This window comes from Giraffa tippelskirchi, chromosome 2 (genome assembly GCF_054371585.1).
Source record: "Giraffa tippelskirchi isolate mGirTip1 chromosome 2, T2T-mGirTip1v1.2.pri, whole genome shotgun sequence".
NCBI classification, from domain to species: domain Eukaryota; kingdom Metazoa; phylum Chordata; class Mammalia; order Artiodactyla; family Giraffidae; genus Giraffa; species Giraffa tippelskirchi.
The window spans coordinates 152,995,222-153,556,951 of record NC_137276.1 but is presented as its reverse complement, the minus strand read 5'-3'; the positions used below and the strand labels follow the sequence as shown (position 1 = coordinate 153,556,951).

The 561,730-nt window shown below is 40.6% G+C and overlaps 3 protein-coding genes, 1 long non-coding RNA gene and 1 other non-coding gene across 57 annotated transcripts; 2 read left to right on the top strand and 3 right to left on the bottom strand.

The window, feature by feature from the left end:
* Nucleotides 1-40,629: 40,629 nt before the first annotated feature.
* C2H3orf70 (chromosome 2 C3orf70 homolog) lies at nucleotides 40,630-147,968 on the top strand. 4 transcript variants are annotated; one of them, XM_081571361.1, is made up of 4 exons: nucleotides 40,630-41,058; nucleotides 113,439-113,510; nucleotides 143,177-143,345; nucleotides 143,538-147,968. In XM_081571361.1, the coding sequence occupies exons 1-4, from the start codon at nucleotides 40,863-40,865 to the stop codon at nucleotides 143,731-143,733; spliced, it is 633 nt and encodes a 210-aa protein (XP_081427487.1). In that variant the 5' UTR covers nucleotides 40,630-40,862; the 3' UTR covers nucleotides 143,734-147,968. The 4 variants fall into 4 exon arrangements, with proteins under 4 accessions (XP_081427487.1, XP_081427484.1, XP_081427485.1 ...); XM_081571358.1 differs by having other exon boundaries at nucleotides 143,177-147,968; XM_081571359.1 differs by lacking the exon at nucleotides 113,439-113,510 and having other exon boundaries at nucleotides 143,177-147,968.
* Nucleotides 147,969-155,012: 7,044 nt separating this feature from the next.
* On the bottom strand, nucleotides 155,013-533,818 carry VPS8 (VPS8 subunit of CORVET complex). Of its 50 annotated transcripts, XM_081571327.1 has the most exons (55): nucleotides 533,258-533,361; nucleotides 499,300-499,421; nucleotides 496,450-496,503; nucleotides 478,416-478,568; nucleotides 475,971-476,033; nucleotides 474,753-474,928; nucleotides 470,799-471,359; nucleotides 453,971-454,131; nucleotides 452,642-452,801; nucleotides 430,801-431,043; nucleotides 429,746-429,814; nucleotides 421,076-421,206; nucleotides 415,879-415,972; nucleotides 413,518-413,550; nucleotides 412,338-412,392; nucleotides 404,687-404,811; nucleotides 403,852-403,938; nucleotides 401,412-401,479; nucleotides 396,746-396,899; nucleotides 396,588-396,647; nucleotides 395,194-395,301; nucleotides 390,382-390,462; nucleotides 388,152-388,322; nucleotides 380,456-380,530; nucleotides 379,179-379,214; nucleotides 378,183-378,273; nucleotides 377,709-377,755; nucleotides 375,974-376,063; nucleotides 352,732-352,778; nucleotides 346,568-346,790; nucleotides 342,206-342,295; nucleotides 338,891-338,942; nucleotides 326,077-326,119; nucleotides 324,597-324,669; nucleotides 324,193-324,312; nucleotides 311,612-311,683; nucleotides 305,539-305,658; nucleotides 304,447-304,503; nucleotides 295,551-295,633; nucleotides 294,714-294,798; nucleotides 293,103-293,201; nucleotides 283,987-284,076; nucleotides 280,603-280,649; nucleotides 256,288-256,435; nucleotides 248,370-248,459; nucleotides 245,461-245,503; nucleotides 240,961-241,064; nucleotides 235,279-235,360; nucleotides 234,860-234,942; nucleotides 227,533-227,613; nucleotides 225,799-225,968; nucleotides 222,962-223,127; nucleotides 188,072-188,125; nucleotides 158,459-158,539; nucleotides 155,013-155,648 (listed from the first exon to the last, which is right to left on the bottom strand). In XM_081571327.1, exons 10-55 carry the CDS (start codon nucleotides 430,951-430,953, stop codon nucleotides 155,499-155,501), a joined length of 4,281 nt encoding a protein of 1,426 aa, XP_081427453.1. In that variant the 5' UTR covers nucleotides 430,954-431,043; nucleotides 452,642-452,801; nucleotides 453,971-454,131; nucleotides 470,799-471,359; nucleotides 474,753-474,928; nucleotides 475,971-476,033; nucleotides 478,416-478,568; nucleotides 496,450-496,503; nucleotides 499,300-499,421; nucleotides 533,258-533,361; the 3' UTR covers nucleotides 155,013-155,498. The 50 variants fall into 50 exon arrangements, with proteins under 50 accessions (XP_081427453.1, XP_081427458.1, XP_081427451.1 ...); XM_081571332.1 differs by lacking the exons at nucleotides 452,642-452,801; nucleotides 453,971-454,131; nucleotides 474,753-474,928 and having other exon boundaries at nucleotides 533,258-533,712; XM_081571325.1 differs by lacking the exons at nucleotides 470,799-471,359; nucleotides 474,753-474,928; nucleotides 478,416-478,568 and having other exon boundaries at nucleotides 533,258-533,338.
* Nucleotides 168,294-168,366, bottom strand: TRNAK-UUU (transfer RNA lysine (anticodon UUU)). Its single transcript has one exon. It is a non-coding gene; the product is annotated as a tRNA-Lys (tRNA).
* On the bottom strand, nucleotides 342,400-344,843 carry LOC145538746 (uncharacterized). Its single transcript, XR_014077218.1, has 2 exons — nucleotides 344,753-344,843; nucleotides 342,400-343,640 (listed from the first exon to the last, which is right to left on the bottom strand). It is a non-coding gene; the product is annotated as an uncharacterized LOC145538746 (long non-coding RNA).
* On the top strand, nucleotides 533,509-535,000 carry MAGEF1 (MAGE family member F1). The gene has a single exon (XM_081571357.1). The coding sequence runs from the start codon at nucleotides 533,560-533,562 to the stop codon at nucleotides 534,481-534,483; it is 924 nt and encodes a 307-aa protein (XP_081427483.1). The 5' UTR covers nucleotides 533,509-533,559; the 3' UTR covers nucleotides 534,484-535,000.
* Nucleotides 535,001-561,730: the final 26,730 nt, after the last annotated feature.

The window sequence follows — 561,730 nt, the reverse complement described above, 5'->3', positions numbered from 1 at the left end:
GACCCAATCAAAAAGTGGGCCAAAGAACTAAACAGACACTTCTCCAAAGAAGACATACAGATGGCTAACAAACACATGAAAAAATGCTCAACATCACTCATTATCAGAGAAATGCAAATCAAAACCACAATGAGGTACCATTTCATGCCTGTCAGAATGGCTGCTATCCAAAAGATTACAAATAATAAATGCTGCAGAGGGTGTGGAGAACAGGGAACCCTCTTACACTGTTGGTGGGAATGCAAACTAGTACAGCCACTAAGGACAACAGTGTGGAGATTCCTTAAAAAACTGGAAATAGAACTGCCATACAACCCAGCAATCCCACTGCTGGGCATACACACTGAGGAAACCAGAATTGAAAGAGACACGTGTACCCCAATGTTCATTGCAGCACTGTTTATAATAGCCAGGACATGGAAGCAGCCTAGATGCCCATCAGGAGATGAATGGATAAGGAAGCTGTGGTACATATACACAATGGAATATTACTCAGCCATTAAAAAGAATACATTCAAATCAATTCTAATGAGGTGGATGAAACTGGAGCCTATTATACGGAGTGAAGTAAGCCATAAAGAAAAACACCAATACAATATACTAACACATATATATGGTGTTTAGTTAATCGGTAAAGATAACCCTGTATGCGAGACATCAAAAGAGACACAGATAAATAGAACAGTATTATGGACTCTGTGGGAGAGGGCGAGGGCGGGATGATATGGGAGAATGACATTGAAGCATGTAAATTATCATATGTGAAACGAATTGCCAGTCCAGGTTAGATGCATGATATAGGGCGCTTGGGGCTGGTGCATCCGGATGACCCGGAGGGATGGGATAGGGAGGGAGGTGGGAGGGGGGTTCTGGAAGGGGAAAACATGTACACCCATGGTGGATTCATGTCAATGTATGGCAAAACAAATATAATATTGTAAAGTTAAAAAATAGATAAATAAACTAATTTAAAATTAAAAAAAAACTTTAATCATATACACTATTGATACTATGTATAAAGTAGATATCTAATGAGAACATACCTCACAAAGCTGTACAACACCCAGTATTATTTCCAGGGCGTGCTGTGTAGAGGTTTCAAGCCAAAACCAGTTTCTTCTGTTTATTGCTTTAAGTATCTTTCTAAAAGTTAGGAGATGAAAGTAGAGGGGAAGTCTCTATTTAGATTGTCTCCACTTAGAAAGTCTCCAATGGATCAAACTAAGAAAAAGATGACCCTTGAACAACACGAGTTTGAACTGTGCAGGTCCAGTTAAACTTGGATTTTTTTTCTAGTGGTAAACATTTCAGTACTACACCATCCGTGGCTGATTGAATCTGCTGACACAGAGGAGCCATAGCTGAGGAATCGAGTATATGGAGGGCCCACTTGTCACTAGTGGTAAAGAACCGGCTTGCCGATGCTGGAGACATGGACATGGGTTTGATCCCTGGGTCAGGAAGATCCCCTGGAGAAGAACATGGCAACCCACTCTAGTATTCTTGCCTGGAGAATCCCATGGACAGAGGAGCCTGGCAGGCTACAGTCCATAGGGTTGCAAGGAATCAGACACAACTGAAGAGACCTAGCATGCACGCATTATAAATTATGGCTGAAATTTTAGACTGGGTCAAGGGTCAACGCCCCAACCCCAACCCTGCTCCAGGGTTAACTGTATGTGTTGTCTGCTCTTCTTAGTCTTTTTTTTTTTTTTTTTCTTGTCACCCTTAGAGGAATGTGAGAGAGATGACAGGGCTTTTACTTCTTGTCCAAAGAATTCCAGGGTATTTTAGTTGTAATATTTGTTCTCTTTCACCAAACTTAAACTAGCCTGGGAGTGAGTGCCTGAAAGCATCTGATAAAATGACATACACAGAGCTGATGCAATTGACTTGTGCATATCTTCCACCTCCTCTAAGAGAGCACAGAAGCAGTTGCTAATCCTGGACTTAATGTAAGATCCTTAGGATGGGGTACTGCAAAACTTTCTCCAACTGATTCATAAGTGCACTTGGATTCCTGAAGACTGCCAAGGCCTAAAAGTCCCTGATTTGTGAGTTTTGGCAGGGACTGTTGGCTGTCACCCAATGTTTCTTCTGTAGCAATAAACTTTACACACCCTAGTTTCTAGCTAAGCATTTGTTTGCTCACAATAAACAATATTATTGTCAGCTTCTCTTGAATCCAGTTGTGAATATGTGACTAAGATTTAGACAATGGGGTGTAAATGGCAGTGTCAATAGTAGCTTTTAGGAACCTACCTTAAGGATCAGATGATAGGCATCCTTTTACTATTTTTGTTGGGGGGGGAGTGAGTTGTTTGTTTGTTTGTTTTTGTCCCTTCCTCCATCTTGCTGCCTGGAACACAGATGAGAAGGGTGGAGTTCAGCCCATTATACTGGATCACAAAGACAAAAGTCCCTAGGGATTGCAGAAAGGAGGGCTACAAAGAATTTGGTCCCCTAGGACCTCATGAAGCAGAATTGCTGCTCTGCCTTCCAGCAGTCATTTGTGTGAGAGAGAAATCAACTCACAGGTAAGTCACTGCTATTGTAGCTCTTTAATTCCTCACAGCTGATCCTTTTGTGCTGTTTGTGCTAAGCCACTTCAGACGTGTCCGACTCTGTGCAACCCCATAGACTGTTGCCTGCCAGGCTCCTCTGTCCATGGGATTTCCCAGGCATGAATATTGGAGTGGGTTGCCATTTGCTTCTCCAGGGGATCTTCCCAACCCAGGGATCGAACCCACGTGTCTTATGTGTCCGGTATTGGCAGGAGAGTTCTTTTACCACTAGTGCCACCTGAAAAGTCCCAGTGCAGGTGGGTTCCAAGAATGAGTGAGTTTTGCTTTGTTCTTTTTTTGTTTTCTCAGTGCTATAGGTTATTCTGACACACAGGTAGCTTTGGGAGTCTAGACTCATTAAACAAGATTTCTTATTTTAAGATAAAAAATTTTTTTGCCAGTGTAATGTGTTTTTCAACTTGAGGTTGAATTGCTCATAAACTTGTATGTTATATTTCGTATGTATTTGTTGTAGTTCACAAAGACAAAGAACTTGAACATAATTTAAATCTAGACCATAAGGATAAAGGTCCTTAAGGACAGTAGAAGGGATTACATCAACATTTAGTAGATAACAGTCTCACAGGCCTACCTGAGCCACAAATTGACCCCTACCTAAATAGAGATAAAAAACACTAACAAAGTATGTGTTATCAGAAGGAAAGATGGAAAGAAGAGTAATTCAAGAAGCAATATCAGCTAGAGAAGGAACAAGCAAAACCTATTATTTCTTTTCTTTGTAGAAGAAAATAATAAAGATCAGAGCAGGAATAAATGAAATAGAAAGAAAACAACAGCAAAATACCAATGAAACTAAAAGCTGGTTCTTTGAAATGATGAACAAAATTGATAAATCTTTAGCCAGACTCATCAAGAAAAAAAAGGAGAGGACTCAAATCAATAAAATTAGAAATCAAAAAGGAGAAGCTCTACAGAAATATACAAAGGATCATAAGAGACTACTATGAGCAATTGTATGCCAAGAAAAATGGAAAACCTCAAAGAAATGGACAAATTTTTAGAAAGGTACTGATACGATCTCCCAAGACTGAACCAGGAAGAAATAGAAAATATGAAGAAACCAATCATAAGTGCTGAAATTGAAACTGTGACTGAAAAAAAAAAACAATATTTCTCAGCACTGACCAAAAGAGAAGTCCTGGATCTGGAGTGCTCAGACCTTCTGCTCACTAGATCAGAGGTCTCTAAATTGGGGTGCCCCTACCCAAAGCAGTGTGAAAGATGATTCATAGAGGTGTGGATAGAAAATACTTAGAACTACTCTTGCTCTTTCTTTTTGTAAAAAAAATCACAGATTAATTTTCATTAATATTCCATGTACACATGGACACTGTTGTCCTCACCGGGTTGTGTCTCATTCAGCCACATGTCAGGAGTGGAGTATCATGAGAGAAGCAGGCAAGTCCCAAAATGTAGAGAGGTTGACAATGACCTCTTTCCTCTTACATTTGCTTTCAGTGTATTGAAAAATATTGCAAATTATGTGACCTGGGATAAGAGAATATTTAAACTAAATTATTTAATTTAACTAAACCCTCACAAAAGATTCCTTCAAAAGATTCTTTGAAAGAAATCATAGTTCTTGATTTAGGGTGTGAACCGCTTGAAAATATAATCTCCATGCTGGAAACTCAGTAATATCTTCTAACAGATATCCCATTATTCTATTAGGAAGGCTAGTAACTTCTGAGTGGTGTAGTATGTGATCAGAACAATGACTCCATGGTTATATGCCTGCCTACCTCTGTACCACCTTTGTTTTAAAGTGTGTCCTTTGGTCTGATGCATCATTATATGGGCTCTTTCGTCACTGGTTCAGACCCTCTCTAAGTTCTTGGAAAAGGAAGCCCTGCAGTGGGCTTCCCTGGTGCTGCTAGTGGTAAAGAACCTGCCTGCCAATGCAAGAGATGTAAGAGACCTAGGTTCAATCCCTGGGTCAGGAAGATCCCCTGGAGGAGGGCATGGCAAACCACTCCAGTATTCTACAATCCACATTTTTTTCCTTTGACTCTATGCTAAATACATCTCCTAACTGGTGCTTACCCTAACAACACCCTTCCCCTTAAAGTTACGTATCGGGAAGAAAGCTGCAGAGCCACCTAACTGCCAGACTCAATTATTGGGTTACTGACACCAGTTTATGACTGTCTCTGAGGAAGACAGTGCAAGAGGAAGAAATCAAGATCCTATCACCTTTGTTCCTCATCACTGACTCCTGACTGTGAGCAATTGCCTTATATAAGCCCCTAGACTCCTCATGGAGGCGGGGCACAGTTCTTGAGGCTTGAGTCTACTGTGTTCCCCTCTCTGCCACTGGCTGAGAATAAAAGCCACCTTTCTATTTCCTCCAAACTGTCTATGTATTTTTCATTTGGCTTCGGCGGGCAGAGAAGGCCAAGATTTTGGCTGGCAACACTGGTTGATATCAGCCAGCCTGATCACTCTACTTGGTTGTGGTAGAAGTTTTCTAGAAGGCCCTAACATGTGATGCACAGCTCTTCACACTTTGTGCCCACCTCTATCTGTGCATCCCTTGATTCCCCAGTTTTTGCTGTCTCTGATCTTCCAATATTTTTTCCTCCTGGGCCCTGACAAATCTTCCAAGACCTTGCCATTGCCCATGTATTCTTACCTTAGGCCACTTCTCTGAGTCTTTTTTATTCCTTTTTCTGCCACCTGCATGGCATTTTGGCATGTCTACTTCACCACAAGTGTGCGATCACTTTCTCCAAGCCTCCAAGAGCCAGCCTAGCAATGTGTTAGTAATGTGTACACTAGAACATGCCTGGACACAGAGCCTGTGTGTGTCTCTGTATATCATGGAAAGGGTTTCCACATCAGTAAACTCACTCTACCAAAATTTATGTTCTGCCCATCTTGATCCAGCCCCATCACGGGTCACTCCTACATACTCTCCAGCTTCTGCCAACACCTCTTGGCTTGATCCTATACCTCCTTGAGGATACATACTCTCCAGCTTCTGCCAACACCTCTTGGCTTGATCCTATACCTCCTTGAGGATACAAACCCTTTCTTGTCTTAGTCTTAGCTTCTCCCTGGATGGGTTATTTTGTAACTTCACTCTCCTTACTGTTCTGATGCCCAGGAGGGGAGTTATTTCCTGAGCTGGTTTGTGTCTTGCATAACAGAAGGCTCTGAATTGTTTTTGAGTAAGTGGTGAGCACAGGTCTTTAGGAAGGAGGAGCAGGCCTCTTCTGCAGGCGCAAAGCATTCAGGGGAACTCAAAATTCGATATTTCCAATTCACCGACCCAGATGTCCCCCTTGCCATTCACAGGGTCCCACTTCTTCTCAATCAAAGCCTTAACTTTGACAAAACAGAATTGCCATGAAAAGTCACCCTTCTCTGAAACTCCATTTGCCTTATGATTAAGCCTTGGGCCTGACCGTTTGCTTTTTGTGTCCTGAGACTTCAGGAGATATCTCCCTTATATGTTGCCAGGCAAGTCCACTAACATTCACAGTTTGTCTTAGATTGGTAGTTAATCACCTTCACACCTTTTATTGTATTTCTCCAGTACAGGAATAGCCCTCAGCAACAGCCATCTGAATCCGTGTAATTATAACTTCCTGTAACCTCTCAAATGCCTGAAATATCACCCCCATTATCTTCTACGGATATCTTGTCCCAACTTCTCCACTGATCAAGGTTTTAACATTTGCACATTTACAGCATGCTAGGAGTTTTCAATACTCCATTTACTACCAGATGACATTTTCGTTGCTGGTTGGCTGGTTTGCAATCCAGCTCTAGAATCCCATTTTAGATTTTGCTTCCTGAGACCACTTCTGTTAGCGATTGGTGTCAAACAAGTTTCCCAGGAAAGAGACTCTGAAGTGGAGATGTCCCTGTAGGAAGGTTTCTAGTGAGAGCTCTTGGAAATAACACCTGTTGAGGGAGTGAAGAAAGCAAGACTGAGCAGAAGGAGGAGTTGAACAATGAGGCATATGTGGCAGCAGCCTCAGCAGATCTTTGGGGAGCTCCGAGGCTCAGAAAGCCCTTCAGAGATGTCCTGAATTGAGGCAAGTGGGTTGGGCCTTTGCACTTCCAACTTCTGGGATGTGGGTTGTCCCCAGGGAGGGAGGCATGGCCTTGGACAAGGCATATACTTTCAGCCAAGTTGAATATCCTTGGAGGAACTCAAGTCCTTGGATTCTCCCAGCAGCCTGGGGAATACTGCCTTGCTACTGAAAGGGGTGGGGGGGACCTGGGCCGTGAACCACAGCCTCCAATATACAGCTTCTGCCATATAGACCTTCCGCGTCACCCTCCTCACAGCAGCTGGTCCCTGCTGTGGTCATTCACAAAAGCCCCGAACTCCCAGCCGTCCCTCATCACCAGGACTCCCATCCCAACAGAGCTCTGTATATCTCCTCATTTGGTGCCTTGTCTTCCTCAACTATCTAAATCCTTCCCTGAGTCCCCTAGAATCCACAGTTTTCATCAGCAAAATCTCTTCTAATCTAAAAATGTGCTCTGAATATTCCATCATCTTCTTGGGCCTAAATTCTCAGAGTATTCAAGGCAGCCTCCAATGACTGCCTTCGCCAGCTAGCTTCTGAACAATTGAGAAATAAAACAAAGAGTAATTATGGGGACCAAATATCACCTTTATTGTTGGTAGAGGCCAGATTGGAGGATATGGGTTTAGTATATAACCTTGTGGACTTGATAACATCACACTTGAGAATTAGACCACCCCACATATTCACACGTATTTCACACGTGGACCACACGTATTTTTCTTTTTCTCTCTCCTGAAGCCCTCAGTTATGCAGTTTTAAATAATTCCCTGTAGCATATAAATTGTCTCAGCCCCCTTTTGGAAACATGTGAGGTATAATTAGAAAAAAAAAAGAGAGGCAAGATTCTCAAAAAAACAGATAAATGACAATAGGATCTAACGTGTTATGTGCCAAATAAAAAAGGTAGGATATTACTACTGGAGTTCTGCAAAGGAGAACTAAAGGTCACTAAAAAATTAAAGCTCCAACCTCAAGGAGGCTATCCTGTTACAAGACACTTCCCCAGGCCATTCACTTCCCCACTCTTCTAAATGGCTATTTCACACCCCCTTTTTTTTTTTCTGAATTTCATCACCTCCTTCTCTCCCCCTTCTCTGTTGATGTCCTTGTTTCCTTCACAGAAAAAAATAGAAGCAATCAGAGGAGAACTACCACAAGTACCCACCAACACAGCTACCCACCCACCCCCCTGCATCTGTGCTTCTATATCCTGCTGTCCCTCCTATTTCTGTGAACCAACTACCTGTGTGTATCAACGCTCAGCTCCTCCACTATGCTGATACCATCCCCTTGCACCTACTCAAATTCACCACCCCGGCGAGCCTCTCCTCTTCCTTCTGCTTCATCAACCCCCCTCTTTCTATGGCTTCTTTCCAGCTAGCATAAAAGCAAGCAGTAATGTCTTCAATCTTAAAAAATTTTGTTTGAAAATAATTTCTGCTCTCTTAAAAAGTCTTGATTCTATCTCCCCTTTCCACTACTAGCTTTTCTCTTCTTTCCTTCATGCCAAACATCTAGACTGATTATTCTCATTGTTTCCTGTTGCTTCACTCTCATTTTATCTTGAACCTGTTTCAATCAGACTTGTACTCCCCCCACCCCACCAACAATGCCTTTGTCAGGGTCACCAATGGCTCTTTTATTGTTGAATCCAATGGTGAGTTCCTGATTCTCATCCTATTGATTCATCAATCATTTCCTCTTCCTTAAAAAGCTTGCTGCATCTGATCCCAGGACACCACCTTTCTTGATTTCCTCCACCTCACTAGCTTCCTTTTTAGATTTCCCTGTTGGTTCTCTATCTCTCTCACCAACAAATATTGGAAGGCCCCAAGGCACAGTCTTTAAACCTCTTCTTTGGTTGATGTACACCTACTCTCTTGGTGATCTCATTTAGCTTTAGGCTTCAAATATCCTCTACACATTGAAAACTCCTAAATTCATACCTTTAGCCTGGACTTCTCCCCTGGTTGACTGTCAATTTGACATTTCCATTTAGATGTCTAATGGATATCTAAAACTTAATACGTTCAACATCAAGCTCTTGATATCTGCCAGCACACTCCCCTAACCCCCCCCCCCAAATATAGGCTTTTCTTGCAGCTTACCCCATTCTATCCTGCCAATTGCTCAGGATACAGACCTTGGTGTCATCCTTGACTCTTCTCTTTATCTCACTTTCCACATCTAACCCATTAGCAAATCTTGGTGATTCTACCTGCAAATGAATCCAGAATCTTACTACTTATCACTACCTCCTCTGCTGTCACCTGTGTCCAAGTTATCTTCGCATCTTAATGGGACTCCCTGCTTCCCTCCTATTACTGTGGCCTTATCAACACAACATCTAGAGCAACCCTCCTATTCAAAATCCTCCATGGTTTCCCACATTATGTAGTATAAGAATAAGATTCTTTACAATGCCACAAGAGCTCACATGATTAAAGTCCTACTACATCTTTGACTTCAGCCCCTATTTCTGTTTTGGATCATCCTGCCCCAGCAAACCTCCTTGGTGTTCTCTGCATATACCAAGCAAGCTCCCACCCCAGAGCCTTTGCACATCCTGTTCTGTCTACTTGAAACTCATGGCCCTCAGATATCTGCATAGCTCGCTTTCTCCTTTTTTAGTCTCTGTTTCAAGGACACCTTGTTAGAAGGTGTCAGAAGGACAACCTCACATACAATAGCAACCATTGCCTTCCTTGTTACTCCCTATCTCCTTGATCTTGCACTTTTTCCATAGCACAATTACTGTCTGACATATTATATATTTGTTTATTTATTTATTTTCTGTAATCCTTCCCCTGATGTAAGTTTCTTAAAAGTATGTATTCTGGGTGTTTTGCTTGTTGTTCTAGTTGAAATCTAGACCAGTGCCTGGTACATAGGAGATGCTCAATATAATAGATGATCTTTGAACAATGTAGGGGTTAGAGGTGCTGACTGCCTGTGCGGCTAAAACCCATGTATAACTTTTGCCTCCTCCAAAATTTAGCAATTAATTGCCTACAGTTATCAGGAAGTCCTTCCTGTTACATAAACAGTCAATTAACACATATTTAGTATGTTATATGTATTATATTCTGCCTTCTTATAGTAAGAAGATGGCACCAGTGACTCGATGGACATGAGTTTGAGTAAGCTCTGGGAGTTGGTGACGGACAGGGAAGCCTGGCGTGCTGCAGTCCGTGGGGTTGCAAATAGTCAGACACGGCTGAGCGACAGAACTGAATTGAACTGAACTTCTTATAGTAAAGTGAGCTAGAGAAAAGAAAATGTTATTAAGAAAATCATGGGACTTCCCTGGTGGTTCAATGATTAAGAATCTGCTTTCCAACGCAGAGGATGTGGGTTCTATCCCCGGTCTGAGAACTGAGATCCCCTGTGCCATCAGGGGATCAACTAGAGAAGTCTGTGCACCACAGCAAAGAACCAACTCAGCCAAAAGAGAAAAAAAGAAAATTATAAGAGGGAGAAAATACATTTACAGACTGTACTGTATTTATTAATACCATTAGTTTATGTTGTCTGTTTACATGATGTTATACCTACATCAATATTGTCTTATTGATACAGAACATGGTAAATGTTATCCTCATTACTAATACTAGACATCAAAAATGAAAAGAGAATGCGAAAAAGAAATTTGTATTTATTTGCAGGTGTAAAGTTTCATACATCAATAGCAAAGCAGCAGCAGTATGATTACTTCAGGGTGGCCTAACCTATAAGCTAATGAATTAATTATCACAAAATTTTTATGGCACAGAATATTACAGTCATATTCATAACACAGTACTGGAAACATTGTTGCATCAAAAGAACACCCTAACTTGTGATAGCAGGGTGATACACAGTTTACCCAGTTACCAGAGAGGGGCATCCTATATAGTAATGTAATTCTTTGAAAGCAGTTATGTAACAGTAAAAAAAACCCCAAAAGACACCACATTATTAATTTTATATCAAATATCACTCACTTTATGCCTATGTTAGGATAGGCTAGTATCTATATATATTTTATATATTCCTGATACACCTTTTTCTTAAATTGTTCAATATTTCTAGGTTATGTGGTTCATTTGTGAGTTGTTTCAAATTGCTGCAAATCTCAAAAAAATTTTTCAACATATTTATTAAGAAAATCTGCATGTAAGTGGAATTGTACAGTTGAAATGCATGTTGCTCAAGGGTCAACTGTATTTACTGAAGAAGTAAAAATCTTAACGTAACCCTTGTCTGAGGTCAGCCATTCTAAAATATCATAACTCATGTTCTGCATACTGGAGATTAGCCCAGGCTATTTTAAGAATACTAAAGGATAGTTGTAGAATGCTCAGCTATTGTCTATTTAAAATTATATTAGCACAGCTTAACATAAGGTGATATAAAAACTAAGTTTCTGCAGGTAACCTAACTTCTGTCTTATCCACTCACCTGAAACTATAGAACATATGATCCAATAAAATTTTTCTCAATTTATGATTTGCATTAAAAAATACTTACAAATAACTAAAAATAGAATTATATTTTGTCTACAATTTAAAAATTCTCTTTATTTAAGATAATAACATTACATAAAAGAAATATAAAATTCAACAATATTTGTTAATAGAATGTATGAAAATTTGAAATCTGAACTATTGCAGAAAATATGTTTCGCTATACTTCTGTATTTTCAGTTATTCAACTGGTCCTCAGAAATAGCTCATAATTTAGACTCTATGTCAGAAAATGGAATAACATTTTTGAAGTAAACTTTAAATAAAGCATTCCATGAACTTGTTATATTGAGTTTTTGCTGGACTCCCCACTAGATGGTGCTGCTAAGAAGTTTTCTTAAAAATTCCAATTTAGAGAGACACTTTTAACCAGGCGATAGAATATCATTCATATGTTTAATGATGGTTTTGTAATAACATTTGTTTTTCAAACTTTCAACAAAATGTTCTGTGGGCTTCTAGAGTTTATGTGTGGATGTGATGTGGGTCAGTTTTATAAATAATAGGCAATCTGAGTAGGTGAAAATTGGAGAGAGAATTTCAGCTGCAACGGCATTTGAAATTATTCGATTTCCAGTGATCGTCATGTAGTTGGGTTCCAATAAACTTTCTCAAACTTAAAAAAATTAGGTAAGATGTACATAATTTTCTTATAGATCATGCTCAATCTACAAAAGTGTGTATTTCAATTAAAAAATCCAGTTGCTTATTCTTACATGGTTCATGAAAAGACAGCTTTATTCATTCTTTCAAATATGAGATGAGATTTAAAACTCATAATTGAACAGTTGTACTTATGGTTCTTTCTGTGAAGATATTTTGTCTGTTAGACAAAAATTCAGTGTTTTTTTCAGTGTATAATATAAGCTGTGCATGCATGCTAAGTCACTTTAGTTGTGTCCAGCTCTTTGTGACTCCATGAACTGTAACTTGCCAAGCTCCTCTGTCCATGGGATTCTTCAGGCAAGAATACGGGAGTGGGTTGCCACGCCCTCTTCTAGGAGCTCTTCCTGACCTGGAAATTGAACCCTCTTCTCTTTACTCTCCTGCATTGGCAGGCAAGTTCTATACCACTTGTGCCACCTGGGACCAGTGTAATAGTATGAGCTATTGGTAAAATATAGCAATTAGCCCTTTTGACCACTTGCTAAGAGCTGCTAATTGCAATGGGAAAACCCAATGGATACAGGAAGTCAGATTCTATAATTTTCTACAGATTTGAAACTTTAATGGAAATTTGAGATCAAAATCCTCTTTTATTTTATCCTTTATGGAAATTGAATCTCATTGTGAAATAGCCGTTGCATTTTTTCTTTTCTAGATTAAATTTCCCCTTCTTTCCTTTTTACAAATTGATTCTGTTTTCTATCTTTTAATTATTGCTGTTTTCTCAGATTTATTGAGATATAACTGCATACAACATTGTGTAACTTTAAGGTGTACATGATGATTTGATATAGGCATATATTGGGAGATGACTACCATAAGATTAGTTAATGCATTTATCACCTCACATAGTTACTGTGTGTGTGTGTGTGTGTGTGTGTGTGTATTGAGAACATTTAAGAGACACTCTCCCAGCAATACAAACTAGTATTGTTAAATTTAGTTACCATGCTGTACATTACATGCCCAGAATGTATTCATCTTATAACTTTAAGTTGGTACCCTTTGACCACCTTCACTTATCGCCCTCCTTCTCCCCAGCCCCTGTTGTTGTTGTTCACTTGCTAAGTCATGTCCAAGTCTTTGCAACCCCATGGGCTGCAGCACGCCAGGCTCCTGGAGTTTGTTCAAACTCATGTCCATTGAGTCAGTGATGCATCCAACCATCTCATTCTCTGTCGTCCCCTTCTCCTCTAGACCTCAATCTTTCCCAGCATCAGGGTCTTGTCCAATAAGTTGCCTCTTTGTATCAGATGGCCAAAGTATTGGAGCCATCAATCCTTTCAATGAATATTCAGGACTGATATCCTTTAGGATTGACTGGTTTGATCTCCTTGCAGTCCAAGGGACTCTCAAGAGTCTCCTCCAACAACACAGTTTGAAAGCATCAGTTCTTTGGTGCTCAGCTTTCTTTATGGTCCAACTATAACATCTATACATGACTACTGGAAAAACTGTAGCTTAGATTAGATGGATCTAAAACCATAGTTTATATTAGATGGACCTTTGTCAGCAAAGTGATGTCTCTGCTTTTTAATACACTCTCTAGGTTTGTCATTGCTTTTCTTCCAAGGAGCAAGCGTCTTTTAATTTCATAACTTCAGTCACTGTCCACATTCGGAGCCTAAGAATATGAAATCTGACACTGTTTCCACTTTTTCCCCATCTATTTGCCAGCCCCTGGTGACCACCAATCTACTGTTTCTATGAGTTCAATTTTTTTAGATTTCATGTATAAGTGAGATCGTATAGTATTTGTCTTTCCGTGCCTACTTATTTCACTTAGCATAATGCCCTCAAGTTTTATCCAAGTTGTTGCAAATGGCAGGATTGAATCATTACTGTTACTTTCTCCCAGTGTTACCAGAATTGGGATGAGAAAAGGGAAGGCATAATTTACATAATCATTTGCTTAATCATCTACATTTATTTGCATAAGTAATATAAATCTATTTGAGCACACTAGAGGCAGATGGGAGGGGAAAGGAGAGGAGCCTGGAGGGGGCGGGGTTGGAATTTCACAAGGGTCTTCCCTTTTGGAATGCGGGATGACAACATCCAGGGAGACAGGAGAGACAGAGGCTGACCTCTGGACTTGAGGGCACTGGGGCTATGAGGGGATATAGACGGTGAGACTGTCACTGGAAAGAGCCAAAGAGGAAAAGAAAGCAGGCTGCAGGAGCACAACTCAATGCACTTCTTTCTTTTCCCTGCAGCTGCTGTTCCCTCTGCCAGTGGCCCCAGCCTGGAGATGGGGAAGTGGGAGCTCAGGGCCAGGGATCAGCAGCTGTTCTGCTTGGCTGCTGGCAGGGGAGCAGCCCAGCACACAGGCCTCTTTCTTCTTCCTCGGAGAGAGTGGGAGGCTGCTCTAAGTGGAGTCTTGTTTCTTGGTCTCTCCATCCCCCAATTATCAGAAGGAAACCTCTGTGCAGTAGTCTGTCTCTCACTCCTGGACGGGGCTCGGCCACAGGACAACACCAGAGAGATAACCCCAGCCTTTTAGCACCCTCTTTTAACTTTTGAGCTTTTAACTCTTTCTAACTCTGGGCTTCCCTAGTGGCTCAGACACTTAAGAGTCTGCCTGCAATGCGAGAGACCTGGGTTCAATCCCTGGGTCAGGAAGATCCCCTGGAAAAGGAAATGGCAATCCACTCCAGTGTTCTTCCCTGGGAAATCCCATGGACAGAGAAGCCTGGTGGGCTATAGTCCATGGGACTACAAAGAGTTGGACACGACTGAGTGACTAACACACACTATTCCTGCCATTTTAACTCTTGAAGAGTTAGGCAATTTGGCAGATCCCAAGGCCAGAGGCTGGCTTCAACTGGAGGAGGTAGTTCGGGAGGAATCTTGGTCTGATGCTAAGTCATTTGTTTCTCTGCCTCCAGAAAAGTTAGCAAAATAGGGCAGTAATTGCCAAACTTTTAAGATCACACCTTCTCTGGTTTAAAAAGTAAGGAGAGAGCTAGAGAATGAGTGGGAGAATGCCTCTTAGTGTGAATTAATATAGGCATGATGATTTTCTCTCTTTGGTTGCTAAGTTGTGTCCGAGTCTTCTGCGACCCCCATGGACTGTAGCCCCCTAGATCCTTTGTCCATGGGCTTTCCCAGGCAAGAATACTGGAGTGGGTTGCCATTTCCTTCTCCAGGGGATCTTCCCGACCCAGGGATTGAACCCACGTATCCTGAATTGACAGGCGGATTCTTTACCACCGAGTCACCAGGGAAGCCCAGGCATTATAATTACCTTTGTCTTTATCATGGAAAAAATTTGCAGCCCTTACTATTGCAGGATACTTTTCTAAATATTCTTCAAGTATTTTGTTTTCGCAACAACTCTGTGTGGTAGGTATTATTAGCTCATTTTACAGATGAGGGAACTGATGCACAAAAAGGATTCTTGCCTAAGGACACACAGTGGCAAACCTAAGATTTTAACGCAGGCCATCTGATCAGGCAGTCTGTGCTCTTAACTAGTATTCCATGAGATATATACTTAGTTATAAACACACACACATGCTACTGTGATTATATATGTAGTTTATGAAACATAGACATACAGTGACATTTTAAAAGGTGAGGGTAAGAATAAATATAAATAGAATTTCTACTGTATTATTTTTTTACCCAGATGGATTGTTTTATAATCCCTTGCCTTAGAGAATATTCTGAGAAGTTGGAGCCCGGTGGAAGGACCACCACAGGCTTGGGGAACAGGAGATGTACCATTGCACCAGTAACCCACTGGGCTCCCATCCTTTCCAGCACAGGGGCCCTTTTAACATAAAAACAGTTTTGCAAGTGCTCATATAAAAGTTATACCTTTTGTATATGTTGACTGAGAAAGGACACAGTGATTAAAGCTATTAACTAACACTTGTGCTTTTAAATGACTTCATTTCATTTTATCCACTGCAACACTGCGGACAAAGCATATTGCCTGCCATATCTCAAAACATTCACTAACCTAAGAGTTAAGAATTATGTTTTAGTCAGCGGACTTGCTGAGAACTTAAACCAGGAACTTAAGATAATTCTAAGAGGCTGTCTTCCAGGTTTAAGCCGTCAGCATGATCAGTCACTTCAGTCATGTCCGATTCCTTGTGACTCCATGAACTGTAGCCCACCAAGCTCCTCTGTCCATGGGATTCTACTGGCAAGAGTACTGGAGGCGGTTGCCATGCCCTCCTCCAGGGGATCTTCCTAACCTGGGGATCGAAACTGCATCTTCTGCATCTCCTGCATTGCAGGCAAATTCTTTACAGCTGAGCCACCGGGGAAGCCTTTAAGTCCTCAGCAAGTCTACTGAATAAAACATAATTCTCAACATTTAGGTTGTGCATTTTTAAAGTTGACAACAGTATCAACATCATGTAGAAAACTGTCCATATATATGCCAGTCACATTCATTTTTCAGTCTATATACGTTCCTTGGTGTGGTATGGATTTGCCTGCTTTTTATAATAATCCCTGGCCCCTGGGGGTATCCAGTTTTTGTAGATGCTGAGATCTGCACGTGTAGTGGAAACAGTCTGTGTTCTGGAACCAGCCAGACCTGGCTTGAATTTCAGTGCCAAGTGTGTGTCTCAGGATGAGTAACAAACCTTTTTGAACCAGAGCTTCCTGATTTGTAAAATAAGGATAACACATCCTTGCTTGTTTGTTGTAAGGAGAGCTACATAGGAAAGTCTCTAGTATGTATTGACACAACACATGGTAGTTATGGTTCTCAGAGGGCTTCCCTGGTGGCTCAGCTGGTAAAGAATCTGCCTGCAGTGCAGGAGACTGGGTTCAATCCCCGGGTTGGAAAGATCCCTGCAGAAGGGAATGGCAACCCACTTCAGTATTCTTGCCTGGAGAATTCCAAGGACAGAAGAACCTGGCAAGCTACAGTCCCAGGAGTCGCAAAGAATCGGACATGACTGAGCAACTAACACACACACACACACACACACACACACACACACACACACACACACACACACACACACACACACACACGGTTCTCAGAAGTAGATATCCTCTGAAGCTCCTGAAGTTTAAATTTAGTTCTTTCCAAAACTTTAGGAAGGCCCTCGCAATTTTGTGATTTGTAATTTTGTATTCTTTTTCTTAAAGAGGGGCTCTAAAATTGTATATATTTCAGGCTCATGTGGATCCTCCCATTAGTTTCTGGCAACCCTTTGGCTCTAAAAGGTGCTGTAATGCCCAATGAAGTGCCCCATCTCTCTGAACTAAGAGTAAAGGCAAACAATGACAGTGCATGGGAACTGCTGAGTTCCCAGAGAAGAGGCTTCAACAGCTACCTTCCAAGAAGATGTGAAAGTGAGAGCACCAAGTATTTAGCCTCACTGGGGTGTGGATGTGGTGAGGAGCAGGAGTGGTGTGTGGGTGTGTGGCTGTGTGTGTGTGTGTGTGTGTGGTGGGAACACACTGAGAAGGAGCGGAGATCCTTCCTGAATCCCCTAAGCTCTGTATAGCAACCATATCAGCAGGGATTCCCTTCCCCATCTGCCTAGTCAGACCAGAATTAAGATCATCTCTTAGTCGCCATCTGAATGGTGTCCTGAGTTGATGGTTCTCAATCCTGGTTGCACAGGCAAATCAATCTGGGGAGCTTTGAAAACATCCTGATACTTGGGCCCACCCTAGAGACTCTCATTCATTTGACCTTGGGTTGGGCCCGGATCCTGGTATTTTTACAAGTTCCCTAAGAGATTCCAGTGTGTGGTCAGGAAAGCCATTGTCTAAATCAGTAAGAGCAACTTCACTAGGACAGCAGCAGCATAAACAGCAGCGGGTGGCATAGACCTTTCTTAGGACAACTGTGGGCCAGGAACTGCATTAGGAACTAACACACCTAAGAGCTTTGACTGTCTGTGGGCCATAAAGAATTTGTAGCTTACTTAGGGAGAAGCACACAGGCTGCTATGATGCTTGGAAGAGAGGCTTTCAGTTCAGCTAGGATGTGTCAAGGAAGACTTCCTGGAGGAGTTACCTGAGTCATAAAGGATAAAGTAATTATCTAGATGAAGAAAAGGGGGAAAAAAAGAGTGGTCGAGACAAAGGGAACAATCCTTGAACAGAGATTTAGAGGTATGAACCACATTTAGAAGGTGTGATGGTTAATTTCATGTATGAACTTAACTGGGCCATGGGGTACCCAGATTTATTATTTCTGGATGTGTCTGTGAGGGGGTTTCTGGATGGGATTAACACTGAACTGGTAGACTGAGTAAAACAGATTGTTTCTCCAGTGTGAGTGGGCCTCATCAAATCCATGAAGGCCTGAATAGAATGAGAACCCTCTCTCTCTATCTTACCGTCTTGGAATGGGGAACATGTCTTTCAGGCGCAAACTTGGACTGGATCTATGTCATGGGTTCTTCTGGGTCTGGACTTCTCAGCCTCCATAATCATGTGAGTTAATTCCTTATTTAAAAATCCTTTTTGAATATTGGTTCTTACTGTGGAGAGCCCTGACTGATACAGAAGTTGTATTGGTTGGAGTAGGTGTATGGGAATGACATGCAATTTAGAATTACTGGAGGGGGAGAAAAGTGAGACAATGAGAATCAGTCAGGTGGGTGAAAGGGTCAAGAGAACACCGGACCGTTGGGCAGTGATAGCTTACGGTGGTGAACGATGTCAGATTTGTGATCTCCATAGAAGATTTAGCTTCTATGGGACCTAGGGACCCTGGGATTGATTACTCAAGAGCTTTTGTGTAGCAGAGTTTCATTAAAGTATGAAAAGGGACAAGAGAAAGCTGCTGACATAGACATCAGAAGGGGGACAGGGAGTGCACCCCTCGCTAGTGTTAGCAAGGGAGTTATATATATTTTTTAATTAGTTATTACAGTAAATCAAAAGAATGTCTCAAGGTTGTAAAGATCTTACTAGACCCACTCCCATAATTTACATTTTAAGGTAACAGGATTAGCCAGAAGGCTTTCAGGAAGGAGAAACTGTCCTCAAGCAGGATACATTGTTGTTATATAATCCTCAGTAGAGTTTAAACTGAGTTGTTTGTTGTGTAATCATCAGTTCCAGGCTTAAAGAAAAAAATGTTTTATGTGACTAAGACTAAGGAAAATAGAGAAAAAAAGAGATGTTGGTCCTTTCCTCTTCCTTGAGAATTCCAGGCCCCTATCACCTCCTTGAAAGCCCCAGACCCCTCTCTCCTCGGGGACTCCCGGACTTCTTATCAACCTGCCCAGGGGCAGCTGGACTGGCTGGCGCTGAACCAGGTGAGCAGCTCCTGTGAAGAGAGGGAAATGACTCAGTGCCAGTGTGACCCCAGGAAGCTCCTCTGCACCCCAGGCTGGAGGAGGAGGGACCACAGGGCTCTGGACAAACCAGCAAGAGGGGGTGATAGAACAGGGAGGGGGACCACGTTTGCTGGGTTTGAGTTCCTTTGAGCTGATGGAAAGGCCCTAGGCACATCCTGGAAGAGCTTTTTGACAAACAGAGTGAGACTTCAGGCCATCTTGAAATTCAGCCCCTCCCCTCTCTGGCCTGGCAATACTCTTCCCAATGCTATGTCACTTAGGAGCTCAATAATATATGTTTATTTTCAATAATACATTTTGTTTGAAAGTTGTTTGGTTGTTTTTTTTTTTTTGTATACTCTTCTTATCTCTGATAAAGTCCTTTATACTTCTATGGACAGAAATTTGTTTCTTCTCCACCACTTAGATAAACGTTTTTCTGTTTGTTTTTCTAGATCATTTAACCAATTTGCTTGTTCTAGTTTATATTTGGTGCTCAGACTCATGTTAACACTGTTTACTATGTTCTGGCACTACACTAAGTGCTCTACATACATTGTTTAAGTCATTCCTCCTCAAAAGTACCCTCAAGTGGGACGTTCTGAGAGAATAGCATTGAAACATGTATATTATCATATGTGAAATGGAACACCATTCCAGGTTCGATGCACGAGACAAATGCTCAGGGCTGGGGCAATGGGATGACCCAGAGGGATGGGATGGGGAGGGAGGTGGGAGGGGGGTTCAGGATGGGGAACACATGTAAACCCATGGCTGATTCATGTCAATGTATGGCAAAAACTACTACAATATTGTAAAGTAATTAGCCCCCAACTAAAATAAATAAATTTATTAAAAAAAAAAAGTACCCTCAAGTTAGGTATTATGAGTTCCATTTTACCAAGAAGGAAAAAGAGACTTAGGAATTTAAAGAAACCCACCAAACTTGATCTGATTCCAGTTTCTTCTTTAATTATTATAAGTAAATGCTTTTTTATACCAATAACTAACTGTCTCAATTGTATTTATTAGTGATTCCTTCCCTCACTGTCCTAGTTCTGATTTGTCACATATTGAACTCCTAGAATTTGAATTAATCTGTTACATTTCTATTTTTCTGATTCAACAACTTGATTATTTTTTAACTTGGTGCTCCATTGCTTTTATAATTACCACTCTATAATATGTTTTAAAATTTAGTAAAGCAAAATCTACAGTAGGGTGAGTCAGTAATAATTATGTTTAAAAAAATTATTTGGCATTCTTCTTACTATACCAGAGGAATTGCTGTCGTCATTTGTTAGGGACTTTAACTTTCTGAGGTTTCAATTGATAAATCATCATATTAACATTGGAAATACTATTATATTTTCTTTCCCAGTTAACAGCAACTATAGCACTCAATTTATTAATAATCCTGTCTATAATTTTTATGAATAAACCTTGCATTAGTTAAATCAATTCCCATTTATTTGGTCTTTTTTTTGCTATAATAGCAACAATAGAATCCATTTTTATTGTATTTCCTTGTTATATATCAGTACATATACTGATACATATATAATATAATACACATACACAATATGTGATATGCAGTGCATGTATGTGCTCAGTCATGTCCAACTCTTTGTGACCCCACGGACAGTAGCCTGCCAGGCTCCTCTGTCCATGGAATTTTCCAGGCAAGAATGCTGGAGTGGGTTGCCATTTCCTGCTCCAGGGGATCTTCTGGACCCAGGGATTGAAACTGTGTCTTCTGTGTCTCCTGCATTGACAGGTGGATTCTTTACCACTGCCCCACCTGGGAAGCCTGTACAATATGCATATATACCTACAAATGTTTTGGAGTCAGTCCTGCAAGGAAACTCATTATTTCCAGTAAATTTTTCATTACTTTTCTTAGATTTCTAGGTCTATATTCCTGTTATCTGTAAAACAGATAGTTTAGTTTCTTCCTTTCTGATATTTATACATAATATTTTCTTTCTTCTTGAATAGTTATTGACAACATTTCTGGAACAATAAATCTGATTTGAGAAACCATTATGTGTTTCTTTTTAAGAATAAAATCAACTGTTTGTTTTCAATACACTCTATTATGTTTAGACTGGAAATCCAACATAGCTAATATTGCCTTAATTTCCTCTTTGGAAGAACTCAAGATAAAAATAGTGTGGCAGTAGTTCAAACTAAAATAAGCCAGAAGAAAAAAAGGTATATTTTCAGGACTTAGAAACAATTGTTCCTATGACTTTTTCTGGGCATTGCTGGTACATTTCATACACATGAGTCTCTTGAATTTGTCTCTCCTTGGATTCTAGATCCCTAGTGCCACAGTCTGTAGTTATGAGGGTTCCTGCCCTAAGATGCTGATATTTTTCTTGTTATCAGTACCTCTTCTTCCACATTCCTTCCCTGGGGATAAAGGATTTATTCTCATTTAAGAGAGATGAGTTTAAAAACGAGATGCAGAGCAGGATTTTGCCTTTGTGATGAATTACTGAACTATATTCCATAAGACAAAAAGCAACACTAAATTACCAACACCTCATTTTAAAAGTTTTCATCAGAAAGAGATGAAAATTACAGCTAAAAACTTGTTAAAATCTCTTTGAATATATATTATTATATTATATGTATTCTGTTACAGTGATGTCCTATGTTACTTTTACTTCTTTGTATGTACCTGTTTTGTGTTATATGTATTCTGTTACAGTGATGTCCTATGTTACTTTTACTTCTTTGTATGTACCTGTTTTGTGTTTCTAAAATTAAGCATAGTGACTAGTACATGCAAAGTGTTTTTCTCTGCTTTTACTAACACAAAATCTTGTGTTAGTAAAACACAATGAACATTTATGTTCATTAATGAGATTGGCCTATAATTTGATTTTATTCCTATTCAGATTTTGAAATAATTCATTTTTGCTTCATGTAATAAATTGGATAACATACAACACACACAAACCCATACATTCAAGGTTTATGTGACATAGACATTTTTTGTTGCTGTTGTTTGAAAGTTTGGGAAATTTTTGTGTACCCATCAGGACTATGCATCTTTGTGGGAGTAACTGCTAGGATTTCTCAGTTATTTAATCTTTCACAGAGCTTTATATTTTTGTAAGCAGGCATTCATTTTGGTTTGCATTATATTCTTATTTCTAATCTTATTAATTTGAATTTTTTCTTGTTTTCATTGAGACAATAGTCATTTATTAAAAAGCACTTTTTAAATACACATCTTGGTTTTGTTCTTTATTTTATTTACATATATTCTTGTTTCATTTTTTTTTTTTCTACTCTCGATTTGCTACTTTTCCCCCTGGCTAAATAATTTAGCATTTTAGTTCATTATGTTTATCTTTTTATCTATTTATTAATAAAGGTACTTACAGTGATCTTTCTCCCAATAACTGGTTTGTACAAGGTTTCTCTATGCAACAGTGCAATGTTTAAGAGTATGGGCTTCAAAGTCAGGCTGCCTGGGTTCCTATCTCAGTTTTAGGCCTCATCAGCTGTGCTGCCTTGGACAAGTTACTGAACCTCTCTGTGCCTCCAGTTTCCTTATCTGTAAAGTGGGGATGGTTTCTAGGATCCACCCTGTAGATCATTTATGTAAAGATTATTTGAGACAGTATGAGTACTTAGCATAGTATGCAGCACATAGTCAGTTGTTGATAAGTGTTAGTATGGGAATTGTTATTGCTATCATTTTTAATTAGAAAATGTAGATTACTTAGTTTCTTCTGTAGGAGTCTTCACAGGGAAGAGGCACCTCCAGTGACAGGTAGGATGAAGAGAAGCCTGGCGTCGAGGACTGGTGTCTGGCTGAGGGGTGGAGAAGGATCTGTGATTCCCAAGCTGATAGTGTGGGTCCAAAGCTGGAAAACCATGTAAACTGCTTTCAAGAACCAGAGGCTGGTCAAATGCAATACAGCAAAGTTCTAGGTAATTATAGCTCCTGCTCTTTTTGCTTTTTCTTCCTCCTCTACCTTATCCTTGGGGCTTCTCAGGTGGCGCTAGTGGTAAAGAATCCGCTTGCCAACACAGGAGACACACGAGATGCAGTTTTGAAACCTGGGTCGAGAAGATCCCCTGGAGGAGGAAATGGCAACCCAGTCCAGTATTCTTGCCTGGAAAATCCCATGGACAGAGGAGCCTGGTGGGCTACAATGGGGTCGCAGAGTCAGACACCACTGAGCATTCATGCTACCTTATCCTTACAACTTCTTGACTCCAGCTCCATCCCCCTCTTACCCCAGTTCAAACCCAAATGAATCTCCACCAAGATGTAAGTGATTAATAAGATATAAGTGCTAATGCATTTGAATTTTACGTTGGTGTATTTCCAAGGTAAATTAACTTTCATGTGGATTTCTTGGGCCCACTTCAATACAGTGTTAGGTTTTATTTTGTTTTGTTTGTTTGGAAGAGGGTTGGTGGGCTAAAGGTAGGGGAGGGTCCTTCTTAAGTATCCACATATGTGCCTTACAGCCCATCAACCTAGTCTTATCTAGAAATCAGAGCCAGACAGCTGATTTGAATTTTTGTTAGGGGCAAGGTAAGGAGGTTACAAAGAGAGTGGAAAGTAGTCTGTAAATTAATATCTGTATGAATAGAGTGATGGTTCTGTGAGAAATAAAATGTGAGGCCCTCTTCCTAGACATTCTTGTCTCAGATCACCTTCTTCCTGGCTTCCCACTCAACAGGGAAGAAATTTTTAGTTGGAATGGTCAGAGCCCAAGATGTGGATTGGGGAGTGAGGTAGATTGTATTTTCCCAAACTGTCTCATCTCTCACACTGTTCTTATGATGTGCTGCTGACATGCTTCATTCTGAGGTGGGGTCTGCCCTCTCCCTTTGAACACAGGCAGACCTTTGTAAGTGCCTCAACTAGTCACACGTAACAGAAGGCATGCTGTGTGATCTTTGAGGCTGGGTCATGAAAGTTACTATGACTTCCATCTGGCTTTTTCTAGAGGCACTGGCCGTGTTAGGGGAAGCCTCCTGGAGAGGCCACGTGAGCACTCTGGCCAACAGCCAACTACAGACATGTGAGTGAATGCTCCTCTAGACACGTCCAGTCCTCAGCCTTCCAGTCTTCTGTGGAGACTGCAGAAATTGTGGAGCAGAGACAAGCTACCTTTGCTGTGCCCTGTCTGAATTTCTCCTGCTCCATTGGAACCATAAGACATAATCAACGATTCTTGTTGTAAGTCGTTAGATTTTGGAGTGATTTGTCACACAGCACCAGATAAGGAAAACACTCTACATTTATAACAGGGTGTGAACCCATGGGCTCCTCTCCTGTGCTTTCTGCCTCACTTCTAGACACATCGTGCCTGGCGAGTCTCTTCTCTCTTCTACTTTCCTCCTAATGTGCACTTGGGGGAGCAAATAAGCCAAACCTATTGTGCAAACCTGACCATACAGGCCCTCTATTTCTTAGACTTCTTCCTCTTTGCACGTGATCAGGGGGCAGGGATATACCAAGAAGAAGGAGGCCCTGCTTACTTCTTTACCAGAGAGCTCTACATTGGGGTATGGGCACCTGGGCCCTCCTAACATGGAGGCATCTTGTTTCGCAACCTGTGATTACTTTCCATGCTTAGTTTCCTTGGAGCCTAATAGGAAGGCGATCAGGCAGTGGCAGCAAGGCAGGGTTTGTGTGTTGCTGGGTCCTTGCCTATAATATCGCAGTATCAAAACCTCACCCTAATAACCAAACATGGGTAGAGAGTGAAAAAGGAGTAATCAAAATGTAAAATGCACAAAAGCAGAAGCCAATTCCTCTTCACATCTCTATGTGGAAGAAAAAGAACAGCAGCTTTAGAATCACAATATGTGATTTCTTTCTCTACCAGGATAGATTGTAGAATGAGGAGTTTGAAGACCTTGGGCAAGTCAGCTCATCACTTTTCTGTGACTCCACGTTCCTGAGTGTTAAAAGGGGAGTTTTCCTTAATCCTGTCCATCTGTGAATCCATAAGTCTCTGCTTTCAGTCACTTTCCAAGCTATTTACACCTTCAGTTTCCAAACAGGAACATATGCATTTGGATGGGCACCCACAGGCGATGCAAGAAGGATGAGGGTGGCTCTGTGGCTCCTGGAAATCACAACAGCTGCCACTGGGGCTCAGCTCTCTGTCTTTGGGAAGTGGAGGATGAAATTCCCTGGGATCAGCTGCTCCCTGGGGAAATCCAGCTGCCAGTGATGAGAAAACAGCCTTGGTCTTATCTTTATCTCATCCTAGATGAACTAGCTCTGCTCAGGCCTGGAATAACATGGGTGCCTCAAATTCCACTCTGGTATACACTCAGGCCAAGTAGGAATGAGAAGTACAGCAAGCAAGCCTTATTCTATCCCACTGAAACCGGGGCACAGAAGGGCTTCATTTTACACACAGCTATATAAAGAACCTGAATGAAGCCACCACAATGTTTAGAACTAACTGCATTGAGATCCTTTGTACCTGATCTACTGGGGTGGGAGGGAAAGAGGGGCTCCAGGGAGAAGCTTTCAGTGTTGTCTTGTTACATGTCATCTTCCTACACCTAATTTCAATCTGACTTTTTTGAGATAAATTGATATATAAAGTTATACTTGTTTCAGTTATACAACACAATGATTTGAAATATGTACCTATTGTGAAATAATCACCATAATAAGTCTAGTTAACATCTATCACCAGACATTTTTTTCTTGTGATGAGGGCTTTTAAGATTTATCATTTTATCAACTTCCAAATATATAACACGATATTATTAACTGTAATCACCATGCTGTAATTAATTACATCCCCTGCTGCTACATGCATGCTCAGTCATGTCTGACTTTGTGATTCCATGGACTATAGCCTACCAGACTCCTCTGACCATGAGATTTTCCAGGAAAGAATACTAGAATGCGTTGCCATGTCCTTCTCTAGGGATCTTGCCAACCCAGGGATTGAACCTGCATCTCTTGGGTCTCCTGCATTGGCAGGAGGATTCTTTACCACTGCACCACCTGGGACATTATCAGTTATATCCCCAGGACTTATTCTTCTCACAATAAAAGTTTACACCTTTTGACTCCCTTCCTCCATTTCTTCCACCTTCCACCCTCTGGCTCCTGCCTCTGACGATCACCAATCTGTTCTCAGTATCTGTGAATTTGCAGAGGGTGTTTTTGTTTTAGATTCAACATGTAAGTGAGATTCATAAGGTATTTGTCATTTTCTGTCTGGTTTATTTTAGCATAATGCCTTCAAGGTCCATCCAAGTTGTTGCAAATGGCAGGATTTTCTTCTTTTTATGGCTTATTATTATTCTCACACCAACTTCTGAAATAACAGTATCATATTTCTGACATGTTCTTCCACCCCCAGCCTCCCAGCCTCGGCTGGACACACACTACCTATACACTACACCAGGCATGTCAGCCACAGCCCCTCCATGTCCATAGTTCCTTCAGTGGGAGACTGTCTACCTGCTAAAGGAGCAGTTTAGGTGGCCTTTGCATCACGTGACTTCACTTTCTTTTCCTTCAGTTGCCAATGACTGCTAAGATGGTGGTCATATTCTCACTCTCAGGAATTCAAACTGGAAGGAAAGAGGAAAAGCTAGGTCATATCAAGAACAGAATTGGAAAGGATTAATAGTGGAAAAGAATAAGTAGGGGTTGAGACCGTATGAGGTCAAAGTTGGAAGAAAGCAGATACTATGAGGGAAAAGAAACTTTAAAGTAGACAACAAAATAATAGAAAAAGTGTGTTCATGATGTGAGGCAAGAATGGTAGAGTCACGTTTCTGGAGCACAAGAGTGGTCACCTGCAGCTGTTGGTCCTACGCTGGTTTATATGCAACCCCGGTTCCTGGAGGCCTGAATGTTCAATGACTTCTAGTCTTGGTTTCTTTTTTTCTTCCTTTTAAAAAATATTTATTTATTCATTTATTTGGCTGTGCTGGGTCTTGGTTGCAGCACATGGGATCTATCAGCTTCGTTGCAGTATTCGGGAACATTAGTTATGGCATGTGGGATCTCGTTTCCCAACCAAAGATCAAACCTGGGCCACCTGCATTGGGAGTGTGGTCTTAACCACTGGGATCACCAGGCAAGTCTGAGATCTTGGTTTCCTTTAGTGCACCATGTACCTCCTGACTTTAAAATTCACGTTGTATAAAGTACTGAATACCTGAGCACACACCCACCCACCTACCCTCCAGGACACTGAGTACTAAGAACTCTAGCATGGATGCTCTGTGATGACTCCTGTTCTCTGAACAAAATGCTGAGGACATTTACTTTGTCCTGGAGAGCCCTTCCATGGGAGATGATGGCCAATTATATACTGTCATAATGTCTGCTACCACTTAAGTGTCTGTTCTGTGCCAGGAACTATACTTGGCATTGAATAACCATTGTCTCCTCACTTAATCACAACCACCTCCTCTAAATCTGGTGATATCCACCCTGTATACAGCTAAGAAAATGCTGGCTCAGAGAGCATACGTGACTTCAGTTGGCAAATGGTGAAGGCGAGATTTGAACTTAGGGCTGCCTGACTCCAAAACTCAAGTCTTTCTCACTCTGCTGTGACACCTTCCTAAGGAGAGCTGTTAAATCCAGCTTCTCTAGAAACCGAATTCAGCTTCCCACACAGCACAGAGTTTCAAATGGGTTTGATTTTGATAGCTTTAAGGAAGGCAAGGATTCTGCAGTTCATGGGTCCCCATTGCTGTCTATTACTTTATATCTAGAGCTCCTCACTCCTTTATGTTATTTCCTTGGCCCCAAAGGCAGTGGAGTTTTCAGCCTCTGTGAGTGAAGCACACTAATGTGTAAGCACAATTTCTTATGCAGACGACCCTACCTCAGACTTCTCTGAGCCAGCCTCCAAATAGCTATTAGTGTTCTCCCTGAGAATGATTCCCAGCTGCTTTGATCTCCACACATCCCCAGTGGAACTCTTCCTCTTTCTCTCCAAACACATTCCTCCTCCTTTGCTCCCTAGCTAATGACTAGCATGGTCCCTGAAACTCCTTTGCTCCCCAGACTCAAATAATCCAGAATTTTATTGATTATATCTCTTCAGGATTTATACCACTTCTCCTGCTTTCCATTTCCACCATTCAGGCCCTCTTCACACCCCACTCCCCCTCGCCCAGAGTGGAAATTGCCTTACATCTCATCTTGCCCCATTCAATTTCTCCTACTGGCTCATTCTAGGCTTAATAGTTTTTAACGGGGTAGCTATTTTATTTTTAAGTTTTACTAATCAATTTTATTGCAATAAGTGGTTAAAATTTTAAATTCTCCTTAGATAATACTTTGTTTAAAAAAAATTGAAGTAGAGTTGTTTTACAATGTTGTGTTAGTTTCAAGTGTATAGCAAAGTGATTAGTAAAAGTGAATATATTCTGAAAAAGATATATTCATATATTCATATGAAATATGAATATATATTCATATATGAAAAAGATATAAAAAGAACATATATTCTTTCTCATAATATATTACAAAATATTGAGTATAGTTGCCTGTGATATACAGTAGGTCCTTATTTTTTATCTATTTTATATATAGTAGTGTGTATATGTTACTCTGAAATTCCTAATATATTTTTAAATTTTTTATTTGTTTATTTTTGGCTGTGCTGGGTCTTTGCTGTCGTGCAGGCTTTTCTCTAGTTGTGAAGAGTGGGGGCTACTCTCTAGTTGCTGTGCACGGGCTTCTCATTGCAGTTGCTTCTCTTGTTGTGGCTCCCAGGCTCTAGAGCACAGGCTCAATAGTTGTGGCGCATGGGCTTAGTTGCTTTGTGGTAGGTGGGATCTTCCTGGACCAGGGATGATCTTGTGTCACCTGCATTGGCAGGCAGATTCTTTACTACTAAGCCACCAGGGAAGCCCCCCTAATATTTAAAATTCACACTTGATCCTGTCACTCTGGGCTCAGAATCCCTCCTTGGCTCCTGTATTAGTTACCTCTTGCTGCATAACAGATTATCTCAGAGTTTCTGTGGGTCAGGAATCGGGGTGCTGCTCAGCTGGCTCAGGGTCTCTTAAAACTGCAGTGAAGGTGTTGGCTAGAACTGTTTCATCTCAGGATTCAGTTGGGAGGATTTGCTTCCAAGCTTACTCATTGGGTTTTTGGAGCCTCGAGTCCTTTCCAGTGTTGGCCAGAGAAGGTCATTTCCTTTCCATGTGGCCTTTTCCATAGGCCACTCACAATGTGACTGCCAGCTTCCCTCACAGTGAGATCTCTGAGACAGACAGAGACAGAGACTATGACAACAGAAGCCATAGTCTTTGTAACCTAATCTTGGAAGTGACTCCATCACTACTTTTGGGGTTGCTTAACCCAGTCCACACTCAAGAAAGGGAATTAGGCCGAGTGTGAATACCAGGAGGTGGTGATCCCTGGGGGCCATGTTAGAGGCTGCTCACCACAACTTGCACTCTTCTGAAGCTGTAGTTTGGCTCTGCTCTTATGGGGTTGCAAAGCAATGAGGTTCTAGCATTCCCAGCCAATATGTATCAGCTTCAGTGGGAGCAGTTGGACTTCATGAATTTGTTTCATTCATGTTTTCTGGTGAATTTTTATTGAACAAAGTGCTTCTAGCTGAAAAGTATTAAAAAAACTACTGGTTTAGGGGACTCTGTCTAAACCTTGTAGGGCTTTTCATGATCTCTCCCTCCTACCTATTCCAGTCCTCATCTGACTGGTCTGCCAGGCCAGCGTTACTTTCAAGCAAGACAGACTTACAGAGTGGCCCTTTGCCTTTCTTGCCTGCATACATGCTGTGCTGTTTTCCATCATACCCCAGCCCAGGCTGACTGCATTGCCAGGGCTAACTCATCCTTTCCATGAAATATTTTTTGCTCCAGGCAGATTTTTCTGTGTCCCCCTCATTTTTTTACTGTGCTTTGTTTAACCCCCTTAAACAAAGCAATTATCTTTTGCATTCTTGTGGTTGGTTTATATTTCCCTTCTAAATTTTCTCTAGCATCTAACCCAGAGCCTGGCACACAGAAGATGCTCAATGGCTGTTTGTGGAGCGAATAAATAAGCCGGGCACTGGATGCTGGATACTGCCTAAATGCTTGGGGCCCTGGGTGTGGATGGAGTGCTGACCGCAGCCCAGCATCTTCACGGGTTTCATGTGGCACCTTGGCTATCTCATTTATAATCCATGAGTCAGTCATTGTATTCCAGATTGCTCTTCACTGTCATTTTGGCCTTTAGCTGCTTACTGAAACGGGCTAATTAAAGCTGAATTATTTTAATTGCTAATCATCAAGAAAAAAGATTTTCTTCTTTTTTTTTTTAAATGGAAATGGCAAACTGTGTGTGTTATCCTACCATTAAAAGAAGCCAGAATGTTCTTGTTTCAAAATTATGATGGGTCCGCTGCTTCCAAAAGTGAGTGTGGACTATTGGAGCGTAAAGAAAGGTTATGCTGTGTAGAGCACAAAATTGACCTAGATCCTACTTCCATTAGTGTCACATCATATTACTCAGGAAAAGTCCAGTGGTTATTGGGCTTGAACATTGAGGGTGTGTGCAGATGCCCACAGGGGGCTGATGGCTTGGCACATTAATCACAGGCCTTTTGCCCTCCTCTTTTACGTTCAAAATCTACTCTGGAGGTTGTTTTTCCACAAAAAATTTTTCATAGATAAAGATATTTCTTGAGTTGATAAGACAAATTGGGACAAAACTTGGTGTATCCCTTTAAAGGGCAGCTAAGGGATGGAATGGTGAATTTTGAAAATTATATTAAGATGATCCGCAAATATCTACCATTTCCACTGCTTCAGAAAGACCACAGGAACTGCTGTTCTGGATTGCTCAGGGTGTTACCAAACTGAACTTGGGTGTGTTTTACCAACACAAAGCGAAGCCAAGCTACTGACATTGGGTTGTGGTGAAGGCAAGCACACTATTTATTGCAAGGTGCCAAGTATGGAGAATGGGCAGCTGATGACCTGAATTCCTGGATGGCTCTTAAGGAAGGGTTTTTAAAGGCAACATTATGGGTGAGGGTTGTAGGAGACATTTTTCTGGTTGCTTGGTAGCAAGGTAACAAGATGATGTTTCAGGAATCTCAATCATCAGCCTCTGGTTCTAACCAATCTGGGGACTATGGGCTTGTGATCAGCATATAGCCATCATCTTCCACTGAGTGGGGGTCTTAGTTTCTGTAGAATAATGCAAAGACATGCATTAGATTGTTTTATATGTATGTAAATATATAAAATCCCTTTAGAAGAAACTAGAAGTCTTGTGACTCTATTGTTCTAATCATTAACTACTTTAGTCTGTTCTCTGAAACTCAAAGGAAGCCAGACAAGAAGGGGAGGGCACAGAGGGCCTTGTATCCAAGAAAACCCTGCAGGGTCCTGCTCAGTTTCAGGGACCCATCTGTTTTTCTACTTTGCCTTTGATGAAGGTGCAATGAAATATTTTGCAGGAAAGCTGCCCTTCACGGTGCAATGCATAGCAGAAGGTTAGGGAAGGACCATGAGTATTTACTATGAGTCTATTCTTCTTGCAATGTCTAAAATACCTCTTGGCAAGTTGTTGCAGCCTGGGTCACTCACCTATAAGAGACTAAGACATTCATTCAATAAGATTATGAGCCAGTTAGTTAAGCAAAACTTCTTTTTTAATTTCAAAAGCTTCATAGAAATCTCCTAGTTCTGAGGGCTTAATGGTTTAAAAAAATAGATGTTTTGCCTTTCTATACTGTTTTTTTTTTTTTTTTTACTGTTTAGTCATAAATTTTTTAATGTGTCCATGCAAAAGTATTTATTGAGTGTCTTCTAGTACCAAGTGGTAGGCACAGCATGTGCTTGAGTACGGAGGAGTGAGAAAACTGAGAAAAGGCTTCGAGTTGGCTTCCAGCTAGAATTTGAAGGAAAGGAGGGGCATTCCTCATGTATAAAGTGAGGGGCAGGCAGTTCAAGGCAAAGAGAACAAAATGGGGAAAGGCACAGAGGCAGACAGGAAGGAAAGTGTATTATGTGTTCAGAAGCAAAGTAGCAATCTGGAGAAGATTTAGAGCGGTGGGGAGGGCTTTGTATAGCCTGAAGATTTGGAGTTTTTTCAGTAGGCAATGAGAAGTGTCAAAGGTTTTTAAGGCCAGGTATGTTTTGATTGGGCTTCCCAGGTGGTGCAGTGGTAAAGAATCCACCTGCCAATGCAGGAGACACAAGAGACTCTGGTTCGATCCCTGGGTTGGGAAGATCCCCTGGAGGAGGGAATGGCAACCCACTCCAGTAATCTTGCCTGGAGAATCCCATGAACAGAGGGGCCTGGTGGGCTATAGTCCATGGGCTCGCAAAGAGTCAGGCACAACTGAGCATGCCTACGCACACACACAAAAACACACACACGTTCTGATCAGATTTATGTTTAAGAGAAATCTCTTCTCAGCATCATGAAGGAAGGATTGAACATAGAGAGTCTGTAAACATGGGAGACATTTGAAGGTGATGAGAAGAGGAAGACTGATATTTATTGAGGATCTGCAATGTGCCAGCGATTGTGCTAGACTCTTGACATGTTATAGTTACTGACTACTGCAGGTGTATGGAATAGGAATTATAATTCTCATTTAAGAGATGAAGCTAAATAATATGTCCAAGATCACTCAGCTAGGTGGTAGAGGAGCTGAGCTTTGATTCTGCTCTGATTCCAAAGCTGCTGTTCTTTCCTTTACATCAAAGTGGATGATAAGGGTCTGAATTATGCTAGCAGCAATGCTAAAGAGGCAGCCTCCCTCCCCACTGAAGACTCTTAATATAGTTGCACCTCATTTGGAAGCTTCTCCATCCACTTCATCATTCTAATTGCTTTAATATGACAAATTGACCAATTACTAGCAGGTTATTTATAACCATGGTGGAATTAGTTGCTTGGTTCAGTCAAGCAACCAAAAGTAACTGATTTGTAATGACTCGATTTATCAAAGTGTTCAGAGTGGTTGCTGTGTGTAGACAAAACTCACATTAGCATTAGACGAAAATGTGCAATCGAGAATGGCTGATTATTCACAAATGACATCTGAACCAAAAGGTTTCTAACGCTAGCTCCATCTATAACCAAGTGGGCAGGTCATAGTTTTGAGTGCCAAGAGATATTCTGGAAAATCATTTTTGTTTTGCTGACAAAGAAACTGAAGTCTGGAAAGCATAAATGATTTGCCCAGACCCCCTAATCAGAAAACAACAGAGCTTAGACTTGAACCATCTGCATTGTTCTGATGCCCAGTCCCAGAGAACTTGTCCCACTTTGCTTGCTGCACTAACTCTGAGCAAATCACTTAGCCTCTTGAATCCTCAATTACTTTGCCCACAACAGGATAGAATCAGTGGATGTCATCAGTGAGCTTTTACTCTGTAAGAAACTACTCAAAACTTAGCATCTTGAAACAACAGCTGTTTTATGTAGCTCCTGATTCTATGGTGTGTCCTCGTGGTTGTTTTGTCCAGGACTGGCTCAGCAGAGTTCTATTGGACTTCTCACCTCTGTGATCAGCAGGTGGGTCTAGGATAATCTAGTATAGCCTCACTATACTTCTATACTATGCTTCTAGTGGTTGATAGACAATTATCTGGGCTTTATCACCTGGGGGCACCTCCATTCTCCTCCACAAGGCATTTCATCCTCCAGCAGGCTTGCTCCACCAGCTTGAATACATTTTGGTCTCATGGTTTCAAGCACAGAAAGAAAAGCAAATTTCAATGAGCAGGTTCTTTGGAAATCTTCTATGGATGTTTTCTATTTTCCCACTGGCTAAAGCAGTTCAGATGATGTGGTATGCAGTGTCTAAAATGGCTCCCAGTGATTTCTGTTTCCTGATATTTATGTCTTTGTGTAACCTCTGCCGCTGATATGAGGGCTGGATCTACTGATTTGCTTCCAATAGGTATAATATGCAAAATGATGAGGCATCACTTCTGAGACTAGATTATAAAAGACTGACACTCTCTGACTCTTTTTACATGCTTGATCTCGTAAAGCATGAAGAGGCCTACAAAGAGGCCCATGTGGCAAGGAACTAAGGGTACCCACCAGCCAACAACCAGTAAAGAACTGAGACCCCAGCCCAACAGTTTTTAATGAATCAAATCCTGACAACAATCAATCAGTGAGAAAGCTTAGAAGTAGGCTCTTCCCCAGTTGAAACTTCAGATGAGAATGCAGCCCTGACCCATAACTTCATTGCAGACTTGTCAGTGACTTTGAAGCAAGTGACCTAGCTAGGTCATACCTGGAGTTCTGAACACAGAAACTGTGTTGTGTGTGTGTTAATTTGGGAGTGATTTATTACACAGCAATAGGCACTACGAACAAAGCTAGTGGAGGTGATGGAATTCCATCACCTTTGAGCTATTTCAAATCCTCAAAGGTGATGCTGTGAAAGTGCTGCACTCGATATGCCAGCAAATTTGGAAAACTCAGCAGTGGCCACAGGACTGGAAAAGGTCAGTTTTCGTTCCAATCCCAAAGAAAGGCAATGCCAAAGAATGCTCAAACTACTGCACAATTGCACTCATCTCACATGCTAGTAAAGTAATGCTCAAAATTCTCGAAGCCAGGCTTCAGCAATACGTGAACCGTGAACTTCCAGACATTCAGGCTGGTTTTAGAAAAGGCAGAGGAACCAGAGATCAAATTGCCAATATCCACTGGATCATCAAAAAAGCAAGAAAGTTCCAGAAAAACATCTATTTCTGCTTTATTGACTATGCCAAAGCCTTTGACTGTGTGGATCACAATAAACTGTGGAAAATTCTGAAAGAGATGGGAATACCAGACCATCTGACCTGTCTCTTGAGAAACCTGTATGCAGGTCAGGAAGCAACAGTTAGAACTGGACATGGAAAAACAGACTGGTTCCAAATAGGAAAAGGAGTCCGTCAAGGCTGTATATTGTCACCCTGCTTATTTAACTTATATGCAGAGTACATCATGAGAAATGCTGGGCTGGATGAAGCACAAGCTGGAATCAAGATTGCTGGGAGAAATATCAATAACCTCAGATATGCAGATGATACCACCCTTATGGCAGAAAGTGAAGAAGAACTAAAGAGCCTCTTGATGAAGGTGAAAGAGGAGAGTGAAAAAGTTGGCTTAAAGCTCAACGTTCAGAAAACTGAGATCATGGCATCTGGTCCCATCACTTCATGGGAAATAGAGGGGGAAACAGTGGAAAAAGTGTCAGACTTTATTTTTTTGGGCTCCAGAATCACTGCTGATGGTGATTGCAGCCATGAAATTAAAAGACGCTTACTCCTTGGAAGGAAGGTTATGGCCAACCTAGATAGCATATTTAAAAGCAGAGACATTACTTTGCCAACAAAGGTCCATCTAGTCAAGGCTATGGTTTTTCCAGTGGTCATGTATGGATGTGAGAGTTGGACGGTGAAGAAAGCTGAGCGCCGAAGAATTGATGCTTTTGAACTGTGGTATTGGAGAAGACTCTTGAGAGTCCCTTGGACTGCGAGGAGATCCAATCAATCCATCCTAAAAGAGATCAATCCTGGGTGTTCATTGGAAGGACTGATGTTGAAGCTGAAACTCCAATCCTTTGGCCACCTCATGCGAAGAGTTGACTCATTGGAAAAGACCCTAATGCTGGGTAGGATTGGGGGCGGGAGGAGAAGGGGACGGCAGAGGATGAGATGGTTGGATGGCATCACCGACTCGATGGACATGGGTTTGGGTAGACTCCGGGAGTTGGTGATGGACAGAGAGGCCTGGCGTGCTGCAATTCATGGGGTCGCAAAGAGTCGGACACGACTGAGCGACTGAACTGAACTGAACTGATACATAGCTAAGGTCAGCATCGGTGTGGGAGGGGAATATTCAAGGGTATGGTTATTGAAAAGGTAATTATAGGAATTATTCACACACATTTATAAACAGTTTTCTATAGATGGACTTTTTCCAGGCTTTGGGAGTCTGAGATGGAATATCTTTCACTGCTTCAATGACAGTGATTAACTCTGTGTTAAGTACTGGGAACAATATGGTGAACAAGAACAGAGGCCATGTTCCTGGCCTCACGTACCTACAGTTTGTAGCAGAGGAGAGGAGGTAAGGACAGACATTAGCTCAGTAATTGCTTTTTTTTTTAACTTAACAAAATTTTTTTTTATTGAAGAAGAATTGCTTTACAGAATTTTGTTGTTTTCTGTTAAGCCTCAACATGAATCAGCCACAAATAATTTCTTCTTTAATTATGTATTTAAAGCTGTTAAGTGATACAAAGGAAGTATGTATATAACTTAGTTTGGATTGGTATGAGAAAACTTTAGAAAGTGGCAGATAAGCTGAAGAGGTAGGCAGGAGAAAAAGAGGCAGGAAAGATGTAAATTCCACGGTAGAAGTGGCATTCTTAAAGGGAAGCTGAATAGGTGGTCAGGAGCTATGGAATAAGTTCATATTTATGATCAAATTGTATCCTCCTATGAGCTAATGGTATTGTGGGTTACAGTTTTTAAACTTTCATTTAGAGATAGATGTTAAAATATTTATGGATGAAATTATATGATGTGTGCTGTGGTGTGGTTTACTTGTTAAGTCATGTCCGACTCTTGTGACCCCATGGACTGCAACCTGCCAGGCTCCTCTGTCCACGGGATTCTCTGGGCAAGAATACTGGAGTGGGTTGCCATTTCCTTCTCCCGGGGATCTTCCTGACCCAGGGATCGAACCTGGGTTTCCTGCATTGCAGGCAGATTTTTTTTACCAACTGAGCTACGAGGGAAGCCCATGATGTATGGGATCTGCTTCAGAATAATTCAGTGGCAGGGTAAGGGTCAGGAGTGGGTAGAGCTGCAGATGAAAGATTTTCCAAATGAGTTAATAATTACTGAAGCAGGGTGATGGATACTTGTGTGTTCATTATACTACTCTACTTTTCTATGTTCCATAATAAAACTTATATCCTGAAAACACATCCTGAAGTATGTATATGTATAATGTTTGAGAGGTCACAGCACATATACCTCCTTGTGCTCCATTCTGGAATATAGAGGTTAATAACATCTTTAGGGCAAGGGAATGGAATGAGTTTTATGTTAGAGAAAATGTAAAGACTTCACAGCTTCAAACCATATGGCTAACATAAAGTAGGGTATTTGGGTCATTTACCTTGCCTCCTGGCTGTAACACATTACTTCTGCTCATTTTTCACTAGCTCAGATGGCATGGTTTCATATATAACAGAAACTTATAACATGGTTCACCCTCGAATAAAAGCCAGTGGAAGAATTCTGTTCAAATTACATAGCATGGACAGTATTAGAGCGATTTTATGGGTTAGGAAAGGAAAAGAAGAGAGTAGGAGAGAGGGGAATCCCCTTTTATTCAACAAATTCTGGGTTGGCTTGCTATGGCAATAATGGATTCTTAATTTCTTTTTCTCTTTTATGCATGTTATTCTGAGGTGGGTCAGGCTGTGAAATTAATAGCAGGGATGGAGACATGAGTCAGAGATGTACTTCCTTAGGATAATTTTGGTGGGGGAGAGAGATACCTGGGGCTGAAGCTGAAGACATGATGATTTATGTTTCAATGTTCAATTGTTTCAATGTTAGGTTATTTGGGGAATCATATTTGGAGATTTTGATTCATACCTTCCTTGACAACAACTTTGCCACCAAATTGTTTCTCTTCAGTTCAGTTCAGTTCAGTCACTCGGTAATGTCCAACTCTTTGCAACCCCATGGACTGCTGCATGCCAGGCTTCCCTGTCCATCACCAAATCCCAGAGCTTACTCAAACTGATGTCCATCTAGTTGGTGATGCCTTCCAACCATCTCATCCTCTGCCGTCCCCTTCTTCTCCCACCTTCAATCTTTCCCAACATCAGGGTCTTTTCCAATGAGTCAGTTCTTCACATCAGGTGGCCAAAGTATTGGAGTGTCAGCTTTAGCATCAGTCCTTCCAGTGAATATTCAGGACTGATTTCCTTTAGGATTGAGTGGTTTGATCTCCTTGCAGTCCAAGGCACTCTCAAGAGTCTTCTTCAACACCACAGTTCAAAAGCATTAATTCTTTGGCGCTCAGCTTTCTTTGTAGTCCAACTCTCACATCCATAATGATTACTGGAAAAACCATAGCTTTGACTAGACAGACCTTTGTTGGGAAAGTAATGTCCCTGCTTTTTAATATGCTGTCTAGGTTGGTCATAGCTTTTCTTCTAAGGAGCAAGCTTCTCTTAATTTCATGGCTGCAGTCATCATCTGCAGTGATTTTGGAGCCCCCCAAAATTAAGCCTGTCACTGTTTCCGTTGTTTCCCCATCTATTTGCCATGAAGTGATGGAACCAGATGCCATGATCTTTGTTTTTTCAATGTTGAGTTTTAAGCCAGCTTTTTCATTCTCCTCTTTCACTTTCATCAAGAGGCTCTTTAGTTCTTCTTCACTTTCTGCCATAAGGGTGGTGTCATATGCATATCTGAGGTTATTGCTATTTCTCCCGGCAATCTTGATTCCAGCTTGTGCTTCATTCAGCCTGGCATTTCGAGTGATGTACTATGCATATAAGTTAAATCAGCAGGGTGAAAATATACAGCCTTGATGTAGTTTCCCAATTTTGAACCAGTCAGTTGTTTCATGTCTCGTTCTAACTCTTGCTTCATGATTTGTATACAAGCTTCTCAGGAGGCAGGTAAGGTGGTCTGGTATTCCCATCTCTATAAATTTTCCCCACAGTTGTGATCCACACAGTCAAAGGCTTTGGCGTAGTCAATAAAGGGCTTGTTTCTCTTCAATCCCTATTAAATGAAGACTTCACTAGAGTCATATATGCAGATTACATTTACCATCTTAAGCCAAGGTTAAATAAAAGGGAAGACTGCTTATGGCAGTGAAGATTTTCAGAGCTTGAAGATGAATTTGGTTATTTCAAAACCATGATGAATCTCCTTGTCAGTGCAAAGCAGCAAAGGAATAAAGTAACGGAGAAGGTGGACCTGGGCATAAACATGTTCCCGCACAGCATTTGTACTGAAAGGCTTTGTTGTTGTTCTCTGAACCTTGGCAATTACAGGCATTTTCCTGTGCTCTGAAAAACATTTGGCCAACAGCGAGAGGAGGTCCCCTCCCTTTCTGTGTTCAAGGCTGGGCTCTGGCCTTGTTGCAGGGAAACGGTAACTCCCAGTCGTTCTCCCTGGTAGCAAATGGTTTGTTTTCTCCTCACTGAATCCTGCCAGGGGTGAGTTCTCAGCAGCAGAGTCTGGCATGGAAAATCCATTTGGAGCAACTAGTCCCCAAGAGGGAAGAAGGCAAGCCGATTAGGGGGTGCGGGGGACAGCTGCAGCCACCATCAGTGCCAGTCACACCCGCTGGCCAGGGCGGGCATTACTACACAAAGGCACACACAGAGTCCATAGCAAACACGAGTCTTGCTTGTATGCTCACAACTACATGTACTACACACAACCAAATCCATCCATATATACCACGCACGTACACTCAATATAGCAGTCACATGCACCACACTGCCATATACATACCACAGACACACATGTTGTATAACAACTGTGCCCACCACACCCCCTACGCACATGGTTACACAGAAACTCATCTACTGAATACCACATACAGAACATATACCCTACCACACAAAAACACACCACTCACTCTCCACAATGGTCATATGCATCCATGCTACATATGTGCATATACACACATTTCACAGTCCACATTACAGTCACAGGCTTTGTGCATACCACACACATACCATGTACACAGTTAACAACACATCCAATTACACATACACACATCTAATCCACATAACAAATATACACACCCATACACACCAAATACACACGTAACACATTCCTCATACTAGTCCCATGCATCACAGATACAGCTCTGCTACATACACAACCCCATGGCACCCAGCTTGATTACTTTCCCGCTTAGCAAGGTGGGCCTGAAGGGGCGGGTAGTGGTTAACACAGGCCATGCCTCGCGGGGCTGGTGGCCTTGGCCCAGGATGTGAGCCCCAGGGGCCACGCTGGGAGCGGGAGACAGCCCCCGGGGAGCGCACGTGTGTCCTGTGTGCACGTGTGCGTGCCCCCAGGGGCCGATGTGCTCCGACACTCTGGGGATGTGTGTGTGTGTGTGTGTATGTACGAGGGCAAAGCGGGCCGCGCGTGCGGCAAGGCTGTGTGTGTGTGAAAACCCCGCTCCCACCTGCGCAGGGACTAGCGCACTGGGCGTCCGGGCGGGCGGGTACTCAGCGTGCACAGCCCTCCGCTGAGTGTGGACGTGTGTTTCGGAGGGAGTGTGTGGGAAGCGTGCGTGGAAGCTGGCGTGCCTGTGAAAACCGAGCCTCCGAGGCGGCTGTGTTCCTAACGGCCCTCCGTCCGTGGAGGCCAGCCTACGGGGGCTGACTGACTGAATGTGCGGCGGCAGTGGCGCCCCGCCAAGCGTGTGTGAGCAGCCGTGTGTGAGAAGGCGGGGCTGGCGGAGGGACTCGTGGCGTCTGCCGAAGCCAACGCGCGTGTGTGCGCGTGCGTGTGCACGTGGGGGCGCGGCGCGCGCCACGGCGGAGGGAGGGAAGGCGGCGGCGGCAGGCCCAGCCCCCGGTCGCAGCGCCCGGGGCGGCTCCTCTGCGAGCCTAGGGACCGCTGCGCTCCCGCCGCCGCCAGCTCTGCTACCGCCACCTCCAAGCGCTGGCCTGAGTCCCGGCCCGCGCCGCGCCCGCCTCGGCTTCCTGCCCGCCCAGACGCCGCTCCTACCGAGCTCCGGGTCTCGGCTCCGCGGAGGGAGAGGAAATGAGTGCGGCCGCGGCGCCGGCGCCCGAGCGCGGTTGGAAGAGCGAGAAAGTGGACGAGGCTCAGGCCCTGGCGCGGAGTTGCGCCGCCCGCAGACCCGACTTCCAGCCGTGCGACGGGCTCTCCATCTGTGCCACGCACAGCCACGGCAAGTGCTTCAAGCTGCACTGGTGCTGTCATCTCGGATGGTGTCACTGTAAGTCGAGCCACGTCTCCTCGCCTTTCTCCGCGGTCCCCGGGGCTCCAGCGGGTCGTCCAGGGTCGTAGCAGGGACTGTGCGGCCTGGGGGGCGCCTGGCTGGGCCAGGGCTGCCCTGCCGCAGGCCGGGGCCGCCGTGGGGTCCGGGCAGCGGGAACTGCCCTCGCGCCGGACGAGTCGGGTCGGCGCTGCCTTGGCAACGAGGTGTAATCTGTGGGGAATCTACCTTTTTAGCCACTTCTACAAAAGAGGTCTCCCCGTCCCAGGAAAACTGGGGTGTATTTTTTTTCCTGTTTTCTTTTTCAACCTAAAAGACCAGGCGCGTGTGGAGAAAGCTGTCAGAGTTGACGACAACCGGAGGGGAAGTCTTTTTTCAGGGCTGGTGGTTAAAAGGTGCACCTCTTTCTTTTTTCACTTTGTCTTAACGGGCTGCTATTTAGAAGAAATGGATTTGGAATCGTAGCCCATTTCTTGTATCCAGATTGAGAAAGCGCTGGAGTGAGGGACTGCTTCAAAGAAGTTAATATTAACAGTTTGGAAGGGTGAACTCCTTGAATACCCAGTTCCAGCATATAAAGCCAGTGTATTATAGAGACTGTTTTAAAATTGCAAAAATAAAATGAATGAAAGTAAGCTTCAGTGATCTTAAAGTAATTTGTAGAACGAAATGGTCTAGACCTTTTCTCTTATGTCTATCCTGCCTGTGATTTTTAAAATAGATTTAAGTGGCCATTTAATCCGAATTTCACCATTTGATGAGTTTATGGTATTTGGCCTGCTATATCTGATGAGTTATTTCTTTTTAGAAATGTATTCTAAACTTAGTTTCCACATAACCTTATAATAGAGGGTTTGGAGTGCTTATTTAGGTTACAGATTCTCAAAGTGATCTTAAAATTATTTTTTCCTCGTTGGTTAGAAAAAATGGCTCCCAACAAGAGATGCAGTACATAACAGATCCTTGTTTATGTTAATTGAACATAATAAAATATTTTAAATTTATGACTTCAGGGATAGAGAATTCTTACATTTTCTTTACAAATGCAAGACACATTTACAGTGTTGATTTTTTGCATTCTGTGTACTGTTGGGTCTGTTACTTCCTATATCTCATTATTCCTGTTGCTCTCAGCTCCATTCCTAATTGTATAGCATTGCTTCAGTGGGGGACAGGGTGAAGAGTTGAAAGTAACAACTGTGGGAAACATGTGATGCTAGAGTACACAAGTAGGGTGACTCCGGTGAGTCCATTTCCTGTGGAAGTATAGAAAGAGTCATAGTGTGAATTGTGAGGAACATTGAAGATGGTCCAGTTCAGTGCCTGTCTTGTTTCGGCAGTCTCCCCTTTGAGTATACCATTACTGATGGGAACCTTGCCATCTTCTCAGGCAGCCTCTTCCTTCATTAGACAGCTTTGGCTCTTAAAAATGCTCTTCCTTATATGGAGATAAAATCAGTTACATTGGAATTTCTTCCTACACCTCCTGTTTCTACGTTATGAAATCATATATAACAATCTTAACCTTTTTTAGATCCTGTCTGCTTCAACTCTTCAGATATACACATGATGTAGACTTTTTTACCCTATCTCTAGTCACAGCATCTGGCCTGAAATAGGTTTGTAATTCACATTTGTTGAGTGACTGAATGAAGGTAGCCATTGTTTTCCTCTCAAGCATTGTCTTGTCTTATTTATAAATCTCCATTCCTTTCTATGGGCTTCCCAGGTAGCTCAGTGGTAAAGAATCCTCCTGACAGTGCAGGAGACGCGGATTCGATCCCAGTGTCTGATCCCTTGGTCAGGAAGATCCCCTGGAGAAGGAAATGGCTGCCCATTCCCGTATTCTTGCCTGAGAAATCCCATGGACAGAGGAGCCTGGTGGGCTGCAGTCCATGGGGCAGCAAGAGTCGGACATGACTGAGTGACTAAACCACCACCATTCTTTTCCGCCTTTCCTTTAATGGTATTCAGGCCCCTAAGCATCCTGGTTTTTTTATTCTGAACCTGTGCCAATATGGTTATGATCCTATGAAGATAGTGACCCCTAGAAGGTACACCATATCCCAGTTGTGGTATGCTCTGTCCAAAATTAAGCAGGACTGATATCGCCTGTGTTTGAGATACTACTACTGCAGCTAGCATCACATTAGCTTTTCTTTGTTCCACATCATATTGAGCTTGTGGTTGTCAGATTGAACTAAGCTTGCTGTGAACTAAGCCATTAAGCCTCTTTTTTGTTTGTGTGTGTGTTTTACATTTGTGGCATAAATTAGAGGGCTTGCCTATCTCACAGTTATACATATGTATTTGGATATGGCTACTCACAGATCACTTAGATAGATCCCTTCCATTTATTTTCCTCTTTCCTTATTGATAAAATTGTTAAACAGGAGAAGACCACAGATGAAAGTCCTGAACTGGCTTTCAGGTTCATAACAATTCATTAATGAGCACTCTGTTGTTATGATCATTTTAACAATTACCTCACTACCTAATTGGGCTTCCCAGGGGGTTCAGCTATAATCTGCCTGCCAATGCAGGAGACCAAGAAATGCGAGTTCGATCCCTGGGTGGTCGGGAAGATAATTTGGCGTAGGAAATGGCAACCCACTCCAGTATTCTTGCCTGGAAAATTCCGTAGACAGAGGAGTCTGGTGGGCTACAGTGCCTGTGGGGTCGGAAAGAGTTGGACATGGCTGAGTGACTGAGCACACACACATACCTTATTATACCTTTATCCACCTTCTGTTTATCTTATCTGTATTGGTTTAGTGAGAACCTGATCAGATACTTTGTTGAAATTCTCCCAACATACTACTTTTATGTCTTTTTGATATATGATGTCTATCTGTAAACATACTCTTGTAAAAAAAAAAAATAAAGGAAATTAGTTGAGTATAATGCAGGTTGATTCCACAGATGCTTAACATTTTCTTTTCTAAGCGGTTAGTAGCTACTTTTTAAATAATCTGAATTTAGAAAGGACAGACATTGAGTATACTGGACCATTCGCAGTTCTTTTTTTTTTTTTTTTAAATCAAGCCTGCATTTATTCGCTCTTTTCAGTCTTTGGCAGCCTTCTGGGATTCCATGCTTCCCCTGCTGCTGGTGGTTTGGTGATCACATCCAAGAATAGCTTCAGTTCATTTAGAGCAGCCAGCTGCCCTGTTCAGTCTCCTCACCTGTGTGAGGCATCAATTCTTTCTACCCCTTTGAAGCCCCAGTATTATTTTTCTTTAAGAGAAGCAGAGTTAACATATTTGAGAAGTTCTACTTTTGGAATTCATGAACACAACATCAGTCCTAAATAAAATTCTTTTAATTTTGGTGAACATGAATAGAGCACCTTCTCTTTATGAGACATTATTATGGAAACTAGGAATACAGATATGAATATAACTGGATCATGTGCCATAAGCAGAGTGTAAGGATGTGATTCATCCTATATTTATTTTTGCATTCCTTTAAAATCACAAATGATATGAATGAAAAGTGATCAACTTGTTCACCAAATTGGTAAATATTAAACCAGGAAGACTACCTTGAGATGCTTGAGAGAGGAAATTCAGAACAAATAAAGGAAATTCAGTTTTATATGGTTGATGTTACATTTGTGAAATTTATAACCTTATGAAGTAGAAAAGGCTGCAAATACATACCTGTTCATGAAAGACACAAACTGTGTATATGTTGACAGATGCAGTGCTTGATGTAAAGGAAATAATTAGTATATTTGGGTAATCGATTTTGAGGACTATGTGATGAAAACTGGATATGTTCTATTGATGTCTCTGTCAGAGATAGATTATTAGGCTGAATAAACTATGGCCCTGAATCTGAACCTTTATTTTTTTTTTTTTCTTAGTAAGGAGTGGTATTGGGTTGAATTAACAAATCAAGGAGTCCAAGAAGAGTTTTGAGAGAGGAAAAGACGTGGCTTGGCTAGGGAAGAGGGATGGTAAACAATAAATGTAGATAAATGTAAAGGGATGGTAAACAATAAATGTAGATATTGTAAAGTAGCTTTTTTTGTGACTGGAGTAGATAGAATGTTAGAAGAAATAAGAAATTTGATTGTTGAGGTGTTAGGGAGGGATGAACTGGACAGTGGGGAAGTTCCAGTTGCTAGAGACCTCGGCAATATCATGCTTTCCAGATTTTCCTTCTTTGGCCATGTTTTCTTAGACTCAATTGCCAGCTCATCCTCCTGTAACCAACCTCTAAATGTTAAGTGTTCTAAAGGGCTAAAGCCTAAAGGGTTTCTTCATTTCTCATACTATAGCCTCTCCATTGGCAATCTCATGCTTCATCATGGCTACAAGTGCAATCTATAAAGAAGTTAATGACTTCCATATTATCTCCAGTGCAGACTTCTCCAAGTTCTATATCCTCTATACCCAAATGCCTACTGACATCACCATGCAATGACAAGGCAATAGAAACTCAACAGATACAAAATTGGATTCATGGTGGTGAAATGAGTAGTGGGGGAATGAAATCAGCATGGGAGAATATTTTCATATTAGTGTAAAAAATAGGTTGACATTCATGCAACAATGTCTATTTAATGGAAATTAGAATAGATTAGATTTGGAGGGGGAGGAAGAGGATAGTTATAAAGGATAGCTTCTAGGATACTAGAATTTTGCCTTATGCAGCTTGGATGGATGGTGATGCTGTTCATTCACTAACAACCAAATGCTGGAGAAGAACTAGGTTTGGATGATCATGGAATCATGAATCCACAAAGACCATGAATCCAATTTTGTATCTGTTGAGTTTCTATTGCCTTGTCATTGCATGGTGATGTCAGTAGGCATTTGGGTATAGAGGATATAGAACTTCGAGAAGTCTGCACTGGAGATAATATGGAAGTCATTAACTTCTTTATAGATTGCACTTGTAGCCATGATGAAGCATGAGATTGCCAATGGAGAGGCTATAGTATGAGAAATGAAGAAACCCTTTAGGCTTTAGCCCTTTAGAACACTTAACATTTAGAGGTTGGTTACAGGAGGATGAGCTGGCAATTGAGTCTAAGAAAACATGGCCAAAGAAGGAAAATCTGGAAAGCATGATATTACAGAGGCCAAGGGAAAGGAGTGCCTTAAGAAAGAATATGAAGGTGAAATCCATTTTCAGCAGGTTATTTCTTAGATATTGGTGAAACTAGAAATAGTGATTTTTTTTTTATTACTGAAGAAGAGGATGAAAGGTTTAGTTTTGCAACAGTAACTTAAGGAATATACTTAATTATGGCATAGCTATTTGTGATCATGAATTCTTCAAGGTAGAAAGAGAAGAATAAAATACCAGGATAAGAGAATTAGGACGCAAAGATAGTAGTTAATATTTATTGAGTGATTACTTTGTGCCAGAGTAAGCTGATTATGCTAAGCACTCAGTAACCAATTATGTCATTATATTCATTCTGTAGTGGAGGAGAAAGGCTTAAAGAAGTCAAATAACTTTCCTGTGGGCATGTAGCTGGTAAGGAGTAGAACCTGGATTTGAAGTCTTGTCTGTCTGATTCTTGGACCTGGAGTCTTAACCACTACAGGTACTCTGCTGTTAAGTCGCTTTAGTTGTGTCTGGCTCTATGCGACCCCATAAGATGGAAGCCCACCAGGCTCCGCTGTCCCTGGGATTCTCCAGGCAAGAACACTGGAGTGGGTTGCCATTTCCTTCTCCAATGCATGAAAGTGAAAAGTGAAAGTGAAGTCTCTCAGTCCTGTCTGACTCTTAGTGACTCCATGGACTGCAGCCTACCAGGCTCCTCCATCCATGGGATTTTCCAGGCAAGAGTACTGGAGTGGGGTGCCATTGCCTTCTCCCACAGGTACTCTAGAGCAATTTAAAGTTAATGAGCAAAATCAACAGTTTTTTGGCTTTGTTAAAACCAGTGATGGGGAAAGTTTTTAAGAAATAGGTGGAAAATTGTATCAATTGCCATAATGAAGTACAGAAGAATGGGAACTATAAAGAGATCCCTGAATATGGTGGGGAGTGAAATCCAAGTTGAGAACTATCAAAGAGAAAGTGATGAGAGGGTGTTGGGGGTGAGGGAGGGAAGGAAGATAGGTAGAGGTGGGGTCATGTATGTGATACGATGTCTGTACCACCAGCAGAACTCAGCTTTATTGGCTTAATAAAATCACACAACAGGTGAGCCCAGTTTTCTGCAGAAGACATCTTAAAAGATGTCTTTTTCAGGTTGAAAGCAGGAAGAGTGGGACTTGATGTAGTCTAATAGGTGATATTAACATATCTAAAGAAAGACTTAAAGCAGAAGGTGGATGGGCAGCATAGAATTACAGAAAAATGGGAGTAGGAGAGGCAGAATTTGGAAGTGTTTTTCCCCAGGACTGTTCAGAGAAGGTGGCATTGCCTAGAGGCTTAAATGTCTGGTCCTGTGACTGGACTATCTCAGCAAGTGTTTGGTTATAATTTGGCTTCCTATTTTTATATGTCCTATAGGGAAAGAAAGCTGATTAGAGGATTTAACTGTCAGGACCTTGGGGCAAGTATAGTTCTCTCCACTAGCTAGTGTATTAGCATTATGGTTTTTGCATTACTCTATTTGTTCTATTTTTCTGCTTCTACTCAACCCCCCAAATCAAGTTCTGACTTCCCTGGGGTAATGCCAGCTGGTTTTCCCAAGGGACAGCTCAGGCATATCAGTAACAGAAGCTACAGAAAATATATTTGAGATGTCTGACAGTGAAAACTGGCAAAAAAGGGAGTGGTAGTTTGATTAGATGGAGGAGTCAGCTGAAGCTTTTCTTCTAATGAGGCCTCTTTCCATGTCCGGTAGTTAAAGGAACAGGATTCAGGTGTTAGCCAGTGCAGCGGTGAAGTCAGTTTCTGAGTCTCCTCAAATCTTTTATCCAGAGATAGAGAAAGCTCATAAGTGTTTTTCCATCTAAGTGTGTTTCAGTAATAGATAGCACACTTGTTTATATGCAGGCATAATTGTAACTTTATGCATGCATGTGTCAGCTCATTTACACTTCACAGTAGCTTTGTGAAGTAGGTATTGTTATTATCCTCATTTTTTAGGTGGAAATTTGCTGGAGGTCCCACAAAGTAGCCCTGGCCACATGTGGTCAGTGTATTAGAATCTCACAGACCAGCTGGTAACCAGGCTCTGGGTTTCTTGGTTCTGCTCAAGGTACAGTGAGGAGGATTTCGGCTCTTTTAAATTCTCTTTGGAACAAGGAGGATTTAAATAAATAAGTAAAAATAAGAATAGTTTCTTATTTTAAGAGAAGGGCGATTATATGCAATATGAACTTTTTGGTGTGGTTGCAAACTGTACAGCTATGCTTTTAAAAAGCATTTAATGGAGTTTGGGATCTACATGTACACACTGCTATATTTTAAATGGATAACCAACAGGGACCTACTGTTTAGCACAGGGAACTCGGCTGAATGTTATGTGGCAGCCTGAATGGGAAGGGGATTTGGGGGAGAATGGATACGTGTATATACATATGACTGAGTACTTTGCTGTTCACCTGAAACCATCGCAACATTGTTAACTGGCTATACTCCAATACAAAATGAAAAGTTAAATAAAAGATATTTAATGATGTATTTGTATAATATGAAGGTTCAGTCATGTCATATCTTCAGATGATCCCTAACTAGTGCAAGCCTCTTTTGGTGAGCTTTGCATGTGTACCGTTAATTATTACTGGTTTCCAAGCCTGTTGAACTTTAAAAGATTTGAACCAAATAGCTTTTGAGGACCTTTTTATGATAATTCCCTGCATTATAACACCCTCAGTTTAAGTTGATCCTCTCATGTTGTGGAACCTCATTAATTCATGAGAAGGAATATCTTCAGAGAAATTAAGTGTTATTAATTCCAAATAAACACAGGGACATGTGTTTAACTTAAGCTGACAGTTATCTAGAAGAAGATATCCTTTCTTGAAAAACAAAGTGTTTTATATATAAAATGTGAGGGCAGAGTGTGGTCGTAGAAAGAGTGAGGGCTGTGGAGTCAGACACACTTGGGTTCAGTCCTGGTTCTTCCATTCATTGGCAGGATAACTTCAGATAGGTTACTCAACCTTTCTCAGCTTCAGTGTTCTCTTCTGAAAAATAGGAATAAAAATCCTACTTCACAGGGTTGTTGTGAAGATTAAATGACGTAAGCAGAGTACTTAATGCAGGTGTTCAGCATCAGCCCCTCCTCAAAACAAGCAATGGATATATTAGATAGTATAGTCATCCCAGGGACAGGCTCTGAAATTGGGCTTTGTGTTTGAATCCTGGCTCTGCCCACTGACAGTTACATGGTTTGGGGGAAGTTACTTAACTTCCCTCTTTCAGTTTCATCATTTTTAATACAGGGATAATAACATAGTTACATTATCATAGTGGTGATATGTCAAAAATCCAAACTCCAACTGCTTCTCTTTGCACAAATGTCCCAGTTAATCTGTAATTCACTTTGTAACCATACTCATTTGTTGAGTTACACACTTCAACACAACACAGATGGTAAAAATATACATTTTGGATAGTATGAGGTTTAGAAATCAAGTTTTTCAGTTGTCCTCATTGTGGAAAGGTCTATTTCATAATAGCTACTTTGTGATAATTATCTACTTTTTATCTTGGAATTTTGTTTTGTGCTCTTACGTTCCCCTGCTCTAGCCTATTTTCCACCATTGTTAAGCAACGGATAGTTCTGGTTAATTAGATACACCAGTTAATACAGAAGTATCATATCAAACATGGGTTAATACGTTTCAAAGGATCAGAATATTATAAAGCTGTTAAAGTGAAGCTGCACATACTAACTTTAATGATTGCTATCCTGTAACAATACTTAGCTATCACTTGGAATATTGATTTTGTGTAGAAAAATGGCAAAGTGCTAGTTATATGCAACATGAAGGTTTTTGGAGTGGTTGCAAAGTGTATAAAACTATGCTTTTTAGGAGGAATCCTGGCTGCTAGAATGGTGGACAAAGTAGATTTAATTGTTTTTGCAAGTTACTTTATTAAAATTCACAGAATTTTCGTTTTGTGTTTCTTTTGTTCTTATTGTTGGTTTGTTCTTCAATATTCTGATATTTAGCAGTATTCTGTACACACACGACCAAAAATGTGCAATGTCTGAAGTGGTCAGCAGCTACAATAAATCTCTCCAGCTGTGTCTGCACAATGCCCTGAAAAAGTCCATTCAGGACAAATTTTTTAACCTCCCTAGTGCCTATTTGGAGAAGGAAATGGCACTCCACTCCAGTATTCTTGCCTGGAAAATCCCATGGATGGAAGGAGCCTGGTAGGCTACAGTCCATAGGGTTGCAAAGAGTTGGACACAACTGAGCAACTTCACTCACTCACTCAGTGCTTATTTGCCCATTTAAAACTAGATTCTTGGTGTGATATAGAATGTTATTTCTTCCTCTGTATCTCTTTTAAACAGACTTTTAGTGACATGAAAATACTAAGAGTTTTGTAATAATTTGGTATTTTGTGTAATAATTGTGGTATTTTGTAGACTCATTTGTTTTTTTCTTTCTGTCTGCACACACACACACATGCGCACATACATGTGCTTTTTTTCTTAAGCCATTTAAAAGTAAGTTGCTGACATGACATTTCACCTAAATATTTCAGCGTACCTCTCATTTTCCTGTGAAACCACAATACTAATCACACCTAAGATAGTAACATGAATTCAGCAACACCATCTAACATAGTTTCCTTAATTGTAAAAAAAATTAATTTTATAGCTGACATTTCAATTCAAGAGCCAATTAAGATTCATATATCACATGGATATTTTAATGGCATAGATTGTGGTGATGGTTTCACAGGTGTATACTTACCTCTGCACTCATCACATTTTATATATTAAATCTGTACAGCTTTTTCTGTGTCAGTCATACCTCAGTAAAATGGTTTAACAAGTAAAATAAATAAAATTAGTGGAATAAAAACATTCATGCATCACATTTCATTATTGTATCACTTCAGTCTCCCCTTTAAACATTCTAGAATAATCATACTTTTTTGGGTGGTATTGAAGTTTTTGAAGAGTCCAGATTAACTGTCTGTAGTATATCCCATGTTTTAAATTTGCCTTATTAGATTTAGGTTAAACATTTTTGCCTGGTTATTAAATTGGTGCTGTTGTATCCCTTGTATAGCATTATAGGAGGAGACATAGGTCACTGTGTTCTACTCCTGTAGGGTGATGACTGCCAAATCTGTCAGTATAGACATATTGTTTCTCCTTTGTTACTTTTTTTTATAGAGTTATTTTAATCTCTTAGTAAGCATAAGTAACTGTGGAATGATACTTTGACACTGAGTGAATATCCTGTTCCCCAATAAACTTTAACCCATTGATTTTAGTATTGACTGGAGAGTCTGTGTGAATCACTTATTACATTGTGTTGATAGTGATATTCTAATTCTGTCATTCCTAACATTTGATGGCATTTGAAGAAGTTTCTTTATATCTCTTCTTTTCTGGTAATATGATAGACAACTTGATTCTTTTTAATATGCTATAATCAAGCATCATATTTTTTTGATGCTCAAATTGTCCTACATTTGGGCAATGAGAGCTTCTTCAAGCTGGCTTTGTGACCTTTTGACATGTCCCTATCATTTTACTTTACTGCTTTCTGAAACAAGATATTCCAGACTTACCTAGTAATTTCCTCACCCCAGGCCAGAAATGAGTCATTTTTCCAAGAAACCTATGTTCCTTTCAGTGAAGAATGGTATGGAAACCATTATCTGGGTTTTTAATGTGCTTATTTCTGCTGGGATGCTACTGCATGTTACTTTCAGTGGACAGACTTAGAAAGTGTGTGTCTCTTTCATCTTTCCCCATTCCATAGTTGTGCCTTCCTTTTCTGTGGGTAAAAACCCTGGTTTCCATTGTATCATAATATTTACTCATTTCTTCTATTTTCAGCTACCCATAAAATAGTTTAGGAATTATTATATTGGTTTCACTACCAACAACAAATTGATGACTTAAAGTTCAAGAAAGAATATATCCTGGGAAGGATGTATGTAGTCAGAACGCTCTGTTCAAAAGTTTCTTGAGTTAATTTTTTTCTGTGTGGTCATGTTATCAGTTGGGTTCATTTATTTCTGATTTGAATCAATTTCAGGTATACTTTTTTCATCTTTTTTAAATTAAACTTTTAATTTTGAGACAATCTGTAGGTTCACATACAGTTGTGTGAAATAATAGAGATCTCATATATTCTGTATCCAGTTTCCCAGTGGTAGCATTTCACAGAACTGTAGTATGATATCACAACCAAGATACTGACATTGATACAGATAGGTTCAGGAACAGTTTCAGCGTTGCAAGCATGCCTAATGTTGCCTCTTTATAGCCATACTCACTTTCCCTTCTTCACCAGCCACTAATTAATCCCTGGCAATGACTAATCTGTCCTCTATTTCTTTAATTTTGTCATTTGCAGGATGTTATATAAACAGATCATATATGGGGATTGGCTTTGTTCACTCAGTGTAATAACTCTGGTGATTCATTCTGTTTGTTGAGTATATCAATAGCTTGTTCCTTTTTATGGCTGAGTAGTGTTCCATGCTGTACATGTACCACAGTTTGTTTACCCGTTCACCCACTGAAGGACACCTGGGTTGTTTCTAGTTTTTAGTTATTATAAATAAGCCTGCTGTAAACCTTTGTGTATGGTTTACTGTGTGAACAAAAGCCTTCATTTTTCTGGAATAAATGCCCAGAAACACAAATGCTTGGTTATGTGGAGGTTGCACATTTAGTGTTTTAAGAAACTGCTAAGCTGTTTTCCATGGTTACTGTACCATTTTACATTCCTGCCAGCAGTGTGTGAGTAATCCAGTTTCTTCACCACATTCCTGTCAGTGTTTGGTGATACTGCTATTTTTATTTTAATGATGTGATAGATGTGTACTGATCACTCATTTTAATTTTAATTTGCATTTACCTGATGGTTAACATTGGTGTGCTTATTCACCATTTGTATATCCTCTTTGGTGAAGTGTCTTTAATTTTTAAGACTTTTTATTTTTTTTTTTTTTTTTTTTTTTTTTTTAAATATTTATTTGGCTGCATCAGGTCTTAGTTGTGTCACATGGGACTTTTCGTTGCAGTGCAGGTTCAGTTGCTCTGCAACATGTGGGACCCTAGTTCCCTGACCAGGGATCAAACCTGTGTCCCCAGCATTGCAAGGCAGATTCTTAACCACTGGGCCACCAGGCAAGTCCCAATTTTTAAGACTTTTTAAAGAGCAGTTTTAGGTTTACAGCAAAGTCAAGAGGCAAGTATGGAGTGTCCCCATGTATTTTGCCCCCCCACGTGCATAGCCTTGTCCATTATTATTTATCAGAATTGTACATTTTTTTTTTTAACCCAGGATGAACCTATACTGACACATCATAATCATCTAAAGTCCACAGTTTACCTTAGGCTTCACTCTAGGTATTGTACATTCTATGAGTATGGACAATAATGACATACATGCATCATTTATAATATACAGAGTGTTTTCACTGCCCTAAAAATACCTTGTGCATTCTTTCACTCCTCCCCTTGGACCACGGATTTTTTTCATTGTCTTCACTGTTTTATTTTCTCCAGAATGTCATATAGTTGTAATCATACAGTATATAGTCTTTTCAGACTGGCTTCTTTCACTTATTAATGTGCATTTCTCCATGTCTTTTCATGGCTTGGTAGCTCATTTCTTTTTAGTGCTGAATAATATTCCATTACCTGGATGTACCACAGTTTTTTTTTTAAACTCTTATTTTACAAAAGTAAATTGAGGTATAACTGACATTTGTTTCAGAGGTACAGAGTAGTGATTCAATATTTGTGTATACAGTGAAATGATCATCGCAGTAAGTCTAGTTAACATCCATCACCATACATAGTTACAGATTTCTTTCCTATGCTGAGAACTTTTAATTTAAGATCTACTCTGGTAGCAACTTGAAACTATACAGTAGAGTATTATTAACTATTATTATAGTTATAATAACTGAAACAACTATTCCCAATTATCAGGTGGTGCTAATGGTAAAGAACCCACCTGCCAATGCAGGAGACATTAGAAGACGTGGGTTTGATCTCCGGGTTGGGAAGATCCCCTGGAGGAGGGCATGGCAACCTACTCCAGTATTCTTGCCTGGAGAATCGCATGGACACAGGAGCCTGGTGGGCTATGGTCCATAGGGTCGCAGAGTTGGATATGACTGAAACAATTTAGCACTCATGCATCCCTAATGATAGTTTATTTTATAACTGAAATTTGGCCATTTTGATCATCTTTACTCATTTTGCCCTATTCTCTCACTGCCATGCTTCTGGCAACTACCAGTCTGTTCCCTGTACCTGTGAGTTTTCAGGTGTTTTTTTTTTTTAATCCACGTGTAAGTGAGACTGGTATGGTTTTGTCTTCTTCTGTTTGACTTATATCACTTACTGTAATGCCCTCAAGGTCCATCCATGTTGTCACAAATGGCAAGCTTTCATTCTTTTTTATGACTGAATAATATTCCACACATACAGCACATTTTCTTTATCGATTCATCTGCTGGTGGACATTTAGATTATTTCAATGTCTTGGCGATTGTAAATAATGCTGCAGTGAACAGGGGGGTGCGTATATCTTTCCAAATCAACATTTTCTTCAAATACACACCCAGAGGTGGAATTGCTGGATCATATGTAGTTCTGTGTTTAATTTTTTGAGAGACCTTCATACTGTTTTCCATAGTAGCTGCACCAGTTTGCATCCCCACCAACAGCACACAGTGGTTCCCTTTTCTCCACAGCCTCACCAGCGCTTATTGTTATTTCTTGGGTGTTTTTTAATAACAGCTGTTCTAGCAGGTGTGAGGTGATATCTCATTTTTGTTCTGATTTGCATTTGCCTGATGACTAGTGATCTTGAGCTCCTTTTCATGTGTTTGTTGACCATCTGTATGTCTTCTTTGGAAAAAGGTCTATGCAGATTGTTTGCCCATTTTTAAATCAGATTATTTTTGGTATTGAATTTAGTGAGTTCATTATATATTTTGGAGATTAACCCATAATCAGTTATATGATTTGTAGGTATTTTCTCCCATTGGGAAGGTTACTTTTTCATTTTGTTAATGGTTCCCTTTCCTCTGCATAAGCTTTTTAGTTTGATGTGTTTCCACCTTTTTATTTTTGCTTTTGACATCAGACCTGAAAGAATCATCACCAAGAATGAAGTATAGTTTGAAGCCAGGAAGCATGGTACCTCCAGCTTTGTTCTTCTTTCTCAAGATTGTTTTGGCTATCTGGGGTCTTGTATACTGCAGTTTCTTCATTCATCTACTGAAGAACATCTTGGTTGCTTCTAATTTTTGTCAGTTATGAAGAAAGCTGTCATAAACATCTGTGTGCAGGTTTTTGTGTGAATGTAAGTTTTCAACTCCTTTGTGTAAATAAATACCAAGGAGTGTGATTGCTGGGTTGTATGGTAAGAGTCTATCTTCCAAAGTGACTGTATTATTTTCATTTCCACCGGAAGTGTATGAGAGTTGCTGTTGCTCCACACCCTGTCCAGCATTGGTGGTGTCAGTGTTCCAGATTTGGGTTGTTCCATGTGTGTGTTTTTCAAATATTTTCTTCCAGTCTGTGACTTGTTTTCTAATTCTCTTTATATTTTCTTTCACAGAGCAGAAGTTTTTCATTTTAAATAAATCAAGGTTATTAGTTATTTCCTTCATGGATCATGTCTTTGGTGTTGTATTTAAAAAGGCATCACCATACCCAAGGTCATCTAGGTTTTATCCTTTGTTATATTTTAGGAGTTTTATAGTTTTGCATTTTACATTTAGGCCTGTGATTCATTTTGGGTTAATGTATGTGAAAAGTAAAAAGTTTATGTCTAGATTTGTTTGCTTTTGCATGTTTATATCCAGTTGTTCCAATACTATTTGCCGAAGAGACTTCTTTTATTCTTCTTTAATTGGTTTTTTTTGGCTGTTGAGTTTTGAGAGTTCTTAACATATTCTGTAGACTGGCCTTTTGTCAGAGCAGTAGTTCACATTTTCTCACAGTACTGTAGCTTATCTTTTCATCCTCTTACAGAGTCCTTTGTGGATCAAAATTTAAGAATTTTGATGAAGTCAGGTTTATGAAATTTTCCTTTTATAGAGATTGCTTTTGGTGCTTTTCAGAACTCTTTGCTTAAGCTGAGATCCTAAAGATTTTTTCCTATATTTTTTCTTAAAAGTGTTACAGGTTTTAGTTTTACATTTACGTCTGTGATCCATTTTGAATTTTTGTATAAGGTGTCCATTTTAGATCAAGGTTTTGTGGATTCTTTTTTTGTTGTTTTTGTTTGCCTGTGGATGTCCAAATTGCTTCAGTGGTACTTGTTGAAAAGGCAGTCTCTCCTTTATTGAATTGCTTTTTGCACCTTTGTCAGAAAACATATTGTATAGTCTGTTTCTAGACTCTCTGTTCTGTTCCACTGATCTTTGTGTCTGTTCCTCTACTGATACCACACAGTGTTGATTACTGTAGCGATAGAATGTGTCTTTAAACCTGGTAGACTGGTTCTTCCTACTTTGCTTTTTGTTTTTTCAGAATTGTTTTAGCTATTCTGGTTCCTTTACTTTTCCATATGAATTGTAGAATAACATTTTCTGTATCTATTGGATTGGCTAAGACGTTGGTTCGGGTTTTTCCATACAGTGTTACCAAAAAAAAAACCAAAAACACTGAATTAACTTTTTGGCCATCCAATACATAACTCTTGCTAGGATTTTGATAAGAATTGTGATAAACCTTTAAGTCACCTTTGGGAGAGTTAAAAATCTCTCCTGTGTTGAATCTTACATTCCATGAACATGGTATGTCCCTCCGTTTATTTAAATCTTTGATTTCTTTCATCAACATTGTATAATTTTTAGCATATAAGTCCTGTATATATTTTGTTAGAATCATACGTAAGTATTTACAATCTGCCTGCAGTGTGGGAGACCTAGGTTCGATCCCTGGATTGGGAAGATCTCCTGGAGAAGAGATGGCTAACCACTCCAGTATTCTTGCCTGGCAGAGGAGCCTGGCAGGCTACAGTCCATGGGGCTGCAAAGAGTTGGACATGACTGAGTGACTTTCACTCACTCACATTTACAATTTTAAAAATTACAAATGTATTGAGTTTTTAATCTTGATGTTTATTGCCAAGTTTATTGCTTGTATATGTTTATTGCTAGGATATAGAAATATAAGTGATTTTCATTTTTCATTCAGTTTATTTTGCATTCTGTGGCCTAGTTGAACTCACTTATTGGTTCCAAGAGTTAAAAAAAAATTTTGGGGGGTATTTTCTATTTAGATAGTCATTTCATGTGCAGGTGGGAACAGTTTTATTTATTTTTTTGCCTCCAATTCATATGACTTTTCCCTTTCCCCCTTTTCTTGCTTTGTTGCACTGGCTAGAACTTCTGGAACTATGTTGAATAAGAGCAGATACCTGTGCCTTGTTCTTTTCTCCTTAGGAGGAAAGCGTTAGATTTTTCATCTTTTAAGTACGATGTTAGTGTTGGATTTTTTGTGGCATCTTTTTATTGAGAAAATCCCTTTCTATTCCTGTTTTATCAAAGTTGTTATGAATAAGTATTAAATTTTGTCGAATATGTCAGCTTTGCACTCCTGGAATAAGCATCACTTGGTTATGGTGTGTAATTCTTTCGATATTGCTGAATTCAGTTTGTTGATAATTTGTAAAGGATCTTTATGTCTATATTTATAAGGAGTATTAGTCTATAGTTTTCTTTTTTAGACTGTCTTTGTGTGGTTTTGATATTAGGGTAATAGTAAAACTAGTCTTATACAATGAATTGGGAATTTTTTATTCCTAGCCTATTTTCTGAAAGAGCTTGTTTAGAATTGATGCTCATTTTTCTTAAACATTTGGTGGAATTCTCTAGTGAAGTCATTTGGGTCTGGAAATTTTTAAAATTACTATTTCAATACTGTATAGCATAGGAAACTATATTCAGTGTCTTGTAATAAATTATAATTGAAAAGAATCTGAAAAATATTATTTATATACATATATACATATGGATCTCTTTGCTGTAACCAGGAACTAACACAACATTATAAATCAACTGTACTTCGCCTAAAAAATTAAATTAATAATTTAGTTTCCTTATTAAACGATATTCAAATTATTGCCAATGGGTGAGTTGTGGTAGTTTGTAATTTTTGGGGAATTGATCCATTTCGTTCTTAGTTGTCCAATTTGTGTGTGTAGAGTTGTTCGTAGTATTCCCTAATTATATTTTGATGTCTGAATGGTCTTTAGTAATATCCTCTGCTTCATTCCTGGTACTGGTAGTTTGTGTCTTTTTTCTTTATTTTGTTTATCAGTCTTGCTGCATATGTGCTTAGTTGCTCAGTCGTGTCTTTGCAGCCCCATGGACTGTAGCCCGCCAGGCTTCTCTGTCCATGGCATTCTCCAGGCAAGAATACTGGAGTGGGTTGCCATGCCCTTCTCCAGGGAATCTTCCCGACCCAGGGATTGAACCCGGGTTTCCTTCACTGTAGGTGGATTCTTTACCATCTGAGCCACCAGGGTACCCATCAGTCTTTCTAGAGGTCTGTTAATTTTATTGACCTGTTCGCAGAACTAGCTCTTTGTTTCATTTATTTTCTCTATTATTTTTCTGTGTTCAGTGTCATTGATTTCTTCTCTCATCTTTATTATGTCCTTCCTTCTCTTCTGCTTGCTTTGAGTTTATTTTGTGCTACCCACTTTTTAAGCATTTTAAATGTGGGAACATAGATGACTGATTTCAGGCTTTTCCTCTTTTCTAATGTATGCAGTTATTGTTATAAAAATCCATCTCAACATTGCTTTAGGCGTGCACCCCAATTTTGATATGTTTTATCTTTCATTAAGCTCATGTTTTGATTTCTCTTGATATATTTTTCTGATTCATGGGTTATTTAGAAGTATTGTTTAGTTTCCAAGTGTTTGGAGATTTTCTTGATATATTTTTGTTACTTGGGTTTTCATTTTAATCACAGAACACATTTTGTGTGATTTTTAATTCTTTTAAACTTAAAACCGGGAGAAATATCAATAACCTCAGATATGCAGATGATACTACTCTAATGGCAGAAAGTTGATGAAGGTGAAAGGGGAGAGTGAAAAGCTGGCTTAAAATTCAACATTAAAAAAATTAAGATCATGACATCCGGTCCCATCACTTCATGGCAAATAGATGGAGATAAAATGGAAACAGTGACAGACTATTTTTGAGGGCTCCCAAATCACTGTAGATGGTGACTGCAGCCATGAAATTAAAAGATGCTTGCTTCTTGGAAGAAAAGCTATGACAAACATAGACAACATATTAAAAAGCAGAGACATCACTTTGCCGAAAAAGGTCCTTACAGCCAAAGCTGTGGTTTTTCCAGTAGTCATGTACAGATGGGAGAATTGGACCATAAAGAAGGCTGAGTGTCAAAGAATTGATGCTTTTGAACTGTGCTGTAGGAGACTCTTGAGAGTCCCTTGGGCAGCAAGGAGGTCAAACCAGTCAATCCTAAAGGAAATCAACCCTGAATATTCACTGAAAGGACTGATGCTGAAGCTGAAGCTCCAATACTCTGGCCACCTGGTGTGAAGAGTGGACTCATTGGAAAAAACCCTGATGCTGGGAAAAACTGAAGACAGGAGGAAAAGAAGGCCCCAGAGGATGAGATGGTTGGATGGCATCACTGAATCAGTGGACTTGAGTTTGAGCAAACTCTAGGAGATCGTGAAGGACAGGAAAGCCTGGCTTGCTGCAGTTCATGGGGTCACAAAGAGTTGGACACGGCTTAGCAAGTAAACAACAACAAAGGTCCAAGTATCATGGACACTTAAAAAATATGGATATTCTGTTAGGTGAAGTGTTCTATAAATGTCTGTTAGATTCTACTGGTTGCTTGTGTTGTTTAGTACCTCCTTGTTTGTTTTCTAATATTTTCTGTCATTTGTTGAAAAGAATTGTTGGTGTCTTATACTTAGTTATGGATTTATCTTTTACTCCTTTCAGGGCTGTCAGTTTTTGCTTCATATATATTTGCAGCTCTCTTGTTTGGTGCACACACATTTAGAATTGCTGTGTCTTATTAGATGACCCTTTTATCACCATCTAATATCTCTGTGTCTCTGATAACTTTCTTTGCTTTGAAGTTTATTTTATGTGATATTTATAGAGGCATACGTGCTTTGCTTTGATTAATATTTTCTTGACATAGCTTTCCCTTCCTTTTATTTCTAGCCTGCCTATATTGTTAAATGTGAAGTGAGGTTCTTTCTGTTTTAAATTTTAGTTAATTTATTTTTGGCTGCACTAGGTCTTCATTGCTGACTGTGGGCTTTTCTCTAGTTGTGGTACGCAGGGGCTACTCTCTATTTGTGGTGCATGGTCTTTTCACTTTGGTGGGTTTTCTTGTTGCAGAGCAGGGCCTCTAGGGCAAGATTCAGTAGTTGCAGCATGCGGGCTCAGTAGCTATGACTTGAGGACTCTAGAGTGTGGACTCAGTAGTTGTTATGTGTGGGCTTGTTTGCCCCACACCATGTGGAATCTTTCTGGAGCATGGATCCAACCCGTGTTCCCTACTTTGGCAGGTGAATTCTTAACCACTGGACCACCAGGGAAGTCCTGAAGTGAATTTCTTCTTTGCAGCATAAGTTGGTTTTAAAGCCACTTTGTCTTTAATTAGACCGCTTACATTTAATGTAATTATTGATAAATTAGGGATTAAGTTTGGCATTATTTTTTTGTTTTCTGTCTTTTTCCTTTGTTTCTTTTTGTTTGTTTCTGCTCTTTCTTTTCTCTATCTTCCTGTGAGTTATTTGGGCATTTTGTAGACTTCCATTATATCTGTAATATTTTTGAGTATTCTCTATGTTTAGTCTTTTAGGTATACATAGACAGCTTATCATGATCTGTTAGTATCCTTTGTCCATTTTGAGTGAAGTATAGAAACCTTCAGTTCAGTTCACTTCAGTCGTTCAGTCGTGTCTGACTCTTTGTTACCCTTGCAGCACGCCAGGTCTATCTGTTCATCACCAACTCCTGAGTTTACTCAAACTCATGTCAATTGAGTCAGAGATGCCATCCAGCCATCTCATCCTCTGTCATCCCCTTCTCCTCCCACCTTCAGTCCTTCCCAGCATCAGAGTCTTTTCCAATGAGTCAGTTCTTCACATCAGGTGGCCAAAGTATTGGAGCTTCAGCTTCAGCATCAGTCCTTACAGTGAATATTCAGGACTGATTTCCTTTAGGATGAACTGGTTGGATCTCCTTGCAGCCCAAGGCACTCTCAAGAGTGTTCTCCAACACCACAGTTCAAAAGCATCAATTCTTGGAGCCCAGAAAAATAAAGTCAGCCACTGTTTCCACTGTTTCCCCATCTGTTTGCCATGAAGTGATGGGACCAGATGCCATGATTTTAGTTTTTTGAGTGTTGAGCTTTAAGCCAACTTTTTCACAGTTTGTTGTGAATCAGGGTACAGTACACAGTATTTTCTCTGATATTTGCCTGGAGTAGAGTGATTACTGTCTAAAAGTTTTACATCATGCTGGGTTATTTCTTTCCTTGTCCTTTAGTAAGAGGGAACAGGCGTTTGTTGAGACATCACCCTAAGAAAAAGAAATGAAAAAAGGCAAAATGGTTGTCTGAGGAGGCCTTACAAATAGCTGAGAAAAGAGAAGCTAAAAGCAAAGGAGAAAAGGAAAGATACACCTATTTGAATGCAGAGTTCCAAAAAGTAGCACAGAGAGATAAGAAAGCCTTCCTTAGTGATCAGTGCAAAGAAATAGAGGAGAACAATAGAATGGGAAAGACTAGAGATCTCTCCAAGAAAATTAGAGATACCAAGGAACATTTCATGCAAAGATGGGTGCAATAAAGGACAGAAAGGGTGTGGACCTAACAGAAGCAGAAGATATTATGAAGAGGTGACAAGAATACACAGAAGAACTATATAAAAAAGATGTTCATGACCCAAATTCAACAATGGTGTGATCACTCACCTAGAGCCAGACATCCTGGAGTGTGACATCAAGTGGGCCTTAGGAAGCATCCCTACAAACAAAGCTAGTGGATGTGATGGAATTCCAATTGAGCTATTTCAAATCCTAAAAGATGATGCTGTTAAAGTGCTGCACTCAGTATGCTAGCAAATTTGGAAAACTCGACAGTGGCCACAGGACTGAAAAAGTTCAATTTTCATTCCAATCCCAAAGAAAAGCAATGCCAAAGAATGTTCAAACTACTGCAGAATTACACTTATCTCACACGCTAGCAAAGTAATGCTCAAAATTGTCCAAGCGAGGCTTCAAAAGTATGTGAGCCAAGAACTTCCAGATGTTCAAGCTGGATTTAGAAAAGGTAGAGGAACAAGAGATCAAATTGCCAACATCCGCTGGATCATTGAAAAAGCAAGAGAGTTCCAGAAAAACATATATTTCTGCCTTATTGACTATGCTAAAGCCTTTGACTGTGGAAAATTCTGAAAGAGATGGGCATACCAGACCACCTGATCTGCCTCTTGAGAAACCTGTATGCACGTCAGGAAGCAACAGTTCGAACTGGACATGGAACAACAGACTGGTTCCAAATAGGAAAAGGAGTACGTCAAGGCTGTATATTGTCACCCTGCTTATTTAACTTCTATGCAGAGTACATCATGAGAAACGCTGGGCTGGAAGAAGCACAAGCTGGAATCAAGATTGCTGGGAGAAATATCAATAACCTCAGATATGCAGATGACACCACTCTTATGGCAGAAAGTGAAGAAGAACTAAAGAGCCTCTTGATGAAAGTGAAAGAGGAGAGTGAAAAACCTGGCTTAAAACACAATATCCAGAAAACTGAGATCATGGCATCTGGCCCCATTACTTATGGCAAATAGAAGGGGAACAATGGAAACAGTAAGAGACTTTATTTTGTTGGACTCCAAAATCACTGAAGATGGTGACTGTAACCATGAAATAAAAAGATGCTTACTCCTTGGAAGAAAAGCTATGACCAACCTAGACAGCATATTAAGGAGCAGAGACATTACTTTGCTGACAAAGGTCCATCTAGTCAAAGCTATGGTTTTTCCAGTAGTCCTGTATGGATGTGAGAGTTGGGCAATAAAGCAAGTTGAGCACCGAAGAATTGATGCTTTTGAACTGTGGTGTTGGAGAAAACTCTTGAGAATCCCTTGGACTGCAAGGAGATCCAACCAGTTAATATCAAATCAGCATATTAAAAAGCAGAGCCATTACTTTACCAACAGAGGTCTGTCTAGTCAAAGCTATGGTCTGCCCTTTTGCCTCAGGTGATAAAGAATCTGCCTGCAATGAGGGAGACCTGGCTTCAGTTCCTGGGTTGGGAAGATCACCTAGAGAAGGGAAAGGCTACCCACTCCAGTACTGTGGCCTGGAGAATTACATTTAATTTTTCTAGTAGTCGTGTATGGATGTGAGAGTTGGACCATACTGAAAGCTGAGCGCAGAAGAATTGATGCTTTCAAACTGTGGTGTTGGAGAAGACTCTTGAGAGTGTCCTGGACTGCAAGGAGATCAAATCACTCAATCCTAAAGGTAACCAGTTCTGAATATTCACTGGGAGGACTGATGCTGAAGCTGACACCCCAGTACTGTGGCCACTTGATGTGAAGAAATGACTCATTGGAAAAGACCCTGATGCTGGGAAAGATTGAAGGTGGGAGAAGAAGGGGACGACAGAGTATGATGGTTGGACAGCATCACCAACTCGATGGACATGAGTTTGAGCAAGCTTTGGGATTTGGTGATGAACATGGACTCCTGGCATGCTGCAGTCTATGGGGTCGCAAAGAGTCGGACATGACCGAGCGACTGAACTGAACTGAATTTAGCTCCAAACCTGGAATATAAACCCCCGCAAAAATCCCCAGGAACTCTCCACCAAGTTGTTGCTTGATTCCTAAGATATCTAGTTGGTTAGCTTTCCTTTCTCCCCAATTCAAAGTCATTTTCTGTTTTATTCAGTATATATAATGTGTAGAGTTTTTAGTTGTAGTTAGTGAGAAAGCATAGGAAAAAGCATGTCTACTTCATATTCCTGGAAGTATTAATCTCTGTTTTTTTTACTTGATTTTAACTTTTGACTATATCAAAAGTCAAAGCTACATATAAAAGAATACTGAGAAAGAGTCTCATTTATAATTCTGTTTCTCCCACTGCATTCCAGTGCACCTCTTTTAAATATTCATTTTTATTAATTTTCTCTGTTATTCCATCTGTGTTTGTTTTTGCAAAATAACTGCATTCTGTGTATGTTCACACATGTATATTTACGTGTGTGTATTTATATACTCATACACATTTTTATTTTTACCTCTTTTGTGAACTAAATCTAGTCATACTTTATTGCTTATTGCATTGTGTTTTTTGTTTGACAGTATATCCTAAAAATCATTCCCTACTCATTCATAGAGGTCCTTCTTATATCTTCTTGCCTGCATAATACTCTACAGTATCTATATGTGCAGTAGGTTTTTAACCATTTTGTTTTGCTTGACATTTTGTTTCTCATATTTTATTACAAATAATGTAACAGTGAATAGCTGGTGCATGTATTGTTATGTATTTGTAGAGTTATGCCTTTAGAATAAAATCCTAGAGGAGGGGTTGCTAGATCAAGAATAAATGCATACATATAGTTTTGTTAGGTAGTGCCAAATTCTGCTTCACAGGAGTTGTTGCTCTGGCCAGCAACATAGAAGAATGCCAGTTTCCTCACAGCCTTATGGTTAGAGTGTGTCGTCAAACTTTTGAGCTTTTGCCAATATGATAGGATAGAAATAGTATTTCATTTAAGTTTTAATTTCTCATATTATGAGTGGAGTTTAGCATATTTTTGTTTTTACCCTCATTCTTCAAAGATATGTTCATAAACGTAGACTTCTAGTATACTGAAGATATCATTCTATTTTCTGCTAGATATTCTTGTTGCTGCAGGGAAGTCATCTGTCAGTTTGTCATTCCTTTGAAGGTTATCTATCTCTTTTTCTGTTTGTTTTTAAGATAGTGTCTTTGTCTTTGATGTTCTACCTTTGACTGTGTGTCCAACATTTGACTGTCTGTCCAAATGTGGAATTCTTTCTCTTTATCCTGTTTGTGATTCATGTAGCTTCTTCAGTCTGTGGATTGATGTCTTTTATCAGTTCCAGAAAATACTTGACCACTCACTCTTCATATATTATGTTTTCCCTATTCTCACTATTTTCTCTGTTTTTTTTAACTGTAATCAAATGTTTTAAATGTTCATTTTACCATCCTTGTCTTTTAATCTCTATTATTTATTGTGAGTCCGTTTGTTGCTATATGTTGCATTTTCAGTAATTTATTTGGATATGCCTTCTAGTTTATAATCTCTTCAGTTGTATTTAATCTGTTATCAAATTAATTCATTGAATTTTCCACTTATTGTATTGTATTATTTTATAGATACTGTCTTTGGTACTTTTTCAAGTAGTCATTTTGAAAAAGACTTGCTCATTTTTAATAGGTACGTGTTTTTACTCTTATTTTCAGTTCCTTTTGTTTCTGTGGACACAGCAGGAATACTTGTTTTATATTCTGTTTCTGATCACTCCAGTTTTAAAAGCCTTGCAGATCTGATTCTACTGGACTTTACAAAGAACCTTATTTATTTGTATATTGAATTTTTGAACTGTGAGCACCTATTTCTTTGAATGTTACCCGTGGAAATTCCTCCAGACACGATTTGCTTTTGCTTCTGCCTGGCATCTAGAAGCACTATTAGTGCAGGACTGCTTTAAACTAGACACATACCTTGACATATTTGGACCACCCAGGAAGTATAAAGTTTGGCTAAAACCTCTTGAAGGATAGCTTTTGTTTATGAGTTGTTGGTTTTCTCCCCTCATTCCTCATGTGTCCAAGATTCAAGATATGTAAAAGTCCTACAGGAGTAGGTTTATTTCTAGTTTACTCTTACACTAATACTGTCTGTATGGGGAGCTTACTTTTAGGCTCTTTATGTAAAGGCTTGCATTTTCGGCTCCTGAACCCTCTGCTTCCAGAAGGTCCTAGAAACCAAAGCTCAAGTTCATCTCTTCCTACAAATATCCTCAAAGTAAATATGTTTGTTTTTATACTTCTTTGAATTTCTACCTTTACTTGGGTTTTGGTCTGACAATTTCATAATTTTTTGGTCAGTTTTTCAGTGTAGTGGGAATATTAAAATTTTTTTCTAGTGTTTCAGAGTTGTTTTTGGCAGGAGAATTAGTCTAGTTGACTAGTATACCATACAATCAGGAAAAGTCTATTTTTAAAATTCCGACTGTGTGGTATTTTTTTTTCAAAGCATTTTGGAATAAAAATATATTGATGGAACATAGATGTATGCACATATGAATTTAGTATAATGAGAGGCAGTAAGTATATTAATCATCTGTTTAACCAGACATCACATTTCAAGCAAACTGTTTTAAGAAGACATTATCACTTAGTTTCTTTTTATTGAGTACAACTGACCATTGGACAGTGCAGGGGTTATGGGTACTGAAAATCCACATATAACTTTATATTCAGCTGTCTAGATTCATGTTTCAACATTTGTGGATTCAGTCAATCTCAGATTGTGTAGTACTGTAGTACCTATTAATTGAAAAAAAAATCCACGTTTAAGTGGATCCATACAGTTCAAACTAATGTTGTTCAAGGGCCAGCTGTACTGGGTGTCTCCATTCCCTTCATTGGAGAAATTATCACCTAATCATATGTTAACTTTTGTGTTAAATTACAGCAACTTCTGTAAAATTATTTTGATTTGATTAAGGTGACAGTCATTTGATTGTTTTACAATTTTAGACTGTCAAACTATTTGAGATATTACATGTCACCTAGTAGGATGGCAGTAATACAAAAGACAGATAAAAACAAGTATTAACGAGGATGTGGAGAAATTTGAACCCTCCTGCATTGCTGGTAGGAGTGTGAAGTGGTGTAACCATCTTGGAAGACAGTTTGTCAGTTAATCAAAAAACATAGAGTTATCAGATGACTTAGCAGTTTTACTCCTGCATATATACCCAAGAGAAATGAAGCATGTCTACACAAAGACTTGTACACAAATGTTATAGAAGTATTATCCATAATATCCAGAAAGTGGAAACCACCCAAATGTCCCATCAGTTGATTAATGGATGGCTAAACATGGTATGGTATATCCATACCTGTACTATTATTTGACAATAAAAATGAATGAATCACTGTTGAATGCTGCCACATAGATGAACTTTGAAAACATGCTGAGTGAAGTAAGTGAGACACACCACCCACATACTGTATGATTCCATTTGTATGTAATGTCCAGAATAGGCAAATCCACAGAGGCAGCGAGTGGATTACTGGGTACCCTGGCTGAAGCATGGAAGAATAGAGAGTGTATTAGGGTTCTCCAAAAAATTAGAACCAGTGAGAGACACACACACACTCGCACACACACATTTATTACGGTGAATTGTCTGTGATTATGGAAGCTGAGAAGCCCCGTGATCTACAGCTCATGCTGGAGACCTAGGAAAGCTGGTGATATAATTCAGTCTAAAACTTTGATGTTGTCACAGTTGTTATTTACATGGAAGTAATCTAATTAAGATTTATATTTTATTTATTTAATTAACTTTTATTTAACTTTTCATTTTGAACTGAGGGAAAAGTTATAAAATAATATAAATTTATGTATCAGTCTGAAGCACCATCTTTACCCAGGGTTCCCTAAATATTAATATTGAGCTTACATTTTTATGGTGTGATTATCAAAATCAGGCTTACTGCATATTTTGTAAGGCCTGTAAGTTAAATGGATTATACATTTTTAAAGAATTATTAAAAAAAGGCAAAGAGCAATATGTAACAGAGACCTTATGTGGCCCATAGATCCTAAAACGTCTGCTGTCTGGTCCTTTACACAGAAGAGTTCACTGACCCCTGATCTGATTTCCATAGGCTGTTCAAGCTGCTCGAATTTTTTCACTGATACCCTTTTCTGGTCCAAGATCAAATTTAGGATGCCATGTTGCATTTAGTTGCTATGTCTTCTTAGTCTCTTAATTTGTAACAGTTCCTCGGTCTTTCTTTGTTTTTTGTATTGCTGCTTTTAAAGAGTTTGGTCAATTATTTTTTAGGATGCCCTTCACATTGGGCTTGTCTGATATTTCCTCATGATTAAATTCAGGAAATACGCAATTTGGTAAACTAGCTTTTTAAAAAATTGAACATTTTACATATTCAGTTTGGAATCAGAATTTATTGTCCCTCAGGTTTTATACTGAGAACAATACAAATTGTAGATTGTTCCTCTTGTATTACACTGTTAAAGTGATTATTTTTATATAATTTCTGGATAGTGTTATTAGCCTTTTTTTTTTTTAGCAATAGTCAGGAGATACTCTCTGCTGTTATTTATAATGGCTCTTTTCTTCAAGAACTACTGTTGGAACTTAACAGAAGTGAAGTTTTGTCTTTGCTTTAAGCTATTGTTAAAATGCTCAAACTACCGCACAATTGCACTCATCTCACACGCTAGTAAAGTAATGCTCAAAATTCTCCAAGCCAGGCTTCAGCAATATGTGAACCGTGAACTTCCAGATGTTCAAGCTGGTTTTAGAAAAGGCAGAGGAACCAGAGATCAAATTGCCAATATCCGCTGGATCATCGAAAAAGCAAGAGAGTTCCAGAAAAACATCTATTTCTGCTTTATTGACTATGCCAAAGCCTTTGACTGTGTGGATCACAATAAACTGTGGAAAATTCTGAAAGAGATGGGAATACCAGACCATCTGACCTGTCTCTTGAGAAACCTGAATGCAGATCAGGAAGCAACAGTTAGAACTGGACATGGGACAACAGACTGGTTCCAAATAGGAAAAGGAGTACGTCAAGGCTGTATATTGTCACCCTGCTTATTTAACTTATATGCAGAGTACATCATGAGAAATGCTGGGCTGGATGAAGCACAAGCTGGAATCAAGATTGCCGGGAGAAATATCAATAACCTCAGATATGCAGATGACACCACCCTTATGGCAGAAAGTGAAGAAGAACTGAAGAGCCTCTTGATGAAAGTGAAAGAGGAGAGTGAAAAAGTTGGCTTAAAGCTCAACGTTCAGAAAACTAAGATCATGGCATCTGGTCCCATCACTTCATGGGAAATAGATGGGGAAACAGTGGAAACAGTGTCAGACTTTATTTTTTGGGGCTCCAAAATCACTGGAGATGGTGATTGCAGCCATGAAATTAAAAGACGCTTACTCCTTGGAAGGAAGGTTATGACCAACCTAGACAGCATATTTAAAAGCAGAGACATTACTTTGTCAACAAAGGTCTGTCTAGTCAAGGCTATGGTTTTTCCAGTAGTCATGTATGGATGTGAGAGTTGGACGGTGAAGAAAGCTGAGCGTCGAAGAATTGATGCATTTGAACTGTGGTGTTGGAGAAGACTCTTGAGAGTCCCTTGGACTGCAAGGAGATCCAACCAGTCCATCCTCAAGGAGATCAGTCCTGGGTGTTCATTGGAAGGACTGATGTTGAAGCTAAAACTCCAATACTTTGGCCACCTCATGCGAAGGGTTCACTCATTGGAAAAGACCCTAATGCTGGGAAGGATTAGGGGCAGGAGGAGAAGGGGACGACAGAGGATGAGATGGTTGGATGGCATCACTGACTCGATGGACATGGGTTTGGGTAAACTCTTGGAGTTGGTGATGGACAGGGAGGCCTGGCGTGCTGCAATTCATGGGGTCGCAAAGAGTAGGACACGACTGAGCGACTGAACTGAACTGAATGTTAAAATGTTATATTTAGATTAAGGAGCTAAGGCCTTTATTACAATTTTGTATAGTTTAATGTTACCTGACAGTGAATCTACCTATACTGTGTTTTTTATTATTTTATAATGTAGCTATATCAAGCCTCATTTAAATAACAAAGGTTATTAGCAGTTTTTAGCAGCTTGAGAAGCTGTGTTTTAGAATTGATCTGCATTTCAAATTGTGCATGTGAAATTATAGCTAAAGCTGGAGTACTTATGTTTTACTTTAAAGTTATGATTAGTGTAATTAATTTCTGTATTTACCTTTGGATTTACTTTAAACAGAATTATGGATTTATGAGCCTCCCTGTATAGCTATCATTTTGATAGCCCTTTATTTTGAAAGGATGTAAAAATGATATTTTATTCACTAATCTCATTTAATCATTGTGACTCTCAAAAATGTAATAATTTAAAGGCCAAGTTTATATACTTAGAAACTTTCTTTTAGAGAAAAATAGGTAATTGAAGAAAAAAAACTATTTGTTAAATGATTTAATTCATTTAACATTACTTTTAATTACTTGGTTAAGTAAATGCCATATATTCATAGTGTGATAGAACTTACTTCTAACTTCTCTAGAACTTAGAAAAGGAAGTACTTAGAGACCATCTGTTTCAGGGTTTTTCAAATTATGCTGTAAGGTAGGGTTCCATAGATGTGCCTGGGAAATTCATAGTAAGGACACCGCCCTTCCACTTCAGAGAGGCATCTCTTTATCTGTTTTACATGAAGTAAAAAAACTGAAGCAATTATTGAAGGAAAGTTACATGGCTCAAAATAGCCTGGAGTCAAAACTCCCCTCCAGGTCCTCTCCACCATTCTATGCAAAACAAGGAACTCTCTCACCCGAAGAAAGAAATGGACATTAAGGCTGGTTATGCCCAGCGCCCAGCGAGTCCAGCCTCTGGCCAATCTCCAGAATTCCTTGCTCTAGCCGTTTAGGAGATTAACTACTGCGAACAACCTTGGAGAAGAACAGGCCCCCTTAAGACAGTAGCTTTCCACGTATATGCCTGTATATACTTACTCTTTTCTTGCGTTAGTGCAGCAGCTCACTAATCTGACTGCTGCCCCTTCTCGCCTCATTAAAGGTGATCTGTTCCTGTAAAGTGCCGGTCTGGTTCTTTTTCCGAACCTCGCCTTCTCTAACTCCTTTACCCTACAATTATCAGCATCATGAAATGAAGAAAGGTACGTTTTCTGTATTCAGTGCCCTTCACAAGGTTAATCAGATATAAGCTCATTCATTTTCAGAAAAAGAGATGTAGAACTCTGAAACTTATATATTATAGTGTTTGCTAGATAGAATATGGCCTAATTCATTTCAATTTCTAGGCAGTTTATTTTCATTAAGCTTCTTCGAAGGTTTTATGATATCTGAACATTTTAGTTTTACTTCGGTTACTGTAAGCCTACCCTTTCATTTGTGAATTTATTCCTTGGTTTGGCATGAGTGTTTCTATACTGGTGGATTAATTATATTCACACACAAAACAGAAAAGAGAGGCATCTGGAACAGTCAAGAAGCCAGAGAATCAGAATATTTGTCATATTGCAAGGGGGAATGTGCTTGGCAAGATCCCAGCCTACATTCCTAAAAGAATATGTGAAGATGCCTCATATTCTTCAATGCATTAAAGTAACTTACTTACATAAAATTCTAATCATGCTGCTTGTTTTGTAAACAAAGTGCAATAATAGTAGTATCACCACTAACATTTCTTTTAGATCCTTTTTTTCCCCCCTATTTCCCTTTCTTTTTCTTTTCTGTTTAACTGGTTACCAGGGGTACCATTAAAACAGCTGGTTGTATTGGGCTATTTTGAATGGATCACATACCAAAAGTTTGCTAGCAGCTTTGGATATTTGCTAGTAGAGTGTTGAAGTAACTGACTTCAAATTCTTTTGAAATTAGAAGACAGCCTCATGGAACATTTCTTTTATCCTTCTCAGTATTCTAAGACCTCCAACCATTACTGTTCCTTTAAAAGTCCCTTTATTTGTTAGTTGCCTCTCCAGAGATATTTTCACTTAGGTTTTTAATGTCTTTTTAGCTGTAAGAGTCCTTCTCGCGAGTGTCTGTTTTGTGGATAGTTTATACATGGGCTACAGCTCTGCTTATACCTTATCCCTGAACTTTAAAGTTGTATGAGTACAATCTCTAAAAAACAAAGTAACTGCATATTTGCAGTATATTTCATATGTTTTAATACAAACCTAAAGTATATTTTTTTCTGTTTCAATTTTCTCGAAACATAAACTGTTGCAATGTTGAAGAGTATACTTCTCCCTACAAATTTGTTGTTCTTTCTTTAATTACTGCGAGAACTAATACTTGATTTGTCCTTTATTGTATATATTTGACTTTTAGTCACATTCTGACATGAAAGAGAATTACAGAATGTGTCTTGCACAAAGCATGGTGCTTTTAATAATTAAAAATTTCCCACCATAATTTAAAAAAATTATTTATTTATTTTTGGCTGTGCTGTGTCTTCATTGCTGCACAGGCTTTTCTGTAGTTGCAATGCGCAGACTTCTCATTGCGGTGACTTCTCTTGTTGCAGAGCATGGGCTCTGGGGGCTTTCAGTAGTTGTGGCACATGGGCTCAGTAATTGCGACTCCCGGGCTCTAGAGCACAGACTCAAATAGTTATGGTGCTTGGGGTTAGTTGCTCTGAGGCTTGTAGGATTTTCCTGGATCAGGGTTTGAACCCATGTCTCCTGGATTGGCAGGCGGATTCTTTACAGGGAAACCCTGCCACCATAAGTTTTTGCTATTCATTCAACAAATAGTTATTGAATACCTAATGGTGCCAGGTACTATTCTAGGAGCTGAGGCTCCAGCAGTGAACAGAATACAAAAACCCCCATCCTCATGGACTTTCTAGTGGTTATTAATATTAGTTAGAATAGGAAACAAGAGTCCAAAATGGCGATGGCTAAAAGACAAAGAAGGGAAAAGCCTGCGAAAATAGAGCAAAGGAAGGTCAGAGGAAGGTCAGAGGACCGGAGTGAGGACCTCAGGTAGAACAAACAGCACTCCTGGTTAGCCCAATTTACATAGGGCAGGCCCAGGGGGAGGTAACAACATATAAAAAGAGGAGCCAAAGGGCTCTCTGTCTCGCTTTCTCTCTCCCGTGTGCTGGTTTGAGTCTTTGGGTCTGCACCTCACACCTGGAGGATGGATTCTCCTGCTATTTTCTAAATAAAATAGAGCTGTAACACTGATTTGTCTAAGAGCTATAACATGGTCTGTTAAGACCTGAGAGCTATAACACTGTCTGTCCAAGACCCGAAAGCTGTGATGCGCCCAGGGCTTTAACGTCCATCACTTCAAATCTTTGTTGTGATGAGACAGAATCAAGGAACATACACTTGCCTGACATTAACAGTGATGATATGTAAGTTTGTTGCTTTTATGGGATCATTGTCATTAAAAAAAAGTCTTTGGTATTACCTCAGGTACTAGGGAGACTTGTGTGTGTGTAGTTTCTTTTTTAAACAAATGATATTTGGATAGTATATTATGATCACAGCAATATTATAAAAAGTAATGAGAATGGGAAGAGTATGGTCTTTGTTGGCAGTCAGATTGAGTCAAGTTTGAATTCTAGCTTTTGTGCTTATATTCATTTTGCTATGTGGTCTTGGGTAAGTAACTTAACTTCTGAGCTTTAGTTTACTAGTGTATCAACTAGAGGTAACACCTATATTGTAGAATTAGAAACAATGCAATACTTCGTGGTATTGGTAACTACATCATTATAATTATCATTGTATTCTCTATAGTCCATTTTTATAGCCAACAATGACATAAACAATAAGAAGGCAGGGCCTAGGGCCCAAGATTTAAACGTTTCCAGACATCATTTGAGTTACTCCATTCATTGAGAGAGGAACTGGATACTTAAAGGAGCATTTTTGGCAATCAGTGAGGCCTTTAAAATGCAAAAAGGTTGATCAGATCAACAACTTTTCATTAAAAGGTAGCAGAAGCTGTTTGATTGTCTATCATCAATGTGGCCACAGATAGGAATTTCTGTTGGCTGGATTGACCAAGGGCCGTGGGTGCAAAATTTTTCATCACAGCTTTTGCTCTCATCTTTTGGCATGACCTTACCTACTTTTGTATACTACCTTTAGCTGAGACCAGCTTTTCTTCACCTCGTACCATATGTCTGGCTTCATGTCAGTTAATCCAGATGGTTTGAGCTTGTTTTACTCTTTTTGTCATGGGCCAGAGACCTTGAAAATATAACTCTCAGGAGATGTATCAAAGTTGTAGCTAAACACAGCAGCACAATACACAGTGGTATAAGAGTGAAATTTATCATGGATTTTAAAAAATTTCTTAAGATTTTTCTTACATATTAAAATGTGTTTATCCGTAGTCACATTTCAAATTTCAGATTTTGACACAATAGGCAGTCTGTCAGTTAGAAGCTGGCTGACAGTGTTATTAAATTTGCTTAGTTAGGTAGAATACACTTTTTCAAGAAATATTGTTCTAACTTGTAATTAGGGTCTTAAAGTAGCTAGTTTTCACTCTTTTTATCTCTGAACAAATCTAAATCTAGTGCTGTGCTTGGCAAACAAAAGGTGATCAATACTGTCAGCCCTCCATTTTCACAGGCTGTGCATCCATGGATTCAATCAACTGTGGATCAAAAATAGAAAGTTCCACAAAACAGAAACCACAGAGATAAGTCCACGCATCTATGGACACCTTATCTTTGACAAAGGAGGCAAAAATATACAATGGAGAAAAGACAGTCTCTTTAACAAGTGGTGCTGGGAAAACTGGTCAACCACTTGTAAAAGAATGAAACTAGAACACTTTCTAACACCATACACAAAAATAAACTCACCAAAAATGGCAAATGGAGTAAGTAGATTTGAAGAGAATAGATGGGTAGAGGAAGCTATGCAGTGTTTAGATTTTTTATTTCAGATTTAACTCCTAGTGCAACAAATCATATATATGTGTGTGTGTGTATGTAGATATATATGTACGTATGTATGTTGTTGTTGTTCAGTTGCTCAGTCATGTCCGACTCTTTGTGACCCCATGTCCTGCAGCATGCCAGGCTTTCCTGTCTTTCACAATCTCCTGGAGCTTGCTCAGACTCATGTGCATTGAGTCGGTGATGCCACCCAACTGTCTCGTCCCCATTGTCCCCTTCTCTTCCTGCCTGCAATCTTTCCCAGCATCAGGGTCTTTTCCAGTGCATCAGCTCTTTGCATCATATGGCCACAGTATTGGAGCTTAAGCTTCAGCATCAGTCCTTCCAATGAATATTCAGTGTTGATTTCCTTCAGGAGTGATTGATTTGACATCCTTGCATCCAGGGGATTCTCAAGAGTGTTCTCCAACACCACAGTTTGAAAGCATCAATTCTTTGGCTCAGCCTTCTTTACGTTCCAACTCTCACATCCATACGTGACTACTGGAAAAACCATAACTTTGACTATATGGACTATATGCCTTTATAGGCAAAGTAATGTCTCTGCTTTTTAATATGCTGTCTAGGTTTGTCTTAGCTTTTTTCCAAGGAGCAAGAGTCTTTTAATTTCATAGCTGCAGTCACCAGCATCCACCGTGATTTTGGAGCCCAAGGAAATAAAAGTCTGTCATTGTTATCATTGTTTCCCCATCTGTTTGCTGTGAAGTGATGAGACTGAGTGCTATGATCTTAGTTTTTTAACTGTTGAGTTTTAAGCCAGTTTTTTCACTCTCTTCTTTCACCTTCATCAAGAGACTATTTTGTTCTCTTTGCTTTCTGTCATAAGGGTGGTGTCATCTGTGTATCTGAGGTTATTGATATTCCTCTCGGCAGTCTTGATTCCAGCTTGTGCCTCATCCAGCCCTGCATTTCACATGATGTAACTTTGCATAGAAGTTAAATAAGCAGGGTGGCAATATACATTCTTGGCATTCTCCTTTTCCAGTTTGGAACCAGCCATTGTTCCTTGTCCAGTTCTAACTGTTGCTTCTTGACCTGCATACAGGTTTCTCAGGAGGTAGGTAAGGTGGTCTGGTATTTCCATCTCTTGAAGAATTTTCCACAGTTTGTTATAATCCACACAGGCAGAGGCTTTAGTGTAGTCAGTGAAGCGGAAGTAGATGTTTTTCTAGAATTCTCTTGCTTTTTCTATGATTCAGTGGATGTAGGTAATTTGATTCTGGTTCCTCTGCCTTTTCTAAGTCCAGCTTGAACATCTGAAAGTTCTCATTTCATGTACTGTTGAAGCTTAACTTGGAGGATTTTGAGCATTACCTTGCTAGTATGTGAGATTAGTGCAACTGTGCGGTAGTTTGAACATTCTTTGGCATACATATATGTATGTATAAATACAGAGAGAGGGAGAGGGAGTCATTTTTGTTGTTTTGATGTCATAGCATAGGAGTTCTTAATCTCACTTTTTGTATTCTTCATTCAAAGGTGTATGTTGTTTCTGCTTACTTGTTTTAACGTTATTGAAAATAGCGTCTTACTGGCAAGCTGGTTTAAAAGGTTTTTAGGATAGGGTAGGGATAAATTGTTGAATGATTTCCGGGATTAAATATATTCCTTTCTACATGGATGTATACTGTTTCTTCATGACCTTTTAAAATATTTTTAGAGGCATTGTTTTTACAACTATAGTTGCTGCTTAGTTACTCAGAAATAAAGGATATATGTGTTGTGAATAATTTATTTACAACAGAGTAAAATTCATTTCTGATTAGGTTTTAGAAATAAGAATTAACTGTTTTATAGATTTGTGGATCATAAAGGTACAACATCTGGTTTGATGAAGTTTTTTGCTTTTTACTCAATTGTTTTATTATTTTATAAAAGCACTCGCTAAACTCTTCAGAACTGATGCACTTAAAAAAGTCTATATTGTGGCACTGAGTACCATGGTCAAGTTTCAAGAAGAAATTAACTGTCTTTAAAAAAACAGCATTATTTGTCAAATTAAATTAGTGTTGCTAATTTATTATTGGTTTTGTTGCTTGTGTATTTAACTGGAAAATCAGTTTCTGATTTGTACTTGGACAAGAGCTGTAAGCATAAGAGGCTTATACATAGTTTTATGTTTGTTTTTCAGTGATACTATACTAATAAAAAAATTGATATTAGCCTTGAGGGGAAAATTTTCTGAGCCAAATAATCCCGTAAACTTAACTCATAAAAAATGTTTCTCAGTTTTTTAATACTTGTGTTGATCTACTCTATATGTTCTTCATATGCCAATTACATAGTTTTTTTTTTTTTTGAGGGAATAATTTTACTTAAAGTGTTTTTTTAAAGGAATTGTTTTTAGATCTTAGTTCCTTTTTACAGGGAACTAATTAACTACTAATTAATTGTGTCTTCTCAAGGTGTTAGAGATTAATTAAGACTTTTCTTTAAAAATTGAGATAAAGATATAAAGAACTTGCATTTCTTCAATACGTTTAGCTTTTCAGTAGTACTTTCTTATTCATTGTCTCATATTTAGGCCCACTTTTTAAACTGATTACTTCTCTCCATAAGAGTTAGCTTATTTTAGTTTTAATGTCAGAATGAGTTAGATATTTTACTGTTGCCTTTATAGCCTGTGGTTCTGGATAGACAGTGCATAATGATCTTCAGGGGTATAAAAGGGACACCTTACAGAAGGTAATGGAAAGATATTCTCTGTTATTCCTGGGTATGAGATAAGGGAGATGGGGAATTTCAATAGAAAAGGTAGATAAAAGATACCTGGAAAATTTTCCTGAGACACTAAAATGGATTTTTTAAAAGCTGTAGAATCTCCTCTGGAGATTTGAAACTGAAGATATTAAATAATACTTTTGTAGTATAATTATCAGTTCAGTAAAGGAATGGACAAGAGACCTCTTGCCTGTTTATGACAAATTTATCAGTGGACTGTACCTTCTCCCCTGGGCTGCTTTTTTGGCCACGTGACTGTGCAGTTGGACAGCTCTGCTCCTAGAAGGGCTTAGTGCTCAGTTTAATGATTTGCTGTCGTTGGCTTAAAAGTTTTAAGCTTTGAACATGGGGCCTACATTTTCATTTTATACTAGGACCCATAAGTGATGTAGTCGGTTCTGCCTTTTCCTACAACTGTTCCACTCTAGGCAGAGAAACACATATGGCCTTAATAAAGAAGAAAATAATACCTGTTTCCCAGGGTTGTTGGAAGGTATAATGAGCTACATGTGAAAGTTCATTCTGAGTCTCTTCAGTATCCAATGTGACTTCTGTTTTCTATGTTACTTCCCAGGTCTCTCTTTCCAGCTGCACGTACCTGGAGGCACCCAGAGAAGTTATTTGGGACTCCTTGTTCATTAATAACCTTGTTCTATAGCCGTTTTGCCACATATCCCTGAACTTCACTTGTCAGAAAAGATAGCTCCTTCAGTCTGTGACTCACATATCCCTTTTATCATCTTGCAATGAATTCTCTAAGCTGTCTTACCTAGAAAAGGGGCCTGGAGCTTTCAGCTGTAGAGTTTTTATTAGCTACATAAAGACACTGGTAGCCTGAACCTAGACCACTGTATTATGTCATTTGATATTTTTTTAATTCAGGAAATTAAGTTAAAGAGTTGTTTTAAAGAAAAAAAATGTGTAAGAAACTGTTTAAAAAGTTGAGCATTATAGGATATTTATCATTTTTCCCTTCACTTTATTCATTGGCATCCTTTTCTATTACCATGATCCATGCTTTCTTTTCCTTTTTAGAAAATCAGGTTCATTGAAGTGTAACTTAGTAAAATTCACACATTTTTATGTATACCCATCTATGAAATTTAAACATATATAATTGTGTAAACATCACCACATCAAGGTATAAATATTTTCAGCACCCCCAAAGTTTTCCTCAAGCCCCTTTGTTATCTCTCCCCCAACCCTAGCAACCTTTAATCTGTTTTGCTCCTTATAGTTTTGCTTTTCCAGAATGTTTTATAAATGGAATCATACAATATGCAGCCTTTTTACTATAGTTTTTATAATATTCCAGAATGTTATATAAATGGAATTATGTAGTGTGTAGCTTCTTCCACTTAACATAATGCTCTTAAGTTTCATCCATGCTGTTGAGTGTGTCAGTAATTTGTTCCTTTTTATTGCAGTTTCATATTCCGTTGTATGAATATACCACAGTTTGTTCATCAGTTGTTGGACACTTGGGTTGTTTCCAGTTTTTGACAATGAAGAATGAAGTTTCTATAAACATTTGAATGCATGTTACTGTGAAGATGCATATTTTTATTTCTGTTCAGTAAATATCTGGGAATAGGATTGTTGGGTTGTATATGTTTAATTTTCTAAAAAATTGCCAAACGTTTCCAAAAGTTAGCTGTACTGTTTTGCATTCACACTATCAATGAATGAGTATGCCTGTTGTCCTACATCCTTGTCAGCACATGGTATTGTCAGCTTAAAAAAACAATCCATTTAAATATGGGTGTAGTAGTATCTCATGGTCGCTTTAATGTGATTTCTCTAATAACCAATGATACTGAACATCTTCTCATATACTTATTTGCTATCTGTATAGTCTTTGGTGAAATATCTGATCAAACTGTTTGCTCAGTTATTTGTTGTATGTTTTTTGCAGTTAGGTTGTAAGTTTTCTTTATATATTATGGATGTCAACTCCAACTCCTTGTCAAGTACATGTTTGCAGATTGTTCTCCTAATCTGTGGATTTTCTTATAGTATCTAGAAAGGAGTTTTAAATTTTGATGATATCTAGTTAAACTTTTGTTTTTTATGGTCCATGCTTTTTGTGTTCTATTTAAGAAATCTTTGCCTAATCCAAGATCACAAAGATTACCTCCTGTGTGTTCTTCTAGAAGTTTTACAGTATAAGTTTCATATTTAATCGACTCCTACATTTCAAGTTAGTTTTTGTATATAGTGTTGGGTATTAGTTGAGATTCATTTTTTTGGAAACATATGGATATTCAGTTGTATCAGTGCCTTTCATTGAAAACTGTCCTTCCTCCATTGAATTGCCTTGGTGTCTTTATTGGAAATCTTTAAGGGTGCTAAACTCAATATTCTGTTCCATTGATCTGTGTCTGTCCTTTCACCAGTACCATACTGTCTTAGTTACTGTGGTTTTGTTGTAAGTCTTGAAATCAGGTAATGTTGAGTCCTCCTCACATTATTGTTCTTTTTCAAAGTTGTTGAAAAATACACATTTTAGAATCAACTTCTCAGTTTGTCTCAAAGACAAAGCAAGTCTTCTGGGATTTGAATTACATTTGCATTGAATTTGTAGATCAGTTTGGAGAGATTTGATTTTCCTTCGTGTATTTTGAAGCTCTAATGTTAGGCTTAGATATTTAGGGTTACTATGTCTTCTTAGTCAGTTGGCCCTTTTATGAACTATCCCTCTTTATCCTTGGTAATAGTCCTTGTACTGAAATCTACTTTGATATTATAGTCACTCCAGTTTCCTTTTGGTTAACTTTTGTATAGTATAGTTTCTTTATCTTTTTACTTTTGACTAGTTTATGTCTAAATATTTAACATGGGTGTTTTATAGACAGAGTATTGTTGGGTCTTGCTTTTTTTATATAGTCTGGCATTGTAACTTTTTGATTGTCCTGTATGATCTTGGTCTTGTTACTTCTCCAGTCTCACGTATCTCATTGCACTCTCCCTCTTCACTATTCTCCCATCAGACTGGCCTGAATTCTGATTGTAGGACTCATAGAACATTCTTTCTTGCTATAAGCCATTGTTCTTGCTGTTGTCTCTGCCTTAAATATTCTCACACCCCATGGTATCCTACCATCTCTCCTCCCTCCAGCCTCCTGTGCTGTAAGCTTGTAATAAATATAATACACACCCTTGTCCTTCCTACCATCCCTTTTACATACCATCTCTTCACAGAAGCCTTTCCTGATGATCCTATCTCAAGTAGGCCTTCTCTATTCTTTGTAACAGCATCATGCTTTTTTTCCTTTCTAACCACAGTTACAGTGTCTGTGTATTTGCTTTGGATGTCTGTTTGTTTACTATACTCTCTTCCTCCTCCCATTGGAATGCCGATGTCGTGGAAGTAAAGGAATCTGTTTTACACTGAACGTTTAACACTCAGTAATACAATGTCTGATGTATAATATATGTTTATTGAATGAATAAATGAATACGTTTTCAAAACCTTGCTCTTTCTGGGCATTACATGACCATATGTATGTATGCTTTTTCCGTTGTATATATTATCCATTAGACAGAAATGTATTTATACTTGCTGAATTATCCTTTGCCCATTAGCAATCATATCTCTCAAGTAACCTTTAGTGGTGTTAGTGTTCTGTGACCTAGTATAGGATCTTTAGAAGACATTTATGAAACTTAGCTTCATTTTTCTAAAAGTACCAAAATTCTGAAAAATGAAGATACAAAGACAGAAAACTAAAAATAGATTAGTGATGTACTTTTAAATTCAGCATTGGATTAATTGAAAGCCTACCTCAAAACTTCATAATCACTTAAACATGTCTTTTCAGTTCATTTTTACATTTGCATATGTACTAAAATATGGTACACTGTTTGATCTGTCATGACTAACAAAGTGGTAGTAACCTGGATGTTCAGTTCAGTTCAGTCGCTCAGTCATGTCCGACTCTTTTCGACCCCATGAACCACAGCATGCCAGGCCTCCCTGTCCATCACCAACTGCTGGAGTCCACCCAAACCCATGTCCATCGAGTCGGTGATGCCATCTAACCATCTCATCCTCTGTCGTTCCTTTCTCTTCCTGCCCCCAATCCTTCCCAGCATCAGGGTCTTTTCCAGTGAGTCAGCTCTTCACATCAGGTGGCCAAAGTATTGGAGTTTCAGCTTCAAATTCAGTCCTTCCAATGGATATTCAGGACTGATTTCCTTTAGGATGGACTGGTTGGATCTCCTTGCAGTCCAAGGGACTCTCAAGAGTCTTCTCCAACACCACAGTTCAAAAGCATCAATTCTTTGGCACTCAGCTTTCTTTATAGTCCGACTCTCACATCCATACATGACCACTGGAAAAACCGTAGCCTTGACTAGATGGACCGTTGTTGGCAAAGTAATGTCTCTGCTTTTTAATATACTGTCTAGGTTGGTCATAACTTTCCTTCCAAGAAGTAAGCGTTTTTTAATTTCATGGCTGCATTCACCATCTGCAGTGATTTTGGAGCCCAGAAAAATAAAGTCAGCCACTGTTTCCACTGTTTCCCCATCTATTTGCCATAAAGTGATGGGACTGGATGCCATGATCTTAGTTTTCTGAATGTTGAGCTTGGAAGTTAGAGCCAGTGTATCACCAATCAGTCATTAGGATCAACAAGCATTGTTGGTGGGAAGAGGGACAAAGGCTGTTTAGAAAGTGAGTAATACTTTTATTTTTGAGGGACTTTAGTGAGGACTTATAATGTTAAAGATGATGTATTAAAGAGTAACTTATCACAATAAGAAACTTCTCTGGTAGATAATGGAATAAGAAAATACAGGAATGTCCTTCTCCTGCTGCAAACACAGATACATTTTTGATTAAATATAGCAGCAAGAAAAAAATTTTTCATGCGTGGCCATGTTTGAAGATAGGAAATGCAAATTTCTTTGTGCCAGAGGGAACTCAAGAGATTGGAAGTTAAAGTCTGAAGGCCTATGAGACAGTAATTGGACTGGATATTGGCCTCTGGGGTTTTAACTCAGATCAGGGAATAAGAGTGGGGAGCATGGGCTGCATGTGTTAAGTAGAAACTAGAACAAGACAGATTCCTAAAGAGTATTTTTATCTCATGAATCAAATCAGATACAGGAAAGAAACTGAAAAAACATTTCTCAATTAGTAATCCAGTTCTTGCTGTTTTCCAGTAAGAAAGTGATCTGGCCATGGGTTATCCAGATTTGAAGCTGAATCTGTCCCCATTACTCTTTTTTTCAAAAGTTTTTATTTTATATTGGAGTGAAGTTATTTTATATTAGAGTGTTGTGTTAGCTTCAGGTGTACAGCAAAGTGATGCAGTTATTCACATATATGTATCTATTCATTTTCAAATTCTTTTCTCATTTAAGTTATTACAGAATACTGAATAGAGTTCCCTGTGCTGTACAGTAGGTCCTTTGTTATCTGTTTAAATATAACAGAGTGTATATGCCAATCCCAAACTCCAAAGTTACCTGTCACCTCATGGATCGCCTCAGGTAACAATAGGTTTGTTCTTGAAGTCTGTGAGTCTCCTTTCTTTTGTAAATATGTTCATTTGTGTGATTTTTTTTTTTTTTTTAGATTTCCCACATAAGTGATTTCATATGGTATTTGTCTTTGTCTTGACTTCATTTAATGTGACAAACTCTAGGTCCATTTGCTGCAAATGGTGCAACTTCATTCTTTTTAATGGCCAAGTAATAGCATATTAAAAAGCAGAGACATTACTTTGCCAACAAAAGTCCGTCTAGTCAAGGCTATGGTTTTTCCAGTAGTCATGTATGGATGTGAGAGTTGGACTATAAAGAAAGCTGAGTGCCAAAGAATTGATGCTTTTGAACTGTGGTGTTGGAGAAGACTCTTGAGAGTCCCTTGGACTGCAAGGAGATCCAACCAGTCCATCCTAAAGGAAATCAGTCCTGAATGTTCATTGGAAGGACTGATGCTGAAGCTGAAACTCCAATACTTTGGCCACCTGATGTGAAGAGCTGACTCATTGGAAAAGACCCTGATACTGGGAAAGATTGAAGGCAGGAAGAGAAGGGGACAACAGAGGATGAGATGGTTGGATGGCATCACCGACTCAATGGAGATGAGTTTGGGTAAACTTTGGGAGTCAGTGATGGACAAGGAGGCCTGGCATGCTGCAGTCCATGGGGTTGCAAAGATTCGGACACGACTGAGCAACTGAACTGAATAGTCCATTGTATGTATGTACCAAATCTTCTTTATCCATTCATCTATCAGTGGACATATAGGTTACTTTCATGTCTTGATTATTGTAAACAGAGTGGTAGTGAACATAGAGAGGCATGTATCCTTTTGAATCGTATTTTTCTTCAGTTGTCTGCCCAGGAATGGGATTGCTGGGTCATAGGGTAGTTCTATTTTTAGTTTTATAAGTAACCTCCATATTGTTCTCCATAGTGGGTATACATCAGCAGTGTAGGAGGGTTCCCTTGTCACTACATGCTCTCCCACATTTATTGTTTGTAGACTTTTTGATGATGGCCAGTCTGACCAGTGTGAGGTGATACCTCATTGTAGTCTTTATTTGCATCTCTGTAATAATTAGCAGCGTTAAGCATCTTTTCATGTGCCTTTTGACCATCTGTATATCTTCTTTGGAGAAATGTCTGTTTAAGTCTTCTGCCTGTTTTTCAAGTGGGTTTTTTTTTTTATATTGAGCTGCATGAGCTGTTGGTAAATTTTGGAGATTAATCCCTTGTCAGTTGCATCCTTTGCAAATATTTTCTTGCATTCTGTAGGTTATCTTTGTTTTGTTTATGATTTCCTTTGATGTGCAGAAGTATTTGAGTTTAATTAAGTCCCATTTGTTTATTTTTGGTTTTATTTCTGTTACTCTTAGGACATGGCTCAAAAAAAATATTGCTGTGATTTAGTCAAAGAGTGTTCTGCATATGTTTTTCTCTAAGAGTTTTATAGTATCTGGGCTTATACTTAGCTAACTTTAATCCATTTCGAGTTTGTTTTTTGAACGGTTCTAATTTTATTCTTTTACACGGAGCTGTTCAGTTTTCCCAGCACCATTTATTGAAGAGATTGTCTTTTATACGTTGTAGTCTTGCCTACATTGTCATAGATTAATGACCATGGGTGTGTGGGTTTATTTCTGTGCTTCCTATCCTGTTCTGTTGATCTGTGTTTCTCTTTTTTTTTGTGCCAATACCATACTGTTTTGATGGCTGTAGCTTTGTAGCATAGTCTGAAGTCAGGGAGCCTGATTCCTCCAGCTCTGTTTTTCTTTCTTAAGATTGCTTTGGCTATTCAGGGTCTTCTGTGTCTCCATACAGGTTAAAATACTGTTTCTTTAATTCTGTGAGAAATACCATTGGTAATTTTGATAGACATGCATTGAGTGTCTATTGAATTGCCTTGGGTAGTACAGTTATTCTGACAATATTGATTCTTCCAATCCAAGAACAGGATTAATTCTTTCTACCTATTTGTGTCATCTTCAATTTCTTTCACCAGCATTTTGCAGATTCTATACCATCTGAGCCAACAGGGAAGCCCATAGTTTTCAGAATACAAGTGTTTTAGGTAGGTTTATTTCTAGGTATTTTATTCTTTTTGATGTGATAGTAAATGGGATTGTTTCTTTAATTTCTCCATTACACCTTTTGTTGTTAGTGTATAGGACTGCAAGAGGTTTCTGTGTATTAATTTTCTATCTTGCAGCTTTACCAAATTCCTTAATAAGCTCTAATAGTTTTCTTCTTCTTCCATGGGTTTATCCTGCCTGGGACTCTCTGTGCTTCTTGGACTTGAATGACTCTTTCCTTTGCCATATTAGGGACTTTTTCAGCTATTATCTCTTCAAATATTTTCTCAGGTCCTCTCTCTCTCTCTCCTTTTCTGGTACCTCTATAATGTGAATGTTGGTGTGTTTAATGTTGTTTCAGAGGTCTCTTAGGCTGTCCTCATTTCTTTTCATTCTTTTTTTTGTTCCATGGCAGTGATTTCCACCATGCTATTTTCCAGCTGACTTATCCATTCTTCTGCCTCACTTTTTCTGCTACTGATTCCTTCTAGTTTATTTTTCATTTCAGTTACTTTATTCTTCATCTCTCTGTTCTTTAAGTTTTTCTAGGCCTTGTTAGCTTCTCAATCTGTGCCTCCATTCTTTTTGCAAGACCTTGAATCATCTTTACTGTCATAACTGAATTCTTTCTTGAGATAGATTCCCTATCTTTACTTCACTTAGGTGTTTCTCTGCAGTTTTATCTTTTTCCTTCATCTGAAACAGAGCCCTCTGCCATCTCATTTTGTGTAACTTTCTGTGATTGCAGTTTCCATTCTGCAGGGTTGTAGTTCTTGTTTCTGCTGTCGGTTCCCTAGTGGATGAGGCTGTGTAAGAGGCTTGTGCAGGTTTCCTGGGGAGTGACTAGTTCCTGCCCACTGGTCAGTGGAGCTGGGTCTTGCCCCTCTCATGGGCAGGGCCCTGTCAACGGGTGTGGTTAGCAGGCAGCCATGTGCTCAGGAAGACTTTGAGCAGCCTGTCTGCTGATAGATGGGGCTGTGTTCCCACCCTGTTGGTTATTTGGCCTGAGGCACCCCAGTGCTGGAGCCTGTGGTCTGTTGGGTGGGACAAAGTCTTGGTGAGAAGATGGTGGCCTCCAGGAGAGTTCACACCAATGAGCACTCCCCAGAATTACTGCTGCCAGCGTCTTTGTCCCCACAGAGAGCCACAGCCACTGCCTCTGCAGGAGACCCTCCGGTACTAGCAGGTAGGTCTGGCCCCGGCTTTCATGCGATCACTACCTTTTCCCCTGGGACTGGTGTATATGAGACCTAGTGTGCTCCCTCCACAAGTAGAGTTTCTATATCCCCCAGTCCTGTGAATTCGTGGCATCAAACCTTGCTGGCCTTGAAAGCCAGATGCTCTGAGGGCTTCTCCAAATGCCAGACCCCTAGGCTAGGGAGTTTGATGTGGGGCTCAGAACTTTTACTCCTGCTGGAGAGCATCTGTGATATAGTTATTTTCCATTTTGAGTATTGTGTCTGGCAGGTATGGGATTTGATTTTATCGCATTTGAGCCCCTCCTGTTGTCTTGATGTGGCTTCCTCTTTGTCTTGGATGTAGGGTATCTTTTTTTGGTAGGCTCTAGCGTTTTTTTGGTTGATAGTTGTTTAGCAGTTGGTTGTTATTTTGGTGTTTTCAGAAGAAGAGGTGAGCTCATGTCCAACTTTGCCGTCTTGTCTCTGTCCATAGCTGCTATGCTCTGACTGCCTTTCTGACTACTCCAAAACATTGTTGACATCCTCTGTGAACTTCTGTCAAGGTGGTCGTTCCTCTGTGTTCGACGAAATTACAGGAGTACAGGAGTATCATGGTTCTATGAGTTGATGAAGGAAAATATTCTGTGCTCTTGGCCTTGGGTGTTTATGTCCTTGGTCCTTGAGTGTCCTTTTTTAAGGATCTTATCTGTAAACCATATAACCTTCAGTATCTACTTCCCACACATAGAAACTGATATCCTCAGTAAGCATCTTTTCTGCTCCCCACTTTTGAGCTGTCTTCCCTGGAGATGTGGAGGATGACGCAAAGGGTAATAAAGGGCAGGGGGAATGGAGGAGGAGGAGGCGCAGGCAGAGGGGAGCTGAGAAAGTGGCTGCTTCTGCAAGTAGTGAGATGTCTCCAGGCAGGGCCAAGCGGCAGCAGCAACAGAGAGGGTCTGTGTTGCAAAGAGGCTTTTGGTTTCTTTCTCTCCTCCTCTCACAGCCAAAGAGGAGGAGAATGGAGGGTGCTTGGGAGAAAGGCTGTGGAGGGGTGTTAGGGTAGGGGTCATGAAAGTGAAAGTCGCTCAGTTGTGTCCTGACTCTTTGTGACCCCACGAATTGCAGCTGGGCAGGCTCCTTTGTCCATGGAATTCTCCAGGCAAGAATACTGGAGTGGGTTGCAGTTTCCTTCTCTAGGGGATCTTCCTGACCCAGGGATTGAGCTCATGTCTCAATGCATTGAGAATCTCCTGCATTGCAGGCAGATTCTTTACCATCTGAGCCACCAGGAAAGGGGTTGTCTTTGGGTGGTTTTTTGAAGAAGACACTCCTCTCAGGCTTAATCCCCCTCTCCCCATCACTCTTCTTTTAGGTCCTATCCGTGTCCTGTCTCTCTACCTTTCATTTTACTGCATTTTAAATAAAGTTGTAAGATAGAAAAAAGGATAGTCTCCTGGTCATCAACCTTTTATTGGTTTCTTGAAAACTTTGGTCGTTCTGGGTTTAGGAGAGAGTGGCTTGTAAGTAGGGCAGTTGTGTAGTCATTTATGAGCTGTGATAGAAGCAGCCAAGTAACAAAAGCTTCCGTCTTTATATTGTTTTAATTATGTCCATTAAAGAATCATTGGAAGAACATTTAATGTTTCAAAAGTCTGATGGGATAGACAATGTGTTAAGAAAAATGAAGTTGCTTTAGTAACTAACTCTTTTCAATATAAGGACCTAGGAGAAATTTACAGAAGTCATTACCATCATCTGTAAAAGGAGTAAAGTCATTTTCTGGGAAATTCTTAAGTTAAAGTATCCTTTCAATAATGAAATAACATGGTGGAGTGGTTCTTGAGATAATATCATTATTTTAAAATGACTCAACTTGCACCTAGTACAACATTCAACTTTCCTATTTTCTTAGAACTGATTTATTATTTTAAATTTTTTTTTAGATTTTATATACTGTTCTGATATGGGTTTTAAAATTTTGTTATTAAAGCACACCAAGGAGAAGTAACGTTATTTAAAAAGCAATTTTGTTAAGTCACAGTCCTTTTTGAAGATCTTCAATGTAATTTAAATATCAGTGTTTATTTCCAGCTTTATTTTATCCCTGTAATGTTTTCACCAAGTAGAGGTTTGTGCAGACAGGTGTGAACCTATGTAATAAAATGCAGTATATGCACATCTGTATGCACTGAAACCTTTACTAAATGCCCCTCTATGTTAGGCACTTGTGGTACCTACAGAGCATATACAGATGATAGACACAGCCCTTATTGGGAGAGTCAGGGAGAGAGAGACAAATAAATGGAAAACTACAGTTAAGTGTATATGCCATATGAAAATATATCCAGGATGCTATGAGAGCACAGAAAAGGAGTATCTAACTTAGACTTAGGGATTGGGGAAGACTTCCAGGGTGAAGGATACTGAGCTGAGTTTTAAAGGAAAACAGGGACTGACCAGGTAAGGAAAGGAGGGTCTTTACAGATTGGAGATAGCACTGTGAAAAGACTTGTTAGATGTAAAAGAACATTCATTTATTTGACAGATATTTATTGAGCATCTGCTTTATGCCAGGCATATGTAGTACCTCCACTGGGGATGTACTTGAGCATGAAAACACACACTTCCTGTCCTAATGGCCCTTACAGTCTGTATGGAGAAAGATGAATAAAATAGTCACACACGTAATTGCAAATGCTGTGACTGTGATAAAAGCAGTGAAGGAGAGGTTTGAGGTGCTGTGAGAACATTTATTAGAGTTGGGGTTGGGGCAGTGGTCCCTGAGGAAGTGACAGTGGACCTGACAACTGAAGGATGGGTTTGTAAACAAATATTATGCACAGTTGTGTTGATTTCACTTTTACTCTTCTTGTAAAACATAGGTTCATGGGAATGGCTGGAATGTAGGGTCTGTGGGAGAGGGAAAGGAAATGAGGCTGGAGAGGTGGGCAGGAACAAGATCATGGAAGGCTTTGTGTACCATTCTAGGAAATTTTGTTTTTATCTTGAGGATGATGGATATTGTGAACCACTGAAGGATTTGAAGCCAGGCTAAGAGAAACATCATCAGACTTATATTTTAGAAGGGTCTTCTTGAGAAATCTTACTGTGGAAGATTGATTGGAGAAGGCAGGATTACATTAATGAACCTACCTGTTTCTCTGCCGAGTAATACATGCTAGGTTCTGTACCTTTAATTAACATTTTAGTTCCTTCATTTCTGCACTGTCAACGGCCACTCTTTTGTGTCTTCACATATTTACTTTTGGTGGTACATATGGTAAGAACCATGGTTTTTACCTTAGTTGTGGGCATGGCTTCTGAGGACTTCTTATAGGTATTACAAGGAGGAAATGTATTTCACGTATTTTAAAGTGCTGTGTCATGGCTCCAGAAATAATTACTGATTAATGTTTTCAGGAGGGAAAAACAAGTAGGAAATGACTGGATTATGCTTATATTTGCATTTTTATTGACAAGGTTGCTGAGTTTAAAAGTAAGAGCTTCTGCTTCAATGAATGACTGGTAATAAATATTAATATTTCCTTAACTGTTGTTTCTTATCAAAAAATTAAGAATGTTGGACCAGCTGAGCTCTAATGACCTCTCTGGCCATTGTAAACTGTGATTCTGTGTTTGCTCTTTCAAGAGGTAGTCAGTCACACTTTGGCTTTCTTCACTGACAAATCAAATTAAGGCGGTGTTTTTCACCAGTGCTGATTTTGCTACCTAGGAGATACTTGGCTGTGTCTGGAGACGTTTTTGACAGTCACAACCAGGGGGTTGCTGCTCCCATCTAATGAGTAAAGGCTAGGGATGCAGCTAAACTTCTTAGAATGTATAGGATGGCTCTCCACAAAAAGCATTATTAACAAACTTTTGGACATGATGAATATGTTATGAAATAGACTGTGGTGATGGTGTGACAGAGCATGCTTATCTCCATACTCATCAAGTTGTGTATATTGTATACATTAAAATATGTACAGCTTTTTGTATGTCCGTCATAACTCAGTGAAAGTGTTTTTTTAAAAGAATTAATTTTCCATCCCAGAATGTTGGGAAACGCAGAAATAAGACAAGCTTGATGAAACTTCCTTTGGTTAAAATATAATTCTTCAGTAGATGTGATATTCTCTCTCTACCATTGTCTTAGTCACCTTGGGCTGCTGTAACAAGTATGCCACAGGCTGAATGGTTTAAACAGCAACTATTTTTATTTCTTACAGTTCTGGAAGCTAGAATGCAGAGATCAAGGTTCCACCACAGTTGTGTTCTGGAGAGGGCCCTCTTCCTGCTTTATAGATGGCTGCTTTTTTGCTGTGTCCTTACGTGGTGGATAGAGATTATTTCTCCTTTGTCTCTTATGAGGGCACCAATCCCATTTATGGGGGCTCCACACTCATGACCCAATTACTTCCCAAATGCCCCACTTCCCTAATACCATCACATTGAAGGATAGGATTTCAACATATGAATTTTGGGTGGACACAAACATTCAGTCCGTAACAGCTATAACATTTATTTGCTCCTTTGTTCATTCATTCACTCTGAACATTGCCAAATCACTAAGCACATCATCTTTGTATTTCTATGATATTATGAAATACAGAGGAGGTCTTGTTGAAATATCTGAAGGACTCAATAAATAGCGTTCCTCTTCTTACACTGAGTTCTGAAGCAGTTGAGAAATAAGAATCAGTATCTGGGAACCAAAAATCACCCTCATTCTAATAAAATCGAAGTTAGAGGATGCAGCTTGTATTTGCTGGCAGCTAGGCTTCCAAATTCTGAAGCTCGGAGTTGGAAGGCTTATCCACCCAGTCATAGCAGCACTGGACTGAGGTGAGTGCCACTGCAGAGACTGTCCTGAGAGAAGTAGGTCAGACTTGTGTTCTGTGGTCGGCTCATTTCCAAGAGGTTAAAGGAGGGAGCTGAGCCAAGTGTTCATAGTTTATTCCTCCAAATTTGTCAACTGATAAACGATTCTCTCTTTCCTTGGATGGAAGGAGGAAAAGCATAGAGAGGGCCAAGAGTTTGATACTAATTGAGCTCCCTCTGTAGGACACGTGCAGCTTCCCGGGTGGTACTGCTGCTGCTGCTGCTAAGTCGCTTCAGTCGTGTCCGACTCTGTGCGACCCCATAGACGGCAGCCCACCAGGCTCCGCCGTCCCTGGGATGCTCCAGGCAAGAATACTAGAGTGGGTTGCCATTTCCTTCTCCAGTGCATGAAAGGGAAAAGTGAAAGTGAAGTTTCTCAGTTGTGTCCAACTCTTAGCGATCCCATGGACTGTAGCCTACCAGGCTCCTCCGTCCATGGGATTTTCCGGGCAAGAGTACTGGAGTGGGGTGCCATTGCCTTCTCCGCAGGTGGTACTAGTGGTGAAGAATTCACCAGCCAGTGCAGGAGACATGAGAGATGTGGGTTAGATTCCTGAATTGGGAAGAACCCCTGGAGGAAGGCATGGCAACCCATCCATTATTCTTGCCTGGAGAATCTCATGGACAGAGGAGCCTCGAGGGCTATAGTCCATAAGTATCGCAAAGAGTCGTAGATGACTGAAGCAACTTAGCACATATGGGACACATAGGGAAAGAAGCAGACACTTTTTCTGTAACTGGCCTCAATAAATGCTAAGGTGCTGTGGTATAGAATCTACCCATACCTTGGCAATGGCACCCCACTCCAGTACTCTTGCCTGGGAAACCCCATGGATGGAGGAGCCTGGTAGGCTGCAGCCCATGGGGTTGCGAAGAGTCGGACACGACTGAAGTGACTTAGCAGCAGCAGCATACCTTGAATGTCTGCAAGGTCTAGAAAGGGGCAGGTTTTTTTTTTCCCTTTCTGGATTTATGTGCATTTATTATGTTTAATCTACCCATTAGTTAACCCACAGTCAGATGACTACAGCTAAAACTAGGAAAAATGAATTAGAATTTTAGATAATAAAAGAGATCTTACAAATTACTTTTTCTAGTAGATTATAATCTTGGTTGCACATTGGAATCACTTGGGAAGTGTTTAAAAAATATTGATGCCAAGGCAGCGTCCCAGACCATTTAAAATAAAATCTTGCAAGGTAAGACCTGGGTATTGCTGTTCTATAAAAAGCCACTCAGAGGATTCCACTGCATAGCCAAGACTGAAAATCACTGATCCATTCTGGCCTTCTCATTTTATGTATAAAAACTGACTCGCAGAGAGTTTTGGTAACTTGCCTAAGGCTATAATTAGCGAGAGCTGGAGTAAGAATCTGGTCTTCTGCCTTGGAGTCCACTGCTTCTTATTGAAAACAAATCTTTTGGTAGGTCTGCCTTTTTCTTTTTGTTCATAATTTTAGCCCAGCAAAAGAATTTGCAAAAGCATGTCAGGAATCCTGGCTCTGGTGCTATCTGGCTAACTCATTAGACTTCAGTTTCCTTACCTTTTAAAATGGAGAGGTTAGACAAGATCATTTTCAAGGTTTCTTAGTGAAACTGTGTTAGGGAATTCCCTGGCAGTCCAGTGGTTAGGATTTGGCACTTTTCATTGCAAGGGTCCAGGTTCAGTCCCTGGGTCAGGGAACGGAGATCCTGCAAGCTGTGCAAAGTGGTCAAGAAAACAGACAAAACTGTGTTACATAAGATTTACTTTTTTAATTAGTAAAACTGTGTACTTCTATAGTTTCAAAGCATGAGGTGTTTTTTTTAAAAATTACTAATTTTTGGCTGTGCTGCCTGGGCTTTTTCTCTAGTTGCCGCAAGTGGGGCCTATTCCCTAGCTGCAGTGCACAGGCTTCTCACTGTGGTGGCTTCTCTGTTTGGAGAGCATGGGCTCTAGGGGCATACTGCTTCAGTAATTCAGGCTTCTGGGCTCTAGAGCACAAATGTGCTTTTTGCTCCAAGGCATGTGAGATCTTCCCGGAGCAGAGATCGAATCCGTGTCTCCTGCATTGGCAGGCAGATTATTTACCACTGAGCCACCAGGGAAGCCCTCAACACATGGGCTTTATTGCTTCTTGCTAAGTTGCTTCAGTCGTGTCCTACTCTGTGCGACCCCATAGACGGCAGCCCACCAGGCTCCCCCGTCCCTGGGATTCTCCAGGCAAGAACACTGAAGTGGGTTGCCATTTCCTTCTCCAATGCATGAGAGTGAAAAGTGAAAGTGAAGTCGCTCAGTCATGTCCGACTCTTAGCGACCCCACAGACTGTAGCCTACCAGGCTCCTCCGTCCGTGGGATTGTCCAGGCAAGAGTACTGGAGTGGGGTGCCATTGCCTTCTCCTTATTGCTTCTTAGATAGGGTTAATTGCTGCTGCTGTTTTAACTTCTGTTAAGAATCTAGCAAGTGTGATGCTAGGTGTTTTAGATACATTAATCTATTTTAATTGAAATATTTTAGGATAGGTTTCTGGTGGGGAATCTTTAAAGTAATCATTAAAATCTAGCTGCTGCCACCATTTAAAATTATAATGCCTTGAATATCTGAGCTTCTTTAATTTGTTGCATTAATTTACTGTACAGGTAGCCTCTAGGGAGGTGTTTACATGGTATGGAATATCAGAGAAAAATGCTGCCAATTCTTGGATATTTTAAGTCTGGTTATATTCAAATATCTGAATAGTTACTTGAATCTTTTTAATGTAATCCTAGTATCTCTGGTGACTCAGGGAGTAAAGAATCTGCCTTTAATGAAGGGAATCTCTGTTCGATCCCTGGATTGGGAAGTTCCCTTGGAGAAGGAAAGGGCTACCCACTCCAGTATTCTTGCCTGGAGAATCCCATGGACAGAGGAGCCTGGTGGGCTACAGTCCATAGGGTTGCAAAGAGTCAGACAAGACTGTGCAGGAGTGACTAACCCTTTCACTTTCCATATTCCTCAATATACAAATAAAACCAGATAAAATTACTTAATCCAGTTCTGTTCTTTTAGTTATTTTTGTGTTCATTTATTTTCTTATAGTAATCATCTTAGAAAGTACTATTTGAAATTTAAATTGTTAATTTGAATTGTTTCAGCTTCTGACTCTTAAGGGCAGGGTCTATATTTTACAGGAATTAAGTTATTATGTACCTCCCACTTCCCTGCCCCACATAGTTCTATCACTGGCGCTTAAGAAGTGCTTAATGAATGTTGGTTAGCTTCACTGCTGGTCTTCCGTGATAGCTCAGTTGGTAAAGAATCCGCCTGCAATGCAGGAGACCTGGGTTCGATTCCTGGGTCAGGAAGATCCCCTGGAGAAGGGATAGGCTATCCACTCCAGTATTTTTGGGCTTTGCTTGTGGCTAAGCTGGTAAAAAATCTGCCTGCAATGCAGGAGACCTGAGTGTGATCCCTGGGTTGGGAAGATTCCCTGGAGAAGGGAAAGGCTACCCACTCCAGTACTCCGGCCTGGACAATTCCATGGACTGTATAGTCCATGGAGTCGCAAAGAGTCGGACATGACTGAGCGACTTTTGCTTTCACTTTAGCTTTATTACTATTTTATACCTTGGTGTTGATAGTCCACTGTGTCTTTTTTCCATGTATATCATAACTGGGATTTTCCTTTTGTCACTATCTGGTAATGCATTCTACTAAAAACTTACTAAGAATAACGAATAGGATTATTTCATTAGATGATTCTACAAGTGTTATTTATAGAGCCTTTTATGCTTGTCCATAATTCTATGACTGGATAATGTTTTTCTAACTTCTGAATAAACCTCAAGTGAGGCAGGAATCAAGGCCCTGCTCTTTTCAGCCATGTTAGAAGAAAAGGAATACTTTGTTTAAGCAATCTGGTGTTTCTTTCAACTTCTGTTCTTACAATTCTATCAAAAAAGTATGACACAGTTAATTCTTTACAAGTCTCACTTTTAAAAAAAATTTTCTACCTGTTTTTCCTTTTTCTGGTCTAGGTGAAAGTTTGTAGATCCTTTTTTTTTTTCTAGTGTAGGTGAAAGTTTTTGCAGGAAGGCAAATATTAGGCTACTTTGGTTTTGTCCCAGTTCTCTATAGAGTTTGTGTACATGTCAAGCGGCAGCTATCATTTTGGGATAAACATGTTAAAAATTTAACTCATGTTCAGTGAGTTCAGGTTTGAGATAATGCCATGGGAGTCTCTACATTTGCAGATTCTGTGATTTGTTTTTCAAGTACCATGGTTATTATTGATTATTGTTTATATATACCAAAAGAAAATAATTAGTCTATAGATGGATAAGTCCAGGGATATAATGATGTTTTGCATGCTAAGTTGCTTCAGTTGTGTCCGTCTCTTTTTGAATGTTTAGACTGGTTAAAATATTTTTTTGTATATTGTAAACAATAATCAATAATAATCATGTTACCTCAAAAAAAAAAAAAAATCCCAGAATCTGCAACTGCAGGAAGATTCCCATGACATTATCTCAAACCTGAGTCATTGAACATGAGTTAGATTTTTAACATTTTTATCCCAAAATGATAGCTGCTGTTTGATGTGCACTATCATTCTGGGATAAAAACTATTTCCTCCACTGTATCCAAATGTGATTTCTACTTGCGGCAGTTGCCACATTTCAAGTGATCAGGAGCTACCAGTGGCCACTGGAAATACTCCAGTGTACCTAATACTGCATGTCCTAATACTAGGACATGGCCTAAGTATTATCTTTTCTTAAAAATCGACAGATAGTTCCTGTCTATACTTACAGGTGAGAACACCTGTTGCTTGGAAAGAATAAAAATTTCATGTGCCCCCCCCCCCAAAAATGTTAGAACAAGATAGAGAGTCCAGAGATAAACCCATGCACCTATGGGTACCTTATTTTTGACAAAGGAGGCAAGAATATACAATGGGGCAAAGATAACCTCTTCAATAAGTGGTGCTGGGAAAACTGGACAGCTAGCTACATGCAAAAGAATGCAATTAAAACACTCAATGACATAAATCAATGCAAGATCGTCTGTGACCCACCTCCTAGAGTAATGGAAATAAAAACAAAACTAATTAAACTTAAAAGCTTTTGCACAACAAAGGAAACTACAAACAAGGTGAAAAGACAACCCTCAGAATGGGAAAAAATAATAGCAAAGGAAACAACTGACAAAGAATAAATTTCCAAAATGTATAAGCAGCTTATACAACTCAATAGCAGAAAAACAAACAACCCAATCAAAAAGTGGGAAAAAGACCTAAACAGACATTTCTCCAAAGAAGACATACAGATGGCTAACAAATACATGAAAAGATACTCAACATTGCTCGTTATTAGAGAAATGCAGATCAAAACTACAATGAGATACCACCTCATACCGGTCAGAATGACCGTCATCAAAAAGTCTACAAACAATAAATCCTGGAGAGGATGTGGAGAAAAGAGAACCCTCTTGCACTATTGATGAGAACGTAAATGGATATAGCCACTATGGAAGATGGTATGGCGATTCCTTAAAAGACTAGGAATAAAACCACCGTATGACCCAGCAATCCCACTCCTAGGTATATACCTTGAGGAAACCAAAATTGAAAAAGACACATGTATCCCATTGTTCATTGCAGCACTATTTATAATAGCTAGAACATGGAAGCAACCTAGATGTCCATTGACAGATGAATGGATAAAGTTGTGATACATATACACAATGGAATATTACTCAGCAATAAAAAGGAACACATTTGAGTCAGTTCTGATGAGGTGGATGAACCTAGAGCCTAGTAAACAGAGTGAAGTAAGTCAGAAAGAGAAAGATAAATATCATATACTAATGCATGTATATGGACTCTAGAAGGATGGTACTGATGAATTTATTTGCAGGGCAGCAATGGAGAAACAGACATAGAGAACAGACCTGTGGACACGTGGGGAGGGGAGGAGGGAGAGGGTGAGATGTATGGAGAGAGTAACATGGAAACTTACAATACCATATGTAATATAGATAGCCGACGGGCATTTGCTATATGAGTCAGGGAACTCAAACAGGGGCTCTTTGACAATCTAGAGGGGTGGGATGGGGGGGGAGATGGGAGGGAGGTTTCGGAGGGAAGGGAGATAGGTGTACCTAACGTCTGATTCTTGTTGATGTTTGACAGAAGACAACAAAATTCTGTAAAGCAATTATCTTTCAATTAAAAAGTAAATAAAAACGTTAGATAGAAACTCAAGATAGAGGTTATCTCTTGTGGTGATGGGGTCTGGAGAGGGAGAGGGGAATGAAATTAGGAATGAATCACAGAAATTTCAACTATATTGCTAGTTTTATATTTAAACTTAAGTGGTGGGTGCATGGAAGCTCATTATTGTTTTTCTTTATACTTTTGTGTAAGACAGATATTTCACAGTTATTATTTTTAAAATGTTGAAAGTAGACTGTGTAAGAATAGGCTGAATATGCAGACACCCTAAATGTAATTTTTTTAGCTAATTGGGAATGCTTATGTGAATTATTTGTTGAAAAGCTTTGCAGAAATAAATTTTCTAGGTAAATTTGAAAGTAGTGGAATTATTTGGCAATGGAAGCCTAATGTTTCAAGTCTAAAAGACAAGATGAAAGAAAGCCAGAAGAGAGAAAAGCAATGCTCGCTGGGAAATAAGGAAATGAGAGCAGGTGGCAGATATTCACTTAACGAGTTTCTTGTTATAGTCAAAATATTGTCACACAGTGAGCCACAGAGTCATACACAAGTCATCAGTGACATCTGTCAAAGTCTTGGGACTGGGAGGGATGCAGGTGAAAGAGAAACCAAAGTCTGAACTTTCCTAAAGAACAGCCTACACAAGTGGACTTAAGTCTCTCTGTTTTGAGGGGTTTTTCCCTTGTTAATATGAGCTGATTTATTTTCTCCCTGAGCATGTCATTTTACATCAAGGCATAAATCAGTACCTTTCACTGCATATAAGATTCCTTATCTTTTTGGAGTAGGAGTGACTCAGAATCCCAGTTGTAAATCTCAGCCTCTGTTGGTGCTGACAAACACAGGGCTTACCCAGCTCTGAAGAAGTCATCCAGACTTTCCATTGGCAGGGTTCCAGAGACAGCCCACTTAAGAAATCTTTTGGAAACTGGACTGCTTTCTAAGAAATTTAAGTCTAAAATACTTTTTAAAAAATCATAAAAAGTAGATAGGCATGCAACTTGCATGATAAAATATTTTTGCACAGTGGCCATTACCTTATCTCAGAATTGATCTTTGACAGTTTCGTCTCTCCTTTGTTCCCTTATTCTCTTCTGTGCTTATCACTTTCCACTGGTATAGCAAAAATAGGCAGGCTTTCAGTAAAATTATGAAAAGTTTCTCCCTTCATCAGCATCAGGATGCATCTCTGTACTTGTAAAAACCAAATCAAACCTCAAACAAGACAAAACAAAATAAAACCCGACTAGAAAACTAAACAAAAAGATTAAAAACCCTACTAGAAAAAATATGACTATTAAACTTTCTGACTAGGTTTAAGTTTCCCCATGTTTTTTTTGTTTAGTTTTCTTTAATTGGGCAAAATACTGAAAAAACACTCTTGATTTTCACAATTGTGTTTAAATCCTCTGCATACTCTTCAGTGTATGATTCCTACAACTGCACCTTCTACTTAGGTAGGCCTGTGACCAGAACTTAACAATATGTATCCCATTCCCCATGGAATCCTCGTGACAGTGTAACACTTGAACCACTTAGATTTAGAGTTGTACACTTCCCTTAGAATCTTTATGGTAAGTTTTAATGGGTGAGCTTTAGTAGGCCAAGAACCTTCCCGTGGGGGGATCTCTAAATAAGTATGTGCTACATAAATTACTAATTTTAGGGTAGATTTCCAAGGCAAATTTTTTCTAACAAATTTAGTTTTTAAATCCTTATTTTCTCAACTATTTGCTTTGAGTTACCTGATGTGCAAGACAGTTGTATTAAAGGCAGCTTTTTCATTGATCCATCTCTAACTTCAGAGTAGCTGTTGAGTAGACATACTAAAGGAAATATTTTTGTAGTTAGGATATCACATACCTTTCCAAAGTGTTTCCATTAAGACACACTTCTTTTAACTTATAGTCATTAAATAGTCATTGAATAAACATTTATTTAGTACCTTTTATATGACAGCGACGGTAGCTCATCTGCTTTTCCTCTTCTGAAGTCATATTATATAGAATATTACACCACAGGAGTGATGGTCATGTCATCTACTCAATAACTATCTTTGCCTTTTCTTTTTAAATTTAATGTTTTAATTCAGTTCGGGTATAAACATATGCTGCTGATACAAACATAAGTACTTCTAATACTGCATAAAGATCCAGATTTCTTTAAAAAAAAGGGGAGGATATATCATTAAAAATATTCACTGTATAAATATTCACTTCTGGATTCATTAATATCAGTCAAGTGTGGTTTGAGTTATAATATTTACACGTGAACATTTTCCCCCTTTGCTTATTTTTTCACCTTTTAAAAACAAAAAAATTAAAACTTCATAGTGGTTCCTTAATGCTTTTTTTTTAAATTTTAAAGTGAGGATAATGTTGGACAGAGAACAAAATGTTCCCCACATAATTTAGGGAAACTGTCAATAGGAAAAGCACTGATATGATTTAAATCAGTAAGGTATGGCAACTGAGCCATTTAATGATATAAAATAGAAAGTATAACATGAAGTTTTGCCTAACTAATTAGCTGTTCCCCTAGTGTCATCTTGCTGCAAGGGAGTTAATTTTGAAGAGAGAGTAATTGCTGTTCTCAGTGTACATTCTCAGGGATGATAATGTTCATATTCATGGCCTCAGATACCTTATGGACTCTTAAAATTTTGTATCTCCTTCAGATACCTCTCTCCTGTGTTTTAGGTACATGTCCTAGAAGCTTATTAGATGTCTGCATGTGAATATCCACAGGTACTTCAACAGGTATAAGACCTTACATGCCATCTACCTTCTTCCCAAAATCCACTCCTCTCATTATTCTTTCTTTAACAGCTTTATTTGAATATATGTGATAGTCAATAAACTGCATATATTTAAAGAGTACAGTTTGATAAGTTTTTACCTATGTGTACAGCCCCTAAACTATCAACACAGTCAAGATAGTGAACATATCCATCCCCAAAGTCTTGTTGTGTCCCTCTGTAAGCCCTACTTTCTTCCATCCCCTCCTGTGTCACCCCTCATCCTCTCCACCTCCAGCAGCAACCACTGGTCTGCTTTCTGTCACTGTAGAGTAATTTCAAATTTCTAGAGCAGAGTTTGCCAAAGTATGGCCTGCTATCATGTTTGCAAGTAAAGTTTTGCTAGAATACTGCAAAACCTGATCTGTGTACTAGCTATGGCTGCTTTCGTGTTATAATGGCAGAATTGAGTGTTTGCAGCAGAAACTTTATGGCTCACAAAGCCTAAGATACTTACTATTTGACCCTTTACAGAAAAAACTTGCTGATAGCTGATTTCAGAGTTTTATCTGAAATCATACTGAATCACACAGGATGTGCTTTCCCCCTCCCCTTCTTTCATTCAGCATAATTGTGAGATTTGTCCATGTCTTACACATTACCATTAGTCCCTTCCTTTTTATTGTTAAGTAGTATTACCTTGTCTGGATATACCGCAGTTTATCTGTTCACCATCTGTAGATGGACATTTGTGTTATTGCCACGTTTTGACTATTGCAAATACAAGTGCAATGGGCATTCATACTTAGTAATAAGACCATCTGGATCATATGTCTAAAGAATGTTTAAACCTTCAAAGTATTTCACAAAGTAGTATCAAATATCAAAGTATGTCTTCAAGCAAGGTGTGAGAGTTCTAGTTCCTCCACATCGTGCTAGCACTTGGTACAGTTAGTCTTTTGAATCTGAGCCATTCTAACAGGTATGTGGGCTTCCCAGGTGGCTCAATGGTAAAGAATCTGCCTGCCAATGCAGGAGAGGAAGGTTTGATCCCTGGGTCAAGAAGATCCCTGAAGACGGAAATGGCAACCCACTCCAGGACAGAGGAGCCTGGTTGGTTACAGTCCATGGGGTCACAAAAGAGTCAGGCATGACTTAGCGACTGTAGTGGATTGTGCATTTTAAATTGCATTTCCATAATGACTAATGATGTTGAGCTTGTTTTCATGTATTTACTATCTGTGTATCTTTCATGCCTGTATTCAAATTTTTTGCTCAGTTTTTAATTTGTTTTATTATTGTTGAGTTTTGAAAGTTCTTTATATATTTTGGATACTAGCTTTTTACTAGATATATGATTTGCAAATATTTTCTTTCAGTTTGTTGCTTGTCTTTTCATTCTCCTAACACTATTTTTGGAGAGCTGAAGTTTGTAATTTTGATGAAGTCTAGTTTATCAATTTATTCTTTTGAATCATGCTTTGGATGTCATCTAAAAGCTTTCCACAGCCTAATGTCATAAAAATTGTCCTATGTTTTCTTACAGAAATTTAATGGTTTTAAGTTTTACATTTATATTTATGACTTAGTTTGAGTTGATTTTTGTATGGGGTGTCAAGTATGGATCAGATGTCTTTTTTTTTTTTAACATCCAATTGTTTCAGTATCATTTGTTGAAAAGACTAGTCTTTCTTCACCAAATTGTCTTTCCATCTTTGTCAGAAATTAGTTGTCCATTATATGTATGGAACTCTTTCTGGACTCTCAATTCTGTCCCATTGATCTACTTGGCTATCTTGATGCCAGTAGTGCTGTCTTCATTACTCTAGCTTTTTATAAGAAGTCTGGAAATCAGGTATTGATAAGCCTCCAACTTTGTTAGTTTGACTAATCTAGGGCCTTCCACTTTCATATTACTTTTACATGACTGAGCGACTAACACGCTTAATGACTTATAATCACTTTTCAGCTGCTGAGCTTTCGAATGAGATTGTGTTGAATTTATACATCAGTTTGGGAGGAATTGATAACAATACTGAGTTTTCAAACCTGTGAATAGGATATCTTTCTTCTTATTTAGATCTTCCTTAATTTTTCTCAGCAGTGCTTTGTATTTTCCAGTGTGTGTGCTGTATTTAGTTTTATCCAACTCTTTGCAACCCATGGACTGCAGACTGCCAGACTCCTCTGTCCATGGGATTCTCCAGGCAAGAATACTGGAGTGGGTTGCTGTTGCTCCTTCAGGGGATCTTCCTGATCCTGGGATCAAACCTGAGTCTCCTACATTTGCAGGCAGATTCCTTATCACTAGCGCCACCTGGGAAGCCCAGGTGTATTTTCCAAGATATGGTCTAATTTGAATTTAATTCCATTATGGTCAAGGAACCATGCTTTGTATGACATGGATTTAATAAATTTAATTTATTGAGGCTGAATTTATGGCCTTGAATATGGTCTGTCTTAGAAAATATTTCATATATCCTTGAGCATAATATTTATTCTGCTCTTTCTGGGAGGTGTGTTGTGTAAGAGTCAGTGATGTCATGGTAGCAGATAGTGTAGTTTAATTCTATCCTGTCCTTACTGATTTTCCTTCTGCTTGTTTTCTCACTTATTAAGAGAGCTATGGAAACATCTGATTATAAACGTTGATTGGTCTGTTTCTCTCTGCAGTTCTATCAGTTTTTGCTTCAAATATTTTGAAACTTTTTAGGAGCATAACTTTTAAAATTATGTCCTTGTAATTAATTTACCCTGTTGTTATTGTGAAATGACTTATTTCAAATCCAGGGTAATATTTTTTGCTTTGACATTTATTTTGTCTAATATTAATGTAGTGACTTTAGTTTTCTTTTGATTAGTGTTATGTCCTTTTGCCTTTAGTTTATTTGTGTCTTTCTATTTGAAATCATATTTTTAGACAGCATGTGTGCTAAGTCACTTCAGTCATGTCCAATCTTTGCGACTCTATGGACTCTAGCCTGCCAGGCTCCTCTGTCTGTGAGATTCTCCAGGCAAGAATAGTGGAGTGGGTTGCCCTGCCCTTCTCCAGGGAATCTTCCTGACCCAGGAATCGAACCTGCATCTCCTGCACATCCTGCATTGCAGGCAGATTCCTTACCACTGAGCCATCAGGGAAAGCCCAGAATTGGGTATTTTTTTAAAAACTCAACTTGATAATTTCTGTCTTTTAGTTGGGTTTTAACCTTTTACATTTATTGTAACTATTGATGTGCTTAGCTTTACAACTGTCATGTTGGTATATTTATTCTTTTTCCTTTTTTCTCTTTCCTTTTGAATTAGTTGATTCCATTTCATTTTCTTGGCTAGTTAGGTGATTCTTTGTTATCTTACTGATTATTTTAGGGTTTAAGGTATCAAACTTACCATAGTCTACTTTCAATGATATATCGTATAGTGTATGTATTATATTATAGGGAGTATACATCATATTACATATAGTATAAGAACCTTGTGATAGTATACTTCCATTTCTCCCCTCTGGCCTTTGTGCTATTATTGTCATACATATTAGTAAATTATATTAGTTATATTAGTAAATTCCATAATACACTTTTTTTTGTTGTCCAAATGATCATTTGCCTTTTAATAAGATTAAAATAATAATAATTTTGTGTATATATATATACATGAGGTTTCCATTTCCAATGTTCTTCATTCCTTTCTGTAGATTCACAGTTCCATCTGTTACCATTGCCTTCTGCCTGAAGGATGTCCTTTGATTTTTTTTTTTTTTGGTAGTGTGGGTCTACTGGTAACGAATTTTTTCACCTTTTGTATATCTGAAAATATCTTTATTTAGCCTTCACTTCTGAAAGGTATTTTCCCAGGGTATAGAATTCTGGGTTGACAATCCTTAAAAAATGTTCTACTGGTTTATCGTTTGCGTTTTTTGACAAGAAATCTTTATTCCTTCTTGTATTCGATCCTCTGTCTTTTTACTCTGGCTACTTTTAAGAAGGTATCCCCCCAAAATACTCTGTGCCCATTATCAGTTATTTCCCTGGTACTCCCCCCAGCCATCTCTCCAGACCTAGGAAACCACTAATGTACTTCCTCTCTTTATGGATATGCCTGTTCTGACGTTTCATATAAAGTGAGTCATACAACATATGGTTTGTGTGTCTGACTTCTTAGAGTAATTTTTTGTTTGTTTGTTTGTTTTTATTGAAGGATAATGGCTTTACAGAATTTGTTGTTTTCTGTCAAACCTCAACGTGGATCAGCCATAGGTATACATATATCCCATCCCTCCTGAAACTCCCTCCCATCTCCCTCCCCATCCCACCCCTCTAGGCTGATACAGAGCCCCTGATTGAGTTTGCTGAGATACACAGCAAATTCCTGTTGGATATCTATTTTACACATGGTAAAGTAAGTTTCCATGTCACTCTTTCCATACATCTCACTCCCTCCTTCCCTCTCCCCATGTCCATAAGTCTATTCTCTATGTCTGTTTCTCCATTGCTGCCCTGTAAATAAGTTCTTTGGTACCATTCTTCTAGATTCTGTGTATATGTGTTAGAATATGATATTAATCTTTGTCTTTCTGACTCACTTCACTCTGTATAATAGGTTCTAGGTTCATCCACCTCATCAGAACTGACTCAAATGTGTTCCTTTTTGTGGCTGAGTAATATTCCATTGGTATATATGTATCACAACTTCTTTATCCATTCATCTGTCAATGGATATCTAGGTTGCTTCCATGTTCTAGCTATTGTAAATAGTGCTGCAGTGAACAATGGGATACATGTGTCTTTTTCAGTTTTGGTTTCCTTAGGATACATGCCTAGGAGTCGGATTGCTGGGTCATATGGTTGTTTTAGTCCTAGTTTTTTAAGGAATATCCATACTGTCTTCCATAGTGGCTGTATCAGTTTACATTCCCACCAACAGTGCATGAGCATTCCCTTTTCTCCACACCCTCTCCAGCATTTATGACTTTTTGATGATGGCCATTCTGACTGATGTGAGGTGATATCTCATTGTAGTTTTGATTTGCATTTCTGTAATAATGAGTGATGTTGAGCATCTTTTCATGTGTTTGTTAGCCATCTGTATGTCTTCTTTGGAGAAATGTCTGTTTAGGTCTTTTTCCCACTTTTTGATTGGGTTGTTTGTTTTTCTGGCATTGAGTTGTATGAGCTGCTTGTATATTTTGGAAATTAATCCTTTGTCAGTTGTTTCCTTTGCTATTATTTTCTCCCATTCTGAGGGTTGTCTTTCCACCCTGTTTGTAGTTTCCTTTGCTGTGCAAAAGCTTTTCAGTTTAATCAGGTCCCACTTGTTTACTTTTGTTTTATTTCCATTACTCTAGGAGGTGGGTCATAGAGGATCTTGCTTTGATTTACATCATTGAGTGTTCTGCCTATGTTTTCCTCTAAGAGTTTTATAGTTTCTGGTCTTACATTTAGGTCTTTAATCCATTTTGAGTTTATCTTTGTGTATGATGTTAGGAAGTGTTCTAATTTCATTCTTTTACATGTAGCTGTCCATTTTTCCCAGCACTGTTTATTGAAGAGGCTGTATTTGCACCATTGTATATTCTTGCCTTCTTGGTCAAAAATAAGGTACCCATAGGTGCATGGGTTTATTTCTGGACTTTCTATTTTGTTCCATTGGTCTACACTTCTGTTTTTGTGTCATACCATACTGTCTTGATGACTGTAGCTTTGTAGTATAATCTGAAGTCAGGAAGGTTGATTCCTCCAGCTCCATTCTTCTTTCTCAAGACTGCTTTGGTTATTCAGGGTCTTTTGTGTTTCCATATGAATTGTGAAGTTTTTTGTTCTAGTTCTGTGAAAAATGCCATTGGTGATTTGACACGGATCACGTTGAATCTGTAGATTACATTTGGTAGTATAGTCATTTTCACAGTGTTGGTTCTACCTACCCAGGAACATGGACTATCTTTCCATCTGTTTATATCATCTTTGATTTCTTTCATCAGTGTCTTATAATTTTCTGTGTACAGTTCTTTTGTCTCCTTAGGTAAGTTTATTCCTAGATATTTAATTTTGTTGCACCAGTGAATGAGATTGATTCCTTAATTTCTCTTTCTGATTTTTCATTGCTAGCATATAGAAATTCAAGTTATTTCTGTGTATTGATTTTGTATCCTGCAACTTTGCTAAATTCACTGATTAGCTCTAGTAATTTTCTGATACTATCTTTAGGGTTTTCTATGTACAGTATCATATCATCTGCAGACAGTGAGAGCTTTATTTCTTTTTTTCTGATCTGGATTCCTTTTATTTCTTTTTCTTCTTTGATTGCTGTAGCTAGGACTTCCAGAACTATGTTGAATAATAGTGGTGAAAGTGGACCCCCTTGTCTTGTTCCTGATCTTAGGTGGAATGCTTTCAGTTTTTCACCATTGAGAATAATGTTGCTGTAGGCTTATCATATATGGCCTTTACTATGTTGAGGTAAGTTCCTTCTATGCCCATTTTTTTAAGAGTTTTAATCATAAATGGGTGCTGAATTTTGTCAAAGGCTTATTCTGCATCTATTGAGATTATCATATGACTTTTATCTTTCAGTTTGTTAATATGGTGTATCACATTGATTGATATGTGTATATTGAAGAATCCTTGCATTACTGGAATAAACTCAACTTGATCATGGTGTGTGAGCTTTTTGATGTGTTGGTGAATTCTGTTTGCTAAAATTTTGTTGAGGATTTTTGCATCTGTGTTCATCAGTGATATTGGCCTGTAGTTTTCTTTTTTTGTGTTGTCTTTGTCTGGTTTTGGTATCAGGGTGATGGTGGCGTCATAGAATGAGTTTGAAAGTGTTCCTTCCTTTGCAGTTTTTTGAAAGAGTTTTATAAGGATAGGCATTAGCTCTTCTCTAAATGTTTGATAGAATTCTCCTGTGATGCCATCTGGTCCTGAGCTTTTGTTTTTTGGGAGATTTTTGATCACAGCTTCAATTTCAGTGCTTGTAATTGGGTTGTTCATAATTCCTATTTCTTCCTGGTTCAGTCTTGGAATATGGAACTTTTCTAAGAATGTGTCTATTTTTTCCAGGTTATCCATTTTATTGCCATATAGTTGTTCATAATAGTCTCTTATAATCCTTTGTATTTCTGCATTGTCTGTTGTAACCTCTCCTTTTTCACTTCTAATTTTGCTGATTTGATTCTTCTCTCTTTTTTTCCTTGATTAGTCTGGCTAAAGGTTTGTCAATTTTGTTTATCTTCTCAAAGAACCAGCTTTTAGTTTTAATCTTTACTATTGTTTCTTTTGTTTCTTTCTCATTCACTTCTGCTCAGATCTTTATGATTTCTTTCCTTCTACTAATTTTGGGGGTTTTTTTTGTTTTTCTTTTACCAGTTGTTTTAGGTGTAAAGTTAGGTTGTCTAGTCGATGTTTTTCTTGTTTCTTGGGTTAGGATTGTATTGCTATAAACCTCTCTTAGAACTGCTTTTGATGCATCCCATAGGTTTTGAGTTGTCATGTTTTCATTGTCATTTGATTCTAGAAATATTTAATTTCCCTTTTGATTTCTTCAGTAACCTGTTGTTTATTTAGAAACGTGTTGTTTAATCTCCATGTGTTTGTGTTTCTTACATTTTTTTTCTTGTAATTGATATCTAGTCTCATAGCGTTGTGGTCGGAGAAGATGCTTGATATGATTTCAGTTTTTGTTAAATTTACTGAGGTTTGATTTGTGACCCAAGATGTGGTCTATCCGGGAGAATGTTCCATGTGCACTTGAGAAGAAAGTGTATTCTTCTGCATTTGGATGGAATGTCCTGAAGGCATCAGTGAGATCCATCTCATCTAATGTATCATTTAAGACTTGTGTTTCCTTATTAATTTTCTGTTTTGATGATATGTCTAAGGGTGTGAGTAGGGTGTTAAAGTCTCCTACTATTATCGTGTTACTGTCAGTTTCTCCTTTTATGTCTGTTAGTGTTTGTCTTAATGTATTGAGGTCTCCTATGTTGGGTGCATAGATATTTACAATTGTTATGTCTTCCTCTTGGATTGATCCCTTGAACATTATGTAGTGTCCTTCCTTATCTCTTGTGATCTTCTTTATTTTAAGGTCTGTTTTGTCTGACATGAGGATTGCTACTCCAGCTTTCTTTTGCTTCCCATTTGCATGGAATGTGTTTTTCCATCCTCTCACTTTCAGTCTATATGTGTCTTTAGGTCTGAAGTGAGTTTCTTGTAGACAGCATATATATGGGTCTTGTTTTTGTATGCATTCAGCCAGTCTGTGTCTTTTGGTTGGAGCATTTAATCCATTTACTTTTAAAGTAATTATTGATATATATATTCCTATTGCCATTTTCTTAGGTTGGTTTTGTAGATCTTTTTTCTTCTCTTGTATTTCTTGACTATGTAAGTCCTTTTAACATTTGTTGTAAAGCTTTTTTGGTGGTATTGAATTCTCTTAACTTTTGCTTGTCTGAAAAGCTTTTTATTTCTCCATCAGTTTTGAATGAGATCCTTGCCAGGTACAGGAATGTTGGTTGTAGATTTTCCCCTTTCAGTACTTTAAATATATCCTGCCATTCCCTTCTGGCCTGCAGAGTTTCTGCTGAAAGATCAGCTGTTAAGCATATGGGGTTTCCCTTGTATGTTATTTGTTGCTTTTCTCTTGCCGGTTTTAATATTCTTTCTTTGTCTTTAGTGTTTGTTAGTTTGATTAGTATGTGTCTTGGCATGTTTCTCCTTGGATTTATCCTATATGGGCCTCTCTGTGCCTCTTGGACTTGATTGACTATTTCCTTTTCCATGTTGGGGAAATTTTCAACTATAATCTTTTCAAAAATTTTCTCATACCCTTTCTTTTTCTCTTCTTCTCCTGGGACCCCTATAATTTGAATGTTGGTGCATATAATATTGTCCCAGAGGTCTCTGAGACTGTCCTCGGTTCTTTTCATTCTTTTTACTTTATTCTTCTCTTCAGAAGTTATTTCCACCATTTTATCTTCCAGCTCACTGATTCATTCTCTGCTTCAGATATTCGGCTATTGATTCCTTCTACAGTATTTTTAATTTCAGTAATTGTGTTGTTTGTCTCTGCATGTTTATTCTTTTATTCTTCTAGGTCTTTGTTAATTGATTCTTCCATTTTCTCCATTTTGTTTTTAAGGTTTTTGATTATATTTGCTATCATTATTCTGAATTCTTTTTCTGGTAGTTTGCCTATTTCCTCATCATTTATTTGGACTTCTGTGTTTCTAGTTTGTTCCTTCATTTGTGTAGTATTTCTCTGAGTTTTCATTATTTTTTTTAACTTATTGTGTTTCAGGTCTCCTTTTCCCATGTTTCAAGGTTGAATTCTTTCTTCCTTTTGATTTCTGCCCTCCTAAGGTTGGTCCAGTGGTTTGTGTAAGCTTTCTATAGGGTGAGATTTGTGCTGAGTTGTTTGTTTGTTTTTCCTCTGATGGGCAAAGCTGAGTGAGGTGGGAATCCTGTCTGCTGATGATTGGGTTTCTCTTTTTGATTTGTTTGTCATTTAGATGAGATGTCCTGCACAGGGTGCTACTGGGGGTTGGGTGGTGCTGGGTCTTGTATTCATGTTGTTTCCTTTGTGTGAGTTCTCACTATTTGATACTCCCACGGTAATCCAAGTCTATGCCCCGACCAGTAACACCAAAGAAGCTGAAGTTGAACGGTTCTATGAAGACCTACAAGACCTTTTAGAACTAACACACAAAAAAGATGTCCTTTTCATTATAGGGGACTGGAATGCAAAAGTAGGAAGTCAAGAAACACCTGGAGTAACAGGCAAGTTTGGCCTTGGAGTACAGAATGAAGCAGGGCAAAGGCTAATAGAGTTTTGCCACAAGAACGCACTGGTAATAGCAAACACCCTATTCCAACAACACAAGAGAAGACTCTACACGTGGACATCACCAGATGGTCAACACCAAAATCAGATTCATTATATTCTTTGCAGCCAAAGATGGAGAAGCTCTATACAGTCAGCAAAAACAAGACCAGGAGCAGACTGTGGCTCAGATCATGAACTGCTTATTGCCAAATTCAGACTTAAATTGAAGAAAGTAGGGAAAACCACTAGACCATTCAGGTATCACCTAAATCAAATCCCTTATGAGTATACAGTGGAAGTGACAAATAGATTTAAGGGACTAGACCTGATAGACAGAGTGCCTGATGAACTATGGACAGAGGTTCGTGACATTGTACAGGAGACAGGGATCAAGAAAATCCCCATGGAAAGAAATGCAAAAAAGCAAAATGGCTGCCTGAGGAGGCCTTACAGATATCTGGGAAGAGAAGACAAGTGAAAAGCAAAGGAGAAAAGGAAAGATATTCCCATCTGAATGCAGAGTTCCAAAGAATAGCAAGGAGAGATAAGAAAGCCTTCCTCAGCGATCAGTGCAAAGAAATAGAGGAAAACAACAGATTGGGAAAGACTAGAGATCTCTTCAAGAAAATTAGAGATACCAAAGGAACATTTCATGCAAAGATAGGCTCGATAAAGGACAAAAATGGTATGGACCTAACAGAAGCAGAAGATATTAAGAAGAGGTGGCAAGAATACACAGAAGAACTGTACAAACAAGATCTTCACAAGCCAGATAATCATGATGGTGTGATCACTCACCTAGAGCCAGACATCCTGGAATGTGAAGTCAAGTGGGCCTTAGAAAGCATCACTACAAACAAAGCTAGTGGAGGTGATGGAATTCCAGTTGAGCTATTTCAAATCCTGAAAGATGATGCTGTGAAAGTGCTGCACTCAATATGCCAGCAAATTTGGAAAACACAGCAGTGGCCACAGGACTGGAAAAGGTCAGTTTTCGTTCCAATCCCAAAGAAAGGCAATGCCAAAGAATGCTCAAACTACCGCACAATTGCACTCATCTCACATGCTAGTAAAGTAATGCTCAAAATTCTCCAAGCCAGGCTTCAGCAATACATGAACCGTGAACTTCCAGATGTTCAAGCTGGTTTTAGAAAAGGCAGAGGAACCAGAGATCAAATTGCCAATATCTGCTGGATCATCGAAAAAGCAAGAGAGTTCCAGAAAAACATCTATTTCTGCTTTATTGACTATGCCAAAGCCTTTGACTGTGTGGATCACAATAAACTATGGAAAATTCTGAAAGAGATGGGAATACCAGACCATCTGACCTGTCTCTTGAGAAACCTGTATGCAGGTCAGGAAGCAACAGTTAGAACTGGACATGCAACAACAGACTGGTTCCAAATAGAAAAAGGAGTCCGTCAAGGCTGTATATTGTCACCCTGCTTATTTAACTTATATGCAGAGTACATCATGAGAAACGCTGGGCTGGAAGAAACACAAGCCGGAATCAAGATTGCCGGGAGAAATATCAATAACCTCAGATATGTGGATGACACCACCCTTATGGCAGAAAGTGAAGAAGAACTAAAGAGCCTCTTGATGAAAGTGAAAGAGGAGAGTGAAAAAGTTGGCTTAAAGCTCAACGTCAGAAAACTAAGATCATGGCATCTGGTCCCATCACTTCATGGGAAATAGATGGGGAAACAGTGGAAACAGTGTCAGACTTTATTTTTTTGGGCTCCAGAATCAGTGCTGATGGTGTCTGCAGCCATGAAATTAAAAGACGCTTACTCCTTGGAAGGAAGGTTATGGCCAACCTAGATAGCATATTTAAAAGCAGAGACATTACTTTGCCAACAAAAGTCCGTCTAGTCAAGGCTATCCGTGGTCATGTATGGATGTGAGAGTTGGACGGTGAAGAAAGCTGAGCGCCGAAGAATTGATGCTTTTGAACTGTGGTGTTGGAGAAGACTCTTGAGAGTCCCTTGGACTGCAAGAAGATCCAATCAATCCATCCTAAAAGATATCAATCCTGGGTGTTCATTGGAAGGACTGATGGTGAAGCTGAAACTCCAATACTTTGGCCACCTCATGCGAAGGGTTGACTCATTGGAAAAGACCCTGATGCTGGGTAGGATTGGGGGCGGAAGGAGAAGGGAACGACAGAGGATGAGATGGTTGGATGGCATCACCGACTCGATGGACATGAGTTTGGGTAGACTCCAGGAGTTGGTGATGGACAGGGAGGCCTGGCGTGCTGCAATTCATGGGGTCGCAAAGAGTCGGACACCACTGAGCGACTGAACTGAACTGAACTGATGGTTAGTTCTCTGATAGTCTAGGGTCTTGGAGTCAGTGCTCCCACTCCAAAGGCTCAGGGCTTGATCTCTTTGGTGGGATGGTCACTGGAGGAGGTGGTCTTTCTTGGGTGCTGGTACCATTCTGCTTGATATGTTGTTGTTCTCATGTATCTGGTGTGTAGTCATCATTCAGCAGGCTTTAGGTTTTTTAAGGAGGAAATTGTTTCATAGGTAGCTGTAGAACCAGTTTGCCCATGGGTTGAAGTGAGTTCACGATCTTCCTACATCACAATCTTGAGCTGGAACCTCATTGTTTATCTGATCCTGTGGCCATTCCTGCTGAGTTCTACTCTAGGAGTGAGTTGGACTCGCTCCCTCCAGTGAGTCCAGTCGGGGCTCGGCTTTCCAGAGAGTCAGGATGCCGATCTGAAAGGAGAACCTGGAATACCGTCAGGTGGCGTGCCTTCTCGTTTGTCTCGGGGTTCCTTAGCTCCAGCCTGGCCAAGTCTCCAGTCCAGCTGAGCCTTCAGTCTAGCGGTTCAAGGGGCCAGCATGGTTGGAATCTTGCTGGGGCCTCCAGCAATGTTGCAGAAACCGATAATCGAGAAACCAAGCACCACACTCGGAGAGTTGGAGAACTCAGGTTTATTATACCAGCAGGCCCAGAGAAGTTAACACTCTAAGCTCTGAACCTTAGCCTAATGTTTTTAAGATTTATCCGTGTTGTAGAAAGTATCATTACTTTTCTGCTTTTTATGATCTTATAAGTAAGATTCCATTATATGGATTATACAACATTTTGTTTATCCATTCATCAGTTGAAGGACATTTGGGGTGTCTCTATTCTTTGGCTGCACTGAATAATGTTGCTATAAATGTTTGTGTACAAGTTTTTATATGGACATATCTTTTCCATTCTCTTGGTTATATATCTAGGAATGGAATTACTTGGTCATAAGGTAACTATATTTAGCTTTTAGAGAAACTGAAAAATTTTCCAAAGCAGCTGCTCCACTTTACATTCCCACGAGCAATTTTTCCCATTCTTGCTGACCCTTGTTGTTGTCTGGGCTTCCCAGGTGGCGCTAGTGGTATAGAATCCACCTGCCAATGCTGGAGACATAAGAGATGTGGGTTCGATCCATGGGTTGGTAAGTTCCCCTGGAGGAGGGCTTGGCAACCCACTCCATTATTCTTTGCTGGAGAATCCCCATGAACAGAAGAGCCTGGGAGGCTATAGTCCATAGAATTGCAGAGAGTCTGGCACAACTGAAGCAACTTAACACACTGCTGTCTAGTTTTTCCTTATTATAGTCATCCTAGTAGTTGTGAACTGGTAACTCATTATGATCCTAATAGCTGATGTTGTTGAGCATTTTTTACATGTTTGTTGGCCAATTATATTTCTTCTTTGGAGGAATGTGTATTCAAATCCTTTGCCCATTTTAAAATTAGGTTACCTATCATCTTTTGTTGAGCTATAAGAGCTCTTTATATACTCTGGGTAGAAGTCATTTCTCAGATGCATGATTTACAAGTATTTTGTCCCGTTTTTATGGTTTGCCTTTTAACTTTCTTGAAGCACAAGTTTTTGGTGTTATATCGAACAAAACACTAACTCAAGGTCACAAAGATCTATATTTTCTTCTAAGAATTGTGTAGTTTTATCTCTTACATTTGGGTCTGTGGTACATTTTGAGGTTATTTCCATACATGTTGTACAGTAGGGGTCTAACTTCGTTCTTTTGCATGTGGCTATCCAGTTGTCCCAGCATCAACTTGCCTGTTGATGAGAATTTACAGTTACAGTAATTGTATTTGTGTCTGCTAATTTTAACATCCTTGTCATCTCTTGATAGATTTCAATTTATTGATGTTTTTCACATTAAAGGTTATATTTCTCTCCTTATTTGATACATCTAGTAACCTTTGGTTGGTTGCCAGAATGGGGAATTTTATCTTGTTGGTTGCTGGGTGTTTTTGTATTCTTAAAGACATTCTTGCGCTTAGTTCTAGGAGGTAGTTAAGTTAATTGGAAACGATTTTTTTCTGGTTTTGCTTTTATGATTTTTTAGATGGGTAAAGATCATTGCTTACTCTAGGGCTAGTTTTTCTGTTAAGAAAAAACCAAAAACTAAGTACTAAGAAACAGTACTGAGAAAGACCTTTCTGAGTACTGTCCTCAGTGCCCTACAAATTACAAATCTGGCTGGTGGGACCTGCTCTGAGTGGCAGGCATTGTTCCCTCTAACCCTCTTCAGTCTTTTCCTCATCAGCATGTGCAGGCATACTTTGGAGATATTGTGGGTTTGATTCTAGACCACCGTGAGAAAGCAAATATGACAAAGTGAATCATGCGATTGTTTTGTTTCCTAGTGCCTGTAGAAGTTGTCTTTATGTCTATGGCTGAGTCCCTTCTCTGTTCACCTGAAACTATCACAACATCAATACAAAATAAAAAGTTTAAAAAAAAACAACCTAAAAAAAAAAGAGTTACGTTAACACTATACAATTGTCTTTTAAAACTGGAGAAAAATGTGCATACTTTAAAAATGTTATCACTATAAAATGGTATCATCTGAGCCTTCAGTGAGTTGTAATCTTTTGCAGTAGTAACACCAAAGATCATGGATCACACTCATCATAACAAATACAACAGTAATGAAAAGGTTTGAAATATTGCAAGGATTACCAAGATGTTACACAGAGACACAAAGTGAGCAAATGCTGTTAGAAAAAAATGAAACCAATAGATGTCTCGGTGCATGGTTGCCACAATCTTCAATTTGTTAACAAAAAATATAGTATTTGCAAAATGCAATAAAGTGAATCACAGTGCCTGTAGTCATCAGCATGCTATTGAATATTTATGGGCGCTCTCTGTAGATCTCAGGATTTCTTTTCCATGCACAGCTCTTTCCTCCCTGGTACTGTAGCTTTCTTAGTCTACCTGGACTTGCAGCTTTGTCTTGTTATTTCAGAGTGTAGTTTTTTGAGGCTTTTCCTAGGTTGTCCTTCCCTGTGCTGTGGCCAGGAAATTGTCTCAAGGCAGTAAGTATGGAAACTTGTAAGGCTTACCTCCTTTGTTTTCTGTCTCTCAGAAAATTTTTTTGGTCTCTTGATGTTCAGTGTCCTGAAAACCACTGTTTCAGATATTTTGTTGGTTTTTTTTTGTTTGTTTATTTCTATGTTGTTGCTTAAACCAGAAACCTAGGAGTCAGCTTTGGCCCTTACTTCTCCCTTCACATATCAAATTATCATGTCTTAAAATTTATCTCTTTCTAACCTACTCCTTTGCCACTGGCTTAATTTAGGCTCTTATTCATTTTTCTGGTGAAGCTCATTGTTCTGGGTTTCCATGGTGGCTCAGATGGTAAAGAATCTGCCTGCAATGCAAGAAACCTGGGTTTGATCCCTGGGTGGGGAAGATCCCCTGAAGAAGGGATTGGCAACCCATCCTAGTATTCCTGCCTGGAAAATTGCATGGACAGAGGAGCCTCGTGGGCTATATATAGTTCATGGGGTCACAGAAAGTCAGACATGACTGAGTGACGAACACACAACACATACTCATTCTTTTCCTCTAACCTAGGTTGTCCTCCTCTCTTCCTGATCCTTTGATCTTTCTTCCCTACTATTGGCAGAGTGGTCTTTCTAAAGCACAAATACACTCTGACTGCTTTCTTCTTTACCCCATTATCTTCTGGATAAAGTCTCTGTGTCCAATCTCTATAGCAAGGCCTGGCTCATCTTTTTTGGGTTCTTTTCCTTCTTATATCTACTGCTTATTCTAGCCATACTCAGGTGGTTCAATCCTTTGAAAACCTTTGCGCTTATGCACTCCTGTGCTTTTACACACTGCATTGTCTGCTTGGAATGCCCAACCTTTTCCAGCCCCACCAGGCCTCCAGCCACCAGACTCAGCTCAGACACCATCTCTTACAAGTGCTTGCTTCTCTCCTGCCCTCCAGCAGTAGGTTCCTCTCTAGTTTCTCTGTTCCTCCTCTGTTCTCTCTGCATCATCACTTACCCCATTGTATTACAATTGTTATTTCTTTACTCTTACACAAGGTAGAAATGACAGCCATTTGCTAATGATGATACAGGGTTATACACCCACTGTGTAACTAGAAAAGGGATGTAAAATTTGGGATAGAATCATATGAACCTTGATATCAAAATTCAAAATATATAAAGGAAATAACTGAAAATAAGTGAAATAACTCAAAATATTTGAAGTACTAAACATAATTTTTATTTGATTTTATAATGTTGAACTGGAACATAAGACCCAGAATGCAGTTTGGTGAAACTGCGTAAAAAATAACATTAGAAAAAAAATATTTAAAAATACTTAAGAGCTGCAGGTATTATTAATCTAAGGAAGCAGGGACAATATTTACTAGAAAACTTGATGGAAATACCTGAAGAATATAACCCATTAATGTTTGTGAGTTCCATCATTTTGTTACAGGAGAATCAGACTAGGTCAAGTTGTATCATTGAATCACTTTGAAGTATATAATACACGTGCATGTTTGCCCTTTGAAAAAATTTTTAATTTAATTTTTATTTCATATTTGGGTATAGTTGATTTACAATGTTGTGTTAGTTTCAGGTGTATGGAAAAGTGGTTCAGTTATACACATTCTTTTTCAGGGCTTCTCTGGTAGCTCAGCTGGTAAAGAATCCACCTGCAATGTGGGCGATCCTGGCTCGATACCTGGGTCAGGAAGATCCCCTGGAGAAGGGTTAAGCTGCCCACTCCAGTTTTATTGGGCTTCCCTGGTGGCTCAGATGGTAAAGAATCTGCCTGCAATGTGAGAGACCTGGGTTTGATCCCTGGGTGGGGAAGATCCCCTGGAGCAGGGCATGGCAACCCACTCCAGTATTCTTGCCTGGATAATTCCATGGACAGAGGAGCCTGGTGGGCTACAGACCATGCAGTTGCAAAGAGTTGGACATGACTGAGTGACTAAGCACAGTACATTGTTTTTCATATGCTTTTCCCATATAGGTTATTATAGAATATTGAGTAGAGTTCCCTGGGCTATATATTAGGTCCTTGTTGACTATCTCTTTTATATATAGTAATGTGTATATGCTAATATAAACCTCCTAATTTATCCCCCACCCCCTTCTTTCCCCTTTGTTAACCATAAGCTTATTTTTGAAGTCTGGGTGTCTTTTTGTTTTGTAAATAAGTTCATTTGTATCATATTTTTAGATTCCACTTATAAGTAATAATATATGACACTTGTCTTTGTCCGCCTTACTTCACTTAGTGTGATAATCTCGAAGTCCATCCATGTTGCTGCAGATGGCCTTATTTTGTTCTTGCTTTAATGGCTGAGTGATACTCCATTCTGTATATGTACCACACTGTCTTTTTCCATCCCTCTGTCAGTGGGCATGTGGGCTGCTTCCGTGTCTTGGCTGCTTGTGAATAGTGCTGCAGTGAACATTGGGGTGCACATATCTTTTTGAATTAGGGTTTTCTCTGGACATATGCCCAGGAATGAGATTTCAGAATCATATAGTAGTACTAATTTTAGCTTTTCTACTCTTCTTGGTAGTGATTGTACCAATTTATATTCCCACCAACAGTATAAGAGGGTTCCCTTTTCTCTACACCTTCTCCAGCATTTATTGTTTGTAGGCTTTATGATGATGGCCTTTCTGACTGGTGTGAGGTGATACATAGTTTTAATTTGCATTTCTCTAATAATTAGGGATATTGAGGATCTTTTCATGTGCTTTTTGGCCATCTGTATGTCTTTTTTGGAGAACTGTCTATTTCGACCTTTGGCCATATTTTGATAGGGGTTTTTCTTTATATTGAGCTGCATGAGTTGTTTGTATATTTTGGAGATTAATCCCATTGCTTTGTTTCCATATATTTTCTCCCATTCTTCGGATTGTCTTTTCATCTTGTTTATGGTTTCCTTTGTGCTGCAAAAGCTTTTAAGTTTAATTAGGTCCCTTTTGTTTATTTTTGTTTTTATTTTCGTTACTGAAGGAGATGATTCTAAAAAGATAATGGAGTGATTTATGTCAAAGAGTGCTTTGCCTATTTTTCTTCTAAGAGTTACCAAATCCATCTTACATTTAGGTCTTTAAATTATTTTGAGTTTTTTTAATTAAAATAGAATTGATTTGCAATGTTATGTTAGTTTCTGCTGTACAGTGAAGTATATCAGCTCTATGTATATGTTTATCCCCTCCCTCTTGAAACTCCCTTCCACTTCTCTAGGTCATCACAGAGCACTCTCTGTGCTATACAGTAGGTTCCCACTGGCTATCTATCTTATACATGGCAGGATCAGTCCAGTTCAGTCGCTCAGTCGTGTCCGACTCTTCGCGACCCCATGAATTGCAGCACGCCAGGCCTCCCTGTCCATCACCAACTCCCGGAGTCTACCCAAACCCATGTCCATCGAGTCAGTGATGCCATCCGACCATCTCATCCTCTGTCGTCCCCTTCTCCTCCTGCCCCCAATCCTACACAGCATTAGGGTCTTTTCCAATGAGTCAACCCTTCGCATGAGGTGGCCAAAGTATTGGAGTTTCAGCTTCAACATCAGTCCTTCCAATGAACACCCAGGCTTGATCTCCTTTAGGATGGATTGATTGGATCTCCTTGCAGTCCAAGGGACTCTCAAGAGTCTTCTCCAACACAACAGTTCAAAAGCATCAATTCTGCAGCGCTCAGCTTTCTTCACCGTCCAACTCTCACATCCATACATGACCACTGGAAAAACCATAGCCTTGACTAGACGGACTTTTGTTGGCAAAGTAATGTCTCTGCTTTTAAATATGCTATCTAGCTTGGCCATAACCTTCCTTCCAAGGAGTAAGCATCTTTTAATTTCATGGCTGCAATCACCATCAGCAGTGGTTTTGGAGCCCCAAAAAATAAAGTCTGACACTGTTTCCACTGTTTCCCCATCTATTTCCCATGAAGTGATGGGACCAGATGCCATGATCTTAGTTTTCTGAACGTTGAGCTTTAAGCCAACTTTTTCACTCTCCTCTTTCACTTTCATCAAGAGGCTCTTTAGTTCTTCTTCACTTTCTGCCATAAGGGTGGTGTCATCTGCATATCTGAGGTTATTGATATTTCTCCCGGCAATCTTGATTCCGGCTTGTGTTTCTTCCAGCCCAGCGTTTCTCATAATGTACTCTGCATGTAAGTTAAATAAGCAGGGTGACAATATACAGCCTTGATGTACTCCTTTTCCTATTTGGAACCAGTCTGTTGTTGCATGTCCAGTTCTAACTGTTGCTTCCTGACCTGCATACAGGTTTCTCAAGAGACAGGTCAGATGGTCTGGTATTCCCATCTCTTTCAGAATTTTCCATAGTTTATTGTGATCAACACAGTCAAAGGCTTTGGCATAGTCAATAAAGCAGAAATAGATGTTTTTCTGGAACTCTCTTGCTTTTTCGATGATCCAGCGGATATTGGCAATTTGAACTCTGGTTCCTCTGCCTTTTCTAAAACCAGCTTGACCATCTGGAAGTTCACAGTTCACATATTGCTGAAGCCTGGCTTGGAGAATTTTGAACATTCCTTTACTAGCATGTGAGATGAGTGCAATTGTGCAGTAGTTTGAGCATTCTTTGGCATTACCTTTCTTTGGGATTGGAACGAAAACTGACCTTTTCCAGTCCTGTGGCCACTGCTGTGTTTTCCAAATTTGCTGGCATATTGAGTGCAGCACTTTCACAGCATCATCTTTCAGGAGTTGAAATAGCTCAACTGGAATTCCATCACCTCCACTAGCTTTGTTCGTAGTGATGCTTTCTAAGGCCCACTTGACTTCACATTCCAGGATGTCTGGCTCTAGGTGAGTGGTCACACCATTGTGGTTATCTGGATCATTAAGATCTTTTTGTATAGTTCTTCTGTGTATTCTTGCCTTCTCTTCTTAATATCTTCTGCTTCTCTTACGTCCATACTGTTTCTGTCCTTTATTGTGCCTATCTTTGCATGAAATGTTCCCTTGGTATCTCTAATTTTCTTCAAGAGATCTCTAGTCTTTCCCATTCTGTTGTTTTCCTCTGTTTCTTTGCATTGAACATGTAGGACGACTTTCTTATCTCTCCTTGCTATTCTTTAGAACTCTGCATTCAGATGGGTTCCAAAGAATAGCAAGGAGTGATAAGAAAGCTTTAGGAAGGAAGGGTATACCCATCTGAACCTTCCTAAGTGTTCAGTTCAAAGAAATAGTGGAAAACAATAGAATGGGCCAGACTAGAGATGTCTTCAAGAAAATTAGAGATGACAAACCTAGACAGCATATTAAAAAGCAGAGACAACACTTCGCCGACAAGAGTGCATTTAGTAAAAGCTATGGTTTTTTTCAGTAGTCATGTACAGATGTGAGAGTTGGAGCATAAAGACGGCTGAGTGCTGAAGAATTGATGCTTTCAAACTGTGGTGCTGGAGAGGACTCTTGAGAATCCCTTGGACAGCAAGGAGATCAAACCAGTCCATCCTATAGGAAATTAACCCTGAATATTCATTAGAAGGACTTTTGTTGAAGCTGAAGCTCCAATACTTTGGCCACCTGATGTGAAGAGCTGACCTATTGGAGAAGACCCTGCTGCTGGGAAAGATTGAGGGCAGGAGGAGAAGGGTGTGACAAAGAATGAGATGGTTGGATGGCATCACTGAATCAATGGACATGAGTTTGAACAAATTCCAGGAGATACTGAAGGACAGGAAAGCATGGCGTGCTGAAGTTCATGGGATCTCAAAGAGTTAGACGTGCCTTAGCATCTGAACAGCAACAATAACACCACTTTCACTCTGTATGTGTGCCTGGGTCTGAAGTGGGTTTCTGGTAGACAACATGTAAACAGATCTTGTTTTTGTATCCATTCAACCAGTCTCTGTCTTTTGGTTGGAACATTTAATTCCTTTACATTTAAGGTAGTTACTGATATGTGTGTTCTTATTGCCATTTTGTTAATTGTTTAGGATTTGTTTTTGTAGGCCTTTTTTCTTCCCTTCCTCTTTTGCTTTCTTTTCTTGTGATTTAATGATTATCATTAGAGTTGTGTTTGGATCGCTTTTTCTTTTTTGGTGTGTATCTGTTACATGTTTTGGTTTGTGATTTCCATGAGGAGGTTTTGATACAGCAGTCTATATATATAGTTGTTTTAAGTTGCTGGTCTCTTAATTTCAGATGTACTTCCAATATCCCGCATTTGAACTTCCTTCTTCTCAGGATTACTTATTTTGGTATCATGCTTGTGTGTGGATGATTTCCTGCCTTTGCTGTATTTTGCCTTTACTGGTGTGCTTTTCTGTTCAAAATGTTCTTGTTTCTAGGTGGCCTTTTCTTTTCTGCTTAGAGAAGTTCCTTTAGCATGTGTTGTAATGCTCGTTTGGTAGTGCTGGATTCTCTTATTAGCTTTTGCTTCTCTGTGAAGCTTTTGATTTTTTCATTGAATTTGAATGAGAGCCTTGCTGGGTGAAATATTTTTAGTGGTAGGTTTTTCCCTTTCATCACTTCAAATATATCAGGCCATTCCCTTCTGTCCTGCAGATTTACTGCTGAAAAATAAGCTGATAACCATGTGGGGATTTCCTTGTGTGTTATATGTTGCTTTCCCTTCATTGCTTTTAATATTTTCTTTTTGTCTTTAATTTTTGTCATATCTGTTTTGGCAGGTTCCTCCTTGGCTGGAGAAGGAAGTAGCAACCCACTCCAGTGCTCTTGCCTGGAGAATCCCATGGACAGGGGAGCCTGGTAGGCTACAGTCCATGGGGTCACAAAGAGTCGACCACAACTGAGTGACTTTACTTACTTACTTACTTGCTTACTTGCTTGCTTGCTTACTTACTTGCTTGCTTGGCTTTATACCCTGTGGGACTCTGCACTTCCTGGATCTGAGTGAGTGTTTCCTTTCCCATGGTAGTGAAGTTTTTGGCTACTGTCTCCAGATATTTTCTTGGATCCTTTCTTTTGTCTTCTGGGACACCTTGTAATGCAAATATTGGTGCATTTAATGTTGTCCCAGAGGTCTCTTAGATGCTTCTCATTTTTTAAATTCTTTTTCTCTGCTCTGTTCTGCAGCATTGTTTTCTGCCAATATGTCTTCCCACTTACTTACTCTTTCTTCTGCCCCAGTTATTCTTCTGTTGATTCCTTCTAGTGTACTTTTCATTTCAGCTGTTGTGTTATCACTTTTCTTCAAATCTTCTAGCTCTTTGTTAAGTATTTTTTGTATTGTCTTGGTCTCTGCAGCCATTCTTTATTTATCTTTTGGCCATGCTGTGCAGCAGGCAGGATCTTAGTTCTCTGACCAAAGATCAAACCTGCGCCCCCTGAAGTGGAAGTGTGGCATTCTAACCACTGGACCACCAGGGAGTTCCTTGTGCCTCTGTTCTTTTTCCAAGATTTTGGATCATCTTTACTGTCATTTTTCTGAATTATTTTTCAGGCAGATTGACTATCTCCACTTCATTTAGTTATTGTTTCCTAGGCTTTGTCTTGTTCCTTCTTCTGGAACGTATTTCTCTGTCATCTCATTTGGTATAACTTTCTGTGATTGCAGTCTCTGTTCTGCAGGCTGCAGGGTTGTAGTTGCTCCTCTTGCTTCCGCTGTCAGCCCCCTGGTGGGTGAGGCTGTCCTAGAGGCTTGTGCAGGCTTTCTGATCGGAGAGTCTGACATGCCCACTGGTGGGTGGAGCTGGGTCTTGTCCCTCTAATGGGCAGGGCCCTGTCAAGGCTTGTGTTTAGAGGCAGCTGGCATCATCAACTCAGTGGACATGAGTTTGAGCAAACTTTGGGAGATAGTGAAGGACAGGGAAGCCTGGCATGTTGCAGTCCATGAGGTCACAAAGAGCTGGACACTGATTGACCGAACAAGTGCATTTAGGATGACTTTAGCAGCCTGTCTGTCTTTGGGTGGGGCTGTTTTCCTACCCTGTTGGTTGTTTTGCCCGAGCACTGGAGCCTGCAGGCTGTTGGGTGGCACTGGGGCTTGGTGCCAAAATGATGACCTCTGGGACTGCTCACCTAATGAATATTCCTTGGGACCTCTGCCACCAGTGTCCTTACCACCTCCCTGCCTCTCCCGCTGGTGAGCCACAACCACCTCCTGCCCCCTCTGGAGACCTTCCAAAACCCACCAGTAGGTCTGTTCTGGGCTCCTATGGAGACACTGCTTTGCTTTGGGTCCCAGGGCACCTGAAACGTTATGTGCGTTCTCCAAGAGTGGTGTCTCTGCTTCCTTCAGTCCTGTGGAGCTCTTGCACTCAAGTCCCTCTGGCCTGGAAAGCCAAATGCTCTGAGGCACTTCCTCCTGATTCCAGACCCCAGGCTGAAGAGCCTGATGTGGAGCTTGGAACTCTCCCTCCTGTGGAAGAAACTTGGTGATGTATGTGTTTTCCAGTTCATGGATTGCCTGTCCTGTTGGTATGGGATTTGATTGTATTGCAAAAGCGCCCCTCCTATTGTCTCATTGAGGCTTTCTCTTTGTTTTTGGAAGTAGAATATCTTTTTTTGGTAGATTCCAAAAAATGATTTTGGCATTTTCGTCAGAGGAGGTAAGCTCAAGTTCTTCTACTCCACCATCTTTTCCTTTTTCCGGTTTTCCCTGAAAAGAACAAAGTTTGGAACTTCTCAGTGCTGCTTCTCACCAGCTGGCCTGAGAGACAGTTAAAGCTGAAGTAGAAGATCCCTTCTTGGGGTGATTTAATCAAGGAAAAAGGGGCACTAGACTAAAGAGTTGGGTACATTATTTCCCCGATAGTAGAGGTTAATGTTCAACAGGTTATACAAACTTTATCCCCATTGCAAGTAAAATCAGTTCCGCTATATTATTCAGGGTGCTCCAGAGAAACAGTGCCAATAGGATGTGTGTGCATACAGGAAGAGATTTACTATAAGAAATCGACTCACACAATTATGAAGAATAGTGAGTCCAAAAATCTGCAGTGTGGACTGGCTGGTTGGAGACCCAGAACAGTCAGTTGTAGATGAAGTCCCAAACACTCTCCTTTACCTCTTGTCTAGGAAGGCTGGTCTTTCTGCTCTCTTCATGCCTCCAGCTGGTTTGGTGAGGCACCTGCATTATGGACGGTGATCTGCTTTACCCAGCGGTTACCAATTTAAATGTTCGTCTCATCCAAAAAACCCTCCTGTGACACACATAATTTACCATCACATCCACCAAGCTGTAAAGTGAATAGTTCTGTAGTAAGTTTCCTTAGGCAGTACAGTATATGAATATGTCTCCCCTCTGCCCTGCTCTGCGTTCATAAAAATGTTTACTGTAAAGGAAAAAGTGTCTTCTTTTGTCACATAATTTTGTAATCCTTTAAGGTTTTATGGGAACACTATAGATTTTTTGAATTATTGGCATTAATCAGTGAACTCTTGGAGATACTTGTTTTGAATAGAATGTGGCCTGTTTGTATTCCAGACAGAAGCAATGAAAGCCTCATTAGTCTTTGTTTGAAACCATCAAGAAGATCTCACCTGACATTTTAGGTTCGTGGTCTGTAAAGGATTCACAGGAATCCTGTTTGGTTGTTTATTGGCAACATTAAAAAAAATTCCACAATTGGTATGCCTCTGGCAGCAACAGCAGAGGGGACCTCTTTGAGCTAGCCATCTGTACAGACAATTCTCAGAATGGCTTTATTTGCTGAGATTAGTCCAGGCACATAACAACAACTGCACCTGGATATGCTTCATCCTTGCTGTAAGGGTGGTGTCTCTGGGAGTGTTTTTAAGCCACCGCCTAGCCCCCAAAGGCCTGTGGCTTTGTTTCTGTGCAGGGGAGATATTTTTGATGGTGGTACATTTTTTTTTCCTTGTAAATTCAAGTGATAATTTGAAAAAACTCATCAAACCCAGAGAAATCTTATTCAGCCTTGAAAATCTGCATTCATTATCATGTTATCAAATCTCATTGTTGTATCATAAAGCTAAACCCATGCAGACAACCTCTCTAGTCATAAATGACCACACACAATGTGGGCAAATAGCTGTAAAGCTTACATAGTGCTAATCATGGTGCTGATTGGGAAGGTTTACTTTACCTGCTGCTCCTACATGGCCTAGTTATGTCTAGGATGTCACATGTAATTAGGATTTCTTTTCTCAAATGGTTCTTTTATGTTCTACATGCTTTACAGGCAGGGCCACTCTCTCCCTGTCTCTCTCCATTGTCCTCTTTGTAGGCAGTTGTATTCCAGGCTCCAGAGAAGAGCTCCACTGTACTTTGCCAGCCACAATGTTCTGCTTTCATTCATAAAGGTACTGAATGCTACTCCCAACCTGCCTTGAGAGTATAACAATTATGAAAATGTTAATAGTTTGATTTTAAATTAAATCTCATTGATACTTAGAATGTGTTTTATGAGTAAGAAAAAACAAAGTTCCAGAATGCCATGTTGGTTTGTATAAATTTGAGAATGATGTTCTTGACTAACATAAGACACGTTTCTTACAAAAATAACCTTTAACAAAGATGTATTGTTTTACATTCAGTAAACACCTACTGAGTCCCTACTGAGCCCCTGTGCAGAGCACAGATGCTTCAAGATCATACTTTTCTTAGATCGGGTTGACTGGTTAGCATCCTTTTCTTGTGAATTTCTGAACATTTTATCCCCAGATCAATAGACAAATGTGGCAGATGTTTTATACCATTTCCCTTAGCTTAGCTTTAGCCTGTCAGGAATACCTGTCCATTGGGTTAACGGCTGCTAACAGCTTACCTGGGGGGGTCTGCAGAACCCCACAGCTGTGTGCTAGCAAAATGGCAGAAACTGCCCTGGAGTCTCCATGCTCTCAGTCTCCACTTGTGCTGCCTTCCATTGGAAACTTCTTTGTCATCCATTTTTTTTTCTATTTGAAATTTTAGATATCTGTTGTCCAGTCTGGTAACTCAACCCATCCACTATTGATTTTTGCAGAGAAAGGTAGGAGACTGAGATGGTTTACTAAAATGCCAGTAAGGTCAAGGCTTGTTATAAAGAAAACAAAGGCAATGACTATCATCATCATCGTCTTATCTTCAGACAGAAAAAGGGAGGTAACTCACACAACTTTTCTTAGCTTGTAAGGATGCATAATCAGCCACCTTTCTACTTGTTCCTCTTTGCCTGCATCAGGCGTTTCTCCCAGTGTCTTCCTGTACCGCAGCGTGCAGATGTGTAACAGGCACGGTTGAGTCTCTGGGTGCTCTGTCAGCGGCCGTCTTTACTGCAGCGTGCAGATATGTAACAGGCACGGTCGAGTCTCCGGGTGCTCTGTCAGCGGCCATCTTTTTCCTTCTGAACCTGTGCCTTTCGTGTTTCATTTCCCCCTCAGCCACCCATCCTTAGAAGACTCTCGCATCCCTTTTCTAATCAATTACTATATTAAAACCAGCTCTACAGAACAGCTCCCAGCGGGTGAGTAGGATGTCTCAGACATATTTGCCCCATGAAACCCTTATTTGCCCCCCCAAAGCGACTGGCAGCCTAAGAGACTTCTCAGTCTCTGCCTTTTTTGTTTGTTTGTTTGGTTGGTTGGTTTTCACTATGGCTTGTTATAGCCAGACTTGCCTATTGGATGTTTCTGAACTCTCTGGTCCTACAAGAGGCTCTTTCCCAACTGGGATTGTCTGTGTCTACAGATTCAAGGAGTTCCATTGTGTCAGTTTAATCCGCAGAGTGGCTCTTGTGGTATACAGTCTTGCTCGGCAAGGGAAGGGTCCTGCTCTCTCTCCAGATTGTCTGGGTGGCATTGGTGGTACAGTGGTGAGCACAACTGCCTTCCAGATTACCCGGGTGCTGGGACTGGTCTCAGTGACAAGAGAACCTCTGTGGCAGTCAAGCTGTTCACCACACTGTGCCTCAAACATCCCACACTTTTTCCACCTCTGGATTTTGCACAAAGCCTGCCACTTTACTTCCTTTTGTCCAAGCCCTCACTCTTCTTAAGTGTACATTCTGTGTTTCTTGGGAGCCTTTTCTCAGCCCTTCCAGCCCTCGCTTTTCTCTGGACTCCTGCACCGTTTAGAGTGAATACTTCCCGACTTAATGCTTCTCTTTCCTCTTGTGCTTGCACACGTTTGCGTGACCTGAATTGGATCCTAGGAGGGATGCATTTTACACTTCTCTTTACCCCTAGTTGTTCATGGTAGTTACTTACTAAAATACACAAAATTCTTTTGGACATTCTTCTGCTCCTCACACCAGAAGATGTGACTTCAGGTAGGACTAAACATAATTTCAAAAGGGATAGAGCCTTCATCTTGTCTCTCTTCAGATTGACTGCTCTAACTTGGTAAATGTGGGGAAGAGCTTCTCTCTCTGTTGTTGGTTTATGGCACTTCCAGAAATGTTATTTTTAAGGCAGGCCTCGCTGTACCAGCTGCCCACACTTCAGGGTGTCAGAATCGTGGCCCAGAGCAGTGCGAACTGTGGAGGTCTCTTGGTGAGGGCTCCTGCCCTGCGCCGGCTGCTGCATGATTCTTTTCCACCTCTTCCACTCCTTCTCTCACCAGTTTGCCTGAACTCCAGATCTGAGTGTGAAACCAACCCAGAGAGGGTGGTAGCTTGGTTGCTGAAGTCTGATTTGTGCTTCAGACTAGCTTTATCTGTGCCTGTCCCGTGAATGGAGCAGACAGAAATGGAAGTGAGTAGAAAGCAAGGCTGGGAAGCCTCTCAAGGGGCCTGGAGACCTTCAGGCAGCTCCTGTCTTCTACAAGCAGCACCAATGGTGGAAAGTCTGCAGTGTGCCCGACACTGAGTCAGTGCTTAAAAGGGAGAGAGCACTGACCGCTTTACCCTGAGGAAGTGGAAAGCAGGGAACTTGAATGATTTGGTAAAGGTTGGGCAACCAGCACTAGCAGAGTTGGGATGCAAATCCAGGTGCAGTGGGCTCCCCAGTCCTTGCCCGTGAACCTCCAGGGTCTGTCACCTTTCTAGGAACGTCTCCTGGGTTCCTCCTCTTCTGAGCCAGGTGACATACAGATGTCATGCTTGAAAACCCACAGTAGCCTCCCTTTAACCCCCCCACCATATCTTCTCTTTCTAGTCCCTCTGCACATCTTTACCAGACTGAATTCTCTGGTCCCTCTTTTGTCGTTATTACTTGCCTTCTCAGGAATCTGCAATGGTTCCCCATTGTTACCAAAACACAAACCCTTTGGCCTTGCATTCCAAGCCCCGTCCAGCCTGTCTTTCTCATGGACTTCATCCTCCTTTGCTCTCTTGGTTGGCCCTGTGAACCCATATGCCAGCTACATGTTCTGGCTCTGGACATGGCCTGGAGCAGTCCCACTTGCTGTTCCACAGGTGCGTGTCTTTTAACAGCCAGGTCCAAGCCCTCTGTGAAGCCTGGAATCCTATATCGCGGCATGGTGAAGGCCCTGCATGCTTATAACTTTGCTCAACTGGTGTAACCCACCAGGCTCCTCCTCTGAATGGGATTCTCCAGGCAAGAATACTGGAGTGGGTAGCCATTCCCTTCTCCAGGGAATCTTCCTGACCCAGGGATTGAACCCGGGTCTCTGGCATTGCAGGCAGATTCTTTATCATCTGAGCCACCAGAGAAGCCCTTATTTTTACTTTATTTGTTATTTTCTCCCTGCACTTTGACTGGAAGCCACTTAAAGCATGACTGCACATTTTAAGTGATAAGTGAAGTTGCTCAGTCGTGTCGGACTCTTTCCGATCCCACAGACCATAGCCTACCAGGCTCCTCCATCCATGGAATTTTCCAGGCAAGAGTGGGTTGCCATTTTCTTCTCCAGGGGATCTTCCCGACCCGGGGATCGAACCCAGGTCTCCCACATTGTGGGCAGATGCTTTATTGTCTGAGCCACCAGGGAAGCCCAAAGTGAAAATGTTTAAGTTGCTCAGTCATTTTGTCCAACTCTCTGAGACCCCATAGGCCATAGCCACCAGGCTTCTCTGTCCGTGGAATTCTCCAGACAAGAATACTGGAGTGGGTTGCCATTCATTTCTCCAAGGGATCTTCTCAACCCAGGGATTGAACCCAGGTCTCCCACATTACATTGCAGGCAGATTCTTTACCATCTGAGCCACTAGGGAAGGTGGTAGTCAGTAAACATTGGTTAAATAAGTAAATAAACCATGCTCTGGTGCTCTGTCTCACTAGGGTTTTGCTTTACATTAGTATATGTTCCACCACACTAAAGATTACACAATTTGAAAAATGAAGAAACTAGGATCTTGCATAAATTTCTGACTGGGGACTTCAATATATTGAGCTATATATGAACTTTATTGTTCTTATAGATTGGTGTACAAAAATATTGGTATATTGATTGCTAGTGGAGCATGGTGGAGGAAGGTGAGGCCACAGAAAAATATTGGTTATAATAAATGTTAGGTTGTTTTGCTTTTAGTTTATGATATGCTGCATAGCTAAGTAAATAATGCACATGGCAGAAATAGCTGGATAAGATTATTTAATATTGCTTTCAATATAATGATTGCCCTTGGGACTAAAATAAGCATACTGTGATTCACTATATAAAATCAAAGAACCAAACTGTGGATGCAGTTTCCCTTAGGCCACTCAATTTTTTCAGTAGATTTACCTTTTTAATTATATTTTGCTTAGGCTAATTTTAAAATTACTTTGCATTCCCTGAGAGCAGTGTTCTTCATGTGTCAAGGGGACACACATTTAACAGTCATAAAACTGTTAAAGCAAAAAGCTCATTGCCCCCAGAGGTTTTGTTTTTTTAAAGAATCAAAATGTGGAACTGATCTTAAAAAAATAGTTAAACAAAGTATGTACAATAGCTTAAGGGGCTATATAAATCATTTTCTACATCCCCTACCCTACTTTATGCTCTAAAACCAAAAGAAACTCCTTCAAGGAAATGTATCTACCCAGCTACAAATTGGAGTATTAGCTGAAGTTAATGGTAGAGAATGACAGTATAAACTAATAAGAGCATTAAGTAAATCTTATTAATTAAAAATGAGTATATGAGAGAATAGCATTGAAACATGTGTGTTCAGTTCAGTTCAGTCGCTCAGTCATGTCCGACTCTTCGCGACCCCATGAACCACAGCATGCCAGGCCTCCCTGTCCATCACCAACTCCCTGAGTCCACCCAAACCCATGTCCATCAAGTCGGTGATGCCATCCAGCCATCTCATCCTCTGTCGTCCCCTTCTCCTCCTACCCTCAATCTTTCCCAGCATCAGGGTCTTTTCCAATGAGTCAGCTCTTTGCATCAGGTGGCCAAAGTATTGGAGTTTCAGCTTCAACATCAGTCCTTCCAATGAACACCCAGGACTGATCTCCTTGAGGATGGACTGATTGGATCTTCTTGCAGTCCAAGGGACTCTCAAGAGTCTTCTGCAACACCACAGTTCAAAAGCATCAATTCTTCAGTGCTCAGCTTTCTTTATAGTCCAACTCTCACATCCATACATGACCACTGGAAAAACCATAGCCTTGACTAGACGGACCTTTGTTGGCAAAGTAATTTCTCTTCTTTTTAATATGCTGTCTAGGTTGGTCATAACTTTCCTTCCAAGGAGTAAGCGTCTTTTAATTTCATGGCTGCAATCACCATCTGCAGTGATCTTGGAGCCCAGAAAAATAAAGTCAGCCACTGTTTCCACTGTTTCCCCATCTATCTGCCATGAAGTGATGGGACCGGATGCCATGATCTTAGTTTTCTGAATGTTGAACTTTAAGCCAACTTTTTCACTCTCCTCTTTCATTTTCATCAAGAGGCTCTTTAGTTCTTCTTCACTTTCTGCCATAAGAGTGGTGTCATGTGCATATCTGAGGTTATTGATATTTCTCCTGGCAATCTTGATTCCAGCTTGTGTTTCTTCCAGCCCAGCGTTTCTCATGATGTGCTCTGCATATAAGTTAAATAAGCAGGGTGACAATATACAGCCTTGACGTACTCCTTTTCCTATTTGGAACCAGTCTGTTGTTTACCGTATGTAAAATAGATGACCAGTGCAAATTCGATGCATGAAGCAGGGTACCCAAAGCTGGTGCTCTGGGACAACCCAGAGGGATGGTGTGAGGAGGGAAGTGGGGGAGGTTTCAGGATGGTGGGACACATGTATACCCGTGGCTGATTCATGTCGATGTATGCAAAAACCACCACAATATTGTAAACTAATTATCCTCTAATTAAAATAAATTAATTAATTTTTAAAAATGAGTATTCTCATGAAGAAAGAACACAGGATGTCATAAGGCTTGGGTCCTGGAACTGACCTCTGACTTACTACATGAGTTTGAGAAAGTAATTAAGTCTCCCCCCCACTCGTCCTCCCTCCCTTCCACCAGGATGAAAACATAAATCTTTTTTAGGGTCTCGTTGAGGCATTGTGGAAACAGTGTGTACTACATATTATTGCTAAACACCATTGGGGAAGAATAAGCAGGAAAATTATGAACCAAGACTTTAAAAGAGTAGTGTAGTTACTTAATGAGTGGTTTTGATTGGCCTTTGGTTGAGAAATAGCTGAAAGTGTTGAATCAGGTTTCCTGAAAAGAAACATATACAGAATTTATTTTTCACTTAGTATTCACAGAAACCTATTGTGATTAGTCAGTTTCATTATTGAGAATATGATTTCAGCTCCCTTGAAAAAGATCCCAGATGAATTAATTGGGTTATGAAGTTTATTTTTAATTCTTATATTATTTGATTTATTATTATTTTTTAAACACACTATTTATTTGACTGTGCTGGGTCTTAGTTGCAGCACATGGAATCTTCTGATCTTTGTTGAGACACATGAGATCTTGTACTAATTAATAGTTAAGCGTGTGGGATCCTTAGTAGCAGCATGTGGGATCTAGCTCTCTGACCAGGGATGGAACCCGGGCCCCTGCACTGAGAGCATGGTCTTAGCCACTGGACCACCAAGGAAGTCCCTTCTTATATTATTTTTATTATTTTTATTTTTTTAAATTAGTTTATTTATCTATTTTTTAACTTTAAAATATTGTATTTGTTTTGCCATACATTGACATGAATCCACCATGGGTGTACATGTTTCCCCTCCCAGAACCCCCCTCCCTCCCCATCGCATCCCTCTAGGTCATCCTGGTGCACCAGCCCTGAGCGCCCTGTATCATGCATCGAACCTGGACTGGTGATTCGTTTCACATATGATAATTTACATGATTCAGTGCCATTCTCCCATATCATCCCACCCTCTCCCATAGAGTCCATAATACTGTTCTATTTATCTGTGTCTCTTTTGATGTCTCGCATAGAGGATTATCTTTACTGATTAACTAAATACCATATATATGTGTTAGTATACTGTATTGGTGTTTTTCTTTCTGGCTTACTTCACTCTGTATGTGAAGCCATCTGTATGTCTTCTTTGGAGAAATGTCTGTTTAGTTCTTTGGCCCACTTTTTGATTGGGTCATTTATTTTTCTGGAATTGAGCTGCAGGAGTTGCTTGTATATTTTTGAGATTAATTGTTTGTCCGTTGCTTCGTTTGCTATTATTTTCTCCCATTCTGAAGGCTGTCTTTTCACCTTGCTTATAGTTTCCTTTGTTGTGTTTATTTTTGCTTTTATTTCCATATGCTGGGAGGTGGATCATAGATGATCCTGCTGTGGTTTATGTCGGAGAGTGTCTTGCCTATGTTTTCTTTTTTTTAATAAATTTATTTATTTTAGTTGGGGGCTAATTACTTTACAATATTGTAGTAGTTTTTGCCATACATTGACATGAATCAGCCATGGGTTTACATGTGTTCTCCTTCTTGGACCCCCCTCCCACCTTCCTCCCCATCCCATCCCTCTGGGTCATCTCATTGCCCCGGCCCTGAGCATTTGTCTCGTGCATCGAACATGGAATGGTGTTCTGTTTCACATATAATATACATGTTTCAATGCTATTCTCCCAGAACGTCCCACCCTCACCTTCTCCCTCAGAGTCCATAAGACTGTTCTATGCATCTGTGTCTCTTATTCTGTCTCGCATATAGGGTTATCGTTACCATCTTTCAAATTCCATATATATGCATTAGTATACTGTATTGGTGTTTTTCTTTCTGGCTTACTTCACTCTGTATAATGGGCTCCAGTTTCATCCATCTCAATAGAACCGATTCAAATGTATTTTTTTTAATGGCTGAGTAATATTCCATTGTGTATAAGTACCACAGCTTCCTTATCCATTCGTCTGCTGATGGACATCTAGGTTGCTTCCATGTCCTGGCTATTGTAAACAGTGCTGTGATGAACATTGGGGTACACGCGTCGCTTTCAATTCTGGTTTCTTCGGTGTGTATGCCCAGCAGTGGGATTGCCTATGTTTTCTTCTAGGAGTTTTATAGTTTCTGGTCTTATGTTTAGATCTTTATTATTTTTAAAAATGAGTGTTAAATAGTGTAATGAGGTTTAGTCCTCACTTTCCTATGGATGAATTTTGTGAGTGACTGAATGAGTCTTTAGCAAACTAAGATTCTACTGCACAGGAGTATTTTGAGAATAAGCTTAAGAATGTGTAAGTTCTTAAGAAAAGAGTTAGGGCTCTTTGGAGAAATGGCTAATTCCATGACTGGGGCAGGGGAAGCCAGTAATTTCTTATGATGCCACAAAATGAGGAAGTTGTCATGAAAATATGGGCATGTTGAAATGACACAGGGGCTAACTGAAAGGAGCTTGCAAGAGCTAAGTCTTGGATAGTTTGAACAACAAAATAAGTAATAGTAGTAATGGATTACAATCCCTAGAAAAAATAAATATCTGAGAGTCCATGCTTCTGTGAGTAAATGATTGAATACATTTCAATTGAATACATTTGAATACATAAATGAGGGAGAAGGAGCAGCTCCTACTAGGGTAGAATTCTCATTAGTAAATATAGAAGAAATGATGGAAATAGAAAATCACTATTTGGCAGACACCGCAGTAGTGACTGTTGCAGACCACATCCACCTATGTATGTATGCTAAAATTAATAGATGGAGGTATGATGAGAAGCAGGATATTTGAATAGTCTCGAAATATCTCTTCACAAGATACTTAACATTACAAAGAGAAAAGAACTAACTTTACAGTGGGGAAACCGAGACAAATACCACATTTAAACAAGTGTTCCAGGTTAACACCATCTGTAATGAGACCTGTCCATAGCGTGTCCCTCCTGATACAGTCCTACATAATGAAAAGAGTGCAGCGTCACCTCAGTGATGGTGTTTTTCCCCCATTGTTTTCAATTATACTTTTTTATCTTGAAAAAATTATAGATTCACATGCCGTTGTAAGAAAAATACAGAGAGAGAGCCCATGTATCCTTTACCCCAGTGGCAACTGCAGTTGTAACACAGTAGTATAGCATCATAACTGAGATACTGACAGTGGTGTAATCAAGATACAAGCATTCCCATCACCACAAAGATCACTCCTGTTGCCCTTGTCTAGCTAACCTCCTTTTAAAAAATTGGGTTATTTTTCCTGGTTTTGAGTTGTAAGAATTCTTCATATATTCTGCATCATACAGATTTTTATCCTCACTCTGCTAATAGAGTAAATCATACTGATTATTTTAAAGTATACTAAAATGCACATAATATTTCCCATCATAACCATTTTTTAGTATATAGTGCAGTAGTATTAAGTACATTCATAGTGTTGTGCAACCATTGCCAACATCCATCTCCAGAATTCTTTTCATGCTGCAAAACTGGAACCAAAACTATCCCCGTTAAACACCAACAACTCCCCATACCTTCTTACCCCTAAGCCCCTGGAAAACACCATTCCACTTCCCTTCTCTGTGAATTTGACTATTCTAGGTGACTTATGTAACTGGAATCATAAAATGTATTTTTGTGACTGGCCTATTTCACTTAACATGGCGTCATCAGGGTTCATCCACATTATAGTATGGTTTTCCTTACTCTTTGAGGCTGAATAGCATTGCATTGTATGTATACACCATATATCTTGTTTATCCAGCCATCCATCGATGGACCCTCAGGTGGCTTCTATCTTTTTTGGTTATTGCAAATAACACTGCTAGGATTATGGTGCAGATGTCTCTCCCAGACTCTGCTTTCAGTTCTTTTGGGTGTGTACCCAGAGGTGGAATGTTGGGTCACTGTGGTATCTAGATTCTTTTCTCTCTCTCTACTTTTCTCTTCTCCAAGCCCTGACTGTCTTTGAGTATCTTTCCTTTTAGGGATTTAAGTTTTAAAAGTTTGTATCCATTTTTTTTCTTTAAATAACACAGTAAACCTTTCATTAAGACAATTGTTCAGAGAATACAGTGGTTATTGAATTTCATGGCTAAGTGGCCAGAAACCCCTTCTCTGCTCGCTTTTTTGCCTCTGTACCCCAATATCACCAGATGACAGACTGTCATTCTAGCTCTGAATAAGCACATTTAGTAGGTGTAACTTGTAGAAGAAAATGTTATCTGGAATGCAGCATACACCTTTCTCTCCAAGCTGCGTTTCTCTTACTTTTACTACACTTCAAGAAAGAAAAATGGTACTTTGGAGGAGAGAGGATTAGAGAGGGTAATAGGTAGAAGAACCAAGAAAAAAAAAAAAGCAAATTGTGAAGAAACACAAAGGAAGGTAAGGGGCGGGGGCAGCAAGGAGGGTTAAGTGAGTGTAGGAGAGGGTGGGCAGACATGGCCCAGGGTCAGGCCGCAGGCTGCCCTCCACCTTTGGATGAGGCAGAGCCCCGGTCCCTCTGGGTCTCAAGATCCTCTTATGCCATAACAAGTGGGTGACTAACCCAGAGGTTACTTGGGCCAGAATGTGTTTAATCAGCATCTGCAACAAGCATTTCTTGAGCATCTGCCATCTGCAGCCTCCTGAACTCAGTAACCACCAGTCTACTAGCCAAGGAGTGAAAAGACCAAACCGCCGTTTCAGGTGTTGTGTTCACCGCTTTGGACAGTAGGCCCTTCAATTCTCCCAGTCCCTTCTCTGTCTCCTGCCCAGCCTCATCTTTCTCTAATCCTGGGGCTGGTGGATCAGAGGTGAGGCTTGAAGGCCTGCCTTTTTGCTCTCTCTGCTTAGAGGCAGAGGTCCTGCCATAACCAACTGTTAGATCTTGCCTGACTTGAACTTTGCCCGACAAGGAGTAATGCCTTCCTTTACAGATAACAGTATTGAAGATTCCTGATATATTTAAAACAGTTTCCCAAGCAAACATGATGGTTCTTCTTGCTTGTATTTTTGGTAACCGTAGGATTTGTGTGAAATATATCCAGGCTTGGAAGCAGACCTGGGACCCTAAAGACTTAACAATTTTACCCCCAAATTATTTTTTGTTGTTGTTGTTTTTTGGCTATACTATGCAGCATGCAGGATCTAGTTCCCTGCTGAGGGACTGAACTCAGACCCTTGGCAGTGAGAGCAAGGAGTACTAACCACTGGATCTCCAGAGAAGTTCCCTTACTCCAGATTGAAACCCAGTGTATTTTTAGAATAATGTAATTACAAAGAAGTTGTGACATCTAAGCCTACTTTTGTGTACAGGAGGCAAGAAACAGGTAAAAAACATAGGCAGGCTTGATTGATCTTAATACATGAGTGATGTCGTACTGTCTCTGGAACAGTTTGCTGTTTACATGTCTGACCTAAAGTTTCTCTTCAAAAATCTAAGGTAGTTTTCCTTACAAATATGATCCCTATTCTAGAACGTTCAATCTGACCAAGAACTAAAACAGATGGGAGGAGAGCACAGTGAGTGATTTGCCTACAGAGATGCTCATGAGAAGGTCATAAACCAGCAGTTCTCAACAAGGGTTATTTTGCCTCCAGGATCATGTAACAACAACTGGAGACATTTTTGATGTCAGACCTGGGAGGAGGTTCTATTGGCATCTAGTGGGTAGAGGCCAAGGATGCTGCCAAACATCCTACAGTGCAAGAGGCAGCCCCTCAACAAAGGATTATCTGGTCCAAAATGGCGACAGCACTGAGGTTAAAAAACAGTCATAAATATGCGTGGAAGATATCATATGGACTGATTGATAAATCAGTTACACTAGGAATAAACCCAGGGTGGTGCCCACATTTGTGGCTTTAGTCTCTAGGACTTTTAGTACTTTTTTCTTCCAGATTTATATTTTTAAATCATATTATATTTTGTTGTTGTTCAGTCACTCAGTCATTGTCTGACTCTTTGCGACCCAACGGACTGCAGCAAGCCAGGCTTCCCTGTTCTTCACTATCTCCTGGAGTTTGCTCAAGCTCATGTCCATTGAGTCAGTGATTCCATCCAACAATCTCATCCTCTGTTGCCCTCTTCTTCTCCTGCCCTCAGTCTTTCCCAGCATCAAGGTCTTTTCCAGTGAGTCAGCTCTTCACATCAGGTGGCCAAAGTATTGGAGCTTCAGCTTCAGCATCAGTCCTTCCAATGAATATTCAGGGTTGATTTCTTTAGGATTCACTGATATGATCTTCTTGCTGCCCAAGGGACTCTCAAGAGTCTTCTCCAACACCATAGTTAGAAAGCATCAATTCTTTGATGATAAGCCTTCTGGTCCAATCTTACATCCATATATGACTATTGGAAAAACCATAGCTTTGATTATATAGACATTTGTTGGCAAAATGATGTCTCAGCTTTTTAATATGTTCTCTAAGTTTTTCATAGTTTTTCTTCCAAGGAGCAACCATCTTTACCTTCATGGCTACAGTTAACCATCCACAGTGATTTTGGAGCCCAAGAAAATGAAATCTGCTAGTGTTTCCATTTTTCCCCATCTGTTTGCCGTGAAGTGATGGGACAAGATGCCATGATCTTAGTCTTTTGAATGTTGAGTTTTAAGTCAGATTTTTCACTCTCCTATTTCAAATTCATCAAGAGGCTCTTTAGTTCCTCTTTTCTTTCTGCCATTAGGGTGGTGTCATGTGCATTTGTGAGATTGTTGATTTTTCTCCTGGCAGTCTTTTGATTCCAGCTTGAGCTTCATTCATCCAGCCTGGCATTTCACATGATGTACTTTGCATATAAGTTATATAAGCAGGGTGACAATATACAGCCTTGACAAACTCCTTTACCAATTTTGAACCAGTCCATTGCTCCATGTCCAGTTCTAACTGTTACTCTTGACCTACATACAGGTTTCTCAGGAGACAGGTGAAGTGGTCTAGGATTCCCATCTCTTTAAGAATTGTCCACAGTTTGTTGTGATGCACACAGACCAAGACTTTAGTGTAGTCATTGAAGCAGAAGTAAATGTTTTTCTAGAATTCTCTTGCTTTTCCTATGATCCAATGGATGTTGGGAATTTGATCTCTGGTTCTTCTGCATCTTCTAAGTCTAGCTTGTATATCTGGAAGTGCTTGGTTCATGTACTGTTGAAGCCTAGCTTGAAAAATTTTGAGCATTATCTTACTAGCATGTGAAATGAATGCAGTTGTGCAGTAATTTGAACATTCTTTGGCATTGCCCTTTTTTGAGATTGGAATGAAAACTGACCTTTTCCAGTCCTGTGGCCACTGCTGAATTTCCCAGTTTGTTGGCATATTGAATGCAGCACTTTCACAGCATCATCTTTTAGGGTTTGAAATAGCTCAACTGGAATTCCATCACCTCCACTAGCTTTGTTTGTTGTAATGCTTCCTAAGGCCTACTTGATTTCACACTACAGGATGTCTGGCTCTAGGTGATTGATCACACCATTGTGGTTACCTGGGTCATTAAGATCTTTTTTGTACAGTTTTTATGTGTGTTCTTGCCACCTCTTAATCTCTTCTGCTTCTGCTACGTCTATACCGTTTCTGTCCTTTATTGTGCCCATCTTTGCATGAAATGTTCCCTTGGTATCTCTGAGTTTCTTCAAGAGATCTCTAGTCTTTTCCATTCTGTTGTTTTCCTCTATTTCTTTGCATTGTTCACTTAGGAAGGCTTTCTTACCTCTTCCTTGCTATTCTTTGGAACTCTGCATTCAGATGGGTATATCTTTCCTTTTTTCCTTTTGCCTTTAGCTTTTCTTCTTTTCTCAGTTATTTATAAGGCTTCCTCAGACAACCATTTTGCCTTTTTACATTTCTTTTTCTTGGGGATGGTTTTGATCACCACCTCCCGTACAGTATTACAAACTTCCGTCCATAGTTCTTCAGGCACTGCATCAGATCTAATTCCTTGAATCTATTTGTCACTTCCACTGTATAATCATAAGGGATTAGATTTAGGTCATACCTTAATCAGTTAGTTCATTCACTCAGCCTTGTCCGACTCTTTGCTACCTCATGGACTACAGCACCAACTCCCAGAGCTTGCTCAAACTCATGTCCATTGAGTCGGTGATGCCATCCAACCATCTCATCCTCTGTCGTCCCCTTCTCCCCTGCTTTCACTCTTTCCCAGCATCTGGGTCTTTTCTAATAAGTCAGTTCTTTGCATCAGGTAGCCAAAGTATTGGAGTTCCAGCTTCAGCATCAGTCCTTTCAATGAATATTCAGGACTGATTTCCTTTAGGATGGACTGGTTGGATCTCCTTGCAGTCCAAGGGACCCTCAAGAGTCTTCTCTAATACCACAGTTCAAAAGCATCAATTCTTTGGCACTCAGATTTCTTTATGGTCCAACTCTCACATCTGTACTTGACTTCTTGAAAAACCATAGCTTTGACTAGACAGACCTTTGTCAGGAAAGTAATGTCTCTGCTTCATAATATGTTGTCTAGGTTGGTCATAGCTTTTCTTCCAAGGAGCAAGTGTCTTTTAATTTCTTGACTACAGTCACCATCTGCAGTGATTTTGGAGCCCAAGAAAATAAAATCTGTCACTGTTTCCATTGTTTCCCCGTATTTGCCATGATGTGATTGAACCCCAGATGCCATGATCTTGGTTTTTTGAATGTTGAGTTTAAGCCAGCTTTTTCACCCTCCTCTTTTACTTTCATCAAGAGACTCTTTAGTTTCTCTTCGCTTTCTGCCATTAGGGTGGTGTCATCTGCATATCTGAGATTATTGATATTTCTCCCGGCAATCTTGATTCCAGTTTGTGCTTCATCCAGCATGGCATTTTGCATGATGTACTCTGCGTGTAAGTTAAAAATCCATCTGCCCTGTGATGGATAAGGATAAGAAGCTTGTGGAAGCTTGCTGATGGGAGGGACTGGCTATACCTGAATGGCCTAGTGGTTTTCCCTACTTTCTTCAAGTTGTCTGAATTTTGCAATAAGTAGTTGATGATCTGAGCTACAGTCAGCTCCAGGTTTTGTTTTTACTGACTGTATACAGCTTCTCCACCTTTAGCTGCAAAGAATATCAATCTGATTTCAGTATGACCATCTGGTGATGTCTCTGTGTAGAGTCCATCTCTTGTGTTGTTGGAAGAGGGTGTTTGCTAAGACCAGTGCATTCTCTTGGCAAAACTCTGTTAGTCTTTGCCCTGCTTCATTTTGTACTCCAAGGCCAAACTTGCCTTTACTCCAGGTATCTCTTAACTTCCTAATTTTGCATTCCAGTCCCCTATGATGAATTTGACATCTTTTTTGGTGATAGTTCTAGGAAGTCTTGTAGGTCTTCACAGAAGTGTTCAACTTCAGCTTGTTCAGCATTAGTGTTCAGGGCATAGAGCAGCGTTAGCGTTCAGGGCATAGACTAGGATTACTGTAATATTGTATGGTTTGCCTTGGAAGCTTACAGAGATCATGCTGTCATTTTTGAGACTGCACCAAAGTACTGCATTTCAGACTCTCTTTTAACTATGAGGGCTGCTCCATTTCTTCTAAGGGATTCTTGCCCACAGTAGTAGATACAATAGTAGTAGTAACTACAATAGTAGTCGCTAAGTCGTGTCTGACTCTTTGCGACCCCCTGGACTGTAGCCCACCAGGCTCCTCTGTTCATGGGATTTTTCAGGCAAGCATATTGGAGTGGGTTGCCATTTCCTTCTCCAGGGGAGTACATACAATGGTCATCTGAATTAAATTCTCCCATTGCTGTCCATTTTAGGTCACTGATTCCTAGAGTGTCAGTGTTCACTGTTGCCATCTCCTCTTTGGCCACTTCCAATTTACTTGATTTATGGACCTAACATTCCAGATTTCAGTGCAATATTGTTCTTTACAGCCTCAGACTTTACCTTTACCAATGAACACATCCGAGACTGGTCGTTGTTTCTTCTTTGGCTCAGCCTCTTCATTCCTTATGGAGCTATTTCTCCACTCTTCTTTAGTAGCATACTGGACACCAGCTGATCTGGGGGGTTCATCTTTCAGTGTCATATCTTTCTGTCTTTTCATACTGTTCATGGGGTTCTCAAGGCAAGAATGCTGAAGTGGTTTGCCCTTCTCCAGTGGGCCACGTTTTGTCAGAACTCTCCACCATGAGCCGTCTGTTCTGGGTGGCCCTAGACAGCATGGCTCATAGCTTCATTAAGTTAAACAAAGCTGTGATCCATGTGATCGTTTTGGTTAGGCTTACAGACTAGGTAATTGTCATCTCTATTTTCTTAACACTTTATACAGAGATGGACTTTGTTAACTGTTGAGTGAAGAACATGAGGAAAGAGACAGTAGGAACAGATCCAGTTAGGTTTTACTTCCACATAAATTCTGTGAGAAACACTTGAGGGTTCAGAGCAGAGGGAAGGTTGGGGGCTAAGCTTCTTGATTTTCTACAGGTCACTCTCTGCATCTGCCTGTGCCTTTACTTCTGCTTGGCTGAGGTTGTACCTGTGACGCTGGCATTAGGGAGAATATCTCCTGTTGAGGTCACTGATGAGCTTTGGGTTTTAAAAGAGATCGTTTCATACTCTGCACCTTACCCCAGCCACTGAGGGTGACCAGGACAACCCTATAGGCTGTTATCTATTAAATATGTGTGTGTATGTATTCTGATTTACATTTAGAAACCTGAAGAATGAAAGTCTTCCATAATCCTGCTAATAAATTTTAAATGCCTATTGTTGCTTAGTTGCTAAGTTCTGTTTAACTTTTGATGACCCCATAGACTGAAGCCTACCAGGCTCCTCTGTCCATGAGATTTCCCATGCAAGAATAATGGAGTGGGTTGCCATTTCCTTCTCCAGGGCATCTGTCTTCCCGATCCAGGGGTCGAACTGGAGTCTCCTGCATTGGCAGGTGGATTCTTGACTGGTGAGCCACCGGGGAAGCCCGTTTAAGTTTCTATATTAGCATCTAATCACTAAAGATAAAATAGAATTATAATTTTATGGTGTATTATACTATTTTACACCCTAAAATAAGACTGATGCTGAAGCTGAAACTCCAGTACTTTGCCCACCTGATGCAAAGAGCCGACTCATTAGAAAAGACCCTGATGCTGGGAAAGATTGAAGGCAGGAGGAGAAGGGGATGACAGAGGATGAGATGGTTGGATGGCATCACCAACTCAATGGACATGAGTTTGAGCAAACTCCAGGAGATGGTTAAGGACAGGGAAGCCTGGCATGCTGCAGTCTACGGGGTCGCAAAGAGTTGAACATGACTGAATAACAACAACAATACTATGTTACAGTGTGTTTTTATTATACTATATTGTATTATTCTGGTATGATGGGTAAATCATTTCAAGATGCCTGTAAAATAAGGATGATGGTATCCACCCACCTATTCTAGAAGCATTAAAAAGACTCAAATATAAAATTAAGATTTGTAAAGTGTGTTGAGTTTTTAGATGAAAACACCATGATGTTTATGTACCGTGCTGAATTTTTGATTGATTATAACCATGTTGATTCTATTTTTAGTTTCTTTGGAGATGGTTTTGAAATATCTTTAAAAACATTCTGAGTCCTCAGAGAGAAACCATTATGGCCACCTTACCCCAGCATGTGTAGCACTCTTAGATTTCAGCTGCCTTTCTGTGTCCCCCACAGGCAAGTATGTGTATCAGCCGATGACCCCTGTGGAACAGCTTCCCAGCACTGAGATTCCTGCGAAGCCTCGGGAGCCCGCGAACACCATTCAGATTTCGGTCTCCCTCACTGAACACTTTCTGAAATTCGCATCTGTTTTCCAGCCCCCTCTCCCCCCTGACTCGCCAAGGTACTGTATGATCTCAGACCTCTTTATTGACAACTATCAGGTTAAATGTATTAACGGGAAGATGTGTTATGTGCAGAAGCAGCCGGCGCCACATTCCCACAAAATGAGCCCCGAGGAGGTCTCTGCACACGATGCCTTTATTTCAAAAGAGAGCAATACACCAAAAATAGATCACTGCTCTTCTCCCTCAAGTTCCGAGGACTCTGGGATCAACGCGATCGGGGCTCACTATGTGGAATCGTGTGACGAGGACACAGAAGAAGGAGCAGAACTGAGTTCAGAGGAAGATTACAGTCCAGAGAGCAGCTGGGAGCCAGATGAGTGCACCCTTCTTTCCCCCTCGCAGTCTGATCTGGAAGTGATTGAAACAATAGAAACCACCGTGTGAGGGTCCAGGCGGGAAGCTGCGTCCTCTGATCCTTGCTGAGCTTTTGTACTTTGGTCCGATGGATCCTTTTTCCAGTGCAGTCAGTGTTTTCTACCCCTCTGTAACAACCGTAGCACTTCAGTGGTCTGCTGATTTAGCTTCACTTCTAAATTCGTCTCATAACTAAGACATTCTTTTCTTATAAATGGTTTTCTTTTGTATCTTCACGTCCTTTCTATGTAGCATCTGGTGTCATGAATTGTGACCCAGCCTTAATTTCACTGGGAACTTTGAAAGCGATGAAGTGATGATCACAGAGCGTCATGGATCAGGTTGAGGAGATACCCAGAGTGAAGGAGACACTGTCCTATAAATAGCCAGTTCTTCGCAGAGCAACTCTCTGGCAGTCCTTCTGGCGTGCTGATGAGCACCGCTACCCTGCTAGTCCCGGGTGGAAATTGGTTCACGTGACCAGTTCAGGGTGTGCTCTGGCGGATGCCATTCTGTCCTTTCCTCACCTCCCTACTGCCTGCACTGGCTCTGGGCCAGTGTTGCCACAGCTTCCTGGAGGCCAGCTCAGCCCACAGTTAAGGCAGTGTCTGCACAACCAGCCCTCCATGACCTGGGGCTTGGCTAGACCTCGCTCCAGAAGAGATGACATCATCTGTTTCATACTCAGTCCAGCTTAGGTTGAATGCCTAACCCCCCTCCAGGGTGCTGTGTGGATACAGGATGAATAAGGCCTGACTCCCAGCAGGAAGGGACCGTAGTCCACTAGGGGAGGTAATCCATGCAGGTGAGGGGACCTAGAGTGCCCTGGGAACCCGGGGGAGGCAGAGATGCACTTGGCTTGGGCTGGCTGGAGAAGGAGTAGCATTTGAGCTGGCCTCAGGGGTGGCTTCCCCAACATTTCCCTGCTTTTTAAAATTGTTCACATCTGCGGGAAACTTTTAGGAAGTCATATAGGTATTATATTTAGGAGGCAGCCACATCTGACGTCTTAAGGAAAAAAATCAATAATAGTTTTAGTTAGCATGGAAATGCTAAAGACAGCAGTCCTTTAGGGATTAGGAATGAATCTAATAGGTTTGGTTAACTCTGCTTCATTTGGTTGTATGAAGCATTAGAATGGCTTAGGTGAGAAATGGATTAGAATTCAGTATGATGCATGGATTTTTTTATGCCAATGCAAAAACAGTTGAAATAGTTCGCTGCTAAGTCAGGAGAAAATATTTTGTGTAATATTCATTCCCTTTACTACAGTAATATTCATGGGCTGTTGTAAATGTTCTCTTTTCTTACACACATAAAATAGTGACTGATTCTTTCTTATTTAGCTCTCTTCAGAATTTTGCTCCTAATCTCCATTTATAATAGGTGTTCTTGTGTGAGTTGGTTATCTGCTATTTCTCCAAATGTACTGTCTGTGAGGCATAGTTAAGAATCCAGGAAATTTGAAATATGGCCACATGAAACTAAACTATCCAAGTTGGAGACAGAGAATCACTTCCTGAACCCTGACTCTCCATGAGTGTGCTCTCAAGGCATCGTCTTATGCTCTACCGGCATTACAATGTGACTCTGCTGTGTCACGTTAGTTCATATTTTAAGAAACAAGAAGAGGCCTGTTGTGTCCTTTCCTGAAGCCTCCACTTGGCATCCTGCACAAATCTCTCCAGGCAGAACCTGCTTTCCTAGTTGTATGTGCAGTTCACATGACTGGTTAGAACATTTTGTTAGGTTCAGGTGCCCTAAACATCCTTAAGGGTTTAGAAAGCAGAGTGTGCATATTCCTTTGAAAGCAGTGTTACTTAACACTTTGTGTGCTAGGTGAGAATGCAGCCAGCATAAAGCTCCCACTTACTGAAACATAAAGACACCGCATCAACCCGAGAAGGTGGTGTCCAGAGCTCCAGGGCCAGCGGGGCCCAGGAGAGGGCAACAGAGGCAGGTGTGGGGAGAAACGCTTAGGGACAAAGAGCTGATGAGCCCTGCTCTGGGCTCTCAGCGCCGCCGGGACTGACTGGCCACCTGCAATCGGGGTCCTGTCTGCACCTAGCTGTGGATGAGCTAGTTTCATCCCTGGACAGGAATACGAGGCTCTGTTTGCACTGTTCCTATCAGTTCTCTCCTCCATCTGTTACTGTGTTGATAGTTGGGGTCAACCACCAGGTCTCCCAAGCCATGGGAATCCATGGGCTCAGGGCCAGGCTTCTGAGGCTGGCTGTGTCAGGGTTGGACCCTTCATAGTAATATCTATGACTTTTGTCTAGGTTCCTGTTTTTTAAAACTCCTGAACTGCCATTCAGATTAGCCAGGATTTTAATGGAATTTTTGGATTTAACACTAGTTGATAATCACTTTAAATACTCGCACAAACTCTTTATAATTAAAAACCCACTAAGATTCACTTTTATAGAATTGGAGACATCCCATTGGATTCTAAATATCAAATGCTCCTGGATCTCAAAATAGCCTTTTCTAAAGAAGCACAAGCAAGAATTTTTTTTGTCCTATCACTGTTAATATTAATAATTATCTGAAAATCATATATGATTGAACCGGAATTGTTTCTTTATGCTTGCATTCCAAAAACAACTGATAAGGGTATAAAAATATGTAGTTTCAACTTAAATTCTAGGCCTATTCTGTTCTATATTATATGAAAGAATTTCTCTGTAATCCTGATACTACATTACTCATTTGTATAAGCATATTTATAGGCACTTTAGAAAATGTTTAGACTGCAGTGTGTATTATAGACATTGAACACAGTTATGTTAAATAGGCTTTTGATTAATACTTGTACATTGAGAGATATGAAAGCTTTATTACTTGGACCTTTGCTCACCTGGGGCAGAGAGTTGGGCTGTGTGAATGGAAAACTGCTCTCTCAGGCTTTTGTCAAAAATCGACACCATTCCCACTTGTTGAAAGTTGATGTAAAAGCTATTAGGTAGAAGATTTGAAATAAGTACTGTGTGGCATTTAGCTTTCTGATCTAACCAAGATTTCTCAGCATTTTCAAGTTCACATGTGTTCATGACTTTTCTGAGAAATAACAAAGCAATTAAAATGCTTTTGTGGTTATAACTATTTGATTCATTAACAATGGAAGCTTTACAATAAAAAATCTAGCTATATTCAAGATTTGAAATGCAAATCTGAGAAAAACCTCTGTAGAAAAACTGCCACATTCCTGGAAGGGGGCGAACTGTAGTTCAAGGTAATACAGTACAAAATAAAATCAGCAGAACCAGAACAAAACCATGAAGTTGTTTTCCTGAAGTACCTTTTTGGATTTGATCTAGGATTTGATTTTATCTTGAGAGTGGTGGTTTTATTTCTTAATCTCTGCTTCCTGGCCTGTTTGAACCATCATAGTTCCTTTGATCATAACCTCCTTTTATGCAAATATCTCTACTTAGGCAATAGGATGCAACTAGGTAATTTAGAAAGCTGTCAAAATACTCAGATACTTTTGGTGGTAAAAATACTTTTAGGCAAGGGAGGAAAAAAGCACAATTTAAAAAAAATGTATACTGTCAGCACTTTTATTATTCCTTCTTATTTGCAAAATTTTGTTGACACGTTTTGGATTTTTACATGAGGAAAACGAAGCTTTCTTGGGTTTTTCCCCTGCCCCCGGCTCCAGAGGAGGTATCAGCACAGGAAGGCGGCCAGCTGTGTTTTGGGCTTTTGCTTGTGTCTCTTCCCCTTGAGGAGGGGAGAAAGCAGTGGGCGTTCTGTGCTCTGCGTCAGTGCTGTCAGTCCCAGGGATGTCAGTGTTCTCACATTCAAACAGGGGCACTCAGAACTAACTTTGGAATAGTTAACCTTTAGAAAATTTCTGTGTCACTGCTCCCGTTTATTATCATGGGTAATTGAGAGTTGGCTGTGCTGGGAAAGGGCCGTGTCTCTGGTTGTGCTTTGAGTTCTTTCTGTTCAGATTGAAGTGCCCCCTTCATAGGCTGGACAAGTCTAAAAGCAAATCATCACTAGCGGTTTTAATGCTGAGCTTCCATATCATGGTGTTCATATGTACTTCTAAGGCTGTTTGTATCTTGTAATACTCGCTTACTGTGTGATTTTTAAAAACCTGTCTATTTTCAAGTTTTAAGCACAATGTTGATTCTTCTCTAATTTCCTAAAATTACATTGTTTTCCTACAAACAGCTCAACTTTCCTCTCTGTATAATACTTCAGGAGAATACTACCTTGTAAAATAAACGTGATTTTTTCCTTTTTTACCAGCACAGATGTGCTATTTTGAATTTGGGAATATCCTTCCTCCCTACCCCACCCCCACTTTTGGAGAAGTTCTGTCTGATTAAATAGTAACACAATGTGAGCTAAATGAAAAACAAAAAGCCTCGTTTGGAAAATGTGAAACATTTATATCAGTGCTTACTTTGTGCTAGGAAATAAGTTGTTTACATCATTATTCCATTTAAATTTTACAGAAACTTATTGCAGATAATTATTATTGTGTACACTATACACTCACACTCAGCACTCGTGGTAACTCCCAGAACCCTTTAAATAACTGTTTTGTTGGCTGCATTAGGTTTATACAAATAAAAATTATGTTCCCTCACAAACAGGATTTATTTCACACAGAACTGCACTCTGTGTATTCAGCTCACATATTCCACATAAGACGGCTCTGACTGCAGGCTGGCAGCCAGGGTGGCCGCTGCCCTGCTGAGCCCCGGGGCCCGGTCACTTGGTCACCAAGGCTCAGCATGGCAGGTCCAAGAGCTTGATTTTTTTTATTCACACCAACAGCAGAGCAGCTTTGGGGTTGGCTTTTACTGAATAACCTCATGGGGAGTGCTAAATAAATTTGTTCACCAGTAATAAAAGTAATACCATTGTTCATAGTAATAATGATACAGCTGCTTTCCTGCTTCCTGAGTTATCGCCACAGCAGCCCTCCAGGAGAGATTGCAGCAGCCTCCTATCACACCAGGAAAAGGCCTCAGGAAGTAAACATTTGCCCATAGTGGTGCAGCCTGCAAGTAAGTGGGACTTGGATTTGAACCCAGTCACCTTAGCCGTGGAGCCCATGTGCTGGGCCCTTTGGTTCCTCCTGTAGCCCTTCCCACTCTCAGGACCTTGGGAGCTGAGCCAGGAGGCAGACAGTGGGCGAGCAGCAGGGCACAGGGTCCCCCTTCTGTCCCTGACCCAGTGGACACCTTCCCCTTCCTCATCCAGACGCTGCCAGTCTACTCCCTCCCTCCCACTGTTCTGTGCTCCACACGGAACCCCAACCCCCCACCCCCCAGCACGCGCCAGCGCACACGCACACGCACACGCACACGCCATCGTTCTGTAGACATCTCAGTGCTTGGATTTGGCCATTGCTGCTTCTGTGTTTAATCACGAATCTAGGCTAGCTCTTCCTGCCTTCACAAAAGATAACTTATCTTTTAAAGTGACTTCTGTAGACAGCTAATCTCATCAACTGTGTGTGCATTCTACTAATTTAACTCTCTGCATAATTGTATCGCCAAGTTCTAGAAAGCATCTCATTGTAGCATCTTACAGATGCTGACTATACACACTTGTATTCTGCAATAAATTTTAATTTAGCATCTCGTCCTCATTACATTTCAATCACTGGGAACTGGTAATGCCTTTAACCCTTGGGGTCCCACTCTGATTCTGTGCTGAATGAAGGGGTAAGATGGGACCTTAGGACTCAGGCTTGCTGGGGTGAGGGTCAAGGAGAAGCAATTAGAAGTCAGAATTCTTCAGAAACCAGGCAGATAAGAGTATATGCCTGCATATTCATGGTGTTTTCCTGTTCGCTTTTTGGAATTTTCCTAGTTTTCCAAAAATGAGTTGACAATTACTTACACACTCAGAAGCAAACCCTGTAAGCTGGAAGATAGTGAGTCCCAGGACAGTCAGTGCGGGTGGAGCCTGATATTTCTGGAGGTTTGTGGAAGGGAGTAGGGATCCTGCGAGTCTGGGCAGCTTCCCACCTGCTCCCCTGCCTGGGGGAGGGGCTACTGAAGGCTGGGCTGTGGACTGTGTGTCCTGGAACCATCTGGCCTCCCCAGGGACTGACCCCAGTCCAGGCCTCCACCTGTGACTGGAAGGGTTTTGAGCCAGTGGGTTGGAGAGGGGATTTGTTTCTCATTGTTGTCCTCAGTTCCCAGCCCGAAACTGTGTGTGGATTTGGAGACGGCAGATCAGAAGGTCTCTGGTGGGACATTTCAGTCCTCTCTGACGACAAGCCATCCCCTAGTATGTGTACATCCCAGAGCATTCATGCCTGGAAGATCTGGACCGTCACTGCAGGATGATGGCAGAAAGTGCAGCGGCGTGGATCCTCGAAGCCACACAGCATCTGAAGGGGAATTTAGCAAGGCATTTCTACAGGCACCATCTTACCTGCCAAACCCAGCAACTGTGTGTGCCAGGTGGGACAGGATAACTTCATGAGTTCATGGCTGAAGCATCCCAGAGCTAAGTTGACAGTAAAGGAAGGTGAGTCCGCTCATAATTTGCAGGTAGGTAGCGGGTCCAGAGCTTGGTCCAAACATCCAAATCCAGCTGGTATTAGCCCTCACTGGTTAAGCCCCTGCAGTCATGCCTGCCCTCTCCTGCTGCTCTCCCATACCTGCCTCTCTCCTCCCCACACCTAGCCTTCCCCACCCTTCCCCAGCCCTGGCTCTAGGCAGGAGCATCCAGGAACCACAGCCCAGCTCTCTGGGCATCACCTGTCACCTGATGCACCCTTGTCTACTGCTGTAGCTTTCTGACCTCCTGGATTTGGCCGAGACCCAGATGCTGCCTCAGGCTCAGGAGTGGCCCACCCTGGATCTAAGAACCCTCTTGGGAATTGGCCTTAGCATTTTAGGTATTAGTGGCTTCTACCTCCTTTCACTCCCAGCTTCACTGAAGTGGGGCCTTGGATACCAGCTGCTTCCTGTGGCAAGCACCAGCCCTCACCTACCTTGGGCTTGCCTCCTGGGGGCAGCTGACCCCACGGGACCGTGGCTCCTGACTCGGATGACGCAGCTGTGAACAAGGAAGAGCCCCGTGTAGTAGTCTAAGGGTTTCTGCCCCTGTGTTTAGAGTCTGCCTGTGTGAACTAATGCCAAAATTCATCAAGCAAATGTAGGTACACCATGTTTCGGCAGAAGACCTTGGAAGAACCATGGCAGTGCTCTGAGAGGCCATGCGGTGAGGCCTGGAGCCCTTGGGAGGACCCAGGGCTGGGGTTCTGTGGTACGTCTGGAGGGTGGGCTTCATAGGGATCTTCAGAGCCTGGTTTTGCTGGGAATCTAGACTATTGAGTGGTGACTGTAGCTTGATGTAGGAGCTGCACTCAATATGGGAAGGACTGGAGCTCCTGAAGGAACAAAGGCCCCAGTGAACATGGGGCCTTGAGTGGGCATCTCTGTAGGTCACCGGGAGATCAGCACACAATCAGTGGGTCCAACTAGAATTCACTGGGGGCCCTTTCTGATTACTGGGGGTCCTGAAGAGGTCAGTTCTTCCCCAGGGGATTTAGTCTCACCTCACCTATCCCAAGAGTCACAGGCAGGCAGCGAATTCCTAGTGCTGCAGTGTTTACTGACTCAAACAGGACAGCACATGGGCCCCACGTCAGCCTATAGGATAGAGGCCTCGGAAAGGGAGTAATGGCGCCATGGCAAGGTTGGCGGTGGGAAGGAGGAAGGGAGGAAGTTGACTGGAAGTCAGGAAGTCACTGTTGCAGGTGGAGGTGGATTGGGGGAATATTGAAGAATGATGGACCGACCCATTCTTGTACAGAAGAGAGGCTGGGCTGGCAAACCACGAGGTCCTCCAGGTTGCTAGGGGCTGGGATCTGGCCCTCCAAGATTATCGGCACCAAATTCTGACCTTTGAGATGGATGTGGTGTAGAGTTCTGAGGGAACAGATGTCAGGTACGAACAGGGGCTACTGGCTTTGTCCCTGAAGCTGAACACATTCGTTTATTCATACAGGCAGGCATATGCTCAAAAATCTGTTAATTATACCTGCCCTCTGACCCTGAAAAATCACTCCTTAGTTTAGACCCAACAGAAGTGTATACATATGTCCACCAAAAAGACAGGAAGACAGTATTGGAAACAGCCCAATCATCCATTAACAATAGAATGGATAGGTTATTGTGTATTCATACAATGGGATACTCCTTGGCAATAAGAATGAACAACATGGATAAATCTCAGACATAATTGGAGTAAAAAAAAAAAAAAGCCACTTCCAAAAGAGTAAATGTACTTTATTTATAAGAAGTTCAAAACAGGCAAAAGTATGGTTTTATACTGCATGATGGTGGGGGGTGATGAACAGAATTCAGGAGACATCTGGGCGCTGGTCATTTCTGTTTGCTTGATCCGGGTGCTGGTTATACAGGTGTGTTTATTTCATGAATTAATCCAGCTTTGCACATGTTCATGTGTTTTGTGAACATTTGTGTCCATAAAAAGTTTACCTTAAAAAGAGATTTAAAAGACGTTGCAGCCAGTCTGTTTTCAGCACTGTACTGTGAAAGATGGCAAGAGTGGACCAGACAGTCGTGTGCCCTCAGGAGCGATGGAGTCAGACAGGACAACACCCAAGTGGGGAAATAAGGTGAGTCAAACTGACACTTTCCTGGGAAAGTGGGGAAGGCTTCAGAGAGTATTGGAGTGTGGAGGGACTGGTGGCAGAAAGATGGCCACCGATGCCCCGGAGAGGAGGAGCCGCTAGACGAACCCTTGGATGAATCAGAGCCGCCCCCCGGGGCCCAGCGGGGCCGACTCCCCAAGGTCATGGAGTCCTCCTTGGGCTGCCCGGAGGACAACACACCAGGCCTTTCCTGCAGTTGTGCACGCATCACAGGCATCTCATTCTGGAGATGCACTTTTGGAAAAACATTTTCAGTGGGGCGAGCCGAGTGGAAACATACGGCTTCTAAAAGGATCCCCGAAGCTCTGAATTATTTATTCACTGAGGCATTCATCACTGATGAGGCCCCTGATGGCTTTCCTCTTCCACAAACACCTTCCCTCCCCATCTCAGCATGGTGGGCTGTGGTTGGTAATAGGTTGCCTTTACAAAGCATCTCCCACACATCACCTGGACCTTTGCTGCAGAGGGAGCAGATGTATCTTTGTTTTTCAGAGGCCTGTGGGGGACCCCGACTGGCAGCCCAGGGCTGTCTCCATCAGTCCATTCTGCCTCCTGTGGGGAATTGGGTGAGACTCCTCCTGCCCCCTACCCCGACGGCAGGAGGGAGGGGGCACTCTGCTGAAGCTGGGAGCTGAGTAACCATATTCAGATGGTCCTTTCAAATTCTCTGGAGAAGGAAATGGCAACCCACTCCAGTATTCTTGTCTGGAGAATTCCATGGACAGAGGAGCCTGGTGGGCTACAGTCCATGGGGTCGCAAAGAGTCAGACACGACTGAGTGACTTTCAGATACTCACTGTTTACCAGGTACAAAGAAGAAATGGGCTGTTACGGACACTGCTGCGTTTTGGCCAATCAGAACCCTTCCTTTCTTCTCTCAGGTCCCCACTTTCCTTTCAGAGGACCCCTTGCCTTCCCCTGGGGCAGCATGGGAGGAGCCGGCTCAGCCCAGGTACGTGCCCTCCCCAAACGGTAGCTGATGGGTGCCTGGAGCCTGCCTCCCCCAGATCCTTCCTCCTGCCACCTTTCACAGCCCAGGGATGGGCACGTGACTGGAAGAGCAGCTGGAGCTCTGCACTGGGCTGGATCGAGTGCTGAGGGCTGCTGTTCCACACCCCCTGGGAGCGCCCCCCCACCTGCAGTGAGCTTCCCTGGCCCTATCCGCAGGACCACGGCTGCCGACCGAGCCTGAATGTATCTTGAGAGAAGCCTCCCCTGAGGAACTGCTCTGAAGTGGGACCTGACATCACTGCAGACTAGGAGACGTGCTCAGTGCCAGGAGAGGGGACAGGGACTGGGGCTAGCTCAGGCCGGCAGGTCCCAGGTCCCAGGGCCCAGCAGTGCCCAGCCCTGGGGTTGGTTTCTCATCTACCCTCAGATGAGACAGGAGGGCTCTTCAAATCCAACCCAGAAGGCATGACCTGGGTATAAAGCTGCTGGCCTTTGTTCAGTGGTGCTGTGACTTGAATGACAAGGAACTCTTGGGGCTGATAAATCAGGGAAGGGCTGGAGGAGAGCCGTGCTGGTGTTTCCTGGTCCTGGTGTGAACAGGGAGGGGCTCGGGTGTGCAGTGAACTAACTGCCTTGGCTGCTTTGAGTATAGACTGAGGAAGGGCAGCAAGTGCTGCGTTTTGCTCTGAGATTGTCAGGCTCCTTTGGCTTTGATTTTAGACTCATCAAGAAATCAAGAAACCTTCTGATACGGAATTTGTGGAGTGACATCACTGGCTCTGGAATCAGTTCTGAGTTCAGATCTGTGATCTGCCACTTTCTGTGTGTCGCCTTGGTTAAATTTTCCCGTGTAAGCCTCAGCTTTCTTGTCTGTAGGATGGGGTTGAGACCCTCGTGCGTCTGATTGCTGGTCTTGTACTGCTCCTCCACGCCCCGTAGTGTGGCCTCCTCGCACCCCCCTGTGCCTTGCGGGAGTTCTGTGGTAAGAGCTCAGCTCACACATCTGGGCAGTACAGCACGTGTCTGCACTGCACTTTGCGTTCTCAGGCACAGGCTCATTTAGTCTTTATTTTATAAAGAAACTGAAGCTGAGAGAGATGAACTAACTTGCTCAGGATCACAGCCAGGGTGTGGCAGAAGCAGGATTTCTTTTCTATAGCAGTTCTATGTAGTTTCTACATCGATTTCCTGGGGGTTGTTCTGGAGGATTAGAAAGGGCCCGGCATGATGCCTGGCACCTGGAGTGCTGGGGTGTGGAGGGTTACTGTGGGGTGGTAGGAACCGTGGGCATCGGGCCTGGAGCTGGACTGGAGCACTTGCCTGGTGTTGCCTGTGCTCTACAGCTCTGCACAGCTCTGGGAGCCTGGCTGGGCCTGAGTCTGTGGGGTGGACACCTAGTCTCTGCCTGGGGGGGCGTGCTCTCCTGCGGTGGTTGGCTCAATGATGTGCAAAGTTCTTGGGCCAAGAAATGTGAAAATCCTGCTCTGGCAGCCTGGGCCCTGACTGAGGAGCACCTGGGTGGCTGGTGGTCTGGGTGGAGACTGCGACGCAGCTGCTTATGGAATAAAGGCAGGGCTGCCCCAGTCAGGGCCCTTGACTTTGAGCTAATAGTACTGAATTGTGGCCACAAAGGTTCTGAACGTCCTTTGTGACTTGGTAGACGGAGAGTGAGACAGTCAGTAGGCCTGCAGGGTATGAACGGGAGGCATTTATTGTTAGAAACGGCAGATGTTACACTCAAACGGGTTTCAACACAAACATGAGGAAAGAGAGGTGCCCCGGCCCCTGCAGGCCCTTCGTTCCCTTCAGCGCAGGTTTCCTTGATGCTGCAGCCCAGCGACCACTGTCCCTCTGGCAGCAGGAGGCAATGGCACCCCATACTAACCACCAGCAGAAGAGGAGCTGGGGTGGCCGTGCACTGGGCTGCCGCCTACAGAGCTCTGCCTCTTCTCCACTCTTGGGGGAAAGAGTCCCAACAGACAAAAACGCCTATCCTTAAGTAACTGGATGGAGGTACATTGTGTTCATTTGCTTAATAAGCAAAACAAAATCAGTCTGGTGCCCAGGCTGCAACAACATTGGGAGGGCCAGCGTCTCTGCGGCTGGGGAGCATGGAGTCCTCGGGTGACCCCTCCCCTTGCTGGCCTGTCTCTGGGCTCCAGGCCCAGGAAAGACTTCAGTCCTCGGTCACCGGGGGAGGAATGAGCTGCAGCTGGAAGTTCTCCTTCTGGAAGACACTGTTGAAGGCAGGGCCACTCTGGGAGCCTCCGAATGGCCTGTAGCTCTCGCCGCTGCGATTCTGGGAGAGTTCTGTGAGGAGGGCCAGCTGCAGAGGAGGGGACACAGTCAGCGGGGGCTGGAAGTAAGACCAGGCGTGGACCCCACATCTGCATCTAGCTAAGAACCATGGTGCCTCTGCACATGTTCACGTCCTCTGGTAAGGCCTAAATTTCCTCCTTCAATGATGAGCAGGCTGGACGTGGCAAGTTTCACAGGCTCGTCACACTGTGATACTTTCTGACATGGGAAAGCGTCTGAGCCTCCCTTACGCTGTGTACCCACTGCAGAGGGCACGTGACCCTGTTGCCCAGCTCACTCCAAACTCTCCTTAGTGGGCTTTCTTCAGGGTGAGTGGTGGTCTCTGGCTCTGCACCCTTGCCTTCATGATCCAGATAGCCCCCAATGGATGCCCCAGCTGCCACTTCAAACTCAGGGCCCCCAGGGACACTCACCGATGCCACCTTCTCCTCTAAGTGCCCTCCCTGTTCCCTGGTGTTCACCAGTGACACCCTCCCTCTGTTACAGGCTCAGTGCCAGGAAGATTAGGTAGAGAGCCTGATGGCCTAGCCCCAAGATGCCCTTGATGGTCAGAGGAGAGTAGAGTGCCACACCTGAACTTTACCTGGAGAGACAGCAGCTGTGACGACTGAGCCATCACCTACGGCAGGGCAAGCCTCCCGAGGCCAGGACTTCCCACAGCTCCAGGTAACTGCCCCAATGCCTTCTAGGCACCCTGCTACTAGGGCTTTTACATGAAATGTGTCTGATCCTCCACAATCATCTTCTTGGTAAAAACCCCAGAGCCCTGAGAAGTGAAGTAACTTGAGTCACCCCAGGGGTGAGTGGTAGCCTGGGATTCAAGCTCCAGTCCCCGGGACAGTTTCTGCTCGGCCGAGCTGCCTGTGGTTCTGCCTCCCCTGGAGATGACGTCTGTCACCTGCTCTCTTCCCGCCTCCCGATAAGGGTTCTTTCCTCACCTAGGGGATAGTGGCAGGAGGCTTACACGTGTCTGTCCTTCTGTTGAAAACTCACTGCAGTGGCTGTGGTAACTGGGGAGACATGTGAAGAGCCTTGGTTCACATGCCGATTTACCTAAAATACTCCAGCACCTGGCCCTGCTCAGACACATGGCTGTGGTCCGAGGCAGAGTCCGGAACCAGGCTCCCTGCAGGGACTCCCACTGCTGTCGAGCAGGTTACAGAGGGGGGGTCCCGCTCTCTGCACAAGCCCCACCCATGCCACTTCCCATCTTCTGTAACCCTCTGGGCTCAGCCACCATCCTGTGGCTTTCTCTGCAAGGACTACTCCATACGATGCCATAACAGGACAGGCGACAGAGGCTACATAAACACGAAGTTCTTTCACATTCAGAAACTGAAGTGAAAGGACCAATCACAAAAATGTTTTTTGTTTTCCACTTCTGTACCTTAAGTGTTCTGGAAATTGATGGGTCCCAAATAGTGGCTCAATAGTTTGAAGCAGAACTTCTGAGAATCAAAGGCCCAGAGACCCCACTCCCGGGGCAGAGCTGGGCTTAGGCTGGGAAAGGGCAAGGTGAGGACAGGTCAGTGAACCTCCTGGAAGAAAAGCCTCTGTCCAGACCAACTCTCAGACTGGGCTGCCACCAACCTAGCAGGTGTGTGGGGAATGGGAAAAGGGAGCGCAGCACACAAAAAAGAGCCCAGAGGCAGTCTGTGCAAGCTCAAGGAAAGCGCAGGGAAGAAATCTGGCCCAACTAGAATTTAGGTGTGACTGGGGGTGAGGAGGAGCTGGTTGAGTTTGACTCCACCTGCAGGGGATGGAGAGCCAGGAAAGTGTTATAAGCCGGGGGGTAACAGGACTTTGGGGCCCTGCAAGCAGCAGCATCCCTAGAGAAGGGACAGAAGACCTGCAGTGACCTCTGTGAGCTGGAAGGAAAGGGGAGAAACAGATCACCCTATGGAGTGGGTGGGGTGGGAAGGATGAGCCCAGGATGCTGGCAGGTGACTGAATGCCACACAGAGACAGGCATGGGCAAGGAAGAGCAGGATGTTGTGGCATGACTGCCAGTAGCCCTTTAAATATGTATTCTTCTTTTACAGTTATAGGATTCAGTAGTTTTAGGGCTTTTGGAATCAAGACCAGTTTCCCCCATCTCCACTGCAGTTAGGTCACATGTCTAAGTACTGGACAAAGAAGGTAAGTGGAAGTGGTGTATACAGTTTCTAGGAACTATCCTTAAGTAGAGGGCTTATGAACTTCTTCCTTTTCTTCCACCTTGCTAACAGGAATGCAGATGTGATGGTTGGAGCTGGGGCAACCATGTTTGAACCATGTGAGTATAATCCATATATTAGATTGGATAGAGATATAATAGAGATGATAGAACCACAAAGTAGAAGAAATCTAGAGAGAGGTTCATGGAATGTGCCCTGGGATCCCTGCATTTGCAATTCTATCTTGGTTAAGCTACTACAATTTGGCATTTATCTTTCACGGCCAAAACAAATTCAACCAATGCCAGCTGTACAGCAGAGTCTGGGGCTTAGGGCAGATCTGGCAGTCATCAGTAAAAACAAAGGCTCCTAGATGAGGGACTGAGCTTATGCCTGCTTTCTCTGGAGGCAGTACAAACAAAGATGCCCTCCTGTGTCCTCAGCCCAGGATAAGTAGGGGGCAGAGATCTTTCCACTTCTTCTGCATCCTTTGCCAAGTTCTCAGTGCTCCCTGGGGTCAGGGCTCCACATACCATGACAGGGATGCCAGGGCACCTTACAGACTGAGGAGGAGGCTGGAGTGAGGACCTGGGACACTGCATTACCAAAACAGTAATTCTAAATAGGGAAATGAAAATTTAGATAACCACATGAACAGTACCCTGGAACTTCCTCGGTAGAGATGGCAGAGCTGATCAAATGCTTGGATTTGCTGTGGATCCAGAACAGGTTCTGAGGTTGCCTGAGAAATCAGAAACAGTAGGATTAATAACATCCAAGGGCAGCCTCCATGGAACATGATGCAGTGCTTCCTTCACGCGGAAGAAAACCCATGCTACCAGCAATTGATGAGCTATTTTACTGAATATTTATTACAAGTGGCTGCACACTCCCTCAGGCTCTGAGTGCCAGCTCAGGCTGACAACCTCCCTAAGGCTTCTCCCTGTAGCCTCAGTGTTTCCATACTTATGAGCTTCCTTTGGGGTGTCTCGGTTCCTCTTTGCCTTTACTGTGGAGAATTTAGCTCCACCCAATCTTGCACTCCCATATCCAGCACTGAATACAGCCAGCAAAGATGCCCTTCTTTGTGCTGGTGGTGGGGATATGTTACAAATGAAAATTTATGTCATTTCCCTGCCTTATTATAAAGCTGGTAGCTACCCAAGGGACTGAGATTTTAGCCTGCTTTTTGGGTGTGTGTGTGGGGGGAGTCTAACTTGTTTCTGCAGCAGTTTTGCCTTGTCCCACTGGTTACTGTGCCAACACCGTGGTCCTGCTCTCTATGGATCCAATCCAGCTCACAGCTGGAGGAAGAAATGGGATCCGGCAGAGGATGCTGTAGGCTTTGGAGTCAGAGGTGACCTGAAATACAAGTTCTGACACTAACCTGCTGGGTGACCCTTAGGCAAGTCCCTTCTCTGACTTGTGAGAGAGGAAAATGCTTCCTTATGGGCTTACTGAATATTAAATTAGATGAGATCCTTATATAAAATGTCTTTTATTTATTTTCTTGGCACCCCCCCCCCCCCTTAAGGGCTCAGTATATGCTGGTTTTTATTACTACAATTCAGACCATCCTCAGTTAAATGATGGTGTGTTTCAACGAGGAAGGTGTCGACCTGAGCGCCCATCCCTGAGAGCTGAGCGAGGGCTCTGGGACTGAAGGGCTGCAGATTGGGGGTCTGAAGACTTGTTCTGTATACAGGAAGTCCTGGCAGGAACAGGGGAGGCAGAGAACAAGTAAACACCACTCGGAACTGTTACCATGTACTGAGCATTTCCTGTGTGCCAAGCCCTGCGTGCTCTTTGTGGATGAGCTCATTGAACCCTCATAACCACTCTAGGAGGAAGGTGCTGCCATGTCTATCCCTCCCCACCAAGGATTTGAACTTTCAAAAGCACTACAGTGTTAAGAGGTCATATAAACTTGTGTTCTAGGAATGACTTTGCTTCTTTTCTTCAAAACTTTCCCACCCTTAGGGGGAAGAACCCTAAGCATTAAGAGAGAATGGAAATAAGTACCACCCCTGAATAAACCATGCTTGTGAGTGTGAAACAGCTTCACAGCTTCATCTTCTGTGAAAGGATGTGTTTCAAGATCGAGCGAGCAGCTGACAGTAAGGAAGCTCACAGCACCCGGGCTTGTGGAATCCCGCTGTGCTGTTCTGGAGACCAGCCCAGGCCACAGGTGCCTTAACTGTTCCTGATGCTCTCAGTGACATGGGGATGGCAGGGGTTGGCCCATGGGAATCCCAAGCCAGGCAGCCAGAAAGGAGGATAGACCACAGGAGCCCCACTTTTCATTCTAGACTCACACCTCTGGGTCTCCAGACACATGGAAGGGTCACTCTCTACTCTTGAGAATGTTCCAACTTGCCTTGACACTTTAAGAAACACTTCTCAATCTAATTTGGTAGGAAAACGATCCTGTTCTTAGAGAGAAACTGTGGAGTATCACACTTCAGTTTATACTAAGTAAGATGCACAGGGGCGTTCCAAGCTAAAGATGATCTGAAGGTCTGAAAAATACTGCAAACCAAGCTCAAACAAGCAAGAAAAGAAAACACATAAATACTTTTGAGAGACTTAACAACAGAAAACATGGTCCTGCCCCGATTTTCCACATCCCTCCAGTACTGCTGGCATGAATTTGGGGGCAGGACTGGTTATAGACGACACCTGCCTTTCACTGGCCACTCAGCACCTCAGCGGTGGGGCCTGCCATCCCCACAGTCCATATGACAAGGGACCAAACCACCCTGATCTTACTTTTGCTGATTCCATGGTTACTCCAAAATGAAGTTTAAAGGAGGGTCTAAGTGGAACAAAGTCAGGAATGGACTGGGTAAGGTGGTTGATTAAAAAGAAGGTTATACGAGCCAAGCTGGAAAATGACAAAGTGACAAGAGAAAAAGATCTCATGAAGTATACTGCTGTGCTTGTTACGAAAATGTAGGTGATGAGACATTGAAGCCCATCAAATCCTGTGCTGAGAAAAATTCTATTGGACACAATTACTAGTTGTATAGACTTTCTGCCAATTTTGTTTTCTGTTTTGCTTTTGTCACAAGGGAACTCAAAGCTAAGTGGGCAGCTACATAAGACTAGCAGCTGTACAGGACATAGTGGCAACCAGATTAGGTTTTACCAGATTAGGTTTTACATTATTTTCCATAGGCGCATGGTTTTTTAAAATCTAGATTTCATTTCATCATTGTATGTATTTTGGAAGCCAAATCATTTTGTGAAAATGAAGGTCATGTGAGATCAGAAATAGAAAATGCATATGACACACTCACAGATCATTCTTAACGGTGACAAGCTAAAAGCATTCCCTCTAAGGTTAGGAACAAGACAAGGATGTCCACTCTCACTAGTTTTATTCAACATAGTTTTGAAAGTCCTAGCCATGGAACTCAGAGAAGAAAAAGAAAAGGACTCCAAATTGGAAAAGAAGTAAAGCCCTCATTGTTTGCAGACAATATGATACTATACACAGAAAACCCTAAGGCCACTACCAGAAAACTACTAGGCTCATCAGTGAATCTGGTAAAGCTGCAGGATACAGAATGAATACACAGAAATCTCTTGCATTCCTATACACTAACAATGAAAGAAAGAGAAATTAAGGAAACAATCCCATTTGCCATCACATCAAAAAAAAAAAAAAAATCCAGGCATAAACCTACCTGAGGAGGCAAATAACCTCTACTCTTAAAACTCTTAAGACACTGATAAAAGTACTGAAAGATAACACAAATGGAAGATAATACCATGTACTTGGATTGGAAGAAGCAACACAAAATGAATATACTACCCAAGGCAATCTGTAGATTCAATGCAATCCCTATCCAATTACCAATGGCATTTCCTACAGAACTAGAACAAAATTTTTTTAATCTGTATGGAAACACAAAAGGCCCTGAATTATTCCTTAAAAAACTAAAAACAGGGCTTCCCTGGTGGCACAGTGGTAAAGAATCTGCCTGCCAATGCGGGAGACGCAGGTTCAATCCCTGGTCTGGGAAGATCCCACATGTCTCGGAGCGGCTAGGCCTGTGCACCACAACTATTGAGCCTGCAGACCTAGGGCCCATGCTCATCAACAAGAGAAGCCACTGCAATGAGAACCTGTGCATTGCAACTAGAGAAAAGCCCATGCAGCAATGAAGACTCAGTACAACCAAAAATAAATAAATAGATAAAATTAAAAAAAAAAAAAACAACTAAAAACAGAACTACCATATGATCCACCAATCCCACCCATGGGCATATATCTGGAGAAAACCATAGTTCAAAAAGATACGTGCACCTCAGTGTTCATTGCAGCCCTCTAGCTAAGACATAGAATGTCTAAATGTTCATCAACAGAAGAATGGATAAAGATGTAGTACCTATAACAATGGAATATTATTCAGCTATTAAAAAAGAACAAAATATACCATTTGCAGCAACATGGATGGACCTAGAGATAATCATAGTTAGTGAAGTAAGTCAGAGAAAGGTAAATACATCACTCACATATGGAGTCTAATTTAAAAAATGATAAAGTGGACTTGCTTACAAAACAGAAATAGACTAACATTTCAAAAACAAACTTATGGTCACCAAAGGGAAAATGTGGAAAGGAAATGTGGAAGGGAAGGATAAATTAGGACTTTCAAATTAACATATACACAGTACTATATATAAAATAGATAACCAACAAAGACCCCTACTGTCCACGGGGTTGCAAAGAGTTGGACATGTCTTACTTACTGAACAACAATAAGAACAAGAAAGACCTACTGTATATAGCACAGGGAACTCTACTCAATATTCTGCTGTATGGAAAAGAATCTGAAAAAAAATGAATATATGTAATATATAACTGAATCACTTGGATGTACACCTGAAAGTAACACAACGTTGTAAATAAACTGTACTCCAATAAAATTTTTTAGGTAGAAAATGGTACTGTTAAAAATAGCATCATGCTTTTGCCCCCAGGAAGCACTCAATAGTTGATGAGTCTATTCCAAGCACAGAATAAACTCCTCTGGGAGTTTGCTCACTGAGGCAGCAAGTGTAGGAGTCTCAAATGCTGGTCCAACTCATGTTTTCTGATCTAGCTCTTCTCCAGTATTAATGTGTGTAAGAACCACAGAGAGATCCCGGTTAGAAGGTGTGGGGTGGGGTCCGAGCCCCCAGGCAACACTTGGAGTAGCACGGCGCTCACCTGCACCCAGAACCCCACAGCACAGCTGGACTCCCGCTCCTCCCCCGGCCCAAGGGGAGCAGGACCTGCTCAGCTTATGGGCATTTGCCTTCTTCCCATTCAACTATACCACATCAACCATTCAACCAGCATTTCTCTTTTTCCAAGGTGTCCCAATTAGGTATGTTTTCAACATTCACTGAGTTCACTTTCATCTTAGCAACCCTTAGGCATTAATAAAAAAATTCAATGTTTCTGCCACATGGTTTACTGGATTTAACTGCAAGCCCTACACCTACCTATTTTACCACATAAGTTAACACGATTGTGTAAATTGAGGAGAAAAAAAGCTATGAGACCTGCCCAATAGGAATCAAAAATTCACAATCAAGGGTCATAACAAGAGCCTCTACCTTATAAACCCTAGTTCCCCTCTCCTGGAGAGAAAAGCTGGAGTAATAGGTAAGTGTGCACACAAACACATACCCAGAACCATAATTTCAAACATGATATGCCAATGCAGGGTGGCACTGAGTCCTGGGCTTGTCGTCATATTCTGCTCGAGGCCCTTACACTCCTTGGAGATACCTAGGGAAGGGATTTTCCAATGACATCCTTCAGGAACTGAAAAGTGTGGTTGTCCACGGGTGTGAAATAAGGCAACAGGTCCTTTCTGATGACACAAGCCATCATCCTGAACAACCAGATACCAAACAATGGTGCCACGGCTGGGGCCACCCTGGAACCCTCTGGAAGCAGAGCTGCTGCAGGATGGAGATGCCCTGTTCCTGGCCAGGCCGTGCTGTCTCTGTGGAAGTCTATCTGAGAACAGGTCATCTGAGGAGATAGCAGAGCTATCTGTAGATGTGCCAGGGACCCATGTCTTCCTGCCTGGAACAAGACAGAGCCTTTAAAAAAAAGAGGAAGCATTCAGGGAATGACTAATACCTCATGAAGGCTAGGATTTCTGCCGCTTCTCCTTGGGTAGATGGATCCAGCAATGAGCTGGGTTAAGAAGGAGGGGCAGGACAGGGCCCTGGGAGGGGGCTCTTCCACAGAGTCCTCTTCAGCTGGTTTATGCCCCACCCTATGCAGCCTTGTCCCATCTCACCTCTGGGCCTCACGAATGGGGAGCCAGTTCTCTGGTTCAGATATTTCTGGGACCTCTGCTATATTAGCACCTGGGGTATAAAGATGAGTCAATCAAGAGGAGCTTAACATCTCACAGATTCTGGGACATGAGAAATCCATAAGAAGATTTCATTTTCTCCAGTGCTGATAAGCAAAGCGTGAGAGATTACTGAGATATAATAACCATATGCATCATATTTACCAGGGTAGCCTCGTTTGAAACAATGCTCTCACATTATCTACATACACTGTCAAAATGTCCCTGAAATAACACCATTCTGGGCTCCAGATTACACTCTTGCACACATGAGACACGGAAGGCTCAGCTCTGGTCCTCTCTCTGAGCACTTCTGTCAATAAATAAGCGGCCACGTGGCTGGTCCATAACTATACTGTGCTCCCTGTAATTGTCTGTCTACCTGTCTCCCTGTTAGCCTGTGAACTTGAATACCAGAACTACTTCTTACTCACCCTTTATTCCCAGCGCTCTGCAGCCAGCAAATGTTCAACAAACATTTGCTGAACATCCCACATCCTTCTTTACTCTGAGCTGTCCATTTTAGGGATCAGAGCAGGCAGCAGCTTGCTCTCCTTGGCCCATTGTGAAATCACTGGTATTGTCTTCCTATTTCTAAGAACTTGGATTTTGTAAAGATTGTTTGTGACTTCTGGCATGTTTATCCTGTATCTCAGTGAACTATCTATTTCATTTAATTCACTTTAGGGGGAAGGATTATTTCTCAAATGTCAGAAAATACCAACCCTTTTAAGAAGGTAGAGAAATCTACCAAACCAGTGGGACTTGTGGTTAAAAGCCGCTTTCTGTTGTTGCTCTGGCATATCCTGTGCTTGACCCTCCATCTCATATGACCAAAGCCTGCCCATGACACTGCAGTGGCTGGCAGATAAAAGCCTGGGCTCTAGAGCCTGCCTGCCTGTGCCCACACCCCAGCATCACCACTGGCACCACAATTGCTGGCAAGTCCACCTGTTCTCTCTGAGCTAGGGTTTCTATGAGCACAGTGAAAACAGCTGCCCCAAATAAAGTGGCTGAGACGAGTAAGGAGTACACAATAGAAGCCTAGGACTCCTCAAGTCCTCACTTAAGTGTTTCTAACTGGAGGCACAGGAGGGCCTCCCCGTTTACACACAATATTGGTCATGTGTACCTAGTCCTAACGTGGCCACTGAACACAGAAAAGAGACGTCAGAGCACAGCTCAGACAAGACTGGCAACTCTGGCAATGAAAGGGATGAGTGGATGCTGCAGTAAAGACAGAGGGACAGTGGGGGAAAGCTTTGAGCAAGAAGCGCCCCAAAGACAGGGCGCTGTCTCCCACTCACGGCACCTAGCACTTGGCCCGGCATGGAACAGCTATGAAATGACTATCCTCTGATCAAATCAATGGAGGCATGGGAAGGGTGAGCAGATTTTCTACTTCTTACATAGTCACTGAGGCGTTTCTAAACCACCTGGAACTTGCAAAGCAGGAAGGGGAATGCAGGGTGTGACTTCACGCAGACCTGGCTCCACCTGGATTCTGTGATGACTAGTGAGCAGTTCTGGCTGAGTTATTTAGCTTCTCTCAGCTTCTTTAGCTGCAAAACACTACTCTCCAGAATTGTGAGGATCACACTGACATGTGGGTCTGGCACCTTTTTGATGGTCAGTAAATGACTGTGACTGCTGTGCCTGTGTTATGTCTGTGCCTGGGGGAAGCATCTGGGAGGCACAACACTGGACTGAGAAGCTGGCAACTTGAGCGCTAATCCGGCCACAGGTCCCTGTATAAGCTGAGCAGGTCCCACTACTCTGCTGGGTCTGTGTTCTGATCTATGAAAGGGCAGTGCTACCAGGGCCACACTGCTCTGGGTGCCGTGAGACCACAGGCATTTGGGGCACAAAGGCTGAAGGTAGTGGTGTTTACTGAAACTAATTGGGGATCTTACTGCAGCAACAGAAGCAAACTAGGGCAACCACCTAGGGGCGCTGTCACAAAGACCCATGATAGGGCCGAAGAGAACGAGTAGATTCAGCCTGAGATGCTGTACAGAGAAACTGATTTGCTAAATCAGTGCCATGCTCAAAAGAAAAGTGGGAGCGCCAAATTTGAACACAGTCTCAGTTTGTGCTTTACAGCGCTTTATCCTTAAACATAAAGCACCATACCTAGACCGTCGAACCCACCAGGCACTGAACTGATCAGGAGTGATTCTCCAGTTGGAAGAGAAAGATACTATCTGCTAGAGCAAATTTCTTTCCTCCCATGTAATGAAGTCCAGTGACAAGAGCTGAAAATTAAACTAGCTGAACATGAAGAGGAAGAAGCAATGACAGCCCCGGACATGCCCTTGTAACACTCAGCATTAAAGTAAATCTGTAGGAAAATGAGGCCCTGATGATCTGGGAGAGCCCCAGGGAGAGGGACGCAGGGCAGAGTGTGCTAGCCCATTTCAAAGCTCAGTGCCTCCCAGATGGGTGGAAGTGAGCACTGTAATTACATCCGCTGCAAGGAAGAAAACAAATCAGGGCTTTCGGGATTCACAGGCCTCGTAAGCACATCAAGCTTGATACAGGAAACAACTCTGATCGCTGCCACCCCGAAGGCTGAGTTCCTAGGAATATGGATCATAACACCAGGCATTCTGGATATGGAGCCTTCCGAGTCATACACGCAGACAGAGATACTCACGGGAGACTGAGCTCTGCCTGTTCATGTCTTATTCTTCACAATAAAGGCCCTGAAATCAAAATCCCAGCATCTCCGTTGCTAATTATCTTCCCACATGAGAAGGCTGAGCCTAGAATGTGAGAGACGTCGGCTCTTGGTCTAATTTTGTAATACGATTGTGTCCTCTGCACTCTAGGAGCCTTCTGCTGGCAGTTCGGTAATTTTCTGGTGAGGATGGGGGCAGAGTTGGAGCAGAATCGACAGAATCAGAGCCGTATTTCCCACTTTCTCCTGCTTCAGCCCTGCTATCAAGTCTTTATTTCTTATACAGTTAAGACTTTTGCTACCACCTAAGCTGTTTCAAGGGGGCTTCCCAGGTGGTGCTACTGGTAAAGAATCCACTTGCCAATGCAGGAGACATAAGGGACGTGGGGGTTTGACCCCTGGGTCTGGAAGGTCCCCTGGAGGAGGGCATGGCAATCCACTCCAGTATTCTTGCCTGGAGAAACCCACGGGCAGAGGAGCCTGGTGGGCTACAGTCCATGGGGTCACAAAGATTCAGCTATGACTAAAGCGACTTAGCGCACACACACACAAGCTGTTTCAAACTAGAGGTCCTTAATATTTAACCCTTAGTGAAACTGACTTCAGAGATAGGAGCGAAGCCATACTTCCTGCTCCACCTGCAAACAGAAAACAACTTTCCTAAAATTCCCACCCACAGGGCAGTTTATTTTCACACAGAACCTAGCCTCTCACTTTCATTTCCCAAGGCCGCAAAACTCAATGAGCTCACGGTTAATAATGAATTAGGTGAAGAAATAATAAAAGAAGCTGGTACGTTGCTAACTGGAGACAGGAGGGAAACACCTGGCAGAACATCTCCTGAGGAGATTTCTCTTAGAACCAGCTGTGAGGGAAGAAAGTGCGTGAGCCTGGACATGGAAATCGTGAAAGACTGACTGAAAAATATCCATAAAAATACCCCATGATCTACAAGACCACAATTGAAAAGAAACAGTACAGTGACTTTTCACAGCAGAGGAAGAAAATGCTGGTTTAAGTCTTCTATGATGTGAAAAAAGAGTAACCACCACTACAGCAGCTAACAGTTATGGAGCAAGTGATTACTGTATGCCAGCGTGCTCTGAGCCCTGAACTTGTATTATCTCACCTCATCTAACCATCAGAGACCCTAGGAGGTTGGTTTTTTTGTCACCCTCATGTTACATTTGAAGGAACCAAGGTCCTGGGTGCAGGAGGTGCCCAAGGTCACACTGATCGGTGGCCCAGCCCAGATCTGAACTGGGCAGTCCAGGCCCAGGGGTTTCCTCCGCTTGCCATGCTCTCGGTATTGGCCTGGAAAAAGCCTGACAGTCACTTTCAAGGGACCCAAAAGGTTTTACCCACACTAGGTACAAACAGCTCATGTAGCTCAGTATCAAACAAATAACCCAATCAAAACATGGGCAAAAGATCTATCTATTTATCTTTGGCACCTGGACAGGGACTTGAACCCTGGGCCCTCTGAGTAAAAGTCTGATGCTCTACCAGCTGAGCTACCTGGGCAGACAAAAGATCTAACAGACATTTCTCCAAAGAAGATATACAGATGGGCAAAAACCACTTGAAAAGATGCTCAACATCATTATTAGAGAAATGCAAATCAAAACTACAATGAGGTATCATCTCACACTGGTCAGAATGGGCATCATCAAAAAATCTACAAAACAATAAATGCTGGAGAGGGTGTGGAGAAAAGGGAACCCTCCTACAGCATTGGTGGGTATGTAAATTGATACAGTAATTATGGAGAACAGTATGGAGGTTCCTTAAAACACTAAAAATAGAACTACCATATGACCCAGCAATCCCACTCCTTGGCATATATTTGGAGAAAACCATAATTTGAAAAGATACATGTACCCCAATGTTAATGGCAGCAGCACCATTTACAATAGCCAGGACATGAAAGCAAGCTAAATGTCCATCAACAGAGGAATGGATAAAGAATATTATTCAACAATATCGTTAAGTAATTAGCCTCCAATTAAAAAATAAATTAATTTTAAAAAAGAATATTACTCAGCCATAAAAAGGAACAAAACTGAATCATTTGCCGAGATGTGGATGGTCCTAGAGACTGTCATACAGACTGAAGTTAAGTCAGAGGGAAACAAATACTGTAACATTGACACATATATTGGAATCTAGAAAAATGGTACAGATCTTATTTACAAAACAGAAACAGACACAGAGGTAGAGAACAAATATAAATACCAAGGGGGAAAGGGAGGTGGGATGAATTAGGAGATTCAGATTGATGCATATACACTACTGATACTATGATAAAATAGATAATGAATGAGAACTGATTGTATAGCACAGGGAACTCTACTCAGTGCTCTGTAGTAACCTAAATGGGAAGGAAATTCAAAAAAGAGGAGATATATGTATATGTATAGCTGATTCACTTTGCTGTGAAACTAACACATTATAAAGCAACTATACTCCAATAAAAATTAATAAAAAAATGTATATGTATATACAATGGAATATTATTCAGCCATAAAAAATCAAAACAATGACATTGGCAGCAACATGGATGGATCTAGAGATTGTCATACTCAGTGAAATAAGTCAGACACAGAAAGACAAATATCATATGATAACTGCTTACATGTGGAATCTAAAAAATGGGAACAAATGAACTTATTTACAAAACAGAAATAGTTATGAATGTAGATAACAGACTTATGGTTACCTGGGGACAAAGGAGGGAGGGATAAACTGGGAGATTGGTGTTGACATGTAAACAGTACCATACATAAAATAGATAACTAATAAAAATCTGCTGTACAGCACCAGGAACTCTACTCAATACTCTGTAATAGCCTATATGGGAAATGAATCTTAAAAAAAAAAAAAGAGTGGATATATGCATAACTGAGTCGCTTTGCTGTACACCTGAAACTAACACAACACTGTAAATCAACTATACTCCAATAAACATTTAAAAAAAAAAAAGCACACTAGGACTAGCTGGGTCAGTATCTGAGCCATGCTCTTGAAACAATGATGGCCTCACCTTCTTCAGGAGATCCTTCACCGTTCTGTTTTCTAGTTAAAACAACATCCTATCAGGCCTGTGAGGTCTCAACAAAAAGCCCAGGAGGCAGCAGGGAGGATGAAAACCCTCTACAGCTGTTAGTGTCATGCCTACAAGTGCATCTGGAGGGTTGGGCTGCAGAAGTCCTGCGAGAACCAGCAGTGCTGAGGAACGAGCCCAGCTCTTGCAGGGAGACACCTCATGCATGGTGAGAAGACAGTTTTACACACACATCAGGTCATGAATGTGTTCTGCCAGCACTGAAAAAACTCTGAGCATGGCTGACACTGATCCCTTGCATTGATACCGTTGAGGTCAGTTATCTACAAATCAGAAACCTGCATAACCTTCCTCACATGAGAGGAGTTGAGGGGAGGGAAGAAGGGGGAGGAGAAGGAAGAAATGGAGAAAACGCTTACCTGTCGTCTATTTAAGTCTCTGGCCTTATTCTACTTTTGTCTTTTATGTGTATGTTAACCCAACAGGTAGACTCGAGTGCCTGATTTACATGGGAGGAGATTCAGACATGTTAAAATACAACTTGTAAGGGGAGCTCCTGACAACAGGTCTAATCCTAAGCCCACTCTCCGCGTTAGTAACAACACGAGGTGGAGGCGTCAGGGACTTTCCGAGGACAGCCTGAGCTGGGGGTGTGCAGGGGGGCTGAGGATGCCTGGGGCCACTGATGAGGTCAGCACCACAGAGTGCCGTGTCACTATACAGATGACACAGTGTTTTCTTATTTGGTTGTCCGCCCATTTTGCTCCCTCACAAAAAGCAATGTCCTCCAGTTGGTTTCAAGTCTCTCACGCCTGTATTCTCCACCTGTCTATGCTTGGCTACTTCTAACCTGCTTTGGAAAGCAACACCCTGGGAAAAATCTATCGTGGCAAAAATTGGTGATCTCACTATGCTTAGAAAAAAAGGGTTTTTTAAAAAACAGATTAGGCAACTGTGGAATGCAGCCTGAACTTTAAATAACTAATGTAGTTCCTTGGTCAAATTCGTAAACCTTGCCTGTTGTCCTAACAGGGATTATTATTATTACAGAGCCATCTTAGTGTAATGGGAAGCTCAGACTCCCAAACACATTAAATAACAATTGCTGAGTGTTGCCACCCATGTCATGGAGGCATTATCCGGAGATGTCAGGACACAGACCAGGACCATTGGTAACTAGAAATGAAAAAGGAAAGTACCAGGAAATACAGTGGATGACAACTAGGCTGGGACCCCCAACCTCCTTCCTTTCTGGGGGCACTGTTCTATGCAAACTTTCATTCTTGCTACATGGTATATTATGGTCCATCCATTCTTGCTTTTTCTTTCTGTCAGGAAAAGAAAATCTAAAAGAATCCAGAAAGACTTATTTTTATGGGAAGCAGAGTTACAAAGAAAAGCTCCTGGGTGGGGTGACATTTTCTGTTAGTCAGAAATCCCCCTTTGTCTTATTAAAAAATCAAAACAGGGAATTCATATATATAATTAAGGCTTCCTACCCTTTGATTATCTAACTGATTACTGTCTACTTAAGAGGAAAGTCAAACAATTATCTTGATGGATGCTGCCGTGGGGTAGCAATTAGGACAAAGCTCTCTTCCGAGGGCAGGGTCCTTAATGATTTCCTATCAGAGTCCTGATTGCTGACACATTTTAAATTCCAGTATTCCTGCCCATTTTAACTGGATAAAATGATTACCTGATAACAAGAGGAGTAAAGAGTCAACTGGAAAAGCAAGTTTAACTCTAACATTATATAGCCAAACCCAATTCAAGTTAACAATGTAATCACAGACCTAAGGAAAAAGAACACTTGTGCAGTGTGGTTGTACCCTATCTCTTTTAGACCCCAATCTGCTGTCTGCCAAGAGAGAAAGAGATTGTGGACCATTTCTCTTGTTAGATCTTGGTTGTTGCGAGATGGAGGGTAGGAAGTGAAGTGAGAAGAAGACAGTTAAGAAAAGGTAATACATTAAGCTATTGTAACTGAGGAAAAAAAGCAGCAAACCGGAGACTTCCAGATCTTGCCGTTATAAAGTAATACCGCTGAACCAGAGTAGCTCTCCTAACATTAGTAGGTACAAAATCAGCCATATATAAATATAAATATATACATATATATATAGCAGTTATTTCCAAATTTGGGACAAAAGGCAGAGCCGGGCTGCAATCCTTGGCAGAAGGGAGATACACCAAAGGTGTCCTGTGACTGCCCTGGGGTTCTACCTGGATGCACTTTCTGGACTCCAGCACAGGAAAGGAGAGGCCAAGGGGAGAGCGGCACTCTTGCTGAGTTGAAGAATTAGAGACAGGAGTCTGGGGCTGGGCAATGGGTAGAATTTTGAAAAGGAGGAAACTGAATTGAGAAGGAGCTCTAGGACTCTATATAGGAGCCCCCTTAAGCAGAGGGTCACCAAGAGTCAGACAGGACTAAGCATAAAGTAAAGTAAGTGAAGCTTCTGACTGATTACTCAGCTGCACATATGCAGACAAGACTCCAGAGGCCTGTCAGAGAAAAACTGCTGGGGAGCACCTCTCAACTGCTGTGAGATAAATGGAGCTTCTGGAGGGTACAGAGTGCTGGAAGACATGGGAATACTAACTTCTAAGGTGAAAAGGCCTTGATAAACACCTGGGTGTCCACTGAGACCAAAAAAAAAAAAAAGCCATGTATTAGGATCAGGGATATTCTAGACCTGGCCAAACAAAGCTTAAAAGCAAGCCTCAAAAATATGTAGCTGATTTAACAGTAAATTAATAACCTATCAGAACAAACCTATCAAAAGTCTCTAAAGGAAGACAACAAAATCCAGATGATAACACATCATCCACAATGATGAGTATAGAATCAAAAGTTTCCATATATGTGGAACAGGACAATGTGACTTCTAACTGGGAAAGAAGTTGATAGAAACACTGACTCAGAGATGACAAATACTGGGTTAGCAGACAAAGAATTTAAAACATATATGAATATGCTTAAAGATTTAAAGGAAAGGATAGCCCTAACAACTCAATATACAAGAGACCCTCACTAGAGAAATGGAAACCATAAAAAGAATTAAATGATGGGAGGTTAGTAAAGGAACCTCTAGCATTGCAAGGTTCCTATATTTTATGTTAAGTGGTAAAATATTAACTCTAATCAGACTGCAATAATGTAAAGATATATTCTGTAATTCCTACAGCAACCACTAAAAAGATAAAGAACAATCAACAAAAATACTAAAAAATATTCAAACAGCCCCAAAGAAAACAAGGAAGAAGGAATAGGAAAGCAAAATACAGATAAATCAAAAAAAGAAAGAAAAAAAAGGAAAAGGAGACAGATAAATCAACAATTATAGTTGGAGACTTTTAACACTCTTCAGTAATTATCAATAATAACTAGACAAAAAAAAATCAGTAAGCATACAGAAGATACAAAGAGCACTGACTGCTTTCACTTAACTGAAATTTATAGGAATCATACCCAACAACTGTAGATTACAATTTTCAATGAATAATGTTCACATGAATTCACATGAATGTTCACATGAATGTTCCCATGAATAATGTTCACATTGAGAAACTATATGCTTGGCCATAAGAAAGTCTCAATGACTTTTCAAAGATCTATATTATACAGCGTATGTTCTTTGACCTCAACAGAATTAAATCAGAAATCCATAACAGTAATGTATCTAGTATGACCTAAATCAAGTCCCTTATGATTATACAGTGGAAGGGACAAATAGATTCAAGGCATTAGATCTGATAGAGCGCCTAAAGAACCATGGATGGAGGTTTGTAACATTGTACAGGAGGTGGTGATCAAAACCATTCCCAAGAAAAAGAAATGCAACAAGGCAAATGGCTGTCTGAGGAGGCCTTAAAAATAACTGAGAAAAGAGAAGTGAAAGGCAAAGGAGAAAAGGAATGATATATCCATCTGAATGCAGAGTTCCAAAGAACAGCAAGGAGAGATAAGAAAGCCTTCAAGTGAACAATGCAAAGAAATAGAGGAAAACAATAGAATGGGAAAGACTAAACATCTCTTCAAGAAAATTAGAGATACCAAGGGAACATTTCATGCAAAGATGGGCTCAATATAGGACAGAAACAGTATGGGCCTAACAGAAACAGAAGATATTAAGAAGAGGTAACAAGAATACACAGAAGAACTATACGAAAAAGGTCTTAATGACCCAGACAACCACAATGGTGTGATCACTCACCTAGAGCCAGACATCCTGGAGTATAAAGTCAAGTGGGCCGTAGGAAGCATTACTACAAACAAAGTTAGTGGAGGTGATGGAATTCCAGCTGAGTTATTTTAAATCCTAAAAGATGAAGCTGTTAAACTGCAGCACTCAATATGCCAGCAAATTTGGAAAACTCAGCAGTGGCCACAGGACTGGAAAAGGTCAGTTTTCATTCCAATTCCAAAGAAGAGCAATGCCAAAGAATGTTCAAACTACCATGCTCATTTCACATGCTAGCAAGGTAATGCTCAAAATCTTCAAGCTAGGCTTCAACAGTACATGAGCCAAGAACTTCCAGATGTACAAGATGGATTTAGAAAAGACAGAGGAACCAGAGGTCAAATTGCTAACGTCTGCTGGATCATAAAAAAAGCAAGAGAATTCCAGTAAAACATCTACTTCTGCTTCATTGACTACCTTAAAGCCTTTGACTGTGTGGATCACAACAAACTGTAGAAAATTCTTCAAGAGATGGGAATACGAGAGCACCTTACTTGTCTTCTGAAAAACCTGTATGCAGGTCAAGAAGCAACAGTTAGAACCAGACATGGAACAACAGACTGGTTCAAAATTGGGAAAGGAGTATGTCAAGGCTGTATTTTGTCACCCTGCTTATTTAACTTACATGCAGAATACATCATGCAAAATGCCAGGCTGGATGAATCACAAGCTGGAATCAAGACTGCCAGGAGACATATCAACAATCTCAGATATGCAGATGATACCACTCTAATGACAGAAAGTGAAGAGGAGCCTTTTGATGAGGGTGCAACAGGAGAGAGAAACAGCTGGCTTGAAACTCAACAATCAAAAAACTAAGATCAAAGAATCCGGTCCCAATACTTCATGGCAAACAGAAGAGGGAAAAGTGGAGTCAGGCTCCAAAATCACTGCAGAGGGTGACTGCAGCCATGAAATTCAAGATGCTTGCTCCTTGGAAGGAAAGTTATGAGAGACAAACCTAGACAGTGTATTAAAAAGCAGAGACATCATTTTGCTGACAAAGGTTCATATAGTCAAAGCTATGGTTTTTCCAGTAGTCATATACAGATGTGACAGCTGGACCATAAAGAAGGGTGAATGCCAAATAGTTGATACTTTCGAAGTATGATGCTGGAGAAGACTCTTGAGAGTCCCTTGGACTGCAAGGAGATCCAACCACTCAATCCTAAAGGAAATCAGTCCTAAATATTCATTGGAAGGACTGATGCTGAAGCTGAAGCTGAAGCTCCAATACTTAGGCCACCTGATGCGAAGAACTGCCTCACTGGAAAAGACCCTGATGCTGGGAAAGGTTGAAGGGAGGAGGAGAAGGGGATGAGAGAGGATGAGATGGTTGGATGGCATCACCATCTTGATGGACATGAATTTGAGCAAGCTCTGGGAGTTGATGATGGACAGGGAAGCCTAGCATGCTGCAGTCCATAGGGTTGCAAAGAGTCAGACATGACTGAACAACTTGAACTGACTGAATATATTGGGTACATGTAAAACTTTTATCCTGGGAATCAAGGTCTGGATGTAAGGGGTAACAATTGAGGCAAAGAGAAGGTGCGTTTCACTGTAATTATCACAGTAATGACTTTAATATCATTCAGTTTCAACAAACTGTCCTGTTTCAGATTCAGTTCATCATCAGTTCATCTCTTCGTCATGTCCAACTCTTTGTGACTCCCTGTTTTAGACAGTGGAGGTTAAAAATTTTTCATTCAAGATTCCTCCTCTCCAAATGCTTTTCAGCTATTACTAAATTCTACTCAAGTATATTTTCATTTTGTTCTGACACTCTCCATTATTTATTTTTGTCCTTTTCTGCTGTTTGCATATTGAAAATTACCTCAAAGGAGCTGAGGAGACAGGTGGGGTATAACATATTTTAAAAAAACAAGGCCACAACAAATAACAAGTTAGAAACTTAGGCCAGACACTGAAAACGATAGGTGGTAGTTTATGCCAAGTACCAAATGAAGTATGAGTAACAACTGCTATAAGAATTCAAAGGAAGAGGTCAAAGACATTTAAATTCAATGTTATGAGCTGCAAGTGGGTTTCCTGATTATATCCCTGGCCTATTCACTCTGCCACTATGCTACATTTTTACCTCTCTCTCCAAAGTCTCAACATTCCTCATTTCCTTCATATTCTCAACTGATTTCTCAGTGAATTAGAAAATGAGGAAGAAAACCTCTCCAAATGTTTGCCACAGCCACAACGTGGTATCCCAGGCAGAGTGGCCTCTGTGTTGTCCCCAGGTCACACCGGCACTCTCCTGCATCCGGACCTCTGCATCTGCTGTTGCTTCTGACTGGAACGCTCTTTCCGCTCAGGATCACATGAGCGACAGTGAAAGTCGCTCAGTTGTGTCCGACTTTTTCAACCCCATGGAATTCTCCAGGCCAGAATACTGGAGACGGTAGTCTTTCCCTTCTCCAGGGGATCTTCCCAACCCAGGGATTGAACCCAGGTCTCCCACACTACAGGCAGATTCTTTACCAACTGAGCTATCAGGGAAGCCCCATGACTGAACCTTCAACTTTTTTCAGGTAGAAAACGTTAGCTATCAACCTTTGGTGACTACTCCATTTAAAAATGCAATCTTCCTTTCTATCTCCCTCATTGTGTTTTTCCTCCATAGCCTTCTCAGAATATAATACACCATGTATCTTTAATATTTCCCCTCTGTCAGCTGAATGTGAGCTCTGTGAAGGCAGAGACTGGGCTTTGTTCCCTGCAGGATCCCCTTGCACATAGACCGGTGCCTGGTTGTACAGAAGGTACTCGATAAATGTTTTTTGAAGGAATGAAGCAGAATTTGAGCTGGAGGTTAAAAATAAGACATCACTTATGAGGGGAGGGAAGGAAGGATATACCAGACTACGGAAAGGAGAGGAAGAGCAAATACATGGACATGGGATTTGTTATGCTTAAGAAAGTGAGAAATTTCCTTTAGTTACAGAAGAAGGAAAAGAAGAGAAGATGAGATGAAGTGTGGGCTGGTGATGCATCAACGGCCTAGACTGTCAATCTAAACTTATTCAGACTTAACTTTGTTAGCAACAGGGAGCAAATGAAGTTTTCTCAGCACTAGAAGGGGTGGAGGAGGGACTGGAGCTCTAGGAGACAGAGGCAGTGGGTCAGTGAAGAGATTCTTGGAAGTAGACATGTACACTGATTGGGGAATCACAACACTACTGAAGCAAATGGGAAGAGAAGGGAAAGAGATGGTTGGCAATGTTGAAGAAGGCTTCTCACAGCTAAAAGCAAAACACAGGGAATTCGAGAATTTCTTCCTCCTAAAGATTGCAAAGAAATCTCTGTATAATTTCATTTTCTTTCACACATTGCAATGAAGTTGCTGGAGACAGATATGAATTGCCCTGTATAGTTCCATAAAAAGGTAGCCTTAACTGAATGAATCAATAAAGGAAAAAGTTATGTGACTCAACCACTTAGAGTGGGGTCTCTTTAAGAAAATGCTGTGTCTGGAATAATAGCTACTATTAACAGCTATTTCACCACAAAACCCGGGGGCTAAAACATATTCATGTCAAAACAGAATCACAACTAGAATGCCTGTGGGATATGTATAGAAAACAACAAAAAACACAAAAGTCCCAAAGCAGTGACCTGTCAGACAGAACACGCCATATTAAGTAAATACACACTCTTCATCTTCTCTTCCTTTAACCAAAGAAGATTTCTGTTTGCTGTACATACTCGATTCCATGTTATCATATTCCATGAAAGGATTGGGAACTTTCAGGGGTGACACAGTAACTGATTTGGGACAGTGCTCCAGACAGAAGGCTGTACTCTGGGTAACAGTATATCAGTCACTCAGGAACATCATGTACATTAAAGCAATTCAAACTCTGCAAAGCTCTGCTGTTTGGAGTCTATGACCTTTACAAATAGGTGATATTTCAACAGAGTGCAATTAAGAATGGCCTACTGAGTTGTTTTTAATGCAAAACAATAAGCTGTTGGCTGCTCTGTCACACATGCTGAAGAGAAAAGAAGATCTCTGTCATGTATTTTAGGGAGGCTGAAAAGCTTCACCAGGAATACCGTTGGAGGGGAAAGGCCCTTCTGTAAGCTGCTCAACACTCTGAACTGCAGTAGGGTCCAAAATTCCAAGGAGATGGTAGACACGATGGCACTACTTGTTTTGATAAGCACTACTTATTATATACTTCCATATACTGAAAGGGGACCAAAGATAGAATAAAGAACCACCACTGGCTCTGATGTGGTCTCACAAACGTATATGATTTCATATGACTGGATTCTACTCAGTGGAAACAATCTTGTCAACTGTTCATAATTAAGAAGCAGAATATTAAGGTGTCACATTAAGAAGCTGAAAAATCACATCCATTAACCTTCAACTGCCAAAGTATGGTGACTAATAAATAACGTGACTAGGTCTCTCATGATCAGCTACAGGGCTCTATTCCTGGCTTTGTTTAGTACAAATATTTTATCCATGGCTTGGATAAACATAAAACAGGCCAACATGCATGGTATGAAAATACATGACTCCCAAAGGTTATAAACTGAAACAATATAAGAAAAGCCTTGTATTGACTCTAGAAACTGATTTATTTACATAGGGTAGGACCAGCAGCATGTGTGAATAGAATCAGGAGTTTGCTATCAAACATAGTTGAATCAACCTTACAAAATGGCTGCTAAAAAAGTTAATGTGCTTCCAGTTCAATTTATAGAAACAGAACCTAGAGAAGGAAAAGGCTACACACTGTCCAACAATATGACATTCTGGAAAAGAAAAAACTATGCAGACAGTTAAAAAACAAACAAACAAACAAAACACAGCAGTTGCCAGAACTTTGCAGGGAGGGAGGGAATGATGATTAGGTGATGTAAACTGTACAGATGACTGTAGTGTAAACTATTGATTTTAGTTAATAATAATGGTGGCTTATTAAGTGTAATACACATATCACAGGAATGCTAGAGGTTATAACGGGAAGTTGGGGTGAGGGGGTATATGGTAACTGCATATTTTCTGTTCAAATTTTTCATAAACCTGAAACTGCTCTAACAAAGTTTATTAATTAAAACACACACACACACACACACACACAAACACATTAAAGTAATCAAAATGCTACATTAGAAAATATTAACAATGCAAAAAAATGGGTGAGGAATGGGATCTGCACAGTTCAGTTCAGTTCAGTCGCTCAGTCATGTCCGACTCTTTGCGACCCCATGAATTGCAGCACGCCAGGCCTCTCTGTCCATCACCAACTCCCGGAGTCTACCCAAACCCATGTCCATCGAGTCGGTGATGCCATCCAACCATCTCATCCTCTGTCGTCCCCTTCTCCTCCCGCCCCCAATCCTACCCAGCATTAGGGTCTTTTCCAATGAGTCAACCCTTCGCATGAGGTGGCCAAAGTATTGGAGTTTCAGCTTCAACATCAGACCTTCCAATGAACACCCAGGATTGATCTCTTCTAGGATGGATTGATTGGATCTCCTTGCAGTCCAAGGGACTCTCAAGAGTCTTCTCCAACACCACAGTTCAAAAGCATCAATTCTTCGGCACTCAGCTTTCTTCACCGTCCAACTCTCACATCCATACATGACCACTGGAAAAACCATAGCCTTGACTAGACGGACTTTTGTTGGCTAAGTAATGTCTCTGCTTTTAAATATGCTATCTAGGTTGGTCATAACCTTCCTTCCAAGGAGTAAGCATCTTTTAATTTCATGGCTGCAGTCACCATCAGCAGTGATTCTGGAGCCCAAAAAAATAAAGTCTGACACTGTTTCCACTGTTTCCCCATCTATTTGCCATGAAGTGATGGGACCAGATGCCATGATCTTAGTTTTCTGAACGTTGAGCTTTAAGCCAACTTTTTCACTCTTCTCTTTCACTTTCATCAAGAGGCTCTTTAGTTCTTCTTCACTTTCTGCCATAAGGGTGGTGTCATCCGCATATCTGAGGTTATTGATATTTCTCCCGGCAATCTTGATTCCAGCTTGTGTTTCTTCCAGCCCCGCGTTTCTCATGATGTACTCTGCATATAAGTTAAATAAGCAGGGTGACAATATACAGCCTTGACGTACTCCTTTTCCTATTTGGAACCAGTCTGTTGTTCCATGTCCAGTTCTAACTGTTGCTTCGTGATCTGCATACAGGTTTCTCAAGAGACAGGTCAGATGGTCTGGTATTCCCATCTCTTTCAGAATTTTCCACAGTCTGTTGTGATCCACACAAGTCAAAGGCTTTGGCATAGTCAATAAAGCAGAAATAGATGTTTTTCTGGAACTCTCTTGCTTTTTCGATGATCCAGCGGATATTGGCAATTTGATCTCTGGTTTCTCTGCCTTTTCTAAAACCAGCTTGAATATCTGGAAGTTCACGGTTCACGTATTGCTGAAGCCTGGCTTGGAGAATTTTGAGCATTCCTTTACTAGCATGTGAGATGAGTGCAATTGTGCGGTAGTTTGAGCATTCTTTGGCATTGTCTTTCTTAGGGATTGGAATGAAAACTGACCTTTTCCAGTCCTGTGGCCACTGCTGAGTTTTCCAGATTTGCTGGCATATCGAGTGCAGCACTTTCACAGCATCATCTTTCAGGAGTTGAAATAGCTCAACTGAAATTCCATCACCTCCACTAGCTTTGTTCGTAGTGATGCTTTCTAAGGCCCACTTGACTTCACATTCCAGGATGTCGGGCTCTAGGTGAGTGATCACACCATCGTGATTATCTGGGTCGTGGAGATCTTTTTTGTGCAGTTCTTCTGTGTATTCTTGCCACCTCTTCTTAATATCTTCTGCTTCTGTTAGGTCCATACCATTTCTGTCCTTTATCAAGCTCATCTTCGCATGAAATGTTCCCTTGGTATCTCTAATTTTCTTGAAGAGATCTTTAGTCTTTCCCATTCTGTTGTTTTCCTCTATTTCTTTGCATTGATTGCTGAGGAAGGCTTTTTTATCTCTCTTTGCTATTCTTTGGAACTCTGCATTCAGATGGGAATATCTTTCCTTTTCTCCTTTGCTTTTCACTTCTCTTCTTTTCCCAGCTATTTGTAAGGCCTCCTCAGACATCCATTTTGCTTTTTTGCATTTCTTTTCCGTGGGGATGGTCTTGATTCCTGTCTCCTGTACAATGTCACGAACCTCTGTCCATAGTTCATCAGGCACTCTGTCTATCAGATCTAGTCCCTTAAATCTATTTGTTTCTATGCAAAATCAAAGATCAAATCACATCCCCTTTGTTTGTTAAATCAATAGAGGCATCGAAGTCACATCTGGATATAATGTGCATCTAAGTTTTTCTAAGACAAATACTTTAAGGAAAGAGGCAGCATACAACCATCAAGGGCTATCACTTTGTTGTTCATGAGGAACCGTACCTTTGCAGGAGAGTTAAGGGTGAGGCACCAAAAAGGCCAATGACTTCAGCTTATACTACAAAGTTACACCAATCAGAACAGTATGATACTGGCACAAAAATCAACACATAGATCAGTGGAACAGAATAAAGTTCAGAAAGAAATCCATGCACTTATGGTCAACAATCTACAACAAAGCATGCAAGAATATACAGTGGAGAAAGGACAATCTCTTCAAGTAGTGTGGGGAAAACTAGACAGTTACACATGAAATTAGAACATTCTGTAACACCATACACAAAAATAAACTCAAATTGAATTAAAGACCTAAATGTAACACTAAAATTATAAAACTTCTAGAGAAAGACACAGGAAGAACACTCTTTGACATAAATTGTTGCAGTACTTTTTTGGATCCATTGGATCCATTTCCTAGAGTAATGGAAACAGAAGGAAAAATAAACAAACGGGACCTAATTAAACTTAAAAGCTTTTGCATAGTGAAGGAAACCATCAACAAAAAAGACAACCTACTGAATGAGAGAAAGTATTTGCAAATGATATGACTGATAAGAGGTTAATATCCAAAATAAATAGCTCATGTAACTCAACATTAAAAACACAAATAATAAATGTTGGCAACAATGTAGAGAAAAGGGAACCCTCATATGCTGTTGATGGGAATGTCAGTTGTGCAGCTACTGTGGAAAACAGTATGGAGGTTTCTTATTAAACTAAAAATAAAACTACCACATAATCCAGAAATTCCACTCCTGGGTATATATCAGAAAAAACCCCTCAAAACACTAATTTGAAAAGATACACGCACCCTAACATTCATAGAAGGATTATTTACAATTACCAAAAAACAACTGGAAGCAACCTAAGTGTCCATCAACAGATGAAAGGATAAAGAAGATGTATATGTATACAATGGAATTCTACTCAGCCATAAAAAAGAATGAAATTTTGCTACTTGCAGCAACACAGATGGATGTGGAGGGTATTATGCTAAGTGAAATAAATCAGAGAAAGACAAATAGTATATGATGTCACTTATATGCGGAATTTAAAAAATACAACAAACTAATGAATGTCTCAGAAAAAAGAAACAGACTCACAGATATAACAAACTAGTGGTTACCAGTGGGGACAGGAAATATAAGGATAGGGGAGTGGGAAGGACAAACTATTACATATAAAATAAGCTACAAGGATACATTGTACAACACAGGGAATATAGCCAATATTTTATAATAACTATAAATGGACTATAACCTTTAAAAATTGTGAATCACTGTATTGTATACTTGTAACTTATTGACTCACTGGAAAAGACCCTGATGCTGGGAAAGACTGAAGACAGAAGGAGAAGAGGGTGACAGAGGATGAGATAGTTGGATGGCATCACCAATTCAATGGACATAAACCTAGGGGAGATGGTGAGGGGCAGGGAAACCTGGTGTGCTACAGTCCATGGGGTTGTGAAGAGTCAGACACGACTTGGTGGCTGAACAACAACAACAACTTATATAATATTTTACATCAGCTTCACTTTAATTAAATAAAAAAGGCAAATGAATCTTATTTAAGCCACCATCACACAGCTAGAAAATGTTGCATCTGTCTCTCAGCATTTTCTCCTTTTGTGTTCCTTTGACTTTTGTGAAACTATCAACCAGTCATTCTTGGGCTGGTCAGTTGAGAGAGGAAAAACAGCTAGCTTTTCCTGTTGCTATGGAAACAGTGGTTCTATGAGGCTTTTCCCTTAAAAAAAAAAAAACTTCCCACTCCATAATTTAATAAAAATCATGAGCAAATACAGTCATCTACATTCCTGACATGACTGACAAGACTTGCAATCATCTATAAAAATTCTGCCTCACCAGAACGTTTCAGAAAAAAAACTCAGCTCTAAATTCTGATATTGTGCACCAATTTCTGGGAGGCTTGGCTATTAAATCCACCAGTTCAGTCACCATTAACTTGTGTGTTAAGAGCCTGGCATGTGATAGGCTTATTGAATATTTACTGAATTTACCGAGAACTATTAGAAAGGCTTCCCACTCTGTCACTCTCAGTTTTCTCCCTAACTGGAAGAAGAGAACACTGACTGTACTCCTAACTAGTGGGTTCCACCAGCAAGAGTAGCCAGCCCCTCAAGCTTCCACAATAGCAGAGAAAGCTCATCTAAAACACAGATGGCTCAGAGAGTGTAACCATGCTTTTGTAATCAAGAATAAGTCAAAACTGCTTTCTCTGATTATTATGCATGTAACAATGCCATCGTTCATTCTGAATATTCATTGGAGGGACTGAAACTGAAGCTCCAGTACTTTGTCCACCTGATGCAAAGAGCCAACTCATTGGAAAAGACCCTGATGCTGGGAAAGACAGAAGACAGGAGGAGAAGGGGGTGACAGAGAATGAGATGGCTGGATGGCATCATCGACTCAATGGACATGAGTCTGAGCAAACTCTGGGAGATAGTAAAGGACAGGGAAGTTTGATGTGCTGCATTCCATGGGGTTGCAAAGTGTTGGACACGACTGAGTGACTGAACAACAATATCAACTTTGCCACACAAGTTCCTGGTTGCTGTTTCTAGCGTAGTGAAGAAGTGATGCATTATAGCTAAGAGGTTTTTAATGCTGCCTCTTACTAACTCTCTACACTTCTTTAATCCACCTCAAACACTGACAGCACCTCCAATCTGGATCTACGCTAGGGAGTTTATTGCAATGGACTTAATGACAATTTCTATCTAAGGAAAATGCATTTGATTTTCAAATTTCTAGTCATCCAAGATCAAGATACATCCAAGATACAAAAGTCCTAGGAAAGTATATGTGTCTTCCTACTTTTTTTTTTTTATCAAACTTATCAGTTAGAGCGCATTAAGAAGAAATTTTATATACAAAAAATATGGTATACAAATTTTAAGCACTAAAGATATATGATAAGTATTTCTAATCCAGAGCTTTCCAAAGGAATTTCTAAAATACAAAATGCTCATGGAGTCTGCCAGGTCCTGACATGGCAGCAGAATAGAGTGACTCCTCCACAAGACACCCACCCCAAGCCAGCAGGACCTGACACGGCTCCTGACTCCTCAGCACTTGAATATGGCTCTTGGCAGGGCCAACGCTGACAGCAGAGTCACCAAACACTTTCTGTGGTTACTGGTCAACAGAAAAGCTTTGGCTCAAATCAAGAACACTGCTGCTGCTCTTTTGTGTTTCTTACACATGTCACTCTGGCAGTCACACTGTTCAACAGATACTGCTGGTGCTTCCATCTGTCAGTGCAGCTTTGGGAAGAGTGACTGCAGATCCAAGATGACAACCAGAATACACAGATATGCACATACAAACACAGATTCACACACTGAACGAGGGAAGTAACAATGACACACTGAGTCTCACACTGATCGCGCTCAGAGGGTTGCTGACTGAGCTCAAACAGTAAGGAGCTGACCATGCTGGGAACACAAGCCCAAGACAGCAATGATGTTTCATTGGTTCTTTCTAGAGTTATTCAGCAGAAACTTCCTCTTCCCCCTTGAGTCCCCAAAACTACGAAGTCTGTGGAATCTTAACGTCTCTCTCATTCATGAAACAACTCCTGAGCGACTGCGTACTCTGTTCTACGCTTAGAGGGACAAGAAACACAACTGCTGTGGCCCTGCCCTTCTGAGGCGGAGGGTCTAGTGGGGGACACATATAAGCAAAGAGGCAATTTTAACACAGCCAGGTAAGCATTTTGGTAGAGATGAGTTCAGGGTACTCTGAGAGCTCAAAAAAGGAAGGACACCTAACTTGGACTTAGGGTGTCAAAAGGGTGTCGGGGGACAAAAAAGGCTAAGACTTGAATCTACCTCATCTCCTCATTCCATTAACATAGCACAGGCTTAGGACTCTGTTTCTTCTAATTGGTCTTTCTACTTCAAACCTCATGTTTGATGGGAGTACTCATCCTTGAGATGAAAAGCAAATTTCACAGGCTGGGCTCTGTGACCTGGACTCTTGTTTATTTCACTGGGCTGCTGCAAGCTCCGATATTTAAGATAAGCAGAACAGTCCCCATATCCTGAAATGTGTTGTATTCACCCGTATCTGCCAAGAATACCTTTTCCCTTGTTTCCAGGCTGGATTAAGCTCTACCTCCACTGGGAAGCCTTCCTTGATCTCTTCTCTTAGTCTGGGAGAGGCACCTGTTATGATGTACATTTTAAAGTTTTTCTAGACACTGTAACCAGTGAGATATTAAGTACATGCTGTTAAGTTAGGGCTTCAAGTTAGGGGTGGTCACTGGCCCTAACCAAGAATCCACATTTCAGAGATGGCAACACATGAAATTCCAAAGGAGGCTCCTAAAAGCACTTTAGCCGTTCACATATGGACTAATACCTATGACTTTGCTCTTCAGCTCAGAAAACAGCAGAAAAATTTTCTGTTGGTAAAATTAATGGCTTGATAATCAGAATGTGAAATATTAGAAATGGTCTCTCATTGCTAAAATAAAAGGTATTCAAAATATGTATTAATAGTCTGGATAAAATGTTTTTGAGATATTAATTTAATAAATGTCTTTAAGTATGGTTGGATTTGCTTTCATTATCATCTAGTAACAAGGTTGTAGGGGAGCAGCTAATCATTTCTCAAGTTTCTTAATTGGACTCTGTACCTAAAGAATATAAGAGCTGTACTAAATGAGGTTGGTAATTTCAAAACAGGGCTTCTCCCCCGTGTTCTTGCAGCACCCCATCATCCTGCATGGCATGTGTCAAGTTGCAAGGTAACTGTCAGGGCACCTGTCTACCTTTTCCACTAAAGGCTGAGGTCCTTGAGAACATGGATGTTATTTCTCATCTCTGTAGTCTGCTTCTTAGCTCATTATCTAGTACAAAGAAATATTTGCTGAAAGGACAGTAATATCAGTAGCATAACAAAGTGAAAGGACATTAGACTAGGAGTTGGGGGAGACTTGTGTTTTAATGCCAGTTATAATTTACTGAGTATTTAATATGTCAGGCACAGTGGTAGGCACTTAAATTGTTTCTCATTTAATCTTTAAATTCTGAGAGGTAGCATTATCCTTTTACAGGGAAGGAAACAGGGAGGCTGACTTGAGGTTATTCAGATAAAGTAGAAGAGTCAATCTTTGAATCCAAGTCTAGGTGAACCCAAAGCATGGGTTTTTAACCACTGTGTTAGAAGTGTGTTCCATGTAAAATTTGAGAGAGGCAAAAAAATTTCCCTCTAGAGTCCAGTTTCCTCCTTTGTTTACTGAGTGGGACTAAGTGGCTGATGCCCTTTCTAGCTTCTCATGTTACAGTGTGATGGTTATGAACGGCAGCAATCAGCACCACCGTCTTGCCTGCCCTGCTGCCTTGACAAGAGTGAAAGAAGTCTTCATGTGCAACATGTCCTAGGGCTTTTCAGACAACATATTTTGCTTCTATTCTTTTTTATTTTTTTTCCTTTGAAGCAGTCTCGGAGGATTCTGGAGGCAGAGAAAAGGGACCCATTTTTGGCACAACGCTTTGAAGCTAGGACCTGCTGTTAAGTCAACAGGGACAGCAAGTTGTTATTTTTGTTCTATTATACAAGCCTTTGCTGACATGGATGCTGTGAAATTGTTTAAAAAGGAGGCGGGGGGGGGCAAGGAAAGCACACCTTCAACCAGGGACACTTCAACTATAAGAGAAATAAAAACAGAAAAAGAGAGCATAGCAAACATGCCAATCTGTTGGCTCTGCTTCCACTGTACAGCTACAGCTGGATAAAGAAAAGGATTTTAGTGGTTCTCTTGGCATCATCTGAGAATTACTTGGTTGAAAGACACACTCTATCTGTGCCACAGAGTTTATAGTCAAGGGGTGAAATAGCACAGATAGAAGTTCTATCTCATGAGTATTTATGAGGACTCACTTAGCTGTTACCTGGTGAAATGTTAATACCTCAGACGAGTTTGTTTTAGGAACAGCCAACTGGAGGGATGGTACATTGTTAAGAAAAACTATATATCTTTCATCCTTAGAATATCTTTCATCTGCTATTACCCACTGATACCAGGAGGCCCATTTGGCGCTAGTAGTAAAGAACCTTCCTGCCAATGCAAGAGACATAAGAGACGTGGGTTCGATCCTTGGGTCAGGAAGATCTCCTGGAGGAGGGCATGACAACCCACGCTAGTATTCTTGCCTGGAGAATCCCACGGACAGAGTTGCTTGGCAGGCTACAGTCCATAGGGTTGTGAAGGGTTGGACACGACTGACGCAACTCGGCACATAGCACACACACACGGGAATTCTAGAACAAATAAAGCCCCTAGTTGCCAGAAGACTGATGCTAGACTCAAACCCCTAATTGGCCTCTCTGGAAGAGTCAAAGAGCTCTGGTGACACCTATTTAAGGCATCCCATCAGAAAGAACCTTTGACAGCATTAAGATGATTAAAAATCACTCATTTTGAGAACACTGTTCAACAGAGGAGAATACACACACAGGAGGAGGAAGTTGGCTTTCTTCCATTAAAACTCACTCACCTTTCTAATAGCAGGATCCCCTTTGGACGGATGACAGGATGGGGACATTTTTACCTAGGGGGAAAAAAAAGGCAAACCTTTTGATATCTTCTTATTTACAGTTTAGTTTTGTTTGACCCACCCTCAAAATAACTCAACTAGAAGTGGTATAGTAGTGTGTGTGTGCGCGTGTTTAGTCATGTCCAATTCTTTGAGGCCCCATGGACTGCAGCCTGCTAAGCTCCTCTGCCCATGGAATTTTCCAGGCAAGAATTCTGGAGTGAGGTACCATTTCCTTCTTCAGGGGATCTTCCTGACCCAGGGATCAAACCCGAGTCTCTTGTGTCTTCTGCACTGGCAGATGGATTCTTTACCACTTGTGCCACCTGGGAAGCCCCAGAAGTGGTATAACTGAGATAAAACAGACATTTTAAGGGAACCAATGAATATATGTATATTTTTAAAAGTCTCTTTGAAGCTTCTCTGAGATGAAAAACTCAGTGGTTAGCCAAGATAAAAATGTGATTAAGCTATGAAAAGTATTACAGATGGTCCAAATTGGTTTTAGCCAAATGCTAAGGAACCTAATAGATCTTTGGGGACAATATTAATTTTAATTATCTTTGTGGACAACTGACATGATCCAAAGTAGTTAGGGATATATTATTTCATAATGATAAAGAAATCAATTAATCAGGAGGACATAACAATCCTAAACATCTACACATCTAATAGCCTGAAATACTTAAGTTAAAAAGTGATAGAAATGCAAGGAGAAATAGATCTTACAGTCAGAGATTTCCATATTTTTCTCAAGAAATGAGAGAAGAAACATGAAGATTACAGAAGATATACCCAATTTAAAAAATGGGCAAAGGATTTGAATATTTTTCCTAAGAAGGCATACCAAAGAACAATAGATACATGAAAAAGTGCTCAACATCACTTATGAGGGAAATGCAAAGCAAAACTACAGTGATGTATCACCTCACACCAGTTAGGATGGCTTTCATAAAAAAAAGACAAGGGATAACCAATGCTGGCGAGGATGTGGAGAAAGGGAGCCCTTACATATTGTTGGTAGGAATGTAGACTGGTACAGCTATTATGGAAAACAGTATGGCAGTTCCTCAAAACATTTTAAAAACTGAACTATCATATCATCCAGCAATCTCACTGCTGGGTATATATCAGAAGGAACTGAAATCAACATCTGGAAGAGATACCTGCTCACTCATGTTCAGCATACCATTATTTACAATAGCCAAGATATGGAAACAACTCAAGCATCTATCAGAAGATGAATGGATAAAGAAGATATATATATATCTCTCTCTCACACACACACAATGAAATATTACTCAGTCATAAAAGAAGGAAATCTTACCATTTGCAACAATAAGGATGGACCTAGAGGGCATTATACAAACAGAGAAGTCAGACAAAGGACAAATGTTGTATGATATCACTTACAAGTGGAATTTAGAAAAGCTGCACTTGAAAAAACAGAAAGTAGAATGGTGGTTACTAGGGGCTGGTAGGTTAGGGGTAGTGAAGGGGATGTTGTTCAAGAGGATAACCTTGTAACTAGTAGAGAAATAAGTTCTGAAGATCTAAGGCACAACACAGTGATCGGAGTCAACAGTACTCTACTGTACACTTCACAGTTGCTAAGAGACTAGATAGTCACTGTTCTCAACACAAAAAAGAAATGGTAATTATTGACATGATAAAGATGTTTGCTAAGGCTACTGGTATGAAAAGGCAAAAAGATATGACACTGAAAGATGAACTCCCCAGGTCAAGAGGTGCCCAATATGCTACTGGAGAAGAGTGGAGAAATAGCTCCAGAAGGAATGAAGAGGCTGAGCCAAAGTGGAAACAACACCCAGTTGTGGATGTGGCTGGTGAAAGTTAAGTCCAATGCTGTAAAGAACAATACTGCATAGGAACCTGGAATGTTAGGTCCATAAATCAAGGTAAATTGGAAGTGGTCAAATGGGAGATGGCAAGAGTGAACATAGACATTTTAGGAATCAGTGAACTAAAATGGATGGATGGGTGAATTTAATTCAGATGACCGTTGTATCTACTACTGTGGGCAAGAATCCCTTAGAAGAAATGGAGTAGCCCTCACAGTCAGCAAAAGAGTCTGAAATGCAGTTCTTGGGTTCAGTCTCAAAAACGACAGAATGATCTGTTTGTTTCCAAGGCAAACCATTCAATATTACAATAATCCAAATCTATGTCCCAACCACCAATGCCAAAGAAGCTGAACACTTTTATGAAGACCTACAAGACTTTCTAGAATGAACATCAAAAAAAAAAAAAAAAAAGTGTCCTTCATCATAGGGGACTGGAATGCAAAAGTAGGAAGTCAAGAGATACCTGGAGTAACAGCCAAGTTTGGCCTTAGAGTACAAAATGAAGCAGGGCAAGGCTAACTGAGTTCTGTCAAGAGAATGCACTGGTCATAACAAACACCCTCTTCGAACAACACAAGAGATGACTCTACACATGGCATCACCAGATGGTCAAAACCGAAATCAGATTGATTACATTCTTTGAAGCCAAAGATGGGTGGCTCTATACAGTCAGCAAAAACAAGACCAGGAGCTGACTGCAGCTCAGATCATGAACTCCTTGTTGCCAAATTCAGACTTATCTTGAAGAAAGTAGGGAAAACCATTAGGCCATTCAGGTATGACCTAAATCAAATCCCTTACGATTATACAGTGGAAGTGACAAATAGATTTAAGGGATTACATCTGATAGAGTGCCTGAAGGACTATGGACAGAGGTTCAAACATGGCACAGGAGGTGGTGATCAAAACCATCCCCAAGAAAAAGAAATGCAAAAAGGCAAAATGGATGTCTGAGGAGGCCTTACAAACAGCTGAGAAGAGAAGTGAAAGGCAAAGGAGAAAAGGAAAGATATGCCCATCTGAATGCAGTGTTCCAAAGAATAGCAAGGAAAGATAAGAAAGCCTTCCTCAGTGAACAAGAAAAGAAATAGAGGAAACCAACAGAATGGGAAAGACTAGAGATCTCTTCAAGAAAATTAGAGATACCAAGGGAACATTTCATGCAAAGATGGGCACAATAAAGGACAGAAATGGTATGGATCTAACAGAAGCAGAAGATATTAAGAAGAGGTGGCAAGAATACACAGAAGAACTGTACAAAAAAGATCTTCACGACCCAGATAATCACGATGGTGTGATCACTCACTTAGAGCCAGACATCCTGGAATGTGAAGTCAAGTGGGCCTTAGGAAGCATTACTATGAACAAAGCTAGTGGAGGTGATGGAATTTCAGTTGAGCTATTTCAAATCCTCAAAGATGATGCTGTGAAAGTGCTTCACTCAATATGTCAGTAAATTTGGAAAACTCAGCAGTGGCCACAGGACTGGAAAAGGTCAGTTTTCATCCCAATACCGAAGAAAGACAATGCCAAAGAATGTTCAAACTACTGCACAACTGCACTCATCTCATGTGCTAGCAAAGTAACGTTCAAAATTCTTCAAGCCACACTTCAACAGTATATGAACCGAGAACTTCCAGATGTTCAAGCTGGATTTAGAAAAGGCAGAGGAACCAGAGATCAAATTGACAGCATCTGCTGGATCACTGAAAAAGCAAGAGTATTCCAGAAAAACATCTACTTCTGCTTCACTGACTACACCAACCCTTTGACTGTGTGGATCACAACAAACTGTGGAAAATTCTTCAAGAGGTATGAATATACCAGACCACCTTACATGCCTCCTGAGAAACCTGTATATGCAGGTCAAGAAGCAACAGTTAGAACCAGACATGGAACAATAGACTGGTTCAAAACTGAGAAAGGAGTAAGTCAAGGCTGTATATTGTCACCCTGAATATCTAACTTACATGCAGAGTACATCATGTGAAATGCTGGGCTGGATGAAGCACAGGCTGGAATCAAGATTGCCGGGAGAAATATCAATAACCTCAGATATGAAGATGACACCACCCTTATGGCAGAAAGTGAAGAAGAACCAAAGAGCCTCTTGATGAAGATGAAAAGGAGAGTGAAAAAGCTGGTTTAAAACTCAACATTTAAAATACTAAGATCATGGCCTCTGGCCCCATCACTTCATGGCAAATAGATGGGGAAACAATGGAAACTGACAGATTTTTATTTTCTTTGGCTCCAAAATCACTGCAGATGGTGACTACAGCCATGAAATTAAAAGACACTTGCTCCTTGGAAGAAAGGCTATGACCAGCCTAGACAGCATATTAAAAAGCAGAGACATTACTTTGCCAACAAAGGTCCATCTAGTCAAAGCTATGGTTCTTCCAGTAGTTATTTACTGAGGTGGAGTTGGACTATAAAGAAGGCTGAATGCCAAAGAATTGATGCTTTTGAACTGTGGTGTTGGAAAAGACTCTTGAGAATGCCTTGGACTGCAAGGAGATCCAACCAGTCAATCCTAAAGGAAATCACTCCTGAATATTCATTGGAAGGACTGATGCTGAAGCTGAAGCTCTAATACTTTGGCCACCTGATGTGAAGAGCTGACTCATTAGAAAAGATCCTGATGCTGGGAAAAATTGAAAGGAGGAGAATTGGATGACAGAGGACGAGATGGTTGGATGGCGTCACGGTCTCAATGGACATGAGCCTGAGCTAGCTCTCGCAAATGATGAAGGACAGGGAAGCCTGGCATGCTGCAGTCCGTAGGGTTGCAAAGAGTCAGACACAACTGAGCGACTGAATAACAAAGGCTACTGGGGTAATCATATTATAATACATAAATGTATCAAACCAACACATGGTTCACTCAAACCACACAATATTAAATGCTGATTATACATCAATTTTAAAAAATAAAAAGGAAGGATATAGAAGATATACATTGACAGAACCCTCTACCCAACAAAGGCAGAATACATACATAATCTTTTTCAGGTACAGTAGAGATATACCTCAGAGATATTATGAATTCAGTTTCAGGCCATTGCATTACAGCAAAAGTTGTGATAAAGCAAGTCACACAACTCTCTGGTTTCCTGTTGCATATAAAAGTTGTTTACACTATACTATTCTATTAAGGAGCATTATATCTAAAGAAACAATGTACATATTTTAATTGAAAAATATATTCTTGCTTAAAAAATGCTAACTATAATCTGAGCCTTCAGTGAGTAATAATTTCTTTGTTGATGGAGGGTCTTGCCTCTACGTTGATGGCTGCTGATTCATCAGGGTGGTGGTTCCTGGAGGCTGGGGTGGCTGTGGCAATTTCTTACAATAAGACAACACTTAAGTGTGCCACATCTATTGACTCTTCCTTTCACGAATGATTTCTCTGTAGTATACAAAGCTGTCTGACAGTATTCTACCCACAATAGAACTTCTTTAAAAATTGGAGTCCATCTTCTTAAATCTTGTTGCTGCTTTATCAACTAAGTTTATGTAACATAAATCCGTTGTTGTCATATCAACAATCTTTACAGCATTCTACCAGGAGTGGATCCCATCTCCAGAAAACACTTTCTTTGTTCATTCATAAGAAGCAACACCTCATCTGTTCAAGTTTTATCATGATATTGCATCAATCCAGTCACATCCTCAGGCTTTACTTCTAATTCTCTTGCCATTTCCACCACATCTGCAGTGACTTCCTCCATGAAGTCTTGAACCCCTCTAAGTAATCCATGAGGGTTGGAATCAACTTCTTCCAAACTCCTGTTAGTGTTGATATTCTGTCCTTTCCCATGAATCACCAATGATCTCAATGGCGTTTAGAATGGTGCACCCTTTCCAGAAGGTTTTCAGTTGACTTTGCTCAGATCCATCAGTGAACTATCTATGTCAGCAATAGCCTTATAAAATGTATTTCTTACATAATAAACTTAAAAGTCAAAATTCCTCTTTGATCCATGGGCTACAGAATGGAAACTGTATTAGCAGGCATGAAAACAACATTAATTTTGTTGTATATCTCCATCAGAGTCCTTAAAAGACCAGATGCATTGTCAGTAAGCCATAATATTTTTTTCAAAGGAAACTTTTTTTGTGAGCAGTATGTTTCAACAATAAGCTTAAAATATTTAGTAAACCATGTTGTACACAGATGTGCTGTCATCCAGACTTTGTTGTTCCATTTATAGAGCACAGGCAAAGCAAAGTTAGCATAATTCTTAAGGGCCCCAGAATTTTGGGAATGGTAAATGAGCATTGGCTTCATCTTCAAGTCATGAGCTGCATTAGCCACTAACAAGAGAGTCAATCTGTTCTTTGAAGTTTTGAAACCAAGCACTAACTTCTCCTCTCTAGCTATAAAAGTCCTAGAGCGCTAGGCATCTTCTTTAAATATAAGGCTATTTTGTCTATGATGAAAATCTGTCATTTAGTGTCCCTACCTTCATTAATTATCTTAGCTAGATCTTCTGAATAACTTACTGTTGCTTCTACATCAGTACTTTCTGCTTCACCTTGCACTCATGTTACGAAGATGGCTTCTTTTCTTATACTTAATGAACCAACCTTTGCTAGCTTTAGACTTTTCTTCAGCAGCCTCCTCACTGCTTTCAGCCTTCACAGAATCGAAGACATTCAGGGCCTTGCTTTGGATTAAGTGAATTTTATGGCTGATTTGATCTTCTATCCAGACCACTAAAACTTTCTCCACATGAGCAATAAGACTGTTTTGCTTTATCATTTGTGTGTTCACTGAAGTAGCACTGTTAATTTCCTTTAAGAATTTTTACTTTTCATTCACAACTTGGATTAACTGTTTGGCACAAGAAGCCTAGCTTCTGATCCATTTTGGCTTTTGGTAAGGCTTTCTCAGTAAGCTTAATCATTTCTAGCTTTTGATTTAAAGTGAGAGAAATGTGACTTTTCCTTTCACTTGAACACTTAGAGGCCACTGCAGGGTTATCAATGGGTCTAACTTCAAAATTAATGGGTCTCAAGGAATAGGGAGGCTTGAAAAGATCCCCTGGAGAAGGGAAAGGCTACCTACTCCAGTATTGTGGCCTGGAGAATTCCATGGACTGTATAGTCCATGGGGTTGGACACGATTTAGCACTATCTTTCTTCCTTAAGGAGAGGGAAAGAAACAGAATCGGCTAGTAGGCGGAGCAGCTAGAACACATACATTTATTGATGAAGTTTGCCATCTTAAGTAAGCGCAGTTTGTGGTCCCCAAACAATTACAATAGTAACATCTAAGATCACTGATCACAGATGACCATGCAATAATGATAAAAAAATATTGTGAGAATTACCAAAATGTAACACAGAGACACAAAGTGAGCAAATGCTTTTGGAAAAGTGCCAATAACCTTGCTTGAGGCAAAATTGCCACAAACCTTCAATCTGTAAAAAAGAAATGCAGTTTCTAAAGTGCAATAAAGAAAAGCACGATAAAATGAGGTAAGCACACAGACCATTTACCAACATAGATTATTTTCTGACAATTGCAATTTTCAATTAATTTCAAACAACTCAAGTCATACAAAGAATGTTCTCTGACTGTAATAGAAATAAATTAGACATGAGTAACACAAAGATTTCTGGAAAATTCTCAAATATTTAGGAACTGACACATTTCCAAATAATGTTTTGATCAAAGAAGAAATCAAAAGGAAATTAGATCCTAAAAATACCCATAATCATGAAGAAACAAGATCTGAATAGGCCAAAAATTAATAAGAAAACTGAATCAGTAATAAAAAAAACTTCCCCCAAAAGAAACATCCAGGACAAGACAGTTTCATTGGTGAATTCTACCAAGTATTTGAAGGAGAATTAATTCCATTCCTTTTCCAACTCTCCCAAAAAACTGAAGAGGAGGGAACTCATTTTAGGAGATCAGCATTAACCTTCAAGGAAAGAAGATTACAGGTCAATATCCCTGATGAATATAGTTGAAAGAATCATCAACAAAATACTCACAAACTGAATTCAGCAGCACCTTATAAAGTTCACATACCAACTTTAAGTGGGATTTATGGGATGCAAGGAGGGTTTAACATACACAAATCAATAAATGGCCTAGCCAGAGAAATTAGGCAAGAATAAAAGGTATACACTAACAATTAATAGTTCAAAAAGGCAATTAAGAAACAATTCTATTTACTATACCATCAAAAATAATAAAATACCTAGGAATAAACGTAAGGAGGCAAAAGACTTATATACTGAAAACTACAAAATGTTGCTCAAAGAAATTAAAGACGACAAAGACAAATAGAAAGACACCTTGTGTTCATAGTTTAGAAGACAAAATTTTGTTAAGATGTCCATACTATCTAAAGTAACCTATAGATTCAATGGGGTCACTTTCAAATGCAATGGCAATTTGAGAAATAGAAAAATCCATCCTAAAATTTATATGCAATCTCAAGGGACCCTGAATAGCAAAAAAGAATCAATTAAAAAAGAACAAAGCTGAGTGTCTCACACTTCTTGATTTCCAAATTTACTGCAAAGCTACAGTGATCAAAACTGTGCTAGTCAAAAATACATGTACAGATCAATGCAACAGAAATAAATCCACATATTTACAATCAATTAATCTTCGACAAAGGAGGCAAGAATACATAATGGAAAAAACAGTCTCTAGCAAGTGGTGTTTGGAAAGCTGGAAAGACTCATGTAAGTCAATGAAATTAGAACACTCACTCATATCATATACAAAAATAAACTCGAAGTGGTTTAAAGACCTAAATATTAATATAAGACATGACACCATAAACTCCTAGAACAGAACATAGGCAAAACATTCTCTGACATAAATCGTAGCAATATGTTCTTAGATTACTTACTCTTCCAATACAAAAGAAATAAAAGCAAAAGTAAAAGAATGGAACTAATCAAACTTAAAAGCTTTTGCCCAACAAAGGAAACCATAAACAAAACAAAAAGACAACCTACAGACTGCAAATATTTGCAAATGATGCAACTGACAAGGGCTTAACTTCTAAAATATAAAAACAGCTCATACAACTCAGTATCAAAAAAAAACCCAACTCAATCAAAAAATGCACAGAAGACTTTAATAGACATTTCTCCAAAGACATTCAGATGGCCAACAGGCACTTAAAAAGACTAACATCAACTAATTATTAGAGGAATGCAAGTCAAAACCACGATGAGATATCACCTCACAACAATCAGAAGGATCATAATCAAAAAGCCTACAAATAATAAACGCTGGGTAGAGTATGGGAAAAAAGGGAACTCTCTTACATTACTGGCAGGAATAAAAATTGGTGCCACTCTGGAAAACAATATGGAGGTCCCTTACAAAACTAAAACAAATCCTACTCCTGGGTATATCCCTGGAAAAAACTTTAATTCAAAAAGGTATATGCACCCCAACATTAATAGCAGCACTATTTACAGTAGCCAAGACATGGAAGCAACTTAAATGTCTATCAACGGATGAATGGATAAACAAGATGTGGGGTGTGTGTGTGTATGTGTGTATAAAACTCAGCCATCAATAAAAATGAAATATTGCCATCTGAAGCAACATGGAAGGACCTAGAAATACTGAGTGAAGTCAGAGAAAGACAAAGAAAGACACAAATATTATACAGTATCACTTATATGTGTAACCTAAAAATAACACAAATTTATTTACAAAGCAGAAATAGTCAAAGCAGACATAGAAAAACAAACTTACGGTTACCAAAGGAAAAAGTAGGGGGTAGGGATAAATTAGGAGTATAGGATTAACAGATAAATACCACTATGTATAAAATAGATAAACAACAATGATTTAATGTATAACACAGGGAACTATATTCAATATATTCTTAACCTAAGAACAACTATAGGTAATTTCTTGCAATAACCTATAATGGAAATATATGTGTGTACACACACATATATAAAACAATCACTATGTTGTACACCTGAAACTTTTTCACAACAATATTGTAATGTTTACAACACTGTTTACAACAATATTGTAATTTACAACAATATTTTAAATCAACTATATTTCAAAAAACAATCCCCCACCCCCAAAGAAACAGTGTGCTAACTGGCATAAAGGTAGAATTATAGAATAGAATAAAATAGACTGGAAATAAATCCTGTAAATGGTGCATATGGTCAAATGATTTTCAACAAGGGTGCTAAGTAAGACCATTTAATGTGGAAAAGACAGTCATTTCGACGAAATGGTGGTGGGAGAACTGGAGAGCCACAAGCAAAAGAGTGAAACTAGACTTACAGTCTATCATATATATCAAAAACTACCTCAAAATGGATCAAAGACCTAAATGCCAGCACTAACACTATGAAACTATTAGAAAAAAATACATGGGGAAATGTTCCATGACTTAGGATTTAGATTTCTTGGATGTGACAGCAAAGGCACAAGCAGCAACAACAACAAAGAGACAAATTGGACTTCATCAAAATTAAAAACTTTCATGGACAAATGGACACTGCAAATAGCATAAAAAGGCAGCTCAGAGATTGGAAGAAAGTATTTGCAAATGACACCCGTGATAAGGGTTAATACCCAGACTATATACAGAACTCCTAAACTCAACAACAATAGGACAAACCACTCAATTAAAAAACAGGCAAAGGATGATAAATAAACACATGAAAAGATGCTCTACGTCATTAGTCATTCCCAGAATGCAAATTAAAAACATAATGAGATACCACTGCACACCTATTAGAGTAGCCAAAATTAGAAAGACTGACTATATCAAGATGTGGAGGAACTGGAACCCTCATAACTTCTGGCAAGAGAGTAAAATGCTACAACCACTTTGGAGAAGAGTTAGGCAGTTTCTTAAAATGATAAACATACATTTTTCATATGAGCCAGCCACTCCATTCTGAGGTATCACTCAAGAGAAATAAAAATATATGTTGAAACAAAAATTTTTTACACAAATTTTCATAAAAGCTTTATCTATAAAAGCCATAAACTAAAACTGTCCAAATGTCTATCAACAGGTGGAATAGTAAACAAATTATGGAATATCCATAGAGTCCCTTGGACTGCAAGGAGATCCAACCAGTCCATCCTAAAGGAGATCAGTCCTGGGTGTTCACTGGAAGGACTGATGTTGAAGCTGAAACTCCAATACTTTGGCCACCTCATGCGAAGAGCTGACTCATTGGAAAAGACCTTGATGCTGGGCAACATTGAGGGCAGGAGGAGAAGGGGACGACAGAGGATGAGATGGTTGGATGGCATCACTGACTCAATGGACATAGGTTTGGGTGGATTCCAGCAGTTGGTGATGGACAGGGAGGCCTGGCGTGCTGCGGTTCATGGCGTCACAAAGAGTCAGACAAGACTGAGTGACTGAACTGAACTGAACTGATAAAATGTAATATTACTCACCAGTAAGAAGGAATGAACTCTCAATACAACAATGTGGATGCATCTCAAATAACTTCACTGAGTGAAGAACTCAGACCAAAAAAGCATACATACTTTACGGTTTCATTTTCTAAAATTCTAGAAAATGCAGGACCTCTCTAGTGGCTCAGTGGTAAAGAATTTGCCTGCCAATGAAGGAGCCACAGGAGATGTGGGTTTGATCCTTGGGTCAGAAAGATCCCTTGGGGGAGGGCATGGTAACCTACTCCAGTATTCTTGCCTGGGATATCCCATGGACAGAGGAGCCTGGGTGCTACATGGACTGTAGCCCTGGGATCGCAAAGAGTCAGACACAACTGAGCACGCACACAGCAACTAGAAGATGCAAATCAATGTACTGTGACAGAAAGTCAATTGGTGATTTCCCTGGATCAGAAGAGAGGAACTGAGTAAATGTTTGCAGGTGATGGATAGGGTCAGTATCTTGAGTGTGTTGATGAATTCATACACATATACATATGTTAAATTTGTATACTTCAAGTACAATTTATTTTATATCAACTATACCTCAATAAAACTTTTAAGGAAATTTTTAGAGTACAGTTAAAAGAATGTTCAGAAAGACATTTATAGCTTTTTATGCTATTCTGGAAAACAAAGGTTAAAAATAAAGAAACTTCCAATTTAAGAAGCTAGAAAAAGAAGATCAAAGTAAAACCAAACTAAGGAAGGTAATAATAGGCAGAAATCAATGCAATAGAAATCAAACAAAACAACAGAGAAAATTAACAAAGCCAACACTGGCTTTTTGACAATAACAAAATTGATAAATTGCTATTTAGATTGATTGAGAAAAACGAATATAAGTTACCAATATTAGCAATGAAAAGGAAATTATTACTCCACGCCGCATTACTCACAGATGTTTAAGAGGCAATAGGAGCCTATTAAGAACAACTTTATACCAAAAATATGATAGATGAAAAGAACACACTTCTTAAAAGCAACATATAAAACTGGACCCAAGATAAAACAAAATATGAATAGCCCTACATTTATTAAAGAAGCTAAATTTATCAAATCTTTACACAAAGAAAACTCCAAGGTCACATAGTTTCAGCAGTGCATTCTAGCAAATATTAAGTACACAGAGACGAACATATGAAATCAAAATATCAACTTATTAACTTATAAGAAAAAATAATTATTGTAAGTAGTTCAAGAGATACTCGATACTATCTGTCTAGAATGATGCAGAAGAGATATAAGCACTGGGAAAGCAACTGGGCTCAACTTCTCAAGCCTGTTCCAATTCCAGCAGTTTAATTCTAAAAGCCTACAGTAAAAGGTGATAAAGACATTTCCTATAACTGTGGCATCAAGCTATTCAAACAGGATCATACTGCAGTCTTTTCTGCCTTTCCCCTCTGAATTTCAGAATAACTTTAGAAAACATACCTCAACTCAGGGATCAAAACTGTTGGCTACCCAGACTGTCCTTTAAGATTTAGTAGGTCTGCAAAAATTAGACTTGAAAGTCTTCACTTTAACATACCATGACGTTAATACTCTGGAATTTACTCCAGATGTATGATGTAGCTTGCTAAATGTGATCCAATTTTAACTCCTGGTATGCTCTTTCTGAAAAGGGAGAAAATAGATTTTCAAAGCAAATAGATATTTAAGCTTTAAAAAGTGACCTCATAAAAGGATCTGCAGACTTTTTAAAACAAGCCAAGAACTAGATGTGGTGCTGGACAATTTATCTGAGAAAGCTATTCTCTGGAGATTAAGTCAGAGTGTTTGAAGTGGCAACAGAAATGGTCTAGAATCACTTAAGAAAGGTCTTATTTCTCATTTAACAGGATTCCTTCTGGAAATGCCTCAGGCAATGCAGCTTAAAAGACACTTCAAATCCAGGTGTATAGACACTATATCTGGGGATATGGATGATATACTATGCTGCCGCTGCTCTTAAGTTGCTTCATTCGTGTCTGACTCTGTGCGACCCCATAGATAGCAGCCCACCAGGCTCCCCTGTCCCTGGGGTTCAAGGCCTTAATAATCCTACACTTTTGTGATCTTTGTTAATAAAATGATTCCCAACTTAGAGAAGCAAACTGAAGTTAAGTAGCAATAGGAATATCTTATTGCCTTGCTTTTTAAAAACCAGCCCTGATTTTTCTGATTACCAAAGGAATACATGTTCATAGGTGGAAATTAAATACAAGAGTGAAATAAAGCAAATAAAAATGACAAGACAACCACACAGCAATAACTACTATTAACATTTGGAATCATACTGTTTTGTGATCTTTTCATGTAACAACTTGAGAATGTTTATTCCACCATGTCAATATTCTTTGACAACATGCTTCTTCATGGCTATAAAGCAGTTCATTCATTAGACAGATATACCATAACTAATTTTACCAAGTATCAGGAGGCTATTGGGACATTAGGATGTTTTCAATTTTTTAAAATTATTTTAAAAATGCTGTCATAAACATCCTTGTGTAACACTTGGCATACACTTCATGTGTTGCTTTCATTGCACAGATTCTTTTAAGTTCCTGTTTCTAAGGATGTGTGTGCGTGCGCTCAGTTGCTTCAGCCGTGTCTGACTCTTTGCGATCCTATGGACTGTAGCCTGCCAGGCTCCTTTGTCCATGGGATTCTCCAGGCAAGAATACTGGAGTGTGTTGCCATGCCCTCCTCCAGGGGATCTTCCCGACACAAGGATTGAACCCATGTTTCCTGCGTCTCCAGCACTGCAGGCCGATTCTTTACCCACTGAGCCACCTGGGAAGGGTGTAGACATTTATAAATATAAACTGCCAGTTTTCCTCTTGAGAAGCAGATAGATCCACAAACCTTTTTATTATAATCCTAAAATCCAAAAAGCTCTGAATTCAAAAGTATTTCTTTTTAAAAACTTTTGGCACCAAAATTTATCTGACATCAAAACCTGACCTGAAGTGAAGCTATTTATGGTCTTTATCCCACGTAAGGATTTGATAGACTTGATTATGGGATGCTGCCCTAGACCCCACTGGGAATGTAATATAACACATAAGTACCATTTATTACTTTTCTTTAGTACTTTAAAAATGCCATTTTCTTGTCCTCTAGCCTCCCATTCCCACCACCTTTATAGAAGTCAGTTATTGTTGTATTATTGTCTTATCTTTGGCTGCTCTTAAGATTTCCTCTTTATCTTTGGTTTTAGCAGTTTGACAATGATGTGTCTGAGTGGGTTTTCTTTGTACTTATCCCACTAGCAGTTTGCTAAGTTTTTGGACATATGGGTTAATGTTTTTCATCAAATGTAGGAAATTTTCAGTTCCACCCCCCTACTTATCTCTCCTTGCTTTTGAGAATGCCAGTGATATATATATATATATATATATATATAAAGGACTTTTTGATATCATTTCACAGTTTACCAAGTACTCCTTACTTATTTTTAATCTTTTAGTCTCTGTGCTTCTGTTAAGATGATTTCTATTGAACTGTCTCCAAATTATAGATAACATTTGTTAAAAATGCTGCTGATATCTAATGAAATTTTCATCTCAGCATTTTTAGCTCCAGAATTTACATTTGGCTTTATTTTATAGTTTCCATTTATCTGCTAAGATTTCCCTATGTATTCAATCACTGTGCTAATCTTTTCCTCTAAATCCTTTCAACTGATTTATAATTTCTATTTTAAAGTCCTTGACTGCTAATTCAAATATCTAGGTCATCCACAGATCTACCACCATTGATGTTTTTTCTTTTGATTTTAGGTTACCTTTTCCTTCTTCCAATTGATCATATGACAGTTTTGGCTTTGACTTTGTGAGGATGGATTTATTTTGCTTTTGCCCTTAGTCTTAGTATGGCATTTAGTCCTAAGGCATGGTCCTTCTACTGTTTCAATACAAAATCTGATGTGTTTATCAATCCCTCAAATTTGTCAAAGCTTGCACTCAAATTGAGCACTATGCAGCTGCTGATATCTCTGCTCAGTGCTTTAGGCCTCCTGATGCTACTTTCTGTCTGGTTTCTTGAAACAATGTTTGTATATGTGCAACTTGGGAACTCACAAGAGAGTTTGGGGATCCCTCTTTCCTGGCTCCCGTTTTTCTGAGATGTCCTCTCTCAATTTATAGCTGATTTGGTAGTCCTGAACTCGTTTCTTCATCTCAATAACAATACTACTTTCTTAAACTCTTTTCCCCCAGTTCTCCAAGGCAAACTGAGGTAAGCTCTAAAGGGAAAAAGGCTAGTTAAGCAAAGCTCCTTTAGTTTGCATCCCTCTTTTAAGGTTTTTGTTCCTACAGTTTCTGCCTACTTCTGGTTGCTCTCCAAACAATATTTTGTCTATATAATCGCTACTGGCAGAAGAGTTGTCCAATACAGGCCATTATTGGAATTGGGACTCTCTGTTACATTTCTGAGAAATCTGTATGGGGGTCAAGAGGCAACAGTTAGGACCCTGTATGGGAACAACTGATTGATTCAAGACTGAGAAAGGAGTACAACAAGGCTGTCTGCTGTCATCCTGTTTGTTTAACCTATACACTGAGCACATCATGAGAAATGCCAGGCTGGATGAGTTACAAGCCAGAATCAAGACAGGCAGGAGAAGCATCAACAACCTCAGATAAGTGGATGATACCACTCTAATGGCAGAAAGCAAAGAGGAACTAAAGAGCCTCTTGATGACAGTGAAAGAGGAGAGTGAAAGAGCCAGCTTAAAACTAAATATTAAAAAACTAAGAACATGGCATCCAGCCCCATTACTACATGGCAAATAGAAAGGAAAAAGGTGTAAGTAGTGATAGATTTCCTCTTCTTGGGGTCCAAAATCACTGCAGATGGTGACTGAAGCCATGAAATCAGAAGAAGATTGCTTTTGGACAGGAAAGCAATGACAAACCTAGACAGTGTGTTGGAAAGCAGAGACATTACTCTGCCAGAGGTCCGTATAGTCAAGGCTATAGTCTTCCCAGTGGTCAGGTACGGTTGTGAGACCTGGACCATAAAGAAGGCAGAACGCCAAATTAATAGATGCCTTTGAACTGTGGTGCTGGAGAAGACTCCTGAAAGTCCCTTGGACAGCAAGGGGATCAAACCAGTCAATCTTAAGGGAGATCAACCTAAATATTCACTGGGATGACTGATGCTGGAGCTGAATCTCCAGTATTCTGATCATCTGATGAGAACAGATGACTCATTGGAAAAGTCCCTGATGCTGGGAAAGATTGAGGGCAGAAGGAGAAGAGGGCGTCAGAGGATGAGATGGCTGGACAGCATCACCTACGCAATGAACATGAACTTGGGCAAACTCTGGGAAATGGTGAGGGACATGGAGGCCTGGTGTGCTGTAGTCCCTGGGGCTGCAGAGTCAGGCACCACCGGGTGACTGAACAACAACAACATTACGTTTCTACAAACATTTTTTCTGTACTATCCCTGCCCCTACTTCTTCCAGAACTCCAATGACATTTATATTTTGCCAGTTCAAGCCGTTCCATAATTCAAAGTTACCTGTTTCTTTTCAGTGTGTATTTGATTCAGGATAGTTTCTACAGTTATAAAGTCAAGTTCACTAATCATTCTGCAATGCTCATTATGCTGTTAATTCCACCTAGTGTGTTCTTCTTCTCATACATTGAAGGTTTAATCTCCAGATGTTTGATTGGCTCTTCATAACTTCCATCTCTCTAACATGTTCAATCTTTCCTCTAGCTTCTTCAACATATGGAATACAATTATAATAGCTGCTGTTCTTGTCTACTAATCCTAGCATATGTGCCATTTCTGGGTCTGTTTCAATGGATGTTTTCTTAAGACAATTTTTTAATAGCAGTTTTAGATTCATAGCAAAACTGAGAGAAACGTACAGAGAAACTACATATATGCCATACTCCCACAGATGCACAGTTTCCCCTATTATCAACATCTCCCACCAGAGTGGTGCATCTGTTGTAACTGGTGACGTGTTACATGGACACATTATCACCATCCAAAGTCCACAGTTTACCTTAGGGCTCACTCTTGGCACTGCATATTCTATGGATTTGAACAAACATGTAATGACACATATCCATCTTTATAGTATCATATAGAGTGTTTTCACTGCCCTAAAAATTCTCTGTTCCATTTATTCATCCTTCCCTCTCCTCTCCCTGCTAGCAAAAACTGATCCTTTTACTGTCTCCATAGTTTTGTCTTTTCCAGAACGTCATGTAATTGATTTTTTTCTCCTTTTTATTACATTTTCCTGCTTTCTTGCATGCCTTGTAATTTTTTATCAAATTCCAAGCACTGTGAATTCTACTTTGTACTGTTAGATATTTTTGTAATCCTTAACATATTCTTGAACTTTGCTCTGTGATGTTGTTAAAATACATGGAAATAATTTGATTGTTTTAGATTCTGCTTTTAAATTTTGTTAGGTGGGATCAAAACAGCATGTAATCTAGGGTTAAATTTCCCCCAAAATACTGGGGTCAAAACCTTACTTAGTACTCTCAGTGCTGCCCTGTGAGTTATTATGCTTTCCAGGTTTGCAATATTTCTGGTTCTAAATGAATCTGAGGCACTGCTACCTCTAATATTTTGGGTACTTCTTTTTCTGGCCTTGAGTCATTTCCCCACACTCTGATGGGTCAGTATTCAATGCAAGGTTGCCTTCTACAGATCTCCGGAGCCCTCTGTGTGGCTCTCTTCCGTCCAACAGTCTGTCCTGTGAACTCTAGCCACCCGTCTTCCTTGGACTCCCTGCTCTGTCTCAACTCAGAGACAATGATGAACTCTGCCTTGGCTCTCCCTCCCTGTGCAATGGCTTGGAAACTTTCCTCCAGGAGTACGTTAGGGGATAATGCTATGATTTATATCATTTGTTTATTGACTCTCAGGGGTCATTATCCTTCACTGCTTGAGGTCCAATGTCTTGAGAATCATTGCTTTATATATTTTGACCATTTTCCCTCCAAAAGACTCCTAGTGAAATGGAAGTCTCTGTATTACCATTCTTAAAAAAAACAAAAAAATTGTGAATTCTGAGACATATCTGGCTAAAAGGATTTAGATAAGAGACTGTGGACTTGTACAAATATGCATTTCCACTAGTCTGTCTCCTCACATCCCTATCATAAATGCATTAGGATTTTTAATATACGCCAGTTTAATATGTATTTTTAAAAATTTGAAAGTTTAATACATTTAAAAAAGTGGTATCATATTGCTGTTTTAACTGGTATTGCTTTGATAATTGGTAAAGTTGAACATTCTTTCAGATTTTATTGGATAACAAAACTTTTTATGCCATTTGCCTATCCGTCCAGTAAAGGTTTAGTTCTATGTAAAGACTGGAAACACTTTTTTTGGTACTATTGTCTTCCTTTTCAAGCTTTTTCTAGATCAAAGGAAAGTGAAAAACTTTATAGAACCTTAAGAATCTGATTGTTCGCTGCTCTGGCAAAGAGGTGAAGACTTGGATGGTAATAGTGGTGTGGTTGTCTACACACTTTCCACAATCACAATCAATGGACAGTATCAATTCCCTTGTTTTAAACTCTTCTTACGCTTACTATAAGAATATAAACTAAACTCTTTACCAGAATCTTACAAGCTAATAAGGATCTGGCCCTCCCTACCTCTTAAATCTTATTCTTTGCCATGTTCCCCTTTATCACTATGTTTCAGACTGATCTTCTTCAGTTCCTTGAACAAGTTACTTCCTCCTCTGTTCCTTTGTGCCTGTTGTTATCTTTTGCTTTGAATGTTCTTCCAGGGCTGGATCCTTCTTATCTCTGCAGATAGATATTTTCCTGACCCCCCAATCCAAAGTAGGTTTTCCTTCTGTTCTCCCTGTAACATTCTGTTCCCTCATAGTACTCATATACCTATCACAATTTGAAATTATATGTTTGATAGTTTGTTTACTTAATTACTGTCTACCTCTCTTATTAGATGGTAAGCTACATGATGTTGGGAACTATTTCCTTGTTGCTATTCACCAATGCATATTTGGTACCAAGAACAGTTTTTGGCCCAAAGTAGGCATACATTCCAACAAGACAAGAGACGACGCTACACATGGAAATCACCACATGGTCAATACTGAAATCAGACTGATTATATCCTTTGCAGCCAAAAAGGGAGAAGCTCTATACAGTCAGCAAAACCAAAACCGGGAGCTGACTGTGGCTCAGATCATGAACTCCTTATTGCCAAATTCAGACTGAAATTAAAGAAAGTAGGGAAAACCACTAGGCCATTCAGGTGTGACCTATTCAAATCCCTTATGATTATAGAATGGAGGTGACAAATAGGTTTAAGGGATTATATCTGATAAAGTGCCTGAAGAACTATCAGTTCAGTTCAGTCGCTCAGTCGTGTCCGACTCTTTGTGACCCCATAGATTGCAGCATGCCAGGCCTCCCTGTCCATCACCAACTCATGTCCACTGAGTTGGTGATGCCATCCAACCATCTCATCCTCTGTCATCCCTTTCTCCTCCTGCCTTCAATCTTTCCCAGCATCAGGGTCTTTTCAAATGAGTCAGTTCTTCACATCAGGTGGCCAAAGTATTGGAGTTTCAGCTTCAAATTCAGTCCTTCCAAAGACTATTCAGGACTGATTTCCTTTAGGATGGACTGGTTGGATCTTCTTGCAGTCCAAGGGACTCTCAAGAATCTTCTCCAACACCACAGTTCAAAAGCATCAATTCTTCGGCACTCAGCTTTCTTCATAGTCCAACTCTCACATCTATACATGACTAATGGAAAAATCACAGCCTTGACTAGATGGACTTGTTGGCAAAGTAATGTCTCTGCTTTTTAATATGCTGTCTAGGTTGGTCATAACTTTCCTTCCAAGAAGTGTCTTTTAATTTCATTTCTTGCAGTCACCATCTACAGTGATTTTGGAGCCCAAAAAAATAAAGTCTGCTACTATTTCCACTGTTTCCTCATCCATTTGTCATGAAGTGATGGACCGTTTGCCATGATGTTAGTTTTCTGAATGTTGAGCTTTAAGCCAACTTTTTCACTCTCCTTTTTCACTTTCATCAAGAGGCTCTTTAGTTCTTCTTCACTTTCTGCCATAAGGGTGGTGTCATCTGCATATCTGAGGTTATTGATATTTCTCCTGGCAATCTTGATTCCAGCTTGTGCTTCCTCCAGCCCAGCGTTTCTCATGATGTACTCTGTATATAAGTTAAATAAGCAGGGTGACAATATACAGCCTTGACGTACTCCTTTTCCTATTTGGAACCAGTCTGTTGTTCCATGTCCAGTTCGAACTGTTGCTTCCTGACCTGCATACAGATTTCTCAAGAGGCAGGTCAGGTGGTCTGGTATTCCCATCTCTTTCAGAATTTTCCACAGTTTATTGCGATCCACACAGTCAAAGGCTTTAGCGTAGTCAATAAAGCAGGAATAGATGTTTTTCTGGAACTCTCTTGCTTTTTCGATGATCCAGCGGATGTTGGCAATCTGATCTCTGGTTCCTCTGCCTTTTCTAAATCCAGCTTGAGCATCTGAAAGTTCACGGTTTACATATTGCTGAAGCCTGAGCAGCAGCTGCGTGGCACTGGAGCAGCAAGCGGTCGAGAGGAGATACTCCACATCCAAGGTAAGGAGCAGCAGCTGCGCTTTGCTGGAGCAGCCGTGAAGAGATACCCCACGTCCAAGGTACGAGAAACCCCACTAAGACGGAAGGCCCTGAGAGAGGGCATCAGAGGGCAGATGGAGTGAAACCACAATCACAAAAAACTAGCCAATCTGATCACAGGGACCACAGCCTTGTCTAACTCAGTCAAACTAAGCCATGTCATGTAGGGCCACCCAAGAAGGACGAGTCATGGTGGAGAGTTCTGACAAAATGTGGTCCACTGGAGAAGGGAATGGCAAACCACTTCAGTACTCTTGCCTTAAGAACCCATAAACAGTATGAAAAGGCAAAAAGATAGGACACTGAAAGATGAACCCCCCAGATGGGTAGGTGCCCAATATGCTACTGAAAAACTATGGATGGAGGGTTGTAACACTGTACAGGAGGTGGTGACCAAAACCATCCCCAAGAAAAAGGGATTCAACAAGGCAAAATGGTTGTTTGAGGAGGCCTTATAAACAGCTAAGAAGAGAAGTGAAAGGCAAAGGAGAAAAGGAAAGATATACCCATCTGAATGCAGAGTTCCAAAGAATAGCAAGGCGAGATAAAAAAGCCTTCTTAAGTAAACAATGCAAAGAAATACAGGAAAACAATAGAATGGAAAAAACAAGAGATCTCTTCAAGAAAATTAGAGATACCAAAGGAATATTTCATGCAAAGATGGACAAAATAAAGGACAGAAATGGTATAGATCTAACAGAACCAGAAGATATTAAGAAGAGGCAGCAAGAATACACAGAATTGTACAAAGAGGGTCTCAATAACCCAGATAATCATGATGGTGTGGTCACTGACCTAGAGCTAAACATCCTCAAGTATGAAATCAAGTAGGCCTTAGGAAGCATTACTACAAACAAAGCTAGTGGAAGTAATGGAATTTCAGCTGAGCTATTTCAAGCCCTAAAAGATGATGCTGTTAAAGTGCAGCACTCAATGGTGGCCACAGGACAGGAAGAGGTCAGTTTTCATTCCAATCCCACCATGCCAAAGCATGTTCAAACTACCACACAATTGTGCTCATTTCACATGCTAGGAAGGTAATGTTCAAAATCCTTCAAGCTAGCCTTCGAAGTATGTGAACCAAGAACTTGCAGATGTACAAGCTGGATTTGGAAAAGGCAGAGGAATCAGAGATCAAATTGCCAACATTTGCTGGATCACAGAAAAGCAATGGAATTCCAGAAAAACATCTACTTTTGCTTCATTGACTATGCTAAAGCCTTTGACTATGTGGATCACAACAAACTGTGGAAAATTCTTCAAGAGATGGGAATACCAGACCACCTTACATGCCTCCTGAGAAACCTGTATGCAGGTCAAGAAGCAACAATTAGAACCAGACACAGAACAACAGACTGGTTCAAAATTGAGAAAGGAGTATATCAAGGCTGTATACTGTCACCCTGCTTATTTAACTTATATGTAGAGTACATCATGGGAAATGCTGGGCTGGATGAAGATCAAGCTGGAATCAAGACTGCCGGAAGAAGTATCAATAACTTCAGATAAGCAGATGACACCTTATGACAGACAGTGAAGAGGAAGTAAAGATCCTCTTGATGAAGGTCAAAGAGGAGAGTGAAAAAGTTGGTTTAAAACTCAACATTCAAAAAACTAAGATCATGGCATCCAGTCCCATCACTCCATGGCAAATAGAAAGGGAAACAATGGGAAACAGTGACAGACTATTTTCTTGGGCTCCAAAATCACTGCAGACAGTGACATCAGCCATGAAATAAAAGATGCTTGCTCCTTGGAAGAAAAGCTATGACCAACCTAGGCAGCGTATTAAAAAGCACAGACATCACTTTGTCAACAAAGGTCCATCTAGTCAAAGCTTTGGTTTTTCCAGTAGTCATGTGAGGATGTGAGAGATGGACCATAAAGAAGGCTGAGTGCCAAACTATTGATGCTTTTAAACTATGGCATTGGAGAAGACTCTTAAGAGTCCCTTGGACAGCAAGGAAATCAACCCTGAATACTCCTTGGAAGAACTGATGCTGAACCTGAAGCTCTAATACTCTGGGCACCTTATGTGAAGAATGGACTCACTGGAAAAGACCCTGATGCTAGGAAAGACTGAGGGCAAGAGAAGATGGGGGCAACAGAAGATGAGATGGTTGGATTGCATCACTGACTCAATGGACATGAGTTTGAGAAATCTCCAGGAGATAGTGAAGGACAGGGAAACCTGGCATGCTGTAGTCCATGGGGTCACAAAGAACAAGACACAACTGAGCAAGTGAATAACAATAACAAGGTATACATTATATATTAGCTGAAGTAATGAATCACTTAATACTTGTATACAATAACAAGAATATTGGAAAATGAACATAAGTCTCCTAAAAAGATGTATTTATGTTAGAATTATTTATCACCTCTCTGCACTTCTGAGACATATTAATATTCATTTCATTTGTAAGTTTAATTTAGAAGGTACTCTTTTGAGAAATGCTTCTATCTTTAAAACTCATTTTTTAGAATTTTGTTTGAGTCTACATGCTTATAACAGGGAGCTAACATTCTGTGAAAACAGAGAAATGAAAACAGGGCCTTAATACCAGATTTCCAATTTCATTAAATGGCATGTAAAACAAATCTCCAATTTATAGTGGGATAAATAACCAATGTACAATGGTTAACAGAAAATTATGACCAGTGAGCATTAATAAATGTCACTTACTGAATAATTTCTTCAAAGTTGTAAATACTTCCATCTGAGATTGTGTGTAAATTTATCCCCCTAAATCAAGCATTTTCTTACAAAATTCTAAAAACCAAGAAATAAAACCAACTCCAAGTACCAGGGAAGGTATTAGCTTATTTCTTTTAATTCTCTCCTTTTGTGATTGTTAAGGATGAATAGGTATATATGCTTATTTTCAATCCCCTTCTTCTTTGGATATTTATCTCTTACTGAAAAAACAAAAAACTCTGATATTTGACTGCTGTATCTGGTCATTTACTGAAAAGGGATGATATATCCAAATCTGAAAAAGATATCAAGCTACACATAGTAAGACTTTGTAATGAGTCTCCAAATGCTCTCATTTTTTAAAAAATTTATTTTTTTCATTAATTTATTTTTTACTGAAGGATAATTGCTTTACAGAATTTTGCTGTTTTCTGTCAAACCTCAACATGAATCAGCCATAGGTATACACATATCCCCTCCCTTTTGAAACTCCTTCCCATTTCCCTCCTCATCCCACCCCTCTATGTTGATACAGAGCCCTGTTTGAGTTTCCTGAGCCATACAGAAAATTCCTGTTGGCTATCTATTTTGCATATGGTAATGTAAGTTTCCATGTTACTCTTTCCACACATCTCACCCTCTCCTCCCCTCTCACAATGTCCATAAGTCTATTCTCTATGTCTGTTTCTCCACTGCTGCCCTGTAAATAAATTCTTCAGTATCATTTTTCTAGATTCCGTACGTATGCGTTAGAATACAGTATTTATCTTTCTGACTTACTTCACTCTATATAATAGACTCTAGGTTCATCCACCTCATTAAAACTGACTCAAATGCATTCCTTTTTATGGCTGAGTAATATTCCATTGTGTATATCTATCACAACTTCTTTACCCATTCATCTGTCAATGGACATCTAGGTTATATGCAGAGTACATCACGATAAACGCTGGGCTGGAAGAAACACAAGCTGGAATCAAGACTGCCGGGAGAAATATCAATAACCTCAGATATGCGGATGATACCACCCTTATGGCAGAAAGTGAAGAACTAAAGAGCCTCTTGATGAAAGTGAAAGAAGAGAGTGAAAAAGTTGGCTTAAAGCTCAACGTTCAGAAAACTAAGATCATGGCATCTGGTCCCATCACTTCATGGGAAATAGATGGGGAAACAGTGGAAACAGTGTCAAACTTTATTTTTTTGGGCTCCAAAATCACTGCTGATGGTGATTGCAGCCATGAAATTAAAAGACGCTTACTCCTTGGAAGGAAGGTTATGGCCAACCTAGATAGCATATTTAAAAGCAGAGACATTACTTTGCCAACAAAAGTCCGTCTAGTCAAGGCTATGGTTTTTCCAGTGGTCATGTATGGATGTGAGAGTTAGATGGTGAAGAAAGCTGAGTGCCGCAGAATTGATGCTTTTGAACTGTGGTGTTGGAGAAGACTCTTGAGAGTCCCTTGGACTGCAAGGAGATCCAATCAATCCATCCTAAAAGAGATCGATCCTGGGTGTTCATTGGAAGGACTGATGTTGAAGCTGAAACTCCAATACTTTGGCCACCTCATGCGAAGAGTTGACTCATTGGAAAAGACCCTATGAGTAGGGTAGGATTGGGGGCGGGAGGAGAAGGGGACGACAGAGGATGAGATGGTTGGATGGCATCACTGACTCGATGGACATGGGTTTGGGTAGACTCCGGGAGTTGGTGATGGACAGAGAGGCCTGGCGTGCTGCAATTCATGGGGTCGCAACGAGTTGGACACGACTGAGCGACTGAACTGAACTGAACAGGGTATATGCGTAGGAGTGGGATTGGTCATATGGTGGTTTTATTCCTAGTTTTTTAAGGAATCTCCACACTGTCTTCCATAGTGGCTGTATCAATTTACATTCCCACCAATAGTGCAAGAGGGTTCCCTTTTCTCCACACCCTCTCCAGAATTTATTGTTTGTAGACTTTTTGATGATAGCCATTCTGACTAGTGTGAGGTGATATCTCACTGCAGTTTTGATTTGCATTCTGTAATAATGAGCAATGTTGAGCATCTTTTCATGTGTTTGTTAGCCATCTGTATGTCTTCTCTGGAGAAATGTCTGTTTAGGTCTTTTTCCCACTTTTTGATTGGATTGTTTGTTTTTCTGGCATCAAGTTGTATGAGCTGCTTCCAGAACTATGCTGAATAATAGTGGTGAAAGTGGACACCCTTGTCTTGTTCCTGATCTTAGGGGGAATGCTTTCAGTTTTTCACCATTGAGAATAATGTTTCCTGTAGGCTTATCATATATGGCCTTTACTATGTTGAGGTAGGTTCCTTCTATGCCCATTTTTTGAAGAGTTTTAATCATAAATGGGTGCTGAGTTTTGTCAAAGGCTTTTCCTGCATCTGTTGAGATTATCATATGGTTTTTAATCTTTCAACTTGCTAATATGGTGCATCACATTGACTGATTTGCATATATTGAAGAATCCTTGCAAACCTGGAATAAACCCTACTTGATCATGGTATATGAGCTTTTTGATGTGTTGCTGATTTCTGTTTGCTAAAATTTTGTTGAGGATTTTTGCATCTATGTTTATCAGTGATATTGGCCTGTAGTTTTCATTTTTTGTGTGCTCTCAGTTTTTTAAGTTTTAAGAGGAATAACAATTGGAATATTTCTGGCACATAATAATGTGTTAGCTTTTTGCCAGCTCTCAAGAAATTTAAGCCCTGTTAATTAATGTTAAAACTAAAATCTAGTAAATTTTTCATTATATTTCTTTTAATTGATATTAAGCTGCCTGCTGGCCAAGAATTATTATTTTTAAAATGAATAATAGTAAGTTAAATTTCTTCTAATGCTAATCAGTGCCGATGAAGGTGGTTATTTGCTACCATAAATTTAATAAAAGAATAATCAAAGATAAAAGCAGGATGAGTATTTCAGTTGAAATTAGTTTCTCAAATGTATTTTATCTGTGAGTAATATGTAGAGAATGCAAAACGGAAAATTCAATTTGCAAGGTCTATTCTTAGGACCTATATTCTGATTGACCTACTGTAAACCTGAGGGGAGAGGGGGTGGTAATAAGGAAAGAAAGAAAGAAATCTGAGTCATTTCTGTTACATTTCCTTGCAAAGAATAAAAAACTTGTTCCAGAGGAAAGCAGATTTTCTGGGAGAATAACTCGAATCATGCCTGTGTAGAACTGTTTGGAGAAAATTGACATGTCAGAGTTATGGCTTATATATATTGATCAGTTGTGAAAAACAGAAATGAGAGTAAGAGAGGCAAGAAAAAAGATTTTATCCAAGAAAACCACAGGTCTGAGGGTTACTTGTATCCTCCTGAGTAAGAGTCAGTAACTGAAGAAGTAAAAAAGTCAATCATCTCAAGTCTTGGAAAAGGATGAAATAAAAAGCTATTAGACAGAAGGATCATATTACAAAGGCAGTGAAAAGCTTCAAATGTATTCAGTATCTACTGAGGATAGAAAGCAACAGGTGGAAGCTGACTGGCAATCTCAGCTTGATTTTGGAGTCACTGGGACACACACCTGTTTCTCTCCATGCACAGATTAGGAACTTAATACCCAAGGGTGACAGATTTTTGAAGGAAATTAAAAAGAGCAAAGTTGAACTCTCATGAAATTAAGCTTGATAAAACCCATCAGGTATAGAATTAATATCTTCATTTAAAATTTTCTTACAATTAAAAATGTCAATGGTTCATACAATGGTAAGAAATCGTAAGTTAGCACAGCCAACAGAGTATCATTGTACTTTAAAAAAGAAAGGCAATGCCAAAAAATGTTCAAACTACTGCACAATTGCACTCATCTCACACACTAGCAAAGTAATGCTCAAAATTCTCCAAGCCAGGTTTCAACAATACATGAACCGTGAACTTCCAGATGTTCAAGCTGGATTTAGAAAAGGCAGAGGAACCAGAGATCAGATTGCCAACATTCGCTGGATCATCGAAAAAGCAAGAGAGTTCCAGAAAGACATCTACTTCTGCTTTATTGACTACGCCAAAGCCTTTGACTGTGTGGATAACAACAAACTGTGGAAAATTCTTAAAGTGACAGGAATACCAGGCCACCTTACCTGCCTCCTGAGAAATCTGTATGCAGGTCAAGAAGCAACAGTTAGAACCAGACATGGAAGAACAGACTGGTTCCAAATCGGGAAAGGAGTATGTCAAGGCTGTATACTGTCACCCTGCTTATTTAACTTATATGCAGAGTACATCAGGCGAAATGCCAGGCTGGATGAAGCATAAGGTGGAATCAAGACTGCTGGGAGAATTATCAATAACCTCAGATATGCAGATGACATCACCCTTATGGCAAAAAGTGAAGAAGAACTAAAGAGCCTCTTGATGAAAGTGAAAGAGGAGAGTGAATGAAAAAGTTGACTTAAAACTCAACATTCAGAAAACTAACATCATGGCATCCAGTCCCATCACTTCATGGCAAATAGAAGGGGAACAATGGAAACAGTGAGAGACTTTATTTTCTTGGGCTCCAAAATCCCTGCAGATGGTGACTGCAGTCATGAAATTAAAAGATGCATGCTCCTTGGAAGAAAAGCTATGCCCCACCTAGACAGCATATTAAAAAGCAGAGACATTATTTTGCCAACAAAGGTCCATCTAGTCAAGGCTATGGTTTTTCCAGTAGTCATGTATGGATGTGAGAGTTGCACTATAAAGAAAGTTGAGCACCAAAGAATTGATGCTTTTCAACTGTGGTGTTGGAGAAAACTCTTGAGAGTCCCATGGACCGCAAGAAGATCCAACCAGTCAATCTTAAAAGAAATCAATTCTGAACATTCATTGGAAGGATGGATGCTGAAGCTGAAATTGCAATCCTTTGGCCACCTTATGCGAAGAACAGACTCACTGGAAAAGACCCTGATGCTGGGAAAGATTGAAGGTGGGAGGAGAAGGGGGCGACAGAGGATGAGATGGTTAGATGGCATCACCAACTTGATGGACATGAGTCTGACTGAGTAAGCTCTGGGAGTTTGTTGATGGACAGGGAAGCCTGGCATCCTGCAGTCAATGGGGTTGCAAATAGTTGGACACAACTGAGCAACTGAACTTAATTTTTTTTTTAATAAATTTATTTATTTTAGTTGGGGGCTAATTACTTTACAATATTGTAATAGTTTTTGCCATACATTGACATCAATCAGCCATGGGTTTACATGTGTTCCCCTTCCTGGACCCCCCCACCCACCTCCCTCCCCATCCCATCCCTCTGGGTCATCCCATTGCCCCGGCCCTGAGCATTTGTCTCATGCATCGAACATGGAATGGTGTTCTGTTTCACATATGATAATATACATGTTTCAATGCTATTCTCCCAGAACGTCCCACCCTCACCTTCTCCCTCAGAGTCCTTAATTTTAAAAATCACCTTTACCAGATTTCAATAGACTCAGAATACTAAAAATAGAACAGTCAGGAGGCAGGAAAGCTAAGAGTGATGATGATTTTAAAAACTTGATTTCAAATACTGGTCCTTCTTCTCTGAGCTATATACAGTTCCTTCAGCTAAAGTTGTTGTGAAGATCATTATATTCACATCTAAAGCATGTATTTGGTAAATTTCATCTTCTCTTTCCTTGCATTACTAACCCACTAGATCCTTTTACAAAATATTACTAAGAAAAACAAAGGAGACAGACAGCTAGAAAATAAAAGGAATCCAAAATATTTCTCCTTCTATTTTTCTTTTTTAATTAGGAAGCATCTAACAGATTTTCAAGAGGATGATCAGTAATCCCACTGGAGTTTCCTAAAGAAATGAAATGGTTGAACTCATTTCTTCTGCCCTGCAGAACAGGATAGCCTCAGAAATAAAGCTTCCGTTGACATATAGATCCAATTTCAAAATAACTTCCCTTCTCTCAATGCTCTGAGAGCAGGCAAGAGGAAAGTCAATGAAACAGATTACTTCTTGTGTGAGGTGTGTGGATATGGCAACATGGCAACCAACGTAGTACAAATGTCTTCAAAATTCAACATCCATCCTTGGAACAAATTCTCAACAAAACGTGGAGTAAAAGAGAACATCCTAAACATGATATAAAGGTTACATACCAAAAGCCTACAGTTAACATTATAATGAATAATGAAAAATGAATAGTTTCCCCTACAATCAGTAACAAGACAAGGATGTCTATTCTCACCACTGTTATTCAATTCTGTACTAGAGGCCAATGCAATAGGGCAAGAAAAAGAAATAACATTGGAAACAAACAAATAAAACTCATTATTTGCATTTGATATGATTATGTAGATAATACCAAAAAATATACAAAAAAGTACTCATTAAGTAAGCTTAGTAAGGCCACTGGTCACTAGATACAAGGTCAATATGCAAAAATAAATTGTATTTCTATATTCTAGCAATGAACAATTAGAAATTGAAATATAAAACAGTAAAATATGTAATATCAAGTCATTAAATACTTAGAAATGAACCTTATAAAACATATGCAAGATTTATATGCCAAAAACTATAGAACATTGATGAAATGAAATAAATCAAAGAAAATTTAAATAACGGGAGCTATACCATGTTAATGGATTGGACTCAATATCATTAAGATGTCAACTCTCTCCTAATTTATCTATATAGTCAACACAGTCCTAATAAAAACCCAGCATGAGTATTTTTGGGAAAAACTGACAAAGTGATTTTTTAATTTATATGGAAAAGCAAGTAGAATAGCCAAATGTTAGAAAGAAGAATAAACTTGAAGGCCTCACACAACCTGATATTCAGATTTATTATAAAGACACAGTCTTGGAGCAAGGACAGATATATAGATCAATGGAACAGAATAGAAAGTCTAGAAATAAACCCACATATAGACGGTCAATTGGTTTTTGATTAAGGTACAAAGGCAATTCAATGGATACCTTCATTCAAAAGAAAGAACTTCAATCCTTGTCTCACCTGGTATTAAATAACTCCCAATGGATCAGCAGTTGCCAAGGGCTGGAGGGTGAAAAGAGAGGCTGACTACAAAGAGCTATGGGGGACTTTTGAGGGACGTGATAATATTGCTCTATGTCTTGATTGTAAAGGTGGTCAAAACTTGCAGAAGTGAATTTACTGTTTGTAAGTTATGTATTAAAATATATAACTGCTTACATAACTATTTTTTTAAAAAGGAAAAAAAGCATATTTTAGCCTCTGGGGAGTATCTAGGAAGAAAGAAAAAAAATCTAATTGGTTAATACACAGGCAATAATATGCATTCAGTCACAATCTGTTTATGAACAGAACATAACTGAAAGAGGGGGAAAAAACTGAAGTGTGCGAAAATGCAAACCCTTAGGTATCTGCATAAATAAAGGTTCCCACAACTGCATTTGAATTCAGCTTAGAAAGATGTTAGAAATCACAGGACCTAATTTTCCTTTCCTAAATGTGAACAAGGAAGCACTGGGTGACTAATAAAATTTTCAATCCAGAAACATATTGAACATCTTCATCTGTATATCCAGCAGACAGCTCTAACTTCAACAGTGAATTCTCTTACTCTCAGGTATATTCTTTATTTATTGCTTTCTATCTCAATAAATGGTACCACCATCCATTTGATTGTTCAAGTAAGAAATCTGGGTACTATCTTTGACTCTTCCCTCTGTCTTCCCTCCCTCACCAACCCATTTAATTATCACCAAGTCCTACTAATTCTACCTCTCAAATATAGGTTACCTGTTGTAAAGCAGAAAAGAATATAGAATTAAAAGTTGAGCATAACTGAATTTAGAAGGTGAAAGAGCGGTATGAGATGAAGCTAGTGAGGTAGGCAGGGGCCACATTAATTATTTTGATGTTTGTCAAGGAAATGGCAACCCACTCCAGTATTCTTGCCTGGAGAATCCCAGGGATGGCGGAGCCTGGTGGGCTGCCGTCTATGGCGTTGCACAGAGTCGGACACGACTGAATCGACTTAGCAGCAACTCACCTCAAACACATCTACATATGACTCTTTTCTCCATCCCAACTTCCACCATTCTAGTACAAGTTACTATTTCTTTCCACAAAATTATTTCAATATTCTTGGGTCTCCCTACATCCACTTATTCTTGTTTTTGTTTCAATTCATTTTCTGTACTGCAGTTCTTTTAAAAGCACTATTCTGAAAACCTGAGAAATCTGTATGCAGGTCAGGAAGCAACAGTTAGAACTGGACATGGAACAACAGACTGGTTCCAAATAGGAAAAGGAGTACATCAAGGCTGTATATTGTCACCCTGCTTATTTAACTTATATGCAGAGTACATCACGAGAAACGCTGGGCTGGAAGAAACACAAGCTGGAATCAAGATTGCTGGGAGAAATATCAATAACCTCAGATATGTGGATGACACCACCCTTATGGCAGAAAGTGAAGAAGAACTAAAGAGCCTCTTGATGAAAGTGAAAGAGGAGAGTGAAAAAGTTGGCTTAAAGCTCAACGTTCAGAAAACTAAGACCATGGCATCTGGTCCCATCACTTCATGGGAAATAGATGGGGAAACAGTGGAAACAGTGTCAAACTTTATTTTTTTGGGCTCCAAAATCACTGCTGATGGTGATTGCAGCCATGAAATTAAAAGACGCTTACTCCTTGGAAGGAAGGTTATGGCCAACCTAGACAGCATATTTAAAAGCAGAGACATTACTTTACCAACAAAGGTCCATCTAGTCAAGGCTATGGTTTCCAGTGGTCATGTATGGATGTGAGAGTTGGACGGTGAAGAAAACTGAGCACCGAAGAATTGATGCTTTTGAACTGTGGTGTTGGAGAAGACTCTGAAGAGTCCCTTGGACTGCAAGGAGATCCAACCAGTCCATCCTAAAGGAGATCAGTGTTGGATGTTCACTGGAAGGACTGATGTTGAAGCTGAAACTCCAATACTTTGGCCACCTGATGCGAAGAGCTGACTCATTAGAAAAGACCCTGATGCTGGGAAAGACTGAGGGTGGGAGAAGAAGGGGACGACAGAGGATGAGATGGTTGGATGACATCACTGACTCAATGGACATGGGTTTGGGTGGACTCCAGGAGTTGGTGATGGACAGGGAGGCCTGGCATGCTGCAGTTCATGGGGTTGCAAAGAGTCAGACATGACTGAGTGACTGAACTGAACTGATTTAAAAAAAAAAAAAACAAAACTATTTTGATCATATCATATCATTCCTTCTTTAAAGCCCTTCAATGTCTTGTTTCTTTAGCACAAACATAAAAATAATTAGTATAGTCCCTGTTTACTTACTGATTTCATATAATACCATTCTTTCACCCTCTAGATCCAATCATACTCAATGTCTAGCTCCTGGAGAGATGCTTTGTTTATTCTATATACTGTTCCCTCTGCCTGGAATATTTCTCCTCATATACTGTTCCCTCTGCCTGGTATATTTCTCCTCCTGCCTATCCTTGGGCTTAAACTCTATCTTCTTTTTTTGCTTCAGGGGCAGCTAACTATCACTTTGAAGAAATCTTCCATGACATCTCATGTCTAGATCAGCTCTGCTCATTATCTACATTAACAGCACAGTTCATCTGTGAGTACTTGTGGTATAATAAAAGATATCATTCAGTCTTTGTCCCTGGTTCCTATCACATAGTTCATAAAACTCTCAGACTCTCCTGAGTGATAGAGTGCCTTCTGAATGCTAATGAGATGACTGGTACTTGGGGACCCCTACATAGTTTCAGGATGGCAGCTGGTCATCAGAAAGATCAAACCATGACTAGAGACTTAGAACTTTCAGTTAGTTCTTCCTTCCCCATCTTTCCCTCATCCCCATATAGGAGGAGGGGAGAAGGGCTAGATACTGAGTCTAAGCACTAATAGCCAGCGATTGAATCAATCATGGTTAGGTAATGAAACTTCCAATAAAAACCCCTAAATGTTGAGGTTCAAGGAGTTTCCGGGTTGGTGAGCACACTGATAACTGGGAAGGTGGTATGCCAAGATATGGCATGGAAGCCCCGGGCACCCTTTTCGCCCCTTATCTTGCCCTATGCACCTCTTTCATATGGCTATTCCAGACTATCCTTTATAATAAACAGGTAAACATAAAGCATGTTCCCAAGTTCTGTGAGTCGTTCTACTGAATTATTAAACCTGGAGGAGTGGGTCATAGGGACCCCTAAATTTGTCAAGTCAGATAGAAGAGTATGTAATCTGGCACCCCATTTATAACTGGTGTCTGAGGTAAGGACAGTCTCATGGGAATGGACCCTTAAATGTACAAAGTCTGACACTAATTCCTGGTAGTCAGTTTGAGAACTGAATGGCATTACTGGACATACAGTTGGAACCCAGAGAACTGACAGAATTGGTGTCAGAACTGATGATGGAAAAAACACCATGTAATCGGTGTCAGAAAGAACTGGAGAACACTTACTGGAAATCCGTTTATAATTTCATTGTCATACGAACTCCATAAGACAAATGTCTTGCTCCAGCATTTAACATAGTGCCCGGCACATGGTTCCGTATTTACTGGATGAATATAGATACTAATGGCTACCACTGGAGTGTAGAAACTCTGAACTATTATCTGGGAGAAGCTAGGTCACAGTTTTTTCCCCGGGTTATCTTCTGATTTAATATTGAAAGCTTAATTGATTTAGCATAAATTAGATGATTTAAACATAATTCTAAATCATCTTTGATTTTTCCTTTCTCCAATCCGAAATGTTGGATCACCTCAGAAGTCAATCCTTCTGTCTTCGATAGTCTTTACAGTCTTTCTTTTCTCTACACTCCATCTCCAATGCATGCGCCCTTCTAACCTTCCACATCTAAATAAACCGCAACTACAGACTTCCAGTTTCTCAAGCCAAAAAACAGAGAAAAAAGCAATGGGTCCAACATTTCACTAAGTTATGTTAACGTCAACTATAGGATAGGGCAGCATAGAGGAAGGTGCAGGAAACAGAAAACTAAGCAAATTTGCTGAGGCCCATAAAGACCTGAAAAAAAAAATGAGGCCGGGTCTAAAAGACACTGTTAAGAAAAGACTATCTGCATGAGTAAGTGGGTGATAGTCACTCAGTCGTGTCCTACTCTTGGCAATCCCATGGACTGTATCCTGCCGGGTTCCTCTGTCCATGGAATTCTCCAGGCAAGAATACTGGAGTGGGTTGCCATTTCCTTCTCCACCTTGACATGAAAACAAGTTTTACCTGTGATGGGGTTATCCTTCCCTTTTTAACTTCAGATGAATTTTCACTCAACTTTCCTGCTTTGTTACTTGAGCTGCATTTGTAGCAGGTCCATCTTGTTTGCCCTTCAATTTCTATGGTGCACTCTTTGCTTTGCAGACAGAATGAGTGATATAAATGGCCACAGCTGCAAAATGAAGGTAACCAATTGACACTTTTCATTATCATAAAATCATAAACCTAAGTTGTATCAGAGTATTTAAAAGTGATCATTATTTCCAGTAAGTTGAAATGCACTGGTGGGTATATAGGTTAAGAAATATGAAAAGAGATTTACTTGTTGCTCTCCTCTCTTTTTTAAAATCCAGACTCATGTATCTGTACACTTAAGTTGTGAGTACAACAGCCTCACAGTTCTCTGACTACAAACCACCCAGGGGAGAGTTGAACTTCTGCTCACTTCTCAAACTATGAAACATTTTTAGACAGCTTGAACAACATCAACTGGGGAAAATCATAATTATATAAGTCATTTGATAATAACATGAGTGGTATTTCTCATCAAATTGAAGAGTCATGATTTGATTTATAAGCATTCACAAAAATGTTAGTACTACACAGTAAATTCTAACATCATTACTATGAAGAAATTCCCTATTAATTACATTAAGTTACCAAATAAACCTTCCAGAAATAAGTGTTGAACATAATTCTAAGTCATCTTCACTGATTACTCCTCATTTTTCCAACCTGAAACGTTGGACCACCTCAGAAGTCAATCCTTTTCTTTGATAGTCTTTAAAATCTTCCTTTTCTCTATCCTCCCCCATATATATAACATGGCCCAAACCAAATTTTTGATTTCCACCAAACCCCCCACCTCAATGCACACTCTCATCCAACCTTCCACATCAAAATAAATAGTAACCAGAGCCTTCCAGTTTCTAAGGCGGAAAACTATTCTTTCTTTCACACCTCATATACAATCTATAAACAGATCTTGTCAGCTATACCTTCAGAATATATACAGAACCCCACCACTGCTTACTTCCTTACAATCATCTTGGGCCATCTCTCACTTGGATTAGCCTAAATGGTCATTCCACTTTCACCCTTGATCTTCTGCAGTCCATTCTCACCACAGCAGTCAAAGTGATCTTTAATACATAGATTATATCAGGTCAACCCTATCCTCAAAACCATCTAATGGCTTTTCATCTCAGAGTAAGAGTTTAACTCTTCATAATCATTTAGTTCCTACATGATTTGGCTGCTGAAGTCATTTCTTATCATTTTCCCTTCACTCTGCTCAGGCAATGCTAGCCTGCTCACTCACTACCTGAGAAGTATGTCAAGCACCTGCCTCATGGTTTCTGCACTTGCTGATCCTCTGTCTGGAGCACTCTACCCGGTATCGCATGGAAACTTCCCTTAAGTCTCTGCTCAAATGTCACTTAACAACTCTTCACAAATTACTAGTTCCCAAGGTTCTCTCTCCTCTATACCATATTTACTCATGGTAATTATTAAATTTTTATTAATTTTAATTCATTTTTAACTGCCTGTCCATAATCATTTTAACAGTGGTGTTCTCCCTGACCATTCTTCATAAAATATCTTCCCCCACAGACACTCTACATCTCATTTAACATGCTTTATTTTTTTCCCCCGTTAGTTACTATCTGGCATTTCACTTGTCTATCTCTTTCACTAGAGTGTAAACTCTGAGAGCAAAACCTTTGTTCATGTGATACCCTATCCCTTCTAACAGTACCTGACATATAGTATGTGCTCAATAAATAGTTGCTGAATGAATGGGCTCTTTATGTGATAAGAAATACTTTCCCTTCTAATCACCAAATCTACCAATCTTTATCTGTAAAAACAGAAGCTAACACTTATACAGTGCTTACTGTACGTCAGCATGGTTTTAAGCATCTTATGTAAATTATCTCATTTAATCTTCACAAAAACTCTAGCAAGTAGGTACCATTATTATCCCTCTTTACAAATGAAGAAACTAAGATGTAAAGAGATGAAATGATTTGTCAAAGTCTAATAGCTAGGAAGTGGCAGAGTAAAGGTATGAACTCAAGGTTTAAAGCCTGGCTCTAGAGTCCATCTTACATTGCCTCTCTCCGTATATTCTGGATGAGCTGTCTCCTCCTGAGATCAAAGCTTCCACTTTTGCACTAGACTTCTTCTCTCTTTGCATTGTGGCTTTAAATATCATTTACATGCTGATGATTTCTAAATTTATATTTTCAGGACATATCTCTGACTAGAATAACTGTCTACCTGACATTCCTACTTAAATGTTTAAAAGGCATCTCAAACCTAACATCTCTAAGACAAAACTCTTGATTTCCCCAGGTCCTCATGCCTGTTCCTTCTTATTTTAGAGGATGGTACCACATTCATTTAGTAGCTTGGGTTGAAGATGTTTTTCCCTGTCACTTCACATCTGATACATCAGCAAGTTAGCTCTTCTCTTAAAATATATTCCTAACCTTCACTCCTACCACTCTCATTCTGCGCAAATGTCACTTTCTTAGACATGTTTTTCCTCATTACGGTATCTTAGAATAGCATTCTCACCCTGAAGACTTTTTCCATCCCCTTACCCTGTGTGTTATTTCTTTCCATAGCTCTTATTACCTGTATTTATGACCTGACCACTCTAATACTCTTTCCCCCTGACCCCTATGCAGAATGTAAGATCTATGAGAACAGGAACTCTGCTTTGTTTTGTTCACTGCCAGAATGGCTGACTGGGGCTGTGTGTCGATGCGTGCTCCTGCCTGGCAATACCACACATGTACACACACATATGTACTACGTTTCCTTCCCTCTCTTACCTAAAGACAATAATTTCATCAGCCATTTCTTGGCGTCTCTTGTACTGCTGCAAACAAATAGAGCAGTAGTCCTGCTTGGGATTCAGTCCTCTGGTGACTGAAGCTCTCAGGTTACACAGTGACCAATGGAGATCTTGGTTTAGAAGGCTAGTCGTCGTTTCCAGCAGGGTCTATGAATGACCAAAATAAAAAGAAATCAACAAAAAGTTGTTTATAAAGTGAAAGAGACAGAGGGGTTGAGTGGAGAATTGCACTTGTTTCATTTTCAACCACAATCAAAGCACCTCAGACTTAAGTGGTTAACTTCAATGTACAAGTACTGATAAGTACTACATCAAGAGTCTCAAAATAATTATTAAAAGGCTGTCACTAGTTACTATGGAGAAATGAGTGCTCTGCCATTCTTGTGGCTTAATTTGGTACTGATGGCTTTCAGATGACTGGATTAACCCCAATCTACTTATTTATTACACTCATATAATAAGTTCTCTTTGAATTGCTCAAAGTTCTAACAAATTATTTTTAAAAATACTCTGATTTTTTAAATAGAAACTGCATCCATGGCAATACTCCACATTAACCTTTCACTGGAAAAGCTAATTGGTCATTACTCATTTTTCATCTCCCTTGGGCAAGAGATCACATTTTCCAACCAGCACTTAAAAGCCATTTGAATCTACTCAAGACTGTGACATCTGTCATTAAGTCACATAAAGATATTTCACAGCTACCACATTAAGTCATTTAAGGCTTTCTGTGTTTATAAAGTATTGTTTCCTTACTACATCTAATTCTCAACATTCAGATGTATCATTCTGATGTGCAGTTGGGTTCTTTCCTGTCAGTCCCAAAGGGGAAGATATACTGTCCATCCTCCTTGCTACACAGTCTTGTTCTTAAACTTTATCTATAATGCAGAACTTTTTGTTCTAATGGTCTATTTTAATTCTTTCTAATCAACTCCATCTTTTCTTCCTCTTCCAAAGTGTGTAAAAACTTTCAGTTTTGCACTCAGCTTTCTTTTGCCATCACAGACTCTGTGCCTGAAGGGGGATCAGCTTCCTTGCGCTATGCTTACTTGACAGAATTGCAGTTCTTACAACACCCTAAGAAAAGCTCTGCTACTCAATTTCTTCCTTTTTCTTCTATTAAAAAAGCAGACATTGTATCTAACATGTCTAAATGACACTTTTCCTTGGTGGCTTCATGAGTCACTTTGAAGTACATGAAGAAAAATTTGTACACCAAGCTGGCTCTTACTGAGAATTAATGTTATAGGCAGTTTCGGGTTAAGGGAAGACCAATGACCATTTCTGGTTAGTGGTAATTAACTGTTTCAGAATGTTTAAAAGAACACTAATTTTATTCTGCAATTTTTCTATACTCATGCTGACTCTTCATTTTTTGAGTTATACCTTTATATTCCATTATTTACAAGAAAGTTTCTTATATTTTTCATTTGGAACCCAAGATATATGTCCCACCACCCATGAATCAAAAGAATAAAATAAATTCAAAAGCTGCAATCACACATTCCAGAATATATGTGTATATGTATACAAAATATAAATTAATTAAGGTGAAGAGAAATTTTAAAATTGGAAAGTCATACACCTCAATCTTTCAAACGTCCACTAAACAGATGGTAACTTCTAAAGAAAAAGTATAGGTGCAAAGAGAAAAGAAAAGCTTCTTTCTACCTTAAAATGGGCTTAGAAATAGAAAGTAGCTTACCTGTTCATAGTTAAAGGTATCCAACATTCCCAGAATAAGGCCCTGGATTTCTCCGAGCTTTCCTTTTCCATAAACTGGGTCCTAATTAGAAAAAAGTTGCTAAAGATTATAAGTCTATTCCTGTTATTTTAAATGTATTTTAAAATATAAGTTATCCGAAAAAGCCAAATACTCTGAAGTATTTGTCAATAGTCACAAAATACTTATTCTTCCATGAACCTTTCTACTGGAAATGCATACTGATCTCAGGTCATCAAAGCATTTTGGAAAAGTAAATAAAATTTATATGATCCAAGCCTCTTGCTTAACAACCATACATTTCACTCTGGTTTTGTTTCTGCAGCAAGCTTCCTTTCCTTCTTACTAAATATAACTTATCCTTTTTTGGGGCTCTCCTGGTAGTTCAGATGGTAAAGAATCTGCCTGCAATGTGGGAGACCTGGGTTCGATCTCTGGTCAGGAAGATCCCCTGGAGAAGGAAATGGCAACCTACTCCAGTATTCCTGTCAGGAAAATCCCATGGACAGAGGAGCCTGGCGGGCTACAGTCCATGAGGTCACAAAGAGTCGGACATGACCAAGCAACTAATATACACACACATCCCTTTTTGAGCTCTTATTTATCTGCTACATTAAAACCAAAGTACTCAAGAATACTCAGAATCTGTTCAACTCCTCCTGTGACCCACATCTGGCCACCGTCTGGTCCAAACCAAGTCATGCCAGTTTAGGAGATCAGTTTCTAAATCTAAGCAACTTGCAGTTTTTCAAAATTTTTCTTAATCAAATCACTACTGATAAACAACAGATACCTAGACAATGTTCCTTCCACTGCTTTTCACATGAGGTATGCCAAATAACTTGTTTATCATAGACATTTTGAAAAACACTGTTGTGTACAAAAATAAAAGTGAACTGAAATCTAACCACCCCAATAAAAACACTTTTGATTTTTTGAGGTATATTCTTTCAGTCTTATTTCTGGGGAAGGAGAGAGAGGGATGTATTTTGGGGAGCATTTCACATAAAACTTTTACTTTTTTTTTGTACTTAATAGTATGTTGTGAGCAGTTTCCCATATCATCAAATAATAGGAACAGTTTACAGGGTATGAAATATGTGAAGTTGGTATGTGTTATTCAACCATTCTCTGTTGTTGGGGATTTAGGTTCCTCTCCCCATAGTCCACTTTGAGGTCCCATCCCTACTATCAAATGCTGGTGGCTGCAAATTTTGGTCTCAGTCTCTGAGTCTCTCTTAGGGAGATTTCAAGAAAGGAAAATGACATACAAATTAATAAACTAAATAATACACTAATATTTGCTAGATAAGAGTAACAAATATGAATAACTAAATGATAAACTAATGTTTGCTGGGAGGTATGGGGAACATTTCTGGTTACTTATTAAGGAGTAGGGGTTATTAAATCTTGATACAATGAGCTCAGATGTTAAGAAGAAAAAAAAGACTGTGGACCAGGGAAAACTTAGGAGAAAGATACAGAAATGTGAGAAGAAACTGTGCTTTCATACACTTGTACAACATAATCTTAGGATTTGTTTTTTTTTCTCTTCTATGCTCTGGTGATGGTTCCTGAAGACAGGAGAGATACAGTTTCTAACTCAGATCAGTGTTCAGTACTTTCAGCTGGTCAAGAGCAGCACCAGATTGTCTGGCATAGGTTCTTGATCCTGATGCTGAGGTACTGCTGAAGAAACCGAAGGGTAACTATACATTTGTGTACTAATTAACAAGTTTACTTTGGGCTTGAGCAGATCACTTAAACTTACTGGGGAAATCTGTCTCACTAAGTTAAAGATACCTGTGCAACATGTGCAACGCCATCTGCAAAAGACAAAACTACAGACATCTCAGACTAGCTCTTTACTAGAACAACAATTCAGGCCATGTACACATGAGACAATCTTTTAATTTTCTTTGCATAAAAATGGATCCATGTTAACACTTCTGAACTTACATCTAATTACACTTATGGTCAAGCTCTCAGTAAATACATTTACTTCTTTAAGTATCAATGGACACTATAATAATTTATTACAAAAACATTGCAATAGCTATTCTAACATGTCCACGCATACACAATACAAGTATGTACTGTGTATGTGTGGACAGAAAAGCACACATTCCAGCACAGAAAAGCTCTGTCATTCACCTATGACAAGGGTGGTTTGGAGAATACAGAGTTCTTGAAAAGGTTAAATGCTGGAAAAAGAAGAAACCTTTATAGGTCACGTCTATATTTATATCAGTACATTTCACTCTAATATGCATAATTTAAAAGCAAAATCATGAAAATAACCTCATGCTGGGACAACATATAAATTATAGAATGCAAAAGAGAGCTCAAGGCTTCTGGCCCAGCATGCACACAATCTACTAGCTTTTCAAATTATTTTCCAAATATGTCAGCTAGATTCTGCAGCAATAAATAACTGCTAAAGTTTCTCTTTAACTTGCCCATAATCTACAAAAGAAGAGCACATTTAGGTACTTCACACAAACTTGTTTTTTAAAAAGTATGTTATAAAGATGTGATGACCACTTTTTTCCAGCATTTTCTTTCTTTTAAATTGAAGTAATAGTTGGTTTACAATATTGGGTTAGTTTCAGGTGTACAGCATAGTGATTCAGTTATTTTTTCTGATTACATTCTATTATAGGTTATGATATTGAATATAATTTCCCATGCCATACAGTAAATGCATGTTGTTTATCCATTTTATACACAGGAGTTTGCATCTGTTAAACCCATATTCCTAATTGTTTCTCTCCCTCCTCCTCCTTTTGGTAACCATAAACTTGTTTTTTTATATCTGTGAGTCTGTTTCTGATTTGTACGTAGATTCATTTGTATTATTTTTAGAATACCATATATAAGTGATTGCAGAAGGAAATGGCAACCACTCCAGTATTCTTGCCTGGAAAATTCCATGGACAGAGGAGCCTGGTGGGCTACAGTGCATGAGGTCTCAAAGAGCTGGACACAACTGAGCAACTAACACTTTCACTTTTCATACAGGGAAGCCTAGTGTGCTGCAGTCCATAGGGTTGCAAAGAGTTGGACATGACTTAGTGACCAAACAATAACAACAATACACTAAGTATAATATACTTCACTAAGTATAATATTCTCTAGGTCCATCTATGTTCTTGCAAATAGCAATACCTCTATTGCTTTCTGATACTTATTATACCATACATGGGAAGCTGCTGTATAGCACAGGGAGCTCAGTTTGGTACTCTGTGATGATCTAGAGGGGTGGGATGGGGTGAACTGGGGTTGGAGGAAGGCTAAAGAGTGAGGGATATATGTAAACATACAGCTGATTCACATTGTTGTACAGCAGAAACTGATACAACATTGTAAGCAACTATGCTCCAATAAAAATAAATTAAAAAAATAAAATTTTTACTGATTAAGCATTACTTTAAAATATGAATAATACCAAGAGAATATAAGTCATTTGTTTGTATTAATTCCCTTAGTAAAACAGTCATAAGCAGCTTTTCAGAAGCCAAAAATTACTTTTGCCATAGAGTGAAGATAAGAACAGGGAGTAAAGGCAGAATGTATATAACATAAACATGGTCCCTTAAAAATACTAACTTATCAAAACTGAAAGGGGAAAAAAAAATACTGACTTATCACCTAATGTTTATGAACGAAACCTGTACAATTAAGATCCCAAGGAATATTTTGAATGAATATTTAGGTCAGGAAGATCTTTGAGAACCTCTCATCATGTCAATATCTCTTCTGAGGGGCAATAAAAATAGGTAAACCCTCTGATATTTGAATGTTTCCTAGAACTCCATCTTGGCCTTAAGCCTTTTTTTTTTTTTTTTTTTTTTTACTAATTCTGTTCATGCTGAACTTCATCTAGTTTCAAAGAATTTAACTACCACTTCTATGCTGATGACTTCCAAATCTTCCTCTCCACTTCTTACCTCTTCCTATGAAGTCTGGTCTTGTATTCCCCACTGCTCATTGTTAGCCAAACAAAACTGAAATCAGGGGCTTACCTGGGTTCTTCTTGTGTTCTCCTACATCTGATCAGTCAAAAGGTCAATTAAATTCTGTTAGCTAAGCAAGTTCTGAATCCATCTTCTCCTATCCATTCTATGTAACTCAATTAACAAACTTTGAGTACCTATTATGAATACATTCTGGGTATTTCTATGCCTTCAGTCTCAGTCTTGATCCCTTCCAATGTATCCTATATAATACAGACTGAGTGATCTTTCTAAAAAGAAATCGCATTCCATCAGTCCTCTGGTTAAAATCTTTTAATGAGTATTTAGTGAATTTAAAATAAAAACCAAAGTCCCTTCCACAGTTTACAAAGCAATTAACAACAGGGTCCCTGCCTCTCAAACTTCAGCTCTGTGACGTACCTTTCTTCTTGTTCCAGGCATACTTAAACATCTGCAACTCCTCAAACGTATCTACCATGTTTTACCTCACATTCTTTTATATATAGTTCACTCTTCTTAGAATAGTCCTTTTTTTTTTTTTTTAAACCACTGATTCCTTTAGGCTTTTTAAGATTCAGTTCAGACATCTACTTCTCCAGGAAATCTTTTCACAGTCTGTCTCACATATATACTTTCATTGGTACTCCTGTGGCCACAGAAACCTAGCTCATTCTATCTTACTCAAAAAATATAATAACTGTAAAGGTGCTGTGGTATTTAAGGATCCAAACAAAGGAATACAAGTAAGGCTTAAGAACTACAATGAGGGATGCAGACGCCTTCAGGATTTTCTCTCCACACTCCTCTCCCAATGTCTTGAATCCTCTCCTTGTATCTTCTCTCTTCTCCATGCATCTTGTCTATTTTCCTCTCTGTGTGCCTGCTTCATTGTTCTTCTCTCTGAAGATTAACTTTATACCATTTCAGTCCATATGACAGAAAGGTAGTCACTGTCAGCTCCTGAACTTTTGTACCTTATATAATCCAGAGAACTGCAGAGAAATTCTTCACCTTTTCAATTCAGTTCCAAAATTTCCTGAAAAGGATACTGGTTTCCCCCTCTTGGCCAGCTGCCCACTCTGAGTAAATCAGGTAGTGTCAAGAGGCAGAGTCATGGTTTCACATGGCTGTTCCAGCTATTAGCACGTGGACTGAAAGTGTACAGATACAGAAGTAGCAATTACCCTACCTGGGGTTCAGAGCATGTCATCCTTAAGGTGGCCAATATGACCTGCTCTTTAGAGCCCTATGAATAGTTATATCAGATATTTTCTTGTCTCTCCACAGGTCTTTTAGGGCAAGAACTGTGCTTTTTTTCCATCTATACAGATAATTAACCAAATAGGGTAACATATAATATATAAACCAATTAATAACTAACTCCTCAAAAAACCAGTGAAAGTTGCTCAGTTGTGTCTGACTCTTTGAGATCCCATGGACTGTATAGTCCATGGAATTCTCCAGGCCAGAATACTGGAGTGGGTAGCCATTCCCTTCTCCAGAGGATCTTCCCAACCCAGGGAATCTTTCTAACCCAGCGATTAAACCCAGATCAAACCCATTGCAGGTGGATTCTTTACCATCTGAGCCACCAGGGAAGCCACTAGATTTATAAGATTAGAGTGCCACAAAACACCAGAGACTGAAGCAAATGAAGGAGCTTACATGTAAATTAAGAGATCAGAGACTTTGGTGGTAGTCTGGATGTTGCCTCTCTCTAATGGTGGATCAGGTACTTAACTTTCTATACTCTAGTTTTCTCCTTCATCAACAGAAATTTTTATAGTAGCCCCACCTACTTCAAGAGATTCTTGTGAGCTTCAAATACAGTATCTGTGAAAGCAACTTGAAAAAATAAAAATCTCTATACAAATATAAGGTAGAGTTACGTGCAAATAGGAACTTAACAATCAGCATACTCTCCTGATTAGAGTAAGTTAACCACTGATGGTAGAAATGATAAGAATACAACTACAATGAATACCAGTACAACACAAAAATAAAGATTTTCAAATACCAAAAGCCTTCAAGGATATGAGTCTCAAAATACACTATTTAAAAAAAATTATATGCATTTGCCAAAAGAAAAAAATCAATTTTTATTTATTATAATTTATGTATTAAAATGTGATGAAAGCTCAACATAAAGCTAAATGTGTATAATGAGAGGGAAGACACTTTTGGCTTTAGGATTTCATTTTTTTGTAATTTACTTGGTAAATTAAAGTACTCCTGCATTACAGAGATCATATATGACTAAAACCTTATGACAAATGTTATTTTAGAATGGATATAAGAAAAGCAGTCTGTACCAAATTATTATTCAATTCATGATAAAGATCAAATTAAATGATACACGTGAAGATACATTCTAAAGGATAAAATACAATGTGGTGAGAGACTGTTGGATACAGTAGTCTTTATCAGCAAAGGCCCAGCTGCTTCATACCAGATGGGAAAGGAGAGCTTGTAGAGTCTTAAAAGAGAGCTGAAAGCATCATTCTTGGTTGGATAAAAATAATTTGAAAATGATGAAGATCAACAGCATCATATTACTGTGTTTTGCTTTGTTTTGGTGTGTCTGTATCCTGCTTCCCTGATGGCTAAGATGGTAAAGAATTTGCCTGCATTGTGGTAGACCAGGGTTTGATCCCTGGGTTGGGAAAATTCCCTGGGGAAGGTAATGGCTACCCACTCCAGTATTCTTGTCTGCAGAATTCCATGGACAGAGGAGCCTGGCATGTTACAGTCCACGGGGTTGCAAAGAGTTGGGCATGACTGAGCGACTAACACTTTCACTTTTCACTTATCCTGCATAAAGTAAGGAAAGACAAAATGGATTCTAAGGATAATTCCTACTGTTTCCCCAAGAATGTTCACAGATTTTTCTAAAAATATCTTTTAACACATTTTTAGCATTCTCTTTTTGATGAAGTTGGAAAGGTTCAAGCCTTTTTGCTGAAGAGTAGGAGATGAGTTTTGGACATAAAGTTTTAAGATGAGTTAGAAAACCTACGTAACAAGACTAAGAAATGTCTATATTAACAATTTTTATGTGATTTATTTTTGCACTATAAAGTGTAACCAGCTGGAAAGAGGACACCAAAAAGAATCCCAAGGTCACAGTGAACAACTGAAGGCTGCAAGTGTGTGCCAGGCAAACTGACACCACTGGATGACAGCTAAAGGATGAGAGTCACAGTCATAACTCAGATATTTATCTAACGCCAAAAATCAGCTGCATTATGTTTGAGACCCATTTAAACATTATTTATACATAACTAAAATACAAGTTAAAATTGATCAACACTGAATTTTCCCCTTCAACTCACCTGTAAGATTCGCTGCAGGATGGATGGAAGGGCAATAAATGCTGCCATGCTGTTGAGAACTTGCATGGTCAAAGATTTCAGAGCTGTTATAACAACATGTTAATATTAAGGTTAGTTTAAAATCAGAGTTTTAGGTTTTTCCTGTAAGTCATAGGAATAAAGCTTCCTAGAAACTTAGCAAACCAAGGCCAGTTTGATATATTAAAGTTAACCTGGTAAGCTGTAAAGCTATTGTTATTCAAGACAAAGGATGTAACTGGTACTTCAGAAAGAAGTGAACCTGAAAAATGAGATCAACACTACAATATGATTTAATTAAGGATAATGATAAAAATATGACACTGGGAGAAGGTATCTAAACGACTATTTCTAGCAGATAAAAATTGGGTGATGGTATAGATGGATGCTGATAAACTTACCTTCAGAGTGTGGATGAGGTGCAGCTGAACTAGACAGCTTCTGAGGGGCCATCATTGCCTCCAATAACGGAAACCAGAGTGCCTGTAATGTCACAGAAAAACAAAGAAAAACAAAAGTACTGTGTTGTTTTTAAGAATAACTAACATCAGCCTACTGTTTCACAGGCTGAAATGTACTTCTCATACACACTTGTTGGTAAAAATTAGAAAAAGAGAAGATGCAACAGCTAACTAGGAAGAGACAATAAAAAGCAAAGACCATAACCAGAACAGATATCTTTACCATGCACCTTGGGAAAATTAAGGAAGCTGAAGTTAAGTAAGTCTAGACCTTGGAACTGCAATCTTGTTTGTCTCAGGAGAGGGGAGGTTCAAAGGAGCCAGAGCAGAGCCTCCAGCTATTCTTAAATGTTACCACTGACACAGTCTAAACAGTCCTATGTAATGCAGAAGGGGATCGAGAACTACCCCACAACTACCCTCCTCCCATTTCTTGTCAGCCTGACATCAAGCAAGATAAATGAATACAATTATCTCAAGTTTTCTCCTGTATCAAGCATTATTTTGTATTTCCTCAGTCATCATAAACTAAGAAGTGGAAGTTAACATTATCTCAATTAATATTCCCAACCACAGAATGAGGTTAGAAATTTATGAGAAAATTATTGAGATAAATTAATAGATATATCATTTATTTATTCCTATTATATTAGGCACTGTATTAAGTGCTTACATACATTTTCATTTCAATTGGCAATTCAATCTCATGATAACCTAATACAGTAAGCATTATCTTTACTGGAGATAAGATACTGAAGCTTAGAGAAGTTGAGTAATTTGCCAAAAGATTATACACTGCCATATGTGCATCATATGTATTCTTCCTAAGCCTTAGAGAAAATCTTCATCATCAAAAATCAAACTAATACATTTTAAAATCTCAAACATATTTTCTTGTTGGGTAGAGATTTACAAAGGCCTCATTTAACCCGGAATCTTGGAAGAGACCTATTCCTGCAAACATCCAACAGGCATGAAGAAAAGTCGGTACTGACAGAGCAGGACAAGCATGGTTACTCAGGGAGCCCACTAAGGGGCAGGCTCACAATCCAGTGACTTTCCAGCTGGGCAGCCTCCCACTGAAAGAGCTTTACCAGGAAGCCCTTATCTGCCCCCATTTCAGGTTTTCTAAGGCCAGGATTTTATGCTTTTTTTTTAAAAAAACAGTTTTTCTTCTAGTTTTTAAGATACTAATTTTAACTATGTTGTATACTGATAATTTTTTATTTTATTGAAATTCTAATTTATTTTATCTAGTACTCATGAATTTTTAATCTTGTATTTTATTCTTAGATGGCTTTACTAGCTTGTCTTTCAGTTGCCTATTTCAACTTGTTTTTCAACCATATCATTTCTTTCTATGTCTTTTAATCTAACTGTATATGGTATACCTAAATTTTACCTTTTTGGTTTTTATAATATATTTAGAAATTTGATTTAAATTTTTCCTTATTTAATCCAGGAATTTTAGGTGAATTACCTTTTTAAAGGTTATTCTTGACTTATAAATAGCAGACTGGGGAAGCATGGTTGTAGAGATAAGAGCCATGGGAAGTATTTATACCCTAAATAGAGGAACTTTTCAATTAAATCTCCATATTAACCAGAAATATATGGCAAACACCTTTTAAATATTTCATCTCTCTTGATCTTTAATGCTGGTTCTTGAAATTTTAACTTGGATAACTCTAAAAACTCACAGGCTAAAATAACCATTATGATAATGACAATCCTAACCCCTGAGAGCAACACAACTGAACGTGAACTACTTTGTCATGTTACATAACCAACCACTTTCCTTTTCAAGGAATTATGTGCATAACAAAGCCATATTCTTTATTATATGTAATCACTGGACACTGGGGCAGACAGACATACAAAGTAGGACAAGTATAGATTCCACCTGGAAAAGGACTGACAACCTGACTTCCTGCACTCTGACTTTAACTGAAGAAACTTTTGGAAAGACAGTACAGATAGTTCATTATCAAGCTTCTGGATACTTCAAATTTTCTAGTTAGTTTAGGGTCTGTGGCCAGAGCTCTTGTTCTCTCTTACTCTCTCCAAAACAAAAACAAAAAGGAACAAAGGCAAACAACTATGAATATCCCCCAAACTTAATGTGTGATATTATATATAATCAGTTCAGCAGTTTCACAAAAATAGTATTTGAATAAAAACTAACATTCAAATGTTTTTGTTGTTGTTATAAAAGTTGTTCAAAAAAGAAGCAAAAACCAGTTGTCAGAGGGTAGGGGCAAGTAGAGAGTGGTGTTGAGAGGTGCACGCGTGTCTAAGAGAGGAAGACTCAGATATCAGCTCAGATACATTTTTGATTAAAAAAAATACAGAATAAATTACCCTTTCACCACATCAAAGGAAGCCTTAGTTCTGTCTATGATTAAGAGATAAGAGTTGAAATATAATCAGAATAATCCCTAGAGTTCTGGAGGCATGAATTTAATATCTAATTCTGCCATTAATATATGTGAATCTGGACATATTTCAGATTCATTTCAGTTCAGTCACTCATTCGTGTCTGACTCCAGTCGTGTCTGACTCTTTGCAGCACACCAGGCCTCCCTGTCCATCACCAACTCCCAGAGTTTACTCAAACTCATGTCCGTTGAGTCGGTGATGCCATCGGACCATCTCATCCTCTGCTGTCCCCTTCTCCTCCCACCTTCAATCTTTCCCAGCATCAGGGTCTTTCAAATGAATCAGTTCTTCGCATCAGGTGGCCAAAGTATTGGAGCTTCAGCATCAGTCCTTCCAATGAACACCCAGGACTGATCTCCTTTAGGATGGACTGGTTGGCCCTCCTTGCAGTTCAAGGGACTCTCAAGAGTCTTCAACATGACAGTTCAAAAGCATCAATTCTTCAGCGCTCAGCTTTCTTTACAGTCCAACTCTCACATCCATACATGACTACTAGAAAAACCACAGCTTTGACGAGACGGACCTTTGTTGACAAAGTAATGTCTCTGCTTTTTAACATGCTGTCTAGGTTGGTCATAACTTTCCTTCCAAGGAACAAGCATCTTTTAATTTCATGGCTGCAATCACCATCTACAGTGATTCTGGAGCCCAGAAAAATAAAGTCTCTCACTGTTTCCATTGTTTCCCCATCTATTTGCCATGAAGTGATGAGACCAGATGCCATGATCTTAGTTTTCTGAATGTTGAGCTTTAAGGCAACTTTTTCACTCTCCTCTTTCACTTTCATCAAGAGGCTCTAGTTCTTCTTCACTTTCTGCCATAAGGGTGGTGTCATTTGCATATCTGAGGTTATTGATATTTCTCCCGGCAACCTTGATTCCAGCTTGTGCTTCATCCAATCCAGCGTTTCTCATGATGTACTCTGCATATAAGTTAAATAAGCAGGGTGACAATATACAACCCTGACGTACTCCTTTCCCTATTTGGAACCAGTCTGTTGTTCCAGGTCCAGTTCTAACTGTTGCTTCCTGACCTGCTCAAATTCTACCATTAATATATGTGAATCTGGACATATTTCAGCTTAAGTGAGCCTAATGGCTTTATTTATAAAACATAATTGTCATTTTCCTTAAATTTTCCATAAGAAGGAAGAATGTCAAGTAGAGTCGGACACGACTGAAGCGACTTAGCAGCATTAAGGAGGAGACAGAAAGTTTGAAAGATAAAAAGGCTTAGTATTAAATATGTATAAACACAGCTTTAACAATTTTACTTTTGTGTTTTTCTATCAAAATATAACCGTGTGCAATATAGACAGCCAAAAGATAAAATAAAAACTCATGAATGGAAAAATCATGGCAAAAACAAATGGTGTAGGACTTCCCCGGTAGCGTAGTGGATAGGAATGAATCTACCCACCACTGTGGGGGACATGAGTTTGATCTCTGGTCCAGGAAGATCTCATACGCCACGGAGTAACTGGGCCCATGCACCACAGCTACTGAGCCTGTGCTCCAGAGACTGTGAGCCGCAACTACTGAGTCCATGAGCTACAACTACTGAAGCCAGTGCACTCTAAGGCCTATGCTCCACAACAAGAGAAGCTACTGCAATGAGAAGCCTGAGAAAAACAATGAAGAGTAGCCCCAACTGGCTGCAACTTGAGAAAGCCTGCAACATAGCAATGAAGACCCAGTGCAGCCATTAATAAAAATACGTAATTTTTTTTAAAAAGTACTTTAAAAGAAAAATAAAACGAATAGTGTACAGCCTATAATCCATTTAAATAAGGATTAAACACTATGGGAACTGTGGATATAGAAAAGAAGTTTTGTTAACCTCAATGAGGTAAAATAACATAACTAATAAAAATTCAGAGGGATAGAGAAGAGAGGCTGGAGCAAGTGTGTATGGGTTCACATAAACTTCCTTACTGGGTGCACATCATAGATACTATAAAAACTGCAATGTAATTATAAATGGATAATTCCAATCTATTATAGTTATTTAGATTTTTTTAAACTTCAGACAGATTTATTAAGAGATAGTATAGTAAAGAACTACTTATTTGAAATTCAGAAATTCCTCAGTTTTACACAGGCTTCCTAAATGAGATTAAATACTGTATTGTTAAAGAAAGCATTTTTGATTCAATTTTTCCAAAATTATGTAAACCTGGGCAGATAAAAAAAATATCTACAGTGATATTCACCAAATGACAATGATGGTTATTTCTGAGTGATATGATATATACAGGATACTTTTTTTAAAATGTTCTTCTGTATAACTTTTTGTATTGCAGGATTACAAAAATAATGGGTATGTATCATTTCACTCAAAAAAGTTTTTTAATAAAAACCCCACATCCATTATGTAAATAAGTTTGTTATACACAATTTATCCTCTAAAGGGTGTTCAAAATTTATAACCTTAAAAAAGACCTTGACAAAAAAGTAAAGGAGAAATTTACCCATCTCATAAGAACAGAAAACACACCAAGTTTACCATTTTCACTGTAACACGTATGGCAAACTATCTATGAAAAATTTACCCTCTTTCCCATTTCAGTAGCCCAGGCAGTGGAAGGATGCCAGGTGGTGTTATCTTTCCTTCTCCTCCTAACAGAAAAATAAACAAACAAACAGAACCACACTGATGATGGGGGTCCAGCCCCAGAGACTTAAATTTAATTGATGGTGGGTATAGTAGGGGAGTTTTCAAAGCTCCCCAGGTGACTTATGTTCAGCCAAGGTTGAGAAGTACTACATGGTAGCCTTTTTGACCTTTTCCAGCTTTCTCTGTATCCCTTGAGGTTTTTCCTCCAGTTCTTCATACTCACTTTATCCACAGAGAATAAAAGAGATGATAAATGGATGACACATCCATAGTACCACTACACGGAGTACACAAAATCTCTGTCCAAAGAGAACAAGGACATCTAGTATTCACACACCTAAGTTTTGCAGCACAGCCAAATCTAAGAATATAAAGCTTTTAGTGAGAATAAAGCAGACAGGCCCTTCCCATAATAACTTTAGGAGTCATATACTCCTGGGAACACTGAATGGTGGTTAAACTCCAGTTGCATAGAATTCAGGTAGGTGAGAGGGCAGTGGAAATAGAATTAATTTCTAGTTTCAGGCCAGAACAGACTTTTAAAAGGCTTTGTAGTCATTCTCCTACCTCTCTCTGCTGTTGGTTCAAATTATGTGAATTTCTCTGGCAGAGGGCAATCGTCTCTACCATGGTCTCTTCAACATCCTTCAGTGAGGGATCCTCTTTGGTATCTAGAGTCAGAAAAATTGTTAACATCACTCAAGGATATAATACTGATAATCTCAAAGCTTCTGTAAAAAATGAAACATTTTTTTCTTTGCATATTTTTAGGTTTTAATGATATAATCATGTGTAAGACCTGATACTGAGGTTTAATAGATTAAAAAGCAGATAATTGTTTGCAACAGCTTTCTATATAAATGTTTGACATTCCTAGGACATAGAAAGCACATCATATTAATACTTAGCATTATAATGTACTTTAGCTATGGAAAAATCCTCAATTATTTGTTTGTGGATTTGTTAGTAGAAATATCTTTTACAGTTCTCCCTCTATTTCTTTAATGTACATATTTTTCTTCAAGATACTATTTCAGGCACTTTTCTCTTCATTTCTTTTTCAATAACTTCAGCCCCTCTTCAGGTTTTACCTCCTATGTCCTTGCTGATAACCTTCAGCCCTTGATAACTGCCAGCCCTTATTCCTTTCATAATCTGCAGGCTGAATTCTCACCAAGCTCTAGGCATCCATTTCTACATGGACGTCCTGCAATCACTTTGAAGTTCGTATGTGCAAAACCTAGCCCAGTTCTCTCACTTCAAATGTGCTCTGAACCCTTAGATTTCCAAACTAACAGAACCATGACCTTTAAGTCAACCAGTTTATAAATCTTCATCATCTTTAATGTTTTTATCCATACATTCAAATAAATAGTTAATTCGTTAATTCCATATCTATGCTCCCATATATCCATAGCTTTTACCTGATGGAGCCCTTTATCACCTCGTTTGCACTATAACTTAACTTTTGACTTCCAAATCTTGGCTTCCTCATTCCCTTTTATAGCACCACTACAATTCTCTTAGGGTTTCCCTAGTGGCTCAGTGGTAAAGAATTTGCCTGCCAATGCAGGAGACATGAGTTTGACTAGAGGTCAGGAAGAGCCCCTGGAGAAGGAAATGGCAACGCACTCCAGTATTCTTGCCTGGGAAATCCCAGAGGTCAGGAAGAGCCCCTGGAGAAGGAAATGGCAACTCGCTCCAGTATTCCTGCCTGGGAAATCCCAGAGGAGCCTGGCGGGCTACCGTCCATGAGGTTGCAAAAGAGTCAGACACGACTGAGTGGCTAAACAACAGTAGTTCTCTTAAGCACAAGTCCAAATGTGAGTCTCATCCATGAAAATTATCAAAGACTTCTAATTTTTACAAATAGAAGGTCAATAAACCTCTGATCCTAAGTAAACACAGTAAACATTCTGGGGCATCTTTCTACCCTTGGTGCTTTCCACCAGATTATTTCCCAAGGTTACTAGTCAGGCACTTTCATGTTCATGTTCTCCTCAACCCAGAAGCTCCTTTCCTTGCTTTTGTCTTTCAAATTCCTACTCATTATTCCAGTCATGATTACTTCCAAGGCTGCATCTTCCACAAAAGAAACTCAGTTACAGATAGTTCCCCAACTGTCCACAATCCTTTGTCACTCTCACTGTATCTCTACTACAGTATCTGACTCTACCTGCATTGGAAGTTTTTTGTTTTTTTTTTTAACATATCTATCTCCTTCAAGCGACTTAGCTCTTTGGATGAGGACTATGTTTTAGCTATCTGTGTGTAACCCACAGGAACTAGCTCACTGTTGTGCAATTACCAAATCCTCAAAATTCTTAAGCACACTGTCAAAACTGGAAGGCAGCTATGCTTACTACTATACCACCAATGCACACTGTCAAAATTGAACCTGACAATAGATGGTAGTTATGAGACTATTACTGAGAAATTTATCCTCGTTGGAATTCAAAGAACTGGCTTCCCTAGACATCACCTGCAAATCACTGTAGTGATTTGGGGAAACAGTCTTCTTATTTTTCCCATAATCTTTCCTGTAGTGTCTGTAAAAATTATTTTCATAACAGAAAATTGAAAAAGAAAAATACCATAAATGCAACAAATCTAGCAGTCAAATTGAACACTTACTGACAGCACAAAAACCATAACTAAATGCTTAAGTTGAACTATACAAAGAAAAGTCAACTGTTTATGGAAGTTCTAAGAACAAATACTCTATGGGGAATTAGGGTAAAGGTGTTTAGAGGACTGTGTGGGCCAAGGAATTAAAAAATGTGTTAGTGAGTTAAAAAGGTAAAACAATCTAAAAATCACTTATCCAGTGATTCTCTGAACTTTGGGAGGGCTATTTTGAAAACGTTAAGGAATAGGAAAGTGAATAATCCAATTCAAAAGTGGGCAAAAGATCTGGACAGACAGACAGATTTTGCCAGAGAAGATATAGAAAATGGTCAATTAAGTACAAGAAAAAAATGCTCAACATCACCAATCATTACACAAATGCAAATCAAAGCCACGAGGAGATGCTATATCTGACACCCAATAGGGTGGCTACTACCAAGAAAACAGAAAATAACAAGTGTTAGTTAATATGTGGAGAACTTGAAACTCTTGTGGTTTGATGGTGAGAGTGCAAAATGATATTGCCATTATGGAAAATGGCATGGTGGTTCCTCGAAAAATTAAAAACAGAACCACCACTTAACTTAGCAATTCATATATCCAGCAATATATATCCAGAAGAAGTGAAAGCAAGGACTCAAAGAGCTATCTGTATACTCATCTTCACAGTAGCACTGTTCACAACAGTCAAAAGGTAGAGGCAATCCAAGGGTACGCTGATAAATGAATGGGAAAACAAAACGTAGCATATACATAAAACAAGAGTATTATTCAGCCTTAAAAATGAGTGAAATTCTGCATGTGCTACATAGGTAAATCTTGAAGACATTATGCTAAGTGTAATAAGCTAGACACAAAAGGACAATTACTACTTGATCCTACTTATAAGAGATACCTAACCCACATCACCCTTATGGCAGAAAGTGAAGAAGAAATAAAAAGCCTCTTGAAGAAAGTGAGAGAGGAGAGGGAAAAAGTTGGCTTAAAGCTCAACGTTCAGAAAACTAAGATCATGGCATCTGGTCCCATCACTTCATGGGAAATAGATGGGGAAACAGTGGAAACAGTGCCAGACTTTATTTTTTGGGGCTCCAAAATCACTGTTGATGGTGATTGAGCCATGAAATTAAAAGACGCTTACTCCTTGGAAGGAAAGTTATGACTAATCTAGACAGCATCTTAAAAAGCAGAGACATAACTTTGCCAACAAAGGTCCGTCTAGTCAAGGCTATGGTTTTTCCAGTAGTCATGTATGGATGTGAGAGTTGGACGGTGAAGAAAGCTGAGCGTCGAAGAATTGATGCTTTTGAACTGTGGTGTTGGAGAAGACTCTTGAGAGTCCCTTGGACTGCAAGGAGATCCAACCAGTCCATCCTAAAGGAGATCAGTCCTGGGTGTTCATTGGAAGGACTGATGTTGAAGCTGAAACTCCAATACTCTGGCCACCTCATGCGAAGAGTTGACTCATTGGAAAAGACCCTGATGCTAAGAAGGATTGGGGGCAGGAGGAGAAGGGGACGACGGAGGATGAGATGGCTGGATGGCATCACCGACTCAATGGACATGAGTTTGGGTAAACTCCAGGAGTTGGTGATGGACAGGGAGGCCTGGCGTGCTGCGATTCATGGAGTCGCAAAGAGTCAGACACGACTGAGCGACTGAACTGAACTGAACCCAGAGTAATCAAATTCATCAAGTGAGAAAGCAGAATGGTGGTTACCAGGTGCTGAGTGGGGAGGAGGGAATAAGGAGTAACTGATGGGCTCGGAATTTCAGTTTGGCAAGGTAAAAACGTTCCAGAGATGGATGCTGGTGATGATTGTACAACAATGTGAATGTACTTATTGCCAATGTACTGTACACTTTGAAAATGGTTAAAACAGTGAATTTTATGTGGCACTTATTTTACCCACTTTTACAAAATAAATAATTTTTTAGTATCAAGGAATATAATAAAAATTACATATCTATCTGTGACAAAGCCATTCAAGATTCTAAACTTCAAGTTTTACTGCTTTCTGCTAAAATCATGTAAGTTCAAAACAGAAACATTGGCTATTACTTACTGATTAGAAGCTCTGCTTTGTTGCTGTTCAGTACATTATAGTAATTTTTAAAATGTTAGCTATGTATCTCATTTATAATAATCAAAACATAAGAATAAAAGTATAACCAAAAATTAATACCAGTGAAGAATACCTAATTTTCTGTATAATGAAATGACCTCTAGTACTGACAATTAGCATCACAAAACCACAATGTTTTATATTACTTCCTATTATAAGCCTTGAAAACAAGTCAAAATTTGGATCAATGATAAACAGTAATATACAGATCCATGTTATTATTACTTAATAAATGTAATTTTTCATTTAATACCCCATTTTAAAACATGGGGTCCATAGAAAAACAAATTGCAAATTACACTTAAGAACTTACTTTCATCTTGATGTGTTATCTCTTGAAGTTTGCTTTGTAGTCTCTAGGAGGTAAAAGGAACACTTTTTATTTCTAATCCACCAACATCTGAATTAACATATTTTAAACATAAAACCCAAGAAACAACAAGGTTTTTAAGAATGATCTCTGTCATTCAGAAGAGAATGTCTGTGTATAGAGAAAGCATAGCTAGTAGTACTGGAAGTGACCCAAAATATCAAATATCACTTATTCTGCCCCACTTTTGCTTCTGTGGTACCACCACACAGTCATCACTGACACTCTTTAGGCACAGTAATGGGGATTAGGGTTAATCCATGCTTTGGATAAGGGAATAAAATTCACACTGGATTATGAGAAAAAGGGATGGGTGCAAATAAAAAAAGGACCCGACAAGTCTATCACCACAGCATAGGGCACAGCCTTGGGTGTGACATCTTCTATATATGCAGTTGTAGCATCCACTACTCAATTGAATTCTAGATCCTCAGACAGCCTTAACTGATATTCCAAAGGCTTTTTAATATAGACTGAAGTCGACCTTAATACATCCCTTCTACCCCAAATCTGCTCCTTTCCTTGAGGTCCTTTATAGGCTAATGGTAAGCTAAAAATCAGAATCATCGTTAACTGCTCCCTCTCATTCACCCCAGACCATATTCAAATGATCAGTAAGTTCTTAAATCCACCTTCTCTTTTCACTTCACCAGCATTGTCACACCCACTCAAGCCCTCCTGATTCACTGCTGCAATAGCCTCCCAAATGCTCTCTGCTTCCAGTTTTACGTCCTCCTTCTCTGCATCCCACAGATCCTCCTACAGTCAGCAGAGCAGTCTTTATGAAACAAACAACATCATATAAGTTTCTTGTTTAAAAACCTTTAGTTGATCCTGGGTGAAAACACCATCAGCCCTAATTCTTTAGCATGTCCTACAAAATCTTTCCAAATCTGGATCGAGTCTTTGTTTCCAGCCTGACCTGCCTATTTATATTCTGATAGCTGAGCCCTAGTAAAGCTACAGGCTCATCTTCTAGCAGTTTGTATTCCTTTGTATTTTGCAAACAATCATCTTATTCCCTGCAAGGATCTCCCACTTCTCCATTTCCCATCCATGCCAAGAATACATTTACTTATCCTTTAAAATTGGGTTCATGGTATCATCACCAAATAAATTGCAAGGAAAAGAAGAGATGAAGGAGTAACCAAGAGATTAAAAGGGGTTAAGAGCCTATACAAATTCTCTGTGGAATATTGTTCCTGGCCTGTTTCACAATTATATGGCTAGAAAAAAACTAGAAGCTAATGTGAACTATTTTTTAAAATATAAATAGAACATCCCTAATCTACTCCTAGCTAGATGACAATGTTTAAAAAATGGATATATAATCACACACATTAGGATGGCTATTACCAAGAAAATAAAAAATAACAAGTGTTGGTGAAGAGAAATTGAAACTTTGGTGCACTGCTGGTGAGAATTTAAAATGGTATAGTCACTATAGAAAAACAGCATGGCAGTCCTTTAAAAATTAAAAATAGAATTGCCATTTGATTCAGCAATCCCACTTCTGGTATATATTCAGCAATCCCACTGAAAGCAAGGACTCAAGAAGATATTAGTACATCCATGTTTATAGCAGCATTATTCACAGCAATCAAAATGTGGACACAACCCAAGTGTCCATTGTTGAATGAATGGAAAAACAAAATGTAGTATATATCATGGAATATTATTCAGCCTTAAAATATGAATGAAATTCTGACATGTGCTACAATATGAATAAATCTTGAAGACATTATGCTTAGTGTAATAAGTTGGACACAAAAGGACAAATACTATTTGATTCCTTTTATGTGAGGTACCTAGTAATCAAATTCCCAGGGTCTAAAGTAGAATGGTGGTTGCCAGGGCCTAGCAGGCAGGGAAGAGTAACTGGTCTAATGAGTTTGGGAAGTTGAAAAGGTTCTAGAGATGGATGGTAGCGAGGTTACACAGCAATATGAATATACTTAATGCTGCTGATTAAAAGAATTTTTTTTACAAAACTGATATAACACCAACTGCTGTTGGAATGTAGAGCAATCAGAACTTTGATACATTATTGGTGGAACATAAAACGCTACAGCCATTTTGGAAAGAGGTCTGCTAATTTCTTATAAAACTAAACCTCCATCTATCCTGTGAGGCACCAATTCCATTCCCTGGTACTGACCCCAGGGAAAGGAAAACATTTTTGTACAGGAGCAGTCATATCAACTTTACTCATAATAGCAAAAAACTAGAGAGATAGCTCAGGTGTCAATAAACAGGAGAATGGATAAACTGTGATGTAGTCATATAATTAAATACTACTCAACAATAAAAGGAACTGATACATGCAATAACAGAGATAAATCTTAAAAACATTATGCCAAATGGAAGAATTATACAAGAGTATCTATGGGATGATTCCATTAGTATGAATGAACAAAAAAGGCAAAACTAATCCACAGAGAAAAAAATTCAAATTGTTCTCTCTGAGGGGACAGAAGTGAGAACTGACTATGAAGGAACTTTCTGGGCTGAAGGTAACGTTCTCTTATCTTGTTAGGGACTGGAGTTAACAAGTATATGCATTGGTTACGACTCATTAAATGGTACATTTAAAACTGGAGGATTTTGCTGGATGTAAATTTTACCTTAAAAAAATACAAAGAAAGATTGACTCAAGTTAAAGACATGCATGATAAAAATATCTAGGGATAAAATGTACTGCTGTCTGCAACTTACTCTGAAACATAAGAAATTGATTGATGAAAACTTACACAGTGTTATATGTCAATTTTATCTCAAGAAAAAAAAATAAATTGATAAATGAATATAGGGCTAGACAGAAATATGACAAAGCAAACAGAGTAAAATGTTACCTTTAGCATTATTAAGAAGGCACCATGAATATCTCCTTTCTTTTCTAATAGATAAGCAGTGACTTCACAAAGCTGATACTTCTGGGTAATCTAGCAAAGAAAAAAAGATAAAATTTTTGTTGAAAAATCTTGTTTGTGGAGTCAAAAGATCCTATTAAGGATGAAAAAGTTCCATGATAATAAACAATGAATTCATATGCTAAGCAGTATATTACTGATACTTTACAGCACAACATGCAAATATTTGTCTTTGTAGTCTTAGAGTGGCCCATTTGGGACTACAAGTGAACCAAAGTCATTCATTCTCTTTTCACTTATTTAAAAAGTTGTTATGCACCTGAATTGTGTATATCCACTGAACAAAAAGTAACATGTATACATAAATAGTAATAACATACATCAGAAATTGATAAGCATAATTATTCACAAAATATTTAGAACAAAATGAAAATGAAAACACTATAAATTAGCTTGTGGGATCTTAATAAAAATTAATAAACCAAGAGTTTCTAATAAATAAAAAAAAGAAACATCAGTTAAGCTAAGAAAAAAGAAAATAAACACAGAAAAGAATGTCATAAAAAGAAACAACAGTGAGGTTTAAAAATCCTACGTTAGTCTTTGAAAAGACTAATAAATTAGAATTAAACTTTCTCAGGAGTAAGAAAAAAGAAAAGCATAAATAACATATTAACAGGTGAACAGATCAAAGCGGGAAAACGTAATCATCTTAATAAATGCAGAAAAAGTAATAAAATGTCACATCTATTTCTGACAAAATTAAAAACAATACAAAACACTGTAACCCAAACTGGTAACTGAACTTCCTCAGTTTAATAAAAATCATCTATTAGAATCCTAAAATAAATACCATATTTAATATAAAATGTTAGACACATACCCTTTTATTATTTATCTTTTTTAGTTCTACCAGTTTATTGCTACCAACCCATCTCCCTCCACCCTCATGCACACATGCTTAGTCATGTAACCCCATGGACTGCAGCCCGCCAGGCTCCTCTGTCCATGGACTTTCCAGGCAAGAATACTGGAGTGGGTTGCCATTTCCTTCTCCAACATCCTCTTTTAAATCAGAAATAAGGAGAGAATGCATATTATCACTGCCTCTGTTCAGTAATATCCCAGAGTTCCCAGACATCTGATGAGGGAATGAAAAAAAAAAAAACAAACAAGATTAGAAAACAATCCACAAAAATTAACAGCATATACCAGCAGTAATCAATTTTTTAAAAGTCATTTCAAAAAATTTCCTTTTAGAAATTTCATTTCCAATGAGCCCAAGTGGCCATGGAGGGAGTGGAGCTACCTCACGCCTTGGCCATGCATCTAGCCAGAGCAGAGAGACACTGCAGGGATTGGCGTGCATGCCTGTACCTAGGAGGGAGCAGCAGCTGCCTGGACCATGACCCTTCCTCCAGCCATGTCAGTGTCTGTCACTGCCTGCACACACATAAGTGCAAGTATCAGGGAAAGACTGGAACCAGCTCAGGCCCTTACCCTGCCCTTAACTAGGGTGGGGATTGCCATTGCTGATACAACTGCACAAAGGTAGAAATGGATCCAGCTTATTAGTGTGGCTTCAGCCACTCTGGCCCTGACCCTGCCTCTACCCAATGTGTGCACACCAGGAAAAAAGGGGAACAAACTGGATTTCCCTAGTAGTCCAGTGGTTAAGAATCCATCAGCCAATGCAGGGGACACAGGTTCAATCCCTGGTCTGGAAAGGTCCCACATGCTGCAAATCAACTAATCCAGTCTGCCACAACTACTAAGCCTGCGCTCTACAGCCCATGAGCAGCAACTTCTGAGCCTGTGTACTACACCTACTGAAACCTGGGCGCCTAGAGCTTGTGCTCTGCAAGAAGAGAAGCCACTGCAATGAGAAGCTCATGTCCCACAAGGAAACAGTCCCCGTTCACCACAAGAGTAGTTCCTGCTCACTGCAACTAGAGAAAGCTCACGCATAGCAATGAAGACTGAGCACAGCCATAAATAAATAACAATTGCTAATTAAAAAAAAAAAGTGGAACAATCTTAGAAGTGCAGTCTCAAGCCCTGAGGTCCCAGCCATACCCCTAACCATGGCAAACATCACCATCACACTGGGAAGAAATGCTGCTCCAGACCCTCAGGCCTTGGCATCACCCTTGACAGGGCAGTGACTCTAGCCCTACATGCCAGCAGTACAGAGCCTGTAGCACAAAACAGGGAAGGATGCAGCCTATGCTCACTTTAAATTTAGCTCTTCCACTGATGCCACTGGGGACAAGCAGACTTCATAGGGATGCTCCCACATATGGACATGCCTTCAAGACTGGGAACTGTTTTCACATAATCTCACAGAGAAAAACAGAGAATATCAAACAAGATATAAAAAAGAGGAATGTGTTTCAGATGAAAGAGAAAAATTCATTAAGGGGATGGGAAACAAAAAGTGATAAATAATTTATCTGAAAAGAGTTCAAAGCATTACTAATAAAATGCTATCTGAATGTGGGAAAATAAGATGAACACAGTGATAACTGAAACAAAAAGAAAATAGAAAAGAGGATTATCAAAGCTGAAGAATACAACAAGAAGAATTTAAAATACACAAGAAGGAGTTAACAGCAGAACGAAAAATAAGTTAAAGCCGACAACAATAAAATACAAAGAACCATGAGAGACTACTACAAACAACTATATACAAATAAAATGGACAACCTAGAAGAAATGGACAAATTCTTAGAAAGATACAAACTTTTAAGACTGGAAGAGAAAGAAATAGATAATATGAACAGACCAACCACAAGTACCAAAACCGAAATTACGATTTAAAAACTTCCAACAAACTGAAGTCCAGGTACCAACTGCTCCATAGGTGAATTCTATCAAGCATTTCAGTTCAGTCGCTTAGTCATGTCTGACTCTTTGCGACCCCGTGGACTGCAGTACACGAGGCTTCCCTGTCCATCACCAACTCCCGGAGCTTACTCAGTCAGACTCATGTCCATCAAGTCAGTGATGCCATCCAACCGTCTCATCCTCCGTCGTCCCCTTCTCTGCCTGCCTTCAATCTTTCCCAGCATCAGGGTCTTTTCCAATGAGTCAGTTCTTTGCATCAGGTGGCCAAAGGATTGGAATTTCAGCTTCAGCATCAGTCCTTCCAATGAATATTCAGGACTATTTCCTTTAGGATGGACTGGTTTGATTTCCTTGCAGTCCAGGGACTCTCAAGAGTCTCAACACCACAGTTCAAAAGCATCAATTCTTCAGCGCTCAGCTTTCTTTATAGTGCAACTCTCACATCCATACATGACTACTGGAAAAACCACAGCTTTGACTAGATGGATCTTTGTTGGCAAAGTAATGTCTCTGTTTTAATATGCTGTCTAGGTTGGTCATTGCTTTTCTTCCAAGGAGAAAGTGTCTTTTAATTTCATAACTGCAGTTACCATCTGCAGTGATTTTGGAGCCCAAGAAAATAGTCTCTCACTGTTTCCACTGTTTCCCTTTTATGTGCCATTTCTGAATGTTGAGCTTTAAGCCAACTTTTTCACTCTCCTCTTTCACTTTCATCAAGAGGCTCTTTAGTTCTTCTTCATTTTCTGCCATAAGGGTGGTATCATCTGCATATCTAAGGTTATTGATATTTCTCCCAGCAATCTTGATTCCAGCTTGTGCTTTATCCAGTCCGGCATTTTGCATGATGTACTCTGCATATAAGTTAAATAAGCAGGGTGACAATATACAGCCGTGATGCACTGCTTTTCCTATTTGGAACCAGTCTGTTGTTCCATGTGCAATTCTAACTGTTGCTTCTTGACCTGCATACAGATTTCTCAGGAGGCAGGTCAGGTGGTCTGGTATTCCCATCTCTTGAAAAATTTTCCACAGTTTGTTGTGATCCACACAAAGTTTTTGGCATAGTCAATAAATCAGAAGTAGATGTTTTTCTGGAACTCTCTTGCTTTTTTAGAGAAGAGTTAACACCTATCCTTCTGAAACTCTTCCAAAATATTGAGGAGGAAGGAACACTCCCAAGTTCATATTATCAGGCCACTATCACTCTGATACCAAAACCAATGAAGGCAGTACCAAAAAAAATTTACAAGCCAATATCACTAATGAATATAGCCACAAAAACACTCAAGAAAATACTAGCAAACTGAAACCAACAATGCATTAAAAGGATCATATCATGTGGGATTTATTCCAGAGATGCAAGGATTCTTCAGTATCCATAAATCAATCCATGTGATACACTACATTAACAAACTGAAGAATAAAAACCATATATTCATCTCAACAGAAGCAGAAAAGCTTTTGACAAAAATCAAAACCCATTTATGATAAAAAGAAAAAAAAATCTCTCCAGAAAGTGGGCATAGTGGGAACTAATCTCAACAAGATAAAGGCTATATATGACAAGTCCATGAGCTTCCCTGATGGCTCAGATGGTAAAGAATCTGCCTGCAATGCAGCAGATTGGGGTTTGATCCCTGGGTCAGGAAGGTCCTCTGGAGAAGGGAATAGGCTACCCATTCCAGTATTCTTACCTGAAGAATTCCATGGACAAAGGAGACTGGAGGGCTATAGTCCATGGGGTTGCAAAGAGTCGGACACGACTGAGCAACCAACACTTTTTTCTTTTCATGACAAGCCCACAGCAAACAATATTCTCAATGGTGAAAAACTGAAAGCATTTCCTCTAAGATCAGGAACAAGACAAGGATGTCTACTCTGGTCACTATTATTCAACATAGTCTTTGAAGTCTTAGCCATGGCAATCAGAGAAGAAAAGGAAATAAAAGGAATCCAAATTGAAAAAGAAGAAGTAAAACTGTCACTGCTTGCAGATGGTATGATACTATGCATAGAAAATTCTAAAGATGCCTTTAGCTGCCTTTAGTCTTTTAGGATCAGAAAACTACTAGAGCTAATCAATGAATCTGGTAAAGTTGCAGGATACAAAATAAATGCACAGAAATCTCTTGCATTCTTACACACTAACAATGAACGATCACAAAGAGAAATTAAGGAAACAATCCCATTTACCTTTGCAACAAAAAGAATAAAATACCTAAGAATAAACCTACCTAAAGAGGCAGAAGACCTATGCTCAGAAAACTATAAGATACTGATGAAAGAAATCAAAGATGATACAAACAGATGGAGTGATATACCATGTTCTTGGATTAGAAGAAGCAATACTGTGAAAATGACTATACTACCCAAAGCAATCTGTAGATTCAATGCAATCCCTACCAAATTACCAATAACATTTTCCACAGAATTAGAAGCAAAAATTTTACAATTTATATGGAAACACAAATAGCCAAACCAATCTTAAAAAAAAAGGAGCTGGAAGAATCAGGCTCCCTGACTCAATGCTATATTACAAAGCTACAGTTATTAAGACAGTATGGCACTGCCACAAAACAGAAATACAAATCAACGGAATAGGACAGAAAGCCCAGAGATAAACCCACACACATATGGTCACCCAAACTATGACAAAGGAGGCAAGAATACACAATGGAGAAGAGGCAGTCTCTTTAATAAGCAGTGCTGGGAAAACTGGGCAGCTACATGTAAAAGAACAAAATTAGAACATTCTCTACCACCATACACAAAAATAAACTCAAAGTGGATTAAAGACCTAAGCTGGTGTGCCACAGCTCTTGAGCCTGTGCTCTAGAGCCCAGGAGCCACAACTAGTGAGCCCATGTACCACAACTACTGAAGCCTGTGTGTTCTAGAGTCTATGCTCCTCATTGGGAGAAGCCTCCGCAATGAGAAGCCCATGCACCACTAGAGAGCAGACTCCGCTCATCGTAACTAGAGAAAAGCCTATGCGGCAATGAAGACCTAGCACAGCCAAAAAAAAGCCACATGGACCATTAACCATGTATGTGGAAAAAATATATATATAAATTCCTCTCTTGATCAGTTTACAAGAATAAATTCCAGATGTATTAAAAGCCTAAATGAAAAAAGTCAAACTACAAAACTCATATAAGAGGATATCCTTAATGACACTAAAGTAGGAAATAAAAGTCACACACACAAAATTTTGACACTAAAGGAAAAGATTGACAAATTAAAATAGAAGTCACTAAAAACCACGTTAAAAGACATGCAATAACAGACTGGAAGAAGGCATCTCCAACACATAAAATCAGTAAAGGACTAGAGATCCAGAAATTAGAAAGAACTTCTAGATACCAGTAAGAAAGGGCAAAATCTTAATAAACTGGACAAATGATATGAATACATAATTCAGAGAAAAGAAAATCCAAAGTCTCACTAAACATATGGAAAGATATGCAATGTCATGAGTAAGCAATGGTAATAATCATACTGGCAAAAATTAAGAAGTCTAAAATACCAGAAATCAGCAAGGACATGAAAAAATAGCTCATTTCAAACACTGATGATGAGAATGGAAACAAGTAAGAAATCAACTTGGCAATATGAGTAGAATTAAGCTACTCTAAAGAACTCCACTTCCAGGCATACTACTTAGAGAAATCTCAGATGGGTACATAGAAGATATGTACAAAGATGTCCAAAGTAGCACTGTTTATAATGGCAAAAAACTGGAAACACTCTGATAGCAAAATATATAAACTGTGGCACAGTCATTCAACAGACATTAAAATGAAAGAACTACTCTGACAGTCCAATACTTTTGCTGTTTAGTTTGAGGCTCTTTTTTAAAAACAAAATTTCTGATCAACTGTTCACAACTGAAGTGTTATTTGTTAAAATATTTATTCCTTTGTGTGACATGCTAGATTCCCATGGATGTAGCTGATCATTTCTATTGTAAAACATTACCTAATTTTACATGAATGGTGTCATAATAAACTATTTTTGCATCAGAAAATGAAAGAACTACAGCTACATGCATAAAAATTGATAGACAAAAAATTAACAAAAAGCAATTTGCAACAGATTATGTATGATACCGTTAAAACAAAATTTAAAAGCATACAAAACTATACCTTGTGTTTTATAGGTAAATTCAATTAATATATAGGAAAAATTTTTAAAAAAGGATGGGAAGGACAAACTTCCCATCTTCAGGTTGGTAGTAACCTCAGGGGAGACAAGACAGAAAAAGGATGCTTTTTTCCTATTTCTAAAACAAACAACAAAGATCTGAAGCCAGTATGGCAAAATATTAATATCTAATGAGTTGGGTTCGTGCGAACATATGTATTTGATAGTTTGCACACTTCTGTATATTTTGAAATATTTCATAATTTAAAACAATTTAATCATGTGGGGAGTTTAGGAGGTAGATGCAGAAAATAGAGGTTACTGTTTCATCGATATTGATGGCAAAGACATAATGGCAGCTTAAAAACAAATTTTAAACAGGGAACATACTAGCCTTTTATGGTAGATTAGAACATGTGTGTATATATACATATGCACATATGTGTGCACACACACACACATTTCCATTTGGAAATGGAAGAAAACAAGGAAGGAGAATCAAGGCAATGACTGTGCTAATTGCCATTTAGCCTCGTAAGTCTCATGACACTATCATAGGACTATCTAACCATCAGTGTCTGCAAGTAAGAGTGGTTTTTCCCTTTTAATATTTTTACTGTATTCCTTTTTCTGTGTTTTCCTGTTGGCTAAAATGCCTGTGAAACTTGATTAATAACAATTATTGGCATGTGCTGTTTCTGACTTCACCAGAATGAACAGAGAGGCAATTCATCACAGCAAAGAGAAGCATGCACCATGGAATCAAACGAAGTGGGTTCAATCTTCGATGATAGCACATACGGGGCATAAACTCAGGCAAGTGATTTAACATATGCATCTCCCTGTGCTCATTTGTAAAACAGTGAATGATAAACACTGACTCTTTCCTTCTCTACAGCATTGCTCTTACCTGAATAGTTTCTTCTAGGCGGTAGCACTCAAGGATTTGCAGCGTCTCAACAACATGGTTTGGGCTGAATTGACACAAGAGCTCAATGAATTGCTCTATTATACAGGGAGATATCTGCAGCGATTCTTGATTTACATGAATACCTTCCCTGAAAACGGAAAAGGCAAGAGAGTAGCATTATTTAATCATATCTATAATTAAGGCTACAGGTAAAAAGTATGTTAAGTTTCCCAGGTGGCTCAGTGGTGAAGAATCTGCCTGCCAATGTAGGAGACACAAGTTTGATCCCTGGGTGGGGAAGATTCTGTGGAGAAGGAAACGCAACCCACTCCAGTATTCTTGCCTGTGAAATACCATGGACAGAGGACCCTGATGGCCAACAGTGCATGGGTTCACAAAGAACTGGACACGACTCGGCGACTGAACAACAACAACACAAAATGTTACCTTAAAACCAAGACTACCTTTTGATCAGGTAAAATTGTGAATTAAAAGTCTTAATGTTACTTAGGTTATTAAAGTGAATTATATCCCTATCATAATAGGGACATTCTAAATCACAATGCTTCTCAATTTACCTTGAATAATTATTGAAATGAGATTCGGTGCGGGCTCCTCTAAATCACACACAAAGTTCTATTATTGCTCAAAAAGAAACAAAGATGACTCAGTTTAGTTTGAACAATTTGATCCATGAATGACTATATATAAAAAGCCATCTTCCAGTCTCAACAACTGTCCCTACTCTACTTCCCTATAGTACCAATCACATCATGCTATAATCACTTCTTTAATTATCTATCTTCTCTAAAAGACTATAAATTCCGTGAGGGCAGTCACCAGGTATCTTCTCATTAATGAATTCTCAAAGCCTGCAACAGCATCTTGCACACTGCAGCAACAGCTAATTATTTGGCTGTTGTTAAAACAAGCAAGTGGAAGAAGAGTAAGATATATTAAATTTATGGTTCATTTGCCTGGAATGTCAGCCATTCACAAAGCCTGTTATTCATAATGCCTACACAAAAGCTGTGGAGGTCGAGGATTAGTTTTATCATGCTGGAGACTACTGGAAATATTTAGAAAAATCAACTGCTGCTCATTGGAGATCTAAGAATCATTTTCTCTCTGCCCTCAAAATAAGTCAGTTCTTCTGGGAGCCTGTCTTCTCTTCAGAATTCCTCAACCAAAGCTCTGTATATAAAGAGCTGGAGAGGGTGTGGAGAAAAGGGAATCCTCTTACACTGCTGGTGGGAATGCAAACTAGTACAGCCACTATGGACAACAGTGTGGAGATTCCTCAAAAAACTGGAAATAGAAATGCCATATGACCCAGCAATCCCACTGTTGGGCATACACACTGAGGAAACCAGACTTGAAAGAGACACGTGTACCCCAATGTTCATCGCAGCACTATTTATAATAGCCAGGACATGGAAGTAGCCTAGATGCCCATCAGCAGACGAATGGATAAGGAAGCTGTGGTATATATACACAATGGAATATTACTCAGCCATTAAAAAGAATACATTCGAATCAGTTCTAATGAGGTGGATGAAACTGGAGCCTATTATACAGAGTGAAGTAAGCCAGAAAGAAAAACATCAATACAGTATACTAACACATATATATGCTATTTAGTCAATCGGTAAAGATAACCCTGTATGCGAGACATCAAAAGAGATACAGATAAATAGAACTGTATTATGGACTCTATGGGAGAGGGCGAGGGTGGGATGATATGGGAGAATGGCATGGAAGCATGTAAACTATCATATGTGGGGCAAATTGCCAGTCCGGGTTCAATGCATGATACAGGGTGCTCGGGGCTGGGGCACCAGGATGTCCCAGAGGGATGGGATGTGGGGGGAGATGGAGGGGGAGTTCTGGGAGGGGAAAACATGTATACCCATGGTGGATTCATGTCAATGTATGGCAGAACAAATACAATATTGTAAAGTTAAAAAATAGAAAATAAACTAATTTAAAAAAAAGAAAAAAAAAGAAAGAGCTGGAACAGGGTTAAGAAGATACAAAAATGACTGCTTGGAAAACTAACCTTCTAAAGAAAGGTTAATGGTCTGAATAGACCAATCTCTAGAAATGAAAGAATCTGTAATTAAAAAAAAAAAAAAAAAAAAAAAACCCCTACCAAAAAAAAAGGTCCAGGGCCAGATGGCTTCACAGGAGAATTCTACCAAATATACAAAGAACTTACACAGATCTTTCTCAAACTGTTCCAAAAGAACCAAAGAGTAAGGAATACTCCCAGAGACATTTTATGAAGCCACTGTCACCCTAATACCAAAACTAGACAAAGATACACTATCAAAAAGAGAAAATTACAGGTCAATACCTTTGATGAATACAGATGCAAAAATTCTCAACAAAATATTAGCAAACTGAATCTAACAACACATAAAAAAGGTCATACACCACGACCAAGTTGGATTCAACCCAGTGTCACAAGGATGGTTCAACATATGTAGATTAATCAATGTGATACATCACATCAACAAGTGAAAGGGCAAAAACTATACGATGATCTCAACAGATGCAGAAAAAGCATTTGATAAAATTCAACATCCATTCATGATTTTAAAAAAACTCTTACAAAAATGGGTATAGAGGGAACATACCTTAATATAAAAGCTGTTTATGACAAACCCACAGCCAATATAATACTCAACAGTGAAATGCTGAAAGCCTTCACACTAAAATCTGGAACCAGGCAAAGATGCCCACTCTCACTACTTCTCTTCAAGATCATATTAGAATCCCTGCCACAGCAGTCAGACAAGAAATAAAAGGGTATTCAAATTGGTAGGGAAGAGGTAAAATTATTATACACAGATCATGTGATACTATATATAGAAAACCCTAAAGACTCCACACAAAAACTACTAGAACTGATAAATGAATTCAGCAATGTAGCAGGATACAAGATTAACATACAGAAATCAGTGACATTTCTTTTCACTAACAGTGAAATAACAGAAAGGGAATATAAAAAAAAAAAAAAAAAAACACCACCTTTTAAAATTGCATCCAAAAAGAAACTTAAGAATAAACCTCACCAAGGAGGTAAAAGACTTCCATGTTGAGAACTACAAAACATTAATAAAGGAAACTAAAGATGATTCAAAGAAAAGGAAAGATATCCCATGCTCTTGGGTTGGAAGAATCCTGTTAAAATGGCAATACTACCCAAAGCAATCTACTGATTTAATGTGATTGCTATCAAATTATCCATTTTTCACAGAACTAGAACAAATACCCTAAAATTTATATGGAACCATAAGAGACCCAGAATTGCCAAAGTAGTCTTGAGGAAAAAGAACAAAAACGGGAGACATAACCCTTCCAGACTTCAGACAAAGCTTTGATTACAAAGCTACAGTTATGATTAAACAGTGTGATACTGGCCCAAAAACAGACATATGGATCAATGAAACAGAACAGAGATCCCAAAAATAAACCGACACACCTATGGTCAATTAATCTTTGACAAAAGAGGCAAGAATATGAAATGGGGAAAAGACAATCTCTTCAGCAAGTGGTGCTGGGAAAGTTGAACAGCTGCATATAGATCAAAGAAGTTAGAGCACACCCTCACACTATGCATACAAATAAGCCCAAAATCGCTCAAAGACTTATTTATAAAACCAGACACCGTAAAACTCCTAGAAAAGATCATAGGCAAAAAATTCTCTGACATAAGTTATACCAATGTTTCCTTAGGTCAGTCTCCCAAAACAATAGAAATAAAAACAAACCAATGGTACGTAAGCCAATTACAAGCTTTTGCACAGCAAATGAAATATAAACAAAACAAAAAGACAACCTATGGAATGGGAGAAAATATTTGTGAATGATGGCATAGGGGCTTAATTTTCAAAATATACAAACAGCTTCTACACCTCAACAACAAAAAAAACAAATCAAATCAAAAAATGGACAGGAAAACCTAAACAGAAACTTCTCCAAAGATGACATACAGATGTCCAAAAGGCACACGAAAAGATGTTCAACATCACTAATTATCAGAGAAATGCAAGTTAAAACTACAATGATGTATCACCTCACGCCAGTCCAAAAGGCTATCACTAAAAAGTCTACAAATAACAAATGCTAGAGAGGGTGTGAAAAAAAGGAAACCTTCTTACACTGTTGGTTAGAATGTAAACTGGTGCAACCACCACAGAAAACGGTACGGAGGTTACTCAAAAAACTAAAAATAGAGTTCCCATATGCTCTAGCAACCCCACTCTGAGCATACACCCAGACAAAACTCTTAATTCAAAAAGATACATGCCCTATTCACAATACTCAAGACATGAAAACAACCTAAATGTCCAACACAGATGAATGGATTAAAAACACAGTGTACACATACACACACTCACACACGCAGAATATTACTCAGCCATCAAAAAGAATTCAATAATGCTATTTGCATCAACATGGATTGACCTAGAGAACATCATACTAATTGAATTAGGTCAGAAGAAGAAAACAAATACTGTATGATATCACTCATATGTGGAATCTAAAATACAACACAAATCAACATATCTATGAAACAAAACCAGATTCACCAATATAGAGAACAGACTTGTGGTTGCCAAGGTGCAGGAAGGGAGTACAAGTAGGATGGAATGGTAGTTTAGGATTAGCTGATGCAAACTCATATACAGAAGGGATAAGCAACAAGATCCTACTGTGTAGCACAGGAAACTATATTCAATATCCTGTGACAAATCATAATAGAAAAGAATATGAAAAAGAATATATATATATGTATAACTGACTCACTCTGCATACAGAAGATATTACCACAACACTGTAAATCAACTGCACTTCACTAAAATCAAATAAAAAATAAATAAATCGCTAAAAAGAAAAAAAAAAAAGGAGAGACAGAAAGAGAAAGCCAGAAAAGTTAATGGTCTAAATCAACACTTGTAGTTTTTCTCATAATGGCACATAGAAAATGACCATATTTATCTGACCCATCAGAAATCAGACTGATTACAGGGTACTCTGTGTACTCCAAGAGCCACCCCTCAAGATTTGAGGGAATCAGTCTTTAAACACAACTGTAACCCAGGTGCAGCACACCAACAGCCATAGGTAGGAATATGTGGACCCGAGAATGATCTAGGGGTTATAAGTATTCTATATGGTGGTAAATAGCAGTCCTATTTTTACTAGCAAGACCCTTCAGTTACAGAAGTAGGAATTATATTTAGAATAGAAAATCCTTCCAAAATTAAGAGCATTATGACCCTCAGTCCTGACCAGAGGTTGGGCAAGGATCTCACTAAATTCTGCTGCTTGGGGATTTCAATACATGCTGAGGTTAATTTAGTATCTCCTCAAATAAGCTGTAAATTCCAACGATCAAGTTTTCCTCTTTCTTTATTTCACAACTGCCTTTCAGGCAGGATTTTGTTAAACGACTAGCTATTCCCTATGTAGACCACCACCTGAGTTCTGATCACATAACTTGAAAACTATCTGTTTAAGTGTCTGTCCCAACCATACAGTAAATTCTGAAACCAAGGACCGTGCAGCATTCATCACGGTTTTTCCGGCATTAGCACAGTGCTGGCACAAAATAACAGGTGCTCAGTAAACGCACACTGAATTAAACTGAACTGATGAAATAAAGAGTACACTGGACTGTCTTCAAACAGAGGGACCCAAAATGTAGAATGATTGTAGAGTAAAAATTACAAGGACTAGGGCGATAAAGTCAGGTATAGCTAGGACTCAGTTCAGTTCAGTTCAGTTGCTCAGTCGTGTCCGACTCTCTGCGACCCCATGAAGTGCAGCACGCCAGGCCTCTCTGTCCATCATCAACTCTCGGAGTCTACCCAAACCCATGTCCATCGAGTCGGTCACGACATCCAACCATCTCATCCTCTGTCGTCCCCTTCTCCTCTCGCTCCCAATCCTACCGAGCATTAGGGTCCTTTTCAATGAGTCAACTCTTCGCATGAGGTGGCCAAAGGATTGGAGTTTCAGCTTCAACATCAGTCCTTCCAATAAACACCCAGGACTGATCTCCTTTAGGATGGACTGGTTGGATCTCCTTGCAGTCTAAGGGACTCTCAAGAGTCTTCTCCAACACCACAGTTCAAAAGCATCAATTCTGCGGCGCTCAACTTTCTTCACCGTCCAACTCTCACATCCATACACAACCACTGGAAAAACCATAGCCTTGACTAGACGGACTTTTGTTGGCAAAGTAATGTCTCTGCTTTTAAATATGCTGCCTAGGTTGGCCATAACCTTCCTTCCAAGGAGTAAGTGTCTTTTAATTTCATGACTGCAATCACCATCAGCAGTGATTTTGGAGCCCCCCAAAATAAAGTTTGACACTGTTTCCACTGTTTCCCCATCTATTTCCCATGAAGTGATAGGACCAGATGCCATGATCTTAGTTTTCTGAATGTTGAGCTTTAAGCCAACTTTTTCACTCTCCTCTTTCACTTTCATCAGGAGGCTCTTCAGTTCTTCTTCACTTTCGGCCATAAGGGTGGTGTTATGCACATATCTGAGGTTATTGATATTTCTCCCAGCAATCTTGATTCCAGCTTGTGTTTCTTCCAGCCCCGCGTTTCTCATGATGTACTCTGCATATAAGTTAAATAAGCAGGGTGACAATATACAGCCTTGACGTACTCCTTTTCCTATTTGGAACCAGTCTGTTGTTCCATGTCCAGTTCTAACTGTTGCTTCCTGACCTGCATACAGGTTTCTCAAGGGACAGGTCAGATGGTCTGGTATTCCCATCTCTTTCAGAATTTTCCACAGTTTATTGTGGTTCACACAGTCAAAGGCTTTGGCATAGTCAATAAAGCAGAAATAGATGTTTTTCTGGAACTCTCTTGCTTTTTCGATGATCCAGTGGATATTGGCAATTTGATCTCTGGTTCCTCTGCCTTTTCTAAAACCAGCTTGAACATCTGGAAGTTCACGGTTCACGTATTGCTGAAGCCTGGCTTGGAGAATTTTGAGCATTCCTTTACTAGCATGTGAGATGAGTGCAATTGTGCGGTAGTTTGAGCATTCTTTGGCATTGCCTTTCTTTGGGATTGGAACGAAAACTGACCTTTTCCAGTCCTGTGGCCACTGCTGAGTTTTCCAGATTTGCTGGCATATCGAGTGCAGCACTTTCACAGCATCACCTTTGAGGATTTGAAATAGCTCAACTGGAATTCCATCACCTCCACTAGCTTTGTTCGTAGTGATGCTTTCCAAGGCCCACTTGACTTCACATTCCAGGGTGTCTGGCTCTAGGTGAGTGATCACACCATCGTGATTATCTGGGTCGTGAAGATCTTTTTTGGACAGTTCTTCTGTGTATTCTTGCCACCTCTTCTTAATATCTTCTGCTTCTGTTAGGTCCATACCATTTCTGTCCTTTATCAAGCCTATCTTTGCATGAAATGTTCCTTTGGTATCTCTCATTTTCTTGAAGAGGTCTCTAGTCTTTCCCAATCTGTTGTTTTCCTCTATTTGTTTGCACTGATCGCTGAGGAAGGCTTTCTTATCTCTCCTTGCTATTCTTTGGAACTCTGCATTCAGATGAGAATATCTTTCCTTTTCTCCTTTGCTTTTCGCTTCTCTTCTCTTCCCAGCTATCTGTAAGGCCTCCTCAGACAGCCATTTTGCTTTTTTGCATTTCTTTTCCATGGGGATTTTCTTGATCCCTGTCTCCTGGACAATGTCGCAAACCTCTGTCCATAGTTCATCAGGCACTCTGTCTATCAGGTCTAGTCCCTTAAATCTATTTGTCACTTCCACTGTATACTCATAAGGGATTTGATCTAGGTCATACCTGAATGGCCTAGTGGTTTTCCCTACTTTCTTCAATTTAAGTCTGAATTTGGCAATAAGCAGTTCATGATCTGAGCCACAGTCTGCTCCTGGTCTTGTTTTTGCTGACTGTATAGAGCTTCTCCATCTTTGGCTGCAAAGAATATAATGAATCTGATTTCGGTGTTGACCATCTGGTGATGTCCACTTGTAGAGTCTTCTCTTGTGTTGTTGGAAGAGGGTGTTTGCTATGACCAGTGCGTTCTCGTGGCAAAACTCTATTAGCCTTTGCCCTGCTTCATTCTGTACTCCAAGGCCAAACTTGCCTGTTACGCCAGGTGTTTCTTGACTTCCTACTTTTGCATTCCAGTCCCCTATAATGAAACGGACATCTTTTTTGGGTGTTTGTTCTAGAAGGTCTTGTAGGTCTTCATAGAACCGTTCAACTACAGCTTCTTCGGCGTTACTGGTCGTGGCATAGACTTGGATTACCGTGATACTGAATGGTTTGCCTTGGAAACGAACAGAGATCATTCTGTCGTTTTTGAGATTGCATCCAAGTACTGCATTTCAGACTCTTTTGTTGACCATGATGGCTACTCCATTTCTTCTAAGGGATTCTTGCCCACAGTAGTAGATATAATGGTCATCTGAGTTAAATTCACCCATTCCAGTCCATCTTAGTTCGCTGATTCCTAGAATGTCAACGTTCACTCTTGACATCTCCTGTTTGACCACTTCCAGTTTGCCTTGATTCATGGACCTAACATTCCAGGTTCCTATGCAATATTGCTCTTTACAGCATCGGACTTTGCGTCTATCACCAGTCACATCCACAGTTGGGTATCGTTTTTGCTTTGGCTCCACCTCATCATTCTTTCTGGAGTTATTTCTCCACTGATCTCCATTAGCATATTGGGCACCTACTGACTTGGGGAGTTCATCTTTCAGTGTCGTATCCTTTTGCCTTTTCATACTGTTCATGGGATTCTCAAGCCAAGAATACTGAAGTGGTTTGCCATGCAGCAAATTTGGAAAACTCAGCAGTGGCCACAGGACTGGAAAAGGTCAGTTTTCGTTCCAATCCCAAAGAAAGGCAATGCCAAAGAATGCTCAAACTACCGCACAATTGCACTCATCTCACATGCTAGTAAAGGAATGCTCAAAATTCTCCAAGCCAGGCTTCAGCAATATGTGAACCGTGAACTTCCAGATGTTCAAGCTGGTTTTAGAAAAGGCAGAGGAACCAGAGATCAAATTGCCAATATCCACTGGATCATCGAAAAAGCAAGAGAAAGATGTTTTCCAGAAAAACATCTATTTCTGCTTTATTGACTATGCCAAAGCCTTTGACTGTGTGAATCACAATAAACTGTGGAAAATTCTGAAAGAGATGGGAATACCAGACCATCTGACCTGTCTCTTGAGAAACCTGTATGCAGGTCAGGAAGCAACAGTTAGAACTGGACATGGAACAACAGACTGGTTCCAAATAGGAAAAGGAGTACGTCAAGGCTGTATATTGTCACCCTGCTTATTTAACTTATATGCAGAGTACATCATGAGAAACGCGGGGCTGGAAGAAACACAAGCTGGAATCAAGATTGCTGGGAGAAATATCAATAACCTCAGATATGCAGATGACACCACCCTTATGGCAGAAAGTGAAGAAGAACTAAAGAGTCTCTTGATGAAGGTGAAGGAGGAGAGTGAAAAAGTTGGCTTGAAGCTCAACGTTCAGAAAACTAAGATCATGGCATCTGGTCCCATCACTCCATGGGAAATAGATGGGGAAACAGTGGCAGACTTTACTTTTTTGGGCTCCAGAATCACTGCTGATGGTGACTGCAGCCATGAAATTAAAAGACGCTTACTCCTTGGAAGGAAGGTTATGGCCAACCTAGATAGCATGTTTAATAGCAGAGACATTACTTTGCCAACAAAAGTCCGTCTAGTCAAGTCTATGGTTTTTCCAGTGGTCATGTATGGATATGAGAGTTGGACGGTGAAGAAAGCTGAGCGCCGAAGAATTGATGCTTTTGTACTGTGGTGTTGGAGAAGACTCTTGAGAGTCCCTTAGACTGCAAGGAGATCCAATCAATCCATCCTAAAAGAGATCAATCCTGGGTGTTCATTGGAAGGTCTGATGTTGAAGCTGAACCTCCAATATTTTGGCCACCTCATGAGAAGGGTTGACTCATTGGAAAAGACCCTAATGCTGGGTAGGATTGGGGGCGGGAGGAGAAGGGGAAGACAGAGGATGAGATGATTGGATGGCATCACCGACTTGATGAACATGGGTTTGGGTAGACTCCGGGAGCTGGTGATGGACAGAGAGGCCTGGCGTGCTGCACTTCATGGGGTCGCAGAGAGTTGGACACGACTGAGCGACTGAACTGAACTGAACTTTAATGGCTGTCAAATTATGTATTTTAGACCTAAACTTTATCTACTCTTTAGGGAATTTCTATTTTAATGACAGAATTGACTCACATGATGTAAACATTTAAATACATATAAAGGGAGAATTTTATAAGACTCACACAAGGCTTTCTTTTGTCAGCTTTAAAATAAAGTATATGTAAGCCATTTGAAGCACACACAAACATACTCCAAACACACTCCAAAATTCAGGTGGGAGAAAATATTCACTCTTAGTTTGTGAAAATCAATTAAAATTATAATATAGTATAATTGGCTATTTCTGGGGAAGGATAAACTATGTCAGTTTTGAAAAGCATAACTTAAAATGATTCCAGTATTCAAATTCTGATTTCAAAATATTTGACAAAGAAAATGAATATTGTGCAAGAATGAAAAAGTCTGGCCTAGTCCTTCCCCTTCATTCTAAAAACTGCACAAAAATAGGCCAGTCTAGACTGCTTTTCTAGATCTCTGAGAAAGAGGACTTCACAGTCTCCCTTAGTGACTTGTTTTGACAACTGTCGGCCACCTTAGCTTAGCCTAAATCCTCACTGTCTGAACTCTCTGCTTATTTCCACATATCCAGTCCTCGGAGGTGGTGGCATACTGATGACTACTCAGTACCTTTTGAATTGAGAATGCAAATAATCACTCACAACCCATAAGTGCAAAGAAAATTATTTTCCTTACAGTTTTTATTCAAATCAAGTCAATTCACAAAGCCATGAAGCTGAAGTTTCAGCTTTCTACATATATCCCATGTTAAAAATGCCATAGTGGACTCCTGTGCAAATTAAACAAAAACCTGAGTTTGCCAATTTGCCTGAAAAAAATGCTTTAAATGTGTTAATTATAGGTAGCAAAGACAATACCTGTCTGGTATTTGCATGAAACTGTAACATAAGGAACAATAATGTTCCATAAACTGGACAGGTGACTGACCTAGATGGAAACCTGTCCTCCGGCAAGAAGGAAGCCAGTACTCAGTCTCTTCACTCTCCATGCTGACCCTGCACGCTGTGCAGTGCTGCCAGTATTCCTCATACAGGAACAGCTGCAATCCTATATACACTTTTATGAGACATAGTCCAAAGGAGACAGGCTAACAGCAAAGATGCTGCCACATCAAATCAATGTAGTAGCAGATCGAAGACAGATCTTTAGTGGATAGGATCGCTTTCCATTTCCTTACTCTAACAATCAAGTGTCAAAATGTCATCTTCCAAATTGCAATAGAATTTTTGTTACTTATTTGATACTCATAGGAAAAAAGTATATTGTTTTGAGTGATCTCCTGCATAATCAAGAAGAATAGATTTTATAAGCCTGATGATTTTATGGATAGAAAAAAAACTTAGCTGCACAACCTGATCAAGTATAAACAATATCTGAATCAATTTAATGCTGTACAGACTTCAAATAAAAACTTACAAGTTAGCTAAAACAATTTTTTCTACCATTATAATAGTAATAATAATAATAATGATGATGATGATGATGATGCAGGTAACTGCAAGTGTATTTTCTTTCTAATGCAAAGCTCTCCGTATCACTAATATCGGCTACTGACCCTACTAGAAAAGACTGCCTTAATGTGGCCCAAGTAGATTAAAGAGTGAAAAGCTGCAGGTCCCGGCATCTCAGTTTAATATAATTTGATACACTTTCAGTTTTGGGTGGGAAACTTGATACCATTCTCTCTCCCAAAGGATAGATGGAATTAGAAGAGATAGAAAAAAGGCAGTTCTATGACACCACCACAGAGACAGTCTTTAAATAGACACTGGGTCAGACTACTATAAATCTATTATGATACCCATACATAATTCTGACCATAAAGAAGACAAAGATTTCTGGTCTCTAGTCTAGCATGCAAAGAGCTTAAAAGTTATCAATTCCATCCTCACAGGAAAAAAAGCTGAACAAACTGAAAATCAACAGCAGTTTTGGATCCACCTGAGAAAGGAGGTCACAGAGCAAACTGCCACCCCTCAAATTTGAGAGAGAGATGTGGATACAAAGTATCACAGCTAGCTGGAGCAGAAGCCCAGAAGCAGAGACCAGTGCTGCTGGAACAAGGACTGGGGCAGGAAAACCTAAACTGTAATTGACAACACACTAGAGGTTCAGTGAGGATCAACTTCAGAGTTAAAAATTCCAGAGGGGCTATGTCTTGTCAGGGAGTTCCCATACTTTCATTAGTTTTACCTACAGTGGGCTTGCCAGGTTCACTGTGAGGACTGCAGAAAAATCCCATCATGCTTCAGCAGAGGGAGGGGAAATGTGGCCACTTTGGAATACAACCAGAGCAATTTGTCCTTCTAAACAAGGCCTGCTGTAGGGACTGAAATAGGTACCCCCAAATCCACATGTTTAAGTCCTAATTCCCAGTTCCTCACAAGGTGACCGTACTTGAAAATAAGATCTTTGCAAATGTAATTAGGTAAGTTAGGATGAGGTTATACTGGAGTAGGGTGGGCCTCTAGTCCAATACAATCAGTGTCCTTCAAAGAAGGGGAAATCAAGACACAAACATACACCCAGGCAGAATGCCAGGTGAAAGCTGAAAACTGGGTGATGCTTCTACTGGTTAAGGAATGTCAAAGGCTGCCAGCAAATCCCCAGAAGCTAGAGACGAGGCATTGAACAGATTCTTTCTCACAGCCCTCAGAAGGCACCAAACCTGCCAACACTAGTCATGGGCTTCAAGCCTCCAGAACTGGGATGATAAATTGTCGTTTAAGCCATACAGTTTGTGGTGCTTTATTAAGAAAGCCCTGGCAGATCTAATATACCTGCCCTCAAGAGAAACTATTTCACTAGAGCCAAACCAACTGGGCTTTTTCTAGAGCATAACTAAGTTGCTGTTGTTCAGTCACCAAGTTGTGTCCAACACTCTGCAACCCTATGGACTGCAGCACACCATGCTTCCTTGTCCTTCACTACCTTCTCGAGTTTGCTCAAATTCACGTCTATTGAGTCAGTGATACTACCTAACCATTTAATTCTCTGCCGCCCTCTTCTTTTGCCTTGAATTCTTCCCAGCATCAGGGTCTTTTACAATCAGCTGGCTCTTAGCATCAGGTAGCCAAAGTAACTAAGCTGAGAAATGCCCAATTCCAGCCTGCTCTAGCCTTTCATGTGGGGAAAAGGAAATGCCCAACTCCAGCACCCTCTGAACCTTGTCTCACTTAAAGCAGGGTTAGGGACCGAGAAGTCCTTGGGAAGGTCACAGGGGCCCTGCCTCACTATAAGACTAAAAGCTCATCACAGGACAGTAGACTGCTTCCTTCCACCACTGTCCTACCTCACTGCCATATCAGCAGTGCTTCTAAATAACAGGGACATGCAAAGAAAGAACTACACATCTCAGACCTTACTTTAGTAGAAGTCCTGCGTGCTGTGTGCATGTGTGTGCTCAGTTGTGTCCGACTCCCTGCGACCCCATGGACTGCGGCCTGCCAGACTCCTCTGTCCATGGCATTTTCCAGGCAAGAATACTGGAGTGGGTTGCCATTTCCTACCCCAGGGGATCTTTCTCTCAGATAAACGTAAAAAGTCATACTAAAGGCCTACTTACTTCAAGTCCTTTTACACTCTACATTATGTCTAGCTTCCAACAACAACAAAAGTACAGGACATATTAAAACATACAAAGAGATGTTTTGAAGCGACTTAGAAAGCATCAGAACCAGACTCAAATATGGCAGAGATGCTGGAATTACCAGACAGGAATCTAACACAATCATGATTAATATGCTAAGGGATCTAATGGAAAAACTGACAACATATAAGAACATTTGGGTAAAGTAAGCAGAGAAATGGAAACACTAAGAAAGAATCAAAAGAAAATGTTAAAAAGAAAATACTAAAAGAAATGAAGAATGTCTTTGATGGGTACATCAATAGTCTGCACACAGCTGAGCAAAGAATCACTGAACTTCAAAATATGTCAACAGAAACTTTCAAAACTGCAACAAAAGAGGAAAAAGACTGGGGGTGGGGCTGGGAAATCAAACAGAATATCCAAGAACTATGGAACAAATACACTTGGTATAATGTATACAAGGTGGCAATATGATAAGGATTAAAAAATCAGGAAAAGTTCAGAAGAAATATTTGAAGCAATAATGACTAAGAATGTCCTCAAATTAATGAAAGATACCAAACCACAGACCAAGGAAGCTCAGACAGAGCCAAGCAGGATAAATAGCAAAAAATCTACTGGAGTAGGTAGCCTTTCCCTTCTCCAGCGGATCTTCCTGACCCAGGAATTGAACCAGGGTCTCCTGCATTGCAGGTGGATTCTTTACCAACTGAGCTATCAGGGAAGCCTCCAAAAAATCTACTCGTAGGCATATTATGTCCAAACTGCAGAACATCAAAGACAAAAGAAAAAAATCCAGAAAGAAGCTGGGGAGTGGGAGGGTAGTGACGAAGACAACTTCACCTATAGAGAAGCCAGGATAAGAATTATATCATATTTATCTTCATAAACCATGAAAGCAAGAACAGAGTGGAGTGAAATATTTCCAGTGTTGAAAGAAAAATACTAACCTAGAATTCCATATCCAGTAAAATAATCTCTCAAAAGTGAAGGAGAAGTATAAACACTTTCTCAGACAAAAGTTGAGGGAATATCTTGTCAGTAAACTTGCCTTTCAAACAATGTTAGTTGTTCAGAAAGAACAAAAATGATGCAGGTCAGAAATCTGGATCCACATAAAAAAAGGAAGAGCACTAGGAAAGGAATAAGTGAAGGTAAAGTAAAAATTTTATTTTCTTATTCTTAATTATCATAACAGATAATAGCGTCAAAAGAATAAGAGTAACAATGTGTTCAGTGATTATAGTTTATAAATAAGTGAAATGAATGACATCAATATTACAAGACACAGGAGGAAGAAATTACAAATGTTATCTACCCATGAAGCACTACAGTATTACAGGTGGACTTGGAATTAGTTATAAATGTATACTGAAAAATCAAAAGGTAACTACTAGAAAAATTTTTAAGAAGTATAATTAATATACTAAGAGAAGAAAAATGGAATCATATATAAAATGCTCAAAGTCAGAGGAAGCATAAAGGAATAGAAAACAAACAAAAAAGAAACAAAAAACAAAGGTGATAAAAAAAATAGTAGTATAAATAAAATAGAAGAAAGGGTAGGATTTTTTAAAAGCCAAAAAGTACCTTAATATGTGTCCTTTTCATTGTAAACAGAAAAATATGGGTATCTGGGAAGTTTTCTTTAAATATAAAACAAGCAAAGTTTTTGAAACTTTAGTATATAGCACTCACATAAAACTTTTCATTGTGTCACAAATTCTAAAAGCAAACAGCAGACCATTCGTCCAAACTCCTAACAATTGCTCTCATTTTTATTATTAACTTACCAATCTAAACTTTTATCATGGAAATGGCAACCCACTCCAGTATTCTTGCCTGAGAAGTCTTATGGACAGAGGAGCCTGGTGGGCTACAGTCCATGGGGTCACAAAAGAGCTGGATGCGACTCAGTGACTAAACAACAACAATAAGCAATCAATGAGGTCAGTGAATATGGTAAGCACGAAGCCATCTACATCTCACATCATCCCATTATCATTTATTCATACACACAAATAGTATGAGTACATAACATTTAATGTTATAAATTTTCCAGTTTAACATTATTTAAACGCTCACACTGCCATGTTTGCCAATTTGGTATTCAACTATGTTCACGTATCTTACCATTTAGATACCTGTTTCCCTCATCTACTTTCTTTTTTTTTTAATTAGTTTATTTTCTAATTTTTAACTTTACAAGATTGTATTTGTTCTGCCATACATTGACATGAATCCACCATGGGTATACATGCTTTCCCCCTCCAGAACCCCCCTTCCACTCCCTCCCCATCCCATCCCTCCAGGCCATCCCGGTGCACCAGCCCCGAGCACCCTGTATCATGCATTGAACCTGGACTGGTGATTTGCCTCATATATGATAATTTACATGCTTCCATGCCATTCTCCCATATCATCCCGCCCTCGCCCTCTCCCATAGAGTCCATAATACTGTTCTATTTATCTGTGTCTCTTTTGATGTCTTGCATACAGGGTTATCTTTACCCATTGACTAAATACCATATATATGTGCTAGTATACTGTATTGGTGTTTTTCTTTATGGCTTACTTCACTCTGTATAATAGGCTCCAGTTTCATCCACCTCATTAGAACTGATTCAAATGTATTCTTTTTAATGGCTGAGTAATATTCCACTGTGTATATGTGCCACAGCTTCCTTATCCATTCATCTGCTGATGGGCATCTGGGTTGCTTCCATGCCCTGGCTATTACAAACAGTGCTGTGATGAACACTGGAGTACACGTGTCTCTTTCAAGGCTGGTTTCCTCAGTGTGTATGCCCAACAGTGGGATTGCTGGGTCATATGGCATTTCTATTTCCAGTTTTTTGAGGAATCTTCACACTGTTCTCCATAGTGGCTGTACTAGTTTGCATTCCCACCAACAGTGTAAGATGGTTCCCTTTTCTCCACACCCTCTCCAGCATTTATTGCTTGTAGTCTTGACTGAGCGACTTCACTTTCACTTTTCACTTTCATGCATTGGAGAAGGAAACGGCAACCCACTCCAGTGTTCTTGCCTGGAGAATCCCAGGGACGGAGGAGCCTGGTGGGCTGCTGTCTATGGGGTCGCACAGAGTCAGACACGACTGAAGCGACTTAGCAGCAGCAGCAGCAGCAGCAGCAGCAGCAGCAGCAGTCTTTTGGATAGCAGCCATTCTGACGGGCGTGAAATGGTACCTCACTGTGGTTTTGATTTGCATTTCTCTGATAATGAGTGATGTTGAGCATCTTTTCATGTGTTAGCCATCTGTATGTCTTCTTTGGAGAAGACAAAATGTACCTCTTCTTTAGACACCTGTTTAGTTCTTTGGCCCACTTTTTGATTGGGTCGTTAATTTTTCTGGAATTGAGCTGCAGGAGTTGCTTGTATATTTTTGAGATTAATTGTTTGTCCGTTGCTTCGTTTGCTATTATTTTCTCCCATTCCGAAGGCTGTCTTTTCACCTTGCTTATAGTTTCCTTTGTTGTGCAAAAGTTTTTAATTTTAATTAGGTCCCATTTGTTTATTTTTGTTTTTATTTCCCATCTACTTTCTTAAACAGTTTTTTCACTGTAAGTATGCTGACATGGATAATTTAATATCAACTACTTTTTTCTTATGGTATTTTCTTAGAATATATTTTCCAAAATGGACTCACATGTATAACCTTAGAGCTCTTAATACATATAGGTTAAACTATGAAAAGAAAGAAAGTGGACTAAAAGGGAGGAACACATATTGAAAGGGCAGGCAGAACAACCCTGTGCAGTGTATCCCATGAACAAATAGTTCAGTACTACTGAGGAACAAAGGGGAAAAGAGAAATGGCAGAATGGAAGAAAATTAAGTTGAACCAATACTCCTGAATAAAATTAAGAAGGGTCTTTTATACCATAAACCCAGGATTTTACCCTGGATAACAGAAGCTAAAAGAACCTTGAGAAAGGGAAACAGAACATTATCATTATTTGCCTGTTTGAAAATAGAAGTAGAAAAATTAAGAAGGCTGATTAGAAGACCAGCAACAGAGACCAGGAGAGACATACTGAGGGCATGAACAAGGGCAGTGGAGGGGGACAAGAGGAGGACTCGCATGTAAGAGATAGCCAAGAGGTACATTTTGATGATTAACTTATTCTGTGTAGTAGGGCTGAAAAGGTGTCAGAGGAGAGGTAAAAAAAAAGTTAAATTCATCATCACACCTAGTATTTTACTTAAGATACTTACACTACAAATGCCTCTGAAGGCAGGGTCCCATCTTATTCACCATTTTATCTCCCATGCCTGTCACAGTGCTTAGTTATGCTGTAGTTACTCAGTAAGTTTTTAAATGAAAAAAATGTGTGGATACTGCCATTCGCTAAGAAAGAAAATAAAGGAAGAGGCACACATTTAGATTGAAAAAATGGTATAATTTTGAGCTATTTCAATCTCTCACACGTTGCTTAGCAGACAGCAATCTCACATAAAGAATTATTAACGTTGCTTAGCAGACAGCAATCTCACATAAAGAATTATTAAGGAATAAAGATATAATTGAATGTAAGCTATCTATCTATCCACCCATCCACCCATTCTTCCATCCATCTAGTTACCTGAAAGGAGATTAGGAGATGATGATGTGTAAGGATTTAGAAGATTGAATTTGAGCTGCTGGCGAAAATACTAACCAGAGATAGAGTATCTGATGGTGAGTCTGGCCAAGGAGGCACTCACTGAAATAGGAATGCATTTTTATATGTTAAACTTCATGAACATATATTCTTTTCAACTTTGAAATATGCTCTTTCAACAATGTGTCAGTATCTTAAAATATCCCTTCAAAATTGTCCAGAGAAACAGTGACAGATACAACTTAAATCAATGTATAACCATTTCCATAATCTACGTTTTTGCTCCTTGGCAAAGACACTCATTTCCTTAGCAATGTTCAATTTTTACTTTATTTTGATAAAAGACTTAGAAACACAATGTGATGTTTTATGTGTTTCTTTTTCCTACAGGAAAATCATACCACATATTTCAGAAGCCTCCAGAACATTGTTAACAAAGGCTAAAATGGACATTACCAAGAAAACAGTACTGAGGAAAATACTATACTGTAAATATAAACACACTTGTTCATTCTCTTCATTCCTTATGAAGCTCATAGCCCCACAAAAACTATCAGTGTCCTTTTGCATTGACCTTCAAGCATCCCCACTGTACAAAGGACCTGCACCTGGATGTAAACATATCAGAACTGCAGTAAGAATTCCTGGCCAGCAGGAATGCACATGGGGAGTAGGGGTGGGGTAGAGTTTTATGTAGCAGCTGTCTCAAAAGAAGGAAATTGGAAGAGGATGCAAATCCTTTCTCTCCCAGGCTGTTGGCCTCAATTCAGGCAAATAATTTGCTTCTGGAGGATTAACCTCCCTCCCTTCAAAACTATCTAATCTTTCTATATACAAATGCCACCAATACCTTTGTAGGTCAATTAATTCTACAAAGGGCATTATTTACAGAGCAAAGGTAAATAATGAAAGACACTGGATAAAGAAAATAGAGAAATACACAGGAGAATTCAACTAGATTATTGGTTCCCTAAAAAATGCTGTTAACAAAATAATGAAATAATACATTCTTGCTTTAAGAACTCAATAAATACAAGTAAATGTTAAATCAAATATGCATAAACTACACACACACACACACAGAGGAATGAGGGAGGATCCTACTAACTCAGGTTTTTGGGGCAAGTGAAAAGAAAAGCAATATTCTGATTTGATACATATATATAAGCAGTCCCCATCTCAAAATAACTTTCATTTTCTCTACTTTCCAGAATGCCGCTGTAGGAGCTTCATGAAAGGAAAAACCTGGATGTTTAAAAAAAAAGTCTTACTGCTTAAGAAGAACAGAAAGAGAAGAATCAAAGGCTAAAATAGTCTGAAGTTCTCTGCCAGGGAAAACTGCTAAGCAGAACCAGTCTACCTTCTCTTGATGTTCTTTGGACCCTAAATGCCTTTTTCTACAACTCCCCTCAGTTCCCACTTCAGTTTTCCCAATACCTGGAAAGATTCTAATCCTTTACTTCAGATCAGTCAACAGCATACTCATCTACAAAGGCTAAACTGTGATGGGAAATCATTCTGAGATCAATGTAAACTAGTCCATACTATCTTGAGATCAACTGGCATTGAAAAAGGGCTTTTTTCAAAGTTGTGTATACTTCATTGTATTCACATGGTAACTGTACATTCTCACTGTAAAAGTGTCACATGATACAGAAATTGACAAGCAATTGGCAAGAGTTTTGAGTGTTTTGATTGGGGCATGGAAGAAGTTAATCTTGGATTTTACCTAGGATCAATACTATATTTCTGAATGTGCTTACAGAGTGGAGAGCTTGAAGAAGTATGTGCACCCTGCACCCCTTGAAAGAACAGGACAGAGTGGGAGGAGGCAGAGTTCAAAGGGCACCCAAGACAAACTGTCTGTAATTCAGAACTTGGTGTAAGGCAGGCTCCGGAAGCAATGCCTCCTTACTTTCTCTGAACTCAACCTTCCTAACCTTCTTCCTCCCCCTCAATCCAGAATTCAATGTACATATTATCAGTGATGGGGTTTAGGACACACTTTCCCAAAATATAGCATGTTGGCATATTGATGGACTCTCTGCCCTTCCCCTTCTGCTGTGAAGCAGATCATAAGACTACCTTATGAAAGGTTGGAGAAGGAAATCACAACCTACTCTGGTATTCTTGCCTGGAGAATTTCCATGGACAGAGGAGCCTGGTGGGCTACAGTCTATGGGGTCACAAAGAGTCAGACACAAGTGAGTGACCAACACTGACTTACTACTTATGAAATGTATTCTCTCTCTTCCTAGAGGGAAGGAGCTTCCTCATCTCTGAAGATGGAGAGACACTGAGAAGAATCCAAACAAACATGTCTTGCTAAGTTTCCCCTAGTTTATTACCCTTAGCTCATATCCTTCAGTCCTGGTACATTTGTCCATGACTGTCTACTCTTCGTCAAACCTAGCATAAAATGCTCAGGTTTAAGTGCTTCTTCAGGTCTTCATTTCCTTATGAAAGTTTCCATGTCACATAAAACACTCAATAAATTTGTATGCCCTTTCTCTTCTTAACCTGCCCAGAACCTAGACAAGTAGAAGGAAAACAGTTTTTCCTATCCGCACTGGTATTATATATTAACATTGTGAATCAAACAGGCTTTTATGGGTTAGTTGAGATACTATCATTTAAAATACTGTTTATATAAAAATGATTGTACTGAAATGCCAAACATCAAATTTAGATAAACTTACAGCATAATCAAAATTGATGCCTGCCTCCTAGGTAAGACATAAAGTAGGAGGATGAAGTGTAATGGGTTCTGGGCTGGGACTTTCAAAGCAGAACACTAGGTCTTTGGCATCTTGGATATGGTGGATGAGTAGGAAAGTACGCTCTCTTTAAAGTTGGAGCTGAAGTTTTCAGTCTTTTTCTGTTAAAGAAAAAATTATCCATGACACTTGTTAAAACAGTAAGGTAGACTTTATTTGTACTAACACAATGGGGTGTTGCAGTAACGGAGAGAGACTGGGCTCAACTCAAACACAACAAGAAGAAGTGGAGATTTATAGCCATGGGGTAGGGGGCAGTCCAAGGATAGAAAATTACTAAGAGGACAGGATAATTCTTTGACAAACTGATCTAACAGAATACTTGCTGAAGGCAGGCCAGGATGATCAGATATTTCCTGGGGGGTGGTAGGGAACAAGAAGTTGGACAGATATCAAGGGTGACCAGATATTGAGGGTGAGGATTCTGGCTAAACTGACATAGCAGGATTCTTCAAAATACACTCTACAAAAACAGAGATGGAAGCCCAAGGTCAGACCTAATGGAGCAGAGGGCTCAGAGGAGTCTGAATAAAGTTTGGTCAGGAGGAGAATCTTTGTCAACTCTTAATTTCTCTAGGCTTAAGTAAAGCTGGTGACCTGGCTGTTATCAAAAGTGAGGACATTCCAGGTCATGTGGCTTTGTGGGGAGAGGAAAGAGAAAGCACTGTGGGTGCACTGCTTCTCTCTGAAGTAGATGAGACAGAGCCTCGGAGCTGAACTGATGTGGCAAGGAAGGAGTAATGTGTGAAAAGTTAACTTAGAGTTAATTATCCTGGGTTGGGAGATATTTAGGGAGATAAAATATACTTTATACTGCTATTGTTTAGTCGCTAAGTTGCATCCGACTCTTTTGCAACCTCATGGACTACAGCCTGCCAGGCTCCTCTGTCTATGGGATTTCCCAGGCAAGAATACTGGAGTGGGTTGCTATTTCCTTTCTCAGGGGATTTTCCTGACCTGGGGATTGAACTTGTGTCTCCTACATTGGCAGATGGATTTTTTACCACTGAGCCACCAGGGATATACTGAGTAAATGTAAAATTATTTGTGGTTTGCTAGTGAACAACACAATCGTCATAGCACTTCTAAAGGATCTTCAGTTCAGTCGCTCATATGTTATAAAGGATTTTACCTTATAACATATTTACCATCTGGGTATAGGTAATAATAGGGCAAGACTTTTCATGGAAGACCTCTAATACTCTTGTGGTTAGCTATTTTTATTACTGTGAAGTTTAACTAATTAAATATCAGAGCAATAGCAGGGCAAATGACTAAACGGGTATTTCTATTATCTAATACTTTTTTTAAAAATTAAGATTTCATCACCATCGTCCTCTATACTTTGCTACATATGAGAAAAGGCCAAGTTCAAAGCTGAACTTCTCTGTCCTTCCAGCTTGAGTATCTCCAAGTAGGATGGTTGGAGAACAAGGACTCAGTTAAAAAAAATTATTCAAGGGGAAGAGGAGTCAGGTCTTAAGAGAATGGATCTGATACTGGTGGGATAGAAGGAATTCCGCTCTGGGGATAAAAGGTACATGGGCTCTAGAGAAAGGGCTGGGCACCTCCTTCCTCTTCCACTTAGCTCAGTCCTCCTCAGCCCCCTATCCCTTCTCAGCTCCACCCTCAGCCCCATCCTTCTCCCAGCTCTCTTCCTTCCCTCCTACCCCTAACCATAATTCTAAGGTATCTCCATCAGTTAATTCCAGTGGTGGGCTAGGGCCCAAACTGGACCTGAAGGAAGAACATTTAAATGACTCATACAAATTAAAAAAAGATGTCGAGCCTCAGTAATTTCTGCAACCAGGGAATTAAAACATAGATCCTTTGAAAAGGTATTGAACTGGAGGGTATGTAGTCAGATTGCTTTTCTCAACATCCGCACATCTGTATGACTCAGTTTAAAGAAACATAATCTGGTTAAGGTTTAAATGATAGACATTTCAAAAAATTATTTCAATCTACAAAATTCCTGGTATTTTGGCATTTAAAAATAACAGAGAATACTAGAATAACCAAAACTTTCTATTTTTATAATACTATAATCTCTAAAGTAAGTATATGACTGTTTTCAATGGCTAGTGTACATTACAAGGCATGTGAAAGGTATGTCACTCTAGAATATTACATTTAAGTCAGTGATGCTTAACTCCAGATGTACATCACGATAATCCTGTGGGGTTGGGCTCAGGCACCTATACTTTTAAAAGTTTCTTAGGTGATTCTGACACACAATTCTGGTTAAGAGTGACTGTCTTAAAACTGTTGGTTGCTCAGTCATGTCCGATTCTTTGCAACCCATGGAGCCTGCCAGGCTCCTCTGTCCATGGAATTCTCCAGGCAAGAATACTGGAGTGGGCAGCCATTCACTTCTCCAGGTGACCTTCCCGACCCGGGGTTCAAAGCCAGATCTCCTGCACTGCAGGCAGATTTTACTGTCTGAACCACAGGGCAGGAAGACGTTAAGATCTCACATACAGAGCTGCTTTGCTTACAAACCTATTACTAATCTCATCATCTCCTTGATTTAGTTTTTATTTGATGAGTATTATAGAAGCACTTAAAGAAACATTTAAACTTTCCTTCTCACACCTCCAGAAAGTTATTTAAAACTAAACATTTCAAATGAAAGTTTAAAAAGTAATACATTTAAAGGTGGGCTGGGAACTAGGTTATTTACTTTGAAAAGTAAAGCTGTCAATCTACTGTTTAGAATAAGGAATCAGAAGGAGTGATGCTACCAGAGGCAGGGGAAGCTAGATGGTCATCAAATTCTTCCTGAAACATGTCCTAATGGCATGCTTTCATTATTTTCTTTACATAGATGACAACTTATCACATAGGTTCACATTAAAATGGGAAGGAAAATATACCTTCAAGATGTAATCAATTTTCCAATCATGTATTTAGAATAATCTCTGTAACCAGTACTCCTGCTAATATTAAAAATCAAGAGCTGACTATACCATCTGGATATCATGAGTCAGTTTCTTAAACTCAATTCATTTCCTTTTTCACCTATGTATCATGAAAAACTAAATTTTATTAACATACCTTGGGTCAAGAAGGCTCCTCAAAAACTTGAAAAGCAAAACCTGGTTCTGAACAGAAAAATAAAGAATACAATTAAATATTAAAACAAACTCTTCCAACTATGCTGTGATAAGAATTTTAGAATATCCCTTTAAAAAGCATGCATGTATATGTTTACTTCTAGTAAGCTCTCTGTGCAGATCTAAGAAATGCTGAAGGATCATCAGGAGGTCATTTCTTCTCAGTAATTCTAATCATTGTCACATATTCAATTCTGAGTGCAGAAGAAATTTAAATATATTGTTTTGCCCCTCAACCCTTGCCAAAAAAAAAAAGCCCTCTACTGAGACAAATCCTCTAACAGTTCCCAGCAAGAGGACCCTTGGAATGGGTCCAGAGCAAGTGCTCTGACCTGCTCTGACTGCACAGATGGGTTCACCCTGCCTCACCTGGTTCCCCCTGTGACAATGGCCAACTGTGAGACAGTTAATCTAGGTGAGGCCCAAATAGCAACCACCACCAAAAAAGCTCATTAACTCTCCAATATAATCAACTACAGAAGAGAGAGCAAACTACAACAGGTTAAGCCTGGCGTGCTGCAGTCCATGGGGTCACGAAGAGTTGGATACAACTGAGCAACTGATAACAACAATACTGCATGCTATAAAAATTTTATAACAATTCACTCATTAGTGCACAGGTGAGGCTTACCGTGAAGCAAACATATCAATTACACTAGGCTACCATAAAGCAATTATACTGCTTTTTCATTATCAATGCATGAATTGTTATGCTTGTAAATAAATACAAACTTCTTTTTCATATTTTTTCATTTTTGATATCATGTTTTAATAATACATATAACATATATAGTGCTTTGTATAAGACAATGTTGATATGGGTACTGATGGATGATTCATCTTGTAAATACACAACAGTATTGATAAATTTTGTTCCGTACTGTAAGTGTATTTTCTCTTCCTTAAGATTTTCTTAATAACATTTTCTTTTCTCTAGCTCACTTATTCTAAGAATACAGTACATAATACATATAATATACAAAGCATGTGTTAATTGAAAGTTTCTGTTACTGGTAAGGTTCCCAGCCAACAGTAAGCTATCAGTAGTTAGTCAAAAGTTATATAGGGACTTTTGACTGGAGTGGGATTGGCACCCCTAACCCCTGCGTTGTTCAAGAGTCAACTGTAAATAAGAGACACAGATGCATAGAACAATTTTATGGACTCTGAGGGAGAAGGTGAGGGTGGGACGTTCTGGAAGAATAGCATTGAAACATGTATATTATCATATGTGAAACAGAACACCATTCCATGTTCGATGCATGAGACAAAGGCTCAGGGCCGGGGCAATGGGATGACCCAGAGGGATGGGATGGGGAGAGAGGTGGGTGGGGGGTCCAGGAAGGGGAACACATGTAAATCCATGGCTGATTCATGTCAATGTATGGCAAAAACTACTACAATATTGTAAAGTAATTGGCCCCCAACTAAAATAAATAAATTTATTAAAAAAAAAAAAAAAGAGTCAACTGTATATGTTTTTATATCCTTATCACTTGATCAATGTGTTTTTGGCCCATGGCCTCCCTTGTGGCTCAGCTGGAAAAGAATCCACCTGCAATGCGGGAGACCTGGGTTCGATCCATGGGTTGGGAAGATCTCCTGGAGAAGGGAAAGGGCACCCACTCCAGTATTCTGGCCTGGAGAATTCCATGGACTGTATAGTCCATGAGATCGCAGAGTTGGACATGACTGATGACTTTTCTCTTCTTTCTTTTGGCCCACAGCCAAAAGAAATATTCACTGAATTAATAGATGACTCCTTATCTTGAGTTAATGGACCTCATCATACCGGACAACCAACCCTATAGACCCAGGAGTCATTTTTTACTCCACCCATCACATTCAACTAATTTCCAAGCCCCATACATTTTATTTCACAAATATATCTTAGATTTGTCCTCTCCACTGGCACTGCTTTCACCCTGTCCTCACCATTTCTTGCCAAGACCTTTTGCCTTCCAACTGGTCTCGCCTCTATTCACTCTCTTTGCCAGCCCATTCTCCACACAGAGTTAATATTCTATCAAATGAATCTACTGAGATCATTCCTTTGCTTAAAAAACACTTAAGTCTCCAGCACACAGAAGATATAGCATAATTTCTTTGCATTACATATATGACTGTTCAGTTTCAGCCCCCAAACTCTTACTTTCCAGTCTCTATACATTTAATTCCTTCCTTCCAATATACCTTTTATAGATTAATCTAACGCTTCTTCCACTACCATCTTCACCACATCATTCTCTGAATATGAATGCTGTTTCATGCCTTCAAGTCTTTACTCACCCAGAGTCCTTTATCTAGAATGCCCTTTTCAATTCTCTGCCTGGAAAACTGACAAAATTATTCAAGATCCAGTTTGTGTATATCTGGGAACACTTGTCTGACTTGCTCACACAGTCTGTCACTCTCTCCTCTTGTTCCTACAGCACTTTTTATGTATGTCTGGTGTAAAGCTTGTAACACTATACTGTGGTTATATAAGTGCTTCTCTATTCCACAGGAAAAATTAAGAAAAAGACTATATTCTTATTAGTGTCACCCCAGAGCCTACCATACTGTGGTACAGAGTGGGGCCACAGTAGTATGTAGTGTGAATATGAATGAATGAAATGAACTGAAATCCATATCTTTATCATTCATGTCAGCTGCCCCCCCACTCACTACTTTGGTTTCCATCTTGCATACCTAACTTCTACTACTATGATTGCTACTTGAGGACTCTCGGTTGTGCTACATGTCCCCGCCACTATCCTAATCTCTATCTCTATCACTTGTGGCCACAATGGTAGTGAGCAAAACTCACTACTAGCACTACCACAGTAGTGACAAATGGAATGCTAGGTCCATTAAATAGTACTTCAAACTGAGCATCTCAGTATTCAGCATTAAAACAGCTGTATTCTAGCTAAGATTTTCCCCCCAAAAAGTTCTAAATGGACAGCATTAACACAATAGGAGCATGACAGAAATTTGAACAAATAACATGAACTCCGAAGAGAATATGGTCACAGTCCCTAGAGAAAAAGATAAGAGTTGGGGCAGGGGGAGGACCCTCTGTGGATTACGACTTTAGAGTAAGTACAGGTTATATTTCCAAAAATGTTTCTGTGATGGTAATATTCATTATGCACAAAGATAAACTCCCTCATTTCTAGATTCAGATTATCACAGAATTGCTTCTAAACATGCACATGCACACACACAATGTGTAGAAACTGCTATTAAAAGGCAACAATCAATGGAAGAAACCACTACAATAAAGATTTCTTAGGTGGGTATTCAGCAACTGTCTCTCCACTAGATGTTCTGCAAAATTTACCTGAAGTTTCTTAATGACTGTTTCAATCTGTTCAGAAAAGTGAGTAGCAACCAGCTCTGCAGCTTTACAGGGCTTCAGGGCTACAAGTTCCTGTAACAAAAGAAAAAGATAAAATAATCTTCAGTGTTAAATTTAAATAGAATTTCCAAAGATGTGAAGCATGATACCAACATCAATCCTTTCACGAGCTTCTATACTGCTTTTCAGGAGACCTCAATATAGGGCCACAATTTAAAGACATATTACAAGTGAGCAAAATTAGAAAAGCATCATGTAAAAAAAAAGTCAGATTTTTATATAAAAGGTAATTCAGAATTCTTAGAAAATGAAAGCAATAAAATTCTGGATTTAGGCCATGCTATCTACAGGATAAATGGTAAGACCAAAAGCTCCCCAAATTCCCTGCTAGTGAATTTACTCTTGAGCCTAAAGTAATAAATTAAAGAAGTGAAAGAAAAAAAAGAATACAGTTGCCATTTCTTTAGCTAAGACTTCTGAAACTTTACCTCCAATGCCTTGTAGATCTTGAAACCAAAATTGTCTTAAGAAATTAACTTAAGGTCAGAAGTCTTAAATGACACTAAGAGGTTGACCACTGTTAATAAGACCTATTTCTGTCAAATCTAAGACTTGCAATCTGCCCTCCCCCTTGGACTTTCCTAGACACTACTGGCTATCCCTTTCTTCTTGAAACTCTTCTTACTTGGTTTCTGTGACCCTATTCTACCTTTTCAATTGTATGAACCATGGCTAAAATGCAAAGACTGTCTACAGATCAACATATTATACTGTCAAATAAAAATACAATAAGCTATCATGACTGCAATATCCATGATATATATTTAATAATTTTGTGTTGGTATTTTAGGATTAATAATACTTAGCTGACAAAAATAACTGTAGTTTATACTATTTTCATACAACACATCTCAAAACAGAGAAGGTGCAACTAATCAATATCACATATGAAAAGGGGGATATTATTATTGATCTTCAGATATTGATCTTCAGACAAAATATTATGAATTAATCTATGTTAAGAGTTTGAAAATTTAGTCAAAATGGCTAACTTCTTAGAAAAACGTAATTCAATAAACTGACTTAAGAAACAGAAAACCTGCATTGATTAGTAGCCACTAAAGAAATTGAATGAATAGTCAAAAATCTTCCTATATAAAACACTCCAGGCCCATACAGCTTCACTGGTAAGTTCCCAGCAATCATTTAGGGAAGAAATAATTACAAAGTTAATTAATGTCTTACAGAGAATAGAAAAAAGGAAACTTCTTCAGCTCAGCTCATTGTATAAGGGTAGCAAAACTCTGATACCTAAACCCTGTAGAACATAAGGAAGGAAGGAAGGAAAATTATACATCGGTCTTAATTGCGAACACTGATAAAGATAGAATCTAACAATGTATAAAAAAGATAATATAACAGGTTCAAGTTGCATTTATCCATAGAATTCAAGGCTGAGTTAATATCAATAAAATTTACGACAAAAACAGAATAAGGAAGAAAATTTTAGCATACAAGAAATAGAAGACTTTCACAAAAATCTTTATACTAAACATTGTATGTGTCAGAAATAAAATTTTAACCATATTATTAACATTAGTGTTTTGCTAAAATATATGAAGCTGTGACAATAAATCTAACAGTAGATGAAAAGTCTCTATAGGGGAAATTATAAAACGTTACAGAAAGATACTGAACAAACAGTTATACCATATGGTCATAAGGTAGAAGCCTCATAATGTAAAGATGTCAGATTAAAAAAGATTCAAAGATTCAATGCAACCCCTATCAGTATCATAAGCTTTAGGAACTTGACAAGTTGATTCTAAAAGGTATTGGAACTAAGCAGCCAATACTCTTTAAATTATGAAGACTTATTATAAAACAACAACATTTCAAGTAGTGACTTCAAGACCAATCAAACAGAACAAGACCCAGAAAGAGACAAAACACAGAGATTCTTGATATCTCATGGTAAGGTAGCACTGTTGAGCAGTACAGAAAGGTCATCTTTTAAAATAACTGTTGCTAGGACACAGATCAATGGAACAGGAAAGAAAGCCCAGAAATAAACCTAAACCCACACTAACGGTCAATAATCTATGACAAAGAAGGCAAGAATACACAGTGCAGAAAAGAAGCCTCTTAAATAACTAGTGCTGGGCAAACTGGACAGCTACATGTAAGAGAATGAAAACAGACCATTCTCTAACACCATATACAAAATAAACTCAAAATGGACTAAAGACCTAAATGTAAGAGCAGATTCTATAAAACTCCTATAGGAAAACTTAGGCAGAACACTCTTTGATATAAATCTCAGCAATATTTTTTTGGATCCATCTCCCAGAGTATTGAAAACAAAAGCAAAATAAACAAATGGGACCCAATCAAACTTACAAGCTTTTGTACAGCAAAGGAAAACACAAACAAAATAAAAAGACAGCCTCCAGAATGGGAGTGAATATTTGCAAACAATGCAACCAATAAGGGATTGATTTCCAAAATATACAAACAGCTCCTACAGCACACACACACACATACACAAATCCAATCAATAAATAGGCAGGAGACTTAAACACATTTCTCCATTTCTCAAACAGATGGCCAATGGGCACATGAAAACATGCTCAACATTGCTATTAGAAAAATGCAAATCAAAACTAAAATGAGATATCACCTCACATGGATCAGAAAGGCCATCCTCAGAAAGTCTACAAATAGTAAATACTGGAAAAAGTGTGGATAAAAGGGAACCCTCCTATACTGTTGGTGGGAATGTAAATTGGTTTAGTCACTATGGAAAATGGAGGTTCCTCAAAAAACCAATAATAGAACTACCATATGATCCAGTAATCCCACTACTGAGCATATGTCTACCTAGAAAAGATAAACACTTTAAATCAAAAAGATATATGCATTCCAATGTTCATAGCAGCACTATTTACAATAGTCAAGACATGGAAGCAACCTAAATGTGTACAGACAGATGACTGGATAAAGAAGATGTGGTATATGATAGAATATTACTTAACCATTAAAAAGAATGAAATAATGACATTTGCAGCAACTTGGATGGACCTAGAGATTATCACATTAAATGAAATCAGATAGAGAAAGATAAATACCATATGATATCACTTACATGTGGAATCTAAAAAAAATGATGCAAAAAGGAATTTATTTACAAAACAGAAACAAGACTCACATAGATAGAAAACAAACTTATAGAAACCAAAGGGGAAAGGGGGGAGGGATCAATTAGGGATTTTGGATAAACAGATACACACTACTATATAAAAGATAGATAAATAATAAGGACCTACTATAGAGCACAGGGGACTATATTCAATATATATCTTGTAATAATATCTTGTAATAACCTATAATGGAAAAGAATCTGAAATGGAAAATACATACATGTACAAATGAATCACTTTGCTGTATACCTGAAACATTGTAAATCAACTATACTTCAATTTTTAAAAAGGGGAAAAAATTCAAAAATGGAAAAAAATTGTTCCTGGGAGAACTAGGTATCCATATTTTTAAAAATTAATTAATCCCCATCTCAAATCATATACAAAAACTGCTTTCAGGTGGGTCTAAGATTTAAAGTTGAAAAAAGAGACAAGAAAGCTTTTAGACGACAATACAGAAGGACTTCTTCAGTACCCAAGGAAAAAACCTCATTATTCTGACTACTTAAAAATAAAAAAAAAACCTTTTCTTAAAAAGAACCACAGGAAAAAAAAAAAAAAAAAAGAACCACAGAAAAAAGCCATGGAGTAGAAGATACTTGCAACATGTATCATTGAAAATAAGACTAACATCCAGGATATACAAGGAATTCCTTCATCAATGAGTACAAGAGACATTCTAACAGGAAAATGGGCAAAACACTTGAACAGTGATGTCACAGAAAGAAAATTTAAATGGCCAATAATTATGCATCTATCAATCTCAGTAATTAAGGATATGTAAATTTAAAACAAAATTAAATGTCATTATACATCCACTAGACAGACAAAATTTTAAAAGTTCAGCAAGAGTATCAAGTCAGTGGAAAATCTCACACAATGCTGGCATCTGCTAACGTTTAAAATATTTATCCCAGTTAAGTGGCAACTATACACCCTAGAACAGAGATTATCAAATGTTAACATGCATCAAAATCACCAGAGGGGCTTATTAAAATATATTGTTGGGCCCTGTCGCCAGAGTTTCTGATTCATTAGGCCTGAGGAGAAGACTGAAACAGCGTTTCTATCAAGTTCTCAGCTGATGCTGTAATGCTGGACTGGAGATCAAACTGAGAACCACTGTCCTAGAAAAATGCATGTGGCTTGTTCAAGAGGCATATGTAAGATTCCAGTAGAATGGATAGCCAGTGATATACTTATAAAATTTAATACTGTACAATAATAAAAATGAATGGCAGCTACATACAACAAAATGTATAAATTTCTCAAAATATTGAGAAAAAGACAGAAAATAACCTCAGAGTATAACCTCATTTATATAAAGTCAGCAACAAGTCAAACAAAACATATATTTTTAGGGGTGCAGGCAGATGCAATGACAATATATAAAAGTGCAATAAATTATCAGAAGAACCAGGATAATGAATATTTATCCTGGTTCTTTTGATAATATTAGTGAGGCAGTGAACTGTGATCAGGAAAGGATACATGGGAACAGTCTAGGGTATTAGCAGTAACTATTTCTGGTATGTTGAGTTTTAATTTTTTATTAAACTGTACTTTTATTTTATGCACTTTTCTCTTTATATTTCAAAATGAAAAGTGTTTTTAAAAATCTCATGAAACATGAATTGTCTATATTGGAAAAACCATCTAAATGAGAGATTCTTTACTGAAATCTACAGAACCAATCTGAGAATGGCTTTTAGGAAATCTGTGGATCCTTAGTGAACAAAATGATGCATCTGAGCACATGCGCAAGACTATGAAGCACAGGTCCAGATTTTTCATTAGTCTCAAATACAGTCTGTACCCCGCAAAGTGTTAAGAACCACTAATCTATACGCTATGTACATATACTGTCTGAAAACTTTATTATAAGGACTTTCCCTCTACATACTTAATGTTGATTTTATTTATATTAAAAAAGCCACACAAGACCTTCAACAAAAAGTCTATAGATTTCTAATGTGACCTTCAGAACTATTAAAAAGTTCAAGGTAAAAAAAAAAAAAAAAGCACAGCCATTGGGAAAACAGTCAGCAGAAATAATTGTTGTGCAGCAAAAATATTTCTTGCTTCACCAGTATGAGTTTTCTGCTGAATAATTTGTTTGTTCATTGATTAATGCATCATGTTTCATATTATGCAGAGAGACACAGCTTCATTTTTGGATGTCTGGAGTCCATGTGCTCAAAGCACTGCATAATGTACTTGAAATGAACAATGAGCCATAATGTAACTATGGAGACTTAAAGGGGATGATGAAAGGAAAAAGAATACCAAATGATTAGAAGAAAAAAATATAATTCACAGTCGAAGAAGGTTTTCTTTCTTTCACCAAGATATGTTGATCTTGTTGTTAGCAGAAACATGATAAGACTAAATAATATATATGTTCCCAATCCAATAAATGAAAGCGTGGCAATTCCTTCATCCTACTGACTGTAACACTTTTCACACCAGATGTTTATATTAGATGCTGTCCACATTTCTAATCTAAAATTCATAATCATCAGGAACTAAAAGTATTCACATTACATGCAATGCTTTCTGAAAGTTTCAGAGCTCATCCTTTCTTATCATTTTTCATATGTAAAAAAATTTTAAAACATGTTGAATAATCATATCTTTCACTACATCTCTAAACCTATCACCATCTCCTGATCCTTGCTACAAGGAGGAAGAAACAAACTTTGTATATATAAATGTTATTTTCAAAATTAGAACTACCTCAGCATCTTTCATTACTACTTCTTTTTCTCAGTAATTAGAGGACCGATAAAACACAAGAGAGAGATTCCAACAGCTCTCTACCTCTGTTGGTTTCTGAGGAATATTGTATGTTTTGAACCTAAGGAAACTAAACTGAGGAGTGATTTGGGGGCCCTTTTTTAGGAAGCACTTTGATGCTATCCTCGTAACACACAATCAGTTTAGTTCAGTTGCACATTCATGTCCGACTCTTTGAGATCCCATGGACTGCATCACACCAGGCTTCCCTGTTCTTCACCAACTCCTGAAACCTACCCAAACTCATGTCCATCAAGTTGGTGATGCCATTCAACCATCTCATTCTCTGTCGTCCCTTCTGCTCATGCCTTGATTATTTCCCAGCATCAGGGTCTTTTCAAATGAGTCAGTTCTTCACATCAGGTGGCCAAAATATTGGATTTTCAGCTTGAGCATCAGTCCTTCCAATAAATATTCAGGACTGATTTCCTTTAGGATTGACTGGTTGGATCTCCTTGCAGTCCAAGGGACCCTCAAGATTCTTCTCCAACACCACAGTTCAAAAGCATCGATTCCTCAGCGCTCAGCTTTCTTTATAGTCCAACTCTCACATCCATACATGACTAATGGAAAAACCACAGTTTGACTAGATGGACGTTTATCAGCAAAGTAATTTCTCTGCTTTTTAATATGCTGTCTAGGTTGGTCATAGCTTTTCTTCCAAGGACTAAGTGCCTTTTAATTTCACAGCTGCAGTCACCATCTGCAGTGATTTTGGAGCCCAAGAAAATAAAGTCTCTCACTGTTTTCACTGTTTCCCCATCTATTTCCGATGAAGTGATGGGACCAGATGCCATGAACTTTGTTTTCTGAATGTTGAGTTTTAAGCCAGCTTTTTCACTCTCCTCTTTCACTTTCATTAAGAGGCTCTTTAGTTCTTCTTCACTTTCTGCCATAAGGGTGGTGTCATCTGCATATCTGGGGTTATTGATATTTATCCTGGCAATCCTGATTTCAGTTTCTGCTTCATCCAGCACGGCATTTCGCATGATGTACTTTGCATATAAGTTAAATAAGCAGGGTGACAATATACAGCCTTGACGTACTCCTTTTCCTATTTGGAACCAGTCTGTTGTTCCATGTCCAGTTCTAACTGTTGCTTCTTGACCTGATACAGATTTCTCAGGAGGCAGGTCAGGTGGTCTGGTATTCCCATCTCTTCAGAATTTTCCACAGTTTATTGTGATCCACACAGTCAAAGGCTTTGGCATAGTCAATAAAGCAGAAGTAGATGTTTTTCTGGGACTCTCTTGCTCTTTCGATGCTCCGAAGGATGTTGGAAATGTGATCTCTGGTTCCTCTGCCTTTTCTAAAACCAGCCTGAACATCTGGAAGTTCACGGTTCACAAACTGTTGAAGTCTGGCTTGGAGAACTCTGAGCAGTACTTTGCTAGTGTGTGAGATGAGTGCAATTGTGAGGTAGTTTGAACATTTTTTGGCATTGCGTTTCTTCGGGATTGGAATGAAAACTGACCTTTTCCAGTTCTGTGGCCACTGCTGAGTTTTCCAAATTTACTGGCATATTGAGTGCAGCACTTTCATAGCATCATCTTTCAGGATTTGAAATAGCTCAACTGGAATTCCATCACCTCCACTAGTTTTGTTCATAGTGATGCCTTCTAAGGCCCACTTGACTTCACATTCCAGGATGTCTGGCTCTAGGTGAGTGATCACACCATCGTGATTATCTGGGTCGTGAAGATCTTTTTTGTACAGTTCTTCTGTGTATTCTTGCCACCTCTTCTTAATATCTTCTGTGTCTGTTAGGTCCATACAATTTCTGTCCTTTATTGTGCCCATCGTTGCATGAAATGTTCCCTTGGTATCTCTGATTTTCTTGAAGAGATCTCTAGTCTTTCCCATTCTATTGTTTTCCTCTATTTCTTTGCACTGATCACTGAGGAAGGCTTTCTTATCTCTCCTTGCCATTCTTTGGAACTCAAGATTCAGATGGGTATTTCTTTCCTTTTCTCCTTTGCCTTAAACTTCTCTTCTAAGCCATTTGTAAGGCCTCCTCAGACAACCATTTTGTCTTTTTGCATTTCTTTTCCTTGGGGATGGTCTTGATCACATCCTCCTGTACAATGTCACGAACCCCCATCCATAGTTCTTCAGGCACTGTATCAGATCTAATCCCTTGAATCTATTTGTCACTTCCACTGTATAACCGTAAGGGATTTGATTTAGGTCACACCAGAATGGTCCAGTAGTTTTCCCTACTTTCTTCAATCTAAGTCTGAATTTTGCAATAAGGAGTTCATGATCTGAGCCACAGTCAGCTGCCATTCTTGTTTTTGCTGACTGTATAGAGCTTCTCTATCTTTGGTAGCAAAGAATATAATCAATCTGATTTTGATATTGACATTAGTCTCTGCATTTAGGCATCTGAAGCAAATTTTTAGGCCAACTGTCTGTTGGTTCAGACAGTAAAGATTTTGCCTGCAATAACGGAGACCTGGGTTCAATTCCTGGGACAGGAAGATCCCCTGGAAAAGGGAATGGCTACCCACTCCAGTACTCTTAACTGGGAAATCCCATGGACAAAGGAGCTTGATGGGCCCTAGTCCATGGGGTCACAAAGAGTCAGACACTGCTGAGCAACTAACAACTAAGCACATACTTAAAAAAGAACTTTTAGTTTCAAAGTCAACTACTGCATTCCTGTAAAACAGCATTCATAAACAAAATGAGAATCATCATCCTCTTACATAAGGAAGGAAAATACATTAGAGAGAATAACTTGTTGCAGTGATGTTTCTAAAATTCTATCAGATGATTGAGGGAATGGCTCCCATCACATGATAGGGGAAAAGATCAATAGTACTCTCAGAATTTCTAAGAACACTGTGAAAAAATACTAAAATTCCAGTTTGTGAACTAGCTGATCTAACATGAGTTATTTTCAGAAGTCATGACATAATTAGCTGTATATAACATGGGTTTTCCACTAATGTGAGGTGGAATAAATTATCTGAAAAAGATGTTAACCCTCAAGCAAATCAACTTAATAATATATTTCCCACTACTTAGTTAGCAAAAACTTAATTTGGGAGATACCCATACAAATATGGCAAAGTTTTCAAAATTCTACTGAATCAGTACCTCAATATGATCCATAGCTTTCTGCCATACAGACTGCTTCTCCTCTGCACTGTATCCAGGAATGGATAAGATATTGTGAATGTAGTTAAAGACTTCTTCCTGAAAAGCACAAGACAATAAAATTTATTCATTCATTCACTCAAGAATATTTAGTCACTATCTACTATCTCTTGAGAGTCCCTTGGATTAGAAGATCAAACCAGTCAATCCTAAAGGAAATCAGTCCTGAATATTCATTGGAAGGACTGATGCTGAAGCTGAAACTCCAATACTTTGGCCACCTGATGTGAAGAACTGACTCAATGGAAAAGACCCTATGATGGGAAAGACTGAAGTCAGGAGGAGAAGAGGACGACAGAGGATGAGATGGTCGGATGGCATCACCGACTCAATGGACATGAGTTTGAGCAAGCTCCGGGAGTTGGTGATGGACAGGGAAGCCTGGCATGCTGCAGTCCATGGGGTCGCAAAGAGTCAGATATGACTGAGTGACTGAACTGAACTGATCTACTATCTGTACCAGTCTTGGTAAATATCTATTATTTGGAGAAGGAAACCATTTGGAGATGGTTAATTGACAGAGTGAAGTGAAAGTCACTCAGTCATGTCTGACTCTTTGCCACCCAGTGGACAATACAGTACATGGAATTCTCCAGGCAAGAATACTGGAGTGGGTAGCTGTTCCCTTCTCCAGGGGATCTTCCCAACCCAAAGGATCGAACCCAGTCTCCCACACTGCAGGTGGATTCTTTACCAGCTGAGCCACCAGGGAAGTCCAAGAATACTGGAATGGGTAGCCTACCCCATCTCCAGTGGATCTTCCCGACACAGGAATCAAACTGGGGTCTCTTGCGTTACAGGCAGGTTCTTTATCAGCTGAGTTACCAAGGAAGTCCCTTAACTAATGGAAGACTGACTTAAAAGAGAAAGAGCAACTGTTTAGGGTAGATTCTTAGAAGTTGTAAATCTGTTCCAATTAATTTCAGTCTCGATTTCATTAACCAGAGTGAATATCATTCTTTTGCTTTGGTGGTCCCTGTCTACATTCTTAGTTTCGTATCAAATCTGTCTTGCCCTTGTCCATTATGCTCCACTTCCACTGATCTTTCTTTCATTTATATGATCCCTATTCATTTCCTTGAACATGTCAAAAAATTTTCCCATCTCAGCATCTTTGTGTATACTGTTCCCTACCCTGGAACATTTTTCCTATGGGCTCTTTGCTTGACTGGCTTCTTCTCAAATTCCAAAACTCAGTTTATATGTCAATTTATCTGAGAATCCCTCCCTGGCTGCTCTATATAAGTTCGTTCCCCCATTATTTACTCATGTGGCAACCAGTTTCTCTAATGCTCGTCACAATTTGCAATTATATATTTGGTTTTCTACTGTCAGTCTCCATCACTAAACTATAAGTTATAAAATTACAGGAACTATGTATCTGTTTAAATTATCAAGGTACACTTGACTTAATAACAGGCACTCAATAAACAGCTGTTGAATAATGAAGACACATATGTCCAAATATTTCTACTCAATAATTATTTCTACTTGATAAGGTGAGGGAGGAAATTGAGTAAGAAAAAAAGGTAAAGTGGTCTCTTAACTCACCTCTCTTAGTGGGTCACGTAAGTAGCAATCAATAATTTTGTCATATTGGTGTTCTCGTTCATACATAAATTCACAAATTTGGTAGCTAGAACATAAAAGGAAAAAGTTTAGTGCACCAAACAGGCAGGTGTTTATCAACTTATTATTTTAAGACATCTATTCAGGCATAGAGGTTAGTATTAAGGAAAATGAATACAGTAGATGTGATTTCTGTTAAATCAAGTTATAGTATCTAAGGAATATGAATATCTGCCATTCCTTTGAATATAGGTTTTAAGATGCTGCTGAATACTATGTTTATAAGAAATGTCAAAGATGTGTATAAAATAAATGTTAAAGCAACAATGTATCATATAAAAAATAGTTACTACATTAGAAACTAATACAATCAATAATATGAAGTTTCCCTATTCAGAATTAAACATGTCAAATGAAATATTTAACAAACTAGATAAACAATAGTGCTAACATGTTGCATCTGTTTACTATGTTAAATTCTGCATTGTTTATAATATATATGTAAGGTAACTGCCAAAAATCTATAAATACCATGGAAAATTTAAGTAAAAAAAACCCGTAAGACTGATATTTCATTTTTACACTAAAACAAATGAACAAGAACTTCAAATTTACTTGCTATTAATTTCTGCAAATTAAACTAATTTCTAGAGACTTGAAAGGCAAAAACTTTTCCATTTAGGTTTTTTTAAAATTATTACATGCATAGCTTTTCTTAATTTAAAAAAACAGCAATGCATCAATAAACCAGGCTTCAAGTTAAAGAATAGTACTTTAGTAGTTTTATGGGAACTAATATATGGCTTCAACACAACTCACAATTCTGCTTTCTCTGCCATACGGATGAGTCGACTCTCTTCAAACTGAACTATGCCTCCAGCCTGCAGCAATTCTAAAAGGACCTGAATATTTAAAATAAATGAGTAAAAACACTTTGGAATCTACTTTTATTTATTAGCTCTTCAGGAGTCCATTCATCCACACAATCATACCTTTTTCTCTTTTGTCTTATTACATGCTGATGTTTCAGCTTGGTTTTCATGTGTACGAGGGATTGTTGTTTGGTTGCTCAGTCATGTCCTATTCTTTTGCGACTCCACAGACTATAGCTCCCCAGGCTCCTCTGTCCATGGGATTTCCCAGGCAAGGATACTGGAGTAGGTTGCCATTTCCTTCTCCAGGGGATCTTCCTGACCCAGGGATCAAATCTGCATTGGCGGGATCTCCTGCATTGGCAGGTGGACTCTTTACCAAAGAGCCACGAGGGAAGCCCACAGGAGGGATTAGATTGCCATTATAATGTTGATCATAATGCATTTAAGTCTTATAAAAAGATAAATAACTCTATTTTCATACATGAAAGGAATGCCATGGTGTTTGCAAACAAAGTCTTATTAGAATATCTAACTGACCCTCAACTAAGCTAAAAATGCCCATATATATTCTTCAATAAGAATTTTTGTCTGGTGCTTTTATGCCTTACAGTTCTTAAAAATCTGTTGCCCACAGGTAACAGTATCCATGTTCACATGTTAATTTTTCTAACTAAATCAGGGCTTCTCATAAGATAGCATTATTCCCAAGCACTAAAAGGTGGAAACAATCCTAATTTCTATCAACGGATAAATGAAATATGATAATGATTACATTATAAGGGAATATTATTCATTCGTAAAAAGAAATGAAATTCTGACATATGCCACACATGGATAAAGCTTAAAAACATTATTCTAAGTGAAAGAAATAACAAAAGGAAAAATAATGTACAATTTCACTTATATGAGGCACCTGAAGTAGTCAAATTCATAGGGACAGAAAGTTGAATGATAGCTGCTATGGTGCTGGGGTGGGTACTGTTTAGTGGGTACAGAGTTTCAGTCTGGGGTGATCAAGTTCTGCAGACAGATCGTGGCATGGTTGCACAATAGTGAGAATAAATTTAATGAGAATTGTACATTTAAAATGCTTAAAATGATCAATTTTGTGGCTTACCTATTTGACCACAATTAAAAAAATAAACAAAAATGCTGGGATTCATATAATTAATCTTGGGTGTCTGATGAACTATGGACGGAGGTTCGTGACATTGTACAGGAGACAGGGATCAAGACCATCCCCGAGAAAAAGAAAAGCAAAATGGCTATCTAAGGAGGCCTTACAAATAGCTGTGAAAAGAAGAGAAGTGAAAAGCAAAGGAGAAAAGGAAAGATATACCCATCTGAATGCAGAGTTCCAAAGAATAGCAAGGAGAGATAACAAAGCCTTCCTCAGTGATCAGTGCAAAGAAATAGAGGAAAACACCAGAATGGGAAAGGCTAGAGATCTCTTCAAGAAAATGAGAGATACCAAGGGAACATTTCATGCAAAGATGGGCACAATAAAGGACAGAAATGGTATGGACCTAACAGAAGCAGAAGATATTAAGAAGAGGTGGCAAGAATACACAAAAGAACTATACAAAAAAGATCTTCATGACCTAGATAACCACGATAGTGTGATCACTCACCTAGAGCCAGACATCCTGGAATGTGAAGTCAAGTGAGCCTTAGAAAGCATCACTACGAACAAAGCTAGTGGAGGTGATGGAATTCCAGTTGAGCTATTTCAACTCCTGAAAGATGATGCTGTGAAAGTGCTGCACTCAATATGCCAGTAAATTTGGAAAACTCAGCAGTGGCCACAGAACTGGAAAAGGTCAGTTTTCATTCCAATCCCAAAGAAAGGCAATGCCAAAGAATGCTCAAACGACGGCACAATTGCACTCATCTCACATGCTAGTAAAGTAATGCTCAAAATTCTCCAAGCCAGGCTTCAGCAATACATGAACTGTGAACTTTCAGATGTTCAAGCTTGATTTAGAAAATGCAGAGGAACCAGAGATCAAACTGCCAACGTCTGCTGGATCATTGAAAACGCAAGAGAGTTCCAGAAAAACATCTACTTCTGCTTTGTTGACTATGCCAAAGCCTTTGACTGTGTAGATCACAATAAACTGTGGAAAATTCTGAAAGAGATGGGAATACCAGACCACCTCAGCTGTCTCCTGAGAAATCTGTATGCAGTTCAAGAAGCAACAGTTAGAACTAGACATGGAACAGACTGGTTTCAAATAGGAAAAGGAGTACGTCAAGGCTGAATATTGTCACCCTGCTTATTTAACTTCTACGCAGAGTACATCATGAGAAACGCTGGGCTGGAGGAAGCACAAGCTGGAATCAAGATTGCCAGGAGAAATATCAATAACCCCAGATATGCAGATGACACCACCCTTATGGCAGAAAGTGAAGAAGAACTAAAGAGCCTCTTGATGAAGGTGAAAGAGGAGAGTGAAAAAGTTGGCTTAAAGCTCAACATTCAGAAAACTAAGATCACGGCATCTGGTCCCATCAGTTCATGACAAATATATGGGGAAACAGTGGAAAAAGTGGCTGACTTTATTTTTTTGGACTTCAAAATCACTGCAGATGGTGACTGTAGCCATGAAATTAAACGATGCCTACTCCTTGGAAGGAAACTTATGACCAACCTAAACAGCATATTAAAAAGCAGAGAAATTACTTTGCCAACAAAGGTCCGTCTAGTCAAGGCTATGGCTTTTCAGGTAGTCATGTATGGATGTGAGAGTTGGACTATAAAGAAAGCTGAGCGCAGAAGAATTGATGTTTTTGAACTGTGGTGTTGGAGAAGACTCTTGAGAGTCCCTTGGACTGCAAGGAGATCCAAACAGTCCATCCTAAGGGAGATCAGCCCTGGGTGTTCATTGGAAGGACTGATGTTGAAGCTGAAACTCCAAAACTTTGGCCACCTGATGCAAAGAGCTGATTCATTGGAAAAGACCCTGATGCTGGGAAAGATTGAGGGCAGGAGGAGAAGGGGATGACAGAGGATGAGATGGCTGGATGGCATTATCAACTCAATGGACATGGGTTTGGGTGGACTTGGGGAGTTGGTGATGGACAGGGAGGCCTGGCGTGCTGCAGTCCATGGGGTCACAAAGAGTCAGACACGACTGACTGACTGAACTGAACTGAACCAGCTGAATAAAAAATTAATCTTTACCACACTAAGTATCTGAATATATGACAAGGCTATTGAGACATATTTTAAAATAAATCTCAAAATATAACAGAATCACTACATAATCATTAGAGCAGTATCAGAAAGCTCTCTCCTATATTTAAGTACAAGATCCAGAGTAACATGACCTTTCTCAGAACTCCAGGAAGCCATTTAACAAAACATTTTTCAAACACAGGAAATTACGTTCAAATTAAATTTTTTTACAAAGGCAGAAAGAAATAAAACATATCCTACCTTTATAGTTCAGAATGCTAATTTAATCCATTTCGAGTATTACAGTGCACTGCTATACAGGGCAATGATGGAGTGAACCCATCTGCTGGAAGCCTCAGTTTGAAATAACATAATCAACTGCCAGTGCTGGAGTGAGTCTGAACCAACTTAGAGGAGTTGAAGCTAACTGTCAACTTTCCAGGAATTTTTAAGCTGGTTGTTAAATAGAGGCATTGTTTAAAATTATATAAACTTACGATTAAATAAATTAAAAACAAAGGTAATACCCAAACTCATCACTTCCTAAGTATTTTACTATATTTTACTGTGTATGCTCTCCAGGTTAGAGACTGTAGCCTTATTGCATGGTGGGCTTCCCTGATGGCTCAAATGGTAAAGAATCTGCCTGCAATGCAGGAGACCCAGGTTCAATCCCTGAGTCAGGAAGATCCCCTGGAGTAGTAACTGGCAATCCACTCCAGTATCCTTGCCTGGAGAATTCCATGGACAGAGGAGCCTGGGAGGCTACAGTCCACGGGGTTGCAAAGAGTCAGACACAATTGAACGATTAACACTTTCACTTTATCTGTATGGTGGAAATATTATGTAAGGGTGTGTTACGGTACATCGCTCCCCAACTCCATGTGCAACATGATATCATGCCGGAAGGTTGAAATCAGCTACAATGGGAATACTTACACCATGGAAATTAATAAATGCTATAAATCAGGGCTTGTTACATTTTTAAAGGATTATAAAACAAACAAAGAGTATGTGACAGAGACTATATATGACTCATAAAGCCTAAAATATTTACTCTCTGGCCGTTTACAGAAAAACTGTGCCAATATCTGGATAAGATATTGATGGAGATAAAGTTAATAAGAGAATCAAACTTAAAAGTGTGTGTGTCAGAGTCATTACACTGAAAATAGCACAAAAAAATTAAGGAATCATTTTTCCAGTATTAGAAAACTGTTATCCAATTCAGCAAAGAAGTCACAACACTGATCAATGAGTGAAGTTCTGACAGGCTTTCATTACTGCACTTCCATCTTATTCATTTTAATAAATGAAAGTATCAATCAACATTCACATCAGTACAAAATTTTGATATACAAAAAACAGTATAAGAGAAAGACTGCTGGATTAGAAGGGAAGGAACTGAGCTCTAATTCTAGTTATGACCTTGAGCAATTTACATCATCAGTTTTCTATTTTCTAAAATGAGTGGGGGAAAAAAATCCCCAGGTAATCTCAAAAAGGATTCCCAATAACAGATTACTAACTATGATTACTTTTAAAGGTTTGGCTTTTACATTTAGGTTTGGTTTTTATTTCTGTTTTATTTAGTAATTTATATAAAAAGTTTTTATCATTTTATATAGCAATACCATGAATAACATGATTCACTTTTCCTGCCAATAAAAAAATAGAGGCAAAATGAGGGACCCACATTACTGTTTGTATTCAGCATAATTTAAGAGACAATCAAAATTTTAGCAGCTGTTCTCTTTCCTAAGATAGTCTGCAGCAGTCATGGGGCCACAGCTGTGCAGAGAAAGGGTTCACTATTGTGTTCCTATGTTCTTTATCTGAGTCTCAACTTCCAGCTGGGAATATGTTACCATAAAAAAAATCAGCATAGCTCCCAAAGTACTTAATTTTTGTAGCTTACTTATCTGACAAAATTTTGTCATCAGTTATAAACAGACTGTCCTAGTGCTCACAATTACAGTGGCTAAGCTTTTAAGAAACCCTACTCCTAGAAAGGACCCTCAAGCAAATGGCTAAGTAGAAAGAAGTGGTGATCAGTTTTTTTCTCACAGTGATTAGTGGGGGGATATACGGATTCATGGTGGAGGGTTCTGACAAAACATGGTCCAGTGGAGAAGGGAATGGCAAACCACTTCAGTATTCTTGCCTTGAGAACCCCATGAACAGTATGAAAAGGCAAAGATAGGACACTGAAAGATGAACTCCCCAGGTTGGTAGGTGCCCAATATGCTACAGGAGATCAGTGGAAAAATAACTCCAGAAAGAATGAAGAGACGGAGCCAAAGCAAAAACAACACCCGCTTGTGGGTGTGACTGGTGATAGAAGCAAAGTCCGAAGCTGTAAAGAGCAATATCGGATAGGCACCTGGAATGTTAAGTTCATGAATCAGAAGCAAATTGAAGTGGTCAAACCTGGAGATGGCAAGAGTGAACATTGACATTTTAGGAATCAGCGAACTAAAATGGAGTGGAATGGGTGAATACAACTCAGATGACCATTATATCTACTACTGTGGGCAAGAATCCCTTAGAAGAAATGGAGTAGCCATATAGTAAACAAACTTAGTAAACAAAATACAGTATCTTGGATGCAGTCTCAAAATGACAGAATGATCTCTGTTTGTTTCCAAGGCAAACCATTCAATAACACAGTAATCCAAGTCTATGCCCTGACTACTAATGCTGAAGAAGCTGAAGTTGAACAGTTCTATGAAGACCTATAAGACCTTCTAGAACTAACACCCAAAAAAGATGTCCTTTTCATTATAGGGGACTGGAAAGCAAAAGTAGGAAGTCAAGAGATACCTGACGTAACAGGCAAATTTGGCCTTGGAGTACAAAACGAAGCAGGTCAAAGGCTAACAGAGGTTTGCCAAGAGAACACACTGATCATAGCAAACATCCTCTTCCAACAACACAACAGAATATTCTACACATGGACATCACCAGATGGTCAATACCAAAATCAGATTGATTATCTTCTTTACAGCCAAAGATGGAGAAGCTCTATACAGTCAGCAAAAACAAGAATGGGAGCTGACTGTGACTCAAATTACGAACTCCTTATTGCAAAATTCAGGCTTAGATTGAAGAAAGTAGGGAAAACCAATGGACCATTCAGGTATGACCTAAATCAAAACCCTTACGATTATACAGTGGAAGTGACAAATAAATTCAAGAGATTAGACCTGATAAACAGAGTGCCTGAAGAACTATGGATGGAGGTTCATGACAATGTACAGGAGGCAGTGATCAAAACTATCCCCAAGGAAAAGTAATGCAAAAAGGCAAAATGGTTGTCTGAGGAGGCCTTACAAATAGCTGAGAAAAGAAGAGAAGCTAAAGGCAAAGGAGAAAAAGAAAGATACACCCATTTGATTGCAGAGTTCCAAAGAATGGCAAGGAGAGATAAGAAAGCCTTCCTCAGTTATCAGTGCAAAGAAATAGAGGAAAACAACAGAATGGGAAAGACTAGAGATCTCTTCAAGAAAATTAGAGATACCAAGGGAACATTTCATGCAAAGCTGGGCTCAATAAAGGACAGATGGTATGACCCTAACAGAAGCAGAAGATATTAAGAAGAGGTGGCAAAAATACACAGAAGAATTGTACAAAAAAGATCATCATGACTCAGATAATCACGATGGTGTGATCACTCACCTAGAGCCAGACATCCTGGAATGTGAAGTCAAGTGGGCCATAGGAAGCATCACTACGAACAAAGCTAATGGAGGTGATGGAATTCCAGTTGTGCTATTTCAAATCCTCAAAAATGATGCTGTGAAGGTGCTGCACTCAACATGCCAGCAAATCTGGAAAACTCGGCAGTGGCCACAAGACTAGAAAAAGTCGGTTTTCATTCCAATCCCAAAGAAATGCAATGCCAAAGAATGTTCAAATGACCATACAACTGCACTCATCTCACACACTAGCAAAGTAATGCTCCAACTTCTCCAAGCCAGGCTTCAACAGTACATGAACTTCCAGATGTTCAAGCTGGATTTAGAAAAGGCAGAGGAACCAGAAATTACATTTCCAACATCCGTCGGAGCACTGAAAACGCAAGCGAGTTCCATAAAAACATCTACTTCTGCTTTATTGACTACACCAAAGCCTTTGACTGTGTGGATTACAACAAACTGTGGAAAATTCTGAGAGAGACGGGAATACTAGACCACCTGACCTGCCTCCTGAGAAATCTGTATGCAGGTCAAGAAGAAAACAGTTAGAATTGGACATGGAACAACAGACTGGTTCCAAATAGGGAAAGGAGTACATCAAGGTTGTATATTGTCACCTTGCTTATTTAACTTATATGCAGAGTACATCCAGTGAAATGCCGGGCTGGATAAAGCACAAGTTGGAATCAGGATGGCCAGGAGAAATATCAATAACCTCAGATATGCAGATGACACCACCCTTATGGCAGAAAGCGAAGAAAAACTAAAGAGCCTCTTGATGAAAGTGAAAGAGGGGAGTGAAAAAGTTGGCTTAAAACTCAACATTCAGAAAACTAAGATCATGGCATCCAGTCCCATCATTTCATGGCAAATAGATGGGGAAACAATGGGAACAGTGAGAGACTTTATTTTCTTGGGCTCCAAAATCACTGCAGATGGTGACTGGAGCCATGAAATTAAAAGATGCGTGCCCCTTGAAAAAAAAAGCCGTGACCAACCTAGACAGCATATTAAAAAGCAGAGACATTACTTTGCAACAAAGGTCTGTCTAGTCACGGTTATGGTTTTTCCAGTAGTCGTGTATGGATGTGAGAGTTGGACTGTGAAGAAAGCTGAGCACTCAAGAATTGATGCTTTTGAACTGTGGTGTTGGAGAAGACTCTTGAGGGTCCCTTGGACTGTAAGAAGATCCAACCAGTCAGTCCTAAATGAAATTAGTCTTGAATATTCAATGGAAGGACTGACAGTGAAGCTGAAGCTCCAATACTTTGGCCACCTGATGTGAAGAACTGATTCATTGGAAAAGACCCTATGATGGGAAAGACTGAAGGCGGGGTGAGAAGGGGACGACATAAGATGAGATGGTTGGATGGCACCACTGACTCAATGGACGTGAGTTTGGGTAAGCTCCGGGAGTTGGTGACAGACAGGGAAGCCTAGTGTGTTGCAGTCTATGGGGTCGCAAAGAGTTGGACACAACTGAGCGACTGAACTGACTGAAGGAGACAGATGCCAGTCTCCAGAAATGGTGAGCACTAGTGCAGTGGGACCACAGGGCACTCCCAAAAGCTGAGTGTTCCAGTACTCAAGATCTTGACGTGTTTCTGGTTCATGACCATAGCAACTAGGTGTGGTTACTAACTTAATGATGCTGGCAGACAGAAGCATATAATAGGTGCCAACTATTGTTCATAAAGGAGAAGGATAAAGTTTATATTCTCTTTTGATGTCACAATGATTGCAAGACAGGTGCAGTCTGCCTACAAATTTATTAATAGTTTCACTGAGGCTCAAACTAACAACCATCCACACTATTTCCTGGTTGCCATTATCTCACATAGTATTAGGGTTAGACATAAATCCTTCTACCCTTACATCTTGTAAGGTCTAGTACAGAAGGTTCTTTCTGGTTTACTCTGTCTTCTTTCCCATTCTTTAGCAAGATGAGTTCTAGCAGTTCATACCTGCTGTCTTTCAGAGTGTCGGGAGTCATCGTCAGGACTACAAAGGAATTCAAGGACCTGGTCAAAGAAAAGGTATTTTTAAATTGGATACCAGCATGCATGCCATAAGGAAAACCATAATTACTCTTTCTATATCACCAATTCATTCACACACAGCTCAACAAACACCATAGGGATATGGTATCTTCCCAACTGGTCAGCCCAATATATGATACAGCAGGCTCAGTTATGCTAACAATTTAATATATCTTAAACACATTTCTTTACTATTTAGAAACAGGACTAGAATCTGACATCATATATATACCTTAAGATCCCCAATACCATGGACCAAGCTAAGTATGGACTTTGGAATCAGGCCACTTGAATTTAAATCCTAACCTTATTAATACTTAATAACAACATTTATTGCTGGTAATAACACTTATTAAGTGACTTGGATGAGTGACTTAACCTCTCCAGGCTTTAGCTTCCTCATCTGCAAAACAGGAGTAACAACTATACCAAGTTCAGAGGTACTGGGAGTACTGAGTTAATACATACATGTAAAACTCTGAAGCACAGCATGGTACTATGAAGTGCTCAATAAATGCTGGTCATTATTAGCAACTTTCTCCAGGTAAAGAGTATTTTCTTTGTCACCTGTGGCTTTGTAGAAGATATTTAACTGGGATTTGGAAATACCTTCAGAGTGGTTAGTAAGTAAATTCAGATTTTCTAAAAGTAATCTCTCTTCCAGATGATCAACATCCTAGTCTTACTACCAATGAGATGGGTAATTATTAAATTGAAAAATTCTTAAGTCAAAAATTCTAGGCAAATTTAGAACAGAATAATTGGGAAAACAATCTCTATAAACCAATCTCCACAAATCATACTCCCATGACACCAAGTTACTGAACAGTCATCCTATCCAAACACAACACTAAAAAACAAAAGCTAATTTAGATCCAAACTGAAAGATGAACAAGCCTCTACCTCATAGGACACTTACCTGGTAGGTTATTCTATTAAGAAACCACGTGATCCAATGAATTTTTCTACAAATAGTGAATAAAAACAATTCTACTTCTTATGGTTAAAGACCCTCACCTGATCAAAAAGGGTTCTGTTTACAAATAAGGTGTTGTCAGGCTTTGCAAGCTGCCGGGCAAGGAAGGTAAAGAGACACCCTACTTGTGAGGGCGTAAAATCTGAATTCTCCACCATAACCTATGAGCAAAAGAGATCATTTATTCAACATACCATCTGGTTTGACACAGAAAAATATACAATTAGAGGCAGGGGTGGGGAAGCCTCAGTACAAAGGACTCATAAAAAGATTCTTTTATTGGCTGTGTGACAACTGAGTTCAACACCACTCAGAGAAGCTACCTGCACTCCCTGAAAGCATTTTAGTGATTTCTGGCATATTTATAGGCACAGATTGGATAAGAACTGAATTGTCAGAGGTAGATTTCCAAAAAAAAAAAATATTAATCATGTTTCCTTCTTGAATTCTTAAAAGAGAATCTAAAATTAAAGTAACCCTATTAAAAATCTGTCCACTAACACAGGAAGAAGGGAGCTGCTTTCAGGTTTAAAGGTAAGACAACTTGAGAGTGAAGGTATCCCAGAAAAGAAGTCAGCCAGCCTATGAGTCAATGAAGTGAATGGCTTCTGCCTTGGCTATAAGTAGTTTAGTGAACAGATGGTTTCATATAACATGCTCTTTACAACCACACACAGTTATCAAGTCATAATCTCTCCTCTGATTTAAGTGAGGTCTCATCTCCTGAGTACCCCTAAGATGCTTATGGTAGAAGCCTTCAAGGGAATTGTGAACCAGAAAGCAAGGTGAGACAGGTAAATAAATCTTAAATAAAAAGCATAATGTGATCAGCACTTATAAAGGAACAAATGACTATGGAAGCACAGTGGGGGAAATTTAGTTCAACTGATCAGAGAAAAAATTTGAAACAAAAAAAAGAAAAGTAGCCTCTAAACTAAGCTTTAGAGCCCATGTGGAATCCATGACAGGGGAAGAAATGTCAGGAGAAAGAGCAGTCCAGGCAGGGGGAAGAGTGGGGACAAAAACATGAACACAAGAAAATATAAGTTTGTCTGGAGAAATGCCATGTTTCATTAGAATGCAGCAGTATGTATGAGGAGGAGGGAAAAATCAGACCAAAAGAAAAACTTAGGGCTCCAATGCCATTCTAAGGAATCCAGAATTTATTTGTTAGAAAATGGATGAGTTACTAAAGGTGCAATGAGGAGAGCCGATTGTGATCAGCACTATGCTTAGGAAAATTACCCCAACAGCAGTGCTTAGGATAAAGTAACAGAAGCAAGAAATAAAGATATAGAGAACAAGATGCATGGGACTGCAGAGGTCCAAGGTAGAGTCAGAGGAGTTCAGAACAATGCAGTGGTGATGAACAGGAAAGGAGAAATAGGTGCAAAAGTCACTGCAGAGAGAGAGGAGACAGGGCAGGTATTCACATGTGTGGAAACGTGTGGCTAAAGGAAAAATGAAAAATGACAGGTCTTGAGCCTGATAGGCAGGGAGGAGAACAATGCTACTAACAAAGAGGGAGATGGCAGAAGTCTGAGAAGGAAGACCGGGCATTGTTTTAAACTAACTGAATTTAAGGAGGCAATTCTACAACAAATTAGGGAACAATAGCCCATCTCATCTACAAACTCTCTCCTTTCATTTTCCCTTCAAAGATAAAACATTCCCTTGGGGCCCCGTTTTTGGCCTGCCTTTTCTCACTTCGCTAAGCAGTTTGCCCCTGTCTTTTACTGCCCCTGTCTTTTACTTAGTCCAGCAATCACAGCTTGTTCAAGTGCATAATTATCATTACTAGATTATGAGGATGTTTCAAGTTGTAATCTGTGTATCTAAATTCCAATTTATAATATTCAAAGAGCTTTCTATACCTTTAAAATACCCAATCATTATTTCCTTTCCGTGTGTGGGTCCTTTCCTAGGACTCAATCCTCAGGGTCCAACTAGTCCTCTTCTCTGCTTTTAGCTCTTCCTTTTGCTCTACAAGTGTAAACTACTCTTTTAGCGGTCTGCTCCTAAAAACGTCTTCTAAGGAAACAGTTCTAACTCACAGCCCCATTCCCTTGCCACCTCAGCAAGTGTCCAACTAGGTATTATCCCAGAAATTTTAGCTTCTTTCCATTTCTTCTCTCTGATCAATTTCAGAGACCATGCTTACAAAATTTTCTGGGCAATCTTATACAAAGTCACAAACTTACAGCTTTCCCGCTCTATGCCTGCAGCCATTCAGAACCCAAGATAATGCCTGAGGTTTGATGCTCACTCTCCTGTTTTATGGTCCTTGCCTGTGCTCCCTCAGAAAAACAACAAATGACTACAACTCTATCACCGGAAATGAGAAAATAATCTGAAACTTATCATTTGAGATAGGGTCATTCTTCACTGACCCTAGGTAAGTGCTATCAAAATAATATACAAGACGCAGCCACTATGTAAAACAGTATGGAGGTTCCTTTAAAAAAAACTAAAAATAGAGCTACCATATGATCCAGCAATCCTACCCATGGACATATATCCCAAAAAGAAATAAGTGTTAATTGCTCGGTTGTGCCCAACTCTTTGTGATCCCATGGACTGAAGCCCACCAAGCTCCTATGTCCATGGAATTTTCCAGGTAAGAATACTGGATTGGGTCGCCATTTCCTTCTCCAGGGGATCTTCCCAACCCAGGGATCAAACCTGGGTCTCCTGCATCGCAAGCAGATATTTGACCATCTGAGCCACCAGGGAAGCCTGTACAGATGAAAACTCTAGTTCAAAAAGATACATACACCCAATGTGCACAGCAGCACTATTTACAGTAGCCACGACATGGAGGAAACCTAAGTGTCCATCAAGAGATATATGGCTTTAGAATATGTGGTTTACATATATACAATGGAATATTACTAAGCCATAAAAAAGAATGAAGTAGGGCTTCCCTGGTGGCTCAGTGATGAAGAGTCTGCCTGCCAAAAGCAGGAGACATGGGTTAGATCCCTGGTCTAGGAGGATCCCACATGCCAGGGAGCAATTAAGTCCGTGTGTCACAACTACTGAGCCTGTGCTCTAGGTTCCAGGAGCCACAACTACTGAAGCCGTGCACCCTAGAGACCGTGCTCTGCAATAAGAGAAGCTACTGCAAAGAGAAGCCCATGCAACCAGAGCTAGAGAGTAGCTCCTGCTTGCCGCAACTAGAGAACAGCCTGTGCAGCAACGAAGACCCAGCACAGCCAAAAATAAATAAATAAAAGAATGAAATAATGCCATTTGCAGCAATGTGGATGGACCTAGAGAATATTATACTTTAGTGAAGTAATTCAGAAAGAGAAAGACAAATATCATATGGTATCACTTACATGTGGAACTTAATAAATAATACAAATGAATGTATATACATAATAGAAAGAGATTCACAGATACAGAAAACAAACTTATGGTTACTAGTAGGGAAGAGGAGGAGGCAGGGGTCAATAGGAGTATAAGATTAACAGATACAAATCATTATACATAAGCACAGGGAACTCTGCTCAATGTTATGTGGCAGCATGGATAGGAAGGGAGTTTGGGGAGAATGGATACATGTATATGTATGGCTGAGTTCCTATGGCTGAGTTCCTCTGTTGTTCACCTGACACTATCACAACACTTTAATTGGCTACAGTCCCATATAAAATAAAAAGTTTAGAAAAACCGAATTACTATAATAAAACAGATAAGCAAGAAGAATTTACTGTATAGCACAGAGAATTATATTCAGTATCTTGTGATAACCTACCATGGAAAATAATCTGAAAATATATATATACACACATGCATTTTTTATATATATACATATATATATCTGAATCACTTTGCTACATACCTAAATGAACACAATATTATAAATTAACTATACTTCAATTAAAAAAAACAATATACAAAAGCAATAATTCACCAAGAGTAAGAGTTTAAGTACTTTATGGAGTTTTATTTCCTTCATTAGGATCATTTTCCCAACTTAGTACAGTTTTAAAACTTAAATTCTAATTCAATCAACTTGCAAACATTTCTTGAACACCTACCAGGTTGCAGGCATCGTGCTGGACATGTTAAAATACTGATCAAAAAAAAAACCAAAAACACATCCTTACAGTCTCTACCTACAGGAAACTCATTCCAGGTAGGAAAAGACACATGTAAACAAATATCATACAGTGTGTCAAGTGTAGCGTGACGTGTTATAGGATCCCAGAGATAAGGCAACAAATCAAACTGGAAGTGTGAGAGAGGGTTCTGAAGAGTTTCTCATGGATGATATTTGAGTTTTGTCTCGGAGAGTGGCTAGGAATTTGCCAGGCAGAGAAAGTGAAGGAAAACACACGATGGGATAAAAGAAAACCCACACAAAGAACATAAGCCAAAAAAGATGACACAGCGTTCACTGAATTCCAACAATTTAAAATTGGTGAGAAGGGAGTTCCCCGGTAGCCGAGTGGTTAGGATTCCAGGCTTTCATTGCTATGGCCCGGGTTCAATCCCTGGTCGAGGAACTGAGAACCACAAGCTGCTCAGCATGGCCAAAAAAAATTGTTGAGGAGTTGGTAATACAGACTGGTGGGGTGAAGAGAATTTCAGAGAGAGGAGCAGTTACAGAGACGTAGTCAGGGGCCAGAAAGTATAAAAGGATCTTGGATGTCATGTTAAAATTTAGATGGGTATAGCAAAAACTACTACTTGTGCTCCAACATCTGTTCCTCTCATCTAATTTAGAAACAGAGCTCTTCATTTTTAGCTAAACACGTGGCCACCCACCATATAGAGTACACTTCACAGTCTCCCTAGCTAAGTGATAATCAACATGATATAAGCAGAATTGCGGTGCACAACTTCTAAGAAATTTTCTGAAAGAAAAGAGAATATTTTCTACCTCATCTCTTTCTGCATTCAGGCTGGTTAGAATGCAGAGGTAATACTGGAGCCTGAGCAGTCATTTTGGACCGAAAGATACAAACCATGTCCTAAGAACAACAGCAGTAAGATGGAAGTGTTGTGCATCCTTGACAAGTTTGTGAACCCACTCTACTAGACCAGGCTGCCTACACTCCAGACTTACAGGAGAAAATTAAATTTCCACAACAAACTATTATTATTTTGAACTTTCTCTCACAGAAGAATTTAATTTCAACTGCACCAATGGGAAGCCAGAGAAGAATATTACCTAGAAGAAAGGTAAGATCACAAATTAAAGAAGGACAAGATAAGACCATTTGGGAAGGTATTTTGAAACCTAAGTGAAAATTCTCCATACTAGCCACCAAGATCAAACTGATGTTATTTGGGAGCTCTCATATTCATCACTGCCTATTTTACAAGGCTAATAAATAGCTCAAATGAGATCATGTATACAAATGAGCTTTGAAAATTATAAATAACTACTATAAATGTAGTTAATGAATCAATATTATACACAATGAAAATATTTCAATTTTGGTCTCTTCTCCAAAATAATTTAAAGTCGCTAAGAGGAAGAAACTACCATTTTATAGTCAAATGAACAGGATAAAAACTCTAAGCTTTTAACTACAAGAAGAAACTGGCCTGGGTAAAGCTGTACAGATGGACAGGAAAAGAATCTGTCTCCACAGTCATTCACTAGCAACAGCATGAATCTCAAAATAGTTTTCAATTGAATCCAGATGGACTTAGATTGGGATGATTATCTCTGTGTGCCTCAAATCTTTCCTAAGTTACCCATCATCTCAGTACCATGGCAAAACTACATATGGCACTACCTTAGCAACACAGTGATGCTAGTATGAGACAAGCGACTCTTCAGAACATTATTTTCTCAAAGCATTCTGAAGTTAGCCTCCATTACTAAATGTAATCATACTAACATAGCAATTATCACAATATGCATTTCTCAAGAGTAGCACTCTGTATCCAACATCCAGCCTAAAGCTGAGATACATTATATTTTTTGAATGAATGATTAGTACTTTAGCTTCTGAAGACAAAGGCATCATAATAAAATTTTTAAATGATTGCAACATATTCCTTTATTAAACAAGATTATTTTAGAACTTGCTATAATGTAATTCACTTTTATAAATATAAATATCAATACAAAGACATTCTAGGAATACTCACCTTCAACAAAATATCCACAATACGTTGTTGATATTCTACAGCTTGCTTATCATTTTTAAAATCTTCAAAAGTCTAAAAAGGAAAAAGAAATTTTAAAAAGGTAAGTATTATTTGAAAATTTTAGAAGGAAACAAGATATTAAATTCTTGTTAATAGGTAAATTCCCAAATAAGATAACCACTCAATAGGTTTTTTCTTTCATAACTTTAACAAGTTATTTTTAGTGAGTTTAATAGAAGGCTACATTATTCAATATTATATGGTATTCTGAACAAAAAGTATAAAAAATAAAGTGATTATTATACAACCCAAAAGTGATTCACCCTGGTGATATGGTGGATAAGAATCCACCTGCCGATGCAGGGGACATGAGGTAGATCCCTGGTCTTGAGTTCAATCCTTGGTCTGAGAAGATTCCACATGCTGCGGAACAACTAAGCTTGTGCACCACAACTACTGAGCCCACACACTCTAGAGCCTGTGCTCTGCAGCAAGAGAAGCCACTGCACCGCAAAGCCCGTGCACCACAGCTAGAACATAGCCCCTACTCTCTGCAACTAGAGAAAACCTATGCACAGCAATGAAGACCCACTACAACCAAAAATAAAAAATAATTTTTAGAATTTATAAAAATTAAACAGAGGAAGGCAAAGTTTATAGGCAACAAAAAAGAAAGAATACTGATAGGAAGAAGCAATTTGTGAGCAAGAATTTGAAAAGGATGAAATACATGTTATATGCTCAGCCATCATCCCGTTCATGCTATCTGGAAACAATAACTGAAATACAGTTGTTAACTGTCATGAAAAGAAATTTCCATGATTTCCATGACAACTAGGAAGAAATGATGTTCAACAATAGATACTTTTAAAAATTACTATGATGAAACTGTCACAATATTAAAATCCTCAAGAATACATACAAAGAATAGGTATTCTATTTTCACAACACTGCCAAGTACAGCATTTTTTATTTTACGTTCCTGCTCAAGCAGAGCCAAATACATTTTGAATAGAACTTGCACCCAAGTAAATGACAGCACTGGATTCTGAAAATACATAGAAGCTATAGGATGCATATATGAAGAAACTGAAGGAAAGGAATGGAAAGGCAGACTTGTGGACACAGTTTGGGGAGGGAGAGGGTGGGACTAACAGAGAAAGTAACATCAACATATATACACTACTATGTGCAAAATGGATAGCTGGTGAGAAGCTGCTGTATATAACACAGGGAGCCCATTCTGGCACTCTGTAATGACCTAGAGGGGTGGCAGGAGGGAAGGGAGGAAGACTCAAGAGAGAGGGGATATATGTATAATTATGGCTGATTCCTGTGGCTATATGGCAGAAACCAACACAACACTGTAAAAATCAAAAAACAAACAAAAAAACTGAAATGAAAATACTTATTGAATAAGAGTGATAAAAGACTTGAAGATCTTCCTAAGGCTTTCACTTAAGACATTAGGCCCTTCGTTGTTGTTCGGTTGCTCAGTCATGTCTGACTCTTTGGGAACCCATGGACTGCAGCACACCAGGCTTCCCTGTCCATCACCAATTCCCAGAGCTTGCTCAAACTCATGTCCATTGAGTTGGTAATGCCATCCAATTGATAGCTTATGGTGAACGGTATTGGATTTGTGATCTCCCAAGAAGGTTTAACTTCGGGACCAGGGACCACATTTGATCACTCAAAAGCTTTTGTATAGCAGAGTTTTATTAAAGTGAAAAAGGGACAGAGAAAGCTTCTGACACAGACATCAGAAGGGAGACGGAGAGTGCCCCCCCTGCTAGTTTTAGTAAGCTATTTTATGTCTGTTAGAAAGTTATTAATCAGATAAGAGAGACACCTCAAGGCGGACGGAGTTTCACCAGGCCCCTCTCCCACAATATGCATTTTTAAAATATGATAGCATGAGGTATGTCATCCCCCAGCCATAAGACAATTGATATGAATACTGGTTTGTTGAACCATTAGCAGTCAAAAGTTAGTCTTAGGTGGAACCATTTTGAAGAAAGGCAAATTCTAAAGTAAACACATAGTTTCATTAACATGGCTTAAGAAAAACATTTCCATAAGAAAAACACACTGGTTAGGTCAAGGTTTGAGAAAAGTTCAGTTCAGACAGAACCAGGTGTTGTCATAGCAACACAGAATTTTAAGACACTTGCAGCCTGTTTCCTCAGTTTGGAGACCCCTGGCCTTCCTGCCCATTACCCTCTCACAATCATCTCATCCTCTGTTGTCCCCTTCTCCTCCCAGCATCAGGGTCTTTTCTAATGAATCGGCTCTTTGAATCAGGTGGCCAATGTATTGGAGCTTCAGCTTCAGTCCTTCCAATGAATATTCACAGTTGATCTCCTTTAGGATTGACTGGTTTGATATCCTTGCAGTCCAAGGGACTCTCAAGAGTCTTCTCCAATACCACAATTCGAAAGCATCAATTCTACAGCACTCAGCTTTCTACATGATCCAACTCTCACATTCGTACATGACTACTGAGAAAACCACAGCTTTGACTATACAGACCTTTGTTGTCAAAGTAATGTCTCTGCTTTTTAATATGCTGTCCAGGTTGATCATGGCTTTTTCTTCCAAGGAGCAAGTATCTTTTAATTTCATGGCTGCAGTCACCATCCACAGTGATTTTGGAGCCAAGAAAATAAAGCCTCTCACTGTCTCCATTGTTTCCCCATCTATTTGCCATGAAATGATGGGACTGGGTGCTATGATCTTAGTTTTTTGAATGCTGAGTTTTAAGTCAGCTTCTTCACTCTCCTCTTTCACTTTCATCAAAAGGCTCTTTAATTCCTCTTTGCTTTCTGTCATAAGGGTGGTGTTGTTAGGGGAAGCACACTGATTGAAACCACCCACCCTGGCCAGGCACCCTTTTACAACAGGAGGTCCTGGTAAGGAACAGGGAACTAATAAGCCACCACCTACTGGAAGAGTTCGGGAAAGGTCAAAAGGAGACACCACATGACCGACCACCTCCCAGAATCCTTCTCTCTGGCATCCATCTTGGCTGAACAAGGCGTGCACCACCAGGAAGGACTCTGAGTCAGTATGATTGGCTAAGGACAAACCGGAAACTGATCCCATCACTATAAAACCCGAGACTGCAAGCCATGTGGCAGAGCTATTCTCCTGGGTTCCCTTACCCTACTGCTCTCCACCCGGGTGCCCTTTCCCACTAAAATCTCTTGCTTTGTCAGCACATGTGTCTCCTCGGACAATTCATTTCTGAGTGTTAGACAAGAGCCCAGTTTCGGGCCCTGGAAGGGGTCCCCCTTCCTGAAACAGTGTCATCTGCATATCTGAGGTTATTGATATTTCTCCCAGCAGTCTTGATTCCAGCTTGTGCTTTATCCAGCCAGGCATTTCACATGATGTACTCTGCACAAAGGTTAAATAAGCAGGGTGACAATATACAGCCCTGACATACTCCTTTCCTGATTTGGAACCAGTCTGTTGTTCTATGTCCGGTTCTAACTGTTGTTTCTTGACCTGCACACAGGTTTCTCAGGAGGCAGGTAAGGTGGTATGGTATTCCCATTTCTTTAAGAATTTTTCAAAGTTTGTTGTGATCCACACAGTCAAAGGCTTTTTTAGCGTAGTCAATGAAGCAGAAGTAGGTGTTTTTCTGGAATTCTCTTGCTTTTTCTATGATCCAATGGATGTTGGCAATTTGATCTCTTGTTCCTCTGCCTTTTCTAAATTTAGTTTGTGCATCTGGAAGTTCTTGGTTCATGAACAGCTGAAGCCTAACTTGAAAGATTTTGAGCATTATCTTGTTAGCATGTAAAATGAGTGCAACTGTGTGGTAGTTTGAATATTCTTTGGCATTGCCCTTCTTTAGGACTGGAATGAAAACTGACCTTTCCCAGTTCTGCGGCCTCTGATGAGTTTTCCAAATTTGCTGACCTATTGAGTGCAGCACTTTAACAGTATCGTCTTTTAGGATTTGAAATTGCTCAGCTGGAATTTCATCACCTCCACTAGCTTTGTTCATAGTAATGCTACTAAGGCCACTTGACTTCACATTCCAGGATGTCTGACTTTAGATGAGTTACCACACCATCGTGGTTATCCTGGTCATTAAGACCTTTTTTGTATAGTTCTTCTATGTATTCTTGCCATCTCTTCTTAATCTCTTCTACTTCTGTTAGGTCCATACCATTTCTGTCCTTTATTGTGCCCATCTGTGCATGAAATGTTTAAATCCACAAAGCAGTAATTTACTACTGACTATCTCTAAGCAAGAAAATAGACTACATGTTGTCCCAACAGATTAAAGAAGAATTTCCAAGCCACAAACTTTCAAGACTACATCATAGTTAAAATTCAAACCAGAATATCTGCTGTTCTTTAAATTGGCCCCAAGCTTCCCCAACTTCTCCAAAGACCCTCTGCTCATGCTCTTTGCTACCAGCATGTCCTTCTTTCCCTTTTCTTGTCTGACACACAGTAAGCACTTAAACAATGACTGCTGATTTGTCTAGTTAATTACAGAGGAAAATGAAATCTTTCTAAAAATTTTTTTCTTCACCTAGAACACTTTGCTGCCAGTTAGTTAAGAAAAGCTGAAATGAGTTACCTAGGGAACTGTAGGAACTCTTATCCGGAAAGCTCAAACAGAGGGTATTTTGATGTTTACATGGGTTAAACATGACCCAGTCTGAAGAGGGAAAGATGGTCAAGAAAGTCTCTCAGTTCTAAGGCTTAGGAAAACAACAAATACACACACATTCAAACAAACACAACTTCCCCCTCACACCCAGCCTGCCAAAGTGAGATGTCACTCTGCTATCAGACAAGATACTATCTGCTAATCAAGTGCTATTCAAGTAAACACAAAATCATGGAGAATTAGCATATGTATTAAATAACTACAGCATTGACAGCAAGTAAAAAAGAATTGCTTTATCCATTTGCCTTTTGGTAACATGTATTCACTGCTTTGAAACACACATTGCAAGTTTACTACTATAAACATAATTAAATGGTGAAATACTTTTATTATAAATGTTGTGATATACACAGTGACATATTTTGACTGTAGTTAACAGCTGCCACCAAAATGGCACATTTATGTTAAAACATTATCATTCCACAAAGATTCTTCTAATTATACAATGCTTGTTAGAGGAATAATATGTAAAGACGTCCTAATGGAGAATGACAGTTTGTGAAGTGCAAAAGTAGGCCTAAAATTCAAGTCCAAAGTCACCTGTGAATTTGGTCATAAAAACTTCTTTCTGTAGCCCCTTAAAAATTATTATAGAGTTTCTGTAAGATAATGATAGTTGGCTAAATTCTGATCCAGGGGTCAAGAAATATTGTAAAGGACCAGAGAGAAAAGATTTTAGGCTTTGTAGGATACATGTGGTTTGCATGACATATTCTTCCATTTTTATAACCCTTAAAAATAGAAAAATATACTTTTGTCTCACCCAAGCCAGAGGTCACATGGAGCTGGATTTGGTCTACAGACTGTATTTTGTGAACCCCTGTCCTAATCTCTTCACACATCTCCCAATAAGATCCATGTATACAGAAAAGAAGTAAAAGAATCACCCACAACCCAGCCTAATGGGAAAACTAGAAGGACAACACATATTAAAAACTTTGACTTACATAAAGGTGGGAAAGTAAACATCTCCAACTAGCAAAGTTGGCTCCAAAGCCCATTAAAAAAAAAACAAAACCGTCAAGAGAGAATTGGGTAGAGGAAGGAAGGGTATGACAAGGTTTCAGCTGGCACAGAACACATATAGTATCAAATGGAATTCACCTCCAAAAGAAAAGGAAGATTCATCCTGGGTGAGCAAGTACTGAGGCCAGGTCTGCAACCCAGTGGATCACAGCACTGGCTGATAGGAAGATCAAAGGAAGGAGTCTAGCAAGTATGAATCAGAAGTCTTGGTAAGATACAGCTTTTGAGATAGAAAAGGAAAAGGAAATATATTCCTTGGAGGCCTGTGGTAAAGAAGGAAGGACTCAAGAAAAAGATCCTACTAAAACAAAAGACTTGTCAAAGATTGAGAAAATAGACTACACTCCAAAGAACACTATTTATTTAAGAAACTGCACTTAGTTATAGCAAATAAAGCAGGTTCTTGAATATGGAAAATAGTATGTAATCTTACCCCATGATCCAACAAGATCACCAATTATTGCTAGTCTAGAAAAATCCATAAAAAAATGATAAAAAAAAAAAACAGAAAGTGAAGGCACTTAAGAATAAAACAAAGAACTAGCCACAAAATAGAAGTAAATTATAAACAATATCTCAACATACATGAAATATATTTAAACATACAACTTCAGATTTGAAAGAACATCACAAACCAGAAATTTAAGAATTCAGAAGAGAAATGAAGAGTAGGAAAATGTGAAATAAGAGCTAACTGAATTCCGGAAAAAAAAAATTGAAAGAAAAAAAAAGTCATCTTAGAAATGTGGACAGAATTATAAGCTACCAAAGGGAGAACAGATACGACCAAAAGTATAGTTAACAGAAATAGAGAACGTAAATAAAAAGAACCAAGAAAATGAAATTTAAACAAAGAAGGAAATAAAAGAGACCAAAGAAAGGTGATAAATATAGAAGATAAAGAAGATCTAATATACAAATAACCTAAGTTTCTGAAGATGAAGTACAAAATAATGGAGCAGAAAAAAATATTTAAATCTGTAATTCAACAAAACTTTCTTAAACTAAAAAGACTCAAATTCACATATTAAAAAGGCCCACAGTACATATATGGCAAAACTGACCGAAAATAGTCAATTCTGAGTAATATCTTAAACTATTATTCTTTAAATATTAATATAAGGAAAAAAGTATTCTGGTACTCTAGGAAAAGATGAAGTCTCTAGGAAAGGTAAGAAAAGTCAAGTTGACATCAGTTTTCCTAATGGCAGTTTAAAAGAGCAAGATAAGTGGGAGGCAAGTGTTATTTCACTTCAAAAATTTTTAATTGTATAATAGTAGAGAAAACATTACATTGAATCCCATCACTTAGAAAAACTACATTGGAAACTACAAAATATTGCTGAGAAAAATTAAAGAAAATCTAAATTAATGGAACAGTATACCTCTTCATCGGTCACAAAACTCAGTATTGCTAAGTCAATTCTTAAATTGACTAAACACTGAACACAATCCTAATCAAAATCCAGGCAGGCTTCTGCAGAAGTTAACAAGATAACTTAAAATTCATATTAAAATGCCAAAAACAACCCCAAAACTACAAAATATAAAGTAATTTTGAAAAAGAATAAGAACATATAACATGATTTTCATACTCATTATAAAGCTACAGTAATCAAGGCAGTGTGGCACTGGCATTCAAGATAGACAAACAGACCAGGGGCATAGAATAGAGTTCTGAAATAGACCCAGTATACACAGATGATGTATCTTTGACAAAGTACAAAGACAATCCAGTAGAAAAAGGACACTCTTTTTGTCAAATGATGCTATACGAGTTAGATATCTCAATGCAAAAAAAAAGAACAAGAAAAAAAGACCTTGCATCTAAACTTTATACCACAGGCCAAAATTTCTTCAAAATGGATCACAGATTTAAAGGTAAAACCATAAAACTTCTAGAGAATATCTTTGTGACCTTGGGTTAGGCAAAGATTTCATAGCTACAGACCCAGAAGCAGGATTCCTAGAACAAAACTAATAAATTAGACTTGATCAAAATTTAAAATTTCCACTCTTCAAAACACAGTGTTAGGAACATGAAAAGACAAACTACAGACTGAGAAAAAAAACTTGCTAAATTCATGTAATCTGATTTTTAAAAACTTACCTAAAACAAAATTCTCAAAACAAGAAACAAATACAATTTTTAAAAATAGGGAAAAATAGTCAAAAAGTGGATATTTTCACCATAGAGTATGTATGGATGGAGAATATACGAATGGTAAACAGAACTTCTTTGCTAATATATTTTAATGAAAAGATGTTTAATGTCAGTTGTCAGGAGGGAAATATAAAACCACAATGAGATACCAGTACACATCTACTCAGTTCAGTTCAGTCACTCAGTTGTGTCCAACTCTTTGCGACCCCATGAATCGCAGCGTGCCAGGCCTCCCTGTCCATCACCAACTCCCGGAGTTTACCCAAACTCATGTCCATCGAGTCGGTGATGCCATCCAGCCATCTCATCCTCTGTCGTCCCCTTCTTCTCCTGCCCCCAATCTTTCCCAACGTCAGGGTCTTTTCCAATGAGTCAACTCTTTGCATGAGGTGGCCAAAGGATTGGAGTTTCAGCTTCAACATCAGTCCTTCCAATGAACACCCAGAACTGATCTCCTTTAGGATGGACTGGTTGGATCTCCTTGCAGTCCAAGGGACTCTTCAGAGTCTTCTCCAACACCACAGTTCAAAAGCATCAATTCTTCGGTACTCAGCTTTCTTCACAGTCCAACTCTCACATCCATACATGACTACTGGAAAAACCACAGCCTTGACTAGATGGATCTTTGTTGGCAAAGTAATATCTCTGCTTTTTAAGATGCTGTCTAGGTTGGTCATAACTTTCCTTCCAAGGAGTAAGCGTCTTTTAATTTCATGGCTGCAATCACCATCTGCAGTGACTTCGGAGCCCAAAAAAATAAAGTCTGACACTGTTTCCACTGTTTCCCCAACTATTTCCCATGAAGTGATGAGACCAGATGCCATGATCTTAGTTTTGTGAATGCTGAGTTTTAAGCCAACTTTTTCACTCTCCTCTTTCACTTTCATCAAGAGACACAACTACTAGAATGGTCAAATTTAAAAGATGAACCATACAATGTTTTGGAGAGAAGATGAAGAAACTGATACTCTCATATACTACTGGAATGAAAACTGGCAGAACCACTTTAGAAAAGTCTTGTTACTTTTTTATGAAGTAAAACAATACACTTAACAAAAGACCCAGTGATTTCATTATTTGGTATTTACTCAAGAGAAATAAAGATGTATGTCCACACAAAGGCTTATATGTAAATATTCATGATAGCTTTAGTCATAGTAACTTAAATTAGAAACAATCAAAAGGACCAACTATTGGTGAATGGATCAACAAACTGTATATCCATAAACTGAAAAATTATATAGCTATAAAGAGGGACAACCTACTGATAAAAGCAACAGTACAGGTAACTCTCAAAAGCATTATTTTAAGTGAAAGAAGCCAGAAGAAACCAAAAAGTTTATGTTTCTCTCTAAATGACATTTTAGAAAGGTGAAACCCTGTTTCCCAAAGCAGACCAGCAGTTGCCAGGGGCTGGGATTGGGACTCACTACAAAACTGCGAAAGTGACCACCTGTTCTGTATCTAGATTGTGGTAGCGGTTGTAAGACTGCATATGCTTGTCAACAGAGAAGGACATGGCAACCCACTCCAGTATTCTTGCCTAGAGAATCCCGTGGACAGAGGAGCCTGGTGGGCTGCTGTCCATGGGGTCACACAGAGTCGGACACTCCTGAAGCGACTTAGCATGCATGCATGCATGCTTGTCAAATTCTTCTCTTGAAATGGATGAATTATATTTTGTATAAATTGTACCCTAATAAGGCTAAAGTTCAAAACCTCACTTGAAAAAAATATTCCTACATTTTAAAAAGTGAGAAAATATGATTTAAAAGTCTGCCATCTAAATTCTTTAGTGCCTCCCTAAAAATGTTCTTTTTATTAAGGCATATTAATTAGGAAGGTCACATGAATAATCAACTATAGTAGACAAATAGGTAGTGAAACCAGGATTTAGGATCCTAAGTCTTATCAATTTCTCCAGCTGTAATACTTGGGGATGCAGCCAACCCTTGATGCGCACACACAAGGAAACCTTTGCTTGTCTTTTAGGCATTTCAAATTCATTATGTCCAAAAAAGAACTAACTAAAGAAAGCTGAGCACCAAAGAATTGATGCTTTTGAACTGTGGTGTTGGAGAAGACTCTTGAGAGTCCTTTGGACTGCAAGGAGATCCAACCAGTCCATCCTAAAGGAGATCAGTCCTGGGTGTTCATTGGAAGGACTGATGTTGAAGCTGAAACTCCAATACTTTGGCCACCTCATGTGAAGAGTTGACTCATTGGAAAAGACCCTGATGCTGGAAAGGACTGAGGGCAGGAGGAGAAGGGGACGACAGAGGATGAGATGGCTGCAAGGCATCATCGACTCGATGGACATGGGTTTGGGTGGATTCCGGGAGTTGGTGATGGACAGAGAGGCCTGGCGTGCTGCGGTGCATGGGGTTGCAAGGAATCGGACATGACTGAGTGACTGAACTGAACTGATCTACCTCCACCATACCTCACCACTATTCTGCACCCCCACTCTCATCCATCTCCTAATAAAACTGTTTCTCCTCTGATTTCCTGTTGAATCTACAAATAAACCACTATACATTCAGTTCATAAGGTCTGAAATGTAGGAATCTTTGATGCTTCTTTATTTATCTTACCTTTCACATCGAATTGTACAATAAACTCTAAATTTTAGGCTGATTTACCTCTTAAAATATCTTTCAAATCCTTTCATGTCTTAGAACCCCCACTGTCACTGTCCTAATTCAAGCCACCATTATCTTCTATCTACATGACCACAAAATTTTCCTAACATCTTCGTGCCTCCAATCTTATCTTATTTCAATCCATTTTCCATTCAACAATCAGAAGGAATTTTCCTAAACTACAAATTATGACATTTTTCTATTCTGATGGTAAAGAATCCACCTGCAATGCCTGGAGAACTGGGTCCAATCTCTGGGTTGGGAAGATCCCCTGGAGGAGGAGGGCATGGCAACACACTCCAGTATTCTCGCCTAGAGAATCCCCAAGAACAGAGGAGCATGGCGAGTTACAGTTCATGGGGTCGCAAAGAGTCGGAAGGGCTTAGCGACTAAGTAAGGCAAAAGGCTTCCGCAGCTATAAAGTCCAAACTTCCTACCATGGATAATAAAACTCAGTCTCTACCTGCCTGTCTGGATTTCTCTCTGTCTGCAGAATTCCTTATACTTAAAGATGTGGCCATACTGAATTTTTTTCAATTACCTTAACACATACCGCTCTATTTCCAGGTCTTTCTACGTACTCCGTCCTTCTACCTGAAATACTTTTCCCTATCCTTAACCACACTTCTACACATCCTGTGAGACTCACCTTTGACATCATTTCATCCAAGACACCTTCCTGACCCTTCCATTAGATCCCCCCTCCTAAATGTTATTACAGCATCCTGCATATCTCTGGTGACATGTCTTACACCATGCTATAGTTACTTATCTACAAGCTGGATCCTCTTCCTCCACAAAGGCAAGGTTTATATCCTGTCAGCCCAGGGTATACACACAGTTAGTACAGTATGTGTGACATACTTGGCAAATATTTGTCAAGTAAATGACAGAGATTTTATTGCAGTCTTACTATCAATGTCAATATCATAATTTAGACATAAGCATAATCCCAAATGATCTTCAGTGCCACGACAGCCCTTTAAAAAATGAAAACTAGGTAAAATCCTTTGTTGCTCTCTAGGATGCTTTCTGAATCCCTGCCCTACCAATTCTTGTTTCTTTTTTCCTCCAGGCCAAACACTAAGTACACTTATATTGTATTCTGGACATCGACGGTCTCCTAAACCAACTAGATTTGACTTTGATTTTCTAAGTTTCTTTTCCCTTCTTCCTCTGCTATTAAAGTTACTACTTCTGAAATCAGATTTTCCAATTAAACTAATGCAAAATGTGATGTGAGTGGAATCTCAACCTTCTCACAGGCACTTTTAAAAAATTTAACAGTTTATTATTCAACTTATAATAAGAGCACTATGTATTCATTAAATAAATTTACTTCATCTCACAGATATAACCACTATTAATATTTAGATATATTTCCTTATTTCCTTCAAATATTGTGCACATACAATTTTTTTTTAATTTGTGAGTCTGCTGTTTCACTAGACACTAAAATATAAGCAGTGTCCACATTATCAAAAGCTTTTTAAAAACAACAACAACAATATGGCTTAATTAGGAAGATATATCATGTTTTATATAATTATCCTCCCGGGGGCATTTTCACAGAGAATCTGGCTTACCCAGACTATCTTTAATAAAAACAGGTATAAGGATATTTTTTCAGCAGGAAGCTTCCATATTCCATTTCAACTCCAGTTACTTCTACTATCATCATCATCACATATCATTCAGAGCAATCTGCCATCCTTAGTATGCAAACAATAACAATTTATGAAATCAAGGATGTACCACATCTAACTCTGCTTTAACTTTTTAATAAGGATGTGTCACAAAGAGACATACAGACAGACACAGATAAATACTCAGGGAGGAAGGAAAGAGAGGGGAAGAAAGCAGGAAAGGAAGGGTAGGAAGGAGAAAAAGAATTAGAAATTATGGATGGCACAACAAAATTAAACATTTGAGACCCTGACTTACTGCTAGGACATAAAAACTGTACCTGTGTAAGGACTATTATTCATCTTTCTATTAAAAATATTTATCACCCCAACTCCCTTTAAAAATACCTTAGAATCGCAGTATTTCTTACCAGCGCCAATACATTTAGAAATTCTCGTGTGTCGAAATGCAGCAAAGTCCGAATATAGGGATAGATTTCTTCTTCAGGGGGGGCTTCTGTTGAATGCAGGCGAATTAGAAATTCAAAAACCTGCAAGTTGAAAAAAAAAAAAAAAAGTTGATTCTTTTCTCACAAAGTATCTTACTGAAGCAATGATTCCCATTTGTATAAAATAAAACCAGGTTGAATTTAGTTTAAATTGCCACTGGGTGATAACTTCTCTAACCTCTCTCAGCTATAATTACTGGCTCCAGTCATAGTGTGCAGGCTCTCTCCTGTCACAGCAGATAGCTCTGGACCCATGTGCAACCCTCAATTACAATTTGTCTTAACTGCATTTTAAGAGAGTAAAAATGCTATGAAAATGCACCAACCTGGTTTTTAACCAAGGGAACAAGATCTTCAGGGATGTCACCCAGGGGATAGGCACGACCCGCTAGACAACAGCTAGAAGAGAAGAAATTGAACGGATTTGGTGACTCTTAATGGGCTAACTTCCTGGGAACACACTGTTCTCAAACCCAAGATACTAGTCTGATGTTTAGGCAGGCTCAGCTCTTGTCAGTTAGGTCAGGTCCAAATCCAGATCGAGATGATAGCCAGTTCGGAAAATGTGGGTGACAGAAGGTGGTGGTGAAATAACACATCCTGTGACTGAGTAATGACTTTCATTTCTTTTCATTTTTCCTAAGAAAAACCCAAGCTGCACTAAATGGACAAGAAGGAATAAGGACAGATTACCTAAAAGTGTCATACCCAGCATCTGGAAAGAATCTGATAGCATCATTATACTGTTAACAGGTAAAAGCCTCAGGTTCGCAGAGACTTTTAAATCCAGTGGTTCTAAGAATGTTGAATAAAGATGGGGAATGAGCTAGGCTAAAAAATATTTGTAATAGGACAAACCTTGGGGGAGAATTAGAATCTCATGAGAAATTAACTGTACAGTTTTACCTCCAAACCAGACCTTCCTAATGGCTAATGACTAGCTCTGGGGGCTGAGTTATAAAATGTCTTTTGAGTATGTCCTTATTTTGGTGGCAGGGGGTGGGGAGGAGTAAATTTTAAACCTCTTTGAAGTAGTCATCAACTTTGAATGTTAGAGACAGCTGGATACCAGCATACTCTAAAAAGTTTAAAGTGCAGATGATAAAGAGCAAGGTAAATGCTACATATGTTCTTCTATACTAAAGAATCGATGTAACAAATGTGAAAGAGGTCTCAAAGTTAACTCTGATGCATACAGAAGCTAAAATGATGTGCCAGCAGGTTCTGCCACCTTCCTGCCTGCCTGCCAGCCAGTTATCTATGTGAAAGCTCTATAAGGACACAGTTCTGAGCCTGCATAGTCTATCAGAAGAACTCTGATCCAGGAATAAACAGATAAACACTTCTGCTTACTTCAGTCACTAACTTTGTTCATGATGCAAACTAATTTCTTGCCCTTATACATAAAATATGGACAAAAACATATCCCATAGAAGTAAAATACTCTGTATCAAGATTTCTCAACCTCTGCCCTACTGATATTTTGGTATTCTTTGCTGTGGGGACTATCCGGTTCATTGCAGAATGCTAAGCAGCATCCCTGGCCTCTATCCATTAAATGCCAGTAGCATCTCTCCTGACCCCAGTTGTGACAAAGCAAAGTATCTTTAAACATTGCAAACATATGGCAGAGGGGAGCAAGGGTGGGGGACAGAATTACTGATTGTTCAGAAGCACAGCTATACATGAAAGAACACTGAAAAATGAAAGCACTGTACAGATTAAGAGATCACAGTACCTCTGAGAATATAGGAGAACTTTTGTAAAAGAAGCATACACACATAAATAAATTAAAAAATCTCTTACCTAATATATACAAGAAGCTTGTTGCCCATAACAACTTGCTCATCTAAAATAGAAAAGTATCTTTAGCAATTCTCTCTCAAAAGCTTTTCAGAAATATAATCTTTATGTGGAAACAACTACCAAAAAAAAAAACCTTTGGCATTTAAGGTGCTCTAGGTATATTCCCAAATAATAGAAAAGTGAGATAAGACCACTTTAATTAATACTTTTTTTTTTTAGAATTTCTAATAGATTCTTTTCACAGACACAAAATCAGTCAGTCATTCAAGGGTATACATACAATAAAAGGTGCAAACCTTGTATAGAGATCTATGTATTGTTGGCTTAACTAATAGCTTGGGCCAAGAGAAGGTGTTGAACAGGCAATGATTTGACAAATTAACTAATTAATATTAAGGTATAATTATAATGCCTTCTCATTTGTTAACATGGACTCTTACTACCTACAATATTCTAGGCTAAAAAGGTCATTGTTCACAAATGTTTAAGAAACTTAAGACTAAACACTCTTTATGATCTTCTGTATCCTAAAGTTATGTCTAAGGTGTAACATTCTGTCATCTGGTAGTACAAATTTATTTCTTGGTTAAAAGAAACTGGAAACATAATTAGACCAAGTTTTAGGCCAAAAGATCAAAGTTAACAAAGAATAGTATAAGAGCATCAAGAAGGTGTGAAGTGATCAGCAATCCTTATGGTTGGTAGGAATTTATGGTTGGTAATACTGATGAACTGAAATTTTTGAATAATGCAAGTGTACATCTCTTAATCAATAATCCTTTATAAAGACTCCAAGTCTGTGTTGTTGTATATGCAAATAAGCTTGAATTGCTCAAAATTACACGAATAATTACATTCTGCTTCAATTCCAAACATTTTTTCCAATCAATAAACTTTTACTTTTTTAGAGAAGTTTTAATCATGTTACAGCAAAATTGAGATGGAGGTATAGAGATTTCTTGTATACCCCTCATTCCTACACCACACAACCTCCATCACTACCAGCACCCTGCACCAGTGAGACCTTTCTTGTCATCAATGAACATACACTAGCATATCATTACCACCTAAGTCCACAGTTTACATTAAGGCTCACTTTTGGTGCTGTACACTCTATAGTGTGTCATTCGCTCAATTGTGTTCAACTCTTTGCAACTCCATGGTCTGTCCATGGAATTCTCCAAGCAAGAATACTGGAGTGGATTGCCATTCCCTTCTCCAGGAGACCTTCCTGACTCAGGGAACAAACCTGGGTCTCTTGTGTTGCAGGCAGATTCTTTACCATATGAGCTACCAGGGAAGCCCTGTACACTCTATGGGTTTTGACAAATGTATAGTAACATATACCCACCATTATAACATCACAGAATAGTTTCACTGCCCTAAAAATCCTCTGCTCTACCTATTTGTCCCTCCATTCCCTTCAACCCCTAACAAACGCTGATTCTTTTATTGTCTCCATAGTTTTGCCTTTTGCATCATGTCATATAATTGGAAACATAAATTGTCACCTTTTCAGACTGGCTTCTTTCACTCAGAAATGCATTTAATTTTCCTCCACATCTTTTCATGGCTTGATAGCTCATTTATTTTGGTACTTAACGATATTTCATTGCATGGATGTACCAAGTTTATTCACTCATTCACCTACTAAAGAACATCTTGGTTGCTTCCAAGTTTAGGCAGTTATGAAGAGAGCTACTATCCACATTTGTGGTGAGGCTTTTGTGGAGATACGATTTTCAACTCCTTTGGGTAAAGGAGTGCAGTTGCTGGATTATACAGTAAAAGCATGTTTAGTTTTATAAGCAATTGACAAACTGTCTTCCACAGTGGTAATACCATTTTGCATTTCTACCAGCAATAAATGAGAGTTTCTATTGCTCCACATCCTAGCCAGCATTTGGTGGTGTTGGTGTTTCAGATTTCAGCCATTCTAATGGGGTGTGTGCTGGCATCTCATTGCTGTTTTAAGCTGTAATTCCCTAATGGTACTGAACATCTTTCAATTTGCTTACTTGCCATCTGCATATCTTCTTTGAGATGTCTGTTCAAGTCTTTGTTCATTGTTTAATTGCGTTACTCATTTTCTTATTGTCAAGTTTTAAGAGTTATTTATATATTTTGGATAAGAATCTTTCACAAATATTTTCTCCCAGTCTGGATTACCTTCTCATTCTCCTGATGTTGTCGTTTGCAGAGCAGAAGTTTTTACTTTTAAAGAAGCACAGCTTATCAATTACTTCTTTCATGGATAATAATCTTTCTTTCATGTATAGTGCTGTATCTAAAATTTCATTACCATGACTACAGTCAATTGAATTACTGCCTGTGTGGTCTTCTAGATATTTTACAGTTTTGCATTTTCCAATTAGGTCTATGGTCCACTGTGAGTTAATTTTTGTGAAAAGTGTAAGGTCTGTGTCTAGATTCACGATTGCTCCTTGGAAGAAAAGCTATGACCAACCTAGACAGCATATTAAAAAGCTGTCACTTTGCACATGGCTATCCAGTTTTTTCAGCACCATTTGTTGAAAAGACTATCTTTACATCGAAAGCTTCTTCAAAGATCAGTCAACTATGTTTGTGAGAGTCTATTTTCGAGCTATTTTGTTCTACTGATCTATTTTTTTATTCTTTTGCCAACACCACACTGTCTTGATTATAGTAGGTTTATATTAAATCTTGAAGTTAGATAGTGTCAGTCCTCCAACTTTGTTCTTCTCTCTCAATACTGTTTTAGCTATCCTGAGTCTTTTGCTTCTCCATATACATTTCAGAATAAGACTATTAATATCCAAAAAATAACTTGCTGGGATTTTGATTGGGATTGCACTGAACCTGTAGATCAATTTGGTACAAAATGACATCATGACAGCATTGAGTCTTCCTATCCATGAATACAGAATATCCCTCCATTTATTGAGTTCTTTGATATCTTTCATCAGAGTTTCGTAGTTGTCCTCATTTAGATCTTGTACATACTTTGTCAGATTTATACATAAGGGTACTAATATAAATGGTATTTATACCATGAAATACAATGAAATTAAAAAGACGCTTGCTGCTTGGAAGAAAAGTTATGACTAACATAGACAGCATATTAAAAAGCAGAGAAATTACTTTGCCAACAAAGGTCTGTTTAGTCAAAGCTATGGTTTTTCCAGTAGTCATGTATGGATGTGAAAGTTGGACTATAAAGAAAGCTGAGCGCCGAAGAATTGATGCTTTTGAACTGTGGTGTTGGAGAAGATTCTTGAGAGTCCCTTGGACTGCAAGGAGATCAAACCAGTCTATCCTAAAGGAAATCAGTCCTGAGTATTCATTGGAAGGACTGATGCTGAAGCTGAAGCTCCAATACTTTGGCCACCTGATGCAAAGAACTGACTCACTGGAAAACACCCTGATGCTAGGAAAGATTGATGGCAGGAGGAGGGGACAACAGAAGATGAGATGGTTGGATGGCATCACCGACTTGATGGACATGAGTTTGAGCAAGCTCCGGGAGTTGGTGATGGACAGGGAAGCCTGGCATGCTGCAGTCCATGGGGATGCAAAGAGTCGGACATGACTGAGCGACTGAACTGAATGGATAAATGGCAGTGTGCTTTTATTTTCCAATTCCACTTGTTCACAGAAGGTATACAGTAAAGTGACTGCCTTTTGTATATTAACTTTGTATCTGCAAACTTGCAACAACTGCTAATCAGTTGCAGGAGTGTTGGGGTCAATTCTTTCAGACCTTCTACATAAATGATCATGTTACCTGTAAACAGTTTTATTTCTTCCTTCCCAATCCATACACTTTTTATTTCCTTTTCTTATCTTTTTGCACTAGCTAAGACTTTCAGTATGATGTTGAAAAGCAGTGGTAAGAAAAGGACATCCTTGTCTTGCTCCTCATCACTAAGTTTCTCACCAATAAATATGACATTAGCTGTAGGTATTTTGTAGATGTTCTTTATCAAGTTCCACAAGTTTTCCTCTATTCCTAATTTGCTGAGAATTTTTATCATGAATAGGAGTTGAACTTCGTTAAATGCTTTTTCAGCATCTGCTGATATGATCATGTGATTTTTCTTCTCTCATTCTACTGATGTGATGAAATACATTAACTGACTTTCAAATGTTGAAGCAGCCTTGCACACCTGGGATAAACCTCACTTGGTTGTGGTGTATAATTCTTTTTATAACTTGATAGATTCAATTTGCTAATACTTTGCTGGGAATTTTTGTTTTTATATTCATGAGAGATACTGGTCTATAAGTTTTATTTCCTTACAATGTCTTGGTTTTGGTATCAGGCCTCATAGAAAAAGCTAGAAAATATTCCCTGAGTTCTGTCTTCTGAGAGATTGTAGACAATTGGTATAATTTCTCCCTTAAATTTAAGTTTAGCAAAATTCATCAGTGAAACACACTGGACCTAGTGCTTTCTGTTTTGGAAGGCTATTAATTACTGGTTCAATTTCTTTAATAGGTACAGGCTTATTCAGATTATCTATTTCTTCTTGTGTGAGTTTTGGCAAATTGTATCTTTCAAAAAATTGGCCTGTTTCATTAGGGTTATCAAACTTATGAGCATAGAATTGTCCATAATTCTCTTTTATTATTACTCTTCTAATGCCCATAGGATCTGGACAGCTTCCCTTCTTCCATTTCTGACATTAGTAATTTTGTGTATTCTCTCCTTTTTATCCAAGCTAGCCTGGCTAGAGGCTCAGATTTTATTGATCTTTTCAAAGAAAGAGCTTTTGGTTTTCACCAAACCCCGCAAAAACCAACAATTTTCTCAACTGATTTCTTATTTTCAGTTTTATTAATTTTTGTTCTAATTTTCATTATTTTTCTTTTGCTCACTTTGATTTAATTTATTCTTCTTTTTCTAAATTCCTTAGGTAGAAGCTTAGAGTACTGATTTTAGATCTTTCTTTTTCTCTAATATATGCATTCGATGTTATAAATTTCCCTCGAAGCTCTGTGTTAGCTGCATCTCACAAATTTTTGTAAATATTTTCATTTATTTCAAAATACTGTTAAATTTCTCTTGAGATTTCTCCTTTGTCCATGTATAATTTAGAAGTGTGTTGTTTAATCTCCCAAGTATTTGGAGACTTCCCAGCTTTTTTTCTGTTAGTATTTTCTAGTTTAATTCCATTATGGTCTGAGAGCAGGATTTATATGATTTCTGTTCTTTTAAATTTGTTGTGCTTTATGAACCAGAACATGGAGTTTTTTATATTCTGCTTTCATTTTTGATACATATATACATGAAAGGTAATTTTCAAGTTTGTTTCAAAAGGATTAGTTTCAGGGCTACTGAAAAGGGACTAAGAATAAAGAGGGATTAAGACTGTACCAAATGATCTTCCCTGCTCCTGTCCTTCCAGAAAGAAAAAACTACAAAACCTAGACATTATATGAAAAGCTACCTGAAGGTACTGAAAAGGGAACAGAAGTAGTAGCCAAATCTGGTGGGAAGTTCACATTCACTGGGAACAGGACAGATTGGCACCCACGCAAGTAACTCCACACAGAGGCTGTAACAGAAGGAAAAGTAATCTTTCTGGGAGAGGGGACCAGAAAAGTGAAGGAAACCATGAATGTGGAAGAGACCAGTGAAATCTCAAAACAGAAAGAGTCAAGGAGGGGATCTTCCAACTATCTACCCATATTAGTAACTGATCCCTAAGCTGCTGTGTATGAACAACAGTCAGAGCAGATCATCCAGAGAGAAAAAGTCAGAACCAAGACTAGAGTTCACCCCTGAAGGTCCTAGAGTAGTTGGCTTTGGTGTGGAGTTCGTGTGCTCAGAGGAGAGGAGACAGGGACATGCACGAGTAAATTACCATCACTGGAGGTTTGCAGTCTGAGACCAAGTGCAGTCTGTGTGCCAAGCATAGTAGCAGCTGGGGGCTCACATGGGAAAACCAGCAATCTTTCTAGTTGGGGAGCTAGAGAAGTGATGTGAACAGTCAACACACTGGCAGAATCTTATAAAAAACTAAGCCAGAAAGAGGATCTTCAAACTTGATTACCTTCATTATTGACTGACCCTTAAGCCACACAGATGAAACAGAATCAAAGCAAACCAGCTAAGGACAAAGGATCTTTTGAGAAGAGACTGGATCCACAACAGAAACAGAGTTTGCAATTCAAGCCCAGCCAAGAAAATTACCTGATAAAACAATGAGAAAAAATTATTGGTGGAAAAAAATAACAGAATCCAGAATCTCCATAATGTAACATTCACATATCCAGGATACAATCTAAAATATTTCATCATATTTCATGTGATGAAACAAGAAAATAAAACATATTATGTTTTTCTTAAGGGAAAAGAAAATCAAGTCCAACCCTGAAATGAACAAAATGTTAGAACTGATAGGAATTTTAAATCAACTATTTATCCTCAATGAAACAAAACAAAATATGTTTCAACACATGAAAATTTGAACAGATAAATGAAGAGATGCTGGAGAGAAACAGAAGCAATATAAAAAGAACCTAATGAAAATTACAGAACTATAAAATATGATCATGGAAGATAAATATTCAGAATGGATTTAACAGCTGAGTTGACATGAAAGAGAGTGAACCTGAAGGCAGAGCAACAGAAACCATCCATGGACAAGGACAGAGAGGAAAAAGGCCAAACCAAACAAAAACAAAAGCCAGAGGGATTGACCTATAAGATGATGGAGGGAGAACCTCCAATAATCTGCTCCTCCATGAAAGCAAAGAGAACACTGGCAGATACGATCAAAATCAACTTTTCCAGAACTCTCGAAATTACTTACGGCTTCCAATAATCCTAGGAATGTTTTATTCAAGGAAAATGCCTGAATTTCAGTAAGAACAATGAGCTTCACAGTGGTTTAACATTACCTAGTTCCACTCGCTTTTTCCCAGCTTCACCGTAGCTTTGAAACCAACAAACAGCCTTGCAACTGTGGTAGCTGTGAAAACCAGCACCCATGCAACCATTCAAGGGGGCAAAATGGGTTTGGAGTGCCCCAAAAGCCCATCCCTTAGAGAACTATCACTGTCTAACCTATCTGGCAGCTCACTTAAAAGCTCCATTCTAGGGCTTATCTTTTTCTGTCCTGACTCAGAGCTTACTCTAAGCAAACAGCACTATCCTCAAGGGATATCATTACAGGTGCCAGAGGCAGTGCACCAGAAGGAACTGATTAAAGACACATCAGAAACTTTAAAAGGAAAAACTGGAGAATGGAGGTCTTCAGGGGCTTTCAAAATCTCCAAAATATTTCTGGAACTCTAGAAGGACATGGACATGTACAGGTAAAGGGCTGTGGACACATGAAGGAAAGACCTGAAAAGACTTACCACCTGTGCCTGACTTTGAGGACCTGCATAAGCAGGAAGTAAAGGCTAATAAGGCAGAACTGTGAACTGTCTACTGCAGCATCAGAATCCCAAAATAAAATAAAAGCTGAAAGACCTAAAATAAGAAATAGGTATCTCAACAATAACATTTAGATACTTCAATACTCATTTTTCAATAATGGAGAGAACAATTAGAGGAAGATGAACAGGAAACAAAAGTCTTGAACAAAACTATAAGCCAACTAAACCTAACAGACATCTATAGAACATTCTACTCAACAACAAAACACATTCATTATTTTCAAGTGCACTTGGGATATTCTCCAGAATAGGCCATATGTTAGGCTATAAGTTTCAATACACTAAAAAAATGGAAACCTACAAAGCATGTTCTCTAAGTACAATGGAAAAAAGTGAGAAATCAGTATCAGAAGGAAATGTGAGAAATCCACAAATATGTGGAAATTAAACAACATACTTCTAAATAACCAATATCTCAAGGGAAATTAGAAAATACTTCAAGATGAATGAAAATGAAGATACAACAGACACAACTTACAGAACGCAGCTAAAGCATTGCTTAAGATATTTGCAGCTATAAACATCTATTTTTTTTAAAAAAAAAAAAAAGGAAGATTTCAAATCAATAATCTAGACTTTCACCTTAAGAAACTAAAAAATAAATAAATAAACCCAAGGCAAGATGAAGTAAATAATAAAGGCTAAGCAGAAATAAATGAAAGAGCAAAGAAAAATAGTATCACTATGATCAAAATTAGTTCTTTGAAAAAAAACAATAAAATTGACAAACCTTTAGCTAGACAGATCAAGAAGAGAGAAGACTCAAATTATAAATAAGAAACATCACTATAAACCTTATAAAAACAGAAAGAATTATAAGAGAACACCATAACCACTATATGCCAACAGATTAGATAACAGACTAAATGGACAATTTCCTAGAAATGCAAAAACTACCAAAACTGACTCAAGAAGAAATGAATAATGTGAACAGACTTAACAAGCAGAGACTGAACTAGTAATTTAAAAACTTCCAACAAAAAATATTCCAGGCTCTGCTCTGCTCTGCTAAGTCGCTTCAGTCGTGTCCGACTCTGTGCGACCCCATAGACGGCAGCCCACCAGGCTCCGCCGTCCCTGGGATTCTCCAGGCAAGAATACTGGAGTGGGTTGCCATTGCCTTCTCCAGTGCAAGAAAGGGAAATGTGAAAGTGAAGTCACTCAGTCGTGTCCGACTCTTAGCGACCCCACAGACTGCAGCCTACCAGGCTCCTCCGTCCATGGGATTTTCCAGGCAAGAGTACTGGAGTGGGGTGCCACTGCCTTCTCCGATTCCAGGCTCACATGATTTTATTACTGAATTCTACCACATATTTAAAGAATTAACACCAATCCTTCAAAACCTCTTCCAAAAGACAGAAGAGTGAACACTTTCCAACTCATTTCATGAGCAAGTATACCAAGGTATCAAATATACTTGATACTAAGACCAAAAAAGAAAAGATATGAAAAGAAAATTATAGAACAATATCTTTTATGAAGACAGCCATAAAAAATTCTCAGAAAAATTTAGCAAACTCAATCTTACAACATGTAAAAACAATTATATTGTGACCAAGTGAGATTTATTCCAAGAACGTAAGACTGACTTAACATACAAAAATGAATCAAGCTTATAAACCATATCAATAAAATAAAGGATAAAATCCACAAGATTATCTTAACAGATGCAGAAAAAAGCATTTGATAAAATGCAACCATTCCATATTAAAAACACTCAAATTAGGAACAGAAGGCAAATTTCTCAAAATGATAAGGCCATCTATGAAAAATCCACAATTAACATCATATTCATGGCATCCGGTCCCATCACTTCATGGCAAATAGATGGGGAAACAGTGGAAACAGTGGCTGACTTTATTTTTGGGGGGCTCAAAATCACTGCAGATGATGACTGCAGCCATGAAATTAAAAGACGCTTACTCCTTGGAAGGAAAGTTATGACCAACCTAGACAGCATATTGAAAAGCAGAGACATTACTTTGTCAACAAAGGTCCGTCTAGTCAAGGCTATGGTTTTTCCAGTAATCATGTATGGATGTGAGAGTTGGACTATCAAGAAAGCTGAGCACCGAAGAATTGATGCTTTTGAACTGTGGTGTTGGAGAAGACTCTTGAGAGTCCCTTGGACTGCAAGGAGATCCAACCAGTCCATCCTAGGGGAGATCAGTCCTGGGTGTTCATTGGTAGGACTGATGTTGAAGCTGAAACTCCAATACTTTGGCCACCTGATGCGAAGAGCTGACTCATTTGAAAAGACCCTGATGCTGGGAAAGATTGAGGGTAGGAGGAGAAGGGGATGACAGAGGATGAGATGGTTGGATGGCATCACCGACTCAATGGACATGAGTTTGGGTAAACTCCAGGAGTTGGTGATGGACAGGGAGGCCTGATGTGCTGTGATTCATGGGGTCACAAAGAGTCAGACACAACCAAGCGACTGAACTGAACTTAATGGTAAAAAACTGAATGCTTTCCCCCTTAGATAGAAAAAAGCTAAGGATGTCCATTCTTGCCACTTCTGTTCAACACTGTATTGGAGGTTCTAGCCAGATCAATTAGGGAAGAAAAATAAAAGGAATTCAGATCAGAAAGGAAGAAGTAAAATTAACTTTATTAACAGATGACATGATCATATAGGTGAAAAATTCCAAAGAATCCATTTTAAAAATCAGAACTAGTGAATGAAGGATGCAGGATACAAGATCATTATAAAAATCAACTTTACTGCAAATTCCCTAGTGGTCCAATGGTTAGGACTCAACACTCACTTCTGAGGCTGGGGTTCAAATCCTAGTTGGGAAACTCAGATCCCAAAAGCCGCTGGTATGGCCAAAAAAAAAAAAAAAAAATTAATTTTATTTCTATACATTGCCAGTGAACATTCTGAAAATGAAATTAAAAAAAAAAATCCATTTATAATGTCATCAAACTACATCAACTAGGAATAGATTCAGCAAAAGAAGAAGTATATAAGTATATGACTTGTACACTGAAAACCACATTGAAAGAAATTAAACAAGACCAAACAAATGGAAAGATAGACTATGTTCATGGAACTGGAAGATGTAATAATGCTATGATAGCAACACTCCCCAAATTGATCTATCAATTCACAGCAATCTTTGTCAAAGTCCCAGCTGTCTTTCTGCAGAAGTTGAGAAACAAACTGATTTTAAAAGACCAAAATAAATGGAAAATATATATCCATAGGTTAGAAGACACTACATTAAGATGGCAATTCCCTTCCCCCCAAAACTAACCTATAGAATCAATGCAATCCCAAACAAAATTCAAGTAAGCTTTTTAAAAGAAACTGATAAGTGGATTTTAAAGGTCATTCAGGAAGGCAAAGGGCCTTTAATTCTGAAAAAGAATAAAGCTGGAAGATTAAAGATACCTGATCTTAAGACCTACTACAAAGTTACAACCAAGACAGTATATTATTGGCATTGGGCTTCTCAGGTGGCACTAGTGGTTAAGAACCTGCCTGCCAATGCAAGAGAGGTAAGAGACATGGGTTCGATCCCCTGGTCGAGAAGATCCCCTGGAGGAGGAAATGGCAACCCACTCCAGTATTTTTGCCTGGAGGAATGCCATGGACAGAGGAACCTGGTGGGATACAGTCCATAGGGTCGCAGAGTCGGACACAACTGAAGCAACTAAGTACTGACATACAGGCCAATGGAATGTAACAGAAAGTTTGGAAATAAACTCATGTAGTCAGTTGATTTTTGACAAAAATCAATTTTTTGCAAAAAAAAAAAATTTTTCAAAAAAGGTGTGCAGATAATTCAATAGAAACAAGATAATCTTTTCAAAAAATGGTAGAGGAACTGATAATTAGAGGAAAAAGTTCCTGAACTTCACCTTGCATCATATATGAAAACTGACTCAAAATGTATTATAAAACTGAACACAAATACTAAAACTATTATATCTCTAGAAGCAAACAAAAGATAAAATTTTTATGATGTTGAGTTGGACAAAGATTTCTTAAACAGAACACCAAAAGTCAAAAACTACAGAAAAACAAAATAAATAAAATGGACTTCATGAAGACTGAAAACTTTTGTTCTTTGAAAAACATGGTTATGAAAACAAAACAGTAAGCAACAGACTGGGCAAAAAATTTTGTGAAACACATATTTAAAAAGGCCTTGTATCCAGACTACATAAGGACCCTAAAAGGCTCTGGTGGAGATTTCACACACCCAGAACTCAATAATATGAAGTCAAATAACACCTCTTCTCTACCTTTCTAGAAAGTGCTAAAAGATTTAAATGGATGATTCATACAGAAAAAGATACGTGAATGGGCAAAAGCACATGAAAAGATGTTGAACATCACTAACCATGATGGAAATAAAAACTTAAACCACAATGAGATACCATTATCCATCCACTTAGAATGGCTAAATATTTTTAAAGACTGACAATGCCAAGTGCTTGCAAAGATATGGAGCTATCAGAACTCTCTCATACTGCTGATGGGAATGTAAAACGGTATACTCATTTTGAAAAACCAAACAGCAATACATCAGAAAGTAAAACATATATTTACTATACAATCCATCCATTCTAATTCTAGATAGTTGTCCAAGAAGAATGAACACATGCCCAAGAAAACTTATTCACAGCTAGGGGTCAGCAATGGGGGATAAGAACAACATAAGGGATACCTGTGGTGATGAAACTGTTCTGTACTGTGACTGTATCAATGTGAATATTTGGCTGTGATACTCTGCTTTAGTTTTGCAAGATGTTATCAAGGAGGGAAAATGGGTAAACAGTATACAGGGTCTCTTGTGTCATTTCGTACAATTGCATGTGAATCTACAATTTCCTCATAATAAAAAGTTTAATTAAAAACATAACAAAACTCATTCACAAATGGAGCAGCATTACTTATAATAGCTCCAAAAGAGAAGCAATTGGAATGTCCTTCAACTGATGAGTAGATAAACCAATGACAGTATATCTAACCCACGGATTACCATTTTCAGCAACTAAAGGGAACAAAACTATATATGCAACAACATGGATGAATCTCAAAAACACTGTGCTAAGTGAAATAAATAAAACACCAAAATTAAATACTATGTAAGTCTATTTACATGAACAGTAGTTTAAAAAATAAAACAGTAGGTCAGAAACTGCCAGGGGATGGGACTGTGAGGAGTAGAGTACAAGGGACAGGAGGAAACCTCTTAGTGTGGAATTATATAGCTCCTTCTACAATTTGAATATGCCAGTTGTTATATGATCACGTACAATTATCAAAATTCACACTGTACACATAAAATTGGTGAAATCTGTGTTATTTAAATAATATTTTTAAGCACAAAAAAGAGAAAAACATTAAGGCTTAGAAAATTAATACCTGTTAGCGTCTTTCCTGCATTCAAAGGAGGTGCAATGACTCTGAAAAGTTTCTGCATGAAAATTAATAGAAGAACAATCAACATCATCTTTAAAAAAATATTTCAAAAAATAATTAAAATCTTATGTTATAATCACCTTTCTCTGATTGAATGAGTCATTTGCTATTAAGATTAAATATAAACACTTTTATTGTGGATATAAACTGTTTCAATAGGATCACTAGGAAATAATCATTATTGTCATATTCCTCACTGAAAGAAACCATTTAACAAATACCAGTTAGAAGAAAGTCTTTGTTGAGAACATTTCTAATATAAGCTATTCTTAGACTCCTAAAAGAGCTTTATTTTTTAAAAAATAGTAAGCAAATCAAAGGATTAGCAGCCCACCAAAACAGTAAGTAAGATTACTGTAAGCTGAAAACATGTGAACGATCAGCAGTCACAGAAAAAGACATCAAAATGGAAGCAGAGCCTATGAAAATACAAGGTGAATGGCAAAACTACGCTGGCCTTCCTGGGAGGGAGTTTACTGTTTGGGAGAAGACAGGCCCTTAGCACTGGGAAGTGGGGCAAATCCAACTGTTCATCAGCATCAAAAAGCCCAATAAAGCTCTTCATATTTTCCAAGAAAACCTAAATCCCTCCCCCCTCACACCCCAAGTTTCGTTAAACTGGTAGATAAGCCTCTCCCTCTGGCTGTTCAGTGATGCACTCATTTCTGAGTTCTCCCAGTACAAGTGTGAATAAACCTTGTCTTTTCCCCTGTCAATCTGTTCATTGTCAGTTAAGTGACAGTCTTCTCCTCACCATTTGGATTTCAGTTGGTAGAGGAAAAGCTTTCCCTCCCAACCCAAGGCACTATTATATCAGAAGCAGCCAAAACTAGAACTAAGGAAAGATTTCAGAGACTATGGTACTCATCTCAAATATGATGACACTGTCTTTCATTCTAGAAAATTTCAAAGGGCAATACAGTTCCTCTTTTTTTTTAATTTTTAGTTCACATTGGAGTATAGTTGATTTACAGTGTTGTGTTGAGGAAGGAAAGGAACAGGCTGAGCTGACTCCGTCATGAAAAAGAAAGAAACTCCATCTTGCACTTTCAGTGAGCTTTGGACAATGTGCCTGGTAGCCAAGGGGATAACATACCTACGGCCAAACTGGCCTCGCGGACTGATAAATACCAGATTACAAACCAAGATTTCCCGTTGCCAAAAAGAATGTAATAGTCCCCCCTATGTAGTCAATCACCTTTGTAATCGTTATGGCACCCATTGGTGTAGGCTGCAATGTATAACTAGCTGATCCTTCTGATTATGAATCATGGCTGTAACCTGATTGTATCTCCCTTTAACACTTTCCAGTCTAGGTTTAAGGAATTTGGGGATGTGGCCTTGAGCAGTACACTTAAGGTATATAAGGTTTTCACAAAAGTCGGTCGGGGTCCTTGGCTAAGAGGAGACTCTGCCTTGGGCCCACTGGTGTAATAAACTGCACTCCACTATCTGCATTGTCCTTCTGAGTGAGTTTGCTTCCCGGAATGCATGGCTACAACAGTGTTAAGTTTCAGGTGTACAGCAAAGTGATTTAGTTATACGTATATCTATTCTTTTCCAGATTCTTTTAATTTGGACCTCTTCAAACTGAAATAACTAAACTTTAAACACTGAATAGTGAGTGATTTCTTTACAGGCAGAGAATTATAAAAGGGCAATCACAGGATGCCTCTAACTTCCCACTGCTAAAATCTCCAAATAACTATTTAATAACAAACACCAAGCTCCTGCTGAAAGTCATTAAACTTGAAAACTACTCAACAAAAAACAAGGCAATCTCAACAGTGAAGTGTTCCATCTGAGATACATAGCTATAAATGCAAACCAGATTCCGAGCAATAAAAAATCCACACAAAACAAAAACTTCAAAAGCAGCAATGACAAAAACCCCACAACCATTTTTATCAACATAGCATGCATCAAATCAGAACGTGTTTGCAGGGATTATTGAGAGAAACTAGAAACTGCATTAATTCTTCCTAATTGTGGTTTAATAGTTTAATTGTGGTTTAAAAATGGAGAACATTTTTGCATGCACAGAGTTCATAGACCTCACTGAAGAGGCAGCTGAGAGGTGTTCAAATGTTAAGAATACTTATTTGAAACACAGACAATCAAAATCAAAACCAGTGCAGGCTGTGGCACTCATCTGGAAAATGACCAAGAGAAAAGAAGTACACAAAACTTAAGGAGTTATGAATTAGAGGGATATTCACCTTCCAAGTGAAAAGAAAACTTAAATATCATGGAATGACTGCTGACTTAAATAATACTGTAAATGCTTTCGGATACTCATTAAAAGTGCAAAAATGTTGACTGGATGCCTTCAGGAGATGCCTGGATCTTCTGACCCAGGTAATGAAGTCACTGTAATAACACAGTGGGCTGGCAGGGCACTACATGCGTGCTAAGTCGCTTCAGTCATGTCTGACTCTTTGAGACCCTATGGACCGTAGCCCACCAGGCTCCTCTGTCCATGGGATTCTTCAGGCAAGAATACTGGAGTAGGTTGCCATTTCCTCCTCCAGGGGATCTTCCCGACATATCCACAATCCATAACCCTTAATTCTGTCTTCAAATTTAAAGGAACTAACATGATGGAGACAGGTTTGTTCCTTTTAAAAATAAACCCAAATGCTTTTTAGGTGCTCTTTTCTAATGGTAAGGATAATAAGAAATTCTAATGAATGCTAGAAAATTCTGAAATGGGAAAAGCAACAAATTAGCTATTAACAAATAATGACCTCTCACCATTTTCAGGAGTTTCCCCTAGCAGAATATAGCTAGAAAACAGCATTACTCAATAGTACCATTACTCCATACAGAGAAATAGAGTATTACTCTATTATAGAATAGAATAATTATTATTAATAAATTATTAATATTATTAATAATAAATAATTATTCTATTTTATAGTATGGAATAAATTTCTTATAACTTTTGGAAAAGCTACAATAATATGAAAATCTTTTAGAAAAAAACTTAAAGAGTCTCATAGGCTTTTATCTATTGTTCCCTGGGATTTAAACACCTACTTATGCAGATAAAAAGAATGCAATGGCATATAGGTATATGAAGGTATAAAATTATAAAGACTATCTAAAGTCCTGAACAACAATGGGTGCAAGTCTAATAAACCTACAAGGCAATTTAAGGTGACTGGATGAAAACAAACTATTCAAAGCAAATGGAGGGAAGGGAAAAAACATTAATAGACAATATTAAATATGTGTACAAATTAGGAAGAATCTTACCTCCATTGGACTAATAAATTCATTCATGCCTCTGTTGTAGACATAGATCATTGCATCATATAGTCGATTTTCCCAACACATGAGAACTATCTGTAAAAAGGAAATGTTGCTTGGTCCATACAATTTAGTAAGTCTCACCAATTATTTTCCTCAAAGCTTTAATTATGGGGAAGATTTTGAATTCTTTTTCCTAATTTTTCTTATTCCTTCTCTGAAAAAAACCTGAAATTAAAGTACTCAAACACAGTGCTAGAGTAAGAGCTGTTGTAGGTTCAATGTTACTTTAAATAGTATAATAGCTACTTTTAAACATCCTCCAATATATGATTTTATTTCTTTTCTATCCTCCCCCTTTCCATGTCCATTCTACCTTTGGTCACTAGTTCTACAAATATTTACTAAACATTTATATTCAGGTCCTCTACTCGGCATTGGGATAATAGGTAAGACAAATCCAGATCTAGTCTCTACCCTGACAGCACTTCCATTCATCCTGGACACTCATCAAAAGAAGGGGCACAAAATGGTATGTGAATTATGACTTGGGGAAGATACTCAATTACGCAAATAGTCCATTTACAAAAGTGGTAAGTCTATAAAGGAACCTACCTTGGTCTGGAGTATTCAGAAGGTCATCCCTGAGGGAGCAATATTTAAGTTAGGACCTAAAGGATGTATGAAATTAAAAGACACTTGCTTCTTGGAAGAAAAGCTATAACAAACCTAGACAGCATATTAAAAAACAGAGACATTACTTTGTCGTCAACGGTCCATATAGTCAAAGCTATGGTTTTTCCAGTAGTTACATATGGGTGTCAGAGCTGGACAGTAAAAAAAGGCTGAGTGCCAAAGAACTGATGCCTTCGAAATGTGGTGCTGGAGAAGACTTTTTAGAGTCCCTTGGATGGCAAGGAGATCAAACCAGTCAATCCTAAAGGAAATCAACCTTGAATATTCACTGGAAAGACTGATGCTGAAGCTCCAATACTTTGGCCACCTGATGTGAAGAGCCGACTCAATGCAAAAGACCCTGATGCTGGGAAAGATTGAAGACTAGAAGAGAAGGGGTGACAGAGGATGAGACAGTTGGGTGGCATCATCAATTTAATGGACATAAGTTTGAGCAAACTCTGGGAGATGGTGGAGCACAGGGAAGCCTGGAGTGCTGAAGTCCATGGGGTCGCAGACTTGGACACGACTGAGTGACTGAACAACAAGAGATGCACATATGTAAGCCAAAGGCAGAGGTGTAAATGAGGGGGTTTGCAGGCAGAAGGAGCAGAAAGGATGAAAGGAGCTTGAAGTGGTTAAGGATGGAGAGAAATCAATTTGAGAAGATAGGAAGAGGAACAGAGATGACTTGAAGGATCAAGTTCAGTTGCTCAGTAGTGTCCAACTCTTTGCAACCCCATGGACTATAGCCCGCCAGGCTCCTCTGTCCATGGAATTTTCCAGGCAAAAACACTGGAATGGGTTGTCATTTTCTCCTCCAAGGGATCTTCCTGACCCAGGAATCGAATCCGTGTCTCCTGCATTGGCAGGTGGATTTTTTTTTTTTTTACCACTGAGTCACCTGTGAAGCCTTCACTTTAAGTATGGAGTACATCATACTCTGTTCCTATGAGAGCTAAATTATAGTCCTGAGTGACAGGAGAAGACTGAAATAGAAAAGCAGAGGTCAAAAAAGGAGAATGGTAAGGAACAGCCAAAGAGGTTCAGAGGGAAAATGGAAGTGAGGTGTCATGGGAGAGTTTTTCTAGACAAAGGCATGTTCTGGGTCCTTTTCTCTTCCTCTCAGCCAGTATCAAGGTCATATATATCTTTATAGCTTCCCTGACCTCCCCTCTGACCCACATATTCAACCACTGACTTGATATCTTCACCTAAATGTCTGTGTCTAGTAGTATCTCAAAATAAAACTGCAAAATATACCTCCTGATTTTGTCTCCTACACTCAGACCTATCCCAGTCTTCCAATCTCCTTAAAGGAATTACTATCCACCTTGCTTCTCAAGCCAAAATATTAGGCAAGAGTCTTAAATTCTCTCCTTCTAAACCTTCAAGTCTGATTCATCAGAAAATGAGTTCTACCTCCAAAACATACCCAAAGTCAAGCCATCTCTCTTCACCTCACCACTACCATCTCTGTCCAGTATACCTCCTTTTGACTAGCTCTTAACCATTTCCTTGCTTCTTCTCTACTTGGTCCCCATCTCTCATTCTGCTACCCATAAGTAAATAAGAGTAATCTTATTTAAAATCTTTTGATGATTTCCCATAACACTCAGAATAAAACAGAAAAACTGTTCCCTGCCCTGAAAGGGCTACCTCTCTTTTTCAACCATGTTGTTTTTCTTTCATTTGTAACTTTAATACCCAAGGGCTTTCCCTGTGGCTCAATGGTAAAGAATCTGACCGCAATGCAGGAGACACAGGAGACTTGGGTTCAATTCCTGGGTCAAAAAGATACCCTGAAGGAGGGTATGGCAACCCACTTCAGTATTCTTGCCTGGAGAATCCTATGGACAGAGGAGCCTGGTGGTCTACAGTCCATAGGGTCATAAAGAGTCAGACATGACTGAGTGACTAAGCATGTTAATACCCAAGGCATAACTTTTTTTTTGCTTTTTTGCATCAGCTGTTGCTTTTACCCATAACAATCTTCTCCTCCAAGATCTCTGTATTACTGATTCCTCTTGCCATTCAGATTCCAGAATCAATCAGACTCAATGCTACTTTCTCAAGAAAGTTTTCTATAACAATCTAAGATAGTCTCTCATTCTCTCTTTACCTATTGCCTGTTTGACTTTTAACAGAACACTTGTTTTGGATATTTTTGGTTTGTTTACTTGTTTGTCTTTTACTGTCAAACTCTTTTTTTTTTTTGCTAATGTAAGCCTTATGAGAGGACAAGCCTTGTCCACTAGGTTCATGAAAGCATACTCAGAGACTGTCACTCAATAAATTCTTCTTGAATTAATGAATAAATGCTGTTGAAGGAATTTGGGAAATACCATTTTATACAGTGGACATGGAGGTCATTACAGAATCTAGTGAAAGTAAAGTTGAAGAATCATTAGGATGTGAATGAAATGGAAGAAGCAATCTAGAAAATACTTTCAAAGTGTGGGAAAGAAAGGAAAGAAAGAGCGGGGGAGGGAAGGAATCCGGCTGCAAGGGGGAAATGAGATGTGGCAGTAAGGCAAGAGGAAGAAGGGGAAGGTGTGATACAGAGAGAAAGGAATCTGAGGGGGAGATTGTTTAAACTGCTTTTTTAACATGAAAAAGAGTAGATATATTAACCCAGTGTCAGAGAAAAAGCTAAAAATGTTGGAAGGAGAAGAAATTAGAAATTCTCTTATATCAGTGACAGGTAAATAAAGCTAGAATAATAACATGCTCTCAAATCAATGGATCTAATGTCAGATGTGAAGATTATGCCAACTTACCCACGTGACAGAAAGGCATATATAGAAGAGGAACTAGTTTTTGCAAACTCACAGGCATTCATACAGAGTTTCCAAGAAGAAAACAATAATCATTTTTCAAACCCTTCATTCCCATGTGATTTTGCACATTAAAAAAAACAAAAAACAAAAAACCTATTGGTCCTTCTAACTTTGTAAGTCACTCATATTTTAGATCATAGGGCTGAGCCCCTTGGTATCTTTGTGCCTTTGCTCATAATTGGACTAATATGAAACTGAAGAGTTAAATGAAGAGTTAGTGAAGTGTCTTAGGTCAGATACATATTTGCTCCTCAATTAAGGACTTAAAACTTGTTCTGGAGACCTCAGATATACTGGAAGCATTTTATCAAACAACAGGTTGATTAGCCAACCTGTTGGCTAATCAAGCTAAAATGTCGGAAAACTTGCTTCTTATACTATGCTCTGTATTTCAAAACAATGTATGAAAGTTATCAACTCTGGACATATAAACTAACTTTTCAAAACAATGGCTTCATCCTCTCGAAAGCAAAAATATTCTATTATTCATGTGACAGTACTTATAGTTGAAATTCATTTGCAGGATGAAAACTGTAGTAGTGAACAAACTGATGAAGGAGGATCAGCCAATCATTATTCATTGAGCAACTACCAAATATAAACTCTATGTTAAGAGGTCTGGGGGATGTCAAAGAAACCAAAGGCTTGCAGGATTTTCTAATCTAGCTCTCAATAAAGAACACTTCAAAGAAATATACTGATAAATACAAGTTTATGAGACCTCTTACTACCAAAAAGTGCTCAAAAATAATTGGGGTTAATAGACAGAGTGAGGCCTAATAAAATCAGATAAATATAATCAATAAAGGAATGATGTCTATTCCATAATTTAGTAGACTGCCTATAAACTCACCTGCTGAATATCTAGGCTGGTGATATCCATATGTACAATGAGGGCTTCCACATTTTCCATTAACTTTTTATCTTGGAAATGAACAATCAAGTCTTTCATTACCTGGGGTGTGATCCCCACCAACTTATCACTTAAAATATATGGTTCAAGGCACTCCAGAAACACTCCTTTGGCCACTGAATTCTCACTTAATTTGTCATACACCTGGCTAAATAAAAGATCCCTGTAACAGAATGGGAAAAAATACTTTTAGGAACATTCCAACCATCCATTAAACTCAGTCTACTAAGTATATCTCATCTTTCTCCTATTTCAACTTGCAAGTTTATTAAAAATAGTAACAATATTTGCATAAAGTTTTATGTTTAGAAAAATCTCATATTATATATACTATCCTAATTAATTTGCCCAATACTTTTTACAGATAAAAAGTGTTGAGTAAGTTAAATTATTTGCTAGAAGTCAGTTAGCTAACAAGGGGATAGAGTCAGAATTTGAATCAGTCTTCTGGCCTAAACTCTGTGCTGAATCCCTTACAACACACTGCTTCTTAAAGACAATACCAACATGAGAGCAGGTAGGACGGAGACTATGATGAAGTAGAAAAAAATTAAATGGACTATTCACAATTTATCTTTTCCTCTTTCCTGATATCTAAATCTTCCCATCTGATCTGCATGGCCAATTTGCTTCTTTATCTAGTTCTTGCCCCTTGCTTCCCAAAGGGTTTAGGTAGTGATAATTGAGGGAAAGGAAAAAGAAAATGCTCAATATTTTAAAAACATGGCTTCTGTTTATTGCAGAAACAAAAAAAAATGTAATTAATCAAATGCTGCCACACTCAATAACTGTTTTATTTATTTTGCATTTCTTCTGCAAAGAATAATTTTTTTAAGATTTTTTTTATGTGGACCATTTTTAAAGTCTTTATTGAATTTATTACAATATTGCTTCTGTTTTTTATTTTTATTTATTATTGGATTTTTGGCCAAGAGGCATATGCAATCTCAGCTCCCTGATTAGGAACTGAACATGCATCCCCTGCACTGGGATGTGAAGTCTTAACCACCGAACCACCAGGGAAATCCCCAGAAATAATTTTAGAGTTATATTCATCATAGATATAACCTGAATTTTGTTTTCATGCAATTATATGATAAGCATTGTTCTAAGTTTCTAGTCACTCTTTAAAATTATCATTTTGTCTAACTTATGTGTCAATATGCCAAAACATCAGAATTTATTTAGCTATTCCTGTAGGATAACACTTATTTCTACTATTTCACTATTATGAGTAAGGCCACAATGAACATCTCCTTATGTAGTCTTTCCATTTGGGGTACTTATTAATAATTCCTTAGTCATTCTACTTTTAAAATTTATTTAAAGTCAAAAGATACCAAAAAAAAAAAAGGGGGTGGCATTTAAGTGGTGCTAGGAAAACTGGACAGTTATGTGTAAAAGAATGAAATCTGAACACTTCCTAACACCATACACAAAAATAAACTCAAAATGGATTAAAAACTTAAATGTAAGGCCAGAAACTATAAAGCTCTTAGAGGAAAACATAGGCAGTACACACTTCAACCTAAATCATAGCAAGATTCTCTCTGACCCACCTCCTAGATTAATGGAAATAAAAACCAACACAAACAAATGGGACCTAAAAAAACCTAAAAGCTTTTGGACAGCAAAGGAAACTATAAACAAGGTGAAAAGACAATTCGAAGAATGGATAAAATAATTGCAAATGAAGCAACTGATAAAGAATTAATCTCCAAAATATATAAGTACCTCACATAGCTCAGTATCAGAAAAACAAACAATCCAATCAAAATAAGGGCAGAAGACCTATCAACAGACATTTCTCCAAAGAAGACATAAAGATGGCCAATAAACACATGAAAAGATGCTCAATATTGCTCATTATTAGAGAAACGCAAACCAAAACTACAATGAGATACCATCTCACAACAGTCAGAATGGCCATCATCAAAAAATTTACAAATAAATGCTGGAGAGGATGTGGAGAAAAGGGAACCCTCCTGCACTGCTGATAGGAATGTAAACTGATACAGTCATTATGGAAAACAGTATGAAGATTCCTTCAGAAACTAAGAATAAGTCTACCATATGACCCAGCAGTGCCACTACTGGGCATATACCCTAAGAAAACCACAATTCAAAAAGACACATAAACCCCAATGATCACTGCAGCAACATCTTCAATAGCCAGGACACGGAAGCAACCTAGATGTCCATCAACAGATGAATGGATAATGAAGTTGTGGTACATTTATATAATAGAATATTACTCAGCCATAAAAAAGAATGCATTTGAGTCAGTTGTAGAGAGGTAGATGAATCTAGAGTTTCTTATATAGAGTGAAGTGAGTCAGAAAGAAAAAAACAAGTATTATATATTAACACACACACATTATATGGAATCTAGAAAAATAATACACTGATGAACCTAGTAGAGAACTGACCTGTGGACATGGGAAGGTGCAGGAAGGTGCGAGTGGGGCAAATTGAGAAAATAGCATTTACATAAATAGACTATCATGTGTAAAATAGATAGTGAGAAGTTGCTAAATAATACAGGGAGTTCAGCCTGGCACTCTGTGGTGACACAGAGGGGTGGGATGGAGGAGGGGAGGGAAGGGAGGCGAGGGATATTTTTTTAAATATATATATAATTATGGCTGACTCATGTTGTTGTATAGCAGAAACCAACACAAAATTGTAAAGCAATGTTTCACCAATTAAAAGATAAATAAAATTTTAAAAAACTAAATTATTTCCAAAAAGCATCACAGCACCAATTCACATAGCCATCAGCAATGTATAATTTCAACAGTTTCAATGGACAATTGTGTTTAGTTTTTTTCCCATATAATTTAATTATAAATTAAACAATATCACTGTTTTCAGTTCTCTGATGACTGGCAATCTGTGTTTTCATGCATACAATGTACTGACTTAAATAATTCACTGATTCTTTAATTCTTTTTTAAATATAATAACTGTGCCAATTCTATTTACCTGTTAGGATTGACTGATCACTTATTTATTTGCTAAATGTGTAATCTTTACATACGTGCCCCATGTCAGCTGTGAAAAGTGGTAGATGGTTCATCCACAGATGTGGCCTTTTATGACCAGTTCCACAAAAAGGACAGAGTAGATTCTGAAAGTAATGGGATGGGGACTTGCCTCACCTGAAGTCCTGGAAGGGGACAAATGATAAATGGACTGGCTATAACTGCACAGAATCCCACATTGCTTTCTTTTTTTTAACAGTCTTTTATTTTGTTTATTTTTATTTATTATTTTGCTATGCTAGGTCTTAGTTTCAGCATGTGAGATTTAGCTCCTCAACCAGGGATTGAACCTGGGCCCCCTGCACTGGGAGTGCAGAGTCTTAGCCACTGGACCACCAGGGAAGTCCCAATAGTCTTTTATTTTATTTTTAATGGAAGATAATTACTTTACAATATTGTGATGGTTTCTGCCATATATCAATATGAATCAACAATAGGTATACATGTGTCCCCTCCCTCTTAAACCTCCCTCTCCACCCCATCCCTCTGAGTTGTCACAGAGCACCAGCTTTGGGTTCCCTGTATCATACAGCAAATTCTCACTGGCCATCTACTTTACATATGGTATGCATGCTTCAGTGCTACTCTCTCAAATCATCCCACCTTCTCTCTCCCCTACTGTGTCCAAAAGTCTGTTCTCTATGTCTGCATCTCCATTACTGCCCTGTAGGTATGTTCATCAGTACCATCTTTCTAGACTCCATATATATGCATTAATATACGATATTTGTCTTTCTCACTTACTTCACTTTGTATAATAGGCTCTAGGCTTGCTTCATGCTGCTTTTCAATAAACAGTATTTGCAATATCTGGGGTGGTGGTGTCTATATCCATTAATTTTTTTCTCATAGCTACAAATGTAATTATTGCATTATTTTCCCCCTGGCTTTACCTTTATTGGAGTATTTTTTATGTTAGTTTCATTTTAAGTCAATAGTCCGTTACATTTTTGTGATTACCAACTACTAGCGAAGTAAAAGAAACTGAGATTAATGAAGCTTTACTATAAGAAAGATAAAATAAGAGTAACAAAGTAACTCTAATGAATTTAAGGAAAATGTCATATTTGCTAGCCCTTGCACTCTGTAATGTGTTGTTAAAAACAACATGCTAGGAAAGATAATTATATATTTCAGCTCAGCACAAAAAGTCTGGGGGAGGAGAATTAAAGAGCTAAAAATTCAGTAACCAGAGCATAAAAGTTGACAAATAAGGCACTCCTGTGACAAACTGCAGCATGCAGTGCTGGTAAGATTAATGGCAAAACTATGTTTCTTTCTTAACCAATAAAGAAGCAAGAAAAATACAACTCAGCAACTCCTATCTGCATCTCTAACTTCAAATAAAAATAAAACAAAATTCTAAGACATTTTCTCATCATCCTAGGAGAATATTTATTAGAGCATTAGATAAAGAGGAAGAAAGAAAAGTACATACAAAAAAAGTTTTTGGCTCTTGTGTTTCTCTCTATACTTAGGCATTACTCTTCAGGGTGGAGACTTTGTTTCCTAGAAGGGCTAATTTCAACACAGATGTTTATTACTTCAAACTTAGCTCCCTACAGAGAGTGTAACAGAAAAAATCCATTCTGAATAACAGAGGGCCATCAAAAAGGTCTTCTACATAACTTTTAATACTCATATTAAAGATTCTGTTTGGAGTTTATCATTCATAATTTCAAATTGACAGAGAAAATGACCAAATTCACTTTCTGAACTATCAATTTAACAATTAAAAAATGTAAAGAACTCAGCTTTGATGATGCGATAATTACAAATTCAGAGACTGTCTGAAGGGAGCAAGAGCATCAATACTAACACTGGCCAGTGTACACTAAATATATAAACAGAACCAAACAACACCCCACTAGATATAAGAGAAATGTCTTCCATGGGTCTTTATAAAGAAGACAATATAATGTAAATGTAAATACAACATAATGTAGAATGTAAAACAATGTTCTCAACAATACCCCAACTGTGAATACAATATACCTCATTGGATAATTACATATAATGTTATAACTAAAACACTGGAATGAAATGAGCCCTAAGTAAACAGAAGCTAGAGCCCTTTGTGACTTAACTGAAGGTCTGACACAGCCAATAACTATCTTCTTGATAACCTTCACTGACACTTTCTAAGTATGATCCAACTGTATATGATTCAGGCAACCTGAATAGACATCAATTCAGGAGTCAAGTCAGTGTTGCACAGGGTTTGGGTAGTATCTGCACTGGATCCTCATAGCTGTCCTCCACTACTGAAGAAGTGGTAGTTAAGAGCAAAAACCCAGGAGCTAGACCGCCTGCATTAGAACCCTACCTTTGCTCTTCAAAAGAAGTATGAGCAAGCTTTGGCAGGTTACTTAAGCACATACTGCTTCTGGAACCTCATATGTAAAATGAAGATAATAATGATATCTACCTCACTATTATAAAAGTTAAATAACTTGTTATAAAAGATAGATAAATTAATGGAAAGTACTTAGAACAAAACCTGGAATATAGGACGCTAACTATTATTATAAATCTGAAGAATTATGAAATAGCACAGGCTGGTTAATTTACACAGTTACTATTTAAATAAACAGATTCTAATCAAGAGTTTATTTACACTGATTTCTTTTAAACAAAGAGGCTCCAAAAACCAACACTGTGGAAACACAATAAATCTTGCCTTTTTTTGAATGGTATGAAATACTGTGTTTTAGTGATGATTCATAAAAAAGCACATATATATATATATGCGCTCTCTCTCTATATATATATATATAGTGCATGAATCATACACTTTTAAGATCTTTAAGTAGTATTGTTCTTTTGCTATGTTCTTCATCTCCACTATTCTGCCACATAAATTTACAGATGATATACCCACAGCATCTATATTGGACAAGTTAATTTTATTAGGTAAATGGACTGAAAATTTTTAAAGAATCAAATTTCTGTAAATTCATTGTTTTAAAAAACCATTCAGTCAAATTCATAGCAGTATATTACAAGCAAGAGGCAAGTAGGATTCAAAATAATCGAATCTGACAGGCAATATACACTCACTTTCGCTGTAGCAGAAGGCAGTAATCAGCTATGACGGGTACCATATCCTGTAGAGAAACAATAAAGAAAGCATCAGAACCACATCTCTGTCCAATGGCCCCCTGGATAGACACAACACATAATAAAAGTAGTCTGTTTCAGGTACTGCTAAACTGTTGGGAGAATGTAACTTGGCACTGTACTTTTGGTAAGCAATTTGGCATTCTGTGTCAAAAGCCTTAAAAATGTGAAAACACTTTTACTCAGTAATTCTATCTGGAAATACATCCTAAATACATTTAAGAAGAAAAAAATTAATGTATTAAGGTATTCTCTACAGCTCTATAATAAAAGAAAGGGGAGGAGGAGGGAGAGGGGAGGGAGACATTGAAATTAAATATACAACATGGGAAAAGAGTTAAGTAAATTTGCTATTTAAATAAAATATTATGTAGATATTGCAAGTTAATAAACAGCTTACAACATTATAACAACATTAAAAATATGTAATTATCTCACAATTTTGTAAAGAAAATCTGCAAGGAAAGAAATAGATCAAATTGATAATATAATACAGTTAGTTGGTCCCACTGGTGGCTTGGGTGATTAAAGTTGTCCACATTTTGCCACAATCCTCCAAACCAGCTATTTTAAGGTTGATTTAATTTCTCAGTTTCAAAATATTTTAATTTTTTAAAATTCATCATGTATAGACTTATATTAAGCAAATGGCAACCCATAATTTTGGCCTTTTTAAAGAGAAACCATTTGAGGAAGGAGCAGTAGCTTATTATGACTAGAACTTGTCAAGTACCCAAGCATTAACATTTCAGCAGTGCTCTTTCATTTTCTGTTAGCTGAGAAGCAATGGTTTCCTTTAAACATCCTGGAAGGCTTAGGTTATGTGCAAAAGAATATCCTATCAGAAGGGAGGAGACACTATGTGGAAGAGAATACCACATGCTTAACAATCCTTTGACAAAAAGAACAAAAACTGAGGAATCATTATCTGAGAGAGAAGTAAGCAGAAGGACCTATGATTCTGAAAGGCTATTCTTGCGCCATCTATCCTGCTTCCTTTAGTTATCAATATTCCTCATGACTACATTAGAATCTTACTTAGATTCTTCAAAAACAGAAACTAAAACCATAGATTTGAAACGTGTTAGAGCTGTATTAAGTCTAAACCCTGAGTGAGAATACAGAGTGAGATGAATAACCTCCAGGAGAAAACAAACAAACAAAAAAACTTCTCAGAAACATTGGGGAAATTTAATAAACACTCTTTAAAATACTGAGCTCCCCCTGCTCCAAAATAGGGGCAATATCCAGGGTTTAAAATTGAAAAGGGAACGCAAACCAAAACAATAAGCCCTGAGCTGTCACTCAGACTGTCTTCTAAATTTGTTATTCATATAAGAGCTTGGGTTTTAACGTCAGAAACAAGCTGAGGCCTTGATTCTTGCAACACAAAGAAGTGAAACAAAGACCCTCCTAAAACCAGGATTCTTAAAAGATGCCTCCTTAATGAAAGGAAATGGGGGGGGGGATTGCCTATAGGCATAGAAAGATCACAAGAAACGCTGTCTGTCTCTGCCTGGATGCCTGGACTCAGTGGGGATAAATTTGTACTCTCTGAGAATTTATAATCAAGATTCTGCCAATAGGTGGATTTGGGACTTGAATTTACACTATCTCCTTTAGTATGGGAATAATCAAGCCAAGAAATGAACATAAAAGGTGATCCTGAAAAAAGGATACTCCTAGGGCACTTGAAAGAAGAAAATTCCAGAAACAGTATTTGACACAGGCAAAATAAGACCTGAAAAAGTCCCACTAAAGATGTGCTCAAAATAAAAAATTTTAAAGCACCTCATGAAATAATGTACCATAAGTAAATGGCAGCAGAAACTACAAACAACAGGGGGAGACCAATAAAACTTCAAATATTATAATTACTAGGTAGAATTATTAAAGTATATTTAGAATTATTAAAGGCATAAAATAAGGAATTAAGTGCCTAGCCTAGTATTAAGTACTAAGGATAAACTACAGGGATAATGGAGAGTGAAACCACCGATTAATACATGCAGACAAATCACTCTGCTGATTCTATAAAGCGAGGATCTGGTAAACCAAGACTGAAGATAGGTGGCCATTATAGTCCAAGATGGAAACAGGAGATTAAACTGGGGTAGTGAGAGTGGCATAAAAAATGGCAGATAGAATCAATAACTATTTATAAAGAAAAACTAGATGTTGGTGACAGACTGGTTGTGGGTAGAAAGGCATAAGGAGTCTATGAAACTGCTAAGTTTCTAGTTTGAGTGATGGTTAGATGACGATGTCATGAAATGAGATAAGGAATAAAAGAGGGGTGTCAGAAGGAAGAAGCTAAATGTAGCCTGGGCTATCATAATAGCTTTGAGGGACATCTTTACTTAGATGTTGAACAGTAAGCAATTGGATATAGTAATCTGAAACACCTGGGTAACAATTACACACTTCTAAGTTATGAGAGGAAATATTATACATGAATAAAACTGTCCAGTGATAACAGGGGGAAAAATCAGTGAACAGTGAACTACATCTTGAGGACAACCAATATTTATGACATGGTCAGAGGACAGAAACAAAATCCAACTCAGGAACAGTCACAAAGGTTTAAAAGTTAGAAGAAAAGAAAAAGAAAAAAAAAGAGCATACAATCATAGGTATCTACAGGATACAGAATTTTAAAAAGGAAGGAGTGATCATCATTGTTTAATACAGCACTGGGGATAAATAAAAGATGAATATTTTACTTTATTTATAGATTAGGATATCATCAGTATCAGTAGTAAAAAGGTGTTTTATCTTCATGATTAGATGGTAAGCACAGTAATGGGTGAGAACCAGCTTGCGGAGAATTGGGGGGAGAAAGGTGAGAGGGGAAGGAGAAGGAGAGGGGGAGGAAGAGAAAGAGAAAACATCAATATATGCGTAATTGAAATCTCTGAATAAGGAAACTAAAACAACAGAATAGAACAAATAGTTCAACATACAATCCAAGAAAACCTTCCTGAGATTTTTTTTTTTACAGTCGTCAATCTACATATTAATAGTGCAGGAAAAAAATGGCCTAGGATGATTATCCTGAGATCCAGTAAAATTACTGGATTACTCAAACTAAGTAGCCAGTAAATAAGATGAATTTTGAGAAAGGACAAAAAAACACCTGGCTAGCCTCAGATTTTCCCACAGTAGTATTCGATGACAGAAGATAACAGAACAACATTTTCAAGATCCTTAAGGCAAAATGCTTTTCAATATAAAAACTAGAGACCAACAATTTGAAGACTCAACAACTCAAAAAACATTGTTCTCTCGAGGCTTCCTTTTTTTTTTTTAACCTCTTCCATATTCCTTTACTTTTGGCCAAATCTTGACCAAATAGCCTCCATATCTGGAAAAAAAAAAGATATGTCTTTTATTAAACATTTGTCCCCTTCTGTTTAGAAGCCTATCATTTTATAGCCAAGAATGTAAAGCGTGATATTCTTCTTCATGAAAGTAATATGAATTCAAAGAACATTTGAAAAATACATAAAGACATTTTAAAAGATAAAATGTCCTCCATAATTTTACCACTAAGAGAAAATATTTAAAATTATTATATTTCTTTGCCTTTTTCTAATCATTTAGCATAATTAAGATGATATCAGTTGTTCTCAAAGTGTGACTCATAAGAGGACCACAGGAGGTCTTCAAGACTCAAGAGTTTTGTTAAGTCAAACATTTTCATGATATTATAATCTTAACAATAATATGAAGGTTTCACTTTTATTATTCAGCATGTTTACATTTGCAAATATAATACAACCAGGGTCAGTTAAACTGCTGTCTTAGCCCAAATCCAAGCAGTGGAACCAATCTCAACTAGCAGTCATCAGATTCTTCACAGTCATATCCTCAGAGGAAAGGAAAAAAATGCTATTTTCACTCAAGACTGCCCTTAGGGGATTTCTCGGTGGTCCAGTGGTTAAGAATTCGCCTACCAATGCAGTTGAACATGGGTTTGATACCTGGTCAGGAAAGATCCCACATACCGCAGGACAGCTAAGCCCACCGCCCTAACAGGAGGAACCATCGCAATGAAAGCCTGCACGTGGCAGCTACAGAGTAGCCCCAACTCACTGCAACTAGAGAAAGGCCGTGAGCAACAACAAAGACCCAGCGCAGTCAAAAAAACAAAAAAAAAAGACTGTCCTTGATGAAGCAGTGCTTTTTATTAATTTTATTAAATCTCAACCTTCAAGTTACATTAAAAAAAAAAATTCTGCGTGATGAAACAAGAAATAGGACTAAAAGCACTTCTGTTGCACAGCAAAGCACTATAGTTGTCTCAACAAAAGCACTTGTGCAACTGTTTGAGTTGTGAGCTGAACCAATCACTTCTATCATGGAGTACGATGATTGACAGAAAAAGATATCGGTTCAGACTTGAGTGTATGATGAAAATTTTTCCAGAAATGAACACAGTAAAGCTGTCACTTTAAGGGGAAAAAAAGGAACATGTTGCTAATGATTAAAATTCAAGCTTTCAATTGAAAATAAGAATTTTGGAAATCATACAGTCACCACTGTGAGCTTTACAGCTTCAGGGTAGTTAAAGACTTTACTGATGAGACTGGAGGTGATTCATTAGCCCTTCGGGTTTTTTTTTTTTGGCCTCATGGCGTAGCTTGTGGAATCTGTTTCCCTAACAAGAATTGAGCCTGGGCCTCCTCGACAGTGAGAGTGCAGAGTCCTAACCACTGGACCACCAGGGAATTAGCCTTTCTTGAAGGAACTGATTCAGCAGCCAAGAAATGACTGGGGAAACTACAGCAAAAGCACTGGTGATCAGTAGGAACTATATTTAACTAAAAAAGTAAGCCTAAAACAAACAGATACCCTGATAGTGAGGAAAAGATTTATATGAACACAAATTGGGAGGAGAAAGAAAAAAGAAGGTTGCAGGGAGATTAAGTGGCTTCATCTGTATATTGCTAGTCAAAAGATATCCTTTAAAACTCACAAATTTAGAAGTAGAAACATTTTTAACAGTATAAAAGATAATGGTTAAAATCTGGTAACGGAGGAGGGGTTGAGGAGGAAGAATAAAGAAAATTATGCTAAGGAGGAAGAATAAAGAAAATTATACTAAGGAGGAAGAATAAGGAAAATTATGCTAAATTTAATAACAGAAAGGACCAATACCCCCCTCAAAAAAGAGAGGATGATGGGAACTATACTATAATTACAAAGGTAATCACTGGAATAAAAGACACAATCTTAAATATCAGAAGTACACACACATAAAAAGTAAAGTGGTAAAAGGTTTTCTTTTAAAAAAATAAAAACAAAAAATATTTGTTTTAATTCACCTAAGATTTTCAGATTGAAATCTCAAAAAGCAAAAATCTAAAATCTTTAAAAAAAAGCCAACCCTCAAACTCCATGCAAAGCAAAACAGGATTGTGATCAGATTAAATGTTGTTTATCAGCTAAAGTAAAATTCAGGCTAAAATGGCATTAAGTGAGTGAATAAACCATCATGAAGATCAATTTCCGATTCCTATATCCCAAATTACAACATGGTAGATGCTATATTATACAGTGCTAATGCTCCTAAAGCTTAGAAGATGGAAGGAAAAATAGAGAAAAGAGCACTGTAACAGGGCACTTTAATTTACTTCTCACTGTCCATGAGAAACTTGGTGGACGAAAAAAGGGTAAGGATTTAGGATATCTAACAATTTAAAAAATCTGACTGATAATGAACTATTCTCTGTGAAAACACACAAAACACTCTATTTCAAGTGCTGATGGAACACTAATGAAAAGCAATCATAAACTGGGCCACAGACACACCCAAAAAACCCTAAATAAAATCCAAAAAGTAGTATTAGCACACAAAACATTATCTGATCCCAAACAAAAAAACTAGAAAGGAATCATACATCAGAAAATAAATCTTCTTTCCACCTAAAAAATAAACTTTCTCTAAAACTTCAAAGAAGGAATACTGATCACATTTGAAGATTGTAAAGTCAATAATGACAGTGGTACATACTGAATTGATTCTTTACTGTCTGAGCCACCAGGGAAACCCATGAATACTGGAGTGGGTAACCTATCCCTTATCCAGGGGAACTACCTGACCCAGGAATTGAACCAGGGTTTCCTGCATTGCAGGTAATTCTTTACCAGCTGAGCTACCAGGGAAGCCCACTGAATTGATAGCTTTAAAGAAATCTATAAATTGACATTTTTAGAACACTCCAACATCAGCAAAACATACATTTTTCTTAAACACACAGGACATTTACTAAGATAAATGATATATTTTAGGCCATAAAGTAAGTTTCAAATTTTAAAAGATTCAAGTCATACAAAGTATGTTCTCAGACCACAATGAAATTAAATCAGAAATTAACAAAATAAATAACAACAGAGATGACATTGCTATAGATTCTCCAGATATGAAAAGGGTAATGAAAATGTCATGAGTTGTTGAATGATGAAACTTGGATGAAATGGCTGAATTTCTTTAAAGACAGAAAATATCAATGCTCACTCAAACAGAAATAGAACTACATAACCTTCTAAGAAAATGTACTTTAAAACTTTCCTACAAAGAAAACTCGAGAGTTTGATACTTTCAATGGTAAATTTTATCAACCATTTAAGGAATAAATAGTATCAATTATTATAAAGTATTATTAAAATCAATTCTTCCATAACACTGAAAAGGAGGTAATAATTCACAACTAATTCTATGAAGTCAGCATAAGTCCAACACCAAAACCACACAAAGGCATTACAAGAAAACAAAACAGATTCATACTTCATGAACACAGATATTCGCATTAGAAAGGATTATATCTCATAACCAAGCAGATTTACCTAAGGAATGTAGAGTTGGTTTAAAACTCAAAAAAATCAATATAAATCACCTAATTAACAATGAACTATGAATGGAGGTTCGAGACATTGTACAGGAGACAGGGATCAAGACCATCCCCAAGAAAAAGAAATGCAAATAAGCAAAATGGCTGTCTGAGGAGGCCTTACAAATAGCTGTGAAAAGAAGAGAAGCGGAAAAACAAAGGAGAAAGGGAAAGATATACCCATTTGAATGCAGAGTTCCAAAGAATAGCAAGGAGAGATAAGAAAGCCTTCCTCAGTGATCAGCGTAAAGAAATAGAGGAAAATAATACAATGGGAAAGACTAGAGATCTCTTCAAGAAAATCAGGGATTACAAGGAACATTTCATGCAAAGATGGGCTCAATAAAGGACAGAAATGGTATGGACCTAACAGAAGCAGAAGATATTAAGAAGAGGTGGCAAGAATACACAGAAGAACTGTCCAAAAAAGATCTTCACGACCCAGATAATCATGATGGTGTGATCACTCACCTAGAGCCAGACATCACTCACCTAGAGCCAGGAATGTGAAGTCAAGTGGGCCTTAGGAAGCACACTACCAACAAAGCTAGTGGAGGTGATGGAATTCCAGTTGAGCTATTTCAACTCCTGAAAGATGATGCTGTGAAAGTGCTGCACTCCATATGCCAGTAAATTTGGAAAACTCAGCAGTGGCCACAGGACTGGAAAAGCTCAGTTTTCATTCCAATTCCAAAAGAAAGACAATGCCAAAGAATGCTCAAACTACCGCACAATTGCACTCATCTCACATGCTAGTAAAGTAATGCTCAAAATTCTCCAAGCCAGGCTTCAGCAATACATGAACCGTGAACCTCCAGATGTTCAAGCTGGTTTTAGAAAAGGCAGAGGAACCAGAGATCAAATGGCCAACATCTGCTGGATCATCGAAAAAGCAAGAGAGTTCCAGAAAAACATCTATTTCTGCTTTATTGACTATACCAAAGCCTTTGACTGTGTGGATCACAATAAAATGTGGAAAATTCTGAAAGAGATGGGAATACCATACCACCCGACCTGCCTCTTGAGAAATCTGTATGCAGGTCAGGAAGCAACAGTTAGAACTAGACATGGAACAACAGACTGGTTCCAGATAGGAAAAGGAGTACGTCAAGGCTGTATATTGTCACTCTGCTTATTTAACTTATATGCCGGAGTCCCACTCCAGCTGGTCCAGGGGTCCCCAAGGGATGAACGGCATCGGCAAAAGAAAAAGCAAGGAGACAGAGAGTTTTTTGATGGCCCAAAGACAATAATCTTTATTTCTTTAGTCTCTATTTATATAGCACATGATCTTCTACGTAATGATTCTTACAATATTTTTCCATTCAGATCAACATCCCCTGATTCTAAGATGTGTTAAAAGTTTTTTCCTAGTCTATTGTCACATTTTGGTTACATGTTTACCCCGAAACCTATTTTTATTTTACTAAAACATAGTCTATAAATCATATTATTCCATCTACTTATTTTGTACAGCCTGCTACTACAGCGAGTACAGCATCTTGCTTCAATGACTAAAAACTATAGCGGTGGCTAAGGGCAAAGTTTTTCATAGTACAGCCATTGTCAGTGGTGGCTTGTTTACCATTTACCCACATACCACAAGACTATTTCTGGCAGGGGGAAGTCTTTCGCAGTTTACCTAGAAACTATTTACAATACAATTTATATATATATATCTTTTCCGTTTATGCTTAGATTCTGAGGGGAAAAGGCAATTGGCTTAGTTTCTGTAATTTTCCCTGACACATGACCCTAGTTTTCCAGTCATCAATAACAATTTCCTCATGAGGCAGGTCACAATAGGCTTAGGGCTTGTTTTCCAAATGATCATGGCCTTTTCCCTCGCTGAATGTTAGGGATCCACCAGTTAGGGGCCTCAGTAGGTTTAATCATTTTTGGAATGTTTCTCTGGGGCAAGAGATCATTTTTCTTTTTACTGGACTCTCATGACCTCATCATGGAAGCCCCTACAACTCCAGCCATCAAAGAATGAAACCGAGTTAGCCACAACAAAAGCATAGAAACAGGAAGGAGGGAAGGTTCCGATCCTGGAGAGAAACTGCTTTGCAGTTTCTTCTTGAGTGGTGCCGTGACTTTGTCATCCAGCAGTAGATCCAGAACGGCTCCCAACAGAAAGGAAGAAACACAGCTAGCCACAACAGAAGCATAGAAACAGGAAGGAGTGAAGGTTCCAATCCTGGAGAGAAACTGCTTTGCAGTTTCTTCTGGATTGGTGCCGTGACTTTGTCACCCGGCAGTAGTTCCAGAACAGCTCCCAACACTTATATGCAGAGTACATCATGAGAAATGCTGGGCTGGAGGAAGCACAAGCTGGAATCAAGATTGCCGGGAGAAATATCAATAACCTCAGATATGCAGATGACACCAACCTTATGGCAGAAAGTGAAGAAGAACTAAGGAGCCTCTTGATGAAAGTGAAAGAGGAGAGTGAAAAAGTTGGCTTAAAGCTCAACATTTAGAAAAGTTAGATCATGGCATCTGGTTCCAACACATCATGGCAAACAGATGGGGAAACAGTGGAAACAGTGGCTGACTTTATTTTTCTGGGCTCCAAAATCACTGCTGATGGTGATTGCAGCCACGAAATTAAAAGACGCTTACTCCTTGGAAGGAAAGTTATGACCAACCTAGACAGCATATTAAAAAGCAGAGACACTACTTTGCCAACAAAGGTCCTTCTAGTCAAGGCTATGGTTTTTCCAGTAGTCATGTATGGAGGTGAGAGTTGGATTATACAGAAAGCTGAGCACAGAAGAATTGATGCTTTTGAACTGTGGTGTTGGAGAAGACTTTTGAGAGTGTCTTGGACTGCAAGAAGATCCAACCAGCCCATCCTAAAGGAGATCAGTCCTGAATGTTCACTGGAAGGACTGATGTTGAAGCTGAAACTCCAGTACTTTGGCCACCTGATGCGAAGAGCTGACTCGTTGGAAAAGACCCTGATGCTGGGAAAGATTGAGGGCAGGAGGAGAAGGAGACGACAGAGGATGAGATGGTTAGATGGCATCACCGACTCAATGGACATGAGTTTGGGTAAACTCTGGGAGTTGGTGATGGACAGGAAGGCCTGGCATGCTGTGGTTCATGGGGTCGCAAAGAGTCGGACACAACTGAGCGACTGAACTGAACTGAATTAATAAATGAAAAAAATCATATCAAACAGTGAATAAAGTCTATCTGACAAAATTCAACATCCATTCATGAAAAGCAACTCTTAGAAAAACAGAGAGGGAAATTTTCACGACTTTATAAAGAGTATCTGTGACAAATATGCAACTAACATTACACTTAATGGTGAAAAATCAAATGTTTTAACTCTGACTGGAAACAAGGCAAGAATGTCAGCTCTCACCAGTCTTATTCAACATGGGAAGAAGTCCCAGCCCTAGAAACACCGCCCTGGAAGTTCCAGCCATTGGCAGGGGTGGTGTTAGGGGTGGCGGGGGAGAAGGCACAGATTAGGAAGGAAAAAATAAAACCGTTCTTGTATGTGGATAACATGGTTGTCTACATAGAAAATCCCAAGGAACCTACACAAAACTTCCTAGAACAAAGAAGTGAGTCCAGCAAGATTGCAGGATGCAAGATAAACACAAAAACCAACTATATGCTATTAGTGAACACATGGCCACCAAAATAAAAAATTCAATCCCATCTACAATTGCAAAAGAAAAGAAGGGAAGAGGGGAGGGAAGGCAAGCACGCAAACTGACTAGGTATAAATCTAATAAATCATGTATAGCAATTATACTGGAAGACTCAACATGGTAAAGATGTCAATTCTGCCCAAATTGATACATAGGTATAATATATTGATAATTTCTATCAAAATCCTCACAAGAGTTTTTGTACAGATAAGAATATTCTATAATGTATATGGAAAACAATGGCACCCCACTCCAGTACTCTTGCCTGGAAAATCCCATGGACAGAGGAGCCTGGTGGGCTGCAGTCCATGGGGTTGCTAAGAGTTGGACACGACTGAGCGACTTCACTTTCACTTTTCCCTTTCGTGTAATGGAGAAGGAAATGGCAACCCACTCCAGTATTCTTGCATGGAGAATTCCAGGGATGGCGGAGCCTGGTGGGCTGCCGTCTATGGGGTCGCACAGGGTCGGACACGAATGAAGTGACTTAGCAGCAGCATATGGAAAAGAAATTAGAATAGCTGAAATAATTTGGATATGAAAAATAAAGTGGAAGAATCATTTTATCCAATTTCAAGACTTACTATATATAGTTATAGTAACCAAGACTGTGGCACTGGCAGAAGTACAGACACATAGATCAATGAAACAGAAAGGAGAACTGAGAAATAGACCTACACAAGTATACTCAACCCATTTTTGACAAAGGTGCTAAAGCAATTCAGTGGGGGAAAGATAGCTTTTTCAACAAATGATGCCAGAGCACTTGGACATTTATAGGCCAAAATATAAAAATAAACCTTCAATCGAAGTTATGCAAAATTTAACTCAAAATATCACAGATTTAAGTACAAATATGAAGCTATAAAACTTAAAAAAAAATACACACAGGAAAAAATCTTCAGGATCCTAGGTTAGGCAAAGAGTTCTTAGACCTGATGCCAGAGCATAAAGGAAAAAGAAACTGGACTTCATCAAAATTTAAAACTTTTGCTCTGCAAAAAGCCCTGCTAAAAAGTGGAAAAAGAAAAGCTACTGACTGGAAGAATCACCTATTTGGCAAAAAAACTAGAATGCAGAATACATTTTTTAAAAATCTAAAATTATCAAAACTCAACAGTAAAATGGAAATCTAATTAGACCATAGGCAAAACACATGAACAAAATTTGACAGAAGTTAAACCACAATGAGGTATCACTACACATCTATCAGAATAGCAAAAATAAAATTGCGAGTGACTTCACCAAATACTGGTAAGGACATGGACAAACCGTATCATTCATATATTGTTGCTGAAAATATAAAATGGTACAACCACTCTGGAAAACAATTTGGTAGTTTCTTAAAAAAAAAATTCAACATGCAGCTGTTGCATGATCCAGCAATCGCACTCTTGAACATTTCTCTCAGAGAAATGAAGAAAGCTTATACAAACTTATATACGAAAGTTTATAGTGACTTTATTTTTAACAGCCCCAAGCTGGAAACAATGTAGATGTCCTTCAATGAGTGAATGGTTAATCATACTGTGGTATATCCATCCATGGTATGGAATACATCTCAGCAATAAAAAGCAACAAACTACTGACAGATACAACCGCCTAGATGAATCCCCAAAGAATTAAGTTGAATTTAAAAAGGTCAATCCCCAAAGGTTACATACTAAAAATTCTATTTAAATAGCATTCTTGAAATGACAAAATGATAGAAATGGAGAACAATTAATGGTTGCCAAGGGTTAAGGGGGAGGGGGCAGGAGAGAAGTAGTCATGGCTACAGAAGGGCATAACGAGGGATGCATGTGGTGATGATGATGTTTTTGCTATCTTACTGCACTGGTCAATATCCTTATTAAGTACTTGTACTATAGTTTTGCAAAATGTTCCCACTGGGAAAAACTGAGTTAAGAGTACAAGGGATCTGTTTACATTAATTTTTACAACTAAATGTGAATCTACAATGATCCAAGAGCTTCCCAGATGGTGCTAGTGGTAAGAACCCCCTGCCAATTCAGGAGACATAAGAGATGAGGGTTCGATCCCTGGGTCAGGAAGATCCCCTGGAGTGGGGCATGGCAACCCAGTCTGGTATTCTTGCTTAGAGAATCCCATGGACAGAGGAGCCTTGCAAGCTACAGTGCACAGGGTTACACAGAGTCGGACACAATTGAAGTGACTTAGCACTCATGCACAATGATCCAAACATTTAAAATTTAATTAAAAGAACATTGCTAATTATTACAGAAGTGCAAATCAAAACTACAATGAGATACCACCTTACTCCAGCCAGAATGGCTATCATCAAAAAATCCACAAACAATAAATGCTGGAGAGGGTGTGGAGAGAAGGGAACTCTCCTAAACTGTTGGTGAGCATGTAAATAGGTACAGCTACTATGGAGAACAGTATGAAGGATCCTTAAAAAACTAAAAATACAACTGCCATATGAACCTGCAATCCCACTCCTGGGCATAGATCTGGAGAAAAACAGGATCCAAAAGGATACATGCACCCCAATGTTCACTGCAGCCCTGTTTACAACAGCCTAGACGTGGAGGCAACTTCAGCATCCATCAATAGATAAATGGCTTTAGAAGATGTGGTTTATATATATATATAATGGAATACTACTCAGCCATTAAAAAGAATGAAATAATGCCATTTGCAGCCACATGGATGGACATAGAGACTGTCACACTGAGTGAAGTCAGACAGAGAAGGAGAAATATGACATCCTTTATATGTGGAGTCTAAAAAGAAATGATACAAATGAACTTGCACAACAGAAAGGAACTCACCGACTTAGAAAATGAACTTATAGTTACCAGAGAGAAGGATGAGAGGATGAGATAGTTACGGAGTTTGGGGTGGATATGTACACACTGTATTTAAAACACACTACTGTATAGCACATGGAACTCTGCTAGAGAAAGCCCACTTGCAACAACGAAGACACAGCACAGCCAAAAATAAACAAACAGGTATATATAATTTAAAAAGGAAAAGATCAGTTCTTCTATTGAAGCAAAACCCTCAGTCCATCCAGCCAGACCTGTCTATACATGCGTCACTATGAGATACTGGGAGATCAAGGACCCACATGCAAACTCCAAGTCCTCCTGCCTGTGCTGTGTACTGCTTGTTTATTTGATTGTCTTGCAACACAGTCACTGTGAGCAACATCTGCTTTAAGCAGGAGATTCTTCTCAGTCTCAAAAGCATACAAGGCCATCCCTGAGAAACAGCTGAACTTTTGGTCTCCAGAATTTTTAACAAGTAAACATTTTTCTAATCTCTTCCTCAATACACAGCCCTATAAATCATCAGGTGACCGAAGAAGATTGTTTCTCTTATTAGATATCTGTGTATATTTAAGATTAATTTTAAAAGACAATATGGATACGTGACTTACATGCTGAGCTGACAGAAGACCTAAATTTAAGCATGTCAATTGCCTGAGTGACTGAATAGATCATTTTATTGCATTGTGACAGTCTTACCATCTGCCAACTGAAGATATAATCTCTGGCTTTCCCTATTTCATGGGGATGATGTGAAAAGAAATGAGATAGTAGCTGCAGATTCCTTTGCAATATAACTAGAGCAATATAATTCTCATAATTTATATTCTAAAAATCAGACAATAAAAAATGCATTGTTTGATAATGATTCAAAATCTTAAAGTATAGAATATATATATACACCAGAGCAGATACACATACCTAAACACACACACACACACACACACACACACATCTCAGACAGATAGATCAACAGATCAATCCATCTCTGCAGGTACTCAGAATTAAGCAGCTGGTATTCCAGTATTAGTACACAAACACCATAAACAGCTACATATAAATAGCTCTCTGTATGCGTAAGTGTGAATATGTAGTTTTCCTTTTTTTTTCTTTTCAGATATCATTATCACAAAATAATCTGGTAAGGAAAAAAATCTGACTCCTTAGAACCAACATTTTTAAACAAGCCTCAGAGATAAAGCAGTGTGCTGGACACCAATACTGTTTTTCCTTCTTCAAATCATTTCAGGGAAGCTTGAATTAGACAAGGAAAGCTCTACTGCTTCATCCTACATTTAGCTTTTCGTCTCTGTCCACTCTTTGGCATGAACTCTTAATACAAAAATAAACGCCAATGGCTGCAATAACAAAGGCCTTGAATGTTCCTTTTGACATGGAAATGTAAAATGAAACTGGAAAGGGAGCCTGGTAACAATTAACGTGAGGTTTCACTTTAAAGATATTTTAAAATTATATAACTTTTCAAATCTTTTTAAGGTTGATTCATATTTTTTAAATGCTTTGGGTTTATTTATTTAACCTCTACTCTGAAACATGAACAAACAAAGATAAACGTAGCAAGATAAAATAACCAAAAATACATGAAAATGCTTCCACAGTTCACTTGGCAGCTTTAGAGTTGGAGAACACTGTTAGCAGAGAACTCAGATACCAGAAAAGCCAAAGGGACAGACTGTTTCCGGAGTTGTTAACTGTGCTGAATACTACTGAGAACCAATAAGATGAGGAATAAAAGGGCCCAAGATCATTCAAATATGATTACTATGATCACCCTAAAATGAATTCATTTGTATTTTCACATTTACATATATTTTAGTATCTTCCTAAAACCACATTATTACTTAGGTCTTCTTTATTTCAAAGTGACCTAGCTGACAACATATTGGTCTAAAATTTTCAAAGAATAAACTGCAAGTTGTATAGAATAGGGTCAAGGTTCCCAAGTCAAAAAGGCTGGGTGCCTATTGTGATTTGATTTACTGCATGATACTACACAAGTTATTCAACCTCCCTCTGCGTCTGTTTATACTTGTAAGCATCTGTAAAATGGGGATAAATAATAATACCTAATCTTCAAGTGTGTTATAAAGATTAAATGAGATACCTGCCAGGCACACAGCATACAATAATACTAGTCATGACTGTGGACATCTGTGCTGCAAATGCTAAATTTTATTCTCAGTTCTAACCTCCCAGAGTTAGACTGAAGACAGCTAGGTTTAAAATATATTTCTTAAGGCAAACACAGTATATAAGATAAATTCATGTATTTTTAAAAACTCCTTCAACAAATATTTATCAAAATCAAGGGCACTAAACCAGATGCTGGGTGAAAAGATTAAAAAAATGGTCTCTGAACTCATACAAGTCCCTAGCCTTACAAAGTCTAGCTGGGGAAGACTGACACTGAAAGAGTGATTTAAGTGACAATTTTTACAAAGAAATGAATCTGACAATCTGGAAGTCAGAGGAAGTGATGTTTAAGCTGGCACCTGAAAATACATAGGAGCTAAAAAAAAAGGGGGGGGGGAAGCATTTTTTATGCATAGAACACACCATGGGCAAAGGTTCTGAGTCAAAAAAGAACAGGAATACCAAGAATCTGAAAAGAACTCTGAAGTATGAAAGGGATACAGAGAATTAGGGGAATACAGGCAGGGATAGATCACACAGAGCCCTAGAAACCACCCGGGAATTCAGTCTTTACTGTGGAACAATGAGAAGCCTTTAAGATATTTTAAAATCCTGAGAGTCTCATGTCTAAACATAATACATTTCTCTCTGGCTGCTGTGTGGAAAATGGACTAAAGTACAATAAGACTATGTACAGGAAGATCAATGCAGAGACTATGGTAATATACCAAGAGAAGACTGATGGTGATGTGGAACAGGCCAGTGGCAGACTAGACAGAATGATTAAATTGGAGGAATAGTCAAGACACAGGAAAGGGAACAAGTCAAAGACAAGACTCATTCAATTTACTTTAGGTGGATATGGATCCAATCACTAAAACAGGGGTCATCAGATGAGGTTTTGAGAGGAAATGCTCGTGAGTTTGAAAGTGAAAGTATTAGTCACTCAGTCATGTCTGACTCTTTGCAACTCCATGGACTGTAGCCCACCAGGCTCTTCTGCCAATGGAATTCTCCAGGCAGGAATACTGGAATGGGTTGCCCTTTCCTTTTCCAGGGGATCTTCCTGACCCAGGGATCAAATCTGGGTCTCCTGCATTGCAGGCAGATTCTTTACCATCTGAGCCACCAGGGAAAACCCTCATGAGTTCGAGGCACCTATAAAACATTCAAGTGAAGATGTAAATGGACAACTTAATTATAGGGATCTTGGAACTCAGAACAACTTAGGTTGGAGGTAATAGTAAGATAGCTATTTACCTATGTCACAAGATAAAGTAATGATTCTTAAACTTTCAACATGCTGATTAATCATCTCAGGGCTGATTTCAAATCCTGGTCACCAACTTCAGAGAGCCTCACTCAGCAGAACAGGGAAATAACTCAAGAAAAGGTATTTTTAACAAATACTCTCAAGTGACAGACAATATCTTGAGAATGAACAAAGAAAGACATTAGTAGCAAGAGAGAGAGGGAGAAAAATCTGGAATGTATGATACCAGAGAAGCCATAGAGACAGACTGTTTCCAGAGTTGTTAATGGTGTTGATTGCTACTGAGGACCAATAGGATGAGGAATAAAAGGGCCCACAGAATTCATAGACAAGGAATGAGAGGGAAGTGAGGAGACGAAGACAGCTATGTGTGGTTCTGTTGAGACTGTAGAAACAAGAGGCATACGACTATGGGAGATGGCATGGGGCAAAGAAGGGATTTGTTTGCTTTCTGACTTTTGTTTTTAGGAGCTTCCCTGGCAGCTCAGACAGTAAAGAATCTGCCTGTAATGTTAGGAGACCCAGGTTTGATCCCTAGGTCAGGAAGATTTCCTGGAGAAGGGAATGGCAACCCACTCCAGTATTCTTGCCTGGAAATCCCATGGAGAGAGGAGCCTGGCGGGCTACAGTCCATAGGGTCGCAAAAAGTCAGACACGACTGAGCAACTAACACTTTCATGCTTTGTTTTGGGGATTAGAAAGACAGCCTGAAAAAAGGCAAGGTTCAAGATGTATGAGACAAGAGAACACTTCAATTTTCTCTAATCTTACTAGCTATTGTACAAATAAATTATAATTATAGGTTCAAACCTTTCATAGATAAATAAAAGCCAAGGACTGTCAAAAACATCATGAGATCAAAAAGCTATCTTCTGTAGTTAAGACGGGGCAAAAATGGATTGATCTTTGGAGGAAAGCAAAAATACTCAACGGTATTATATATTCTGATTCTAAGGAAAAGGTGAGGCTCCTCCTCAAAGGTGAAGATTAAAACTGAGACAGGAGACATGAGTGCCACCTACTGGTAAAACGTAAATGCTCAGTTTGTTTTTTCTTTTTTCTTTTGGCCATGCCACAGGGCATGTGGGATCTTTGTTCCCCCACCAGGGATCCAACCTGCACCACCTGCACTGGAAGTGTAGAGTCTTAACCAATGGACCACCAAGAAGTCCCAATGCTCGGTATTCTGACTGAGATAGAATCTAGTCCTAGGAATTTCAACTAACTGGATTACTGGGGTTACCTGTTTCCAATGAGTTTCTTGATAATGATACTGAAGTCTCAGATCTTCCCACCCAGCAAAACAAAGTCTTTTATAAACACTCCTGTTTCAATGTTATTCTCTCAAATCATCCCACCTTCGCCTTCTGAAATATGTACATCACCATATGTAAAATAGATGACCAGTGCAAGTTCTATGCATGAAGCAGGGAACCCAAAGCCGGTGCTCTGGCACAACTCAGAGGGATGGGGTGGGGAGAGAGATGGGAGAGGGGTTCAGGATGGGGTGACACAGGTACACCTGAGGCCGATTCATGTTGATGTATGGCAAAAATCATCACAATATTGTAATAATCCTCCAATTAAAATAAATTAATTAATCAAAAAAAACCTCCTAGTTAGCTGGTCATCATCCCTTTACTTCAATACATTCGACAGTAGGAGGCACACAGTCCAAGGCTTATTACATAATCATTAGATCATTTAAAACTGAACTAGACCTTCTCCTGATTTCTACCCACTTATGGGCTTCCCTGATAGCTCAGTTGGGAAAGAATCCACCTGCAATGAGGGAGACCTGGGTTGGGAAGGTCCCCTGGAGAAGGGAAAGGCTACCCACTCCAGTATTCTGGCCTAGAGAATTCCATGGACTATATAGTCCATGGGGTCGCAAAGAGTCGGACACAACCAAATGACTTTCACTTTCACATACTAGCCTTGCCTCTGCTGCAGTCCAAGAAATCTCCCTATGACAGTCCTTCACTATCTGAAAGCAGCCATGTCTGCACTTACTTTCTCCCCAGATTAAACAACTCCAGTATTTTTTTTTTTAACTGTTGTTTTTAAAACCTCCCACCAGCCCAGTTTTTGGATAAAAGTTGGTCTGTCAACAGTCCATAAGCTATCTTATTTAGAGTTTTTATTTTCAACATATAGCCCAGTGGTACTATCACTTTCCTCTATCTGGGTCTTAATACACAATTGACTCATACTAAGTTTATGGTCAACTAAAATCCTGTCCAGCTAGATTTTCCAAATCTCGGATGCATGCAACTTAATTAGTTGAATCTAGTGCGAGTCTTGATGTCTATCCTTGCTAAATTTCACCTCACAACAATTTTGGTTGCACTTTGTCAAGATCATTTTGGACCCTGATTCTTAGTTCTATCCAAATTCGACAAGCCACTCAATAAATCTTCATCCAAATCAATGATAAAAACTTGGATATGAAAGAGCCCTAGAAAGTAAGTAATACTAAGCCTGCAAGAATACTCTTTGGGGTAGGGATGTTCATCACCTGTAAATCTACTATTTACTAATCCATCTCAGCAATGAGGGTAATGGAAAACTAAGGCAAATGCTTTAACAAAATCAAGATGTTATGTAATAAGCATTGCATGAATGTAGTGTCCTCACATTCCTTTCAAAAGTGCAGTTTTTATGAGTTTAGCAAGGTTGTTCTTAAGTGAACTCATGGAAAATGTTCACAAACCACAGTGGGGTTACAGTGGATAGCTCCTACATCCACTTTTCTTCTACAAAATTACACTGTAGGAGTTAACCTATTTTACTATTTTATGATTAAATATTTACAATTTAACACTTAAAACAGCAGGTTTGTGGCCATTTGTGCGTGTATTTTACTCATCCTAATGGGCTGAAGATCACCTTTTTCAAAAGTAAATAGTCCTCCTGAGTGAAATAAGCTATGCCTTCTCTGCTTAGGCATCCATGCTTAAGCAAGTGTGCCTTATTTGAAAACTGATCCAAAGTTACTTACAAATTATTAAGATAGCTCTGACTGTTCAAATAGGACCATGGGTTATAATTCCACTGGGTCTTGAGATCTGAACAATCATAATGTAACTATATGAAACATATGCTGGGCTTCAGCCTGTTTCTTTAATATATTTATCTAGACTTTTCCATTTTAAAGACCACTCTCTGTGCTCGTGAAAATGGAAGCAAAACCAGAAGTGTTGCTCCAGGGTAGGGTGTAGCATTCCAGATGTGGACTCCAAAGTCCCAGTACTGGATTCTAATCCCGGCTCTATTGTTCACTAGCTATGTGACCTGCAACAGGTGATTTAACCTCTCTGTGCCTCGGTCTCACTCGTAGAGGTGAATAATGACAAAACCTACCTCATAGAGTTACAGGAATTAAATAAGTTAACATGTGTAAATGGTTTGTAACAGTGCCTGCCACACAGTAAGCACTGAATACTTTAGATGTTTACTATAATTATCATTCCTGATCATCGACTAATATCACCCCTTCTCATCCATCCTTTCCTTGAACTTGCTCTGAAAATAACAATACAGTACAATGGTTACTTAAGAGCTGGGTTTTGAAGTCAGAATAACCTGGACTGGAGTTCTGACCCCACCGTTTATCAGCAATATTACTTTCAGAAGTCACTTAACCTCTCTCAGCCTAAACTTGCTCTTCTATAAAATGAGGATAAAAACAGGATCTACTTCATGGGGTTGTTGCAGGAATTAAACAAAAATAAATGCCACACCCTTCACGTAGTACTTGGCATGTAATATACATATTAGGTTAATCTTTGTCAAAATCCCTCCGTGTCCTTCAGTATTTTGGTAGATACAATGTGGACCATACGAGTCTTTTTTCTGAGAGTCATATAGATTCTTCATACTTTTGACAAATATCTTTGGTTATCCACCTCTCTCCAACTTTCGTAGATGTTCTATGTTTTATAGACACACTTCTTTCAACATTCTTCCCCATTTCCTTTCTCTTTGGATTGTCTGTGGTTATTGTGTCAAAATTTAAGAATTTCTTGTTCTTCGATCTTATCGTTGCCAGGGGGAAGGATGGGGAGAAAGGAGAGTTAGGGAGTTTGGGATAGGCATATACACACTGTTATATTTAAAATGAATAACCAACAAGCACCTATTGTATAGCACATGGAACTCTGCTCAATGTTATCTGGCAGTCTGGATGAGAGGAGAGTTTGAGGGAGAATGCATACATGTATATGTATGGTTGAGTACCTTTGCTGTTCACCTAAAACTGTCACAACATTGTTAATTGGCTATACCCCAGTACAAAATAAAAAGTTTGAAAAAAAATTCCTGTTCTTTGTGAATCTATTAATATTTAGGGGTATATTAGTATTTTGGCCTATAACCATGAGACTGTGCCCATATTTTTTTCCCTGAAATATCTGCTTTCTAAATTATAGGATTCACAATATTACTTTTCATCATGAGATGTTATTATAACCTTTAAAATAAAGAGATAATTTTTCTATCAATAGTTTACCCCTTCTACTTTCTCAATCATTGGTAAAAAGTAAATTCAGAATAATGGTTCCCACTACTGTTTTCTTTACCGCCTATGAGGCTAAGTGATTAATAAGTCAAAATTTTATTAGATACTCTTTTAGCAGAATTAAACTTTTGACAAATACCTAGATGGTTAAAGAACACATTACTACCATGATTTGTTTCTCAGTAAATTTTAAAATCTGTTTTAGAAACCATCATCTACAGTCCCTGTCATGCTGAAATTCCTTAATGTTTCTCCGTCAGAATATCACTTCTGTTTTCTTTTTTCTTTCATAGCTCTCTACCAGGTTCTTCCCCAACAAAGTGGTTTCCACCTTATGTGTATATTCACACACATGCCATGTGTGCACACACACACACATCCTCATTAACCCCTCTAAGCATTCCCTATTGGATGTTTCTTTTCACCAAAGTACACCTTCCAACAACCAGAGTTCTTACATGAGTATCATCCTACCACTTCTTGATAACAGATATTCTCTTGTTAAAATACTGAGTTTTCTTTTCTCTATATACTGCAGTGATATACAAAATCATTTATATACCAGGTACTATTCCTAAATAGTTCTGTCCCCAAAAGCTTTCTTTCTGCCATATGTTTTCCTCCTAGGATTATCTATTTCTATAACCTTATATAAGCTCCTTTCTCTTCCTCACTACAAATTTAATGAGCCCCTAGCCACAAGCTAATAAATGTTACTTTGCTAGAAGCCCACTACTATGGCATTCAATAGTACAGTTCAGGAAATCAAATCCTGCTCTGATATCCTCCAACTGTTTACTGCCATATCTACTTTTCTCTTCCAAAGTTAAGAGCATCAAATGGAAATATAAAAAGATATGAGCTGTGTCTGCTCCTCCAACTCCTAAACCCTAGATTTCTTCTAAACATGTCCACTAATGTGCATAAGAAAAGTTATTTTGACTAGACTATTAACTTCAAGATAACAAGGCCCACACATCTTTTACACACTATCGTCCAGTGACTAGAACATATTAGACCAGAGGTTGCACACTTTGACCCATGGGCCAAGTCCTGTCCACAGCCTGTTTTTGAATGGCTCCCAGCAATGAATGGTTTTTACATTTTTAAAGGGTTGTTTAAAAACAAGTAAAAAAAAAAAAAATCACATGGACGAACGTGTGACAAGGACCATATGTACCTCACAAAGCTTAAATTTTACCATCTGGCCCTTTTTAGAAAATGTTTGCTGACCGCTGTACCAGACACTCAAATATTTGTTAAAAGAGGAGGCGGAGGAGGGGAGCAAGACCTCAGAGTGAAGAAAAAGCAGATTCCCAACAAATATGCTTTGAGATAATTGCAAATGGTAAATACTCTCATAATAAACACTGTGCAGATCTTTAAATCATTCCTTGACTTCCATTTTCACTGAGTTTCAAGAGAAACTAAAGGTTTTTTTATTCGTATATTTAAGAGATCATAATTTTTTCTGCAATGTACCTATTGTTGAATCACAGGTGTTTCTAAGAGAACTAAATTTAAACCTTGGTAGTCCACTTGTCCAACAAGTCAACAAAAGTGTTAGTCATCAGCAAGGTGTAAGGTGTCAATTCACAGGTATGTACCCTCATACACACATCTGTTCCTTCCATGAAGCACCAAGTACCTAAGCACTGACACCCCACAACATTTTACTCATCTGTTCCCATGTGTCTGTACACCTGTTACTTCAAAATTTAATTACTGAGAATGTTCCATAAACCCTGTAATAAAGCTCTGAATACTGAAAAATGTTTAAGCAAAACATGAAAGTTCTATTCTCAAATATCAAAGACCAGTACTAGACCTGTTCATAGTAATGTCTATTAGAAGCACTTGCAAATGTGTACCTGAAAATGTTGCTCCATCACTTGGATTTTTCCCTGTTCTGGGCACTTTTTTAGAGCTCGGTCTGCATAATGCAACAGGATTTCTACCATCTGTAAGGAAAACAGTAATTAAAATACGTCTCTAAAGCTTTTCAATACTTAATATATGTGATCTTAATATATATGACCTTAAATAATACAGAATCAGGCTTGGCTATTTTATGAAAAAATACAATTTAAAATTTTAGTGGCTTTATTTCCCTATTTTTTAACCCCAGCCTAATTTCTTTCAGACTCAGGGTTAGTACCAATTTGCTAATCTTTCCTAATAAATACCTCCAGGTTCCAGATGCCATTAGTGTGAAATAAAAATGAAATAAAATGTTGACATTTACCTCTTCAGCTATCCTCTGCATAGATCTTTCCCTAAAGAATACATACAGGCAATTCTTTCTACCAGAGACTAAGAGAATCATTTACAAGTCTTGGGAATGACCAGTTTCTGTACACGTTTTCTAAATGTTTATACTAATTTGGAATCTAATTTTTACCAATGCATCTGCACAATAAAAAGGGGGAGGAATGACAACAGTAAATGAGTTCAGGTAAGCCTAGACTAGGAAAACAAAGCTAGTATTAAATGTTAACACTAGCCATATTAATGCTAATTAACATCTTAAAGCTCAACATTCAGAAAACAAAGATCATGGCATCCAGTCCCATCACTTCATGGGAAATAGATGGGGAAACAGTGGAAAAAGTGGCTGACTTTATCTTGGGGGGCTCCAAAATCACTGCAGATGGTGATTGCAGCCAAGAAATTAAAAGATGTTTACTCCTTGGAAGGAAAGTTATGACCAACCTGGACAGCATATTAAAAAGCCAACAAAGGTCAACAAATGTTGGCAACATTACTTTGCCAACAAAGGTTCATCTAGTCAAGGCTATGGTTTTTCCAGTAATCATGTATGGATGTGAGAGTTGGACTATAAAGAAAGCTGAGCACCAAAGAATTGATGCTTTTGAACTGTGGTGTTGGAGAAGACTCTTGAGAGTCCCTTAGACTGCAAGGAGATCCAACCAGTCCATCCTGGGAGAGATCAGTCCTGGGTGTTCATTGGAAGGACTGATGTTGAAGCTGAAACTCCAATACTCTGGCCACCTGATGGGAAAAGCTGACTCATTTGAAAAGACCCTGACGCTGGGAAAGATTGAGGGCAGGAGAAGAAGGGGATGACAGAGGATGAGATGGTTGGATGGCATCACCAACTCAATGGACATAGGTTTGGGTAAACTCCGGGAGTTGGTGATGGACAGAGCGTGCTGTGGTTCATGGGGCGCAAAGAGTTGGACACGACTGAGCGACTGAACTGAACTTAACAATAAAAAACATCAGCCCTCTTTGCTCCCTAGGCAATACAAACACTTGCACATATTTCTCATTATTACTTTTCAGTTTGTAACAAATGTCAGCATCCTATGGGCTATAATTAAGTTCAGAAACAATCCAGATCCCTGGGTTTTCTTCCTCCTCCTGTCTGCTGTCTTCTGGCTATTTCACTATTTATAATCTTCATTAAAGAGTGAGCAAGGGAAAAAAGAAAAGGCAATAAGAAGGAATTTACAAAAGCATTCACAGTAACACCAAGGAATTATCATCTGATTTGCTTTTTTTATATACTCTCTTCTTGACTGTAGTCATTTACCTAATCACACCCAAGATGTACCCCAGTAAAGACCCTATTAAAATACTCACCCTATCTGCAACAATAGCCTTTCGCTTACTGGCATCCCCTGATAATCCTGCAGGGAAGCAAAACCCAGCATAAACCCAAAGTTAATCCACATCTTCAGGAGTGAAACTGCTCTGGTCTTCTATTGATAACCTATGCTAACAATAGATATAACAAATCTAGGAAGCAAAATGTTGGGTAATATGCCATAACAGGAACACCTCCCATTGACTGGACCAGACAGCATGTCAGTGTACTTTCCTTTTGTTCTAACAGTTAAGTTTTCCTTATGAAATGAATTTTAAAAGTGACATTTAAAATTCTATATCCTGTACTTGTCATTAACCCTTTTTCCTGAAAATCTGTAAGGTCTGATAACATCTTGCTTATAAAACACTTGAACACTAAGTCAAAAGTGTTCTGTGAATGATTAATATTATTCATTTTCTCTGCTCCAGAAAAGCAGTACCAACTATACCAGTGTTCTGTTGACTTACCTACTACTGCTTTTGCTTTTCCTTCATGGAAAGACCAGGCCAGAGCCAAAGCTTCTGTAAGACAGTCTTGTTTCAAGAGGTGATCCACTCTCTAAAATGAATAAATGAGAGAAACCACACCCCTTTGTCTGACCAATCACCAGTAAAAATTCCTATTCTACCTAGTGTCTTTCCAGAAGTTGTTGCTTAGTAGCTAAAATTATTCCAATAACCATGTGACTATCTTATTTCCAAGGAAAACAATTTCGTAAAGCACTGGATAGTACAGTGACTGTATAAGTTGGTATAAGGAGCTACAGCCTAAACCTGAAAAGAGGAAACAGCTAGAATGTTGCTGGAGCAAAAACAGCTAGTTGCCACAATATCCATTCACTCCCTCCTCCTTCATAACAAATTCCAAGTTTGTTTGAGATAGCAATAAACCTTTAGACAGCTAAAGGACATTTCTAACACTCTCCTGTGGCCACTTGGGGCCATGTGACTAACTTCTGGCCAATGATAAGAGGAAGTGTTATCTGGACATTTCTGGATTGTGACCTTAAAAGGTCAGGGCCAGCCTTCTCTTGTTTCCTCCTTCCTGGAATATGGACTTAACAGCTGGAGCTCCAGCAATTATACTGGAACATAAAACAACCTTGAGATTAGAATCCATACACAAGAATGATGAAATAGGGTAGTATGACAAAGACCACGGAGCTGCCATATTAGCCACAGACTGTGTACCTCCAGACTGCTGTTACATGAGAGAAAGATCTCTTATATCTCTTATATCTCTTATATTCAAGTATTTTGAATTTTCTATATACACAGCCAAACCTTCTCGTGAGTTAGTCAGTTTTATCAAATCAAGTATATGATAGTTAGAATGGTTTTGATGTACACTTCTGAAATTAAAAAGCACAAATCCAAATAATCTTTTTCTGCAAAGTCAAAACAAAAAATGCTAAGATGTGCTCAATTCAATAGTGCTAACATACAAAATTACTCTGAACTCACCTCTCTCCAGCTCCTCAGCATCATCACATAAACAGACTGGAAAATGAGAAGGAAATTAGACTTATCATCTCCAAGAGACTTATTTGAGAGACACATTTGTCTCAGTTCTACATCTCATTTTACATCTCTTAAGTAAAAATATTTCATATTACACTTAAAAGTAAAGGGTCTTCAAGAGCCCACATTAAAAAGTAAAACAGGGACTTCCCTGGCACTCCAGTAGTTAACACTCCATGCTTCTACTGCAGGCAGGTTTGCTCCCTGGTTGGGGAACTAAGATCCTACATGCCATGTGGCGTGGACAAAAAAAAAAAGAGTACATCAAACATTTAAAAGTGAATAAGTCTATAGTCCAAGGAGTTCATTCTATGGACAAAGAAGAAGGAAAATCCAATCTCCCAAGATGCTAAGTTTAAAAAACCAAGGAACAAATTGATACACAAAAAGCTTTAAAAAACAAAAACAAATTGATAAACAAAAAGTTCAAAAAAAAAAGGGACAAATTGATATACAAAAAGTTCCTATTCTAAGTCAAATATCTCAATGCATTTTATTAATAATATACCCTAAGCTGATTTAGGGCTTCCCAGGTGGTACAGTGGTAAAGAATCCACCTGCCAAATGCAGGAGACATGGGTTCAGTTCCTGGGTTGAGAAGATCCCCTAGGGGAGGGAATGGCAACCCACTCCAGTATTCTTGCTTGGGAAATCCCATGGACATAGGAGCCTGGCAGGCTACAGTCTATGGGGTCGCAAAGAGTTGGACACAATTGAGCGAGTGAGCACAAGCTGATCTAAACTAAAGCACACCTTTTTTTTTTTTCTTTTTTTTTTTTTGTCCCTCTTAATCTCTTTTTTTTTTTTTTTTTTAAAGCACATCTTAATTACATGACAAATATATATGATAAAGTTATCTTTCTGGTCATGAAAACATAAATGTGAAGGAAGATTGAGAAAGTATACCTCTGAATAAAGAAAATAAGCATCCTATTAACCAGAACCTAAACAAAAGTAAAAATATAATATGTCTAAAAGTAGAGGAAATTAATTAGTTGTACAGTACAGAGAACTATACTCAATATCTTCTAATAACCTACAATAAAATTAAGGGGCAATCTTTTAAATAATTAAACATCATGATCATCTAACCCTTCAAAGTTTTCAATGACTGCTGATCAGCATTCACTTTGTAATGTACTGCTCTTCACCAGCAACCTCCTTCAGCCCCAACTCTCCTGACACAAACAAACGCCAAGTCACAAAGCGGAAGAACTTACTTTTGTTCCCAAATAAAAGATCTGACCACCATAGCTACTTATGGATTGATAGCAAGCCTTCTCTCCAACCAAAGCCTAAAAAAAAAATTTTAAGGTAAAAATTACATGCATTAGAAGTCTCAAATTTTCAAGAATGTGGATTACAGAGACAATATAGTTTCGTCCTGTGAGTGAGTGGGGGAAAAAATGTCAGTCGAGAACCACTGTGTCTGTGGAAGTGGCAGAAAAGACAAAGTGCAAAAAGTAGTTCTCTGTTTGTATATGGTCTTTTTATCTTTCAGAGTAATGCAAAACAGGGAGGAACATGACAACTTCTAAATCTAAAGAAAAACTGTTGCAACCTGCCCACAACTGGATGACAGGTAGTCACTGCTTCTGGCAAAGAATAGGGCTAATTGAAATGATACCTCCAAGTTCTTTGAAATAAATATCAACAAAAAACACAAAAGCAAACAGGAAGATAAAGCAGCACAGTATATGAAAGTCAGCACAGCCCAGCAAATAGAAACAAGACTTATAACTGCCTGATAAATCTGGGTTGCAAATTTTGGCTCTGTCACCTACTGGGTGACACAGTTTAAACAAGTTTCAAAGTTCTGACACTGCGTTTTCCATCTTTGAAAACCATGCAGTTTCTGAGAGGCTTAAGTACAGTAGTATTTATAAATCTTCCAAAATATATGTGGTCAAGAACTGGTAACTAGTAATTTTTCTTATTATGAAATAGCAAAAATATATACAAAGACAGAATAAAATAATGAACCCAATGTATCCAGTAACTAGCTTCATTAATTATAAGCTCAATCTTGTTTCATCTATAATTCCCACTGACTCCTCTGTAACACAGTAATAATTCTGACATGAATCAGATTTTGAACACCTCATTTACAAAAATTCAGTATTTGCATAATAAATCCTTTTTAACATAACCACACAATTTCCTTGACAGACTTTTAAAAATTAACAGTCATTCCTCAATATCAAATATCTGATCAGTGTTTGGATTTCAAATTGCCTCATAAATGTCAAATGTTACTGAGATTTTTATTCTTTGTTTCTGCATTTCATTTGTTCAAGTCAAGACTCAAATAAGGGCCACACACTGAAGCAGGCTGATACATCTCTTAAAAGAGTCACTGTGCCTCTATTCTCTCACAGTCCTTTACTTTCCATGAAGTTTATTTGTTGAAGACACTAGAACACTTACTCATTGGAGTTTCCTACTATCTGAATTTTGCTAATGGCATCCCAGTGGAATCATTTAATATGTTCCTCTGCTTCTACATTTCCTCTAGAAGATCAGAATCACGGTTTCGCACTTTTTTTTCAGTCTGGGTTTCTGGCAGCACCACTTTAAATTTAAGTACGATGTTAGTGGTAGGATTTTTGTAGATGTTCTTTTTAATCAAGCCGAAGAAGCTCCCTTCTATTCCTAGTTTGCTAAGAATTTTATCAGAAATGGATACTGAATTTTGTGAAATGCTTTTTCTACATCTTTTGAAATGCTATTATGACCTTTCTTTTACAATAAACTAACATAGTGAATTACATTGACTTTTGAATGTTAAACCAGCTGGGTGTGACTTGGATAAATACCATTTGATAATGATTCTGCTTTTTATACATTGCTGATTTCTATTTACTACTATTTTACAGATTTTTGCTTCTCTGCTCATGAGGTCATTGGTCTGTATTATACTTTATTGCAATGTCTTCAGTTTTATTATCAGCGGTAAGCTGACATCATAAAAAGAACTATGTGCTCCCTTTTTCTCTATTTTTAAAAAGATTTGTATGTAAAATTGGTATTTTTTCCTTAATTATAATAGACTTTACTAGTGAAGCTATCTAAGCCTGGATTTTCTTTCTAGGAAATCAAACTAACATACAACCCCTTAGATTTTCATTTCTTCTTGGTCAGCTTTAGTAAGCTGTACCTTTCAAAGAATTTTTCCACTTCATCTAAAATTGTTTTTTAGGCATAAAGTTATTTATATTATCTTTTTAATACTTTCAGACTACACAGTGATTGTATCTCTCTCATTTCTGATATTAGTAACTGCACCTTTTTTCTGAATTACTCTCACCAGTGTTTTATCAATTTTATTTATCTTTTAAAAAAACATTCTTTATTTTCTTTCAGTTTCTCTGTCCATTTCCTACTTAACTGATTTCTGTTCACTTTTGTTATTTCTTCCTTTAATATACTTCAAGTTTATTTGCTCTTCTCTGTTTCTTTAAGATAGAAACTTAGGTTACAAATTTGAGATTTTTTTTTAAGGTATTTAAAGCTATAGTGAAAGTAAAAGTCGCTCATTCGTGTCCAACTCTTGGTGACCCCATGGACTATACAGTCCATGGAATTCTCCAGGTCAGAATACTGGAGTGGGTAGCCATTCCCTTTTCCAGGGGATCTTCCCAATCCAGGTATTGAACCTAGGTCTCCCTATTGCAGGCAGATTCTTTACCAGCTGAGCCACCAGGGAAGCCCAAGAATACTAGAATGGGTAGCCTATCCCTTCTCCAGGGGATCTTCCTGATCCAGGAATCAAACTGGGGTCTCCTACATTGCAGGTGGATTCTTTACCAGCTGAGCTACCAGTAGGGAAGCCCATTTTAAGCTATAAATTACCCTCAAATTGACTTACAGACCCCAGATTTTTTTTGAAGTTAATTTACAATGTTGTGTTAGTTCAAGTGCACAGCAAAGTGATTCAGTTATTTTACATATATATATTCTTTTTCAAATTCTTTTCCCTTATAGATCATTATAAAATATTGAATACAGTTCCTTGTGCTATACAGTAGGTCCCTGTTGGTTATCTATTTTAGATATAGTAGTATGCATATATTAATCTCAAATTCCTAATTATCCTTACCCTCTCTCTCCTTTGGTAACCATAGTTTGTTTTTCTATGTCTGTGAGCCTGTTTCTGTTTTTGTAAGTAAGTTTATTTGCATCATTTTTTTTAATTCCACATATGAGTGATATCATATGATATTTGGCTTTTTCTGGTTTACTTTAGTATGATAATCTCTAGGTACATCTATATTGCTGTATCTGGCATTCTTATAGCTGAGTAATATTCCACTGTGTGTCTCTGTGCATATATATATACACCACATCTTCTTTATCCATTCATCTATCGATGAACATTTAGGTTGCTTCCATGTACACACAACATGTCGTGGCTATTGTAAATAGTGCTATGAACATTAGACTTCATGTATCTTTTTGAATGATAGTTTTTTCTGGATATATGTCCAGCAGTGGGATTGATGGATCATATGGTAACTCTATGTTTACTATTTTAAGGAACCTCCATACTGTTCTCCATAGTGGCTGGACCAATGTACATCTCCACCAAAAGTGCAGGAGGGTTCCTTTTTCTCTAACTCTCTCCAGCATTGATTATTTGTAGATGCCTTGATGCTAGCCATTCTGACTGGTGTGAGGTGATAACCTCGTGTTGTTTCGATTTGCATTTCTCTAATAATGAGCAATGTTGATCATCTTTCATGTACCTATGAGCCATCTGTGTGTCTTCTTTGGAGAAATGTCTTTTTAGATCTTCTGCCTACTTTTTAACTGGGTTGTTTGTTTCATGCAAAGATGCTGAGCTGTATGAGCTGTCTGAGACCACAGATTTTTATATGCTGCATTTTCACTTTCATTTAGTTCAAAATATATTCTAACTTCCTTTGAGAGATTTCTTCTTTGACTTATGGGTTATTTATAAAGGTGTTACTTAATTTCCAAATATTTGAGTTTTCTCCAGATTTACCCAGATGATTTTTTCAACAATTTACTGTTGTTTGCTTTATGGCCTAGCATATAATTTATTGGATGCTCCATCTGCACTTGAGAAAGTTTGTAATTTGCTTTTGCTGGGTGGAATACTCTGTAAATATCAGTTACGTCAAGTTGGTCAATAATTTTTTTTAAGTCTTCTGTATACCCTTGGTGGTTTTCTGTCTACTTATTCTATTAATTACTAATTAAGGAGTTTTGAATTTTCCAAACTCTAATTGTGGACTTGTCTGTTTCTCCTTTTAGATTTGTTATTGTCTCATATATTTTGAAGCTCTGTTAAGATTATTATGTCTTCTTGATGAATTAATATTTTTATCAATTTGAAATTTCTCTTTATCTCTGGCAATATTCCCTACTCAGAAATCTACTTAATCTGATATTAAAATAGCCATTCTAATTATCAGTATTTGCACAATATGTCTTTTTCCTTCCTCTTACTTTTAACTTATCTATGACTTTGTATTTAACGAGAGCTTTTTGTAGACAGCATAGAGTTGGTTCTTGCTTTTTTTAAATCCAGTCTGACAATCCCTGCCTTTCAACTGAAATGTTTAGACAACTTCCATTTCCTATATTTATTGATATAGTTGGATTTAGATCATCTTATTGTTTTCCACCTGTACTACCTCTTCTTTTTCTATGCTTCATTGAATTTAATATTTTTTAACATCCATTTTTTTGCTACTATTGACTTAAAAAGGGATACATTTTCAGTGACTACTCTAGTGTTTATAATATGCAGCTTTAATATGCAGCTTTAATCTCAGTCTACATTTATATAATATACTATTTGATGTATAATGTTAAGAACTTTACAGTAATATACTTCCTTCTCCCCACTCCCTGCTATGTACTATTTCTGTCATCCTATTACTTCTACATATCATTAAGTATGTGCCACAAAATATCATTACTTTTGTTTTAAACAACTCCTTTTATTAAATGACAATATTAAGGTATAATTTACATACCATAAAATTCACACATTAAGTATACAGTAACTTTTTGGTAAATGTACAGTTGTTCAACCATCGCCAAAATCCAATTTCAGAATATTTCCATCACTCCACAAAGATAACTTCTACCCACTTCCAGTCAATTCTCATTCCTACTCTTAGACCCAGTTCTATTAATCTACATCTGTCTCTATAAATTTACCTTTTCTGGACATTTCATATAAATAGAATCAAACAATACATGGTCTTTCCATATGGCTTCTTTCACTTAATACAGTATTTCTGAGGTTCATCCATGTTGTAGCATGTGTCAATAGTCCATTTTTTAAATTGAGGAATAGCATTCTACTACATGGACATGCCATATTTTGCTTATCCATTTATCAGCTGGTGGATATTTTGACTGTTTTGACTTTTTGGCTATTATGAATAATACTGCTATGAACATCTGTATACAAGTGTTTTTGTGGAGATATGGCTTCATTCCTCTTGAGTAGCTAGCTAAGAATAGAATTGCTCTATCACATGGAATCTTCAATATTTTAAGGAACTGCCAAAATGTTTTCTACAGTGGCTGCACCATGTCCAACAAGCAAAATATGAAATGTTCCAATTTTTCTGCATTGTAGCAGCAGCAGCAGCAGCATCCCAGGAGGCATGAAGTGGTATCTCATTGTGATTCGGATTTGCATTTCCATAATGATTAATGATGTTGAATATCCTGTCATCTGCTTTTTGGCCATTTGGTATATTTTCTCTGGAGACTGCTGCAGATTATGTCAGATGAGAAATCTGCTCTTACACTTATTGCTGATCCTCTGCATTTATGTGTCTTTTTCCTCTGCCTGCTCTAATATTTCCTCTTTCCAATTCATTTGAATCAATCTGTTCATTTCACTTGTGTTTGGGTTCACTGAGCTTCTTGAAATTCTGTGTTTATTGTTTTCTAAAGTTTTTGACCATTATTTCTTCTAATTTTTTCTCTCCTCTCCTTCAGAGATTTCTACTACACATTAGGCTACTTCACACTACCTCACTGGTTACTAACACTTTTTTTTCTTAATTTTTTTCTGTTTTATTTTGGATAGATCCTATTGTTCTATTTTCAAGTTCACTAATATCTTGAAAATTACTGTTTTTGTTTTTTGGGTTTTTTCCTTGATTTTTTTTTTTTTCCCAGACAGGAGAGCAAATCCAGTCCCCACTATTCCATCATGGCTGAAAGTACAAGTTCAAAGTCTATCAGTGTTCTTAATAATCACTCACACTGCCACCACCGCCACCACTGCTGCAGTTGCTAGGAGTCAGGGAGAGCTGATTTGGGGGCTTCCCTGGTGGCTAAGACGGAAAAGAACCTACTTTCAATGTGGGAGACCCAGGTTTGATCCCTGGGCCAGGAAGATTCCCCTGGAGAAGGAAATGGCTACCCACTCCAGTATTCTTGCCAGGGTATTCCACAGACAGAGGAGCTGGTGGGCTACAGTCCATGAGGTCACAAAGAGTCAGACATGACCGAGTGACTGACCCTTTTACACTTCCAGACAAAAGAAAATATTTAAGTGTGGGACAATAATTATTCTTAACCTAGTGAATTCTATTGAATTACCATTTCTTCTTCTGGGTTTTCCTAGTTTCTAAATTCTGAAAATGCTGGAAGACTCTTTCACATATATTTATTCTCTGAAGTTCTAATATCTCAAGGAGATTTGAGCAATGGCTAGATATTACGCTGTAGACACTCGTAAATATGACCTTCATTACTATTTTTTTCCAAGAAATTATGCAGAGAAGCTCCACAAGAGTCTAAATTTCCCGCTTAAAGATTACTGACTTAGAAAACATGAGATCACAATTCCAAGTAACTTAACTGTAAACTACCTATGTAAATGGGCTTCCCAGGTGGCACTAGTGGTAAAGAGTGAAGTGAAGGTTGCTCCGTCCTGTCTGACTCTTTGTGACCCCATGGACTACATAGTCCATGGAATTCTCCAGGCCAGAATACTGGAGTGGGTAGCCTTTCCCTTCTGCAGGGGATCTTCCCAACCCAGGGATCGAACCCAGGTCTTCTGCATTGCAGGCAGATTCTTTATCAGCTGAGCCACAGGGGAAGCCCAAGAATACTGGAGTGGGTAACCTATTCCATCTCCAGTGGATCTTCCCGACCCAGGAATTGAACTGGACCCCCCTGCCAATGCAGGAGACATAAGAGATGTGGGTTGGGAAGATCCCCTGGAGAGGGGCATGGCAACCCACTCCAGTATTTTTGCCTGGACAATCCCAGGGACAGAGGAGCCGGGCGGGCTACAATCTATAGGGTCGCAAAGACTTGGCACATACACCTGTGTAAATTGCTAAATGCCAATATCATTGCTTAAAATATAGTAAAATTAATACTAAAAGCATAACTTTTAGGTCTTTCTTCTCTGCAGACTCCTACATTTCATCTATCTCCCATTCCTAAAGAATTTTTCTCTCAAAGCTCTCTTTGCCTTTCAATGACCACAGTCTTCATACTGTTCAAGTCTTTAGCAATTATCCATATACTTCCAAAGCCTTACAAGCTACCTGTCTCTGTAGTCTTTAATCCCTTAAATCTATCAGGCTTGTTGTCACCACATAAAACTTTCTAAAATATCTTGCTCTTACAATTTCTTTCTTATGAGCTTTAAATTTCACTTCATTATTTTTAGTATAAAACTTAAAATTCTTTGGTATTAGTCACATTTCTGAATAGAAGCTAACAAGAATTATTGTTTTAATTCACATTCTTGAATACTTACAAATAAATTCACATCCACTTCAACCTAGTTAGTGGTTTTCAAAGAAACATCAAGACATAAAGATAACTCTTCAGAATTCTTAAAATAAAACAACAAAAAAATATCAAGTTTATCAAAACAATACGAAAATAACAGATTACCCTTACCAGCGCTTGGCTCACGTTTCCTCCAGTGGCGAGTGACTTGAAATGGCTGCTATTATAGACCAACTGAACTTCTGAGATCTCCACTGTTTCCAGTTCCTCCTGAGTTTGCCGATCAATCACATGCAACTTCTCTACACTGTCCAAGAGCACAATTGTGCGTGAGTTTATCCACTGTAATTCAAGCACACAGAAATACAAAAGTGAGGCCCATCCCACATCATCATCCAGGACGAGAAGAAAGTTTGGCCACTCAGTTAAATGACGTTGAGGACCTTAACCATGTAATTAATCACGTGATGACAACACAATCACAGCAAGAACTACTCAGTATCAGCCCAAAGAACAGCAGGGGCACAGCATAGTATTGAGTTTTGATGGTATTAAAGTGATTCATAATGTAAAAGAAGGCTAACTAAGAGCCCTAATAGATATTATGGGATAAATTGTTTTTTATCAAATTTTTTTTAAAGGTAGTATATTGGCACAATAACTTAAAAGTGACCAACTTTGCATTTCTAGTGTTTTTGACATTAATCAAACAAAATGGCGAATGAAACCTCGTAAACTTGGCTGGTCAAAGAATGATCATTAGCATTTAAATATTACATATTTTAAAATGGAAACTATTTAAAAAATTTGTATTTCCTTCAAAACATACCTACAAATTATGGCAGGGTTCTTTGCTCTATTTCTCTATATAGCCTGAATATTTGTTAATGAGTGCCATTACAATTTTAAAAGTAATAACAATGTTAAAATCTGCTAAAGGATGTCATTTTGATTAAATTTCTTAGGTTATATATAAAATTTATTTTCAAAATATTTTTTTTGAAAATTCTCAATTCCTCCCCAAGAAATAAATGAAGTCTTAAAATCTGCACAATTAGAATTCTAAATTAGCCAGAACAAAGTATTTCCCCTGCACTTTCTCTGATACTAGTTTTGGTTTATTTATATGATCTCGTCCCATGCTCAGAAATTATTTGCATAATCAAATAACAATCAAAAACAATCAAGTTGAAAATGGATCAATTTTTCTATTTTAACTATGCTACATGTGTATATACTTTATCACTGCAGTGGCTGCTGTAAGGGAAGGGTTTGGTTTTTCAAAAATACATTGTCTCTTAGAAAACAGTTTGACACTCAAACCATTTACAAAGAACTTTGGTAATGTGCTCTCTTGATTACTTTGAGAAACAAAGTACCATTCAGAAAAGACACATAATTCAGCCTTGTACAAACTTAGTACTAGCCTTTACACGCTTTCAAAGGTCACCTGGTTAAGAGAAAAGAATGACCAAGAATGTTAGCATGTTTAGCAATTATTCTTGGGATTAGACTCTATTTTAAGTGTTGACACGTTGTAAACAAGCCTTTTAAAGGTAACTTACAAAGCAATGCAGTTAGCGGTCACATCATGAATATGTCACAGGACAAATGAAAAACACCCACTGTCCTACTATTAGAATGGCTACTTGTGGTTGGGAAATTTTTTCCAGGGACAGAATCATATGCAGATGTCTACAGAGATGTACCTCAAACATCTTAAATGCAAGTGACAATGATGAATTCTAGAAAAATATGTTAGACAATTCCACAAGGGATTCTGGTAATGACAAAACACTGTTGTCTAATATACATGGGAAGAGGTTGAACAAAATTATTTCATGAGATGTATATGGGAAAAAAGTGTTATTTCTAAATCAAGTTTGTGAGATTCAAAAAGCAATGTGCAACTAAATTAATAAATCATCCATTATAAAAATTGATACAAAAGGAAATAATCTTTAAAAAAAAAAAACCCAAAAGTTGCTCAGGACCGAGATGCACGGTAGAGAGAGAACACTGCAAAGTTTTTAGCCACAAGAAAATAGTATCTCCTGAACCAATGAGGACATACTCAGAAGTACTAAAATGTGTTCACAAAGAAAGCCGGGCAATGATCCTGAAGAAATTATTCTGATCTACCCTTTGAGCTATTCAAGATATTAAAGAAAACTTTTGGTGATCTTGCCAGTGTTCAGCAGGCTGAAGGATAATAAAAATGTGTGGCATCACACCAATGTCAAGACTTTTTTCAGTACAAGCAGGACTTCACTTCTGTCCACATTTTATATGATCCTAAAGGTTATGGTTTATGCCAGAAATCCTGGGAGCCTTAACACAACATGGACTCAAAACAATTACATAAAGTTAAATGGGGATATTTTATTTCAATAATACTCACAGTAAAGTTGATGAGGTCATAGTATAGGTGAAGATGTTTTTGCTTAGTAACATGTATCGCTCCAGATTCGTCTCTCTTAACCTGATGATGAAATAAAAACAACCTGAATATCAGCTACTGTTTGAAAGACTTTAAAAAGTTTCTCAACTAGTCAATCCACCTAGAATATGATTTCCATTCAGAATATGGGTAAAACAAAAATACTGATAACTAAAGAAACTATTAAACAAATGAAAAATATCACTCACAAGTGTATGTAGTATATCTGGTAAATTCCATGGTATATCTGGTCAGTGGTCAAGCTGTCAGTTTAAGCATACCATGTTTTAAATGCACTTCACTTTATTGTGCTTCCAGATATTGTGTGTTTTACAAACTGAAGGTCTGTGGCAACCTTGTGTCAATCTATTGGCACCATTTTTCCAACAACATTTGCTAGCTTGCTTCCTGTCTCTGTGTCACATTTTGGTAATTTCTGCAGTAGTTCAAACTTTTTCAGTATTATTGTATTTGTTATAGTAATCCATGATTAGTGATCTTTGATGTTACTATTGTAATTGTTTTGGATTTTTTTAAGCAATAAAGTATTTTTTAATTAAAGTATGTGCACTGCTTTTTTTTTAGAGATAATATTATTACACACTTAAAAGACTACAACGTAGTGCAAACATAACTTTTCTATGCCCTGGGAAACCAATCAACTTCTGTGACTCACTGTATTGCAGTATTTGCTTTATTGCAGTGGTCTGAAACGGAACCAACAATATCCCCAGGGTATGCCTGTACTGGCAAATGTAACAGAACAAACTAACTTCATCACATCAATAACTGTATTTAGCCCGAGTTAAAGCATAAAATAGGATTAGTGGCATGGTGTAAAAAAAGTAAAACAAAAGTACATTAAAAGGAAAAAAAGGTGCTGCAGTGACCAAAACTAGGCTTTTCTGAAATATGATATTAGTATAGCTCAAACAGCTTGAAATTTCCCAGAACCTCAAGTGTTAATATTTTATTTATATATGCATATGTATACACTCTATAATCTTCAACTGTCCTTATCATTTGTTCTATTTCTGCTCCAAAGTGACAGAGCACTGAAGAAGACAGACACAATACAGTGACCTGCCTGAAACTCATGACATTGAATTTAACTTGGGTTTTCTTGCATACTTCCCATAGCAGTGGCCTAGATGTCCTTCTTTCCCTTTATGTCCCAATTCCTCTTTGCCTTCGAGTCCCATCACTTGTCATGTTGACCTCACCAGATAACAAACAACTGAGACCGTTTAATGTGAGCCCTTCATGTCCTCCCATCTTCACTTCCTAAGTCGCTTCCCCAGTAACAAAGAAGGCGCTGGTAAAAGGAGCATAGATCTACAACCACGTGTTTAAGAGCAAGTTCCACTATTACAGCTGAGTCACCAAAGGTAAAGCATTTATTCTTCCAGTTTCATTTGTAAAATGAAAATAAGAAAGCACCAAATTGTTCTGTATCTTGCATATGTCGAAAGTGTTTCATAAACAAAAATATCAAGGCCAACATTAACTATTCTAAGATTGGATAAAGTCTTTACTAAAGAAAATCACTTCACCTGTATAAACTCTGAATCCTACTCTCTCCATCACTGCTTAATATTACCCCTCCTCTGCTAATATATTTAATCACTTCTTTGAAAGGTCCTTTATCCTCTTGCTATCAGACAGGTTATCAGACTTATCCATCTTCAAAAAACAAAAATTTTCCCTGGATTTACTTCTTACAGAGAATTAAGAACTTTTCTCCTCTTGCAACCAAACACTGTACTCACTAGTGTGAATCTGTTCTTCTAGAAACCCATTTCTTTAACGCTCTATAATTCAGCTTCCACTTCAATTCTGCTGATAATTAGTCCTCTGAACATTTCTAAAAAGCTATTTTTACGTATCTGGTGGCCTTGCCTTCAGTCTTCTTCCTTGATCTCTCTTTGGTATTGGTATTACACTGGAACTGATAATGTCCTGAAACCTCTCCTCCTATGTCTTTTGTGTGATGCCATACTGTTCTATTTCCCCACTTACCTCCACATGCCTTTATAGGATCCTCCTTTCTATTGCCTTTGTTTTCCTTTTCCTTACACGAGTGTCCACCAATGTTATGGATGCTCTCGCTTTTGATTTACACAGCTTCAACTACCTTCTCGATCCTGGAATTCACATTTGCATCCCAGACCTAGATTGCCAATCTGACCAGAGAACATTCCCAAAGATACCACTCAAGTCTCACCTTCACATCCAACCCAACACTATCCTTCCCTAACCCTAACTCTTTGAATACGTCATACTTCTAAAATACAAATCCAGAAATGCAATGTTTTATGTCCTTCAGTCTCCATGAAAAGCCTTGTCTTTCCTTCAAAATGCCATCCCTAACTCTCATTGCAACCATCCTTGTCTAAAGACTTCACTTGCTTTATTACAAGAGCAAAACCCTTCATTTCCCTCCAACCTCCTATAATCTGTTCTTTTTGCTATTTCTACAGTGCTATTCCTAAAATGTCACTTTAATCATATCACTTTAATTACCTAAGAACCTGTGATGGTTCCCCCTTACCAATCTAGGGCAATTATTATACAATGTAGATCAGAGGTTAGCAAACTTTTCCTGTAAAAGGCCATACAGTAAATATTTTCAGATCTGCAGAGCATACAATCTCTGTCGTGACTACTCAACTCTGCCACTGTTGTGCAAAAGCAGCCATAAATAAGACATAACCAAATGGGCATGAAATAAAACTTCACAAAATCAAGTAGCCAGCCAGGTCTGGCCCACAGGCCATAGTCTGCCAACCCCTAATCTAGATCCATGCCATATATTCAACTTTATTTTCAACAGTAAGTTTCTCCCTGTTGTTAATTCTACTAACATTTATTACTAACCTTCTATATATTTAAGTACTGTCCTAGTAGTTGGAATACAGCAGTAGGGTTGGTTTTAGACTTATGGAGCTTTCAGTCTAGTGAAGAAGAAAAATATTAAATAAGGAATTTTAGAAGTGCTGAATGTTATAAAAGAAGGTATGATGGATGTTTGTAGTGGGAAATGCTAACTGAGGTCAGTAGGTCAGGGAAGGCAATGCTAATCATGAGCTAGGATGATGTAGAGGAGAGCACAGAGCTTTCCTGGCAGAGATGTTGGCACATGTGAAGACACCAAGGCCAAAGACACGGAAACATCCTAAATGTCCATCGAGAGATGAATGGGTAAAGAATATGTGGTACATAAATACAATGCAGTGTTACTCAGCCACAAAACAGAATGAAACAATGCCTTCGCAGCACTATGGATGGGCCTACAGACTGTCATACTAAGTAAATCAGACTCTTTGCGACCCCATGGACTGTAGCCCGCCAAGCTCCTCTGTTCATGGGATTCTCCAGGAGTGAATACTGGAGTGGGTCGCCATGCCCTCCTCCAGGGGATCTTCCCAACCCAGGAATAGAACCCAGGTCTCCCACATAGCAGGCAGATTCTTTACCAGCTGAGCCATCAGGGAAGCCCAGTAAATCAGACAGAGAAAGACAAATACATGATATCGCTTATATGTGGAATTTAAAAAAATGATACAAGTGAACTTATTTACAAAACAGAAACAGGCTCACAGACATAGAAAACAAACTTATGGTTACCACAGGAAAAGAAGGAGTGGGATAAATTAGGAGTTTGGGATAAGCAGATACAAACTATTATAGATAAAAGATAAATAGCAAGGTCCTACTGTAAAGCACAGGAAATTATATTCACTATCTCATAATATCTACAATGGAAAAGCTGGAAAAGAATACATATATATATAAACTGAATCACTTTGCTGTACACCAGAAACTAACTCAATACTGTCAATCAACTATATGTCAATTAAAAAAAGAAATAAAAAGACACTGAGGCAAAAGACTAGTTAGGAAGCTACTTCAGAGCCTGGGTTAGAGATGCCTGTGGTTTAGGTTAGGGAAGCAGCAATAGGGGAGACAAAAAAAGAAAGTAAATTAGAGTCAGCAGGATGTGTGATGGAGCAGGAATAGAGAGAAAAATGCAACTAAAAGGCAACTCCTAGATCTCAGGCTGGAGAAACTAGGTGGACAGTGCGGCACTTGCTTCACTGAGATAGGAAACTCAAGAAGAGATTCCACAGGCACATTCTTATCTCTGTATCTTCATCTTATTTTCCCCAATATGTATATCCACCCCTCCTGTAGTATTTGCCCTATACCCCTCATAAAGTCTTCCACAGCCTCTGTAATCCACACAAATCTCTTCATACTCTGAACTTATATCAAGTTTTAAATTCTTATCACATAGTAGAGTCCTTAAACTGTCCTCACTAGTAGCAATGAACATACTGGTTTTGCCTTTCAAACCATTTTAACCTATTTTAAAGAAGAAATTAAGTTTTATACGTCCTCCAATTGCCTCGTGTCCACTACAGTGTAAAGAACATAGTAGCTGCTCAATGATATTTGCTTTCTGATAAACACACTACATGTAGGTAGGTAAGCCATTAATACAGACCTATGTACATTCAAATATTTACACATACACATAAACCATTAATTGTTAGTCAAAGGAGATGGAAATAAGAAATACACCATGAGGAGGCATGGAGCTGAGGGTTTTCCATGTTAACCACTAAAGCCTCAAAGATTAAACAGGTCACTCTCTCTCCAAAGAATTATGATAGTATATTTCTTTGACACAATATTAAATTACTGGTGAATCAGAATGATAACCTATAACAAAAGACTTCAGCACAGATCTAGCATCATATTAGGATTTACCAAGAGAAAATGAACAACATCTCCTCTGCAGAAGGCAAGCATGGGATTCACATAATTATGCACTGCCACGAAGTGCCAGGCCAGCAGCGGAACACTGGAAGGATCCATCTGGGTGAGAAGGGAAAAAAAATCACTGTTAACAGAAGACGAATAAAGAGAACACTCTGGTTTTCTCTTGATAAAACCAGATAAAACACCGGACTGGTGTTCCTTGATAAAAACTTCTCCTAATTTCTCATTAAAATTCCAGCAGAATAGGGATTGATTGGGAAGCGTCAAGAGGGAACCTTCTTTGTGGATAGTAATGTTCCACATCCTGACAGAAGTTTGAAGTTTGGGTTACATGAGTATCTATATTTGGCAAAGTTTAGCAAATGTACACTCAAGATCTGTGTGTTTTGTTGTATGTAAATTTTTCTACCAAAGGAAAAACTTTGACTACTGAACTGTACTTAATCATATGCACGTTGAATATTTAGGGGGAAAAAGAGAGTACTAATTTCTGCAATTTACTTGGAAGCACATTTAAAAAAAAACAATTTGATGAGTGAATGACAATAAATAGGTATATAATGAAGTATACAATAAAATACTAATGGTAGAGTTTTACAATGGTAGGTATATAGATGTTTAATGTAAAATCCTTTCAGCTTCTCTATTTATTTGAAAATGTTCAGAATAAAATATTGGGGGGAAAAATCAACAAAAACAAAGATGCAAACACATACCATGATAAATCTCAATTAGCCAATGAAGGTCACCTAAGAAAATGGTAATCTGAGCAGGCTCTACCATCTGAAAGGGCAGGCCTGCTTCCCCTGGGGCCCATAGATAGAGTACCAATAAGAAAACTGAAGAGTGAGCTCCCTCATTACAGGGCCTACTTTCTGGACTAGTCTTGGTTCTACATCGTCATTCTCCATCCCATCCCATCCATGCCTCTCCTTATATATTCACTGGAAGAAAACATCACTTTGAAAACATCCAAATAGGAAGGAAAAGAGATACTGAGGTGTCCATAATACATTGCAAGAAGCATCATCCCTCAAAATGAAATATCACAGGCAGAAGAAACCCAGGGAAGAATACGTCAGAGCAATTTACACAATATTACGGTGGGGTACTCTCTATCAGTAGTTCAATATCAAAGCAGCAGCTGTTCATGAGAGAAACTTAACAGAATAAAGGTAGAGAAGTATAGATCTTGTGATCCCCAGGACACTGCTCTGGTAGTCAGCTGACACTGTTTTGGTCACATCAAGATAAGCAGACAGAGACTTGATTTCCATTCTACCTAGCTTTCTGACAGCCTCACAGAATTTGCCACTCGTAAGTCATTTTCCCCAACCTCCCAACATGGTCTTTTTGCCCATAAGATGGAGAGGCTTACTCACCCGTCCATAAGGAAAAGTCATCCACACTTTCAAGGATGGCTTCAATCCAATGACCAGTATCTTTAGGGGGAAAAAATACATTTTCACTATTTACCCTGCAATTTTCAGATTTTTAGTATTCAAAGTCTCTTAAGTTATGAGCTTCATCTTCAAAATACCTTTGTTAAGGATGCCATGGCCAATAAGGAAAACTGTGTGATGGGATGATCTTTCAACTCAGGTTTAGAGTGGAGAGGTTCAATACAGCAAACTTCACCCTTGGAACCGCTGAACAGGCATCGAGATTCACAAGTTCTCACTCCCATCACTCTCCTGAAAATGTAACCCAAAAATGCGGAAACAACTTAGCAATGATCCAAGGCACTACATCTCTAGAGCGGATGACTACAAAAGCCTCCTGACCCCTACTCCTGCCCCCAACAATCCAAACTCCACATGACATCAGCATGTCCTCTTCAACGTACAGGTCAGATTTACCACCTGCTCCTATGGCTTGTCCCTCTCCAATGGCTTACCACTGTACACAAAATAAAATCGACTCTTACCAGGTTTAAAAGTTCCTGTATGATCTTATATGATCTCTCGCCTACCTTCCCTCCTCTCCCACTGCTACTGCTCCTGATAAACTTGTGCTCCAGCCACACTGGCCTTTTGTCCACTGTTCCAGCAGGCCACGCTGTGCCCACCTCAAAGTTTTTGTGCTTGAACATCCCTCTGCCTAGAACACTTCTTCCAGGTCTTTCCATTTGTTGACCAGATTATCGTTCAGGTTTTTGTTTAAATGTCATCTTCAGAGAGAAGCCTTCCTGAATTATCCTCAAATGCACTCCAGCACACTGACCTGTCTTATTTTCTTCACAGCATTCATACCTAAAGTTATTTATGTGTTGGTTTCCCCACCTCAACTAGAATGTAAGTTCTACTGGAGTAGCAACCTTGACCGGTTCACAGACATAACTCTGGTATTTAGAACAATGCCTACACATAGGGGATCTCCAATAAACACCAGCTGAATAAATCAATAGTACTGCGGTAGGCGCTGAGAGACGGCATGAGAGGGCAGACAGACAGAAACCACAATCACAGAAAACTAACCAATCTAATCACATGGACCACAGCCTTGTCTAACTCAATGAAACTGAGGCATGCCGTGTGGGGCCACCCAAAACAGACAGGTCATGGTGGAGAGTTCTAACAAAATGTGGTCCACTAGAGAAGGGAATGGCAAACTACTTCAATATTCTTGCCTTGAGAACTCCATGAACAGTATGAAAAGGCAAAAACATAGGACACTGAAAGATGAACTCCCTAGGTCGGTAGGTGCCCAACATGCTACTGTAGATCAGTGGAGAAATAACTCCAAAAGAATGAAGAGACAGAGCCAAAGAAAAAACAACACACAGTTTTGGACGTGACTGGTGATGGAAGCAAGGTCCGATACCATAAGGAACAATATTGCATAGGAACCTGGAATGTTAGGTCCGTGAATCAAGGCAAATTGGAAGTGGTCAAACAGGAGATGGCAAGAGTGAATGTCGACATTTTAGGAATCAGCGAACTAAAATGGACTGGAATGGGTGAATATAACTCAGATGACCATTATATCTACTATTGTGGGCAAGAATCTCTTAGAAGAAATGGGAATAGCCATCACAGTCAACAAAAAAGTCCGAAATGCAGTACTTGGATGCAATCTCAAAAACAGAATGATCTCTGTTCGCTTCCAAGGCAAACCATTCAATATCACGATAATCCAAGTCTATGCCCCGACTGGTAATGCTGAAGAAGCTGTAGTTGAACGGTTCTATGAAGACCTGCAAGACCTTTTAGAACTAACACCCAAAAAATATATCCTTTTCATTATAGGGGAATGGAATGCAAAAGTAGGAAGTCAAGAAACACCTGGAGTAACAGGCAAATTTGGCCTTGGAGTACAGAATGAAGCAGGGCAAAGGTTAATAGAGTTCTGCCAAGAGAACGCACTGGTCATAGCAAACACCCTATTCCAACAACACAAGAGAAGACTCTACACGTGGACATCACCAGATGGTCAACACCGAAATCAGACTGATTACATTCTTTGCAGCCAAAGATGGAGAAGCTCTATACAGTCAGCAAAAACAAGACCGGGAGCTGACTGTGGCTCAGATCATTAACTCCTTACTGCCAAATTCAGATTTAAATTGAAGAAAGTAGGGAAAACCACTAGACCATTCAGGTATGACCTAAATCAAATCCCTTACAACTGTACAGTGGAAGTGGGAAATAGATATAAGGGGTTAGATTGGATAAACAGAGTGCCTGAAGAATTATGGACGGAGGTTCGTGACATTGTACAGGAGACAGGGAGCAAGACCATCTCCAAGAAAAGAAATGAAAAAAGCAAAACGGCTCTCTGAGGAGGCCTTACAAATAGCTGTGAAAAGAAGAGAAGCCAAAAGCAAAGGAGAAAAGGGAAGATATATCCATTTGAATGCAGAGTTCCAAAGAATAGCAAGGAGAGATAAGAAAGCCTTCCTCAGTGATCAGTGCAAAGAAATAGAGGAAAACAGTAGAATGGGAAAGACTAGAGATCTCTTCAAGAAAATTAGAGATACCAAGGGAACATTTCATGCAAAGATGGGCTCAATAAAGGACAGAAATGGTATGATTCTAATAGAAGCACAAGATATTAAGAAGAGGCGGCAAGAATACACAGAAGAACTGTACAAAAAAGATCTTCACGACCCAGATGATCACAACGGTGTGATCACTCGCCTAGAGCCAGACATTCTGGAATGTGACATCAAGTGGGCTTTAGGAACCAGCACTAAGAACAAAGCTAGTTGAGGTGATGGAATTCCAGTTCAGCTATTTCAAATCCTGAAAGATGATGCTGTGAAAGTGCTGCACTCGATATGCCAGCAAATTTGGAAAACTCAGCAGTGGCCACAGGACTGGAAAAGGTCAGTTTTCATTCCAATCCATAAGAAAGGGAATGCCAAAGAATGCTCAAACTACCAGACAACTGCACTCATCTCACACGCTAGTAAATTAATGCTCAAAATTCTCCAAGTCAGGCTTCAACAATATATCAACTGTGAACTTCCAGATGTACAAGCTGGTTTTAGAAAAGGCAGAGGAACCAGAGATCAAATTGCCAACATCTGCTGAATCATCAAAAAAGCCAGAGAATTTCAGAAAAACATCTATTTCTGCTTTATGGACTATGCCAAAGCCTTTGACTGCGTGGATCACAATAAACTGTGGAAAATTCTGAAAGAGATGGGAATACCAGACCATCTGACCTGTCTCTTGAGAAATATGTAGGCAGGTTAGGAAGCAACAGTTAGAACTGGACATGGAACAACAGACTGGTTCCAAATAGGAAAAGAAGTACATCAGGGCTGTATACTGTCACCCTGCTTATTTAACTTATATGCAGAGTATATCATGAGAAATGCCGGACTGGATGAAGCACAAGCTGGAATCAAGATTGCTGGGAGAAATATCAATAACCTCAGATATGCAGATGACATCACCCTTATGGCAGAAAGTGAAGAAGAACTAAAGAGCCTCTTGATGAAAGTGAAAGAGGAGAGTGAAATAGTTGGCTTAAAGTTCAACATTCAGAAAACTAAGATCATGGCATCCAGTTCCATCACATCATGGCAAATAGATGGGGAAACAGTGGCTGACTGTATTTTGGGGGGGCTCCAAAATCACTGCAGATGGTGACTGCAGCCATAAAATTAAAAGACGCTTACTCCTTGGAAGGAAAGTTATGACCAACCTAGACAGCATATTGAAAGGCAGAGACATTACTTTGTCAACAAAGGTCCGTCTAGTCAAGGCTATGGTTTTTCCAGTAGTCATGTATGGAGGTGAGAGTTGGACTATCAAGAAAGCTGAGCACTGAAGAATTGATGCTTTTGAACTGTGGTTTGGGGAAGACTTTTGAAAGTCCCTTGGACTGCAAGGAGATCCAACCAGTCCATCCAAAAATGAGTCCTGAGTGTTCATTGGAAGGACTGATATTGAAGCTGAAATTCCAATACTTTGGTCACATGATGCGAAGAACTGACTTATTTGAAAAGACCCTGATGCTGGGAAAGAATGAAGGCGGGAGGATAAGGGGACGACAGAGGATGAGATGGTTGGATGGCATCACCGACTCAGTGGACATGAGTTTGGGTAACTCTGGGAGTTGGTGATGGACAGGGAAGCCTGGCGTGCTGCGGTCCATGGGGTCGCAAAGAGTCGGACACAACTGAATGACTAAACTGAACTGATGTTTTTCAAACAATTACTTTGGACTTGATATTGTCAGGAGGCATGTGAAATATAAGAAAAATAGTCCTTACTTTGAAGAACTTTGGAAGCAAAATATACAATGAATTTTTTCATCTTTTTTAACTCAGATTTATAAATGTTCTCACATATATCTAAACAGTCTTTCCCTTTATTTAAAGAGTATAAACAGGGCAATTCCAAGGCAAAAGGAACCTTTGTTTACCTGGTCATTATGGTTATAATCAACTGGGCCTGGGGTCTAAATTGAAATTACTGATATACTCCAGAATAATGGTTCCCAAGATTGACAGAGTTTAGGAACACTTTGGGGAGAAGGCGTCTAGAACACCAACTCAGATGTACTGAGACAGAATTTTGGGGGACCAGGAACGGTGCTCCGTATGTTCTACAAGCCTCCCCAGGTAAGTGTAATATACAGCCACAACCTATTTACAATCACATGGGTTTTCCAGACCTCTTCATATTCAACTTCAAGTCATTAAACTGGAGCTAATCTTTTCATTTGTCTACAAATGTCCAATAGTTTCTTACTTAAATGTCAATTCAAAAACAGAGCCTCCGCTGTCGTTGCAAATTGCAAGAGTTGGATCATCTGTAAACTAAACAGAGAAGGAATTTATTTTCTCAACAATTTTTAAACAACCAGCCAAATGTTAAAAAGGGGAAAAATTATAAAATTTTAAAAATACAAGACAAACACATTTAATAGCATTTGAAATCACCTAAACTAGACTGACTTCATTACTCTAAACATACAAACTTACCCATATTTAGAATAAAAATGGTTCAATACCATTAAAAACTGAGACTTTAAAAAAGTAAAACCACCTCTCAACAGGATAAAAGAAAAATACAAACTATGATTCATAAAAGCCCTAAATTTCTCTACTTGGGTTCTTAGATTAATTTTTTCAAACTTGCTATTAAGCTGAATAGGATACTTTGGATATACTTACAGCTGCCTAGCTCTCAAGAATAAAGACACAGTAAAAGATACTTGATGTCTTTGAGAAATAAGCTTGTCAGAATATGTTTTCTGAATAACTGAAAAGTTAATCCACTATATTTAAAAAGAGTTTAACTTTTTATGCAACTCTTCCTAAAATGTGCTGCCCCTTCAGTCTTCTTCGATCAAGTATACTTTAGTTACTATTATCTACCCTGGAAAACTCAATAAATAATGTTCTCAATGAGAGACTGTCCTAAGGGCTGATGTGGCCTGGCAGACGTGAATGCCAATAGATACAAAATTGAATAACTTAATTTACATCACTTCCAGTGACTAGTCTCCCTAACCCCAAAGGTTATAAAACCATCCTAACTGGCATGCCTTTGGACTCTTCAGGAATGGCTGAGTTACAGGAGGCTACTATGAAATGCATCTTCCTCAATGACACATAGGCAAAGTAAAGAAGTCCTACACCATGGTTCTCAAAGGCCTAGCTGAGCAGTTGCAAAAGTGGAGTGTAGAGAAAATAATAGCATTCATAATTTTATTTATTTTCTACCTCCTGTGTATGTGTTTTATGATGTACTTAAATTTAGTACAGTAGTACATTTAATTTTAAATAAATATTTTATATATATATACACACACATACAGAGACGTGTGTGTCTGTGTGTGTGTGTATGTGTATGAATTATAGCCAAAATTATTATTGATGGGACGTGTAGGGTTAAGTTTGGTGAATAGTGAGTAAGAGGTTGACAGCATAAGTAGCCTTTGTCAATAACAGGCCTCAGAATTACTGAGAAGTGTCTATACTTGTGGTGTTCCCAAGCAACACAAGTGTGCTTTCAATGTCTGCTACATTCTTCTGCTTTTATTTCCTCTGCCTTTTTCTGTCTTTACCTCTTCTGTTTCTCCCAAAGATTTTGCTTTTTTCTGCAAATGGATTGAATCTTCATAAACCACCAAACAAACATTTACTGAGCAACTACTACATGTAACCCACAAAAATAAAAGAGAAACAGATCCTGGTTTCAAAGACCTTAATCTATTAAAGGAGATAAGACATAACACAAACAGTAACATATTAGAAGTTGGCTCATGCCATATGAAAACAGGTCAAAATAAACTGCCATGATGTTCAGAAAGAGGGAAAATTCTCTCTACTTTTACTTGTCTTGATTGTTTTCATTGTTACTAAATGCTTCAATGCTGCTTTGTCACAAAAGACTTTTTATGTAACTAACCGAGATGCAGACACATAAACTCCAGATGCTCCCAGACTTTAAAAAGCATATGTATGGATAAGAGAGGTCTGCACAGCTAACTAACCAAATGTGTACATGATTAAAATCCAGAAGATCTGATTTTAGACTTCCCTAGTTATAATCCTGTATGTTTTATACTTCTGAACATGGACTTGACAGCATACGAAAACCAAGGTTCACACTGTATTTATAAATTAAATGTTACCTAAGGTGGTTTATTTTTTTCAGGCATGTAAGGAGAAAGTCAAGATTCGAACCCTGATGCTTTTCCTTTGGAGGTCTGAAAGAAAATAAACCAAGAAATTCGTTTCTAAACATAATGCAAACCTTGGTTCTTTCATAACCGGTGCCGTGAACCGGTGCCTTGAACTTCAAGTAATTCCCAACAAAGTGCGACAGGGCACACCACATCAGCAGTAAAATCCTGGTGGACTAAGCAAAAAGTAAAAACACCTTTTAAAATCTGCACATGAGTTTTCAGCAGGGTACCGCCTATCTTTGCTGCCAAACTTTTGTCTAGGATCACTTCAATTTACTCTCTTTCCTGCTGTATCTACTAGACGTCAATACAACTTATAGCTGAATGTTACCATGATAGCCTATCTCTGGATTTTACTTGGGAAAACATCTTGTTGAACCAGTCACATAAAAGACAGTTCACTTTCAAGGATTCTGTTTATAAAGAAATCTACTTTAAAATGGATACAAGGGCATAATAATAAAGATTATTAGAAAAAGAAAATAAGAACTGTACCTTAATATGTAATATTGCTGTTCCTGGAGGATGAGCATCTGTTATTGATCTTAGAAGCTTTCCACTGGCCAAATCCCACATAGTGATCTATAAGACAACTAAATGCTTTAAAAACAAATTTATTGCTCTTTTTTGGATTTAAGTATCCTGGCTTTTGGCTGAAATAATCTATTCCTGGTCTATAAACATTGCAGACAAAGAACTATAAAGTTAAACATAACTAAAGGTTGCAGATCCACTAAAGCATGGGGCCCTTATTCCATCTTCATCCTCCCCTCATCCTACCCAGTCTACTTTTCCCTTCAGATTTTAAATCTTATTCTTTTACTGAGAGGTAAAAGAGATTTCTTTAATGAGTCAATCTCTTTAGCACTGGTAAAAATTATAAAAATGGCTTATTGCCAAACCAAGTAGTGACATGTAAGTCAGAAGAAGAGAAGAAACAAAACTTACTGCCCAGTTTCAGAAGTAAAAACAAATACCAAATAGTTATCCAGGGACACAGTTACAAAGCAGAATATACTGTACTTAAAAATCAACAACAATCATCCTCACTACAGAAAGAAAGTACATTTTGTATAACAGCCTGGTTGGTTTATAAAAACTATTTACTTATAGGGACATATGAATTGAGATATTAAAAAATCATAGACTCTGGCTCAGTCAATAACTTAATTTAAAAATCTGGACAAAAGTCAGACCAAGCAAATTCAGGTTAGCTCTAGACAGACATATCACTTTATAACATGTTTTTGTCTTCAAGATACTGATCTAGAGAATAACAGATTTAATTGATTTTACACTGTCTTATAGGTAAAATAAAGTTCCTATTTACCTGTCCCTTAGCAAAGCCACAGAGAAGTCTTGAGCAGTCATTGTTGATACTGAGAGCAGAGATAGCTCCATACTGACCTCCAACACTAGTGCTACCCAAGCAGAGTCGCAAAGCTTGATTCTGATCTAAAGAAAGCAATTGATAAAATCAAGTGAAAGAAATAAACGGGTGACTAAGTATGTACATAGCATAGGCTTGTTTTCAAACACTTTGAGGTAGTAAGAATCAAAAGAATTAAATGAAGTTATGTTCATCTTAAAATATATTTATTGAGCACCTACTAGACAGTGGCATTGTATTAGACACTAAGAATGCAGAGAAAAAAAATAACTACAAGGAAGCATAATACAAAACTTGCTAATGTTAAAAAAAAATACTAAGAAAATTGTATCTCTTGGAACAACCATCTAACTTTCATTCTATAACTGTATTTTTTGCTATTTTTAGAATGCAAGGTACATGAAGTACCACCTTTTACAGTAGATTTAAAACTTCAAAAATCAAAATTTATTTACAGTTTGGCAAAATTTACATTTATATTATCCCTGAAGAAAAGATTTATCAGGCAAATGAACAGTATAAATAAAATTATACGGTATGTTTAAACAACTGAAGAAAATTCTTTTCAAGCATCAACAGCTGATATGCTAAAAGCAAATAAGTCAAATCACTACTAAATTAAGTTACTTAAGGGCAAGGATTCTGCTGTAATCACCTCTGATTTCTCTAGGAGGCATTTGGATATTACTAAACTTTATTATCTAATAATTAGAAGAAATTCCTCTACGGCTTCTCCCAGGCAGTGCTTATTTTATATTATATAGAGCTCATTATTGTACCCACTTGAAAACAATGAAATAAAAATTTTAAACATAAGGCATGTCTACAAACTGTAACTGTTTTTTGGGGGGTGGGGAAGAACACCATACTTGCACAATCAGGAGTTCTCTTAACTCCCCCAGCAACTGTTTGTGCTTCCCTTCACTATCTATGTGCTACTTTTTGGAGGTAAATACATCTTACTTCCACTCCTCGACTATGACCTATCTAAGGGCTGAGATCATGAGAGAATTAACATCCCCAGAATGCCTAGGGCAGTGCCTTGCACACAGAAGGCATCTGACAATCATCTGAATAGATGCCATATTTGCACATCTTCCTCCCATAAAGGTAAACCCAGTTATCATCAGAAAGAGCCTAAAGACACATTCATTTCCAAATGCAGGGAATAATACTAGGTAAGCCCTTTTGCCCATCCAAAGTGAATACTGTAAGAATATTTTTCTGTGCTCACAAGCGGGCTCAAATAGCAATCCCCACCTCCCCAGGACTTCTGACACAATTAATTTCAGAATTAATTGTCTCAGTTCTGACACAATTAGTGGCTGTATCCAGCACACAGAAAATATTTGATGTTTTATGCTGTCACTTTAGATTTTAGCCTCCCAAGATGAACATTTGAAAAGGAATAAAATTCATAATATACAAGGCCTGATGTACTTTAAAAGTCCTATGTTTATTCACATCTAAAATTATCACAAGAACAGATTTTTTCCTTATTTCCTTCCATCCTTACATTTTCCCCCCTTTTCCAATTTAATCCAAACTATTAAAATTGCCTTTTTCCTGACTCTAAATATGACATCACATTTTACTTTGCTCTACTGAATTGCATGCCTAATAGTGTTTTCCATGATCCTTATTTTGTCAGGGCTACTTTATACAGTTAGTAGATGATCCTTACACCCTGTTCTGCAAATTGTCAAGATTCATTGGTTGGGCAACAGTGTTGTACACATACTACCACTGTGGGTCATGTGAGTAGTCCAACGAATGGACTGAAAAAGTAAGAGGACAAAGACAGAAATTCTGCACCAGCCTCAAAAAGTCCATTTAGCCTGGTTGTCTGCCCTCTAGGCAAGAGTAGTGTCGTAATAGCATCTTGCTAAGATCTTTGTAGTCCCTGCTTTGATATCCAAACTACACAGTTCTGATCGATCAGTACTTAAAGACACTAACTATTGCTTTAACAAAGTTCTTACTTTAAACTTGACTATTTAAGTACTCTTATAACTCAAGGATCACCAACTCAATGGACATGAGTTTGAGTAAACTCCGGGAGTTGGTGATGGACAGGGAGGCCTGGCATGCTGCAGTCCATGGGGTGGCAAAGAGTAGGACAAGACTGAGCGACTGAACTGAAAACTCAGGGAAAGTAAGCATAGGAGAATTTAAGGAGTATGACAAGATAGAGAATTAGGGTACCATTAAGAAAAAGGAAGTAGAGAGGGAAGGAAAAAGACACAACTAACCTCTACATTAAAAACCCAGACATGATTCTTTTTCTGACTGTGTAATAAAAAGTCAGCTAGACAGGGACCAAATTATCAACAGTGGTCACTCCTAAACTATGTACTAAATTTATATCCCATAGGACTCTGTTAATGAAGACTGTCAACTTTTTCCCCTTGACTTTTATAATGTATTCATTATCTTTATAATGTCCCTTTATAAGGTAGCATGGCTGTGAGGTAATGGATAGTGCATAAAATGTAATATAGTTTAACTCCACAAAGATACTTATCAATTCTTATTGGTGTCATTATACATTCTGTATTTATGGTGCCATATTAACAAACCTATACAATTTAAACTAAAATCAGAAAAGATAGAATTTCTGTGGAAAGAAAAAAGCAGGGTGTTATTGAAGAGGTTTCTTCTATTAGAACAGTCTGTAGTCCAGATTTTTCTAGACTATTCTGAAGAAAGGTATTTGGTGAAGACAAACATAAAACCTCTTTCAAACAATTTCTAAAGTTACACAAAAGGAACAAAAGGACCCGAATAGAAGTAAGAAAGGTGAAAATCAGAGCTTTCCATGTTCTACTCCTCTGAGGGGGCTCTTGATTTGGGGGGGAAAACATGCAATGAGACTACCGTTTTTTCCTATAAGCTTCACAGAGTTGGTACAGAGCTTAAATTTTGTAAATGCCTATGACAAATATGAAAACTATCCAATGATACACATGCAAAGAATTATTTTAAGGATAATAAGTAGTTTATCAATTAAGAGAACTCAAAGCCCAGATACCACAAAAAGCACATCTAAATTGACAGTGCAATGAATTGTATCTATTTCTTTATTAGTATAACTTTCAAAATACACTTTATTAGGGTCGATCTCAGCATATTCCAGGCTTAAGAGTAACGGACTAAGTAACAAAGAAAAGCCATAAATAACATATAAAGTCTACAATAGCCATAAAATCTAAATTTGAACATACTACAAGAATTTCTGCTCTTTCCACATACCAAAATTAACCTAATGCTCTATTTCTTCACCCCTAATTTAACTACACCCTAAAGACCATCAAAGAAGGAAATACCTAGATCCTAGAAAGAATCAAAATCAATTTATATGCACAGAGCTCTACTTTTATCGCCAGTATCCACCATTCTTCAATACTACTCCTTTGTGCACATTAAAATATTCTCTAAGACCAAAGAAGAAAAGAGAAATTAGGAAACATTTTTCACCAATGATCATAAAACAGCAGAAGCATTTTATCTGACCACCATCTAACACACATAGAATTAAAGCTCTCCATTCCCTCTTTAATCTTACTTACTAAAGCCCAGGATACACTGACTATTTAGCCACAGATAACTGGCTATTCTCTAGAATGCAGATGCTTAGGAAGAGTCAACTGTGTTCATTTCCAAATCTGTTCACGCCACTATAAATACTACTGCACTTAAAAAATGTTAATTAAACAATATGTCAACTGATGAAATAGAATGGAAAAGAGCAAGCTGCTGTTTCTATGACAGCTAAATGGATGTTTTAGAAAAACCTGGTGAAGATGTGTTGCTCTAAATAACTGTCGTGAAGTAAGGTGTGGACAAGATAACTGCAGAAAACTGAAAAGTTCTATGAAAATCTAAAATTTTGCACACCTCGAGTGATTCACAGGTACCTAAGCTTTTATGTCTTTTGTTTAATTAAAAGTACAAATTTTGCATGACCCATCATTGATGCAGCTTGTGCCAGAAAAGGATGCTGCAGATCTCCAACTGGCAGGAAAAAACTCAAACAGTTTTGGACTGTATCAAAAGATTAGGGGGGAGATGAATATTTATTTATTTTCATTTAAAATAAAATATTGAAGGTATGCATGTATTTGTAATTTTTAACAATTCTCTAACCAATTTCAATTAGCTGGTTCTTTTCAATAAGCATTTCATAAAAGGGTGTCAACTGTAATTGATAACATTCTCTTTCAACAATAAAAAGGTCAAAAGAAAGAGTCACTCATGCAAATCAAAATTACTATACCTTTTCCTTTGAATCCATGGGGAAAAGATCAAAAGAAAGAGAAAAGCAAGAAATCAGTTCAAAAGTTCAGAGAAAAGACAGGTAAAATTTCAAGAGTATAAGTGATAAATTTTAGTTATCTGTGAGAATGATACCAAATGTGATTAAATGATACATCTAGCATTTATATTTAGGTACTGGTTATGGAAATAGAAAAAATTCATAATATTCAAATTTTAGCACAGTAAATCCAAGTCCATTAAATTTGATAAAAACAATTTCAAAAAGATAATCTACCAAGGTATACTAACAACTCAAAAAATGAAAAACTAAAGGGCCTTAGGATAGGGATAGATCTCTAATAAGAGTCAAATTTTTGAGATCCTATAATTAGGTAAGAACCAAGATATATAACAAATACCACATACCTTTACTTCCTTAAGAATAGGAATTTACATCATGCTTACGAAGCTTATAATGATTACTATTCTAATGACCCAGGGCTTCATTCCAAAGAGAATCTAATGGTGCTTAAACAAGTTCTTCCTGCTGCACTTTTTCCTATGATCCACAAAGATGTTTAAAAGATCAGATTTAACCCAGACCTCAAATCTAGACACTTCTTAGTATTATTACTCTGCCATTTGTTCCTGACTTTCAAGCAAATTTTAATCCATTTGTTAAAACTCATTGTCCAGATATCTGATTCCTACAAAAATAATGAGTAAAATTTATTAACTGCATGATTAAAAATCTAAACCATAACTAGAATGTTATGATTCTTTCTCAAAATTCTCATTATGGCATACTTTATTTTTCATGAGACTTTAATGAAAGATTACTGTTTCACAAACCCACAAGAAAGTTGCTCAGGTCTATAAAAAATTAGAAAGCAGGCCCAAGGAAATTAAGGAGACAGCAATGAAAGACAATGTACTCTTCTTCTCCCCTGCTAGCTTTTTATTTTAAAAGACTTCATTTTAATTTGTTGCAGTGAATTCTACATGAGTTTGATTATAAGCAGGCACATAGTCTTAGAACCTTGGGGGGTAAGGAAGAGATATTAAAGCAGATAGAGTTGAGAGAGAGTACTGGTAAGTGGGAACAAAAATAAACATGTTCTGCTGACAGATAAACATATGCATCATATTCTATCCTCGTTCATCTTATTCATGCATTCTTTCCTTTTTATATCTTGGAGCTTGCCTCCATTTCTCTCAGAACAGGTGAACAACTTGGAAGGGTGGAAACGTACCAATCTTAGGGTTCAGTATACTTAGATTCCGAATTTGGCTCTGTACGTGTCACTTAACCTCTCCGGTTCTCAAACACCTCATATGTAAATAAGGTGACTAACTAAAAGTCCTTTCAATATTCTTTCCCAAAATTCTATCAATCTAATACCAACCCTGCCCTCATTGGAAAACAAGCATTCTTACACCTGATAGGAGAGCAAGTTGGTAAAACTTTCTAGGAGGCAGTTAGGCAATATACATCAGAAGCGTTTAAAATGTTCATACCCTGACATAAGCAAGTCCACTTTTAGGAATTTGTCTGAAAGAAGTAATAATGTGCACAAAAAAACTGCAGTTACAAAGATGGTCATCACTCTATTTTTTTGTTTAGAAACAACATAAATGTCTTATAGTAGAAAATGATTGATTAAATGGTGAATCCATTTAACAGGATACTATGTAGCCATTAAAAATGATGTTACACAGAAAGAGACTCACACAGAAAACAAACTTATGGTTAATAAAGGAGAGGGATAAATTAATAGATACAAACCACTATATATAAAACAGATAAACAACCCAATCCTGTATATCACAGGGAACTATATTCAATATCCTGTAATAAACCAAAATGGAAAAGAATATGAAAAAGAATATATATGTGTGTGTATCTGGGTGTGTGAGTGTATATATATATACACACACATGAACTGTATCACTTTGATGTACACCAGAAACTAACACAACACTGTAAATCAACCATACTTAAATTTAAAACAAAAAAGCTAATAACACAGGAAAAAAGATATTATAGATGATTTTAATAATTACATAGAAAAATGTTCATTATACTGAAAAGGCAGGTTACAAATTAACATGATCCAATTTGGGGGGTGCACATATATACACACATATGTACAGGAAAAAAGATTAGAAGGTCATACAGAAATGTTAGGAATTATTTCTGGATGGCAGATTTTGGTGTATCTTCAATCTTTTGCTCATCTAAATTTATTATGAACACATATTATGGAATAAGAGAAATTATTAAAGAATCAATTCTAAAGTTCTCTCTAGAGAATTGTATTTTTTGTTTCCATTCTTCTCATCCCCAGACAATAATTTGTATCCATCACCTTTGAAAAGACTAGATGTTAAACTCACATGATGAATAGGCTTCTGGTATAATGGAAAACTTGGAAGTCAAATTATTCAAAAACAAGGGAAAATGACTAGTTATTCACTCATGATAAAGATGCAAGGCCCACAAAGATCAAATTATGGTTCTGCTATTAAGGTGTTCCAGGCATTCCATAAACAATATTCTGTAGCATCCTTACTAAAATACAGTGTCATCAAGAAATTCCATTTGAGAGAGTTCCAAAAGCTTTAAAATCCGTAAGAGAATACTAAAAATGAAAGGAAAACATTTTCTAGTACTATTTAAACAGAGCAAAATGTTTTGCTCATAACATTGAGGGCAAAAGCAAAGAAAAATGAAAATCAGGGTTATTTCGTCTCACGGAGGAAAAAAATGAAAAAAATACTTAGGATTATCACGTACTAGAAAAAGAAAACTAACAAAGTTCTCATCTCAACCCCCAAAATAAAGTGATTATGGGCTAAAAAAACTTTCAGTTTAGAGGGATTTACAATGTAAATGAAGAAACCTTACTGTCAGTTAAGAGTTACCGAAAATTACTGAGAAAGCCTGGAAATCTTTCCCTGAAGATCTTTTCAAATACTTACTACTCAGATATGATTTAGAATAAAAAAATCACCGCTACCACAAACCAGAGGCAGACAAAATGACAAACCTTGTCACTCTCAACTTTATATTCTTTTTGTCTAGGTCTGCAGAGAGTCAAATGGTATATGATATGATAGCTTTTAAATTCACAAAGAAGAAAATAAACTTGCAATGAGCAACAAAATGAAGCTGAGTCAAGCAATTTTTAACTATAAAAATGCTGACTGCTACTCAAGTTTTTCTGGCATTTTTCAGAAAGATAAAGTTTACTATGAAAACTGTGATTAAGAGACATTCTCTTTTAAAAAACTCAAATACTTAATATTTAAAATAAGCAGCAAGAAAATTTACCAAATATTAAGGCCAATCCATGAGATGTACCCACTGCTATCAAACTGGATACTGCCTGAGAACAAAAGAGAAGATTATATTTTAAAACGTTACATCAAGGATCTTGAAATAATCAAAATTAAATTTGTTGGTCTTGGGGACTTCTCTGCTGGTCCAGTGGCTAAGATTCCAACCTCCCAAAGCAGGGGGCCTGGGTTCAATCCCTGGTCAGGGAACTAGATCCCACATGCTGAAACTAAGAGTTTGAATAAATAAATAAAAATAAATTAAAAAAAAAAAAATTTGTTGGTCTTCTTTCCTCCAGACACCAGATAACATACCAACTATTACAAATAAGGAAAATTTCATCTAAGAGGCAAAACTCAAGATAAAACTCAGAACATCTTATTTCTTGGCATCCCTCTAAATTTACTCTAAGGGTAACAATACTAAAATATCATATGTTCAACATTATAGGCAAAAACATGCCACTTAAACTTCCTCTAAAGCAATTTAAAATAAAAACAGTTCAAGGGTCCAGACAAAGTAAAGGCACTTATGCTACCCAACCAAGAGCCTTCTATAAGGTGTGGGAAAAGGACAGGAAAGACCTTCCCCAGCTCATTCACTAGAGCCAAAAGGCACCAGAAATACTCAAAACTCAGCCCACTTCCCTCACCAATTGACTGACTAATAAGAGAGCTACAGGAGGCAGCTGGAAATAGTTGAAAATAGAAAAGAGGGCACCAGTGTGCTTTCAATATCCCCCAGTTCTCTATAATCACCCCCACAGATTCACTATTTGGCAAGCTTGGCAATGGAGTTCAGAGCTGTTAAATGTACTATTTACCACAAAGTGATTTTACCGAACACTGTTTGCCACTTCCTATAACCAAAAGGAGGTCAAGTCACAGAAGGAGCAAATGTACATGGGCATGATAGTACCACATAAAATAAATCTGGAAATGGGCTAATCAGTATTCCATTATATGCATCTCAAAAAACAAAACTGAAGAGTAACAATACACTAGAAAGAAAGAGAATATTCATCATGAATAAATTGTAAATGATTACTGGCAGTAAATGACATATGAATTTATTCTCATAAAATATATGTAATAACTAAGTATCAGAGGAATAAATCTAAGAAAACCCGGTAATACAAAGCTTACTTTTAAAAGATTATTTAAAGTGTACTTACAATTGCTGTAGGCAAGCCAGCATCTACTTTGTCCTAAATAAAATTTAAAAAAAAGTATTTGAAAAGATATTTTCACTTTTAAACAAAATATGGTATAAGGCCCTCTCTTTACATATATAATTCAAACAAGAGGTGGAACCATCACTTTTGCCCCCAACTACAGAATTTTAGCACTGATGTTACAGCTTAGTATAGTGATTCTCAAAAGTCAAGGAGCATTAGAATCACCTGGAATATCTGTTAAAATGCAGATCCCTAGCTACACTGCTAGAACTAGATTCCAAGTCAGTAGGTCTGGGATAGTGCCCAGGAATCTGCTTTTTCTTAGATTTTTATGCAATGGACACATTTTACAAAACTACTATCTTAAGGTATCTCCATTATCTTAGGTGATCATAAAATGATAAATACACTTTAAAGTTAATTTGAGTCAATTTTAAATATAATCCCATATTACTTTGAGGAGGATTCCAAAATTAAACAACAAAGTTCACAACTCCAAAAGTTTCATCTCTCCTAAGTGTTCTCCAGGCACAGACTACAAGGCTAAGATGGTCAACACCCTAGGAAGCCCTAATAACATCACTATCCACATGGCTGAAGGCATTACTAAACAGCCATTCAGAGGAGATATCCCAAAATATAACTAGCTTTACATGTTAATAAACCAACCATCACAGAAAAGCATACAATTTAAATTGAGCTGGTAATCCAAAATTAGAAAAACAAAGTATGAAGACTGTCACAAGAAAAGCAGTTTTCATTTTAACATACCAAAGGAGCTCAGCCATGGCAATGAAATAAGAACAGAATGCAAACACTCTGGGATTTATTAGAAATTTTCCCTCCTCTTCAAGAGAAAAGAGAAACCCTTTTAAATAACAGATTTATCTAATCATTGTTCAATGTCTGAGTTTTAGTTCAGTCTCCATTATTCCAAATATTTTTAAAACTGCACAGGTGGGTCAAATGACTGTTCTGGTTCATCTTGATTTTGAAAGGAATGAATTTCATCACCTACATAAGGATTAAATTCAGAAAACGTCATGGAAATGTAATCCTCAACAGGTGGTTCCCATTCTAGCAAATATGAGTTACTCTCCACCTAAAAGAGGAAGGACAATTGCCCAGGTTTCCTCCATTGCTTGCCTATCTCTCTGTTTAAATTGACTTCATGATATATGAGCTGGGCCAGGGTATACCAAATGCCCACAGAGAACACTTTTTCCTTTTTTTGTTGTTTTTGGGGTTTTTTTTGTTTGTTCTGGTTTTTTTGCGGGGGTGGGGGGGTTCTGCAATAAGAGCTTTCACTGATAAACCTAAAAATTACAATGTGGCTATGGTGTCATGATCCACTTCTGTATCAATCTCTTACCTTCATAAAAAATAAAACTTTGTCCAAATTGAATATGCAAAACACTTATTAAACTCCATGAAAAGAACATAAAAACATACCAAAGTTCCTGGGATATGAATCACTATTCATATCAACATCATTATTATTACTATTATTTATAGAATCTATATATTGAATTCAGAAAACCAAAACCGAAAGACTACATAAAACTATAAGCCTTGAGGCCAAAGGAAAATTTGATAAACATACCAGAATCAGCATCTATTGTCTTAATGGACTATTAAATATTTTTGCACTAATCCAGTGCTCCAAACCATTTTCAAAACAGACACAGATACCCTGTTCCAGCCATTACACACTGGCCACTTTCACCAATACCACCCCCGTTTCACAACAAAAGCAGCACTAGACTTAGAGCCAAAAACCCCCAATTTTGAGTAATTGCTCTGCTATCTCCTAACCCAATGATGTAAGACAAGTTAATATCACCTCTCTGAGTCTGTCTTCTCATTTGTAAAATAGGATATGGCTTTCCCTACTTTCAAAGTTGTAAGAGTATATGAAATAAGGTACATGAAAAGACTTTTGTGAATTATAAAAACATCACTCAGTTGTAAAAGATTCTGATCAATCATTCCTCCATATGAAAACACTAAAAAAAAAAAAATCGCTCTACCTCAACCAAATACACAAGATGGCAACTAAACTGAAAAGGAATCTAAAGAAAAGGCAGATAGTGTTTCTTTTAGGCTTGCTGCCATATTTCATTTAGGCACACCCGAGACTCCGGGCAGACCTTTATTTCATGGCTGCACTAATTTCTACGTCAAGATGTGTAGCTATGTCTTATGAGTCAAAAATAATCACACAAAACCCATGAAAGCCAGATTCTGTTTTTCTTAAGCCTCGGGCCAAGAGAAGTGCTGTGCTTTGTTTTATGCTCATTCCTGCTTCATTATGCCATTGCAGGTTATAAAGCTGGGGGAAGAGAACAAAATACTTACAGCTGCAGACACTATCTGGGCAGAAATTCCCTTCAAAAGTGAATGTCGCATAACTGATCCATGGAGTGAAAAAGAATCAGGTAATTTCTTCTTTCTTTAAGGAAAAAAAAAGGAAAACGTTTAAGAACAGAAAATAAAAACTGAAAAGGCAAGGTCTTTAAAGCTTTGAAAGAAGAAAAAGTAAATAAAAACAAGAAAAGCAGAAAGCAATACTGTATTAATTTGTTAGCTCTGTTTTCTGAAGAGGTATAAAGTCTAACAGTCTCACATTAAAATCTTATACTAAATTCACCCTGAACCTCAGAGAAGCACAGCAGGAAAATGAATAAAGCCACCATCTCTTTTTCACAGATTCAACCTATTCCTTGCTCACCTTAATAACTACAGCAAGAGGCTCTGCTACTCATCAGAAGGTTGCCTATAGAGAAGCCCTGCTTACAGATCTACATCACCTCTACCTGCCTTCCACCTTTGCAACCATTCTTGCCCTACTGTTGTCTGTAACGACCCTCTCATTCTCCCAACCAACTGCCTCAAATTTCCTACTCATTACTCATTCTCTGATACTCCTACTAACAGCTCCTTTCATTTACCCTACTCATCACTGTACAAAAAATACTTCTTTAAGCTTTTACCAAATACTATGACTAAAAGTATGTTCTGGGGATACGAAAATAAAAAGCTCAAAGTTCCCACTCTCAAGGATCTCATATCCTAGCTAGAGGGACTAATGAGTAACTCACTCAAATTAAAGGATAAATGTTAGAAAAGAAAAATGAATAAAGCATGATAGAAACAAGATAAAGAGTTTAATCCTGTTTATTAAGGGGATATCAGGGACAGCTATGGAAAAGAGAAGACATCTGATCTGGCTTTGATGGATAACTAGGAGTCTGTCGGACAAAAAAAAAAAAGCACAAGCAAAAATATGAAGATGTAATGGTGTACAGTGTGTGGGGGGAGTGTGAGTACAAAAAAGGCATGGGCCAGGAGGCAGAAGTGGAAGTGCTCAGCATTTATGTCAAAATAGTAAGCAGGCTTCAGACTGACACAATGCAAAGCAGTTGGGGGCCCACATCACTATGTGGGCAAAAAGATGACACCACAGCTTTTAAGCAGGTTAATGACCAAATCATCAAAAACATTTAAGTTATTGTGATTCCATACAAATTTTAGGATTGCTTTTCTGTGAAAAATGTCATTGAGATTCTGGTAGGGACTGACCTAAATCTATACATAGGTAGGGGTAGTATGAACATTTTAATTAATCCATGAACATGGGAAAGCTTTCCGTCTATTTGTCTTAATTTCATTTATCAATGTCTTTTACCTTTCAGTGTACAACTCTTTCACCTCCTTGTTCCTAAACTTCTTCCTAAGTACTTCATTGCTTTTGATGCTGCTGTAAATGAGATTATTATTTTTTATATACTTCATTGTTAGTTTATAGAAACACAACTGATCTCCATCAGCCAAAGTAATCTTAAAAAAAAAAGAACAAAGCTGGAAGCATCACACTTTCTGACTTCAAACTATATCATAAGCTACAGTAACCAAAACAGTATGGTACTAACATTAAAAAAGACATAGATCAATGACCAGAATAGAGAGCACAGAAATAACCACTTGCATATATAGTCAACTAATATTTGACAAAGGAGCCAAGAACACTCAATAAGGAGAGAATATTCTCTTCAACAAATGGTGCTAGGAAAACTGGGTAATCACATGCAGAAGAAGGAAATCATATCTCTGTCTTATACCACTCACAAAGATTAAATGGATTAAAGACTTAAACATAAGACTTCAAACCACAAAACTCCTAGGAAAAAGCAAACAGAAAAGCCCCCTGACAGTGGTACTGGCATAGATTGTTTTAGTTATGTATGACACCAAAAGCACAAGCAACAAAAGTGAATACACATATGATATACACACACACACATATATATATAGGACTATATCAAACTAAAAAGCCTCTGCACAGCTAAAGAAGCAATCAAAATATAAAAGGCAACTATGGAACAGGGAAAAATATCTGCAAACCCTTAACCCCATAATAACCAATATATTAAAAAAAACTCTCATAACTCGGGAGCCAAAAAACCAATGGGCAGAGGACCTAAATAGGTATTTTTCCAAGGAAGACATACAGATGGCCAATAGTCCATGAAAAGGTGCTCAACATCACTAATTATCAGGGAAATGCAAATAAAAACCACAATGAGATACCACCTCATACCCATTAGTATGGCTATTATCAAAACAACAAAAGATAAGTGTTGGTGGGGACGCAAATAAAAAGGAATCCCTGGACACTGTTGGTAGGGATGTAAATGGTGCAGCCACTATGGAAAATAGCATGGAGGTCCCTCAAAAAATTAAAAATAGAACTATCATGTGATCCAGCAATCCCACTTCTGGGTTGTACACCCAAAGGAAACAAAATCACTACCTTTTAAAAAGCAACTCATAGAAACAGAGACTAGAATAGTGATATCCAGGGGCTGGGGGAAATATAGAGATGCTAGTCAAAGGGTATAAACTTACACTTTTTAGATGAATAAGTTCTGGAGATCTAATGTACAGTGCGATGACTACCGCTAACAGCACTGTTATATACTTAAAAGTTACTAAGAAAGTAGATCTTAGATTTTCTCACTCCAGAAAAAAATTATAATTATGTGAGGTGATAAAGGTGTTAAGTAACCTTTCTCTGCTAATCATTTCATAATATACACATATCAAAGAATTATACTGTATACCTTAAATCTACACAGTACTGTATGTCAATTATATCTCAATAAAGCAGAACAAAGTTCAGTTGCAGAAGAAACTGATAAACAAGTTAATATACCCAGCCATGGCCCCTATTTCACAAGAGTTGACAACCTAAAGAATACAGCCCTGATACAGGCAAAATTTAAGAAGTTGAAGAAAAATACACTGACAGGTTATCAACATTAAAGTTACACATGAATTCAATAAAGCATTTACATTATGCTTCCTCCACTTCTCTTTCCTTTTCATGTGCTCTCCAAGAATGTGGAAGGAGAAAGCAGCCAAAATGAAGCTATTTCGGGTTAGAAGTCCTTTTCCCAAATCTTTAATCATCTCTGCAACTCTCCTCTGAACCCATTCCAAGGGAATGAAGAAATGCTGGAGCTGTCCTTAGACAGCGGGAGGAAGGTGGTGGAGGAAGGAGTGGAGGGAACAGAAGGTTGGTGAGGTGATTCCCACCACCTTTCCCACATATCTCCACATTTCCACCATGGACACTGCACCAGGTCTGATGTGTGCGCCCTCTAAAGGCTCTCCTGCTTCTGGGACTCCCTGGCTATATTTAGCTTCCTACTGGGGGCTTCCCAGGTGGGCCTAGTGGTAAAGCATCCTGCCAATACAGGAGATGATCCTGAGTCGGGAAAGATCCCTGGAGTAGGAAATGGCATGGCACTCCAGTATTCTTCCCTGAAAATTCCATGGACAGAGGAGCCTGGTGGGCTACAGTCCATGGGGCTGCAAAGAGTTGGACACAACCGAGTGACTGAGCACACACCCTGGAGGTGCAGACTGACACGGTATCCACCTTCTTCTTCTCTCCTCTCAACAGTACCGAAATCTTCAGGGTCTAACAAGCATTTTATTTCCACCTGAGTGGCCTTCTACTTTCTATGCAAGGCTTCAGCAGACCATATTGTATGCAAGTGTGATTTAAACGAATACTTACCAGAGAGCCAGAAATAAACCCATATACCTACAGTCAATTAATCTTAGACAAAGAAGGCAAGAACGTAAAATGGGGGGAAAAAAGTCTCTTCAGCTTAGTGGTGCTAGAAAAGCTGAACAGATGTATATAAAGCAATGAAGGTAGAACACACCTTTTCATCATGCACAAAAATAAACTCGAAATGGCTTGAAGACTTAAACATAAGCCATGACACCATAAAACTCTTAGCAGAGAACATAGGCAGAACATTCTCTGGCATAAATCGTACCAATGTTTTCTTTGGTCAGTCTCCCAAGGCAAAAGAAATAAAAACAAAAATAAACAAATGGGACATAATCAAATGTACAAGCTTTTTGTACAGCAAAGGAAACCTTAAACAAAATGCAAAGGTAACCTACAGAATGGGAGAAAATACTGGCAAATGATACACCCTACCCAACAAGGGTTTAATTTCCAAAATATATAAACAGCTCATACAACTCAACAACAACAAGAAAAACCAATCGAAAAATGGACAGAAAACCTAAACAGACATTTCTCCAAAGACATACAAATAGCCAACAAACACATGAAAAGATGCTCAACATCACTAACTATTAGAGAAATGTAAACCAAAACCACAATGAGATACCACCTCACACCAGTCAGAATGGCCATCATTTAGAAAGTCTACAAGTGTTGGAGAGGGTATAGCGAGAAGAAAATGCTCCTACACTGTTACTGGGAATGTAAGTTGGTACAGCCACTGTGGAAAACAGTATGAAGGTTCCTCAGAAAACTAAACGAAGAACTACCATATGATCCAGCAATCCCATTTTGGGGCATATAGCCAGACAAAACTATAATTCAAAAAGACACATGCACCCCATTGTTCACAGCAGCACTGCTCACAAGACCCAAGACACGGAAACAATCTAAATGTCCACTGACAGATGAATGGATAAAGATGTGGCACCTATATACACTGGAAGACTACTCAGTCATTAAAAAAAAAAAAAAGAACTGAATAATGCCATTTGCAGCAACATGGATGCAACCAGAGATTATCACACCAAGTGAATTAAGTCAGAAAGAGAAAGACAAACACCAATATTACCATATATCATATCACCTGTATATGGAATCTAAAATATGGCACAAATGAATCTATCTATGAAACAGAAAGAGACTCACAGATAAAGAAAACAGATTTGTGATTGCCAAGGGGGTGGAAGGGTAGGGGAGGGATGGACTGGGAGTTTGCAGTTAGTAGAATTACATATAGAATGGATACACAACAACGTCCTACTGTATAGCACAGGGAACTATATTCAATAGCCTGGGATACTGGAAATATCCTGGGATAATGGGAAAGAATATGAAAAAGAATGTATGTATATGTATAACTTAGTCACTCCTGCTGTACAGCAGAAATCAACACAACTCTGTATATCAACTATACTTGAACTTTTTAAAAAAAAGAATACTCACCTTTTTAAGTTGGTCCTGTCACCACTATCTGAGCTTGCCACAGATGAAGTATCATAAGAGTGAGAATCAATAGTATCAATGTTTAACAATGTAGGATCTTCAAGAACAAAAGATTCATCTTCATCATCAGTCTAAATTAGGAGAACATGGATACATAAATTCAAAAGTCCAAATACTCTATAAGTCAAACAGGCATTAATGGGTTTTTCCAAAATAAAACATATGCTTACTCTGTTTTTCACCCCTTTTCCATGCATTGCTATTGACCAGAGAGGCACAGTACAGAATTAAATTTCAACTCTAGATATCTCTCCCTACTTTTTTCACTCCAAAAACTTACTTCTTGTAGCTGAAAGAAGCAGGAGCAATTACGCAGGTTATATTTTTAGTTGCCAAATATTTCTTCATATTCAAAACTGTCTAGGTGCATTACTAGTTAATTAACACCCAATGGCTGATTGAAGAAAATAAATACCACCTGACTATAAATAGTATACCTTAATAAACATGACAAACAGAAGGCATTCTGGGTTGGAAACAGCATGTGCAAACACAGTGATTTCATAATATGGATTGTGCCAATGATAAAGGAGGTAGTCTAAGTTGAGCAGAGTATACAAGTAGGAGTTGGAGATGATCCTAGAAACATAAGCTGGGACCCAAATTGTAAAAAGCTTTATATTTCATTAAGCTAGGTGACAGGAGGTCCCACATTCACCACTGTATTCCTAGTGCCTAGTACAATGCAGGTACATCATCAGTACTCATTTACTTAATAAATTAATGTACTGCATACAGCAAGCAGTTGGAAGGCAAGGAGATCTCTAAGAAATCGACACATGATGAGAATCATGTTTAAAAAGATAAATGGGGCAGAATGAAGATGAATGAGAGTAGAGGGGGAGACTGGGGCAGGGAGACTAATAAGAACCAGGAAGAAGGCCACTGCAATGTCAAGGAAAGAGAGAAGAGTTCAGTCTAGGAATGCAGCCGAAGGGGTCAAGAGAAGGAATACGGAGACATTACTGAGGTAAAATCAAAGATTCCTGCTTACCATTTAAACAGTGTTTTGCGGGGGGCAGAGAGGATTAAGTTTAAGAAAGAAGTCAAAAAAGATTCCAAGGATTCTAGCTAGAGCAACTAGGCAAAAGGTAATACTACTAATTGAGATAAGAAAGAACAGCAGATAAAGCAAAATGAGTCTAGCTTCAAGCAAGCTGATTTTAGGCAGCAGAGAGTAGAGAAAAAAGTTCTGATCATACCTTCAGTTTCAGCTGGACTACCTTCTCCCTTATTTCTATCCACGTTCTTAAGACAGCAGTCCACACTCCACTTTCTCAACCCATTACCGGCTACCGACTACTACTCTTGAAGTTACCAGTCAAATCTGCCAGCCTGTTTTCCTTTAGCATGCTACTGCCCCATATGCATTAAGTAATACCACTGGCCAAGCCTCACTTCTGGAAATTTTCTCTTCCCTAAGTTTCCAATACATCTCTTATTTACTGTTCCTTCAACTTATGTGGCCTCTTCTATTCGTCATGTTCTCTACTTTCTCTTCAGCCCAACCTTTGAGTGATTTTGTTCCCCAGGATTATATTCTTGGCTCTTGTCTCCTCCTACTTCACACACTTTCTGTATGAACAAGGTAATCCACACCTATAGCTTCAAATACCATGTCATGCTAAGGACTTCAAGATCTGTATCTTTAGCACCAACATTTCTCTTGGTTTAGGCCATATTTCCAACTGTTTTTCAGATATCTCCACACACAAAGAACAGGATGAAGGTTTGCAAGGAGTTACTGAGTTACTTGAGAGCTGTACAAGAATGGAAGGACTGCCTTACGGAAAGGGAACGGAAACAACTCATAAATGAAATGCAGAACCAAGGTCTTAAGCAAGAGAGTCAGACAGAATCTTATATGATTTTCTTAAGCAGCCCAGGGATATAATTAAAGCAAATAGATTAGCTAAATTAAGCCAGGGTTGAGGGCTTACAGGATTAAGTGGGGGGAAAAAAATGAGGAAGATAATTAAGGCTATCAGTGAGGCTGAATTTAAAATTACTAGCTTCATGGTGTGTGCTGTGTTTAGTCACTCAGTTGTGTCCAACTCTTTTGAGACCCCATGGACTGCAGCCCACCAGGCTCCTCTGTCCATGGAGATTCTCCAGGCAAGAATACTCCAGTGGGTTGCCATGCCCTCTTCCAGAGGATCTTCCTGACCTAGGAATCAAACTAGGGTATCCTGCATTGCAGGTGGATTCTTTACCAACTGAGCCACCATGGAAGCTACATGGTAGAGATATCAATTCTCACAAACTGATGTGTAGAACCTACACAATCCTATCAAATTTCACCTGGTATGTGTGTGTGTGTAAACCAATAAATTGATTCTAAAACTTATGTAGAAATGCAAAAGACTAAGAATAAGCAAGGCAATCTTAAAGAACAACAAAGCTGGAAGATTTGAACCTACTAGATATCAAGACCTATTATAAAGGTTCAAACAGACTGTGATATTGGGGCAAGTACAGAAAGACCAGTGAAATCACACCCACCATATACGATCACCTGATTTAAAAGAGAAAGTGACACCACAGAAATGGTGCTCAGTAAGTGGTGCTGCCTCATACCTCACACCACCACACAAACAAATTTCACATGAACTGTGGATCTAATGTAAATGGTAGAACAATAAAGATTTTAAAATACGACGGCATCAACATAACCTTGAAATTTGCAAAATTTTCTTCAATAGGATGCAGCAAAAAGCTAACAAAAATGGAAAAACTTAGTAAGTTGAACTACTGCTAAGAACTTCTGCTCATCAAAAGAAACCATTAACTGAGTGAAAAAGTAACCCACAGAATGGAAGAAGATATTTGCAATATATACATCTAATAGAAAGCTTACATACATCACATATAAAGAACTCCTAAAAATACTTTAAAAATCAACTCAACAGAAAAAGGGCAAAAGACATGAAAAAGCAATTCACAAAAGAGATATCCAAATGGCTACAACGTATGTCAAGGAACACAATTTCATCAATCTTCAGGGAAATTCAGATTAAAACTCTGATGTGATGCTACTACACATCTATTAGGTATGAATGGTTAAAGTGAAAAAGAGAAAAATTAAAAAGTTGATGAAGATATGGGAACCATATCTTCATATATGATATGGTATATATACATTACCATATATATGACATGGTAATATATATGGTAATACCATATATAACCATGTAAAGTTATACACATAACCATATCCATATATTGCTGCAGAAAGCATATACTATCACAACCACTTTGAGAAACCTGTGGCAGTATCTATGAAAGCTGACCATGCCCATATCTGATGACACAGAATTTCTACTCTGAGGTACATATCCAGAAGAAATGTGTGTGTGTATGTGTACACATGTGTGTAGGTACCTGAAGACATGAATAAGAATATTTACAGCAGCACTTGTCAAAGTGGCCAGAAACTGGGTATTACAAAACTGCCCATAAACAGTAGAATGAATAAAAAATGGTATATATTTTACACAGCAATGGGAATGGATGAATAATGACATGCAGGAAAATACAGATGAATCTAAAAACACAATATTGAGGGAAATAAGTCAGACACACAAAAGCATATATTGTATAATTCCATTTTTATGAAGTTCAAAGCCAATCAATGCTGGTAGAAGTCAGGACAGTGATTATCCTGGGTTCGATACTGAAGGAGCACAAGAGGAGTTTCTGGGGTGCTAGCAATGTTTTATTTCTTCAGATGGACTCCACTTACACGAAGAATTCTGTTTGTGAAAATTCACCAAGCTGTACACTTATGACCTGTGCACTTTTTCTTTATGTATGTGATATCTCCATTAAAAGTTCAAAAGAAATGTCCGGCTGCATGAGCCAACAGCAGAACTGAAGTCAGGGCTACTCTCAGACACTGGGGATCAAGAGACTTGGTCCTAAGGAGGTCAAAGAGGAGGTTTAATGGAAGGAAGAGAATGTAGGGATGGGGGAGGATTATTATTAGAGACTGAATTTCAAGATTAAAAACCTCAGAAGTAGCACCGTTTCAAAAGATGACAAGGCCTAGTAACATTATTTCATGCCCTAAGTTCTGAGATTTAGCATGTCTCAGTAATCTATAACTTTCTGTAAAACAAATGTCCACTTCTTCCCAGCATCTCTTCAGGTTTATTTATGCATTTTATAGGATATATGTACCCACATATCCTGGAGCAAGTGCTTATTTACACTTTCTACTTTTGTCCCTTTTCTTTCTTAAAATCACTCTTTAATACTTCTTCCCTTTTTAGTCTTCATAATGTTCTACAGTTTAAATTATTTTTATTTTCACTTGTCCACCTGTTGAGCTCCCTGGAGGTGTGACAGCCAGCCTATTTCCAGTCCTATTTTTCTCTCAAAATCAGAGACAATCACATAGCACTTCATAATCACAGTATTTAACACTGTGACCCAAATGCACAAGGCACCCAAATCAGTGAGGAAGATAACAGTATCATCTTCTCAGTTAACCACTAGTGATTATTATACTTACTGATACTCAGTTCAGTTCAGTTCAGTTGCTCAGTCGTGTCCGACTCTCTGCGACCCCATGAATTGCAGCACGCCAGGCCTCTCTGTCCATCAACAACTCCCGGAGTCTACCCAAACCTATGTTCATCGAGTTGGTGATGCCATCCAACCATCTCATCCTCTGTCGTCCCCTTCTCCTCCTGCCCCCAATCCTGCCCAGCATTAGGGTCTTTTCCAATGAGTCAACCCTTCGCATGAGGTGGCCAAAGTATTGGAGCTTCAGCTTCAACATCAGTCCTTCCAATGAACACCCAGGATTGATCTCTTTTAGGATGGATTGATTGGATCTCCTTGTAGTCCAAGGGACTCTCAAGAGTCTTCTCCAACACCACAGTACAAAAGCATCAATTCTGTGGCGCTCAGCTTTCTTCACCATCCAACTCTCACATCCATACATGACCACTGGAAAAACCATAGCCTTGACTAGACGGACTTTTGTTGGCAAAGTAATGTCTCTGCTTTTAAACATGCTGTCTAGGTTGGCAATAACCTTCCTTCCAAGGAGTAAGCGTCTTTTAATTTCATGGCTGCAATCAGCATCAGCAGTGATTTTGGAGCCCAAAAAAGTAAAGTCTGACACTGTTTCCACTGTTTCCCCATCTATTTCCACTGTTTCCCCATCTATTTCCCATGGAGTGATGGGACCAGATGCCATGATCTTAGTTTTCTGAACGTTGAGCTTTAAGCCAACTTTTTCACTCTCCTCCTTCACCTTCATCAAGAGACTCTTTAGTTCTTCTTCACTTTCTGCCATAAGGGTGGTGTCATCCGCATATCTGAGGTTATTGATATTTCTCCCGGCAATCTTGATTCCAGCTTGTGTTTCTTGCAGCCCAGTGTTTCTCATGATGTACACTGCATATAAGTTAAATAGGCAGGGTGACAATATACAGCCTTGACGTACTCCTTTTTCTATTTGGAACCAGTCTGCTGTTCCATGTCCAGTTCGAACTGTTGCTTCCTGACCTGCATACAGGTTTCTCAAGAGACAGGTCAGAGGGTCTGGTATTCCCACCTCTTTCAGAATTGTCCACAGTTTATTGTGATCCATACAGTCAAAGGCTTTGGCATAGTCAATAAAGCAGAAATAGATGTTTTTCTGGAACTCTCTTGCTTTTCCGATGATCCAGCGGATGTTGGCAATTTGATCTCTGGTTCCTCTGCCTTTTCTAAAACCAGCTTGAACATCTGGAAGTTCACGGTTCACGTATTGCTGAAGCTTGGCTTGGAGAATTTTGAGCATTACTTTACTAGCATGTGAGATGAGTGCAATTGTGCGGTAGTTTGAGCATTCTTTGGCATTGCCTTTCTTTGGGATTGGAACGAAAACTGACCTTTTCCAGTCCTGTGGCCACTGCTGAGTTTTCCAAATTTGCTGGCATATCGAGTGCAGCACTTTCACAGCATCACCTTTGAGGATTTGAAATAGCTCACCTGGAATTCCATCACCTCCATCACATTACAGATACTAGCAGGTATGTAAATTCTGCAAAGATAGCTTTCCTTCATAATAAACTACAGCCTCATTCATACGAGCATTACTTTGACATTACTGTACAAAGATGTACAAACAGGGCTTTGTACACATCCTCTAAGACTATTTTTAGTTCTCACTTTGTAATTGAAATAATTATGTGATTAACATCATGTTATGAAAACTGACAAATTAATCTCTTCATCTCTAAATGAAAGATTTCCTCTCTATTAGAAAGCAATAAATAAATATGACTTTAACAGGATAGTCTCTCTTTGACCTCTCAAAGCCTTCTTGGTCAAAATTATAAATGCTCAAGTCTTAATACAGACCATACGTAACATTTAAAAATATATTCAAAGAAACAGCAATATCAAGCTGATATTTTAAAAGAATAAACGATATAATTCATAGAGAAAGTAGTTTGCATCCTATATAGTACTGCCTATGAATCTGGCAGAGGAACCAGAGATCAAATTGCCAATATCCGCTGGATCATCGAAAAAGCAAGAGAGTTCCAGAAAAACATCTATTTCTGCTTTATTGACTATGCCAAAGCCTTTGACTGTGTGGATCACAATAAACTGTGGAAAATTCTGAAAGAGATGGGAATACCAGACCATCTGACCTGTCTCTTGAGAAACCTGTATGCAGGTCAGGAAGCAACAGTTAGAACCGGACATGGAACAACAGACTGGTTCCAAATAGGAAAAGGAGTATGTCAAGGCTGTATATTGTCACCCTGCTTATTTAACTTATATGCAGAATACATCATGAGAAATGCTGGGCTGCAAGAAACACAAGCTGGAATCAAGATTGCCAGGAGAAATATCAATAACCTCAGCTATGCAGATGACACCACCCTTATGGCAGAAAGTGAAGAAGAACTAAAGAGCCTCTTGATGAAAGTGAAAGAGGAGAGTGAAAAAGTTGGCTTAAAGCTCAACGTTCAGAAAACTTAAGATCATGGCATCTGGTCCCATCACTTCATGGGAAATAGATGGAGAAACAATGGAAACAGTGTCAGACTTTATTTTTTGGGGCTCCAAAATCACTGCTGATGGTGATTGCAGCCATGAAATTAAAAGACGCTTACTCCTTGGAAGGAAGGTTATGGCCAACCTAGATAGCATATTTAAAAGCAGAGACATTACTTTGCCAACAAAAGTCCATCTAGTCAAGGCTATGGTTTTTCCAGTGGTCATGTATGGATGTGAGAGTTGGACAGTGAAGAAAGCTGAGCGCCACAGAATTGATGCTTTTGTACTGTGGTGTTGGAGAAGACTCTTGAGAGCCCCTTGGACTGCAAGGAGATCCAATCAATCCATCCTAAAGATCAATCCTGGGTGTTCATTGGAAGGACTGATGTTGAAGCTGAAACTCCAATACTTTGGCCACCTCATGCGAAGAGGTGACTCATTGGAAAAGACCCTAATGCTGGGCAGGATTGGGGGCAGGAGGAGAAGGGGACGACAGAGGATGAGATGGTTGGATGGCATCACTGACTCGATCGACATGGGTTTGGGTAGACTCCGGGAGTTGGTGATGGACAGAGAGGCCTGGCGTGCTGCAATTCATGGGGTCGCAAAGAGTCGGACACGACTGAGCGACTGAACTGAACTGAACTGAACTGATACACCTAAAAGTATAGATAAAGAAGTAATAGAGTGGATAGGGCCAAAAAAAAAAAAAAAGCAAACCAGGGCCCAACCCCACCAATGGGGCCAGTGGGCATTTCTGTTGAGGAATCTTTGCATCATTATCTTTTACAAAACATAACTATGGATCTGAAATAGATTTTTAAAAATCTTTCTCAAATTAGGAGCTAAAACTTCCAATGGGAGTCTTAAACAAGTTGTTAAAAGATCAAGAAGACTGAGTTAAAGAATTGTCAGCAGATGCAGGGTACAAAAAAGCTAGCACACTTCATCAACATGTACTTTCAAAGAGCTCCTTTATAAAGCCTTTATGATCTGCTAATTCAGAAAGTAACATCATTTCAGAGCTCTCAGAAACTTTTTAATCGAGATGGTATTCACAAGATAATCTATGGCGGCTTCATTTTCTTTGTATAGAAGGGTGATGAAGTGCATTACGAGGCTGCGGATGCTCTTTTGTACCTCCTGAGGACGAGCTATTTTGAATATCACTGGTAGAGACGACATTATCAAAACATAATACAAATCTCAAAAGTGTCATGAATTTAGTATTTCAAGTCACTTAATAAAACATTTCTTCAGTCGGCCCAAGTGTGAGGCATTGTCCTGGGCACAGAGATGAACAAGACATGGCTTCTGCCCCTGAAAAGCTCACAATCTAGAACTTTCTGCAATAATGGAAATACTCTTGGCATCTATGCTGTCCACTACAATAGCCACTAGCCACATGTGACAACAGAGCACTTGAAGTGTGCCTTGTACAACTGAGCGAATGGATTTTTAATTTTTCTTTAACTGTAATCAGTTTAAATTGCCACATGTGATTGCTGGCTCCCGTACTGGACAATGCAGATCTGGAAACATACACTATAACCCGGAAGTATTCAAATCATCATGATAAAACAGCAATTGTTAATATATACCTACTTCATTTAGTATGCTTTCCAGTGTTGGAGGAGTATCAACCTGAGGAATATCGAACTCTTTATCATCAATCTAAATAGAAAAAAGAAATTAATGTTCACATAATAATGCTTTCCCTCTTATAAGTGGGAGGGTGTTTTAACTGATTAGAACCATTATCAGTCAGAAGACAAACAGACCACCAAACTCTTCTCACAGAAAGCCAACTCAGTAATTCATGATATTAAGGGTCAGGTCAAAAAACTACAGGACTGTTTCCTTTTCTAGCCACATATTCAGAGATAATCAAGTACAAATATGCACTGATGGCAACATCCTAACAATCCTTTCCAGAAAGCTTCTGTTGAAGGGCTTTGGCATCTGCTTTCTTAAACAAAACAGCATTTCTTACGACAAGCCCTAAACTTCTAAGTCATAAGAGATATACAAAGGGCTGACACTGAATTCCTAATTGTATCATAAATTATGGTGGTGGATGATTAGGTCAAACAACTTGTTATTAAATATTCATATCGTCACAAAAACCTACTGATATCAGATCAATGAGGGGAAAAAAATCACTGTAGAAGAATTCTAAGTCTACCACTAGCGCTATGATAGAGATATCATTTAACACAGCTGCACGTCAGTTTCTTTCCCTATAAAAATGGAGTATCAGAGCATTGTGAAGCTCAAATGAGAAGATGTATTAGAGTGTTTTATAAACTATAATCAGCTATAGAAATGAAGAGTAGTATTATTTCATAAAACTGCCTATCAGTTCAGTTCAGCCTAGGCCCTCTCGGCCGCTGCCCCCGGCTCCCGGCCCCCGGCCCGGCCTAGCCCCTCTCGGCCGCCGCCCCCGGCCCCCGGCCCCTGGCCCCCGGCCCCCGGCCCGGCCTAGCCCCTCTCGGCCGCCGCCCCCGGCCCCCGGGCCCCGGCCCGGTCTAGGCCAAAACTGTATATAGATGCCTACTAATCTATGCAAAAATGATGAATTTAGAGTCTTTAGATTATAAAGTGCACTCTAAGCAACATTTTGGTTAAACATCATCACTTGATAAAAGCTGAATTTTTACCAGATCATTTCTGAACTCCAGTTCCTTGTCCAGATCTATGTAAGAGAATTTTGAAAGTGAAGCTTCTAGACTGAAAGACTTGTTCAGTTCCTCATCAGTAGTCTTGGCGCAGAGGCTTTGTTCCACATTTTCATGGTCTGGTTCACTTTCCATGTTTACTTTTAATAACTGTATTCAGTCAATCCAAGCAAGTTTTTGCTTTGTTTTTTGGCCTCAGATCATGATGAACTGAATGATGATCTCCTTTCAAAAAAGAAAAAATATATTATTTAGATTTCTGCAAATGGACACACCAAAGACTTACTGGGTCAGACTTTTGTGGAAACTGATTTCACTCAATCACCTGATTATAGACAAAGAGAAATCAATCCCAGGGTACTAGCTATGATATGGGGGGAGGGTTTTTATGGGAGCACAAAGGAGGAATATCTGACTTAGGAGTCTGGGAAGTGGCCCACCACCCAAAGTCCTAAATCTGGTGACAGTGATGACATAGGACAAGCTCAACCACTAGACCTGGTACCAACCAGATTTATGTACCTAACAACAAGAGGGTAACTGGTGCCGAAATCTGCATTTAACCCCTTCTTCACATTCCTAAACTTGAGCAGATCTCCAATTCTCCTTGAAGATAAGCATATAGACCAATTTTGTCATCAGCATCCAGGCAGGGCCATAAACCTCTAAGGGAAACTTAGTGTAGACACAGAGGGCCCAGAATGGATAGCAAGTCACGTACTAGGACACTAGCAAATCCAAAGGTTCAGATCTATTAGAGGAGACAACAGTGATGCCAGTGTAAAATAATTTCACAGCTGACTAGAGATTTCTAGAAAGAAGGCTAGTTAAGGGAAAGCAGTGACAGTAAAGAAAAAGAAATGTATGCAAATTTTGTTTTTCAACAGCTCTAAATGATACAATATCATATCAAAAAGAAACATAATCTGGTTTACTTTTAAAAAAAACTGTCTAGAAAACAACTGTCTGCAGTTGTTTAGTTTAGAAAAACTAAAAATATACTCAGGAAAAAAATATATATAGTTTAACCATTAAATTTGCCCTTACATGTTTTTAGTTTGTGTTATAATTAGGATACAAGTGACCAAACTTTAAAACATTTATCACTTAGCTCTGCCTGTATACAATAAAGAAACAAAAATATGAAAATAGAAACAATGCCACAGTAACGATAATAATAAAAGCAAAGGTAATTTTGTTTTCTAGACTAGGTGTTTTCCATGGTACCCCACGAGCACTAATTCTCAGTAGGAAGCTTTCTCAAACGACATACTACCCACAGACAGCAGAAGCAAATGGCAACCAAATGGCCACTCCAGTATTCTTGCCTAGGAAATCCCATGGACAGGGGAGCCTGGCGGGCTACAGTCTGTGAGGTCGCAAAGAGTCGAAGACATGACTGAGCAACTAAGTGCTCACGTACCACCAAACTTCCCCACCAGACAAACTTCTCTTACTCTCTATTCCTTACTGAAGTGAAGGCAGAAAAAAAAAGCTGACAACCACTGAGTCATTGAAACAATTAATCTTCTTAAAGGGAGTTGAGAATTAGTTGTTGTTATTGTTCTTTTAAATATAACATGCCCAAAACTCACTGACAATTTTATCTAATTAGGCTCATTTTTAACTGCTTAAAGTGAATTCCACTTCTTTCAATATTTCTTTTTGTAATTTTTTAAAATGAATATCTACTATGCATAAGACGTAGACTCATGAAGACTGATTTTCAAGAGCTGAAACCAATTTGTATAGCTAGTACACTTATATATTACCAAACAGATTAATTCCTTTCACGTGTTACAGAAGACAGACTCGGAGGCTCTGTCCTACAAACACATGCTATCAACTACATTCCTAGAAGACGTAACTGAGGGCACTCTGTGTCTGGCAACATTTGAAAGCATCTTTCCAATCTTGGGCACTAAATGTACCTCTCCTTTTGCAACAAGCCAAAGGCAGGAGCAATACTAGCCTTTATGAGCCTTTCTTCAAAGAAGATTGAATTGGCTCATGACAAATTACTTCTCAATAAAGTTCCCTCTTATTTGTACCACTTAGCAAAAATGATTTCAATTAGTCAAAGAATGATTACAAATATGCACAAATATTCACAATCAGTATTTCCTGAAGACAGTTAAGTTTTATTCTTATACATTTTTTAAAATAGTGGAAAAAACCACATAACAAAAACTTTAAATGATTCTATAACCTAAAACGTCTCATTCTTCACATTTGTGTCCCCAAAATAACTTGGAAAGGAAAACATTTTTTCCTGGCCCTTTTTATATCTTCTATCTGGAGTTAATAAGAGGTTCTCAAAACAGCTCAGCATCTGTGAACTCCAACACCATGATGAAGAAATTTCAAGAAATCAAGCAGTCTCTGAAAAAAGAATGTCACCCTGCCATGCCACCCTACTTCATTTCTAACCTTCACTTCACCGAGCTCCTGTTAGTGTGATGAGGTGGCAAACTGGAAAGAATATAGACCAAAGAGTCAATTAAAATCGTATCTGAATCTGGACTTTACCAGTTCCTATGTATGACTTGATCAATCGGTCTGCCCTTTCTGAGCTCCTCTATTTCTATATCTGTAAGATGAAATATTGTGGCCATTTGTGTTGTTTGCCCAGAGCATCACCTCTTGTTCTGGGGAAAGCTCTTTCAAACTATGTGCTTCCTGTGGAGGCTGTCAATAAAAGAGCCCCTAGTAACAAAGACTGCACAATACAGCCAGGGTCCTTTACCAAGATGCACCAAAATGGAACTGGTAAGGAAGAGCCACTCCCGCTGTTCGTTAAACAATGAATAACAAGGCTAAGCAATATTCCCCACCTCTACCCCATCCCATTCTGCAGAAAAGGAGGTCATTTATTCAACACATATCGACACCTACTATGCATCTGTCACTGTCTCTACCAACAAAATTTACACTCTCGGTACAAATTCTTGAGCAAGAATGAAAGCAACCTATAAACAAAACCAGAGATGAGGAGGAAAGAGTGTCCTGATATCATGCAGGCCCCAGGCTCCAATCTTTTATGTATGATGTTAGCTCCAGACATAGCTTTCCAGCAGTTAGGCTACATAAGCCAACATAGTCCCCAAATTTTTCTTTTTTTTTTTGGTTGGGGAGGAGAGTCACAATTAAGACTCCCAATCCCCCGGAATACAATTACCTATTTTGCAGAGTTACTGTGAAGAACAAATGATATAATGACTGTAAAGTATTTAGAATAATGTCTGAACATAGAACAAGTATTCAAGAAATTTAAAACTTCAAGATTTCCAAATTCTTTTAAAGACCCTGAAACAAGATCTGGTACTTTTGTAAAAGTCTAGCCCGTGCTAAGTATATCCAAAGGCTACCTTACCAGAAGGCTATACTTCTTATAATAATAATAATAGCAAAGTTTCCTCATGAACTGAATCGACTTCTCTGGTGACTTGGACAGCAAAGAATTCACCTGCAATGCAGGAGACCTGGGTTCAATTCCTGGATGGGGAAGATCCCCTTAAGCAGGAAATGGCTACCCACTCCAGTATTCTTGCCTGCAGAATTCCATGGACAGAAGAACCTCGTGGGCTACAGTCCATAGGGTCGCAAAGAGTTGGACGCAACTGAGCAACTAAACACAAACAAGCAAAACATAAACTGAATGGTAGAGGTTAGCATCTTGAGTTGGGGAGACTACCCTGGACTATCCAGATGGGCCCAATGTAACCAAAGAGTCTTTAAAAGTGTGAGAAAGGGGCAAAAGACAGTGTTAGAGAAAGAGATGTGACAACAGAAGTAGGGTCAGAGAAGTGCTGTGCTGCAGGCTTTGAAGATGGAGGAAGAGTGCCAGGAGCCAAGGAATTTAGGCAGTCTCTTGAAACTGCAAGAGACAAGGAGATGGACTCTCTTCTAGAAGGACCCTGGCCCTGCCACAGTTTGATTTTGGCCTAGTAAGACCAATGCTGGACCGGTGCACTACAGAACTGTAAAATAATAAATCTGTGGTTTTTTAAGCCATGAAATTTGTGGTAATTTGTTACAGCAGAAATAGAAAATGAATACACTAGCAAATGTCAATTAATTTGTTTCTGGCCATATCACCAGCATTCTGAAATACCTACCCCTCCTTTGTCACCTGGTATTGCCCAAATATTTATTGAGCAAACTCTTCCAAATGCAGACTACTGATGAAATGCTTAATACATGGTACCTGATATTACACCTAGACAGCATATTAAAAAGCAGAGACATTACTTTGCCTACAAAGGTCCGTCTACTCAAGGCTATGGTTTTTCCAGTAGTCATGTATGGATGTGAGAGTTGGACTATAAAGAAAGCTTTGCACCGAAGAATTGATGCTTTTGAACTGTGGTGTTGGAGAAGACTCTTGAGAGTCCCTTGGACTGCAAGGACATCCAACCAGCCTATCCTAAAGGAGATCAGTCCTGGGTGTTCATTGGTAGGACTGATGTTGAAGCTGAAACTCCAATACTCTGGCCACCTGATGCAAAGAGCTGACTCATTTGAAAAGACCCTGATGCTGAGAAAGATTGAGGGCGGGAGGAGAAGGGGACAACAGAGGATGAGATGGTTGGATGGCATCACCAACTCAATGGACATGAGTTTGGGTAAACTCTGGGAGTTGGTGATGGACAGGGAGGCCTGGCGTGCTGTGGTTCATGGGGTTGCAAAGTCGGACACGACTGAGCAACTGAACTGACTGACTGACATTACACACTCAATGCAGAACAAAGGAATAAACTACTAGTAATTTCCTCTTGAGATACAATTCTATAACTAGTTTTCACCCAACTATCCCGTAATCTAGGGTTTTCCCAAGGGGATGCCATGCCAGAGCGTACCTTCAGACTACACAACAGGTTACGTAAATCAGATTAATCTAACAGACAGTGTATATCACAGAATCATGATTACCCAGTATGTTGCCCATTTCTGAGGACTGATAACCTAATAATTTAATAGCTCCAACCAAATATCCTCTGACATCCTGAGAGCTCCCAAGGCTACTCCGTCTTAACTACTCCTGACCAATGAATAAAGGAGGCCCAAAGAACACCTGGGGGGAAAAAAAGATGTGTACCATATAAACAGCAATGACCCCATTACGACACTGGCCAACTGAATAAGAACTCTAGAATGTGACCTATATTAAGCCAGGTTAAAGTGGAATTCTTCCACTAGTTTTTTTTTTTTTAAACTTCAGCAGACATTCCCAACTGTTCAAGTTTCAGGATCCTGTTTAATTCGCTGATACTCTTTTCCTCCCAAAAGTGTTATATGAGACACTTATCACATTACACTGAAATCAAATTAAGTTGGGTTCTTTCCTAATATACTATAGCCTTTGAAAGATATCACAAAATCATGACATGGAAGCAATTTTACATGCCAACTTTGCTTCTGGTCTTTCCAATCCAAGTGTTTCTTTTCTATTTGTTTCGTGTTGTCTTCTTGTGGCCTGTTTTGTGAAGAAAAATATAACAGAGAATGAACTTCTGTGAGGTTTTCTATTATCTTACTCTGGTAAATGGGCTCATTTTTAACAGTTCTCCAATGCCTACAAGATAAAATTCCAAAATTTAAGCCATTCCAGGCAGAATAACAGCTCCTTTAAAACTAACCTTATTATATGTATCCAGGGTCCCTCAAGAATAGCTTCCATTTTTCCTCCATGTCTGCTCACACTAGCTCACGTCCCCTTCCTTTTCCTTCCATTTATCTAAATTCCCTCTTTCTGTCCTTCCTTCTGGGGACCTTCCCTCCCTAAGCATCCTCAGAATCCAGAATGAACGTCTTTAGAACAGCACCTTGGCACCTTCCTTATATTGATTCATTAATTAACTTACAATGTGACTACATCTTTTCTCCCCAACTGTACAACAGAAATGAGACCAGGTGTCTTTGCATACTCCACATCACTGGGTTCATTAACTTGCATAGCTACACAGACATTCAATAAATTACTGATCAACACAAGAATTAGAAGCCAGGACTAATACTTGTGCTGTGAATTAAATATATCAGTTTTATTACCTGTAATTGTTAAGCTTCAGAGGATACTAGTTGACTCATAGCATATAGGAATCTATGCCATAATAAGCCAAATTATAATTGAGTTCCACTTTTATACAATCAGGCCTGTCAACTACAGATGATCATATTCATCCTTCAGATATCAGTTAAAACTTTGCTTACTCAAAAAAGTCGTTTTTTCTCCCGCTCAACTAGACTAGGTTCCCAGTTAGTAGGTACCCGTAACATTGTTCTCCTTTTATTACACCTATCACATTACAACCATTTTTTTCAGTGTCTGAACCTCCATTTCCTTCCCTCAACTGGAATGTGGGTTCCAAGAAAGCAAAGATCACATCTGCCCTTTTTCCATCACTGTATTTCCAGTGCCTAATTATACAGTAGATTGGAGAAGGCAATGGCACCCCACTCTAATACTCTTGCCTGGAAAATCCCATGGACGGAGGAACCTGGGAGGCTGCAGTCCATGGGGTCGCTACAAGTTGGACACGACTGAGCGACTTCACTTTCACTTTTCACCTTCTTGCATTGGAGAAGGAAATGGCAACCCACTTCAGTGTTCTTGCCTGGAGAATCCCAGGAACGGGGGAGCCTGGTGGGCTGCCATCTATGGGGTTGCACAGAGTCGGACATGACTGAAGCAACTTAGCAGCAATTACACCAATCCATGCAGAAGATATTACGAAGAGGTGGCAAAAATACACAGAAGAACTGTACAAAAAAGATCTTCATGACCCAGATAATCACAATGATGTGATCACTCACCTAGAGCCAGACATCCTGGAATGTGAAGTCAAGTGGGCCTTGGGAAGCATCACTACAAACAAAGCTAGTGGAGGTGAGGGAATTCCAGTTGAGCTATTTCAAATCCTGAAAGATGATGCTGTGGAAGTGATGCACTCAATATGTCAGCAAATCTGGAAAACTCAGCAGTGGCCACAGGACTGGAAAAAGTCAGTTTTCATTCCAATCCCAAAGAAAGGCAATGTCAAAGAATGTTCAAACTACTGCACAATTGCACTCATCTCATATGCTAGTAAAGTAATGCTTAAAATGCTCCAAGCCAGGCTTCAACAATACGTGAACCATGAACTTCCAGATGTTCAAGCTGGTTTTAGAAAAGGCAGAGGAACCAGAGATCAAATTGCCAATATCCGCTGGATCATCGAAAAAGCAAGAGAATTCCAGAAAAACATCTATTTCTGCTTTATTGACTATGCCAAAGCCTTTGACTGTGTGGATCACAATAAACTGTGGAAAATTCTAAAACAGATGGGAATACCAGACCACCTGACCTGCCTCTTGAGAAACCTGTATGCAGGTCAGGGAGCAACAGTTAAAACTGGACATGGAACAACAGACTGGTTCCAAATTGGGAAAAGAGTACGTCAAGGCTGTATATTGTCACCTTGCTTATTTAACTTATATGTAGAGTATATCATGAGAAATGCTGGGCTGGAGGAAGCACAAGCTGGAATCAAGATTGCCGGGAGAAATATCAATAACCTCAGACATGCAGATGACACCACCCTTATGGCAGAAAGCGAAGATCTAAAGAGCCTCTTCATAAAAGTGAAAGAGGAGAGTGGAAAAGTTGGCTTAAAGCTCAACATTCAGAAAACTAAGATCATGGCATCCGGCCCCATCACTTCATGGCAGGTAGATGGAGAAACAGTGGAAACAGTGGCTGACTTTATTTTGGGGGGCTCCAAAATCACTGCTGATGGTGATTGCAGCCATGAAATTAAAAGACGCTTACTCCTTGGAAGGAAAGTTATAACCAACCTAAACAGCATATTAAAAAGCAGAGACATTACTTTCCCAACAAAGGTCCGTCTAGTCAAGGATATGGTTTTTCTGGTGGTCATGTATGGATGTGAGAGTTGGACTGTAATGAAAGTTGAGAGCCGAAGAATTGATGCTTTTGAACTGTGGTGTTGGAGAAGACTCTTGAGAGTCCCTTGGACTGCATGCAAGGAGATCCAACCAGTCCATCCTAAAGGAGATCAGTCCTGGGTGTTCACTGGAAGGACTGATGTTGAAGCTGAAGCTCCAATACTTTGGCCACCTGATGCGAAGACCTGACTCATTGGAAAAGACTCTGATTCTGGGAAAGACTAAGGGCAGGAGAAGAAGGGGACAACAGAGGATGAGATGGTTGGTCATGGGTTTGGGTGGACTCTGAGAGTTGGTGATGGACAGGGAGGCCTGGCGTGCTGCAGTTCATGGAGTCGCAAGGAGTTGGACACGACTGAGCGACTGAACTGAACTGATGCATCTACTCACCCTCCCCACAGAAGCAGCCAAGCAATGCTGCATCACTGGCTTCTAGAGCCTTAAACAGCAGTTCTGGTCATTCAAAATAAAATTCGGTTACTCATTCTACTCCCCAAAAGCCCCCCACCTTGCAAGTTCCCCTCTCTGCAAATAGGTTTTTTTTCAATCTCTAACATTTTTTAATGACCATTTTGCTCACATATGACATGATACACACTCCATCATTTCAAACATTTTGTGCTGTTTTACATTAATTCAACCTATAGGCCAAGATGAAAATAGTGAAAATATATCATACATTCAGGGCTTTCCAGGAGGCACTAGTGGTAAAGAATTCGCCTACCAATGCAGGTGAGGTTAAGAGACGCCTGGGTCAGGATCCCTCGGTCAGGAAGATCCCCTGGAGGAGGGCATGGCAACTCACTCCAGTATTTTTGCCTGGAGAATCCCATGGACAGAGGAGCCTAGCAGGCTGCAGTCCATAAGGCTGCAAAGAGTTAGACACGACTATAGCAACAAGCATGCACATTGTCCATTCATTCAATTTACAGGAATTCAACCATTATCTTAGGCAAACAGAAAGAAAAAAAAAAATGATTCTCACAGGGGCTGGACTCTGCATACCATTCCACTCAATAACTACAAGCTTCTGAGTGTGTGTGGGGAAGGGATGGGTATCTGCTGGCCTTTCATCAGTCTCACTTCTCACATGCCTCACACACAATCCATTTCACCTGTGCTCAAAGTAACACACAGCAGGCTGTTCCAACATGGAGCAAAAATTGGCTGTGACTGACTTCCTAAGAGATCATATGCCAGGCTCCTACATGACTCCTTCGCAGGGTACTGCGGTGATACTCAATTTTCAAGGTACTTTTTCAAAAGTGAGAGTCGCTCAGTCATGTCTATTTGCAACCCCATGGACTGCAGTCCATGCAATTCTCCAGGACAGAATAGTGGAGTGGGTAGCCTCTCCCTTCTCCAGGGAATCTTCCCAACCCAGGGATCAAACCCAGGTCTCCCATATCACAGGCTGATTCTTTACCAGCTGAGCCACCAGGGAACCTTCTTCAAGGGTCTAGGAAAAACTGGAAAAATAAGATTTCAGAAACCAGCAGTAAAGATATTACACCACCAGTCACAGGTGATGTGGAAATAAGTCACTTTAACCTTGAACTGCAACCAGACACTTACACGTAAGACAGAAGAAAACGTCTGAAAGTGTTTTCTTTCTAATTTAACTATGCTGGTGTAGCGCATAGAGCACAGGACTTCAAAATTTATACTCTGATCCACGTGAAGGTAGTTTTAATCAAGGATGATGTTATTTGTGGCTAACTGGGCATCACACTTGAGGGTACTCATTTCACTTTACTCATAGACTTCAGACAGAGAAGGCAATGGCACCCCACTCCAGTACTCTTGCCTAGAAAATCCCATGGACGGAGGAGTCTGGTGGGCTGCAGTCCATGGGGTCGCTAGGAGTCGGACATGACTGAGTGACTTCACTTTCACTTTCCTGAACTGGAGAAGGAAAATGGCAACCCACTCCAGTGTTCTTGCCTGGAGAATCCCGGGGACAGGGGAGCCTGGTGGGCTGCCGTCTATGGGGTCGCACAGGGTCGGACACGACTGAAGCAACTTAGCAGCAGCAGCAGCATGGACTTCAGAAACAGAGGTTTCAACCATGTAATTCTGGTGGTTCTGCCAATCAAATACCCTGTCTGCTCAGCTAGGAGAATAAGCACATTGACATTCTCATATCCAATCTGGCCAACCAGTGTCCTTTCCTCAAATTTATAAATGTTAGAGGTAGGAGTTTTCTCTTCTCTCTATGGTGCTTAAGGCTGGATGAAGTAACAGAAAGGCTGTTACACAGAATGAAGATAATTCAACATTAAGATCCATTTAAGAATAGAACAGTTTGTTCTTACAAATATGTACAGATGACACCTGAAGCTGTAGGTTAAGAAGATATCTAAACTCTTGTGAAAACTATAAACAGATCAAAAGTTAAATACACTTAAGTTTGAAGGGCCTTACTTTCCATTAATATACATAACTGACATTTGATATCACAATGGTTGAAACGTCTATAAAAGGGTGGGAAAGAGCTGAAAAGTCACCAAGATGTCCCAGTATTCTGGAAGACAGAAAACACCCATCTGCTGATACTGGTCCAGGTACAAAGGAAATGTATAAAGGATAAGCAACATACTATTCCCTTGACCCCTGGAAAAAAATTTTTTTTTTTTTTAGTTTTTTCTTTTTTTTTTTTAATAAATTTATTTATTTTAGTTGGGGGCCAATTACTTTACAATATTGTAATAGTTTTTGCCATACATTGACATGAATCAGCCATGAGTTTACATGTGTTCCCCTTCCTGGACCCCCCACCCACCTCCCTCCCCATCCCATCCCTCTGGGTCATCCCATTGCCCCAGCCCTGAGCCTTTGTCTCATGCATCGAACATGGAATGGTGTTCTGTTTCACATATGATAATATACATGTTTCAATGCTATTCTCCCAGAACGTCCCACCCTCACCTTCTCCCTCAGAGTCCATAAAATTGTTCTATGCATCTGTGTCTCTTATTCTGTCTCGCACATAGGGTTATGTTACCATCTTTCAAATTCCATATATATGCATTAGTATACTGTATTGTTGTTTTTCTCACATATAACTATGTCTCTTTGACATAAGAAACCCAAAAGATCAACCAGAATTTTTCCTTGTTTATTCTGCATTCTATGGAATACACCAGATATTACCAGCGATTTCAATACCTACTCTTCTTAAGTTTAACCACAAGCAAACCCATATCTTACACAAACACATGTAGAGTCTCCATCCTTATTTACAGCAGATACTTGAAACACACACCTGATTTGTAACTGATCTCCTAATCGCTGACATCTGGAGTAAAGCTGGCACAAGTTAACAACCATGTTTGGTTTGTTCTTTGGGGTGCAGGGAGTGTGGTAGTGGACACAGCCTTGCTGACCATTCTAGTATCAATCTAATATTAGCAGGGTATGAAGGAGGCATGCCTGTTTGGAGAAGGGTCCCCAGCAGTTTCTGAGAACCGGTGGCATGGATCCTTTCTTACCGACACTAATCCATCCCACCTTCTCTCCTTTGAAACACCCAAACATTTTAGGCAACTCTGCCCCTCCCCGCCACCACCTCTTCCCCCGAGTACCACACTTGGAGAACTAACCAGGACACAGGAACGGTCTCGAACGTTAGAGATCCACGTGTCCCCTGCTGCCCTCACTCTAGGGCACACTTCGCATCCAGAGAGAAACTGGACCGAACCTCACAGGGTGCGCACAAACCCTAAGAGGTGGGCACTCCACCTAAGCCTCGGCCTCACACTAGAGAAGCACACTCATCCCAGGCCTCGAGGGATGGAAGAGCCTGCACCTGTGTCCCAGGCCCCAAAGGCAGGTTACACACCTGTTCCTTCTGGGGGAGTGACTACCGGCCTCCAAGACTCACAATCTGGGTAACCGAGTGCCCCTGCACTTCAGCCTCCCATTCCATGAAACCAACAAGTGGAAACTAACCCAGTTCCAGGCCAAACACAGGGTACTCTCCTCCGCCCCATAGTCAACCCCGCCGGGCCGGTGGGCCTTGGTCCAGTTAGCCTGTCTGAGGCCGCGCCGCTGTCGGAAAGGGGCAAGGCTCAGGGACCCGACCTGCGTTCTCCTGCCGCCTCGCGTACAGCCCCCGACCGGCGTCCCCACATTGTCGGACCGCTCTCGGGAGATTCCTTACCTGAGCTCTCAGCCGCGCCAGCCTAGGAGCCCCCTCCACGAACCACGTGACCCCGCCCCCTGCTCTAACCTCACGCACGCGCAGTATATACCCGTTGGCCAAGCTTCCGCTTTCCTCATCTCTCTCTCTCTCTGGTCTCTCCTGGGCGGTCCGCCCTGCTACGCCACTCCCCCATTTAAAGGGCCAGAGATACATTTCAGTTCAGTTCAGTTCAGTCGCTCAGTCGTGTCCGACTCTTTGCGATCCCATGAATCGCAGCACAGCAGGCCTCCCTGTCCATCACCAACTCCCGGAGCTTACCCAAACCCACGTCCATCGAGTCGGTGATGCCATCCAACCATCTCATCTTCTGTCGTCCTCTTCTCCTCCTGCCCCCAATACTTCCCAGCATCAGGGTCTTTTCCAATGAGTCAACTCTTCGCATGAGGTGGCCGAAGTATTGGAGTTTCAGCTTCAACATCAGTCCTTCCAATGAACACCCAGGACTGATCTCCTTTAGGATGGACTGGTTGGATCTTCTTGCAGTCCAAGGGACTCTCAAGAGTCTTCTCCAACACTCCAGTTCAAAAGCATCAATTCTTCAGGGTTTAGCTTTCTTTACAGTCCAACTCTCACATCCATACATGACCGCTGGAAAAACCATAGCCTTGACTAGACCCTTGTTGGCAAAGTAATGTCTCTGCTTTTAAATATGCTATCTAGGTAGGTCACAACCTTCCTTCCAAGGAGTAAGCGTCTTTTAATTTCATGGCTGCAATCACCATCAGCAGTGATTTTGGAGCCCAAAAAAATAAAGTCTGACACTGTTTCCACTGTTTCCTCATATATTTTCCATGAAGTGATGGGACCAGATGCCATGATCTTAGTTTTCTGAACGTTGAGCCCCAAGCCAACTTTCTCACTCTTCTCTTTCACTTTCATCAAGAGGCTCTTTAGTTCTTCTTCACTTTCTGCCATAAGGGTGGTGTCATCCGCATATCTGAGGTTATTGATATTTCTCCCAGCAATCTTGATTCCAGCTTGTGTTTCTTCCAGCCCACCGTTTCTCATGATGTACTCTGCATATAAGTTAAATAAGCAGGGTGACAATATACAGCCTTGACGTACTCCTTTTCCTATTTGGAACCAGTCTGTTGTTCCATGTCCAGTTCTAACTGTTGCATCCTGACCTGCATACAGGTTTCTCAAGAGACAGGTCAGATGGTCTGGTATTCCCATCTCTTTCAGAATTTTCCACAGTTTCTTGTGATCCACACAGTCAAAGGCTTTGGCATAGTCAATAAAGCAGAAATAGATGTTTTTCTGGAACTCTCTTGCTTTTCCGATGATGCAGTGGATGTTGGCAATTTGATCTCTGGTTCCTCTGCCTTTTCTAAAACCAGCTTGAACATCTGGAAGTTCACGGTTCACATATTGCTGAAGCCTGGCTTGGAGAATTTTGAGCATTACTTTACTAGCATGTGAGATGAGTGCAATTGTGCCGTTGTTTGAGCATTCTTTGGCATTGCCTTTCTTTGGGATTGGAATGAAAACTGACCTTTTCCAGTCCTGTGGCCACTGCTGAGTTTTCCAAATTTGCTGGCATATCGAGTGCAGCACTTTCACAGCATCATCTTTCAGGAGTTGAAATAGCTCAACTGGAATTCCATCACCTCCACTAGTTTTGTTCATAGTGATGCCTTCTAAGGCCCACTTGACTTCACATTCCAGGATGTCTGGCTCTAGGTGAGTGATCACACCATCGTGATTATCTGGGTTGTGAAGATCTTTTTTGGACACTTCTTCTGTGTATTCTTGCCACCTCTTCTTAATATCTTCTGCTTCTGTTAGGTCCATACCATTTCTGTCCTTTATCGAGCCCATCTTTGCATGAAATGTTCCCTTGGTATCTCTAATTTTCTTGATGAGATCTCTAGTCTTTCCCATTCTGTTGTTTTCCTTTATTTGTTTGCACTGATCGCTGAGGAAGGCTTTCTTATCTCTCCTTGCTATTCTTTGGAACTCTGCATTCAAATAGGAATATCTTTCCTTTTCTCCTTTGCTTTTTGCTTCTCTTCTTTTCCCAGCTATTTGTAAGGCCTCCTCAGACATCCATTTTGCTTTTTTGCATTTCTTTTTCTTGGGGACGATCTTGCTCCCTGTCTCCTGTACAATGTCACGAACCTCTGTCCATAGTTCATCAGGCACTCTGTCTATCAGATCTAGTCCCTTAAATCTATTTGTCACTTCCACTGTATAATCATAAGGGATTTGATTTAGGTCATACCTGAATGGTCTATTGGTTTTCCCTACTTTCTTCAGTTTAAGTCTGAATTTGGCAATAAGGAGTTCATGATCTGAGCCACAGTCCGCTCCCGGTCTTGTTTTTGCTGACTGTATAGAGCTTCTCCATCTTTGGCTGCAAAGAACATAATCAATCTGATTTCGGTGTTGACCATCTGGTGATGTCCATGTGTAATCAGAAGGAAATGTCAACCCACTCCAGTATTCTTGCCTGGAAAATCCCATGGACAGAGGAGCCTGGTAGGTTATAGTCCATGTGGTCACAAAGAGTTGGACACGACTGACAGACTTCACTTCACTTTAACATATTTAGGAACTAGAGAGTGGAAACAGAGGAGGAGCACAGACCAATAAATAATAGTCCTCGAGATGAGAAGAGAAATCCTCCTCCAACCCTATGTTAGTGAATTTATCTAGCATTTAAGAAAGTGAACCAATCTTCAGCCAGCCCAGAAAGGGTAATTGCTTCCTAGGCTTCCAGATTTTGAAACCAGCAAATTTTAATTTTAATCTTTTTAAAGATGAACATAGAATTACTAGCTTTTTTATTTTGCCAAGTAAAGATAATTAGCACACACACACTAAAAGTCAACTTTATTTTCTAATTTATCATCAACATTACTCCATAAAAATACATCTTAACACCAAAAGTATAGGAGAGATACATTCTCAAATAAAGGAGATCTTAAAAATGAATAAAAGCATATATTTATTTCTCTTATTACTTCTCAGGAAAGATGAACACTTTCAGGACAGACTTATTTTTAGAGCCATCACTGTAGATAACATGGACCCCAGGATCTTATGCCTGCTGGGGCCTATGGTCAAGAAAATAGAAGGAGGAAAAATACCAAAAAAATGTTCCTGGAAGGAGATATAGAAAATATTCAGTTGGGAAGACACTGAGCATCAACCAGGTTCACTATGCTTCTGGGTCTTTGAAGGACTCAAAGGTGGGTAAGACACCACCCTGTCCTCCAGGTACTCTTAAGAACTCAGTGTACAAAGTTACAGTACAAGGCAAGCTGTTTTGAGTGCTGTAAGAAACAAGCCTTTGATTGTGTGGATCACAACAAACTTTGGAAAATTCTTCAAGAGATGGGAATACCAGACCACCTTACCTGCCTCCTGAGAAATCTGTATGCAGGTCAAGAAGCAACAGTTAGAACTGGACATGAAACAACAGACTGGTTCCAAATAGGGAAAGGAGTACGTCAAGGTAATATATTGTCACCCTGCTTATTTAACTTATATGCACAGTATATCATGCAAAATGCTGGGCTGGATGAAGCACAAGCTGGAATCAAGACTGCTGGGAGAAATATCAATAACCTCAGATATGCAGATAACACCACTCTTATGGCAGAAACCAAAGAAAAACTAAAGAGTCTCTTGATGAAAGTTAAAGAGGAGAGTGAAAAAGTTGGCTTAAAACTCAACATTCAAAAAACTAAGATCATGGCATCCGGTCCCATCACTTAATGGCAAATAGAAGGGAAACAATGGAAACAGTGACAGCCTTTATTTTCGGGGGCTCCAAAATCACTGCAGATGGTAACTGCAGCCATGAAATTAAAAGATGCTTGCTCCTTGGAAGAAAAGCTATGACCAACATAGACAGCATATTAAAAAGCAGAGACATTACTTTGCCAACAAAGGTCCATCTAGTCAAAGTTATGATTTTTCCAGTAGTCATGTATGGATGTGAGAGTTGGACTATAAAGAAAGCTGAGCACTGAAGAATTGATGCTTTTGAACTGTGGTGTTGGAGAAGACTCTTGAGAGTCCCTTGGACTGCAAGGAGTTTCAACCAGTCCATCCTAAAGGAAATCAGTCCTGAATATTCATTGGAAGGACTGATGTTGAAGCTGAAACTTCAGTACTTTGGCCAGCTAATGCAAAGAACTGCCTCATTTGAAAAGACCACGATGCTGGGAAAGATTGAAGGCAGGAGAAGGGGACAACAGAGGATGAGATAGTTGGATGGTATCACTGACTTGATGGACAAGAGTTTGAGCAAGCTCTGGGAGGTGGTGATGGACAGGGAAGCCTGGTGTGCCACAGTCCATGGGGCCGCAAAGGGTCAAACACAACTGAGGGACTGAACTGAACTGAAGAAACGAGACCATCATTTCAGGATCACACCTGAGGGAAAATGAGGAACACTTCAGGGAGGATGTGCCATCTTATTAGGGCTCTGGATTTCAGTAGACAGCAGAGAGAATTCCTAGCTGAGGCAACAGTGGGATCAAAGCACTACAAAGCTATATTAGAGACAAGCTGCTGGACTGAGGTGGCTCTGGCATGGGCAGTGGCTTTCAATTTTTTTTGATCATCACTCACAGTAAGAAATAGACTTTAGTTATGACCTATTGACTGTGTGGGTATGTGTGTGTGTATGTGTGTGTGTGTGTGCTTCCTGTGATATTAATTGCCTTTAGTATGTGCAATGCAACTTGGTATTGTCTATTCTATTCTACTTTTTTTTATTATTCTGGTCAATAAATTGATTTCATGACACTAATACATAGCAACCCATAGTTTGAAAGCACAGGTATAAAGTGTGTTAGAGGTAGAAAAGGCTGGGACCAGATCCAGGAGCGCATTAATGCAAAGCTGGGGAGGGGGGATCTGCTCTTCTGGTAAGAGCCTTTGGAAGTTCTTAAGCAAAGGAGTGGCGTAATTGCAACTGTGCTTTAGAACTCTGGAGACCTGCTTTCAGGTCTGAATATCACATTTTTAGAGGAAACCTATTAAATAGGAGTCTGTCTGGAGCAAGGTAAGCAGGCTAGTGAGATCAGAAACCCTGTCTGACAGAGAACAGTTTGAAGTGTTGGGCAGAGAAGAAATTGACAGAAGTAGGGGTGGGGAGCTGGGTTATGGAGGTGGGAGGTGGGGAAGGTTGCTAACTGACCCTTTTGAAATATCCCTGCAGCAGTTGTGGACTTACTCTGTGTAACTCTAGAAAGTAAACCTGGGACCTGTGGATAGATGTTGTAAGGAAGCAATTCTAGCTCACAATAAGGACTGTTTCAGCATGGTCCAAGCTGACATGCTATCCCTTACAGGGCTGTTGACAGTAATTATAAAAGCAAAACAATTGTATACTGGTTATTGAAAACTTGAAAAAAATTGGGACCTACAAAAAAGTAAAGCATAAATTACTCACATTTCAGGGGGAAAACACTCATGGTTTTGGCTTATTTTCATTAGGTCTTTTACTTTGCAAATTTACATTTTTTGTACAATAGAACTATGTAGACAATACAGTACTGTATCCTGCTTTTTATTTTTTCCTCCATGTTATGTCTTTTTGTTTATTTGTTGTTTTTTAAATTTTACTGTAGTATAGTTGATTTACAATGTTGTGTTAATTTCTTCTGTACAGCAAAGTGATTCAGTTTTACGTGTGTGTGTGTGTATATATATGTATATATACACATATATATATTCTTTTTCATATTCTTTTCCATTATGGTTTATCACAAGATATTGAATACCGCTTCCTGTGCTATACAGTAAGACCTTGCTGTTTATCCATCCTGTAGTCTGCTAACCTCAAATTCCCAGTCCATCCCTCCTCTACCCTCCTTCCCCCTTGGCAATCACAAGTCTCTTTTCTATGTCTGTGAGTTTATTTCTGTTTCATAGATAGGTTCATTTGTGTCATTTTAGATTCCCCATATAAGAAATATCATATGGTATCTGTATTTCCTCTTTCTGACTAGTTTGGTTAGTACAATAATCTCTAGGTCCATCCATATTGCTGCCAATGGCCATATTTCTCAATGTTCTATCTTGAACACTATATCCTGTTATTCAAATTGTTCATAAATATTTGTAATGGCTACATAATTATTGATAATATAGTTGATGCTATTATTTTTGGACACTTAGAGGGGCTTTCTTATTTTTCACCGTTAACAAGAACATTGCATTGAATATCCTTATAAGGAAACCTTTGCCCACATTTCAAAATTATTTCCATAGGATAAAAGCCTGTAAGTGAATTTACTAGTTGAAATGCTCTGAAAGCTCTTAAGTCTGTGAATACCTACTGCCAAATTTCTTTCCAGAAAGGTCAGGCCAGTTTTCATTCTCAACAGAAGTGTTCAACGGTGCCTATCACATATACCTACCAGCATTTATTTTATCTTTTTCAAAAGCTCTGCCAGTTTGATAATGGAAGTGGCTCTAGTTTTAATTTGTATTGGATTACTGGTGGGGTGGAATATCTTTATATATTTATCAACCCTTTATAGTTATTCTGGGAATGCAGTTTCACTGCCTCTGTTTGGATTTGTGATTGGCAAATAGCACTAAGTGAACTGTTGCAGGCATATGAGGAAAAAAACACAGAGGGATTTAAAAAATAAATGATGTGGTCACAACGAGTTATAGCCAAATTATATTGTGGTATACCATACAAACAAAGGTTAGTGGGAGAACTGAGTCATCATGAGGTATGTGGTTAAATAGGTCTGTGTTATTGCAGTCAGTAAAATATTTATGTTGTGAGGGGCAATTTGGTTTCAGCAAAATACCATTCCTTATATTAAATCAACATTGTAAATTTTAATTTCCCCATTTTGTAGTTTTGTTTGTATTTAATTTATAAATTTGTTTTGGTTTTATAGATGCATAAAATCCATAAAAATTAATCTTTTCCTTAGTTTCATGTTTGCATACATACACATAGATATATATGTGTATGCAACATCATAAAAAATAATTTAAGCCAACTCTAGAGGTCCATGAGACTCTTTTTCCCCTACAAGGAAACTGAACATTATTTAAGTTTGAGAAACATTGGTATTAGAGGTTTCTTAAAATTTTATGTGGCTCAGAGGTTAAAGCGTCTGCCTCCAATGCGGGAGACCTGGGTTCGATCCCTGGGTGGGGAAGATCCTCTGGAGAAGGAAATGGCAAACCACTCCAGTATTCTTGCCTGGAGAATCCCATGGACGGAGGAGCCTGGTAGGCTACGGTCCACGGGGTCGCAAAGAGTCGGACACGACTGAGCGACTTCCCTTCCCTATGTAAACATAGGCATTGGGATTTTTTTAAAAAAAGAAAAAGGTAAAAGTGGAATCAGTTTATATATTTTATATTTAGAATTTTTCTCTACAGAATATTGTTATGATTTCCTTGCCTTTGAAAAAAGCACCAAAAGCTCTGCTATGTTTAGAGTTCAGAGAGTATGTTTTGGCTTAAAATGTACTATTCATCAAAGTTACCCTTGTACAGGTCATTAAGATCTACACCACAGAATGTTTGGATTTATTAAACTTGTCTTTTTAAGTAAGACAAAACAACTGAGGATGTAGCAATTAAAATGGAACTCCTGTGAAGTGGTCTTAAGAGAAATTAAATTCATGAGAAAAAAAAAGCCCCACACGTGATGTAGGAGCCTTGGAGCATGGGAATCAGTGAGGGTGAGTTGCTCTGATGGCCAGGAGCTAGAAGGGGAGCACCACCCAAGGGATGCTGCAGGAGGATGATGGCCTGATACCCAACCCTACTCATCCAGCTCTCCCCAGGCAGGGAGGATGGAAAGCATAATCCAGACATTGCTATCAGCATTACATCCAGAGTAAGCAACATCTATCCTGAAAGGAAAAAAGTCTGAGACCTGGGAACAAGAGGAAGAGGCTAAGAGGTAGATAGCTGTACCACTTTTCTTTGCTCACAATCACAAAATAAATTGGTCTCTTTTCCTTTTTAAAAAAGGAATCTGATGTACAGGCCAAACCACCCAAGACAGTTGGAGAGAAGTGAAATTGGTTGTCTGTAAGTTACTCAAGCTGGTCCAGATGTCATTCTCAGGTTCCCTCTGCCTGGAACCCTTTTCCTCTCAAGTTAACCACATGGCTCACTCCCTCACCTTCCCTGGGACTTTGTTCAAATGCCACTGTGTTAGGGCAACAAAAGCAAAGCAGATAGGGGTGGAGTATTCTCCTCCATCCAGGACTCAGAGGCTCAGGTTCTTCCCATCTGGTGACACTCTCAGTTGAACACATGCCTCTAAGTTCTCTGAGGAAGGGGGATGGAAGAGGCTTACCAACTCTGAACTGCTTTGGACTGAAAATATGTACCCCTTCCGCTCATAGTCTGCTGGCCAACACCAGCCTCCTGGCTCTGCTTTGCTGCAGTGGAAGCCAGGAAGTACAGGGGAGCACTCAGAATATCTGGGGCGGGGGGGCACATTTGACTATCACACAGGCCACCTTCTTTCCCCCAGGACTCCCTCACCACCCTTAACTTTATTTTCTTCCATAGTATTTATCATCCTCCAAAATGCCATGTATTTTACTTACTTATCTATTAAGTTTCTGTCTTCCCCACTAGTACATAAGCACCGTGAAAGGAGAGACCCTGTTTCATTTATGTTTTCAACCTAAACATCTAGAACAGTACTTGGCATATGGTAAGAGCTCCATCATTGCTTATTAAATAAGTCAATGAATTCTGCAATAACAGTTTGTATTTGTGTGTGGAGGAGGTATCCCATACACTGATCTGAGGATGCTTCCTAAGAAATAAATAACCCCCCTTAGGCATACACAAGCATGTACTGAGTGCTTGAGCCTACTATGTTGTAGGCACCATGCTTGGTGCCAGAAACAAAGATATGAGAAATACTCCATGATCTTCCCTAGGCAGGAAGAAACAATTAAAATGTAATATTTATTAAGACCCATAATAAAAAATAAATTATGAGAGCTCAAAAAGCCAAATTCTTCTGACCTTTAGTGAGAATAAAATTTTATATCCAAGTATTACTAGAATGGCAATGAAAAAAAGAATGAGAGTGGGAGGTGGGTAGGCAACTCAGGAACCATAAATTGCTCCCCAAAGTCATAAAGGAAGTAAGATATGTATTCTCTACCATTTTGTATTCTTGACAACAGTTGCCTTTCCCTTTTCATTCACCCATTCATTCTAGGGCCTTCCCACATCCTCTTTCTCTTCAGCCTTAGAGTACAGAGCAGCCCACGTGTACTTAGTTGGGAAAAACCTGGAAGATCTCACTATTTTAAAATATCTCTTTCTGATAAATCCACAATTTCAGAAACACCATCATTTGAAAACTACTTAAAGTATTTTGTCTTCCAGCCCCACCCCTGCCACTCCTATACTCCTGCAAGCAACTAAGCACAAACTTATCAATCTCCTGATGGAAGTAGTGGCATCACAGGAGCCCTGCTGGAATTCAATAGCAAAAAGATAGTGAAGAGGCAAGTCTGGGTCTGGGATCTGGTTTATTAAGACGGTCATAGGAAGGCACTGAAGACATGAACTGGGCATCAGACAAGTGAAAGAGCGAGAAAAGAGTAGAGAAGATGCAGGAACAGACAGGCATCAAATGCAAATTTCACCTATTTCACCATTTTGCCCGGATAGCCTTGCTTACACAAAAAGGACACATACCTCTTTGACACAAAAAAGGAAGAGTTGGGCTCTGTTGAAAATGAAAGAAAATTCAAAATAATAGGCCCCAGACTCCATCTATCTCATTTCTCCTCATGGGGGTCCTCAAATCTATATCCCGGTCCAAGTTGTCTTCTCAAATCATCAAACCACCTTCTGACTAGCAAGGGAGAGAAAAGGAAAGGAGAAAATATGTAAGTTATCTATTATTTTGAAACTACTCCAAAAATTAGAGGCATAATACAGCAACACATATCATCTCATAATTTCAGGAATCCAGGCATGGCTTAGCCAGGCCTTTTGGCTCAGGGTCTCTCACAAGTCTGCCACCAAGGTGTTGGCTCAGTCTGTGAATCTCAAGGCTCAAATTGGGAAGGATCAGCTTCCAAGCTCCCTCACATGGTCATTGGCAGGATTCGCTTCCGCAGGCTGCTGGACTGAGGGCCTTAGTTCCCTGTCACGTGGGCTTCTCCACCCACAATATGGCAGCTTGTTTTAGCTGAGTAAGCATGCAAGAAGACACATCAAGAATGTGAGCAAGATGGAAGTCACTGTCTTTTGTAAGCTGATTTTAGAAGTGACTTCCCATCATTTTTTGCTACATTCTATTTCTTAGAAACACTGCTCTAGCCCACACCCAAGGGGAGGGAATTACTCAAGAATGTGACATCCAGGAAGCAGGATCACTGGGAACTGTTTTAGAAACTGCTAGCAAAGAAGGTTAGTGTTTCCTTCAAAGACTCTTCCTTAGACTTGCCTATACCAGTCCCACCCACATCTAGCTGCAAGGGAGCCTGGGAAATATAGACTTTATTCTGGGTGACTATTAGTCAAGCCAAAATGTAGGGACTCAGTCCTGAAGAGGAATTATAGGATTCTGCAGAGTAGAAGATTCGGTTGTTCAGTGTGCCAGTTCCAGGCATGAAGGAGGAAGAAGAGCAATATGGTTGGGTAGAGTTGTAGAATCTGAGTTCAGATCCTGCCTCTGTATGCCCATGCTGAATGAATTATTTAGCCTCACTGAGTCTCACTGATATTCTCAGACTAAATGAATGTGAGCATCTTACACTTGGTAGGTTCTCAATAATGTCTATTAGATCTGTTTCAGAGGTAGCTTAATATCCCAGAAACTTTTAGACCAGGCTCTGACACCCAACCAGCTTGCTGTGTGACTCCATGCCAATCACCTAACCTCTTTGCACACCAGTTTTCTGTTGGTAGAAGGGAATACAAATATCAACCTTACATATATTATCAGATTGTTATAAAGATAACATGTGAATGTTTTGATTTTTTTTTTTTTTAATTCAAAATGCCGTGCAAACTTACTGTGGCATTAGTGGCCACCAGGTGGCAGTGGGAGGAACGGGCTTGGGTTATGGCCCACGGCCACCAGATGGTGCTGGCACTCAGCGGATAGTATCCTGGCTTTGCTAGGAGACTGCAAGAGAACCGAAGGGCTCTTGAAGATGGCCAGTGCAGCCCTCATCCTACAGATGAGAGAAACAAGACAAGGGGAGGGTGTGGGGAGGATGTCACACAGCAGTGGGGGCTGGAGCCCTGCTTTCCCAACTCTAGTGTTATCAGGGCTAAGGATGGCTCTTATCCATACACAGAATGAAGTTCTCACTTTCTCTCTGGAGATCAAGTTGTTCACTGTCTTGTTCATGGATTTACCAAATTTTAAAAGCCTGAAAAATGTCCACATATAGTGTCTGTCTCACTAGCTGTGTAGTACAGCTTAAGAACATGATTTTGGCATCAGATGGACTTCAATGTATAGCTGTATAGCAGGCTCCTTGGTGCAAAGTTAAGATAATAATGTCAACTTGATAGGGTCGGTGTGAAGTTAAATGAGATGAAGCATGTGAAAATAAGAGGTATCATTAATTTCTGCACACTTATCTAAGCAGTTTATGTGTATTTAATTTATCTAATTCTCACCATAGCTTTATGTGGTATCTACTATTATTAAGTTCCTTTTATAGAGGAAGAAACTGAAGCATAGAAAGGTTGTAACTTGCCCATACTCATAGCTGTAGGTAGAGGATTTAAATCTGTCTTCAGAGCCCATGCTCTTAACCATATTTATTACTAATAGTTTGGCAGAGAGTAAATGCCCAATGAATGACAGATATGGATACACAGGGGCCAACCTGAAGATTCCAGCTGGAGAGACAAGGGTTTGGAATGAATGGTATAACCACAATGCACCTACACTTTCAGAGTGGAGAGAACAGCACATAGTTGGAAGAAGAATGTTAAGTATCCAAGCTAATAAAGCAAAGATAATTAACAATATTTTTTTAAAAGATTACTGAAACACGGCACTTGGACTTTAGACTTTAGAGACAAAGAGAATAGGATTTGACTTTTGATCCTGCCTCCTGCTTGGACCTTGGGCAAGTTTAACATCTTGTTTCCTCATCCAAAAATTGAAGCTAATACTCTACCTTACAGAATTTTAACACTGTGAGTGTTAAAAACCATTGTGGTTGAAATGCACATTTAAAAAATGTACACATTAGAGCAAATATTTGATTATTACAGTTATTATTCCACAAAAACATATTGATCTGGTTGAAAGCGATTCAAGATGTTAAGATATTGTTCCTCCCTTCAAGGAACTTATATAAGAAAGGTGATGGATGTACATACCACTTGGTAGGGGGTGTCTTAGGAGAGCTGAAACATGCAGTGGGAATTAGAAGAGGGCAAGATATTTTTCTAGCAGTGGTAACTGGAGAAGTTTTCATGGCTATGTTATTTAAGATTAGCCTTGAAGGATGCAAAGAAGGTAAGGAGAATATTCCATAAGCTTTACTGGCAAAGGTAAAGGGGCCAGAAAGAGACTGTTTGGCGGCAGTCCACAGTAGAAATGTGAGTCAGGCTATAGAGTGTGGCAACAGAAAAGGAAGGGAATTTCTGGTTAGACTTGGCACATTAAATGTATGCATTTGACTCTGTTCCTAAAATGACAGTAAATAATGAAGTTTAAAACCACAAGGACTCCAGGAACAAGAGAAGAGACAATAGCTGATGGAAGATACTAAAAAATTTTGGAAAGATGAAAAGTAGTTGGGTGAGTATCAACTGATGAAGTAAAGAAAAGAAAGCTGCCTGCAGGGCAGACAGGGAGTGGAAAAGCCTTCAAGAAGGAAGCTAATTTGACATGAAAACCAAAACCAAAAAAAAGAAAGAAAAACAAACAGAAAAACCCACCAAACCCAGGGAAGTTTAGAAAATAGAGGTACCAGGTAACTCTGAAGCTAATGGGATGGAATTGGGCTGAAAACACAAGGAAGAGTTAAAAGTCTGATTCTTCTCCCATTCCATGTAGCCAGATGGCTTTTCCATCCCACCCAGCAAAATGCAGGCCTCTGGAGTGGCCAAACAAGAGAGGCTGTGGACTTGGGGAAGATACCAAGAAAAGCAGACAAAACCATAAGGCACCATGCTGAAATCAGGGGGATTAAGTAAAAAATCTCCATCCTTAGTAGTACCTTAATTAAAAGTCTCCTCCACCTCCGACCTCATTAGGCTCCCAGAATTCAGGAAGCCTGGCTCACCCTCTGGAGGAAAGAGTCTGGGCAAGTGTCTGCTGGATAAACTGAGATGTGGTCCACCACTCAACCAGCACAGTGCACATGCAAAGAGATTTCAGTGGGCTCAGGAGAAACAACCAATTCAAGAAAAAGACACTTTAACAGCATTATTCATATCCTCAGAGGGTAATGAAACCACTGCCCCCATGAAACAAGATTGGGGCTATAGAAAAAAGAACCTTCAGAGGTAAGAAAGAGCTTTTAGAAATAAAGAGGGTTAATTTTTTTTTTAATTGTATAAGTTTCGAAGAAAAAAATTTAGAAGGTCTCTCCAAAATAAAGCAATAAGAGATTTAAAAAAAAAATTAAGAGAAGAAAGACTAGAACACTAGAGAATTATTCTAGAAAGCTCAATACAAGAACAGGAATTCAAGAAAGAGGACACTGAGAAAATTCTGGAGATTTTCTCAAAGAAGTCATTTAAAAATTTTCCAGAATGGTATAAAAGATTATACTGACATCATTGTAATATTTCAGACATCAGAAATAGAAAGGCAGATCCTTAAAGCTCCTAGAGAGAAAAACTGGGCCACATATAAAGTATTGGAGTTCATCATGCATCAGACTTCTCAAAAACAATGCTGAATGGGCAGGAAAAATCTTACTGGGGTGATGAAAATTTTCTAGAACTGACTTATGGTCATGAGCCAAAGATTATTGACTTCAGGTTGAGACATTGACCATGTCCTAAATTGGGTCTCTATTATGCCAAGTCATCAAGTAAATTCATTTAAAAATCATGTAACTTAATAAAAACAAGTAAATACTCTGGCAAAATCATGTGTTAACCTGACAAAAGCTTCATGTCTCTGAAAAATAAATAAATAAAACTCATTTCTGGTGATGACTGTTCAACTTGGTAATTTTGTGAAAAATCACTAAATTGTACACTTGAAATGGGTCAATTTTATAAATCCAATAATATATCTCAATAATGTCATAAAATTTTTCATAAAATAAAAAACTGTGAAATTAATATATAAAGCATCTCAAATACAAAAATGTATAAGCATATTATAGAACAGCTAATAAAAAATCGATGTATAAATATAAACATATCATTCAAATAAATTACTATAGAAAGTAAAACAAAAACAAATAAAAGTATGGCTGCATGGAAGCTCGAAGACCACTGAGCTATTTCTTCCTAATTCTGAAAGAAAATTATTTTATATCTAGACTTCTCTAGGCAGTCAAACTGTTAATAAACATGAACAAAATTACTTGCAGACATGCCAAGTTTCAAAAAATGTGTCTCTGATGTACCCATTCTTATAAAGCTACTAACAGATAAAATGAGGAATAAACCAAGAAAGAAGACATGGGATCCAAGAAAGGAGGAGAATCTAATACATGAGAAAGACTAAAGAATTTTCCAGAAAGATGATCAAGGAAGCCCCGGGATGACAGTTGTGCAGCAACCCAGGGGAGCCACTGATCCAGCCTGGGGCAGGAAAACCTCAGGCTCCAGGAGTGAAGTTTTCAAGAAGATAGTGGAACATATATATAGATAATCCAATTTATTTGAGTATATAGAAAGAGTTCTAGCCTATAAGAGAGTTTGGAGAAGGATTAGTGATAAGTGCATAGAAAACTAATTGCAGGGGAGAAAAGAAGCAATTATTAACTTTAGTGGGAAAATGCTATTAAAAAAAAGAAATGTAATCATACATAGTTTATTATGTCAGTCAGCCGTGAGCAGTATTTGTATAGTCATAGCCATGTAAATGCTGAATGTTGATTTAACTAAAAACTGTGCTTCAATAATATTCAAAGAATGTGTGTGTGGGGGAGGTATGGGTGTGGGAGTGGGTGTGTGTGCGCGTGCGCAGGGAAAGAGCCTGTAAGAAAGATACATCCTTGGATTTCCCTAGAGGTAGACCCTGGGACTAGGACAGGTAGTTTATTTGGATCTGGAAGTGCAAGGGACACTCAGAGAGAAGCAGGAAAGCGACATAGGGAGGGGGAAACAACCAATAATGAATGAGTAATTGGAACTTATTCCCTCTGGGAAAACTCTGGAAAATGGGAGAAAACATAGAATTATTCCACCTGAAAGGGAGGAAGCTGAGATATTTAGACACCAATTCCTGAAAGTAACTGGTTGAGGACCGCTGCGGGTGGGGAAGGTGGCATATGCATTTCCTGGAATGTCAGCCTGCTGCATGTGAGGGCAGAGTCCCAGAGCCTTCAGCTACAGAGATGCAACTCTGGCAGTTAGAAAGGAGGAAGGATGCTGCATGGGAAGGTCTAAGGGGCACAGGTGGAACACTGACAGCATCTGAGATAGAAGTCAATAGATAATATCTAAAATAGAAAAATCTAAAGTTACAACATAAGCATTTACTTCCACTAGAAAACTGAGATAAATACTTGAAGAAAAAGCAAAAAATGTTGAAAGTCATTACCTCTTGAGAAGTAGAAATCAGAGGTGAGGAGAAATAAAGCAGAGAGCAATTGGTTTTTCATTATATTAATACTTGAAAAGTGAAAGTCACTCAGTCGTGTTTGACTCTTTGTGACCCCATGGATTATACAGCCCATGGAATTCTCCACGTCAGAATACTGGGGCGGGTAGCCTTTCTTCCCAACCCCAGGATTGAACCCAGGTCTCCCACATTGCAGGTGGAGACTTTACCAGCTAAGCTACAAGGGAAGCCCAAGAATATTGGAGTAGGTAGCCTATCCCTTTTCCAGGGGATCTTCCTGACCCAGGAATCAAATCTGGGTCTCCTGCATTGCAGGCAGATTCTTTACCAACTGAGCTATCAGGGAAGCCCTATATTAATACTTAGTAGGACTATTTCACTTCCAAACACTATTTGTTTAATGAAAATTATATTTACGAAAACATGAACAGGCAGTACAAAGGAAAATGGGGTCATGAGAAAGTCAAGTGAGGGAATTCAGGGGGCAGGATCATGACACATGTGAGGGGGAGACAGGAGACAGAGAGCAGATAAGACTTGGCAAAACAAGTGTGAAGGGAAGTGTGAGGTGGAGGATCATATTTCAGGAGCAGCAGTCACCAGTGTTCCAGGCTGCTGTGCTGTCATCATGGAGGGTGAGACACAAACAAAAGCTCTTGCAGTTAGCTTGTGCTATGAAATGGCAGAAAAGTCACTGCCTGAGAAGTCTGGGGACCTAACTTCTGGTCCTCTTTTCTTTTTTTTTTTGGTCCTCTTTTCACTTCCAACCCTGGGCAAGTGACTGACCTCCCTGGACCTAAATTCTCACATCTATGCAATTGGCCTGACAGTCAGTCGCTGTAGGCACCAGTACAGTTATACATGCTTGAGAAACAGACATGCTTCTACACTGCTTGAGAAAAAGCCATTTCCCTGAGTCCTTCAAACTGGCCCCCTCCCCAGCCCTCTCCTGCCTGGTCCCTCCTCTGGAGCCCCTCCCCTCCCCAGACCTTCCTCCACTAACTAAGGGAGGATGCATCCAGCCCTTGCCCAGCTGTATGGCCTGCATCCATTCCAATTGGTGGGCCCCTTGGATATTGGTTGTTAAATATTTTGACTATCACCCTTGCTAATAATACCTTCCCTGCCTACCTGACAGTGACCTGGTGAGGATCAAACGAAATAACAGATGTGAAAGGCCTTTGCAAATGTTCCAAGTGCTGTCATATATTGGGTAAAATATTGTTTTAACATCAAAATGCAAAAGTAGTGCTGCCGAGAGACGCGGTCACAGAGGGCATGGACACGGAGCAGTGATGAATTGCAGGGCTGGAGACAGAGTGAGGGGAAGGGGGAAGAGAGAGCAGCAGGGCAGAGAAGGGAGAGAAGAAAGGAGAGGCTGAAAACCAGGCAGATTGTGAAGCCTCCCTCCCTAAGTCATCGGGATGCTGTATGTTAGATGCAGGAGATTTGGGTCGCCTCTGCCCCACCCCAAGCCCAGAAGCCAAATCCAGCTCAGACCACATGCTGTGTTTTTATTTTTTTACCCTTCCACCAGACTCTGTGTGTGTGTGTGTGTGTGTGTGTGTGTGTGTTGAGGGGTAGGGAGAGGCAGGTGACGTAAGCCCTTATGCATATGTTCTTGCTCATGCAGCTTGATGTGGTCTGTCACTGGGAAAAGCCCCAGGATGGCAGGAACTCCAGATATTTTGGGGTTTGTGCCACCTCTAGATGTCTGGCATTCCCAGAGCCAAGCCCTGCACATGACATCTTCCTGTAAGATCAATCCTAATGATCTTCTACTCTCTGGGACCTCTACAGTCTACAAACATGCTCAAACACCTTCCTTTATTCAATATTCACAACTACTCTGTAAACTAGGTAATGTTACTCCGGTTTTACAGCTGAGGAAACTGAGGCTTAGAGAAGTTAAGTGATTTGTCAGAAATATGCAGAGAGCAAATGGCAAAACCAGGACTTTGACCCAAGTTTCCTCCTTTCCTAAACAGACAGAGTTGCTAGAGGTCGTGTTTTTGTAGGACAACCTTCTTTTAAAATTCAGGTCCTCTGACTCCAAGTCCAGTGCCCATGGTAGTGACCCTCCTGGAATAACTACTGCTTCACTGAGAAGAGGGATTCTCCAGAAGGATCCACGGGTATCTTCGTGCCTAACAATTTCAACATTACCTCCATCTCTCTCCCATCCCCCTGCCTTCTGTGCTCATATGATCACGTGCTCCTCTCTTTCATAACCTACAGGATAAAATTTAAAGTCCTGCCATGGCACAGGAGCCCCGTCAAAGCTCCGTCTGAGTATTTAGCCCAAAGGCTGCAAACTCCAAGGCCTGTAGGAGCCAGGGAGGTTTGTTAAACAAATGGGAGAAGCAGGCAGGTGCTGGGAGTGGGAGGGAGTGGGAGGGAGCACGTGTCCACCTGGAGGAGGAAACGGTTCCTCGGCTCTCAGCAAAGGTGGCCACACAGGAACGCAAGTCTAGGGTGATGCAGAGTTATCTTCCAGTGTTTCAAGAAAAGCCAGAAGTCCAGAATTTCATGAGAAATTACTCAATTTTTAAATGTTGGGACAATTAAAAATACATTTATATTATACAACATACAAATACATACTACACTTGTCTTCAGGTTGAATTTGGAGGGCAGACTGCCGTTTTGTGATCCCTATTCTGAGAAATCTGGTTCACACATTATTTCCCAAGTGAGTGAAGTGAGTGAAAGTCACTCAGTGGTGTCCGACTCTTTGCGACCCCATGGACCATAGAGTCCATGGAATTCTCCAGGCCAGAATACTGGAGTGTGTAGCATTTCCCTTCTCCAGGGGATCTTCCCAACCCAGGGATCGAAACCAGGTCTCCCACATCGCAGGCAGATTCTTTATCAGCTGAGCCACAAGGGAAGCCTAAGAATACTGGAGTGGATAGCCTATCCCTTCTCCAGGGGATCTTCCTCACCCAGGAATCAAACCGGGGTTTCCTGCATTGCAGGCAAATTCTTTACCAACTGAGCTATCAGGGAAGCCCTTATTTCCCAAAGATACCATATATTGTTCAAGGCGCAGGATCTTTGCCCAATCCAGTCCCTCCACTTAAAATGCCATTTCCTCCCTCCCCTAATCTCATCCCTTGGACAAATTCCTTCTTGTCCTTCGAGACCCATGTCAACTGTCACCTTCTTTCCGGGACTGTTTGCAACTCCCTCTGCCCCCACCCCAACTCTAGGCAGAACTAACAGCTCACTCATCTGGTTCCCAACACACTTCATGCTCATGTCTAATGGTGTGTCTCATGGCCTCAGCACGTGGGGGCTTCACCAGCACTTGGGGGGAGTGCATGTGCTCATCTGGAGGTCTCACTCTGGGACACACTGCCTGGTTGAAATCCTGGCTCCACTCTAGGTCAAGTACCTAACTTTTCAAAGTCTCCATTTTCTCATTTGTAGAATGGAAATAAAAATAGTACCAACCTCATAGGATTATATAATGGTGAGGAGGAAAAGCGTGCAAAGTGCCTTCTCTAGTCTTTGCAAGGTAGTAAGTACGTGCTTGCATTTTAGCCATAAAAAAACACTTTTTTCCCCAAACACTTTCTGAGCAGCTGTGGCATCACATGCCAGGTTTGGGGTGGGGATCAAATCTGAGAAGACCTTCATCTCCATGCTCCTGTGAGAGGAATGGTTTATCTAACAGCGAGTTGAAGAGAAAGACTAGAGCATGCCAAGCCCACCCCCTTCCTCTTCCTCCCTCTCTCAGAGGAGGTCTGCCTGCAGGACACTTCCTCCAGGGGAAGGGTCTATGACATGGCCCACAGCAGCAACCAAGCTCTGGAGGGTGGGGGGCAACATCAAGAAGCTCCCTGTGGACACCCATCAAGCCTCACCTTCCACCCCAAGCTTATCAAAGAAAAGCTGGTGTTTCTATCTGCATGACTCCAGTTGAGGGGAGGAGTATTGTTGACTAGTGTCTCCAAACAAATCCAGACTCTGGGAATACAGAGGTAGAAGAGGCACAGGCTCAGTTCCCATGTAGTTCACGGTGTAGTTTCTTTCTGGTCATCAGAGGGGAAGGAATTCTCTGAGATCACGTGGTATGGGGCAAAGAACCTGGGTTTTGGAGTCACACAGATCTGTCTGAATCCTAGTTCTGTCACTTATTAGCAGGGCAAGATTCAAACAAGTTATTCTGGCTCTGGGTTTTGTCCTCTGTAATTAGGGGTCATTGCAAGGGTCAGGGCCTATTACAGGGGAGGGCAGTTTTGCACATTCACATGAGTGCTCAAATTAAAATGTTGACATTGTGCCCAACCAGTGTCGCCTCCTGAAGCCTTCTCTTTCTCAGCAAATGGCAATCTATTTTTCCATGGCTCAGGTCATTGTGTGCTCCCACCCCATATCTGATCCATCTGCAAATTCTGTTGGCTTCATAAACCATATCTGGCATCTGACCACTTCGGCTCAACTCCTCTGCTGACTCCCTAGTCCGAACTGCCATCACCCCCATCTTGGTCACTGTGGTAGCTTCCTCAACACTCCCCTGCTTCCATTCTTCCCTTCTGAACTGTATTTTCAAGCCAGATGGAGCTCATTAAAAAGTAAGTCAAGTCATGTCCCTCCCCTGCTCAAAATCCTTCAAAGGCTTCCCCTGTCACTCAGAGTGAAAGCCAAAGTCCTTCCAGTGTCTGGCCCCCAGCTGCCTTTCTGATCCGTCTCCTACCCCTTTCTTCCCTGTGCTCCCTGCTCCAGCCACCTCTGTGCTCCAGCCACACTGGCCCCCTGGCTGCTCCTCAGAGATGCCAGGCAGGCTCCTGTCTCAAGCCTTTGCACTGTCTGTCCCCTCTGCCTAGGGATGCATTACCCCCAGAGAGCTGCACAGCTTGCCTACTCATCCCCTTCAAGTCTTTGTTCAAGCGTCATTTTCTTCGCTGAGGCTTTCTTAAGTTTTTAACTGTAACACCCCTTTCCCTTTACCACTTGCCTCCCTTATTTTATTTGTCTCCATCATTCAATTGGCATTCTTTCTAGGGCTGCCATGAAAGTTTGGGTTGGACGCCTGACCAAAGAAGCAAGATCAGACCCAGGCTCTGCTCGCCAAGCTCTGTGACCAGCCACTGGCTGGCCTCAGCCCAGAGGAGTGGCCTTTTCCTAATTTCTATGAAGATGCTCAGGTACTTCCTGGTGGCTCAGATGGTAAAGAATCTGCCTGCAAGGCAGGAGACCTGGGTTCGATCCCTGGATTGGGACGATCCCACTCGAGTATTCTTGCCTGGGGAATTCTATGGACAGAGGAGCCTGGCAGGCTACAGTCCATGGGGACACAAAGAGTCGGACATGACTGAGCGAGTAATGCACACACACATGCTTAGGTGGTGTAGTGGTAAAGAACCTGCCTGCCAATGCAGGAGAAGCAAGAGACTAGGGTCTGCTCCCTGGGTCAGGAAGATCCCCTGGAGTAGGAAGGAAATGGCAACCCATTCCAGTATTCTTACCTGGGAAATTCCAAGGACAGAGAGGCCTGATGGGCTACAGTTCACAGAGTCACAAAGAGTCAGATGCACCTGAGCATAGTACAACATAGTAGCTCTGTAAGTTAGTTGATAACCCAAACATTATGTATTTCATTCCTGTTTTGTTTATCATTTGTCTTCCTACCCTCCCTCATCAGAAGGGAAGCTCCAGAAGGCAAGGATTTTTGTCTGTTTTCTTCACTGCTATATCCTTAGCTCGTGTAAAGGTGCATGACACACAGTAGGTGTTTAATAAATATTGATTCAGTGACTATGATGACTGTTCAACAAATTTCATTGTATTGAATAAAAGTTCATGCTAAAAATAAAAGACACTCAAGCCCTTATCGAACTCCCTCTTCAAACCACTTAAGGATTCCCCATCTAGTGGAGTGAATATTCTGAGCATCCATTACCACCTTTGATCACTTTCTGCTGTGTCTAACAGAGTCTGGGTGTATTGCCATCCAACACTGACTTCATTTCTTCTGCATTAATCACACTCAGCCTTGCCAACTCCAGATTTCATTGTCTCATGTTTCCTATCATTTGCTCCCAGGGAGGAACTGTCTGCAGGATGGGACAGGGAAGACGGAATGGTGGCCAACACCTATCTGGATCCTTGGACCCAATTGCCCACTGCTCTCTATGCACCTGGAAGTCCCTCAGGTGCCCCCAAAGCAGCGTGTCCAAAATTGAACTCATTTGGCTCCCTACCTTCACCCTCCCATAAACCTGCTCTTCCTACCTCAACTGGTGTCCATGGCAGTTTCCAAGCTAGAAACCTGGGAAGCACCCTTACTATCTCTCACCCCTTTAGCCACCACATGCAATCAATCTTCTAAAAATCATTTCAGAAAGATACCCCCTCTTTCACTGTTCAGTTCTTCATCATCTCACTTGCTCACAACAGCCTCCCAACCCTTTCCCCACTGCCATTACCCCAGTTCATCCTGCAGCCAGAGCGGTCTTTCTTAAAAGTATTTCTGACTCTGGGACTCCCTCTGAAAACCCTTCAAGGGTACCTCGTGACAAGAGGGTGCTGTTTAAGCTCTCAGACATGGTCTGGTCCCTCCAACTTCACAGTCCACTGCTTTTTTTTTAAAGATTTTTTTTTTTTTTGATGTGGACCATTTTTAAAGTCTTTACTGAATTTGTTACAGTATTTTTTCTGTTTTCTATTTTGGGTTTTTGGCCATGAGACATGTGGGATTCTAGCTCCCCAACCAAGGATAGAACCCACACCCCCTGCATTGCAAGGTGAAGTCTTAACCACTGAACTGCCAGGGAAGTCCCTAGACCACTCCATCTTGCTCTTATACTTTTTGCTCCTATGAAACTGAGCTACTCGTTGCTCCAAGGACATGTCATGTGACCTCACTGCATTTCTCTCCACTCGCAATGCTCTCCTCCACTATCTCTCCAAGCAAGTATCTCTTTCATCTACTGAGAATGTCACTTGGATGTAGTAGCATCAAATCCTGCTTTCTTGCTTACTAGTTATGTAAATTTAGATCATTTTTAAAAACCCTCCTTGCCTCTGTTTCCTCTTCTGTAAAATGAGAATAATAACAGAGCCTACCTCACTGGGTTTTTCTAATCACTGAGGGAATTAATTGATGGAAGGCCCTAGCAGTGTGTCTGGAATGTGGTAAACACTTAATAAATGTTTGCTGGTTTTTAACTATTTAATCCTCAAATCACCTCTTCCCTCTTCAATGTCACTTTGGCACCTTGTTCAAACATCTGTCGTTCACTTAGTATGAGATGACTGGTCTACCTGTCTGTCCCTCAAACTTGACTTACTGGACTGGGGGACTCTTTAAGGGCCAGTCTTAAAATGTGGGCTCAGTAAATACTGATTCTATTCAACTGACTGAAGGAAATAAAGATGAACCTTAAGTAAGACGTTCAGAAGGGCTGAACCTCAAGGGAATGCTGTAAACTTTTATTCTAGTTCGAGGCTTTGGGGCAGTTGGTATTTCAAGGTGCCCAGTAGCCCTTCTGCCCTCGTGACTGATGCCCCATCCCCAGCTTCCACACCACCACTGGCTGTCCTCAGCACTGTCTTGCCCAGGGGAGCCTGGACAGGGATCCTCCCTTCCATGCTGATGGTGGACAGGCAACATTTCAGAGCTTGGTGCTGACATCCCAGCTCATCATCTACTGCTAAGTAGCACTAACAGGAGAGCTCAGATGAACCTACTTAGGAAACTGGAAGCAGGGCTGTGGGGGGGTCCTACCAGACAGCACACAGACACTCCTGCAGCTTGATGTTCCCTTAGCTCCAGGCTTGCCTGCCAGCCTCCCCAAAGACTTCCTCCAATCATTCTCACTCCTGTGGTCCACTCCATCATTGAACATCAATCAAGTGCCTCCTACCTCAATGGTAAAGGTCGGAGTGTTTTCAGGTTTTCACACCCACTGGCAAATGTGGGCTGCCTCCCCCTGCCCCTCTCCCTACCCTGCCTCATCCCTCTCTGATTTCTTCTATGATGCAGTACAAATGAACCACTGCCTTCTGCAACCAAATCGGGAATTTCCATCCTCATTGCTGAATATCCATTAAGACACTTACTTCTAAATGTTTGCTGACCGTTCTTCCCATTGTAAGAGAAGCTAGCAGGGCTGCGGCCCAGCCATTCCCATCCAAGCCAGCCCCTCTCTCAGAAGTTGTGCTGGTCAGGGCCACTGTCACATCTCACTGGACACGCTGAATGGGCTGCCCAGGGCACCCAAAACCCATTTTTGAGACACAAAGAACCCACCACTTTGGAAGCATTTGCAGACCCTATTAGTCCCCATCTGTCTGGTATTTCTAATTAAACATCAAAAACATCCTCCCTGGCCTGGTTGTCGATATGAAGGAGGGGAGCATATCCACAACAACCCAGGAGTGGGGAGGAAGTGAGCAGCTTGAGTTTGCCAAGTACTTTATGGACAGTAATACAAAAAAGAATCGGAAAATGCACATATGTGTGTGCGTGCGCGTGTCCTGCTTTATACGGAAGGAAGCAGATTTGGGGTAAGGAGAGATGACGGCTCAGTTAAACTACCCTTAGCTGGGCTCATCAGAACGGCTGGGGATGGGGGCTGCCTCCCACTCTTCCTGGAGCTCTTTCTCTGGTTAACCTCTTCCCATGTTCCCCCTTTCTGACTCCTTTTTTTTAACTGCATGCTTTTAACATATATATTTTTTTTTTTTTTTTTAATTTGGCTGCACTATGACTTAGTTGCAGCATGTGGGATCTAGTTCCCTGATTGGGGATCAAACCCAGGTACCCTGCATAGGGAGCGTGGAGTCTTAGCCACTGGACCAGCAGGGAAGTCCTTTCTTTTTCTTTCTGAGAGCCCTAATTCTTTCTCCCAAAACTTCACCCCCAGCCTTGACTGCTCCCTGCCCACCTTACAGTCCACCAGAAAGTAATGGCAACCCACTCCAGTACTCTTGCCTGGAAAATCCCATGGATGGAGGAGCCTGGTAGGCTGCAGTCCATGGGGTCACCAAGAGTCGGACATGACTGAGCGAATCCACTTTCACTTTTCACTTTCATGCATTGGAGAAGGAAATGGCAACCCACTCCAGTGTTCTTGCCTGGAGAATCCCAGGGACGGCGGAGCCTGGTGGGCTGCTGTCTATAGGGTCGCACAGAGTTGGACACGACTGAAGTGACTTAGCAGCAGCAGCAGCTTGCCTCGCCCCAGGAACCATTTCTTTCCTTGGGCTTGATTCTTTCCTCCACCACTATTAGCTCTACCCCTCTTCTCTCTGTGCCCTCTTCCTGTCTCTCATCAATGCCTTAGTTTGCCATCCTCTTTCTGTGGTTTCCAGCGCTTCCCCACCAGCTTTAAGCTCCACTGACAGCAGAACTACCAGAGAAATGTTCCAAGAAACCTCTCCTCACAGAGGTCTCTGTGCTCTTTGGGGGAGACTGCCTGAGGAAGGTAAAGCAAATCCCCCATTGTTCAGGGCAATTAGCTGCTGTGGATGGGAGCCATTGAACGGCTGCCCACTCATGGGAGGCTCTTGGCTACAAAAGGCCCATTCATGATAATACATTTTACAGACACCCTGGAGGCCTGTGAGAACCTCTGCCCAGACACCCTACTCCACAGGAGAGAGAATCCCTGTCAGCTCAAAAGAAACAGTTTTCATTCCCTCAGATGAACCATCAATTGGGAGCATCTCCTATGCAAATGAGCTTTCTGAAGCCTCTCTGCAGAAGAGACCTTCTTCTTCCGTGAAGGCCAGAAGGGGTAACCTTTGGAAGAGTGTATTCCAGCTTCCTCCTGTGCCTAATTACTGAGCTCCTTTCTTCCTAATCATCTTTATTTTAATGTAAGAATATGGTAAATGTCAGAATGTCATGAGATGAATGTATGATCTAATTTATTTTTGCAGGGAAAAAAAATGAGATCTGAAACATCTATTTAAGTCAGGTGTTCTGAAAACGATTAAATAAGAGGAATAAGAGGAGGACCTGAGTGTAAAATACAGCTCAAGAGGCCTGGTGCCACCGATTCAACCTGCTTATTACCCTGTAAGATGTGAATAATTTATCACATTGTACCCTGCATTAAGCACTGTTGAGGATTAACCTGTGGTTTATTTGCAGACCACATTAACCCCTACCTGCCTCGACCCACCGTTTCGGGGGAGGGGGGAAGTTGTGGGAACTCTCTCTGCTGCTCTAGTGTCCACATTAGCGAGGGCTGGACAGCAGTAACTAGCCTGATTAACTAGCCCTCTCCAGAGAATTCATCTGGGAATAGAAAGTACCCATGTCGCCTGCTTCTGGGGCATTTTTCTCCTCCTAATTTTCAAGTCCTCCCACTTGGGCTGTCTCCCCCACCCCCCACTGTTATGTCCTTTCCATTTCACTTCTTATATATCCTTTCATTTCTAAGCCATACACACTGGTCCAGCCCCTTGCTTCTCATGCTGGACTCAGAGTCACAGCCTCTCCCTCCTGACCTCCTTGGCTGGCCTCCACCCTCCCATTTATCCTGTATCTGACCAATGTTCCTAAAATCTGATTTTCACCCCAGTTTTTCTGGGCTTGGAAGCATTCGGTGGAGAGTCCTGCTCAAGGATGCAGACCTGCCTCCTTCACCCAGCACCCAAGGGTGTGGCAGCATCATTTCTCCAACCTCATTTCCTCCTTCTCCTTTCCAGATACCCACCCTTTCAATAAACCAACCCCTACATTTCTCTGAACAACCAGACTCTCTCCCACCTCCATCTTTGTTTTTTGTTTGTTTGTTTTGCCATGCCACACAGCTTGTAGGTTCTTAGTTCCCCTATGAGGGATCAAACCCAGGTCCCTGGCAGTGGAAGCTTTAAGTCCTAATCACTGGACGGCCAAGGACTTCCCTCACACCTCCACTTTGACCTGCCCTCCTCCCCAGAAGCTGTGCACCCCCTGCATCCAGCCAGCCCCAAATCGCTACTGGGTCACAAACTCATCACTCCTGGCTCCAGACTGCTCTGAGCTTCTGTTTCCAGCCAGCCTCAAACCAGTACCCAACAGAGCACCCCTGCAATGGGAACTGTAAGCTCTGCCTGGAGAGACCCAGAAACTGCAATCAGCTTGGAAGAAAGATCTGAGGACCTGTCTCCAAGGTGTAGTGGGCATTCAGCTGATTCTTTACAGATCAATGAAAATAGCAACTTTTCTTATGGGGCTTGGATTCACACTTTACATACATACTTTACACTTTACAACATAATCACACTTTATGTTGATTACAACTTATGTAATCAATATAAGTTGATTTACAACAACTGTCCATGTTTTAAAAAATGTTATTTGTATTTAGTGCTTTTTGGAGGACTGCCTAACGAGAAGGAAAAGGCAAAATAAACCTCTCCAAGCCACTCTTTGACATTGTACTGCCCTTGAACTATTCAAGGAAGCATAAAAGTCCAACTCACAAACAAAGCTTTTGCATAGAAAAGCAAAATTTACAAAGCACACCTAGTAAGTGTCAGAATTATTCACAAAATGGGTGTGACCCCAATTTTGGAACCATTTATTTGCCTCATTTTCTGCCATCTTATTTGGCTTTCCAGATGTCCCTTCAGGACAGGGAGGCAAGCTCACAAGGAATGCACAGCCCGTCTGCTCCTTTCTCACCCCCCAGTGAGCCTGCTCCAGGACTCTCAGGATCTGCCTCTGTATTCATTCTGCCTGCTCACCTGGCTCCACAGGACCACCCTTCCGTCCACTTCCTTCACTCCCACTGGAGACAACCTCAGACCTTATCTATTCAGGATCTCAACAGTATTTTCTCTTTCTCCACTTTCCAACTGGGTCTCTTATCTCAGATCCCTTACAGAAGGAAATAAGCAATGAAAGACTGGGAGAATGATGTCCCTTGCACGTCCTCGCCTATGTAATAATATCAGTGTGGCCCATCACTGGCCCTTCCCAGATGTTGTATCGCATCAGCCCTGAGGCTCAGGCCATAATGCACCCCACCCAGGTTACAGAGCTATCGGTGTATCACCCCTTTCTCCAGGACTTGTAGGTCACCCTGGAGGATCCCGTGTTTCTGACTGAGCCAGGCTCAAAGCTGAAGTTTACACACACCCAGAGTAAGTGACCTTCACCAGTCCTAACCTACATACTTGCCTGAAGAACAGAACAGGGACAGGTTTGTGAGCTCAAACAGGATGGGTGGCAGCTTTCAAGTAGTTCCTCTCCGTGGTGAGTAGCTCAGCCTCTATGCCTGGAATGCACTGGAGAACTGCTGTCCAGTCCTCCCCTCGTGTGGAGGCCTCGTCAGCTTCCTTGTCATACGGGTTACTTCCCCGTTCACTCCCTGCCCAGACTCAGGTCCAGCTGCAGCCTCAGCCCACGGACGCAGCAGGCACCTGGGAAACGGCTGCCGGTGACCCAGATTGTCTTTGGTCAAGGCCGGCCCAGCCTACAAGGAGCAACTTACAGAACCCAATTCGGAGAGTCCTAGGAGCTCTCACCAGCTGGCCAGAGAGACAGAGGCATGTGGTCAGTGCCCCTAGGGCCACCTTTCTCCTAGGGTCTAGGAGACAGTCAGTTGCAGGACTGCAGCGACCAGACCGACCAAGGGACACGTCATCTCCAGGGTGGTGATTCGATCTGTGCTTGGACGGGGCCACTCGTTCACATGGGTCACCCTGGCCCGACCGATCAGCAACTTAATTCAGCATCTGAACAATGAAAATCATACACAGACTAAGAAGAATTATTCACCAGCAAGGAAGGAAACTGGAGGAATCCAGAAACCTTCATGAATTCTCTGCACTAGAAGAAAGGATTAAAATCTAAGAAAGGTAGAGGACTGCAATAGGAGAAAAAAAAAAAGCCTCAAGTGTGGCAAGAGAAACTATAATTAAAATAGCAAATTGCAATTTCGGGGTGGGGGGAGTGGATAGATGAGCTTAAAGACCAAGGGACATCGAGTGAAGCATCTGACAGAAATGATTCCCAGGGATGTTCTGGGGAGAAAAATCCATCTGGAAACAGAAAAAAGGAAATGAAACAAGAATTTGCTGCATTATTTAAAGCTTTCCATGGTGGGGGTAGGGTAGGGGACATTCAGGAGAGAGGAGGTTACGAGAGAAGAGCATGGAATTGCTCTACTAAAAGGGATTAAAAGAATCATAAGGGCTTTTTTAAATGACTCAAGCCAAAAAAAAAAGAGATGCAAATAACTGTAGGCTGCGAAATTAATGGCGGCCAAGATTCTTAGTTCATTCTTTAAATCTGCTTAACAGGAAAAACGAAGGAGAGACATTTGTATGCTTGGGGAGTGATGGAGTCCTTGAAAATGCAGTTCTATAGAGCATTGACAAGACCAAATGCACAGCAGACAATATGTGTCCTGGGATAAGACTGAGCTGGCAAGGAGCTTAGACTCTGTGGCAGAGGCAATCTGCTTACCTAAATGGTGCCCCCTCCCTTGAATATTTGTCTTCCCAAATATCTGACTCCTTTATGAAAGTCTGCACATCATGTCCAGAAATTAGCAAGGTCTACAGATGTTCTTGTAACAAATCACATTGGAATTAGGAGGGGCCTGGGTTTGAATCTTAGTGCTGTTACTCTCCAGCTTTGTGACCTTGGGCCAGTTACTGAACCTCTCTGAGTTTCATCACCTTATAGGACTATGGTGAAGATTAAACGGCATTAAATATGAGAGAATGGCTGTTGCAATGTTGGGTCAGTGATAGGCTATCAGAGAAGCTTCATTAAACTTAAATCCTCCACCCCTTGTCAGTGTCTCTGGTCCGAAGGACCTTCTTCACTGAGTCCTGTCCTTGCAACACACTGCTTCCTAGGAACTCCATTTTAGAGCTCATTAGGAAACACACAGGCCTAGAATCCTGGGAGAGGTACAAGTCACCCTGAGCCCCAGCGGAGTCTTAACATTGTCTCTCATCTTGATGTTGACACGCCCAGTAGCCTGCCCCGTTTGTGCAGCAGGCCTCCACACATGGCCTCTCACACTCAAGCCCACCTCTATGCTTTACCATACCGAGGCTCTCTTCAGCCCAGCCCCTTCCCAGAGGCAGCCCCTGACCCTTATGAGATGTCTGTACATCCTGAGGCTCAGACTAACCCTGAGGGAGCCCAGCAGGTGTGATTGAGGCACTGGTCCTGCCTGTGAGGGAAGCTGAGGAGAGAAGGGAGGGAGAGAACAGTTAGGAGACAAACCAGATTCTAAACAGAAATGATGAGACGTAGATCCTGGGGTAGCAGTGAGGTTGCTGAGACGGTCTGGGAAGGGAGTCAGCAGGACCTCGTCATGAACTAGTCCTGGGTCAGGAGGATAATAGAGAAGGAAATGGCAACCCACTCCAGGATGCTTGCCTGGAAAATCCCATGGGCAGAGGAGCCTGGTGGGCCACAGTCCATGGGGTCACAAAGAGCCAGAAATGACTTGGCAGCAACTGAGCACACATGCCCAGGAGGATGAGGAGAGCCTAAATGGACCCACATTGCCCCTTGGTCAGGAACGCTAGGTTGCTCTCTCCAGGGCCGACAGTAGTGGCTGATCTCCCAGTTAGTGCTGCCTGGGCTGTGCCCTGCGGCTGCTGGTCACTGTCACTGCCTGTTTTTAACAACTGCACTGGCTTTTTCACTCTTCTTTAACAAAGCCCTGGGAGTTCCAGCTTGTGCGTGGGCATGAAAGACAAGGCTCCTCCTGGAGTTGTGCTCCCCACCCCGAGGTGGGCCCACCTTGCTGTGGCTCCAAGGATCTCATTCAGAGGGCCATTTAGTGTTCACCCTGTGCTCCTGAGCTCAAAGTTAACTAAGTGTAGGGGGCAGCAAAGAGGAATGAAACATCCCTTGTGTTCCTCACTTTCCAGTGTGTGATGAGAATGGGATATCATCACCGGGCCCAGAACTCTCCAGTTTGTGTTTGCCCCATGAGGCCCACCAGGCCTCCCTGTGCAGCTCTGGGAGAACAGAAGTCTGCTCCCAGAGGGTGGGAGAGAGGTATTCTAACCTCTACCTTACCAACATCTTGGTGGCAGAGGTGGCCACCAATCCACGCTGGCAGCCCTTGCCTGGTATGCCCACCTCCCCCTGGATGTCTGGTCCAGATGGAGTAGTTTGGAAACCATACTAATTAAATGAGTCAATTACAAGACTGTGACTTGGAACAAATCACTGAGCGTCTGAGCCTCAGTGTCTTCATCTGTAAAACAAGGACTATCACGCATACCTCATGGGGCTGTCAGTAGGATAAACTAAAAAATGCAAATACAATCTTTTGGTAAACCATAAACTCCAAATAAATGAACCTTAGTAACTGAGTGCTTATGCGTAGCCCAGGAAGCATGTCAGCCCATACCCCTTAAGGAGTCTTTCTTAGGCTCCTTGCCTAAACTTCCTTTGTGCCCTACCCTTTCCTCTCTAATAGCACTAATCAACCGGTATTATAATTCTCCCTTTGCATGTCAGTCTCCTACAGTCTACTGACCACTCGATTTCCTGGCCCACAGCAGGGGGGCTAAGTACAAATTTGCTGAATGAATAGACTGAGGGCCTGGAAAGCGGGGGCTGAAGATGCCAGATACAGCCACCAGGGGGCAATCAAAGCCTTCCCAAGCAGGTCAGCTTGCGTCCTTGTTGAGGCCCTTCTCAGAGGAAGAGACCTCTGTAAGAAGTGCTCTCTGATGGGTAAAGGCCAGGGCCTAGCGCCCGGGCTGCGAATTCTCTCTTTGTCTGACATCGGCTCCATACAAAGACAGGTCCATATCTACCATGGTGTTCAGAGTCCCTGTGTCTGCCAGAGCCGGAGTGTCCAAGACAACCCTGGAGGAACCCAGGTGTGCTGGGGGTGCAGGTACTGCTGACAGGGTCCAGGGGCCAGCGTACATGTTGTGTGCATGTGTACATGCTAATCCCTGAATGGTGTGTTTAGGAGAGCTCTTGGCCACTCCATGGAGATCTGGCCACCCACCCACCCTCATAAGCAGCATCGCAGAAAAGGACCAGACAGCACCGAGACATGGGATGTAGGTCTGGTCCGCCAAGTGGCCCTCTGTGGCCTCAGCAAGTAGCTTCTCCCCACTGCGCCTTGGTTTCCTTACCTGTGAAATGGCGAAGCCAGGCTAGGTGGCTGAGGGCCTCTCTAGCTCTGACCTTCATTCTCTGTGTCTCTGAGGTGAGAGTTGATTCAGGTTTAAGGGCTCCAGGTAACCTTGCAGAGTCTCAGTCTGGGTCAGAACCTGAATCCTCAGGATGGGCCTCTGCTACGTCTGACTTCCTATCAGGATGGAACCCAGACTCACCGTGGTGGCCATGGACTGAATGCTGCCCTGGGCTCACAGGGGAAGGCTTTCATATGCCTGTGGGGACACCGTCATTTGTCTTTCTGCCTGTGGAGCTTTCCCAGGTGGGCAGCCTGAGCCGATCTCTGCTTGCCCTGTGCATCCCTCAGTCCCCACCTCTCATTCTCAAACCATCCAGCTGGGAAGGTGAGCTGTGGTGACAGACCTGGTGGTCTGGGACATTGGCAGCTAGCAGAGCCTGGGGCTTCAGTGTCCTGGGGCCTCTACTCTCTGGGACCCCACCCTCACCCCCTCCCTTCACCTCCAGGCAGGACAGGCCAGACAGATGAGAATCTACCCAAGCACAAGCTGCTGTTGAAATAGAGGCAGAGATGTTTCTTTATAATTTTCCCCTTGAAATAAACCCAGACTTAAGAACAACAGAAACACGCAAAATGTGTTTTTAGTGGAACCCAGATGGAGGGCTGGAAGCCCAGCGGGCTGTCTCGGTAGAGGGTTCTTGTCTCAGGAATTCTATCCTCTCCCCCCAGCCCCGCTCAGGAGCACCCCCACCCCACAGCCCTCGGCCTGGGGCTCTCCAGCCCAGGGCCGGCTCCCTCAGGCCAGCTCCTTGGGGCTGTTTCCAGGTAGGCAGAGTGCTACACACACACACCCCCCCATCACCCTTTGGACAAAAGGCTGAGTCTGGCATCTAGAAAAATCTGTGGTTTCAGAGATTTGGGGGAGGGGAGCAGGGACCAGGACCAACTCAAACCAAACACCTGGATCTGCCGAAATACAACAAAGAGAGTGAATTAAGACATCTGAAAAAAATACTCTGAGGAATTCCGCTCACCCACATGGCCCACTGCTTCTCATTAACCGGCTCCAGTGCTCCATATTAACATATGCAAATCCAGCCCTGGGCTGGAAGACTTAGGATACAAAGGCAAGTCCTGACAACCCCCTTCCACCTCACCCCCCACCCCAACCTGCCCCAGTGGTCAAAGAGTTCTCTGTGGGATGAAGAAATCTCACCAGTTCCATTTGGGTTTTGCTAAAGCAACAGTCTTGAGAGTTGTAGCCACAGGATGGTCATTCCTTGAGGAGAAACAGATGAGAAGAGTTACAAGGGAAAACTAGGAAAATAGATCCTGTAGAAGCTGACTTTTCTATGAAGTAGGACTGGTTGGTTTTCAGCAAATATTCCTGGATGCCTACCATGTACCATGGGCTGTACTGGGCTCTGGGGACACTGGCGTAAACCCACACATGAGGACTAGCCTCAGACTGTTCAGTGGAGAAGAAGGAAAAGGAAATCAGAGACTATAATTATACAGCTGATGGGAGATAGTGAGTTTGGTCATGGATCAGATGCCTCTGCAACCTCCAGGTAAAGATAGTTGGATGGGGGGGGGGGGTGGAGGGACGGTGCGGGGCGTTGGTGTTTCTGATACTCAAAAGTGAAGTTTGGGCAAGAAACACAAACTTCAGAGCTATCAGCATAAATTTTGAAGATGAGTTTCCTTGCAGAGAGACGTGGAAGATTGAGCCATTTTGTAGGAAGGGGCTGATTTGGGCTTCCCAAACCATTCCTGGTTTTCTTTTTTTTTAAAAATTTGACAGTCTGTTGGTTTTTTTTGTTTGTTTTTTTTTTTTGGCTGTGCTGGGTCTTCACAGAGGCGTGCGGGGGCTTCTCTGGTTGTGGAGCACAGTCTCTAAAGCAGGCAGGATCAGTAGTTGTCAGCAGCGCATGGGCTTTGTTGTTCCATGGCATGCGGGATCTTAGTTCCCCAACCAGGGATCAGACCCCCATAACCTGCATTAGAAGGTGGATTCTTAACCATTGCACCACCAGGGAGGTCCCATTGTTTTCTATTTCACTTCCTCTTTGGGTCATTGCTGACTATACTCTTCCTCCAGCAACTTTCTATCTTATTTCTCCCTTTTCTCCTGTTTCATTTTTCTGTAGGTGATTAGAATTGAATAGCAGCAATGAGGGTCATGAGGACGGGACTGTGAATCCTGACTGCTCCAGCTCCTAGCTCCCTGCCCAGCGCACATTGGGCCCTAGTGAGGGAGCCCCTCAGAGTTTGTTGCCTGAATAAAGGCAGAAGGAGGAGCCAGGCTAGAGTTCCACTTCTGGCTGCTTCGGGCCTGTGCTGGGCCTCACTCCTGCTCTGAGAAAGGGGAGGGAGCAGGGAGAATGAACGGCAGGGGGCCCTGCCAAGGCCCTGGGGCGGCGGCAAGGCCCGAGTCCTGTCTGCGCTTCCCCTCCCATTTCCAGCCGTGTCACTTGGATGGAGGGAAACCGTGTACTCTCGCTGGGGACCCTCAGACCTGAACCCTGCTCCATATGCACAGAGGAGCGCGCCAAGAGTGGAAGGAAGTGCCCAGACAGAGGGAGACAGAGTATTAAAATTCCACGGGCAATTCCACGGGAGGGAGTTTACAGTTCCTAACTGACAGTAAACTCTTTCTCCTGACAGGTCTTGGAATACATCACTCTGGGCTCTCCCGGAGCAGCTGACACATCGCAGTAACGCTTCTCCAAAAGTCAGGGTCTGCTGATTCCAGCGAGGATGGCAAGGCAAGCTGGGAGCAGCTGAAATGGCCCCTGTCTCCTCCAACTTCAGAGACTCAAGGCAGGCAGCCGGCTCAGCGGCAGAGGCCCAGCGACTGGGCTGTCAAGTGCAGCGCCCACGATTCCCAGACCAGAAGGTGGTTTGTGAACTTGCCTGCCTCTGGGTGAAATTTTATTCACCTGGTGGGGAAACTCGCTTTCTCTCCACGGAATGCTCTGAGTGGCACGTCGCATACGTGTTTTATTAATAAAAATGAGAAAATGGAATCATTATTACTGCATAATTGCAGTTCGTTTGCTAGGCCTAATCTTTCAAAAGCCCAGGTGCGGGGGGTGGTGCAAGGGGAGAAAATAAAAGGGGACCTTGATCTGAACCGCCTAGGGAACCACCTGTGTAGGAGGCTCTTCGGGAAAGACTGAACTGGTATCTTAGAAGTCCCAGAGCAAGCAAGCATGGGCAGCAAAACGCAACCCTCTCTGAGCTACCAGACTGCAGCACAGCCCTGGCGCCAGCTCCAGGAGTCGGTGACCTTAACCAAGGCCCTACCCTCCTGGAGTTCTGTTGGTTTTTTTTTTTCCAGGAAATTAGAGCTCATATTCCTGCCCTGCTTGGCTCACAAGGTTGTCCTGAGAATTAAATGACAAATGACCTCCATCATGGATTCTTTCCCTCATTCGTTCAGTCAACAATCATCTGCCCAGGTACGTTTTGGGCTAGACACAGTGCTGGGCAATGAGATGCAAAAGGGAATAAAATGAAATCCTGCCTTCAAGGAGTCCACAGTATAGTGGGGGCCACACAGACAAAAAGATGAGACAGGGGAACCCCAGATACACAACCAGAGGAGGGGCGTGCCCCTCGCCTGGCATAGAGAGAGCTTTGGGATAGTGATGCTTACTTGTAAAAAGGTGAGCAGGAAAACTGGAAATGTATCACACCATTTCCAAAATGGACATGCTCATGGTATGTGTGACCTTGAAGGCAGACCTTGATGCTTGAGTCTGAATATAATGATTGATGTGTATTTTATGGCCACGACTGCCCAATGAGGCTGTTAAAAAAAAAGAGAGAGAGGATGGGATCAAAGGGACTTTTTGCCAGGCTGCTTTGCCCCCATGTGGAGGGCAGCACCCCAACTGTCTCCCTGAATCATTTACACCACCCCCACACTGTGGCGGAGAACTCCTGCTCCTCAGACCAAACCTCCACATGACTAGGAGGCCCCAGGTGGGCCACTAAAATGTGATCTCTTAGGCTTGTCAGAAAGGAGATTAAGATGGCAGATTGATCAGTTTTAATATGGCAGCCCCCTCATGGACACAGGCAGGGAGCTGGGCCAAGTGTATGTAAATTGCTTCAGCCCTTAAGACAAGAACAGAGCTAAGAACAGCACTTAGGTAGAAGACACCAATACTTAAGAAGCATGCCTATCTTTATGCTATTGACATTTTCTGTAATTTTCTTTTTGGCCTCCTTTAGGGCTTCCCTGGTGGTAAAGAATCTTCCTGCAATGTGGGAGACCTGGGTTTGATCCCTGGGTTGGGAAGATCCCCTGGAGAAGGGAAAGGCTACCCACTCCAGTATTCTGGCCTGGAGAATTCCATGGACTATATAGCCCATGGGGTCACAAAGAGTCGGACACGACTGAGGGACTTTCACTTCACTTCACTTGGCCTCCTTTAATAGTTTAGATTAAGATTATTTAGTTTAATAGTTTCCTTAAAATAAAATAATCTTTTATTTTTTATCCAGATACAATTGACATATACTAGTTTCAGATGTACAACATAATGATTTAATATTTGTATATATTGTGAAATGATCACCATGATGAATCTAGTTAATATCCATCACCTCACAGTTAGAATTTTTTTTCCTGTGATGGAAACTTTTAAGGTCTACGCTCTTAGTAACTTTTGAATATGCAATACAGTATTAACTATAGTCACCATGATGTACATTACATCCCACGATTTATGTATTTTATGACTGAAAGTTTGTGCCTTTTGATCTCCTTCATCCAGTTCAGTTTTATTTTGTTTTGATCTTTGTTTGTTTTTAGATTCTACATATATGTGAGACCACACAGTATCTATCTTTCTTTGACTTCACTTACCATAATGCCCTCAATTTTTTTTTTTGGTGGCTCAATAATATTCCACTGTATACCTATATACTACGTTTTCTTTATCCATTCATCTATCAGTGGACACTTCAGTTGTTTCTATGGCTTGGCTATTATAAATGATGCTGTTATGAACATGACGGTATATATAGCTTTTTGAATTAATGTTTTCATTTCCTTTGGATAAATATCCAGAAGTGGAATTGCTGGATCATATGTTAGTTCTATTTCTTAATTTTTGGAGAAACCTCCATACCGTTTTCAAAGTAAAGTTATTTTTTAAGATGCCAACCTGTTTCAACTTGAAAGGAGTCACCTTATGCTCTTGGGAACCAGAACGGTGGTGATAACAAAAATCAGAGAAACCCCTCATTTTATCCTGAGAAAGATGGGGCTCAGGAGGTCCAAGTTCACCCCACATTGTCAGCCACCCTTCCGGCTGGAGTTTCACCTTCCAGGATTCTTCTGGGTCAAACTTTGGAGGGTTTCTGTGTGTTTCTTTCCACAGAAAAGACATTTCACTTATAATGTCAGTAAGAAAATATCACCGAGACTAAACACTGAGAGCTTCCCTCCTCCAACATGAGGGAGAGGTCCCAGAAAATGGTCTGGGACTCCCGGTTGGGACTTTCATAACTTGTCCCTCTATGGATGCTGGGTCCTATTTTTTTGTCTGTCTTCCAACACTGCCAGAGGTTCCCATACCAGTTAGTTGTGCTGCCAGAGGTCTGCTGGAGTGCTGGGTGGGTGGGCAGGAGACTCAGACAAGATGGGATCTGTTTCCCAGCTGAACCAGGGAGAAATGTTTATCCCTCACCTCTGGGCCTGTAATGAATTCAGATTCAAGCCACATAGGCCTAGGAATCGATAGTTTTAATCATTTCAAAAACTAGCCCCACTCTGGGTAAAATTACAATGCACAAGAAGCTCAATGGAGCTTAAAGGCCACAACCTCATTATCATTTCATTAGACTCACATTTCAGCAAGATGGGAAGAAATGTTCTCACACACCAACCCCTCCCACAGTTCCCCTCGCCTCCCCGGCCCCTGTGGAATAGCTGCAGAGGACAGGGATGGTTTACACCAGCTGTCAGCTCCAAGGACCACTGGCCACTCCCATCATGCACTCTGCCCGCAGAGGAAGCTTGTCGCAGTCACAGGAGACCTCAGCGCAAATCAGTGCAAATGCCTCCTGAATCAAGTTTGCAATCCTGGGAAGTTTAGTAAAAACAACCCGCTGTCAGTTTGGCTTCTCACAGCTGGAGGGGTCAAGTCATCAACACAATATAAACCCAGGCCAGCAGAACCTTGTCCTGCCCAGGGCCCCAGACGCCCTCTGGGAAGCAAAGGTTCAAAAATGTCTTAAACTTTTCCAGTTTGTTTATTTTCCAGTGTTTAATGATATTGTCCATGCAAGGAACCGAACCTCAGCTCCTGCTAACAATTAGAGAGGTTTTCTAATTTAGGAGAAAATGTGATTTCGAGAGAGAGAAAAAGAACTTGCACAGGAAGTAAAGCACAGAATTCCCATTGAGAACATGCATGCAGAAAAGCCTTGAGTTGAGAAGACCCTGATCAGATATGAGCACCGGAGAGAAAGCTTCTGGGGGGACTGATCCAACCAGGGGGCCTTTTCAGAGCAGGTCACAAAGTCTGCTCCTCTGGTCTCCTTCTGTCGTACCTGGTCACTCCACCACCACCACCAGACAGGTTCAAGATTGCAGTGTCCTCAGACCTCACCATCCCACAAGTCCACATGGGTTCTTGTCCATGAAAATGACCAGATTTTACAGCTGCTCGATCCTGTCTGACAGGTTCACTCTGTGATTCAGGGGGCCCCTTGGGAGCACCCCACATGTGTATCAGCAGGACTGTCATGGGGAGTGGACCCCATATCTCACCAAAGCTTTGTTCCCCCCACCCTGTTTGCTCTCTGATGCTGTGCAGCCCACAGTCACCCCAGAGTGGGACTTGCTGCCAGCAGGGCTTCTGAAAACGCTGCCACCCATGCCCAGGGCACTGTCCCAAAGCTCCCTCAAAAGGGACACACTGCCCACCTGGTGTCCTCTGTCCACTTGAGCTTCACAGTGTCCTGTGCCCCTCCCCCATGCGGTCACACCCTGTCACCTGGACCCCAAACAGCATTGACCTGTCTGAATCTCATAGGACCCTTTATGAAAATAGCCACTTCAGCTTCCTTTGAGGGCTCTCTTCCCGTGGGACTCAGCGCTAGGTTAGTGGGGCAAGGGTGGCACTGTGTATTTCTTTCCACTTCCAATTACATCCCCGTTACTGAGAGAAACCTGGGCCCCACTCCTCCCCAGTTGCAACAGACATCTGAATCCCATGGCTAGAAATGGTTTCAGCTGAGGTTGGGAGTCCTAGTCCACGTCCTCAGACCAGTCGTTCTCAACATTGGCTGGATATTAGAATCACCTGGGGAGCTTTTTCAACTTCTATTGCCAAGGCCACACCCCAAAGCAAGAAATCAGACAATCTCTGGGCATCAGTAATTTTTAAGTCTCCCTAGGCAATTCCAATCCATGCAGTCAAGATTAAGAACCACTGACTTAGAGGAAGAAAGGAAAGGAGAGATGGTGGGAGGTGGACAAGGCCAAAATTAGGAGCCGTTTCCCTAGGAGGGAAGGGAGCTGAAACAAGCAGACCTAGTGCCACACCCTGGGACACACACTGAGAAAACCTAAGGATGCTTTCACCAGACCTGCCAGTGACTCGCATGGCTGTTGTCAGTATCTCTTTCAGCTGAGTCAACGTATTAGGAGAGTCAAAGATGAGTACAGCCCAGACCGGGTGGCATCCAAAGGATCTGCAGGGAGGAGGCCTCATCCACAGCCGTAGTGGAGACAGACAGACTCCTGTAATTGACAGGACGTCGGGAAAGCCCTGTGTCTCTTTCCTAACTTCCCAGGGTGGCTGGCGAGCTGCTCTAAAAATGGTGTGGCCAGGGACTGTCCTACGTTAGCTAGGTATACCAAGAGTTCATTAATTCACTCATTCATTAGTTCATTTGTTCATCTGCTCGCTCACACCCACACATGTCAGAGCTGTGTGTCAAGGACCTCAGATATCATATGCAGCCTGGTGGTTCCCAGGCTTTGTTTTTAGCTGAGGAATGCCGGTTTAAGTGAAACCGTATGGATGCATAAACAAATACAAGGGGAGTTGCTCTGGGTAAAGCAGGATTGGAGGCCCTGGACGAGGCCCCCTCATCTCCCTTCTCCTAAGGAGGCTTCACCAGATTCTCCCGTTTCAAGGAGAAACAGGGTTGGGAAACCTCTCATTTATAGATGAGGGCACTGAGGCATAGAGTAGGGTAGGGTCTTGCCGAGCGTCATTCAGATTTCATGTAACAAATTTTCCTGTGCCAGGTTCAGAAAACACAGAGCTGAGTAAGACACGGTCTTTGCAAAAGGAGAAACTTACAGCAGAGATTACTACATGCATCTCAGATGCTGAGCCAGATGTCAAGTTCAGTCAAATGACCTGCCTCTCTCAGCTTGGTTTTCTGAAGAAAGCCCTCCCCAGGTTATTTCCCAGCACATGGCATTGGGGGAGAGCTGCAGTCCTGTCCTCCAGAGCCCACCAGCTCTGGTTCATGTTCAGCTGGGATGTATCCTGCCAGCCCTCTGACTGTCCTGGGTGTTTTCCTGTTTGTGAAATACTTTGGATATTACACTCGTATTCCACCATCAGAGTTTCCAAAGTGTGAGAATCAGAAAACATCAGTAACTGATCAGTATTACCTGCCTTTTCGCTGCTATTATTTGACACTAGATCTACTAGTGAAGAAGTTGAACCTTCCCAAAAAGGGAGACTGTTCTCTCCACAGGGGACTTTCTGGGCATGGCCTTCCTGAAGGTGCCTCTTGGGTACAGGGTGGCCAAGCTGAATTCTGAGATGGACTGAAAGTCACATGGTGCCCTAGGACAAATCATGGGCCTGAGTTCAGTCCCTAATCCTCCCACTTGGCAGCAGTACTGTGTGTGTGTAGGGCAGGCATTTCTCAAGTCCAGAAAGGTGCATGCAGACGGTGCTGGCCCTCCCCAGGAAATGCCCTCAGCTGCAGGGAGCAGTCTTGCCTGAGTTATGTCCCTTCCTAAGGGTGCAATGACGCAGCCCCATTGCCTAGATGGGGGAACATCTTTGAAGGGTCATCCAAGCTTTAGCAGCCCCATGGGAGCGCCTGAGACTTCGCGGCAATGCCAGTGCCATTCAACCTCTCCCTCAGCCCAGGCCTGTTTCCGTACAGGGCTTGTTCCATGAACAGTCACCAATTAACTTTCTTCACACAGTCTTCCTCTCAGAGTCTATTTCCTGAAGACCCTGATCCTCAATGGCACATATTCACAAAATGAGGGCAATAATCCCCACCTCTAAAAGCTATTGTGAGCCTTAAATTAGCTCGTTTGTTCATATGAAGTCTCCTCTCTGATTCTGTGCCTGGAATACAGAGTGATCAATACATACTGTTCACTTTCTCCTTCTCTCTATTCTTTCTTCCTCCAAGTGTTTATGGATTTTATAGCTAGGGTTCTTTCTCCTCTGGGGGATACATCTGGCTTTCTGTTCATTGGCCGAGCAGAAGTGATTGACATATTCAAAACCCAGTAAGGGTCCAGTCCCTGGTTGTGTTCAGGTGTTGTACATAACTGTGCTCATCTCTCATAAACATACACACCAAACACACGTGCATGCATAAGTGGTATTGCAGAATTCTGCAACCTCTGAAGTTTTACAAACATCCAAAGCTTTATACCGTCACCACAACACATACAGAATTGCTTGTATAGACACCTGTATACCAAGTGAGACATCCCAGGAAGGAGAGAGCACTTCCTGGTTGGTGCAATCAAGGAAGGCCTCATGAAGGAGATCACATTCATCAAAGGTTTTGAAGGATGGATAAAAATCCAGCAGAGAGAGTAGGAGTGGCTTTCCAGACAAAGGGTATAATATCACAGTCTACTGTGGAGCTGGGAAAACACAAAACATGTCTAGACAAGCCCTAGTCTTGGCTGAAGACAGGGTTTTGTAGAGAAGGACAAGGCAGAGGAGCGAAGGCTGGGGAGACAGTGTGGAAGCTGATGGGGTGGGGTCCTGAAGGCCAAACTGAGGCTGGAAGGAATGGGACTCCACTGACAATTTGTGAGAATAGGGGAGAGCTTTAGGAAGCTCAGCCATGGACAGGATTGAATGGGAACAGTATTGGAGGTCAGGAAACAAGTGTTGAGTCTGTGGCCACACACAGGGCTAGCCAGGTGCCCTCCCTTGGCTGGGGCACTGCTGGGTCAGGAGGGTTGGAGTCCCAAGGCAAGAGTACTAGCCTCTTTTTAAGATCACCACAACGATCAAACCCTTCAGGGGCAGCTGCGCAGGTACCCTCAGCTCCACTCTGAGGATCAACAAGTGAGCTCACTCCCCAACAATTGTTTGGGGAAGTGAAAGAGGAAACTGACTTCAATATCAGGGAGCCTGACTCACTGTTTCTCAGTGATCGTGCACAGGAAGAGTCTCTGAGCCTGCTGCCAGTCACCTCCTCTGTCCACACCTTACCTCATAGGAATGTAGACACCAAAAGGGAGTCCCAGAAACAGAACCCCTAGAAAAACTTCTAAAGACAGGACAGACCCAGCCCTCTTTCCCCACTCCCTTGCTGTAAGGCCTTGGGTGCATCACTTAACACCTTTTTAGGCCTCAGTTTCCTCATCCATAAAATGGTTATAGTAACTATCACCACCCATTTGTGGGACTTTTACAAGATCAAATAGCCTAATAAAGCTGAAAGTGCTTGAAGCACTTCAGAAGCGGTGCTAAAGCAATGTAGGGTGTCATGGTGATGCTGTTATGTAACTGTGGGTGGCCATAGCTGCCACCCCTCTAGACTGGGCATCTCTTTTCTCTGAAGAGCCTGGACACTGGTCCTGGTATCCTTTATTCACAAATAGTTTTCAAATGTTTCCTCTTGTTTAGTTGTGGGCTTTACAACAGAAGGTGCCACAGATACTGCCTACCTGAAACAGACCTTGAGTCAGATGCTACGAAAGCCAGGAGGAGGAGGGCCTGGCTGAGAGTGGCTGGGAGCTGACTCATCATCACTCAGCAGGGAAGCTGCTGGTGTCTTGGTCAGAGAAAGGCAGGTGACTCAAGGTGGACCTTTCTGGACACAGAGAGACCTGTGATCACTCATCTCTCCAATCCCATCTCTTTGGCTGGCATGGATCTCGATCCCAGCCCCTCCCCTCCCAGGCTGCCTTCTGATCCCACTGCCTAGAAATGTAACAGTGGAGCCAGCATGACTCACCAACCAGGTGACCCTGTTTTCCTCATCTGTAAAATGGGTCTAATAATCTCTGAGCTGCCTGCCTTTTAGGGCTGATATGAAGAGGGTCCCATGGGGCAAGGATATGAGAATGCTTGGTGACTATAAGGTGTGGTACCAAGGTAAAGGTTTGAGAGGACCTTTCCAAGATATCCTTTAAGATGATTTTTCTGCCCAGTGGAGAGGAGGGAGAGGATGGCTGACAGCTGATCTGTAGGGGCTATAAAAGAAGTCATGGGGGGATTCCAGGATGCTGGTTCCCTCCAGACCCAAAGTTCCAAAGCTGGACAGAAAGTGTTTCTTGAACATAGGTATTCAAGAGAACAGCTCTTGGTGTTCTGATACACAGCATCCCCCTTCAAAAAGAGCCAGCCCCCCAAAACCACAAGACCAGGCCAGTGGGGGAGTCATCATCTCCCCTCAGACCACAGCTTGGCTGTTGCCCTCTCCCCAGGTGTCTCTGGATGCTCTGGGCAGAGGCATGGGCTGGCCTGTGACAGTGACACCCACCCAGACCACAAAGGAACATGACTGGGAGAGGGCAGAAGCCCTCTAATCAGGAGACGTCAGAGCTGAGTTACCAGGAGGCTGCAAGTCCCCTTTCCCAGGCTCCTGGCCTGAATGGAGAAGAGGAGAAGGCCCAGTCCCCCTGGGCAGCAGGCATCCAGTGGGAACAAGGGCAAAGCCAGGGTGGGCGCACTTGCCATCTCTGGCTTGACTCCCCTGCTCACAGGTAGGGGAGGGTGGAGAGGAAGTAGGCTAGAGTTCTCCAGGGAGAGTACCCCAGGAATAACCCACATCATCATAGCCCTCTGGGGCTTCCCTCCAGGGGGCTGGGGACAGGGGTGATGAACCCCAGAGTCCTTGAAGCAAAGTTTTCCACATGCATGGAAAATGTTTACACCATTAGCGACTCTGTCCCTGTCCCCCACCTCTTTTAATTATTCCCCAGTCTGAAATGATGTCCTCACTCACTAGTCTGGGATTTGCATCTTTCCTTTAACTTGACCTCTCTTACCCTCCAACTCAATACTCCAAACACTAAGATCATGGCATCCAGTCCCATCACTTCATGGCAAACAGATGGGGAAAAGTGGAAGCAGTGACAGATTTCATTTTCTTGGGCTCCAAAATCACTATGGATGGTGACTGCAGTCACGAAATTAAAAGACACTTGATCCTTGAAAGAAAAGCTATAACAAACCTAGACAGCATATTAAAAAACAGAGACATCACTTTGCCCACAAAGGTCTGTCTAGTCAAAGCTATGGCTTGTAATCATAGTATATCAAAGTAATCACGTACGGATATGAGAGTTGGACCATAAAAAAGGCTGAGCGCCAAAGAATTGATGCTTTTTAGTGGTGCTGGAGAAGATTCTTTGAGAGTTCCTTAGATAGCAAGGAGATCAAACCAGTCAATCCTAAAGGAAATTAACCCTGAATATTCATTGGAAGGACTAATCTGAAGCTCCAGTAATCTGACCACCTGATGCAAAGTGCCAACTCATTGGAAAAGACCTGATGCTGGGAAAGATTGAGGGCAGGAGGAGAAGAGGGCAACATAGGATGAGATGGCAACACCCACTCAATGGATATGAGTTTGAGCAAACTCCAGGAGATAGTGAAGGACAGGGAAGCCTGGAGTACTGCAGTCCATGGGGTTGCAAAGAGTCAGACACGACTTAGTGATTGAACAACAACCCTCCAACCAGATACAGGTCACACTTCCAGGTGGCCTGCCAGTGTGACTTATGTTGACTGTCCAGGTTGACGGACTCCCATATCCCTGCTCACCTTCCTTAGTTCAGTGGCCATGAGCACAAACTCTGGAATCAGACTGTCTAGGTTCAAATCCCAGGTCTACCCTAACCAGTCCTGTGACCTGGAGCAGCCTGACTTATCCTTTCTGGGTCTCCACTGTCCCCAGTATATGGGAATCATAGCAGGATCCACCTCAGAGCCTTGCTACAAGGATTAAATGTGTTCATATGTGCTCAGCATAGCATTTGCCCCCCAATAAGTCCTACATCTATGTTGGCTCCTTTTGATAGTTTCCACCCATTGCCTTTTCAAAGCTGGGCTTCAGATCTATTTTTGAAGACCTTCCTGGGCTGCTCTCTGTTCTGCTGCCTTCTCCACGGTTGCACCTTCCCTTGTCATGTTGGGTCTCCCCTTGCTTCCTGGACACACAGTAGCTTATGTAAACTCATGGGACAAGCTAGCCAGCATTAATCCTAGGAACTCTCAGTCCTCCACCTGCCTGGGCTTGCAATCCTTTTCTACAAAGCCATGCCCCTCTCATCTTTCAAAACTACTCAAAAACTCACCTCCTTTGTGAACCATGGCACAGTGGGAGAAGCATATTCTCTGGGTTTGAATCCCAGCCGAATCTGTACAGTGGGTGACCCTGAGCAAGGGTCACCTAACCTCTCTTTGTTTCAATTTCCTGATAAGTCAAATGAGGGAAGTACCCCCCTCACAAGATGGAGATGATACAGTGAAATGACCACCCCTGGATGCCAGGTGCAGTGCTAGGGGCTGTGGCACACATTAAATGCTCAATTAATGTTTCCCTTCTCTCCTCCCACCCTGCTCTGATAGCACAGTCTCCCCTCTGCACTCTAGCCCTTAATGATCTTTATAGCTACATCAGTCTCTCTATATATGTTCTTGGATCTTTATCATGCATTCGGTTACTCTTGCATTCATTTGACATTAATTGGGCCTTTATTATTTGTCTGATGCTGTGCTAGGTCCTGGGGATGATTGCGACAAAATTCTTGTTCTGCAGAACTCACAGAAAATTAAGAGGGTCAAATATGTGTGCAGATTATTCCAGGGTCTTCTGCTAAGTGTCACAGCAGGGGTATGTATACAAGGTGATCTAGATCACAGCCTGTGGAGTAACTAACACTGATTTCAGCAATCAAGGGCCTTAAATTCAATGAGGTGAGCCTTAACTGAGCCCATGCTGGGTGCCAGCATGGTGCTAGGCACAGGGGATTCAAGATAAAGAAGACAACGTCTCTGTCCTCAAGGAGTGCAGGGTCCGGTGGAGAAAACAGACAAGAGGATGTGAAGATGATACCAGGTAGAGAGTGCCTATGTGCCCAGGGGGCTGTCATGCAAGGATGGGAGCAAGGAAGGCTTCCTGGAGGGGCTGACATCTAAGACTTGAAAGACAAGTAGGAATTGGCTAAACAGAGGAGGGATGGAAGGTCTGTCCAGGTAAGTCCCAGAGGAGTGAGGCCAGGTGGAGGGCTCAGTAGTTCTGTATGGTTGGATGTATATGCATGAGGCTCAGAGCTTCTAAGAAGCTCTCCTTTCTTTGCTCCTCTTTCTCCCCACAACATCCTTTCTCCAGTCAGAGCCCTCAGTCCCAGCTCCAGGGCTGTCCTATCCCAGAGGATAAGCTCGGGAGCCATGCAGCCCAGGCAGGCTCTTCCTAAGGACTGGGGGAGTTGTGGAAGGAGAACAGGGAAGGAACACCTTTGGTGGGTGCTTAGGCTGAGATGGAAAGAGGAGAGAATTCCCCCACCCCCTGTTCCCCACACAAGGACACTGAGCCAGGGTTGGCTTTGGCTGTGGTCAGTCCGTGGTAACAGCTGCTAGATATCAGGAAAGAACCTGCTTCCTCAGCTAAAACCTCCCCACCCCCACCCCCTCGCCCCCCGGCTCCTGCTAGATCATAGCCCCCCCTTAATTTGGTCAAGCTGAAGGTCCCTCACCTTCCTGGTGTTTTACTACACAGCCAGAGGGAGGCAGGGATGCCCAGCACACCCCACATATACTGATGGACAGACATGTGGTCACCACACTCACTCCCACACTTGCACACTCACACACGTGCACACGCAAACTCACAGCACCCACGCTCACACACGAACTCTCACAACGCTTACCCACACATCTGCTCCTCCACACGCGCATTCGCACAGCAGAAGGGCACAGCCTGTCTCCATTCTGTAAGTTCCCTTTGCGGAGTATCAGCCCCCTGGAAGGTTGTGAAGCCCTGGACCAGAGAACCCCAGCATCGCTCACAGAGAGGGCACCAAAGGGTTAAGAGGGAACATTTCCAGGGAGTTTGCCTCTTAATCAACACAGTTAATTCTCTTCCTTTTACAAACATAAATTCTTGGCAGTCAGTAACCAAGAAAGAAAGGGGTAAGAAAAAAACTTTAACCCAACATTAGTCAAATCTTTGCCTCTTCCTATTTTTTTTTTTTTAAGTTAAAACTCAGGGGAATTCAAAGCAATGAGAGAAATCCCAGCCCAGATGGAATGTTTTTGCTAATATACGTCTGCAAGTTATTTAAATGTATGTTTAAGTGTGCATATGTGTGTGTGTGAGAGAGAGAGAGAGAATATGAGAGCAAGCAAGTATGGTTGAGCGGTGTGTGTGTGTGTGACTGGGGCAGACAACAGAGCAGAGGACTCACCAGAGGCTCTGCCTAAGCCCAGCTGTCGTCCAGCCTCAACTCTCCTGTCTAGACCTGAAGCAGGACAAGTCCATTACAGGACAGTCCTTGTCCTTCAACGCAGGGTTTCCTGGGACAACAGCGCCTGTCCTTGCCGTCCTTGCCCCCCCAGCCCCAGGATGGCCTAGGTGACACTTGCTGTCAGGATAGATAACCCACCCACCACATACTTTCTTGTCCTTTTTCCTGCTTAGCCAGAAGACTTGGGGCTGGAATTTCCAGGCCTGGAGGAAAGGGACAGTTGAGAGGCCAGGCCCCACCCCACACAACAGCACCCCCCACCACCACCACACACACTCAAGGGCCCTGCCTGGACTGGAAATCAAGGCTTAGGCTCTATTCTTGGCCTCTTGGGGTCTCCTCTCAGCGCTCTCTCATGATCTTCAGAACCCCCAGTAGTTCCTCCTAGCTTTGAGCCTCACCGCTCAGAATGCTTCCACATGACAGGCCTGACCCTCACCCACACACCCCACCTCAGCAAAGCCCCCCACCTCCCCCTACAGAGCTCCCAGCTGGGCTCAGGGTGCAAGGGCTTTGCAGACAAACCCCTCAGCACACGCCCCCACCTCCCAGCTCTCTCGCCTCTGCTCTCTCCTGAGCTGATTTTAATTCTTTTCATCTTTCCTCTGAAATCACTCCTCTGGTCCCGTAATCATCTGTGTGGGTTCCAACTTCCTGATTTCCAGGGGGAGATTAAGCAGCTTTCCCCATCTAAAGGCACGTTGGATGGCTGGGCCACCCTGTGGGCTGGCCGGACCCCTCTCTTGGCGAGGCGCCTGCTCTCACTCTTCTGAGCCCTGGCCACCCTGAGTCCTGGGCCTTCCACGAGGATCTTCCCAGGCCCCCGACCCGCCCTGGTCCCCAGAGATTCCAGCCCTCCCATCACTCCCTTCACACAGAAGCCTCTCGGCATCTCCAGCCAGGCCCAGAGTCCAGAGTCCACAGCCTCCTCTATCACCCACTTTTGGAAAAGGGGAGATGAGGGGTGGGGATATGGCAGCACTCAAGATCTGGAATCTGCAGAGGGAATTCTCAGTCAGGTTGCCCACCCTTCCTTTTCTCCTAGGGCTTCTTTGCTCCTCCCACCCATTTTTGCCCTCAAAGGCCCTTTTTCTGAGACCATGAACGTCCATGGTCTCCCCTGAATGACGAGCTGACATGACAAGCCAGCTTTCAACTCCCCAAGAGTGCATCATCTACCTCGCACCTTTTCTGGAGCCATCTCAGGGTCTGGTGCTCAGCTGAGCCTTGGCTTGAGACAAAGCAAAATGGGGTCAGGGGCACGCACTGCCTGGGAGGGGCTGTTGGAGAGAGGGACACAGAGAGAGAGAGAGTACAAGGGAAAAGAGAACTGAGCTGTGAATTATGTGCCATTTCAGCTTGCCTGATATGAAGCTAGGGTATAGTGGTAAAGCTTAGATCTGACTTTTCAACAAGAAACAGTCGCCTAGAAAAGGAATTCCTGAGATGCAAAGAGGGAAAGAAGCCATTCTGTGGGAAGTCTCCTGAAATGTCACTTTGTTAGGGCCTCAGTTTCTTCTGAAATGATTTGGGGCCTTGGGCCTCCCCGGGGACCCTGGCTTCCTGCCAACAGGACCCTTGGGTCTGTCTGTCTTGGTCTGAGGGCTTCAGAGAGTCCGTGAATTCCCTGATATCATATGTAAAGTCTCAAGGACCAGTACCATGAGGGGAGAGACTTCACAGCCTTAATCCTGTCCCCAAAAGAGTCTCTCATTCCAAGACGTTAAAAACCACCGAATCAGAGGTTAACACGGAAGTGACACATGAGGCTGGCCAAAGGGACCCAAAAGATGGGCCTGGAGTGAAGCCACATGACCTCTGGCTGAACCAAGCAGACTGAGTCAGACCCAGGCAGTGATGGGAGTCTGAGGAGCTGACCTGCACTTGTAGATGGGAGGAGGGGCAAGGAGGGGCTCTGGAGATGACCCAGGTGTCTGGAGACCCCAGCTTACAGCAGATCTCTGCCAGGTGAAAATCCCACGGCTCACACAACACTTTCATTGGACTCAGCTGTTTGTGGGCTTTATCTGCTGGGAACTGGCAAGTACTAGCTGGAGAGATGGTAAAGGTGACCCAGAGAGCCCTAGGTCTTCCTGGAGCACAGGTGAAAAGTGCACAGAAGTGTCTGTGTCCATAAGTTTCACAATATGTACCAAATTCATCCGTCTTAGAGTAAAAATACAATCCATCCTTCAAGTGGCTGTGTGTGTATCCAGGACTGATGTGGGCAAGTCAGAGGAATCCCAGAGGCATGGAGGGCAAGGTCAGTCAGTGCCAAGGGGACCATCTGGAGGGAACAAGAGTTGTTTAACAAAAAATGTCCATTAGCCCAACCTTACACTGTGGGGACTACGCACTAACCAGGCTGCTGGAACTTTCTGAGTCACAGTGCCCTCTTCCATGAAATGATGAAGTTGGGCTGGAGGGGTTCTGAGGACACCTTCAGTGTCGACACCTCAGGTTTTAAGAAATGCCTCCTCTGTCCCCTCCCTGGAGCTCTCATGGGGGCGGAGTGCGGAGGTGGAGATTATCCAAAAGCCAAGGGAGTACTCCCACCCTGCCAGAGCTCCAAGACCACTACCCAGGGCCTCTGCCTGCTCCGCTCCCTCCTCGCACAATGTCAATTTCCCTACAGAAGAGGCTGTGGGAGCACAATGGGTTCCCTCTTTGTGTTTTGATTTGTTTGCTTGCTTACTTTCTTGCTCAAATCAAGTGCATTCAGGGGAAAGGAAATGGGAGGCTGGCTGGGACAGGTGAGCAAGGAACAGCCTGGACCCGGCTTGTTGGCTGCTCTCCAGCCGGAAGGTTGGGGTGACCAGCTGTGAATTCTCCCTGGGTCCTGTGAGGACAGACACACAGCGACTACTGCCACACTGGACAACCCCTCAAGCTCCCTCTCTAGAGCCTCATGGCTGTAGAATGTTTTCTTCTACCCACTGCATATCCGTGTGCTTTATAAGTGTGCTCTATAGATATGTAAGTATACATGTATTAATAGCTGTTGTTTAGTCTGACTCCTTTGAGACCGCATGGACTGTAGCCCGCCAGGCTCCTCTGTCCATGGGATTCTGCAGGCAAGAATACTGGAGTGGGTTGCCATCTCCTTCTCCAGGGGATCTTCCCTACCCAGGGATGGAACTCTCATCTCCTGCATTGGCAGGTGGATTCTTGATTACTGAACTAGCACGGAAGCCCACACACAGCTAGGCAGATATGAATCAGTTTACGAGGTGGTGGCATGGCTCCTGCCTGTGGCAGCCAAGTTGCTGTCAGGGCTCCTCACAGGGCAGCTCCCCTGTCTCTCCCCATGGGTCTCCCCCGTCACTTCCACCTGTGACTCCTTTTCCCTACTCCCCAATGTCAAGCTGTCATCATCACCAACTCCTCCCTCACTTTTCTTCCCCGCAGCCCGGCTGTTGCTATATCCTTATTCTTCTTCCACAGCAGCTCTGAAATCTGTTCCTTTCTTGGTGTCCGCCCCCTCCATCAGCATCCCCCTCCTGTGTCCCCATCTCTCCTGTCTCTTGTCTCTGCTGGCTTTTTTTTTTTTTTGCTTCTCCCCTTCTCTGACTTTGTGCTTTGCCTACTCTTTGTCCATCTGCCTATCCCTCTCCGTTCATGCTTATTTTATGTGCAGCTCTGTCTCCTGGCCCCTCTGAATCCCTGTGCACCTTTCTCTCAGTTGGCCTCTTTCTCTCTGGTCGGTTGTGGGTGTTTGTCTTTATCTCTCCACTGGCTCTCAACAGGTCACAGCCAGAAACTCCTTGGGGAAGCAGGGTTTGAGCTTTCTTCTTTCTAACCTCACTGTCAAGTTGACTTCCCACCTGGCCTGAGCTCTGAGCAGAGCAGAGGCAGCGCAGCAGGGAGATGGACCTGGGCCTGAGAGATCCATGGGCCATGGGGAGAACAGCTGGGCCAGAGGAGCCAGTGATGTGGCCCCGCCTGTTACTAAAACAAGTGGCAGGCCTGGCTCATTTGCATGTCGGGTCTCTTTTACATAAATCTGCATGTCAAGCTGGAGGCCCAGGAGCCAGGTAATGCAAAATGATGCAAAATAAATTAGTGTGCCCTTCTGCAGGTGCAAGCCAGCCCTATCCAACTGACAGAGCAAACCCAGAAGGGCTGGTGTCCTCCTAGAGTAAGGGGGGAGTGGGGAAGTGGGGGATTGGGGGGGTAGGGCAGGAGCAGAACTGCTGGCCTGCCCTCTAGCCTGGCTCCAGGGTGGCCCTGGGAGAGAGGATGGGCCCCCATGACTGGAGAGGGCTGTGAAGCCAGCCAGTTTGGACCACAGGCTCATCCAGACCCTGGAGACTTGGACTCCAGGGCTGGGAGAGGGAGCATTTTGGGCTTACCCCATCCCGTGGGGGAGAAGGAGTAGGAGAGGGACCCTTCCAAGGTTACCCAGCCCGATGTGGCAGGGCCCAGCACAGAAGCCTGCACTCTTGGCTCTCAGCAAAGTAACCTCTTTGTTCTGTATCATGGGATAGAAGTGGGTGAATTTCACTAGGGGTCTCCTGTGACTTTGGGGGAATCAAATCAGGGATGTCAGTCTACCCTTCTACTCTACCTGGCCTTTGGGAGCACTGCCCCTGTGCTAACCACCTTGGGGTGCCCTTCAGAGCTCCCTGACCCAGACCTGGGGTCCTATTTCCCCCTCTAGAAAAGGCAGCATGGGAAAGAAGTAACAGCCATTCTCCCTCTGCATTCTCTAGCTTCTGCAAAGTGTGACTTCTTGGCTCCCCTCTGGATTGGGAAGTGGTTCCTGAAGCTCCAAGGCTTCTGAGAGGCCCCTTCATGTGAAAAGTGGATGGAGAGGAGGGTTGCAGCACCACAGCCTGCCCCAGGCCCGGCTCTGTTTTTCCTCTGACCCAAAAGGTGAACCAACCATGGGATCCCAAATGCTCCCAAAGACCTCACACCCTCTCCAGATGCACCACGCAGCTTGTTTAAAGGGGACCCTTGGCAAATCACATCTGTGCTAACTAGGACCTCTGCTCCAATTCTCCTCTGCTGCAGGAAGCTGGCAACAGAGCTCCATCCTGCCCTGAAAGTGCAGGCTAACCATGGGGATGGCATCTCAGGGGGCAGGGCACCCATGGTTAAAAACAATGAGCCACATCTCTGCCTGTGTAGTGCTGCTGCAACTTACCAGCCATGTGACCCAGGGCAAGACACCTGGCCTCTGTGACCCAAGTTTTCTCATCTATAAATTCCAGGTGGTAAGCATTCCTACCTGCTAGGGTTACCGTGAGGCATAAATGAGACAAAGCGGACAGCACCCCACACAGTGCCTGGCACAGAGGAAGCAACTATAAATGATGAAAAAGTGAAAGTGTTTATCGCTCAGTCATGTCTGACTCTTTGCAAGTCGATGGACTGTAATTCACCAGCCTCCTCTGTCCAGGGGATTCTCTAGGCAAGAATACTGGAGTGGGTTGCCATTCCCTTCTCCAGGGGATCTTCCCAACTCAGGAATCAAACTGGGGTCTCCCGCATTGCAGGCAGATTCTTTACTGAGCCACCTGGGAAGCCCAGTAGTATTACTCTTGTAAATACAGGTATCATAACCAGGCCAACCTAGGTCAGAGGAAGCGTGTGGGAAGCAGAAAGGAGTTCAGGTGGGGTCTTTCTCCCACTGCTCTTCCTCCTCCCATCACCTTCTTCAGTTCCCCGTCCTCCCATCTAGTCTCCACATTTGTTCCAGAGGGAAAGTATTAAAACACACCTACTGTCACACCACTTCTTTGCTTTAACTCCTTTCTGGCTCCCTATTGCTCTTAGGATAAAGCCCACACTCCTTAACATGGTCTTACAAGACTTTTTGTAATCTGGCTCCTGCTTATCTCTGAGCCTCATCTCTCGACCTCTTGTAACCTAAGCTTTGGGACCACAGTTGCTCAGACATGAATGTTGGCACTCACCTCCAGGCCTCTGCAAGGGTGGCTTCCTGACCCCAGCTACTCACCTCTTCTGCAGTCAGTTTAGAAGTTGCTTCCTCAGAATACTCCTGCTGTCCTGGCTGAGGATGAAAAGAGAAGGGTTTATGGAGCTCCTCGTCCCAGGAGATTTTTCTGAGGTTCATGAAGTAGGGATGTCTAAGATCATTTAGTCTCCTTTGGCAGAGAAGAAATCCAAGACCCAGAGGGAGGGGGCTTCCTCCAGGTTCCCCCCAGCCTCCCTCTACACTAGCACAGAGGGAACCAGTGATCCCTCCAATCAGTGACACCTCCTCTGACACCAAGGATGACCTCTCATTCTAATTCATTTGCATTTAATCATTTAATCACCTCTCCCAGGGAGAATGAATAAACAGAAAAGACCAGGAGACCCAAAGGAATGAATTCCAAGCCCTCAGAGAGCCTACAGGGATGTGTGTGTTTTGGGGCCAGGGCTATTTTAGTGACTGTTCCCATGGGGTCACTATCTCCTTTTCCCTCTTTATCAGATTCTGGTTGGCCTCATCTGCCAAGTGAGAAGAGCCTGTGACCAGGGAATTGAGGGGCACAGGGGGCTCCCTGGGAACTGTGAATTTAAAGCATGGCCAAGTGAGAACCAGTCAAGGCCACTGCTGCAGCTTAGAAAACAAGTTCTGGAACCAGAAAACCTGAGTTTAAGTCACACATGCTAGCAATGTGAAAGTGCAAATCAGTGAACCTCTCTGTACCTCAGTCTCTTCCACTGTAAAACGGAAGTAACATAATAACTCTCTCACCAGGCTGTCATGAGGGTCCGGTGAGGGAATAGATGGGAAAGTGCCTCCTACACGGTTCAGCGTTCAACATGCCTTCTTCATGAGCCAAACATGCACAGGAAGGTTCTGATTGGGAACTACGCTCCGAAGCCCAGAGCTGATTGCTAACTCAGCCCCCTGCTCTTGCTGCCATCCTGTGCCTAATCTGTTATGGACTGAAAGGTGTTGGGCTTATAAATATTTGCTCCTTATGGCCAGGCTTTCCTGAGTGTTATCAGCCTGGCTGATAAGATAATTCTGCCCGGTGGGGCAGGCTCTGGCACCTGGCATTCTGTGTTGCAGGTGACCTAGCAGACTTAACTTTTTAATACCTAGCAAGTCAATACAGAGGCTCTCGGCTTACCGGCTAGGAGGGGCCGGCCAAGGGGACTCCGAAATTAATTCTCTTTGTTTCTGAATCTGATGTCTAGAATTGACCGGAGACTCCAAGTTAACACCTTTCCTGCCAGATGGTGCCTGGGTCTTCACTGGCTCCACTGAGCTCAGAACCAAAATGATTTTGAAAAGACTTGAAGTGAGCGCCCTTCTCCTTTAATTAAGCACAAAATCTCCATATCTATTTCAGGCTTTGAAAAGTGAAACCCAGGGAAGGCAGGCTCCCCAGGCAGAGGGGAGAGGTGTGCAGAATTAATATTCCATTTCTATTTTTCCTGTGTAATTTAATAAGTTGACTAAGCTTATCAGGGGGACCTGGGCTACATTTAGCCCCTGGGCAAGCTGGGCTCACACTCTCGCCTCACTTTCCACATTAGAACAGTTAACCAGCCAGGTGAGGTGAGTCGGGGCTAAGGGGAAGAGCTGGGACCCGCCTTGTCTTGTTTGGGCGCCCGTGACCATTTGGCGGCATGTCCCTCCTCCCTCAAATGCTCTAGCCTGACCCTCAAAGTTCCAGATGCACCCTGAACCACCTTGGGCCCCTCGCCCATCCCCCCACTGCCTTTCACCTCTCCCAGTTTCAGGGGGCATGTGGACTTGCTGGTATTTTTTAGAGAGTCTTTTTTTAATTGGAGGATAATTGCTTTACAATGTTATGTTGGTTTCTGCTGTGAAACAGCTTTAAATATACAATAACCCCTCCCTTTTGAACCACTCTCTCCCATGACTTGCAGGTATTTTAAGAAGAAGGCAGGGGAAGGGGAGGAGCTATGCTGGGACTGCCCCAGTCCTGTACCTCCAGGAAGAAAGGCAACTGCCCGGACAGGCTGCTTCCCGAGGCCCAGCAGACCCTTCTCCCCCTCCTTCCTTCCACCCCATCACTCTCCCTCCTCTGCTAGTCAGAGGGCAACTCCAGGACTGCTTCTCTCTGGAACTGAGGGCTCTCAAGGAATCTGTTTCACAAACATCAAATTCTCATAGAAAACTTCAGAGTCCCGGGAAAGAAATCCTTGGAACCCAGTGTGGGAAACATTACTCTGGGCTGTCATCTCTTTTTGAACATCCACTGAGCTCCTCCCGCTCATCTCCATGAGAAGCACTTGGGAGCAGGGAGGATACCAGTATAGAATATTTTTCCAAATAAGCAGGAGGGGACTTCAGAGATCAGTGAATCCATCCCCTCTTTGCCATGGATGGATAGAATTAAGTTCAAGGAGGGAAAATGGTCAGTCCAATGAGTTCTCACCACTGAGGCTGGGCCAGTGGGGCTTCACTGGGGATTCACTAGTGGAGGGTGCATATCACACTCTAGAGGCTCTGGAGTCAGAGGGACCTGAGGTCAAATTTTGGCTCAGCTGTGAGACTTGGCCAAGTTATAAAAGCTTCTTTGTGCTTCAGTTTTATCATTTGTAGGATGGGATAATAGTAACCACTTCATAGGGTCAATAGATGAGATGAGGAATGTTACCTGCCTGACATGTATTACTCTAGAACTTCTTGAAGGAGTGGCTTAATTTCATTTACTACTGTATCCTCAGACCGTAGAACGTGCCATGCCCAGAGCAGCAGTGAACAAATGCATGTTGAATGGATGAATGCAACATATAGTTCTTATTATCACTCTTACCCTTAATGGTTCTTATGATCACTATTATTGACCTGAGTATTTTCTTGTTCAACTTCACTCACCTTTTCTTTTCCTCTCCTGGACTCTTTTCTCTGTTTACTCCTTATAGTGGCATGTACAGGGGCATTCCTGCAGATGTACACCTTCATATCTGCACTGCTTCTGTCTCTTCACCTCTTCTCACCTGCAGGGGGAGAGGGAGAATCATGAGGTTGAATCCATACCTTTGTTTTCCTACCCAAGCCCCACCCAACTCAGTGTTCAAATTGCTGCTCCCCTTCATATATCTGAAATCCTGTCCACTCTCCTCTAATATACTTACTGCTGCTTAGTAAGTCACGGGTGGTGGAAAAAAAAATTCCCACCAGTATTTTTTCATTTCCAAGGAAGACTGTCCATTTGGTTTTGTTTTGTCTGATTCAAAACTGACTGATGCAATTCTCTTCTGCTCTGACAAATCAGGACCCTCAGCAAAGAAGGAAACAGAGCCAAAGAGAGAAGAGAAAGGGTCAGCCACTTTCTGGAGATTTATGAAGCTCCCATTTGAGCACAGGCAGCTGGACAGTGCTCTCCTAGGTTCAGGCCTCGAGTTTCAGGAAAACAAAAAGACTCCAAGACACGCCTTCATTTGAGTCATTTGGGTGGAGTTGGTGTTTTTATCTTTGTTATCTTCCTATTTCCCTCCCCTCTGAGCTGAGTGCTTCCGTCTGCCTTTGGGGTCTAGGACAACTGGGCCAAACTACCAAGAGATGATCCTTCGGTTCTCTCAAGTCCCATTCTCACTCCTTTTGTCCCACTCCTGGGTTTAGGGTTTTAATTCATTTTGAATTGGTGATCATCTTGAGAGGAAAACACATAGGAAATGGATAGACTGGTCTGTAATATGACATAAATAATGCAACCCTACAAATTAACACAAGCCTACACCTGAAAGAATCAGACCACAAGCAAACAAGAATTTGGCTAATAATACAAAATAATAATAAGGCCTATGGCCTTTAACTAGATCAGTGTGACTTAAAGATAAATCAAAGTGAAATACTCAATCCAGACAAACTGTAGGGGTTGGTTTGGTTTATGTACTCCCTTAATGTATATGACTAAAAAACAGATTCTGTTTTTTTTACACTCATCTTTCTCGTAACCTAACTGAACAAGTTTGTTGTTTGTTTAGTCTCTAAGTCACGTCCGACTCTTTTGCGACCCCATGGACTGTAAGTCTTCCAGGCTCCTCTGTCCATGGGATTTCCCAAATAAGAAGACTGGAGTGCGTTGTCTTTTCCTCCTCTGGGGGATCTTCCCGACCCAGGGACTGAACTTGCATCTCTTGCATCTCCTGCATTGGCAGGTGGGTTCTTTACAACTAGCACCACTACTAAATTAATGGAAATGTTGACTCTGTACAGATAAGTGGTTTCCATCTTTTTGAGGGTGGCAACCCCCCCGTTTGAGTTCAGATCTCACTGGGCACAGGGCCCGATGGTGAGTGTCCAACTCCCTGAAACCTGGCCAAGCAGGGAGGCCAGGTAGGGGTGGTCCACCTACTGGGGCTCCAAGCTGAAGCAGGTAATAGGAGCATCTCTTACATTGATTACAGGCCCTTTGAGTGGAAGGGATGTGCCTCCTGTGTTGAGGGTGGGCCCTGTGCATCAAGTCCAGTAGATGGACAATTCAAGTCGATTATAGACTGAAGGCTTGTGTCATCCCTAATGTGGCGGTTTCAGGAGGTGGGGCCTTTGGGAGGTGATTGAGTCACGAGGATGGAGCCCTCATGAATGGGATCCATGACCTTCTAAAAGAGACCCCAGGGACTTCCTTGGTGGTACAGTGGTTAAGAGTCTTTGCTGCCTATGCAGGATGCATGGGTTCAATCCCTGGTCAGGGAAACAAGATCCTGCCAGCCACATGGCACAGTGCAACCAAAAAATTATAAATAAAATAAAGAGACCCCAGAGAGTTCTCTCATCCCTTCTGTCAGGTAGACATAGTAAGACAATGATGGTGTGTGATCTAGGAATGGGATCTCACTAGACACTAAATCAGTTGGCACTTTGATCCTGGACTTCCCAGCCTCCGGAAGTATGAGAAATAAGTGTTTGCTTTTGAAGCTGCCCAGTCTATGGTGTTTTTGTTATAGCAGCCTGAATGAACTAAAATAGCATCCCAGTGCTCCCAGTGGGAGCAAGAAAGAGTCTGAGATGGGCATCAGAGCTGGAGTATGGAGTAGGGAGGCATGGGGCTGGGGATGTTCTTTGCCAGCCTGGGCCCTTAGCCACAAGAAGCATGCCTCTGCCTTGGCCACCAGAGACACATTAAAAACACTGCATGCTCGTCCGTTCAGCACCTACTGCTCTGTCTGCCCTTGACATTGGCTTCCCCTTGGCTCCAGGCTCTCTCACAGGCTGGCTTTCCTGGCTTGCCATGCATGGACTTGGCAGCCTGGTCCCATTTCTCCTCCGTGACTGTCTTGGAAATCCCATAAGTATCAGGCACCAGTAATTACCCCCAGGCACCAAAACAGACCTGCAGCCCCACAGCTGCATCCAACTCAGGTGCCTGGGACACCACAGCCCACCAGACTTCTGAGGGGGTCAGGGCAGAGCCTGTGGAGAAGAGGTGGGAACTAGAGAATAAAAAGACTGTGTCAAAATGGGCAAGGAGAAGAACAATTTGAGTGAATATTAGAAAGACAGTTAAAAATACACCCCTGTGGTGTATGGTATGAGTGGGCTTGGGAGGAGGACTTTGATATTAAATTGATTTCCAACACCCTCTGGCACAAACAGAAACCCCCCTGCTGTGAACCCCAACGAGGTAGCCTCAGTCTGATTCTTTTGGCTTTTAGATGTGACCTCAGGAATGACAGAAGAGAATGGCTGTTCAAGCTGAGAAAAATTTATTCAAACTCCATGCAGTGCGCCAAAGCTCTTTTTTGTTGTTGTTGTTAGTTCTGTCTTTGCTCCAAGAATGTCTTCTTTTTCAGTTCTGGAGATCTCAACGCTTACAGCAATCACCTGGTCTGGGAGTCCTGTTTGTCTCCTCACAGTGAGCCTTGCTTCTATTTCATAACATCCTCCCTTTCAACTCTCAGTACTTGTCAGCAGAGGGTATATAGGAAGCAATCAGATCTATGAACCAAGTTATCAATATTTGCCTTCCTGCCTCGTCATGGATCACAAGCTCTGACGCAGAAGTGATGCTGGATGAGTCTTTACTCAGTTACCCAGACACTCACATTCCCAGAAAGTACACAACACCAGGAACCGCTGTCAATCCAAAAAGAAAATGTCTTCTTGGAACCATTCTAGCTTTACCTCATCTTCCTCCACAAACCTAGCCTTGGAAATTTTCCTATTCAGCTTTAAAAGAATTAATGACAACTTGGATGGAAACACAGATAGCATATTTATCAAAATTTCAGATGATACAAAATCACTATTAAATAGGGTAAAAGAGTAAGGTTCCAAGTTTACCTTGATAGATTGGACAAGGAACTGAATTTAACAAGATGAAATTTACTACCCTTGTGCTCAAAACAAAACAAAAACCCAGCACAGCAGTATAATTTCAGAATTTGGAAGATGGAGCTAAAAGAGCCACATATTGTTTGCAAGTTCAATATTCGTGCATGCTCAGTTGTGCGTGACCCTGCAACCCCGTGGACTGTATCGCACCAGGCTCCTCTGTCTATGAGATTTCCCAGGCAATGATACTGGAGAGGGTGGGTTGCCATTTCCTCCTTCAGGGGATCTTCCTGAACTAGGGATCAAACCAGAGTCTCTTGCCTCTCCTGCATTGACAGGTGGATTCTTTACCACTACGCCACCTGGGAAGTCAAAGTTCAATGTGAGTCAAGGGTATAATGTGACTCTCAGAGCACCTAAGGTGAGTTTAGGCTGCATCACTGGAGGGTAGAGTTCAAAACAAGGGGAGCAGGAAGTGATCCTGCTCTCAGCGCTCCTGGACCACACCTGATGTGTTGTGCTTCCTTCTGACACCTCTCTGGGATGAACACTGACAACATCTGAGGGGTGGAAACAGGAAGACAGAGAATCTGGAAATTATAACAAATAAGAACCATAAAAGAACTAAGGAAGTTTAACCCCAAAGAGGAAAGAGATTTAAGGGGGCATGAAAGTTGTTTTCAAGTGCTTTAAGACTGATCTCCTACACAAACTGGAGACTTTTTTTCCTTTCCCAGTTTTAGAAGACAAAGGTATCTATATGAGAATAAGTAACAGGGAGCTAAATTTCAGTCTGGACTGAGGAAGAACTTTCTTTTGTAACAGTGAGAAGTGTGCCAAGCTAGAATAATCTGCCTGATGAGGTAATGAGTTCTCTGTCACTGGAGAAATTCAGGCAAAAGCTGGAGGATCACACATGAGGGATGTTGCACAGAGAATTCTTGTATTCGTCAGAGGATCAGATCAGATGATCTTTAAAGATGCTTTCAACTCACAGATATTCTGAATTTCAGGGTTGCTATTATAATTTACTATATATTACTTATATGAAGATATCTAATTCCTTTTGGTAAAGTGATAAAGCTGCTGAATTTCAGAAATACTTTCCAGTTCTTTTCACACTCAATTTCAATTTCAGATGGAGTATAGTGGACACAACTGTGTAGGTTCAAACTTGGTTCTGTTACTTACTAGCTGTGTGACCTTGGGCAAGTTGCTTCTTGTCTCTGAGCCTCAATTTCCTCATCTATGAAATAGAAATAATAATAGTACCTGCTTCATAGGGATGTTATGAGGATTAAATAAATATTTGAGAAGCACTCAGAACACTGCCGCATACAGTAAGTATTACAAATGTGTTTGTTAAGTTTAAAATAACGTAAAATGGCTGAAAATAAAGAATGGGAATGGTCTCAAATTTAACAAATTGTTCAAGAATGTCCTCCTCCTTTACCAACTCATCACTAGCAGCTCTGGCTGTAAAATAGCCAAGAACCCAGAGGCAGCAAAGAAAAAAAAAGGCAAAAATCACACAGGCTCCCCAGCTCTTAAGGGGGAAGCAAAAGCTTCCTGTGATTGGTTTACCGTAACCTCTGAAAAGGGCTGTGTGTTTAATGACACCAGCTTATCCCCACCCCTCCTCTCTCTTCTTGGAGTTGCTAGGAGGCCAGGGGTGTGCTGCATCCTAATAAAGCCGCGTCGGGGGGAAGGAGGGGGCCAGAGCTTGTTAGATATACACGGCCTGTCCGAGGGAGCTTAATATCCTTTTACTGGAATAACTATTGTCCCAGCTTCTCAACGAATACCGACCATCATTAATAAAAGGGCTAATAAAAGCATTTATTGCGCTCAGGCAATAGCCTCGCTTTTTCTAGCTCCAGGGCCTTGGCAGAGGCAGCTATTGAGGATAAGAACTGGAAAAGTAAGACTCCCACTGCAACGCAGAGATCAGCCCCTGCCCCAACCCCGACCCAGCACCCTCCCCCAAGGGCTGGGCAGCCAGAGCAGTGGAAGACTGGGGCATGAAGACAATGAATGCATCACTGAGGCATCAGGCTCCTGGGTCTTTTTTAAATGGTAAATACGGGGTGGTGATGCTTAAAGAAAAAATGGTCCTATTACCAAGTTCTTTCAAGAATCTTAAAGCACTTCACCTTGCAAGACTGTTATTCCCATTTTACTGAGGGGAAAATAAAGGCACAGAGGGATTAGGGGCTCACTCAGCCATATGCGGTCTGATATCCTTGCCAGAACCAAGGCTAGAATACAGTGTTCCTGACTTCCAAATCCAGAACCATCGTGAAATTTTAAAAAGGGCGAGACTGTATCTATCTCTGTCCAGCCTCCGATGTGGGGAATCAGTGAATGCTGCGATCATCATCATTGCTTCCCTAAATTATTATTGTTGTTATTATAATAACTAGTGGGTAGAGTTGAGTGGGTGGTAGATACAAGATAATTACTAAGACCCCAAAATTAAAGTGTTGAGTCTCTACTTTTCCACAGCTGCTCAGAGATGAAAATGAAAGCTGTCCTCCAGGGAACTCTGGGAAGAGCCTTAATCTTGAGATACCATGAATCCGAGAGGGGAAGACAATGGAGAAGGGCCAGGAGAGACTTGGGAGCCAGCCTTGGAGATGCTGGGATTCTTGACTGTGGATGGCACAGGAGGCTGAGAAGGCACAGTCAATCCAGCAGGTTGAAATCCTGGCTCTGCCATTCCTTTGCTATGTGACCATGGAAAAGTTACCTAACCTCTCTGAAGTTCAGTTTCCTCAGCTGTGAAATGGGGATAATAATCATCCCTAGCTCTAAGTCGGTTGTAAGTAAAGATTAGAGGAAAGACTGTGAGAGCTCAAAAACAAAAACCTGAGCCTAGAGCTTGCCAGTGAGGAAGACCAGAAACTGTGAGGCTGTGTGACTCTCCCAACATCAGGACAACATCGGGAAGCAGTCTTTTTCTCAGGACTACCCAGGTTCAGCGGAGAATAACTTTGGCTTTAGTTTCCCCCGTTTAAGACACAGCAACATAATCTCTGCCCTCAGCAACTCCCTACCCGCCCCCCACCTCCCAACGACGAAGGTTGTCAGATGGATGAAGGAGAGATACCATCCTTGGGAGGAAAGGTGGGCGTTAATAACAGCACCCTGGATCTCTATTATTATTGTCATTATTCCAGCTCTGTCCAGTAAGCAGCGGGGACCCAGGTGATTCACGGTCTGCACGCCGCAGCCCTGGTCCACCTGTTGCAACTTGCCCACCTGCCAGAATTCCTCCGCCTGCAAGGCCTCCACCTCTCTCTCAGCTCATACTGGCAGCTCAGGGTCCTCCGTCACCAGATGGGATGGAGGCATGATGGGGGCATTTGGGAGAAGAGCACCCAGCTCAGAAGGGCTGGGACTCCTGCACCAGTGGCCGCAGCCCTGCCTCACATCAGCAGCCACAGAGTAAGCCTAGGGTATGGGGCGGGGGGTTGGGGCTGGGCGATTGTGAGTTTCAGATCAACCACTCCTTGAGAGATCTCCCAGTCCCTTCGGAGGATGGCAGGGACCAGGGATGGCAGGGATCAGGGAGAAAGGGGCTCAGGCCTGGGTCTGTCCCTGTGGCAGTCCTGCTGGGGGGTGGTGGTGCGGGGGGTGAGGTAGATATGATGGTGTGGGGCGCAAGTCCCTATTCACCTCCAGGGGGCCTGCTCTGAATGGCAGAGGCCCAGCATAAGGAACTGCCTGGAAACTGGGTAGCATCAGAGTATGGTTCTTAAACTCTATAACCCCAAGTACTTGGGTCCTAACGTTTCAACAACAGCTAGAGCTAAGGAAAGGGAGCTGGGGTGCTTCTGACAGCCATGAAGCACTGCCCCCCACCACCCCGCCTTGCAAGCACTCTATAAATGTGATCTGAACATCTGTGACTCACCCGCACACACCCCTGCAGTTTCGTGGTGAGGACACAGCTAATCATAGCTGGTGTTTGGGGAGGAAGAAGGATTTTGCCACAAGCTCCATGACAGACTCTCTCCCTCCTTCTCTGGGATGGCGAAGCGGGTATGACTGGCCGCCAGTTTGGCGAGGAGTTTCTGCCTCCCTGAGGACTGGCCCAGCCTGGGACAAGAACACAGCCCCAGAAGAGCCATTTAGGTCAGGGTTGGTTCCCTGGTTTCTGATCAAAGATCACACCAGGAAGATCAGAGCTGGAATCCCTAAGATCTACCCGGTGATGTTTGTTTTGGTTTTGTTTGGGCTTGTTTACATTTGAGCTGGAAGGGGCCCAACTATAGGACATCTGGCTATATCTGTCACTCTAGATGAGGAAACTGAGGTCTAGTGAGGCTGAAGTGACTTATCCAAAGTTATTTGGAGTCTTTTCATACTGTTCACCTGATGCAAAGAGCCAACTCACTGGAAAAGACCCTGATGCTGGGAAAGATTGAGGACAGGAGGAGAAAGGGGTGACAAAGGATGAGATGGTTGGATGGCATCACCAACTCAATGGACGTGAGTTTGAGCAAACTCCAGGAGATAGTGTAGGATAGGGAAGCCTGGTGTGCTGCAGTCCATGGGGTTGTAAAGAGTCGGACATGACTTAGCGACTGAACAACAATTTAGTCTTAGACACAGAACTGCAGCCCTGCCTCCAGATTCAGCGTTCTTTCTATGGACTCTTCTGGGTCCATTTTGAGTCCTGAGAAACAACTGCAACAATGTCAGCTCCCATTCATACAGTATTTAATATGTGCCAGTTACTAGATTAGGTGGTATATACACTACATCAGGCTGAGGATATAGATGAGGTGGGACCACATCGGAGAAATGGTTTGCGTAGATTAGTTGTGTTTTCTTTCAGGTCTGAGGCACAGTGTTTCTGTGGCACATTTTCAAATCATTAGCCATTCAGGATGTGCTGCTTTATCAACTGACTGAGCATTTTCTATATGTCAGTTCTCCACGGAGTCCTGGAAATCCATAGATAAAATAGGATACGGTCCCCCACAGTGTACTAGAATCAATAATTTACCACAGTTAAAGAAAAAGGGTCAGGAACACAGTAAACAAACAAACAAACAAAAATCCTGGGGAGATGGAGGCTTCCTGATACATTTTAGCAGGGTTTTGAAGGGAGAGTAGGAGTTGGCTAGGTGAGGCTAGCTATGAATGGGAGAGATAAAATGCATGCAGAGAAAACAGCAAGCAGAAAAGCTGTAGAGGAAGTATTTTATGTGTTTGGAGACAACAAATAGTTTGAGACAGAAAGTGGAGGGATGGAGTGGTGGGAGACAATAATACACAGGTGAGTTGAGGCCAGCAATGAGGAAGGTCTAATGCCAGGCTAAGGAGGCCACCACTCTGGAGTTCAAGCTTTGGAGGTCTGCTATGAAAGGACTCTGAGGTTCTCATTCCTAGCTTTTATACATTCATATATGCACACTAAGTAGCTTCAGTCGTGCCCGACTCTTTGTGAGTATGGACCTATGGACTGTAGCGCACCAGGTTCCCCTGTCCATGGGGATTCTCCAGGCATGAATACTGGCGTGGGTTGTCAAGCCCTTCTCCAGGAGATCTTCCTGACCCAGGGATTGAACCTGTGTCTCTTACATCTCCTGCGTTGGCAGGCAGGTTCTTTACACTACCATCTGGGAAGCCCCCACGCATATATGCATACATACAAATCAGAGGTAGAATATATATTTGGCCTGTCTCCCCCACCCCACCCCACCCCACCCCCACCTCCCTATTGGATTGGGCACCTGTGAGTGTGTTCATCCACCTGGAGCGCTAATTAGGCCCTCTGGGGAGTCTGACACCGACCGCCAGCTGTGGTCACAACCGCCAGCTCTTGGCCTCTGCACAGGAACTTTCTTGGTGCTTCTCTGGTGTTCCCCTCATTACTGGGTGTTAGTGGAGTCTTTAACACATGGCATTCTGCTTGGTCAGGGTTTGTCAGACGGCCCATGCAGTGGGGCACGTGTGGAACCCCCAGCTGGGTGGGGGAACTGTAACAACTCCTTCCCTGTCCCTCGTCTGGTCCCAGCTCCTGGCCTCCCTCAAGTAAGGCTCCACCCCCATCAGAACCGCCACCAACACCAGCTTCCAGCCCTGGTGTTTTCAGCCTTCTTCTCAGAACGGCATGCCTTCCCTGCCTTCTCCTGGCTGGTTTTTCAGCCCACCTTGCCTGGACTAAGGGGGATTCTCATGTCTTCCAAAGTTGAAAAAAAGAGATCCTCACCACCATATGTATCAAGATCTTCATTTTTAAAATCAAATAATCATCCTGAAGGATGCTTCCTGACAGAGGACAGAAGATGAATTTTGGAGCCTGACAGTCTCGAACCCTGGCTGTGTGACCTTTGGCAAGTCACTTCTCTGAGCTCCAGTTTCCTTATCTGTAAAATGGGGATGTTGGCCCTCACTGCACAGGGATTAAAAGAGATAAACATGCAGGATGCCAATCAAGGAAGGGCTGAGTTCAGCAGAGAGACCCAAGCAGGAAAGGACACATTCCTTTGCTTCCTCTTAGAACAAGTACCTTTGCTTCGAAGACCTAAAAAACCATAAGCCAAACAGAGTATATTCGATTGGGTCTTCTAGCTGTTGTGAGTGACTCAGTAGTGAAATGGGGTAAAGCCCATCCTCCAAAGAGCTCCCCAGGCCTCTGCCAACCAGAGGAAGATGTGTCATTCCTGTTTCAGAGAGAATCAAGGGCTCAAGCCAAAGCCATCCGCCAAGGTCCTCAGACAGGTGGCTCCTGGACTGACCTCTGCCGGCCCATAAGCTCCACAGTTTCACTGTTCCGCCTGGGCTGCAGGCTGCGGGGCTGGTTGGTGGAGTTGGCTTAGAGAAGGGTATTTTGTATTTGGCTTTTAGAATGACTAATGAATGAGCTGTCTCCACTGCAGGAGAATTATGCCACTTAAGCAAAACCCAGCCGGGCTGGTCGGCTCAGAGATAGCTAATAGGAAATGCCTGTCAGAACACTGACGCTTCAAAGCCAAATATATTCTCACTGTGTTCTCTGTTTGCTAAGTTTACTTTATGCAAAATATAACTCAGCTGAAAATATGTAGATGGCAGAGAGCTCGCTCCTTCCCTCTGGAAGAAATGGAGACAAGGAGGATGGGGAGGGCAGCTCCCAGTTAACCCTCCTGGTCCTACCAGGCTGAGGATGAGCCAGGTCCTTGTTTGGCTAAAGAGCACAGGCCTTGCCTTGCAAGAAAGTCTGTGCCACTAATGGGCCCATAACAACCACAGTCCTCAAAATAGAGGCAGCCCTCCCACACCATGGGAACAGAGGGAGCGTGGGCAACAGAGAGCACAAGTGGTCCAGCCATTTTGTGAAGCTGCAGGGGCCAGCAAGAGCCCAGGAGGGTGCCTGTGGTTTTTCTCCTTTGGTGGTTTTACCTGCCCATCCCCTCTCCCCACAGGTGAGACAAAGTCCCCTAAACCAAGAAGCAACCGAGGAAAGTCAGTGACTTCCAGAACCCAGAACTCGGTGGCAGCACCTTGGTCACTGAATTGATGCTGAAACATGGGAAGAGCACTGAATGAAGGGTCAGGGTGATTCTCGTGTGTGATCTTGCAGAAAACGCTCATCTCTTTGGGCCTTGGCTTCACCATTTATAAATGGAGAGATTGGACCAGCTCAGCAATTTCTGGGGTCACACTGACCCAACACTATTATTTAACATGATAGAATGCAGGCAGGAGTGTGGAAATAGGACCCACTGCTCAATTCCCTGCCTCTCCTCTCTCAAGGATTGCCAGGGGTTGCCATGAGGAGCTGGGTATAAAGATGGGTGAATGAGTGAGTAAAGGTCACTCAGTCGTGTCCGACTGTTTGTGACCCCATAGATAATACAGCCCATGAAATTCTCTAGGCCAGAATACTGGAATGGGTAGCCTTTCCTTTCTCCAGGGAATCTTCCCAACCCAGGGATGAATCCAGGTCTCCCACATTGCAGGCAGATTCTTTATCAGCTGAGACACAATGGAAGCCCTCACATCCATAAAAGATGGGATCACCTTTAAAGAGATACCTGAGACTTCTCAATATCTGAAGTGGGACAGATTCCCCAGGCCACAGCCAGGGACATTAGTGTGAGCAGATGCCCTGCTGAGGAGGAGCAAAGAGATATGGATTCCTACAGCATTTGTCCTGGAAACACCTTACTATGTACAGCCACAGTCATCAAGCCACTTGGAGCAGCTCAGCCCCTCTTCCCAGATAAGGGGTCTGGCCTTCCTTGAGGAGGGCACTTGAGTTTGAGTTTATCCCTTCAGGATCACAGCAAGAGCTGGGCCCAAGAATCCTGGGCCTTCCTAGAAGGACTTGGAGAAAAGGCAGCTCCCATAGTGTTCCAGGCAGGGCGGGACGCAGACAGAAACCAGCCCCAGCTCTGCTCTCAAAGAGCTCCTGCTTCATTGCAAGATGGGCACTTAAGGAGGAAACCATGGATGTGGGAGGGTTCATCACAGGCTGACTTTTTAAGCTCATTGGAAGCTCAGAGAGGCAGAGGCCCTGGGTAAGCCGCTGAATGCCTTTGAGCTTTAGGTCCTCATCTGTAAAATGGGGATAATTATTACCTGCCTTAGAGAACCAGACGAGATGTATCTAAATGCCTAACACACCACTTGGTATGTTTTAATCGTTTGATAAAAGGGAGCTATTACTGTTTATTGCCAAGGCTCAGAGGAGAGCTGCTCTCGGCAGAATGGGTTCCAGGTGAGCAGAGACTCATCCATCCTTTTAGTGCTTGGGGCCAAGCCTGGGGTGTCTGGACCTCCTGGCAGGCTCCTCCCTGGCTGCCAGCCATCACTCCATTTACCCCAGTTTGCCTTTTTTGTGTGTGCAAAGAACATGAGAAAGCCCTGGCTTACAGTCCTCAGAGTTGGCTTCAGAGCCTAGGGGTGGGGGGCCTTCAGTGAGGTGGGGTGAGAGGCGGGGGCCTGCCGTCTTAGGAGGAATCAAGTAGAACAGCACAACCAGGCACAAAGGGTGCAGGTGTGGAACAGTGGGCCTGGGGAGCAGGGGCAGCTGGGGTGTCTCAGTGCCCCCACTAAGTCCTGCACATGCACCCTGCCTTTTATTCTTAGTTGAGTGATTGATTCTGCTCAAAGTGGAGCGGAGTCCAAGTCAGGATATGTTGGGGAAAAAAGGCTGGATAATGTCCCATCGAGTGGGGTGAGGGGTGACTGGGCAAGGTTGCAGGGCAGGACCTGGGGCTTGCAGGGACATGCAGAGGCTGCAGAGCAGGCACTCCTCAGGGACAGAGGGAGACAAGGGGTGGGAGTCAGTGCAGATAGACTCAGGCAGCCAGCACACCGCAGAACAGGGCAGAACCAGTTAGCAGGTCAGTGGGAGCAGGTAGCCAGCAAGAAGCCTGAGCCACAGGGCCAAGGAGGCCCTGAGCCAGGTTCAGCCAAGCATAGGGACTGGCCCCAAAGGGTGGGGGTCCCAGGGCCACAGAGAAGAGCTCATCACTGGTGGTGAGCAGCAGGGCAGCTCTGTGATGCCCAGGAAGCCAGATGGAGGAGCCGAAACTCACTTGGGCCTCCTTAGACAGCCACCCAGGTGTAACAGCGGGGTACCGTAGCCTGCCAAGCTCACAGGGCGATAGCGGGTGGTAGGAATCATACAGGGACCTCCATGCACAGGCAAGGGCAGGGGTTGAGCTGTGGCGGAAGCTCGACCAAAGCACTGACTTAGCTGCCAGGGTGGCCAGACATGCTAAACACAGCAACCAAAGGAGCAGGAGAGCATAGTTCTGTTCAGGTCAACCTGGAAAGTTGGTCCATCAGGCAGGTGGGGCAGAGCAGCAGGAGTCCAGAAGCCAAAAGGTAGTAGTGACCAGGTTCTGGGTGGCTGGACCTAGAAGTGGGGTGCAGTAGGGGAGTAGAGGCCCGTCAAGGCCTCATTCCCAGACAGACAGCTCTAGGAAGAGTAGTCAGGAAAATGAACTTTGGACTCTGACACACCTGGTTTGAATCCTAGCTTCCTCTCCCTCAGTAGTTATCAGACGTTGGAGGTGACACCTAATATCTCAGTTTTCTTATCTATAAGGCAGAGATAATCAGCGTCTACTTCTTAGGAGGTGAAGATTAAATAAGGCCATTTGTGGAGCTTCTGGCATACATAGATGTTTACAGAAGTGTACCTGTTCTTACTATGATTATTAGCCCCTGAGATTGTCAGGTTCCCAGGAAGTGAGAAGGAATTTTGAGGTTTGATGGGTAGAACACGGCAGAGCCTGGCCTCTGTGAAGAAGGGCAGGGAACTAAAAATCACAAAGGCTCCAACCACAGATAAGTCCCTGCTCAAATCCCTTGTCCACTGGTGCCAGTCTGAGACCTTTAGCAAGAGACTTAGGCCCTTCAAGCCTCATTTCCTCATCTGTAAAGTGGATACACCACTATCTGCCTTTTGAGGTTGCTGTGACAGTTAAATGAGATAATGTATGCGGAGTGTCCAACCCAGTAGGTGCTTAGTTAATAGTTACTCTATAGATGAGGCTGATATATAGTGAGGGAGCAGAGGGAGGAAGGGACCCAGGGGGCATTTGGGAGCCCAGGACTCTCCAGATCTTGGATCTACTGCAGCAGAAATATTAATACTTTTTCCCTGCAGAAGCAGAAGCAACCAGAGCTACAGAAACTCCACAGGTATATACCCTGTAAACACACATGAAAACTGGATTCTACCTGCCTGGACAGGACTGGCTCAGGAGCCAGGTAAGTCATGTCTGATGGTGGAGGCCAGCAGTGGCTCTGGCTTGGAGGGACCCAAAAAGAGAGAACAAGGGAGGGGCTGGTGGCAGAAAGAGATCTTTTTCATTGACTCAGTAAGTAAATAAGTGCTCATTGTGCACTTTCTGTGGGTTAAGTCCTATAGACACCAAGGTGAACAAGACAGTTGTGGTCTCCACGCCTCCCAAACTGAGCACACTGGGGGAAGCAATGACAAGGGAGCTTTAGGAAGATCATTCAGTGGCTACCTTCAGGAAATGAGGTATAGAGCCTGTGTGAGAGTGCTGGCCAGGGTCTAGGAGAGGGAATGAAAGCCTTCGGATCATCCTGGCAGAAAGAGCATCAGACAGACCTGGCTCTGCCCCTGACCAGTTCCTTGGCTCTGGACAAGTTAGCCTTTTTTGGGTCTTCAGTTCTCTTCTCTGTAAGATGAGAAGCATGGTACCTGCCTCACAGGGTTTTGGGTGACTGTTAAATTAGGTGATGCATAGAAATCCTGGCTCTCAGTACTGGTCAGTATGTAGGGGCTGTTGTTAATAACAGCCTGGATTCACTAGGCGAATCCAGGAGTTGCACTGAAGGAATAAATGCCAAGACTCAGTGACTGAGTGTGGGAAATATTTTAGTTGACACCTGGGTGACTGTAAGGTGACTGAGTATCATTTGTGGGTCCAAGTTCCCCTGCTGGGAAAGAAGGTTTGGACTAGGGTGGAGTGGGGAGGCCAGTGCCAGCTGAAGAATTCTGAAGTCATGTCAAGCCAGGATTTATGGTTCAGTTTAGGCGGGAAAATACTTGAGTTCGGCCTCTGAGTTAAACATTACCACCTTTATTTTCCTCTGAGATTCCCCCAGAGAACAGGTGGAAGACATTCCCCAGAGCCAGAGTCAGCGCTGGACTCCCCTGGTCCTTGGTTCAAGTCAAATGGGAGAAGGATCCTGGACCAAAAGTGTAGTGTGGAGCGAAATGGCTGCTCAGTGAACATCCTTCCTTCCACAGACTGAACAAGACCTCAATAAGCACATTATCTTTTTTTTTTTTTCCTTTTAAGTGGCAGTCCTATTGTGAGTAAGGGGCTTACAGGACAAGGCCCCAGACAGAACAAAGAAAACACTCCCACCAACTCTCTTGCCAGAAATGAGCTGAAATTTTCGGAGAGGTATGTGAGCCAAAATTCTCAGGGAGAAGTCCCAGAAGACTGTCCATCAGGTGAGAAAATGTAGGCAAAATGCAATGTGTAAAATGATGAACCAGAAAATCATCCAGCCAGCCTACACCCAGCTATGTCTTAATGAGGCAAACTCCAAAGAAGCTTTTCCTTTAATCTGGCATTTGAAACGAAATGCTGCTAAGAAGCCCCCACCTCACACACCCCACCCTTACGTGTTGCCATGACAACCCAAGTTCTTAGGACTTGAAAGAACTACCTCAGCATTTCCCTCTAAAACAAAAGAAAATTATTCCAGGTTTCTGGGCAGAGAACTCCAAGGGATGGGCCCTGTTACTGGATAGCAGGTTCCTCAGAGTTGCCGAGTGATGAAATATGAGCCTACAGGGACCAGGGCCTTCAGAAAAGCGAGGAAGGAAACGGGGGATGACAGGAACCCAGGGCTCGCCCCAGCTTGCGGAGCCCATGCTCTGCCTCATTGCTGGCTCTCCCCCCTCAGCTGGGCCTCATTTGCCCCTGCAGTGAAGCGCTTTAAAAGAAAACACATCCTCTCTCCATATGGAAAGGGGCAAGGGTTGGAGGGGAGCAGGTCCTGGCTCAGGGGATCCCAGGCAGGCAGCAGAAGATGCCGTCTCGTGCTCTCCAGTTTGATTTGCTCACGGCATAGCCAAGGTGGGGCCAACTTGCTGCATGTCTAAAAAGCTCCTCCAAAGCTCCCCTTGAAAGCTTACGGTCCTGCTAATGAGGCCCGATCTAAGTCTTCTCCTGAATCCAGTAAGCAAAGCCCAGGAGGTGACAGCCGGACAGCCAACCTGCTCCCACAAAGTTCCCTCTCATGCCAGAGCTTCGAGCCAAAAACTGAGGCCTTGACACTTTCTTATCCAATTGCTGATCACATCTTGAGTCTACTTCCTAAAAATTCCATCCACTTCTTCCTCTCTCCATGGCTGTTTTCTTGATTCAGGCCTCACCATCTCTAATCTGAAATGGTACTTCCAGGTCAGCTCCACGACAGGGCTAGAAAGGTTTACAGACAAATCTAAACTTGTCACCTCCTGCCTAAAATCCTTCAGTGCTCCTTCTGCCTTTAGGATAAGTTTTCAAATTACTCAGGAAGATATGCAAAGTCTTTCATGATGGACAGCTCTCAGCCCAGTTTACTCCACACTCCAGCCATAAAGAACACAGTTCCCCCATCTACATGCTTTTCTACACCTACCCTTCCCTAACCCAGTGTGCCGGATAAGACGTGCTGGCCCCTCCAGATTCACTGTTCTGTGAATTCACTGTTCTGCATCCTGTTCTGTGCCCCAGAGGCTGCCCTGTATGGATCCCATAAGCGAACTCCGGTGCCCTATGGCTTCCGGTTGGGTTTAGCCAACGGGGAGCACCAGGAGCAACTGTAACACAGGAGAGAGTGAAGCCAGGGTAGTTACTCCCTCCCTGGACAGTCCTATAAGGCTGCCTGCTCCCAGATGGAGGGCCGTTCCTTCTATTGAGGCAGACTCATGCATTGGAGAAGGAAATGGCAACCCACTCCAGTGTTCTTGCCTGGAGAATCCCAGGGACGGGGGAGCCTGTTGGCCTGCCATCTATGGGGTCGCACAGAGTCGGACACGACTGAAGCGACTTAGCAGCAGCAGCAGCAGCATCTGCAGGACTTTTCTTCTGCGATACAGAGACCCCCTCCCCATTTCTTCTGGCCTAGGGGCTGCTGCTAGCCTGGGTTTCTGTGATGTTTTGTAATGTTCCTCCACCCCCTACCCACACTCTTGCAAATAACCCCTCTGTATGTAAACCCTCCTCAAATTATCTTAACTTAGTGTGCCATCATTCCCTCTTGGGACCCTGACTAATAGAGTCATCCTTTGTCTTTGCTAAACTTCTGTGGAGACAACATCTCCTCCAGGAAGGCTTCCCTCTTCTTCCCAATCTGTGTCAGCTTCCCCCCCACCCCCCGCCTTGGGCTCCCAGATCCTCTGTATAGTCCACTGTTACAGCTCTTTCCAAACTTTATTGCAAAAGCCAGACCTCTGTGTACCACAACTACTAGACCCCAGGAGCTGCAACTACTGAAACCTGCATGCCCTAGAGCCCGTGCTCCGCAACCAGAGAAGACACTGCAATGAGCAGCCTGCACACCACAACTAGAGAAAAAGCTCTAGCAACAATGAAGACTCAGCACAGCCAAAAACAAACAAATAAATTAATATATATATAGATAGATAGATATAAATATATACTGCAAAGCCAGTCCTCTGTCCTGAGTCTCTGGAGGTTGGGGACCATGTGTTACTGCTCATCCCTGCACCCCAGTATCTGGTACAAAGCTACCCCTCAGAAAACATTTGCTGAATGAAGGAAAGAAGCAAGAGCTCAGAGTAAGACCTGCCAAAGACACAGGAAACACAGTGCAGCATCTGTTTGTGGCACCCACTGAAGGAGGTGGCTTCTCCCAGGCCACCATCAATTAGATCACAGGCAAGGACTCGAAGAAAAGCTATTATTTAAAGAACACCCCACATCCAGGGCCTGAGGCCCATATCAGTGAGTATGGGGAAAGAATGAGGGAGATGCTCTGGTTCATGTGTCAGCAGCTGTTCTTCCTGAGGGAAAAGAATGGCCAGCTTTCCTCAGCCCCAGAGAAACAATGGAAGTCTCCATCCTTGAGCTGGGAGTCCTGTGAACCTGGTGTCAACCACTGGGAGACTCACACCAGCTTCATTTCAGTTCAGTTGCTCAGTCATGTCCAACTCTTTGTGACCCCATGGACTGCAGCACGCCAGGCCTCCCTGTCCATCACCAGCTCCCAGAGTTTACTCAAACTCATGTCCATTGAGTCAGTGATGCCATCCAACCATCTCATCCTCTGTCACCCCCTTCTCCTCCCACCTTCAATCTTTCCCAGCATCAGGGTCTTTTCAAATGAGTCAGTTCTTTGCATCAGGTAGCCAAAGTATTGGAGTTTCAGCTTCAGCATCAGTCCTTCCAATGAATATTCAGGCCTGATTTCCTTCAGGATGGACTGGTTGGATCTCCTTGCAGTCCAAGGGACTCTCAAGAGTTTCTCCAGCACCACAGTTCAAAACACCAACTTACTGAAGTAAATTCCTAAAACTCCAGGGGCTGTTCCAAAGGACCTAGCACCACTCTACCAAATCATTCACTCATTCATTCAACAAAGTTCACTGGCGCTCTGCTCTGTGCAAAGCACTTCCTTGGATTTGCTCTATTGAAATGTTATCCAAAAGGAAAAAGTCATTTTTTTTCTTTCAGTCTGAGTCTCTGGTGGGTCCTATAAAAGACCTAGTGGGGCCAGAGGATGGGCTTCCGGTAGGAAGGCCCCAGGCACCTGGACAAATCACGAGAGATGGCCAGAGCAGTGACCTGGTATCATAAATGGCCTCTAGAATCCTGGCTTTCCCTTTCCAGATATGTGACCTTGGGCAGAGCATCTCATGTTCCTGTGACTCAGTCTCCTCCTGTGCAAAATGGCATCATCATAGGACCTGGCTCATAGAGCTGTTGTGAAAATTAGGTAAAACAGAACATTGTCCAGGAGGTTACCAAGAGCAGTACATCCCAATTCTATCAGACTCAATGCTCCCTTTTTTAGCAAATATTTTGTAAGACCACTTTTACTATTCTGAAATGAAATTTATAGATAATATGACCCACCTATGCACATAATTCTTTAAAAAATCAATATACAACCCTAAGATAAAGAACTGAAAGAAAATAATTTAGAATAAAATAATATTCATTTTAATCTATATATGTTTGAGCATAACTACACAAGAAGATATAAGATAACTGTACCTACTTGCAATGAATATGTTTGAATTTAAGAGCAGTAAAACATTATTGACTGCAACATTATGGGTACTTCTTTAAATCCGATGTTCTGAAACAAGATTAAACAAATACTATATATTCATATAGATACGTATGAATGCAGCTGAACAGAGGTGCGTTGTTTTGGCACTCCAATACAGTGAGGATTTTGCTGTTCATATTGTGGTTCTGAAATGGTGAACAACTCCTGGGAAAGATAAAATACAGTATTCTCTTGATTTATATGATAGTAGCATTCATGAAAAATTCAGTGTATATTAAAACTATGCAAAAAGTACTTTGTGTTTATATACAAAATGGAATTAGGTTCTAGGCTCAGACCAATATAAAGAGATTTTCTACGTGTATGAATGTCGGGTGGGACATTCAAATGTCAAATGTCACATGAAGTGCAGGACAAGTCATTGGCTAAAACTGCCTCATGTAAGGCAAGAAGTTTGGCCCTCTCTGTCTCCTTTAAGTAGTGCCCCAGCAACCAGGGTAATATAAATACACCAGGTATTTCTAAAACGCCTCTAGGGGGCAGCACTGTCTCCATTGAGGATCAGTGGGCCAGAGTTTATGGGGTTACCGAACCCAGAAGGAATGCAGGATGATGGCCATACAACCTCCAGGAACACAGACCAGACAGAAAGCATTAGGAAAATCTATCAGCATTTCACACTCAGACTCCAGTGATTTGTTCTGTCCTTCTACATTCTTGTTTTGGGCTTCCTAGGTGGCGCTAGTGGTAAAGAATCTACCTGCCAATGCAAGTAGAAATAAGAGATTCGGGTTCGATCCCTGGGTTGGGGAGATCCCCTGGAAGAGGGTAATGCAACCCACTCAAGTATTCTTGCCTGGAGAATCCCATGGACAGAAGGGCCTGGTGGGCTACAGTCCATGGAGTCACAAAGAGTCAGACACGACTGAAGCGACTAGGGTAAGGCCATTCCCTCATGCACAGGGAATGAAGTCTATCTTGAAGAGATTGAAGAAGGAAATCACCATATTAGGCAGAGCTACATTACATAGACTTCCAGGTAGAGAAGAACCCTCAGCAGACTGATTGATCCTTGTACTTTTCTCCTGGAACAACTATTGGGACCTCTTTGAAAAGCACATCATCAGTGGTCTATAAATAACCCTCAGTTTGCCCATCTATGGCTCCATTGTGAATCAACACAAGAGGATTTCACAATGCTGTCTCTCAACTGGACATATTTAAAGAAAAATCATCGTCTTTGTGGATATAAACCGTACCTCTGGCAAAACTAGTCAAGTCGTTGAGGTAAGCTGGTGTGTGCCCACCCGTTTCCTTGCTGTATGCAGCCTCAATGAATGACCATCAAAACTTCACTTGAATCTGAGTTCTACTTCCCATAAAAAGGAGCAATCATTTCAATCATCCCAGGAAAAGGCAGCTCATGGGATAGGAAGCTGGAATTTAGAGGCTGACACCAGAGAGAAGGGAAACTCATCTTCTTGGCTTCATTATTTTGGTGGATCTACCTGGACTCTCAAGAGAGCAGCTGGACAGGCTTCCTGGGACTGCTGTGATGGTTTTGACTACACAGAGGCAGCCCCACGCTAGGATAAGTGGGCCCTGAGCCCTCATGATCAAGTCATATCTTGCAAATGAGATTATATGAAGTCATGTTATTCTTCTCTGTTTATTTTTCTTGTTATCCCCAACCTGCTGTAAAGGCTGGTCTGAAGGATCCTGAGTTGTCTCAGTGTATGTGTGTGTGCTGGAGGGTGGAGCCACTGACTAGTGTTGATGACGAGTGAGAAATCTCAAGGGAAAACTCCAGTCATCTCTCTCCACAGTCTCCCTTCATTGGTAAGCTTGGAGGAGTTTTCTTTCATTGGTAAAGGCAGTAACTTTTCCCCACAGAGTCAGGTGGAACCAGGGAGGCCCTAGTCACAGATGAACTAGGTGAGACACCTAGAAGTGAGCCCAAGACCATGCGCCCATAGTTAGGTTATCAAAACTCGAGAATAAGAAGGCTGATCTTAAAGCAAAGAGTTATAATGTTGGGACCCATTCTGTTGGCTGTATCTATTTTTCTAGGTAACAAAGTGGGTCCACCAATCATTGGTGGGGGTGAGCCTGCCTTTGAGAGAGAGTGGCTCCATCCATGGATAGAATGGATTCACCAAAGCTGGGAAGCAAGCAAGGATTGATGTGTATCACCTACATGTGTTTTGGGGGACGGAGAAGGAACCAACAGAACAAGAGAATACACAAATAAACAAAACAGAAACAACTACAGCTATTTTCTCAAGACTTGCTTCTCATCACCTCTCACACTCCTCAGGAGAGCCCCCAGGGGCACTGTTTCCAAATGTCCTGAGGTATGTGACCTCCAGGTTGACGGAGGCCTGGGAACTGGAGCTGCTCTCTCCAGCAAGCCCACAGCCTCCAGAATCTCCCTGACATCTCTGCCATCTGGCCTTCTGTTCCTTAGAGCAACCCCCACAACTTGAGGCACGTTTTGGGAGCAAACCAGAGAGGGCGACCACTGAGTGTGAATACCGATCTCACGAAGCCAGTGCACTCAACCAGTGGTTCCCAGCCCTGCATGCACATTAGAATCACCTGCAGAGCTTCATCACACACCTAGGGCTGGACCCCACTGCCAGAGATTCTGACTTAATTGGTCTGGGGTAGGGCCCAGGCATGGATATGCTTTAAAATCTCCCCAGGTGATTCTAATGTGCTGCCAGGGTTGAGACCCACTATATTATATACAACAGGAGAGGCCCTCAGGCCTTCATTCAGATTCCAGTTACTCTTAATTTATATACACTTCTAACAATCCAGTTGCCTGGTTTCCTAGCTGGCATATGATTAAAAACTGCATATGTAGAAGGGGAGAGAAAGGCTGCTAATGAAAAGACACTAAAACCAGCAAGACGTAACAAATGAGCGTCTGAGCACAAGTGTAAAGATAGAAAGCCTATAAAAAGCAAACACAGCACTCAACCCCTCCCCTCTCTAGCATATCCTATTTACAGTAAGGGCCTCAGGCGATCACTAGGTGGAGGAGGGAGGTGGAAGGAGGGCGGGCTTCAGTCCGAGGAAGTATTACTATCCCATTTTATGGATGAAGAAACCAAGACTCAAGCAGGATCACAGACGGGCTTGCTCAAAGTTGCACAAGCCCTGAGTTGCAGTGCTGGGATTTGAAGATCAAATGTCGGTCGGTGCTTAAAAGCCCACATATGTTGAAAGTGCCATATCTGCCTGTTTAGTATGACTGATATTTCTGATGACCCAACCCTCAGTATCCAGCTATTCAAGACGTTCATTCTAGGAATAGTTATACGCACACACACTCACCAATATATGCTTAACAGTGATGAAAGAACAGGGTATCCATTTGGGAAATAAATAATACAAGTTCCTTCCCAGCTCACACCATTCATCAAAATGAATACCAGATGGATAAAGATGGAAATGAAACCATAAAGGTACTAGAAGAAAATATAAGTGGATATTTTATAATCTGACAGTGGGAAAGGACTTTCTAAACATGTCAACAAAAGCAGAAACCATAGAGGAAAAGATTGATAGATTTGACTACATTAAAAATTAAAAACTTCTGTACATCAAAAACTACCATAAATTGAAAAAATATTCAACCTCGCTAGTATTCAAAGAAAGGCAAATTAAAACAGCAATGAGAGGTCTTGTTTTTTTTCCTGATCACATTGGCAATGATTAAAAAGAATGATAATACAGAGAGTTGGTGAGGGTGAGGGGAAATCAGCGCTCACACACTGCTGGAGGGAGTGTAGAGTGGTACAGTCTTTCTGGAAGGCATTTGGGCAGTATGTATGAAAAAAGCCGAAGAAGACACGTAACTTTTGACCCAGTAATTGTATGTATAAAAATTTAGCCAAAGGAAAGAATGGATCTACTACACACACATGCACATATAAAACATGCATAAGGATTTTATTCACCGAGGCACTCTGGAATGTTGAAAATTGGAAGCAACCTAGCTCTTTAACAAAATGAATTAGTCAAATAAATTATGCTATATACATAAGACATAATATTTTGTGGCTGCCAAAAATGATGCTGTATAGACATACAGGCCAGTGGAATAGAATAAAGCCCAGAAACAGATTCAAACAGATATGAGAATTTGGTATATGATAAATACCAAGTCAGTGAGGGAAAGATAAGATTTTTAACAAATGGTGTTCAACTAACTGGAAAAAGATAGATGCTAGAGTAGCATTTCACATAGTATACCAGGATAAGAGTCAGTTGGATCAAAGATTTAAAGGCACAAAATGAAAACATAAAATCACCAGAAGAATAAAAGAATTCCTTTATAATCTTGGAGTAATGAAGGTCTTTCTAATTGATTCAATAATTCAGAAGTCATAAAATAAAAGACTGATAAATGCAGCTATATAAAATCTTTTAAAAAAGTCTGCATGGCAGACGAATGGATAAGGAAGCTGTGGTACATATACACAATGGAATGTTACTCAGCCATTAAAAAGAATACATTTGAATCAGTTCTATTGAGATGGATGAAACTGGAGCCCATTATACAGAGTGAAGTAAGCCAGAAAGAAAAACACCAATACAGTATACTAATGCATATATATGGAATTTGAAAGATGGTTAACGATAACCCTATATGCGAGACAGAATAAGAGACACAGATGCATAGAACAGTCTTATGGACTCTGAGGGAGAAGATGAAGGTGGGACGTTCTGGGAGAATAGCATTGAAACATGTATATTATCATATGTGAAACAGAACACCATTCCAGGTTCGATGCATGAGACAAGTGCTCAGGGCTGGGGCAATGGGATGACCCAGAGGGATGGGCTGGGGAGGGAGGTGGGAGGGGGGGTTCAGGATGGGAAACACATGTAAACCCATGGCTGATTCATGTCAATGTATGGCAAAAACCACTACAATATTATAAAGTAATTAGCCCCCAACTAAAATAAATAAATTTATTTAAAAAAAAAAAGTCTGCATGGCAAAAGCACCAAAAGCAAAAGCAAAAAAAAAAAAAAAAGACTAACTGGAAAAAAGCTGCAACCTATTTCACAAAGGGTCAATCACTCTCACATAATTTGTTTCTAGATACCAAGGAGATCAATAGCCCAATAGAAAAAAAAATGCCCTTTTTCAGAAAAAAAGAAATACAGATGGCTTTAAAGAATATAAAAGAATGTTCAATTTCATTATTAATAATGAATGCAAATTATAGTTGCAATGACTTTTCACCTATCAGATTTATACATATCCAAATTACACTTGATTGGGGGAAGTTGTAGGGAAATAGGCACCCTCATACATTGCTGGTAGGAACAGAAAATGATGCACCCCTATGAAGGGCAATATGGTATTTTCTATTAATGTTGCTAATGTATTTACCCATTGACTCAACAGTCTCACTCTGAATTTTTCCTGCAAATATATTTGGACACACAGAGAAATGATGTATGTATGTATTATAACATTACTTGTAATAGTAAAAGATTGGAAATAACCCAAATGTCTGATTATATGGAACTGGTTAGATATTATTGTCTATCTACCCCATAAAATGCCAGGAACTATCTACTGATAAAAAGTCTCCACTACTTACTATTAAGTTTCTATATTAAAGCACAGTACCTAATAACTACATAGTGTGCTAACTTCTTTGTAAGAAAGGGCAAGGTATATATAATTGCATTTGCTTGTATTTTCAAAAAGGGGCACTGTAACTATTAAAAGTAGAACCTACAGAAGGGAAATCAAGAAACCAGGTGAAGAGTGACATGAGTACAAGCAAAAATTCTCAATTATACTTTTTAATACCATTGTGATTTTGTTAACCGTGTGAAAGTATTGTCTATTTTAAAAGAAAACTAATGCATAATTGTGCAGATTCACTTGTGTTGACATGAAAAGATTTTCAAAATGGACTTAGTGCATAAATTAGAAATACATACAGAATAATCTCAATTTTGTTTTTCAAAAATCATGTATTTATAAGGTTGTATTCTTATATAATGATTTCCACAATCTTGGGAAATAGGAAAGCTTTAGCCATAAACAAGTTTATCACATTGTATTTAATTTTAAAAAATCTGAAAACAGCCTAAAATGTAACAACAGGCATTAAAGGTGGTAGGGATCTGTGAATAGTTTCAATTAGAAATAATTACATTATATAAAAATGTTTATTACTGTGAGAGATTAACAGTATGTCAAAAAGTATATATAGTGTGTATATAAAGCAGCATATACAATATAACTCTGTTTAATAGAAAAAAAAATACATGTTTAGAAAAACTGGCAGAAGATACATGCCAGGGTATTTGTTAATTGTAGTTACCCCTGCATGGGGAATTATAGGTGTTTTTGTTTGTTTGTTTGTTTTCTTTTAAATGGTCAAGATTGTCACACTGCTCCATAATAAACAATGCCTTCTAAAATGAGAAGAATAAAAAAATAAAGCACTAAGGAATTTTTAATGTTTTAAAAAAATAATGCTTCAAGAGTTAAATTCTAAACTATCTTAAAAAGTCACCTACCTGAAAGGAGAGTCTGGCTAAGTCAGGTGGGCTACCTTCATCTGCTGATGATAAGTCTTGGTCCTAGGCTGAGATTCTTATTCTCTCCTTCCTCCCTTTGAGTCTTTCCTGACTACAGGGTGTCGGCCACCATGCTGGGACCAACAGCACTGCCCACCAGTATAGGACAGCAAGACACTGCAACACCACAGGACCCACCTCTCCTCATTCCCACCCCAGAAAATCACTGGTCCAATCACTTGCCTTCTGGTACCTTCCAGCAGCTGAGCTAATAAACCTGCTGGGCTGGAAAGTGGCGGGTGGGCAGTGTTGTGGGTGACATGGCTGGGCAGGAAGATTCTCTGTGAAAGGAAGGCGTGGCTTTCAGGTGGGGCATCTCTCAGGCAGATGCCCTCCAAAGAGGCTTAGGGGGAAAGAGGAGGGACCTGAGGCCCAGGCAGCCCCCTAGGCCCTTCATGTTTCCTGAGAGTTTACTACAACCATCTTTTACCTGGTCTCCTGCTCTGTCCCTGCCTTGTCCAACCTGACTTCCAAGCCCCTGCCACTCTTCTTGAAATACACCTAATTATTTTATTCCTAGGATCAAAACATTTTATCTGAAATCAGCACTTCTCAAACTTTCACGCTAAAGTACACCAATAGCAGACAAAAGAAATGCCTTTGGTTCCCCCAGGGGACCTCACAGCCTGAAGCTCCTGCCAGCACACCCAAGCTCTCTTTGAAGTCTTCTGTTTTCTCTTAAAAATTCATGAGAATTTTGCATGCTATTCCATGATATATCTGAACTTCTCTTAATATGAAGATGTTTAAAATTACTCACCTCGAGGAAAACTGATGCTCCTGAAAGAAATATTGTGTTTATCCAAAGGCTCAAATATCCTCCTTGGAGAAGTACCTATAGCATAAAATCCAAACTCCTGACAGGCGAGGCTCTATAAAATTTGGCCCCCACAAACCCTCCTGCCTTCCTCCCGCTAACCTATGCGCACTGTCCAATCACTGGGCCCCCGGGACTCCTGCCATGTCCTGATTTGCCAGGTTCTTGCCAGTTCCTACATTTTTGCTCAGGCTCTTCCTTCCTGTGGACCCCACTCTCTACCTGCTGACAACCCACCATCCCTAAAAGCCTTCAGGGAGATTAAATGCCACTTTCCACATTACATCTCCTCTGATGGTCCTGACAGATAAGACAAGCAGCAGGCTGCTGTGAAAGCAGCCTGTGCTTTGGGATCAGAAAGCTGGTGTTTTAAGTCCTGACTCCCAACTCTTAACACTGGACAAATCATCTAACTTCTCTGACATCTCATTTGTAAAATAGGGAACAACTGTGCTTCTCTCACAGACTGTTCTAGGGAGTAAAGAAAATTCAAGCAACAGTATCGTGCCCAGCCTGCACTCCCCTACACTGCTCCAAAACTCCTAGAGCAGTCTTTACACCACTCGAGGAAAGAGCAGGTGTTAACGCATGCATGGTTTTTCATAATGGCTTATCTTCCCCCAATAGATAGGTGGTTCCCAATGTCCCGAAGAAGTTTCTTGTATTACCCCCATGATCCCATGGCTTGAAAGATTTTGGTTATTAAATCAAACACATTTATGGAAGAGTACCCACTTTTCTAAGTTCTCTATCCCATGAAGCTTTCTGAACACTGAGAACGGTTCCCAGCCTCCCCTCTCCTGCTGCACTTGAGGGGCTCTGAGCGGGCAGCCACCCACAGAGACCATAAACACCTCAAGAGTGCAGCTCTGGCTCCACACTTCCCACAGCACCTTACTCAGCGCCTTGCTCTAAGAACACACCTAGTAACTGCTTGTGGCATAAACAGAAAGTTCCACCCAGATGACAGTGGGGGAGAGTCCTGTCTAAATGAGCCGGGTCGATGTGCAGAAAGGGGGCATTGTTATGGCAGGCAGGCAGTACTGGAGGCCACCCTTCTCCCCCGACTTGCCCCAAGCAGCAGGCACCCCCAGTTCTACCAGCTGGCCTCCAGCTTCAGTGTGTGAGCCGATTAAAAAGCGCCCTCTCTTCAGTGTCTGGAAACTCCTGCAAGGAAAGTTTGCTGCCCCAAGTTGGCTTTTGACTAGAGTCTTAATAAGAGGCCTCAGCAGGCTGTGGCTGGAGAGACAATGTCACTTAGAGGAGCAGCTTGAAGCGGCAGTTAGGAGAAGAATTATTTTAATGAATACATTTCCTTTCAATTGTATGGGAATATCAAGATCCCATTAGAATAGGGAAGCAATTAGAACTAATAAAGATGAATGCACAGTGCTCAGTGCGTGCAGAATAACAAGCAGCCAACAAAGGGACTCCGGAGAGCCCGCACTAATCCAAGTGCACTGGCGGCCAGCGGAGGGGAAACGGCTCTGTTCAGCTGCTCAAAGGCCCTGGGTCCCGTGCATTCTGGTCACGACCAGCAAATGGCGTGAGTTGGGCCTTGGAGTTGGGGGTGGATGGGCCCCCGCCCTGGCCCTGGGGGATAGAGATGGGCTGTTGGTAGCCCTTTGGCGAAGGCCATTCAGAACAGGGCCCTGGCTCCCAGCCAGCCTCGCGCCTGCCCCTCGAACTGGGCCTCATTGTGTCCAGGTGGCAAATGCCTTCTCGCCAACTCTCCTTCGAGGTTTAGAGAGCGGGTGGGACAGTGGAGGAGGGAGGGAGAGAGAGGGGGGCCCTGTGCCCCTGCTTTTCTCTCCTCCCCTCCCCGGCCAGGGTCTGTTCCTCCTCTGGTTGGGTGTTATGTTACAGACACTGGTGGGTCACAGGCAGCCAAACACAGGAGTACTGTTGCTTACACAATTGCTCTTCAAACAGTAACAAACAATTTTCATTACCCAAGTCAGATCGAATCATCTGCCTGGCCATCCTGCTTCAATACCAGCCACACATACAGGACCCAAGGCTTCACACTCTGCCCATTCTGCTGTGACAGAACTAGGCTTCATTCTGTCCCTGGCCCAGGGATGTGGGACAAAGCTCTTCCTCTGATCCCTTCTTTGAGCCGGATCAGCTACACGGCTGTCCAAACTGTCAGGAGAAATAGAGAAGACATAAGCACCTATGTAGTTTGGGGCTCACTCAGATCAGGGGTGAGACACTGCTCAGAATCTGTGTGAAGAAGGCACTCAGAGCTTGGAGGACTCTACCGACAAATTTAGAAGGAATCCAACAAGATAACTCTGGCTTCCCACCAAAGCAGTCACTAGCCTTAGATGGAGTGTCAGGACTTGACATTTCTTTATTTAATCTTTTTTGGCCAGACAGTTTTTCAACCAGGAATGCATAAGCTCATTCCAAAATGTCTGCATGAGAGGCCAGTCACACTTATTACTGGGTTTTCTACCACGTCTCTTAAAAACAACAACAACAAAAAAAACCTGTAACTTTTTTATTTGTTTCTTAATGGTAGAGCACTTTAAAAGTATGTTTACATTTATAACCTTACTTGAACCTCAAAATAACTGTGGAAACTGGCAAAGGCTAAAGGTTGTCAGGCCTAAAAATTAGGAAACAGTGGTGCAGAGAGGTTAAGTATGCTGTGCAAGAATAAATGAATGGGCTGGGACACCAGAAGTCAGGTTTTCTGATCCGGTTCAGTGCTTTGTTCTAGAACACACCTTTTCTACACCCACAGAGTGCCAGACATTTCCAGGATAATTCATCCTGCCGGTCTGCTTTTCCAGTATGACTCCCTTGTCCCTTTCTACATACTAAACTGTGCTAAGCTCTGTAGGCTTTCAAACACTGTAGTCTAGCCTACAAAGAATCATCCTTCAGGAAGCTTTCAATCCAATGGTTATCAAAGTTTTGTTTTGCTGCCCTCCACCCCCAGCCCCATCAAAGGAGAAATAGACATTTCCTCCCTTTTAACAGCTTAAGTAGGAAGGACTATTTTAAAAGTCTGTCTGGCCTTGGCTTCCCTGGGGGTCCAGTGGTTAAGAATCTGCCTTGTAGGGGACACAGGTTCAATTCCTGGTATGGGAAGATCTCACATGCTGTGGAGCAACTAAGCCCATGCATCACAACTACTGAGCCCCGTATTGTAACTGCTGAAACCCATGCTCAACAAGAGAAACCACTGCAATGAGAAGCCCACACAAGACAACAAAGAGTAGCCCCCACTCACTGCAATGAAAGCCCACACACAGCAATGAAGACCCACCACACACAAAAAATAAATAAATAAACAAGTATTTGGGGAAAAAATAGCCTGCCGGTTCAGTATGCTGCTGCTGCTGCTGCTGTTAAGTCGCGTCAGTCGTGTCTGACTCTGTGCGACCCCATAGACAGCAGCCCACCAGGCTCCTCCGTCCCTGGGATTCTCCAGGCAAGAATACTGGAGTGGGTTGCCATTTCCTCCTCCAGAGCATGAAAGTGAAAAGTGAAAGTGAAGTCGCTCAGTCGTGTCCGACTCTTCGCGACCCCATGGGCTGCAGCCTACCAGGCTCCTCCATCCGTGGGGTTTCCCAGGCAAGAGTACTGGAGTGGGGAGCCATTGGTCCAGTATGAGGTCAGCACAATCAAAACTGGCAACTGATTGTCTAGGCCCCTTTCAGTAAAAAACATTGTAGCATCCAGGGGTTGTTAAGTGGCAAAGCAAAGTCATTCAACTTTCATATCCCTCATCACCAACTATAGTCACCAAATGTTTTTACATGGTGACTATAGTTAATAATACTGTACTGCATATTTGAAAGTCGTTAAGAGAATAGATCTTAAAAGTTCTCATCACAAGAAAAAAATCTTGTAACCATGTATGGTCCCTAGACTTACTGTGGTTATCATTTCACAGTCAATATGAACATCGAATCATTGTGTTGTGTACCTGAAACTAATGCTATCAATTATTCCTCAATTTTAAAACCTTATTTTTATAATTTTAAGGTATAATTTATACACCAAGAGATACATAGATATTAGGGGCAGAGTTTAATAAGTTTTGACAAACGTATTATCTACACCCAAACCAAGATTCAGAATATTTCCATCACCCCCAGAAAGTTCATGCCTATCCCATTCCAGTCAACCCCACTCCAGGCCTCCACCGTTCTCATTTCTGTTACCAACGATTAGCTGAACCCGTCTTGAACATCAGATTAACTGTGTTAATCATACTGTATATCTTTTGTGTCTTTCTTCTTTCACTCAGTGTCAGCCAGACTCATCCATGTTGTTTCAGTAGTTTTTTTTTAATCAGTTCAGTTCAGTCGCTCAGTCGTGTCCGACTTTTTGCGACCCCATGAATCGCAGCACGCCAGGCCTCCCTGTCCATCACCAACTCCCAGAGTCTACCCAAACCCATGTCCATTGAGTCAGTGGTACCATCCAGCCATCTCATCCTCTGTCACCCCCTTCTCCTCCTGCCCCCAATCCTTCCCAGCATTAGGGTCTTTTCCAATGAGTCAACTCTTCACATGAGGTGGCCAAAGAATTGGAGCTTCAGCTTCAACATCAGTCCTTCCAACGAACACCCAGGGCTGATCTCCTTTAGGATGGACTGGTTGGATCTCCTTGCAGTCCAAGGGACTCTCAAGAGTCTTCTCCAACACCACAGTTCAAAAGCATCAATTCTTCGGCGCTCAGCTTTCTTCACTGTCCAACTCTCACATCCATTCATGACTACTGGAAAAACCATAGCCTTGACTAGATGGACCTTTGTAGGCAAAGTAATGTCTCTGCTTTTTAATATGCTATCTAGGTTGGTAAGCAGGATTATATTATTGATTCAGCTTTCAAAACCCAGTCATATTACTACTAATTTGCCCCTCAAAATTCTTTGCATTCAATGTATCTCCTGCATGCTCCTTTGCATGCAGCTACCTCCTCTGTCTCTCCTTGGCAAAACTTGAAGCGAGAAAGATACATAAGTAGAATATTTTGTCTGCAAGGATGCCATTTCAGGTAGGAGTGATTCTACCCTCAGGAGAAACTGACAACCAGGCAGTCCAGCTAGGTGGTCATGAGTACAGACTTCAGAATAGACAGATCGAGGTTCTCATTTCTAGTCTAGCACTTAGCAGATGGGTGGCTGGGGACAGGTGATTTAACCTCTCAGTGACTGTTTCCCCATTTGCAAAATGAGGATAATAATACCTTCCTAATAGGGATTTGTGAGGACTAAATTATATTGTACATAAAATGTCTGGCATAATAGAAACTAATAATAGCCTCAGGTTAAGACTATAATAAACATCCTCCTGCTTCATTCACATACTTTCAGCTTTTCTAAGTCATAAAGTATAAATGGGTTTTATACTTTATATTTTCAGACTCTTTTAAAAATAAAGAGTTCATGATTACATCTAGAAAACTCTATATTTACTTAAAAGAAATGCTATTTCCTCTGGAAAAAAAAAGGAAAGCCTTTCATCATTTATTCAATGACAAGTACATACTGAGTTCTGATGCTGAGGGGCTCTTCATAAGAGTTAAGGAAACAGACCTAGCTTTCAGGATATTTGGTTTTGGAGGGGATTAAGATAAGCACAAAAATAACTATAATACAAAGCAGAGTATGGTCAATAATAATGATAATTAACATCTATTAATATAGTGGTTAAGAGCATGGTCTCTGGAGTCATACTATATGATTGAAATAGTGGCTCAGTCATGTGATGTTGGGGAAGTTACTTAACCTCTTTGTGTGTTATTCACTTGTAAAATAGGAGTAATAATAGGACTTATCTAGCAGGGCTGTTAGAAAAAGTACATGAGTTAATACATGTAAAAAATTAGTACATTAAAAAATATGCAATAAATAATAGCTAACACTCATTGAGGGCTTCCCTGTTGGCTCAGTAGTAAAGAATCCGCCTGCAAAGGCAGGAGACACAGGTTTGATCCCTGGGTCAGGAAGATCCCCTGGAGAAGGAAATGGCAACCCACTCGTTTTCTTGCCTGGGAAATCTCATGGACAGAGAAGCCTGGTGGGCTACAGTCAGTCCACGGGGTCGCAAAAGAGTCAGACACAACTTAGCAACTAAACAACAACAACAAAAATCCACTTATTGAACACTATGTGCCAAGCACTGCGTTAAATGGTTTCTACGTATTTCTTCACATGATCTCCACAATGTTGTCTCTACTATTATGCCCATTTTACTCACAAGGCAACTGAGGGGCAGGAAGTTTAGGTAATGTGCCCAAGATTACACACATAGCTAGTAAATAGCAAATCCCATAGAAAAGACATATCTGTAAAATGGGTACAGTGATAACAGTACTTACCTTAATGAGAATTAAACAAATTAATATTTGAATAATGGTTAGAACAGAGCCTAGAGCACAATAAGGCCTATGTTAAATACAAATTGCTATGGTGATTCTGAAATGGCAGCAAATAACTAAGGAAGGCTTGAAAGGAGAGAGAGAAGTGGAGTGAGAGGAGGAAAGGGGAGGAAAGGAGAGAAGAGGGAGAGGGGCGGGGAAGACAGGAGGGGAGGAAAAGGGAGGAGAGAGGAGGAAGAGGTAGAGGAAGAATAGGGAGGAGGAGCTGGAGAGAGAAAGAAGGGAGACAGACTGGAAAAGGTCAGAGTACAGCAGGCAAAAAGAAATAAATAATGGGAGTAATTAAGTTTGATTAAGCTAAAAACAAAACCCCTCCCCTTTCCTCCAATAGTTACTATTTCTACCAGCTGTACCTCGATATATCTTTTATCATCTTCTTTGACTCCTGTAGAATCTGCTCTCCTTACCCTCCCGTCATCCACTTTACAATATTTATGGAGCGCCTCTATGTGCCGGGCACTGTTCTGGGCACTGAGGATACACCAATGAACGAGACAGGCCACATTTCAGTTCCTATTCTGCACTATACTAATACCAATACTCCAAGCTGGATCCCCAGCTTTTGGTCAGCCCTTCTTCAATCCATACTCCACAAGGCCACCAGAGAGACTAGATCATACAGATCCGGTCCGGACACTCCCTTGTTTAAATTCCCCTTGTTTAAATAAATTTCAATCTCCCCAGCATCGTGTTCAAGGCCTCTCACGAACTGTCCCGCACAGCCTTATCTCCCAGGCTTCACCTCCATGCAGACCGCACTTTGACACAGTAAATCACTCAAAATCTTAGACACGCGCACTTAGAAATAAGCACCTGCTGAAGGGACGTGGCTAGAATTCCATCACTATTTCATTCTTCTACACTGAAACCTTAGGATAGCCTGGTTGCCCCCGCCTCCAGCCTGTCAGACTAAAAATCAGCCCTGACTCCTCCACAGCTTGGGCATCCTGAGAAGCCTGTGAGCACTCCTACCCCAGCGGGAGCCGGAAGAGGACGGGCTTCGCGCGGCCTCGGGGCCGCCATCTTGGCTGAGTTGGCCGGAAGAAGTCTGGCAAGTCGGCAAGCGAGTGCGCACTGAGGCTGCGCGGTGGCAGCGCCACGGCAACCGTTCCGAGCCCTCTGCGGTACAGCCGGCAGCCGCAAAACCCCGTGTCATCTCTCCTAGTACTCCTGCAGCCGCCCCAGCCGCTGTCCAATCCCTCCACCCGGGTTTGTGCGGCGGCTCGCACACCCCGCGGCCCGCGTACGCGCTCTGCACCTGCCTACCCGAAAACATGTTGCAGAAACCCAAGAGCGGGGCTCTCTCCATCCCTCAGGCGGAGAGGGAGATGGATGGCAGCCATGACGGTGAGATCCAGGCTCTGACCGCCTCGCAGGAGATAGCCCCGAGCCCCCTCCTGCAGGAGAGCCCCGAGGAGGACCTTGGCGCTGTAAGGGAGGCGGGGGCTGCGGAACCCTCTCTCACCCCGAAAGGCGCGAGGGCTTTGGCAGCCAAAACCTTGGCCCGGCGTAGAGCCTGCCGCCGTCTGGATCGGACGGTAGCCGAGTTGGTGCAGTTTCTGCTGTTGAAGGACAGGAAGAAGAGCCCCATCACTCGCTCTGAGATGGTGAAATACGTTATCGGAGACTTAAAGGATCTGTTCCCTGAGATCATCGCAAGGGCCGCAGAGCATCTGCGGTATGTCTTCGGTTTCGAGCTCAAACAGCTTGACCGCAAGCACCACACTTACATCCTGATCAACAAACTAAAACCTATTGAGGATGAGGAGGAGGCTCTGAGAGGAGATGGCCCCAGATTGGGTCTCTTAATGATGATCTTGGGCCTTATCTACATGAAAGGTAATAGCGCCAGAGAGGCACAGGTCTGGGCGATGCTGCGTCGGTTGGGGGTGCGTCCCTCAAAGTATCACTTCCTCTTTGGGTACCCGAAGAGGCTTATTATGGAAGATTTCGTGCAGCTGAGATACCTCAATTACAGGCGTGTGCCTCACACCAACCCACCGGAATGTGAATTCTCTTGGGGTCCCCGAAGCAACTTGGAAACCAGCAAGATGAAAGTCCTGGGGTTCGTGGCCAAGCTCTATAAGAAAGAACCCCAGCACTGGCCAGTGCAGTACCGTGAGGCCCTGGCAGACGAGGCTGATAGGGCCAGAACTGGGGCCAGTGTGAGGGCTAGGGCCAGCACCCACCCCCGGTGAGGGCCAGCTAGGGGTGGGGGGCGGGGAGATATAAAAGCTACCGTCTGCGTCGTAAGTAGACTCGGTGGGGAGAGGGTCTTTATTTCTGTAGCATTTGTGTTCATGTAACTAGGATTTAGTTTTTGTATCTTGCTCAGTTTTGCTGCGTTTAATATACTGTTAAATTGATGCTTATAAATGAAATTCGTCTACTTTCTCCTGTAGGATTTTGTTGTAGATTTTTGCTGGTTTTGTAAAATGAGTTGAAAAACTTTACATTTTCTTCTGTGGTCTTGAACAAATTATGCAGCACCAAATGATGTATTTAAATAGTTTGAAGGAAGTCAGCAGTATGATGATCTGGTACCAGGAAAAAAAATATAGCTGAGTGGTATCTAGCTTTCTAACAGTTTTTGTCTATTGTATAAAGAAAAAAGACTGACATGTAACTCTGCTTAGTTATAATATCTGAAGGGGGGGTGGGGATGCAATAAATTAGAGATATAACCTGGTACACATAATAAACATTTGTTAAGCATCTTTTGTGTGATGCACTGTTGCGAGTATTTGGGAATTAAAGGGCTTCCCAGGTGACTCAGGGTAAAGAATCTGCCTGCAATGCAGGAGACCTAGGTTCCATCCCTGGGTTGGGAAGATCCCCTGGAGAAGGGACTGGCAACCCACTTCAGTATTCTTACCTGGAGAATTCCGTGGACAGAGGAGCCCAGAGAGCTACAGTGCATGGGGTTGAAAAGAGCTGGACATGACTGAGCAACTAATACACACATGCTGGGCAAGATAAAGGTCCTACTCTTCAGAACTGGACAGTAAATAAATAAACCAGAAATTACAGTGCAATGAGTTGAAGGCTGCAGCGGGACACCCAGCCCCACTGGAGTTATTGGGTGAGGCTTGCCTGAAATTACCTTTAGTGGGACTTCAGTGTAGGGAAGGTGAAAAGACAGGGTGGGAGGAGACGGAGAGGGGGAGGGGGAGTGAGGAAAAGAAGTTGCAGTGAGGATATGGTATTAAAAATGACTACTTAAGATGCTCTTTAGTTACATGGTATGACTTGATAGATAGCAGATCTGGAAAACACCCACCTTTGGCCAGTGCACTTGGCTCAGGGAAGATTATTACAGTGCATACATGATGATGTCTATTGGCATTTTGGTCTTTTCCATCTCCCTTCTCTCAATCTTCATACGTTTTCTTCTTCTACCAGAGCCCTCAGGGACCAAGCACTATAACAATTCTGGAACAGTATGTAGGGTGGAGGGTATGTGTGACATCCACTACTGCCAAGAAGTCTTCACTATCTCTCCCTTGGCACCAGGAAGCCCAGCACCTTCATCCATGTTTCTGCTTGCTGCTTTCCACTTGCTGTCTCCCATTAAGAGTACTGTAGACATCTTTCACATTCTTAATACCCATGAAGAGTCATCAGCAAAAGCAGCTCAAGCCTCTGCAGTGCCCACCACCTTCACTCTGAGGATGAATCCTGTAGAATGGGTACATAGAAGAATAAGGAACCTAGATAAGTGGTAACCAAACTAGAGCTGGGTGTAGGAGGATTGAGAAGCTGTCCCCCTACAGCTGCCATATACAGAAGACCCACTTCCTTCTCTCTTTACTGCCAGTTTTTGTGTGTGTGTACTTTCCATTGCACCTGAATAACATATCTGAGTATGTTAAGGTTAGCGTGGAATACAAATACTTTGATATACAGGCCCAGGGATCCAAAAAATCACAGTGAGACCAAAAGCTTTAAGTTTATGGGTAAAAAAGTTTACTAATGATTATGACTTCTGGACGGTTTATTAAATTAATTCATTAAACAAAAGTACTGAGTGCCCACTAGATGCTAAGGACTCTGCTGGGATCCAAAGATGAAAAAGGGAAAACTGATTTTACCCTCAAGGAATAATAGTGATAATTTCTTATATTTGTATTTCCTCACAGCTGTTGAGAGGTTAGCCATGTGTACACCTGAGGGTCTGATTACTTGGTGATTAGCTTATGGTCACTTGACAAAAGACAGCACCAAGAGAAGAACCCAAGTCCCTTGCCTCCCAATGTGTTTCATTCTAGTACATTATGCCCCATGTCTGGCTTCCAATATGTTGTATGTGATTTTATTTATCACAACTGCAAGAATCAAGTGAGGCACATGTAATTAACACCAGTTGCCACTGCAGTCCTAATGGGGTAAGTAGAATAGAAATACTTCCTATTTCACTGGCAGTAGAGGTGACTTTGCTGAAAGGCAGACGTATAGTTCATGGCAAGACAGGACTAACAACTACCATTTATTAGACATCTGCTACAGGCCAAAAGCATTCCCCTCTCCTTTTCACAACCATATTGAAAAGTTGGGTATTATGAAATACCTTCATTTTACAGATATTAATACTTGCCATTTATTCAATACCTAATATGAGCCAGCTTTTTAGTGCTTTACATATGTTTTAATGATTTTTATAACAATCTAACAGGATAGATACTATCTGGTCCATTTTGAACTATGCAAACTGAAACTCAGAGAAGCTGTAAAGTTCTCATGGATAGCATATGACATAACAAGAATTGGAACTGAAGCCTGACTGAGTCAAAACCCCACAACTTTTCACGTTACACATTTCCTTCTTTTTGGAACGCCTTTCAGACGTGGGGACTCATGTTCTTTCTTCCACACATGGCTGTCTCTCTGGAGATACAAACAAGGATTGTATAACCAAGGTAATTATGACAAGACTCTGGTCTGTGAGAAGGTAAAAAGGAGGTTAACGTAAAGTTGGAGAGTTATCTGTGGACATTGGTTCCAGCTCTGCCTACCCGCAGTGTTCTCAGAGTGCTGACTACAATGTGTAGAATGTGTCGCTTTACTCAAACTCAGCATGCTTTGTTCTTACAGGCCATGTTTCCTCAATCTTCGTTAGTCTCCTTTCTCCACTAAGGCTCAAACTAAATCTTTCATGCCATGAAACAATCAAATACCATTTGTGGACCTGCAAATATTCCCAACGTTGCTTCCAGATGTACAGAGGGCTGGCAGAACTCGTACCCTTGCCTCAGGATGAAAGACCTCCCATGTCACAGATGCCATCATCAGCTTCTCAGAAGTACTAAAAGTGTGGCCTCTGGGCCCATGTGTAGAGCAGATCTTGGCCATGGTGAGGGCAAGAGATGAATTCCCCCATGGATTATGGTCACTCACATGAGGGAGAAGGAAGGCCTGGATCCCTGGTCTTCTTTCCCTTCAGGCACAAACAGAACTAGATCTTCCTGGGTGAAACTGTGGGTGGGAAAGCAAAGAGATTTTGTCAGGGGAGTGATGGCAAATGGATTACTTCAGATCATACTTACTCTACCACAACTAGGTAACAAAGCCAGGAAAGAGAAGTCCCTTGAAAACTGTGAATCAAGTCTTGGACAATGGGAAAGTTTCAGTTCTGCCACAGACTCTGCAGGGATCTTGACATTCACCGGAGTCAGGACTTTTGACCCACTGGAACTTGCAGGGTGGGTGTTTGGAAACAGGCTCCAGTTGATTACAGCCCCAACATCTAACAGTCACGGAAGGCTCTGGAGGTGGCAGCTCATTCACAGCCCCTGTAAATCAGGCCTCAATTCATAGGCTCAATCACAATTTCCACTTGAGATAATTATGCTCCATGCCTTGGTCATGGTGGCAATTGAAGCTTGTGCAAATTAGTCCTCAAATTGTTCAGCCCAGCAGAGATGGCAACAATTACCTCCCAGCAGAAATATAGTGTACTGACTAAAGAGGTCAGGTGTTCTGAAAAGTATCCCAAACAAGGCCTTTTAAAAGTCATAACTATGTGACCTTGAACAAGGAATTCCAAATTCTGAGGACTGAAACTCCAGGAAAGATTAGTGGGTGATTAGAGTTAATGGTTAGCTACAATCCACATCCATATCCCATCCTACCAGCTGACTGCAGACCCTGCCCAGTTCCCAGGCTAGTTGCCACTGATAACAATAGCAGTCAACAATTATTAAGCCTTATCTATCAGGCATGGTGCTAGGATGATAACCGAGATGATAACCAAATTGGTTCCCTGTCTACTCCAGTACCCTCTCAACAGCCAGTCGAAGGTGATGCAGTTCAACAAAGGGAGACTCGGCCTCCTGCTGATCACTCTCCTGGGCATCCTGGCCACCGTGCTCATCAAGGCGGGATACTACTGACAGACTCTGGCCACTTCCTCATCATCTCTGCTGAATTATTCTTCTGCTAAGTGTTTAACGAACCAACCATTTTTAAATCGTACCAGAACTTTTAAGAAGATGTACAAACACACCATCCTCACCATTCACCATTAATAAAACTCACCACTTCAATCAAAGCCCCCCACTTACCCACCCCTCCCGGCCCCCCAGGATTGATCATGCTTGCTCAGAGAACCTGCATCCCTAGAGCTCTGGGCTGGGGTGGGGAGTGCACTGGGTGATCCCACGTTCCCAGAACCTGCTCAGTGACTCCTCCTCTCCAGGGACTTGGGGCTCACCACCCCCACCTTCAGGCAGCACCCCCTGAAGCCTTCCAGAGTCCACCCCACCAAGGTTTCCAGGTCTCAGTCCAGAGAGGTGAGGCAAGATCTCCCAGACCCCTCAGGGTTTGGGGCACTAGAACTGGGGTGTGGGGATCCTTGTCCTTGATCCTGGGACCTGAAGACTGACCTCCAGAAGGCGTTCCTCCTTTTTCACCAGTCTCTGTCCTGTCTCGTGCTTGGCTTGTGATGGTCAGTTGTAACATCCATGTGGGGTAAATCCTCATGCACTTGGAAGGCAGCTGCCAGGTTGGTGCAAGAATCACCTGTCATTCAGAGGCTGTGTGCATCCTGCAAAGCCACTGGCCTGTTTCACTTCTGTTGTGACAGTACTCAGACAGTACCCACCCTCGAGCAGAGCCTGCATGTGGCAAGTCAGTGGCTCTTCAGGATCGAATCTTCAAGTTTCCTGTTTCTGTACCACAAGGCAAGTAAGCATCCTCTTGGCTTCCCTTGTGGCTCAGCTGGTAAAGAATCCACCTGCGATGCCGAAGACCTGGGTTTGATCCCTGGGTTGGGAAGATCCCCTAGAGAAGGGAATGGCTACCCACTCCAGTATCCTGGCCTGGAGAATTCTGTGGACTCTGTAGTCCATGGGGTCGCAAAGAGTCGGACACAACTGAGCGACTTTCGCTTTCACTTCACTTCTACACAATAGCCCCATGAGGCAGATTCTGCATTAGCTGTCATTACAACACTGTAGGCAGACCACAAGGAGAGCATAATTCCTTTCATTCTGTCCCTGCACAAGTTAAATGACTTGCCCAAGGTCATGACATAACTTGTGAGCTGTGAATCCAGAACTTGAACCTGAATCTCCTGGTTCTTGCTGTTATTCCACTCTGCTGGTCTGCAGAAGGTTCGGAGCACCCAAGCTCCCCTTGGGAAAATGGGGCTGAGGGAGAAGAAAGACACCTCTAGGCCTGCTCCTTTATACCATCACCTAGAGCACCCAGAGTAGAGTCAGTGAGGAACGGGAGGGACAAACTGGCTTCTCTGACTGCAGGGTCACCAGAAGGGACCCAGACTGGGGGGGGAGCCCATTTGGAGGAATGCCAGCTCTGGGCAGCAGCACTGTGGTTCCTGCAGTGGGGGGCCTGGTACCCAAGATGCAGAGGGGTGTCAGCACAGTGAGGGACAGCCATGAGGACAGAGAGGTCTCCTACAATGGCAAGTCCCTGGCCCCCAGAGCAGACAGATCCACTTTTCACCCCACTCTGCCATGCGCTCCTGCCTGCCTTCAGCTGAGTACCTAATTCTCTGAGCTTTGGTTTCCTCATCTTTCAAACAGAGATAAAGCTACTTACTTCAAAACACCATGAAGCCTGAAGGAGGGGATTACCAGGCACTTCGCACAAGATCTGCCACATGGGAACTAGTGTTATAAACTGTGTTCAGTCATGCAACAAACACTTATCTTCTGTACATACATCCTGGTGGTGAGATTACAGCAGAGAATAACAGACAAAAATCCTTGTCCTCTAGAGCTTTCAGATCAGTGTGAGGAGACAGACAATAGGGAAGTATAACACACAGCATGGTGGATGGAAGTCTATGTTGCAGGGAGAAACAAAGCAGGAAAGGGGGTGTGCAATTTTAAATAGCCTGCTCAGGGAAAGCCTCACCACTGAGACATCTGAGTCAAAACTGAAGGTGAGAAGCAGGAAGCCCACAAGCTGTCTGAGTGGGGGGACCCAGGAGGAGGGGGGGTGCCAGCAGATGGAACAATGAGTGTGAAGGCCAAGGGTGGAAGCAGGCCAGGCGGTTTCGAAAAGTAGCTCCTACAAGCAGAGTGAGAGATGGGGGAGGGCTGAGAAGAAGAAGGAGTGTTCCTTCTCAAGGAGCTGGCACAAGGACCTAAAACAATGAATAAACACAGAGCTGCACCCTAGAGTTACCGTCGGAGCTCAGCAGAGGAAGAAACCACAGCAGCCTGAGGCAGCAGGGCCTTCCGCTGGGCCCAGAAGGGGAAGGAAAGAGAAAATATTCCTTATATGTAGTGTTTGTGTTTCTAATTACAAGTGCTTGTGGTGGAAAATTTGGAGAGCTCCATAAAAATATAAAGAAGAAAATGAATTCTCTAGAATACTGGCACCCAGAGGCAACCGCAGTTAACAGTGCAGTATGGTTTTATATCTATCTCTAGTATATTTAGTTTTCACCTGCCAAGGGTAGAAATGATTTGTTGCTACTTTAACAAAATGAGTCTCAATGACACTGAGCCCCACTCCGTGCAATATTTCCTCAAATACTTCTGGGTGTTCCTAATGGGACATCCCAAAGGATGTCACAAGCCCATCTATCCACAGCAGTCACCATGGGGGGCTTATGGAGGCCCATGAAAGGAGCCTCTGCCGAAAATGGTCCCTTGTGGGGTCCTTAGCATCCATGGCCGCTGCCTCCTCTGATGGCCACCAGGGTACCAGAGGGATGCTGTGTTCTGTGTTCCGGGGTGGACAGCGCGTCCTTCTCCCCAACTCTGTGTCAAGAAATATCACCTAGATCCCAAAGCAGCAGTGCCAGGGCCTCTCCAACCTCCTTTGGAAGACTGCTTGTCTCTGCTTGCAATGTCTTACAAGCAACTCTCCAAACTTCAGCTGAAAATAGTCACCTCCACTGGGACCAGTTCAGGTTCCCTTCCTCCACAACTCTTTTCCTCAAACCTTAGGAAAAAAAGGAACAAAAAGGCAGTCCCTGTCTCCCAAGGCATGTCTGTTTACACTGCTGAACCAGAGCAGTGAACATCTGCACTCACGCTGACAGTGACTACACAGTTTAAGATTGGTGTTGATTTCCCCAAAACAAAGCAAAAGTCTGCCCCAATGGTGAATTAAATCCTCTACCTCTAGCAAATCACTAGCAATTAGTTCCCTTCCTCCACTTTTCCCAGCTTCTCCTCATCATGTTTTTAAAACCATAGGGTGCATCTCAGCCAGATATGCTATATACCATGAGAGATGACTATAATTTAGGTAAAAGGTTGGAATGGAGGAAAGGATTCTAGGCAAGGGAAACCACTTCAGCTAAGGTAAGGTAGCAAGAGTGTGTGGTGTCCTGGGGACCATAAGGAGACCAGTTAGGTTGAAGCCGAGTTTGTGGAGGAGAGGAGAGGGGAGGGTGCTGTGGATAGAGCGAGACAGTGGCTGAGGGAAAGCCATGAACACATGGATGGTGGCCTGGCTGGTCGTGAAGGGGGAGAGTGGAGGCAGGGAGCCCACTCCACACTGGAGTGGATGGTAGACTGACCTGGGGAGTGGTACAGCAGGAATGAGAGTGGGAAGGACTGGCTAGAGAACGAGCTTGGAACGACTGGATAACTGATCAGCTTTGGGAAATGCAACAGAGGGACACGTGAGATATGACTCAGAACTCAAGCTGGCATGTCTGGAAGAATGCTGGAGTCATTCATTAGAACAGCTGGACGCCCAGGGGGAGCTGGTTTGTGGTCAAGAAAATGGCTATGTCATCAGTTACACTGAGTCTCAGTTGCTCAGTTGAATATCTGATGGATACTTGGAGATGGAGCAGAGGAGGGACACTGAGGCTGAAGGTAGACACTCTGAGTCAGTCTCTTTGAAGATGTAGCCCAAACCATGGGCTTTCTCCTTGAGAGAGCATGTAGAGGGAGGAGAGCAGAAACTTGATGAGCTCAAGTTCTTTTTTTTTTTTTTTCTATTTTTTAACTTTACAATATTGTATTTGTTTTGCCATACATTGACATGAATCCACCATGGGTGTACATGTTTTCCCCTTCCAGAACCCCCCTTCCATCTCCCTCCCCATCCCATCCCTCCGGGTCATCCCGGTGCACCAGCCCCAAGCACCCTGTATCATGCATTGAACCTGGACTGGCGATTCATTTCACATATGATAATTTACATGCTTCCATGCCATTCTCCCATATCATCCCGCCCTCACCTCTCCCATAGAGTCCATAATACTGTTCTATTTATCTGTGTCTCTTTTGATGTCTCGCATACAGGGTTATCTTTACCGATTGACTGAATACCATATACATGTGTTAGTATACTGTATTGGTGTTTTTCTTTCTGGCTTACTTCACTCTGTATAATAGGCTCCAGTTTCATCTACCTCATTAGAACTGATTCGAATGTATTCTTTTTAATGGCTGAGTAATATTCCATTGTGTATATGTACCACAGCTTCCTTATGCATTCATCTGCTGATGGGCATCTAGGCTGCTTTCATGTCTTGGCTATTATAAACAGTGCTGCAATGAACATTGGGGTACACGTGTCTCTTTCAAGTCTGGTTTCCTCAGTGTGTATGCCCAGCAGTGGGATTGCTTGAGCTCAAGTTCTTGCTGAAAGCAAGGGTCTTGGCAGTCCCAAGTAGCTTACACAGAAACGCAGTCCTGCCCCCAGAGTGGCCTTCTGGGCCCATTTCCTAATTATATTTCTAACAAATGATCTAGGGGATAAGAAGAAAGTCTCAGAGGGAATAGCATGGCCAGGGACTCATGGAACTGGGAAAACAGAAGCTGCAAGTTGTTGCAGGTGTGTGTCAGTGACAGGGAGGCCAAGAGTCTTTGCATGCGTTAAAAATGGAACTACAAACACACAGTCACACTGCGGCTGGAAGGACTCAGGACAGACCTAACCAAGGCTGAAATGGGTCAACTCATGAGCTTCCAGACTTAGAAGCCTTTCTCTCCCAAATTTATAAAGGACCTTCTGCTTGGAATGGAACTTTCCAGGCAACAGCATCGCCTTTGACCAGATCTGAGATATCTCCACAGTGTAGGATAGATCCTGAGTGAGGGAGATTCCACTCAGAGAGAACGCACACATTCAGCCTCTCAGACACACAGGGCATGTTGCCCAGACACAAACGCACACTTGGTGTATATCAATACACATACAAATATCTCCTCCAACTCCACAGGAGACATAAAAAAATATCATTTGGCAACTACCATATATCAGGTACTTTGCCTAGAGCTTTTCAAGTATTTTTACATTTAGTCTCACAACAACTATGAGAGAAAAGGATCATTTTCCCATTTTGTAATAAAAAAAACAACCAAGGCTCAGAAAAGTTAAGTATTTTGCCCAGGGTCACATGCCTAGAAAATGGCAGCTGGTTCCTGGCCCAGATCTGCCTGTGAACTCACATGCTGTTATTCTTCTTTCTTCAATATGTGTACACAACAGACTCATACACACAAACATATACCCATCCCCTCTGCACACACAAAATCCCCATAGAAAGTAAGCTCCTTGAGGGCAAGGATTGCATTTTGCCCACTGATGTATCCCAGCATCTGGAACAGTGACTGGGCACATAGTATACACTCAACAAATATTTTATGGTTGTCATTAAATGAACTGAAAGCATACATGCATGGGACGCTCACCTGTGTACATATATGCCTACACACGTACACATGAGCACACTCCCTCACCTTCACACACACTTAATAAACACATTAAATCCACTGCCTGAAAGGAGATCCCAGGTGAGGTTCCAGATCTCAGACGTGCCCCCACCCCTCACCCCAGGCCTGCTCCATCAGCGGCCTCAATGCTGGTCTCCCCGGGCTCCTCCCTGGAGTAGCAACCAGCCTCTCCACAGCCTCAGCACATCCCACCTCCTTCTTTTCTTAGTTCACTCAAAACAAAGAATTTTTCTAAAAGATCTTTACTAAGAGAGAAAGAGAAAAACAATTAAAAAAAAAACAAAACTGCAAGCTCTTAAACAGATGAGTTGACGGAGCCAGTTTCTTAACCTAAGCTGTCCCCTTGAGTCCAGCCACAGCCTTTCATGGCTGGTGAGGTGATCAGCTTGTGGAGACCAGGCCCTGCCTGGCTGCTCTGCCAGCAGTTCAGATGCCCAGCCTGAGAGAGCAGGGAGTTGGCACGGCTGCTCAATCTGGGCGATTCTCTCTTCCTCCAGATATGGCTGCTGCTTCTGTCCAGACACAGACTCTCCTGCCACCCTGGCCTTCAGCTAACTGCAATTTTACACCCTCTTTTTTTGCCATCTGCTGTGCCCTGTGCTTGTAAACCAGGCTGATCCAACCCAATCACTTGGTAGAATTGTGTCAATTCTGTGCCTAAAACTCCAACAACCTTAATTCCTTCCTGGAGCCTCAAGGCTCTGCCTAGTATGGCTCCTGCCCACCTCTGGGCCTCCATCCACTTCAACCTTCTTTCATCTGGTCTCCAGTGACATTTGCAAAGCAGTTCTGATGGAGGTGCCAGAGCGCAGGGTCGCAAGGGTCTGTTCACTCAGGCATCTCAGATACGCCAGAGCAGATCCAGGGCCAGTGCAACACCACCACCAGGGTCTCTGGATTAAAAAGTAAATTTCTGAGCCCACCCAAGACCTGCTAGATCAGAATCTCTGCAAGTGAGGACCAGAAGCCAGCACTTTTAACAAGCTTCCCAGGTGACTCTTGCACTCCGAAGTCCAAGAAGGACCACCCCCGATTTATTAAATTCCATACATACCCTCATGCATATATAATAATGATAGCTAAAATATTTATTGAGCACTTACGATGTGCCAGGAAGTATTCTCATATATTAACTCAGTTCACCCTTATAACAAGGCTGTAAAGGAGGTATGGAATCACACCCACTTCGTGGTGACTTGCCCAGGTTCACACTGCCTTTGATGGGAAGTCAGGAATCAAACCCAGGCTCTGTAACTCCCAAGCCTGCATGCAACCAGCACATACTCTCTAGCACTCACAACTGCACCCGCATTGGCCACACACAGGACCCCCAACCCCTGGAACCACTGACAAAAAGGTTCCAATGAAGGAGATGGAGGGCCAGGGTGTTTTCCAAGGCTCCTGGTTTCTCTCTCACCTCAAGTCTGGCATACGCAGATCTGAGCCAAGCGAGCCAGCAGCCACAGCCAGCAGAGCCAGGGAGCTGGTGAGCTGTGGCCCCAGGTCTTTGGCAGCACCCCCGGGCCCTGAGGCTCAGCCCTGCCTGCTATAGGAAGCATGCCCACCACAGGCCTCCACTGCCAGGGCCCCTGGGCCCTGCCCCCCGGCCTCCACTGCCCAGCATGACCTGGCTCCCTGAGACCCGAGCCCCTGACAGGGCCCTCCCTGCAGCCAGAGAGCAGATGTGCATGCAGCTTTCTCCAAAAGCGAGTCTTCTCAGGAATCCTGCCATGGGGAGGAAGGTGGAGGGGTGGGGGGAGGAGTGGAAAAACAACTGAAATACCATAACATAGAAAAGTGATCCAAAGAAAAAGCAGCAACTGAGTATCTGGAAGGAATAAACTGAAGAGGAAAGGCGCGGAGTTGTGCAGCGTGGCCACGAGGCTGCCAACCTTGGCAGCCCAGGGCTGGGGGCTGGGGACTGTGCAGCACTGTCAACTGGCCACAAGGCTGATCTGGCCAGGGGCTGAGGTACGGGGAGAGCAGAGTTTGGGCTGATGAGGGGGCTTGAGAAAGGGATTTCAGCCAGCAGCATCCTCCCTCCCAGAGCTGTAGGCACTGTGTTCTTCAGCCCCCAAGAGCCATCTGGAGGGTCCTTCTCAACATTCTCCACCTGAAGGGTTTGCTTAGGACCGTGAAAAGAACTAGAATGATGCCTGGACTCAGACACCCTGAGAGAGGGCTTTCTCAGAATAGGGCTGGATGCTCTGACAGCAGAGGAGAAAGATGGGAAGGATTTATTCTGAGGCCACAGAATGTAGGATCAAGTGGTTCTCACCTAGCTGCCTCTTGATGAGTAGTGCGACCAAGGGCAGCTCACTTACTAAACGCTGAGCCCAAGTCCCCTCGCTGTAAAATGGGCTAACTCAGGCTTTCTCTGTACATCTCAGGGTCAAACAAGATCCATAGATTAGACAGCCTATCAAAGCTGAGGCTTGAGCACAGAAGCGAGATGGGGCTGTGTCTCAACACGTGGAGCTGAAGGATTGGATTTGAGACCTATTTACTAGCCACGTGACCTTGGAGTAGACATTTAACCTCTCTGTGCTCAAAGGAGCCAAAGCCTAGATACATGAAAAGCTTTTGAAAAAAGTTTTACAAGCAGTAGATGCTGTCAGCTCCCACTTCCTCATCATGCTCCAGGTACAGATTGTATATATATTTTTATGAGGCAGGTACTACATATTCCCATTTTACAGAGGGGAAAAGAAGGCTAAGGGAAGTTAAGGAACCTCTGCAAACTGACAGGTGCTTAAGTTGAACCAGGTCTGTCTGACTCTGGAACCCATGGCTTCTCTCCTATTGCAGCCCACAGGGCAGGGATGGGCAATGCCCTGGTTGGTAAGCCTAGGGAAGAGGCGCAGTCTTAGTAGAGGAGCCTGGCTGAGGATATTGGATGGCAGGAGCAGGGACTCTGTTCGGGCTTGTCTTGTGCAGGAGGTGTGTTGAAGTGTAATGTGCCCAGACCCGGAGGAACAGAAGCCCCCAGTGCCTCATGACAACCTAGAGGCCAGGTGCCCAAGGGTGCAAAGGCGCCATAATCTGCCATGAGGGCAACTGCCAGGCAGAGCCTGGGGAATAAAGCAAGGAGCACAAGAGCTGCCAAGTAGGTCAGCAGAGCAGCAAACTGTTGAGTGAGATAGGTGTGGAGCTGGGAACAAGCTGGATTGTTAACAGAATAACCACAGATAAAAGGAGGCCCAGACAGGTCAGCAGGATGGCTCAGGAGTCAATTCCATAGCTGTGATTGAGGCCTCCTCTTATACCAATGGCTCTGTGAGGCTATAGGGGATTTTGAGTGGACAGGTTATTGAGACCTGGGCTCAAGTACAGAGAGAAAGCTGATGGTTGGTCACCGGGTATGAAGTTGAAGAATCAGGTTTGAGATCTTCTCACTAGCCATGTGGCCCTGGAGTAGACACTTAACTCTCTGTGCTGAAGAGCCAAGCCTAGATAAGAGCTGAGCAAAGACGGTATCCCTCCACGTCTGCTCACCAGCCCCTGCCCATGCCTCACATTTCCCTTCTGTTTCGGCAGTTTTGACCACTCCATGGTAATGACCAGCCAGTGTGTCCATCAACCCATCAGGACTGTGGATTTCTCAAGGGCACCCCATCTTGGTGCCTGAGACAGGGACTTGTAAGTGTTTGAGAAATGAAGGAGGAACTAAGTGAACAAAAATCCATCCTAGGGACACCCTAAAAGTAGGCAATGGATGATCTGGGTTGGCCAAAGAGTTCATTCGGGTTTTTCCTTACCATCTGATGAAAAACCCAAATGAACTTTTTGACCAACCCAATACTTTCTCTTCAAAGAAATCAAAGCTCTTCTTGGCTCCTAATATTTGAGTTAGCCCTCACACAGCACACATACCAGTCCCCAAATGCTAAAAGAATTCTTTCAACAGTGTTTATTCATTCCACAAACATTTGCTGAGCTTAAACTCTGTGTCAGGCTGAAAAACAAAGGCTAAGAAGATAGAGTCCTTGTTTTCATAAGTGCAACTGGGAAGTGGTTGAGAATGGGGTGCAGATAAGCGCATGATAATCATATTCTTTGACTATCTAGAGGATTCTGTGGGAACCCATTAGAGATATAACCAATTTATCCAGGAGGGAGCAAAGAAAGTGTTACTATGTATGGCCATGCACCCTGCCTTGTGCTATGTATACTGCACAAGGCAAGGTGCTCCCTGGAGTTAAGCAATGCAATTCTTCCTGGCCAGAGGCATCTGAAGCCCTGTTGCCCCATCATCCTAACCCCCAAACCCTAGTCCATCAACCTGGTCCCAGTGGGTCTTTCTCCTCCTCTGGCTCCTCTCTGAGAATTTCTTTGTCTAGCCCCCCAGAGAATTTTTCTTCAGAAAAACTCTCCAGGAGCCCCTGTGATCCCCTTTCTCCTGCCAGCTCCATAAAGCAAGCCGGCTCCTCTCAGAGAATTACAGTTTGGGGAAGTGTGATTCATAGGGAAAGAACTCTTTCCATGGCTTTCTAACCTTTGATGTGACCCTAAAAAACCTGTGGCTAATACAGAATGCTCTAAATCTCACAAAGCTCATAAACACAAGAGCCACACTGCCATGGGCCGTGAACAAGGCCTCTGGCTAGTCAGCTCCCACCACCAGCTGGAGGAATGTTCCCCTGTTCCCACCCTACACCAACAGCCCTCCCCACCACCCCTCCACCCTCCTGGCAGCTCCTGTAGTGGCCTAGGGCCTCTGTGGCTGGGAGGGGAGGCTTGTCGAGGCCCCCTATGGCCCACCAGTCCATGGCTGGACCCAGAACCTCTGCAGCTCCAACTCTGCTAGGAAAGTCCTCGGTTACTGAGCGAGGGAGGGAAAGGACAGAGAAATGGACTCTAAAATCCAGCCTCCCTGATGGGAAGAACAGCTGGGATTAGAAAGATACTTGTGAATTTTAGGTGACATGTCTGCAAAAGTAGTGCCCACTGAGGTTCCTGGAAGCTTTCTTGCAAAGCAAAGCAACATAAATGAAGTCTGTTTTTCCCATGAAAACAATGTGAGGTTTTTTTGGGGGGGAGCGAGGAGGAAGGTTTTTTTTTTAAATAGATGAATCTATCAGCCACAAGTTTAATGAACAGGAAGCCATATACCCATTCTCTACATAGTAGATTTCTTACTAGAGCAGGTATAGAAGGAACAGGACAAAATGGAAATGCATCAGATAATGTAAATGAAACACCTTGCACAGAACCCGGCCTATGGTAAGTGATCAATAAATGGTCACTGTTATAATGCCGTATTTTATTATCTGAGCAATTCCTGGGAGAGGCACTGAGCGGAGCAAGGAGAAGAGCCACAAAGTTTTCAGGAACTCTTCAGAGGCCCTGCTTGACCACCCCTGGTGGGGCCCCAGGACTTCCCGGTGGGGAATTTGACTGACTGTGTAGAAGACGTGTGTGCTCTGCCGCTCATACTGAAAATAGTACCATCACACAGCTAGCCGCAAAGGCGCAAGGCCGGGCAGTGACCAAACTAAACTGATGATCAGCTTCAGGACACTTGGTCAGGACTTCCCTTCCTCCTGCCTCCTCCATAGCACACCCACTGCAGCAATTTGGAACTCTAAAGCTCTTTTTTTCTTACCCCCCAAAGTCTCTTGAAACAAGTTTTTGTCATTGGGTTTGGGGTGGGAGGTGGAGATGGACACTGGGCTGGCTGCCAGCAACTCTCTGCTGGTCTTGACAAGCCTGCCCCCATGCCTCCCTGTTCTAGCAGGTTGGTGACATGTGGACACTTGACCCAGGTCCAGGACAAATGGAAAGATTCCTGTCCCTCTGAGCACGGTATGTGTGTGTGTGGTGGTGGTGGCTGCAGGGGTGGGAGGTGGGGGACAGAGGTCTTGCTCCCTGGAAAACCTTTCCAGAGATTTCTTTTCCCCTGAAGGCCAGGGATGCACCGGAAAGGTGAGCCTTGTTCTCTTTTCCAAGGCTGGGGCTACACAGTGGGAAGGACCGGGTTGTGTCCTGGTGGGGGCCGCCTAACAGGCCTCCAGCGTAGAGCCAACTCACTCTCCATGGGACAGAGGCATCTGCTTTCTCAGCTCATTAATTTCGTACCCAGAACCTGGGGAAAATCACCGGTCCTCCCCTCTGCTTTCCCCACCTCCACTTTAATCAGATTCTCACTTTCTTTACTGAACAGAGAACAGAAAGGACCTCCTCTTAGTGTGTGTAGCCACTCAGAACCAAGGGAGAAGTTCCCAGGGGTCTTGCTATTGAGCTCCTGTTTGCCATGTTTCTCTAGAATTTGCAATCAGGAGACATCACTTCTCACTCACCTATGGTCATCATTTACTCTTTGGGCCTCAATGGCCTCATTTGTGAAATGGAGATAATAACAATATCATCCCATGAGGTTGTTTGTTGTGAGGAATAAATGAGGTATGAGAAAGGGCTTTGCAAACACTACAGTGCCACACATAATAATTACAGTGATTAATATTATTATTACAGTGCTGCAAGCACTATAAAAATAGCCATTGTCTCTCAAAAATCTGCTCCTCCTTGAGCCTGTCGATGTTTTCAGGGGAACACCAGCAGAGCCTTCGAGACTAGAGTCTCTGTCTCCTGACCGAACATGCCAGGGGGCACAGCCAGGGCAGGAGGGCCAGGCTGAGGCCAGCCCTCTCTCTCCCTGCCATCATCCAGCCTCTAGCAAGAAGACAGTGATTATACCCCCAAGGAGGAGCAAGGTTCTTTCCCAGGGATTACCTCACTCCTCCAGAGCCAAGCAGACATAAAGAGAGGGAGGAGCAGGGCTGGCTAAGAGGGCAGCCTGGAGTCACATGACTTTCCCAAAGCCAGAGGAGGCAGGGCCAGAGGAGCAGACCAAAAGGGGCTGATCCTTAGGGTCAAATCCAGGAACTAACCCCTGACCCACCCCCTGCCCCAGCCCCCAGAGGTGGGCTCAAAAGGGGCCAGGGAGACGGAAGCTCTGTGGCTCCAACAGTAACTGCTGTTGTTTGTTGAGCCTGTGCTTGGTGCTTTCCATTCATTTTCTCTCGATTGACCTTAATCACAGCCCTGCCACACAGGGGTTATTAGCCCCCTTTTCACAAGAGGCTCTGACCGGATGTCATTTTCCCAAGGTTGCTCATCTACTCAGTGGCAAAGCCGGACAAGATCTGAACCAGGACCCGTTTAAGTCCATAGCTCAGAACCACTCTACCCACTGCCTGCTTGCCCAGTCAGCCCAAAGCAGCAGGGTGGGCTGAGTTGGGCTAGCCTCAGGGTGGGGTCCCCAGCCACTCCAGGGAGAGGAGAAAGCCTACCAGGACAGGGGAAATGGTTTACTCTTAGTAACTGGACTTTTGGACACCTGCCAAGTCTTCACACCCCAGACTAAGCCACAGGGCTGTCCTGCCCTTGTGCCCAGCTGGGACGAGTGTCAAAAGTGACCTGCTCCAGCATTTGGCTCCAAACCTAGGGGAGGCACTGGGGAGCCCCAGAAGAAGGTCTTCTTACTTCCCTTCCTGCTCACTGCAGAGCAACAGGGGCTGGATTATGGAGGACAAGAACCCTGCTTCTGAAGCAGGTGGGAGTGAGGACAGGCAGCCCTCTAGTCTTCCACCCCTAAACTGGCTATGGGGGAAAATGTCTGAGTCCTCACCCCAGGGCAGAGGCTGGCCAGCTTTCCCCTCTTTTCTTTCCATCTCAGGAAGGGGTGACAGTGAGGCAGCCTGGACTGAGGCAGAGAACAGAGGAGTACCGATTAAATTTTATGGTTTTTGTTGGGATGGATCACCCCAAAGGAATTCTTTCTACTTAATGTAAAAGTCATATAGACGTATTACAGGAAATTTGGCAAATAGAAGAAAAAGAATTATCTGTAATTTTACCACCATAACATAACCAATGGCAATATTCTTGTGTCATTCCTTCCCAGGTCTCCCACCCCTTTTTTATTAAAAATATTTTTTAAACTGTGCTTATGCCATTTTCAGAAGTGATTTCCCCCATCACTTGTCGTGACATAAAATCACCTTCCCATGTCGTTGTGCAGTTGGCCTGTCCTCCTTTGGGACAGCTGTAGGGGAGTCCACTGTGTGGGTCAAAGTAAAGCGTCCACCCCCTGATTTAAGAATGTTCATATTTGAAGTCTTAACCAAAGTAGACAACTTGAATCACATTTAGTCAATCTTTGATAAATTGCATATTTTGCAAAGAATAAGATGATATGGACTCAGAGCTGGCCCCAGAAAATCCAAGAAGTTCTTGGTTGCAGCAGGTTGGGGAGGGGGTCTGTGAGGGGGGAGGCACAGCTGGGCTGAGGTTAGGGCACCTGCCACCACTTCAGAGCCACACAAATCAGGCCCCTTGCCATCCTGGCCCTGTAGAACCTGGGTTCTCAACACTGTTTCCGGGCCAGAGAGTTGCCAGGAGAAACTGATTATAGAAGAATGTAAGATTGGAAAGCGAGGAGCCTCTGCCAGGTGCCTGCTGTCCTTTCCATAGCCTTCCTGCACTTGCTAGGGGCCTGCCTGGGGAGGGCAGCCCTGAGAACGCTGGCCCATGGCTGGACGGCAGCATAGTCCCTAGGTTGGCCTCCAGCCCATCAACCTGCCCAGGGATGCTCTCCAACAGGTCCTCTGAGGTTTATTAGGTATTTATCAAAGGGCCTACTGAATGCATTGGTCTTCCCCAGTGGCTCAGTGGGTAGAGAATCTGCCTACAATGCAGGAGACACAGGATATATGAGTTCCAGCCCTGGGCCAGAAAGATCCCCTGGAGAAGGAAATGGCAACCCACTCCAGTATTCTTGCCTGAAAAATCCCATGGACAGAGGAGCCTGGTGAGCTACAGTCCATAGGGTCTCAAACAGTTAGACACACTGAGCACAGCACACAACACAACTGAATGCATTGTTTGAGTCCCTCCGCAAACAAGAAGAAACCTTCCCTGCCCCTGGAAGCTTACAGCTAGTTACTGAAGAATTGAATACAAAGGCAGTGTAGTCTCATGGTCAATGGCTTGCACTCCGGAGTCAGACAGCTGGGTTGAGTACTTCCCCCTGCCTCCGCTCCACTTATTGAACAAGTAAGTTACTTTAACCTTTCTAAGCCCCTGCTTCCTCATCTGCAGAATGGGGTTAATCTAATTTACTTGCAGACCTATGGGAAGGATAAGAGAGAATATATGTAAAGCGCCAGGCATTTGATAGGTTTTCAGAAACATTGGTTATAATTAAAGTAGCGCAAAACACATGTAAAATACTAAAAGGACACCACGTAAAGCAAGGAGGTCAGAGGATTGAGCAGGGAAGGAGCAAATAGTTCTTCTAAAGCCAGGGGCTTCTCAACCCTGGCTAGGCAGAAGAACCACCTGGGCAGCTTTGAAAGTATGCTAATGCCCAGGCCCCACCAAGCAATTAAACCAGAAAGGGACCCCAGGCCTAGGCACATTTTATAAAACACTGCCCAGGTGAATCTGGGTGCATCCCAAATGGAGACCCAGTGATCTAGAAGGTATTTTGAAAATGTGATCTGGAAAGGAAACAACACTTATTATCTTACCTTGTACACAGTAGGCATTCTCACAACTGTTAACTCATCTGAGTTCTCATGATGATCACCCGAAGCAGGTACTTTTAAGCCTAGTTGAAACAAAAGGAAGCAGAGATTTAGGAAGGTCATTGAAATTCACCCACCCCCAGCCCAAACTCTAGAGCTGCATCATCCAGGAGAAACAGAGTGTGAGCCATGAATGGGGACCAGAGGTACAATTTCAGATTTTCTAGTAGCCACATTAAAAAGTTAAAAAGAAACAGGTGAAATTAATTTTTAAAATATATTTGATTTGACCCAATATAGCCATAAGCTTATTATTGCAATGTGTTATCAATATAAAAATTATTCATGAAGTATTTCATATTACTCTTTTCACACTGAGTCAGCAAGATCTGGTGTATATTTTGCACTCAGAGCACATCTCAATTCGGACTGGCCACAAGTGCTCAATTCAGAAGGGTCACATATGGCTAGTGACTGTGGTGTTGAACTGGCTAAAGGGACAGTTGACCTGGAATCCAACCAAGCAGGTAACAAGAGGAGGTGAGAAAGATTTACAGTGGGGGCTGAGGAGTTTCAGAATTAGCCCAGAGGTTCTTAAATGAGAGAGTGACCTGGAGCTCCGACTGCACTCAGATGGCTGGGGAGTCTATAGGTCTCCACAAGCCTGAACAAGAAGTCCAAGTGAACAGTCACACGCAAAAGAATGAAGCTGGACTCCTATCTTATCCCATACACAGAAGTCAACTCAAAATGGATTAAAGACTTAAACCTAAGACCTGAGTCCTTAGAACTCCTAGAAGAAAATGTATAGGAAAGGCTTCTTGATATTGTTTCTCAGCAATTATTTTTTTGGATTTGACTCCAAAAGGACAGGCAACAAAAGCGAAAATAAATAAGTGGGACTATAACAAAGTATAAAGTTTCTGCATAGCAGAAGAAACAATGAACATGGCTTCCCCAGTGACTTAGCAGTAAAAAATCCACCTGCCAATTCAGGAGACATGGGTTCAATCCCTGATCCGGGAAGATCCCACGTGCTGTGAAGCAACTAAGCCTGTGCACCACAGCCACTGATTCTGTGCTCTAGATCCTGGGAGCTGCCAACTACTGAAGCCCACATGCCCCAGAGCCCATGCTCTACAAAAAGAGAAGCCACTGCAGTGAGAAGCCCGCACACAACTAGAGAGCAGACCCCAATCACCAAAGCTAAAGAAAAGCCCAAGCAGCAACAGAGACCCAGCACAGCCAAAAAGAAATAAAATTATTAAAAAAAAAAAAAGAAACAATGAACAAAATGAAAAGGAAACATATGGAATCGGAGAGAATATTTGCAAACCATGTATCAAAAAATGAGTTAATATCCAAGACATAGGAACTCTTACAACTCAATAGCAAATAATAATAACAACTCTATTAAAAATGGGCAAAGGATCTGAATAGACATTTTTCTGAAAACACACAAATGGCCAACAGATATTTGCAAAGGTACTCAATATCATTAATTATCAGGGAAATGCAAATCACAACCATAGTGAGCTAATATCCCATACCTGTTAGGATGTGTGCATGGTGTGTGCTAAGTTACTTCAGTGGTGTCCGACTCTTTGTGACACTATGGACTATAGCCCGTCAGGCTCCTATGTCCATGCGATTCTCCAGGCAAGAATACGGGAGTAGGTCGCTGTGCCCTCCTCCAGGGGATCTTCCCTACCCAGGGATCAAACCCGAATGTCTTATGTCTCCTGCATTGGCAGGCAGGTTCTTTACCACTAATGCAACCTGGGAAACCCACCTGTTAGGATGTCTGTTATCAAAAATATAAGAGATAACCAGTGTTGGCAAGGATGCAGAGAAAAGAGAGCCCTTGTACACTGTTGGTGGGAATGCACGTTGGTGCAGCCCTTATGGAAAACAGTTTGTAGGTGCCTCCAAAAACTAAAACTAGATCATTCAACCCAACATTCTCACCCTGGGTATATATCCAAAGGAAATGAAATCACTATGTCAAAGAAATAGCTGCACTCCCAGGTTCATAGTAGCATTATTCATAATAGCCAAGATAGGGGAACAACCTAGTGTCTGTTGATGAATAAATGGATAAAGAAGATTGTTATATTTATGCAATGGCCTTAAAAAAGGAGGAAATCCAACCATCTGCAAGAACATGAATGAAACTGGAGTACATTTATGCAAAGAGAAAAAAGTCAGAGAAAGAAACATTTTATGGTAAAACAGGTGGAATATAAAAAAAAATTGAACTCATAGAGAGTAGAATGGGAGTTGTTGAGGGCTGGGAGATGAGACGAAAACGGGAGATGCTGGTCAAAGGGTACAGACTTTCATAAGACAAAAACGTTCTGAGGACTAATGTATAGCCTTGTGACTAAAGTGAATAGTACTGTATCGTATACTTGAAATTTGCTAAGAAATCTTAAATACTATCATCAAAAAAAAGGTAACTATGTGAGGTGATAACTGTAGTTAATTAGCTGTGATAATCGTTTCATAATGTATATGTATATCAAATCATCACATTGTACACTTTATATAATGTTATTTGTCAGTTACACCTCAGTAAAGCTGGGGAGGGGGTTGGAAGTCCAAAGATGATGAGGGGCCAGTGAGAGGATGAAGAAGGAAACCCCAGCAGGCAACCAGCCTCATAAGTAGGACTGGGAGCCTTGGCACCTCCCTTCACCACGGCTAGAGGAGTTCCCCCGCCCAGGGGCTGAAAGTGTGAATTCACCCAGCTGGGAGAAAGCTGTTTTACGGTTCCTTTGGCTCCTTACTCACGGAAGCAGACTCACACCAGAACCCTCCCCTCCGGCTCCCCCCACCACCCCTGCAGCCCATAAAGGGTAATGGAGCTGAAGTTAAAATAGTCATATGAAACCCACCTCATTTGAAAGGGCACCTGCTTTAAAGGCCAAATTTCCTGAGCCCAGGTTTATACATTAAGCTACAGAAAGACCTAATTAATTCAGACCAACCCCACTAACTCAAAATTTGGGATACCTTCTGCCTCAGGCGGGTCTGAAGTCTTTCCTTTTACACTATCTATGAAGAAATGGTTTGCTAAGCAAATAAATAGTGCAGGCCAGATTACAGAGACAGGTCTGGCTTACTTAAAACTGTTTTTAAGAACTTTAAAAAATCACTTTAGCAGTCCCATTTGCAGGAAGCTAATGAGATCATTACAGCTGGTCCTTATCTATTTATTTCAATATTTCCTTTTTCCAAGCACCTTCAGACACACTGTTGGATGTGACCTTTCAGGTGAAGATGCTGTTATGTTTTAGTCTCCAACAACTAACTTAAAGCCTGACACATAGTAGGTATCCAGGTACTTAATAGTCACTAAATGAATGGAGACAGGCATGGCAAATAATAGTCGCATATTATAGGTGAGAAAAATGAGGCTCAGAATTGTTTATAACGTACCCCAGGGGATCCCTCCAGCTAAACCAGCCTATGGTTCATAAGTGGTGAAGCTGGGGTTCGGACCATTCCTGGCTTTATGGGATCTTTCCATTCTATTCTACTATTACCAGAACTGCTGCTTGACAACAGTTTACTAGCTAGGTTTCAGGGACAGTCTTTTCTTTGTCGTTCAGTCCCTAAGTTAAGTTTGACTCTTTGTGACCCTGTGGACTGCAGCAAGCCAGGTTCCTCTGTCCTCCACTATCTCCCAGAGTTTGGTCAAATTCATGTCCTTGAATTTGACAGTCTGTGATGTCATCCAACCATCTCGCCCTCTGTCGCCCCCTTCTTCTCCTACCTTCAATCTTTCACAGCATCAGGGTCTTTTCCAATGAGTCAACTCTTCCTATCAGGTGGCCAAAATATTGACCACACTTGCTCCTTAGAAAGAAAGTCAGTTCTCAGGAGCAACAAAAGCCACTTTTTTTTTTTTTTCTTATAAGCTTTTCCCCAGGTAAAGGGGTGGTAAGTTCTGGAACCTCAGCCTCCCCACTAACAAGCCACAGTTTTTTGTCGAGTATGGGAGGCCTTTCTAAGCTGGCCAGACTCTGACACTCAGCACGCATGGCTGTTGAGATGTCAGGGGGCGAGCCTAGGTGAGTGTCCTCCCTGGGAGGAAAAGGCTGGAAGAATTGGGGACTAACTATTCCACGTTCATCTGGGCCTGGGTCCTCCTGGGACTGCTTCCCAAGACACTGGCCTTCCCAGAAAGGATGGTCTCTGTCAGAGGTCTCCCCTTCTCCGGATTGGTGGGGGCTCAGCGCAGGGGGGGAGATGGTCGCTTCTCTCCCTGCCCTTTGTTCTGGAGACTCTGCTGGCTTGGAAGACTGCGCAGGGAAAATTCCCTGACCGTGAGATCTGCAGCCTGCAGGGTCCCGGGGGAAGGCTGGGCCTGGGGCTCTTTCGTGCTGCAGCTGGAAAGAGGGGTTGGGTTTCAGCGAGCCGGGCTGGGGGAAGGCAACTTGCCTTCCCGGTGGTGAGGGAGCCGGCCCTGTGAGCCAGCAGTGCCGACAGCTTCCTGTCGAGAGCTGGGGGCCCACGTGACCGCTCCCCACTTGGAGGATTAGGGGGTGAAAGGCCCAAGGTGGCGGGAGAGCAGGAGGGGCACTCGGGCACTATCTGGGGGTGCAGGAGGCAGAGCACTAGATCCTTTCTTGCTAAGTGAATTCGGCTGGCTCCTGGCACCTTGTCACACGGTCCAGCAAGCCGCCTCTGTCTGGGGGGTTGTAGGGGGGCGGGGGTGGTGAGCCTCGGCACTGGCTGGGGCCGGGGCTGTTTGTTTAAAGTCCCCTCCCCCCAACCTGGCCACACACATCCCCTCAGTGCCTGACAGGGAGGGAATGCGGTAGCCCCAGACCTGCTCAGTGAGAAGGAGACGGGCTCCGGCTGTGACAGGGAACAGACAGGCAGGCGGGCGGCTGGACTGAGGGCAGTGCACACAGTCTCTGCCTCCTGGGCCTCCTCCCCAACTGGTCCCTCAAGGCTAAGTGCAGCTGCCGCCAGGCAACCAGGCCTCCCACTGAAGCCATCAGTTCTGAAGAGGCCCCCAATATCAGGCCTTGTCTAGAGATGCCCTGTTCTGTTCAACAAGCATTTATTGAGCACCTACAGTTATACCAGGTGGTAAAGAACCCACCTGTCAATGCAGGAAACGTAGAGACATGGGTTCGATCTCTGCATCAAGAAGATCCTCTGGAGGAGGGCATGGCAACCCATTCCAGTATTCTTGCCTGGAGAATCCCATGGACAGAGGAGCCTGATGGGCTACAGTCCATAGGGTCAGAAAGAGTCAGACACAACTGACTTAGTTCACATGCATGGTATATAGAGAGGCAGGTAGGTGACAGACTGAGATGACAAGGTTTGAAAGTGATAGGTGACAGTGAGTCCCAGAGGAGGGTACCCAGGTTAGCCTTGGGGCTCAGAGGCTGGGGAGGCCAGCAGGGAGGGCAGGACAGGTCAGAAGGCGTTCCCTGAGGACCCAGTTCAGACATGGGTTTCTGAGACCAGTCTCAGATCCCACCTGAGATGGATCCCCTCTTCCTCTCACCCCTGCCCTGCCACCACTGCCCAAGGGGTGGCCTTGAACCCATAGGCCTGTGGGAGGTAGAGAGACCAGTAGGTGGCTTCTCAGCACAGACCTCCTCAGTCAGGTTTTCCGGGTCAGCTGGGCTCCCCCTCCCCCTTGAACACTCCCTGTGAAGGAGGCATTGGGTGGCAGAGAGAGAGAAGGAGACACCAGCCAGCCCTCCACTACCCTCCAATGGAAGACCAACAGCCCTGGGCCAAAACCCATGCCACCTGACACCTGACCAGGATCTGAGTGTGCACTGTTCCACATCACCTTGGAACGTTGGAGTCTCAGCTGCCTTCTCTTTGGAATTTCTGGTGCAGCTCTCTCTGCCTGTAGGTGATTTTTTGTCCCAAGCTCCATGTCTATTGTTTACACAGCTCAGAGTTCCGTGGAGTTAGAACAACATGCTTTCCTTCCCACTGAAGGTGCGATGAAAAACAGCCGGTCTGAGGGGGCGGGCAGAAAGGCCATGTGGACTGTCAGGCACCTTGTTCTGATTGGCTCCTCCACCAAGGATGCTCTCCCCAGAGCTGGCTCAGCCTGGAGACTCTGGGTGCTCCTGGAAGTGTGGCCTGGGACTCTGAGGGAGCTAGGGTTCTGGAATTCTTGCTGGGAATTCTGGCTCTAAGAATGGAGCTGTCCCTTCATGGAGTCCCACAGGCCTGGAATACCTCCCAAAGAGGGGATGATAGAAATGTACCATCTTTAATCCAGTTACCAGCTGCCACCTTAGCTGAGGGCCCCAGGAAGAGGCAGGAAGCTGGTGCTTCGATGTCCAGAAGGCCAGATGATGGGAGAGGATGGGAGGGGAGTAGAGAGATGGGAGAGAAGGAAAAAGCTGTCCAGTCATTTTGAGGAAGATCTGAACACTCCTCCCTGCTTCTAACCACCACATTCTGCCTCTGGGGATTCTCTGCAGCACCCTGCTTTTCCCTCTCCGCTGGAGAGCTCTCCCTGCTTCTCTCTTGCTCATTTTAAGAACCATCTAGAAGCAGTGGGCAGCAGTTTGGATGCTTGAGGACTCTGATGATTATTCCTCAGGTCCCCTGAGAGCCTGGTTCAAAGCTCTCCACCTGCCAACAAACCTCATTCCTGCCTCTCTCCTTGTGACCCCTTCTCTATACCCTCCCCCTGACTTCTTCTCTGCCCTACAGCCCTGTCCCTCCAGCATGCCCTGCCTATGGGTCTCTGAGTCTTCTCCACTCACACTGTGCATATTGCATATCCCTGTTCATCAGTTAACAAGCACCAGGGCAAGTCATTCACTTCCCTGGGCCTCCGTTTCCCTGTTTATAAGATGATGAGAGCAGCAACTGGGGGTGAGGAGCCATATGGCCTGGAGAGCCCCTACAAGCCCTTCAACCCTAAGATCCAAAGCACCTTCGTGGTGCCTGGGCAGATATTATATGAAAAAAAAAAAAAAGATACCCAGTGTGTGCACTGGACCCCTGACCCCTCCATCCCTGGCCAGACCAGGGCTGGGGAACAATCCCTTCAGATTCAAGAGACCACAGGTCAGATGACAGGATGGGCACAGCCATGTTTGGGGGACACCCCGATGGGAAGGGGATGGGGGGCGGTGAGATGAACCTTCTCTACCCTCTCCCTTGACTAGTTCAGACACTCTTGAGTGCTACAAAATTCCCCAGTGGTTCTGTGCCAAGAATCCCCCAGCGGAGCAACTTAGTGTCTGGGGTTACAGAGACTTTGTTACTGCAGCAAAGCATACTACAAGCCATTTGCAGGTTTAATTTAATTATTTATGATAACACTTCAGAGTAAAAACTACACTTGTCAAAATAAAGGGGACTTTGTGCTGCAATGACCCAAATTTTATTGTTGCATTACTTAATGCACCGAAACCTGGTAATCGGCACCAGATCTCCCCGCAACTTGGGCAAATCAGCACAGCGTGCAGAGGACTGCGATGGATTATTGCTTCCTGCGGGAGTTATTTTAAACGAATTCTGACAAAAATGCATTTCGAGTCCATTCTCCCACCCTAGTCGAATCACCTCCTTTTTCCCCAGAGGAGCGTTTCTGACACGTTTGACTGTTGCCCATCTCCTGTGTGCCCTTAACCCGCCTCCCTCTCCTGCACAGGCCATCCACTAGCTGTGCCTTAAACCCATCTGCACAACAGAATCCGCTAACGGAAGCTTAAAAAGATTTCAGATTCCTCGGACCATGC

What these genes read in the sequence shown, in the direction of transcription:
- C2H3orf70 (XM_081571358.1), top strand. Translation starts at nt 40,863, where the DNA reads ATGAGTGCGGCCGCGGCGCCGGCGCCCGAGCGCGGTTGGAAGAGCGAG. An exon ending in TCATCTCGGATGGTGTCACT is followed by an intron (nt 41,059 to 113,438) that starts GTAAGTCGAGCC and finishes TGGGCTTCCCAG; the next exon opens with GTGGCGCTAGTGGTATAGAA. An exon ending in TGGGTTCGATCCATGGGTTG is followed by an intron (nt 113,511 to 143,176) that starts GTAAGTTCCCCT and finishes TGTCCCCCACAG; the next exon opens with GCAAGTATGTGTATCAGCCG.
- VPS8 (XM_081571307.1), bottom strand. Translation starts at nt 430,953, where the DNA reads ATGGAAAGTGAACCAGACCATGAAAATGTGGAACAAAGCCTCTGCGCC. An exon ending in CCTTCTTAATAATGCTAAAG is followed by an intron (nt 245,504 to 248,369) that starts GTAACATTTTAC and finishes TTTACCTCCTAG; the next exon opens with AGACTACAAAGCAAACTTCA. An exon ending in GATGAAATTATTGTCTTTAG is followed by an intron (nt 223,128 to 225,798) that starts GTAAGAGAGGGA and finishes TTCATTTTGCAG; the next exon opens with CTGTGGCCATTTATATCACT.
- MAGEF1 (XM_081571357.1), top strand. Translation starts at nt 533,560, where the DNA reads ATGTTGCAGAAACCCAAGAGCGGGGCTCTCTCCATCCCTCAGGCGGAG.